Source organism: Homo sapiens, chromosome 11 (genome assembly GCF_000001405.40).
Source record: "Homo sapiens chromosome 11, GRCh38.p14 Primary Assembly".
NCBI classification, from domain to species: Eukaryota; Metazoa; Chordata; class Mammalia; order Primates; family Hominidae; genus Homo; species Homo sapiens.
Genome location: NC_000011.10, coordinates 35,122,662 through 35,655,954, shown reverse-complemented (window position 1 = coordinate 35,655,954; position 533,293 = coordinate 35,122,662). Strand labels below are relative to the sequence as shown.

Genomic DNA, 533,293 nt, shown 5'->3' with positions numbered 1-533,293 from the left:
AAAATGAGGAAACCTAGGTTCAGAGAGGTGAAAAACTTAAGGTTTACACAGCCAGAATCTAGCTGAGTTGGGATTCAAACCCAGATCTTTCAGATTGGATATTACCATATTCATCTGTGGTTTGAATAGTTAATATCACCCCTAATTGCCTGATTCTAAATAACTTTACCTGTCTTTTCCTTCCAGGTGTGAAATCTATTTCTGTCCCCTTCACCTGTGCCAAATAGAAGAGCTGAGTTTAGTAAGAGGCATAACATAGTACATTTAATTTTAGAAAAACCTTTAGACATTGAAAAGACAACAGGGTGGAATTTCAAAGTCCACTGCTTTAGGGAAGGTAATGCACCCCTTCAGCTGATCCCATTCTTATGTAATTAGACTGTCACTTCAGTGACTGATTTCATTTTCCCCAACAAGCCCCTGAGATCACCTGAATCTCATCTCATGCTGTTATCATATTAGCTAACATCTTATCCTATTAAAGTCAGTGCAGTGAAATATAGTATCTCTCAGCCCATCCCAGCCCTGCCACAATATAAAGAATGAAGCCTTTATGGCCGAGTGGCTGAGCCTGACTCTTTTCCTCAGAAGCCTATTGGAGAGGGATACACAAAATAATTCCATGGCCCAATTCCCTTCTGAATATTTTCATTTCATCCAGTGCTTACAAGCAAATGCTTCACTTCTTGGTAACATTACAATGCTCTAAACACCCCAATCCCTTAAAAAATAAGCATGTGTAAAGCTAACTTCAGACAAGCCCTGATCAAGACATTTTCATTATACTCATGGAGTATCATACTTGCTAAATAGTTCCTGTAACTATAACAATAATAACATACCCATTTTTATATTCATCATTTTATTCACTGTAAGAATTCAAAAGATTTCATTGACTGTTGTTTCAGTTTTCTTCAGACACTTTCCATAGTCTCTGCTAATGGAGTTTCCATTTTACCAGTGTGTAAACGAAAGGCCAAGAGAGTGATTTAAAAGAACATCCAGTCAACTGTGAGTTAATCTCTGACTTCCTGCCTGGTCCCCAAGCCAGCTCCCTAACCCCTGGGTGGTGCTCATTCTTTTTGGCAAAATGATGTTTTCAAACTCCTCTTCTTGAAAATGCTTTGTTAGGGGTGGTCTTCGCTTTTACCGGAGTGGGCTTCGGGGAATGGAGGCAGACACTTAATCATCTGCGAGATCAGCCCTCTTTGGGAGTGAGAAAAATCCCTAAATTTGCCTTCCGTTACTCCAGTTAGAAAAGCAGTCACCTCTGGACTGGAAGTAATTAAACTCTTTGTATTTCAGCGGTTAGTGCACTGCCCTTGTAAATCAGGGATTATGAGGGAAAATCTCCCCAAGGCTTGTTCTCTCCATTTATTTATTTATTTTGGAACTCAGGTGCAGATAGGCCAGTTAATCATACAACTCAGATCATCACCTGTCTTTAGTTTATGAAAGTTATTTTATGTAATTTTAATTTAATTTAATTTTTCTTTTATCTACAGACTCCCACTCTCATTCCCTCAACTTCTTCCCACAGAAACTCACTCTAATTAGTGAGTGTTTGATAAATATCCTTGAGTATATATCTATCTTTAAAAAGTGTAATTATTTTGTTTATGCACGTGTTAGTCCTTACATAAACATGGCACTAAGGAATGCTTTCTGTTTCTGTCTTTTTTTTTTTTAATACAATGCTGAGATTGTTAAAATGTTGGGTATCCACTCCTTGACAACATTTGGTATTATCTGACTTTCTAATTTTTGTCAATGGGTATAAAGTGATAACTTGTATTATTTTTGCATGTCTCAGATTACTTATAAAGATGAATGGCTCTATATTCTTGTTATATGAACAGCGTGTCCATTGCTTTTGCTTATTTTTGATTGAGTTCTCTGACATTTCATTATTGTTTTCATAGAATTTTCTTGTTTCTTCTGGGTAATTAATCCTGGTCAGTTTTAGATATTGTAAATATCTTCTCCCAGTCTGTCACCTGTCCATTATCATTGTCTATAGTGGTGTCCTTTTTGAATAGAGACCTTATGTTTTGACGTAGTCAAATCCATTCTGTTTTAAAAGTTTATCTCTACTCCATGATTATACATATACACTCCAATATCTTCTTCCTTTATCTTTATGATTTTCCCTTTCACATTAAGTTCCATCTAGAAGTTACCTTAGTATATGGTTTGAGATAGGAGTCTAACTTAACTTTTTTTTTCCATAGAGTGAGGCATTTTTCTCAATATCTTGACCAGTTTATAATCTTATCTATGAATAAAGAAATTTGTATTATGGGAGGTACCAGAATGATGTAGGTAAGAGTAGAGAGTGAGGAACAAGTAACAGGTGACTTATTTCCCCTAAGTATGCTCTCTAAAAGTGGTACATTTTCAAAAAAGTTTGAAGACAACATATAGCCATAGTAGTTATTTAGACAATGATGACAAGATATTAGAGGAGTCGAGTTGAGGATGGAAGAGGCCTCAGTTTAAGAAACACAGATAAACCAGAGGGCCCACAGACATAGTCAAAATGAGGAAGAGCCATCCTGAAAACGCTGAGGCAGCCTCTTCTGATGGGGAGGGATGAGGAGTGAGAACAGGTAGTTTCAGAGTGGGTCATTCCTTCAGTCATTAACTTATTCATTTTGTAAGTGTTGGTAGACCAGGCACAGTGGCTCACGCCTGTAATCCCAGCACTTTGGGAGGCCGAGGCAGGTGGATCACGAGGTCAGGAGATCAAGAACATCCTGGCCAACATGGTGAAACCCCATCTCTACAAAAATACAAAAAAATTAGCCAGGTGTGGTGGTGTGCACCTGTAGTCCCAGCTACTGGGGAGGCTGAGGCAGGGGAATCACTTGAACCCGGGAGGTGGAGGTTGTAGTGAGCTGAGATCGTGCCACTGCACTCCAGCCTGGTGACAGAGCAAGACTTCGTCTCAAAAATAAATAAATAAATAAATAAATAAATAAATAAATAAAATAAGTGTTGGTTACTTTCCATGGGCCAGTCCCTCTCCTACGCTCTGAAGATGCACCTGCAAAACAGGGCCATGAGTGCTGCGTTGCATTTATATTTTGAGCATATTTTAACATTCTTCTATTTCTGTTCACCATCCACACTACCATCAGAATCATTCTTTCAAAATGCAAATTTAATTAAGATACACTCATCTTCTGAATATCCATTAGATTTCCATTGCCTACTGCAAACTCAGCATGGTATGCAAGGTCCTCCTTGATTTGACCACCTGTTTACCTCTCCAACTTCATCTCCTGCTGCTCCCTCAACTCTACGCCTTGGTTCACCATAGACCAAGGGGGATGTTTCGTATGTGCGAAACATCTGGTGACCTCAAATTAGGCATTTCCCCCATTTTCTTATGAAATGATCATATAAGAAAACTTGTATTGCCAACTTGAATGTATAAATGTTTGGGGATATAACTGAGAATTTCCAGTGTCTCCTTGTAATATTTCATGTATTAATTTAGTTAAATATATTTTAAATTAAATATTATATAAAATATTAATTTAGAAACATTGATTCTTTTTGTGTCTCAAATTTTATGAATAAGTTTATTCCAACTCTTCACAGGCAATTCTGACAATGTCTTCATCGTCACTAGAGCTACATTTTGAGTCACAGAACACAGCTTTTCAAGACATACCATCTTCACAGCTTTCTACATTGTTTGTAACATAGGACTTTTTGAAACGAAATGATGCAGCCACTGGAATTTTTATCACAAATCGTACATATACCTTTATATAACAACAGGATATTTTTTAAAAGTCCCTTATAGGCTGGGCGAGGTGGCTTATGCCTGTAATCCTAGCACTTTGGGAGGCCAAAGTGGGCAGATCACCTGAGGTCAGGAGCTCAAGTCCAGCCTGGCCAACATGGTGAAACCCCGTCTCTACTAAAATACAAAAATTAGCTGGGCATGATGGCAGGTGCCTGTAATCCCAGCTACTCGGGAGGCTGAGACGGGAGAATCGCTTGAATCCAGGAGACGGTGGTTACAGTGAGTCGAGACTGCACCACTGCACTTCAGCCTGGGGAGGGCTGAGCAAGACTCCATCTCAAAATCAACCAACCAACCAAAAAAAAAAAACAAAAAAACAAAAAACAAACAAACAAAAAAACCCATTCCTTATAGTTGAGAATATATATATTCTCCACAATATAGCCATGTGCTATGTTGTTGCTTTTTAAAAGTGGTCTTTAAAAGGCTACTTTACAATGACGTGCACCACTAAGGATTTTGAGGACATACCCCAGGCAAGGAATAATATTGAGTCTTTATGCCAGTCTTTCTCTCTCTCTCTCTCTCTCTCTGTCCTTAGGGCTCTGGGCTCAGTGTGCCTGCTTTCCTCTCTTTGCCTCTCTCCCTCTTAGCAAACCCTGCTCTCAGGCTGTGCAGGGCAGAGGGGTAAAGAGAACTGGATGGAGAGAGACTCTGTTGTGAGTGAGCTCCCTCTTTTAGTCCCAGCTATTCTGGGAAGCATTATTGGGAGCCCAGGAATGCGTGCACATGCACACGCATGCACACACATACTCTCTCTCTCTCTCAACTAATTTCATCTACTTCCCTAAATGGTAATTTATTTTATTTAAAATAAAGTAACCCGGAGATCACCTTATAAAATGAGAGACTTTGGAAGAAATCAAGTGTAAGATAGCCCTTTTCTGAAAAATAATTTGGGGTCGGAATCTTTCATTGCATTTGACATTAGGAGTGATTCATTTCTATGGTTCCCTAAACCATGCCATGCTTTGCCATGCCTCCATGTCTTTGCACTTGCTGTTCCCTCTCTTGTAATGGCCACCTCATCTCCTCTCCCAACCACTGCCTACCCCTGTGCCCAGCAGTGCCTCTGTTCTTGTGTTTCATAAATCGTAAAGCGGCCATGTATCTCCCCTACTGTGCAGTGAGCTCCGCGGGGGAATGGGCCATATCTGTTGACTCTGATGTCCTCAGCACTCATGATAGCATCGAGTGCCTAGTTTTCTTTCTTGAAACTTGAAGTGGTGGGCCGAGAGTGAAACATGATTGAAAGGATCACTATATGACTTATTGTCCCAACCGGAATACCTCGAGAATGAAATGGAGCACTACTGACAATCATGCCAGAACAGTAGGTAGAGACCAGAACTGTCCTAGGTAAAGTGTGATGTACAGTCGTCTTACTAACCAAGGGAGGCAGCCTTAGCCTTAGATTTCTAGTCTCCCAATAATCCTCTTAGACCAATAGTTTCACTTTCTTGGGTCCAACTTCCTTCCGGCTAGTGCCTTCCTTCTTTCCTGTTCCTCCTCCCTTCTTTTTTTTTTCCTCTCTTCTTGCTCAGCAAGACTGTCCAATCTTGCCAAAGCACAACCTTACAATTGTCATCCTTACTTCACAGGTAGTTTCAGGATAATAGGAGTCCATAAATCTCAATGCAGAGTGTACAGTGGGTGGGGGTGGGGTGGGAAGTGTCTTGATTGTAGTTCTGAGGGATTAAAAACTCAAGACCTTTTAATTTCCTTCCTTAGGAACAGTCCTAGTGACTCAGAGAAAATGCTCAGTAAAGAAAAACTATTAGAATAATCCAAACATGTTTACTGTGTCTTCATCCTGAAATCCATATAGACCCTAAGGCACATTTGAGACCTGACAAGATTCAGAGTTGAACTGAAAGGAATCACTGCATCATGCAAGAAGAAAAAAAACTTGATCTGCGGTAAAAAATGCCCTTGTGAGTCAGTGGAAACTGCATATCATGACAGCTAAAGAGTAAGCATTTCAGAACCTGACAAATCTGAATTTGAATCCTGGCTCCACCACCTACTTAGCTGGGTGACTCTGAGCACATTATTTAGCCTCTTTAACTTCAATTATCATACATGTAAAATGGGGAAGGGGTGGTCATATCAGACCCACTTCATAGGCTCATTGTGAGGATTAAATGAGATAATGCATTTAGCCCTGTGCCAAGCAATAATAAACACTCATTCGGTGCAAGCTATTACTTTATATGCACATTAGCAGAAGTTACAAGTACACCTGTTTTGTCTGGATTCAAATAGTTATACCAGGTTTTTTTTTTCTTTTTCTTTTTCTTTTTTTTTTTTTTTTAGACAGAGTCTTGCTCTGTTACCCAGGCTGGACTTCAATGGTGCAAGCTCACTATAACCTCAAAATTCTGGACTCAAGTGATCTCCCTGCCTCAGCCTCCCTGAGTAGCTAGGACTATAGGCATGTGCCACCACACCTGGCTAACTTTAAAATTATTATTATTATTTTGTAGAGACAGGGTCTCACTATGTTGCTGGGGCTGGTCTTGAACTCCTGGCCTCAAGCCATCCTCCCACCCTGACCTCCCAAAGCACTGGGATTATAGGTGTGAGCCACTGTGCCCGGCCATTATGCCAGGTTTAATGATCAAGCAGTGGGTTGAGAATGCAGAAATCTAAGTTCTTGCCATGCCTCTGCCACTAATGAGCTATGTGGCTCTGAGCAAGTCCTTTAACTTCACTGGCTCTTCAGTCTCTGTGAAATGAGTGAGCTAAAGTAGATGATTCCTGTTTTGGTTGTCTATTGCTATGCCACACACCACTCCAAAATGTAGGTGCTGAAAACAATAATGATTCATTATTTCTCAGGATGGTATGGATTGTCTGGGCTCAGCTGGCTAGTTCTTCTGCTTTATATGGTATTGGCTGGGATCACTCACGCAGCTGCTTTCAGAGGGGTGCTCAGCTGGAGCTGCAACATCCAAGATGGTGTTGCCCACTTGTTTAGCAGCTATGTTTGTCAACCTCAATTCTACCCTAGGGAGAGGAACTCTTATCCTCTAGGGCTAGAATAATCCAAACATGTTTACGCTGTCTTCATCCTGAAATCCATATAGACCCTAAGGCACATTTGAGACCTGACAAGATTCAGAGTTGAACTGAAAGGAATCACTGCGTCATGCAAGAAAGCAAAACTTGATCTGCAGTTCTTTCTCTACACAGTCCCTCCTGCTGGATAACCTGAACTTCCTTACATGGTTCCAAGAGGATGAAAATGGAAGCTTGAAAGCTTCTTAAGGCCTAGTCCAGATGTCATTCAATATTACTTTCATTGTAGAATATTTATCAAAGCAAGTCAGTGGTCAACTAAGATTCAAGAAGAGGGAGAAAGGGCTCTACCTCCTGAAGACTTTCAGAGTTACATTATAAAAGGGCATGCAGGATGGGAAGGATGGTTCTGACCATTTTTCAAAGCAATTACCATAATCTGTGTGGTCCGTGTTGGTTCTGCCAGTCCATATTTAAACCTAAAGCTCTGAGACAATTCCCGTTCTTCTCAATTTGGTTTTTGAACTCTGTGAATTCCCCACTGAGTGCCTAGTATGTTCCAGGTCTTGAACTGTCTTTGCTCTCCGTTTAGTTCTAATAGACATTCATTGTTTTTTCTACCTGGTGTCCCCTCAGCCTCCTTCTGGTAACCAACTCCCCAGTTTGCCTCAGGGAGCTGAGGCACACATAGCTGGTTAAAACCCAGCTTCCCTACTAACAGAACTCTCATCTCTCCAGATATTTAGATATTAACATCCTCAGCCCTGGAGCATGAACCATCATAGAGCTAAGCCAATCATGAGAATCCCAACCTCTTTTGCCAGTAATAGGTTTTGAGGTGTATATGTGACCAAGCCTTGGCTAATGAGGCATTAAGGCAAGTCTCATCGGGGCACTTCTGGAAAAGATTTCCTTTTCTAAACAGAAGAAAGAGACTTGCAAGAGGAAAGCCCTGTCCCTTCCTTCCTGCTTTAGGATCTTGTGAGGAACAAGCTATGGAAGCCATCTTATAATCATGAGAGTAAGAGACCATAGAGAAACACCTAGACCCCCGACATTATTAAGCTTTGGATTTATCCAACTGCTATGTCACCCAGTGCTATGATTTGGATATGGTTTGTTTGGCCCTGCCACGTCTCATGTTGAAATTTGAAATTTGATCCCCAGTGTTGGAGGCGGGGCTTGGTGGAAGGTGTTTGGATTATGGGGGTGGATCCTTCATGGAGGGCTTGGTGCCATTCTCAAGGGAGTTAATTAATTCCCATTTTGTCTCCCCCTACCTCCTGCCCTGCCCCTCTGAGAACCGATTGTGGAAAGGAGGCTGTCACCTCCTCCTCCTTCTCCTTCTCCTTTTCCTTCTCCTCTTTCTCCTTCTCTTTCTCTTTCTCCTTCTCCTTCTTTCTCTCTCTCTCCCTCTCTCTCTCTCCCCCTCCCTCTTCCTGCTCTCGCTCTGTGACAGGCTCCCCTTCATCTTCCACCATAAGGGGAAGCAGCTTGAGGCTCTCACCAGATGCAGATGCTGGCACCATGCTTCTTGTACAGCCTGTGAACCATGAGCCAAATAAATATTTTCTCTTTATAAATGATCCAGTCTCAGTTATTTCTTTATAACAACACAGACGAATTAAGACACCAACCCAGATCGCTTACCTGTGGACTTCTTGTTATGTGAGATAATACAGCCGTATAAATAAGCAAGTCTGTTATCTGCTGTCAAAAGTATCCCTCTTCTACTCCTCTGAATCTGTATGGTTCTAGAGACACTGACTCCATGAGTAATTCTAGGAAGGAACTTACAACCCAGAACTAAGCAATTAGCATCTGTATTCACCTGACCACAGTGGTTATTTCAAAGATGGGCCAGGACTCTGGCAGAGCCAGAGAGGCAATGTGATTTTTCTTGGGACTTCTGAGAAAGAGGATATTTTTTCCTTTTTTTTTTTTTTCCTGCTGGACCTAGAAGGAAAGAGGAATAGTGGCTGGAGCTGCTGGATTTCCCTACATCTTGCTGACTTGAAGAATCCACTCCAAGGAAGGTAGACACAAGAGAAAAAAAGAAAACCAATTCCTTTTTTCTAAAACAAAGTTTTCAAAAAAATTATAGATTCAAAAAACTGACTCTTGATAAGATCACTGAGTCTTAAATCCAATTATGCCTGAAGCCCTAATTCTGCATTTTTCAGTTTACTTGACCCACCCTTTTTTTTTAATAGACTATCCTGATAAGACTTTCTGTCACTTATAAAGAAAGAAATTCCAGCTAAGGAAGTGTGGATATTCATTGTGAAACCATCCACCAAGCTGCCACTTTAATTTTACGGTACTCTCTTGGACTTTTATTTGGAACCTCTTTTCTTCGTTCAAGTTCATCCATTCCTGTGGATATACTTGCCACCTGCAATTATATGGTCTAGCTCTTAAGACTAAGGCCTTGCGACTAGGCCTGCTCCTGGGTTCAAATCCTGGCTTCACACTGATTAGATCTCTGTCCTTGCACAGGTCTTTTAAACCTCTGGGTTCTTTAGCTACGGCATGTTTAAAACTAGGGCTATAATTGTTTCTGCCTCATAGGGTTATTGTGAAGATAAAATGACAGAATGCATACAAAGTGCTTAGCCAGCATAGTACCTGGCACGTACTAGGCTCTCACAAATGTTTGCTATTATTAATAAAAACGTAACTTAGTATGGTAGGCAGAGTAATGGACCCACAAAAATATCTATGTCACAATCTTCAGAACCTGTGAATATATCATGTTACATGGCAATGGGGATTTATGGTTGCAGAGGAAATTAAGGTTACTAATCAGCTGACACTTTAATAGAAAGATTATCCTGGATTATCCAGTGGGTCCAATGTAATCGCAAGAGTTCTTAAAAATGGAAGAGGGAGACAAAGGAAGTAAGCAGAGTTATACAATTTAAGAAGAACTCAATCTGCTATTTCTGGCTTTGAAAATGGGGGAAAGGGGACACAGGCCAAGGAATGTAGGCAGCCTCTAGAAGATAGAAAAGTCAAGGAAGCAAATTCTCTCCTAGAGTCTCCAAAAAGGAATACAAGCTCTAAACCTTGACTTTAGCCTGGTGAGACCTGCTACTGAGCACCTTCCCATTTCACTCTGTGATTGCTACCGTTGACTCTTCAGTGAATGAGTCAGGTGTGACCCTACCCTCATGTAGCTTATGAGGTATGTGTTCTGTAGCAACTAGGACTTTATGAAAACCTATTTGGTAATGAGGATAGATTTTACCAAGAAGAATTTGGACATGTAAATCATGACAGCTACACAGAAGAGATGTAAGAAAGAAACGCATGAAGAGGGAAAGTATCAGTAGAATATGGGTTGCTAATTGGAACAAGAGCTGAGACAGTAGATGCTTCCAATTCCTCCTGCTGTGGACTGAATGTTTGTATCTCCCCAAAATTCATACGTTAAAATCTTAACTCTCAATGTGATGATATTAGGAGGTGGAAACTTTGGGAGATAATTAGGTCATGAAGGTGGAGTCTTCATGAAGAGGATTAGTGCCCTTATAAAAAGAGAGGCACAAGAGCTTGCTTCCTCTGTCTACTCTGTGCCATGTGAAGACACAGTGAGAAGACTGCCATCTGCAAACCACAACAGTACCCTCAGCAGACATCAGTCTGTTGGTGACTTGATTTTGGACTTCCCAGCCTCCAAAGCGGTGAGAAATTAATTTCTGTTGTTTAAGCCACCCAGTCTATGGTAACTGTGCATAGCAGCCTGAACAGACTAAACCACCATCTACAATGAGAACCCTGAAGTTGGACTAACTTGTCATAGCAGGCTGAATAGACTAAACATCATTCTTGATTGAATCTTAAAATAAGACTGGTCTGGCTCCTCCATATTGGGGGATACTCAGGGAGGATAGAGACATCTGTTTTGGTAGTATGAAAGCCAAGCCTCCTGTGTGCCAAGCTAAGGGCCAATAGGGCTTTTCCTTTTTACGTAGTGATGCCTTCAATCCTCACCACAACCTTTCAAGAGATGTTATTAGGCCCCTTTCATAGAGGAGGAAATGAACATATGTAGAAATTAAGTAACTTAAACATGTTTACACAATAAGTAAATGGTGAAATGGAATTTTTTTAATTAAAGAATTAAATTTCTTTTTTATTTTTTTTGCCCACAAAGAACCAAGTCATCCCTGTCTCCATGCAGTGTTGACTTAGTTGCTTCAATGTTCTTTTTACATTGTCTGCCTCACATTATAAATTCTTTAAGAGCCAAAATTGTTTGGGCTGATTTACTCAAAACAGTACGCCAGTAAGCTTAATGCTTCATGCCATATTTCATCAAAACTTAGATCCCATTCATTGGAATACGTACCATCAATCCATATAGCACTAAGAAGGAAAAAAAAAAAGTTAGGGATTGTAAGATTTCATGATTGGAAAATGTGGAAAAAAATGCATCTTACAGTCCATAAAATAAAGTTAAAAAAATTTTTTGATGATGGTGTTGATGAAGTGTCAAATCCCAGTTTGCTGGTCTCTTTCCAGGCTTACCCGTGATTTAGATTTTTTATACTTCAGCCCAGAATTTTTTTTTTTTTTTCTTTTTAAGACAGGGTCTCATGCTGTCACCCAGGCTGGAGTGCAGTGGCCCAATAATGTCTCACTGCAGCCTTCAACTTATGGGCTTGAGTAATCTTCTCGCCTTAGAGATGGGTCACTATGTTGCCCAGGCTCACTATGAACTCCTGGCTTCAAGCAATCCTCCTGCTTTGGCTTTCCAAAGTGCTGGAATTTGAGGCATAAACCACCATGCCAGGCTCAGCCCAGACCATTTAAAAATGTCTTAATGCTGGGCACGGTGGCTCACACCTGTAATCCCAGCACTTTGGGAGGCCAAGGCAGATGGATCACCTGAGGTCAGGAGTTCAAGAACAGCCTGGCCAACATGGCGAAACCCCGTCTGTACTAAAAATACAAAAATTTAGCTGGAGGTGGTGGCATGCGCCTGTAGTCCTAGCTACTTGGGAGGCTGAGGCAAGAGAATCGCTTGAACCCTGGGAGGTGGAGGTTGCAATGAGCTGAGATCGTACCACTGCACTCCAGCCTGGGCAATATGAGACTCTGTCTTGTGGAGGGAAAATGTTTTAATTAAGTTTTCTTTGAACAATTCCTTTGGGAGGTTTACATTGTTCGAAATGTGATACTATTCAGAAGTATCACCACAAAACATCAACAATGTCGATATTTTGAAATTGATTATGTGTTGGACACTGTGCTAACTGCATTAAATATTCCTCTTGATTTCTCCTGACCATCTCATGAATAATTAGGTTTTTCTTATTGCCATTTACAGACAATACAATTGAGGCTCAGAAGTTTAGTTACTTCCAAGGCTACCCAGCCAGCAAATGGTAGAGATAAATAAGACTTGAGTCTCTGCCTGGGACCTCGGAGCTTGTGGCCTTTGCTGTTTCAAGCAAAAGCAGGGGGATAAAAAGCTTCTGTTTTCCTTTAAAACAATTTTCCTGACTCAGAGCAACTCTACCCTTCGAATATTGTAGTTAACATCTGTTTTTCTCAGTCTTTCTGAGTTGCTTACCCATTTAACCTACAGTAAGTGTGTTTACCTCACAGTACTTATTTATTGTTATTCCCTTACAAATCAGTTTCCAGAATTTTAATCATTCTTGGCTCACCTCTCTGATAACCTAACCAGAGACATGTGCTGGAATTGCATTCAGAAAAGTGCCCTGAAAACTTAAAATTAAAAAAAAAAACTTTTATAGTCCATCTGATCTACACAGGAAATTAGAAAACACCACATACTTAACTGGAAAAACAGTTGAAATAAAACGAAAAGTGAGATTTACTGTTATTTAGATTTTGATTAAAAAATGTTTATCCCTTATCTAAGGCTTAGGGACACTGGAAATGAAGGAGCTGAATGCTTGCTTTATAGAACTTTAATGATCTTCTCTTATTATGTTATATTACCGTTTTCTAAGCCTGTGGTCAAATACAATAGCTTTATTAAAGCTGTGATTCGGTTAGAAGGGGAATGAATTTTTCTGCCACAGGAGAACTGGTGAGAGATGAGAGAAGAGGATAGTGCTGTTGAAGGGGGAAAACTCCTCAACAAAGAAAGGCTGGACACCAGTGGCTCACCTTACTAGGGTATATTCTTCATCTCCCTTGGAGCTAAGCTTTCTTGAATTCATTCCCAAACAGCCAAGGGATATTTAGCTTCAAGTCTATTTGGAGAAAGAAAACAAAACAAGGCAAAAACCAGGGCTGTGGTTGTAGTTTGGATGTAGGATAAAACTTGCTTACGTTCTGTCTCAAGAGCTTACACAGCATCAATAATGACAAACGTTCACATTTGTCAAGCATTTACAATGGGCCAGGTACTGCCGTAAGCATGGTCCATTTCTTATGTCATTGAATCCCCTGAACAATCTCATGCGAGAGATATTATTATCATTTGCATTTTACAGATGAGGAAACTGAGGCAGAGAGTGTAACGTACAATAAATGGTGAAGCCAGGATTTGAATGGATAATTTGACTCCAAAGCCCATGCACTTGGCCATGACACTATACTGCTAAACACCCACCTGCTTTTGCCAGCAGGCCATGCACCCTGGCTACCAGTTAGGGGTGGAGTTGGGGGTTGCGGAGCTTCTCAGAAAACCACTAACCTCAATCCATCCTGAGAAAAGAGGGATTTGGAAGGAAATTGTTGTGGAGCCCCTTAACTGAAACAGTGTTGGCTCCCTTTGAAGGGAGAGAAATGAAGCAATTTCAAAGAGTCGGGGGAGGTTAGAGGTCAGGACTAAGCCACCGTAGCTAAACGATGTAGAAATGCAAGCCTGTCATTGCTAAAGTGGCAAAATAGAATATCAGGACACATTCAAAACAACCTCACATAATTATGGAAATTAACTGTTGCTATTTCTGAGACATTTTTTGCCAGCCCTGTGAAGGCCATATGACATCATGAACAATTACTGATGAAACAGAGGATGAGGAATTGAGACTTGGGGCAACTATATGACCTTGGCCAAGTTTCTTGGCTTCTCTAAGCCTCAGTTCCTTCATTTGTAAAATGGAGATATTATTAATAGTGTTCTTGCAAGGATTAAATGATGATAATGTAGGCAAAGTGCTTGACACAATGTACAGTGTAAAGAAAGTGCCCAATATATGTTAATTCTTCCTTTTGCTCAATTCCACCTGCTATAAAACTGGGTACCATCTGTTCTGAGGGAAATACATTATTTACCCACGAAGAGGAGGCTTCGAATACAAATCATTCAACAAATATTCATTGTGCACTCTCCATGTCCCAGGAGGACGCTGGGTGCTAGAGATACAGTGGTGCGTTCTTTGGGCCTGGTTTCTGCCCACACAGTGTTTACAGACTAGTAGGAGTTGGGCATTGAAAACAATAAGTAAGAAAGGAGCCACAGAGAATGCAATGGGAGTATGTGCTCTGGGGTATTGAAAATGACTTCCCGAGGAAGTGACTGATTATTTAATGCCTTCAGGATGTGTGCTAGATGACTGAGGGGAGAAGGAGGGTGTCAAATAAAAGCAAATGCTGATGTGAAGCCTCCGAGTCAGTGTGGAATAAGGCAGGTCAAAGGACCCAAAACACAGATAGCCTGGTTTGGCTGGGGCTGAGAGAGAGAGAGAGAGAGAGAGGAATGATTGGTATTAGGTGAAGTCAGAGAAAAAGCCAGAGGTGGGATTATAGAGGTCTTACAGCTCTGGAAGCCAGCTCCTCAGATAAGGCCCAGGGCTTGGCAGCAGCCTCACAGCTCTGTTAAAAGTCTGGGCATTAGGCCCCAAAATGGTAGCTCCTCTGTGTGTGTGTGCCTTTCTATTATTCTGCTTTGTCAGGGATCAGTCAGGAATACAAAGGCCACTCAATGTGTTCCAAGATTGAAGGCTTATAACACAGGGAATTTGAGTTTAACAAAACTGGGTTTGCCGGGCATGGTGGCTCATGTCTGTAATCCCAGCACTTTAAGAGATCAAGACGGGAGGAGTTGAGCCCAGGAGTTCGAGACCAGCCTGGGCAACATAGTAAGACCCTGTCTCTACAAAAAAAATTTAAAAATTAGCTGGGTGTGGTGGCACACACCTATAGTCCTAGCTACATGGGAGGCTGAGGTGGAAGGATCACCTGAGCCCAGCAGATCCTGGCTGCAATAAGCTGTGTTCACACCACTGTACTCCAGTCTGGGAGACAGAGTGAAACCCTGTCTCAAGCAAACAAAACAAAACAAACAACAACTGGGGTTGAGGAAGGTAGCTAGAGGAGCAAAAGTCAAAGAAGCATCCCCTGACCATCTGGCCTGGCAGCCACAAAAAAGCAGATTCTTAACATCAAGTTTAGGGCTATTAAGAATGGAACTTTCGCAAACATGCAAAAGATATGGACACATTTATGAAGACACGGACACATTTCTATTGGGTATATACCTAGGAGTGGAATTGAATGTGCATCCATTGCTAGTAGCTATTGCCTCATCTTAAGTGTTGTGTACAAAAGAAGCTTTCTTGCTTCCTTCCCTCATAATATGATTTTTTTTTTTGAGATGGAGTCTTGCTCTGTTGCCCAGGCTGGAGTGCAGTGGCATGATCTTGGCTCACTGCAAGCTCTGCCTCCTGGGTTCAAGCAATTCTGCCTCAGCCTCCTGAGTAGCTGGGATTACAGGCATGCTCCACCACGCCCGGCTAATTTTTGTATTTTTAATAGAGACTGGGTTTCACCATGTTGGTCAAGCTGGTCTCAAACTCCTGACCTCGTGATCCAACCGCCTCGGCCTCCCAAAGTGCTGAGATTACAGGTGTGAGCCACTGTACCTGGCCAAGAAAATGACTTTTTTGACAGCAGATGAGGAAAGCCTGAAGCAGGCACATTTTCTGCAGACAGAAGAAAGAGTTCGTTGCTGGTAAATATTCTACTGCTTGTTTGCAACGGAGGAACTTTCCACTGGAAGTTCTTTCGGGAGGGTCAGTTCTCCCTTTGCCTTATTCAACACCTGGTTACCTGGGCAGATCCAAAGTTACCGGCTTCAGAAAGCTCTATATGCACCGTCAGATCTTGCATCCATGGCAACGCATGCCTTACATACCATTTTATTTCAAACAATGGGACATTAAACATTTGATGTGAAGCAATGTCAGATTTCAAGTTGGAGGATGGGGAAGGGGGTAAGATTGTGTCTCTAAGTGGCAACTTGTCAGAGGCAATGCTTAATGCAATGCACCTAAGGAAAGTTGTTTATAGAAAGTCTCCTCATTCTGTGATGTGCTTAAAAATGTTTCTCACTACACTTTCCCTTGGCCTTCCCTGCTCTTGCACGTGGATTGCATCTCAGCATGCAAACCATACACACATGTGCACACACTCTCTGTCACACACACAAACAGCAATTCTAGGGATGAAGCGGAGGGGCGGGGGGAAGCCACCTGTCTTCAGAATGTAAGACCTTCTTTTTGGCGCCTCACTGGCAGGGGTAGGGTGGTAGGCACTCACTAAATATTTAGTGAATAAATAAATGAATGAATGCAGCCGCTAACTCCTTGATGGAGGAAGGGTGACATTGGGGATCGGGTTTCATTTTGAGCACCAGTTTCCTTATTATGACTCTTAATGACTTAATTCTATGATTATCTTTATGTCCTAATAAAAAGCTTTTAACAATTAGGGGTTGTCTGTCTGAAGTTGTATTTTAAATTAATTAGGTAGTGTATTTAACAGCTTCCACTGTCTGTTAATGGTACAATGACAGGTGGAGAGGTATAGAGCCTGTTTACAGTGACAACTGCTGCCAGTCTCTTTGGTTTTGTTTGCTTTTTATTTTTTTATTTTTTAACTTTTTGTTTTCTTCCCCCCATCAACATCAATAAAGAAGGAATGACAGGTTGGTAGAACTGGCAGAATGAGAAATCAAGTTCAGTGCTGAAAGGCAAACAAATGGTTTTTTCCTTGTTTTTGTCTCCTTTCATGTTGAAGTCGCTGGTATTAGTTTCAGGTGTACAGCAGTTTTACTGGCTCAACAGACAGGAAGCCATGCTCTTCTCTCCATGGCGTTTTCTGAGGAGTAAATGGTCTCCTATCCATTGCAGGGAATTTTACCTTTTGGGATAAGTTTTTGTTTTTCTAATAAACACACAGGCACCCACAAATGTGTGGAATGCCTAATATTTAGAGTCAAGTCTGGCAGGTGGAAATGAGCCCTTCTGACACATCTCTATTTATTGCATTATTTCACCAACAAAGGCTCAAATGCTAACTAGCTTTGTGAATAATTTGTGGATTGAAATGTGATCATTTTTCTAAGTCAGCTAGTGGGCTCAGTTCATTGCACTCCCCACCTAAAAATAAATTCTCTGGCTGACTGTGAACATACTGATACTTGCTGCAAGTGAAGTAAACTTATGGGGACCATTAAAGTGCCAGGGCATTGGAAAATAACAGTGAAGCGAATGCTGATTTGCATTTATGTCATAAAATAACTTGTCACCTTCAATTTATCACAGTAATTGGTACCAGAGGAGAATGTGTGATGCTTATACTTGGTTCAAAGCCAGCTTTCCTCACCTCCCAGTTCCTGCCTCTCCCTCTCCTCAAATAGTAGTGGGTGCACTTCTGAAAATAAGTGATCTTAGATCTTTTCCATATCATTAGAATTTGGGAAGTAAGATGCATCGATGTGTTCAAAGAAATTAATAATGATGGCCAATATACTTTGTATGTTTATTTTAAACCAGGCACCCTGGTGGGTAGTTTTATTAGAGCAGGTACATTTCACAATAATCCAATGAAGTGTATGCTATTATTGTCCCCATATCACAGATGAAGAAACTGAGTAACTGAAAAATGAAGTAACTTGCCCAAGGTCATATAACTAGTAGGTGGTAGGGCCAGGATTTGTGTTCAGGTGGTAAGACCCTAGAGCTCATGATCTGAACCACTATGCTGAAGTAGTCCAGGCCTGGCTTAGACTATAATGTATATGCTAACATAAACATTAAGAGTGGAACAAATACCTGGGAAAAGTACACAGCCCCAAGATCTTCAAACCTATGAGAAAAACATAGCGAGAATAACACATCATTACCTTTTTCAAACTAAGAGAGAGATCTGGCCAGGGATAAGTAAGTTATTCCAAGTAGGTTTAGAAAAATAACCAGTGGTGTGTGGTTATTACCAATGGGGTGTGGTTATTACCAACGTCATGGAGGCATGGCTCTCTTGATTATAAATAGAATGCTTTGAATTTTCTGATTCTATTTCTTACAAAGCCAGCCAAAGCCACACATGAGAGATGTTGGATCTTCAGTAGGGAAGTTCTCCAGGTCTCTCTCTATTTAGCTATTATCAGAGCAGATATACACTTTAGTTCTATAAATTACAAGTTGACTTCTTCTACTTTGGCCAATTCTAAAGTATTCTGAGGGTAAGTCTCCCATGTTTCATAGAACAGATGAATTTGTCTTCCTCTGACTCTCTGGCATGTGAACACCCTGAAAAGGGGGTACACTTTAAGGCATTTTGCAGTATGTAAATTGCACTGTATTTGATGATAGGCAGATCAAAGTTTACATCTTCCCTCTATCACTGCCATGGAACCTGGGCAACTTACTTTACTTCTCTGAACTTCAATTTCCTCTTTTGTCAAAAGAAGCTGATGATACCTCCCTGAAGAATAAGTAAGGTAAAGCAAGTGTGCACATTTAGCTAACATTTGTAGGATACTTTATAGATTATGGCAATGAATACCCCAGCTCTCTTTCATTTGCCTTGTGATTTGTAAGTACTCTGACTACATGCACTGTGCTAGGTATCTTTTTTTTTTGAATTGTAGTAAAATATACATAACAAAATTTACCATGTTAACCATTTTTAAGTGTACTGTTCAGTGGCATTAAGTACATTCACGTTATTGTACAACCTTCACCAACATCCATCTATAGAAATGTTTTATTATTCCAACTGAAATTCTGTACCCATTAAAAAATAACTCCTCATTTTTCTCTTCCCCTAGCAACCACCATCTTCCTTTGTGTCTCTACGAATTTGACTACTCTATGTACCTCATATAAGTGGAATCTCACCATTTTGTCTTTTTGTGTCTGGCTTATTTCAGTTAGCATAAGGTCTTCAAGGTTGACCCACATTGTAACATATGTCAGAAACTCATTTGTTTTTAAGACTGAATGATTTTAAGGTTGTATGTATACAGCACATTTGGTTTACCCATTCATCCATTGGTGGACAATTGGGTTATTTCCACCTTTCGGGTATTGTGAATAATGCTGCTATGGGCACTGGTGTGCAAATATCTGTTTAATTCCCCTCTTTCAATTCTTTTGAGTGTATACCCAGAAATGGGATTGCTGGTCCTATGATAATTCTAGGTTTAATTTTTTGAGGCTGGATGTCCTTTGTGTATATTATTTGCAGTAGAAGGGGTGATGAGAGGTACCCTCAGAGATTCTCAGGTGTTTCTGCAGGACTGTCCCACCATCAGTGACCTAATGAGGTCAAGGACCTGCAAGGCAGCAGGTCTACAAGACTACACCGCTTAATCATTTAGGCTCTCTGATGCCTGCCTTTCCTCCCCAGTTATAGGTGACAGATTGCCAGAGCAGGGAAAAGTAATCCCAGAGACATCAGTATGCAAGCCAGAACAGGGAGCATTATGGTTTAAAACTGTTTCTCCACTGTTTTGCTATGGATATGTGTCTGAATGAGACACATCCCACCCCCAGCCCACCCCCTCCTCTCTCTGCTGGAAGAGCAAAGGCAGGCACATTGGGGTGTGTTAACCCTTCCAGAACCGGCACCAATGACTTCCTTAAAGTGTTCCATGTTTCAGCAGCCCTGCCTCAAGTTATCTGAGAAGATGCCGTTCATTGGATGACATGAATTGTTCCGTAACTGACAGACACTGAAAAGTCTCATTATCACCAATAACCGGAGCATCTCATTCATATCACACCTGTCAAGGCAGTCAGGTTGGGTCGTGTATGCATCCGGCAAAAGCCACTCAGATCACACACAAGAAGAATCATGCACTCTGGTGTGGTATCTCCCCCATCCAGCCCAGTCTCCATAGGGAAGTCACAGGAGAAGATCAGAAGTAACCACTATTGGATAAATAAACCCATTCTTTTGATATTGCTTTTAACCTGTTGGTGATCTTCACAGAGAGGTGAGCTTTTCAGAGAGAAAAGTGTTGGACTTTGTGGGTCATGAGCAAGTGGCAGGAGGTCCCGAGACAGCCCTCTGAGCTGTGGAATTGCAGTTGGCTTTTCAATGGTCACTTGGCAGAGTCATTTTCCTGAGTGTCCCAGACAGGGCTTTCTAGGAAAATCAATTCTGGCTGCATCATAAGGGGATGTACTCAAAGGGAGAAGTCACTGGATATGGTGTGAATATCATGGGCTTCAGTAGCAGATAGACTGGGGTTTGGATCAGCACTAATTAACTACGTCACATGGGGCAAGTTGCTTAACCACTCTGTGCCTGTTTCCCCATCAATGAAATAAAGAGGATTTTTAAAAATCTGTCTTCCTTTGGTCACTTATTAGCTATGTAGGCTGAGGTAGATCAACTTTTAGTGAGCTTTAGTTTCCTTATCTGCAAAATGGGCAGGAACAATTCCTCTCTCTAAAGGTTGTTGTGAAGATGAGATAAAATGTAAATAGTAGATGGTAGGTACTCAATAATTGTTAGATATTACTATTTTGAGGCTGGTGTGGTGGCTCATGCCTGTAATCCCAGCACTTTGGGAGGCCGAGGCTGGGGCAGATCACAAGGTCAGCAGTTTGAGAACAGCCTGGCCACTATAGTGAAACCCCGTCTATACTAAAAATACAAAAATTAGCTGGGCATAGTGGCATGTGCCTGTAGTCCCAGCTACTTGGGAGGGTGAGGCCGAAGAATTGCTTGAACCCAGGAGGCAGAGGTTGCAGTGACCTGAGATTGCGCCACTGCACTCCAGCCCGGGCGACAGAGCAAGACTCCATCTCAAAAAAAAAAAAAAAAAAAAGATATTACTATTTCAAGCTACCTTTTACCCTTTTGATGGTAGATGGGGTATAAATAATTAGAATGTATGTACAGAAAATAAAGTTTAGACTCAAATAGGAAACGTCTGTGTTGAGTGTATCTGTGGACCTTTTCACTGTCATTTCTGCCAGGTTGTTTGAGCCTGATACCACTTCTCACCTTGCCTTATAGAAGGCAGAAGTCTTTCATGATCTGATTTGTTCTCTCAGCACAATGTTGTCGTTAAGCAAGATGCCCCTGGAAACAATGACCAGGGATGAAAATCATGGCACCTCAACTTCCAAGTCTTATAATTTTGAACAATTTCTAATTTTCTTTGTACTTCAGTTTTCTTTTCTTTTCTTTTTTTTTTTTTTGAGACAGAGTCTCGCTTTGTCACCCAGGCTGGAGTGCAGTGGCGAGATCTCGGCTCACTGCAAGCTCCGCCTCCTGGGTTCACACCATTCTCCTGCCTCAGCCTCCCGAGTAGCTGGGACTACAGTTGCCCGCCAGCATGCCCATCTAATTTTTTGTGTTTTTAGTAGAGACAGGGTTTCACCATGTTAGCCAGGATGGTCTTGATCTCCTGACCTCGTGATCCACCCGCCCCGGCCTCCCAAAGTGCTGGGATTACAGGCGTGAGCCACCACGCCCGGCCTTCAGTTTTCTTATCCATAAAATGGAGACAAGAATTGCATCTATCAAAGAGATCATGATTAAATTCATGCGACAGATAATACATGTAGTAAGGTGCCCAGAATAGTATGTGGCACAAAGTAAAGTGTTAAATAAATCTTAGCCATTGTTATTAACCACAAGCTTTCCTGTGCAACTGCCACAGTCAGAGGCAGAGAGGCAGCGGCATGCTGCAGTGGCTCATACTGGCTCAGGAGAGTTGATGTGTGCATCTCTTCCCAACTCTGCATTCAGTGACATCACATTTATAGCTTGAAACTGGCCACAGTGGGAATGTTTACACCATGGAAATTGGCAAACATTACAGATCAACCCCTGTCCCCATCCCCTACCCAAAGCCAATTGTTAAACATTCACTAAGATACTGCTGAGTGCAAGAGAACACACTGCACCACTGAATCTGCTTTTCCACAGCTTCAAGGCTGGGTGAAAACAGGGGTCCCAGTCAGGTCAAAGGCTACTACCCAGTTAAACAGATGGGAAGAGGCAGATACTCCTCTTCTCCTGACCATGCAGTCTTCACCCCTGTACAATGCATTAGGTGAAATAACTGTTGTCATGGGACAATCATTCCAGACATCATTTCCAACCCTCCTACTACTTTTTGAACGCTTTCTTTAATCAGGGGTCTTCAACCGTAAGCAACAGAAACATACTCTGGCAAACGTAAGCAAAATGGGAATTTAATGGCAAGAATGAAGGCACTTAAGATTTGAAAGGAAGTTTGAAGTACGTAGCTTGGAATAGACAGGTCCCAGACAGCTGCAGAACTTCTGATTGCAGGCACTCCCCAACTGTCTCTCCAGCTGGACAAAATAGTTAAGAAGCAACTTTTTTTTTTTTTTTTTTAGACAGAGTCTGACTCTGTTGCCCAGGCTGGAGTGCAGTGACACGATCTTGGCTCACTGCAACCTCTGCCTCCCGGATTCAAGCGATTCTCTTGCCTTAGCCTCCCAAGTAGCTGGGACTATAGGCACGCACCACCACGCCTGGCTAATTTTTGTATTTTTTAGTAGATATGGGGTTTCACCATATTGGCCAGGCTGTCTCTAACTCCTAACCTTGTGATCCACCTGCCTTAGCCTCCCAAAGTGATGGGATTACAGGCATGAGCCACTGTGCCTGGCCAAGAAGCAACTTCTTTAAAGAGAGAATCCAGGCCAGGCACGGTGGTTCACGCCTGTAATCCTAGCACTTTGGGCAGATCACTTGAGCCCGGGAGTTCAAGACAAGTCTGAACAACATAGCAAAACCCTGTTTCTACCTAAAATAAAATACAAAAAATTAGCTGGACATGGTGGTGCCCATCTATATTCCTAGCTACTCAGGAGGCTGAGGTAGGAGGATCACCTAAGCTTGGAAAGCTGAGGCTGCAGCGAACCAAGATCATGTCACTGCACTCCAGCCTGGGTGATGGGAGTGAGACCCTGGCTTAAAAAAAAAAAAGCAGTTGCCATAGACCTGTAGGGATTTGCTACTGATTCTTTCCCGAATCAATTTCTTCACAAATTCCTCAAAAGCAAAGCCACAGAAACCTGCTGTTAAGGGAGGTCATCCAGATAGTACAGAAAAAACAAAGCCATCGTCTACAGAGTTGTTATAAACAACAATAAAAAGGAAGTACAAAAGAGGATAAAACCAGCATTCTGAAATTTGTCACAATGCAGGACAGAAGGAAAAGGAAATCCAAACAAGAAAAGGCACACCAAGGCCCCACAGTATTTCTGACAGGTTTACAAAAGACTTTCCTGAGTGCTCAGCTGGTACCCAAAGAAATGTACAGGGACCTGGGAGCAAACAAATCACCCTATGATGTCATCCCAAGAGTATAGATCCCTTGGGATTCTGTGGAGCTGTCTTCAAAGCCATCATCACATTAATCACCCTGGGCAGGAACGGGAGAAACTGGAGGTGAAAAGGGCAGATTAAGTTCTTAAGTCTTTCCCCAGAGAATGCCACATGTGAAGTGCATGCCCATGAACTCAGTAAACTCTGGGATTATTCAAGCTAAAGGCAGGCAGTTCTTCCTTTGAGGTCATTGTTTTCTGCAGTCTGATAGGCTTTGGGTTGTTGTTGTTTGTTTGTTTTCACAGATCTATGCTGCCCTCACATTCTGTGAAACACTATGGACATGAGGGTTAGTTTCCATGATCATCTCCTTTGCAGAAATGGACCACAAAACGTTTCCCACTATGGGGACTAAGAAGGTAGAGTGATCATTTGTTGTGGTTAGGGTCACTCAGCATCTATTTCTTCAAGAACATCTGGTTTTCTTTGGAAAAGTACCCAGTTGTGGTTAATGTCGTTGAGTCCTATATCTAGTTCTCCCATACATGGTTCTCTCATACATATTCATCATGCCAAAGAGTGGGCATGTGATCTAAACTCAGGACTTCCAAAGTGCCAGGATTACAGGTGTGAGCCACCATGCCCAGCCGGAAACTGCCTTTGATAGAATGGATCATGGGAGGAGAGTCATTACATAATCTTCTCATGAACTATATAGCACAGACAACGTTGGTGCCTTTAAGTAGGATTATTAAGCACAGAATGTTTTTACTACATGTATTAGTCCATTCTCACGCTGCTATAAAGAACTACCTGAGACTGGGCAATTTATAAAGAAAAGAGGTTTAACTGGCTCACAGTTCCACAGGCTGTACAGGAAGCATGGCTGAGAGGTCTTGGGAAACTAACAATCATGGCAGGAGGCGAAGGGGAAGCGGCACATCTTACCATGGCAAAACAGGAGAGAGCGAAGGGTGAAGTGCTGCACACTTTTAAACAACCAGATCCTGTGAGAACTCTGTCACTAGAGAGTACTGGGGGGACGGTGCTAAATCATTAGAAACCACCCCCATGACCCAATAATCTCCCCCCAGGCCACCTCCAACACTGGGGATCACAACTCAACATGAACTTTGGGTGGGGACAAAGAGCCAAACCATATCACCACATAACAACCTTTGAACTGGGTGGAAATGAGTAGAAAAGAAGCCACTTAATCTGTGTTTCCACTTCTTTCTTGTGTCGTAGTGGTCAATGCCTAATAATTACTGAGTCTTTACTATGTGTCGGGCATTGTTGTAAGTACTTTGCATGTGTTATTCATAAATAGGTAGGTCTTATTATTATTATTATTCCTATATTCAGATGAGGAAACTCAGGGTCAGAGAGCATAAGTAACCTGCCTAAGGTCTCAGAGCCAGAAAATGGAGGAGCCAGGGTTTGAACCTAGAGAGTCCCCCTCTGTAATTCAGCCCTTACCACTATGAGATAGGGCCTCCCTCAGGGGTGAGGATTATGATATATCCATCTCCTGCCCTCTGTGCCTGGCACTTAATAGGTGCCTGCTTACCTCTGCAGCCTCGAACTATGCAATCCCCTTCTAGGGCAGTACTCTTCAATCATACCAGCCTTTCATTTCTGTACAGCAAGCTCCTTCTCTCAAGCTCTCAAATGCAATTCCTTCCAATTGAAATGCTCTCCACTCCTTCTTTTCTCCTCTATGCTGGCTGACTTCTGCTCATTGCTCTGGTCTCTGCTTAAATGCCAGATCCTTCAACCTCCAATGTGAGGTTGTCCCCTATTAACACTCTCATAGGGCCATGTATTTTCCTGTCATCCCATTTATTACAGTAATAATTTGCTTAATGTCTGTCTCCTCTACCAGACTCTACACTACAGAAGATCAGAAACCATATCACTCCAGTTAACTGACCTGTTCCTACCACCTAACACAGTGTCTGACCCAAAGTTAGCAGCCAGGAAACATGAATGCAATGAGCAGATGCTCAGTGTCTGTTTGCCAAGTAAATTGAGGCTTTAAAACAGGAGAACTAAAGATAGGGCTTAGGATGATACCTCTGTTGTTCCATGGATTTGAACCTTTACATCTTATACCCAGGAAATACTATTCAAATTACATAAGGTGAAGTCAGAACTTACTGTTGGCCTTAGTGCCGGGTTACTGGTTCAAGAACTCTCTGCTACTCCAGGTGTTAACCTGTTAGTTGCAGGATCATGGGATGGTAGTGGGGATTGTTCAGAAACATGGAAGAGTCACTCTGGGGCCGCAGAGTAGACATTTATCAACTGAGCTGGAAGTATTTCGATAGTCTAATAACCAACGTAACTATACTCATACATGCAGCACATACCTGGGCCATGAGTAATCACTTGAAAACAGCCCACGAGGGATTTCGCATGGAGCACCAACTTCTGAATTGCTAAGTCCAGAGTCATTACAATAATTTTTATGGCATGAGTCATGCATCCAGCATCATAGTATCAGAAAAGACAGACACTTATGTGGAGTTGGGTCACGAATGTTATATTGCAGAGAGACTTTGGATGGGTCCCAATTATAAACAGGTGGAGGAGAAGGGAGCCACACAGCAATGTTTTCTGGGCATCTTTTATTAGCTCAATGCCTTGAGAAGTCAAAGATGCTTAACCTGTTTTTTCATTAGCATTTTTGATTTCGCTAATAGGTCACTAGAGATAGGCTCACTAAATAATGAAATTGAATGTGCTGCCTCTGGAAGGGCAAGGTTGAGATTCATGTGTGATGGCAAAGCCTTTCTTTTTTGAAAGGTTGGCAGAATGTGCTCTTCAGCGTCAAGGGGCCAAAGATCAAGTGGTGATGGCTGGACTTCGCATAGTTGGGAGCTGTAGCACAGGCAGGATGCTGACTGCAAATGAAAAGTAATTTTCCCTGGAGTAACTTGACCTTTCTTTAATCCTAAATGTAACCTGCAGAGGCACTAGCTCTTTCCCCTGCAATGTGGCATCATTTTGCTGGCTCTGATGCTGATTGAAGGTCAACGTGAGGGCTATCTGTACCAGAGGCAAAGGCTGCTTCTTTGCCACTCTACCACATGTGATTCTTTTTAACGTTCCTTCCCCTTTTCCCTTGTTCCCAATCTTTTCCTTTTGTCTTTCCTTTTAATCATTTTCCTGGCATATATCTCAAACTTGCTGGTGGCAAACAGAACAGAATTTGTTATTGACTCCCAGGTCAATAACAAACAACAACTTGTTTTATGGATTATTTCAGGTCAAATCCTATTAAAGTAAATGTCTCCATTGTGGGGAAATCTCTCTGAATAACCAAATAGGGCATCTAATCCTCAAGTAAGGGCCAGCTTATTGCAAGCAGGATTTGATAACAGGGTTTAGAAGGAGCTCAGGTGGACTTTGTTTCTAGCAATAAGGCAAACTACATGACCTAAAATCCTTCCCTCTGTAAAACACCTATAAATGTTTTATAAAATATAACAAACATCTTTTAAAATGCATAGCTGAGCTCATAAAAATGTAAGGAAAATCTCCAAGGGTCTAAAACAAAGAGAGAACCAAAAGCAGAGTGATAGGTGTGAACTGAAACTGGGGCTGCCCTGGTTTTGTGTATGTGTGTGTCTGGTCTTTGTAATCAGATTGGGTTTAATGCGCTCCAGTGGGAGGGAAAGTTGGATCTTTCAAAGACCCTTCATAAAGCCAGGACTGTCAAAGGAAAACTTCATCCTTCCAGCAAAGGAAGATGTGAGAGGAGATTGCTTGTCTTAGCTTGAACTCTGGTTGGGAAAAAAATGAAAGTCTCTGGGAGGATTCCTCTGGTTGTCATATGTTTGTTATTTAAATTTACACTTTAAAATGATTAATATAAAAGTGAGCCAGTCTGGCTTTAACCCTGGGGTGTCTGATACAAGGAAATGAAAACATCTTGGGAAAGATATATGTTCAACCCAAACAAAATGAGAGTCTCACAGATAAAATCCTGCTTGAACATGAGTTTACAATCTCAAATTACAAAATAGAAAGCTTCTGTGTGTCAAGTCACCGGATTTAGGAAAACAAAACAAAAAACAAGACATAACAGGACACCTAGTTAACTTTGAGTTTCAAATAAATAATAAATAATTTTTAATATAAGCATATTCCAGATATTACATGCATACTAAAATATGTACATACTAAAAAATTGTTCACTGGATATATGAAATTTAAAGTTGATTGGGTTTCGCATATTTGGCAGTCCTAAATGTGCAAAAGTCAGGAGATGCACAAAAGTCTGGGGTGTAGGATGAGAGCACCCCAGAACTTCAGATAGAGTACTCAGATTGTATACTTTTAAATGATCGAATACAATAAAGAAAGTCTTGACTATATGAGAAGAGAAAATCTTTTTCAAATGTTTGGCAATTCTTGAAAAAGAACCAAATGGGACTTTTGAAAATATGAAAATAAAGTCATTGAATTTAAAGAGACAGACAAAACAAATTCTTAGGGATGGATTAAGCAGCAATTTACACACTATCAGAGAGAAAACTAATAGGCGAAAAGACAGCTCTGAGTACCCAGAGAGCAACACAGAAAGGTGGAAAATATGTGAGAGGGGTTGGGCCTTGAAGGATAGAAAGATAACGTATGCCCAATACCAGTTCTCAAAGGAGAGAATAGAAAGAATAAGAAAGAGAAAATAATTTAAGAGATGATGACTGAGAATTTTTCTAGACTGCGAAATAAAAGGGAATTCTTAGATTTAAGAAAGAGCATGTTTCTATCAGAAAAAACAACCATAACAAAATCCCAGTGAAGTCCCAGCATGATGTCTCATGCCTATAATCCCAGCATTTTGGGAGGCTGAGGAGGGAGGATCGCTTGAGCCCAAGAGTTTGAGACCAGCTTGGGCAACGTAACAAGATGTTTTCTCCACAAAACAAACAACAAACAGATCCCCAACCATATATAAACACATGATAATGAAATTACAGGACATTAAAGACAAAAAAAAAACTTAAAAAAAATTATTAAAGACTAATATTGGCCAGGCACGGTGGCTCACGCCTGTAATCTCAGCACTTTGGGAGGCTGAGACGGGCGGATCACGAGGTCAGGAGATCGAGACCATCCTGGCCAACAGGGTGAAACCCCATCTCTACTAAAAATACAAAAAAAGTAGCCGGGGGTGGTGGCAGGTGCCTGTAATCCCAGCTACTCGGGAGGCTGAGGCGAGAGAACGGCGTGACCCTGGGAGGTGGAGCTTGCAGTGAGCTGAGATCGCGCCACTGCACTCCAGCCTGGATGACAGAGTGAGACTCTGTCCAAAAACAAAAAAAGACTAACATTAAAAAGAAGAGTAAAAAGGAAACAGATGAGGAAGAAGAGTACAGCTCACTCTTTGGCACTAGACAGACCTATCTTCAAGCCACAGCCCCATGTCTTCCAGACGTGTGGGCAGTGTACTTAATCCCTTTAAGCCTCAGTGTTCATATCTGTAAAAGAAATATTTGGTGTATAACTATCATTGCTTATCCTAACAATCCTGCAAAATGCCTAACACAAAGCCTAGTTTGTTTGTATGTATTCAGCAAAAAGTAGGTATTGATGTTATTGACAGAACTAATTTCCCTGTGATATTAATTCCTACTGTACTCTCCCTATGCAGCCAATCTCAGGGTGATTACTGTTTAAGTGGATGTCCTATTGCAGAAAGTACATAGTATTCCTGCTGGAAAAGTTTAAACCACTACCACAGGGCTCCCTGAACCCTCCAAGACAAGCTGTAGAGATCATGCCTCACCACAGTCAGCAGAACATCTTTAGGTTGTTCAGAAAACCACTAAGAAAATTCCTCTTTGTACCCTCCTTTTCTTCAAACCTTTCCTAAAACTCAGAGATAAACACAGGCCAACTCGTAAGCCTTTCTTGACCTCTCTCCAGATGAGCATCTGAAGTCCTGTCATGTGGTTCCATAGCACTTTTCTCTACCACAGATTGCATTTTTTCAAGTTTAGCTCCTGCTAGATAATTTTCCACCTTCTGCTGTTACACTCCAAGCTTCATGGAGGCAGCGTCTTACCTATCTTGCTTACCACTGAATCCACAGTGCCTAGTACATAGCCTGCGGCTTTTTAGGAGGAACCTAAAAAGTTTTTGAATCTGCAGGTATGGAAAAGAAACTGGAAGTCAGGAATGGAATTCATTTGCGTAGTTGCTGTACATAAAAACATGGCATTTTTCTGGAGTCGAAAGGGACTGCAGAGACTATGTAGTTTTTCCATTGCTTTTCCAGTGAAGGAAATAAGGAGTTCATCAGTTTGTCTTACGGTCCAGGGCTATTAAATAGTAAAAATCAGGCTCAAATGCAGTTCCGCCAGTTCCCAACCAGTATTGCTTCACTTTTGTCATGTTGCCTCCCTGACCATGGCCGTGTACGTCAAAGAAACCAGGTACAAAAGGACAAATAGTGTGTGATTCTACTTATATGACATATAGAATAGGCAATCTTATAATATAGAGACAGAAAGTAGATTAGAGGTTATCGGAGGCTAGAGGAAGGGAGGAATGGGAGTTATTGCTTAATGGTTACAGAGGTTTATTGGCAGGGGGTCTGGGGATTGATGAAAAAGTTTCAGAAATAGACAATGGTGTGGTTGCACAAAACTGTGAGTATATGTAATGACACTAAACAGTGCTCTTAAAAATGATCAAAATGGAGCTGGGAACTGTGGCTTACTCCTGTAATCCCAGCACTTTGGGAGGCTGAGGCCGGCAGATCACTTGAGGCCAAGAGTTCGAGACCAGCCTGGCCAACATGGTGAAACCCAGTCTGTACAAAAAAATACAAAAATTTGCCGGGCATGGTGGTGCACGCCTGTAATCCTAGCTACTCAGGAGGTTGAGGCAGGAGAATCATTTGAACCTGGGAGGCAGAGGTTGCAGTGAGCTGAGATCGCGCCACTGTACTCCAGCCTGGGTGACAGAGCGAGACTCCATCTCAAAAAAAAAAAAAAAAAAATTCATGTTATGTATATTTTCCACAATGAAGAAAAAAAGAGGTCATGACTAATCATTCCCCAGTCACTTTGCCTTTCCAGGCCAGTTGTGAGGTGAGGACAAAGTCTTTACTGAACATTAAAAGGAAAAAATCACTATGAGGAAGGTGTAAAGAGGCAAAGACAAATGCATGGTGTAGGGCTATCTAATTAAAAGTGATACCTCTCTATTTTTTAACCCACAATTTCTCAGCAAAGTAAAATCTGTGACTTGGTACTGGAAAAATGCCAGTTCTACATCATTTTTCTGCATATGGTGTAAAATAACTGATAAAACCATAAAAGACACCATATGGCACAGATGAAAGAGAAAAAAAGGAGTTCTTTTTTGTTGTTGTTACTCAATGAACAATTAGTTCTCTGTTATTTAAAAAAAAAAAAAAAAACTAAGGTGCCATTAGGAGAAAAATTTCCAAAGTGTCAAGAAGACATATTCAAAATGGAAAGAAAGTTGGAAAGATAAATACAATAAGCATTCCTTTAGCTATATTTAGTGGTGTCCTGCAGAGAAAAAAAATTCTAGTTAGGCAGCATTAAGACATAGTTTATTAATGCAGTTTCCCCCACAGCAGGACACAGAAAGAGAAACTGGTAAAACAGTAACATTAAAAAATTATGATTCCTACATCTGATCTTTATGAATACATAGAAGAGAAACTGTCCTCTTGAGTCATCCTTGGGCCATATTGAGACAGAGATGCAAAAGATTATTATTATTATTTTTGCTTCAAAGCACTATCTGCTCATGCATGGTTTGAACAGACTGAAAGTCACCTCCCATATTTAGGGAATTTTTCAAGTATTTATAGAAAGACCCTATGTAAGATTTTGAGCAGTTCTCCCAATGACATTTTGAAATAAAGCACTACAGTCTTTTGTTTTTAAAGAATGTACAAAATTGAAGTCTGTTTGTATTGCCTTTGGGGAAATATTGTAGTAGGTAGTAATCTGGTTATAAATGGAATTTCCCTAGAATCTTAGAGCTGAAAGGGAGCTTATTGATGATCTAATCCAGTGTTTTGCATAGTGCAGCCTGTGCCCCACCGATGAGTTACAAAATCAATTTAGAGGGCCACAGTTAGCGTTAGGAAATAAAGGAGGAGAAGGAATAGAATAACATTGAATGAAAGAGAAAAAGTATGTTATACATACTGTTTTGTGAAATTTTTGTTTCAGTGGTATGTGTGTCTCTCTGTCTAACTGAGGTCACAATATAAAATATATGTGTCTTACTGTGAGTTCTGGTCCAAATATTAGAAATTATCAGCCTAATCAAATATCTTCCCATTGCAGGCAAGATAACTGAAGCCAGAGGGGGAAATGATTTTCTCAAATCAGACAGTGTATCAGAAGTAGCCCAGGTCTCCTGTCTCTCAGTATCCTTTCCATTAGACTCTAATGCCTAAAATATGCTTGAAGGCGGATGTCAACCCTTGTCCTTTGATTTCCGTACTGCCTTGGCAGCTGACATTCTATTCTCTTTTGGAGCATTTCCTATGCTCTGAATTCCCTTTTCTCCATCTCTAGCACTCCCACGGCCCTTCTACCACTTGGGATCAGCGATCTTGTGTGATGCGGGCTGGTGTGCGCAGGGGCAAAATATCAGCGCTTAGGCTTGCATGGTCCATGACTCACGGATAGCTCATGGTAGCTCAGAAGATTTGGAGTTCCACAGCTCACTGCTCCCTGGAGCTGATGGGCCACATGAGGAATAGAATTACAGCCTCCTTGTGAAAAAGAGGGAAGTACATATGACCACTCACTTAGAGGGCATGCTCAGAAACAAGACAGCTAGCTGACAGCTGTGGGCTCTGGGTAATTCCTGCCAGACTCAAGCACTCTAGCTGATTTTCCTGGGTCAAAACAGAAGCATGTAGATTCTGTTCTATAACTGCAGAGATAGAACAGGATTATGAAAGAGGATCATGTCTGGAACTTAAGGTGCCTCTGTTTTTGAGTTAGAGGAGAAATGTTCTACCTCACCAATAAACTCTTATATTGCATTTGCTGTGTGCCAGGCACTATTCTGACGATATTATAAATATTTACTCATTTAATCCACATAATCAACCTCAAGGTCTTAGAGGACTCTCCTAGCTGCAGTTGTAGGCAGAAGGTTGAGAAACATTGAGATGTGTTAAAATAATTTGTTTTTCTTTCTGATTCGAAGACAGGAGGGTGAGTACACTTAATAGAGTTTAGAACTATGTCACTGACAAAGCGAATTAATCAAAAGTCAAATCCAGGGAGAAAGGGCAACTGCCTACTGTCACTTGGCAGAAAGAATAGGGAAGAGGGTTGTCCTTGCAGATTCATCACTTCTTGAAGCTTTCCAGAAGTGGTGATGGATTTGCAATAAGCCATCTGCTTTTTTTTTTTTTTTTTAATTTAAGCCACCCTCATATATTTGTAGTATAGCTGCCTTGGTGCTGAAGTTTGCTTGGGTCCTGAAATCACCCACTCAAACCCATGTGGACCTGTGCCCTTGGCCTTATGAACCAGTGCCTTGCATAGCGCTAGAAGAGGGTCCTTAGTAAACAATTTATTGAACCAATTTACTATCACATGTTTAAAACTGACACTGACCTTGGAAACAGCCAGATTTGACTTTGATGATGGAAATTACTGAACGTAAGAAGGGCAAAAGTTGTTTTTTTTTTTGTTTTTTTTTTTTAAAGAGGAATAAGAAGTGAGGTTTTTTGTTTTTATTTTTGGAAGCACCTGTATGTGCTTGTATGCTTTATATGTTAACATTTAAATCCCACAATATTCTGATCAAATCTCCATTTCACAGATGAGGGAACTAAGTTAAATGACTTGCTGAAGGTAGGTAAGGAACAGAATTCAGAATATTGTCTGCCTGTAGAACCCATTACTCTTTGCAAATCATGCTGTGGTCTGAAAGTTTTTTTTTTTTGTTGTTGTTGTTGTTCATTTGAGAAATGATTTGTCCATAGCAGCATTCACTGACCATGGCGAAACTTTAATTGATCTTTCCATGCCACAGCCTACCTACTATCTATGAGGAACAGCAACAGTTAAAACCCATTCTGTAATTAAGTCTTGGTTCCATTAACAACTCCACCATGTAATTAAACTTATTTCTCGAACAAGCAGACACGGTTCACTAAAGAATCTGAGAAGAGCCATTTAAATTATGCTCAGTGTTTTGCTCTGGGTTAACCACGATCAAGTCTGGGCTTGGAACTGAAGTTTAGAAAGAATGTAGAGAATGCTGCTGGCCCAGAACTCACCAGTGCTGAATCTTCATGGGATCCAGGATGTATTTCCTGTGCAATCTGTGAAACTTCTAACTTATTACTGCTCATTGTTTTCCTCCATGAATATGTTGGGTAAAAATGCAGGTTGCTGAATACTTGTCCTGTTCTTGGAACAGCCTCCATTAACTAAAGCAGCAAATCTAATAGTGAAATAATCACCAGAAATGGAAAATGTTTCTTTCTGAAAGGTGTAATTATGAGAGGTATCCCATTAACAATGTCTTGAAAAAAGATAAATTTCCGATTATCAGTACATTCTATGGCTGTACTGTGCAAACACTTGACTTACACCACAGAGAGTTTATGGACTATTTTTTTTTTAAGGCTGAGATAAGATTTGGCTTAGCAAAAGGCACTGAAAACATAAGGATGACATTAAATAGTTAAATTACACACTATGTTGTAATGCAGAGTGAGAAGGGGAACCCCCAGAGATTTAATAGCTTCCTGAGTCTATAAAACCCTAGGTTTACAAATGCAAGTCAAATAAAAAACTATTAAAGTTGCAACCAAAAGTTGATTTGAGTTAAAGGTCATTAAATAAAAAGAAGGTAACAGGCAAGATCACTTGGGCCCAGATACCAAAGAAAATGCCAAAATAAAACACCAAGGGCCGTAAAATACAAATCAAGCTCTTCCTCTTGAGATAAAAATCCAAAAATAATTTGTTTGAAGTCCTAGAAAGGGTCCAAATGTCATACACAAAGCACTGTACGCCTTCATGGTCTCACGCTGGCTGCTCTGAGGGGACCATGCACTTAGTACCCAGAAAACAGTACAACCTCTTCAGAGAACTGGATGACTCCAGATGTTGGAGATTATGATCTTCTGAATCCATTGGAATTTATGCCAGGAGATTTAAGAGAAGAATTAATTTATGACTTTCTCTACCTGCTCCCAATGTGGGCTCAGCTTATCATCTGTACACATTGTGATGCACTGTAATTACAACGCTGATAATAATTTGCAACATGTGATCACGGTAGTTAAGTTTAAAAAGGGGGTGTTTGTCATATTTTAGTCCCCACATCTGATTCTATCATATTTGCCAAATGATTAATATAGGAATATACTACAGTGAAATCCTTTCACATCGAAGTTTTATTTGCCAGGAAATAGAACACTTTCCTCCCATCTCTCTCCCCATCTTCCCCCACATTTTAGGCTAAACTCAAATTTCCAGCACCAAGGTTCATCTGAGTGAGGACAGGGAGTCTGCTCTTATCTTTGTTCAATTCTGTAAGTTCCGTAGTCACAACTGGAATGGATATGCATCCTTTGTTTTAAAAACACATCCACAAGAAAGAAAACCTAAATCTTATTCTGAAAGCAGATGGGGCATCAGAAACATCAAACAAGTTAAAACCACAGGAATTAAATTATAAATTTTAAACTCCCTTTTATTGAAATATAAGTTTGTTTAGTATATTTACACCACACTTTATGCACATATATACAGAGAAGGTAAATTCTGTAAAATAAAATTTTTTCTTAATAAAAAATGAAAATCAAAACAAAATAAAGTGCATAAAACTGATTTTTTTTTTTCCTTCTGGTGAACATCATCGTTGTCAAAATTTTGGTCGGTTGCGAGAGGGAGGAAGAAATTCATTATTTGACTTAGTGCATACAGCTGACCCTGAATTTGTAGCCTTCAGGCCAAAATGACAAGAGGTCAGGAATGAGTCAGGCAAATTGTCAAGGTCTGCAGGGCTCCCCAGAGTCTGGAGGTCCTGCTCTCTTTGTCCTATCGCGAGCCGTCCCCCTGCTTGGAACAGTGATCTCACCATCGCGGCGCTGGAACAAAGGGAGAACACAGGAAGGGGGCTCCACCAGCCAATGTCACAGCCCTGCTCCGGGGCCACCAGCGCTCTGTTTGGTAGAAAATTGCAGAATTAGCTCAACGGCTCAAACGCAAGTTTTCCTTTTTCGGAAAGGGAATGAGGGGGGGCCCAAGAATGGGGTGCATCTCCCACAGGGACGGCCACTCGGGGGCCAAACCCCAGTAGCCAGTTTCTTCGGATCCAATCCCCGTGCTGGCACAGTAAAGAATCCTTTTATAAGCTGGGTGGAGAGAATGTTACACTTCTCGCCTCGGTGAGTTCGTCCTCCCAGAACTTTGAAAGGAAACAGCGTGGGATTGAAAGAAAGGGGCAGGTGGGTGAAAAGCTGAAGTTTTTAGACACCTTTGCGGGTGGGCGTTGGCCGGCTGGTCCCTGACAGTGGCAGAGGCGACCGCCCTTCCCCCCATCATCCATACCCCAGCCCCAGATCTCTCTCTTTTCCTCCCGGTGACACTAAGTCCCAGACCGGCGGCCGTACTTGGCCTTACAGTGCAAAATGTGCTTGGCGAGGAAGTCGAGGCGGCGCTGTAGCAGCTGAGCGTGGGGGTCTGCAAGGGCGGCCAGCTCGGGGAAGCGAGGCTCGTGGCGCCGGTAGAGGCGCAGCAGCCGGGCCGCGGCGTCCTGTCCGCGGTGCAGCTCCAGGACGCGCCGCGCGGTCCGCTCGCGGAACACGCACACTGACTGCAACAGCGGCTCGTTATACTTGTCCCACATGCCTGCTACCCGGTAGCCGTGCACCAAGCCCGCCTCATTGTCCAGAAAGACCAGCGCCCCGCCCGGACCGCGGTGCAGGTTGCTGGTGGCACGCTGCATGACGCGCGGGTCCCACTGCAGGCTGAAGAGGTTGCTTACGAGCCGGTCGAAGTTGGCCGTCAGGTAGTCGAAAAGGATTAAGTCGGTCCATTGTACTAGGTCCACCAGCTCCGCCTGGCTGAGGTTGGCCAGCTCACCCCCGGCATCCCGGAGGGGGCGCAGACGGCCGTCCTCCGAGCGCCAGGGCGCGGGCACCACCACGTCCGTGAGGTTGGGCAGCCAGCGTGTCAGGCTCACCACGCTGCCCTCGGTCCAGTGCGCAGCGCGCAGCTCCTCCTGCACCTGCGCCCACTGCGCGCCCCGAGCCTCCACCCGAGCCAGTGCCAGCGGCGGCACGTGGCGCTGGAGGCCCAGCAGGCGCGCCAGATAGTAAGACAGGGCCTCGCCCTGAATCTGCTCCGGGTTGATGCCGTAGCGCACGCAGGCGCGGGTGCCGTCGGCAAAACGGGCCAGTCGGTTGGAGCTGCGCCCGCAACCCCCGCGCTCCAGGGCCACCATCCGGGCGCCGCGAGCCGCCTCCAGCCACGCCGCCGCCTGGGCCTCCGAAAAGCCCGGGGGCACCTGCTCCTCCAGGCCGCGGCTCCAGAAGACGCCCCCGTGCACCGCGGCGCTCTCCTCCGGCCGGGGCTGCCTGGCTGACACGTGCCACCTGGGCTCGCTCCGGGACTGCCGGGGCGGGCCGTCCGCGCCGGCCGCCAGGGTGAGCAGCGCCCGGAAAGTTTTCAGGGAGCCGCCGCGGGCGTCCCACGCCAGGGGCGGGGGCAGAGGGAAGCGAGGCGCGGGCGCGGGGCCGCCGCTCCGGGCCGGGCGCCGTGGGAGTCGGTCTTCGGGCGGCCGGGAGGCGGGCAGCTCGGTCCGCGGCGGCAGGAGCCCTCCCCACAGCGCCAGCAGCGAGCCCAGCGCCAGCAGCCAGAGCCCCGCGGTGGCGGCGGCGCCCCGCATCCTCCTGCCCATGCTCCCGCGGCTGTGCCGGTGCGCCGCCGCCGCTTCAAGCCGAGCCCAGGCACCCGGGTCCCGGCGGCGAGGCGGGCCCGGCAGTTTGTGGGCTCCGGGGCTTCGGGCGCTTCGGCCCCATCGCGGCCGCGGGGCGCTGCGGGGCTCTGTCCGGCGCTCCGCCCGGCGCTGGGAACTCGAGTCCCCGCCGCTTCCCAGCTGCTTTTGTATTTCGCTGTGAGACCCTCCGGTGGGCGCGATTCACAGGCGCCCGGACCACGTGGGAGCCAGGGGGATCCCCCTCCCCCTCCTCCGCCTCCGCTCCCCGCCCCCCGCTCCCCCGCCCCCTTCCTCTCCTCTTCCACTTAAAGCGGCGATGGCTCCTTCCGAGAGGGAGAGGCGGCCCCACACTCGGTCCGGGACTTGGGGGCCTGGAGGAAGCCGGACTGGCTGCGCCCGCGCCGGGGCGTAGGAGGGGGTGGCGCAGAGCCGGAGTCTGGGGCCTGGCGGGAGGGACGCGCCCTGGGCCCTCGCGGGGGTGTCTTGGTCGCCGGGTCCCTTTGCCTAGGCAGCGCGGGTCTCCTGCAAACTTCAGACAGATTTCCACCTCTTTCCGAGCTCCGCCAGGCTAGGATCAGGCAGGGTCCCTTTGCTTTCTCAGTTTCTGTCTGGGTGATTCACGCTGCTTTATGTAAATCTCTGGGAATGTCTCCGAGCCACAGAGGATGTGATTCCAGCGGAAAGAGGAACCCGCTGTAGCCAACAACTTTGAACCGACACTCCCTTTTCCGAGCTCGCACATCAGCACCAATCAGTATTGGCCGCTCTGCCTTTCCCAACGGACTCCCAGGGAATGAAGCCTCGCTGTGCACGTGCCCCTTGAACACCTAGGCCATCTCCCATTCATTCATGCATCCATTCAACACAGCGACTGCCCCTCAGTTCTGGTTCTGCTTACCAGAAGCAAAATCCACAGATCCGGGTCCCAGTGCTGCTGAAATTTACATTCCAGTGGGACTCTCAGGTTGCTAAGAGAGATTATAGCCATCCAACCTCGTGTTGGGGAGAGGGGAGTCAGGGACGACTTTTCGAAAGAAATGATACCGTTTTGTCCATGAGGAAACTGAGGCACAGAGAAGGGATGGGTGTTGCTCAGGATTGCACAATTAGCAAGGGGCGAAGCTAAAAGTCAAACTCAGGTCTCCTGGCCGCATGCACTTGATTTTCCCTCCATTAAGAAAGATCAGTATTTTTTTTTTAATCAAGTCAGCATTCTCAAGTTTGAAATTCACTGTCATTTGACCACTTTGTTCCCCAAATGTGATTTTTCAATTAAAAGGATTTTTCAAATGGAAAGGAAAAAAACCTCAATCCCATACTGCATTTGATTTACTGCTTTTACGATTTAAGGGAAAAAGAAATGGTGGTGGTGGTGGGGGAGGGAGGTGGTGAAGGAGCAAAGAAAACAAAATGAACAACCTCTTCACCCCAACACATCTTCCAGCCACCTCTGGGTTACATTTACCAGGAAAACTTGGATGCCAGTCGGCCCTCCCTTACCTCTCTGTATCAGAATGAGTCCCAGATCCACACTGAGATTCCCAGGGTAGACACAAGATCAGGGGCATGGTGGAATCCACCTCTCAAAGGCCAGAGTTTGAAATCTGTTTCCTTACATGGTGTGTATCTTTTCTCTCCTTTCATCTTCCCATCAGGTGCACATGGGGGTTTTCAACTGGACTACCTCATCAGTTGGCACTGATTATGTTTTATTCTCCAAAGAAAAAACGTTCTAGGGTGATAGAGCGTTCCAGGGTGATAAAGCAGACACTCTTATGTTTATGGCTGAGCAGAGGCATCAAAAAACCACATTTGGAGTATTGCAGCACTGACCCAGGATACAGTCAAGTGTTTTCACTGGTGTGGTTAAGTACATACTGGATGAACTGTTGAATCTGTTCCCAACCACATGGTGGCTATACCATGCCATTTTATAACTCTTATCTGATAATGAGATTACTATGGCTCCCATATGGTTGCATCGAAATATATTAATCCATTCAAAGGTCTTATTTTTTTGGCCTATGTAAGCCCCTCCTCATCTTTCCCTAGCAGGCAGGGACTATGTCTTATTTTTTTATTTCTTATACCACCTAACATAGTATATTACACTAAATAAGCACTCAATAAATTTAATTTTTTTGTCTTTTGGTTTAACTTCTACTGGGATATATATGTATTTATTTGAAAGGCAGCCTCTTTCAGCGTGGGCAAACTATAAGCAAGATCGCCACCTAGTGGGCATAAGTAGAGTATCATCTAATTGGAGAAAAGTAGACATTTTTAACTGGATGATTAATTGTTGAAGTTAAATTCGGAAGACTATTAAATGTCTACTGTGTACCAAGCTATGTCCTAGGGGATATGGAGAAATCCAAAGTAGTTGGGGTCTCTGTCTTTTTGGCTGCTAACAAAAGCTGTAAGTAACTACCATTGTAAACTTCCTGGGGAGTCTGTCTTGTCCATTGTTTTATGGCTGCCTGGGCACAATGCCTGGCACTTAGTGTGTGTTCAACAACAATTTGCTGAATACATCGTTAGAATGCTAATGAGATGCAAGTAGCATGTATCAAGTTTTTTTAAATTAAATACCTTACTACTAAATAATGCAAAACAATTTTGTCCAACGGTTGTGAGTTATTGTTCAGCTGATTAAAGAATACAAAATAAGAACTTCCACTCATTTGAAAAAGAAAAAATATTGGTGAGGGTTTTGCATGATAGATGTGAGGGGAAGCACATGATTTTAATTCTGGGAGGGCTGGCTTCAAATCCAGAGACTAGAAATCCTGGAATCTCCTAACCATATTGCTGGTACTGATGAAAAAAACCCAGACTTAAATAAATTGACTAAGATCGTACACCTCATAAGATGGACTAATTTTATCATTGAGCAGCCCTTTGCCTATAGCCATAGGACTGAATGCATCATGTACCAGAACAGGATGCATTAATTTGTTAAACTTTAACAAATTAATTGAAATGCAGAAATACAGAAAACCAAAGGAACAAACACTGCCCCTTCCTCAAAGTGGAATGCAGTTTTGGAATGGTATTTGATTATTTGAGACAGGGTTTAAAAACATGCCTCTGTTTAGCTGTTAGATGAAAATACTCCCATTCTCCTTTATTTTCTGGACTGAGGACACTCCCCTGCCACCTGTGGCCAAACCACTTTGGCTCTGTGGGGTAGCATAGTTAATCACCTCAGTCACTTCTGCCCTCTGGCAGTTGCTTGGGGATGAGAAATCCATTTGCACTTTTATGACTTTCTTAATACTCCTTAGAATTTATCCCTGAGCCTGAACTTCCAATATCTTCAAACTTTTCCACAGTCCTGTTTGAAGAATGATCTGGTTCATGTAATGGTGCCTCCTGGGGGAAAGAGAGGAGGTGGAGTTGAGGGTTGGAAGCAGGGGAGGAGGCTTGGAATTGGAATATTTTCCAAGTCTGGCATTAGCACTTTCTGGCTTGTTCCTTGTTCTAGTTATTTACTTTCTGTGAGTTTCAGTTTCAGAACCTGAGAAATAAGTTAATAAATCCTTCCTAACTCACAGGGTTGTCATGCAGCTCAAGTGAAATATTAATAATAACCACAGCATCAGTGGCAGCAAACACTTATTGAACTCTTATTATGGGCTCGGTGTGGAGCTAAACCCTGCATGTGCTTTATCTCATGAAACCCCCCCAAAAGTATTATTATACCCACTTTACAGATGGGGAAGTGGAAGCTTAGCCAATCAGTGGAATGAGGTCATGCAGCAAGGAAGTGGCAGGGCTGCGATTCCAAAATGATGGGGACCAAACCTTTTGTAAATTATAAACTGCTAGGGAAATGTCAGGTGCAGAAATTATTACATTAAATCAAAATAGATTCAACTGAGATGAAATTTTGGTTTCATGTGTTCTCTGGGGTTTGTTCCCAAGTGAAATGGTTAAGAGTGTGAACTGTCAAGCCAGATTGTCTCATTAAAACCCAGTCCTGCCACTTACCAGGCATGTGACTTCGGGTAAGTTACTTAACCCCTTTGTGCCTCAGTGTATATATCTGTAAAATGCAATAAGAACAGTATTACTAGTATTACTAACAAAAATTATAACAATATACAATATCTCATGATTACTAGTAATAGGAACAAATCTTATAGATTATTGTGATGATTAAATTAGTGCTTATATTTAAAGTGCTTAAAAGAGCATCTAAGTGTTCACTATAGTATAGCTGTTGTTGTTCTTTTTCCTTTCTATTTCCTTTCTATTTCACTGTTTCAGTGCTCAGATGGGGATGTCTTCCTTCTCTTGTTGCTGTCCTCCACCAAGTCTCACTTGGTCTTGAGAGACCTAATACAAGTGGTGTTCCAGCTCAATGCACCTGCTTTATGCCTGAAATGGTGTCTTTCCTGATAATTTTGCAATATTTCTTCCCCATGGAGCTGGACCACCTGGCTTCTACCAAGGTTCCCAGTGTAACTCTTGTTAAATGCCCAGAGCCTCCAGCCAGCCTCGGGCAGACAGCTTCTGGCTTCCTCTCACTAGTCTGCCTCCTTCAATCCTGACCTTTTCTGGATCTCCTGAGTTATAAGCCCCTGGAAAAGACAGAGGCGTCCAAATGTACCCTTCCACGTGCTTCTACAAAAAGGAAGAGAGGGGACAAAAGATGTCAGAGATGAGTATAATATTCCATGGAAGTGGTATGACTCCTACATTGGCCACTACTCTTTGACCCTGGGGAGTTTTCTAACCCCCTGGGCTATAATTTTATTATGTATGTATCTCTGTTACGGACTGAATGTTTGTGTTCCTCCTTGCACCATAAATTAATATGTTGAGATCATAACTCCCAATATGGTGGCATTAGGAGGTAGGGCCTTTGGGAGGTGATCAAATCATGAGGGTAGAGCCCTCATAAATGAGATTAGTGTCCTTATAAAAGAGACCCCAGTAAGCTCTCCAGCTCTGTTTTCATCATGTGAGGACCCAGAAAGAATACCGCTGCCTATGAGCAAGGAAGAGTAGCCCCACTAGACACCCAGTCTTCTGGCACCTTGATCCTGGACCTCCCAACCTCTCTCTCTCTGTCTCTCTCTCTCTATATGTAGATAGATAGATAGATATCTCTATCTATCTATCTATCTATCTATCTATCTATCTATCTATCATCTATCTATCTATGTATCTATCTATATATTTTTTTTTGAGGCAGAGTCTTGCTCTATCACCCAGGCTGGAGTACAGTGGCACAATCTCGGCTCACTGCAACCTACACTGATTTTCTTGCCTCAGCCAATTTTCTTGCCTCAGCCTCTCGAGTAGCTGGGATTACAGGTGTGTGCCACCACAATTACGTCCGGCTAATTTTTTTTATTTTTAGTTTTATTTTTGGTAGAGATGGGGTTTCTCCATGTTGGCCAGGCAGGTCTCAAACTCCTGGCCTCAAATGATCCCCCCGCCTTGGCCTCTCAGAGTGCTGGGATTACAGGTGTGATCCCCTGCGCCCGCTCAAATGTTTGTTGTTTAAACTACCCCAGCCAATGGCGCTCTGTTATAGTAAGCCTGAACTAAGCCATTCCCTCCTTCCCGTCTTTTCTACCCTAGGGTACATTATGTTTCTGCTTGAGGATCAGTTTCCTTTTCTTGGTATCTCTATTTGACTATGATCTGGGTCTTCCAAAAATTGCTTAACTGATCTCATTCTCACATTCTTGGCTGTCAAGGGTGGGTATATTGATGCCTGGTTCCAGATAAATCCTACTGGAGAGCTAGAAGGAGGTCAGGAAATAGAGTAGTCTTTGAATGCAATGAACCTATCTGCTTGAACAAGTCCCACTTTTAAGAACACATTGTGTTTCTGGAAAGAAAGTCATGGTTGACAAGAACCTTGTAAATTGTGATGAGACACATTTTTACGATTCTCTTTATTCCACCTAGCTCTCTTTTGGACCTGCTTTGCAAAGGTTCCTGCAGACACTAGTGTTAAAGACTCGAATCTAAAGGTTGGAGCACCGGTGAATCAATTTAGTAAATTTTAGAGCAGTCGCCAACACATATTTCAGTCCTGGTTACAGAGTATGATGGTAAGAATTCTGGACTGGGCATTTGGAGACATGAATTTCTCTACTATAATTTAGTTCCACAGACATTTGTTGCCCACATGGTAAAGGCCAAAGGACTGAGGAATAAGTGATTGGGCATCAGATCTTCCTTCACACCTGCATCAGGGAACGTTTGTTGTCTTCTTTTCATCCTCCGCCTTCCCTTCCTCCTTTTTGGCAGGTCTCTACCTTCATCCTCTGTGCCTTTAACCTTTAAGGGATGCTGAATCCTGTTTGGGCTGAACCAGTCATGGTGCTTTCAATTCCTTGCAGTGACTGGTTAAGGCTTAGGCATGTGAGACCATTCTGGCTAGTGAATGTTACGGGGGAAGCCCAGTGGAAGGTTTCTGGAAAAGTTGTCTGTACTCTTACAGAGACACAAGAAAGATATGGCACCTTTTCTGCATGGTTCAGGCTGGATGGGAGGCCTGGAACTGAGGAAGTCATGTTAATGCAAGGGGAACTACGTTCACACAATCAGGAAGGCAGAGTAGAGAGATGGAAGGAACCTGGATCCTTGCTGATGTCACCAAGCCCCCAAGTTAATCAACTCTGGAAATGCCCTTCCTCTAGATTTCCTGTGGTTTAAGCTACTCTGAGTTGGGGTTTCTGTTGTTTGCAGCCCAAATTCTCCTGAATGACATACCCTTTCACATCAGAGCTTACAAACTAAGGAAGGAGGCTGACTTATAAACAAACAGATCTCTTCCATCACAACTGGGCTACTGGGAAAGTAGTGTGGTTTAATGTTTTGGAACATGTGCTCTGCAGCCAGGCTGAGTCTTGCACCTATGAGCTGTACCATCTTGGGAAAATCACTTAGCCTCTCCGGACCACTTAACTCATCTGTAGAATGGAGATGGTAACTGTACCTGCCTCATTATTGTATGGATAAAATGTACCTTAAGCACTTAGAAAGGACTCAATAAATATCAATTGCTGTAGATATTATGGAAATAGAAAGCACACGCAGGAGCATAGAATAGGGAGTGACTGATTCTGCCAGGGAAGTCCAGGAAGGCTTCACCGAGGAGGCAGGTGTTAAGATGAGTCTTGAAGGGGAAGTGGAGATTTACAGGTGGGGTGGGAGATTCAGCCAAGTAGAGGGAACAGTGTGTGAGCTCAACAGCTGTGTGCCCACAGGCAGATTACCACATCTTTCAGGAGCTCAATTTCTTTGTCCTTGAAAGCCCTTGAGTGTGTTGAATTAGCTTAATCCTCTTTTGGCAAAAGAAGTAAATCTCAGGCCCCCGCCCTAGATTGAGAGCCACCTCATTAGAGACCCTCCATGGCCCCTTCATCAATAACCTATGATTGTTGGTCTCAACCCACCCTGAAAAAATTCACTCAACAAACACTCCCACTAAAAGAGGTGACTCTCGTTCTTCTTTGTTGATTTCTATTCTTCGTTGCCACCCAGAGATTTATCCAGTGCACAATTAGTGATTCTGTGCCTCCTCAGCTTTCCAAGGCCCCACATATCTCATCAGTCAGATAGATGCTGAAGCTTAATTAAGCTTGTAAAGCTTTCTGATTTCCTCAGATGAAAGGTAGTTCATAAGTACCAGGTTTTATTTTGGTAGCTCCTGCCAAGGGTTATTATAAATAGGACTTAGTGCGACGTGGCTAAGCTCTTAGGGTGATAATGTGTCAAGACCAATTGAGGCTGCCGAAAGCAGAGATATTATCATAATGGTTCTATCATAGGCGGTGGGTGTTAATGGAAGTAGCTGTGAAAAAAAGAAAGTACTGCAGCCAGCAAAGCCCGGATCGAGATGGTTGCAAGTGAAATATCGGCTGCTCATGGGATCTCCATCATAATCATTAACCATATTAGCCTTGGAGCCATTCTTCTGCCATCTCTCCTAGACCAGGCTCACACTCAAATAAAAAATGGATGCTTTAACTCCAAATGAAAATATATTCCTTTGCTGCTTTTTAAAATCCATTTACATTAAAATGATGGCCAGCAGGTAAGTAATTTGTAACTGGGGGCTTACTGCAGTGCAGAAAAGTGGCTTCGGAATAGTGAGTCACCTAAGTGGGAGACCAGGAGACTTCCAGACCCAGGAAAAGCCATTGCTGCTGGACTGAAAAATGGCTGGCAAGAGTAGGAAAAGGCAAGGGATAACTTACAGACACTCACTGATGGGGAATAGTGAGCGTAGAGGTAGTTTGATATTTCCACAATCAGGTGAGTGAAAAAACAGAAGTTCTTAGGTAATGCAGCCCTGGTTAAGAATGTGTTAGCTTCCAGGGCCCTAGCTTTGGTTGCCGAAAATCAGCTTTTTGCATTCCATAGGCAGACAACATCATTTGATGATGTTGGTGATGGCAGTGATGGTGATGATCATGATGATAATAATGATGTACCCTGTTGTCAGTTGAAGCCACCTGCTTTTTTGAGATCCAATTGGACTTAGCCTAAATTCCTATTTGTATTCCTATTGTATGGTCTCGGTGGCAGGGAGGTTCAAAGACTTTCCCCTGTTCCTGAGAGTCCCTGGAGCTTTGTGCCTCAAACTTCTGTCTGTGTCCACTTCCTGCTTTCACAGTTGTGACTTTGGCTCCAACACACATCAGCATGGGTGTGAAGTTCACTGCCTTAACCACCCCCCCGCCTGCATTTGGACCAAGATATCATGAGTTCATTGACTTTCCTGAAGATCTGGTGGGGCTCGCTGAGGAGAGGTCACTGCACTGCGCAAGGTCTTCATCCATGCAGCTGTCTTCTCTTTCCTTTCTCTCTCCCGCCCGTGTGGGGAAACAGGTGAAACTTTCCTCTTACATCATGTAAAACAGGGCTACTCCCATTCAGGATCCATTCAGGATCTCAGCTTCTAGTTCAGGTCAAGGTTTTTCTAGGGATCAAATTGGGGGGTCCCTGAAGGGATTTCTGGTAGACACAATTTAACATTTTCAGCATACTTTCTACACGTCAGGCAGTGTGCTGAGAGTTTTCCAAGCACTTAATCTTTAAGATCCTCCCACAACACCGCAAGATCTTATTTTCCCATTTCATTCATGGGAAAAAGGAGCATCATTAGAGTAAGCCTCAGACCAGAAGACTTCTGCTATTGGGTAAAAGAGGAACCCCAACTCTTGTCTGCCAAAAGACCAAGGTTATGTTAACTACAATGCCACTTGGCTTCCTGGGGCTGAGAAACACTGGTGAATTAGCAAAGGGGACTCTTACAGGGGAATTGCCTCTCTCCTTAGTACCTGCACGTCGTCTTTCTCAAGGCTGTTTGATATAGGTACTACCTGCATCCTCATCTCTGCTGAATGATTAAGCCCAAGCCCATTTACTGGGAGGTACGTTGCAGTACAGAAAGCTCCACAGGATTAATACCTTATTGAGTGGGATGTGATTGATCCAGAAAGAGGAGGGTTGGCCTGGCAATCCTGGAAATGGCACTGTCTCTGTCTGGGGAGCAGATCAGCCTGGACAAGAATGGCAATGCAAGAACACCTGCTGTCATTTCTCCTCTGGTTTTGCCCCTCCCATGAGCAAACTCTGAGATTGCCCCAGGGAAGATGCCTCTGTGGGGCTGGGTGTGTTTGTTTCACACCACACATTGAGACTTGATGCTGAATGTCTCCTTCCCTTTCATTTCACCTGAAGAATAAAAGAAGAAAGAAACTTTAAAGGCCACTTCTTGCTGCTTGAGTTTAAAAAATGGCTACATTTTACAATCTCGGCCTGAGGAATAGCAGGACAAAAGCTGAGGAATAACAATGGTTATTATCTAGCTCCTTGCAGTTTGGCCGAGCAGTTTCACAGGCTGATCTCATTGGGTTTTCAAAACAACCTGCTAGGGAGGGGTAGTAAGGCAGGGGTTAGTTACTGTTCCTACTGATGAAGAAGAAAGCTGAGCTTCAGAGAGTTGCGTGATGAGCCCTAGGTTCTCAGCTAGTTCCTGACACACCAAGAACATGAATGCACTTTACCTGAGTTTCACCTCAGAGGTTTTACAGGACACTCCGTCTTTGCCCAGTGTGACTCACATCTGCAGATTCTATCTCTATCTCATGTTTTCCACATAGTTACAGGTGCATGTTACCTGTATGTTACAATGGCTGCTAAAACTCCAATAATGAGGACAGAAAAAAGAAACCAAGGATTGCTAAAAAGCTAGAATATTTAGACACTCCTTTCCCATTCCATGGTGCTTTCTCTCTCTTTTTTGAGACAGAGTCTTGCTCCATCACCCAGGCTGGAGTGCAGTGGTGTGATCTCGGCTCACTGCAACCTCCATTTCCCTGGTTTAAGTGATTGTCATGCCTCAGCTTCCCAAGTAGCTGGGACTACAAGCATGTGCCACCACACCCTGCTAATGTTTGTATTTTTTTTTTTGGTAGAAACAGGGTTTCACCGTGTTGGTCAGGCTGGTCTTGAACTCCTGGCCTCAAGTGACCTGCCTGCGTTGGACTCTTCTATCTCTGTTACTAGCACTTATGAAAGAAAGGAAGTGGGGAAGGAAAATGAGCAAGAAAAGTTAGGGAAAAGAGAGAGAGATTATTTTTAAATACTTTTCTCTGCTTACCTGTTTCAATAAGCAGAAGAGCTAACCAAAGAAGTCAGAGAAAGAAAGTGCAGGTAATCACTGATTATTGACTTATTTGCTGAGTGAAATTTTTTTGGGGGAAAAAGATTATACAACAACTCTGAGATAGTTAACAGGAAATGGTAACAAGCAAAAAGCTTCCTCCTGTTTTTCTGCTCCTGTGCATGATACCCCCTCTCACTCAGGGCAAAATCAAGTCAGCAGATCAAAGCATGATGTTAAACTTTGTCTTCATCTCTCCCCATTGGGAGGGCCATTTAGTTAGGGGTGACAACAGGTCTGCATGGCTTTTTAGGATAAGTGAGAGTAGCTGGACTATAGAAGTCTTCCCACCTTGGTTTTCTCATTTGTAAAAATAGGATATTAATGCTTGCCTTGCGGAAGTATTACAAGAATTCAATGAGATTATGGGATTAGAGCAAGTGAAAAGTTATAATGCAGTTTCTGGCATATAGTAGGCACTCAATAAATATTAAAAATCACACATGAAGCTGCACAGAATGTCTTGGAGGACACACACTAACCTGTTAATGGCATTACTCCCAAGAAGATGTTTGTGTGTGGGGGGCACTTTCACTTTTATACTGCATACGTTTTTACTTTATAACTCATTGTGGGAATGATATGTAAGTATTAATGGATGTGTGGATGCTCACGTTAAGAGTTATGATCAGATAGAGAGTACTAATGTGACATTTTTGTACATCTGTCTGTGTGATTGTGAAATCTGTTTTTTGTGGCTTTCTTTTGAGACAGGGTCTCGCTCTGTCACCCAGGCTGGAGTGCAGTGGAGCAATCATAGCTCACTGCAGCCTCGAACTCCTGGGCTCAAGGGATCCTCCAGCCTCAGCCTCTCAAGTAGCTGGGAGTACAGGCACATGCCACCATGCCCAGCTAAGTTTTTAATTTTTTTGTAGAGACGTGGTCTCAATTTGTTGCCCAGGCTGGTCTTGAACTCCTGGGCTCAAGCGATCTTCCCACCTTGGCCTCTCACTCCTGGGATTACAGGCATGAGCCACTGTGCCCAGGTTGATTGCAAAATTTATACTCACTACTAGTAACAGCATCAATAGAAGCATCAATGGCACCAGCAAACACCAGAATTGGCGGCCCTGGGTATGTAAACAGGAGCGCCTTTGATCAAGGGTTGTGGGTATAAGATGTCTCAGCTACAGGCACCTTCCATTCAAGCTTTAATATTCCAGGAAGGAGGAATCTGATTAGTCTATTTTAGGACCAGGTTTCCAGCATCGGCTCATCCAGACTTTAGTATGTAAGGGAACAGTTCTGTGCTGGACTGTGATTCTGCACATGTCCATCCCAACAATTTTGTGTTGTTTGATTTTTTTAAAAAGTTATAATCTTGCATTTCTTTGAAAATAATAACGTGAAACCTCTAACAATGGATAAAGCAAGTAGAGCTATACTGTAAGATCTCGACAAAATGTGTTTTATGCATCCTTTTACAAGGAACCAGCAGGATTCATCATTCATGTGCTTGGTGATACATCGCAGTGACACGTCTGCCCTGGGTCTGAATAAATGTTGATTATGATGGCAAACACACCCACACAACAATAACAACACTTGTCTTCTTGACTCCAATGGTTACCAGATCCAGAATTTCCATAAATTTGTTTTAGTGCTGCCCCTCCGGTTAGAAAGGGAATTTGAGACCTTTATTAGGGTAAAGAAAAGTAATAGAGGATCTTTTGATTTTTCTATCACTAGCTGTCATTTTACAGCTGTCATTTGGGAGGCAGAGAATATGAAGCATACAGAAGGCACACAAAGTATAATCTGTACGTGTGCATATGTGTGTGCATGTGCGTGTGTGTGTGAAAGACAGAGAGAGAGACAAACATGTCATTGCCCTGGGGCAGACTGATTTAGGGCTTTTCTAAGGCGAGCTCAAATCCAGACTGCATTTTCTATGTGGACCATCCGTGTTTCCCAGCAAAGAGGCACCCAGCCAAGGCCCAAGAGGTTGAGGATAAAGTGAGAAGCAGAGAGCTTAGCCAGTTTAGGGGGGGAGGAGGAATGTTCTGTGTTCTCTGTAATGCTTCCTGGCAACATCTGCGCCACAGAGGACTTGCTCAGCTAGCTCCCCTCCGGTCAGCCTGTAAGAGTCCTTTCTAGTGGCAATAAATCCTGCCCTCTGCCGCCCACCCATTCCTTGTGATTTGTTTTTTTTTTCTTTGGAAGTGGAGTTGGGCAGTTGCTGGGGAAGAGATCAGAAATTACTTATTGGAAGGCAGAAGTCACATCTCTAACAACCAGGGATAGACTAATAACGGATACCAGTTACCGAGTCTTGCTACATGCCAGGCAGCTCACATAGCCTCACAAACCCTTTCAGGTGGGTTTTATAAGCCCCATTTACAGATGAGCAAACCAAGCTTCAGAGACTTGTAAATTGCTTAAGATGATAGGACTCTTAAATGCTAAGGCCAGATTCAAACCTGGGCCAGTGTGTCTTCAGGTCACCCGGTCCTGACCACCCATCTGTATTGGAAAGCTAGCTTGAAAGGACCCAAGACTGGCAGCTTTGGTACCCATCCCTGGCTGCTCTGGGACAGGTCACAGAACTGTTGAGTAGTCATAGTCTTGACTACAACAGATTGGAAATTATGATATAATATTTGCTCCCAGAACCAGCATGGTATTAACATCATTTTAAGCCAAGCCTTTGAGTCAGCTCTTTTGTGTATGGTTTGGGAGAACAAAGCACCAGGAACTCTCAGGAGTTCATGCCCAGCCATGGACCCTCTGAGGAGTACTCTTTCTGAGACACCATGGAAAGCTTTTTTTTCGCATTTGCAGCTTCAGATGCTGGTGTTCTACCCTCTAAAGTTGCTGAAACAGGACCATTAGGCGGGATAGTTTTATTGGAATTTAAAATATTGTGAATTTTGTGCTAACTGCCTCTGGCTATAACTGGAGTAAAAGTGACATTGTGTCAGACAATAGCATGCACTAATTAAGTCAGTGGAGAATGTAACAACAGAAATATCACAGCAACAAAATTAGAGTTGTATTCCAATTGTGTTCAGAGTGCTCCCCCAGAAGGGCAGTTGAGTTTAAACTTCCATTATTTTGAGTGAATGTGGCCCTAAGGAATCATGTAGGGATGGTTTTTTATGTGATCTCAGGGCAGTCCCTCTCTTGTACTATAGTAACTTTTATAAAGCTATAGTGTGCTTTGTTGAAAAAGAAAAGTAAAAAATATATTTATTCCTTGAAAAAAGTCTGAGAGGATACATATCTAACTGTTGACATACCTTACCTTGGGAAAAGGAAATTTGAAGAGAAAGGACTTTCTTCTTTTTCTTTTTCAAAAAATTTCTTATATTCCTGGACATCTATCTAAATTCATTATACTCAGCATATATTTTTGAGCAGACTGAAATGATCAAGGGAATGCTCTTAAATGAATAATTCATGCTTTATGGCATCAGATGGTCAAAAGGCAGATAGATAGGTGACTGTTAAGAAGTTGCCCCAATGGAGCTGGAATTAAGGTAGCAAGGGTGTGGGCTTGGGTGGCAGCAGTGGAGATGGAAAGGAAGGGAGGGGAGTTGAGTGCCATTAAAAACCAGGGGCCAGGGGTATCACCTGCATTTGTTTAAGGCTTGCAAAGTGGCACTGTTTGCATGAGGATGGAGCCTAGATACTGGTGCCGACCTATGGAGGGATCTAAAGGAGCTAGAATTCTAATTATCAGTGAATGGGTGGGTCGGTGGTGGATGGATGGACAAATGAATGAGTTCCTTCATTTAAGCGTCCTTTCTTTTTTTTTTTTAAGACGGAGTCTCACTCTGTCGCCGAGGCTGGAGTGCAGTGGCGCCATCTCGGCTCACTGCAGGCTCCGCCTCCCGAGTTCACGCGATTCTCCTACCTCAGCCTTCCCAGTAGCTGGGACTATAGGCGCCCGCGACCACGCCCGGCTATTTTTTTTTGTATTTTTTAAGTAGAGACGGGGTTTCGCCGTGTTAGCCAGGACGGTCTCGATCTCCTGACCTCGTGATCCGCCCGTCTTGGCCTCCCAAAGTGCTGGGATTACAGGCGTGAGCCACCGCGCCTGGCCTTAAGCATCCTTTCTTTTAGGTTCAGGCTGAACTCCTTTAGAAGTCTAATTAGGTCCTCGGTTAGGGCAGTATTTCTCATATTATTCCCTTGACCTGGGGTGTTCTTATCCCAGCCTTAGGGAATTAAGGCCTTTCTAAGGTCTGGGCCATTTCTGGATGCCTCATTGGGTCACTTAAGTCTTGTTTTTTTTTTTTTTTTTAAACTATAAGAATCTCACTTCCAGATTGGTTAAACAATATAGGAGATAGATTTAAGGTACAAGTACCTAGAAGGTCTTCTGGGTTGGGTTGATTTAAGGGCTCACCAATGTCATCCAGCGCTAGTTTCTTTCAAGCTTCCTGTTATGCTTTTCATACAGCAGCAGCCTGGCTTCCTCATGGTGGCAAAATGGATGCAGCAGTTCCAGCCTTTACTTACACATTATCTAGAAGGAGATAGAGAAATATTTTTTGCCCCTAGAAGTTCCTTGAAAAAGCTCAGGTCCGTTCTCACCCATTCAAATTGCGTCTCATGCTGATACTTGACTGAATCCCTTTGACTGGAGAATGTTGATTGGCTTAGGTTATCTGAGCAAAGCATACTTATGGGGGCAGTGGTGGTGGGATCACCATATCTCACCCATATGGCAGATACACAATGCGGGTGTGTGTGGAGGGGATATTAGGTAGCTGTCAGGCTCTAGTTTAGGATAATAAAGCAGGCATGACTGGTGTTTGTAGGTGTATGGGGGAGTGGATAAAGTTGAAGTAGGAAATTATCCAAGAGGGGTAGAAGATTTCCCAAACAGAAGCAAGACAGTGAGTGGGCTCTAGGCTGGGGGCTGTAGAGGAGAATAATCATGAGAGTGCCTGAGAAAACTGGGCATGTAAAACCAAAGTCCTGAAGTGCTAGACAAGGGGCCTCCAGGATTTTATGTGGTTTTGTGGGAGTGAATCAGTGAAGGAGACACTTTCAAAGCCTTTCAGTCTTTCAAAGGCTGTCTTGGCATGACAAGACAGGGAGCTGGGGAGTGGCACCCCATGGCAGCATGGAGCGGCAGCAGCAGACATGTGGAGGGCCACAGACCCAGAGGGGCTCTGGTGTCATTGAACAAGTTCGTTTATTTGTAGCACTTGGAGTGCATGACACAGAGGGCATTCTCAATCGTTGTTACAAGAAGTATTTTTAATTTTAGTTGCTAGGAAGTAGTGAGAAGCAGTAACAGCAAAAGAAACAGGAGGCCAAGTGATTCCGGAAGCATCCTGGTGGGAAAGTGGCAGTTTGACAAACCTCTTTTCTGGGCTCTATAAGCCCCAGAGAAGAGAAGTCTCTAGAGTGCAGTAACTGAACTTCCTTCCAATCTCGTGTATGGGAGTTTGAGCAGCTTCCATTTTATTAGAGAAATAAAGACCTATAGCATTACTTGTGTTGCAAGAGCATGGAACAGCTCATATCTATAGAACTGTAAAATTACACACACACACATATGTGACACACATCTCACTCTAGCCTTACAACACCCTACAAGTTAGTCATTAACAGAGAAGGCAGCTCAATACCTCCAGCTTGGAGGTATTAAGTCCGTGGCAAGGTCCAAAGCTAGAATATGGTGGAGTTGGTCTTTGCATCCAACATCCAGCTCCCACCTCCCTCTTCCTTTCTCACAGACCCTAAATTTGACCAGTTATCCCACTCTCCCCCATGAAGCTATGTGCTTTAAGGAATATGTGCTCACCCTCACCTCCAAAGGAAAGGCTGCCTTTTCCCCTGATCTAATTTTGACCATTAGAAATCTGCTGATGAGATTCTGAGAAAAGTGTTCTCACTTCTGAGGGAGTGCTATGGGAGGAGTTTCCTTCATCTTCCTCTGGTTTTATTGCATCTGGATGGGACATTTGCAACTGCTGCACAGCCATTTGCCACCAAATCTGAGGGTGAGGTCAATACCCAAGATTGAAGTGCAGGGATGGAGAGAATCTGGGTCCTTTAGGATTGGACTGAGTCACTAAATAACCCATCCTAGAAGCCTACAGCAGCAGAAACTGCGACTTGCTTTTCCAGTGGGCATTCTATTCTCCTTTAGTAACACCAAATCTATATTGATAAGTATAGTAATGTACCCAGATATAAAACCACATTTTCTAGATTTCCTTGTCAATGGAAGTTATGTGGCTTTTTGCCCTAACTTTCTTTACTTTCCTGCTTCTTGGAAGGTGGGCATGATGGCTAGAATAATGGCAGCCAATATGTGACCATGAAGCTAACTTGAGAATACAAGTCGTATACTGAAGATGGTAGTGCTGAGAGTGTGGGTCCTGCCATACCAGCTATTGAATGTTTTTCTCTGGGCTTCTTTTATGTGAGAGAAATACAGCACTTTCTCTATGTAAGCTAGCAATTTCTAACTTACATAAGCTACTGTTACTTAATGTTTTCTTTTATATGCAGCTTGGTTTAATCCCAACGGAGAAGCCTATATATTTCTGAATTTCCTGTGGGTGAGAACTAATTTTCTTAATGTATAAACTGTTTGGAATTGGAGTTGCTTTCATATGCAATCAATAACATCCTAATTGTTTCCTCATTGAAACCCATATTGTTCGCATCTGTACTGTGTAGTTAACTACAACAAGGGCTGTATTCTTTAGTTCTAAATTATTCTTGATTGAAAGATCCTAATATTGGGATCCCTACCATTTTCAACATTTTTTTTTCTGAGACAGGGTCTTGCTCTGTCATCCAGGCTGGAGTGCAGTGGCACCATCATGGCTCACTGCAGCCTCAACCTCCTGGGATAGAGCAATTATCCTGCCTCAGCCTCCCAGGTAGCTGGGACTGCAGGTGCATGCCATTACGCCTGGCTAATTTTTAATTTTTTTTGCAGAGACGGTGTTTTGCCATGTTGCCCAGGCTGGTCTCAAACCCTTGGGCTCAAGTGATCTACCTGCTTCGGCCTCCCAAAGTCCTGGGACTACAGGTGCGAGCCACTGCACCCGACCCCATCTTCAGGCATTAAGAACATTCAGAAAACCCAAACAAAAAACACATGTTATGGCTTTGGTACAGCGTTGGTGGAAAATCCAGGTGGTTCCTTTGGCACTTACCCCAGACGATCCTAGTAATATCCTCCCACCTGAGCAGAGTCTGAGTTTTGAATATCCTCCTGCATGCACCTTCAGTTTCCTACTGCCTGCTCCTAAGATCCACACGCCCCAACCATGTGGTCTGCCTCCCACACAAATCCTCAGGGAGGAGAGCTTTTAAATTTGGCAAAGCAACTATTGACTCAGGTTTTGTTTGTTTGCCATTAAGTTAGCATTTAATAAATGCAAGATTCTTGGCTTAATAGGCTGGTTATTATGTGTTATCGAAATGGCAAATTAATTATTCAAAAGCTGTGTTTAAGATATACCAGAGATGTAACTGAGGAGGCCTCTTTGTTCCTAATTTGCAGTAAGCATTGCATTTCTGGCCAGTCAGTATTTATTTCAAGTATAATAATTATCTTGTTAAACCCAAATCTATTAAATTGAAATGAAAGTCAGGAATTAGTGCTGGAGGGTGGGGAAGGGTTTACTCAGGCGATGTTGCGAGCATCCTAAACCACCAGCCTCATGACTCTCACCTCACCGTGAGGATGCCAAAGCCAGCCCCTAAAGCATAACTGCATTGATAATTGTTCATTATCCAGGGACAGAGCCACCTACTATCCTTGGCTCAAGTAACTCTCCCTTGGTTATAAACTTTTAACGTAATGATGAGAAAGACAGCCACTGTTTATCAGTGCCTCTTACGTGACAATTGCTTTACATCCATTATCTCCAGTTCTCACAACAATCTCAATTTACAGATGAAGAAACTGAGACTTGGAGGGGTTAAATAATCTGCTGAAGGTCACATATGTATAGTCAGTCCCTTGGTGTTCACAGGGGATTGATTCCAGGAATCCCTGTGGATACCAAAATCCACAGATGCTCAACTCTCTTACATAAAATGGTGTAGTATTTGTGTCTAACCTACACACATCCTCCTGTATTCTTTAAATAATCTCTAGGTTGCTTATGTCTAGTGCAATGCAAATGCTATGAAAATAGTTGTTATACTGTATTTTAAAATTTATATTTTTAATTGCTGTCTTATTATTTTTTATCTTTCCTCCAATATTTCAGATCTGCATTTAGTTTTGAATCCATGGATACAGAACCCACAGATAGAGAGGGGTGACTGATATGTTAATTGCAGAGCTGAGAGTTTGACTCAGGTCATTTGGGTTCCAAAGCCATCCTCTCTGCAGCTGCAGAAACTCTGAGGCCTTGAACATGTATTTTTGTGTACTGCAGAGGGGAGACTGTTCCTTGCCTTTCGGCTCAGAACCTGATTACCAGAGCAGTCTGTTTTGTTCTCTGCCCCTCCCCAGTTAAGTTCCAGACTTGTTCCACTGTAGCATGGGCATGTTCACTTGCCTTCTTCCACTCTCGTGGCTCCATGCTGCAGCTAAGAAGGGGCCATCAGGCCATCATAACTTACCTTTGTGCATCCACTCCGTTTTCCATCCCCATGTGCAGGACTGCAGGGTTTATCAACAAATTCTAACGAGAAGCAAAAAAATTTCCAAGGAGAAAAAAATATTCCAATGTATCTGAATCAGTTTTCTGGATTCTTTGTTTGTGTCCAAGCCCCTTCAATGCAGCTATAGCTGAGAACCAGCAGCCAGAGGGTGGAGTAAACAAAAGACATGAACTGGGGACTGCCTGAAGACTTTATTATAGCTCACAACTTAGGATATTGAGATGACTAGTTATACCCACAGAATGATGCTGCAGAGTACCCAGGCCACATGGTTCAAACAAGCTGACACAGGGAGATTCTGTTTGGCTTCTACTTACGGGAGCCAGGTCATTCACTCATTCGTTTCATCCATTCATTTATCCAACACATATTTGTCATTTGCCTGCTTTGTGTCAGGCACTGTTGTAAAGCATGAGGTCTCTGACTTTACATGAGATGTCCTAGAATCCCAGGGGTGGGGCAGAGGAAGAAACACTGGCCAGAGTTAGAAGAACTGGGTTTGAGTTAGCATGACCAACTTTTCTGGTTTGCCAGGGACTTTCCCAGTGTTAGCACTGAATGTCACATATCCTGGAAAACCCCTCAGCAACTGGGGAACAGTTGGTTGCCCAGGTTTGAGTGCCAGCTCTGCTATCTACTTGTCTGTTAGTCAATCTATATTTTGTGAGTACCTATTAAGAGCCAGGCAGTGTGCCAGGCTGGGAAACAGCAGTAAGCAAAGAAGAGTCCCTGTGCCCAAGGGGTCCCCTTTCAGTAGGAGTAGACATCCCAAGCAGACACAAATAACTTAAGGTGTGTCTAAGAGCCATCAAGAAGATAAAATAGGTACTGTGATGTAGAGTGACTGCATATGGGAGGGGCTGTTTTAGCTAGGCAGGTCAGAGAAGGCGGTAGCAGGGGGTGACAATAAACAGAGCCCTCAATGAGAGAAAAAGGACAGCTATGTATGAATTTTTGGGGGAAGTTTTCCAAGCAGAAAGATCATCAAGGGCAAAAGCCCTGAGATGGGAACAAATCTGCCAGGTTTGAGGGTCAGAAGGAAGGTTAGTGTGAATAGAAAGAGAGGAGGAAAGAGATGGGGAGGGGAGGAGGAAGGGGTTGGAGAAGCAGGCGGGGCAAGATGATGGAGGGCCTTGGGCTCTGCAGTAAGTGAGTAGGTGGGGCTGCTAGCTGGAGTATCTAGGTGGTAGCTTCTACACCAAGATATCTTAGGTTTCTTTCATGGTAGTGGCAGTATATTAAGAGGGCAAGCCCCAATATACAGGCACTTATCCACCTCTGTTGATGTCTCATTTGGTGATGTTCCACTGGCAAAGCAGAGCTCATGGCCAAGCCCAGCATCAGTGGAAGGGAGCTAGCAAGGGTATGGATACAGGAAGATGGGATTCACTGTGGACAATCAATGTAACAATCTGCTACAGGAGGCTATGAATAGGTATTTATTATTATCCTCAATTATAGGTTTTGAGGCTGAGTAGTATTCCTACACACACACACACACGCGCACACACAAACACACACACACATATATCTCACATTTTCTTTATCCAGTTGTTGATGGGCATTTGGGCTGGTTCCACATTTTTGCAATTGTGAATTGTGCTGCTATAAACATGCATGTGCAAGTATCTTTTTTGTATAATGACTTCTTTTCCTTTGGGTAGATACCCAGTCATGGGATTGCTGGATCAAAGAGTAGTTCTATTTTTAGTTCTTTAAGGAATCTCCACATTGTTTTCCACAGTGGTTGTACTAGTTTACATTCCCATCAGCAGTGTTGCTGAAACCCCATCTCTACTAAAAATACAAAAATTAACCCCGTGTGGTGGTGGGTGCCTGTAGTCCCAGCTACTTGGGAGGCTGAGACAGGAGAATTGCTTAAACCCAGGAGGCGGAGGTTGCAGTGAGCCAACACTGCACCATTGCCCTCCAGCCTGGGCAACAAGAGCAAAACTCTGTTTAAAAAAAAGAAATAAAAAAAAAAGAAGTGTTACCTTTTCGCAGCATCCACGCCAACATCTATTGTTGTTTAATTTTTTGATTATGGTCCTTCTTGCAGGAGTAAGGTGGTATTTCGTTGTGATTTTGATTTGCATTTCCCTGATCATTAGTGATGCTGAGCATTTTTTCATATGTTTGTTGGCCATTTGCATATCTTCTTTTGAGAATTGTCCATTCATGTCCTTAGCCCACTTTTTGATGGGATTGTTTGTTTGTTTTTTCTTGCTGATTTGTTTGAGTTCCTCGTAGATTCCTCGTAAAATTCCTGTAGAGTCTTTTGTCAGATGTATAGATTGTGAAGATTTTCTCCCACTCTGTGGGTTGTCTGTTTACTCTGCTGACTGTTTCTTTTACTGTGCAAAAGCTCTTTAATTAAGCCCCACCTATTTATTTTTGTTTTTGTTGCATTTGCTTTTGGGTTCCTGGTCATGAAATCTTTGCCTAAGCCAATGTCTAAAAGGGGTTTTCTGGAATTTTTACTGTTTCAGGTCTTAGATTTAAGTCCTTGATCCATCTTGAATTGATTTTTGTGTAAGGTGAGATATGAAGATCCAGTTTCATTTTCCTACATGTGGCTTGCCAATTATCCCAGCACCACACTGAACAGACAAATAACAAGCAGTGAGGTTGAAATGGTGATTTAAAAAATTGCCAAAAACAGAGTCCAGGACCAGATAGATTCACAGCTGAATTTTACCAAACATTCAGAGAAGACTTGGTACCAATCCTGTTGACACTATTCCACAAGATAAAGAGGTAATCCTCCCTAAATCACTCTATGAAGTCAGTATCACCCTAATACCCAAACCAGGAAAGGACATAACAAAAAAAAGAAACTATAGACCAATATTCCTGATGAACATAGATGCAAAAATACTTAGCAAAATACCTGCTAACCGAATCCAACAGCATACAAAAAAGATAATCTACGATGATCAAATGGGTTTCATACCAGGGTTGCAGGGATGGTTTAACATGCGCAAGTCAATGAATGTGATACACCACATAAACAGAATTAAAAACAAAAATCACATGATCATCTCAATAGATGCAGAGAAAGCACTTGACAAAATCCAGCATTCCTTTATGATTAAAACCCTCAGCAACATCGACATACAAGGGACATACCTCAACGTAATAAAAGCCATCTGTGACAACCCCACAGCCACCATAATACTGAATGGGGAAAAGTTGAAAGCATTCCCTCTGAAAAGTGAAACAAGACTGGGTGCCCGCTCTGACCACTTCTATCCAACATAGTACTGAAAGTCCTAGCCAGAGCAATCAGACAAGGGAAAGAAATAAAGGGCATCCAAATCAGTAAAGAGGAAGTCAAACTGTACACTGTTTGCTGATGATATGATTGTATACTTAGAAAACACTAAAGACTCCTCCAAAAAGCTCTTAGAACTGATAAATGAATTCAGCAAAGCTTCAGGATACATGCTTAATGTACACAAATCAGTTGCTCTGCTATACACCAACAGTGGCTAAGCTGAGAATCAAATCAAGAACTCAACCTCTTTTACAGTAGTTGCAAAAAAATAAATAAGTAAAATACTTAGGACTATACTTAACTGAGGAGGTAAAAGACCTCTACAAGGACAACTACAAAACGCTGCTGAAAGAAATCACAGATGACACAAACAAATGAAAACATATTCCATGCTCATAGATGGGTAGAATCAATACTGTGAAAATGACCTTACTGCTAAAAGCCATCTACAAATTCAATGCAATTTCCCTCAAAATACCACCATCATTCTTCACAGAACTGGAAAAAAAAAATCCTAAAATTCACATGGAAACAAAAAAGAGCCTGCATAGCCAAAGCAAGACTAAGTAAAAAGAAAAAGTCTGGAGGCATCACATTACCAGATTTCAAACTATATTATAAGGCTATATCACCAAAACAGCACGGTACTGGTATAAAAATAGGCACATAGACCAATGGAACAGAATAGAGAACTCAGAAATAAACCCAAATACTTATAGCCAACTAATCTTCAACAAAGCAAACAAAAACATAGAGTAGGGAAAGGACACTCTCACTTTTTAAAGGTATGGGGCCTAGAGTGAATGAATGCACATCACATTTGTAGGGATGACCCTTTGTGTCTTGTACCGTTTAACAGATATGCATGCACCTTTGTGGGACAAATTGTTCTTTTTTTAAGTCATCTTTTTAGCATTCAATTACAAGAAGAAAATGGCCAAGCAGGCAGAAGAGTTCTGTATTATTTAATCCATCCATCTCCTTCTCTGGCTTCTGGCAAGGGAGGCTGCTGTACTACTTCTTTCCCACCACTCAGTAGACCGATGGAAACAGGAAGTTGAGTGCTCTCCCTGCCGTTGCCTTCAGAAATCTTGTAGCATCTGACAGATTGAGACACATTGCTTCTCTCTCAATGAGGCCTGCATTGGTGACAGTCTCCAGGCAACATGATTGAGAGGGAAGCTGGACAGTCTGTCAACTTGGCCTTCACAGGGCTATTAGAGTGAAGCAAGAGATAAAATGTATTTTGTTTTCAACAAGGTTCCATGTCTGTCTTATATTATCAACTCCAAAACATACCATGAAATATGACTTCTTATTATCCCTACTTTTAGAGCACTTAGAAACTGTTAGGCGAGGTGGAAGTAAAGAACTGGGTGTAACTGGCTGCAGCAGCTTATGCTTGTAATCCCAGCACCTTGGGCGGCTGAGGCAAGAGGATTGCTTGCGTCCAGGAGTTCAAGACCAGCCTGGGCAACATAGTGAAATTCTGTCTCTACAAAAAATAAAAAACTAGCTAGGCATAGTGGCGCATGCCTGGAGTGCCAGCTACTTGGGAAGCTGAGGTGGGAGGATCCCATGAGTCCTGGAGGTTGAGGTTGCAGTGAGCTGTGATCGCACCACTGCACTCAGCCTGGGTGACAGAACGAGAGACCCTGTCTAAAAAAAAAAAAAAGAACTGAGCGTTAATTTTTCCTGAGTAGTATGATGCTACTCTTTCTGAGATCACTATTTGTGGTAGATAAGATAATGCCCTCACACCCCAAAGTTATGAATTCTGCTGCTATCGTGTATGCTAATGCCTTCCATAGGCACTAGAAAGGCACTTTAACCATTGACCATTATTTAAGGATCCATTGAAAAGTAGAGTATATGTTTCCTATTGCTGATGCCCTGACCTAATCCCTGGAACCTGTGAATATGTTATGTTATATGGCAAAGGGAAATGCAGGTTGGAGACGAAATTAAGGTTGTTAATCGGCTGACTTTAAAATAGAGAGAGCATCCTGGATTATCCAGATGGGATCAATGTAATCACAAGGGTCCTTAAATGTGGAAAAGGAAGGTAGAAAAGTCAGAGTGGCTGAGAAAGACTCAGCTGGCCATTGCTGGCTTTGAAGATGGAAGAGTGTCATAAGTCAAGGGATATATGGAGCCTCTGGCAGCTGGAAATCACAAGAGAAAGGATTTACCCCCAGAGCCTCCAGAAGGAAGCAAGGTGTCCTTGCTGACACCTTGATGTTAGCCCAGTGAACCCATTTCAGACTTCTGACCTCTAGAAATATAACATAATCAATTTGTTTCATTTTAAGCCGCCAAGTTTGTGGCAATCTGTTATGGCAGCAATAGGAAACATATACTCTACTTTTCAATGGATCCTTGAATAATGGTCAATGGTTAAAGTGCCTTTCTAGTGCCTATGGAAGGCATTGGCATACACGACAGCAGTAGAATTCGTAACTCTTGAGTGGGGATATTACCCCATGCCTCATATTCTGTAGAAAACAATATTAAAGCTACATTGCTTGTCTAGCCTTATACCAGAGGGACTTATCTGACTGGTGTGGCCTGGTGATTTGGGCAGGGTTCAGCTGAGATTGTTCATTTCCATTCTCTGTGGTGTTTGTTGGGTTCACTCACATATTTGTGGTCACTTGGCATGTTGATTGGTGTTGCCTGATCCTGGATGATGTAATTTACAGGCCTAGCAGTTGGCTGAAGTGTCAGCTGGGGCACTTTGGTTTTTATCCACATGGCCATTCCACTGGTTTAGCTAGCCTGGGCTTCTTCACTTGGTAGGTGAATTTTGAGAAAGAATGCAGAGGTTGCTTGACTTAGACCTTGGCTCAGAAATTGCTTAACATCATTCTGCTTCTTTCCATTGGCCAAGGCAAGTGATGGGAACAGTAGCAACCCCACATTGCCGGGGGCATATATACAGGGATGGGAGGCATTTGTAGCTATATATATATATATATATATATATATATATATATATATATATATAAAATATAAATATTTTTTATCTAAATATATAAATATAAATATTTATATATATATATTACATATATATATATATTTTTTTTTTTTTTTGCTGTTGGTGCTGTTGTTGTTTTGAGATGGAGTCTTGCTCTGTCACCCTGGCGGGAGTGCAGTGGTGCGATCTTGGCTCACTGCAACCTCTGTCCCCCCGGTTCAAGCGATTTTCCTGCCTCAGGCTCCTGAGTAGCTGGGATTACAGGCATGCATCACCATGCCCAGCTAATTTTTGTATTTTTAGTAGAAATGGGGTTTCACCATGTTGGTCAGGCTGGTCTCAAACTCCTGACCTCATGATCCACCTGCCTTGGCCTCCCAAAGTGCTGGGATTACAGGCGTGAGCCACCGTGCCTGGCCAGCAATGGTTTTTTAAGTGTTATACTCTCTGTGGCTCCCTTTCTTAGGTTAGATGGCCTGAAGCTGGTATAGGTTCTTCCTTCTGTTCCTGCCTCTTTCATGTGGTGAGTCTGCCAAGGCAAGCTCTGCCCTCAAGAGGAAAGGCTTCCAGTTGTTTAGCTGCTGTGGCCATGAAAAGGTGGCTAAGTATAACTCAGTATGGAATAGAAAACTCATTCAGATCACAGGGACAGTTTCCATTCACCAGACCAGGTAGCCAGTATTACCACTATTATTAGGACCTCTGATTCCTTTGTATACTTCTCAATTGCTTCAGAACGTGGAAGACAGAAAGGCACGATTAAGTAATACCTCAAGAACTTAGCAAAAACCACCTGAAGGATACAGAGAAATAACCAGTGACAAGAAGGGAAAAGTTCAGGAAGGACAAAACTGGGACGTTATTCTAAAAGTGAAGGTACACATTCTACCAATATAAATGATGAAATAGGATGCACAAGGAAAATGGTCTTTGCCATCCTTATGGACTAACTGTAATATGTCCAATAATTAGGATGTTTAAAATATGTTGACAAAATTCTGGAAAGCATTGGCTGGTTTTGCATTTACATTCTGGTGAAGTCATTTTCTCCCTGTAACTGATATTTGGACAGTTCTCCTGAGACAGCAATGGGGCATAATATAAACTGTCATATAATCATTTAGACATTTCAATTCTCTCTATGTCTTCTTTTTGTCGACAACCTAAAGGAATATATATTGCACATACACATAAACAGACGTGTTTTCACTATTGTTGTGGATGCAATTGATAATGGAAACAAGAAATGAAGGGTCTCTGAAGAAGAGTGAGATTTTTTCAGTTCAGTCCAGTTAGTGAAGTCCAGTTCAGTTCTGAACTTAATCCAGAAGTTGTTATTTTTCCGCAAAAATGACAGTGAAAAATCAGAGGGTTACATGGGAGCTCTCATTTTGCAGCTGCAGAAGCAACAGCAGCAGCATGGAGAGAAGGCATTGGTGTGTGGCCACACGCAGCTTTGGGGTAAGAGCAGGCAATAAGGAAGCAGTGCATTATAATGGAAGGAGCATGGGCTTTGGTTAAAGATAGACCCATGTTTTTGACTCCTGCCTTTGCAAATTACTCACTTTCTAACCTTTCCTGTTTTCATTTCTTCTGTAAAATGGGGCTGATTGCCCTCATCTCATGACTATTGTAAGGATTAAATAAGATATATTTCAAATGTCTACTACTGTGCCTTGCACATTGTAGGCACACAAGAGTGATGACCATACAGAAATGAAATTTGCAGAATTCGTGGGGGGAATTGTGATTCAAGTCCTTGCATGGGTCTGAGCAGTAGCTAGTAAGAACAGAAGTAGCTAGGGTGGTAGAGATAGATAGATAGATAGATAGATAGATAGATAGATAGATAGATAGATAGATTGTAGAAAGCTCCATGTTTTTAGGGATGCATTTTTAGCAAGTACATTATAAGAGATAGTATTAGAACTAACTTTTCACTTTCAGATAATTCTCAAGAAATAATAGGTCTGGTTGGAAAAGCCATGGACTAGTGTGACAGGTCTAAGGGGATAAAAGAGTAATATAAGATGACAACAGAATAGGCAGAACCGGACCACACTTGGACACAGAGAGCTCTCCAAGCTGATTTTGAGCTGTGTCATACCTATGGCAGAGGCAGTATTGGTTCCCATGGGCTACCCTCCAATCTTTCCTCTTGTCGACTTGGCAAGCCTGGGACCTCTTCTGAAAACCTCAGCTCTAACAACTCCTAAAGTGTCTCAGTGTAACAGGTAAGGAAACTGACAAAAGCAGGGACAAGGGCACACTCTCCCTGTTGAGCCCCTCAGTTGGTTTAGCAACCAGGGAGAGGCCACTCCCTGGCTTAGCTCTTTCATCCATAAGCTAGGATCCCTGGTGCCTCTCCCAGTTCTTTCTGCAACCTGCTATAGCATCAGGAGGAGGGAGGGACTCAAGCCATCTTTCTGCAACTCAATGCTCATATTTCTGGCTTGTTATCACAGTGATGTATCCTTAGGGACAGTGAGTCACATCCTAGAAGTAGCTGGCATCCTTGGAGCCATCCCTGACTTTCTCTCTCCCAGCAGGGTGGGAGAAGAGCACCTCTCCTTCCAAGGCATGGAGGCAAGAAAGTCTTCCCCTTCTCAATCCTCTGTTATGGCTAAGCTTTACACACTAGAGTTCAGGTGTGCAAAACCAGAAAGGAGCTTCTTTTGTTTTAGTAATGGATTGTCTTCTGCTCTGAAGCCCCCATAGAAGTAGGGGGAAAAACACAAATAAAAATAGACATGCCAATAAAAGAGAACCCAGTCTCTTCCAGTTCAAAATAGTTCCCTTTGGGCAAATATTCTGAAGTGGTTCCTACCAAGTCTGTTTCTCTCTTTTCAAGAAGTTGCTTTCTACTCTTTTTCAAGATGGCACCTGAAGTGGAGGGAAGCAGAGCCTTAAATATCCTCACAGCAGAGAGGAGGAGTTCTGCACCTGTGTGTGGTCCTCTGGGCTGCTGTTCTCTGGGCCCCAGCTTCTGGCCTTAATAGCCTTCCTTGCCTCAATGTGAAGCCTGGTGGACCTGGTGAATGTTCTCTCAGCCCATGGAATACAACTTCAGCCATCTTCTGCTGCTGACTCCAGCCACCTGAGATTTTGCTGGTGATACTGGTCCTTTGAGACATGGTCACAAGCTCCTTGAGACCCCCAGACCTGGCCAGACCTCCCTGTGGCTTCTGCTACAGGGTTTCCCCATCTTGTGTCTCAGTGAGCACTTGCAGGCAGGCTTCTCAATTCTTAATTCTTCTTTACTTTCGCCATCCCTTTTATTGGTCCCTGAGAACTTTCCAGATCTTCTTTGTGCTCTGCTGAAGCCAAGAGAGAGCTAGGGTGGGCTAGAATGAGGCTATCTCAGGCCCTGGCTATACAGGCACCCACTTCTGCCCATGCTGCCCATTAGTACCCAAACCTGATGTACACGGCACCCTTTGGAAATGCAGACTTTTCCCACAGGCTGTGGCTCTCCCAGGCTGTACCTGGGGAAGCAGAGCACCAGCCATGGTCTTGCTAGGTTTCTCCAAAGTTTCCTTAAGTTCCTAGCGCATGCGCACACCCAGCCCAGCCAGGGGTTTTGATTTGGTTGTGGGAGGGAATTCAGGACACTGTCACACTTGCCCATCCTCTCTTCAGCCCTCTTCTCAGCTCCTCCCTCCACGGAAAGCACCTTCTATCTTCCCCTTCTCTCCAGCAAGAACTGTCCTCATATCCTCCTTCTTCCTTGTTCTTTACCCTTTGCCTTCCCTTTCCCAGGTCCAAAATGACAAAAGGATTATAGGAGCAGAAACAAGATTTCCAACCAAGGAAAAATATGGAAAAGAAAGGGACAGGCACCTCAAGCTGTGTGTCCCAAGCCTTGGTGAAGGCCAACAGAACAGGGAGTGGCTCACCTCCCATTGAGATGTTATGAAACTAGGAGGACCCTCAGGAATACTATAGTCTAGGAGGAGGTTCAGAGAAGTTAAGTGGCTTGCTCAGGATTGGTGACTTGCCCAACTAATTACCCCTACTAATTAGTTGAATGGGGTCCAGTGTTCATTCCATTTCACCACACTCCCTCCATATTGTCAGTTAATATCAATGCTAAAACATCACAAATAAATATAAGGAGGGAATTGAGACAATAATAACCAGAGGCACGCTGTTGTGGACGAGGAGGAATGTATTAGTCAGAGTTCTCCAGCTCTTCAGAAAAACAAAACCAACAGGATGGATGTGTGCTATATATGTAAATATATGGAGACAGAGAGAGGGGGAGAGATTTTAAGGAATTGGCTCACATGATTGTGGAAACTTGGTGAGTCCAAAATTAGATGGGAGACGTGAGGAGGCCGGCAGGTTGCAGACTCAGAGAAGAGATGCAGTTTGAGTTGAAAGACAGTCTGCTAGCAGAATTCCTTTCTGCTTGGGGAGAAGAGGCCAGTCTTTGTTCTATTAAGGCCTTCCATTGTTTGGATAAGGCCCACCCACATTATGGAGGGTAATCTGCTTTACTCAAAATCTATCTCATCCAAAAAACATCTTTGCAGAAACATCCAGAATAATGTACCAAATATCTGGGCACTGTGGCCCAGATAAGTAGACACGTAAAATTAGCCATCACAAGGGAGTTGTGGGTCTCATTGTGAACTGGAAAGATGTTGCCGAAAAGGATCCACTATCTTATCTCAGTGGGTGGAGTTTCCAGAGAGTTAGAGATTACATCTGGATTTTTGTTGTTGCTGTTGTTGTTTTTGAGACAGGGTCTTGCTCTGTCACCCATGCTAAAGTGCAATGGTGCAATCATGGCTCACTGCAGCCTTGACCTCCTGTGCTCAGGTGATCCTCCCACCTCAGTCTCCTGAGTAGCTGGGACTACAGTCGTGCACCACCACGCCTGACTAATTTCTGTATTTTTCACAGAGACAGGGGTTTCACCATGATAACTAGGCTGGTCTCAAATTCCTGGGCTCAAGTGATCTGTCTGCTTTGGCCTCCCAAAGTGCTGGCATTACAGGTGTGAGCCAGCATGCCCAGCCTAGATTTTGGGTTTAAGTGGGTGACCTGGTCCCCGGACACCACATCAAGAAAGGAGGGAAGATAAACAATGTTGAGGAAGGGAACAGGGAAGAGATGTTTCCCCATCTGCTTTGCTTAGGTCATGTTTGTAAGTAACAAAAACCGGTTCAACATGGAGAAACCTTAAATACATATTACTAAGTGACAGAAGCCCACCTGTAAAGACTGCATACTGTGTGATTCATGTTCTGGGAAAGGGGAAACTATGAAGACAGTAAAAAGATTAGTGGCTGCCAGGGGTTGAGGGGGAGGGAGGAGTGAAAAGACAGAGTACAGAGGATTTTTAGGGCAGTGAAACGAGTAGAGCTGATACTATGCATTGTACCTATGTCCAAACCCATAGAACATATACCACCAAATGTAAATTGTAATGTAAACTATGAACTCTGGTGATAAGGATGAGTTCATGTAGGCTTATCAATGGTAACAAATGGAAAACTCCAGTGGGGGATGTTGATAGTGGGGGAGGCTGTGCATTTGTGGAGGCAGAAGGAATTTCTATATCTTCCTGTCAATTTTGCTTTGAACCTTAAACTGCTCTAAAAAATTTAAGCCTTAATGAAAGAACAAACAAATCAGTTAAAGCTCACTTTTTCTTGCAGGGGAGTTTATTATAAAGACACAGGAATGTTTTTTTGGAAGCCAACAACAGGAACAAAATGGGGCTTGGAGAAGCACCAAGATCAGGGATCAGGGCACACACAAGCCATACTCAATCTGGGTCTCTTGCCTCTGATCTCTTCTTCCATTCTTCTTTTTTCCTGGAGCCTTGATTTCTCTGCTTCTCAATTTGCATGGTGGCTGGAACATGTCCATTGTACAGGTCTGGTTATCCGAAGTCATATTCTCTTTTTCTTGATTCCATTTCCAGTTCCTGGGAGAACTTTGTTCAATCTAACTTGAGTGAATTGGCAACATCTGGGCCAATCAATCATGGCAGAAGATTGAGGCAATATTTTACAAAATAACTGCCAAAGGCTCACTGCTGTGATGAGGAGGGAGTTAAGAGTTTCTACTTGAACTGGGTGGGCATTGCCAAAAATGATCCACTCCTTTATCTCAGTGGGTGGGGATTCCATGGCATTAAAGTTCATATCCATGAGAACTGGCATGGGGCCGCCTACCTCTCTGACCCTCTACCCATCCTCCCTTTGGTGGATGCCAGCCTCTGTGACATTTCTCAGTAGCTGCAAGTAGCAAAGAGAACCTGTGGGAAATGCTAGCCTTGCCTCCTGCCTTCCGTTGAGGGCAGATTGGGACTTGTAGCTGCTATCAGCTGCAAGGAACTGAGGGTCATGCCATTGCATTGCCTGAAACTGGAGATCATTCACAATTCAGTTCATGGTCCAAGAAACAAAAATAATATTTAATGAGCAAAATCTTCTTTGTCTAATTATGGTAAATGTCAAGGTTGAATCCAAGTGCTTTGCTTAAGGTCAAATGCTCAGTGCTATCGAAAAGCATTTAAACCAAAGCTGATGGGCTATTAAAGCCCAGGCTAGTTAAAATAAGGCACAGTTCTTTAGTGATTTATTTCCTCCTATTGGAAGCAGTAATGTTGAAGTTGGAACAGTCCACAGCAGCTTGTGCTTTGCTCTTCTCCGCTGCTCTCTATAGACAGGCGAGGGATTCTCTGATGAAATCAATGCTCCAAGTCTCCTAAAGAGTTACTTTCAAGGACCAGGAATTTCATTTCCATTTGGTCAGTTATTTTAAGGTATTGGCCTCTTTCTGATTTAATTGGTCTGAGGTGAGACCTGGGCATTGGTATTTTTTTGGAGGCTCCCAAGTGAAGTGTTTCTAATATGTACTGGGATTGAGAACAACTGAGCTAAATGCTTGATTTAGTTAATTAAAATAAAATGCTGAAAGCTGATGCCTTTGGGTCCTGAACTCTTCTCCATATTGCTCTGCCCTTACTCATAGTTTTCATTCAAACCAAATATATATTCTTCTCTCCTGCCTCTTATTTTTGGAACCCAGAGCTGTCTCCCAGGAGGTGGCTTGCATTGTTAAGCTCCAGAAAGGGCAAAGTAACAGTTCCATACTCCCTTTGCATTTGGTAGTGAATAGGATGGAAACTATCCCCCAAATATCTGTTAGCCCCATGTCAAATGGATTGGTGAAGACCAGTTTTGAAGGTTCAAGAGAGAGATGAGAATTCACACTACGGGACAGGCCACTTCAGAAAGTCTGAAAAGAATGGGACAGCAAAGCTTTCCTGAGCAATGAAGAAATCTTTCTCCCATTATTTATGCACACTGCTTCACTGTTCCTTCTTTCTTTCTTGTCATACAATAGAAATAATGATCTTGGTACCAGACCCTGTGTTGTGCGAGGACAATTAATCACCCACCTAGTCATTTATTTCCTCATACTCTTCCCCACCAGGACCATTATCCTGTAGGTAAACAGAGGTGCCAGTAAATCACGGACAGAACACAGGTCAGTGGGAGAATGGTTGATTAAGCGTCTCTATAACTTAAAGTTATGTAGTACCTCTCATCCCAAAGGATCTCCAAGCACCAGATAGACTGATGTACGCACTGCTGCAGAACCCCTCTATTTGTCACTTTCTACACCTTTGCGTTAGGGGGCTGGAATGTTTATTGCCCTTTTCAGGCAGTTACCCTAGAAACTGCAGTCATGGGTAAGACAAGAGGAAAAGGAAGGAACTTTTCACTTTCCTGTCCTTTCAAGCAACAGAAATCAACTAGCAATCAGAGAGTAACCTACCCATCCTCTTGGGCAAAATTTCTTTGGTTCATGAAATGCTGCAAATATTACACAATTCCATGTTTCTTCTTTTTCTAAAGAGGGCAGCAACTGAGTAGGCATTGAGGTTGAGTGGTGAGTGTGGACAAGATCTAAAACAAGTATTTCCAGGGTAAAAATATTTAGGGTCTACTAGAATCATAGTCTAGGGGGAAATCACTGTTTGAAAATCTTCATGTTAACTCTGCCCCTTAATCTTTAGTAATAAATGGAGCCTTTTGAAAGAAAAAAGCAATTTCCACTTTTCCTCCCAGTGTTTACTTAAATTGTTTAATTATAATGCTACTTTCAAATTTATCCTTATGGCTCTGATATATATATAAAACCAAAAACAAGTTAAATTATATAATTCAATACAAGTTAAATTCAAACAAAACTACAAAGCCAATTTAACAACCTTAATTTAATGGGAAGGATGATGTTGTTTTGCTGAAACCAAATTACCTTTCAAATGAAAACATGATATTGACTGCTGCCTCATTAATTCTTTTAAATTTGGCATGTCTATGCTACTGGGTGCCATGTGATGACCCATTTTTCCACAATTTCTCTTTATTTGAACTACTATGGAAACTGCCTTTGTAAAGTATACGTATACTATCAACTTATTTGGCCTTAATTTGTGTTAACCCAACATGTCTTTGCAAAGCTTACATCTGTGCCACTGGAATAAACAAGGCCACTGGATTCCTGTGGTATGATTTGATCATGAGTCATTAGAATTATGCAGAAGATAGTAAAACTCAATTTTAAGACTATGATCAAAACGAAGACCTCCAATTAAAAAGATCCTCGTAAAAAATTTTAAGACTCCCCTTAGGGGGGCCTGTGGGAGCCATGGACCTCACATTAAAACATACATACCCAAAGACATTAGGTTTAGGTCAGTAGTAGGTTTGAAGTTGGAATCAAAGCAAAATTCTGGGCAAAAAAAAGAAGCCAAATAAAATTAAATGATTACATGACAATACAATTCATTACTCAATAGAATAATAGACTTGAGTATGGAATCTTGTTATAGGCATGTCCGAGACTGCTATATGTCCAACTGTGTCTGTTCTCTCCTTTTCTCTTTTAGTAAGAAAATTCTCCCCTACTCCATAGGTGCTTTCAGGCATCATGGCTAATCAGCTAGAGGCCACATTTCCCAGTCTCCCTTGAAGCTTGTTGTGGCCATGTGATCAGCTTCTTGTGAATGGGAGCTTGAGTGTAAGTCTTTCACATCTACTCTCTTTTCCTCTTCTCTCTGGCTGGTACTTGGATGTGGCACTGCTGAATCAGCATCAGCCATGCAGCACCACCCTAAAAAGATCTAGAGGAAGAAAATAAAAGAAACCTGGGTCCCAGGATATCCTGGCAGAGCAGAGCTGCCAACCTCTCCTCCTTACCACTATTCTGTTGCATTAGAGAGACATAAACCTCTTTGCTGTTTAAGCCACTATATTTTGAGGTCTCTTTGTTACAGCCTCTGAATCTCTACTTTAGCTGATAGGGGCAGTGGTAGTATAAGATCCTGTTCCACTCATTCAACAAAATAGATTATGTGCTTATTGTATGGCAGGTGCCAGAGAAGAAGACATTTATTTGAGATTGCCCATTTAGTTAATGGTGAGCTGGGGCAAAAATACAGGTCTTCTGACTTCCAGCCCAACACTCTTAGAACTTCATGCTTCCTTCTCATCTAGCTGTGTGGCTAATGCTTCAACTATTGCAATTAATTAGGGGAGGGCTGAGTGTTCCCAGAACTGAGTGTGACCTGGTAGGCTTTACTCTCACATGGCTTCTTAGACCCTTGTTTGTTTGGGGTTTTATTTCCTGAAAGGAAAAAATAATGATAGTCCAAGACAAATTAGAGGAGTTACTAATACAGAAGAAATGTTTATTCATCACTGCAGGACCAACCCTGTCCCCTGTGTATAGAGGGATGTACAGAGCAGCTTACAGTATTGGAGGGATTGGGCTTGCCAGCAATAACATTGGTAGGGAAAGGCAGAGGCTGGAGTATGTAGTCTAAGCCAATGTTCATGCCAGGGGAGAAAACAAACTGGAGTCAGGTTAGGTCGACCTGTCTTAATGTTCCAAAATAGAGTTTGTGGGACAAGAAAAGAAAGTAGCTGAAAACATGATTGGACATACAAGTAATAGATTTTCTTCCTCCACCCTCTAAAAGTAATTCTTTATTGGATCATCTTGTTTTATTTTCCTTAGGGTATTATAATGATCAGATATTTTCTTCTTTTTTTTTGTTCACACTTTTATTGTCTATTTTACCTAAAACAAGATATTTCCATGGCTGTGTAACTTACCACTGATTCTCTAGTGACTAGAAGAATTAGACTCTTAAAAGTATTGTTAGGCTGGGCGTGGTTGCTCATGCCTGTAATCCCAGCACTTTGGGAGGCCAAGGCGGGCAGATCATGAGGTCAGGAGTTCAAGACCAGCCTGGCCAATATGGTGAAACCCCATCTCTACTTAAAATACAAAAAATTAGCTGGGTGTGGCGCCTGAAGTCCCAGCTACTGAAGAGGCTGAGGCAGGAGAATCGTTTGAACCCAGGAGGTGGAGGTTGCAGAGAGCCAAGATCACGCCACTGTACTCTGGCCTGGGCGACAGAGTGAGACTCTGTCTAAAAAAATAAGTATTGTTGGGTGAATAAAAGAAGAAATGAACAAGCGAATGAATAGGAAATGTGACAACACAGAAAATGACCTACATAAATCAGGAAACATAGCACAGTTCTGCTTCTTTGGTGACAATGTAAAGATCATATATTGTCAATATAGACAAAGAAATACTATGCTGTTACCTCTTAGAGGGGGAGCTATCACTCTGCAATACTCTTTTGCCCCCTGACCCACTGCTGCCAGAATTTTCATTGTCTTATGCCTCTATGCTGGCCATAGTATGCTCCTTGCAAACCTCTACTACGGGGAGTGTACTTGACCAAGAGCCCCAGGCACTGCACTCTGAAGTCCATTACTGTGTCTGTGCTGAGGCTGTGCTCCCAGTCAATGACCAGTGCAGCAGGGCTACTGGGGCAGACCTTTTCTAGGCAACACAGGAATCCTCCCATGCCAGCTTTGGCTTGAAGTCTTCCTGAGGGTTTTACAGGACCCTCCTTGGACTGTGTGGCAATCTGGGATGCTTCCCTTCCTGCTCTTCCTACTCAGGGCCAGGATCCCATCTCAGTCTGATGACTCTCCCAGCCTTTTCTGACTCCCTCCCATTTTCTTTCCTAGGTGTTTCCCCTATCAAATCCTTGCATATTTGATCTCATGTTGGAGTCTGACTCTCAGAGAACCCCAGCTAACATGGGCTCTAAGAACTGTCCCTGTGGGGCCTGTGCTGGTTGGAAGGCTGGCTAATCCCAAGCACCATCCCGTTTTGAATCCAGTGCCTGCTCTCACTCACACAGCCACTGTTCAGTTTGCCTTCCATACCTAGATTCAGTCCAAATTTAAAAACCCTAACAGAAAAGCAGAGGTATAAAGCAAATGCTATCTATTAGCCTTTATTCTAGATAACTGGCACTGACAGGAGGAGAAAATAGCAGAAGGTTAGGAAGTTGAATAGGAAAAACAGACATAAAGATCTCTTTTGAGTTTAGAGCCTTCTCACCATGAGAGAAGATGTCAGCTCTGACACACAGCATGCAGCATGTTTATTGAATTTTTGATAGCAAAAGAAGTGAGATTAGGGCATTTAAGGGGATGGCAGCAGCCCCTGGAATGGAGGCACTGAAACATACAGCTCTGTTGGCTTTGTGTAATCACAGAAGTGGGAGGTAATCAGACAGAGCATGTCAAAAACTAGATCTCACAGTATGCCTTGGACAAAGACAATGCATGTGAACATTTGTTCCTGAGGAATGGGTTCCCACAGTCCAAACTGCCACATTCTCTCAAGCTGGCACAGATATTTTTCTCCTCTTTTATTAAAGTAAGACAATTTTATCCATTTACAACATAACAACAGAGAATGTGTTAGTTATGTATTACTTCATAACAAATGACCCCAAAATACAGTGCTTAAAACAGCAACATAGTTTTCAAATCTCCCAGTTTCTGTGGATCAGGAATCTGGGGCAGCTTTACTGGCCCTGTGGTTCAAGGTCACTGATAGACTGTAATCAGGGTGTCATCTGGGCTGCTGTCATTTCACGACTTACTTGGGGAAGGTCCACGTCCATGTGGTGGCTGGCAAGATCCATCTCCTTGAGGGCCGCTGCATTGAGGGCCTCAAGTTTCTCGATGGCTTTGGCTAGAAGCTGTCCTCAGTTGCTTGTAGGGTGAGTCTCTCCACAGGGCAGCTCTCTGTGGGTGGTGCTGGAGTTCATCAGAGTGGAAAACAGAGCGGGACAGGGGAGGATTTGAGCAAGGTAGAAGTCCATCTTTTTTGTAACCTGTCTTAGTCCATTCAGGCTGCTATAACAAATATCATAACTGCATGGCTTATAAACAACAGACATTTTCCCCTCATGGTTCAGGAGTCTGGGAAGTCCAAGATCAAGAAACTGGAAGAGTTGATGTCCGGAGAGGTCCCATTTTCTAGATCATAGATAGCACCTCCATGCCGTGTCTTCACATGGTAGAAAAGGGACAAGGAGTCTCTCTCTGACCTCTTTTATAAAGACAATATTCCCATTCATAAAGGTTCTTTCCTTATAACCTAATTGCCTTCCAAGGGTCACACTTCCTAATGCCATCACATATAAATTTTGGGGGTGGGGATACCAACATTCAGACCAGAGAAGTCTAATCTTGGGACTCTTACCCCATCTCCTTCTCCATATTCTATTGATTAGAAGCAAGTTACTAGGCACAGTCTGCACTCAAGGGGAGGAACTTACATGAGGGCATGAAAGACAAGAGAAAGGGATAATTGAGAGCCATTCCACAGGCTACATGTCACACAAAAATAAGCTGCACTCGAGGGCATAATGGAAGAATGACATGGAAGAATGAGAAGGTGAAAATGTATTTCCAAGAATATGATCCTTTAATAGGGCTGTCTTGGCTTTTGCAGAGAACACATGACTGGTTAACTCTTAAATCGTGCTAGACAAACCTCTCCACTGAAGTACTAATCAACTTAAAATATCAACGTACCCATGGAGCCAAAGCAGGTAGTTGCAAACAGAAAATTTCTTTAAGTTTTATGCTTTGTCTCAAACATTCACATGAATCGTGCATTCTAGGCCATAATATATGTGTTTGCTTAAATATAAAGGTATAAAAATTACTTCCCATGGAGAAAAATTAATTTTCCAAGGCGAGGCACCATGTGGATTTAGTTTGAACTGACTCAGATTTCATAGCACTAGTTTCCTTTTGTTGGGTCATCTCTGCTGAGTCATTCATGCCTATTTCCTCTGTGACATGGGGAAGCTAACTATTATCATCTGCTAACAGCGAAAAGAGGAAAGATCTTGCAACATCTATTTATTTTCCTTTTTAAAGGAATTTAGCCTCCCCACCTGCTAATCCTTGTGTGGTCCACACACTCGCCATGTTAAACAACCATTTGCTCTTCCCTGAGCAGAGCAGCTTTTTCTTGCCTTGGGTTATGTGAACTTGTAATTCTCTGAGCCTGGGCTGCTCTGTCCTGCCATGTCTCCCTGTGTGATTCCTCTTTATCCTTTTGCCTGCAGCTTGGGGAGTCAGAGGAGGTCTCAGGGAAATAGCGATGCTTCAAGAGAGTTAAAGGCTATACCAGCCTCTTCCCAGAGCCACCTTTGCACACCTTCATTTGTGCACAAATAAATCTATTATGATTATATAATGTTTCTTTTTTATTTATTTATTTATTTTTTATTATTATTATACTTTAAGTTTTAGGGTACATGTGCACAATGTGCAGGTTAGTTACATATGTATACATGTGCCATGCTGGTATGCTGCACCCATTAACTTGTCATTTAGCATTAGGTATATCTCCTAATGCTATCCCTCCCCCTCCCCCCACCCCACAACAGTCCCCAGAGTGTGATGTTCCCCTTCCTGTGTCCATGTGTTCTCATTGTTCAGTTCCCATCTGTGAGTGAGAACATGCGGTGTTTGGTTTTTTGTCCTTGTGATAGTTTACTGAGAATGATGATTTCCATTTTCATCCATGTCCCTACAAAGGACATGAACTCATCATTTTTTATGGCTGCATAGTATTCCATGGTGTATATGTGCCACATTTTCTTAATCCAGTCTATCATTGTTGGACATTTGGGTTGGTTCCAAGTCTTTGCTATTGTGAATAGTGCCGCAATAAACATACGTGTGCATGTGTCTTTATAGCAGCATGATTTATAGTCCTTTGGGTATATACCCAGTAATGGGATGGCTGGGTCAAATGGCATTTCTAGTTCTAGATCCCTGAGGAATCGCCACACTGACTTCCACAATGGTTGAACTAGTTTACAGTCCCACCAACAGTGTAAAAGTGTTCCTATTTCTCCACATCCTCTCCAGCACCTGTTGTTTCCTGACTTTTTAATGATTGCCATTCTAACTGGTGTGAGATGGTATCTCATTTTGGTTTTGATTTGCATTTCTCTGATGGCCAGTGATAATGAGCATTTTTTCATGTGTCTTTTGGCTGCATAAATGTCTTCTTTTGAGAAGTGTCTGTTCATATCCTTTGCCCACTTTTTGATGGGGTTGTTTGTTTTTTTCTTGTAAATTTGTTTGAGTTCATTGTAGATTCTGGATATTAGCCCTTTGTCAGATGAGTAGGTTGGGAAAATTTTCTCCCATTTTGTAGGTTGCCTGTTCACTCTGGTGGTAGTTACTTTTGTTGTGCAGAAGCTCTTTAGTTTAATTAGATCCCATTTGTCAATTTTGGCTTTTGTTGCCATTGCTTTTGGTGTTTTAGACATGAAGTCCTTGCCCATGCCTATGTCCTGAATGGTAATGCCTAGTTTCAACATCTCCTTTTCTAGATGTGAGCTCCTTAAGGAGAAAGACTGACTTTTCTTTTTTATACCACAGCTGTGGTTATAAAGTTCCCACTATTTGGCATATAGTAGATGTTCAAAATATGACTGTCGATTAAATCAGTGGTTCTCAAACTTTATGGTCTTAGAACCTCTTTTTTTGTTTGTTTGTTTTGTTTTGAGACAGGGTCTCACTGTGTCACTCAGGCTGGACTGCAGCGAGGTGATCTCGGCTCACTGCAACCTCTACACCCAGGCTCAAGCGATCCTCCCACCTCAGCCTCCCAAGTAGCTGGGACCACAGGTGCACACCACCATGCCCAGTTATTTTTTTTGTATTTTTATTTAATACAGGTCTCCTGTGTTGCCCAGGCTGATCTCAAACTCCTGACCTCAAGCAATCCACTCTCTTCAGCCTCCCAAAGTGCTAGGATTATAGGCATCAGACATTGCGCCTGGCCAGGACTTCCTTATACTCTTAAAATTTATGAAGACCTCCAAAAAGCTTTTGTTTATGTGGGTTATATCCACTGATATTTACCATATGATAAATTAAAACTGAATAAGAAAACATTTATTAAAATTTCAGTTGATTCATTTAAAAATAACAAATGCATTATGTTAACGAAATAACGTTTTTAATAAAAAACATTTTGAAAACAGAAAACCAGTTAGTCAGAAGAATCGCATTGCTTTATATTTTTGCAAATCTCTTAAATATCTGGCTTAAAAGGAGTCAGCTGGACTCTCATATCTGCTTCTGCAATTAATCTGTTGTGATATGTTGTTTTGGTTGAATTTTATGAAGAAGATATGGCCTTGCACAGACACACAGTTGGAGAAGGAAAAAGCTTTTTAATGGGCTTTTGAGATAATTGTGAATATTCTTATATTTTGTAATTCGAGGTAGGATCTTGCTCTGTTGCCCAGGCTGGAGTGCAGTGGTGTGATCATGGCTCAATACAGCCTTGACCTACCAGGCTCAAGCGATCCTCCCACCTCAGCTCCTCTAGTAGCTGGGACTAGAGGTGTATGCCACCATGCTAGCTAATTATTTTTTATTTGTAGAGATGGATGGAGTCTTACTATGTTTCCCAGGCTGGACTCAAACTCCTGGACTCAAGCAATCCTCCTGTCTCAGCCTTCCAAAGTGCTGAGATTACAGGCGTGAGCCACCATGCTTGCAGATATTATCCTTTGATACTACACAAAATTTGCTAAGTGGTAGTTTCTTAAAGGTTATTTTCAGTTCACTAATATGGTTCACTAAAACCATATTGGTGAACTCTTCATACCCTGTTATATAAAATCCATTGGTCTGTCTTGAAATTTGAAGGGATCTTTTACCCATGCATGATTTTGTAACATCGTGGAAAATATTGGCTCACTGAGGTTATGTATATATTCCAGATATTCAAACATTTCACTATAAAATATCACAAAATCATACTTGTCAATATTACCACTGATTTCATTAGAAAAGCTCTTAAATATTGAGAAACTATTAAGCTCATAGCAGTAAATAAAATTTTTCCAAATTCTAATTTTCAGTTGAAGGCTTAAATTTTATCATTGGCGACACATACTGTCAGTTGCTTTTCTTGAAATGATGAGTCTTATTTGTGTATTTATTTTGAGATGGTGTCTCGCTCTGTCACCCAGGCTGAAGTAGAATGGCATGATCTCGGCTCACTGTGACCTCCACCTTCCAGGTTCAAATGATTCTCCTGCCTCAGCCTCCCAAGTAGCTGGGATTACAGGTGCATGCCACCACACCCAGCTAATTTATTATATTTTTGGTAGAGATGGGGTTTTACCATGTTGAGCAGGCTGGTCTCGAACTCCTGACCTCAAGTGATCTGCCTGCCTTGGCCTCCCAAAATGCTGGGATTACAGGTGTGAGCCACCACACCCAGCCTCATTTTATTTATTTTTGATAAAAAGTCTGCCAAATTCTCAAATTTAAATAACTGAAATTTATTTGCTATCATTATGGGCTGAATTGTGTCCTCCCCTCAAATTCATATGTTGAAGCCCTAACCCCCAGCACATCAGAACGTGACTGTATTTGGAAACAGGGCCTTTAAAGAGGTGATTGAATTAAAATGAGGCTGTTAGGGTGGGCTCTAATCCAATCTGATTGGTAATTTTGTAAGAAAATGTGGACAAACAGAGAGACACCGGGGCACACATACAGAAAGGGGCTACCATGTGAAGACACAGCGAGAAGATGGCCATCTGCTTTCCAAGGAGAAACCAAATCTGCCAATGCCTTGATCTTGAACTTCAGGGAAATTGAGAGGCTGCTGGCTGCATTGGTGAGCGAGAGTGAGGAGGCAGGTAGTGCAGTGGTCTGAGGCTCCTGGTGGCAGCTGTCATTGTGAGAAGAGAAGGGAGCTGGATGGGTTTCTTCAGCAACCATGTCCAACACACCCAATAGGGCTGAGATTGAGAAATTTGACAGGTCAAAATTGAAGACAGAAAAGCAAGAGAAAAATCCACTACTGACAGCAGTGGCTACCAACCTGGACTGATTAAAAAGGATCAAAGGACTGATGTTTTTGTAGATATCACTGTGAACAGATGACATGGGGACCAGGTAAGCACTCATAAACTTGGCATGTTATAACCCCCTCAGAATGTGGTCACAACCACAGAGAGAAAGGGCAGAAGACTTGATTCCATATGAAGGTAAAGATCTGCCATTCAGCTACAAGTGGAGCTCAAGAGAGAAATTAAGCTGTTACGAAAAATACAATTGTATTTCTCACTCACATGAATTTCTGAGCTGAGATTTGCCCCTGCTACAGCCATTTTACAGATGAGAAGACTGAGCCTTAGGGACAGCAAAGCACGTGCCCAAGGTTCAACAGTTTAGTGGCTTGGCTGGAATTCAAACAGAGCCCAATTTCTAAACTCTCCAGAAGAGTCAACTTGAGGCCGGGGATATTTGGTGTCTAAGGTGACATGACCATTCAGGGTAAACTCAGAGATGGAACTACATCTGTTGACTTCTCAGCCTGTGCTCTTTTCTAAGCCAATGGGATTCTGTATTTCAAAGGAATATGGGGAATTTCTACAGTGAATTGTGTTGTAAGTGAGTTACCACTGGCTTCCCAAAAGACCATGAGAAAAACCTTTTTATCAAGCATGGGTTATTTAAATCTTGGCTTTGCAAATTAATAACCTAGAAATATAGAGACAGTTATTTAATCTGCCATTACCTCCCTTTTTTCTAAAAAATGGAGCTCCTAAAATTTGTCTTCCCATTCCTTAAGTGTGTGCTGTGCATGTTGACTTCCTTCCAAGGACTACAGTATGAAAAGGGGGAAACAAAGAGTAACTTCACAGTGGAGAAACCTGGCAAATACTACCTCAGCCAGATGACCAAGGTCAACATCATCCATGAAAAGCTGATAAAGCAATGCTTGCCATGTTGTGCTGAGAATGGCCCTTGACCTCTGTGATCTTTTTTCCCCAAAACACATAACCCCAATGTCTTTCCCCTGAAAACGCATAATCCCCAAGACATATAACCCCAATGTCGTTTGCCCCAAAACACAGAACCCCCAAAACATATAACCCCAATGTCTTTCCCCTGAAAAGACATAACCCCCAAAACATATAACCCCAATGTTGTTTGCCCCAAAACACAGAACCCCCAAAACACATAACCCCAATGTCTTTTCGCCCAAAACACATAACCCCAATATCCGTTTGGTTGCTATAACAAAATACCATAAATTGAGTGGCTTATAAACAACAGAAATTTGTTTCTCACAGTTCTGAGGCTGGGAAGTCCAATCAAGACAAAGCAGATTTGGTGATCTGGTGAGGGTCTGCTTTCTGCTTTACAGGCAGCCATCTTCTCATTGCAACCTTACAAAGTAAAATGGGCAAGTGGCCTCTCTTTGGCCTTTTTTATTTATAAGGGCACTATTTCCATTCACAAGGGCTGTGCCCCCATAACATAATAACCTGTTGGGGCTTAGAAAACAGTTCCCCAAAATGAAGTTCTCTGAAGTAGCCTCAGAAGCAAAAGTTTTTGTCTGACCTTCTCTTGCCCTCCTGTTCTCAGTCCCATTCTCCCCCAAGGCTATCTTTAGCCACAGAAAATAGAATCCCTCTTCCCCAGGACAGGTCATAGAAACCAGAACTCCTTTTCTTCAAAGTCAGCTGTAAAACCTAAAAATATTAGTCTAATTTATCCTCTACCTTTCTGGGTAAAAACTGGCCATAAAGCAATTATCTGATATACCTCGTTTAACTATAGGTCAAAAGAGGACCCTACCCATACCCAGAAGGACCAAATGAATGCTCAGAGGCCAAGAAGAATCTAGAGAGATAGGTCTTGCTGGGTTTCCCCCTCAGTCTATTCGCATTAGATAATACCTATTTTGTCCAATGGTATTTCTACACAGCTGTTTATAGTTTGTTGAACCTAAGCATGAAAATTGACAATTTCCTCTGTATCTTTGGGTCTTTATTCTGAAGGCTCCTGTGAACACATGTTAAATAAATGAATATGTTTTTTTTCTCCAGTTAATCTGCTTTTTGCAAGTTGAATTTTTTTTTTTGGTGAAACTTCAGAGAGCCAAGGGGATTCTATACTCCCAAAGACCCTACCTCCTAATATTATACCATCACCTTTGGGTGAGGATTGCAACATATGGGTTTTTGGGGAGACACAAAAATTCAGACCATAGCTCCCAGTCTAACAATCATGACAAAAGTACTGGGCGCATTCCATTTGATGACCATTCTACAAAATACCTGACCAGTTTTCCTCACAACTGCCAAGGTCATAGAAAACAAGAAAAGTCTGAGAAATTACTGCAGTAATTTCAAAAGAAACCTAAGAAAACATGATGACTAAAAGTAATGTGCTATCCTGGATTAGATCCTGGACCAAAAACAAAAGACACTAGAGAAAAACTAAGGAAACAGGAATAAGGTATTATGGACCTTAGTTGATAATAATGTATAAATATGATAACACTAACTGTGACCAATGTGCCATACTAATATAAGATGTTAATAATGAAAACTGGGTGCAGAGCCTATGAGAAGTCTCTGTACTATCTTTGGAATTTTACTGTAAATTTAACACAATTCTGAAACAAAATCATCTATTTTAACAAGGAAAAAAGAATGGATATTGGTATGTAAGCGAGAAAATAACTTTGGTAAGAAAGTATCCTTGACTATGCTATATTTTATTAAAAGGAAATTAATTCTCAAACTTAATTTTAATGATTTTTAGTAACAAAGCACTGGTGACATGCTTGTAGGTCACAAAACTTGGATTGAAAAGTACTGAGGAAGATGGTGTCTATAAAATGTTTTTCAGCAGTTCAGCCTTCTTAATTCAGATAGTCAGATAGTGCCTGAGGTTCTTTTCTGAATTCACTCTCTAGTCTTCAACTTCAGTTGTAGTCAGATTTTGCTAATCATTGGCATCACAGGAAGGTTTACAATTTTTATTAAAAGTATATATTTTGATTAATCCAACATGTCTAAAATATTCTAATTTCAAAATGGAATAATAAAAATATTGATGTGGCTTTTTAAAATATACTAAGCCTTTGAGATCTGCATGTGTTCTGCACTTACATTGCATTTCGATTTGGTGAGCCACATTTCAAGTGCTCAGCAGCTACGTGTGCAATTCTGTATTACCATATAGTATAAGAAAAGTACAATGACACACACATACATATGCAATCATAATCTCTGAATTTTTTAAAATAAACTTAGATGAACAAAAAATGAATTGCCTTGTTCTTACTGTTCTCCGTTCATTATGAATTCATTTGAGGACCATGCCAGTTCATGGACAGGTGCCTGGGAGTTAGGCACAGTTGGGGTGGGTCGAGTTGTCTAAGGGTACCTAGGACTGTCATACCCACACCTGAGTTGGCTCCTTCCTTCCTTCATTGAACAGACATTATTAAGAGCCTACACTGTGCCAGGCTTTGCTAGGTGCTGGGGATGCAATGGTGAAGGTGAAAAACAGATGGGTCCTTTGACTTCATGGAGCTTCCAGCCTATGCCAATGACAGGTTAATAAAAAAGGAGCTGAGTGCTCTGCAGTGGGTATTAAAGATGGGGTGAGCAATGAGTGAGTGTATTTTCTGTAGAGATTTTACAAACAATAATACAAAGGATTAAAAGTTGTTCTGTTTTTTATGATCACCACGCATCTGCAATTCTAAACCACGTCAGTGATAAAACACTTGAAGGGGTCCATAATACATCATTGTAGCATAAAAATTATTTTGAGCTAAAGGCATTTGGTTCCTGAAATCTTCTATCTGATTAAAAGCAGAGCCTCCCAACAGAATTCGATTGTTATAAATTCCCTCCCTGGGGGAAACTTGGGAAGATTGATTCTTATCACTGGAGATGAGAAGTCAGCACCACACACAGATATTGTCACAAAACTGTCATATCTCTCATCTCTTCCCCTGAGGGCCCATTTATCTTTCCAAATAGCCATTTGTTTTCCCTTAAGTGCCCTTTCTCTTTCCTTTCCCTATTAAGATAGTATGTAAACCCCAAATTCTAACCACCTCCTTGGGTCACATTTCTTTGTAAACTCCAGTGTGTAATTAAGTTTGTTTTTTCTCTTGCTAATCTATTGTCAGTTTATGTCTTTTTTCCAATGGGTTCAAATCCCAGTCTCATCATTTAAAAAATTAATTTTAATATTTATGGGGAACATGAAATAGTCTGATACAGGTGTACAATATGTAATAATCACATCAGGGTGAATGGTGTATCCATCACCTCAAGCACTTCTCATTTCTTTGTGTTATGAACATTTCAATTGTCGTACGTCAGTTATTTAAAATGTACAACAAATTATTGCTGACTGTAGTCACCCTGTTGTGCTGTTAACTGCTAGATCTTATTTATTGTATTGAACTGTATTTTTGTACCCATTACCCATCACCGTTCCTCCTCCTTCCCTAGTACCCTTCCCACACTCTCATAACCATCATTTTATTCTCTTTCTCCATGAGTTCAATTGTTTTAATTTTTAGCTCCCACAATTGAAAATGTGAAGTTTGTCTTTCTGTGCTTGGCTTATTTCACTTAACATAATTTTCTTCATGATATGGTTTGGCTCTGTGTCTCCACCCACATCTCATCTTGTAGCTCCCATAATTCCCACATGATGTGGGAGGGACCCAGTGGGAGACAATTTAATCATGGGGGTGGGTCTTTCCCATGCTGTTCTTGTGATAGTGAATGGGACTCATGAGATCTGATGGTTTTAAAAATGGGAGTTTCTCTGCACAAATTTTCTCTTTGCCTGCTGCCATCTAGGTAAGATGTGACTTGCTCCTCCTTGCCTTCTGCCATGATTTTGAGGTCTCTCCAGCCATGTGGAACTGTAAGTCCAAGAAACCTCTTTCTTTCGTAAATTGCCCAGTCTTCGGTATGTTTTTGTCAGCAGCATGAAAGCGGACTAATACTCTCTAGTTGCATCCATGTTGCAAATGACAGGATCTCACCTTTTTTATGATGGAATAGTACTCCACTGTGTATATGCACCCATTTTCTTTATCCATTCAACTGTTGATGGACACTGAGGTTGATTCACTCAATTCCAAATCTCGGTTATTTTAAATAGTGTTGCATGAACATGGCAGTGCAAATATCTCTTTGATATGCTGATTTCCTTTCTTTGGAGTATATATCCAGCAGTGGAATTGTTAGTGCATATGGTAGTTCTATTTTAGTTTTTTGAGGAACCTCCATATCGTTCTCCATGGAGGCTGTTCTAATTTATACTCCCACTCACAGTATACAGAGGTTACCCTTTCTCCACAACCTCACCAGCATTTGTTATTGCCTGTCTTTTGGATAAAGGTCATTTTAACTGGGGTGAGAGGAAATCTCACAGTAGTTTTGATTTGCAGTTCTCTGATGATCAAAATGTTGAGCATATTTTTATATACCTATTTACCATTTGTAGGTCTTCTTTTGAGAAATGTCTATTCAGATCTTTTGCCTATCTAAAAATGTGATTATTAGATTTTTTTCCTATTGATTTATTTAAGTGCCCTATATATTCTGGTTATTAACCCCTTGACTGATGGATAGTTTGCAAATATTTTCTCCCATTCTGTGGGTTGTCTTTTCACTTTGTTGATTGCTTCTTTTGCTAGGCAGACTGAAGAACTGCTTTTAGCATTTCTTATAGGATAGGTCTGGTGTTGATAAAAATCTTTTAGGTTTTGTTTGTCTGGGGAAGTCTTTACTTCATGTTTGAAGGGTATTTTTGTTGAATATTATATTCCAGGATAAAAGTTCTTTCCTTCAGTATTTTAAATATATCATGTCACTGTCTCTTGGCTTGTAAAGTTTCCACTGAGAAATCTGCTGCCAGACATATTGAAGCTCCTTTCTATATTATTTCTCACGAGATCTGATGGTTTTAAAAATGGGAGTTTCTCTGCACAAATTTTCTCTTTGCCTGCTGCCATCTATGTAAGATGTGACTTGCTCCTCCTTGCCTTCTGCCATGATTTTGAGGCCTCCCCAGCCATGTGGAACTGTAAGTCCAAGAAACCTCTTTCTTTTGTAAATTGCCTAATCTTGGGTATGTTTTTATCAGCAGCATGAAAACGGACTAATACTCTCTAGTTGCATCCATGCTGTTGCAAATGACAGGATCTTATCTTTTTTATGTTGGAATAGTACTCCACTGTGTTTATGCACCCATTTTCTTTATCCATTCATCTGTTGATGGACACCAAGGTTGATTCACTTGATTCCAAATCTTGGTTATTTTAAATAGTGTTGCATGAACACAGTGCAAATATCTTTTGATATGCTGATTTCCTTTCTTTGGAGTATACATCAAGCAGTGGAATTGTTAGTTATTTCTTTTCTCTTGCTGCTTTTAGGATCCTTTCTTTATCCTTGACCTTTGGGAATTTGATTACTAATGCCTTGAGGTACTCTTACTTAGATTATATCTGCTTGGTGTTCTATAACTTCCTTGTATTTGAATATGGACATCTTTCTTTAGGTTTGAGATGTTCTCTATTACTATATTTTTGAATGAACTTTCTACTTCAGTCTCTATCTCTGTCTGCCTCCTCTTTAAGGCAAGTAACTATTAGATTTGTCCCTTTGAGGTTATTTTCTAGATCCTGTAAGCATGCTTTATTCTTTTTTCTTTTGAATCCTCTATGTATTTTCAAATAGCCTGTCTTCAAGCTTACTAATCCTTTCTTCTGCTTGATCAATTCTGCTACTGAGAGATTCTGATGCATTTTTCGGTTTGCCAGTTGAATTTTTCAGATCCAGAATTTCTGCTCAATTCTTTCTAATTATTTCAATCTCTCTGTTAAAGTTGTCTGATAGGATTCTGAATTCTTTATCTGTGTTATCTTGGATTTCATTGAGTTTTCTCAAAAAACAGCTATTTTGAACTCTCTGTCTGAAAGATCACATATTTCTGTCACTCTGGGATTGATCACTGGTGCCTTATTTAGTTATGGTGAGGTTATGTTTTCCTGAATGATCTTGATGGCTGTGGATGTTAATCAATCCATAATCCACAATCTTCAATGTCTGGGCATCGAAGAGTCAGATATTTATTGTAGTCTTCACAGTCTGGGCTTGTTTGTACTCATCCTTCTTGGGGGGCTTTCCAAGTATTCAAAGAGAACTGAGTGTTGTGAACTAAGTCTTTGGTCACTGTAGCTTTATCTGTATTAGGAGGCACCCCAAGCCCAGTAATGCTGTGACTGTTGCAGACTTGTAGAGGTACCACCTTGGTGGTCTTGGGGAAGATCCGGGAGAATTCCTTGGATTAACAGGCAAGACTCCTGGTTTCTTCCCTTACTTTCCCCCAAACTCTCTCTCTCTCTATGCTGAGCTGCCTGGAGTTAGGGGAGGGGTGATGCAAGCACTCTCATGGCTACCACTGCTGGGACTGTGCTGGGTCACACCTGAAGCCAGCACAGTACTGGGTCTTGCTCAAGTCCTGTGGCAACAATTTCCTGACTTCTGCTGATGTTTATGCAAGGCCCAAGGGCTCTTTATTCACTAGGTAATAAATCCTGCCAGGACTGAGCAGTGCAGCAGATTCCCTTCTGGCTCAGGGTGGGTCTAGAAATTCCCTCCAGGAGGGAATGCCTGGAATCAGGGACCTTAGGGGTCTGCTTGTTGCTTTATTTTACTGTGGCTGAGCTGGTACCCAAGTTGCAAGACAAAGTCCTTTTTACTCTTCCCTCTCCTTTTCTCAGGCAGAAGGAATCTTTCCCCATGGCCACAACAGCTGGGAATGTGCTGTGTCACACCTGAAGCCAGCATCATGCTAGATCTTGTCCAAGACCTGTGGTGACTGCTTCCTGGCTCCAGCTGATGTTTATTCAAGGCCCAAGGGCTTTTCAGTCAGCAGGTGCTAAATTCTGCCACGACTGGAATCTTTCCTTCAGGACAATGGGTTCTCCTCTGGCCCAGAGTGGGTCTAGAAATGTCATCTGGGAACTAGGGCCTGGAATGGGGGCCTTAGGATTCTGCTTGGTGCTTTATTTACTGTAGCTGAGCTGGTATTCTAGTTGCAAGACCAAGTCCCCTTTACTCTTGCCTTTCTTCCCAGAGCTGGGAGCTGCACTGCCTGGAGTGGTGTCTCACGGGGTCAAATGCAGCCCAAATCCACGGTCCCAGCACAACACAGCACCAGGACTTTCCAAGGAACTGCAGTCCTTATGGCCTACACTGCCTTTCAAGTTTATTTAGGGCACCAGAGTACTTTAGCCCGTGCTGGTGGGGATAGCTAGAACTCAGTTTCCAGCTCCTGGGATGGATGATGTAAAAACCAAGTACTGTGATTGCTCACCTGATTTTTTATTCTAATGAAGGTGCTTTCTTGTGTGGATAGTTTTTCGATTTAGTATTCCTGTGGAGGGACAGGAGGGATGATTGCTGGAGGGTTCTATTTGGCCATCTTGTTCCACCTCCTATTGTCAGTTTAATTCACAGACTCCTAAGTACTGAACCTAAGAGGGCGGAGGAAAGGCTTTTCCTCCCCAGGATCCTCCTCACAGGAAGACTTTTAAGCACTCAGATTCCTGTGCCCCACTCCAACCCCTAAGAGGACCTCTGGAAAGCTGGATTAGGCATTTGAATGTTTAAGGAGCTCCCCAGGTGAGTCTGAAGTTCATTCAAGTTTGGGAACTCTTGATCTAGACCAAGTAACAAATATAATTCTTGACCACACTGACTGGGAAGGACTTCGAGTCCTTGATAGAAACAAATACAGTCATGTGTTGCTTAACGACAGCAAACATCATAGAAAGTACTCTGAGAAACCTAGATGGTATAACTTACTATGCACCTAGGCTATATGGTGTGTAGGCTCCTAGGCTACAAAACTGTACGGCATCTTGCTGTACTGAATAATGTAGGTAATTATAACAACTGTAAATATTTGAGTGTCTAAACATATATAAAACATAGAAAAGGCACAGCAAAATTAAGGTATTATATATAATCTTATGGGACCACTGTCATATATGCAGGCCATTGTTGACTGGAATGTCATGATGCCATGCACGATTGTATTTGGATTCATTGGTGATGTCTACCAAGGATGGCAGGTGAAGGGGTGAATGAGGAGGGTGGGGGAAATTATTTGTCACAATTACCACATATTTGCCATTCTTATAATTCTTTAAAGTTTTAATAGCTTCTAGTCTTACTTCCTTCGGTCCTCTTATTTTCCTTTTTGGAATCGTAGTTTTGATAATTTTAGCAAATCCTCAAAAAACTTTACACCCTTCCTTTTGAATGGCACAGGCTTCTTGGATTTCAAGTACAGTTGCCAAGAGTCGCTGTCTACATTTGTCCATTGGGCTTTTCCTTTTGGCTTATCTTGTTTTTCCATTCCTTCTCTTTTCAATTCTGGAAAAAGCTTGGGAGTGATTCATTAATCATACATTCTAACTTTAAAACAGACGAATCTCTGGCATTAGTAGTAAAAGAAGGCAGCTAAAGTGTGATATTATTACATTGCTTTTCTTTCTCATTCATTCAGCTATTATTTTTAAGCATCTTCTAGGGGTCAGTCCTCATGCTGTTCGGCATTAGGGAAACAAAGATAAGTAGAAGACAAAATCTCTGTCCTTGGGAAGTTCCAAGTCAAATATGAGAGACAGGTTCTGTGCCAAATGATGACAACGTGTTAAATGCTATAGGAGGAGGTGTTAGGGAGCATGAAGGAGGGAGAGCCCATTCTGTCTGGAGGAAATGACTGAGGTTTCTGAGGTGCTAATCATGTCCCTTCTCCCTGTTAGCTCATTAATTTGTTAAACAACTACTGAGCACCTCCTGTGTGCCAGGCTGTGATCCAGGCAGGTGGGGAGACATCAGTGAACAAAAAGAGAATTTGTTCTCCTTTTGGAGAACTTGTATTGTAACAGAGGAGCCCATGAGAAGTAGATTGAAGCATCAGATGGGGATCAACATGCCAGATTTATTAGCTGGTTATTATTTAAGACAACAGAGCACTTTAGCCCTTGCTAGTGGTGATAGCTAGAACTCAGTTTCCAGCTGCTGGGATGGATGATGTAAAAACCAAGTACTGTGATTGGGATGGGAGGATGTGGCTGGAATCTGCCTTGCTCTTCCTTTCCTCCCAAGTCTCCTTCCCTCCCATCATCTTCAGGGAAGGTAAAACCTGCCTCATTCTGCCCAGCTGGCATGTACATACTGTAGAAGGCAGGCCCCACCTTAGAGAAGGAAGAGTGGTCAGGTGAATCTGAAAAAGAGTGCTTTTTCTGAGATTGCAGTTCAGATAAGCTACTCCTTCTCACTAGGAGAAGAGTACAGAAGTTTGTGGTGGTGGCTGGGGGTGGTTTGGAATGGAGAGGACAGAATTTTTTCCTTTAGATCCTGGAGGAAGGTAGACAGAGGGGAAGAGAGCCTTCTTTGCTTCATATCAGAAAAAAGTTTCAGGAAGGCAAAGAGTTAGATGATGAGGTTTTTTTATTTTATTATTTTTTTCTGGAGACAGGGTCTGACTCTGTCACCCAGGCTGGAGAGCAGTGGTGCGATCTCAGCTCACTGCAGCCTCCACCTCCTGGACTCAAGCAATCCTCCCATCTCAGCCTCCTGAGTAGCTGGGACTACAGGCACGTGCCACCACACCTGGCTAATTTTTGTATTTTTTGTAGAGATGGGGGTTTTACCATGTTGCTCAGGCTGGTCTTGAACTCCTGAGCTCAAGCGATCTGCCCGCCTCGGCCTCCCAAAGTGCTGGGATTACAGGCATAAGCCATTCTGCGCGGCCTGAAGCATAGGTTCTGCAAATAATACTTTTACTCCCATTACTTAGATGAGGAAACTTCATGAGACATCTCTTGTGCCCTGCCTCACATCCTCTTGGGCCCATCATTTATTGCAGCCATTGCCGCAGCAACCAGCTTGCACAGGTGTAGCCTGATGACACCTCATATGGGCCACACTTCACTTCTCTCACTTTCCACCTCAGGGGCTTGTCTAACGTGGAAAATCTTCAGGAACCCATCTGGCCCTTATGCATGTATAATCTGGGAGGGTACGCCTATGGGGAGAATGGAGCCCATCAAGAACTGTCCCCACCTCTGTCCTTGGGGCATTCAACATGACCCCCAGAAGGTACCTGCACAGTTGGGCCCAATTGTCCACAATAGTGGCCAACTCCAGCCCTTGTAATGGCTTTTTCTCTTTTCCTGTGTTACTTTTTTCAGTTCTTAATCCTTTCCCCGGACCATTTCCCAAACTACCTGCGTGAAAGCTCTTGACCAGGCTTTGCTTTATGGGGGAATTTGGCCTAAGAAAGAAATTGCAATTCAAAAAAGGGTAGTGATACCAAGCTACCACAGATAGTGTATTGCAGAGAAGGAATTCAAACCTGAACTTCAGTCAAAAACAGGTCCTTTCCGGCCCTGTCTTTCTCCTCTGCACGCTATTGGTTGCTAAATATACTTGCATTCATGGGTGTTCTAGGAAAAAAGGCTAAAATAAACCAGGGATGAAAAAGAATAAGATATTTTGTAAAGTCTGAACACGTGAAACGTACAACTAGTAACTGGTTTTTTTGGAATCTTGAGAGTCATTGCCATCAATGATTAAATTTGGAAAGCTTCACAAAATAGTGGTTTTGGAATGGTTTTCTAAACATTATTTGTTTTGGAATCTATTTAATGTGGTTTTCATTACTTATAAGTGGTTTTTAAGGCAGTGCAAGCCTGTTTAGTGTCAAAATGTGTTTTGGAACCAGATCACTTAGACAAATATTTTGGTAACAATTTTATACTATTTAAAAATTAAATAATTTTTAATCAAAACAATTTAAAACTCTTTAAAAACCTATTTATCTGAGTACCAAGATTTCTGGATAAGTTTTACTTTATTTAACTTCCAAATACTTACTCAAACTAGCTTGGATTCAAGACAGATTTCAAAGCTGTATGTTTTCAAAATGGCTTATCTAGATAACACAAAAATATATGGACCACTTTATTGTCTCAAAACATGGATTTCTCATCGTATAAATATGGGCCTAGGCAAATAACTTTGCATTATTGCAAAATCAGCTACATATTTTTAAAATTAAAACATCCGTGCAATGTGCAAATGGATTGAGATGTTTTCTTTATCAATAATATGGAAACTATTTAGCAAAACTTTCAGCCCAACCTCTTCTTTCCCTCCCGTAGGATTATGACTGTGTGGATTGTGGATCATTGGATACAACCATCCCTTTACGGATTAGCCTTGTACTTTCTCTTTTACTTATGTTACTGCTTGTAATTCTCACAGCAGTGCTGTAAGGTATATGCTGTATTATCCCTTTAAAAAGAGAACACCCAGGGTCGCAAAAGGTTTTAAGTAACTTGCCTAAAGTCTTAAAAGTTTCTAAACACAGGACAGGTTTAAGGACTCTGTTTGGGTCCACATATCAAGCTCTTAACCATGATACTTCTTACCTAGTGCTCAGTGTTCATAACTTTAAACTTATGGACCCATTCTTTCTTGTCTATATATCCCTTCACTCTATTCTATTTCAGTAGTTCTCAACCAAAGAACTGCTATGTACCTGCAATCAGCTGCTAGATATATTACAAGTAATCTACTGTCAATCACAAAATACTGATAAGAGCTAATGATTTACATTGAGAAGCTACAGTGGATTCTGGATTATCTATAAAGTCATATCATTCCCACACATTTCAATTCATATATTCTTCTTGAGTGAAGGATAAAGGGGAAAAGTGCAATTAGAGAACAAAAAATTACATCATCCAGAGGAAAGGAAGCATCTTTAGCATCCTCTAGGATGAGAATGGCCCTTAGCCAAGACCTGAATGTTCTTACACATGATTACTCTAAATTCAGGCTGGAGCTAAGGGGGTTGTTATTTAGATATCTATCACTCATCAATGCCAATTACCTGAGGACACCATTTGAAAGGGTGAGGTTAGCAGTTGGAGGAAAGGAAGTCACACTTCTGCATAATCAAAGAAAGGACTCACTTCTTTATGTAAGAGATAGCCTCATACATTGAGAATTATGGGAAAAATAAAATATTTCTGCTTATCAGATGACTGTACTGACTCTGAAATTGATGTTTGTCTTTGGAATTGTGAGTAGATGTGTTTGATTTTGATCGTTAGGAGGAGCTGGACAATAGGGAGAATTATGAAGTTTATCTCTAACTTCCGTTTGTACACCAATTTCAAAAGCATTTCAGGAAATGTTCTGGGATATTTCATGTGCCTTACAGTGTCAGAGGACAGGGTTGAATCTTGCTGGAGCTCTCCCCAGCCCCTACTCAGTCTCCATGAATTCCACTTGGGGATACTGCCTGCTGTGGGGGGAATGATGGATCCTGGGACAAGACTGGTTTCTTTTGACTGGGGTAGGGTTGCTCCAAAGGTTGGTGGAGAACTTTCCAGAAGAGAGTAAGAGGAGATGCTTTCCCTGAGAATCACAAACCCGAAGACCAGAAAGGAAGACTGGGAACTGTGTGTGCTCACAGGGCACTCCATGAAAGCCTTATACACAGCACATTCAGAAAGTCATTTGTTTTCTCATGAATCTGTTGCATTTGCCCCGTGTAGATTAGCAAAAAAAAGTCCCTGCTCCCAAACTGAACCCTAATTAAAATAATTTGTCATGGACAGATACTGGTTAGGACTCATCTACTAGAATTAAACAATTTTGCCTCTGACTTGCTATGAACCTGTTAAATTAAGTAAAGAATTAAGACAATTATGCAAATAATTTTGCTTCAAATATAGTTTTCCTTGACAAGTATATCTAATTAAGGCAAAGGATTGCTTTATTTGAATTTTCTCTGAACTACTTTTGGGTTATGTTAATTAAGCCATTGCCTGTGGAAGGAAATGCTACTGAGAGGAGTGGGTGTTGGGATTTTCATGGGAAAAGCTGTAATTTAATAAATAAAATGACTGTCTGCGTTTCTACCTTTCAGGGGAAGGGCTAATTCAATATCTTACATTTTGCTATATTTATGTTTAATTTAGTTTTAGAATTAGGTGGCTCTTCTGTGAAGGAAATCACCTTCATTAGCCTTGATGGACTTTTTGGCTTGGAATTTAAGACCCCCTTGGCTGAATCGGGATGGGCAAGCATACATTGCTGTGGATAGAAAGTCTTAAGAATTAGAGCTGGGGGAGCTGATAGCCAAAGCAGAGAGAAAATCTCCCAAAAGAGAAGGACCAAAAGAGGAAGGAAACATTGAGGAATTCCCCACATCAGAGAATGACATATTTTAGGGATGAAATGCCAAATATTAATTTTTGGAAATGTATGATTGTGTGTGTGTGTGTGTGTGTGTGTGTGTGTGTGTGTATTATATATATTTATATTTTATATATATATAAAAGCAAATACATGTACATGTATGTATTTGCTTTTGTAAAGGAAATGTAAATGATAAAAACACTGTTAACAGAATCCAGATTCTGGATTCAGAAACCAGACTGCATTTATTTAGATTTTAGATCTAACACTTCCTGGCTGCATGACCTTGGGCGATCAAGTTCCTTAACTTCTTTGTCTTCAATTTCCCCAAACTACAAAATGAGGACAATGTTGGTGGTACCTAGTTACGGAGTTTTTGAGGAGGCTAACTGAGTTAACATCTGTAAAGGGTTAAGAGCAGTATTTGGCCTAGAATAAGCACTTTATAAGCACTATAGTTACATTTGCATTATTAGCTATTTTAGGGGAGTTTCTCTGAACCCTGCTTTGTCCTTGGCTATTTGATTTCTTTTGCGGCAAAACTCATGAGAGCATTGCTTACCTTCTACCTCCAGTGCCTTTTCTTGCATTCTCTCTTTAAACAGTATTTCTCAAGTTTTCTTTTTTTCATTAGTGTCTCCTTAAGGAAACTTTTTTGATATTGTTTAACCGCCTCTCCCCAACTATAAAATTTTAATACTGCAGATGTTCTGTATAGCCATTTATGTACGATCCATACTAACTACCCCATTGATCTCTTCTGATATCCTGGCTCCAAGTTCAGTTATGTATTGACGGCTCCCGACTTTACATCCGCACCAAATATCTCTCTTAGACTCCAGACTCATATATTTGCTACTTACTTGATGTCTCCACTTGGGTATCTAATAGATGCTCCCCCAACACTGATGTTTTTGAGATTTAACTTTTGAAATTCCTCCCCAGACCTACTCCATCCACAGTTATCTCCTCTCGTTTTCTCACACCACACCAACCATTAGGAAATTCTGATGACAAAGTAAATCTGAAATCTGCCACCAGCTTGGTAGGAGCCACATCCCCTGATTACTGCAATGGTCCTCTAACTGGGCTCCCTGGTATGTTCTTGGCTCATGGTAGTCTGTGTGCAATGCTGCAGCCTGAGTATTTCTGATAAAACACAAGTCAGATCACGTTACTCCTCTGCTCAAAACCCTCCAGTGGCTCCCCACCCTACTCTAAGAAAACCCCAAAGTCCTGATCATGACCCTGCCAGCCCTACCCTTCTGACCCTCTGTCCTCCTCCTTTCCCTTTCATTCATGCTCCTTCAACCACACCGGCCTCCCTGCTGTTCCTCTACCTGTCAGAGTCTAACACACCAGGCGCACTTCTGACTCATGGGCTTTGCAGTAGCTGTTGCCTGCCGCACGGAGAATGTTCTTCCCCTTTGTATCTTCATGGCTCCTTCTCTCACCTCCTTCAGGTCTTTGCTAAAATGCTACCTTCCCAATGAGGCTTTCTTGTCCACCTATTTAAAACTAACTCTCCTGCCCCCTGCACTCCTGGCTCCCTTACTGGTTCTATAGCACTTACATAGCACTTACCCTTAAACATTTTTAGTATGCTATTTTAACATATAGTTTACTTATCTATTTGTTGTTTATTTTGTCTCCCCTCGATGAAATAAAATCCATGTAGCTGGGATTACAGGTGCTTGCCACCACCCCCAGCTAATTTTTGTATTTTTAGTAGAGACAGGGTTTCACCATGTTCACCAGGCTGCTCTTGAACGCCTGACTTCAGGTGATCTGCCTGCCTTGGCCTCCCAACATGCTGGGATTATAGGCGTGAGCCACCGCATGGGGCCTTCTGTGTGTTGTGTTTGTTGATTTATTCCAAGTACCTAGAACGATGCCTGGCACACATTAGGCACTCAGTCAGTATTTGCCAGGTGAATTAGAGTCTCCCTGACCCCATGTTCTTCTGTGTAGCACATGCTTCCAGGAATGCTCTGTGCACATACAACCATATGAGATTAAAGTTTAAGCTGATTCTTATATTTGCTATGCTGTAATTCTGTTGCTTACAACCTTCAGTAAAAGTCCGCTACACATAACTTTAAGGCACTTGGAAGGGCTGAAGGAGCGGGGTGGTGTTTAGTGTGTCACAAGAGGGACAGAGAATAGACAAGAATCAAAGGAAGTGAGTGGAATGGAGAGAGATCATTTGACAGAAATGCAAAATCAGGGTAAGAGGTGACCAGGAGAAATGTAAGGCCCCAAAGAATCCTCAGAGTTATTTGGGTAATGGTGTTGATTCTGATTGCCAATTCATTTACTGTTCTATTTGAATGATAAATGAAAGGGCCACACCATGCCGCTAAGGCTGGGAGACTTGGTGATACCAGACAACAGATATTTGATGAGAATTGAAGAATTGCCCTGATTCTTTATTTCATTATACTAACATAGATATAACCAGGGTTGAGCTTTCAAATAACAGATCTCTAGGTTTCTATATTCTTCTTTTACTCTTCTTAAGGAGGCTAGCTCTGTTCTAATGGCTGGGACCAAAGGGGTCCCAAAGGTGGAGGAGAGTGGGCTGCCAGCCTTGGATCATGGGGTTGGATAAAATTCTTCAGGATCCCACCCTGCTGAGTCTAGAGACAGACTCCACTTTTTCTTCCTCACTGAGGCAGTGACTGAAAATGCTGGAACTTAGACGACAACTACAGGGCTGGCCTTCTCAGTTGATTTTTACAACAGCACAAGGATATTTCCTTCTGGCTGAAATGCCTGGAATTGCAGGTCTGGAACATGTATTAGTGGAGTAATGTCTGGAGAGAAAAGGATGGTGATATGGAAACACTGACTGCTATGGCAACAGTTGGAATAATAAACAACTTCTTTTTTCCTAGGAAAATCATAGAGTTTGGCCTTGTGGCAACATTTGGAGAGGAATTATGTAATACACAAGTTAGGTCTCGCGTTTGGCTTGATTTTTTTCCTCCTAGGTTGAAGAGAATTTCTCAGTGCCTTGTTGGGCAAGTTGAGGCAATTATACATTATTCAAAACCTTTCCAGATATTTCCTTTAAACAAAATTCATTCAGAATGTGTGAATTAAAAAGTCAAAATCACCTCTCCCCCTTCTTATAGCTTACTCTTCTTGGGTAACCACTAAATACAAGAACCATCATAAAATTTCTATATATGACATACAAATGTGTTACTAATTGGTTTGGGTTTTTTCTGTTTCATGGTTATTGAGTGGGAAGGGCTTAGTAGGGTGCAGTCAGTAATTAGTACAATTTACGCCAATGTTTACTTTACATATGCTCTAATAATTTCCCTTTTCAATCTCTTGAAGGCATCTTGAGTGGTCTCATAGATTTCCAATCACTGTCAGGTATTAAAAAGTCAGTCCAGTACACATTAAGTCTTCAATCTCTCATCTAGTTCAAAATTTCTTTCCCTGCCACCCCTGCCACCACCTCTGACCCACCTTAGTCCTGAGCTGATGGGGAAGGAGGAGTAGTGGTGATGTGATCTGTTCTTTCAAACTTTTCACACCCTGATGTCCTTTGTGGCTTTTGGCTCCCCCAGGATGGGGAAGAGGGAGTTAGAAGAAAAAAGCAAAGTCTTACTTGACTTGCAGTGCTGTGTGGCAGGTGCCTGAATGCTGGCTCTTCAGGATATACAATTTGATGCAAGTATTATCCCCAAGACTTGGGCCCTACTCCCAAGGGTACACCCTAGGGTCTACTTGCCTCCTATCCCCACTCAATGTTCACAGAGTTCATTTGGCCCAGTCCTCCCTCAGATTTGGGCAAGAAGGCTGCCAGCCTTTTATCCGACACTTTAGAGGACTCCACTTTTGTTTTCTTTTGCCGGCATCTCTTTGACCAGGTGAGAACTTGGCAATCCACAAGGATGTTCCCAGCTGAGCTCATGCAGCTCCTGTAGACCTCATTTTGGGTAATGGGACTCCTGAATCCTCTGCTTGGATGGCCTCAAAGCCTCTTCTAAAGCCCTCTTGGGTTTCTTCCCCAGGTTCACCTGGGACTCACTGCAGATGTGTACACCCCTAGACTCAAGGGGTTGCCAAGGGGTGTTGCTTGTTGGGTATATGGATGAACTTGTATGTGTGTGTGGGAACAGGAACCTGGGGTGGGACAAGAAGGGAAGCTTGGCAGGGCCAGCTCTCATTATGCCTCTGTGTATAGGCATATAACTCCAAGGATTTTTAGAAGTTTCTTTTTGGATCTGGCTTTCCAGGTCATTTTGAAAACATATTTGTTGTGGTGGAATGATAGAACATGTTTCATTGAGCTTTATTTATACTTTAAACTATTTAGACATAGAGTATGTGGGCCTCCATTTGTACTCCTGTTGTGGACCCTGGAAATATTAGGAGTGGCTATGACTCAACCCATAGGAAACCTTATGCCTCCTTGACATGCACAACCTTTCAAGTACAGGTGGGCTCTGCCTCTGTCCTCTCTCTTCTCCCCAGAATCACAAGTTACTTTAGCTAGTCTCCCACCTTTATACTTCTCTAGGCTACAGGAAGGCACTTTTTTTTTTTTTTTTTTTTTTTTTTTTAGGCAGAGTCTCACTCTGTTGCCCAGGCTGGAGTGCAGTGGGGTGATCCCGGCTCTCTGCAACTTCTGCCTCCAGGGTTCAAGCGATTCTCCTGCCTCAACCTCCTGAGTAGCTGGGATTACAGGCCCGTGTCACCACATCTGGCTAATTTTTGTATTTTTAGTAGACACGGGGTATCACCATGTTGGTCAGGCTGGTCTCAATCTCCTGACCTCGTGATCTGCCAGCCTCGGCCTCCCAAAGTGCTGGGATTACAGGTGTGAGCCACCGCGCCCAGCCGAAGAAGGCACTTCTATCTGCCCGTCCAGAACTCTCAAACTCTTGGGGCTACAATTCAGATTCTCCCAGAGCTCCCCACTCAGGTAGTAGCGCCAGGTGATGGGTTTGTGGATTGTTCCCAGGATGCATTAAGCTGAAGGGTGAGATGTAGCTGTCTCTCCTGGCAGACAAACTCAAAGTCCATGGGTAGTTCTCTGGAAGCATATCTCCCTCAGTTTGAAGGGAAAGGGAGGAAAAACACGATTATGCACGCTACCCCTATGAATTTCCTTCAAAAAAAAAATTCTCTATGGGATCTCAACCTTTTCTTATATGACCTGGAGATGGGCGAGGGGGCCTGGTAGTAGAGGTCCTCTGTGGGTGGATGAGACTAGAACTAGAATGTGTAGGTACTTGCCACTTACTGTTTTTAGCTTTGGGCATTAGCAGAATTTAAAGGTGATAGGAAAAGTCCCATCTAGTAATCTGTAACATATACGTATATACTCATTTATGTCTCTAAACTTGCCTTTTTCACTGGCATGACAGTTTCTACATTCTTCAACAGCTGTATAATGTCTCATGTGGTACAGGTGGATGTAGCAACATTTATTTAACTATTCTCATATTGATAATTATTTAGGTGGGTTCTTGATGTTACGAGTAATGCTTCAATGAATAATCCTTTAACATCTATCCTTGTGCCCTTATGTAAATATTCCTAGAATTGTGATTGTTGAGGCAAAGGGTACATGCATTTCACATTTTGATAAAAAGCACATTTTGTGTTTTGATAGATAGAGGCAAATGTTCAAAACATTACAGCAATTTACAATCCTATTAAAAGTATCTGGGAATGCTCTTTTCCCCAACCCCTTGCCTATACTGAATAATTATCAAGATAATCTAATCTATTCTAATCTGGTGAAAAATTACATCTCCTTGCTATTTTAATTTGCATTTCTCAGATCACTAATGAAGTTGAACATCTTTTTATACATTTATGAGTCATTTGTAATTCTGTGAATTATGTTTATATCCTTTGATATATTTAGAACTCTTTGTTCTTTAGTCATAGTAACTACTTGACTATGAAATACATTGCAAATATTTTCTCACCATCTGTTATTCTCAAGATGCTTTCATTATAAATAGATTCTTAAAGATTATTCTGTCTTGAATTGACTTTAGATTATTGACTTTAGGTTACTCTCTCTGAAAAATAGAGTAATGTATTAGTCAAAGTAGGCTAGCTGATACAACAAATTACCCCCACATGTCTAGAGTTTAACCCAGTAAAAATTTGTTTCTCACTGTTGCAACAGTCCACAATGGTGTTCGTGGTCAGCTCTTTTCCAAGTTATGACTTATAGACTCAGGATCCCTCCATCTGGTGGCTCTGCCCTCCTGAAGATTCTTGAAGTCTTCATTTAGCTGGCAGATGAGAAGAGAGAGACAGTAGAGTCTCTGCTGTTTCATGAACCAGACTTAGAAGTGGCATGCATCACTTCCCTCATATTCCTTTGGCTAGAACACGTGTGGCAAGGGAGGCTAGAGATGAGATCCTCTTAGGAGTCTGCAGGAAAAGGTAAACACACGGCAGGCCCTGCTATAGTAAGAAGAGCAGCAGAAAAACATCTGAGCAAATATGTTGTTTCTCCAAGCCTCATTGTGTTACTGAAGGAACCCTAGTGGCTGTTAGGAAGAGTGCATAGGGTGATTCCTGCTGAAGAATTTTCAAAACAGAGAGGCTTATTAAAATACCAAGGATCATGATTCTGTTGGTATAAAGTCCTGACTACATCTGTTCCTTGTGTAACAAGATTTAAAGTCTTCTTAAAAGAGACAAGGGCTTCTTCTGAACATTTTTACAGAAGTAAAAGATAATCCCTCAATTCCAGAAGAATTCTTGAGTTTTTTCTGCCCTTCTCTGACTCAGAAATTTTCAGAGTGGGGTAACTGAATGCTGAGGGAATTGATGACCAGGCAGCACTTGCGGGGTTTGGGGCTTAGGGTAATGGAAATGGGCAGGTGAATGGCTGAGAACCCACAAGCCAATCTGGAACTAGGGTGGAGTTGAAATCAGTAGGTGGCTGGGTCGGGAAATCATTGTGGGGAGGTTGAAAGATGAGACTTGGGAATGTAACTCTTGTAAGAGATTACTTTAGTAACAGATAGACTAGGGTAGAGGAAGGAAAAAGACAAGGACAGACTGGAGTTTGAATTTCCAATCCACATCAAAAATGAGAGAGAGAGAGAGAGAGAGAGAGAGGCAAAAGTCCAGGCTGGCGATAGAAAGAGCAACGAGAATTGCTCCCCAAAAGTGATGCGTGGATTTCCAGACAAATTAAACATTTTATCTGGTTATGTTCAGCAGCCCTGACCCTAGGACTGCCCTTTGGCCATTGAGACTTTCTCTAAACCCAAGTCTCTGTGTCATCAGGAAGCAGTGCTTCACCATCTGGGTAGTCAACCATCTGCAGGGGTCATACTGGGGCCTGCTGTGCTGTGTAGGGGCCCTGAAAGTATTTGGCTAGTTGGAGATGTGATCCACTGGCATTTGTAACTAGAATGATGGCAAGATAAGCAGTCTCTGTTTCCCCATTTGTGAAATTAGAGAACCCATCTGAATGACCTCAGAAGTTTTAGCCAATGTTTACATTCCACTATCCAGGATGTTGAGGCTAGCAGACATCATGACCTGTTCTTTTATTGAGGCAATTAGTCCCACGGCCAAGCAAAAGAAGACAGCAACTTCTCCCCAGGCTCCTCACTCTCTAGTGGAGTCCCTTGGGTAAGTTGCTTTCTCTCCCTGGGAATGTTTTTCCACATGATAAATGGTGTGGAGTCAGTGGAGTGATTTCTCTTTCTGTATTAGGCCATTTTTACATTGCTGTAAAGAAATACCAGAGGCCGGGCGCGGTGGCTCACGCCTGTAATCCCAGCACTTTGGGAGGCCAAGGCGGGTGGATCATGAGGTCAGGAGATCGAGACCATCCTGGCTAACAAGGTGAAACCCCGTCTCTACTAAAAATACAAAAAATTAGCCGGGCGCGGTGGCAGGCGCCTGTAGTCCCAGCTACTGGGGAGGCTGAGGCAGGAGAATGGCGTGAACCCGGGAAGCGGAGCTTGCAGTGAGCCGAGATTGCGCCACTGCAGTCCGCAGTCCGGCCTGGGCGACAGAGCGAGACTCCGTCTCAAAAAAAAAAAAAAAAAAAAAGAAATACCAGATACTGGGTAATTTATGAAGAAAAGAGGTTTAACCGGCTCATGGTTCTGCAGGCTGTACAGGAAGCATGGTAGTATCTACCAGGCTTCTGTGGAGGCCTCAGGAAACTTACAATTATGGTGGAAGGTGAAGGGGGAGCTGGTACTTCACATAGCCAGAGCAGGAAGAAGAGGAAGAGAAGTGGGAGGTGCTATGCACTTTTAAACAACCAGATCTTGTGAGAACTCACTATCGTGAGAACAGTACCAAGACAGGATGTTGCTAAACCATTCATGAGAAATCCACCCCCATGATCCAATCACCTCCCACCAGGCCCCATCTCCAACATTGGAGGTTACAATTCGACATGAGATTTGTGCAGGGACACAGGTCCAAGCCATATCTCCTTCTGTCTCTGACTTTCTAGGAATCTAAATACAATACGTGAAAACCTGAGTTTGTAGAAGCACATGAGTTCTGCCGCAAGGCAATCAGGGTGATCCTCCCATTACTGAGTGTGTGTAAATACTCAGTGGTCTTTATGCTGCCCACAGCTACTCAAAGACCTTCATGGCTTCCTCATCACTTACACAGAAGCCAAGAATGTCCAAGCAGAGTGCTTCCTGCTCTGTTCGGGTGGCTTCAATGCCTAGCACCCCTCCACACCCCAATTCTTGCCATATCTCCGCATTCTTCCTTGATGCCACTCCCTGTTTGCTTCTTTCTTTTGAACAAATCCATGTTGATGGTCCCCTGGCTTTAAATTTTGGCTCTTAAATTTCACACCACCAAAGCTCATGGTTAACTCCTAACCAGTCCTTCTCGGAGTCCCAAGTGTCCCTGTGGAGATGGATATTGGAGAGTAATTGTGCACCAAAGCATTTGTCCTTGTTTGTCTGTGTGACCAAATTTTGGAGGGTAGCAGATGATGGTCAAGTGATCTTTCACTCTGAGGCCCAAGAATTAATTCTGTGAGAAGGTAATGTAAACAGTGGCCTTTTAATTGGCTGGGGATTTGGTAGAGGCAGAACTCCCAGAATATAACAGTTTCTGGGGCTATCTTGGAGCATAAGTTTGCACAAGTATTGCTAAATGTGAGGAGTCTGACAATCAAATATACACTAGTAGCAGCCAACAGGGTCTTGGAGTTATATAGGGGCTGGAGGAGGTCCTGGTCCTAGAATATTTACAGGTCCAAGATATGCCTATCATCATCAAAAATCAGGCTGAACTGTTTGAGGCCTTATATAGGGCTGGGGGTGGTTATGATGCTTGAACAGAATGCCAAACCTATTTTTCCTTACCCCAGGAAGCTTCATCTATAATAATTCAACAAGCAGGACTGGAGAGTGGTCATTGATAGGAATGTTACATTGGTTAATTAGCTTCTTCAGAATGACCAGCACTGTTCCCAGCTGATATCACTCCCGACTTTGACCAGAGCTTTATTTCTACCACTTTATAAAAACACATCTGTCAGAGAAAAATGAATTTGCTGACCCAGAAGGACAACTGTGGGAGAGAAGCTCACGTGTAGCAGAGATAATTTTCTATCAGAGCTTACTTATTCAGGAATTCCACTCTAGGTCGTGGCAAATTGAGGAAGGGTCCATGTTTTGCTCACCTTTGTTTTTGGTGCCACTTTACGTGGCAGCATCAGGAATGAATGGGTGACTCTGGGGCTGTCCCTGTATATCCATAATGGAGGCTCCCAGGGCTGAGGAGCCCTCCTAGGTGAGGGAAGCCCTGTAGGATCACCCCACAATCTGGCGCATACTATCCTATCTTGTTACGCTCTAAATCTCAACTGCTTTCTTAACTAGTTTGTAAGTTCCCTGCAAGCAGATAATAATAGTACCTGCTTCCTAGGGCGGTTGTGGGTATAAATGAGACCACGTGTACAAAGTGCTTAGCACATTATCTGGTAAATAGAAAATTCTCAATAGATGGCATAAGCCCTCCAGAGCCTAGAACACATTAGAACTTTAATAAATACCAATTACAATAATGAATGTTTGATTACCTCTGTTGAGCTTAGGTCTATTTCCCTGTAAAGCTAGATCCCAGAGCACTTGAAACAGGAGGTATTCAGGAGATAGTAGTTATGATAGTCACCATTAATCCTCCCAAATTATTCCCCTTGTACAGATGATGAAATGGAAACTCAGAGAAGTTACCCATCTTGCTTCTGATCATTCAGCACAGTTGTGGCAGAACTGGGGCTCAAACCCTGGGCTAACTCCAAAGCTTCTGCTTTTAATTACTTTGCTGTGTTGCTTCCCCAGGGAAGTAGGTTGAGATTATGATGATTTCAGCCATAATGGTTTCTATTTTCTGTCTGTATGGATAATAAAGAATTTAATATTCAATTAACCTTTACTGAGCCCTAACATGTACCAGGACCTGCTAGGATTCTTTGTAGGGTACATTTGTGCAATCTACTGAAAGATACCCCCTTTGGGTGAATGTAGCCATGGGCACATGGCGTGGTCAGTAGAAGCTGGGCTGGATTCCAGCCTCCACTTGTCCCCTAGCCTGGGCGCCTGTATGCAGCATGCAAACTTGCCAGGTGTATTTGGTGCCCTGGGAACTGGCCATGTCATCGAATCTACTCTCTTCAACAGTCCCCTTGCCTCCTCACAGAACTAATTCTTGGGTTTCAGGGCCAAAGGTCACTTGACCATCATCTGCCACCCTCCAAAGTTTGGCTGCACAGAAAAAAAATGACAGATCCTTTGGTGCACAATTACTCTCCAATATCCATCTCCATGGAAACACCTGGACTCTGATAAGGGCTGGTTAGGAGTTAACCATGAGCTTTGGCTGGTGTGCAATTTAAGAGAGAATGGGTGACTCAGTGATATGGAGAGGAACCAAAATTTAAAGCCAGGGACCATCAACATGGATTTGTTCAAAAGGAAGAAGCAAACAGGGAGTGGCATCAAGTTAGATCTCAGAGATGTGGCAAGGATTGGGGTGTCCAAGTACAATGCCACTCCACAGATGAAGAGGCTGAGATTCAGAGTTGTGGCATTTCCAAGGCTACACAGGTGTCAGTGTGCATATGCAGTGTTCAAGTCAGAGTCCTTTAGCTTCAAATTCAGAGGCTGGTTAAAGATTGCTGCAAAAGTAATTGCGGTTTTTGCAATTATCTTTTTTTTTTTTTTTAAATAAAGGCAAAAACCACAGTTACTTTCACACCAACCTAATATAAAGCAGAGTGGTTTAGTGTGGTCATAGTAAAGACTGACTTGGAATTCAGGAATGGTTGGATAGAATCTGCCACATTTGACAACTACTGCTCTTAAGATACTCTTGCTTGGTTGTAGCCACATCCCTGGTGAGTGGTAACTGTGGTCTCTTGGCACTACAGAAGAGACAAAGTTACAGGCAGGCTGAAGCCCTCTGGTGAGAAAGCACCGGTGAGCTGGGGCTGTGGAATGTGAGCACTTGAAAGATATGATGAGGCTCTTGGAATAGTCAGGGTTTCAGGTTTCAGTGCATATGCCGTGATTTTCTCACTGGGGACTGGAAAGTATACCAGCACTTACAGAGTAGCACATGCTCAGCTGAGAGCCTGGAGATCCTGCCAGTGGCTGAGTGGGGCGGGACAGACAGTTGGGTGCTGTGGTTAAGATGCTGGGCTCTGGAGAAAGCATGGCACTTACAAGCAGACCTCTGAGATTAATATCACAGCAATATTTCCTACATGAGGAAATTTACATCTCAAGGGAAGCTGACTCTGTTTCCCCATCTCCTCTCTTATTCTTTCATGGCTTTTCTAGCCCTTTGGAGATTGAGTTTACAATCTCCTTGGTAAGTCACAAAGTCAAATCAGGACCTCTGATTTTAGAATGTGGTTCTAAAGCATTGGGATTTTTTTCCCCCAGTGAAAGAGATGTATATTTGGATGGGCTATTCTTGATCTACTCATTATAGATATTTCTTCCTTCCAATGCTGGAGACATTTTAACCTCAAACAACTGGGTGCTGGAAATATATTATAGCAATGTTTCCTACATGAGGGAGTTTATATCTCAAGGGAAGCTGACTAAGAAACAAGCATTTGTAATCCAGTATAATAAGAGCTAAAATAGGCACTCACACACTCAAGGGGAATCAGAGAAGACTTCCTGAAGGAAGTGATGTCTAACTTGATCCCTGAGGGATGAGTAAAAAGTGGAGTGGGAAGAGGGTTTCAGGAGGAAGGGACAGTCTGTGCAGAGGCCCAGAGCAGTCAAAAACGGCTTGTTTGAGGAACAGAAAGGCAAGAAGATAAAAGACCCTGCAGAGTTTTTAAGCCTCATTAATGCATTTGGGCTTTATACTGGGGACAATAGGAGGCCTGGAAGGCTTTTGAACAGAGGATTAAGCTGCCCTGCAGTCGAGAAGGAAAGATCATTGTAGCTCAGTGGAGAAGGGAATGGGGTGGGGGCAGAGACAGCAGGCAAGGAGGCCAGTTAGAAGGCTGTTGTCATGGTCCAGATGTGAGATTATTTAAGGAAACTTAAAAACCAGTCTAGCTCGAAAACGTCAAAAGCAATTGCAACAAAAGCAAAAACTGACAAATGGGACCTAATTAAAGTAAAGAGATTCTGCACAGCAAAAGCAACTATCATCAGTGCGCACAGACAACCTACAGAATGGGAGAATATTTTTGCAATCTATCCATCTGACAAAGGTCTAATATCCAGAATCTATAAGGAACTTAAATACATTTACAAGAAAAAAGAAAACCAAACAATCCCATTAAAAAGTGGGCAAAGGATATGAACAGACAAGTCTCAAAAAAAGACATCTATGCGGCCAACAAACATAAAAAAAAGCTCAACATCACTGATCATTAGAGATTAGAGAAATGCAAATAAAAACTGCAATAAGATACCATCTCATGCCAGTCAGAATGGCAATTATCAAAAAGCCAAGAAACAAGAGATGCTGGCGAGGCTGTGGAGATATAGGAACACTTTTACACTGTGGTGGGAATACAAATTAGTTCAACCATTGTGGAAGATACTGTGGCAATTCCTCAAAGACCTAGAACCAGAAATGCCATTTGACTCAGCAATCCCATTAATGGGTATATAACCAAAGGAATATAAATCATTCTATTGTAAAGACACATGCATGCGTATGTTCACTGCAGCACTATTCACAATAGCAGAGACATGGAATCAACCCAAATGCCCATGAGTGATAGACTGGATAAAGAAAATGTGGTACATATTCACCATGGAATACTATGCAGCCATAAAAAGGAACGAGGTCATGTTCTTTGCAGGAACATGGATGGAGCTGGAAGCCATCATCCTCAGCAAACTTATACAGAAACAGAAAACCAAACACCACATGTTCCCACTTATAAGTGGGAGCTGAAGCATGAGAACACATGCACACAGGGAGGGGAACAACACACACTGGGGCCTGTCGAGGGGAGCAGCGGGAGGGAGAGCATCAGGATAAGTAGCTAATGCTGTGGTGCTTAATACTTAGATGATGGGTTGATAGGTGCAGCAAACCACCATGGCACATGTTTATCTGTGTAACAAACCTGCACAGCCTGCATATGTGTCCTGGCACTTGAAATAAAATTAAATTAAAATTTAAAAAAACCTGAAAAATCCCATTACTGTACAACATGGCCTCGTTCCATTAGCATGGACAGTCAAGCCTGGACTGCAATTCCAAGGAAAAACAACAACAACAACAACAACAACAGCAACACCCCAAAAATCAATCTAGCTGTGCCCATTGGGAAAGACACCTCTCGCCTTTCACCCTGGAGTAGCTGGGTTGAGGTCATCTACGTCTGAAATCTCTCAGACCACTGTGGTAGGTGAGAACCCAGCTCTCTTGGCCCCCAGACCACTGCTCGGCTCCAGAGCTTCCCCCTCCCTTGCCCTTTCCAGAATCAGTCCTTTCCCCCAACAGGTTAATCTTTGCTTCCAGCACCCCAGTAGCCTCTGGACTGACCACTGCATATTTCATCTGGTGCCCTTTCATTTTCCTTCTGCCCCCTTTCTGATCTTCCCTTGACTTCCCACGACAGATGTGGAGATAAATTTGTTGGTTTCTTGGCTGGGAGCTGGGTCTTCTTTCTAGTTCTGGCCTGACATTTTCCTTAGCTCAGCAGGGCAGAGACAGCAGCTTCACTCAGGCCTCAGATGGGGCAGAGGAAGAGTGAAGAAGGTCTGGTTGTTGGATAGTCTTATTGTAGACATGAGGAAAGAAAGAGGAACTAATTCTGATCCCCTCCGTCAGTACAGTGCCCTGTCTCAGTGGTTCTCAATCCCTGCTGCACATAGAATCAACTTCGGGGTCTTTAAAAAAAAATGTCAGCTTCCCACTCCGCAAAATTCTGACTTAATTGTCATGGGAAGATTCCAGGCCTCTGTAGTTTAAAAAGCAGCCCAGGTGGTTCTAATGTGTAGCCAGGATGGAGAACCATAGCTCTATTAACATGATTCAGAGATACGCTGACACTAGGTGGGGGCATCCAGGCAGGAGTCTCAGCTCTGGCAGTTTTTTTTTTTTTTGCTGGGTTTGAGCTTCATAGCTTCTTTGAGCTTCAACTATTTCTCCCTCTGTAAAATGCAGAAGTTACTTACTACTTCTTAAGATGGTTAGTTACTGCCTCTTAAGATGGTTAATAGGCCAATCAAGTTATGCATTTGCATTGCTTGGTACATAATGCCCAACTATGAGCACTGATTGGTTATTTTTCTTATTATTTTGCCTTCACGTTAGGCATTGTTCTGTCCTTCTAGTTCTGTTTTTACCCCCAGCTACTTTAGTGTGAATTAAATGATCAGATTTCTATCATATGTCTGTGGGAGGACATGCACTAAATGATGGGAAAAGGCGCAGGATTAAAACTCTTACAAAATGATTAAATAGAATAAGTTTGTCTCCAGGGACTCCACTCTCATTTCCTCTTTCTGTGCCCTAAGGTTTACAGACAGGATCTGGGGCCAAGAGAAGCACTTCAGTACCGAGTGAGCAGCCCCAGGGAGGATGGAGAGAATTCCTCTGCTCTGGAAATTTTGTCTTTAATTTAAGTACTTTCAATGCCATTATGAAATAGGACTTTCCATAGCTCCCTTGCTGAAGCATGTTCCATTGATCCCTAGATAGTTACATTTCTCCTGGTGACCTGTGTGGTCTTTTCCTATGAGTACTCTCAGAGTCACCTCCCGTTTCTCCTGTAGCTTCCTTTGGGTGTGACCAGGAGGGCTAGGATGTCTAGCATGGTGGGCCGATGAATGAGTCCTTCCAGTCACGATTAGCTCTGCAAAGAACTCTGCCCCTTACTCCTGATAGCACAAGTGTGTCTTGCTGGACACAGCAGAAATGTCAATGGAGGATGGAAAGGTCAGTGCAAATGCATCACCATGCTAGGAAAAATATTAATATTAATATTAATAGCTCAACACATATCCTTCATAATGAAAAGAACAATGCATCTCTCTCAAAAGATTTGATACTAAAGAGACAGGCTGTGGTGCTCTGGGGCAGCGGAAATTGACTTCCAGAGAGAGGCTCAGAGGGCCAAGTGATGGCTGTTGAGAGAAGCCCAGACTTTCACAGCAATGGATTTCCAGCTCAGAGGATATTACATTGCCTTCCCATAAAGATCTGCTCTCCATTAAGACAGAAAACAAACAATGGTTTCAAATACAAGCCTTGAAAGGATTAAGCTAAAGAATCTAACAGCAATTCAATTTCTGAGAGTTGATGCTGTCTTAAAAAGAGGCCGTACAATAATCCTAAAGAATTTTTAAACGTTGTAACAGTATCTAGAAGTCCTTTGCATTGAATCACTTAATAATTCAGCAAACATTACATGCCTAATGAGCATCTGTTTCTCCTGTTTCACCACTAATATATCACAAGGACGGGTTTTCCAAATTGCAGGCATCGATTTTTGATTGAACTGCTCCTCACGCAGGCAACTGACTCTGCGTAGCGTGATCCAGGGCAAGTAGCTGCATGGATTTAATTGTGTGTCCTGGTGAATTGAATGACCGACTCACTATATAAAGAAGTTTTATTGCTAAATTAAAAATGATCATAGCTTGGTATTAATTATTAGCAATTATAAAAATTATTGTGACTTCAACATAAGCTTTTATTGTTTCCGTTACATTTTATTTAACAATGGTTAATTCTTTCTCCTGAGCCAACCTCACAATACAGTGAGTGAGATAAAATATATCAAGTGTTTAGCATGGCGTCAGACATTTAGGAAGCAGACAAGAAACGATGGTCTTCATTTTATCACAGGAAAACTATACTTTTCCCAAAAGATAAAAGCATTTTGGAAAACTGTGGGTTTTCCAAAAGAGAAATAAAAATGGTTCCAGCCTGGGCTGGGCGCGGTGTCTCACTCTTGCAATTGCAGCACTTTGGGAGGCGGAGGCTGGCAGATCACAAGGTCAGGAGTTCGAGAACAGCCTGGCCAACATGGTGAAACCGTGTCTCTACTAAAAACACAAAAAATTAGCTGGACGTGGTGGTGCATGCCTGTAGTCCCAGCTACTCAGGAGGTTGAGGCAGAAGAATCGCTTGAACCCAGGAGGCGGAGGTTGCAGTGAGCCGAGGTTGTGCCACTGTACTCCAGCCTGGGCGACAGAGTAAGACTCTGTCTCAAAAAAAAAAAAAAAAAAAAAAAAATGGTGCCAGCCTGTTGGCTAGTCTGATTATCTAGAAATGACAGTGTTCATGAAGTTCAGGGTTGGATATTCGTTGACATTGTTGTTTTTGCCCTTTCTTGAATTAATATGGTAGCTCCCCCTTATCCATGTGTATTAATCTGTTTTCACACTCACGCTGTGGATAAAGACATACCCGAGACTGGGTAATTTATAAAGAAAAAGAGGTTTAATGAACTCATGGTTCCACGTGGCTGGGGAGGCCTCACAATCATGGTAGAAGGCGAAAGGCACGTCTTACATGGAGGTGGCAAGAGAGAATGAAAACCACGCATAAGGGGAAACCCCTTATAAAATCATCAGATCTCATGAGACTTACTCGCTACCATGAGAACAGTATGGGGGAAACCACCTCCATGATTCAATTTTCTCCCACCAGGACCCTCCCAGAACACGTGGGAATTATGGGAGCTACAATTCAAGATGAGATTTGGGTGGGGACACAGTCAAACCATATCACCATGGCTTCTCTTTCTGCAGTTTCAGTTACCTGGTATAGTACAATAAGATATTTTGAGAGAGTGACAGAAAGAGAGAGAGATAGAGATACTACACCCACATAACTTTTATTACATTATATTATTATAATTATTCTACTTTATTATTATTGTTATTAATTTCTTACTGTGCCTAATTTATAAATTAAGCTTTATCATAGATTTGAATGTATAGGAAAAAACAGTATATATAGTGTGTGTGTACATATATATCTATGTATATATGTGTGTGTGTGTGTATATATATATATATATACACACGTATAGATATATAGGCTTCAATACTTGCAGTTTCAGGCATCCACTGGAGGTCTTGGAACATATTCCCCAAGGATAAGGGGGGAATACTGTGGTAATATTAGCAGCAACTACTGTGGTAAGCCAGGTCTCCCTAAAGGCTGAACAGGCAGGCCTCCATAACAACTATTTCAGCACTGAGTGGTTAAGTTAAATATTAAAAGCCAAAAGACCTAGTGCCCCTATACAAAGGCTGGAATGTAACAAAAGCCCACCAGGAGTTTTGCCTAGGCTTTTCCTGGGCTTTGAAGCATGACAAGATAACGAAGGAACTCTTAACAGGAGCCGTTTAGGATTAAACATGTCTTACTGGGGGTCTGAAGAAACTCCCCAGGCCTCCACAAAGAAGCTTATTAGGGGTCTAAAGGAACTCCCCAAACCTCCATGATTTCGCAGGGGACAAGATAAGGGTAATTACCCCAGCACCTGGACGTATTTGGATTAAGTAAATTTACTAAGGCTCCAGAGGAAGGTGTTCAGGATTCAGATCTTAGTTATAGATTAGAAGAATTTAATCACTTACGTCTTTCGATGAATGCACACTTACATGTAGACGTATAGCTTAGAAGGTATATAAGCTCTGGAAAACTTTGTAATTTTGAGTTGGTCTGGCGATATTTTCCAGGCCTTCTCCCTGTACCCAGTTATAGACATAAACTCCCTTCTCTCAGTTCATCTGCATTTTTGTTATTGGGCTGTGAAAATAAGCAGCCTGACCCTTGGTTTGGTCTAGGAGCACTACTGCAACTATTATATTATAATAAATATTAATATTAGTAGGAATAGTGGTAGGCGCGTTCATAATTATGGCTGGTATCAGTTGTTTCTGATTCCCCAGTATTTTGGCCTCTGCTTTCAGTAACAACTAGGCTTTCCTTTATATAATTATCCCTCCCCATTGGAACTGGTCTTGGTTGGGATGTCAGAGTGTACACCTTCCTTTGGCCAGTGGCTCAAAGATGGCAACCTGGTGGAGCTGATGGGTCCTGACAGTGGCACCCTAAAGAGTCCATCATTAGTTCCTGTGGCTGACATATCTGGGGCTCTTCTGCTTCCTGGTTCTTTCCAAACCTTGGCCATTCAATTTAGCTGTTGATTCTTTCAGTTGTCTCAGAGTCATCTAATGTATTTTCTTTTCTTTTAAGTTACACAGAGATGATTTGCTTTGCTTAGTAATCAAAGGGCCCAAAATAATACTTGAGAGGTCACATTGGTCATAGTAGCTGTGGTGGTTGTTGTCATCCTTTTTGAAGTCACAGTAGTAATAACTACCACATACTTACTATCTATTATGTTCTGGGCATAGTCTAAGCATTATCTCATATCATCCATCTAACAATCCTGTGAAGTAGCAGATACATACCATTACCACCCCCTTTTGCAGATGAGAAAACTGTGGCTTAGAGAGATCAAGTAATTTGCCTGTAGCTGGTAAGTGATGGAGCCAGGATACAAATGCAGAATGTCCAGCTGTGATCCTTATACCCTTGATCACACCATAGCTTCTCTGTTAAATGACTCGTTGGGACGTGCCTGGCGATGTGCTCATCACTTTATATCAATTACCTAGTTTAATTTTCACAAAAATAATTAAGTCTCAGTATGGGTTCTGATGGCAGCCATACAGATGAGGAAACATGGGCTCAGATAGGTTAAATACTTTGTGACTGTTGCTCAATCCTAACATTCCAACCAAAGCCACCAAGCTGAGAAAGGTCTGAGCCTGTTGGGAGAAGAATGAAGACAAGGGCCTGGTCTGCCCAGATTTAACCTCACTCTGTGAATGGAACAGAGAACCTTAAAAACATGTCAAGAATTAGGCTTCCTTTGGAGGATTCTCAGGAGGTTTCGGCAGAGAGGAAAAACTTCCTTGTACTGAGATAACTTTGAAATCCTCATAATGAGGCCAATTTTTTTCTCTTCCTTTCTTCTTTGAGAATTCCAGGCCTGATTAGATCATGCTCTGTACTGGAGTCGGCCAAGGGCCATGGTTTAAATCACGTGCTCCTGATGACCTTACAAGAACATCTAAGAAGGATAAATCTATTTGTTTTACACTGAGATAATGGAAAATAAAGCTACCCCTGCTCCTCTCCAGGAGATCTTGCTTGCCAAGTTGGTTTTCATAACACACTTTTACAGTTGATTTATCTTCTCTGAAAAGTGAGACAAAAACTAAAAAATAAAGCAGCACTTAGCAGTGCTTTTGCCAAAAACAATGAAAGCCAAGAGCATCATCGTAGACTCTGTTACCAGAATTGGCAGGTTGATGTGTTTCCAGACATGGGAACAAAGACCCCAAATTCCAATGAGTCTGGAGAAATTTTCAATGGCCATCTTTGTAGTGTTTTGTCAGGAAATGAATGATTGGAAGGCACTTGTGTGGCTGCTGCTTGGCTTTTACCATCAACACCACATCCCACTGCCATTTATGGCCCCCACCTCCAAACTCCCAGGCCGAGTGGGGTTGAAAATTTGGAATTTGTACCCAGGAGGTAGAATGGGGCCACTTTAATAATTATCTGGTCGGGATGATTTTCTAGAGGATGCTGATGAGGGTGGTGTTGGGGAGGAACCAAGGGGATGGCAAAAGAGCAAGTGATTTCTGCTTTGCATTTAGTAGCAGTTACTTCTAGACCCAAACAACTTATTTGCAACTTTCAGAAGCATGGAAGGATGGGATTGTCATTGACTTAGTGTTTCTGTGCCTCGCATTCCTTTCTGTAAAATTGGGGCAATCCAGTGCCTAACTCAGGCTAGATGGGAGAATTACATGAGATAATGCATGCACTGTGCCTAGCACAGGGTAAGTGACCAATAAATATTAGGCTTTTGTTATTATTACACTCCCGGCTGCCTTGCAGCTTGGGTCATTCTGGGTCCCCATCCATGCCCACTCTTCTGCCCTCAGGGACTTGTGGCCTTCTTAGATTATATCTAAAATCTTTCCTGGGCTAACATTCTATTACCCAAGCCTATTCCTCTCTGTTTATAGGTGAAGAGAGAAACTGATGCCCAGAGAGGTGAAGTGACTTGTTCAAAGTCACAGTTAGCAAGTTTAATTCTGTTGCTGCTCTTACGTATTAGTTACCTATTGCTGCATAACAAATTACCCTAAGATATGGCATCTTAAAACAACTAACATGTATTATCTCACGTGGTTTCTGAGGGTCAGGGATCTGGGGGCAGCTTGGGTTTATGGTTCTCTCATCAGGTTGCGGTCAAGATGCCAGCTGGGGCTGTGGTTTCTGAAGACTTGACTGGGGCTGGATTTCATCATTTCCAAGATGACTCTGAAGGATAGCAGAAAATGCCACCCCAAAATATGCCATTTTGGCTTAAGAATTATTTTGAGCTGAAGGCAAAGGAGGAAAAGCAGATAGATACAAGAAGAGTTATCTGCCCTCCCTCTACTTGCCAGAAACACGATGTAAGTTTGTAAAGGTGCCCTCTCTCTTCTCCCTACCAGGAAGGACAGAAGTTAGTCACTAGAGACAACAGTAGACCCTTATAAGCCCAGAGAGGGCACCAGAGAAATCTTCATTAAAAACCTTACCAATGAGTCCTTCTCTTCCATTAGCCCCCACATGTATTTGCCTTTCCATAATTTGCCACCCCTAGAAGCTCAAAGTCCTTTTCCTTTGTCTTATCACTTCTCTAAAACTGTATGGTTCTTTTGTTAAGATGCAATATAAGCCCAAGTTCTAGCCACCCCTTTGTGTTACTCACTGGGTGTTCCCATGTGTATGTGTCATGCACATGTTAATGCAATTCTGCTTGTTTTTCTCTTGTTTATCTGACTTTTATCAGTCTAATTTGCAGAGCCCAGCCAACCAATGAATCTAAGATGGGTAGAGGGAAAACAGCTTTTTCTCTCCAGCAGCTTACTCAGATGGTTGTTGTCAGGAAGCTTTCATTCCTTGCCTGGGAGCCTGTCCTCAGGGCTGCTCAGGACATGACTTCCCGCAAGGCACGTGATCCAGGAGGGAGTGCAGATGGAGGCAGCAGTGTCTTTCATAAACTAATCTCGGGAGGGATGTGCGGTCACTACTCCCATCTGTGATGGGTCACACATACCAACCCTGGTACACTGTGGGAGGGGATCATGCAAGGTTCGTGACAACCAGGAGGCCAAAATTATGAGACACCGTCTTGCAGGCTGGCGACCACCCCCCTTTAAGTTAAAGACAAAGTCCTTAACAGAGAACTGCTTAACTTATCAGCCTCCACTCATAAAATACTCCTTTTGATCTCTGGGCTTTGGTTTACACTGGCCTTTTTTCAGTTGCCACACACACCACGTTCCTGCCCAGCCTGCCTTTGCAAGTGTTGCTTCCCCCATGCCTGGAACACTAATGTATCACTCCATCTATTAATATCCCATCAATTCTTCTTCATCCTTTAACATTCAGCTCTGGCAACACTTCCTCCAGGAAGCCTTCCCTGCTCCCTTAGCCTAGGTCTGGGCTTCTGGTCATATGCATTGTCTTGGTTGAAATTGAGTCATCAATTATTGAATGGATGTCTCCCTTACAGGAGTATGTGGTCTGACTTGCGCTCTCTGGGTTACAGGCAGGGAGCACGGATCATAGAGTCATGCTTAGATTCCAGGTTTCTTCACTCAGAATCCTGGATCCAGACTCTTAATAACCACTTTTTAATCCTCATTCCTAGAGGGAGAAAAATAGCTGTTATTGTGCCTTGTCCTTATACAAGCCTCTTTTCTTTGGTTCTAAAAATAGAGTGGTAGATTTTCCAGACTAAGCATTGAGCCTATATTTTTGCCTCCAGGCCCCCTACATTGGCCACTAGAAAGCATTTTTTTAACTGTATATTATTTTATTCCCTCATCAATTTGATTATTCTTTGTCAGCCAGTACAGAATTTTAAAAATCACCAGCAATACTCTTTGTCACAGGCATTCTTTGGAGACCCAGGTCTGCTTCTAGAATACATTGGGAGGAAGAATTGGAGAAGATAATTCTTTCTTTTTACCTGGCCTTGGGGTTTGGCATACTGAGAATCGCTTGGGACAGTGGGGATGTCTCAACTTTAGCCTAAAATGGAATTCATGTCTGCAGAAGCAGTGACGGGGGGTTAGCGGAGATCAGGAGGTGATTTGCAGGACAGCTCTCCCACCCTTAACACGGAGGAACCAGGGGATGGGGAGGAGCCCTTGAAGTCAGCCATGCATTTGAGTCCAGTGGAAAGGAGGCTCCTAAAGGAAAGAATGAGAAACTGTTTACACAAGAGTCTCTGTGACTCTTGAGGGCACAAGGAGGCCCTTTTGAAGGTCTGGGTGACCCCATGTGATGCTGAGGGGAGAGGGACAATCTCCTCACTTCTGAATGGACCAGAGCGGCCTGCTGGCACTTAGAGCAGCTGTGGGAGCAGTGGTAGGTAGCACCCTTGCCGTGGACATTGGCATTCTTGTGAAGGACTGGCATCCACGGCCGCTGGGAGGCAAGCATTGCCAACTCCTGGGGGCCTTCAGATGCAGGCAACATAGGTGAGTGAGGTGGGAGAAGAGAAAAATCCAATGGTTGCAACTGGATGCATTGTGTCTAATGGTGACTTGTTGGTTTGTGAGCACCTGAGAGACACTTCCAAGGGATGCTGGGATACAGGAGACTGAGATCTCATGGGGGCGTTGATGTTCCCTAGGATCCTATGGGAGAAAGAGCAGTGAAGTGTGGGAATGGCTGTGATAGGTGACCAGTTGCTACCCACAGGTCAGAGACCTGAGAAACTCAGCTTTATGTAGAATAAACCCACTGAAGTTAGAAGCTTAGTGGACTTTAGAGATCACAGAGCTTAACACTTCACTTTACAGAGGAGGAAGCTGAGGCCCAGAGATGAAGGTTAATTTTCCCAGAGTTGATAGCTAAGATGGAGATCTGAGTTCTAGCCTTGCTTCTCTTGGTACCTCAGGGAGTTTGAGGGAACTTACATATATCACTGATATTTTCTTGAGGCCACTGAGACTTGGAAGTGTGCATTGATGCTGATGCCAGCAAGTTGTCACCAGACTGGGTGACTCTATGTGGTGTGACTGCAGGGACAGACAAAAGCCAGCCTGGGCTGGGTGTTGTGGCTCATGCCTGTAATCCCAGCACTTTGGGAAGCTGAGGCGGGTGGATCACTTGAGGTCAGGAATTCGAGACCAGCCTGGGCAACATGGTGAAACCCTGTCTCTACTAAAAATACAAAAATTAGCTGGGTGTGGTGGCATGCGCTTGTAGTCCCAGCTACTCAGGAGGCTGAGGCAGAAGAATCAATTCAGCCCAGGAGGTGGATGTTGCAGTGAGCTGAGATCAAGCCACTGCACTCCAGCATGGGCGACAGGGCCAGACTCCATCTCAAAACAAAAACAAAAACAAACAAACAAAAAACCAGCTTGCCCAAGATGTCTCTGTTGATGGCAGACCCTGGACTCAGCAATGTCCTTCATTGAGGTCATTCCTTTGGGCTAGAGCTAGGTACTTAGCACAGATGCTTTTATTAGAGGAACTGTCTCTAGTCAAGGGGGACAATTCCTGAGGAACTGGGCTCTGTCAATGAGCATGGGAGAGGGGCTGGAGAAGGGAGCTGGAGCCTGTAGCACTAGCAAAGACAGCAGCAACCATGTGTGATGGCAAGCCTGGGTGCAGCCTGGAGGGGAGGCCCGATGCCAAAAAGGGTGAGCAGATGCTAAAATGGGGAAGGAGTGGAAGTGGAGGACAATGACAAAATGGGCTACTTCTCAATTTTACTTTGAGGCTCCCAGCCCATTTCCCATGCCTCCTCAAGGCAGCAGTCCCTGCATCAGCCATGGGCTCAAAAATCCCCCTTCCCTGGGTAACGATGGTTAGGTGTGACTCATTTATGTTTTTGAGTCTTTCTTCCCTGCAATTCAGGAGGGGGAAAGAAGAGAGGAGAGGGGAAACCAAGGAAAAGAAAGGGGAAAGAGAGAATGAGAGAGGGAAAAGAAGGAGAATAGAGGGGGAGAGAGACAAATATGTGAAAGAAAATGAGAAACAAACATGTGTGCAGAAAGAGAGACGTACAGAGAGACACAATAAGAGAAAGGGCAGACATGAACAGTAAATTGCTTCCAGAGTGGAAGGAACGAAATACACCCTCTTTCAAGGACTTCTGGGGCCACTGTTTAATAGCATCCAGCCGCCTGGCCACAGGTGGGCCTCTCACCTAACTCCCATTAGAGCGCCTTGCCTCTGGAAACCTGCATGATTTATGGGTCCTCTGGGCTCATGGCTAGACAGCAACCCCCACCCCCGACCCGCCGCATACAGGTTAGCCTTCAGTTGCCCTCCTGCGTGCATGTGGTCCAGCAGGTGGATTTGAATTTCTGATGACTGCAGACACCTGTGTTTCCCTGAAGTGCTCACCATGGTGATGGAGAACAGACCCAGGTCATACCCAGGAGGAAGAGCCCAGTGGAGGAAATAGGAAAGGCAGACTTGTTGGAGACATGAAATATCACTGAAAGTGTGGGCCCTGTTCGATTTCATTAACTGTTTACATTTCCCTGGCTGCATTCCACTGATCATCTGACCAAAAACAGAACTGGAAGCACAAACCTGAAATGAGATCAGATTTTCCAATGAAATATGATAAGAAAAAAAGAGTCCAGAGCCAAATCACAGGTAAATTGGCCCAGGTCACCAGAGGGACATTCATGAGGAGCCCGGTGTCAACACAGCCCTGGTCCAGTCTGACTTATGGTTGTGCTGAGGCCCTGGGAGGCCCACTGTGAAGGAGAAAGGGTAAAGCAGGTTTGCAGAGCCCAAGGGAAGCATATGTGGGCTTGGATTTATGGGGGCCCCCTTTCGGAGAGTAGCATACTTCCTCAGATAACGATGCTGTTGCAGCTCATGGAAACTCAAGATGCAAAGTTTAAGGCCCATGTTCAATCCAGCAGCGCAGAGGGGAAAGAGAAGACTTTGTTACAAATCCTAAATCCCTTTAGATGCAACACAATTCATGCTGCTCACCTCTAAGCCGCTAAGCAAAGAGTAACCATTTAATTCCCACGGAGCATGCCTGGAAAATTCTCCCTAGTCCATAGATGCCAGGTTTCAAGGGCTGCTGCTTCTGCTTAAAGGAAAAAGTGTTCCCTGCTAAAAATCTTCATGACTCTCCTTTACAGCCTATTGAAAGAGCTTTTTCTCCTCTGTCAATTTTCCAGCATATGACATCAGAGGAGGTAACTTCTGCTTCTTTAAGTCCTCACTCCTCAAACTAGTACACAGACTAGCCTTTTTTGGGCATTGTTTGGGACCTTGTTAGGAATGCAAAATCTCCAGTCCCTGTCCCATTCCTGGTGGGTCAGAATAGTGCCTTCTCAGGGGAGCAGCACTGGGAGGTTGAATATGCAGGGGTTGCAGTAGTTAGATTGGCCTTGGTAAGCTACACCCTAGGCTGTTGTGGCCTGTGCAACACCTCCATCTGTGCTACTATGGCCATTCTGTTTATGTGCCCATCATGCCAGGCCTGGGTGGCTGATGACAAACAGTGGCTAATGTCAACTGGATGAGCCATTTTGTCTACTGGGTTGCTCAATGCCTCTTCCATGGTGGAGGCTTTCTTGTTGACCACTGTCACTGTACCCACTCCCATATGCCCATCCATGTGCCTGTACTATAGACTTTCTTGGCTCCAACTATTCAGTCCATTTCACTTCAGGCTCCTGATCAGCCAGCAAAGTCATTCACCCCAGCCCATGAGTCTACAAACATATTCTCACCTCAGACCACTTCTCCTTCCACACAAAGCAGATGACAAGGTACACTACTCAAAGCTCCACCCATTGGAAAGATCTTTTCTCAGCACTGTCTTTCAAAGCTACTCTTGAAAGTGGCTGCAATGTACTTACCACCCACCTTCAGCTTGCACTCAACAACCAAGATGTCCCACCTGTAAACCAAGCTTGGGGTTCCCTCCTTCAGATAGTTGTACTGGGAATTCCCCTAACCATATGGCCACAGTGCAAGCTGAGAGAGGGGCACTGGACAGCCATGGAGGATGGCATGTGGGTCTGGAGTTTCCACTCATGAAGCTTGATTGTTCCCTCTGGTCCTGCTTGGGTTTGATTCTGGATGGACCATTTCCATCTTAAGATGGATTGCCATGGGCTTGTATAACTTTAGGACTTGGAGGGTCTGATAGAACTCAGCTCATGATGGAGAGTTTCATACTTGGGGTCATTTGATACCCCAGGGTCAGGTGTTCTATGTCCACTGGGGTCTAGGAACATTCCAGTATTCACTCTTCAAAAAGCATAGAATTCTCTGCTGCAGATGGCATGACCTTGGTCCAGAACATCAGGGGCTTAAGTTGATTCTCCCACTGGGGCTTGCATAGATCCATAATGCACCTTTTGCCCCCATTGACATCTCCAACACAAAATCTTTTGCCAGGTCATATGTTCCATGTGGCCAAGCTACTTGCATTACAGCCGGGACTGACTATAGATCCCTTTGTTGCTCCAGGCCCTATGCAGTCAGCTACCTTTTAGGTCTCCTGGGTTGAAGTGGCATTGAGAGGTGTGAAATGTATTGTCTCCAGAGCCCAACCAAAGAAGGGTTCTGGAGGCAACCAATGCCAGACATTGTACTTCATTCTTTGTAATAGAGGATGCAAGATGCAGCATTTTATCCTTTACTTTGAACAGGATCTCTCAGCATTCTCCTAATCACTGGATCCCTAACAATTTTACCAATGCACCATGTTCATGCAGCTACATAGAGTTTATCTCCTACCATCTGAAGTGAGTTGTTTCACCAAGGCCTCCAGTGTGCTAGCCACCTTTTACTCTCCCTGCTCTGTTATTGATGTAATGGATCAATGTGTTATCCTGCAAGATGTCCAGATACTCCAGATTGTTTCTGACTACATTGTGATGACTGCAAGAGAGTTAACATACACTTGGGACAGTACCATACATGCATATTATTGTCCATTGCACATGAACAAAATTGTTTCTGATTCTCTTCTCTGATTGTAACAGAAAAGAACTCATTGGCTGCATATCACGCACCTGAGTTGACATAGATCTTCTCTAGCAATGAGACCATGCATGATAAGGCAGCCATAATTGGATCTACTACTTGGTTGAACATGTGGTAATCTACAATTATTCTACATTTGGCAGGGACTAGACTGGTGAATTAAGTTGAGATAGGGATATATGACAGAGTTTATCATCGCTGCGTCATTAAGATCTTTAGGGGTGACAACAATCTCCAACTATACCCTTTGAATGTGATATTGTCTTGATTCACTATCTTAGTGAGAGGATGGCAGTTTCAGAGCCTTTTCCCCTGTACCCTCATTGACTGGGGGCTGCCTGGGAAGAATGTGGCCTTGGCTCAAATGTGGGAGTTAGGTCATTTTGGATAGGCTTGAGAGGGTCCCCACATATCCTGAAACCGTAAGCAAATATCAGAATGCATGTATATTTTTCTAGAATCCATACCTTTTTATTGAATTCTCAAAGGATTCTTTAACACTCAAACGATAAAGTTACACTGATATGAAGCCTCCCTTGATCCTTCCATTTTCTCCAGGCCCTTTTCATATTCTTTCTTGTTTAAAGAGTTGATGATGTACTTCGATGCCAGCTGCTCTGGCCTTCTTTGTGCTCTGCAAGAACACTAAGCCCATTCCCAGCTCAGGCCTTTTGCATTAGCTGTTCCCTCTGCCTAGAGTGTCCTTTCCTCAGAGGCTCCCATGGATGGTTTTCTTTTTTTTTTGTTAACCTCAGTTTTCAGTTTAAATGTCACCTTCTCATAGAGGCCTGCCCTGATTCCACAAAATAGTCACTTTCTAGCATATTCTCCTGTTTCATTTCTAACACTATCATCATCTGGTTTTCTTTCTTTATTGCATATTTTTGTCTGGCAGTAAGTGAACTCCATAAAAATGGGAATCATTCATCTTGCTCACCATGTTATCCCCACTGCCTAGAATAGTGCCTGGCGTATAGCAGACACTCAAAATGGTTTCTGAAATAAATCGATAAATGCTTGTTTTCTTTATCCGTCTGAAAATGGTTTCCTATGTGTTCCCCCCTTATGTCATCTTTATAGCGCTATAAAATTTATATATAATTATAAACAATCCAAGCATATAAAAAAAGCTTAGGTAATAACAGATACCTATGTACTCATCTCAAAGATGAAACAGATGTTAACATTTTGCTTCAATTATTTCAAATTTTGCCTGTGCTTCTTTTAAATTTTTGCTAAAAATTTCATACCCCATATTTTGCTCTGCGCTTCCTTCTCAGCAGTAACTGCTATCTTAAAGAAAGAAATGTCATTTCTTTATATGTTTTAGTAGTTTAATGATATGTGCTTATATTTATAAATAATGCATGCTATTTTTTGTATGTTCTGAGATTTTATATAAATGCTTGCATGCTGTAGATATCTTTTGGTAATTTGGTCCTGGGTATTTTACATTGTTGTTGAGCCACAGGATTAAACAACTCTGGAGCCATTCTACCTGTGGGCTTATTGTTATATGAGAAAATAAAATTCCTTGTTATTTAAGCCACATGAATTTGGTTTGTTTTTATGTACAGGGAAGCCTCCTAACTGCGATAATCTAACTCTATTTAAACATTCCTCGTTGTTGAGTCCTTAGGCTCAATAATATCTATATTAAATGTGGCTGGGCTGGCAGTTTTCATTTGGCTGCATGTTTACTGATATATAGACAGTTTTAGTTTCTCCTTTAACCCATGTTGCCCAATCCAGAAACCTTTTGTATTTGTATTTTATTTCTGTGTGCTATGGTCTGATTGTTTATGATTTCCCCCAATTTATATATTTAACACTAATCCCCACTGTTACAATGTTTGGAGGTGGAGCCTTTGGGTGATGGTTAAGTCATGAGGGTGGAGCCCTCATGAATTGGATTGGTAGATGCATATGGGGCTGTCCTAGTACAATCAGGCTGCTATAAGAAAAATACAATTTATAGACAATAGAAATTTATTGCTCACAATTCTGGAGGCTGGGAAGTCCAAGCCCATAGTGTCAGCAGACTCAGTGTCTGGTGAGGGCTCACTCTCTGCTTCATAGATGGTGCCTTCTTGCTGTGTCCTAACATTGCAGAAAGAGCAAACAATCTCCCTCAGGCCTCTTTTATAAGAATACCAATCTCCTTCATGAAGGCTCTGCCCTCATGACCTAGTCACACCCTCAAGTTCCCACCTCTTAATACCACCACATTTGGGATTAGGTTTCAATACATTTTTAGGGTACACAAACATTCAGACCATAGTGGTGACTGAAGAGATCAGGGCTCTTCCCTTCCACCATGTGAGGACTCAGCTGTGAACCACATCATCTGTGAACCAGAAAGTGAGACCTCACCAGACAACAAATCTCCTGGGACTTTGACCTTGGAATTCGCAGCCTTGAGGACTGAGAGAAATACATTTCTGTTGTTTATAAGCCACCCAGTTTATGGCATTTTATTCAGCAGCCTGAATGAACTAACACATTTAGTTGCTTAAAACAATAAAATGCATTATCTTGCCCAGTTTCTGACTGTCAGGAATCTGGGAGCAGCTTAGCTGGGTGGTTCTGGCTAGGAGTCTCTCATGAGGTTGCAGCCAAGTTGCTGGCTGGGGCTGCAGTCATTTGAAGGACTGGGGGATATGTTCTCAAGCTCATTCAGGTGACTACTGTCAAGAGGCTTCACTTCCTCTCCATGTAAGACTCTCCACAGGGTTGTTCCCAGATTCTCCCAGACAGAGTAATCTGAGAGAGACAGAGAACAAAGGGGCTCCTCCAGCACACCACCATGCACCAGCCACCACCACATGGTCATTAAACTGGGAATCATCTTTGACTGCTCTCTCACTGTTATCCTCCATGTATCATCAATCACAGATCTCATCCTTCTAACCTCCTCAGTGCCTCTCAGTTCAAGCCACTTCTCTCCATCCTATTTTTAACAACTCCAAGATGAGGTGCTCATAGATAGATAGTTACAGTAGTTATAATATTAAAAAATGGTACACATTGATTGAGCTCCTATTATGTATAACAGCATCATTGTAGTCTTCTCACCAAAATTCAGAGGTAGCTATTACCCCTTTTGACAGAGGAGGACACTGAAACTCAGAGGGACTGATGGACTTGCCCAGGTTCATACATAGTAGAGCCTTGATCCATATGGGGATCTTTTCACCACAGTGACTTTTTTGTGTGCCACTGTACTCCATTACCTTCTCTTGGAGTTATTCTATTTTTTGTTTTCTTCCCTACCCAAATGACTCAACTGTTTTTGAGTTAGCCACTTGGACTGTGGTCAACGTTTTTGCCAGTGTTCTCTGTAAAGCTTTGCAGTTCAGTTGCATAGCAGACAACATTTTTAAAAATTGAAGTTTATAAATATACATATGGATGTCAAGAACAGGTTTCCCCAAGTGATTCAGGAGCATATTAACTATGAAGGAGAAAAGCTTGCCGACTTTCAGCAATTTGTGTGAACAATGACATAGAGCCAGAAGAATGTGGCCTGAGAAAGAACCACAGTTGTACCTACCCCCTTGCTGGCTCCCAGTGGAAGGGAATGGAGCTGAGCCAGACCTGAGGCAGAACATGATTGCTCATTGTGTAGGTGAACAGCCGGGATTCATTAGGGCTGGAGACTTCCATGAAGGGGCCAGTTACAGCAGGCTCCAGTGGAAGGGCCCTTTGTCTTTTCCACAATCCTGCCCTTCTCCATCTCTGGCCTTGGCTGACTTGAACTTGGTGTTTTGCACAGCTGATGGAAACCAAACTTAATTACCAGAAGTCTGGGATGCCTCTTATAGGTTTGCAGACCAGTTCTACCTCTGGCCTGTTTCCTCTGGCTTTCCCAGTGTGTGGTTGCTGCTTAGCTGCTGATCTGCAGAAGTGATAGCTGGGAGATAGAGGGAACTGTAAGAATTCACAAAGACAGTCTCCTCTGCTGTTTCTCCCTGTGGATTCACATGCAACCAGCCTCCCTGGTGGCACTGAAAAAGGTACCATGTGAAAATTAGTGGGTATTATGACTTGTAATTAAATGGGTGGCCTGACTCTGTCTATTACAGCCAATTTTTTATTCCTGATGCTGATTATTAGTAGATAATTCTTAATTCCAGGTATCATGCCCTATCTCCCAGCATGCCACTTTGTCTTTTTCATACACAGCCTTTCTTGTGATTTATTCTCCCCGAAGCAAGCAGTGGTAGGAGGTGAGGGCAGAGGGGGAGATAAGCATCACAGAAACAGTTAACATTTACTGATATCTTAGTATATTTTAGGCACTGTTTTGAGCTCTTTACTCTAGCCCTAATGGCAACAGGTACTATTCTTCAGACTTAACAGATGAGGAAACCAAGGCCATCATATGTGAAATAACATGCCCAAGTGTACACAGGTAGCGAGTGGTCCATCTGCATTCAACATTAGTCAGTATGGTCCAGAGCAAGTGCTCTTAAGTCAGAAATAGTTTTTTAAAGGTGAGGAGGAGGTGAGAGGGCCCTCCAAATGTCCACTGTGCAGTTTATAGCCTAGACTCAATGATTGTATATATTCACAAAATCACTTTCCCCAAATCTGAGAAATATTTGGTCCATTTTTCAATTTTAACTTACGAAGATTAGTGATTCTAAAAAAGTTGGGAGTTTGCAAATGAGAAGGCTATGGCTCCCTCTTATTCAAAAACCTGCATGCAAAAATTTGCATATGATTTTGGAAGATTCAAAGTCCCTCAAAAAACCCCATCTCAACCAGGAGCTTCCAGATTAAGAATCCTTGATTTAGAACAATACTAAACTCTATCAATATGAAAAATGCAGTTGACCATAATGGGGACAGAGAAAGGTAAACTTGTGTAGGAAAACAGAAATTTGTGTAGGGCTGAATGTCCTCAGTAAACTACTGACTTTTCTGTGTCATAATAACAGTTCTCCTCTTTCTCTTCCAGCCCTGGGATTATTGTGCAGTTCAACAAGGTAATATCTGATTACTGCTTTGACTTCTCCAGAAAAATACATCCTCCACCTTTGCAGAGCATCTTTTTGAGAGTTTCTTTCCAGGTCCTCAGCTCTAGGAAATTTACAAACCCAAATTAGTGACAACAAACTAACAAATCAACTCTTGAAGGGGATTCCAGAAACAGAAGAAGGGCCTCTGTTTCCAGACCCCTGAACCTAGAGAAGTAAAGACCTGGTACCAGGGACTTCCTTAGCAAATAGCCAAACAGGTTTGTTGGGAAGGAAAAATAATCTTTCTTCCCTACCCATCTTAGATTCCTTGGCTGTGGCCCTGTAAATTAGAATGACAAAAAAAAGAAAAAACAGATTAACAAGAGAAAAACAAACAAAAGTTTTTTATTAACTTGTGCATGGTGCTTACATGTTGAAATACCTAGTGAGGAGTAACTCAAAGAGATGGTTAGAATTTGGGTTCATATTGCATTTTTAAAAAGAACAATAAATTTGCAGAGAAGTGGCAAGACAAACAAAAAGGACTTTGAGCTTCTAGGGGTAGCAAATTATGGGAAGATAAATAAATGGGGGTCCTAATGGGAGATAAGACTAGTTAGTAAGTTTTGGTATGTAGATTCCTCTGGGCTGATAAGGGTCTAGGGTTGTCTCCAATGATTAACTTCTGTCCGTCCTGGTAGAGAGGGGAGGTGGAGACACTATACTTTTATAAATTCAAGTCTGCTTTTAGGAAAATGGGGGGAGAACAGAGACCTATTCTTGTATCTACTTCTTCTTAACTGCTTTCAGCTCAAAATAATCCTTATGCCAAAGGGGCATATTTGGGGGTGGTATAGACTGCTATCCTTCAGGTTCATCACTTAGAGCCCCATTCTGTCAGGGGGATGCAATTCATGTAGGGATGAGGCTGCTTGGTATTGACTCAGAGAGGTGTGTGTGGTGGGGGCTGGGAGGTGGGGAGAGGGAAGATGAAAAGAAACCCCACGTGTCATGGGAAGGACCAGGTGGAGATAGTTGAATCATGGGGACAGTTACCCCCATAAAAGTTTTCATTTTGTTCTCTAGATGTTGGTGGGCCCTGGTGGTTTAGGAGTAAGGTGTGCTGAGCTCGAAGCAAAGTCTTGGGAAGAGAAGTCACCCTGGACTATTGATGAAGGCCTGGAGTAAAGATTAAGAAATGGAAGTGGAAGGGAAAAGATAAGGGGAGAAACCTGAGGAAGGTAGAATCTGTAAAGCTCAGGTGCCGTCAGCTGGAGTTGAAACAGACTCCTGAGAGGCTCTTATGCCTACAGTTATTTGGGAACTAAGTCATCTTCTTCCCACTCCCATCACCAAAGGACCAGGACTGGTTGGCCAGCAACAAGGTGAACCTCCCTTCTTCGAACCTCTGCCCTCTACCTCTTAGGTATATGCTGCCCTCTGGTATTCTGCTCCTGTTTAAGGCTACTCTTGGTGCTTATTTTAACTGATTTCATCTCGATATGGAAGTTGAGTGTAGGAACAAGACTCATACCATGAGATGTTCTTGGGGGCAGTCTCAGGTCAGATAATAGAGATAATGATTAATATTTAGTGTGCACTTAATATGTGGTAGGCTCTGTGCTATGGGCCTTACATGCGTAATCTTATTAAATTCTTCCAGTGATCTACAAAGTAGGTTTGATTATTATTTCCATTTTATAGATGAGAAGACTGAGATTCAGAGAGTTAACTTGCTTAAGGTCACACAGCCAGAAAGTGGTGAATCAACAAAATTAGAACACAGGCCTGCTGAGTTCTTGCTTCCAGTCACTTCACTGCAATAGGCCCCCAGAAGCAGGGCTGGAGTTCAGAAATTCTTTCTAGTAGAGCACCTGTGTCAGGGCTCCTGACCTTCTGATCTGTCCTGAGCTTTACAGATTCTACCTTCCTCAGGTTTCTCCCCTTATCTTTTCCCTTCCACTTCCATTTCTTAATCCTTACTCCAGGCCTTCATCAATAGTCCAGGGTGACTTCTCTTCCCGAGACTTTGCTTTGAGCTCAGCACACCCTACTTGTAAACCACCAGGGCCCGCCAACATCTAGAGAACAAAATTAAAACTTTTATGGGGGTAACTGTCCCCATGATTCAATTATCTCCACCTGGTCCCTCCCATGACACGTGGGGTTTATGGGAACCACAATTCAAGATGAGGTTTGGGTGGGGACACAGCGAAGCCATATCAAATGGTGAAATACAATTCTGCATATGTAGCATCCTAAGAAGCTCTATAGCCTAGTGGCTAAGACTATAGCCTGTGGGCCTAAGCTGCCCGGGTTCAAACCCTGGCTCTGCCCCTCACTAACTGTGTGGCCTTGGATGAGTTATTGTAATCCTCAATGGTTCCGTTTCTCTAATTGTAAAATACAGAGGCTAGGTTTATTGTGAGGAATAATTGAGTTAATACATGTAAGGTACATGACACCTGGCACGGAGGAGTTTATTTTAAAAAGTCACCTATTATGAAACATCCTTCTTCCTCATTTCGAGATGTCACTTGCTATCTTGTACCTAAACTGAGCCCTTTTGGTGGAGGCAGTGAGGGTTCTTGTGTGTTCTTCGCCATCCCTGCCTGGCGTGTGCGCAGGAGCTATTTATGTTGCTGAATTCACCATCGTGGGGATCACAGGAAGAGGAAAACTTTTTCCAGTAGCTCAGGAGCTGCTTATGTCGCTGAATTCACCATGACGGGGATCATAGGAAGAGGAAAACTTTTTCCAGTAGCCTGTAGTTGCAAAAGATAATAAGCTTTCCAACCTGTGATCACCTGGAGCAAACGGAGAGGAAAGGAGATAAACGAGGAGTGTTGCGTGCGGAGTGGAGGGAGGCTCCCTTTCTCCTCCCATCACCAACTCCTCCTTCTCCTCAGGCCAGGCTTTTAATCAGGCTCCCCGCGTGCAGTCAGAGAGGGCAAAGCCAGCTCCCGTCTCAGCCTCCCGTAGGAAGATCTCCCGGCCTCACCTGAGCGCCCCGCAGCCCTGGGTACCTCTGCTCCCGCCCAGGGTCCTATGGCCCCTCCTCCCAGCACCCAACACTGGGACCCCACCTGTACCCAGGCTGGCCTCCCTCCCCCGCAGCTTCCTTTGCAGCCGCCGTCCGCGGGTCTCCAGGCGTGGCCACACCTCCCGGGGCCCCGCAAGGGTTAAGGCAGCAGAGAGGAGAGGTTTGGGCTGACGTCGCTCTGGCTGAAGGTGGTTCCCCTCAGATGAGGATGGGAGAGCCTGGCGAGCTGAAACCCGAGCTCCCGCTCAGCTGGGGCTCGGGGAGGTCCCTGTAAAACCCGCCTGCCCCCGGCCTCCCTGGGTCCCTCCTCTCCCTCCCCAGTAGACGCTCGGGCACCAGCCGCGGCAAGGATGGAGCTGGGTTGCTGGACGCAGTTGGGGCTCACTTTTCTTCAGCTCCTTCTCATCTCGTCCTTGCCAAGAGGTACTGTGAGTAGCGTCCGGGACACCCTAGGAGGACACCCTAGGAGGGAGCATTTTCCTCCTGGGGTCTGCCTGGGAGCAGGACTGGGAGTCTCAGGAGGTGGGCTGTGTGTGTTTGGGGTGAGGGGTTGAGGGGGGGTGGTGCTTTTCCAGTGATAATTTTAGGGACTTGGCTGGTGGTGCTGGAGCTCCTGTGGCCCTCCCTGAGACTGTGACGTGGTTTTGTCATCCCAAATCGTGGGGCTGTACTGTCTCAGGAAAGCGGACCAGCTCCTATTTTATTTGCTCTTTTTATCATTTTAAAAGTACCAAATTGCCTTAGGGAATCAATTCTGAGTTACCCGCTCTGACTTGCAAAAGCGAAGTTTCTCTTGGAAAGGGCTCCCTCAGAGGTGAGCAAGAAAGAAAGAAGAGAGGGAAAGAAAGAAAGGAATAAAGAGCAGGGCTTGCTTGGTGTTCTTCTGGTGAATCTTGCTTCACGAACTCCTACAGCCATACCCCTTCGGAGTAGATCCAAGCACAGGAGATTGACTCACTCAGCATATATAGACACACTTCCTTTCTGATGAGAGTGAGAAAGAAGAAAAAGCCAAGGTTAAAAGTGCAGATTGTTTCTGGGATGCATAGGGTTTGTTTTGAAAGAGCTCTGGCTTCTTTGGTTTTCATATATCATTTTCTAAGCCACAATCCCCAGGTCAAATGGGCTTCTGGGGACAAATGAGGCTGGGACATGATACGGAGATCCAGCTAAGGGCAGAAGCGAGGACATGGCAGATCCTGCTTGCTGGCAGGCGGGGAAGTGGGAACGTCATAGGAACATCTGTCCTTCTATGGCCCAGGGGGTAAAGTGAGACCTCATGAGATGAGGGCAGGCCGAGATGTACAGAAATGACCAAACGGGGCAGCTCTGAATAGGGGCAGGTTATGTACGAGCCTTCGCTGCTTCCCTTCTGTGCTGGTTACCTGTCACCTGAACTCTATCTGAGAGCTGGGTGCTCTGCCGCTGCAAGTAGCTGGCAAGTGCCTGAGAATGAAACAGGCCAGGTCGGGTGGGGAGGATACTAAATGCAATAACCTGTGTAGAAGGGAAACTTAGCCATAGGCACATCCCTTCATGATCAACGAAAAGCTGAGATACACAAACCCCCCTGCCCTTCATTTTGGTCAATACTTTCCATCTACCTAGAGCCTGCCTGCCCAGGTAGGATCTTCCTTAATGATTTACAATAAAGATGGTGAGTGTTTCATTTGAATTTTGCCTCCATGGTGTCTGGAGCAGCCCAAAGACAATAATAAAGGAAGAAGGAGCCCTTCATAAGGGCTGACAATCCATAAACCTAAACACTTGCCTAGGGGTAAGTGGGTGACTTTGCATTAAGGCACCTCCCTACTTCATCTTCGCCTTTGCATGGTGTCGGTGGACCAGCTCCAGAGGACCTGGTTCTTCTCAGAGTGCCAGGGCTCAGTGGATTTGATTCCTCAGGGTTACATCAGCGTTCCCCTGCTTCCTGTTTTATTACATGGCAGGTGAGGCGCTTCAAAGCCATAAAAGTTTAAAAGAAAATAAAAAAACCTGAGCTGGCTCTTTTTCCTAGCCCAGAATCTGAAAAATCCATTTATTTCTGACCCGAGAACCTCTTTTACCTTTGGCTGTGAAAAAGCTTCAGAGAGGATACGCAGTTTGTTGGTAGCTAAACTGCTGCCTGAACCAGAGCGCAGCTTCATGTGTTTAGCAAGGATATTTTAGTTGTTGAATGTTTTACTCACATTTCGAGGGAAGACGGAGGAATAGCGTGGAGAAGGAAAATATTTCCTCAAGGAGTGAAGGAAGTCCACTCCCTGCTGGGATGCTGAATCTGGCCCCAGGCAAGAAAAGCTTGGAAGCGTATTTCCTCTAATTAACTTTTCTAAAAAGAGTATTTGCTGAATTGTAAACATCCACTGGGATGGTACCAGAGAGTGTTGTTTCTCACTGGCATGTGACACATGTTGGGAGGATGAGAATCCAAACATGAGGCCAAGCGATAACCCAACATAAACAGAATGAGGGGAGAAACCCAACTCCACTGACTTCACCAAATTGCGGTAGCTCTGCCAGTGTGATTCTGCCGAAGAGGAAAACCTCATTTAAAATATGGGACTCTTGGGAATGAAAACTTAATCTGGAGAACTTCACAAGTGTTGCTTCCAACAGACATTAACTTGTGGGGAATGAACATAAATGCAACCAGGGAAGATAATTTGAAGTGCAGATATTCAGTGGGCAGGAAAAGCCAGCCGAGAAAGGAAACATGGAAAGAAAGCAAGGGAGAAGGAGTGGCAAGAAAAATGAGATGTGAGATTACACTGGGATATGTTGGCAAATTCCTAGGAGAAAGCTAGGAAAATTGGGCCTTCTTGGCACGGGTGGATTTTTGCGGGGATCATGAAGAGGGTGTTCCCCTAATATACAATCTGAGAGCTCCTGGCATCCCCAACAGGAAAATAATTTAATGATGGGATCATGGAGTTTAGGAGCTGAGAGTGACTTTAGAAATTATTTTAGTATGAGTCCCTCAATTCAGAGGATGAAGAGATTAAACATCAAGCAAACATTTAGTGAACATTTATTAATGTGTCCAGTCTTTGAGCCAAAGGCTTCATATGCATTAATTCTCAGACCACCCTGAAATGGCATTGCTGTTATTATCCGTGTTTTACAGATGAGGTTCAGAGAGGTTCTATGATACACAGAGGTTTAAGGATATACAAGTATGGTTCCCCCAAAAATTGAACATAGAATTACCATTTGATTTAGCAATTCAATTTCTGGGTGTATACACAAAAGAATTGAAAGCAGGGACTTGATTAGATATGTTTACATCAATGTTCATAGCAGCATTATTCCCAATAGCCAAAAGGTGGAAACAACCCGAATGTCCATTGATAAACAAGATACAGTATACACCTACGACGGAATATTATTCAGCCTTAAAAATAAAGGATATTCTGATACGTGCTATAACACAGATGAACCTTAAGACCTTATGCTAAGTGAAAGAAGCCAGACACAAAAAGACAAATGTTCTGTGATGCCACTTATATGAGGTACTTAGAATAGTCAAATTCATGTAGACAGAAAGTAGGGTGGTAATTGCCAGGGCCCAGGAGAAGATGGAATGGGAGTTATTATTTGATGGGTACAGAGTTTCAATGTGGAATAGCAAAAAGTTCTGGAGATAGATGGTGGTGATGGTTGCACAATAGTATGAATGTACTTATGCCACTGAACCATGCACTTAAAAACGATTTGAGGCAGGCGCAGTGGCTCATGCCTATAATCCCAGCACTTTGGGAGGCCAGGGCGGGCAGATCACGAGGTCAGGAGATCGAGGCCATCCTGGCTAACACAGTGAAACCCTGTCTCTACTAAAAATACAAAAAATTAGCTGGGCGTGGTGGCAGGCGCCTGTAGTCCCAGCTACTCGGGAGGCTGAGGCAGGAGAATGGTGTGAACCTGGGAGGTGGAGCTTGCAGGGAGCCAAGATCGCGCCACTGCACTCCAGCTTGGGCGACAGAGTGAGACTCTGTCTCCAAAACAAAACAAAACAAAAAAAAACCAAACAAAAAACGATTTGAAAGGTAATTTTTTGTTATGTATATATTTTCCACAATAAATAAATAAACAACTACACTGGCAGAGTAGTGGAGCCCAGGGTGAGCTCAGGCTGTCTAGTTTCTGAACCCAAGTTCCTCCGTTACCTGGAGGACATATATTCACACATCCAGCACATGGACTGATTATGCTGATGGACATCTAACTTTGTTAGGGTTTCAGGATGCACATGAAGCAGGGGAAAGAGAGCCCTTGCTAGCTCCTGTTTTACTGGCATTGTTGCTGCTTCTTGGCTGGTTGTGGCAAAGAGGGAGACTGTGCTGATAGACCAGAAACTGGCAGCCTTTGGAGCCAAAAGGCCTGCAGAATTTATTTAGTAGGACACAAGTGCTTCAGAGTGTTTTGAACCTGAATGTCTTGAGGTAGGCTGGATCCTCTCTAGGGTCTGACACTCCACCTCTCAACCCATATGTTTAATACCTGCTAATCCTTACTAGCATTTGAAGTTTTGACCTCCATTTCTGAGAGGGATGGGACAGGAAGGGGGAATGAGAGGGAGAAGGTGGAAGGCTGGATGGTGAATGGAGGGAAACAAGGGAGTTCAGCTGCTGAGGACTAATTGGCCAACAGGATTTTTCAGAGCATCTGGTACATCAGACTTTTATCAGTGTCTAACATATTTTAATCTGTATATTTCATGGAGCATAATCTTACCTCTCTCTGTGACCTCCAACTCTTTAGTAAAATGTTTTACTTTCATGAATGCCCTTGAGCATAAGCTTTCAGTGGAAACTGAAGACAGGGCTGGGTGTTATATCTGGGTCAATAACCTGTGAACAAAGCACCTTAGACATGGGAGCCCAGAAGCAGAGGTGACCTAGAGCGCGTAAGTCCCTCAGGAATATGCAGAAGTCTTGGGGAGGGCTTTAGAATGCCATTGGCATGGACAATGGATTTGACTTAATCTTATCCACATCTGGGTTATACTGGCTAGACAGAAATGGCCAACATAATGGTGCCTGGGACCTAATGACAGGTCTTAGATCTGAAAATTATTTCCATCTGCCCCACTGGGGTGGCCAATCCTGATGCAAAAGAAAACTTCTCTACCTGCCTCCCCTGAGACCAGCTCTAGAAGCTGCAGTTGATTTGGGGTGTAAGCAAATGGGGAAAAGTGCCATTTCCATGATAAATGAGGGAATATTGTGCCCCATTCCCCCCTCATTGGGGAGGAGCTGTCATCCTCACTTTGTGGATATTTGAAAGTCACAAGAGCCCAGCCTCCCTCCTCTTTTATTTTAAAGGGGAGGGAAATGCAATGTTTACATTTTCCAGTTCCTAAATTCCAGGGCAGAGAACCCAGAGGCCAGCTGGAAAACTGAAAGCACCAGATCAGTGGCAGAAACTCTATTAGATTCCAAGCCTGGTCTATGTTTAAGGAATTCTGTTTGTCAGTCATCTCAACACCTGGGCGAGAGCTTTAGATTAAAATGAAGAGAAAGAAGTAAAAAATTCAGGACACACCAGATCTCATACCTGTAAACAGAACTGCTCAAGGAAGGCAGAGAATTGGAGTTGGCTGGAGATATTAATCTCTGAATCAGTGTGACTGCTACCTCCTACTCAACTCTACCCCTTTTACTTGGTTGCAGTTGTCTATGAGACAGACTCAGGGCCCACGTGGGTTGAGAGTGGAGTAAGTAGGGGTTGCACATCAAGGCATCTTTACCCTTGATGATACAATCATCAATGGTGGAAACACCTTTGAAGAGGCTTCCATTCTAGCATACCTAAGGAAATGAATCCCAAGTTTGGCTATCCAAATAATTTATTGAGTTTGTGGTAAACACTAGGCACTCCCGTATATGCTTTATATATATTTACTTAATCCTCACCACAAACCTAGGAGGTAAGTACTATTGTTGTTTGCCCCCACTTCATACACAAAAGAGCTTAGGCAAAGGGTTTCAGTACCTGCCCAGGTCATATAGCTGGATATCCATGTTTTTGAATCCAGTCTGACTCCATAAGGCATGCCCTGAAATGTGACACACCACCACCACAGTAAGCAGTAGGTCCAACGGTGGCAGATCTGCTGGCTGTATTTTGGCGAAATGATAAAAAATCATGGTGTTAGTAAGGGTGTCTGATTATCCCTGGAACATCCCAAGTGCCCAGATTGGCCTGTGTCAAGTCATGTTCTCACCTCTGTGGAGGTGGAGTGGATGCAGGAAAAAGACAGAGGCATCAGCAGCCCCAGTAGCACCACATGGAACCCAAGAGGAGCCATTCCCTAGAGGAAACAGGGGTGCCAGGCAGACCAAAAGTCCAACCAGTTTCTGGGACAGCTGTCCATGGTGTCATGTACCTTGCTCCCAGTAGACATGAGAGGTGAGAATTTCTTTGTCCCATGGTAAATTTTTATCATCCAAATCACATGTCTGTTTGCAGAGGAACAGAATTGCTAATGAGACCATTTATTCCAGTGTGGCCCTGACATTGTGTATGTCTGCTCCTTTATGGATGTGTTCTGTGTAAACTCTTAAGCCATGGGATGGGAGGAGCAGACCTGGAGTGAATAAGCGGGAGCATTTTTCCCCCTTCTTTTTTGGCAAAACATAGTTGATGAATATTGCAGGGGATGGAGACTCAATCCCTTTCCTCTAATCCTAAGATGGGTTTTAACCAATTCATCTCAACCTTGAATGAGGATCTACTGTCTATCAGACACCAGTGTCCTGGATCTTATGTCAGCTATTTAAAGAAGTGGCCCCCTTGGCTGAGCAGCTATGAAGACTACTATTTCTCTCACTCTTCTCTCTCTGGTGTTGGATAAATGCCTTTATTTCTGCAGTCTGGGCATCTTTATCATTGCCCTCTCTGAGGTTCTGGCTGTCTCAGAGGGTTGAGTTAGTGGTTTGGCAGCAAGCATCTCTGTAAGTAGAAGTCTGGTCAGTTGACTTGATGTTTGGAAAACCAGGCTGTTGCTGCCAGAACAGAGTGAGGAACACATTTAGCTAACTTTAGCTCGGGTGAGACACAATTGTCCTCACACACTGACACAACAACTGTCCTCATGCACTGAATTGATGGTGGGTTAAAAAAATTCCAGCTAGCTTAATGAAAAACCACTGGATGGAGAGGGGATGTTGGGTTGTTTTGCTTGAAATCAAATGAATTGTTGGATGACTCCAAGAAACTAAAGCATCAATGTTTTTCAAATCCAGTTGCACTTCTATTTACTTTATAATTCCACTGGATGGTATAAGGGAAAAAAAGACAAAAAGAGGCTCTGTGGTCAAACAACTTGAAGTAATCAGTTAATTCTCTGATCACCTCAAGTTGTTTGACCACAGAGCCTCTTTTTGTCTTTTCCTTTATACCATCCAGTGGAATTAGTGCTCCGTGGAATACAGCTTGGAAAACTCTGATCTCTCACCCGTAAGGCATAAGACGTGGAAGAATATCTCACCATTAAAGAGGAAAGGGTAAGAAGGGAATTTGAAAGTCTAAGAAACATGAGCCTCCCTTTAGACTTTTGCATCCACCATGGGATCCCTCCTTAGAAGTTAACGAGAATGATGGAGAACACCTGAAATGTCCTAAGACAAGTTGCCTGGGCTTAGCTTCTACCTGGTATCATCTACTCCTATAATTTTCAACCTACCTTTGCTTACTTGGATACAAGCAGAAGTGAGGACATGGCTGGTGGTAAGGAATCCTCATTACAACACTTTTTGGTCTGGCTTTTTGCCTCCCAGGGGGTTAACTGCCTGCTTCTCAATGGTGTTCAGCCTCCCTTTTGGGCAAGCCTGGTCCTGTGGCCAATGCACTGGTAGAACAGAATGGGTAAGTATCTCAAGCCCTCGTGGAAATGAGATACAAATTGCAGTCAACAAAAATATTCACTAATGGACCCAATGGATTCCTCTTTCTGTACAATAGAGACTCTGAAAAGTCACAGCAAGAGAAGATTCTAACATCGGTCTTTGTCACAAATAGCCTTTACACTTGGAATCACACATGCTCCCATGTCCATATTCATGTATTTATTTAGTAATCCTTATCAAGCCCCTATCGGGTGCCAGGCATGGTTATAGGTGTTGGCAATATCAAGATGAACAGGACAAAGTCCTTTTTCTGAAGGCACTTGCAATCTACTGAGAGAACTGATGGTTCAGCTTGGCATTTCCCAAAATGGGTTTCAGGAAATGCTAATCCTGGGAGATATTCAGCAAAAGTAAACAGAATCCAGGATGTTATGATGAAATAAGTCTGGGGGATTTGGAGATTATAGACTCTGCAGAGTCCTGCAGTAAAGAAAGCTATAATTCATTTTTTATAATGAAATATTTCACAAAGTTGTTTGACCACAGAGCCTCTTTTTGTCTTTTTACCTTATACCATCCAGTGGAATTAGTGCTTCATGGAATACAGTTTGGAAAACTCTGACCTCTTGCCCATAAGGCATAAAACATGGAAGAATATCTCACCATTACAGAGGAAAGGGTAGGAAGGGACTTTGAAAGTCTAAGAATCATGGGCTTCTCTTCAGACTTTTGCTGAGGTATGAGTAGGAAGTCTGATGTCCTCATCACTTAACGTTTGCTGAGATGTTGAAAGGGCCATGAGATGATGGCACATCCATGTTCCTATGAGAAAGGTTCTTGCCAGCACTAATCAATTTGGGCTATGGAGAAAACTCATTTCCTGTATTCCAGGTGCTTGTAGTAATGTGAGTGGTCTTGGATCATTTGGCAAACTGAGCTGTGAATCTCATTTGTTAGCACGCCTGATGATGTGGCAGTCTGGGGGAGTGAGAAGAGCTGTGACTTGACTTCTCAGCTAGATGTATCATGTCAGATACAATTATCGTCAGTCTACAGAGAATATTTGAGCATCCTTCTAATCCCTGGGACATTAAGTCTAGGGTCTAATCACTCCCTTCTCCCACCTCTTTTTTCCCCTTCCCCCCTCTCACAGAGGCTTCTCTAATCCCTTGCGATTATTTGTTTGAGCTGCCCCCTGCATTGTCACTGTTTCTACCTGACTGATATTTCATTAGATCATCATCGACTACCAAACATTTGACTATAATGTAAAGTAAGAATTGTGGTCCAATTTGTGGTCAAAATTCTCTTGTGTTTGTCAGTTCTGGTAGAGCCCAGTCACTGTGACCTTGATTTGCACAACCTGAAAGTGGTCTGTCTGTTTACACTGGGGCTGTATCCCATAGAGACAGCACATGGGTTTGCGCTGTTCATTGACCCCTTGTTTGTTGTTTGTGGGACCTACTTTATTCCTGCCTTCGCTAAATATTGTTCTTGTTGTCATGCAACACGGTTTTTCCCTTGGCCCTAGCATTGTGTGCCTTCTCTCTCTGCCCGGACTTGTTTCAGACAGGATGACTGCAGTGACAATGGATGAGGAATGAAATCAGCTGCTCCTTTAAAGGACATCTTGCCTAAGTGGATTTTGGGAAACTATGATCTTTTCAGCCCCCACTGAATATATACCGAATTCATCTTTGATACAGATTTCTTAGAATGGATGTAAGTTTACATGTGCATGCACACAGCATAATAAAAGTAGGCATATGAGGTGCATATTTGTGTGTGTATATGTAAGTATGTGCACATGCATGGGGTATAAAGTATTGTGGTTTGAAACACTGATCAGGGTTTGAATCCTCGCTCTGTCGTTTATGGCTGGTTTTATTTAGCAAGTTACTTCCCCTCGCTGATGTGGCCCTATCACCTTCCAATCTGCAGACTGAGGATAATTGTGTCTATATCATAGGTTGACTGCAGGTATTAAATGAGATAATCCATTTAACATACTTAGCATAGTTCCCTGGCAAAATGGGAATACTTGAGAAATTAAAGTTGTCATATACTCCTCCCCTTCCTTCTTGTACTGTTCTCACTAACACAAGTTTCACAAGGAATTGAGAAGGAATGATACTGGGTGTTTTCGTCTATAGTTTGACGAAACTTACATGATCCTCTTGAGGCTCCCTTTTTCAGGCCAAAGTCCCATTCTATTCATCTGTGACTCTGTCAGAGAGAGAAAAAAAAAGAGAATCCCAAAAGACTTGGCATACATCTGTCTGTTGACACTTGCTCTCTCTCCTTGGTTTTAACATGCATCCACCTTCCAGCCTTAGGAGAAATGCCTTTCACATGCCATGGCTTCATTTCTCTGTGTTTGAAATAGGGCTGGTGGCAGGTTCTTGTAGGCATGTGAGGGATAATGTCTTATAGAACAGGTGGTTCTGGGCTAATGATGCTCCACCCCAAACACTGAGGCCCCCTTAAAAGTCTGCAGATGAGACGTTGCTCATGGCCATCCACCTGTTGTGATTCAAGCTTAGAGCCAGCCAGGAATCCTCAGGCAAAAAGAAGTTTCCCTTGATCGTGTTCTAGCTTGCAGAGCTGGGGGAGGTAACTATAATAAGGACTAGCCTGCCTGAAGTTGCTGTCAGCTCAGGGCTTCGGGACCCATTGGACATACCATTACAAATGCATCACCCTGGCTCAACATATTTCTACACTTGACATCTGTTGTTGGCCAGCTGCCTTTGGTGGACAGAAAATCTGGCTTCTGCTTCACATAGGGGAATCTGGATAGGAGGACAGTAACAGTAATTCTGGAAGCTTTTGGCAAAGAGGTAGACAGTGGCAGATCAAGACCCCTGATGTAGTCCTAATGCACTCTGACTCAGAAAGAAGATTTTAAAGTGTGCAAGCCTGGGAACAGGTGGGATAGTTTGTAGAATTCTTGGGTCTTGGGAAAACGAGATTGGATTTTTAGGGTATAGCTTATATTTCATTGTTTTTAATGTCGTCATTCTAGTGCTTTGATTGATATAATATTTGTTGAATTGTATAGCCAAGTTTTATTTATTTCTTTTTGAGACTGGATCTTGGTCTGTCACCCAGGTTGAAGTGCAGTGGCACAATCATGGTTTGCTGCAGTCTTGACCTGCTGGGCTCGAGTGATCCTCCCACCTCAGCTTCCTGAGTAGCTGGGACCACAGTTGTGTACCACCATGCCCAGCTAATTTTTAAATTTTTTGTAGAAACCAGGGGGTGTGGTGCGGGGGTGGGTTTGCTATGTTGCCCAGGCTGGTCTCAAACTCCTGACCTCAAGCCATTCCCCACCACGGCCTCCCAAAGCTCTAGGATTACAGGCATGAGCCATCACACCTGGCCGCCAAATATTTTTAGATGCATTATTCAATTATTTTATTCAGTAACCAATGCTAATAAAAATAAGACCTATTCAGCTCATATTCCAACATTTGAAATAACCCAGAAGCAGCTGTCCTTCAAGGATTTCCAGCACCACAGTTGTTGAGGATAATGGCAACTGGGGGCACCTTCAAGCTCCTAGAGTTTGGGTTTTGTTCCCTTTGGGTATGGATGTAGAATTTCTGTTTTTAAAGTAAAGCAGCAGGGGGCAAGATAAATGGAAGAGGGATTAGAGAAAAGGGACTAGGAAATGTAAAAGCAAGTGGGTGGAGCCCACAATGCCATGATATAAACCTGAACAGACTGCTTGAAAAGGCCATGTATGTGTGGGCCCCTGGAGGAGACATTACATCTCGCCTCCTTCGTTCCCTTGCCATCTGTGTCTTTTTCTGTTCTGCAGAGAATAATGGTAATGTCTGACAAATATGCATTTTTTTCTTCAAAAACCCTTTATGCTCATTGTGTTTTTTCAACTGCAGTGACATCAACAATCTCATCCCTGTGCCTCCATCCTCTCGAGGCTGTAGGGAAATGCCGTGGCAAGGTTTCTTGTCCGTGGTTGTCCAGCAGCATAAAGGAGGGGCAGATTCCATGGATGTGGGTTCAGAGTATAGCCCAGAAGATCAGAATCCCTTTCAAGGCCACTAAGAAGTCAGGATTATTATCTTTCATCTTTAGACAAGTGGGAAAGGAGAACCAGTGCAAAGTACAGCTTTACATGGACTGGAGGGAAGGTGCCTTTTTGGTAACGCATTCTCCTGGATATAGTAAAAGCAGCATCACCAAACTGTGATTTTCAAAGGAATATGCTTATTTGAGAGGCAGAGACTTTGCTCCCACCTCCAGAGATTCTGAGGGAAGATGTCTGGACTGTGGTCCAGGAATAAGACTTTTAAGCAAGCATCCCAGGTAGTTTCAATACAGGTGGTCTGGGGAGTGTGTTGTAAATGAGAACATGGGCTTCTGATGCACACAGACTGAGTCCCAGCTCTGCCACTTACTGTATAACCTTGATTAAGGTACTTAATCTTTCTGTGCCTTGGTTTCTTCATATATAAAATGCAAGATAGTAATGCAATTGTGAGGACTAAATGAAAGAACACAGAGAAACACACGGAAAGCACTCGGCATGGTTTCTGGCTCAGAGCAAGCTCTCCATGTAAGTTTATTGTTGTTGTTGCCATTCAGAATGATGAACGACATACCTGAGAGCCAGACCAGCATGATGGTTAATGCTCTCTGACTCTGGAAACAGCCTACTTGGATTTGAATCCTGTCTCTGCTACTTACTACTTGTGAGTATTTAACCCCTCTGGACCTCAGTTTTCTCATCTATAAATAGAAGTGTTAATTGTCCCTATGCTATAGGGTTGTTGTAAGGATTAAATGAGATGATATAGATGAACAACCTAGAACTGTGTCTGGTATATAGAAAGTGCTGTGAAGGTGTTTGCTATTAGTATCTGAAACAGGTTATTCATCAACCATTTTCAGTGATCTCAGAATATAACAATATCTCCCCTAAACTTTCCTTTGGTGTCACTATTGGAAGCAGAGCTCTGTTCTGAATAGACTACTGATAAGACTCAGAGCATGATTGTTGATCTTAAACATGATAACACTAAGTGCTTACTGAGCATCCTGCTCGCCACTTTCCTTTATTTATTTATTTTTTTAGACAGGGTCTCACTCTGTCACCCAGGCTGGAGTGCAGTGGTGTGATCACAACTCACTGCAGCCTCGACCTCCCAGGCTCATGCGATTCTTTCACCTCAGCCTCCTGAGTAGTTGGGACTACAGGCACATGGCACTATGCCCAACTAATTTTTATATTTTTAAAAGATGGGGTCTCGCTGTGCTGTCCAGGCTGGTGTCAAACTCCTGGGCTCAAGAGATCCTCCAGCTTCAGCCTCCCAAAATGCTAGAGTTACATGCATGAACCACCATGCCCACCCTAACCATTTTCCTTTTATTAGGTTTTGTATACTCATCACAACCATGAAGAAGTACTATTATTACCCACATTTCACAGACGAGAAAACTAAGAAGTTTAGTGACTCGCCCAAGGCCACCTGGGAACTGGTGGAGCTGGGATTCAAATTTGGGCAGCCTCATTTCTGGATGTTTCTACTCACCAATGCTGCTTTCTTCTTCAACTGTAAAGTCAGAGGCATGAACTCTCAGGAACCAATTATTGTGTTGGAAAGAGCAAGGCTTTGGCCCCAAAAAGCTGAGTTCTGATCTTTCTTTTCACCTGAAAGCCGTGTTACCTGGGGCAATTTATTTACCCTGTTTCCTTATCTGCTAAATGAAGAAAATAACCTACCTCAAAGGGAGGTTATGAGAATATAATGAGCTGGTATGTGTCAAGGGCTCATATATATCCTTAGTGGGTGCTGGGTGTAGAGGAGGATGAATGAAAAGCCACAGTGTGAGACAGTGTGCTTAATAAAGGATGAGAAAGGAAAGAAAGCAACACATTCATTTTCGATCCTCTACCTCTCCTCAGGGTACATGATAAAAAATCAGATTTCTAGCAAATCCATTGAAAGTTTTATCACTCCTGGTACCCAAAGGGAGGGTGATGATGGCCTTGATTCTCCAGCTGTCAGTATGCTGTTAACAGGAGCAGCTGTGAGAAGGAAGGAGAAGACTGAGGTCACCGAGGTTGAGATCCAGCCAGGCTAGACTGAGGGTCACTTGGTGACAGGTTGGCTCTCAAAAGCTCAGGGGGAGGGATAGAATCACCAAGAGCCCCAGCAAGCAATCTGTCGCCTCTGACTCACAGTCTCATCATTCCTGCTTGGCCTTGTCGGTGTCATCAGCCCCATGGAGCCGGTGGTCAGATCCTCCAGCGGTTAGGAATGTTGTGTGCTGCTTAGACATCAATACCAGAGATTCAGACAGCACAAGATGAGGGGGCAGTGAGTAGGGATGGGTGAGGAGCCCAAGCTGCCTAGTTGTATCTCTCTCTGTTTCCTATGTCCTTTTTTCTCCCTCTGGTCTCAGAAAGTTTATAGAATTCAGACGGTAAAAATAAAACCTCAGTAGAAATTTTAATTAAATGTGGTTAGAAGGGAGAGCTGTGGGGCTTTTGGTGGACTCAAAGGTAGGTTTTAACATCAAGGAAGAGGAACAGGCACATGACAAAAGTGTCTTTCTTTGCCACCTTCTGGGGTGGTCTTGGCCAGGGCCTTTAGTCTGACATCTGATGTTTCTATTTGGTCTGGAACAGCCTGACCCTTGTGTTTGTACAGAATCCTCAGAGTCTTTTCAGGTTGACCTTAACAGCCATCATGGCAACATATTTTCTTAAAATATAATGTTGAAGACATTGCACTTGCAGACGATGCCTGAGGGGCACATTTGCTGCTCCTGTCCTTCTGCATAGCTAAGCCCCTGCTGTTTGAGGGATTACATGCTTCTCCATCTATCAGCAGTAGAAACGGACCAGTATTGGATAGTTGTAAAGCACATTTTGTCAGCCTGGTGAGGGGCTGTGCAAGATGATGATGATTATGACAGCTTTCTTTCACTCACTCATTCATTCATTTGTTTACTAAATATATGAAAGCTGAACCTGTGCCAGTTGGTCAGCATTGTTTTCAATGACTTGCTATTCTCATTGATGAAACAGGACCAAGAGGTTAAATGTCTTACATTTGCCAAAGTGAATTCTGAAAGGAACAGGGCTGGACTAATATAACTGGACTTCCCACTTTAGATAGGAGATGCCAGGATGGCTGCCCATAACCATGGAAGTTGAGAGAAGTGTTTGGACTTATGATGCCAAAATACTTTGCAACTGTCTTAATATTTTTTTATTCTGATTTTAAAGAGGGGATCAGGGGAGCACTTGCACACATAGAATAATTATGCAGCAATTTAAAATTTCGTATAAAGACTATTCAATGCCAAGAGAAAACGTTCGTGATACAAGAAAAGAAACAGTTTCTAAAATAAAACATATTACCAATTTTGAGAGATAATAAGACTCTATGTTTATACATTTGTTAATACCTACATGTGGATATATATGCCCATTGAAAACATGACTTGAAGGATAGACATCAAAATGTTGACATCTTTTCTGAATACCTTTAATTTCCTTATTTAGACTTTCCTTCATTTTCCAAACATTTTCACAAGGAACTCTTTTTTTGGGGGGATAAAAAGTGTACTGTTTCCGGGGGTGGGGGCGGGGAGGGTTGTGCAGGGATGAATAGGCAGAGAACAGAGAATTCTTAGGGCAGTAAAACCACTCTGTAGGATACTCTAATGGTGGGTACATGTCATTAGACATTTTTCCAAACCCATAGAATGTATAAGACCAAGAGTGAACCCTAATGTAAACTGTGGGCTCCAGTGATAATGATGAGTCCATGTAGGTTCATCAGTTGTAACAAATGCACAGCTCTAGTGGGGATGTTGATAATGGGGAGGCTGTGCAATTGTGGGAGGGAGGGTATGTGGGGAATTTCTATACCTTCTTCTTAATTTTGCTGTGAACCTAAAATTGCTCTAAAAATGAAGTCTTAAGTGTTTTATAAAGAAAAAAATATTTTATCCAATGGAAGAGCTAGTGATGAATGAATGTGTGTAGCACCCAGAACTCCCTAAGCTTGATTTTGCTGTGTGATCATGGGCATATGCTTGTTTTCTCAGTGCCTTGGTTTATCCCAGTGTGGGGTCTATGAGTTCTTTGTGTTTTCTTTGTGCTTATTCATTGGGAAGCACCGACAAGGTAAAATTTATTTGCAGCTTTCATAAGGCTTTGCCTTTAAATGTGAAAAGCAAAGTTAAGTTTGCTCAATTCCAGTAGCTGGCAAAACTACAAGTTGGCCCAGCTCTTTCCTCCTAAGTAGGAGGCTTGTTCACTGCCCCTCTCCCTACCCCTGGAATTCTGTGAACCCCTCTTTTCTCCCAGAATTAATTCTTTAAAAAAGATTCTTTGGTATTTCTCTTTGTTTCAATAAATAAGACCAATCCTTCCCTACTTCACCCTTTTCTTCACTGGTAAAGTGAAGGAGTTGGGTTAAATAATTTTAATTTAAAATAAAATTTATTAGCAACTTAACTAGATCATTTTTAAGATTAAATTGCATTAAGAATTTAAAAACATTTTAGCTGAAATAATGTTAAATTGCTTTAGCATACATACAGGAAAACATTCAATAATTTCTACTGCTGTTGATATTGCTCTAAATCCTAGTTTCTGGAACTGGCCCTTAGCACCACATTGAAATTCCCTGAAATTTGTACAGCTGAAGCCAAATGGCCAATGTGGCCCTTCCACAAATGTAATTATGATCAAGGGGAAAAAAAATGCAAGCAACAAGATGTTGCTCTTGTCTATTTATTGAATTTTAAAATGTCTTTAGCTGGTTAACTTGAAATATTTCTCAAAATATATTTCATGTATCTATTTCTTACACATTCATTTTTCGGGGGTACTTTTCTGTCTCTACTCAAGCTGGGAGAGAAAGAGGGATAGTGGATTTATCAAACCAGAGGGGAAGGAACAAAGTTACAAAATCATCCAAACCATCACCTCCATATTGCTTGGAACTGGTTTTATTTTTGCAAATATAGTCATGTGCTATATAATGACATTTTGGTCAATGACAGACTGCATATATGATGGTGTTCTCATAATTTTTTAATAGAGGGCACTATTCATAATAGCAAAGACATGGAGTCAACCTAAATGCCCATCAATGGTAGACTCAATAAAGAAAATGTGGTACATATACACAATGGAATACTACACAGCCATAAAAAATGACATCAAGTCCTTCACAGCAACATGGATGGAGCTGGAGACCATTATCCTAAGTCAACTAACACAAGAACAGAAAACCAAACACTCCATGTTCTCACTTATAAGTGGGAGTTAAACAGTGAGTACACATGGATTTGTATCCACGTGTTCCACAAGGGAACAATGGACACTGGGGCCTACTTGCAGGTGGAGGGCGGGAGGAGAATGAGCATAAAAAGATATCTCTTAGGTACTATGCTTATTACCTGGGTGATGAAATAATCTGTACACCAAACCTGCATGATACATAGTTTACCTACATAAAAAAACCTGTGCATGTACCCCTGAACCTGAAGTAAAAGTAAAAAAAAAAAAAAAAAAAAAAAAATGGAGGTTCCTGCTTCCAAAATGGTGGCATAGAAGCAAGCTAGCTTTACTCTCCTGACACAAAACCAAAAGTAAATATATAGCACTGAGATTTTCAGTAGCAAAGTCCCAGAACTCAAATATGGGGATGACTGAGTTTCAAGGGCCACAGAGAAGTGAAAAAACTCTGAGCAGATGGTAAGAGAATTGAACTTCCATATCCATAATGTCCCTCTCCACAGTCTTCCCAACACAAAGCATGTTGAAAATTTTCTTCTGACTCATGGTTTCTACACTGGAAAAACTGATATTGAGGTGGATAACCAGCTTCCCCACCATCTTGGGTTCTTTGACAAGAGATCCTTTCCTGCCTCAAAGTGCACAGGAACCATTGTAAGTACCTGAAGGGAAAAATACCCCTGGCAACAGCAAGAGACAAGCCAGAGAAAGAAAGGACTACCATCCACAGCCCTGGAAATTCTGCTCTTTAACGCAGCAAAAAGAAACACCAAATCAGAGTGGTGATTCAGTGGCACTATGCTGCAGGAGGTACATCCACAAGTTCCCCAGGCATGAACTCCTAGCCAGCCTTTCAAAACTATTGGGATATTCCTTTTGGGAATTCCCCAATTTGGAACAGGCAGTTTTCTGTTTGTTTACTAGAGCCAAGGCAAATCTGGGCTTAAGACACCATCTACTGCCCAAAAAGAAGTAGCAACTCAGCAGGAAAAAAAAAAAAAAGATTTCAATAGGTAAATTACAAAGAATTTCTAAGCAAACATACCCAGTAAAAAATAAAACAAGCCATACAGAGACGACTAAAATAAATAATCCTTCAATGCAAAAACAAAGATGTGCACAAAAAACAACAGCAAACAGGGAACCATGACTTCCCCAAATGGACAAAACAAGGGAGAGTGACTGACCCTAATGAGATGGCAATATGTGAGCTCTGACCAAGAATTTAAAATAGCAGTTTTAGAGAATCTCAGTGATTGCTAAGATAACACAGACTATTAATTCAGAAATTTATCAGAAAAATTTCACAAAGAGATTAAATAATAATAAAGAAACCAAACAGAAATCTTGGAACTGAGAAATACATCTGCTGAACTGAAAAATTTGAGGCTTTCAACAGCAGAATGGATCACACAGAGGAAAGAATCAGTGAGTTCAAAGTCAGGCTATTTGAGGCTGGGCATGGTGGCTCATGCGTGTAATCCCAGTGCTTTGGGAGGCCAAGGTGGGCAGATCACCTGAGGTCGGGAGTTCAAGACCAGCCTGACCCACATGGAGAAACCCCATCTCTACTAAAAATGCAAAATTAGCCGGGCTTGGTGGTGCATGCCGATAATCCCAGCTACTTGGGAAGGCTGAGGCAGGAGAATCGCTTGAACCTGGGAGGCAGAGGTTGCAGTGAGCTGAGATTGCACCATTGCACTCCAGCCTGGGCAACAAGAGCAAAACTCTGTCAAAAAAAAAAAAAAAAAAAAAAAAAAGTCAGGCTATTTGAAAATAGAGGAGAAAAAAGAAAGAAAAGGAACAAAGATGATTTGTACAATATAGAAAATTACCTCAAAAGAATAAATCTAAGAATTATTGGTATCCGAGAGAGAGTTGAACAAGAGCAAAGCGTAGAAAGCTTATTCAAAAAAAAAAAAAAGAACTAAAAAACTTTCTAAACTTAAGAAAGATATAAATATCCACATGCAGGAAGGTCAGAGAACACCAAACAGGTTTGACCCAAATAAGACTACCCTAAGGCACATGCTAATCAAACTCTTAAAAGTCAAGGACAAAGAGAGGACCCTAAAAGCAGTAAGAGAAAAGAAGCAAATAACATACAAAAGAAGCTCCAATTTGTCTGACAACAGACTTCTGAGTGGAAACCACTCAGGTCATGGGGGAGGAGGACAACATGTTCAAAGTGCTGAAAAAAAAACAAACCCTGCCACCCAAGAATATGGCATCCAGCAAAGCTACCCTTTGAATAGGAAAAAGAGATAAAGTCTTTCTCAGATAAACAAAAGCTGAGAGAATTACCACCACCAGACCCATCTTACAAGAAATGCTAAGAGAAGTTAGTTAATCTGAAAAAAAAAAACACCAAAAAACAAAAAAAAAACACTAACATGCAAAAAAAATTTTTTTTGAAGGTATAAAACCCACTGGTAAAATTAAATACACAGATAACCCCAGAATACTCTAATACTAAAATTGTGGTGGGTCATTCACTCATAACTCTAGTATGAAGCCTAAAAGACAAATCTGTCAAAAGCAATAATAGTACAGCCATTTGTTAAGAAATAGGCAGTGTAAAAATATGTAAATTGAGACAACAAAAAGTTAAAATGTGGGAGGGATGGAATTAAATTGTAGAATTTTTTAAAAGCTGTTTTCTTTCTTCCTGTTTTTTTTTTTTAGTGATCTAAGGTAAGTTGTCATCTGTTTAAAATAATTTGTTATATCTATAAGATATTTTTGTAAACCTCATGGTAACTCAATGAAAAAAAATCTGTAATAGATACAGTAAAAATAAAAAGCAATGAATTCAAACATACTACCCGAGAATAACCCTTAACCACAAAGGAAGACAGTAAAAAAGGAACAAAGGAAGAGATGAGTTACATGACAGAGAACAAGCCACAAAATGGCAATAGAAGTACTTACTTATCAATAACAACTCTAAATTTACATGAGCTCAATTCTCCAAAACTAAAAGACATAGAATGACTGAATGGATAAGAAACAAGACTCAATTATATGCTGCCTACAAGAAACCCACCTCACTTATACAGATACAGACTGAATGTGAAGGGATGGCAAAAGAAATTCTATGCAAGTAGAAACCAAAAAAGAGCAAGAGTGGTTATACTTCTATCTGATAAAATAGCATACATGTTAAATACTGTGAAAAGAGACAAAGAAGGTCACTATATAATATGAAGAAGTCAATTCAGCAAGAGGATATAACAATTATAAATATCTATGCACCCAACAATGTATGCACCCAACAATAGAGCACCCAAGTATATAAAGAAAACATTAATAGATCTAAAGGGAGAGTTAGACTGCAATACAATAACAGTAGGGGACTTCAACACCCTACTCCCTGCAATGGACAGATCATTCAATCAAAAAATAAAGAAACATTGGAGTTAAACTACACAGTAGACTAAATGGATCCAACTGACATTTACCCAGTAGATTTCACCCAGTTGCTACAGAATACACATTATTTTCATCAGAACATGGAACAGTCTCCAGAATAGACCATAAAGCAACTCTCAACAAATTCAAAACAGTTGAAATTATATCAGTTATCTTTTCTGACCATAGTGGAATAAAACTAGAAATAAATAACAAGAGGAACCTTGGAAAATATGCAAATACATGGAAATTAAACAATGTGCCTATGAATGACAAATGGGTCAATAAAGAAATTAAGAAAGAAATTTAAAAATTTCTTCAAACAAATCAAAATGGAAATACAACATACCAAAATCTATGGGGTACAGCAAAAATAGTATTAAGAGGGAAGTTTGGAGCAATAAACACCTACATCAAAAAAGTGGTAGGACTTCAAATAACATAACAATGCACCTCAGGGAACTAGAACAACAAAAAAACCCAAAGTAAGTAGAAGGAAATAAATATAAAGATTAGAGCAGAAATAAATTAAATTGAGACTAAAAAAATTAAGAAGAGCAATGAAACAAAAAGTTGGTTTTTTGAAAAGATAAAATCAACAAACCTTTAGCTAAAATTAAAAAAAAGAGGAATCCCAATTAAATAAAATTAGAAATGAAAAAAGACATAACCAAGACCACAGAAACACAGAGAATTATTAGAGACTATTATGAACAACTATAATCCAACAAATTGGAAAACCTAGAAGAAATGGATAAATTCCTGGGCACTTGCAACCTACCAAGGTTGAACCAGGAAGAAATAGAGAACCCCAACAATCCAATAATGAGTAACAAGGTTGAAGCTGTAATAAAAAGTCTCCCATCAAAGAAAAGCCCAGGACCATCTGATGGCTTCACTGCTGAATTCTACCAAACATTTAAAGAAAAATTAATACCAATTTTCCTTAAACTCTACCAAAAAAATTGAAGAGGGAATATTTCCAAACTCATTCTATGAGGCTAGCATTGCCCTATTATCAAAACCAGACGAGGATAGAACAACAGCAAAAAAGATAACTAGAGGCGAATATCACTGATGAGCCCAGATGCAAATAACTTCAACAAAATGCTAGCGAACTGAATTCAACAACACATTAGAAGGATCATTCACCATGATCAAGTGGGATTCATCCCAAGGATGCAAGGTTGATTCAAATAATATGCAAATAAACAGACATGATACATGCATCAAAAAAATCAAGAACAAAAACCATGTGATCATTTCAATAGATGCTGAAAAAGCATTTGATAAAATTCAACATCCCCTCATGATAAAAACCCTGAAAAAACTAGGCATAGAAAGAACATAGTCCAAAATAATAAAGGCCATATGTGACAAACCAACAGCCAATATCATATTTAATGGGGAAAAAAATGGAAAGGTTTCCCTCTAAGATTGGGAACAAGGCAAGGATGCCCACTTTCACCACTTTTATTATTCATTATAATACTGGGAGTCTTGGCCAGAGCAATTAGACAAGAGAAAGAAATCAAGGACATCCAATGTGGAAAGGAAGAAGTCAAATTAGCCTTGCTTGCAGACCAAATAATCTTATATTTAAAAAAAATCTAAAGACTCTACCAAAAAACTGTTAGAACTGATAAATGAATTCAGTAAAGTCATAAAATACAAATCAACCTATAAGAATCAGTAGCATTTATATACACCAACATAATCTGAAAAACAAATCAAGAAAGTAACCCACTTACAATAGCTACAAAGAATATAAAATACCTAGGAGTCAATTTAACCAGAGCAATGAAAGAGCTATACAAGGAAAACTATGAAACACTGATGAAAGAAATTAAAGAGGTCACAAAAAATGGAAAGATATTGCATGCTTATGGATTGGGAGAATTAATACCATTAAAATGACAATACTACTCAAAGCAATTTATACTCAAAGCAATACTACTCAAAGCACTGAATCTTCAGTGCAACTCTTAATCAAAATACCAATTACATTCTTCACAGAAATAGAAAAAACAATCCTAGAGTTGATATGGAATCACAAATGATTCTGAATAGTCAAAACAATCCTGAGCAAGAAAAAAAAAAAAAAAGCTGGAGACATCACACTACATGACTTCAAAGTACACTACAAAGCTGTAGTAACCAAACCAGCCTGGTACTTACATAATAGTAGACACATAGACCAGTGAAACAGAATACAGAACCCAGATACAAGCCCACATTTCTTATAGCCACCTCATTTTTGACAAAGGTACCAAGAACATACAATGGGGAAAAGAACAGTCTCTTCAATAAATAGTGCCAGGAAAACAGGATATGTATATGCAGAAGTATGAAACTTGACCGTTATTTCTTATACATAAAATCAAATCAAAATGAATTAAAAACTAAATCCAACATGAAACTATGAAGCTACTAAAAGTAAACATTGGGGAAATGCTCCAGGACATTGATCTGGGCAAAGATTTTTTGGGGAAAACGTCAAAAGCACAGCAATGAAAGCAAAAATTGACAACTGGGATTATTAATACATGAAGCTTAAAGGCTTCTGCACAGCAAAGGAAACAATCAACAAATTGAAGAGACAACCACAGAATGAGAGAAAATATTTGCAAGCTATCCATCTGACAAGGGATTAATAAGCAGAAGATACAATGTGCTAAAACAACTCAATATCAAAAAAAATCTGATTTAAAAATGGGCAAAACCATCAATGAGAGACTGGACAAAGAAAATGTGGTACATATACACCATGGAATAGTATGCAGCCATAACAAGGAACGAGATCATGTCCTTTGCAGGGACATGGATGAAGCCAGAAGCCATTATCCTCAGCAAACTAACACAGGGACAGAAAACCAAACACTGCATGTTCTCACTTATGAGTGGGAGCTGAAAAATGACAACACATGGACACAGGGAGGGGAATAACCCACACTGGGGCCTGTTAGAGGAAGGTGGGTTGGGGGAGAGCATTAGGAAAAAGAGCTAATGCATGCCAGGCTTAATACCTGGGTGATGGATTGATAGGTGCAGCAAACCATCATGGCACATGTTTACCTATGTAACAAACCGGCACATGTTGCTCATGTACCCCAGAACTTAAAAATTAATTAATTAATTAATTAAATTTAAAAATGGGCAAAAGATCTGAATAGACATTTCTCAAAAGTAGACATACAAATGGCCAGCAGGTATATGAAAAAAATGCAGAGAAATGCAAATGAAAACCGCCATGAGATATCATCTCAACCCAGTTAAAACGGCTTTTATCAAAAAGACAGGCAATAACATGCTGGTGAAGACATAAAGAGGGACCCTGGTACAGTGTTGGTGGGAATGTATATTAGTGCAGCCATTATGGAAAACTGTATGGAGGTTTCTCAGCAAACTAAAAATAGAACTACCATGTGATCCAGCAATTCCGCTACTGGGAATATATCCAAAAGGAAATATATCAAAGAGACATCTCCACTCTTATGTTTATTGCAGCACTATTCATTATAGACAAGATATGGAATCAACCTAAGTACCCATCGGTGGATGATTGGTGAAAGAAAATGTGGTGCCTATATATAAGGGAATATTATTTATTTATACGAAAGAATGAAATCCTCTTATTTGCAGCTACATGGATAGAACTGAAGGTTATCATGTTAGGTGAAATAAGCAAGCACAGAACCATAAATATTGCGTGTTCTTACTCATATGTGGGAGCAGTGATCCTGATCCTGTGTAGGCCTAGGCTAATATGTATGTTTGTGTCTTAGTTTTCAAGAAATAAGTTTAAAAAGTAAAAAAAAAATAATAATAATTAAATTAAAAACAGGAAAAAACATATAGTATAAAAACATAAAGAAAATATTTTTGTACAACTGTACTTGTATTTGTGTTTTGAGCTGTTGTAAAAGACTCAAAAAGTGAACACTAAAAAGTTTATTGGCTGGGTGCAGTGGCTCACACCTGTAATCTCAACACTTTGGGAGGCCAAAGCAGGTGAATTACTTGAGCCCGGGAGTTCAAAACCAGCCTGGGCCACATGATGAAACCCTGTCTCTACAAAAATAATACAAAAATTAGCTGGGCCTGGTGGCACATGCCTGCAGTTCCAGCTACTTGGGAGGCTGAAGTGGGAGGATCACTTGAGTTTGGGAAACAGAGGTTGCATTGAGCCGAGATTGTGCCACTGCACTCCAGCCTGGGTGACAGAGTGAGACCCTGTCTCAAAAAAAAAAAAAAAGAAAAAAAAAGGTTATAAAATTAAAAAGTTACAGAAAACTAAGGTTAATTTATTACTGAAGCAAATATTTTTGATAAATTGAGTGTGGGCTAAGTGTATGGTGTTTATAAAGTCTACAGTAGTGTACAGTGATGTCCTAGGCCTTCACATTCACTCACCACTCACTGACTCACCCAGAGCAATTTCCAGTCCTGCAAGCTCTGTTCATGGTAAGTGCCTTATATAGCTGTTCCATTTTTTAAATCTTTTATACCATATTTTTTCTGTTTAGATATGTTTAGATACACCAGTACTTACTGTTGTATTACAATTGCCTATAGTATTCAGTACAGTAACATGCTGTACAGGTTTGTAGCCTGTGTGTAGGTGTGTAGTAGGCTATGCCACTTAGATTTGTGTAAATACACTCTGATGTTCACACAACGATGAAATTGCTTAATGACACATTTCACAGAACGTATGCCTGTCATTAAGTGATGCATAGCTGTAGATGGATTTCTTTCTGTAATTTTATTTAAACCTCCCTAACCCGACGAGGTCGGTAGATTTGGTGCTAATGCCCCTTCATGACCACTCATTCATTCTTATAGCATTCTAAGTTTTCCCTGTTGTGGTTTATGATTATGTATTTGTGGGGTCGTTTGACCAATGTCTTCTCTATTGAACTGTGAGCACCATCAGGCTAGTGATGATGTCTATTTTTTTTCTATTGTATTCCAGCGCCCCATCTCTTGCCTAGGATGTAGTCAACACTCAATAAATACTTGAAAAACAAAAGAATGAGTTCATCGATTCACCCTTGCTCTTGGCATTGTGCTCAGTGGAGAAAATGAGGAACAGAGTGATTCAAAGACTTGCTGTGGGCTAACCTTTCTTTCAAGAAGTCCCAGTATGTTAGTCCCCTACTGATACTGTAACAAATTACCACAACTTTAGGGCTTTAAAACAGCACACATGTATTACCTTCCAGCCGTGAAGGTCAGAAGTCTAAAATGAATCTTACAAGACTAAAATCAAAGGGTTGGCAGGGCTGCATTCCTTCTGGATGCTCCACAGGAGAAGCTGTTTATTTGCCTTTTCAGACTTCTAGAGGTTGCCTGCCTGCCTCCTTGGGTTGTGGTTCTACAGTCCATCTTCAAAGTACATCACTCCAACCTCCATTTCTGTCGGCACACCTCCTTTCTGACTCTGACCATCCTGCCTCCCTCTTACGGGGGGCCTTGTGATTACATTGGTTCCACCTGGATATTACAGCATATGCCTCTCATCTCAAAATTCTTAAACTAGTCACATCTGTAAAATCCCTTCTGCCAGGATTCCCTGGGGTCATTCCCTTAGACTGAGATGGATCTTACCTATAAAGTAAATAATAATGAAGTAAAGAGGGCAGAGGTGGGCTTGCTCATTGGAGTAAAGAGAAATGGATCTTATCTATAGAGTAAACAGTAATGGAGTAAAGAGGGCTGAGGTGGGCTTGCTCACTGGAGTAAAGAGAAATACCAATAAAGCTATTTTAGGGAATTAATTCCTGGGTAAAAGGGAGACCCCTGGCATGTGACAGGCCGGAGGTGAACGAATCTGCTGCTTAGGGGGAAACAGGGAGTGGAACAAACCTTAAATGGCCTTCCATGTTGATGTACAGAATCTTATAAAAGTTGCAAATTATTTATCCTGTTGGTGTCCTCCCTTGAGTTATTAGTATTTACAAAATTATTAGAAAACCTAGAAGGATGTAGTGCTTGCCGCAGGGTGAATAGAGGGAGGGGGTGAGGCATGAGCCACACCCCATGGGCATATTCGCTGTTCAGAGAGTGGAACGAACATACATCTGTACAGGGTGGGGGCTGGAGTCCAGAAATATGAACCCAAGGCAGGCCACCTGGACCCCCATGTCTAGATACCTCGCTGTGGGAGGAAAGGCACCCAGCTCTGGTATCAACAAGTTAGAGGCAAAGCTGGCTCTCCTGGCTCATGGCTCCAAGCTGAACCCACTGGATGGAAATATTTGACTAGTGAAGGAAGGGTAGCTCTTAAGTTCAGGCCGAATTCATTCAACAGATATTTATTCAGCACCTCTGTGTGCCAGCCAGCCCTGCCCTGGCAGTGGTGAACAGGTTTGATGTGGCTCCTGTTAGCTTATGGGCATGTAAGGGAGGCAGACAGTCAGCAGGTAAATGAGAACAGAAAACGATTCTCAACTGTGGTAAGGACCAGGAAAGGAAACACATAGGATAGTGAGACAGAAATAACCACGGATGGGATCGAAGGGGTGTGCATTTTGGAGGGGAAGGCCAGGGAGGACCTCTCTGAACAGGCGTCATTTACGTGAAGGCCTGAGACGGAGGCCTTGGGAGAAGCAAATGTGGAGTCCCAAGGTGGGCCAGAGCTTGGTGGTTTTGAGAAATGGAGAGAAGGTGGGAAACAGTGGCCAGGAAAAGGTGGACGGAGTCGGGTGAGCATAGGCCTCAAAGGCCTTGTGGGCTGGGGCAGAGAATTTGAGGGTTACTGCAAAAGCGATGGGAAGCAAGGTGACCATTTTAAGCAAGAAATTGATCTGACATACGTAAAAAACCATATCCTTGAGAAATATGAGCATTCTCTATTGTTTTTCTTTTTTTCTTTCTAAGCTATTAGTTTCTGAATGTTTAGTACATACTGGGTGCTGTGCTAAGCTGTTTATATGCATTATTTTGTCTAGTATTTTCAACAGGCCTAAATTGGAGAAAATGTACACTCATTTTACTGGATACTAAACTGAGACTGAGAGAGTAACGTAGCTTTGCCAAGGCAAGTAGCAGAGGGAGATTCCAAATGCAGGTCTGTTGACTCCCATGTTTGAGCCTCTAACCAATTTGTTCTCTCTCACTCTCCCTCCTCGACTTTTCACAATTAAAAAATTGTGGTAATATATATGTAGATAACATAAAATGTGCCCTTTTCTGGTATCACAAATACCAAAATTTGAATAATTTGAATAATGGGCTATACCACATGGATTTACAAAACTACAGCATATTATTAATAACACACATTCCACTAGGAAAACTTGGCACAGGTAGGAGCATGTGATGTAAACAAGAACTTGCACAGGATTCATAGTCTTTGCTACTTTCAAGTAAGCTTGGTTTTTGTCCTGTGCATATGGCCTGTGTTTATTTCCATCCTGTGGCCTTTGGGTATGCTATCCTTTCTAACTGGATGGCTTCCCTTCATTCTCTCAGCCTTTGAAAATATGATTTTTTTCTATGTTAAAAAGAAGCTATATATATAAAAAAAGAAAGCTGTATTGAGTTATAATTTTTAGATATTTTACTTGCAATGAGAAAGAAGAGAAGTTGAATGTTATAATGTAGTACAGTAATAAATATCAGTACAGTGACATGTTATAGTTGATCAATCACTATTTATTGAAAATTCAGAGTGGTCAACATGGTCTTAGGGTTTATGGACACACAAAAACATTTTACCTATAGGAAGATATAAATGTACAATGAAGGGAGAGCTAAGGGGTAATTAAAGCCCAGTGCAGATAATCAGAGGAGGAGTGGAAGGATAGAGAAGGCTAAGAAAATGTGCCATTTTAGCCATTTTAAGTGTATAATTCTGTGGCGTTAATTAGATTCCTGTGATTGTGCAACCATCACCTGTATCTAGTTCACCACCCCAAACAGAAACTCTGTAACCATCAAGCAACACCTCTCCATTCAGCTTTCCCCCAGCTCCTGGTAACCTTTAATCTACTTTCTGTCTCTATGAATTTGCCTATTGTAGATATTGCATTTAAGTAGAATCAGACAATATTTGTCCTTTTGTGTTTGGCTTCTTTTGCTTGGCATGATTTCAAGGTTCATTTACATTGTAGCACCTAGCAGCTCCTCATTTCTTTTCATGGCTGAATAATATTCCATTGTATGCACGTACCTCATTTTTTATTTTTTATATTATTTGTTATTATTACTATTATTTTCAGACAAGAGTCTTGGTCTGTTTCCCAGGCTGGTGTCCAATGACACAATCTTGGCTCACTGCAACCTCTGCCCCTGGGTTCAAGCGATTCTCGTGCCTCAGCCTCCTAAGTAGCTGGGATTACAGGTGTGCACCACTGCTCCCGCCTAATTTTTTGTATCTTTAGTTGAGATGAGGTTTCACCATGTTGGCTAGGCTGGTCTCAAACTCCTGGCCTCAAGTGATCTGCCTGCCTCAGCCTCCCAAAGTGTTGGGATTACAGGTGTGAGCCACTGCGTTCAGCCCATGTACCTCATTTTGTTTATCCATTTGTCTCTTGATGGAAAATTGAGTTGTTTCCACCTTTTGGCTATTGTGAATGAACATTGGCATACAAGTATCTCTGAGTCTCTGTTTTCAATTTTTTAGATCTATACCTAGAAGTGTAATTGCTGGGCAATTCTGTTTAGCTTTAAGAGGAACTGCCAAACTGTTTTCCATAGGGGCTGCACCATTTCACATTTCTATCAGCAATATACAAGGGTTCCAATTTCTCTACTTCTCTGCCAACACTTGTTTTCCATTTTTCCCTTGGTTTGGATCATAGCCACCCTAGTAAGTGGTAGCTCATTGTGATTTTGATTTGCATTTCCCAAATGACTTGTGATGTTAAACATCTTTTTGTGTGCTTGTTGGCCGTTTATATAGCTTCTTTGGAGAAATGTCTATTCAAGTCATTTGCTCATTTAAAAAACTATGTTGTCTTTTTTATGGTTGAGTTGTATGAGTTTTAGAAATATGTCCTGGATATCAAGCCTTTATCAGAAATATTTTCTGATATTTTCTCCCATTTTGTGGGTGGTCTTTTCACTTATTTGATAATGTCCTTTGCTGCACAAACATTTTTAATTTTGATAAAGTCTAATTCATTTTTATTTTGTTGCTCCTGCTTTTGGTGTCATGTCTAAGAATCCATAGCCAAATCCAAGATCATGGATGGAGATTTACTCCTATGTTTCCTTCTGCTGTTCCTCACTTTTAACCATTAAATTCTCATCCAGATTTTAGAAGTCATTCACTTTGTCAGTAAAACATCAGAGACATGGGAAGCGCAGCTAAGTAAGTCATGGTGGTCACCCTGAAGGGGCTCAGACAGTAGTGGTGGAAAGAAATCTCAGTGGCGATTATGCTATGATGATGTAGCCATTCATTCCCAAACACCAATGTAAGGATCTTTTCTGGCCCACTAATTTGTGGAAAAATGATTTAAAAAGTCAAATTTTCATGAAACTAAATTTATTCCATTTAAATAACTGTCCCTCATTGTGCGAGTGTCTGCCTTCTATGATATTAGCATGTTCTTATGACCTGAGGCTAAGATAGATGATGATAGTTTATTTAAATGGCTCTACTTGGAAAATTGAGAGTGATCAACCCTGTGTCACACTTCCTAATTTGGGGAGGAAACTATGAAATTCAAGGGTTTAGAAGCCACTGCAGGTGCTAGAATTCATTTATGCGGGCCTACGAAGCATGCTGGTGATCCCTGCCTGGAGTTTCTTGGGAAGGTTTTGTGGGGATCTTGTCCGGATTCACTTCCTCAAATATCCAATTCATTTCAGCTGTAATTGTCATCTTTGTGCAAAATTTTTAGAAATAGAGAGTGGGGAAAAAGAAGAGGAAATCAAAACTAGAAGGTCTGTTTCTTAGCCTGACTTCTTCTGGGCAGCCTCTGACTGATTCCTCTTATAGGTTTTGCCAGATGGTTTTTCTCTTTACTGAAGGTATATATAAAAAAAGAAAATGAGAAGGAAAGAATCCTGCCCAGAAAGGGATTTTTTTTTTTTTTCTTATGAGAAAGAACACTCAGTTGCACTTGGCGCCTGAATGAAGTTGGGCTAATGAGTTCACCATTGTAAAACAGTGAAATTCTCCCAAACATACTAATTAAGGTATTTTTTGTCTTTTCTATTGGTTTTCGCTTTGAAGGTACTATGAAAATGGCACGCTGAAAAACTGAGGGGCCAAGTTTGGAAGAAATGACATAGTCTCTACTTGGCAATTGGCCTTGCACTTGAATGACCTGGTGTGGAGACTGGTCTCCAAATTTTCTGATGGCCACATGCCTGGGCTGCAGTATGTAGTCATGCAGTTTAATGGCTCGCTATGGATCTGTGCAGTGCACAACCTATGTAGTCGTAAACAGTGGCCTGATGTATTCTAACAAAAATATAAATAAGCATAGACACCTAAGAGATGTGTGCTGGTTTATAAATTATATACAGGTTCTATTGTCAATCCACCTAGATTATATATTGATGAAACTTGATTTCTTTTTTTAAAGATAAAAATAAAAATGAATAGCAGTTATAACAAACTTCATCTATGCTCCCATGCGTGGTTTTAAATATTCCTTGGGGTAGGTCTCCCTACTTTGGAGACATTGGCCTGGGAAGAATTCACATGGGTCTTCTTTCTCATTCGGGCAGGGCAATGCATTTATAGGGCAAGGTTGCCTCTTAGCAGTAGAGTACTTAAGAGTCTTACCACTCCCTGGGCCGGGTGCGGTGGCTCACGCCTGGAATCCCAGCACTTTGGGAGGCGGAGGCGGGTGGATCACGAGGTGAGGAAATCGAGACCATCCTGGCTAACACGGTGAAACCCGGTCTCTACTAAAAATACAAAAAATTAGCCTGGCGTAGTGGTGGGCGCCTGTAGTCCCAGCTACTCTGGAGGCTGCGGCAGGAGAATGGCGTGAACCCGGGAGGCAGAGCTTACAGTGAGCCGAGATCGCGCCACTGCACTCCAGCCTGGGCGACAGAGCAAGACTCCGTCTCAAAACAAACAAACAAACAAACAAAGAGTCTTACCACTCCCTGCCAGGACCTAGCCTCACCTGCTGGTTTTCCATTTCAGAGTACACAGTCATTAATGAAGCCTGCCCTGGAGCAGAGTGGAATATCATGTGTCGGGAGTGCTGTGAATATGATCAGATTGAGTGCGTCTGCCCCGGAAAGAGGGAAGTCGTGGGTTATACCATCCCTTGCTGCAGGAATGAGGAGAATGAGTGTGACTCCTGCCTGATCCACCCAGGTGAGTGTGGAATGGGAGACTTCAGGTTGCCTTCATGTTGTTGGAGGTAATGAACAGGAACAGGCTGAACGCCTGAATTCTAGCAGGCAGCCATCAGGAGGCTGTGGTGCCATGATTATGAAAAGTGACACAATTCAGCCCATTCTAACTAAAGGCACAGGAATAAAAGGAGTCAGTACTCTTTTCAGTGTTAAACTTGTGAAACTTTGAATTCATTCACTCATTCATTTAACAAGCTGACTGAGCAGCTTTATGTACCATGTGGGGTACTGGGAATACAATGATAAAACAAAAGACACACTTCCGGCATTCCCAGAGCTTATAGCCTGGGGGGATATGGAGAACAGGCAGCTACCATACAGTGTAGTAAGTGCTATGATAGAGAAGCATGGGGTACTATGGCAACATGGATGGGAATGGGGGCAGGTGGGAGGAAAGTCAGTGAAGACTTACTAGAGAAGGTGGTGAGCATGCTGATGGGAGAAGCAGACTAAACAAGGTGAGGCGGATGGGGAGGAGAAGTCAAGCCACAGAGGATAACATGTGCGAAGGTCCTGTGGCAAGAGGAAGCATGGGTTTTGGGAGATGCAACTAGCACAGTCCGGCAGGAGAAATGTGTATGTGATGAGAGACCTGGATAGATGGAGAGAGGGAGGGAGAAGGAGAGGGAGAGTGAGAGGGAATTAATGAATGAGAAAAGATTAAGAGAGAGCAATCTGAAGGGAGGAACAAGAGCCAGATCCTGAAGTGCTTTGCAAACTGTGCTTCAAAGTTTAGGCTATATACTGAAGATATTTTGATAACATTGGAAATCTTTTAGTAAAGAAGGGAAAGCAGATTTTTCTCTTTAGCTGTAGTATGGGGAAAGGATTGGAGGACACGCATGACTAGAGGCAGGAGAGAAATAATGGGGACCTTAATAAAGGTAGAAGCTCTATGGATGGTGAGAGGTAGAGGGATTTGGGATCTGAGAATGGAATTGACCACACGTTGGGATCTATCGGGTGGGATAGGAGAGGGAAGGGAAGAACAGAGTCAAGTCGGATGCTCTGGCTTCTTTGGGTGGGGACACAGATCCAAATCATATCACCCAGTTTGACAAATGAGGACACTGAGTCACTGAAAGCTTAAACAATTTGCCCAAGGACACACAGCTGCACGATGGCAGAGCCAGAACTCAGTTCTCCATTTTGTTAAGTGGGATTGAATCATTTGTACTTTTTCTCACGACCCCCCTCTCCCTCAAGAGGCCATGTTTTTAAACTGGTCCTTGTTGGGGAATCACACAGACCCCTCTGGTGTGGCCTGCTGGTTGTGGGGAGCCCGACACATTCCACGGTGAGCCTATTGTTAGACAGGAGAGTTGTTTCCAATGGCATGCTTTCATTACGGAAGTATATGGCAGGAAGATATTTACTGTCTATTATGAAATTCAAAAGTAAGTTACAAAAACAATGTACCATAAGTAATATAAGTCTAATTTAAAACATGTATGTGTATATAGGCAGAGAAAGACTGTTAGCAATAGCCTGGGTGATGGGGTTTTAGATATTTTTTATTTAATTCTTTTTACTGGTCTAAATTTTCTAAAAATTCCACAATAAACACGTAACATTTATACAAAAGACTCTATATTGATAGATTCTTCTGTTTCCTGCAGGCAATTTCATGTTACTTTAAAACAGCAGCCACTACCTGGGATACTCGTTGAGACCACCCTTCTAAACTCCCCAGTCTGAATTCTGGTGCCTCTAGCAGTTTCCTTGAGATGAGAGGTTCTTCCTCTGGGCTCTGACACCTTTCTAGGCCCAGATGCTCTTAGTTGAGACAGGGCCCTGAGAAGGTGCAGTTGTGCTCCCATGCAGCTGATCAGAACTCGCAGGTGCTTTGGCCTAACACTCCTCTTCTTGGGAATGTTTCAGGTTGTACCATCTTTGAAAACTGCAAGAGCTGCCGAAATGGCTCATGGGGGGGTACCTTGGATGACTTCTATGTGAAGGGGTTCTACTGTGCAGAGTGCCGAGCAGGCTGGTACGGAGGAGACTGCATGCGTAAGTAGACCTTGACCTAGCTCCATCTCTAGTGCACACTGTCTTAAAGTCTCAGCTTACAATGGACCAAAATTTATCTCCTTGGAATCTGAGTTTTGGAAAGCCTGCAGCCAGAGGGCTTTCTAGGTAAAACTATAAAAACAAAGATGGATTTCCATCTGCAAGGTGTGGATTGTGAACATTTGTTTGAATTCTTGGCCACAGGAGGTTTATGTCTACTCTTCAATCTCCTCTTCCTAAGTGAGGCCAAGGCTTTCTGCTTTATGCATTCCAGAAGCAATTGCATGGTAGCCTTGGTCAGCAAACAGTGAATAAGTCTTCAGAAATGTTGTCTGTAGTGCACTGTACGTATGAATTTCTGTTGGTAAATTTCTTGAATCCTGAATTAAATTCCTGCAACCCACAGCAAATTGCTAGCATGCCTTTTGTCCGAGGAAAGAGATTCTTTCTGGGATCTGCTTGATCTGAAAGAATTACTTAGTTTTTATTAGAGTTCTGTGAGTTTCAACAGTTCTTTGAAAATGGAGAGGAAATCTAATCTCTCGTTCAGTCCAAGATTCCCCCCGACAGTGCCCTGAATGATGAATGTCCCTCTGAGAGTCTGTATCTCAAGCAATGTACAAATTGCTTTTATTTCACTAACTTATTCCATATGCTTCCAACTTGAATCAGAAGCAGTTAGAATGGTCTTGCAGTCTAATTTTACTCCTATGAATGATATTTCCAGTTTACAGAGAGGGAGGATGGAGTGTGGTTGGTATCTTTGACTGATAAAATCTGTACTGAAATACCATCAGTTTCAAGACTCTGTGGCTAAGGATGAGTATATGGTCTGCAGCTGAGAAACTCAACTATACCAGGAGGAGAAGGGGCTTGTTGGCACTTCCAGGTGAACTGGGGAGTTCAGTTATCCATAATACAGATACTTTTTAAGTGTTGGTCTTCGTTGCTGATTTAAAACTTCGATGCCATTTTAGGTGGTTTCTCGTAAATTTAATTCAGTACCTGGCAGATTATGTTCCAGGTAGGTTAGCTGCAAGATTTAACCCTGGTCTTCTTTGGCAGCTGATTTATGGAGACTGCATTGCATAATGAGCAGAATACAAGCTCTAGAATGAAACAGACCTAGGTTTAAATAATGATTTTGTCTGTCACTGCCAGTATGACCTTGGACAAGTCATCTAACCTTGCTAATATCAGTGTCCTTTTATAAAAAAGGAGAATAATGCTACCAACTTCATAAGGTTGATTTGAGGATTAAATGAGATAATGTGTGTGAAGCACTTAGTGCTCTGACAATAGTAAAAGCTCAATTAATGCAATAAATATGTCACTGTTATCCTATATGCCCCTTAATTACTGAATTGTTAGGTGATTCAGAAATAAAACTACTCTTCTTCCTTTCATTTATTTTCCTTTCTTCCGAGATGGGGTCCTACTATGTTGCCCAGGCTGGCCTCAAATTCCTGTGCTCAAGCAATCCTCCTGATTCAACCTCTCAAGTGACGGGGACTGCAGGCACATGCCACCATGCCTGACAAAACTACTTTCAATAATAGTTTGAGATAGTTGTAATTAGAGCTGTAGTGCACAGCTTTAGATTTCACATTGACCTTTGGATTATGTAAGATCACTTTGGGTTTTTCCCTGCTTTGGGTCATATGGAAGAGTGCTCTTTCTCTGTGCACATGAGAGGGAAAGGGGGATTTGATGGGGTTGGAGTGGTAGGCAGGAGTGTGATCACGCCTTTGATATGGTTTGGCTGTGTCCCCACCCAAATCTCAGCTTGAATTGTAATAATCTCCATGTGTCAAGGGTGGGGCAAGGTGGAGATAATTGAATCATAGGGGTAGTTTCCTCCATACTGTTCTCATGGTAGTGAATAAGTCTCAGGAGATCTGATGGTTTTATAAACAGGAGTTCCCCTGCATAAGCTCTCTTGCCTGCTGCCATGTAAGATGTGCCTTTGCTTCTCCCTTGCCTTCTGCCATGATTGCAAGGCCTTCCCAGCATGTGGAATTGTGAGTCCATTAAACCTCTTCCCTTTACAAATTACCCAGTCTCAGCTATGTCTTTCTTAGCAGTGTGGGAACAGATTAATACAGCCTTGTAGGTAGGTAAGCTAGGTAAGGAATTTAGATGCTATTGCAAGTGCAGTGGGGAACCAAGGAAGAGTGGTGAAGTAGAGGATGGACCAAGTGCTCTGAGAACTAGCTAACAGAACAGTTAATGACAGGGAGAGGGAGGTAAGGTTTCAGACAGGAAGTGAAGGTTGAGCTATGCCTTTGCTCTTCAGTTGGCAGAGCAGGAAGATATTTCAGGGAGAGGGATAGTATGGTCAGGGTGTGAAAATGCAAGGTGTGTTCAAGGAAGCATGTGACATGAGGTATGATTAGAGCAAGGTGATGGTCTTGGGGTGGCAAGCCCTGACTATGAAGGGCATAGTGTTCCAGGGCTCAGAGCTTAGACATGGTTCTGAGATGAAGGATGGTTTAATCTGGGGAGTACCATTTGACAGATAACTCTTGTAGCATAACTCCGCTGGAGTGGAGGAAGACCATATCCAAAGGTAGCCATTAGGAGTGCGATTGCAGCGCTTCAGGGGATGAAGAAGGGAGACTAGAGTGAGAAGAGCTTAAAGGAAGGAGTGACAGGACTCAAGACTCACTGAAGAATGGGGTAAGGAATCTCAAGAGTTTGCCTTTCAAATTCTTAGTTTGATTAACTGTCTAGAAGTTGATGCTGTTAAGTGAGTAATAAAAGGGAAGAGGTTTGGTGGGGGAAAGAAGGTGAGTTCCACATGAGATAAGCTGGAATTTGGACATCTATAAGAGACTCTGCAGACAGTAGGAAATAAGTGCCTGGAGCTCAAGAGAATTTTGGAGACTTGAGATATGCCTATGGCTGTTATAGATGGAAGCATGAGGTGAACAGAGCACCATGGGCAGAGGAAATAGCAACAGATGTAAAAGGAAAGGAAGAGAAAACCAGGAAGGAGATGGGAAAAGATAGAGAGATAGGAGGAGAACCAGGAAGGAGTAGGGTTCTGGAAGCTGGGGGCAGTGTTTCAAAGGCAGAAAGGTCACATAGGATGAAGGCAGTAAAGAGGTTTTTGTGTTTGATGGCTAGCATGCGATTGGTGACCTGAGCAATAGCAGTTTCATATAAAATTTGGCAGGGCGCAGTGGCTCATGCCTGAAAGCCCAGCACTTTGGGAGGCCAAGGCAGTGGATTACTTGAGCCCAGAAGTTCGAGACCAGCCTGAGCAACATGGTGAAACCCTGTCTCTACAAACAATACAAAATTAGCTATGCCACTGCCACTCTAGCCTGGGCAGAGTGAGACAGTTTCCAAAAAAAAAAAAAAAAAAAAAAAGGCAAGATTTGAAGTGTGAAAAATGGACAAAAAGAATACAGACAACTTTCTTTTAAATAAGCTTAATCAAGCAAGGAAGGGGAGAATTAAGGTGATAGTTTATATGAGTAAATAAACAGCTGTGGAAAAATACCAATTAAGATGGGAAAGGCCGGGTGCAGTGGCTCATACCTGTAACCCCAGCACTTTGGGAGGATGAGGCAGTCAGGTTACTTGAGGACAAGAGTTCAAGGCCAGACTGATCAACAAAACAAGATTCTGTTTCTACACAATATTAAAAAAATTCAGCCAGGCATGGTGGTGCATGCCTGTAGTTCTGGCTACTCAAGAGACTGAGGAGGGAGAATCGCTTCTGCAGCCAAGGATTTTGAAGCTGCAGTGAGCTATGATTACACCACTGCATTCCAGCCTAAACAACAGAGCAAGACCTCATCTCTGTCTCTCTCTCAAAAAAAAAAAAAAAAAAAAAAAAGATGGGAAAGGGTTAAACAGGTTTTAAGCTAATGTGAGTAAAGTGTCAGTAGGAGAGATTAAAAATATTACATATTAGAGTAAGACTAACTGAAGAAGTTAAGACCATGTTATCCTGAAGGAGAAGAACTTCCTATGAGATCAAGAACAAAAGTGAGAGTTAAAGGAGAGGGAGCTTCCTTTTCTGTCCTAGGCTGAGACAGGAGGAAAAGAATTATTTATAGGTAGCATATCTTGTTTGTTAGTAATTATATGGTAGGAACTGTGCTGAGCACTTTATGTGCCATGTCTTGTTTCATCTGTACAATCACCCTATGAAAATACATACTCCCATTTTATAGATAATGAAACTGAGGCTCAGAGCTGTGAAGTAACTTGCCTGAGGCCGTACACTTTGGGGTAAAGCCCAGGACGATTCCAGACCCCTTACTCTTGTTCTTAACCACAGTCCTAGTCTGCCTCCTGCTGGTGAGTTCTCCCGTTTTCTCTGGGAAGTAGGGAGTGAAATATCTGCTGAGAATGAGTAGAAGTGAGGTTGGGGCTTGAAAGTACCAAAGGTTTGGGGCAGCCACTTGAGGAACAAGAAAAGGCACCAGCTGGTGTTAAGCTTAAAGCATATCCAAGCGAGACGGAGGACCCAGTCGAAGCCAGAGTTCCTAGGGAGGTGATGCAGTCAGTTAGGACGTTGGCTGATGCTCTCTGGAAGTGCAGCAGCAGAAGGGAGTAAAACCAGTTGTTTTGTTGATCCAAGAATAAGCTGAGACATGACTGACCAAGGATCCCAGCTGGGAAGGACATGAAATCAGAAAGAGCCTGGTAGAGGGGCAATAGGGACAGGAGGTCTTAAGTGGAAAAGCAGGCTTGGTGGTAATGAAGTAATGGAACACATAGGTGGAATGGGTATTATGGTCAGAGAGTAGAGTTTCTAAGTTGAAGCTTTCAGGGATGGTGGTGATAAAGTGTTCAGTTTTTTTTTTTTTTTTCTGGGTAACTAACAATCTCAAAGGACAAATGTTTGTTCTTTCTCATGGGTCTGTGAGTTGGCAGGCATTCCACTGATTTCAACTGGGCTGACCTGGGCTGGTTGTGCTCCAGGCTGCAGGGCTTAGGCAGAAGGGACAGCAACCATCAGGGGATGCTCTTCTCAGGGTGGGTCGCAGAAGCACAAGAGGTCAAGCCAAACACACAGGTGCACATAAGGCCTCTGCGCACATCACACTCACCCATATTCCACTGGCCAAAAGAAGTCACATGGCTAAGTTCCCAATGAGTGAAGTAGGGAAGTATATGCCATCCCAAAGGAAGAGGGGTGGATAAATATTTCTAAACAATACTTCAGTCGCTCCATGTGAGTAAGGGGGTTTGTTCAGGGTGCAGGGGACAGGAAGGAAAGAATATTTGCATGCAAGAAGTCAATACAGCAAATGGTAACAAAACAAGGATAGCAGTCACCCAAATGTTATGAAACAGAAAATATTAATATTCAGAAATCCTGAGCATGTGTCTTTTTAAATAGCACCTACTGGTCAAATCTTGGGTTGCACCTTGGTGTAAGACGCTGTTTATGGAGCCTCATTGATTGGGCTGGTGATTGTGTCCATTTGAGGGTCCAGGCTTTCTCAAGGACAGCAGAACTGGCTCAGAGCAACCAGTCTATCACCTAGGCAGGCAGAACAGAGAGCTCACACCTTCGTGCATTAATCTACCCATCCAGTCAAAAGATATTTCTTGAATGGATGCTTCTAGGTGCTGGATGTACAATGATAAGCCAGACGGGCATGGTCTCTGACATCTTAGAGCTTGCGCTTTAGAGAGGAGATTTTTTTTAAAGTTAAAAAAATAGAATGTGGTCAATGCTATGAAATTGAAAAAACAAACTAATGGTCAGATTCTATCCGATCTGTGTTGGTTCAGTTTTGCTTGTTCAATTACGTTATGCTTGTTCTGAGAGCCTCATTCCACACAGTGTATGTTACCACTGCCATGAGCACTGATGGAGCATTTCTTATGGAGCACTGGGCTGGTCACCAGGGAACACAATGATTCCGCAATGAGTTTACAATCCATCTGTGAAAACAGTGCTTGACCATAAGAAGACATCAATATGATGTTATTAGGTTCTTATCACCCTCACCTCATACTGGCACTAAATAAATGTGTAGGGAATTCATAGGAAGAAGTAATTCATTTCACTCTTTGTTGAATGCCTGCCTGGTGCTGAGCACTATGCTGCCTGCCTACGTTAAGGGTCGCCTACATATGGCTGGGACACAGCGCCGGAGCCCCATGGCAGTGCAAGCATTTTCCCACTAGATGGCGCCCAAGCGATCCTTTCAGACAACGTTATCCTGAAGGCGCTTCCTTCTGAGTGTCTCTGAAGAGCCTGGGCATTTTTTTTTCCTGAGTACCATACAGAGCCTTAGAAGGAGGGAGGAGTGGCGGGCAAGTGCCAGAAGGATCAGAGCTGTTTTATATGTGGGTTAGAGAGCATCTGGCACTGAACAGATGCAGTAGCACCTTTATTTGCTCACTGTCCTTGACAATGTTTATATTACTAACCTAACTAATGACAACCTTAAAATTCATTATGGAATTGATTCATGCATAACCATTGGCAGGTTGTATTATCCAGGAGGATGGGCAAACGGCCTGAGGCTATTGAGCCCAGGAGAGAACTTATTCACATCTTTCTGCCCAGGAAAGATTGGTTTAGTAATCTCAGAATATCCAGACTAAGAGCTACTGGCACTTTATCGCCATTAAAAAAAGAGCTGTTCTTTCTACCTTTCTCCACTCTTTAATGTAAAACCTTCAATTCTACAGAGAGTTGAAAGAATAGTATACATCCATATGCTCCTTTCCAGGATTTGCCACTTTTTATCATTCTCCAACATCTGGCTCTCTCTCTCTTTTTCTGCACTTTAAGACTCATGAATTTTAATTTTTTTCTGTTTCATAGTGTTATCATAATTTTTCTTTTGATGCTTAGATTGTTTCAGATTTGGCCCGTTAAGCAGGCTGCACCTCATTTCTCCTTGAGCACTTACTTGCATTCTACCCCTGACCCTCAAATGTTTTAAGTTCACCTTGATTTTCTATGCCCAGGTCTTGAAACAAGCTATTTCTCCCTGCATCCTGGTTTCTTATAGTGGGAAATTGTATTTAGGAACTGCGATTTGGGTGCTGGCTATTAGAGGTGCTGATATCCAAAGTCGAAACCAAGGCTTCCTCTTAGGGTTTCTTAAACTCAAAAGTTGCGTTCTGAAGTGGAACCACTCTGCTGACTTCCACTGCTGACCACTGGACTGGTGTTGGTTTAGCTTGGCCCTAGGCTGAGTTCCTTGGCCATCAAAAAAGATGAGCAGCAGGAGGGCCCAAGAGCGACCCAGAATGCCACACTTCTAGCTGGCATGGCAGTGATCCCAGCCTTTCAGTCCCTGAAGGATACTGGGCATCTAAGGAGGTTAGGAAAGCAACCCAGATGAGAGGATTTATGGGGAGAGATTATAGGTCCTTAATACATTTATCTTCTTAGTCATATTTTGGACAGAGGCAGAGAAACAGAGGAACTGGCCATAAGCCATGCCCAAAAATGTTTGTAGGGTGAGTTATCGGAGAGGAAGAGGATTTGTGCAGGCCGATTCCTGAGCCATAAGTAGGAATGATTAAGAGCAAACTTAAGGGGAGTGGGGAGAAGGCTTACAAAGCTGTGTGTTACTGACTTTCGGGGCTGCCCTCCAGGGGAGCTGCGGAATCGCCTAGGGTGGAGTTACTGAAAGCTGCCTCATCTCGCTCCAGACTTTTGTGTCCTGATGCTCCCAGAAAAAGAACAATGCTCAGGTCGATTCAAACTGGGGATGGTATTAGGTGGCAGTTAGCAGCCTGGGCTTGGATTTGAATCTCTGTTTCTTTCCTGGCTTTGGGCAAGGTTACCCAATCTTTGTGAATCTCAGTTTCCTCATTTACAAAATTGGGATCCTCATAGTGGCCTTGAGAGTTTTTGTGAAGATTAAGTGAAGAACTGTCTATAAATCCCTTAATATGGAGTCTGGTATATAGTAAGTGCTCAATAAATGGTGGATAGAGTCTGGTATATAGTAAGTGCTCAATAAATGGTGGATGCTATTCTTATAATCCAGAGCCATGAAATGAGCTCTATTTGTTAGTTGTTGTTTTGGGTGGCAGGGGAAGAAATCAATATAGGGCCAGAGAAGAAAGATAATAAAAGAGAAGCCTTTAAGGTTAGAGAATACACACTGGGCACAAGGAGGTAGTCTTCACCAGACAAAGTATTGTATGGCAAATAGTATTTTATATTTTATGTGCTGAAGCTCTTTGACCACAGAGAATTCATGTTTAAATCTTTGCAGAGGATTTTATGTTGTTAAAGAACTCATCAATCATAGCTCAGCTTCTGGTGAAGGTATAGAAGGATGTGAAAGACCTTCCCTCCTGCTCAAACAGTAAGAAATCACTAGATTAAACCAAAGAAAATAACAGTTTTCATTAAAACCATAATATGAAATCTAAAAGAATTTAAACTCCAGAGGGGTGAATTCTTCCAGGATGAGCAAGAGATTCGGGATGCTTCATACTTGAAGGCAGCTGCTGCGGTTGGGGGCAGGGCAAGTGCAGGAAGGGGCCTACCAGAGAAGGAGGAGGAGAAGACAGGAAAACTTTTGAATCTATGGGCTGACCAGTTGAACTTAAATCTAGAAGAGACTCCAAGGCAAAGACAATCCTCTCCACCAAGTATTTTATTAAATGGAATTTGCCTGTGCAAGCAGAGGCTGGAATGAGGCTACGAAGCAGGAGATCTTGGGATGTTGTCACCTTGCAGCTTTATAAGCTTGTGGTCTCAAAGTCTCACAGTCTCATGGGCTCACAGCTTCCCAGTCTTGTAGTCACAGGAGTGCAGGAAGCTGGGGGAAGGAGGAGATGAAAATCAAAGAGAGATTTCCTTAGGTTTATGGGGTTTGAATTTCAAGGCTCTTCTGGTGAGATTATAGCTTCAGTCCTGCCCCAAATCAGCTTAACCCTTGATTGGGTCAAACTGATTCATCCCTGATCAGTTCTCCCACCAGCCTAATAGAGGAGAGGGCGTTTGCAATCAAAGGAAACAATAGATCTCTTGTTGTGAACAAGCAAGGAAATAAGATCTACATTCAAGAGAACAACCAGTCAAAAGAAATAGAGCATGGGTGATGAAATGGAAATTTTCAAACAAGAAACTTTTACATAACTTTAAAATAAATGCACTAAAAGATTGACAGGAAAAGATGACTATAATGGATGAAGACATGAAAAATTCACCAAATCAATGAGCAAAAATCACAAACATTCCTATACATCAACAATAGACAAGCAGAGAGCCAAGTCATGAATGAACTCCCATTCACAATTGCTACAAAGAGAACAAAACACCTAGGAATACAGATAACAAGGGACATTAACTACCTCTTAAAGAGAACTACAAACCACTGCTCAAGGAAATGAGCGAGGACACAAACACATGGAAAAACATTCCATCCTCATGGATAGGAAGAATCAATATTGTGAAAATGGCCATACTGCCCAAAGTACTTATAAATTCAGTGTTATTCCCATCAAACTATCATTGACATTCTTCACAGAATTAGAAAAAAATTACTTTAAATGCCATATAGAACCAAAAAAGAACTCATATAGCCAAAACAATCTTAAGCAAAAAGAACAAAGCTGGAGGCATCATACTACCTGACTTCAAACTATATTACAAGGCTACAGTAATCAAAATAGAATGGTACTGGTGCCAAAACAGACATACAGACCAACGGAACAGAACAGAGACCTCAGAAAAAACACCACACATCTACAACCATCTGATCATCAACAAACCTGACAAAAACAAGCAATGAGGAAAGGATTCCCTGTTTAATAAATGGTGCTGGGAAAACTGGCTAGCCATATGCAGAAAACTCAAACTGGACCCCTTCCTTACATCTTATACAAAAATTAACTCAAGGTGGATTAAATACTTAAATATAAAGCCCAAAACTATAAAAACCCTAGAAGAAAACATAGGCAACACCATTCAGGACATAGGCATGGGCAAAGACTTAATGACGAAAATGCCAAAAGCAATTGCATCAAAAGCTAAAATTGACAAATGGGACCTAATTAGACTAAAAAGCTTCTGCACAGCAAAAGAAACTATCATCAGAACAAATAAGCAACCTACAGAATTGGAGAAAATTTTTGTAATCTACCCATCTGACAAAAGTCTAATATCCAGAATCTACAAGGAAGTTAAACAAATTTACAAGAAAAAAACAAACAACCCCATCAAAAAGTGGGCAAAAGATATGAACAGACACTTCCCAAAAGAAGACATTTATGGCCAGGCAAGGTGGCTCATGCCTGTAATACCAGCACTTTGGGAGGCTGAGGCGATGGATCACTTGAGATCAGGAGTTTGTCACCAGCCTGGCCAACATGGTGAAACCCTGTCTCTACTAAAAACACAGAAATTAGCTGGGTGTGGTGGCATGCTTCTGTACTCCCAGCTACTTGGGAGGCTGAGGCAGGAAAATTGTTTGAACCTGGGAGGTGGAGGTTGCAGTGAGCCGAGGTCATGCCACTGCACTCCAGCCTGGGCAACGGAGCAAGAATCTGTCTCAAAACAAACAAACAAACAAACAAACAAACAAAACAAGAAGACATTTATGCAGCCAACAAACATATGAAAAAAAGCTTAGCATCACTGATTATTAGAGAAATGCAAATTAAAAACACAATGAGATACTATCTCATGCCAGTCAGAATGGTGATTATTAAAAAGTCAAGAAATGATAGATGCTGGTGAGGCTGTGGAGAAATAGGATAGCTTTTAAACTGTTGGTGGGAATGTAAATTAGTTCAACCATTGTGAAAGACAGTGTGGTGATTCCTCAAGGATCTAGAACCAGAAATACCATTTGACCCAGCAGTTCCATTACTGGGTGTATACCCAAAGGAATATGAATCTTTCTACTATAGAGACATATGCACATGTATGTTTGTTACAGCACTATTTACAATAGCAAAGACATGGAACCAACCCAAATGCCCATCAATGATAGACTGGATAAAGAAAATGTGGTATATAATATACCATGGAATATTATGTAGCCATAAAAAGGAATGAGATCATGTCCTTTGCAGGGACCTGGATGAAGCTGGAAGCCATCATCCTCAGCAAACTAACACAGGAACAGAAAACCAACCACCACATGTTCTCACTCATAAGTGGGAGCTGAACAATGAGAATACATGGACATAGGGAGGGAAACAACACACACCAGAGCGTGTCAGGGCCTGGGGAGTGAGGGGAGGGAGAATATCGGAACAAATATCTAATGCATGCAGGGCTTAAAACCTAGATGATGGGTAGATAGGTGCAGCAAACCACCATGGCACGTGTATTCCTATGTAACAAACCTGCATGTTCTGCAAATGCATCCTGGAATTTAAAGTAAAATAATAAAAAAAGAAAAAGAAATTCAGGAGAGATTTGAAAAGTATTTAAAAGAACACAATGGAAACCCTAGCACTGAAAAATACAATAAAAAAGAAACCAACTGGAAATCCTAGAACTGAAAAATGCATTATCTGAAATAAAACAAAAATTCATTGGAGGGGATTAATGGCCTATTGGTCAAAATAGAAGAAAAGATCAGGGAACTTAAAGACAGTTCAATAGAAATCAACCAAACTGAAGCACAGGGAAAAGAGACTGAAAGTATTTAGCAGTCTTAACTCTTTGTGCTACCCTAGCCAGACCCTGTCCATTGAGTTGTATTAGCAGGGCTATTTCCATGTGAGTGTTTTGTGATAACCCTGGCAACTTTGGGTGAAGAAAGACTTTCTGCAGCAAAGTGGTAGATGCTATTCTTTCTGAACAACCATTTTTTCAACTGAATGGACAGGCCATTTGACATGGGGTGGTGGGGAGGGGCTTTAAAAATGGTTTGTTTGGACAGAAATAAGTTTGAATTGGTTTTTTGGTCTAACTATTCATTCAGTTAGTAGTTATGGTAATTGAGCACTGACTTGGCGGAGGCAGAGGTATAAACAGGACAGATGATATTCCTGCTCTCGTGGAACTGCGTCATGGGGGAGGCAGACAATTCAATAAACAATCATAGAGTCAGGTGGATTGGGGTTATATGTCAACTCACAGGCTGAGCTGAGGACTTGTCATTGTTCCTGATGAACACCTGAGCCCCTGATAAAAGCCAACACGTAGTACTTACTATGAACCAGGCATCATTCGGAGTACCTTCCTGTACTGACTCATTTAATCCCCATTGCAACCCTTGTCACAGCCATGTGACAGATGAAGACACTCAGGCACAGAGGGATAAATAACTTTTCTGCTGTCATACAACTTGTAAGTGGCAGAGCCAAGATGAAAATTCAGAAGCCAGCCCCAGAGCCCCTTCTTTTATCCTCTCCACGAAACCATCTCTTGATGTGAGAGCCCTTAGGGTCTTCATCATCTAATCCTTGGCTCTGCTATCACTGTCTGGGATGCTAAACCTGTTGGGTTTAGGGTTCTAGCCAGTGAAGAGATGAGGCTCTCATGAGCCCTGGAGCAGTGGGTCAGAACCTGAGCTGTCCCCTGTGATTCCTGGACCAAAACAATCAGTGCCTCAGATCCAGACAAGACTCGAGAAAAATAACAATATTTGTTGCCACTTATTGAGCATTTTTATGTACCAGGTGCTGTGCTAAGTGCTTTACATACAATATCTCATTTAATCCCTAAGACAAGTGAGAAAAACACATTGTTGCAGGTACAAATATTCTCATTTCCAAATGAGAGACCTTGGCTCAGAAAATATAGTGGCCTTTTTTAGAGTCACACAACTAGTAAGTGGCCGAACTAAGATTCGGACCCCGGCTGGCATCACAGACTGTGTCATCTTTGAAGGAGGAAAGAAAATGCAAATGCCTCTCTCTGAATTTTTTTAAGTCCTCCTTTTCTTTCTAAGAGGAAACAGTAAAGAAAAACAAAACCCAACCACTTCTTAGAAGTGTGTGTGTCTCTCCCACAATCCCCTCCCCTGCACCAAATGCTGAAGATAAGAAGACTTTTGTCTGAGGCTAAGGGTGTTCATTTTTGTTGAGAGCCTTTTCCAGCTGTCTTACTGGTCTAGAAATTAATAAAGATTTCCTTTCAGTTCTGTAGAAGCAGGGACTATCCAGCCGCCCCTCCTGTTTGGGCACGTAGCCATGGGGAAAGATCGGCAATGAGGCCAGGATTTGAGAGCTCAGGGCACAGTCCAGCTTCACTGACAGATATCACTACACACACACAGACACACACACACACACACACACGCCCACACACCTATACCCCTCTTCTCCTGCAGTAAGACATTGTTAAGGAATCTGAGCACATCTTCCAGGCTCTTTGCCTGCTCTGGTCTTTCAGACTCAGGACCACCTGCTAGGTTGGCCAACGATACTTCCTTGGCAGGGACACTCAGCTGTGTTCACTGTTCTGCCCTAGACAGAGAGGTGTAGTCAGGCTGCCCCTGCACCCAGCCTCGCCAGCTCTCCAAGTAGAGGCAAGAGTGGAGAGGGAATTGAAGGCATTCCTTGATGTGGGGAGGGAGCGCTCCCTCCTCCTCTTGCTGTTTCCCTAATATACCTTCTTCCAAACACATTTCCAAGAAGTGGCCCCTTTGTCTCTGGTTGTTTGGAAGTTGTTCCCCATCTTGGGGCCAACTCTGCCCTCCCCTTCAGAGTGAAAGGAACCTCATTAAGAAGAATGGAGATGTTGCATGTGTTTAGAATCCTGGCTGCTTCTGAAGGACAGCCCCTGAGGCTACAGGAACAGGTGGTCCAGCATTTCACATGGCCAGGGATCGGGCATCTGGGTGAGGATGGGGACTGAGCCCTCCAGAGACTGCAAGAGACCCTGGAGCTGGCCAAAGCCCAAATGGATGTGCCAAGGAAGCCTAAATGGGGATGAGCACCGCCTTCCCTTGGATTTGGGGAGGGGCCTGAGGCACAGCTGGCTGCTTCCAGCTTCCATATGGAGAGAAGAAACTGGGAGCAGGCTGGCAGGATTTGCTGCTGGTTCTAAATTGGGATCCCCAGCAGGAGGTTTGCTGAGGGAGCTGGGATTTAACACCTTACAGGCTGGGAAGCTGCCAGTCCCTGAGGGACGGGGGCTGTGCAGGAAGGCTTCTTTTGTTGTCTCTCACACCCTGCATATCACTTCCGTAGCCCAGCAGCAGATGGGTAGATGGGGGCGATGAGGAGTGTGAGGTGTGCAGAGAAGGAACGTGCATTTCAAAAAGGGAGCGGGCAAAAATTCCATGTATCTCTCTTAGGGGTGGAAAAATTCTGCCGTTTCAAAATGGAGTGGGAGAGGACTGGGTCAGAATGCCCCTAAGACAGTTTAACATATCAGCAAAGACTCAGCGTTGATACTAGACAGATCCAAGGTCATATCTCTGCTCTGCCACTCGATACAAACAGCTAACATTTACTAATTTTCCTGCTAAGAGTTTGCCATGCACGATTTAAGCTTCACAAAACCGTATACAGTAGCTGCCACTTTTATTCACATTTGATTCAAGTTGACTGAGGTTCTGACAAAGGAAGTAACTTGCCCAAGGCTGCACGGCTAGGGAAAATAAAGCTGAGTTTCAAACCAAGGGCAGTCAGATTCTGCAGTCTCTATTCTTAACCACTGCTTTACCATTAGGATAACGATTTACAGTCTTCTAACTTCCTGGCATCTGAGTTTAGGGAAATCACTTAACTTCTCCATCTTTAGTGTTCCACATCTAGAAAATGGGGAGATGAATGTTGTTCTCTGTGTTTTTTTATGAAGACTAAATGAGAAAATACAAATGATAATATCAACATCCTTTTATTCAACAAATATGCAGTGAGCACCTGTTATATGCCAGGTACCATTCTAGGTGTACAAGCTAGAAAAGATCCCAGCTCTATCAAAGGGAGTAGGCAAGTAAGTGAGATAATTTCAAATAGGCGTGTGTATTATGAAGGAAACAAAGCAGAGTAATAATATTGACCATAGAATTGGGAGGGCCTGTTTTAGCTGGATAGCAAGGAAGGCCTCTTTGAAGAAGTGGCAGTCGAACTTATTATTTTTATTATTCTATGTTTTTAGATGAAGTCTTGCTCTGTCACCTAGGCTGGAGTGCAGTGGTGCAATCATATAAGCTTAATTCTTACAGGAAAGAGATGCAGAAGAAGATGAGCCTTCTAGGTTTAGAAAACAGCAAGTACAAGGGCCGGAGTTGGGCACAGAAAGTAGGCTGTGTCTAGGGCAGTGGGGACAAGCAGATGAGTGGTATGTGAGACTGGGAGGAGTGTGGGTTTAGGCAGCCAGCAAGGCAGAGCTGCAAATAACATAGGAAGGTGTCTGCACAGTGGAGAACCTTTGGAGGGCTTGAATCAAGAAGATAATGTGATCTGATTAATTTATTTAAAAGGTGGCTTTGGATGCTAGGTGGACAACAGTATGTTCGGGAACAAGGGTGAATGGCGGGTGTATTTGTTTTCACTCTGCTATGTAGAAATATCTGAGACTGGGTAATTTATAAAGGAAAGAGGTTTAATTGACTCACAGCTCCGTGTGGCTGGGGAGGTCTCAGGGATCTTACAATCATGGCAGAAGGGGAAGCAAACGCGTCCTTCTTCACATGGCAGCAGGAGAGAGAAGTGCCAAGCGAAGGTGGAAAACCCCTTATAAAACCATCAGATCTCATGAAAACTCACTCACTATCACAAGAACAGCATGAAAGTAACCTTTCCCATGATTAAATTACATCCCACCAGGTCCCTCCTATGACATGTGGGGATTATGGGAACTACAAAGATGAGATTTGGGTGGGGGCACAGCCAAACCGTATTACTAGGAGATGAAGGAGGAGATGAGATTACAGAGAGAGATGATGGAGGCTGGGGCTAGACAGGAGCCCCAAGTGGAAACTGGTGGATGATGCTTTCCATCATTGGCACAGGGCAGCAGCAATAAAGATCTTAGTGAAGAGATAGATTGTATGACCTAGCAGTAGTTTTCACAAAAGTAAGAAGCCTCAGACCTCATAGCTTTGTCAAAAGTGGAGTTTGGGCTCTTTTCCTAACACTAGAAATATTACTACTGTCATCTTGCCATGGTGCAGTATCCACTAGTAATATTTTTATTTTTAGTTATGAAATTTTGTACTTTTGGGGAGTTATTGAATATAACTATGCATCCAAGTTTAAGAAGGCAATCTGGATTTCTGTATAGAAATAGGGAAGGTAAACTTTTTATGTGAATAGCCGGATAGTAAGTATTTTCATTTTCATGGGGCCTACTGTCTCTTGCTATAATTACTTAACTCTGCCATGATAGTCCAAAAACAGCCATAGGCAATACATAAATGAATGGGTGTCACTGTGTTCCAATAAAACCTTATTTTCAAAAGGAGGCAGTGGGCTGTATTTGGCCCAAGGATCATAGTGTGCAACCCCCAGGTAGAGAATATCATTTATTTCATGATCCAAATAATTTTTCCATAGAGCCACTTCAAGACATTTTCCCCAAACTTTTGGGTACAAAAATACAGTGCATTTTCTATACCTGTGCTTATCTTAACACTAGAAAACATGATCTAATTTAAAGACTATTCAATACGGTGGTTTTCAAATCTTAGGGATTCCTTGGAGGTAACTCAGCAGACTAGGTAAGGATCGGGGTGGAGGGTTTTGGGCCCCTACTTCTGCTTTAACCAGGAGCCCCTTTTTTATACATTGAGTTTTATTGGTGATCTTGATAGGACTTTATTTGAACAAAAGGGGTTGGGAGCAAGAAAAGAATGAGAAAATCATCAATCCAGTCCAACTGGTTGGAAATCATCTCTCCTTTCCACTGTCATGCATTAAAGAGGCATTTATTACATAACTACTCATAGAATAAATTAATGCCTTGATTTCCTGCCTGGATGGTGGAGGAAAGTGAGTAGAGCTGTGGGGAGGGTCTACTTTCTGAGCCTTTTAAGGTAGGGGCAGCAGGCTGGCATTTGTCAGGCCTGGAGAGGAAGGATGATAGGGTGGCTCGAACTTTACATTCAAACACAGTTAGGTTTGAGTCTTTGCTCCGTCACTTAGCGGCTAGACAAGTTATTTATTTAACTCTCTGATCATCTATCTGTTTTCCCAGCTGGAAAATTGTGAGGACACCACTTCCCTTCCCAAGCTGTTGGGTGGATTAAATGAATTAATCTATGTAAATTGCCTGGCACATTGCCAGCTGCTTGAGAAACATTAATTTCCTTCTTCCTTTTCCCTATTCATCCTGTTCTCAGGGGTGTGGCATGTGCTCAAAGTCTCGTTGAGACCTTCTCTAGTCTCTTTCCTATTGACCTCCATTTTTATGTCCCAATCTTTTCTTCTTTTCTTAGGATGTGGCCAGGTTCTGCGAGCCCCAAAGGGTCAGATTTTGTTGGAAAGCTATCCCCTAAATGCTCACTGTGAATGGACCATTCATGCTAAACCTGGGTTTGTCATCCAACTAAGGTAAGGAGCTGGGGCCAGAAGTCAGGAGTCTGAGGTTATAAGGATACAGAAATGGGATGGAAGGCTCTTGGTCACTGGGATCCTCTGGAGCCTTTGTATATTGGAGCCTTTCTCTTTACCACTCTGATTCTCTGGGATAAGGCCTGGCTGAAACTGCAGCCAACTAAATGCTTGTCATCAACACTTTAGAACCGTGGGGCTCAGATGATTTTGACCCAAGGATAACGTCAACAAAGCAAAATACTGAGAGCAATCTACCCATCCGCAAATCTTAAACAGTGTTTCCTACTTACTCGGACTGGGCTGGTTCCTATGGGAGGGATGTAAAGAAATAAAAGGCACAGGCCTAATTTTCAAAGAATTATACTTTAGATTGGGGCTGATGCTTGTCACAGCTCCTTTAATTGGGGCTTTCAGAAAAAAGCAAACATCCCACAACAAATAAACTAATTCTCTCACCTGTGTGGAAGATGAGTCATTTCTTTTTATGGAGCTTTAGGGCCTTCGCAAATGTTGTTTATGCCACAGTCCAAAGTATAGATCCTGTTTTATTGTAACTATTGATAAATGCTACACGAGGGTCCTGTTTTGTGAGAACCGTTCATGACTGCATCATAGTGCTGGAACAGTTCATGGCACACTATAGTTGCATGATAAATGCTTGTTGCATGAATAAATGCTGAAAGAACTGCCTTCTGATTGCAGTGTATCTTCTCTCTAATGAAAAACACCTCCCGCTTTCCTCACTCACCCCTAGAATGGCTAGGGTCATTGTCCACTTAGCTCTTCTCATTTTAACCCTGTGGTGACAGTGAACGGATTTAAAATCCCTAATCCTCTAGGGCACAGGCTTTCACTAAGTATATTCTGGGTGGCTAAATGGACACAGAGGTTACCACATGCTACCTGGCTCCTTGAATGTCTCTCTGTCCTCCAGGAGGGGCAACATGGTACCCTGAATTAGAAAAATCCAGCAAAACAAGTCCCCTTCTCAATCTTCCTCTTCAAAACTAGTGCATGACAGCTTGTGTTTCCACTCCCTGAGGACGTGGGGTTGGGAATGAGTCTCATTAATTCCTAGAGGAAGCCTGGCTCAAGGAACAAGCGATGAACCACACTGTTCCGCCCATTGAGCTCAAGGCTGGGTCTGCAGGGATGATAAAGGTAGGTGTTAAATGCTGCATGTTAATATTTCAGCAGCTCAGGGACCAAGACAAATGGTCCCCTCTGGGCCTCTGAGGAGCTTCTCCAAAATCCAAGATGCAAAAGGATATTCTAAAATAGCAAAACGGTGGAGGATTGAGAAGCATATTAGCTGCCCAGGAAAGGGCCTTAGGGAGTCATGGAAATGTGTGGATTTCTTTTCCTTTAGTTAAGTCTGGAGCACCTGGCCAGGGACAGTAATAATGATGGAAATACTTGGAAGCATAGGCACAATGTTCAGCCCCAAAGCCCAGCAGGTGTCCCTGATGCCCCTTTTCCATCACCTACCACCAGACCACCACAAAGTCTATTTTCCTGCTTGAAAAATAGTCCATCCACAGCTCTCTGTCACCACTGTCACCATTCTGCTTCAAGCCACACCCATCTCCCACTGAGATTCTGTCATGCCCTCCTAACTGGCTTCCTGGCTTCCACTCCTGCCAGCTCTGCCATCTCCTCTCTGCAGAGTGGCTGCAGGGAGCCTTTAAAATCTGAATCCGGCATTATCCCCTTGTTGAAACCTTTCAGAGGCTTCCTATAGACTTGGAATAAAATCTAGATTCCTTACCACACAAGATCTATCGCAGGCTGCCCTCACTGGCCTCAGATCCTATCACTCTCCCATTCATTCACCACCTTGCAGCATCCCTGGCTTTCTTTCAGTTTCTCGAACATGTCAACCTCATCATTGCTCCAGGGCCTTTGCACTTACAGATTCCCCTGCCTGGACCACTCTGCCCCATGACCTTCACAAGGCTGGCTCTACTGCATCATTTAAACCTCTGCCCAGCTAGCACATCCTCAGAGGGGGCTTCTTTGACCACATTGTGTCAGAAACTTAACACCTTAGTCACTTTTTATGCTCTTACCTGGTTAATTTGATTCACGGCACTCAGCACTCTAAAATTACCTTGTTGTTTAGTCTCCTTGCTTATTATCTATCTTCTAACCCAGAATTAATCTCCATGAGGGCCGGCACGTGCCTAGCTGGTAGCTGGGGCACTGCTATGCTGACAGCACCTAGTACAGTGTCTGGGACAGAGCTGGCCTCCAGAAATATGTGTTCAGTAAGTGAACAAATGGACAAATGAATGCATGAACGCAAATATAGTTGCACTATCTCTTCAGCTTCGGAAAAAACTGTGGCTTCTGTCAGGTGGTAGCTTCTCCCTTACTCTGAAGACAAAGATATCAAGGCCAAGAGAAGGAGCTGATTCCTTAACACACACAGTGAGTGCATGGTGGCATCTGCATAAGAAATCAGCTGTCCTCTTAGATGTTAGAGCAGGCTGTACAAAATGCGATTCACAGGACCTACACCCCAAAAGCTCTGTGATCAACCCTTTGTGAAGTAAACACTGATGAAACTCGGTTATTGGATTTCTTTGTTAATAGTACCTTTTAGAACACTTACAATCAATATACTGATTGTCACTATATTCCAGTGTTCCCTAATGCTGGCATGTTGGGTTTTTACTGTAGGTGGCAGAAATATCCCTACTCCCAACATTTTAGGCAGCAGTTATGGGCCTTTCTATTTCTATTTTTTCTCCAGAGTGTGGAGGAGAAGGTACAGACATACATTTTGTGAACTTGATACTCATGTATTCCCTTGGGAATCCTGGAAAAATGCTTTTGCCTCTCTTGCCCTGGGATGTGGCTGCTGCTTTTCTTGTCTCTTGGAATCGGGGGCTTAATGTCATCTTCTGTGTTTCCAATCTGGTGTATCTCAGTGTTTTCAAACCCAAGACCCCTTTTGGATAAGCATGGATGTGTCAGGTTTCCTTAACCCCTGAAATTCTGACTTGGTGCTACTTTCTCTACTCTTTGGGTGAGAATTATCGTTGCCTAGAAGATAATTACCTTCTGATTCTTCCATCAAACGGAAGAGTGTGCAGAGGTTTTTTTTGTTGTTGTTGTTGTTTTCCCCTTTACTTAGTCTTGCAAAACAATATGAGCTTTTTTTCATTCTCCAACTATAAAATTACAATAAAGTATCCATTCAGTCGTATATTTGGCAATATCTGTAGCATCTCCATAGGCCAGGCACTGCGCTGGACACTGTGAAAACTGTGGAACGAGGCAGGTGTTCCTCTCTGCCTTCAAGTTACTTGCAGGCCAGTGGAGAAGACAGGCCACACATAGACACACAAAAAGTCAAGGAGGTAAATATAAGAGGTTGAAATTTATGTCTACAGTATGAGAAAAATAAGGGATCTTCTTTGGAAAGAGTGGTCAGGGAAGCCTCTTTGAGGAGAGAATATTTAAGCTTAGGCCTGAGGATAGGAAGGAACCAGCCACACAGACTGGGAGGAAAAAGTGCCCTGGAAAAGAGACCAACACATGCAAAGAGTCTCTGCATGGATTATGGCACCTTGCTCCACCTGGGCAGGCACTTGCATGTGCACATACATGCAAACAGTGCACAAATACATACTCCTCTGCTAAGAGAAATTCGCCAACCTCTGAGGACCATTTTCCTATCCGATCAGGCCAGTGACACCATCTGTTCCTCAGGCCTGTTCCTCATCTGGCCTTGAATGAGCCCAGCGGTCTCAGGACTGTCCAGGGCCCATCTGCTTCCCTCCGTCACCCTGTCCACCCACAGATTTGTCATGTTGAGCCTGGAGTTTGACTACATGTGCCAGTATGACTATGTTGAGGTTCGTGATGGAGACAACCGCGATGGCCAGATCATCAAGCGTGTCTGTGGCAACGAGCGGCCAGCTCCTATCCAGAGCATAGGATCCTCACTCCACGTCCTCTTCCACTCCGATGGCTCCAAGAATTTTGACGGTTTCCATGCCATTTATGAGGAGATCACAGGTAAAGGCCAAGGAGACAAATGTGGCATTTTATGGCTTGCTCCAGATAAATATCTCCTTTCCATGTCCCTTCCTTTCTTCCTCTCATCCTTATTAAAACCTAGTAGGCTGTGTTCTTAGAAACAGCCTACACACTGAGAAAAAAGAAATAGCAAGGTATATTTCAGAAAAACTCACTCAGAACCAGAACTAGGAATGATCTCCCTTATACAAATGGCAGTGGCTAAAGCACGGAGAGGCTGAATGACTTGTCCAAGGTCACACAGATATAGGGGCAGAACTAGGGATTTGTACCCAAGCTGTTCGGCTCTAGAGCTCACACAGGGTGACCTCTCATGGTTGGGAGCATTGGCTTTAAATCCCTGACAGATCAAGCTATGTGACCTTGGGTAAGTTCTTCTACCCCACTGGGCCTCTGTTTCCTAATGAGTGATAAGGGAGTAATAGTAGATCCTTCTCCATTAAGGAGGCTCTGAGAGACAGAACAAATGGAGAGCTTGGCATAGTCTGGTACATAGTAAGAATTCAACAGCTGCCCAACCCTAGGCATACATTTACCCTCCACTTGCCACCTATAAAATAGGTATTAAAAGACTATAATGGTAAATGTCATTGACTTGATGAGTAACTTTAAGCCTGACTGTAACTCTTGCTGTGATCATATTAGGAAGTAGGATTTGACCAAACTGAACAAAATGCTTAATCCTAAGCAATCACCCCACTCTCATCGTTCTGAGATCAGATTGCATCAGGTTTTACAAAATAAACACAGGCTTGAAGTTTGATTTAAAAAAAAAAACTGAATTAAAAAAGAACTCGTAATGGTATTCTGATCATTAAGACTTCCTTATTCATAGGGTATGACATGAAAGTCTCAGGAAAGAAGGTGGGTGGCTGAATAATCAGTGTTTCTTCAGTCCTGTCTGTTCAGCAAGGCCAGGAGACCCTGCTCCCCGGTCTACCCCTCTTTTAGGAGGCTGCCTACAGGAACTCTCAGCAGGTGCTCTCTACAGTCTCTGTGCCTGCCCCCTGTGGAGCTGTGCAGGGCCTGGGAGTTCTGATGCTTTGCTGCTGTGGTGTGATCAGCCTGTGGCTGAATCCTCTTCCCTTGGTGACACCCTGCAGGTATAGGCTGAGCAACGTCCCACATGAGATGTGTCTGTGGGGGCTTAGGACAGTCAGCAAGCCAGGTAGGGGCAGCAGTGGCTGGCCAGTCTGTGAATCTGGGACTGAGGGACGGTCAGGAGAATGTCTTGCTCCTCTGAAATGACCTCCTCAACCTCCCCTGGAGAACTTTGGCAATACTGGCCTGTGTTTTATCAATGCCGTCAAATAATACCACTTCCCATTTTTCAAACATCCCTGTTTGTTCACTTGCCTTCAAGATATTTCCTCTGGCTAAAGTCACCTGTCTGCAACCTGCACATCAAAATCCATCCTTCATAGCCCCTACTACATTCTTCCTCCTCTCCTAAATCTTTTCTCTTGCTCCAACAAGCTATGGCTTTGCCCTTTTTTGAATGTCTTGTAGCATTGCCTCTTCTTTCTTCGTAATACACTAACTATATTATGCTTCAAGTCATAGTCGTTTTATATTTTTCTTCAAGTAGTTTTAATCTGGTAAATAGGACATCCTGTTCTTCCTTGTATTTCTCCCTTGTCATGTTTTGAGCAAGTACTCAAGACAGGTTTGTTGAACTGAGCCAAGGAATATACTTCTACATTGGGATAAATGAATGTAGGATTGATGGATAACACACAGATGAATGTTTCTCAAAATCTTTTCTGTAGAAAAATAGTCCCCAGGATGCCTTGTAAAATGCAGGCTTTGAGGTCAAATAAGCTTGAAATTCACAATGTATATTAGGAAACTCACAATGTATATTGGGGCATTGAACTGAGAAGTTCTGCAGTAAAGAAATCTGGTTAATTAGCATTGAATGTCAGCAACATTTCCCTAACATATTTGAGCTCAGAACCCTTAGTAAAACACATCAACATCTCAAGGGACTAATGATTACAGAATGTAAGTTTGGAAATTATTGAATATACCTTCAACAGTGTCATAATGATTGTCTTCCAGTTGCATTGCCCCAGTACCCAGGATGGTGAGCTTTTATTTGAAAAAAGATGGTCTTCAGCTACCCAAGGATGTCTCTGTCCGCTGAAACCCCTATGGGAGAGATACAAGCATGGCTCTGCTTTCATCAATTTAATGTTCTTGTTTGCATTGCCTTGTGGTCTTCAGACTATAGGAGCGTTAAGCATACTTCTGGGGCCCTCAAAAACATCAAATAATATCACCAACATTTGATATTTAATGAGTATCTATTTTAGGCATTTTCAAATAATCATAACATGAATTCAGTAAAGGGAAGAAAAAACATTGCAAGAAGACTTTAATAAGGAATTAAAAGACTTTGGTCAAGACTCTGGGCCTGAAGACATCGACTCAATGTATAGTGGCACTGAAGGATGCCTTTTCTCTTACAGCATGCTCCTCATCCCCTTGTTTCCATGACGGCACGTGCGTCCTTGACAAGGCTGGATCTTACAAGTGTGCCTGCTTGGCAGGCTATACTGGGCAGCGCTGTGAAAATCGTGAGTATGCTTCCTAAGTGGGAGTTAAGGTGTCAGATGGGGCTGGTATGGAAGGATTTTAAGAGCTTGCAGGGCCAACTCTTTCTTCATGTCTAGGATGCTCTGTCCAAGATGGTGCACAGTGTGGATACTCCCAGTGAGTGATTCTCAGAGGGGCATAGCTGCTTCTGAGTCAGGTTCTCTTCAACTTCCTAGGTTTGTCTATTGACATTTCCAACCCTCACTTGCTGCAAATACCTCTTAGAAAGATACAATGGCCTCTAGTAATATTCAGAGCTCAAAAACACTGAAAAAGGTCAACAAACTTTCCTGTGGCTCAGTCTGTATCCCTGTCCATTCTAAGATCTGTATTTTAGATTTATACTCTGGCACCATTCACAGGCTCCAATGTGACTTATTGCATAACTTGAAGCCCTGCAATGAGGGTGGTAGATATACATTTTGCTGAGCAAAATTATTAATAGCATCCTCTTTCGTGAGCAAAGTGTCTTGAATTGGATGACAAACTATATGGTCATGTTTTAACACATGTCTTATATAAGGCCTTGGTTACCAGACCGAAAACAGGTGTCACAGATGGAAGCCATCAGCATGGAATGTGATGTGCATAAGGACAAGAATTTGGGGGAGAGCAAAGGAGGACAGAGAGTCTCCTAGGTAGGTTTTCCCAAAGCAGATCGTGAGTTGAGAATGTGTACACAAGTGAAGTGTTAAGGACAGGCTCCCTGGGGAAGCTTATAGGGGTGTGGGAAGCTGGCCTGGGAAGGGAAGGAGGCCAAGTAGGGGTGCGATTTCAGGCAAAATACCAACCTCAGTGTTAACCTGTCATGAGATCTGGAATGTACATTACTCCTTAGAGTAATGTTCTAGCTTTAAGGCAAGGGATCTGGGCTTTCATATGCCCACAGCAATCAGTCATTGGGTGCGGGCTGCCCTGGGGAACTGGAGGACATAAACCGTGGGCACATATGGCTTTCTATGCATGTGGGCAAAGTGGTTCCAGTAGCCCCTGAGCAGTTCCCTGAAAGAGAATCACAAGTACAGGCCATTGGAAGTAAAATACCATAGGATGGGGAGGGGAAAAGGGCCCACAGAAACACAGAAAATAGACCCGAGGGCAGAGCACCAACAATATCTACTACAGTCACTTCTAACTAGAGTGCACAGGTACTCTGTGGTCATCTAACAGCCTGGTCTGGCAGTATTCTCTAAAGTTTGTGTATGTTTTGAATTAATTTTCACTAATGTTTTCCTTTTTTTTTTTTTTTTTTTTTGAGATAGAGCCTCTCTCTGTCGCCCAGGCTAGAGTGCAGTGGCGCGATCTCGGCTCACTGCAAGCTCCGCCTCCTGGGTTCACGCCATTCTCCTGCCTCAGCCTCCCAAGTAGCTGGGACTACAGGCGCCCGCCACCACACCCGGCTAATTTTTTGTATTTTTAACAGAGACGGGTTTGCACCGTGTTAGCCAGGATGGTCTTGATCTCCTGACCTCGTGATCCACCCGCCTCGGCCTCCCAAAGTGCTGGGATTACAGGGGTGAGCCACTGCACTGGCCCAGTTTTCACTAATGTTTTCTTGCAAACAATGCAGATGGAAACCATGGTTTCAATAGTGGGTCCCTGTGTGTGCCATTGATTTCTACTAAGAGCATCCTTGCCCTGGTTTGGCACAGCTCACTTGAGTGTGACTGCTAGAGACATAGAAAATGATGTTCTGCTTCGTGGTTCTTGCCTCATTTGAGCCTGCCATGTTGTGTGCAAGGCAGACCAGAGAAATGTTGCATTCTCTTGGCTTCAAGAATTTGTATGTAGAGCGATTCTAGATTCTTGACAATAGCAAATACTGAGCTTCAGAGGAGGAAACAAAAAGAGGGAAGGCTTAATTTCTTGATGAACGAATTACACAATACTTTGATAAAAAAAAAAAAATAGAATTGGAAAGAAGTAAAACATCACCAGATAAAGCCAAAATGTCTTTAGGAAGCTGAGTCAAATTAGGAAAGAAAAATAAATTGGTCCAAAACTTATGATTAAAATATTCACAGGTAGCTTGTGAGTCAAAACAGATTCCTCAGCATTGTTATTCCATTAAGAAAATAAGAAACATAATGAAAAAAGAATGTAAAATATGTCACTATGAACTGATTCATAACTTAATTCACAAACTGTCTCAAATTACTTTAAAGCATCAGCATAGATGGGCAGGAAAATTCTACCTTGCTGGTTTTCAAAATATTGTTCAAAAGTCATAATTCCCTTAGTAACATGTAGTTATAGTGAAGTGAAGGTGTTACCAGTGGATATCCGATATGTCATTTACTGGCATCAGTATGGGGGAACTAAATGTTTTTTGTTTGTCTGTTTTCTGTAAGATCCAGGTTCATTTTTCCTTCTAGGAAATTTGGCATGAGTATCAACTAACTCACTGGGGGACACGTCACAAAAAATGGCTATGGCAGTTTATGTTATAATTTCTGAGTAAACCTTAGCAATTTTTCCAGAGCAGTCTATCAGTTAGAAAAGCAAAAAAGAGCAAAAAGATTTATTTTCTTGTTTTCCTCATGAGGATACCAACAAATTCAAAACATCCTGGCGGGAATTCTTTTGAAATTAGGAAGAAACCCAAGCATCTGGGGTTCCCCAAACTCTGAAGTGCCCAAATTAGACTAGGCTCTTTTTTTTTAATGGCTTTAAAATCAATATTAATGACCAAAATCAACATTAATGAGAAATCTTTCATTTATGCAGTGCCAAATCTGATGAGGGCAAATCATTTCACAGGTGCTGCTTTAATGTTCTCTTCAAGTCTTTGTGGAAAGGTAGATGCTCAGTTTTGCAAATGAGTGATTTGAAGCAGAGAATGCAAGACACTGGTCCCCATCAAATTCAAAACCAGAGGCCATAATTTCACATTTCCCACTTAGTTCACAATCTCTCAGACACGACACTTGCTGTATGTCTTGGTGAGACTCCAGATGCTTCACTGATGAACTCTGGTTACCATCATGTCCCATTAGCGAGTCCTCTTAAAGGACTTCCCATCCCAGTTAAAGCTCATCTGTTTCTCTTTTCCAAATAGAATTCCGATGTACAGACTCTTGATAGAAGCTATTCTCTTTATTTTCCTAATGTACGTGTATGTCTGTGAGTGGAGTGGAATAGAAGTAGATTTTCTACTTAATTGCAGAAATATATGTCAAAAAAATCAAACAGTACAGAGGTGTATAGAATAAAAAGAGAACATTGTTTTTTCCTGGCCAATCCTGGTTCCCAGTGGAAGCATTGTAAGAACTTGGAGGATATTCTTCTAGACCTTTTTTTCTGCGGTATGCAAACCTAAGTGGTCTATGTGTCATTATTTTAAATCAGTGGTTCTCAACCAGGGGTGATTTTGCTCTCCATCTCTACTCACAGGGGACATTTGGCAATGTCTGGAAACAGTGTTGGCTGTGATAATTGTAGGAGTGAGGTGGTGTGCTGCTGGCATCTAGTGGGTAGAGGCCAGTGATGCTGCTAAACATCCTACACTGCACAGGACAGGCCCCACAACAGTTATCTGGCTCAAAGATCAGTAGTGCCAAGGTTGAAAAACCTTGTTTTAAACACAAGTGAGTTAAGTATGCATACAATTTTTCAATTTATTTTCAGTCCCCATGTTATGGATATTTTTTCAAGATCAGTCCATGTTGGTATTCTGATTTGAAAAAATGATTGCTGAATAGTCATTGAAAGGCTGAATGTGTTAATATAATTATATATTCATCCAAGTCCTTAAGATGGACTTGATATTGCTTTTAACATTTTGCTATTATGAAGAGCACTGCAATGAATATCCTTACATATATTTCTTTGTTCATACATAGAAATATTTTTGTAAGATAAATTCTTAGATGCTGAACTGTTCATTCAAAGGGTACACGTATTTTGATTTTGAGAGCTACTGTGGTCACTAAAAGGTTTTGGCAATTTAGAAGACGAGCCATTCATTATCAACACCTGTCCTCAAAATAAGACTTGGGACCTGCATTTCAGAAACTAGGATCCATCCTTGTCAAGCTGGAAATGAATTTATTTGCAAAGGAATTCCATTGGTCTGGGGAGAAATTTCTCCTTCAGACTTTCATGGGACAGGAGATAAAGAATGCAAAATAATCAGCTAGATTTGGCCTAGTACCAGCTGTCAAGAAGGTGTGAGAGCCTCCGATGGGACAGTCTTCAAGGGCTGCTACCCCAGGCCTCACCTGCCCTAGATTGTTTCCGAAGGAGGAAAAACTTCCCCCGGTGCCTGGGTGACCTCCTTGGAAGCACAACAAGGGGAACGGCCCCCTCCTCCGCCTTGAGGCCAAGCTAGCCTCCTGCCAACACCGTCAGCAACCTCCAGCCTCCTTGGGCCACCGTGTAGGAAACTGGGGCCCCTTCTTCCCTCTGAAGTTTCCTGTTTCTTTGTATGGAACACAACAACAAAATGGGTCCTCGAGTAAATGGTCAGAATCTTGTTTTGAAAAAGTGGAGAGCAAGGGATTCATCGTCCTGCTCTAATTTCCATGTTGCCTTTGTTCCCCCGGCCCAGTTGACGGGGCTGGGACTTCCCCCTGCATCCTAATGAAGGACGATGAAACAGGCTAACTCTTGGGGCACAATGCTCACACTGCGGGCTCTGACACGCCTTGGAGCAAAACAAATCGACCTCCACCAATTAAAGAAAAATGGTGAATCTGGATTCATTTGGGTTTTGGAGTCTCTGAAGGTTCCCACTGGCCTGTCCCAAGGCCTGGGAAGAAAAGAGCTCAGGCTGAGAGGCACACTTTATGCTTTAGCTTCAAAGGGGAGACCCGCGCTTCTCATCAGAATAAACAATTAGGAACTTTGGGGTGTTCATGAAAACATGAAGCCGAACCAGTGAGAACGTACTGAGACCCCTAGTGGGTAAACTAACATCTCTCCCATCACGGACAGATGCATATACTGCAGGCTAGGTGGAATTACTGCAAATTATTTTGAGATCTCTGAGGGTGAGGCATTTAAAAATGGAATTTTTACTGCCTTTTTTCACAGTTCTAAGACCTCTCTTATCCTTAATACACAGAAGGCAGGTGCATCTTTGTCCATCATGAGATGGTACGCCCCAAGGTGAAGAATCACCTTAGAATCTGTGGCCAGAAAAACCTTGGTTTGACACTGAGTCTTCAATTAACTAGTCAGGTGGTCTTGAGCGAGTCATTTAGCTCCTATGAGCCTCACTTTCCCCATTTATAACCTCCAGAAAAATAATACCAAATTCCTCTTAGGGTGTTTGTAGGGAGGGGATGAGATGATCCACATAAGGCACTGAGTTGAGTAATAGGAGCCATCCCACTGTTTCTGATTCCACATTACGGCCATTTAAAAGTATGGCAGAAAGTAAGGGATTCCCTGGATAAGGGACTAGGGCAACAACACTAGTTTCTACAATCTGGACAATTATGACATAACTTTCTCAAAGTCCTAGGATTTCAGAAAACTCTCCCAAGACTTTCTGAGTTTCCTTTGCAAACCTCCTCAAGCCATTGCTAAACACTAAATATTGCCACCACTGCACCAACATACAGGCAAGAAAGATCTGTTTTTAAAAGGACAAGTAGGTGGTGCCAGTGTCACTGTTGTAAAGAAATACTGAATCCCAGGAAAAGACACCCACATTAGGCATGTTGAATGCTGAGGCTTGGTAACCTGGACAGCCTTGGGAGGGAGCTGTTAGAAATGACAAATAGAGTAATGATGGGGAGAAACTAGATTCGGACACTCCAGAGCAGGTTGCTCAAAGCATCATGTTATCTGGCCAGCCTCCCTTTTTCTCATGGGGTTTTATTGGTCACTTATTTAGTGTGGGCTGTGTCAGTCCCCTGCTGGTCATTTTGGAGACAAGACTTCAGAGTAACATTTTGGTATTTTGTTAAACGGACAGGGAGAAGAAAAAAAAAAAGGAGCAATCAAGACTTCAGAGTAACATTTTGGTATTTTGTTAAAGGGGCAGGGAGAAAAACAAAGGCTCAATCTGTCTTGAGAGGGTATGAAGGGCATAGGGCTAATTCCATGGAGAACAGTCCCAAGGAATCCGTGGCTATTACCCGCATGTACTTGATAGCCCAGAGCCTTTGCAGACTGGAGGAGCCCAGGAAGACCATTAGCTAGTGGGCCACTGTCTTCTTACACATTACCTGGGTCTCTCATCTACTTACCCTCCCTAATATGAAATGAATCTGTAATGTCCTCCTTGGTGTGTTCAGAGGGATGCCATCCCATTTGGATTTAGATCCAAAAAACAAAAGCTGCCACTGAACATAGTAGAAGCTGCCCTTTTATAGTTACCAAGGTGTGTGTGTGTGTGGGTGTGTATGTGTGTTTTTTTTTTTAATTTTGGGGAAAAGTTTTCTTTTCAATTAGATCAATCCTTGTGAGATGAGCTTGGGTCTACCTAGCCCAAGTGACATCTTAGTATGAACTATCCTGGGCTCCATGGGCCTTGACCAAAACATTGCTATGTCTCATGCAGGGCAAGAGGCTTAGGGGTTCTGACATAAGGGGTGTATTTTGCTACTCAGGAATTATTTCAGCATGGACAGCATTCTAGCCAAATACCTAGGCTAGAGCCAAATACCAAAGTGAAGCCATGTAAACAATGCAGCAAGACTACCTCCAAGAGCTGGGAACAGAGCACCCATCAGTGTTGAAAGGGCCAGACCCACCATTGCTTTGCTAACGCTTTGCTTACGCTTTGCTTGCACCTGTCTGCTTCTTGCCAAGGGCCTTTTGGCTTTTGCTTTGGCAGATGAGGTCACTGAGACAGGACTTAACATGGCAGGCAGATTGTATTTGGGTTCTGGGTTAAGAGGTAATTCATTAGAACTGGGATGGACTGTCTACCTACTAAGGGTTGAAAGAGAAGGGTGCTCATCATCACTGGCCATCAGAGAAATGCAAATCAAAACCACAATGAGATACCATCTCACACCAGTTAGAATGGCGATCATTAAAAAGTCAGGAAACAACAGGTGCTGGAGAGGATGTGGAGAAATAGGAACACTTTTACACTGTTGGTGGGACTGTAAACTAGTTCAACCATTGTGGAAGAGTGTGGCGATTCCTCAGGGATCTAGAACTAGAAATACCGTTTGACTCAGCCATCCCATTACTAGGTATATACCCAAAACATGCTGCTATAAAGATGCACACACACGTATGTTTATTGCAGCACTATTCACAATAGCAAAGACTTGGAACCAACCCAAATGTCCAACAATGATAGACTGGATTAAGAAAATGTGGCACATATGCACCATGGAATACTATGTAGCCATAAAAAAGGATGAGTTCATGTCCTTTGTAGGGACATGGATGAAGCTGGAAACCATCATTCTCAGCAAACTATCACAAGGACGAAAAACCAAACATGCATGTTCTCACTCATAGGTGGGAATTGAACAATGAGAACACTTGGACACAGGAAGGGGAACATCACACACCAGGGCCTGTTGTGGGGTGGGGGGAGTAGGGAGGGAAAGCATTAGGAGATATACCTAATGTAAATGATGAGTTAATGGGTGCAGCACACCAACATGGCACATGTATACATATGTAACAAACCTGCACGTTGTGCACATGTACCCTAGAACTTAAAGTATAGAAAAAAAGTATATAAAAAAAAAAAAAAGAAAGAGGAGGATACAAACAGTGAGAGCATAGCACAATTAACTTCTGTTGGAAACAAGTATCCCTGACATTATGGGACCCAAGACAGACACCAGCCTGTTGGCAATGGTTATAGAACCCCACATTTCCTTAAAGGTATCTGCCTTGTGGGACATTTACCACTTGTCCCTCCCCTTGCAGGGCATTAACTACATGTCCCTCCTCCTGTGTCAGAAAATGAAAGCTTCCTCTTTGCAAAATGCAAGGTATTCTTGTTGGTATCCATGTACTAAAGCAATAGTCATTATTCTCTCTATCGTTAATATAGGCCAGGCTCTGGGCTTTATGTGACGTGACCCATTTATTTGTCTCAATGTTCCCATGTAGTAGATACTTTGATTACCTGCACTTTACAGATTCATCCAGCTAGACATTTTTGAGTGTCTATGAGGTACCAGGCACTGGGGAAATAAGGCAGGGCTATCCAGTATATATTTTCCCCTCCTTTTGACAAAGCTATGGAACAATTCCAATCTTAGCCCTTTCCTAGTCTTTAGAAGAATGTTACATGCCATGCAGTTTCCAGCTACAGCTTCTTCTAGCAAGGCTTTTGGTAATAGTGATGGTGATGATGAAAGTTATTACATGCTTCCAGTATGCCAGGAACTGGGTGGGATCTCCTAGGACTCAAATGTGCCTAGCAGCCGAGGAATCTTCTGCAAGTTCATTCTCTTCATCCCCAAGGCTAAACAGAACAGAAATGCCCAGCTCAGGCCATTTCTTATAGTTTGAGAAGTTGGCTATGAATACCACTGGGGAACATTTCCCCCAGTAGTTTAGAGTTATCACCCACCCCCAAGGAGCTGAAGCAGAAATCTTCTGAGATTTGGGGAAGCCCCAAGAAAACTAATGTTACCAAGCAGATTCAGTAGAGGATGGTGAAGTTTCTAACACATACATAGGCTACCCATCTACACTGTCAAATGGGAATGTGTCAGGTTGATTTTGAAGAAGAAATACAATGACTAGGACTTTTCAAAAATTTTCCAAGTTGACCTGTCTCTTAGGCACAGGCAGTTTCAGCTGTCTAAATAAATAGGCCATCCAAATACCGGAAAAGTGGTATCCGAAAGACATAGTGTACCATGCCCAAGGACAATACTGATTAAGATCAAATAGCTAATTGTAAGCCTCAGCCTCTAAATTGCTGCCGGATGAAAAAATAACAGTGTGTGCAATCCAAGCATAATTTCACATAGAGAGAGAATGAGAATTTCTCATTCACACCCCCAGAGGGCTGGAAAACATCAGGGGGGAAGAATTCCATTGGCTGGAAAGGGATCAAAAGAGTTTTCAGTGGGGATTACATCACCAGTTGGTGTCATTATTCCTGGTTGGTGAAGACCTTCCTGGGAGTAAAAAATATTTGGTTTGGTCCAGAGACACAAAACTCAAATATAAGCTGAACAGGAAAAAATGAGGAAGAGAAGAGAGGCCATGTGATGCTGTCTGTAAGAGCTGGCCTCATGTTAAGTAGATTTCCAGGATGAACAATGCCCTGATGAGAAAGTTAATGCCTTTTCTAAACAGAACCAAAATTCTGTCACAAGTTGTTTCCTTGATTTTGGTGACAAGTGACAATGGGCGGATGCCAAGAGTATGCTAAGAATTGAGACAAACATCTCTCCATCCCTGGCCCTTACTACCAGTTAGATGACAGTCATCAATTTTGCTGACTCTGGATCTGTTTCCTTTGCTGGAACTCTCAGATAATCTTATAGCTCCAAAACCCAGCTCATATCAGAGAAACAGAATAGTACCTGCCTGACTTGGTTTTTAGCTCAGGTGGTATCTGGCAATCATAAATATTTCATTAACATAACATTTGCAAAAAAAGAAATACATGTTTTGTATGTATAGTTTTGTAAATCACTGCAAACTCTTTCTGAAAGCAAGCAGGGTACAAATAATTAAAGTAAAATAAAATAATTTGGAAGCTGAACAAGAACAATAAAAAAATAGAGCATTAGATGGGATAGAGATTAAAAGAAAGTGAATGAACACACATTCATCTGGGGGTGCAACCATTGCTGATTTTATTCTAACATCTACTCCTTTCTTCCCCTTATCTAAGGATGGGTGCTGAGAAAATGTTGTTCACTTCAGTTTTATAAATTATAGAAATGTTGATTTTTCAAATATTATATCTTTCTAAAAAGTAGATCATTCTCCCTTTCCTGAAAAGAAAAAGGTAGCTGGACTTGATTATGTTTACCATTTCTGTGCATGCTAACCCAGCTGTCTTGTACTTTTATGCTCCTTCTACCCTGTCTGAGGCTTTCTTTGGCTCTCAGGGTGCACAGGCTCCTATAGGTGGGCAAATGGGAGGTATGAAGAGTTAATGTTCATCTCATCATCCTTCAACAAATGATTAATGACAAGTGGTAGGTAATAACTCATATCCCTTCCTCTGTGAGTAGGATAATGATGAGACATGCTCCACACTGTCTCCCAGAGTTTCTGAACATCATTCAGCCTCAGTAATCCCCTGTGGTAACCTCCTTGATAATGCAGTCTTATCTCCTTTCTCATTTATAATAATCCCCATCTCATTTCCCTCACTCCACTGTTGGTTCTTCCTAAGATTGTCACCTAAATGAACTACTTGCACTCAAAGCCTTGTCGAACAGGCGGCTTCTAGGAGAACCCAACCTAAGACACCTCATGAAGGTGTTTCCTTGAGGAGCTAACTTAATAGAGGTCTACAGCTTTGTATTAGTCATGGTTCTCTAAAGAAACAGAACTAATAGAATTTATATAAATATGTGTATACACACACACATACACACAAAGTATTGGCTCACACAATTATGGAGGCTGAGAAGTGCCATGATATGCTGTCTACAAGCTGGAGACCAGGAAAGCCAGTGGTGTAATTTGAAGGCTGGAGATCCAATAGTGTAGACTTCAGTAAGCATCTGAAGGCCTAAGAACCAAGAGTGCTGAGGGCAGAGATGGATTCCCCCTCAAGCATTCAGGCAGAGAGATAACCCAAATTATCCCTTCCTGCACCTTTTTATTCTATTCTGGCCCTCAACAGATTGGATGATGCCTGCCCACACTGGGGGAGAGCAATCCTTTTTACTCGTTCTACCAATTCAAACACCAATCTCTTCCAGAAACACCCTCACAGACATGCCCAGATATAATGCTTAACAAGATATCTGGCATTTCATGATCCAGTCTAGTTGACACATAAAATTAAGTACCACAGTCAGGTAGATCACCATCTAGTTGTTTCTCTAAACTATTAGAGAAGCCTTTGATCAATGCTGACTAACATATATTTTAGGGTTGCATTATCTGAAGGATACTCAAAATATGAATCATCTGTATTGCTGATTTTAAAAAAAAGTTAGATCTAAGAATTGATATTCTGTACACACACGTGTGCACATGCACAAGCTCTTCTCTGTGTGTAAGAGCAAGTTTAGTCCATTGTAGGTTCATGGGAGTGAGTGGAGACTGCAGTGTTATTTGTGGAGAGAGCCAACAATACTTCCCAGAGGATTTGGTATCTTCTGAAGGGTTTGTTCAAACTGAAGGGTTTGAAACATGCTATGCAGCATGTTTGAAAATGGCTGCTCCTATCATAAAGAAGTGCCTCTGGGTCTCTTCTAATTGTCTCATCTCTTGTAATTGTGCCCTGATCAATTGTCCACACTGCATTAACTACACAAATGTGCCCTGGTTAAATGGTGATCTCTGCATCAACAGTTCTATCTAGTACCACAGGGAGAACACAAATAGGATAAAACTGGGAGCTCCAATTCCAACAAATCTCCAATGATTATTCTCAGCAGAAGCATTTAAATTAGAATTTGGTTCCGTTTAACTCAGCATTCTACCTGTAGATTAAGAAATTTCTTTTCAGACAGCACGGCAGGCTAAGTGGTATGAACCCACTGCAATTAATTGCACCTGATGAAATCTTTGCTACAATCCGACTACAGTCAACTTCTGGGGTTGGCTAGTATTTGCTGAGACCCTGCACCTCATTCAAATTCATCTAAGGACCCATGGTTACCTTTACTGTATTCATTGGTTCACAACTTATCCTCTGATGTAATTATAGAAGCAAAGTTAAGAAAGGTACTAGCCACTTAGTAAGAATTGGTGCAAGTGAAAAAAAAATTATATATGTATTTATTCTCCCTACTCTTGCTCTCTCTCTGTCTTTCTCCTTTTCTGGTCAGAATGAATTGAGTTGGCCCAAAGAAGTAAAATTGAATTTCCTGCAGTGACATCCCTTCAAGTACTAGTTGGAACTATTAACTCTCTTTTTTGATTGAAAAAGATTGTGTTGGGTAAAAATCTGACCTGGGGAATAAGTAAGTGGAAGGAAAGCCCCAAATCTTTTTTTTTTTTTTTCTGTTAAGTGTTTAAGTGAAGCTAGAGAGAGCCTTGAGAAGTATAAAGCACCTTAGTAGAATATCTTGAACTGGCATCTCTTCTATTTCAGGGTTTAAATAAAAAATTTCTATATTAAACATATAGAAAAACATCTTCTAATGGCTTATTCAGCTGGGCACAGAGGAGGCACTCATTAAATGTGTGAAGATCTAAGAAAATGAATCAAATCAATAGTTAATAACACTTCATCATTCTGTGTGACATGCTGGACTTCTGAAAGGCAAAGCAGTGCTTGAACTCTTTGGCTTCTAGGGGCTTTTTGTAGCTCTCATCTCCAACTTTGAACTTATGGCTTGGAGACTTAAGCAAAAGGAAAAGACATATATTCATGCAAGGCTGGTGTATCATATTAAAATTCTAGATTCATTCATTCATTATAGACAGGCATACACTGGTGGATAGCAATAAATGAAAGAAGAGGTCTGTTGTCTCATCACAGCTAGGATCTACTCCTAAGTTTTGTGTTTATCAGAGGATATGGAGGGGGCCTCCACTCCCAGGTTAGGAATGAAGAGTATGGACTTCCTTTTCACACATTTAATATTATTGATTTTACTGGAGGGCATAGAAAATGGTGTCATGAGTGTGTACTGAGGAACCACTTTTCCTGAAAATAACTCCACATTTTCCTGATATAGTTACTCCCTGATATCACTATCATCATGTCCACTTCCTATAGAATTTATGGACCTGGTCATCTCAGCTACTTTTATGTCGAGTATGACAGTCACATAGGTGAGAAAAGGATGTCACTTTACTTGCTTTGAATCCACTAAAATCCATCTCTCAGACCTGTAATTCAGGCTCATGAAAAAGGCAGTCGCTGTCATTCTTGGGACCTCCTCTGTGCCCCAGACTTGTAAAAAGGTTACTTGCTTTACACAGACAGCACCAAATCATCAGAGGGAATCATCTCATGGCAGATTTTAGGTACATGCTGTTTTGTTAGGGAAGCCCAATGTCTTAGACTACCTAATTCTTTCAGGTAAAACATCTTGGCTGGTGTGGGGCTGGCCTGGAGCCCAAGGCGAGCATATTTGTGGAGGTTGGAAGTCCTCTCACGAGGACCTGGCCTCTACTTGCTTGGCCAATCATACTCCCCAAGATCTTTTCACTGCCTAGGAGTGCTGCACACAGACCCTGATACCCAGGGTTAAGACAGCTACCTCTTTGTGATATCATCCCCTCCAGGAGTGAGACTGAGGGAAGGCATGAGGGACCTTGATGTCTAGGGCTAAGAAAACAGCAGAGTTGTCTCAGGTTAGTTTTTTCCCCAAGCAGTCCCTGAGTCACGTGCTTGGGTCCAACTGATTTATCAAAGGAAGCACTCCCAGGATCAACCAGTAACAGAGCTGGGGAAGCAAGATAAGAATGGGGATGGAATCAAGCAAGAGTGTTTTCAACTGAACTCCCAGACTCAACCTGATCTCATGGGCTCTGAGGGGTATAAATTACACCTCCAGGAACACTGTTTGGGCTTGTAAACTTCCATATCCATCAGTCATTGCCTACAGGCAACCCTGGGGTGGGCCTAGGGGGACAAAAATCTCCTAGATATTTTTCAGCTCATATGAGGTACACATATGAAGTACAGGGTGGTGGCCATGCCCAAGGGCAGTCCTCTGAAGGTTGTAAGTGCCGGTTCTCAGCTGCAAAGCACTCATGTAGAAGTTGAGGAATGGGTGCCTTGAGCTGGCAAAAGAATCTGGGAGACTTAAGTGTTCATTGTAGAGCCATTCCAAAGCCATCACATATGCTTCTGTAAACTGACATGACAGTTTACATGAGAACCACCTCATACAGTTGCCTGGAGGAAAAAAAACAAAAATAAGAAAGGTCTTTCTTTAAATATTTATCTGAAACAATATCCCAGAGAAATGCACCTTTGATTCCTATTTTTTGTTCATGCAATAGCATGTAAGGGCATGCTAAACCTAGTGTGTTTCTGTCTCCAGGATGAGTCCTGAAAGTAGCATGGCAATGTGCTATTTATTATTAATCACAGAATATTTCACTTAGTGAAGCAGGACCTTGATGCTCCTTCAGGCCAGAAATGCAAATATTTTAAATTCTCATTTGGCTTTGCACCAAAAAAAACCCATCCCACTGAAGATAAATGAAACACTCATTAAAAACTCAAATAGGAAAGAATCATGAATCAGTTCAATGGCGAGACACAAAGGTTTCTAAAAAGAGAATGAGTAGGAAAAAAAGATTGTTTTGAAATCTGACCCTGGGGAGGAGCTCTGATGAGGTGCAGATGGCCTATGTACCCACCAGGTAGATGTCTAAACTGGGAGGGCAAGTCTTAGAATTCACATAAAAAGCATCATAGGAGATAGTGTGGCTTTGGGAAGTACAGAAAATAAATGAGAGGTAAGGGAGTAGTTGTTTGATGTAGGATGCAATTGAAGGCTTTATTGTGCAGGATTAAAAGATACGAATGTACAGACACCGTGGTTGGCACCCAGAAGTGTGATCAACACCTTGGAATGAGGTATGGAAGGCCGTCGTGGGTAGACATTACCAGGAGCCCAGAAAATGGAGTGGAATATTGCATTATGTTTGAATAGGCCCAACAATGGGCTTTTGTACTTCCCTGTGGGGTTTTCTTTAAGATATATTTGGGAAATTGGCATTTAAAGGCAGTTGGGTGCTTTGTGAACAAAGGCAAGTAAGGGAAAAGGAAACTGTGCTATTTCAGTTACTTCTCAGAACAAGCCCAACCAGGTAAGTGTTATCCTGCTTTACAGATGAGAAGAGCAAGGCTTGGGGACATTATGTAATTTTTCCAAACCCTAGTTCATTAAGTGGAAGAATGAATATATTTAACCCTTTATCCCTTCCACCCACCAACAAATATTTATTGAACACCTACTATACGCTTGCTCTGGACACTGGGGAACCAAATGATTATCTGAACCCATATCTATCTGATCCTGAAGGCCATTCTTTTTCCATTAGAGTCTAGTGAATAAACTCATTTAAATAATTTCATAGAAAATTATATTACTCTATGATTAGACAAGATATTAAAGAGATTTTTATGGGGTGGTGAGACTATGGGAACACATAAAAATAGGCATGAAAGACTGAATAATGCTAGATTTAGACACTTGGCAGGGAAGACCCAAGCCATTTTGCTTGATAGGTACTTAACCCCAGAAACAACAAAAATAATAACAAAATTTTACAGTCACATTTTCTGATTATAGAACTTTGGAAAAAATTATAAAGAAGCAAAATTTATTTTTAATGTTATAAGCCAGAGATAATAACTGTAATTATTTTAAAGTATGTTCTAGTTTCTCCCCCAACCCTTGGCTGCTTCATATTTAGCTGGCTTTGAACTTTGTGAATCTGTAGGTTGATGTCTTTCACCAGTATGGGAAAAATTTTAGCTATTATTTCTTTGCATATTATTTGTACTCCATTTTCTGTCCCTTCTCTTTCTTGGATGCCAATTACATTTATTTTTTAGCCTTCTCACTCTATCCCCTATGTCCCTTATTTTTTCCCATGTATTTTAAATCTTTTTGTCTCTTTTTGCTTCATTCTGAGTTTTTTTAAGCCATCTTTTAGTTTACTAATACTCTTCAGTGGTATCTGATTTGCTATTAAACTTATCTACTGAGCTTTAAATTCCTGCCATTATACTTTTCAGTTCCATGTGTTTCCTTTGTTTATTTTTTTAAGGTTTCCAGTCTTCTGCTCAATCTTGTTTTATTTCCTCGAACATATTCAGCATAGTTATTTTTGAGTAGTGTTAGATAACAACATTATCTGTATTCTTTATAAATGTGTTTCTATTGTCTGTATTTCTCTTGATTTTCAGTCTTGCCTTCTGTCTTAGTCAGTTTGGGCTGCTACAAGAGAATACCATAGACTGGGTGACTTAAACAACAAACATTTATTTCTCACAGTTCTGGAGGCTGGGAAGTCCAAGATCAAGGCGTCAGAAGATTCATTGTCTGGTGAGGGCTTGCTTCAGATGCTGACTTCTTGCTGTATCCTCATGTGGCAGAAGGAGGGTGGGAGAGCTCTCTGGGTTCTTTTTTACAAAGTCACTAATCTCGTTCATGAGGGCTCCACCCTCATGAACTAATCTACTCCCAAATGCCCCACATCCTAATACCATGATATTGGGGATTTGGATTTCAATATATGAATATTGGAGGGACACACACATTCAGTACATTGTACCTTCTATTGGATCCTAACTCAGAAGCATCACTTGGCTCTATCCTGATGACATTCCGTAAGCAATAACTTAAAACCAAATAATGGTTCTCATAGTTCTCCATTCTAAGATCTCATCAAGTTAAAGTTGTACCATTGATTTAATTATAGCTTTTCTGGGTTTGTGAGGAAGGAAATACTACATGAAAAGTACACATCACATGTGATTTGATTTCAGAAATGCCAGATTATAAAAGAATACACATCTAAGCATTATGGAAATATAGCTATATTCCTTGGGCAGAGGTGTTTGTATGTCCTGATTCAGTTTCTCTTGAAGTCTTCTTTTAAAGTCTGTTTAGTGAAAGAAACAAAGGATCTAAATTGTTCTCAATCTCTGTTACTTTCAAGGGCTCAAAAACTCTCTAAAGTTTCTGCTAGTTAAATCCACATTAAATATAGTAGAGCTACAAGCCATTAGAACCCTGCATTTGGAAAGTAACAGAGTGGGAGCCTAGTGGACCATGAAAGCACTTCCTTCCAAGGGCAGAAAAACCCAACTGTCAGGCTTACCTGTCAAAGCCAACAATAGAAAGGATTTCTTATCCTCTGCTGAGGCAGATGTGGCTAGAGTACAGTTCATTTTCTCTCAGTATTCCAAGACTGGTCTTAAATATCACTCAATCTTTCTTGGCCATGAGCTCTAGCTAGCAATGGTCAAAATCGATGGGGAGCTCCACTTAATTTACACAAATTGTAGCCCTTTAATAGGCTAATTGGCTGCAGATTCACATGCCTGCTAGAAGTAGGCAGCCCTTGGGGGCTGTGAAGAATAGGGCTCTCTTCTAAGCAAAGACACTTTTCAACTCCAGTTGATTATTGCTATATGGGAATACAGGCCCAGGATTTCAGATCTGAATTATGTTAGAAACGAATAATATAGATTTTTAAATGAAATCTCCCAATTTTTATGTCTGCAACGAATTCCATTTTATAAAACTTTCAAGCATAACATATTATGTTTTTGAGACAATTTCAGTCTGTGGGCCCCAGTGGGTGCTTACTAAGCTCAATTTTCAGAATGAATGAATCTGTGCTATTAGAAGCTACCACCATCAGTGAAGCAACATGGACTGCTTTATCTGCCTTTTCCTCCCACATCATGGAGGCATTTCTGAAAATGTAAGCACTGGAGTTTTGTGAGTCCACTTGAAGCATTAAGAAACCCATTACCCTTTTTATACCATCACAGTATTTTTAAACAGCTTACTCAGTGGGGTCCCTTTTTTATACTTATTAATAAAATGGGGGCTTTGGATTCATTTGCCAGAAAAAAATGCTGATATTACATAGTCCAAAGGCATACAGAGTGTCATTGAGATTAACTTACGCATAGTCTATGGACGGTCTTAGAGTGGACAAACCGGTGATTTGGCTAATTGTTGCAGCCTTGCCAAGTTGCACATAGGAAAGTTATTTATTTTTAATTCTCAAATATTTTAGAGGTGTTATCTGAATAGAGATTTTTTTTTTTTTTTTTTTTTTTTTTTTTTGCCTGGAGGCAGCCAAGTAAGTTTCTTGGAAGGCAATTGGGACAGTTACAGGAAAGAAAGCTTATCAAATGCATAATTGTGGGGGCCAAGATGGCTGATTAGAAGCAGCTCTAGCCTGTGGCTCCCACTGAGAAAAATGAAAATGGCAAGTGAATCCTGCACTTTCAGCTGAGGTATCTAGGTTCTCTCATTGAGACTGACTAGGTGGTTGTCATGACCCATGGAAAGCAAGGAAAAGCAGAGTGGAGTGATGGCCCAGCCGGGAGCTGCATGGAGTAAGGCAAACTCCCACCCCAGCCAAAGGAGGCAGTTAGTGATGTGCTACCCTGCCAGGGAAACCACAATTTTGCCATGGATCTGTGCAACCCACAGATGAGGAGATCCCCTTGTGAGCCCATGCCACCAGGGCCTTTGGTCTCAAGCACAGAGCTGTGCAGTCTCTCGGAGGCTGCTTGGGTTGTGGCCAGTGGCAGCAGGCTGGAGACTGCCTAAGATGACCAAGTTCCCAGGGGGAGGGGAGGCAGCCATCACTGCGGTTTCAGTTGGCCATTTTCCCCTGCTGGTCCAGAAAGATCGGACGGTTTGGACAGAGAAGAATTCCTCACAGTGCAGCACAGTAGCTGTGGCAGATTGTGGCCAGACTGCTTCTTTAGGTGGGACCTGGATCCATCCCTCCTCACTGGGTGGCACCTCCCTTCAGGAATTCCGGCAACTCCAGCCAGGGGTTTACGGACAGAACCCCAGTCTTCCTGGGACAGAGCCTCTGTGGGGAGGCGGTCATGATCTCCTGTTCAACACACTTAGTTTTTCCTGCTTGCTGGCTCTGAGGTGGCCAGTGGGACAGATCCTCTGTGGGGAGGCAGTCATGATCTCCTGTTCAACACACTTAGTCTTTCCTGCTTGCTGGCTCTGAGGTGGCTGGTAGTCCAGACGAGTGGGATTTCCCCCAGTGCAGTGCACCTGCTCTGCCAAGGGGCAGCCAGATTGCTTCATTAAGCAGGTCCCTGATCGTGCCTCCTGACTGGGTGGAACCTCCCAACAAGGGTGGCCAGACACCTCATACAGGAGAGTTCCAGCTGGCATCAGTTTGGTGCCCCTGTGGGATGGAGCTCCTGGAGGAAGGAGCAGGCAGCCATCTTTGCTTTGCTGCAGCCTCCACTGGTGATATCTCCAGGTGTGGGAGGGACCCAGGTGAATAGAGTCTGGAGTGGACCTCCAGCAAACGGCAGCAGCCCTGCAGAAGAGGGGCCTGGCTGTTAAAAGAAAAACAGAAAGCAACAACAACATCAACAAAAAAGACCCCACAAAAATCTCATCCAAAGGTCAGCAGCCTCAAAGATTGAAGGTAGATAAACCCATGAAGATGAGAAAAAATCAACATAAAAGTGCTGAAAATTTAAAAAGCCAGAGCGTCTCTTCTCTTCCAAATGATTGCAACACCTCTCCAGCAATGGCACAGAACTGGGCTGAGGCTGAGATGGATTAATTGACAGAAGTAGGCTTCAAAAGGTAAGTAATAATGAACTTTGATGAGCTAAAGGAGTAAGTTCTAACCCAATGCAAAGAAGCTAAGAATCATGATAAAACACTACAGGAGCTGTTAACCAGAATAATCAGTCTAGAGAGGAACATAAATGACCTGATGGAGCTGAAAAACACAGCATAAGAACTTCACAATGCAACCACAAGTATCAATAGCTGAATAGACAAAATGGAGGAGAGAATCTCAGAACATTAAAACTATCCTGCTGAAATAAGACAGGCAGACAAGATTAGAGAAAAAAAAAATGAAAAGGAATGAACCAAACCTCTGAGAACTATGGGATTATGTAAAAAGACCAAACCTGATTGGGGTACCTGAAAGAGACAGGGAGAATGGAGCCATGCTAGAAAACATACTTCAGGATGTCATCTAGGAGAACTTCCCCAACCTAGAAAGACAAGCTAACATTCAAATTCAGGAAATCCAGAGAACCCCAGCAAGATATTCCATAAGAATGTCAACTCCAAGACACATAATCCTCAGATTTTCCAAGGTTGAAATGAAGGAAAAAATGTTAAGGGCAGCCAGAGAGAAAGGCAAGGTCACCTACAAAGGGAATGCCATCAAACTAACAGTCGATATCTCAGGAGAAACCTACAAGCCAGAAGAGATTAGGGGCCAATATTCAACATTCTTAAAGAAAAGAATTTCCAACCCAGAATTTCATATCCAGGCAAACTAAGCTTCATAAGTGAAGGAGAAATAAAATCCCTTTCAGACAAGCAAATGCTGAGGGAATTTGTCACCACAAGGCCTGCCTTGCAAGAGCTCCTGAAGGAAGCACTGAATAGTGAAAGGAAAAACTGTCACCAGCCACTACAAAAACACACTGAAGTAGACAGACCAAGGCACTATGAAACAACTACATTAACAAGTCTGCAAAATAACCAGCGAGCATCACGATGACAGGATCAAATTTACACATAACGATATTAACCTTAAATGTAAATAGGCTAAATGCCCCAATTAAAATACACAGAATGGCAAGCTGGATAAAGAGTGAAGACCCATTGGTGTGCTGTGTTCAAGAGACCCATCTCACATGCAAAGACCCAGAAAGGCTCAAAATAAAAGGATGGAGGAAGGCCAGGCGCAATGGCTCACGCCTGTAACCCCAGGACTTTGGGAGGCCGAGGCGGACAGATCATGAGGTCAGGAGATCGAGCCATCCTGGCTAACATGGCGAAACCCTGTCTCCACTAAAAAATAGAAAAAAATTAGCCGGGCGTGGTAGCAGGTGGCTGTAGTCCCAGCTACTCGGGAGGCTGAGACAGGAGAATGGCATGAACCTGGGAGGCAGAGCTTGCAGTGAGCCGAGATCGCACCACTGCACTGCAGCCTGGGTAACAGAGCGAGACTCCATCTCAAAAAAAAAAAAAAAAAAGGGATGGAGGAAAAATTACCAAGCAAATAGGAAAGCAGAAAAAAGCAGGGGCTGCAATGCTAGTTTCTGACAAAACAGACTTTAAACCAACAATATCAAAAAAGATAAAGAAGGGCATTATATAATCATAAAGGGTTCAATTAAGCAAGAAGAGCTTACTATCCTAAACATATATGCACCCAATACAGGAACACTCAGATTCATAAAACAGGTTCTTAGAGACCTAAAAAGAGACTTACACTCCCATACAAAAACAGTGGGAGACTTTAACACCCCATTGTCAATATTAGATCATCAAGACAGAAAATTAACAAAGATATTCAGGACTTGAACTCAGCTCTGGACCAAGTGGACCTGATAGATATCTGCAGAACTCTCCACCCAAAAACAAAAGAATAAACATTCTTCTTGGTGCCACATAGCACTTACTCTGAAATTGATCATATAATTGGAAGTAAAACACTTCTCAGCAAATGCAAAAGGACTGAAATAATAACAAACTGTCTCCCAGACCACAGCACAATTAAATTAGAATGCAAGATTAAGAAACTCACTCAACCACACAATTATATGGAAATTGAACAACCTGCTCCTGAACGACTCCTGGGTAAATAATGAAATTAAGGCAGAAATCAAGAAGTTCTTTGAAACCAATGAGAACAAACAGACAACATACCGGAATCACTGGGATGCAGCTAAAGCAATGTTATGAGGAAAATTTATAGCACTAAATGCCCACATCAAAAATCTACACAGATCTCAAATTGATATCCTAGCATCACAACTAAAATAACTAGAGAACTAAGAACAAACAAACTCCAAAGCTAGCAGAAGACAAGAAATAACCAAGATCACAGCAGAACTGAAGGAGATAGAGACACAAAAAATCTTTCCAAAAATCAACTAATCCAGGAGCTGGTTTTTTGAATAAAAATTAATAAAATACATAGCTAGCTAGATTAATAAAGAAGAAAAGAGAGACTAATTAAAGAATCAAATAGACACAATATAAAATAATAAAGGGGATATCACCACTAACCCCAAAAATGCAAACAATTATCAGAGAATGCTATAAACACCTCTATGCAAATAAACTAGAAAATCTAGGATAAATGGATAAATTCCTGGACACATACACCCTCCCAGGACTGAACCAGGAAGAATTTGAATCCCTGAATAGACCAATAACTAGTTCTGAAATCGAGGTAGTAATTAATAGCCTACCAATCAAAAGAAGCCCAGGACCAGATGGATTTATGGCTGAATTTTACCAGAAGTACAGAGAGGATCTGGTACCATTTCTTCTGAAACTATTCAAAACAATGGAAAAGGAGGGACTTCTCTCTAACTTATTTTATGAGGCCAGCATCATCCTGATAACAAAACCTGTCAGAGATGCAACAAAAAAACAAAACTTCAGGCCAATATCCCTGATAAACATCAATGCAAAAACCCTCAATAAAATACTGGCAAACCAAATCCAGCAGCACATCAAAAAGCTTATCCACCACGATCAAGTTGGCTTTATCCTCAGGATGCAAGGCTGGTTCAACATCTGCAAATCAATAAACATAATTCATCACATAAACAGAACTAAAGATGAAAAAACATGATTAAATAGACACAGAAAAGCCTTTGATAAAATTCAACATCCCTTCATGTTAAAAACTCTCAATAAACTAGGTAAAGCAGGAACATACCTCAAAATAAAAGCCATTTATGACAAACCCACAGCCAATATCATACTGAATGGACAAAAGCTGGAAGCATTCCCATCGAAAACTGGCACAAGAAAAGGATGCCCTCTCTCATCACTCCTATTCAACACAGTACTGGAAGTTCGGGCCAGGGCAATCAGGCAAGAGAAAGAAATAAAGTGTATTCAGACAGGAAGAGAGGAAGTCAAATTTTCTTTGTTTGTGAATGGCATGATCCTATATCTAGAAAACCCCATCGTCTCAGACCAAAAGCTTCTTAAGCTGATAAGCAACTTCAGCAAAGTCTCAGGACACAAAATCAATATACAAAAATCATAAGCATTCCTATACATCAACAACAGACAGGCAGAGAGTCAAATCATGAATGAACTCCCATTCACAATTGCCACAAAGAGAATAAAATGCCTAGGAATACAGCTAACAAGGGAAGTGAAAGATCTCTTCAAGGAGAACTACAAACCACTGCTCAAGGAAATCAGAGAGGACACAAACAAATGGAAAAACATTCCACGCTCATGGATAGGAAAAATCAATATTGTGAAAATGGCCATACTGCCCAAAGTAATTTATAGATTCAATGATATTCCCATCAAACTAGCATTGACATTCTTCACAGAATTAGAAAAAACTATTTTAAAATTCACAAGGAAACACAAAACAGCCCATATAGTCAAGACAATCCTAAGCAAAAAGAATGAAGCTGAAGGCATCACACTAACCAACTTCAAACTATACAAGGCTACAGTAACCAAAACAGCATGGTACTGGTATAAAAACAGACACATAGACCAATGGAACAGAACAGAGACCTCAGAAATAAGACCACACATCTACAACCATCTGATCTTCGACAAACCTGACAAAAACAAGCAATGAGGAAAGGATACCCTGTTTAATACATGGTACTGGGAGAACTGGCTAGGCATATGCAGAAAATTGAACCTGGACCCATTCCTTACACTTTATACAAAAATTAACTCAAGATGGAAAAATGATTGAAATGTAAAATCCAAAACTATAAAAAGCCTAGAAGAAAATCTAGGCAATACCATACAACATAGGCACAGGCAAAGATTTCATGACAAAAACGTCAAAAGCAATTGAAACAAAAACAAAAATTGACGAACTGGATCTAATTAAACTACAGAGCTTCTGCACAGCAAAATAAACTATCATCAGAGTGAACATACAACCTACAGAATGGGAGAAAAGTTTTGGAACCTATCCAACTGACAAAGGTCTAATATCCAGAGTCTACAAGGAAATTAAACAACTTTACAAGAAAAAAAAATCCCATTAAAAAGGGGGCCAAGGACATGAACAGACACTTCTCAAAGGTACTGGTTTTGTACCAGTACCATGCTGTTTTGGTTACTATAACCTCATAGTATAATTTGAAGTCAGTTAGCATGATGCCTCCAGCTTTGTTCTTTTTGCTTAGGATTGTCTTGGCTATATGGGGTCTTTTTGCTTCCTTATGAATTTTAAAGACATTTATGCAGCCAACAAACATTTGAAAAAAGCTCAACATCACTGATCATTAGAGAAATGTAAATAACCACAACGAGATACTATCTCATGCCAGTCGCAATGGCGAGTATTTAAAAGTCAAGAAACAACAGATGCTGCCAAGGCTGTGGAGAAATAGGAACACTTTTACACTGCTGGTGGAATGTAAATTATTTCAAGGTGATTGAACTAATTTGGTGATTCCTCAAAGATCTAGCACCAGAAATACCATTTGACCCAGCAATCCCATTACTGGGTATATACCCAAAGGAATATAAATCTATTATAAAGATACATGCACATGTATGTTCATTGCATCACTGGTCACAATAGCAAAGACATGGAATTAACCCAAATGACCATCAATGATAGACTGGATAAAGAAAATGTGGTACATGATACACCATGGAATACTATGCAGCCATAAAAAGGAACAAAATCATATCCATTGCAGGGACATGGATGAAGCTAGAAGCCATTATCCTCAGCAGATTAATGCAGGAACAGAAAACGAAACACTGGATGTTCTCACTCATAAGTGGGAGCTGAATGATGAGAACACATGGACACAGGGAGGGGAATAACACACACTGGGGCCTATCAGGGGGTTGTGAGGGGAGGGAGAGCATCAGGATAAACAGCTAATGCATGTGGGGCTTAATACCTAGGTGATGGATTGACAGGTGCAGCAAACCACCATGGCACACGTTTACCTATGTAAGAAACCTGAACATCCTGCACCTGTATCCGGAGCTTAATAAAATAAAAATAAAAAGAAGGAAGGAAAAAAAAAAAGCACAGTTGCATTGCACAGAGACTGTTTTATAGGGATGAGCCTGTCTGTGTCTTAGAATAAATGATTTTAAGGAAACCAGGGAGTCTACTAGAAGAGGAGACAGAAAAGGTGGCAAGGGTTGAGAACTACTGGATATTATAATCAATGCCTGTGTGACAGGATCAATTGTACCCCAAAGCTCAGCATAATGCAATATACTCAGGTAATAATTCTGCACATGTACACCCTGAATCTAAAATAAAAGTTGAAATTATTTATATTAAAAAAAAGAAACTAAGGTCAGTTATGGTGGCTTACACCTGTGATTCCAGCACTTTGGGAGGCCAAGGTGGGAGGACAGCTTGAGCTTAGGAGTTCAAGACCAACCTGGGCAACATGGTGAAACCCCATCTCTACTAAAAATACAAAAATTAGCTGGTGTGTGCCTGTGGTCCCAGCTACTCAGTAGCCTAAGGTGGGAGGATCACTTGAGCCCAGGGGATGGAGTTTGCAGTGAGCCAAGATTGCGCCACTGTACTCCAGCCTGGGTGACGGAGTGAGACCATGTCTCAAAATAAATAAATAAATAAAAAAAGAAAAAGAAAAAAAAAGAAAAAAGAAAGTAGGGAGGCTGATAGGTTGATAGAGTGATTGGTACCCAAATCAAGTAGTAGAAGTTTGAATTCTATGGGAGCTCGGCTTCCTTAGGCAAGTCATATTCAGTAGTGTCATAATCTATTTGAGAGAAATATGTTACCTATCTGATAGAATATTTCCAGAATATATCTAAAAATCCTGTTTAGTGCTCAGAATAGCTGCTGATGCCATTTCTACTTTAATAGCCATTCAACAGGACTCAAAGAATAGAAATACCTCTGTAATGAATATCAAATACTTAGATGGAAAGTTATATTTGGAGATCAAGGGAAATTTATTGTATCTCTACAATTATATTGTTCTGTAGTATTTTTAACTATAACTTTCAATACACTTATTTTCCTAGAGATTAAATATAAAATCTAAATTCACTTTATGTATGTACTCTTATTTCTAAGCAGCTCTACTTTCTGGGTACAATACAAATAGGAAATGGAATAGTTTTTAATTGCCCAAGCTTTAAAGAATGAAGGAGATAATACAACAACACTGAAAAACAATAATCCTTGTATACCGATAATAAAATTTAGGTGAGATATTTATTTTACTCAGGGCTGCCTAGTTCCAACAGTTTGAGAAAGAAATGGACAAGATGATATAAGAGCCAGATTTGGCATCAAATTTATTTATATATAGAATGAGATTTTTCAATTTAAGAATAAATTATGAAAACAGGGGAAATACATGTCTAGTACATGAATTTTCTATTATGAGATTTATTTTAGTAATTCTTTTGAGCACCAGATCCTATATCATTGTATTTTTAGTTCAATGAAACATGAAAGATTCTATTCTAAAATGGAATAACTCAGACTTTTAACAATTCTCCTTTTCTTTTACTTTCTTTTAGTCCTTGAAGAAAGAAACTGCTCAGACCCTGGGGGCCCAGTCAATGGGTACCAGAAAATAACAGGGGGCCCTGGGCTTATCAACGGACGCCATGCTAAAATTGGCACCGTGGTGTCTTTCTTTTGTAACAACTCCTATGTTCTTAGTGGCAATGAGAAAAGAACTTGCCAGCAGAATGGAGAGTGGTCAGGGAAACAGCCCATCTGCATAAAAGGTAACTTACAATTGTTTCTGAAGTCTACGGACATTGATGAAGTTGCTAGACTTTTTGGTAGCTCCTTTGCATGTTTTTAAGCCCCTGGAAAAATGCCTTTCTCTTTTAAGTCCTTTCTGAAACCATATATCTCTGAGGTTGGAAACCATCCTAAAAATATTTGCTTCTTTTTTTTTTTGACCTCAAGAGGACCTGCTTTCCCTAATCACAACACCTTGAGGTGATCAAGAAGAGGAATGTAGTTATCAGAGCAGTTTAGGAAAGATGACAGGGCTGAGTTTAATATATGCAAATCCAAGTATAGAATTGAGGCAATGTATAAGCATGTACATAGCTCCACTTATCTACTTTCTATGCAATATTAAGTTGATGTGAGAAATAAAAGAACAAAATAGACACATCATCCCTGCCAGCCTATGGAGGGGGAGGATTGAAGATGTTAAGATGTTTAAAAACAAAGACAGAGAGTAAACCCTTGTACATTCAAGGGATAGTTATAGGAAGAGATGAGTGGTGTAAGTTCAGCAAAAGGAGAGATCAGCATTCCTGAAATAGGGACAATTGCATGAATCCAGTAGGACTGGAGCCAGTCTGGAAAGCTGGAGAGGATTTGTAGATGTGAAGAGGAGTCGGGATGGTATTCCAAATGGAAGACAGCAGAAAAGAAAAGAGGTGTAGGCAGAAGTGAAGTCATCATGGTAAACTCAAAGTGAGGCAATCTGGGAATCAAGGGGTAAACTTAAATATGTAGGTTGGACAGAAAAGTGGAATATTGTATAGAGAAGTTTGAACCTTCCCCATTGGCAGTGGGGATGCATAGTTTCTCACTGAATTGATTCACTAGTTGCTTCAGGTTAACATCCTCTCTATTTGGGGGCAGGCCACAATGATCTGGCTGTTTACTGGGAAGAAAACATGTCCTTGTCCTAGATTATCCGGATAATTGTCTTAATCCTCCACTTTGCCTTCTGGGTGTTTGTCAACAACCTGAATCATGGGAAAAGGAATGAAAGGGAATGGTTTGTGAAAGGAATAAATCACTTTAGACTTTAGCCAGAAGCGACCTTCATCCCCACCAGCACAAATTCTGATTTTTATTTCATTAAGTATGGGAACGGTGTCACATATGTCCTTGGAGATTTTTGTCCAGTCTTCTCTTACAAATTAATACAACCAAAGTTCTCTAAGTTGCTAATTAGATGAATGTTGGCTGCCTGATTGGGAAAGTGAGATGGGAAGGATTCCTTTTCATTCTTGAAGAAAGAGAGACTTCAACAAAATTAAACTGGGCTTTGAATTGCCCTCAAGTGATTGTTAGGGGCCTTAACAGCAGAGAAAGAACATGGAGGAATCAGTTTTCCAAGACTTATCTATGGTTGACACTGCTGTCTGGTGTCAAAAGAGAACCTTCTAATTCCCCATGTGGGCTATGTTTTAGAACCTTCACTTTGACTTTTATTCCATTTTGATCAAGTTTGCTAATTACATTCACATGAACAGATGATCCTAATCTATGATGCCATTGTCCCAAATCACTCAGGTGGGGCAGCCTTTCAGAGGCATCTGCTCTTCTTGGATTCTTCAGAGGGTGCTGTCAATCAAGATGAAATGCACCAAGCTCTTTTGTAAAGTGAGATGTTCAAGCTTGGCTGACATGTCTTGCCTCTGAGAGCCTGGGGAATGGGCACCTGGTGTCCAGAAGTGGGGGTCAGGTATGAATCTGAACTGAATGATATGAACAGTGAATATGGAAAAGGATCATGCAGCATTGTCTTTTTTATTTCTAGCCTGCCGAGAACCAAAGATTTCAGACCTGGTGAGAAGGAGAGTTCTTCCGATGCAGGTTCAGTCAAGGTGAGGTCAAAACACCTGCACTCTGCCCTGAAGGCTAATGAGTATTTCCCCTTCCATTCCCCTTCCCCACTTGTGTTTGGCCAAAGATAGTCAGTTTGAGGTTTCTTAGGGACATTTAGTGCTAACTGGTCATGAAATAATAGGGCTTGTTAGATGGAGGCTTATTAGCCAGCTGCCTTTAGCCAAGAGGTAGCAACTGTTGGAAGATGTACAAATTTCACTGGATCGTGGGAAAGTAGATGACCGGTGGAAAGCAAGACTTTCAGATGATCTTTGAGAAAATGGACTTGAATCCTTGAGTCTTCCTGAAATTACTATGTACTTGTTATGGTAGCTTCTAGGAAGATGACATTTCTGTTAAACACAGTCAGCTATAATTTAGGAAGATATGCTTGGAGGTAACCAGTGAGATGAGGCAGGCTGGGGGAGCCCAAGAACTAGAGACAAATGACCAGCCATGCAGAAGGATGTGAGCCCCTCTGGTATGCTCAACCTTCCTCCTGGGAAGACAAAGGTGGGGTCCACCTGGTGGGGAGGGAGTAGCCCCTTTCTACTCATTTCTTCTACATTCTCTTCCTCACTCTCTCCACTCAGCTACACGGGCCTCCTTGATTTTCCTCTATCACTCCAAGCACAGTTCTGCTTTGGAAACTACACTGTGGCTCCTTCTGTCTGGAGCCTGCTTCCACAAGATCTCAGGCTTATTGCCTCACTTCCTTCAGTTCTCTGCTCAGTTTTTGCCTAACAGAGAGAGATCTTCCCTAAATATCCTTTTAAAGATAGCAATCCTATCTTCACCCTGACTGTCTAGTGGACCCCTTTACCCAGAATTCTCTAGCCTGTAGTCTGTTTCTGTTTTTATCTTAGCATCTCTCTCCACCTGTTGTCTTACATATTTTTAAGGGTTTATTTGTTCAATTTCTGTCAACCTCACCCTCCCCAAAATGTGAAAGTTACACGTGCAGGAACATTATCTGTTTTGTTCATGCTGAAAGTTCTAGTACCTAAAACAGTACCTGCCACATAGTAGGCACTCAGTAAGTATTTATCGAATGAATGAATTGGATTGACAAACAAAGGTTCAAGACCTGAGTCTGCCTCTGTCTTTAGTGCTGGGTATTCTTGGGCAAGTTCCTAAACCTGCTGAGCCTTAGTTTTTTCTTTTGAAAAGTAGTTATAATCATAGCAATCTGTCTCTGGGGATTGTTTCAAGGATTATATGCAACCCTAATAGCTAACATTTATTGCATGTTTGCTCTGTGTCGGTTGCTCTTCTGAGTATTTTCATGCATTAGTTCATTTAATCCTCACTATAACCTCTGAGGTAGGTATTTTTGTTATCACCATTTTATTACAGATTTTATTACCATTTATATTACAGAGGGGTAAACTGAAGCTCAGAGAAGTTAAGTAACTTGTCCAACATCACATTGCTAGAGTGGCAAAGCCAGGATGTAAATTCAGTATCTGGCTTCCTGGTCTGCTCCCGTATGCACTATACTTTGAGTCTTATGTAAAGGCTGTAGCAAAGTACCTTGCACGCATAATTCATCGGACAGTGATTTCTCACCTATTGTTAGAAATAGTAACAGTGAATTCCGGTGACTGAAATTGACTACAGCTAAGTTCCCTGGAATATTCATAAGTCAGAATATCCATCAGTCTTTCACCCCTCCTCAGGCTGTCTCCTTCCATTTTTGTCTTTTTCCTTTCAGGGGCAAGGCATTTCCTTGGAAACGGTGGCAGTGAAATTCAAATTCTGCCCTCTTTCCTGATCTGTGTGATTTCCCTGGGCTGGACTCTCCACTAAGTGGGATCAACCTGTTCTTCCCAAAGACACATGCTGTAGACGGGCCCCTGCACTATTCAGAAAGACTACTGGGCTTCCTATTTTTAAAGCAATATTAATGGGAGGTTAGGTGGCAAAGTGCCGGGTTTCTCAAGTAAATGAAAAAGCAAGGCTGAAACTTGGTTTTAAGTATCTGTTGGGAAGACAGGCAGCTGAAGTGGAGGGTATCCCTATCTCCAGCAGCCACCTCCTCATCCAGAAGCCCCCAACGACAGTGTAGACCTTCCATAGCCAAGGGAGGAGTTTGTTTGCAAGTTCAGGAGCTCCCTGAGCTACAGACCTCATTATAAACATGAGCTAAAGATTTGTTGAATGAAACCAAGAGGATTGGAATATTTGCTCTGAGCCAAGCACTGTATATGAAATAGATTTCTTGTGATGATATATTGGTATTGGGGGGACACCAGGGTGGAAATTGTGACTGGTAAGCACTGCCTTGGGTACCAAGTTTCTTTACTGCGTGCCTCTGCGTACTTCCACTTGCCTCTCTGCACTTCCTTTGTCCATTCATTAAACAGGGATGAAAACATAGATTCCTAAAGGACTTTCAACTTTTCAGGTGACAGTCATTAGGTGCCAACATAAAATGAACACAAACTGCAGAGTGTGTGCACATCTTCCCCAAGAATCCCTGAGTGGTCTCTGAGGGCTCCAACTTCAGGGCTCATTTAATATCCCCTTTTCCCATTTATATGCAATGCTTCATATTTCTCCCGATCAATGCGCCCTGAGAGAAAGTTCTATTCTCTGAGGTGTACTAATTACACCTGCTAATTGCTAAATCAAGCTACTGTATCAACACAGTTTAGTTTGAGTCAATTCCTAATATTGCCCCATTATGATAATGTTTGGAGGAAAAAAATGTCTACATTTCTCTCATTCAATTTAACTCCCTTTTTTGTTTAATGTTGCAATTAATTTCTTTGTGTGTGCATGTATAATGTACCTTTGGATAGCAGCTATTATGCCAGGTATTATTGTCTTTGGTTAAAATCTTAAGCAGTTGGAATCATGCCAGTAATAGACATGGAGACATAAAATGAAGATTGAAGTATACAAGAGAATTTGCTCAGTGGGAGAGGCAAAGTGTGTGTGTGTGTGTGTGTGTGTGTGTGTGTGTGACAGAGAGAGAGAGAGAAACAGAGAGACAGAAAGAGAGAAACAGAGAGACACAGAATGAGATAGCCATTTTTGGCTGGGTGGCGTAGCTCACACCTGTAATCCCAGCACTTTGGGAGGCCAAGGTGAGTGGATTGCTTGAGCCCAGGAGTTCAAGATCTGCCTGGACAACATGATGAAAACCCATCTCTACTACAAATACAAAAATTAGCTGGGCGTGGTGTTGCATGTCTGTAATCCCAGCTATTCAGGAGGCTGAGGCACAAGAATTGCTTGAACCCAGGAGGTGGAGGTTGCAGTGAGCCAAGATCGCATCACTACACTCCATCCTGGAGTGAGGGACAGAGGGAGACCCTGCCTCAAAAGGCAGACAGACAGAGAGAGAGATAGAGAGAGACAGAGACAGAGATTTTTTCTGTTTCTGTAAACAAATATCTACATGGGACATGGCATGAATGCTAAAGAGGCCACAGTGACTTTCTCTCACCCTGCTCTTTCTCTGGGCCCATGTTTCCTGACCCAGGGAGACACCATTACACCAGCTATACTCAGCGGCCTTCAGCAAGCAGAAACTGCAGAGTGCCCCTACCAAGAAGCCAGCCCTTCCCTTTGGAGATCTGCCCATGGGATACCAACATCTGCATACCCAGCTCCAGTATGAGTGCATCTCACCCTTCTACCGCCGCCTGGGCAGCAGCAGGAGGACATGTCTGAGGACTGGGAAGTGGAGTGGGCGGGCACCATCCTGCATCCCTAGTGAGTCAAGGCTCATTCTTGGGCTTGAGCATGCTCAATCTTTCATGACTGCCTGAGAAAAACCATTAACCCTACTTTTTGGGAGAGCATCTCCAGTGCTTTCTCTAGTTTGGTGATATCTGAAATTCCATAGTTAGAGCTTTTTTTTTCCTTTGGCTTAACCTTACTACCCAGGAGAAATTGACTCACTAAATCTTAGAGGCATGCGTTCTTGGGTGATTCTATCATATTTACTTGGAAAAAATGGTCATTAAGTCACCAAGTGGGGAAAGGGGTTAAAGGTGCCAGAGGGCCTCAAGTTATATAATCTTGGCTACCCTGTTTAAGCCCCAATTTTTACACTCATCACCCAGTGATACTAATTAGGTACTTGTTATTAAGCAATGAGGTATTAGATTGGGCACCGGTGGCTCATGCCTGTAATCTCAGCATTTTGGGAGCCCAAGGTGGGTGGGTCATTTGAGGTCAGGAGCTCGAGACCAGCCTGGCCAACATGGTGAAACCCCATCTCTACTGAAAATATAAAAAAATAAAAATAAAAAATGTAATGAGGTATTAATTACATCATAAGGTTATGATGATGAGTACTGAGATAATATGTCAAAGTGTCCGGATTAGGGGCCTGCATTTACTAAGCTGCCTTCCCCATCCTCTTTGCGAAAGGAGAACAATATGATTTAGTTCATTGTGGTCATGACTATGAGGATAGTCATGATATTTTGAGTTTGTTTGCATGTACCATCTCATTTAATCTCCTCAAGAGCTCTGTGAGACCATTATTATTGTTCTATCCATTTTACAGGCAAGAAGACAGAGGCTCTAAAAGATTAGACAACTTGCCCAAAGTTCTATTGATAGTAAGTGCCTGGGATCAGAACTCAGGTTTCATTTGACTGCAAATCCTAGACTTTATAGCCAGCCATGTCAGGGTGGGTTGATTAATATTTAAATGCAGAAGAAAACTGGGTTACTTATCTTAGTGGTCATCATGCCCATACAGTTCACCTTTCCAGATTTGTGCTCTCTGGTTAAGTGACACATTCTCCTTTGGATGGCAAAGTCTGAGTTTATCTTACTAAGCTGGTACTTTCTCCATAGTCTGCGGGAAAATTGAGAACATCACTGCTCCAAAGACCCAAGGGTTGCGCTGGCCGTGGCAGGCAGCCATCTACAGGAGGACCAGCGGGGTGCATGACGGCAGCCTACACAAGGGAGCGTGGTTCCTAGTCTGCAGCGGTGCCCTGGTGAATGAGCGCACTGTGGTGGTGGCTGCCCACTGTGTTACTGACCTGGGGAAGGTCACCATGATCAAGACAGCAGACCTGAAAGTTGTTTTGGGGAAATTCTACCGGGATGATGACCGGGATGAGAAGACCATCCAGAGCCTACAGGTAAGAGAGGGCTTGCACTTGGAAGCTGGGGCTCTGGCTCAAAAAAACTCCAAGCACGGGAGAGCAGTGATTATACCAAGCTCTGTCCCCTTAGCATGTCAGCAGCCAGCCCAGAGCCTCGCATATAGCAGCGTTCATTATTTCATATTGAGATACTAGATGGGGGTACCTAGAAAGGCTGTGGAGTCTTTTTTCCACCTTGATTATTTTTTAAATAAGATAGAGGCAAAGGCATCTATCACTGTGGTCATCAAAAGTTAATCACCTAAGAGTAAAATGTACTTCTCCTAGTAGCACATGTTACCTGGTAGGATATGTCATAAATTAACAAATTAAAAATTAGTGAAATTATTTGTTTAATGGCTGGCTCTGCCTGAAACCGTTAGCTCCATGAATGTTGTGATTTGTCATTGTACCCTCACAGTGTGGCACAGTGCCTGGCTCAAAGTAGATTATCAATAAATACTTTTTGAATAAAAAAAGGTTAATCACCTATTACATTTGGGCACTGTCCTAGGTAGACAGAGATGTTTTACCCTAGATATACTCTTAACAAATTTACAATATATGTCTGTCTTTCCCTGACTCCCTCCCTGTCTTTTATTCCCCCACCCATCTGTCTATCCATCTATCTTTTCATCCATCCCTCCATCTATCCATCCCCTCATCCATCCATCCATCCATCCATCCCTCCATCCCTCCATCTATCCATCCATCCAGCCATCGATCCATCCATCCGTCTATCCATCCATCCATCCATCCATCCATCCATCCATCCATCCATCTCTCCATCTATCCACCTACCTGTCCATCTATTGTTAAGCCCCCACAATGTGCCTTTCACTGTAAGTAGACACAGAAAAGAATAGAGCACGTTTTATTTTCTCTGAAAAGTCCACAGTTGAGTGGGAGAGATAGACCAATGTATCATAATCAATGTGACACAAGAGAAGCCCCAAGGCAATATACTCAAAGGAGATTGAGGTAATAGAACATATACATAAACATTTTACAAGATGTGTGCTCCTACAGGCTCCCATCAAAAGGCATGACCAGCAAGGACTGGGAAAATCAGGGAAGACTTTGTGGAAAAGTCTTGTGGAATATTCTGAGCATAGCTCTATTTACTGGCTTGAATGTAAATGAAATGTTTACAGTGGACCAGAGGTTGAAAACTTAGCCTGTGAGGGTTTGTGCCTTGATGGTGCTGAAACATATTTTTAATCATTTATTTATTTGCAAGCATTGTTTGTTTAACATCAAGATATTTCAGATAAAGATTTGGAATTCATTTTCTGGCAAAACTAGAATGCTGGTCCCATTTCAGCATGGAGTGGCTGACTGCAGTGATGTGGCCACTGCCCACCTTAGATGGGCATGCAGCCTCAACTGTCCACTTCACTTATTTAATCCCACCTTCCAGGCCCTAGAAAGCACTTTAGTTTGCAATTCTGGAAGTAGAGTAGTTGTTTTCCATGATTTCTTGAGTGAAGTATCTCCAAATAATTGTAGCTGCCTCTTAGACATTTTCTCCCAAAAATTTAGCTCCAAGCCTTGTCTGTTCTTATCCACTGTGGAGCTGGCTCCTCACCATTGCTGCCCATTCCTTGCATTTGTAGATTTCTGCTATCATTCTGCATCCCAACTATGACCCCATCCTGCTTGATGCTGACATCGCCATCCTGAAGCTCCTAGACAAGGCCCGTATCAGCACCCGAGTCCAGCCCATCTGCCTCGCTGCCAGTCGGGATCTCAGCACTTCCTTCCAGGAGTCCCACATCACTGTGGCTGGCTGGAATGTCCTGGCAGACGTGAGGAGCCCTGGCTTCAAGAACGACACACTGCGCTCTGGGGTGGTCAGTGTGGTGGACTCGCTGCTGTGTGAGGAGCAGCATGAGGACCATGGCATCCCAGTGAGTGTCACTGATAACATGTTCTGTGCCAGCTGGGAACCCACTGCCCCTTCTGATATCTGCACTGCAGAGACAGGAGGCATCGCGGCTGTGTCCTTCCCGGGACGAGCATCTCCTGAGCCACGCTGGCATCTGATGGGACTGGTCAGCTGGAGCTATGATAAAACATGCAGCCACAGGCTCTCCACTGCCTTCACCAAGGTGCTGCCTTTTAAAGACTGGATTGAAAGAAATATGAAATGAACCATGCTCATGCACTCCTTGAGAAGTGTTTCTGTATATCCGTCTGTACGTGTGTCATTGCGTGAAGCAGTGTGGGCCTGAAGTGTGATTTGGCCTGTGAACTTGGCTGTGCCAGGGCTTCTGACTTCAGGGACAAAACTCAGTGAAGGGTGAGTAGACCTCCATTGCTGGTAGGCTGATGCCGCGTCCACTACTAGGACAGCCAATTGGAAGATGCCAGGGCTTGCAAGAAGTAAGTTTCTTCAAAGAAGACCATATACAAAACCTCTCCACTCCACTGACCTGGTGGTCTTCCCCAACTTTCAGTTATACGAATGCCATCAGCTTGACCAGGGAAGATCTGGGCTTCATGAGGCCCCTTTTGAGGCTCTCAAGTTCTAGAGAGCTGCCTGTGGGACAGCCCAGGGCAGCAGAGCTGGGATGTGGTGCATGCCTTTGTGTACATGGCCACAGTACAGTCTGGTCCTTTTCCTTCCCCATCTCTTGTACACATTTTAATAAAATAAGGGTTGGCTTCTGAACTACAAAACAAATGTGCTATGCTCTTATTTCTGCACACTGTTTCTCAGAGCTACATGTATCAGGGCTGATGGCTTGGTGATAGCCCTTTAAAATAGTGCCAAGGGCTATCATTCCCAAATGGTGTGTTTGACAAACCCAATACCATCTTTTTAATACCAACTCTCAGAGCTCGGTGGGTCATGGGCCAGGGGAGGAGGGACATGGGTACCCTCCGATAAGGCACAAACAGAAACACCAGAGATTAGATGATTTTTGGGGTTGCCTCTGCTTCTTGTCTTCTAGATCCAACACAAAGTCCTGCTTTGAACCTCCATAAATCTTCATGGAATGCTTTTATAGCATCTGAATTGGAGTCACATATTTACTCACACTAAGTTTAGATATGCCAAGAAACTGTAGCTTCACTGTTGTCTATAACTTATGTGATTTTTCTCTCAAGCCTCACCCTCACCTCCCACCGGATAGTGAAGGAAAGAACATGAATTCAGTCTAGTCAGACACCTTAAGTAATCTTGGCAGTGACCCTCTTTTTGGGGTGACTTACTCTTTTATCCTTTCTCCCCTGCTCTCCTCGCCAGTTTTCTCTTCACTAGGCTGGTGCTTTGGAGGCTTACCTTTCCTCAAGCATTGGGATGAGATTGGGGACCCCCGAGTTCCTGCTGGTTCTTGGGTGTGTGTGGTGGGTCTTTTTGTTGCTGACATTTAGTGCTAGAGTCTGTAATTAGTTTAACTTGTGCTATGTTCTCTATTTCATGGAGCCCAGCACTCCTTCCTGCAGACTCGGCCCCTCATCTCTTGCTGGAACTGGTCCTCCTGGCATCTGGTGGTGACTCCTGTTTGACCCTTGTCTGGGTCACCCAGCCTCATGGCCACAGTGACAACCTTCTCTGGCAACTGCCCAGCCAGACTCTCTGCAACCTCCTTTTCCTCCTTTGGGGGATTGGGGGAACTTCTAGGTCTTTTCCATACCACATGACAGCTGAGAGCCCAGGCTTGTTACCGAGCATTCTGGGAGACATTTGCCTTATGTAGACCCAAACAGGAACTCCCCTGTTCCCTTAATCTATCTCAGAAAACTTAAGGACTTTAGCCCAAGACAGGAGGTGAGGATTTTATTTGTTTCCCAACCTGTCTCCCCCACCATGTCTGGGTCTTGAGCCAGAAGAGAATTTCTTCTACTTTCTCTTTTTGTCAGCCTTTCCTGGGGCTTTCCATAAGTCACATCCTCCTCCTTTCATTCAACCATCCATGCCCATCCTCCTGGCTTAATCAAAGAGCGATGCATTAGTTATCAATGGTTGAGTACAAATTACCCATCACTTAGTGGCTTAAATGGTAAGTGTTTATTCTCTCACAGTGTCAGTGGGTCAGGAATTGGTGAGCAGCTTAACCTGAGGTTGTCATCAACCGGAGCCTTGACGGAGGCTGGAGGATTTGATTCTATAAATATTTATCAGGTCACTCAAAGGTTTTTCTTTGTTAAGCCTAGAAAGCTTGGATCTTAAAAGGTGTAATGGAACTTGGATCAAAGAGATAGATCTGAATTCAAATTCCTGTCTTTTAACTTCTTTTTATTTATTTATTTATTTATTTATTTATTATTATACTTTAAGTTTTAGGGTACATGTGCACATTGTGCAGGTTAGTTACATACGTATACATGTGCCATGCTGGTGTGCTGCACCCACTAACTCGTCATCTAGCATTAGGTATATCTCCCAATGCTATCCCTCCCCCCTCCCCCCACCCCACAACAGTCCCCAGAGTGTGATGTTCCCCTTCCTGTGTCCATGTGATCTCATTGTTCAATTCCCACCTATGAGTGAGAATATGCGGTGTTTGGTTTTTTGTTCTTGCGATAGTTTACAGAGAATGATGGTTTAACTTCTTTTCTAAAGTGATTTTGGGCAAGTACTAAGCTTCTCTACCTCAGCTTCATTATCTGGTAAATTGGCATAATAAAATCTTGAGATTTTACTGTGGTAGCTGTGACAATTAAGTGAGATGTTGTGTAAGGCAACGAACATAATACATGGTATACCTGGCAGGGTCAGGGCTCTTCAGCTAGGCACAGCTCCACAACTGCCTCGGTAGGCACTCCACACATACGTGCCCACAGCCTCCATCTCCTGACTGTGTCCTGACCCTCTGCCTGGAATATCATGTTCTCTACTTCTTTTTAACGCTCTCTTTACTACTTGTGTTATTTTCTCTTCTTGCCTTCCTACTCAGATTTGGTTCACATGTACATCATCTTAGCTATGACTCTGGCCCCTTCAGAAGCTGAATCTGGCCTGAAATTTTGGTAATGACATCCCAGGCTGCTTGGTTAATAGCTCCGTGGCCATTTGCCACCACCCCTGGATCTTCCTACCTTAGCACTGCTCTTGTGGGCTATGAACACTCGATCACACTCACCTAAGACTTTGAGGCAGGCAAAGAGGATCACACACAAGCTTGTCCCTTGGCCATATCTGGCTGCTATCGGAATGTTGTCCATCTCTTTTTGTAACATAGCCCTTGCCTCCCAGCATAGAACTCCAAAGCTAGAAATCTTGAGCATATATAAGTCAGGGGCTTTTCAGAGAATCAGAACTTTTAACAGTCCTATGGAATAAGGGATTACGATAAACACACAAAATTGTGGCCACTGATGGAGAAGTCTGTGCAAGACTGTTGCCTTTGTTTCTGGTGTTGGACCTAAAATCAATCAGGCCAGTGGTCAGGAAGGAAAGCTGGATGTGAAGTCAGCAAAGCAAGGACAAATGGAAAACTGTGTTTGTCTCTTGCTGCCTCCAGCCTCCATGATGTGAGTGACTTGTAGTAGAATCAGGTGCCCTTTGCTCATAGCTGCACACTCACCCAGTCCGAACTCAGGGAAGCCAGAGGAGGATTTCCAGCAGGCATTGGAGGAGCTGTGGGCCTGGGTGCTTTCTCACCCCAACAAGATGAGCTGACAGATAGTGACATTACGTGTGAGCTGCCACAGTGTCTGACGTGCTCAAACAAATCTCAAAGCATGAAAGTAGGCATTGCTTCCCTCTCCTTTCCAAATCTCACGTCAATTTCTCTTGTGTTCACTCTAACCTGGAACCATACAGGGAAGGGAATTCTGCAACCTAGTTTCAGTTTCCCTAAGTTGACACAGAACAAAGCAGTCACAAATTATGGAATACTAATGCTGGAAAAGTGGCTGTCAACTGAGGACACCTTCAGGGAGTGCCAGAGAAGGCTCCTGTTTCATCCAGAGTACTTTGGTTCTGATTTCTTTCGTGATGATTGCTTGTTTTTTTAGGTATCCATGTAGCCCCTGACATCTGACATTATACCAGCTGGGCTTTGGTGCCCAGGAGTTGATCTGGCACTCCCAATGAGACTGCGATGCTCTCTTGTTGAAGATAAATACTTTCACAGAATGCCAATATCTGTCAGAATTATTCTGTGACTTTGATGGATCAAGACCCAAACAAGACCACTTCATATCTTCTGTAATAACAGACAAAAGCAAGGTGACTATGCAAACTACAAAGGTGCCAAATATCCCCTTCTCCTCGTTAATATGAGTGACTGCTGCTTCTTCATCAATTACAGCGGTAGGCTCTTTATAGTCTTTTTTCCTTTTAGATAAGATTTATTACATGGCCAATTATAGAATTACTCCCACTTCCTGACAGCATCCAATCCAGAACAAAGCCCCACTTTGAAACCTAAGATCACTTAACAGAAACTCAAATCCTGTAAGTCCTTTCTAACACACTCTTGATGAGGCACCCCTTGGTTCACCATGATGTGCATCCTACCTCATTGCAAGGAGCAAAAAAATCCCACTTGTTCAATTACAGGTATGTTTCTAGTGGTCTTTGGCTGGAAGGCATTGACTATATATATAATATATACGTATATATAATATATATGTATATTACAATTACAATGGCTTGACTTATGACTTTTTGACTTTATGATAGTATGAAATAATAAACACCGGGGACTCCAAAAGGGGCTGGGAGTGAGGGTTGAATAATTACCTATTTGGTCTCAAACTCCCGAACTCAGGCAATCTGCCTGCCTTGGCCTCCCAAAGTGCTAGGATTACAGGCGTGAGCCACCATGCCTGGCCTGAATTTGGGTTTTTATGTTGTCCTAACCTGGACATGAATGAAGACCTTGAGTCTCATTGCATTGACACAACTGCATGTTGTTCTAACAGAGAATTATCTTAAATGATATCAGATGAGTTAAAAGAAGAAAGCTGACAGCTAATGGATGAGCCAAAGGAGTAAGACACATATCTTTACTCCTGCCTTATTTTTTCTCCTTCTTTAGTATGCTATGAAAATTTTGAGTGAAATACTTTGGATCCCTAGGGCTTGGGGAAGTTTATCTTTTCAGGGCTGTTGGAAAGAACATTTTGGAGTAGCTTGGTAGCAATTTGTGGTCTCTCCTTGCTTTTCTTGGCAGCAGGACTTGCTTTCCCTGGCAGAGCTCTGCCCGGATGTGCTGTTGAGGCCCAGCATTTTAAGAAGACTGTCTCAATGGCTGAGTTTTTTAGGGCTCACTTCACGTTTGTATTCCAATTCACTGAGTGTTTATCCAGAGGCTTGGAAGAGGTTTGATGGAGAGCTTTGTCAACAAAGAAAAAAAAAGTCAGTAGATAAAATTAGAGAATAGCTTTCTCAGGTGAGGAATACATTCAAGACTGAATTCTTGGAGAAAAACGAACCACTGTTATGTTCCTGAACTTATGGTTTCTAGGAAAAAGTAATTCCACACAAGAGAGAAGGAAAGAATGATCTTTCTTAGTGCTTAAATATGTGCAATTCAGGAAAAGTTGTTTATTTTCCATTGAAAGGGGAACAGGGTGTTACAAATGAAGCTGTGTCCAGGTGCTAATAAAATGAAACCTCAGAGTGAACTGGGATAACTTCCAATTCACTGCAGTTATGCAAAGGCATAATTTAGTCGTTTAGTCTTTGATTAAAAAAAACCAACAACTCTGAATCTGTAATCTCAATTTAAAACTAAATTACCTGGTTGCTATCTCTCTCTTTCTCTTATTAAGGAAAATCACTTTATAAGAAAAATACTTTTGGGATGTGATACACAGCCTTTTTCAGAATGACCAAGGAATTTCATAAAGAAGCGAACAGAGAAAATAGAACAAGAATAACATTGCTGGATTTTCTGAGGTCATCAGATTCTGGCTTGGGTCCTTGATTCAGTCCTTTATCCAAATCACTTAGCATTTAATCACAGTGAGCTGCTGTTCAGCAAAGAAATCCCCCCAAAGATACAAAAAATCTCTCCATTCTTTTGCTCCTCATGAGGCTGTCACTACTGAATATTGTAATGTCCCAGCAGAACAAAGGGAAGGGGAAGATGGAGGCATTACTGGCAATCATTGCCAAGGTTAAGAGAAACTAGGGGTAGAAATTAAAATAGCAGTAATCACTCTCAAAGAGTATTTCCACTTCATACAGGATCAAGCAGCTAAAAAAAGAGACAGTTGCTCTAATTCAAAATGTTATGGTTTTTATGGTGGGCATAAAGAATTTGCACTACCCCTGACATTTAGCCTCAAGTCATCTTGTAGAAGAAATGCTGACGGAGGGAATGATATACTGAGAACTCACAATTCATCTTTTTCCATTGTCTCCTTTCTTCATCTATACTAAACAAACGGGATGAATTCACACTCTTTCCGTTAGAATTCATCAGGCAGTAAGCATGGCTATCCACTGTTTCAGCCTTCCCGAGCCCTCTACCTAATGAGACGATTTCTGCCTGCAGAATGGATTATATTTAGACCAAGCTCTCAGTCTGAATTGAGATTTCTGTGAAGTAATATCTTTTTTCTCATCAGCTAAGAGAGTGAGGTAAAAATAGAACTCCCTGACTTCTCTTTTGCTAATGTGTGTTAACAAGAAGAGTGAATGAACTCAGCTTGTATCTTACAGCTCCAAACACCCTTAAGATGGATGATTCCCTTGAGTCTCTATTCAGTGACCACCACCAGACTGACAGGGCTACAGGCTGGCTCATCTGTAGCTGTACTGTGTTGTTGAAACCAAAGCATTACCACTGATCTTTTGGGTGATGAGAGTGCCAGCAGCTAGGAAGCTGACATCATGAAGATGATAACAGCTCAGTGTGCCAGGAACTGTGCTAAGTGCTTTATGTGACATAGCCTCATTCAGTTCTCATATGAGCCCAGTGGATGGGTTCACTACTATACCCACTGATGCTCAGAGGGTTAAGTAACTTACTCAAGGTCACTCAAAATGGAAAGAAAGAATGATAAACTCAATTTGAATCTCACTGCTCCAAACATGGTCAAGATGGATGGTTCCCAGGTCGGTCTAATTCAGAAGACTGTTATAACTTCTGTGGCCACATTAGCATTCTTAGTTCAAAGTCCTGGTGGTGCCACTGTGAACATTCTCCTCCTGCTACTTATTGCTCTAAGCCCACTTATCTTTCTGAAATCTTTTCATTTCCAATTTAGTTTCAGGATTCTCCCGTTTCTCTCTTTCATGCTCTTGGCTTCAGAACCAACACTGTCAGAGAATAGTATCTTTCCTCTGAAATTGGAACACTATATAATAATTTTCATTCATGTTTTTCATTCATCCTAAAATAGCTCATATTTTTGAAAACTAGCAAACTCGTATTAGTTGTCATATGAAGGAGCCCTTACTGTGTCCTCTGTTTTACTTAATTAAAAAAAACATTAAGGTATCTAGTCTTATAGTTAATGATTGGGTCAAAGTGTTAAAGACAGATCCAGACACACAGCTTATAATTCCTTGGTTATTTAGGGAGGCAGAGGACATTGTATTCACACAGTGTATTCACGCTACATGCCAGGACCTGTGATATCTGCTTTATATATATAATTTTTGAAGCTACAAGAATTATTTCCATTTTGCAGAGGAGGGAGTTTAGGCTCAAAGAGATCAGGTGACCCACTCAATGTCACTTGCGGAGAAACTGGGATTTGAATACAGGCCTGCTCAACTCCAAAGCCTAGATTTACTTTACCAAGAACAGCTGTGTGGAAAGTCTGTAAGGACAAATCTGTTCCCAGAGTGGTTCTGACTTTGCAAAGAACCACAAATATGAATGCCCCACCTAACGAGCTGATGGTGGATAGTTTTCTCATTACTAAGTTTTGGAAAGCATCAATAATCTTAAAAAGCAAAGCAGATGAAACAGTAACTGCACTTGGGGGGAAAAGTCAAATTCATATTTCTGGGACGTTACTAAATGACAGCGACTTTTGAGTGGCTAACCCTTGGGTCACTTGGCTGTTATTTCTCTCTCTAGGTTACTTTCTTCTGATAAACTTTGAACATTGAAACATTTCTCCTTTATTGTCATCATGAGGGGGAATGGTTTATTCAGCAGCCTTTCATGGGAAAGCAATGTAGGACTTTTTTTTTTCTTTTCTATATTAGGAGTTCCCTCCCACCCAACCTCCCTTATGTGGAGCTGCAATGACCAATCTGAAGCATTCTGCAGGAGAGCCAAGACAGGGGATGAATCCCTTACAAGAGCCCAATATAAGGGAATCTTTTTCTCTTCTTTGGTCCAACTAAGCTCCTACAATAATTGCCAAAGAATGTTGAGAATTGTAGCATTTAGGACTGAAAAATTTGAGGCCATATTGTGACTTCTCCCATAGTATAAATATACCTTCTTCTGATTTCTAGTAAATAGTCTGACCAAGTCTATTTATCTGCTGGAAAACCCCACAGTAGAGAGGTCCCACATGTTATGGGGGCTACCTGTTCCAACAAGTATAACATCCTCACTCCAAGTTGCATAGCAGAGAGGTTAAAAAGCGAGATTCTGCAGGAAGACTGCTTAAACTCAAACCCTGGCTTCATCCATTAGCCCTGTACAGCCATTCTTCACCCTTCTCCATCCTCTGTTTCTCAGGGAGGTTGGACTGCAAGGACTGCATGTGAATTGTTTCAGTGGACTCTCCTGCCCTCCAGCTTCCATCTGGCTTTGGCCAGTATAGAGCCCTGGAAGGAAAAGAAGGACTGGAGGAAAGTGTGCATTGGGGTATTTATTCCCAGACCCCCTTCCAGCAGACTGCTATGGCCACAGTCTCAGCTTCTGTCAAGTGGCCTTCTGCATGCAGAACTCTCCTCTGGGTCCTGGTACTCTCCTTTTGGCTTAGGATGGGCAATTGTTCCCTACTGTTAGTAGCCCAGGGAGTCTGCCCTATCCCTTAGAGTTTTCCTACCCCCTCCCACACCCTTCTAAATGACTCCTTTATTAAACTTATCACAATTTACTTAATTTAAATATGCCATCTTTTTTTTTTTTTAAGCTGGGACTCCGACAAATACAACCACTGACTGTATAACCTTGGGCAAATTCCTTAATTCCTCTTGGTCTCAGTTTTCTCCTCTGTAAAATGGTGGTTTAATAATATTTTCTGCAGAAGGTCATCTTAAGAATCAAAGTACAATATATAAGGTGCAGTACATTATGCATATAGGAATTACTAAGGAAATGCTAAGCTCATATAACTACCACAAAGTTCTAGCTCACACACTACCTTAACTCAACTATAGTAACTCACTTCTGGGAACTTGGGTTAAGTTTTCAGTCAAGAATCAATAAGGCAAAAAAGAAAAAAACCCTTATAATCAAAATTCATTTTAAAAAATCCCTTACATCACCTATCAGAATATGGTACAGTTGATTTTCTTGTATCCAGTCCTGCAGAGTAGTTCTTATTGACATTGAAGTTTGAGAACCCATCAGCTAGACTTAAGAAAGGTAAATCTATATGTAAATGTCAGTCTTCTGCTTTTGCCATGACTATGGGGTCCCTAGAGGAGACTGAGAGATGCCAGCAAATTCCAAAGTGTTCATGCAGCTTGTGGGGTCGGCCTTGTTCTGTTCTTCTTCCAAGGTTCTGTCAACTTATTGCCGGCTAAGAGACTTGTAGTTTGCCGTGCAGATTAAAAGGAGACCCTGGGGTCACACGGTAGGTAGGGAGGCTAGGTTCTCAAGACAGCTCAGCTGTAAATTACACTGGGTGAATGCTGCTGTTCCCATGTGTCTAGGATGGTTCTCTATTGAGCATGAAAAAGATGTAAGCATTTCCCACATATTCTATTTAATCATCACAACAACCCTGATGATGATCATTATTATCTTCTCCAGTTTGGGGATGAGGAAGCTAAGATCCTGTGCCCAGAATAAGGTAACACAGAGTCTAATACTTGGCGGGGATAGTATTTAAGGCAGGATTGTCTGACCCAGAGCTGAGTTTTTATTCGGCATGGTCACGTGGTTGTACAGTAGCTAACCCCTAATGCTCTGTGAGTGCACAACATAAGAAGAAAACTCTATGTTTTTGTAGCTGCTCACATTGGTTACCTAGAATAACATACAAGTGTTTGTTTGCCTGGAAAGTTTTTTATTCCCTGTATTTAAAGGCAAGAGGATCAGCCCTGTATTCTAGCAATTTCTTTCTGAAGGCTAAATGTACCATGCTCCAACTACTTCTTGGGGCCCTGTTTCCAGACCCTTCTCTATGTTGTTGAACCACTTCTAGTCCAGCACTTCCCAACTCTGGCTGCGCAGTGGACTCAATCACCTGGGGAAGTCCTTTAAAAATGCCCAAGTCAGCCCCCGCCTAACCCCAAAGATGCATGGACCAGAAATCTCTGAAAGGTGGCCTGAGTATTACTATTTTCTAAAAGGCTCTCTCAGACCATTTTAATGGGCACCCAGTGTTGAAAATAACTGCTCCAGTTTGTTAAAAAATAATTGGTGTGAATATTGGCAAAAGCCCTCTGGCACAAAGAAAGAGAACCAGTTTCTTCTAGCTAATGTTTGTTAGCCAGAATTATCTGTGGCATAGTCCATGTGACTTAATAGACCTGGTCTTCCAGGGCAGCTGAATGCAAATGTTTCTCACGTGTAGAACGGGATGTCAGGGCTTACAGAGAAAGTGGGAAACTGGAATGATGACTCCATCTAATTCGGCCATGCTGGATGATTCACCTGGATTCTCTCATGTCCTGAGCATTGAAAACATAATGAAGAGTTTTTAAATTGAATGTTTAAAAGAGTGAAAACAACTCCATCCCTTTTTCTGTTTCCTTTTACCTTGTATTTATGTACCACCAGGTACCTTGCTCTTGGCAGTGAGCGTGAATGAATGGCACAGCTCAGCCCCTGAAGCCTGTGTGCAGAGATTGAGGGATTGTGATGGAGTAGTTCATTCATGCTCATGTTAAGGGGGGTGCTAATAGCAGACTAGTGCTCCTGCGATTATTAATATCTAGGTCTGGGACAGATTGTGATGGCTTCTTTTCCAGTTGCCACCTCAGCAGAAAGGGAAATAGAAAACCCTAACTTGTAAAGTTAGACAATTAGACTGTAAAGTTTGTATATGTGACAACTTCAGATACAAAGACACACACTTACCCTTGACGGGGCTTAAGAGGAGAGTGTCAAACATAATACCAAAGTGAAAGAAGATAGCTCTTCATCTACAAATTATTTTTAAACACATTTACCAGGTTAAACAATAACTAATTTTTCGGAAGAGAAGAGTACCCAAAGTCAAATGCCCTAAGACGAAGAGATGCTTATGGCATTTTTTTTTAAATAAAGAAAATGCAAAGTTAGAGTGGTTCTGAAGGAACCTAGGATGAATAAGGTACAGACATGATTATTCTAATGGTGCAGACAGGATTGAGAGAGAAGGGGGGAGGGGAGAGATGGAGAAAGGCATGGATGGAAGATGACGTTTGGATTCAGATTTTGGAAAGGAGAGTAAAGGAAGGAGGTAAGCAGAGATTTATTTTTTAAATTTTATTAATGTGTTTTCCCCTCTTTTTCTTGTTATTTTTCTCATCTGTCTGTTCATACTTGGATATTTTGTCCAATAAACTATCTTCTAAGGACTCTGAAAATGCACTGAATATTTTTGGAGGGTTTACTGGGTGCCAGACGCCACTTTAGGAGTTTTACATATCCTCTCCATTTCATTTAGTTCTCTTAGCACAGAGAAGTGGGAGAAGATAGTCCCATTTTACAGGTGGGATGAAGAGAGAGATGGAGGAATTTGCCCCAGGTTACTCAGCTAGAAGGTGGTGAAGAACTCAAGCCTTCGGATATCAGCGCCTGGCATTTAACTACCAATCGGTCCTGCTGGGACTCCGGCTCCTCTGGCACCATCCCCGGGACCTACTCAGAGAGTTTGCACGTGGCCGGTCGCGTTCCATCGTCTAACAAGGTCCAGCACAGCGCAAATCCGAAGATCGTCTACCCCGGGGAAAAAGAGAGTCTGTTTAATTCTCCTGTGGCCCTCCAAGTGAGTTCTTTTGGGTTCCATTGCCTAGACGAGGAAAGTGAGGCTTTGCCTGCTCTGCGCTCACAGGGTCGGCAAGTAGTGGGACCCTAGGTTCCTGCAGTATTCCAGAGATAATCAAAGCTGCACAGGTCTCGTCATTTTTATGCAAAGGCGTCCGGAAGGCTCGAACTCTCCCTTGCACAAGCCCATCTGTCTCTGTGCGCCGCCCCCGGGACACGGAAGCAGGCGGCGAGCAGCGCCGAGTGGGTGGAGAACCGTCCCCCGCCACTCACCCCTCGGCCAACTCTCCGCGCCTTCTCAGCCGGCACCCACGAGGCCGACCTCTCTCGGCCTAAAAAAAAAAAAAAAAAATCCCGGCCTCCCCTGCACCCCGCCCGCCGCCCCCAGGGAGCTGCATTAATATTAATCTCGCTGAATAATTGAAGGCCAGAGATTTATTCGAGCTTCGGCGGGGGAGGGAGCGCAGCTGGGCCGCGTTTAGGCTGCACCACCCGCGTGTTTCAGCCGCTCGACTCCGCTGGACCTGGGACCCCCAGACGTGGGAGGATGGGGTGGGTGTGCCTGCCTGTGAGTTTGGGGGTGAGTGTGAGCTGAAGCGGGTGCTCCGGGGAGTGAGGAGGGAGCGCCAGGGGCTGCTCCAGGGAGGCGGAGACGGAGGGGCATCCCGGGTCTCCGCGCGGTCGCCTGCGCTTCACCCCGCACGGGGTGACCTGGGGCCACGCGGGCTTCAGGGGAAACAATAGCTACTCCTTAGATCCTGGGCTCCTGCCACCGGCTGCCCAAGCCTTCCCGGACGAGCGGCGGGGCCTCTTTTCTTATTTGGCTAATTTATGGCGAGAGGCTGGGGGGAGGGATGGCAGAGGAGGGACCGCGACTGGAGATGGGGGCGGGGGGCGGCGGTTAAAGGAGTTGCCCGAGGCGGCGGCGCGGGTGATGTCAGCTCTCGACGAAAATAGAGAGGGATCGCCTGCAAATCCCCAGCTCCGGCGGGGCTAAACCTTGCAATCCCTCCCTGGCCGGCGCCGAGCCAGAGCGCAGCGGCCTCCACCGCCTCCCCAGGCGCGCACACACCCGCACACGCGCACGCACGCTCACCGTCCTCTGCCACCACTCTCTGCTCCCGCCACTCGCCGCGCCCGCGAGCCCCGCAGCAAAGCACAGGTGGCAGCGGCTGCAGGGGCGCATCGCCGGCGTGCGCCCTCCTGCAGCCCTGGGCGCATCGCTCTCTCGGGGAAGCCACCCTCGGAGCCCCCGGAGCTCCCCGCCAAGCGCCATCCCCGCGGGCGGAGGGGAGCGCGGGTCGCGCGCCGTGGAGAGCCGGGACGCGGATTAGCGCCCGCAGGAGCCTCCTGCGCCCGTTGAGGCGCTAAAGGGCTTACCCCGGAGGCGGGTGGAAGGGCGGGCAGAGGCTCCTCTTAAATACCGCTCCCGGCCGCACTTCGCGCTCACCCCGGCGTCCGCTTTCTCCCTCGCCCACAGCTGCCGGATAGTGCTGAAGAGGAGGGGGCGTTCCCCAGACCATGGCATCTACGGAAGGGTGAGGGGATTTTTATCTGTACCCGCGGGAAAGCGGGGTCACGCGCGGGGTGGTGGCGCCCCTATCCGGGATGCGGATAGAGAGGCGGCGGCGGCGGGCCTCGGAGGTGGTGGCGGAGCCGTAGCTTGGCTGGGGATGGGATGGTGGGGAGGGGATTGATTTTCTTTCCTGGAGATTGCTGCTTAATCCTTTGAAAATGCGAGAGGTGGAGGGTTGTTTTATTTTGATAAAAAGGGTAAGGTGCGCTGGGGGCCTGAGAGTGTGAGGAAGAAATCCTCTTGAGGTTACTTTTGGGATTTCAAAACAATAGGGGATTGGGCATAGTGTGAGCAGACACCGGGGTAGCAGCGCCTGGAGCGCGGCGCCCCAGGCCCGAGGCGGGCTTGCAGGTGGTGCCGGCTCGGAAGGAATGAGCCAAGACAGGGCCCTGGGGCGGGGCAAGGACCAGCGCGCGCGGCCTTGAACGCCAGGTTTGCAGAGTCGCCATGGAGATGCTGGGCCCGCTCCGATCGGTCCTTGTCCCTGGAAGGCGGAATCTCCCTGGCTAGCTCTAAGGAAGGGTGGAAGAGATTTGGGTGCTTCCCGGGAGGCGGGAAAACGTGTGGTTTGGGACAAGGGCAGGAGTCGCCAGACTCCAGCGGGCAGGGATAGCATTGGCTTCCCTATTCAGCCCGAGGATCTGGAGTCGTGTCCTGCCTCCCAAGATTCCAGCTGGCATGGGGAAAGCTCCCTCGCAGTGATAACTAAAGACAATTGTCTTTAGCAAGAGACAGAAGGGGCTGCAGGGGGCAAAAGGATTCTTTGAATACTCACACATCAAAGGAAAGGTCCACAGAGTCCTTGGACCAGTATCTCCCAGAAAACTTTTTGGGCTTCGTAGAACCTGAGTGGCAATGAAAAGACTGGGCAGCTCAGCCCTTTGGTTAATTCCCAAAATTGCAGTTACTCACTTGCAAGCGATCACAAAATCCATGTTATGTGAAAAGCAAATATCAGGGGCTTCTCTGGGCTCAAGTGGTGGTGTTGGCATTTTCCAGTTTCTCCTAAGAAATTTTACCAACTCCGCAGGCTTGTTTTAGGGGAATGGATCTCTAAACAGGCTGAAGAGCTGGTATCCAAAGCCAGATCTCTAGACTGCAATCTCCAATAGAAGGAAAATATTTCTAGAACTGTCTCTCTGTCCAGGAGAAGGAATTCATTCATTTTCTGTCCCCCAGAGTCCTTCCAAAGGCATCTGGCATCTTGTCATTGCATGAAATTTTGTCTCTCCCTTTGCCCTATTTTGCAGTTTAGACTTTTTTGATTATTATTTCTCCAAAAAGATGTTTCAGGAAGACACCTGTGTACAAGGAGGGTGGTACCTTGTGCTAAAACAGATCTCTAGAAATAGATACTAGGAGCCCATATGGATCAAGATCAGTGTCTTACCATGTTTAGTTAAAAAGGCTTTTATATTAGAAAAGATATGAAAGAATTTCTGGTTGCCTTCATGGACCTTCTAGACTTATCCTTGCTTGTAAAGGCTAGGGTGGAAAACATCTGTGAAAAAGATGGATGATATTAGTCTTCCAAATCCTGCATCCAGCTCACTCCCTATTTTGATGGCCAGATAGAGAAGGAGAGGTTACAACAACAACCCCAAACTAAGTAAGTTTATTTCACCTTTGTCCTAAATGAAAGCTGTCAAATGATGTGACATTCAATGTAGAGCCAAAGTGATTTTCGGCATTTTAGAAAGATTCCCATCCAATTAATCCCATCTTTCTGCACTGTTTATGGTTAAGAAAAGATTCATCAGAGGAACTTATATTTAAGAGAAGAAAGAATTGAAAAAAGTTGAACGGCTGGGAAACAAATATAGGATCTATGACCCATTATTATTTAACAGCAGTAACTGATGAGCAGGTGACATTCTCAGAAGCCCTGGTCTTTCCTTTCTTCTTCTCTTCTTTTCTTGCAGGAGCATTTACTGAGCACTTGTTGAGTGGAACTCACATGTGAGGAACTCCGAGTTGGGGGGATACAGAAATAGTCTGGGATTTGCCTTTTAGAAGTCTAGCTCCATCCAGTCAAGGATTTTTATTAGTAAATTGTTCACGTGGACTCATGAGATCTCTTGCAACTTCTAACATCTTTGGTTAATGTGCCTTGTAAAGAAAAATTTACTAAGACTCCTCAGGCTGTCTCCTTTGTTAGCTTTTGCCCTCTAACAATATTGAAATTGTTTCCTTGAAACATACATTACTGAGAAGGAAGCAAAAATAGCAATATAGTTATATGCTTTCAATTTATATATTTTCAGTTCAACTTTGTTTGATCCAGAATGTTTGGGGAATAGGATAATATGGGAAACTGACCATTCTGGTTCACATTTATTTGGTGATGTAATTATCAGCCGCAGAACATGTTAATTACCAATTTCTAAAGAATTATTAGAAGCAATAATGACATCTTATGTTTGTTTAACACTTCACTTTCAAAGCTCATTCGTGTACCTCATCACATTTGATTCTTCCAGTAACTCTGTGAAGTAGGCAGTCCAACAAAAATAGACTTTAAGGATAAAATTATATATAGGGAATACCATCTTTTCAGAAAGATTCCAAGACTTGGCAAAGCTTTGGGGTTATCATCTGAAAATGATGTGTGCTGGGCATGGCTGGTGCAGATTACTGGCTTTCTCTCAAACTTTTGGCATACCTATCCTGCAAATTGCCTTTTAGGATATTCTCTTTGTAACCTGTGCATTGATCTTTGCCTGTACAGAGCATATGCCACCACAGTCTGGTTTTTTGAGGGCTTTGATTATTTGGAATTGAGATTATTAGCATCCAGTTTCTATAAAAATCAATAGTGGACTCTTTGGTAGTTCCCAGGCTCTGAGAGGTATTTTCCTGCAAAGCAAGGTCTAATTTAATAGTTGAGCATTCTTTTTTCTGAGTCCCCTGTCATGGCTAGAATTACGGAGATGGCTTTTAGGTCCCTGACCCAAATTGGAAAGAGATTATAAGTAGTTGGTGGCAGCCAGGCTAGTGTCCATTACTGACTGGGTCACAGTGGAGTGTCCAGATGCTGAAGAGGCAGGCATTTTAGAAATATCTTCTTGGAGGTGGGGGGTGGCTAGGTCACTCTGTATGTCAGAGACCCACGGCAATCTGTCTTCTGATCAGCTCCCAGGAGCCAAGGGTCAGGGGAAAGCCAGCCATGAGGGCTTGGGCTTCAGTTTGACTTAAAGAGCAAGGGAAACAGAAAACTGCTGACAGTGGAAAAACCCTGGCAAGGGAGACCCCTTGAATTTATTATTTCAAGCAAATAAAAGCAAACCATAACCATTGTCCTCTTGCTTCTCCCCTTGGGAATGAATTTGAGGTCAGCAGGAGGAAGACCCTACAGCGTGGACTTATTGGAAAGTGAGTGAAGGATGTGGGGCTTATGGTCTAGAGGGGTTTGCAGGTTGCATGCCTCAGGCTTGGCTGGAATTTTCATTTCTCATTTTCAATAATATAGAAATCAGCCTCCTTGGGGAAAATAGATATTAGTAGAGCTATGAGAAAACCATTTCATGTTTACTAAGACAGTCGCTTGTGAGTAATTGAAAGCTTAATTCTCAGGAAATAATTTCTAAATCCAGATGAAACTTGTGAGGCAGAAACTCCATGTTATTAAAAACCAAAAGACAAATCTGTTCATCAGTATCAATGGCCACTTCTTTTCCTCTTCCATGCAACACAATTAGGTGTTTTGTGTCTCCTTTGGCTTTGGCTTTAAAGGATGTGTCAGACAAGGAAAAGTCCTTAAGTGATGATGCTTCAGCTGCAAAAAACGAGCAATATATTTAACAGCTAAGTGTGAGATTTCTGGGTCAGTGTGCCATAAATCCTACAGTTCCAGAATTGCAAAGCTTTTTCATGATTTGAAGCTCAACACAGAGTGATTTCAATGTAAATCCTCCCCTCCCTGCCCTCCTCCATGGCTGTGTCACACAATGCCCTGATGTCTGGTTTCCCCCCTTTTAAAGGCAAACTGAATTGTTTCTCATATTGAATTTTTCTCCCATTGGACTGGCTTGCCTCTTGGCATGAGCTGAAACTATTCTTCATTTCAGTCGCCTGCTACAATTATTTTAATCTACTAAAACACTGATAGTATTAAATCTTCTAGGAATAGTAGGCAGAAGCATTATTCTGAAGATAAAATTTTAGTTTTGCTTGCATTTAAAGAACTTGTCTTCGCAGTCTGAAGAAACATCTAACAAACACCAGACACTGCCTTGCTTGCAGCTTTTGATTTCATGCCCTTAACAGCTTGTTGGGGGCCAGGCAGGATGCTTCATAGAAAGGGTTTTAGAATCCAGATTATGGCAAATCTCTTTATTTACCACGATCATGAGCTTGCTCTCTCCTCCCTCTGCCCGCCCCTCACCCCGCAACTCTCCAAGTGCCAACTCCTTGGAACGAATTAATTAAAGGAATGTTTAAAAATATCTCTTTGCTCCATCTTCAAGTGCTCCATCATTGACTGGAGGCAGATGGGCCACATATTTGTCGGTAGAATAGAAAAGGACTAGCATCTCATTATAAATCTGTCTGGTTGGCTTTAAATGATGTCAGAAAAGACAATGGGCCCGCAGTATTAAAGGAGAATGAAAGGAAGATCTTTAAAATTTTAAAAAGAAGACCCATTTTCTTAGTGCTCTGGTTTTTCTTTTAAAAAGTATTGTTTCTCAATGGTGTTGATATTTATTTATTTTTCATTCATGTATTTAATGTCTCACTTAGATAAACAGATATGACCACTGTTGGCTGAACTGCTGTTTGGTGTTTTTGGCAATCTCGACAGTTGCTTTAGAATATGGACTCACTGAGCAAGAATTGTCCTTTGAAAATGGAATGAAGGGAATGAACTCGATTTGATGGCTAGACTTGATCTGTGTCAATCCTGGTCTCTAGGATAGATGATGGCAATGTTAAAGACCTTGAATGATGTTTGGGGTCAAGGAGGGAGATGCTGTCCCCATGCCCCCCTCTATTTTAGAGGCTTCACTTAAATCACTGAGAGTACTTTCTTCTCTTACGTTTGGTCAGGAGGGCCATCTGTCACTTGCTGTTTGTAATCTGGCACAGGACTTTCTGTCATGTGGTTCTGCCATCCCAAGTTCCCAGCCACTGTGCTGTCAGGATCACAGAGCTGGTGACGAAGTTGGAAGTGAATCTGAGACCTGTCTGCCTCCCGCTTTGCCTTTTTCCCAGCACTGGACATGAGGTACTGGGTGCCTGTGGACTGTATGTGGCCCATGGGTATATTCTTATAGGCTCACAGAGGATTTTGAACATGTTTTAATTGTTCACCTATACTTACTTTTACCTTAAAAAAAATCCTGATTCTGGCTTCTCTTAAAAATTGGGAGATCTGATGACAAAGAACCTTCCCTTTTATCTTGGTACCATTTATTGAGTGATTATATCCCAGTTGGCTTTAAACAGTTTAATGTGTATCAATTTATTTAATCCCCACAACAATATGATGCAGCAGGAGTGACTCTTAGCCTCATTTTACAGGTATAGAAACTGAGGCACAGAAAGAGTAGGTGAATTGCCCAAGATTTTACAGCCAGTGAGTGGCAAAGCTAGGCTTTCAAACCAAGCATCCTGGCTCTGGGATCCATGCCTGTAGTTACTAGGCCATACCTCTTAGTCCAGCAGGGCAGGGGTTAACTGGGGCTGAGGAATGGCCATCTCCTGAGATAGGGCATATGCCTTTCAGGTTGGGCACAGTCTGTTCTGAGACTACTTTTCTCATGTTACCTGCCTGACCCCTTACCTTTCCAAGGAAGTTATTGAGAGATTGAAAGCGTGCGTACCATTCTCTTGGTATACACCATTGCCTAGTGGTTTTGGATTTGAAGAATTATTCAAAATCTCATTTCTATGTAAAAAAAAAGATCTTTCAAGCTACCTTTCCCCCCACCCCCCAAAGCACTTCTTGTTATTTTCTTTAACTTTGGTCTGGGTTGTACATAATGGAGAGGTCTTTTGTAATTATTGGTTTGGTAGTCAGGAAGCCAATAGCGTTGTCTGGTCTAGAGGCAGTGCTTTGAAAGAGCCCAGGGCATGACCACATGGGTCCCAACCTTTGGGATATTGAATTGAGCCTTGGGTATGTGCTTTGTAGTGGCAAATGTAGCTGAGCTTATAGCAGGCCCTGGAATTTATGTTTTCTTTTGCAGCCTTCAGGTGTGGCTGTTTAGGGTTGCGACTTAACTTACGCTCTTTACTGAAACAGCGACTGGTCTTGTCCCTCTAGGAGTGGGGCTGATATTTATTTCATAGCAGATGCAAACAGTGATGAGCTAAGGATGCCTTTTGAATTGAGGAAGAAATCTTTCAGAGGCGTATTTCTGTGTTTTAAAGAGTGGGACAGTTTGCTCATCACCCAACAGATGGCAGTAAATGTCAGCACTTTGTCCACACTGGTGGTCTGACTCCCTTTGGAAGCCCTTCAATCCTTAGGGAATCCCAATTCCCATGGCATTTCATTCTCTTTTGATTATAAAAGCTTTCTCCACCAAGTATAGAATTTGGTAAGAGTGAGGCAATTGACATATATCTACAGTGTTCCATATCACCATAAACAAATATAAATAGGATCAGCCAAGCTTATGTGGCTATATATATATGACTTCATTTCATCCTTGAAAATCCCCTAGGGAATATTATCTCATTTTAGAGATGAAAAAACTGGAACTTAGAGAAGTTTTGATTTTATGCTGTTACTGAGTTTTTAGGTTTTTTTTGTCATCTAATTGTACTGTGTTTTGTATTATCCATATTTTGCAATTAATCCACATTTCCTTAAAATTTCATGGATCCTTCCTTTGCTTTTTATTTTTGTTTTGTTTTTTTTTTTTGCTCCAGTAAGTGTCTTCAATAATTTCATTCAAAGAAAGCAAGATAACCTAGTGTCTCTGAAGAAAAAATAATGTAAGAATCTTAAATTCTTAAAGAATCTTAAAGAATTTAAGAGGCAATGCCTTAAGAAGGACAGCAACTATTACAGAAAGAAGTTATTCTTTGAGTGGAGATGTGCCATTCAAAAGAAAATGTCACCATAAAAAAGTGAGAATAAGTTTAGTTAATTGAAAATGATTGTCAAACCTATTTGTAGATGTCAAACAAGATAATTTCAAATGGAAGAAGTAGTAGTACATGAAGGGAGATAGGTAAAAGAAAACAGAGAAAAGAAGAAAATCATTCTTCTCTCTTAGATATCATGGAAAGCTAACTGCTGCAGATTGTGTTTAATCTCAATCTTTACTTAAAAGGACAGTTGGGCTGGGCATAGTGGTGTGCACCTGTAGTCCTAGCTATTCGGGAGGCTGAGGCGAGAGGATCTCTTGAGCGTGGGAGTTGGGGGCTGCAGTGAGCTAGCTATAACAATGCCTGTGAATAACCACTGCACTCCAACCTGGGCAACATAGCAAGATCCTGTCTCTAAAAAAATTAATTAAGAAAGAACAGTTGGAATCTGATAGATTTCTTAGGAAAGTGGATGGACATCAACATGAACAAAACCCAATTAAACAAACTTGTTCAAGAGTGAAATGGATGGTTATCAACCAACAACACACATCTCAGACATTCTAAAGTGGCTGATGGTACCTGGGGAATTGGTTCAGCTATCATTTTTTCTATTTATATGCAACATATGGTCTAGAAAAGGTGTGAAGAATAAATATTGGGCTAATTTCTAAGAATAGATTAGAGAGTAATGGAATTATAGACTGAATCTATTTTCCCAGGATTTTTCTGGAACTCAATCCCATCAATCAGCAGATATTTATAAAATCATCATAGAATCTTAGCATTTGAAGGATTATTGATTTTTAGGTCATAATTAATTGCTAACATTTCAAATGTAGAACTCATTATCTATTAGTCTGAGAGCATTGAACTTTAGATTCTTTTCACAGGTATTGATACACTGGGGTTGAGGTGTCATTGGTTGGTCCCAGGAAGCAGATTCTGAGATGGAGACTTGTGTGCATGGAATTTATTGGGAGGAGCTTTCAGCGTAAATCCTTATGAAGGAATGAGGGAAGCCAGGGTAGGCAGAGGGAGAGGTTGAAACAGTCGCACCAAAGCCTGCCCACCCACAAGGAGCTCTGGAACAGGGATGGCCCTTCAGAATGATCCTGAATTGAGGAAAGAGATTTGGCCTTTCTACTCCTGCATTAACCAGCCATTGAATGGGGCTGTGCTGGAACGGGACATGGCCCTCGGTACAGGGCAAGGCTTGGGGTTGGGGGGAATATAGTTAAGAGCTGTCACTTATCAACATGCCCAGCAGCTGGGCAAATGAATCATTCAGTCCTGAATGTGGGGGGAAAGGGATCTGGGTAGCATGTCACAGCATCCACCACTGTTTCCAAATTCAAATGTTAGAAAGATAATAAAATAATGAGTCTGGTTGCTTGTGATCAGAATATCCAGGCGTCCACAAAGCTATCATCTGTAATAAAATGCTATACCTTGCTGGTCAAGTGATACAAAATTTCAGGTAGTCAGGAGGAATAACATTAAGTGATCTATTGTTCAGCATGGTGACTATAGTTGACAGCAATTGACTGTGTACTTGAAAATTGGGAGAACAGTAGATTTTAAGTATTCTCACCACCAAAAAATGATAAGTATGTAAAATAATGGATACATTAATTAGCTTGATTTATTTTATTCCACAGTGTATGTGTATATCAAAGCATCATGTTGTATACCACAAATACATACTATTTTTTTTGTTAGAAATAAATAAGGAACTAAATAAAGCTCTATCTTAAAAAATAAAAACCTCAAATATTACAAAATGGCATACAGTAAAAAAGTAAAAGACTATCTCCGGCCCCAATCCTGTTCTCCAGAAATAGTCATTTTTTTTTGTCTGCCCTTTAAGACAGGGAAAGTGGATTCTGATGGGCAGGCTGGGGAGAATTCAAGGTCATCATCTTCCTTAGGTTTATTTATTTGTTTATTTATTTATTTGTTTTTGAGACAGAGCCTTGCTCTGTCACTTAGGCTGGAGTGCAGTGGCATGATCTCGGCTCACTGCAGCTTCCACCTCCTGGGTTCCAGTGATTCTCCTGCCTCAGCCTCTTGAGTAGCTGGGTTTACAGGTACGCACCACGATGCCTGGCTAATTTTTGTATTTTTAGTAGAGATAGGATTTCACCATATTGGCCAGGCTGGTCTTGAACTCCTGACCTCAGGTAATCCATCCGCCTAGGCCTCCCAAAGTGCTGAGATTATAGGCGTGAACCACCATGCCTAGCCATCTTCCTCAGCTTTAGCTGTGTCTCACATAGTCACCAAGTACATAAGAGAGAAGCCCTTCTCTTCATTCCAGTCCTTCCAAGGGTGCCATGTCCAATGGAAAGATGGTTATCTGAAAGTCCTGCTATAGAGAGAGAAATTAGTTACATTAATCTAATTTCTATCTAGAGTGGTGAGTATAATGGAAGGGGTCAGAAGGAATAATAAATAAATATATTGGGAACAAGAGTATAGCTATTATTGACATTTTCAGTGTTGACAGCAGCCATTTTCACACTCCTGCAAGTGTTATTTCCCATGGAGTCCTTACCTGGGGAAAAGTGAACAATGAATTAGGTAAATCCTTTCTGGAATATCCACTGCATTGTTCTGTTGATTCAAGAAGTCAGGTAGTCTGTCAACTTCAAGCCAAAGGTACGTATATGTTGACATTTCTCTGTTCTATTCCACTGGCAAATATTAAGATATGTTCAGAGGTGAAAGAACACTTTTGTACACACAACCCAAGGTCTTGCAAATTATATCTTCGTGAGTGTTTTCCCTTATTTTCTTGCATCAGTTGACTCTGCTTTCTGAGACCAAGACATTGATTATCATTGTGTTTGTGTTTTTATCAGCACAACAAATTAATTCCAGTGACTCAATTGTAGAGCAACAGAAGGTAGAGCAAGCCAACCAAATCTCATTGGAAATTGCCTTGCTTTTCTTTCCTTACCTGTTTTTAATAGTTACAAATCTGTTATTTACCATGGCAGATCGATATTATGCATATTTCCAGTTTATGGGTAAAGATGTCACTGATTACATTCAATCTACATTTAGGAAATACATTTTTGCACATAGAATGTAACAGCCAAATAAAAGAGTGTGAATGATTCACTATTCACTGTCAGATAAATTATTTTTAACAAAAACTTTTACCCTTTTGTCCTCTGGACCAGTGGCTCCTTCCCCATCACACAAAAACATGGCTTTATTAACAATAAAAGCAAAACCCTTAAATATACCCGGCATACCTGAAACTGGGAATAAAAAGAGGTTTAATTGGACTTACAGTTCCACATGGCTGAGGAGGCCTCCGATTCATGGCGAGAGGTGAAAGGCATTTCTTACATGGCGGCAGCAAGAGAAAAATGATGAAGAAGCAAAAGTGGAAACCCCTGATAAACCCATCAGATCTTGTGAGACTTATTCACTACCACGAGAATACCATGGGAAAGACTGGCCCCATGATTCAATTACCTCCCTCTGGGTCCCTCCCACAGCACATGGGAATTCTGGGAGATACAATTCAAGTTGAGATTTGGGTGGGGACACAGCCAAACCATATCAAGGGGGATGAGGCACTGAGACTAGTTAGAAGATGGCAGCAATAGTTTAGGTGGGAGATTATGACCTGAATTAAGGTATAGAAATGAGCATAGGTTACCAGATTCCAAGGATATTTAGAAGGACTTGGTGACCAAGTGCAAGTAGGTGTGAGCAGGTGGAAGGGCTTAAAGCCATCTCTCAGCCTTCTAGATTAAGCAAATGGGGGCGAGGTAAGTGCAGAAAAAGGAATTCAGGAGAGAAATTAAATTTGAAGAAGACAGTGAATTTGGTTCAGCATACTGGCTTAGCATTTGTGGCGAGTGGAATATCAGTAGAGATGTTCACTGGGCAGTTAGAGTCATGACAGGCCGGGGCCTTTATGGAGTGCTATTTGTATTACAGATGTAAGGGAGCTCACCCGCACACAGCATGAAGCTAGAGAAAAGAACTGGGCTAAGAGAAGCATCCTGGGAAGCTCTAGTATCTGAAGATGGGCAGAGGGAGGTGATTCACGGGGTGCGGGGTGCAGGGTGCTGAGAAGTAAGGAAGGGAGTCAAGAGTGAGCAGGTGACTTGAAGTGGCCGACAGTGCTGCATGCTATGGAGAGGTCAAATCGTGGAAGGACTGAAAAGTACTCATTGGATTAGTCAATTTCAAGGCCATCATTGGCCTTTGCCAGAGCTGGGTCAGCAAAGTGATGGCAGCTGTTGCCATGTTGGTGTGGGTTGAGAATGGGTGGAGAGAAAATGAATGCAAATTATTTTTTTCCATAAATGGTAGTCAAGAGGTAGATGGTACTAGGAAAGCAGATAAGGCAAGAGCAGGATTATATGTTGGGTTGTTTTAGTTTTAGGCCAGGTGTGCTATAAGCCTGTTCATCTGCTAAGGGAAGGGCTTGATTAATGAAGAGGAGGTCTTGAATTATCCGTGGAAGATACTGATGAAGGAAAGAGTTAGAACCTGAGGCTAATTCATTGCTCACTTTGGGGGTTCCTGCAGGAAGAGCAGGGTGCCTCTGTGAGACTGATCCCACAGTATAGGGGAGCACTACTCAGAAGGGACAGGGAGGAAATGGCTGCCTGCCTAGATGGTCAAGTCCACATGATCAACCCTGGTCATCTGTAGAGTGACAGATGGGGCAGCCAGCTTGTCCTTACTTCTATAGCCTCATTAGTCAGCAAGCTAGAGTTGGATGTATTTTAGTAGTGCTTGCTGTTTTTTTTTTTTTTAAGATTTACCTTTTAAGTCCTTTCTAAGTCTCCCTAGTTGGAATTCTTCTCTTTCTTCCCTTAACCCTTCATCATTTATGCTCTTGCATAGTTTGTGAAAATTTTATTGGACCCAGTTTTAATCCCAATCTCCTCTTGGGCTCTGCATTCCCTTTAAATCACTTCCTGGATATTTGCATAGCACATGTATCCTGATAACTCCCAAATGTATGTTTCTATTTCAGGCCTTTTTTCTAGGTTCTAGATTCATATATCCTACAACCTAACTGATGTCTCCATTTGTGCAATGCATAGATGTCTGGAAATTATCATAGTACAATGGAACTCTTGATTTTTTTTTCCCTACAAACTCATCTGTACCCACTCCCAAGTTTCCCCATCTCAGTAAATTCTATCTGTTTAGAGATTCAAAGCCAGAAATGTTGGTATTAACCCTGCCTTTTTTTTCTTCCTTCAGCCTCAACCTACAAGCTTACTAATTTCTACCTCAGTTCCTCAGATATCCCATGGTCTTGCCCACATTTGCATTCTCTTTTCCAGAACCACTTTCTACCCTACCACCATTCCACAGATGACTGGCACCCTCTGATCCTGGAGCATGCTTTGGTCCTCAGCTTGAATAATATTTCCCAGAGAGGCCTTCTCTTCCCATTCCACCTAAAATAGGTCTCTCTTTCCTAGTCCTACCTCATTCCCCTTGTTTGCTTCCTTCACTGCATCAATTACAACTTTTACATATTTTATTTATCTGTCTGTTTGTATCTACAAAGTAAGCACTTTGAAGACTAGTTCATCATCATGTCCTCCTAGATCCTAATGCAGTGCACTCAGTAAGCATTTGTTGGCTGAATTCTCATCCTTGTCAGCCTGGAGAAGGAGGGAAGGCTTCTCAGAAGAGGTGATGTTTGAGTTGTGCCTCTTCCAGGGAGTCTGTCCTTATTACACTTTGTTCAGACCTCTCTCATAGCAACTCATCATAACAGAGTGTGCTAAGTGTTTTCTTGTCTGTCTGTTCACTATCCTGGTATCTCTCTGAGGATCAGGGTTACATTAATTTCTTTGTGCCTCATCTTATTATCATTATCACGATGAATGTTAGTATAATTGAATTGTCTACCTCGCAAAAGAGATATGCAAGGGCATAGAGACGACAGAAGGGAACAGGTGTGGGAGGCAACAGATCCAAGGTTGAGAAAACATTTCCTTTTGCTTGTTGGGTCATGGTCATCTTGGTAAGGTTCTGGTGGTCAATTGAACATCCCCATTCCTGCCTACCAGTCAATAATTACCCTTTGCTAGGGGTTAATAGGGTTCAAGGAGGTTACAAGAATAATCAGTTGGGAAGCAGCTCATCTTGTGAAGCCAAAAATGTATTTGTCACAGTCATTCATGTCCCCATGCAGCTGTCTGGGAAAATTACAAACTCCTGTATCTGCAGTTCTTTTAAAATGCAATGAAATTTCATCAGAAAAGAATCTTTGAGCCCATCCTCTGTCTTTCCCAGGATGCCTGCCTCCTCTCAGAATCATGTCTGTCTATTCCTTTCCATTGTTCTTTGTAAAGGAAAACAAGGAGAAGCTAGAATGAATTTGATATTCAGATACAAAGAAGGAATTTCTTAAGTCAAAGCAGATTTTTCAATTACATTAGTTAAAAAAAAAAAAAAAATCCAGGGCTTGAAAACTGATTTAGAAAAAGAAAAGTTACCAGAAGCAGACAACGTTGTTGTTAAATTGATCTTTTAACTATTAAAGAGACACTTAGTATGTTTAATCAGTCTCAATAGAGTTCCCTTACTCTGGTTTTGTATGGGTCTAGAAATAATACCTTGTAGTTGGTATGTGTGTTTTCCAGCAACCTAAATAAAAATGTTAGCTATTCTTATATTTCCTGAAATGGAGTTCTTTTCTGGAGTTTTCTGGTGACTGGACATGTTGGGAGATATTTATTGCATCCTGGTGGGATAAGAGAAGAAAAACCATGGCTGGCATCTTCTTTCTTGACTCTGCGAGTCCTCACAGTGCGAGTCCTGTGATTGGATGAAAGATCAGTTTATAAAATCCCCTTCCTGAGCCTTATGGGAAAGTCTTCAGCTGAAGCTATCCTCATCATCCTTATGGAAAATGCTAGAATCCTCCTAGATTCAGAGCCAGGGCACTCAAACTGCTGTTTTTGAAGTGAAAGTAGAGTCAAAGCCGAGATGCTGGGTTTTCTCGTCTGCTCTGACAGGGAAGCCATTGTTAGTTGCGAGAACCAAGCATATACAGATTTCATTTTTACTTTATTTGCTTTCTCTCTCCCTCTGAAGACTGTCAATGGGGTTCAAGGCAAGTAAACTCTAGATCTCAACACAAAATTCACACGTGATTGTCCAGTGGTCAGACAGACCGGGAACAATTTGCCCAGCAGGGAGCACTGTGGAGCCACACCTCTGAACCATGGTGATTTTCCTGCTGCTTTGAAGGAAGAGCGAGAGGGCAAATTACCTCTTTCCCAGGCCCCGCACCAGCTGTTGTCTTGGTTTCCAAGAAGGGAAGCCCAACCACTTTGTTTACATTCCAAGTGACCTGGAGTAACAACCGGGGACCAGCTCTCTGGAGGCCAAGGCTACACCTGGGACAACTGGCTGAGGTTGAAAGTGAGTTGACAGCAGTTGCCATTCACCAGCGGGTCCTGGGTCCTCGTCCTCATCCTTGTCTTTGTCCTCTTGGCTTCCCCTGGGAGTCATCAGCGGGGTTCGAACAAGATTTGCTGGTTCCGGAGCTTGGGTATGTTCAGCCTGGTTTTTTCTGGGTTATTGAAAAATGTTTTAAGGTGAATGGGGCAACCCTGGGTTAGAAGGGAGGCCTTAAAAGCAGGAAGCCTAGACACTCAAGGGATTGAAAAAACATTTGGAAAGGGTTGGAAAGGCCCCAAAATCAACAACACAAGAATGGAGGCATGAAAACAGGTATTTCTTTTCAAAATGACTTACCAGCCACCCCCAAAGTCTAGCTTTTAACCCAATGGGAAGCAAGCAACAAAATTAAAATAGGTGTGAAAACGTTGTGTTTTTGGTAAAGGGCACACTGCCTTAGGAGGCGCCCGTGGAGGAGCAGAGACTGATCCACGTGTCCATATGTTTGCTTAGAGAGGACTTTCCCTCTTTGCCTTTGAGCTAAGCTGCTGAGCCAAGCCAGCAAGATGAAGATGTTCCCTTGCTTTTAGGGAACAGGAAAATCAGGATTCTGTCCAGCTGTGGCTCTAGTTTCTGGTTAGGGGGCATTAAATTAATCCTTGAGTTTCTCATGTCATAAGATCACAGGATATTTGTTGAATAAATAAATGCATGCAGCCGAAGAGCTCACTGGATGAGTTCTTTACCTCAAGAATTTCTGGTTTCTCCTTCAAGACAATCTTAGATTATTTGGGCATAAACATAGGAACCCTGGGAAGCAGGACCTGCTTTATGGATATGCGACTTAGGCAGTCCACGGTTTAATGCTCTGCTCTTATCATCTTGAAATGTTTAATTTGAACAAGGGGTCTCAAGATTTCATTTTGCCCAAATTACGTGCAGACCCACACATTATGTAGCCAGTCCTACAGGGCAGCCACACATGTGCAGGCTTGCATGAAATCCTCTTACCAGTGACAGTGAACATGGTAAAGATGACAGATGACCTTGAGACAATCTGCCTTCTGGCAGTGCACTAGAATATTCTCATAAGGAGATACTTTCATAAAACAGCTTCTGAGCCAGTGTTGCACAGCAGTTAAGAAGACGTGTTTTATACTCAGAAAGACCTAGGCAAAAATTCCTGTTCCACCACTCAGTAGCTGTGTGACTTTGGGGAAGTTAATTAGCCTCTCTGAGACTCAGATTCTTTATCTTTTAAATAAGGACAATATCACCCACCTGATAGGGTTTTGGAATGGATGAAAGCAGGATGTGTGTGAAGCGTTCGGCATAGTGCCTGGGACCTGGAAGATACCTATAATGTTGATTGTCATTGTTCTTCTTGGAATAGCAGTACTGTGTTACTTTTAGTCTGTTGAGCTTAGATGGGGTTATCCATCAGTCTCTTGACTTTGCAAATTAGGCTGCTAACACTTGGTGCATACCCAAAGGTATGTTTGCTAATTCTTTTCCATAGAGCCACAGGTGATAAGATTAGAAAGTAGGCCCTGGGCTTCTTTGATCATTTGAGTGCTGTATTTGCTCTAGCGAAGGGTTGTTTGAAGATTTTTCTCTTATGTGCTTTTAATCCATAACTGTTTTTACTTCCAACACTTCTAACTCCAAATGCGTGGTGTCTTTCCCGACACCAGGCAGGTGTCCTGCAAGTCAGTTCAGTTCTGATGCTATCCACCTGGGCTATGGCTATCCTACAGATTGAGGGCTCAGTCCCATGAGGTTGCCTTCACTTCAGGTGTCAGTCACAAGTCCCAGGTTGTCTCTGGTACTTCTGACTGACAGGCTGTAATTTCTAATTTCAGGGGGTTTCCACAACACCCTCCTCAAGTTCAATAATTCCCTAGAGCAGCTTACAGAACACAAGGAAACATTTTACTGATATTTACCAGTTTATTATAAAGGATACAACTCAGAAACAGCCAAGTGAAAGAGATGCATAGGGCAAGGTATCAGGGAAGGGCTCGGAGCTTTCATGCCTCTCTGGGTGGGCCACCCTCCCAGCACCTGGATGTGTTCACCAACCTGAAGTTTTTCAGACCCCATTGTTCAGGGATTTTTATGGAGGGTACATTATTAGGTATGATTGATTAAATCATTGACCATTGGTGATTAACACAATCTCCAGCCCCTCTCCCCTCCCTGGAATTTGGTGGGTGGCACTGAAAGTTCTAATCCTTAGTCTTTCTGGTGAGCAGTCCCCATCCTGAAGCTATCTAGGGGCCCCCAGCCACTGGTCATCTCATTCGCACACCAAAGTCACCCAAAGGTTTTAGCTATGTGCCAGCAACTTGGGACAAAGACCAAATATTTATTTTTTATTGTATCACAACCCTCTAATATCAAAGTCTCCCCAAGCAACGAGTGCCTGACTTTCCACTCATTCATTCATTCATTCATTCACAAACTTTCTAAAAATATAACTGATTGTTTCAGGTGATGTTGGGTGGGGGCACAGGAAGTAAAAGATATTTCAAGCCTAGGACAGGCAGCCACTAGGCAGGAGCATCATAGAGGGCCCGAGCCTTGGAAGTAGGGGGTGGACTGGATGACTGTTGTTTCCTTTAACACTGAGGGTCTACCCCCACCAATATGGCGCTTTAAGGTTTCCAACACTTTAAAGCATCTGGAAGGCCAAGATGAGTTTGAGAAACATGTGACAGAATGTTACAATCAGCAGGTGAGTAGGTACGTGGATAAAGGGAATCCATGTGGTGTAGAAAAAAAATGCTCATCTCTGAAATAAAACATTAAAAAAATAGTATGCAGCTAGGACGTGTAAACCAAAAATAAAATTCTAAGCTCCCCAAGCAACGGAGTGGACCCCTCCTCTCACCCAAGGGCATTCTAAAGCAAACCTGAAACGCTGGTTTAGGCCATGATGAGGATGGGTGGTTGAACATTTCTCATTATACCCTCCTTCCTTTGGAATTCAGGTACAGCTGACTAGCATTAACATTAAAAGAGACCTTAAGACTGACAAAAAAGACTCTTTGTAGCAATAAGATATCAACATGACGGATAACAGGCCCTGAAAGAAATCAAAGTGTTTTACCCTCAAATATATTTTCAACATATTTTGAAATGCCCTGCAAAAGCTGTCTCTTGTGGGGAAAATCTCCCTTCTGTAGAAAATCCTGTTCCTTTTCCAGGTCTTTTTTTCTGATCCAGGAGAGAACTAAGAGTCTGACACATTTTTAAGTCTGATAAGAAACACTTACAGTCCATTCTCTCTGAAGCCTGCTACCTGGAGACTTAATCTGCATAATAAGGACCTTGGTCCCCACAACCCCTTATCTTAACCCAGACACTCCCTTCTATTGATTCCAGGTCTTTAAATAAACTTTTTCAACCAATTACCAATCAGAAAATCCTTGAACCTACCTATCACATAGAAGCCCCGCCCACCCACCTCCTTGCTTCCAGTTGTCCTGCCTTTTGGAACCAAACCGATGTGCATCTTACATGTATTGATTGATGTTTTATGTCTCCCCAAAATGTATAAAGTGTGTAAACAAACAAAGCCATAGCCCAACCCCCTTGGGCACATGTTCTCAGGATCTCCTGGGGTTATGTCACGGGCCATAGTCACTCGTATTTGGCTCAGAATAAATCTTTTCAAATATTTTACAGAGTTTGACACTTTTCACCAGTAAACACTAAAAGACTTCTATTTGATTATTTTTCAGGAGAATCAAGTAGTTAGACTTAAAAAAAAGTTATCCCTCTAGAAATTTTCATGGGATTGATTTTTCATGGATATACCTATAATATATGTGGCTGGAGTAAACCATATTAAGGCAGCATTCTGTAAGGATGGAGAGTTTATCCATAACGAATTTATTCATCATAGATGAAATCTATACTAATTAGACACAAGCATGATCTTCAAAAACTCCACAATACTTATCTCACTAACCAGGAATAAATGCCTTTAACATTGGTATATTTTATTTCAGATGCATGTACACATGTCAATACATTTTTTATAGTGGGAGCATAACCTACAGATTTTTGCAACCTACAATTTTTACTTAGCAATGTGTTGTGAATGTATGTTAATAAGTGAATCTATAAACTTGTTTAACGGCTGTATATAGTTTTCATTTTTTGGAGGTACCATGACTTTTACAAACTATCTCCTATTGTTGGATATTTAGCTTGTTTCTAATTTTTCACTATTATAAACGTTTTGCATGTACACCTATGCTGACCTGTCTCACTATTTCTTAGGGTAGGTTGCTAGAAGGGAAATCACTGGGTCAAATGGCACACATACTCATTATTTTGACACATGCTGCCAATTAGCCAGTGTCTGAAGGGGCAGGAGATTCTCCAATGCAGTTGTCTTTTTGAGTCCCCCTTACCGCTATGTCTCTTACTTGCAGTTGTGATATCAAATGGCTCTGGGGTTGACTTTGAATTCCTCATTACATGGCAAAATCTTCAGCCAGGTTTAGGCTAAACAAAAATCTTTCTTCTGTATTTGGTGAGCTTTTTGTTCCTAGGTTGGCTGTTTATAGCTCCCTAATCTTTGACATCCCACATCACCCTATGTTGAAATTGTCATTTTAAAAATGTAAACTGTAGCACATTCTCTAATTTCTTTCTGTAATTGTGCAGAGTTCACATTGTATTTCTAAGAACTTTGCTTTCTTCTACTGAGTACTTTCTCTAAAATGGTGGCTCCCGACTTTATTCAGGGCTGGTTTCTTCTTTTTGGCCCTGCAGATGGAAAGAGCTGAATATCCCCTCTATTTTGAGTAGGAATAGATGATTGAATACTCCGCATACAAATGGAAAACGCATCATCTATCTGCAGGCATCATGATTACCAGGTTTGATTCTCATGTTCGTAACTATCTTGTCTCAAGACCCACCATTGCCTCCTCCTTCTCCTAGCTCTACCTCCTGCTGTGGCTCTCCAGATTTTGTATTTACATTCTATGATGGTTCTTCATTTATATAACAAAGTGTGATGGAGAACAGGAAATCTTTTAGAGAAATCAATCAGGGAAAATCATACAAAATGGCTTCATTATCTGGGTAAGTCAAGCTCAAGCTGTTTATAATTAGAGTACTTAACTATGCTTGCTTTAGTGTCCCATGAGCCTTAGGAGGCAGTTGCAGGAGGCTAAGTGTTGGTGAAGACCAACTCTTGACTTCCTTAGGGATAAAGAGGGACTAAATTGGGAGGACAGCAGGGTAGGGGCAAGAGGAAGAGGAAAGAAGAGTAGGAAGTCCATGTGAAAGGCAACCGTGGGTAGGCTTGCTTTTTCCAGACTGGTAGGAACAGATTCCAAACCAAACATTTTTATTTTGTGAGTAACTGGCAGGCTGATGCAAATAAACTCTCTCAAATGAAGTGTCTCCTAGAATCCCTAATGACCCAGCCATAGGCAGCTTATGCAGGGTTTAGTGTATTATCCTTCCTTCCCATTCAGGAAGCTGCTGAAACACCCTCTGCTTATTCTCATGTATTTCACAGCACCAGAGCTGAGTAAATGGAGTGGAGGCTAAGCCTCCTCACATTGCCCCTCTGACGCAGTTGGGCAGCGGTACGACTTTCTATTCCTGGATAAACTGTGGACCCCAAATATGTATTTGAGTAGCCTTTACTTAACACAATATGCTGTTGCTGTAGGCTTTGTATCCTATGAATGGACCATTTCCTAGTAGTGCTTCAAGTTTGGGCTGTGTTTCCTTGATCAAACTCAGGCCATATATATTTTTTTCTTTCCAACTTTTATTTTAGGTCCAAGGGGTACATGTCCAGGTTTGTTACATGGATAAATTGCATGTCACAGGGGTTTGGTATACAGGTTATTTCATCATGCAGTTAATAAGCATAGTACCTGATACGTAGTTTTGTGATATTCACCCTCCTCCCACCCTCCACCCTCAAGTAGACCCCAGTGTCTGTTGTTCTCTTCTTTGTGTCCATATGTCCTCAATGTTTAGCTCTCTCTTATGAGTGAGAACATGTGGTGTTTGGTTTTCAGTTCCTGCCTAAAGTTGCTTAGGATAATGGCCTCCAGATGTATCCATGTTGCTGCAAGGGACATGATTTCATTCCTTTTTATGGCTGCATGGTATTCTGTGGTGTATATGTACCACATTTTCTTTATCCACTTCACCATTGATGGGCATCTAGGTCAATTCCATGTCAGATCATATTTTTTTTCTATCCCCTTCAAAAGTGAGAGGGGCCAGTGCATGTGAAGTTTGGAAATGAGAGCCAAGTAGGTTTACATGTCTCGTGAGGCACAATATGATTCTCTACTTGTCATCACTGTGGATGGACTCAGGATGTTCCAGTCCCCTTGTTATCCTGAGGACCACAGTCAAAGCATGTTGAGAAACCCAGGTTTTAGCCCTGCCTGTGCTGCTGGCTGCTGGACCAGCAATCCTTCTGTCATATCTCACAATATGCTTTGTGAGTTTTAAAGACTGGGAGAAAGAAGAAAATGGAGTTCACTCATGTCTTTGTTTGGGTTGGTGTCACACAATTCCATAAACTGGGTGGCTTAAAAATAACAGAAGTTTATTTCTCATAGTTGTGGAGCCTGGGAAGTCTAAGATCGGGGTGCTGGCAGATTTGGTGTCTAGTGAGTGCCCACTTCCTCATAGATGGTGCCCTCTCACTGTGTCCTGACCTGGTGGAAGGGGTGAGGGGTCTCTCTTGGGGCTCTTTTATAAGGGCTCTAATTCCATTCATGAGGGCTCCACCTGCCTGACCTAATCACCTCCCAAAAACTCACCTCCAAATACCATCACCATGGGGGTGAGGATTTCAACATAAGAAGTTTGGAGGGTAATGCCTAGGTTTTCTTCTAGGGTTTTTATGGTTTTAGGTCTAACGTTTAAATCTTTAATCCATCTTGAATTGATTTTTGTATAAGGTGTAAGGAAGGGATCCAGTTTCAGCTTTCTACATATGGCTAGCCAGTTTTCCCAGCACCATTTATTAAATAGGGAATCCTTTCCCCATTGCTTGTTTTTCTCAGGTTTGTCAAAGATCAGATAGTTGTAGGTATGCGGCGTTATTTCTGAGGGCTCTGTTCTGTTCCATTGATCTATATCTCTGTTTTGGTACCAGTACCATGCTGTTTTGGTTACTGTAGCCTTGTAGTATAGTTTGAAGTCAGGTAGCGTGATGCCTCCGGCTTTGTTCTTTTGGCTTAGGATTGACTTGGCGATGTGGGCTGTTTTTTGGTTCCATATGAACTTTAAAGTAGTTTTTTCCAATTCTGTGAAGAAAGTCATTGGTAGCTTGATGGGGATGGCATTGAATCTGTAAATTACCTTGGGCAGTATGGCCATTTTCACAATATTGATTCTTCCTACCCATGAGCATGGAATGTTCTTCCATTTGTTTGTATCCTCTTTTATTTCTTTGAGCAGTGGTTTGTAGTTCTCCTTGAAGAGGTCCTTCACATCCCTTGTAAGTTGGATTCCTAGGTATTTTATTCTCTTTGAAGCAATTGTGAATGGGAGTTCACTCATGATTTGGCTCTCTGTTTGTGTGTTGTTGGTGTATAAGAATGCTTGTGATTTTTGCACATTGATTTTGTATCCTGAGACTTTGCTGAAGTTGCTTATCAGCTTAAGGAGATTTTGGGCTGAGACAATGGGGTTTTACCATTCAGGACATAGGCATGGGCAAGGACTTCATGTCCAAAACACCAAAAGCAATGGCAACAAAAGAAAAAATTGACAAATGGGATCTAATTAAAATAAAGAGCTTCTGCACAGCAAAAGAAACTACCATCAGAGTGAACAGGCAACCTAAAAAATGGGAGAAAATTTTCCCAACCTACTCATCTGACAAAGGGCTAATATCCAGAATCTACAATGAACTCAAACAAATTTACAAGAAAAAAACAAACAACCCCATCAAAAAGTGGGCGAAGGACATGAACAGACACTTCTCAAAAGAAGACATTTATGCAGCCAAAAAACACATGAAAAAATGCTCATCATCACTGGCCATCAGAGAAATGCAAATCAAAACCACTATGAGATACCATCTCACACCAGTTAGAATGGCAATCATTAAAAAGTCAGGAAACAACAGGTGCTGGAGAGGATGTGGAGAAACAGGAACACTTTTACACTGTTGGTGGGACTGTAAACTAGTTCAACCATTGTGGAAGTCAGTGTGGCGATTCCTCAGGGATCTAGAACTAGAAATACCATTTGACCCAGCCATCCCATTACTGGGTATATACCCAAATGACTATAAATCATGCTGCTATAAAGACACATGCACACGTATGTTTATTGCAGCATTATTCACAATAGCAAAGACTTGGAACCAACCCAAATGTCCAACAATGATAGACTGGATTAAGAAAATGTGGCACATATACAACATGGAATACTATGCAGCCATAAAAAATGATGAGTTCACGTCCTTTGTAGGGACATGGATGAAATTGGAAATCATCATTCTCAGTAATCTATCGCAAGAACAAAAAACCAAACACCGCATATTCTCACTCATAGGTGGGAATTGAACAATGAGATCACATGGACACAGGAAGGGGAATATCACACTCTGGGGACTGTTGTGGGGTGGGGGGAGGGGGGAGGGATAGCATTGGGAGATATACCTAATGCTAGATGACGAGTTAGTGGGTGCAGCGCACCAGCACGGCACATGTATACATATGTAACTAACCTGCACAATGTGCACATGTACCCTAAAACTTAAAGTATAATTAAAAAAAAAAAAAAAAGAAGTTTGGAGGGACACAAACATTCAGTCCGTAGCAGCCCACCTAGCGTCTAAGACTGTGGCTCAGGTATATTCGGAGCTTTGCTTCTTCCCACCCAGTATGGAAGCTTTAGGAGACTTGCCTGCTGCCTGCTTTACCTGTGTTTGTCACCTCCCCATGGGCCTCTCCTTCCGGGTGCTGGCTATGCTGGGGTCTTGGGGTCTCTTACCTTCCCTTGACTTTGTGCTGCTCCCTTGGACAGTCTTTAGTGGAGGGGTGATGTGGGAAGAGCTACACTTCCCTTTGCTCTCCTGTCCCTTAATTCCCCAGAGCTTCACACATACAATGACTTTATCAAAGATTAAAAAGAGAGGGAGAGAGAGAACCTTAAAAATAGCTATTCTCAGAAGTTAAGAGAAAAAAAAAAAACACTCCTAAACTTTTGACAGGAAGTCACCTGAGAGATTAGCTCTGTGTTGGTGCATGGCTTGAGGTCTGTCCTCCTCAGAGTAAGTGCTCCTCTTTCAGTCCTCCACGGGGCAAACTCCCACTCCTGTCCACAGTGGATCCCCACTGCCCTCCCTACTCAGGGAGAGCCCATTGTTGTTCATTGGGGGGTGTTCCTGAAGTCTGAGTTAATCACTATGGATAGCATGGCCAGGAGCACCAGTGGGGAAGACGCTCTCCTCGGGGGTCTCTGGGATCCTTTGAGCATTGACCCACGCTTAGCACACAGGGCATACAGATCTCCGAGGACACTTGCCTTCCAGACCTACCAAGGAGAGAAATGCTTTTCTAGAAGGCAACATACCTGCAGCTGTATTCTCTGTCTGCCACAGAAGAACAGTTGTCTTTATTGTGCCTTGACCTTTCCTCATCTTTCAGCTGCCATGTCGTGCCCAACGGCTTAACAGTACAACAGAAATGGGACTCAGCACCCAGTACTGTGCCTCTCCAAGCCTCCAGGCCATTTGGCACTGGCCACTCCCACTGACTAGGTCAGACCTACAGGTTTGCTTACCTGGGGTTCCATCCCATCCTTAACTGGTGGGATGGTGGCCTTGCAGCTGACTAGGAGAAACTGAAGGTGGTACAATGGAGTGAATTCTCTAGGAAACAGAAGGGGTCAGCCTACTTGGCCTGTTTTGGCTGGGTCATTTGGTCGTTTTTCTAAAGGCCAAAGTTCATGCTCTTTTGACCAAAGTTAGGGATTTTTTTTTCATCAGGGGAGTTAAATGAGCTATTTGCACTTCCATATTTTTGAAAAGCGGCCTTTCACTCCAGCAGGCTCAGGCTGCCAAATTGGTGTGTCCCCCCATCTGTGGACACCAACATCACAGCCACCCAGAGCAATGGGGCAGATCCCGGTGGTGACTGAGCAGCAGGTTGAGGCTTTGGAGACCCGTTTTGATGTGTCTTTGATCCCTCCACACGTGGCTGAAGGCACGTGGGAGACAGAGTGTGGACCTCAGGCCTTTGCTGCAACATCATGAGAAAACCAGGACTCCCCTGCTGCCTGTAGCTGGTGGGTGGGTAGGAGGAGTTTACTTAAAAAAAAAGTTAGACCCTAGGGTTGGGGCTGGGGTTTGTTCAAGGGCTGGGGCAAAAGGAGGTGATAGAAAGGAGGGAGCTTGAAAATTGCCAAGGGAGGAAGGAAGGGCTCAGTTGAACAGATCAGTCTTTTTCCTTTAGGAGGGGACTGGAGAATGCTCCATCATGGTTACAGAAGAGCTTCAAGGGCCGTGGGACCTTCTTTAGCCATTCTCACCAGCAGAAAGCCACAGGGAAGAAGAGGAAAAGGGTGAAAGAAGCCCAGAGTGATAAAAGGGAGTCTCTATTCTCTCCCATTCTTTAAAACCAGAGCATTTTGAGCAAACCACCATTAAGACACTTGCTTTATTGATTTTTATAAATTTTTATTTGGCTATTTTGGGGATGGGGGGAGACAAAAATCACTGAAGGAAATGTTCAAAGCTGGGAGGAAAAGTGGTTGGTGACTTTTTTCCCACATTTGTAAAACATCCTTTCACATTTTGTCTGAATGCCTATTGCCCGTTGCCAAATCCTAATTCAATTAAAGGTTTAGCAATGAACACCAGTTTAGAATTGTTTTGCCATCTCTGCTCAGGACAATAGGCAGTGGAAAGAAGTGAAGAGGGGGGTGTCAGATGCCACACACTGGGGGATATGGGTGCTATGGGTCACCTGCAGCCATCTAGCTTTAAAATGACCGGGGAAGAGCCTCCTGCATTCACTGTGGGGAGAAGTCAGGAGCTGGGCTGGCCTGTGTCTTCAAAGTGGCAGCTTTAGAAATCAGGAGAGTCTCCTGGGACCAGCTCAAGCTGCAATAAAATGCGGTGCCATTCATGCATTAAACAGATCCTTACAGAGAGGCTGCTGCTCTGCTAGGCGTTAAGGACAGCCCTCTGGAAGACAGATACAGCCACATCTGGCAGCTGCATGGAGGCCAGCAGCCCGAGACCCTGGGTGATGATGCATCTTGGGCTTCTGCCACCTGCTAGCACCACACTCTGACCCAAACCTTCACATGGGACACCTGGCACCAAGAAGGAGGATAGAGATGTTTGAATCTAGGACCAGATACTTACTGGATTAATGACTTGGCCTCTCAGAGCTTCAGGTTCCTCATAGACTCCCACCATAAAGTAGGTATGATAGCACCTATCTTGGACGGTTGTAACGATAGTCATCTGTCATTTGACCAGTGCTGGAACATATAGGTATATAGGTGCTTGGAAAAAGGTGGCTATTTTGAAATATTCTATGATTTAAGCCCTGGTGTGCTTAATACCCCCCTGAAACACCTAAAGTTGAGACTTCAAGATGTATAAAACCTTCCAAATAGATTCATGCCACATTTATCCACCCTCCCTCTCCAAGCATACACATGCACTGCTGAATCTTCCAGAAGGGGAGGTCCTAAGGGTGCCAAGCCTGAACAGATACTGGGAGGAGGACTCGGGGCATTCCCTCCAGACAGTTTTCCCAAGACCCTCCACTGCCATTGGGAAAAAGAGTGTGGGAACCCCGGGAGTCTTAATTTAGGCAGCCAAAGGGTGGGCCTTGGGAGCTCCAGCTCTCTCAGATTTCTGGTCTGGCAAGATGGAGTATGAATAAGAAACTCAGTAAGCATTTAACTGCTGATTGACTCTGGGAATTCCCAATAGTATTCGCAATAGAGAAGGCAGGTCCCCTTCCCCCAAATGTCAGAAGCCGGCTTCCTCCGCCTACTCCTGGTGACTTCCACCGCCCTGGACACATGGGGGCGCTGCAGCCCTACTTTTGCTGGATGCCCTCCCCGTCCGAGTCCTGAAAGACCCTGATTTTCCTCTGTATCTGGGTGAGTTCACATTCTCTGTGTCTTCCTATGTAGAAATCAGCGAAAGCTCAGCAATGTACTTAGAAAATAAAACCAAAAATGTGCACCTTAAACCAGGAAACAAAAACTTACGCAAGCAATGCATTTTTTTAATTGTACAAACACTTAAAAGTATGTGTAAGCAAAAAGAATTCCAAATACCCTGTGAGAATAATATTCAAAACACACACACACACGTGCACAAACACATGGAATGGGACGATAAGGGTGATTTTTATTTATTTATCAAGATAAGGTATCATTCTGCAAACTATTTTGTTATTAGCTTTTTCACTTAAAAATAGCCCTGCTTGCAAGCAGGCTCTGTGGTGCAATGGATAGCGCATTGGACTTCTAGCCTAAATCAAGAGATTCAAAAATAGCCCTGCTAAATATTTGCAATCTTTCCTACGCTCCTTTTTCCCCCAAAGTGACTTTGGATATCCAGAGTTACCAAATCTAGTATTTGAAGTCCTTAGGTTTGAGGGTTGAAAGTGAAAGGCAAGCTGTTTTAATGAAAATTCCTAACTGAAGAGAGCGGAGACTTAAGATGCTTAAATTTTGGTCACACCTGAGCGGTATTTGTTTGCATGGCAGTTAGAAGGCAGGTAATTTGTCCTAAAACTAAAACAGCAGTTAACAACCTTTAAATTCCCTGAGGAGATCCCTTCTTCCCCAACCAAACCTGTTCCCATTTCCTTCTAGACTGGTTGACGGTCAGGTGGGCTGATTGGTTCTCCCTGCTACAGTGGTAGAATTCAGCGCTGTACCTAGGTAAGAAGGGTTTTGGAGGGTGTATGGGAAGGTACACACAGGGTAGAGATGATAGCACAGGCTTTGTGGTCAGACTGGCAATGGTTCAAATCCCAGCTCTGTGACTTCTTGCCCAGGTGGGTGGCCTCAGGCAAATTACTTAATCGCCCAGAGCCTCATTGGTAAAACAGGGTCATAAAACTCTCACAGAATTGTGACTGGCAGATTATAAGCACCCAATGCTCTTTTAGGGGTTCACAAAGTTTTTCTGCAAAGAGCCAGATAGTGCATATTGTAGGCTTTGTGAGCCATACAGTCTGTATCATAATGAGTCAACTCTGCCATTGCATCACAAAAGCAGCCACGGACAGTATGTAAATAAGCGAGCAAGGCTGTGTTCCAATAAAAGTTTATTTACAAAAATAGATGGCAAGCTGGATTTGACCTGTGGACCATGGTTGACTGACCCTGCTCGTGATCATCCCCATCCAACAGAAATATAGCAGAGGCCACAGATAGAATACTAGATTTTCTTGTAGCCACACTATAAAAGGAAAGAGAAACAGGTGAAATTAGTTTTAAGAATAGATTTTATGCCCGGGCGTGGTGGCTCACACCTGTAAGCTCAGCACCATCGGAGGCCGAGGCGGGCAGATCACTTGAGGTCAGGAGTTCCAGACCAGCCTGGCCAACATGGAGAAACCCTTTCTCTACTAAAAATACAAAAATTAGCTGGGTGTGGGGGCTGATGCCTGTACTCCCAGCTACTTTGGAGACTGAGGCAGGAGAATCGCTTGAACCAGGGAGGCGGAAGTTGCAGTGAGCCAAGATTGTGCCATTGCACTCCAGCCTGGGTGATAAGAGTGAAACTCCATCTCAAGAAAAAAAAAAAAAAAAAGAATAGATTTTACTTACCTCAATATATCCAAGTTATGATTGCTTCAACATGTAACTAATATGAAAAATTCCTTAATGAGATGGTACATTTTATTTTTTGGTAATATTTTCAAACTCTGCTGGTATTTTAAACTTATGACACATCTCATTTTGCACTGGTCACATTTCGAGTGGTCAGTAAAACGTAACCTCAATATTGCTTCTCAAACTGCAGGCCAAAACCAATTTAGTGGGTCAAGAAAGCAACTTACTTAAAAAAAATCAAATTTTAAAAATGAAATGGAGGAGAATAGAAACTATCAGGGTACACTACATGTAGGAAGGACATGGGTCGTTTCTTGTACTTTGGTGTGTGAATGCCTGTGTGTGCACGTGCCTGTGTGTGGGTGTGCGCTGAGACATCATGAGAAAAAGAAGACATCTATTTCTTACTGTAGATTGCACACAGACATGTTTGAAACTCATTACTGTACGTGCTAAAGTCAAGTGGGTTTTTTGTTTGTGTTTTTGTCTTTTAGAGCAGGCTAACTGGGGTGTTTAGCTAGTGCTTCACACAGGCTGTGCTGTTGACCGAATAAACATCCAAAACCAGCTAAACCAGTTGCTAAATGTCATAGTGACCATTTAAAAATACAAATCAAAGTTTCAAACTTTAAACTTTATTATCTCTATTCTTAGCTTTAAAGCATGCTCATTTTACAGATAGCAAACAGAAATCCGGAAAAGTGAAATACTTAAGACCCCAAAACCTTGGCTGGGCCCAGTGTCTCATGCTTGTAATCCAACACTCTGGGAGGCTGAGGTGGGAGGATCACTTGAACCCAGGAGTTTGAGACCAGCCTGGGCAATATAGCAAGACCTGGTGTCTACAAGAAAATTTAAGAACAAAAAAGAGGCTGGGCATGGTAGCTCATGCCTGTAATCTCAGCACTTTGGGAGGCTGAGATGGGTGGATCACCTGAGTTCAGGAGTTCAAGACCAGCCTGGACAACATGGTGAACTCTGTCTCTACTAAAAATACAAAAATTAGCCAGACATAGTGGCTCGTGCCTGTAATCCCAGCTACTCCGGAGGCTGAGGCAGGAGAATCGCTTGAACCCGGGAGGCAGAGGTTGCAGTGAGCCACGATCATGCCATTGCACTCCAGCCAGGGTGACAAGAGTGAAGCTCTGTCTCACCAAAAGAAAAATAATAATAAGAAGAAGAAGAAGGAGAAGGAGAAGAAGAAGAAAATACTAATAGTTAAAAACAAAACAAAAAAAAGACCAAAAACCTGAGAAGTAGTTTTGGAACGAGAATGAGGAACTCTGTGAACTCAGCCTTGAGCTCCTTCCTCACCTGCTGGGCTCTCTACCTGGGCATGTGAATGGGAAACTGGGCCAATTCACCCAGTGATTTAAGCATTGAGTCATTTTTTTGCTTGGAATATTTGAATATATGAAATAAAAGTTAAAGAGGTATTGCTTTAAAGCACTTCATTCTCTTATTGATTCTTTTATTGACTCTTCCACAAATATTTTTTTTCCCTCAGTTTTTGGTCATCTACATATTTAGGTTTTTAAAAAATTAAATTAGTTTTGTACTCAGGGGTACATGTGCATGTTTGTTACGTGGGTATATTGCATACTGGTGGGGACTGGACTTCTAGTGTACCCGTTACCCAAATAGTGAACATCGCATCAAATAGGTAATTATTCAACCCTCACTCCCAGCCCCTTTTGGAGTCCCCGGTGTTTATTATTTCATCTCTATGTCCACGTGTACCCAGTGATTAGCTACCACTTATAAGTGACAACATGTGATATTTGGTTTTGTGCTTCTGAATTAGTTCATTTAGGGTAATTCCACCTGCTCATGCTTTCTGAGCATCCGAAGGTGTATCCTGCTGGGAAACAAATGTGAAGGAGGCATAGGCTCTACATGCTCACAATCTGGGGTAGGGTGTTATCTTTCAATAAAAACATGTCTGAGTGGGGCATGGTGGCTCATGCCTGTAATCCCAGCACTTTGGGAGGCCGAGGCGGGAGGATCACTTGAGTCCAAGAGTTTAAGACCAGCCTGGGCAACATAGGGAGACTTTGTCTCTATAAAAAATACAAAAATTTAAACAGGCATGGAGGCACACACCTGTAGTCCCAGCTACTTGGAGATTGGGGCAGGAGGATGGCTTGAGCCTGGGAGGTCAAGGTTGCAGTGAGCTGTGATCACACCACTGTACTCCAGTCTGGGCAACAGAGTGAGACCCTGTGTCAAAACAAAACAAAACAAAAACAAACATGTCTGAGATTATTTCGAATGCTATAAAAAAGAGTTTGTTTCATCTGGTATGTAGTGCCGTAAAAGATGAAAATGTGAAACTGATGAAACTCACTTTTCCTCCCTGCTCTTTAGCAATGGGATGAAAGACATTTTAAATAAATCTATGACTCATCGGGTCTTTCTCTTTTCAGTAAAAATTATTTAAGGCCTATTTTCTGGAAATAAATTCTGGGTAAACCCTACTCCCCTAATGGGATCCCATTTCTTCCTTTCCCCGAGGGTTGATACGTAGAATGAACACAGTCTTTGGATTCAGGCAGACTTGGGTATAAATTCTGCCTCTACCACTTCAAGACTATGAGGCTTAGGCCATGTTCTCTAAGACTCAGCTTCCCCATCCATAAAATGAGTATGATAACGCTGACCTCATAAGGTTGTAGTAACGATTAGTTGCAAGAATATATGTTAATTAAGAAAAAAGTTCAAGTGTGAAAAATGCTTTTATATATGAATTTTTGGTATGAATAAGTTTTCATCACATAGCTAATTGAGTCTAGAAATGATTTTGTTTGTTTTTGTTTTTTTTTGTCACTTCCTCCTCCTTCCAGAAAGGTGCAGTGGGAAGCTGAGAAAGGCATTTTGGTTCCCTTATTTTAAGGTCCTGATGCTTAATGGCTTACCGACTGCATTTTTAAGATATTGTTTCCCTACCCATTCATATCTCTGTCTTATACATGTATGGTTTCTGTCAGTAATTCAACATTCACAAAAAAATGGCCCAGACATTATTTTAAAAAAGAACAAAAAACAAATAGGCCTTGCAGTTGTTACCATGGCAACCAAATACTTTCCTGTCATTTATTCAGAAGTGAATTATTAATGAGCTTTGTCTGGGACATAGTCAGAAAACACACCCGTTACTCTCCAGGGGAAGGTAATATGGCTTCTGTAGCAAGCAAGGTCACAGTGTGGAAAAGTAGGGGATGTTCTTGCCTCCTCATCCAGTGTGGGGAAGACCCAAATGAGCCAGCCATTTACATGGGAGCCTCCTCAGTGGCCAGAGACCCCACGTTTCTGGCATTTTGGGATTGCATAAAAAGCTGGGCCCCTCTCTGAGTCACTTTTCTAGAAGCAGCATCTTGAACTGGCATTTCTTCCCCCACCCACCCCAGAATGATTTGACCCATTTCTTCTTAGGTAATTCTCTCCCACACATTAAGGCAGCCATCTTCAGTGATTGATTGACCAGGATCAAGTACATATACCAATTCTACAGGAGAATGGGGGTGAGGGGAGGTGCCAGAAGATGGGAAAGTCAGAAGGTCTATTTTTGCAGATTACTGGGTGTGGTGGATACCTGTAATCCCAGCACTTTGGGAGGCTGAGGCAAGAGGATTGCTTGATTCTAGAAGTTCAAGACCAGCCTGGGCAACATAGCAAGACTCCATCTCTACAACAAATAAAAAAGGGGGAAAAAAGATGTAAATTTTTGCCCCTTGTTCTTTTTTAAAAATGAAAAAGCACTGCAGGTTAGTCACCAAGCTTCTCAGACAAGGTAATTTTAAGGAATGTATTTAAGCTTTCTAAGTCCCAGTTTCCATGTTTGTAAAATGGGTTTAATAGTAGGACCACATTATTTAGGGGTGGTTGTGAGGATAAATGCATAGGAACTATATGAAGAAGTTCCTGACACACATTAAGCCCCTTAGTATGTTAGCTATTGCTTTTAAAATGATTTATCCCTAAACCATATATCAATATTGCTTGAAGGTTGAATCACCTGAAATTTGTTATGATTTCAAAATACAACCTTTTAAACTGATGGGTTTTTTGAATTTTCAAAAATAAAAATTGATGTTCTTTTGATTTCTTTCAAAAGAAGATGCTTGAAATAGCCATCTGAGTAGTAACATATTGATGCCTTTTCATCGGCACCTTTCTTCAGTTGATTGTTGATGTACACTGACATCCCTGAATTTCATTACAGCAGTGACTGAGGGTGTCAACGTCTACAGGTATCTGGAAACCATATTTATTTTAAATGACATCTTTTTTTTTCTGGCACAATAAAAGAGTGAGGAATGAGAGAAGACAAGATAGGCCTAAGAATTTAGATATTCCATGGAAAAAACAAACCTGAGAGTGTGAAAGAAATATAGCAGGGAACATGGTTAAGGTTCAGAGAAAAGAAAACTGTCATTATTTTTATTTTATTTTATTTTATTTATTTTATTTTTTTGAGATGGAGTCTTGCTCTGTCGCCCAGGCTGGAGTGCAGTGGCGCCATCTCGGCTCACTGCAAGCTCCGCCTCCCGGGTTCACCCCATTCTCCTGCCTCAGCCTCCTGAGTAGCTGGGACTACAGGCATCCGCCACCATGCCCGGCTAATTTTTTGTATTTTAGTAGAGACGGGGTTTCACCATGTTAGCCAGGATGGTCTAGATCTCCTGACCTCGTGATCCACCCGCCTTGGCCTCCTAAAGTGCTGGGATTACAGGCTTGAGCCACCGCGCCGGGCCAACTGTCATTATTTTTAAAGCTTCACTGTGTTCCTTGCTCCTGTGTCCTTTGTCTAAATTCTTCTAACTTTGATGAGCCAAATTCTACACATAGTTTCACCCAGAGAACCTGCAGGCTCAAGAAAAAAATACTATTATAATAATATATGATGATATAAGATTGGTTAGAAGATGCTAAGGAGAATCCAAGCAATCAGAGAAAAATAAAACCAAGCTCCCTGTCTTTGATATAGCACATCTTGGGGAAAGATCAAGTCAGAAAAGCAGATGGCCGGCCTGGCTCATTGTGGAATTGGTATTCTGAGATAACTTACAGGTCCCAAACCATGTCGCTGTAAGGTGTTCTGAGAAAGAACATTTGACTGCTACCCAGACCCCTCTGCAGGTTCTTCTGTTTAGGGAGAATGGGAGGCAAAACACTACAAAACCTGTAGGCTTTAGAAATAGACAGACTAGCTGTGTGACCTTGGGGAAATTGCCTAACTTCTCTGAGCCTCAGTTTGCTCACCTGGTAAAAGGGAGATAATATTTCCCTTTCAGGGTTGTGATGAGGATGAAATGGAAAAACCATCTGATATGTGCTTGTCATAGATTATCAACAGCTGTTACCTCTCTTCTATGTACTGAAAAAGCCATCTGTTACCCTAATTCATAAAAAGGAGGGGAGGGCAGGGATGGTTTGAGCTTGGACATTTTCTGGCCTTTCTCAATGACAATTTAGAATGCAGTGAGGGGAAAGCTTTTATTTTTGAATATTTCTATTTCACTGTCTCACTGGGTCACTCTGGGGCCTCTAGAAATTGTATTCTCCAGATATAGTATGATGTTGTCAGCATATGCATACATTTTTATCACTTCTTTAGTTTATCTTTGTATAAACCACATATATCTGGGAAATTTAACCAACTGCCTTTCTACAAGTGGTGTCATATTTAGGCAGATGGTTACTTTTTGGGTACACAATTGTGTAGGGAAGCCATCTTGCACTGAGACTCTGAGACCATGGGCTTCCCAGCCTTAGCATCTTACTTACTGTCACCTCTCTAGGCTTTAGAGGGGTTGATTATTGGGTTTCTAAAATCCTTCTAAATTTCCCAAATTCTATGGTTCAAAGTCTTTGTGTAACTGTCCAATAGAACAAGCATATAAGTGGCCAAACTTCTGTGATGATACTCCTTTCCCCTAAAGCCAGTGAATCTTCTGAACATTCAGAAATTGGGATACTGGTGAATATGCCACAGTGGAAATGCATAGGTAACTTCAACAAGCAAATAATCTTCAATGATGAATCAATATCTTCTAATCCACTGAGCCTAAAGCTGCAACTGTTTGAGATTCATTAAGGATTCTTAAATCTAACATGTATTTGTCATTTTGAATTATGGCCATATGCTTTGCAGATGGCCTCTGAGTGGGTCTTCCTTATTCAAGAAGGAGTAGGGTCACATTCATTATTTGTACATTACTTTTTTAAAGATTCATGGGATTAAAGGATGAAATCAGAACTCAGACAATCCAGGAGCAACCTGCGTGGATGAGAATAGTCATCTTCCATATTCCACATGGGATCTGTACTTTCAGTTAAAATATTTATATAATTATGGTATCATTAAAAAAGTCATTTCCAGATCTCACTGACTTCGTTGATGAATCACCCACTCACCGGTTTAAGTTACATGTGACAAGACAGCTTCTATTACTATTTTGTTTCTTGTTCTTGGATTCCATGAGATATCTATACTTAGCAATATGATACTCTCCTCTTTTATTTGCACTAGGGTGAACGTATTTCTCTTTCAAGCAACCAAAAAAGTCCTGGCTGGAACAGAGGAGGCGATGGCAGGCCATTGCTAAACTTTGCTGTGTTGTGGCAGTACAGTTTCTGTCCCTTTTATCTTGTTAACTGTCAGTACTCCAAACAAGCGAGTAGAACAATTGCCATCCGTTCAGCATGAAGAACCCCATGGAAGGGATCTAGAGGGAGATGTCACACCATAGATGTACTGAGTGAGATGGTATCATGGTGGCCATTCCTCAAAATATCAGCACTGCCCTCCAGAATCCACCCAGATGACATTGATCAAGCATCTACTGTAAGCCAGACACTTGGAGAGGTGCTGGGAATACAGAGATGAGAAAGACAGGGTATTTGCTCTTGGGTGGTTCATTCCATAATGATAGCAACAACTTATATAGAACCTGTTCTATGCCAGGCATTGTTTTAAATGCTTCATGTATGTTAGCTTGTGTGATCTTCAGAACAACCCCATGAGGTGGGAACTATTCTTACCATCCCTGTTTTATAGACAGGGAAACTGAAACACAGAGAATCTGGGTAACTTGCCCTAGTTACATAGCTAGTGAGGAGCAGAACCAGAATCCAAACCTAAGCAGTCAGCTCCAGAGTTGGGCTCCCCACTGGCACATTCTGCTTGTACTCTCCTTTTCTCTGATAATCCCATGACATCTTTATCTCCTTAAGCCATATAGCATTTTCTTAGGCTTATTTCTTTCATAATAACCATTATAAAAATAACAACAACAAAAAATACTTTCAACCAAAAAAGGCAGAAAAAAGGCAACACAACATAACAAAATTAATTTACCCAGGTCCCATTACTGTTGTCATTTTAGTTTATGTCCTTTAAATTTGTGTCAAACTAACATAGTATTTTCAGGCATGCTTTTTTCTTTTAGGATTATGCCAGAGTTTCCCCACTATATTCTTTTTTGACATAACTTTTAATACACTACCAGTTTGAGTGTTTTCCAGTCATGGCTACACTATACAATTGACTTAACTGATCCCTTACTCTTGGACATGCCTAAAATTCCTCTGTCATAACACTGTTGTGAACATCTTTGCATATGTATTTTTTTCTATATGTCTGATAATTTTCTTAGATGGTGTAGGCTTTTAACTTTTGGAGCGTGCAGGTAGGAAAAGCAGGATCAGTTTTCAGATTCAGATTCAAAAGAAACATTTAAGCTTTTTTCACTCCTAGAGAGCTGGAAACAATAATACCTTAAAGGTCTAAAGCATGATCTAGATCATTCACCTACCCTTTAGGAGGACTTTTTTTTTTTTTTGAGACTGAGTCTCGCTCTGTTGCCCAAGCTGGAGTGCAGTGGCGTGATCGCAGCTCACTGCAACCTCTGCCTCCTGGGTTCAAGTGATTCTCCTGCCTCAGCCTCCCATGTAGCTGGGGCTACAGGCACCTGCCACCACGCCCAGCTAATTTTTGTATTTTTAGTAGAGACAGGGTTTCACCATGTTGGCCAGGCTGGGCTTGAACTCCTGAGCTCAAGTGATCCACCCACCTCGGCCTCCCAAAGTGCTGGGATTATAGGCGTGAGCCACCGCACCCAGCCTTAGGAGGAATGTTAAAACTTATGCTTTGTCCTTTTGGAAATATCATGTATCTTCTTCCTATGAAATGGATTCATGATGTTCCATTATAAGTTAGCTAAACAAAGATTTCACTGGTCTAGTTGCCCCTGTGGCCCATCTTGAAGAATCACTCTATGGAATGATGGGCAATCAAACACAAGAGGATCAGGAAGAAACAAAATAGGTTTAACAGAATCTCTGTAATAGTGAAAATATCGACAGGTTGACAAGGACCACAGGGAAAGCACAGTATGAAACAAATGGTAAGTAAAGGTCCAACAAGTGGTGGGTGATTCAGTGAAGAGACAGCAATGCAGAGTGGTTACCACGGGCCTTGTAGGAACATGGAGCTGAGTTTGATTTCATTTCTTAGTTTCTGTGTCATCTTGCACAAGTTGTTCCATTTTTCTAAGCCTCAGTATCTTCATCTGTAAAATGGGCATGTTATCATACCTGCTTCATAAGGTTGTTGTGGGAATCTAACCAATCATGTAAGTACAGATACAGTTACTGTTTGTTGGCTTTGTGCAGGGTACTGTATTTTTACAATTTCATCATCATTTTCTTCATTGTCACTTCACTCAGTGGAAGGGGACTATGTGATAAGAGATCAGTACTCATTGTTGCAGAACATGAAATCATCATAGTTGTGTGTTTCTGGGAAAGACAATAAATTAAAAGGTGCAATATGACACTTACAAGAAATACGTACTCCCCTTTGTTTTCCTGAAGTACAAAGTAGGATCAGGTTGGAATTTCCCGCCTGTCTTCTGAGGCAAACAAGAGCAGTTTGGGGGCCTCGCTGAGGGGGCTGGTGTCCTCTGAACCAGCAGGGTAGGCATGAGTGGACAGGCTGTGGCTTGTACTTCAGTGTCCCTCTGATGTTTTTAAAAATTGACAGCTATTGAAGATTTTTCGGGCTGTTCTTGGTGGGACTCAAACTCAAAGAGAAAGAAGGGGTGATCTTTATGGGTAAGGTAACTGGGATGTCTAGGGATTCAGCAGGCTTTGGATACAGCAGACAGAGGGCTGAAAGGCTATCTAGACTTTGCTACTCTCCCCATCTTTTGGTTGGGTTTTCTTCTGGGTTGTTGTCCTTTCAGGCAATGATGGGTTTGGCAGCTCAAGACTTACAGCATCCTCAGAGAAAATGATTTCAGCAATGGAAAGTGCCTCTTTTCTGATACTTCTAGGAAGAGGCCCAGAGAAGAGTCTCATTGGCTGGGCTTCAGCCACACCCATTCTTGGGCTGACCACTGTAGGAAAGGATTGCTCTGATTGCCCAGTCTGGATCACCGTGTGATGACAATCACACGATGGGATGACATGGAAAAGGTGGCTGCCCAAAAAGCTGCCCGAATGATGAAAATAAGAGAAAAGAAACAAAGGGATGAAAGGAGGAAAATATATGTGGCTACTGCAAACTCTTAAAAAAATCTCATAATTGAGTAACTTATACCTGAGCTCTGTAATACTTCACTCCAACTTAGTTTGTCAAGGAGTTTTCTTTTCTTTTCCTTCTCTTTTCTTCTACCTCCATCCCCACTACGTGTAATTTTGTCAGATGTTGTCTTCTATTGCCTGAAACTTTAGCAGTCACTGTGAATCCTGTTTCTTTAAGCCCAGGGTGTCATTGGGAGCATAACAGTCATCCAGTGCAGCTCAGCTTCTCCCTACAGATTCTAAAAATACCCAGAGGCACTCAAAACAAACAGCGAAGCACTGAGGCACTGCCCGTGCAGACACCCACACACTCCCCTCTTTAAACTGCCTTAGCGCTGTCACTATAGGGAGAATCAGCAACTCACGCAGCCCTTTTATTTATTTATTTTGTTTTTATTTATATACCTCTTTATGCAGAAGAGATGAGGGGTTCCTGATGGAACAGAATTGATTGGAAGAAAGGGAAAGAGGGAGACAAACAGCAAAAGTGTTTGCACTGTCTTTTTGCAGCTCGCTGTAGACCTGAACTAAGATGTATCGAGAGATCAGACCAATCCAGGGAGTCGCACAGATTAGCTGGGATTTAAAATAAAACTCTTTAACAAGAGATCACCTAGAATAACTCGCACATATGCATCCATGAAGAGGCCCAAGGACCACATTTGGAGAAGGTTAGTGCTCACAATGACCAGGGCTACAACCTGGCTTATTTTTCAGAAGCAAAGCAAAAGCCAAGGCCTTTTCCATGGAATCTTTAGGTGGAGTCGAACCACCCAGAGCATCAGGGTGTTCTTATGTCAAGGAGGTGTTTCATTTCACAGGACTGCAGAGCTGAGGGTATTGGCATTGCATGCTGTGCATCTACAGTTTGGGAACTTGCTTAATGTTGATTGTCTTATCAAACCAGTGAGCTCTTGGGTTTTTCAAAAGCAGGCTGAGGGATTAAATGATAAAATCAGATGGATTATGAAAATATGAGAATCATGGGAATTATAACAGGTATGACCTTTTATAGATTGCCTGGGACAATCAGGTGTCTGCTTAACATAATGAACCTGACCCGGTATCAGCGTGCAAGTAAAGTCTTTGCAGTCGGTGGTTAAATGGAGTTTATTAAATATTGTTAGTGATAATCATGGAAAGGAGAATTTAAAATGGCCATAGCTTCTAACCAACTCTGGGGATGTCTGGATGACATTTGTTTTGGCTGTTGGGATTCGCCACGTAAGTAATTGATTGCCCAGAAGTTGTTCTCAGATCAAGCTTTCAATTGGCCGGTTTATGGCAGGATCCTGGGATTTAAATTAAAAAGTGAAGCCTTAAGGATAAGCATAAGTAAGTTCTTGGGACAGAATGTGCTTAGCATTGTTTCCATCCATAAGTGAGTGGAGGAAGCCTGCGTGCCCCGGACATATGCTTTTCACTGGGAAAGGCGATCAAATGTCTCTCTTCCTCTCTCCCTAGACTGATTCTCATGGAGAGTCCTTGGCATGTTCTCAAGCCTGAAGCAAAGGCTTCTAAGCTCCCAAATTGCTAGGTGATCTCTCCCGAGGAATATGTCCGAGGCACAGGTGCCATGTTCTTTGTGGGTGGGAGTTTGCTTACCCAGGATTTTATGTCTGGCTTAAAAAAAAGTCTGTATTGCCTATTGAAATTGCATTGTCTAAATGTGGCAAAGGATTTGCAATAGTTTTGTGAATCAGGGCAGTCTAAAAATTTTATTAGTAATAACAGTAGCAGCAGCAATAACAAAGGCTGGCATTTACATAGACTTCCTATGTGCCGGGCACTGCCCTCTGTGTCACAATTTTTCTTTTTTTTTGAGACAGAGTTTTGCTCTTGTTGCCCAGGCTAGAGTGCAATGGCATGATCTCGTCTCACTGCAACCTCCACCTCCCAGCTTCAAGCGATACTCCTGCCTTAGCCTCCTGAGTAGCTGGGATTACAGTCATGTCACCACCACGCCTGGCTACTTTTGTATTTTTAGTAGACATGGGGTTTCTCCATGTTGGCCAGGCTGGTCTCGAACTCCTGACCTCAGGTGATCCATCCCCCTCGGCCTCCCAAAGTGCTGGGATTACAGGCATGAGTCACTGCGCCTGGCCATGTGTCACAAATTTTAATGCATTTAATTCACAGACAATGGAGCTTCAGACTTACCCCTCCATCTTCTCCTTCCCCTTCCATGAGCTACATTTAGCCGCATTGGCTATGCATCCTTGCCAATCTGGCCAGGTATTGCCAACTTTAACTGCATCCTTATAGACAACTATTCATAGAGCTTAACTGAAGAGAACCACGGGTTATATATTAGTCTGGAGACACTCTTGCCTGTCACACTCTTGTTGCTTTTGTGAGCAGTAAGTTCAAGGCACAAGACTTATCAATCCAATTGAGAGCTTCAGTTACAGGCAGACTTATTTTTTCACCCTGTCCTTCTTGTCTCCAATGCATTGGAAAGGTTCTTAATCTTATACTAGGTGGTTCTTAGTTTTCATGAAAATTTTCAGTTATTCCTAAAGACACAAATTGCTGATGTGAATAAGGGTGAGCGCTTTCAGAGATAAAGATGCTAACAAATCAGTGCAGGTTTGTGACAATTTTAAACTGCTTCAGACCAGCTAGCATCAATATTTTTTCTTGGTATTTCTTCTGTTTTTGATGAACGATGTCTACTATGCAGCCACAAGCTAATACTGCTGTCTTCCCAGGAGGCAGGGCCCTGGTGTCTTGGGTATCATCACCCAAACAACGTTTCAGAATAATCAGTCCCTAAAGTAATGCTTTGCAAAGGCATCAAGCCACTGTGATTTGAGCCTGGGCTTTAGGATCTGGGGGTTCTGCCTTTTTCTAAATTTGCATATTGCTTTTCCCGTTCAGAATTTGGAGTTAGTAACTGTGGAAGGGCTTTTGGGATGGGAGGCAGTGGTGGTGCTGATTATGTTTCCAAGTGTAAAACCAATCAGCTGGGTTTGGATTTCTGGGAGCTTGTGTGGTTCTGTATGGCTTTATTCTTCTGGCTGAAACTACTAAAGGAACCTCCAAGTTCCTGCACAATGTTGCTTCCATTTGCCATGTGCAAGTATTTTTATTTATCAATGGCCAGTTAGTGAAATAGGTTGTGAATCTGTGTTTCTTAAAGAAAAGCCAACACTGGGATAAAGAAAAAGAATGCTTGCAATTTTCTAGATAAGCTAGAACATGTCAGTATGTAAAATGAGAAAACAAAACAAAAACGTTTCTTTCTGTTCAGGGTCTGAATTATCTGGATTTGACAAATACGACAGGCAAAGTCAATGGAATAATCAGCATGAATATGCCTATTCAGGCCTATCTTTGCAGCTTACTTTTTAGGGGTTGTTGGGAGGTTCCTTTCTTGGTATCTACTTGATGATTTTTTTTCATCTTGCGAGTCTTCCTTGGAAATAGAATGAATGAAGAGAGCACAGACCTCGGCCATCAGGGATGTGTGGGCTTAAGTTCTGACATAGCCACTTAGCTCTCTGGTGCTGGACAAGTTCCTTAGCCTTTCTGAGCCTCAGTTATCTCACGAAAATAGAGTTGATCATCATCCCCCTTTGGTAACGAACAGATGGAATGACGGGTGTAGAGCATCTGTTACACAGTGCATGCTCTGTGGCATTCATCTGGCTGACCTGCAGCCCACTCTCTGAGTTGAGAACAAACCAGGGATGATTTGACAGAGATAGCCAGTCCAATATTGGTTGAAACAAGAAAGTTTGAAAAGGAAAAAGATGCCTACAGTCTCTTGAGACACGTGGTTTCCATTCTCTATCCCAACTTTACTGCTGACTTGCTGTACATCCTTGGGAAGTTGCTTAACCCCTCTGACCTTCAATTTCCTGATCTGTGAGATGGGAATAATATTAATGGCTCCTTCCTCCTAAGGATGTAGTGAGCGCTAAATGAGTTAATGGGGATAGAGTGTTTACGTCAGTGCCCCGCACATTGGAAGGGGGGACATACACCTATTTCTGCTTTACCATTCTGCCTGTCAGCCATTCTGATCTTCATGAAGACACTTGGCCTGCTCATTCCTCAGTGGTTATAGTACCAGCTGCATTTCTGGAAGCTCACTGCTGGCTACAAAATGACCTTCAACCTCCAAGTGATCCAGGCTTTTCCTAGCAGCTTCCATCAATGTGCAGGGGTTGAGGAAATTTGTCGAATAGCGACATTGAGGATATGAGTCAAAGAGAGGGGGAGATGATAGATTCATATCTTGAAGCATGTGGAAGTAATCTGGTTTTTGTTTTTGCTTTTTTTTCTGAAGCAGATCCAGGTGTCTAAATGTAACCATTGCCGGCTTAAAAAAAATTATTATTCACAATTGAAAACAGATATAATGTTAAATCAAGATGAGTAATTATTCACATACATAAGTGGAAACAGGATAATTTGGTTACAATTATAAAGATAAACATGTTGGTTTTTAACCCAAGAATGGCAGTGGCTTTGATCCTTTTTTCATTTACATTTTTTGTCTTTTGAAAATTTTTAAAAATTTCAGACAATTTTAGACTTATAGAAGAATTGGAAAAATAATACATAGAGTTCCCACATTCTCCTCCCTCAGCTTCCTTTAATGGTATCGTACGTATTACATAACCATAGAGCATTGATCGAAACTAAGAAATTAACTTTGCAACAATTGCTAGAATTTACTTGGATTTCATATTTTTCCAGTAATGTTCTCTCTCTGTTCTAGGATCCAATCCAGGTCCTGCACTGCATTTAGTTGTCATGTCTCTGTAGCTTCCTCCCATCTGAGATAGTTCCTCGGTCTTTCCATGTCTTTTCATGATCTTGACACTTTCAAAGAGGGTTTTTTTTTTTTTAATAGAATACCTCTCAATCTGGGATTGTCTAATATTTTCTCCATTTCTAGCTTTTAATTGACTGCACTAAACATACTTTACTGTTTAGGCCAAGGATCCAGTGACAAATAGGAGTTTTTAAGCCTAATAGATTGTCTAGATATTTCTGAGACTAGCCTGGCTGGTTATTACTGATACTGGAGGTTAGGAGTATGGACTGTGGAGCCAGACAGCCTGGATTCCGCTTCTGGCTCTGTGACTTACCTGCTGTGTGACTTTGCAAATGTTACTTGACTTCTCTGTGCCTTGATGTCCTAGTCTACCAATTGGGGATAATAATAGAATCAATTCTTAGGGTCACGGTGAAGATCAAGTAGAAGTATGAAGTGTGTAGAACAGTTTTTCACAGGTGGTGATCACTCAGTCTGTCTTAGCTTTTACCATTGCTCACCCTCCTCTGTAGCCCTCCTCATCCCAGTCCAGGCCCAGTGACCTGCTGATGCCACTGCCCGGGTCTGCAAGTACTTGTGTGGCTCTGACCAGAGTGACGACTTTGCAGCAAGGACCTGGGGTTTTTAGACATGGTTCTCGTGGCCCAACTGAAATAGCCACCTTGACTGGAGGGCCCAAAGCTTGGATGCTACTACCACACGGGGGTTCCATCTCCAGGGCCTCCTGCTGTGCTCAGCTCACCAGCCACCCACATCCTGCAACCTGCACCTGCAGTCGTGAGATCTACTCAGAAATGGCCCCAGGCCCGCTTCTTCTACTCTGCTTTACTGACCACTTTGTTCTGGGGGTTTTTGTCCTCTCACCTGTGTCTCCTCTCTTCCCCTTGTTCCTCTGAATTCACGTGAAGCGGGGAACCACAATGATAACACATTCAGCTTCTCTGGAAGGACTGACTGGGTTTGCTTCTCAGCCATAATTCAACTTCAATCTGGGCTTCAATGTCTTGGTATCTAAAAGAGGATGATCGTAGTAATAATAAGTATCATTAAATGTAATGAGGTTTTATTCTCTGCAGGGCACTACTTTATTATTTTTATTTTTTATTTTTTGTTATACAATTTTTATCTGAAAAATCCATGTTACACAAATAGTCATACAGTAAGTCCTCACTTAATGTGTAAAATAGGTTCTTGAAAACTGCGGTTTTTAAAAAGTGAAACAATGTTGCTATATGCCATTCAAATACCTTTTGTTTGTATCAATTAAACTATGGTAAAATTTGTTTTCTTAAGCAATATGTTGCTTCACTTACAGTTACAGCTTCCAAGAACCTGTCAACATTAAGAACTGACTATACACATGTACGATTTATATAGGTATGTGTATGTGTATCACCTTACACATTTATATATATAGATATATCTTAATGACACAGTGCCAGCAGGCTCCCTACTAAGTATAAGACAAAATTATAAGATAATAGTTATTAAAAAATAATAGATGGCTTAATATTTGCTTAGCAATGTTCTAAGCTCATTAATGACACAGGACATTTAAAAAATCTAGAAGGTGAGTAGATACTTTTAACCAGTGGTGTCCAACCAACCCTTTGAATGAGAGGACTTTTTTGCTTATCTGTGGTACAAATATCATGAAAACTATACACAAACCCTTTTTCTTTTTAGCTCATCAGCTATCATTAGTGTTAGTGTATTTTATGTGTGGCCCAAGACAATGTTTCTTCTTCCAATATGGCCGGGGAAGTCAAAAGGTTGGACACTCGTTCTTTAAATTTGGGGTTTGGCTACTGTCTCATCTATCTTCAAATTGTAGGTCTCTTTTCTTTGCTCCAGACAGGTGACCAGATCTAGGGAGGCCAGGTCTCTGTAATTCTCCAACAACACATCGCTATTTAAATTCTGCTGGGCAGGGTCCAGGCATTTCCACTCTTCTGGAGAGAATTCTGTGGCCACATCCCTGAATGTTAAGAGTTCCATTTCTCAGCTTCGGGAGTGTCTTGGAGTCTTAGCTATAAATCATTCAAAGCCAGCAAGTCACAGAGCGAGGGAGGCTGTGGTAGAATCACCTAGGCATCCCAGAGCAGAGGACACAGGGCAGTGAAGCCCTAACCTGCAGGGCACTACTTTAAATGTCACCTCTATTATTTTATTTAATCTTCATCACAAATGTATGACATATCTACTAACATAATCCCACTTCACAGATGAGGAAGCTGAGAAACACAGAGTTTAAGTAACTTGCTCAAGATCACACAGCTAAGACACGGAGGAGTCAGCATTCAAACTCAACCTGGCTTTGGAGCCGACGTTCTTAGGTACTACATGTGAGGGTTAAATAAGGTAATCTGCATGGAGTACTTAGCAAAGTGCCTGGCTCAGAGTTAATACTTTGAACTTGAGCTATATTAATCCCATGATCTGATTTCTGTTTCCTCTGCCTCCTGGTGTATATGACTCTGGGATGCTGTGTTAATCATTGACCCAGTGCTCTGTATCATGGCAATGGCTCCTTGCCCAGTTCTCAGACAAGTATGCCCCTTGCCCATGCTGCATTAGCCCTACCACTTCCTGCCCAGCAGATGGGGCACCCACAGCCCCTCACCTTGTTGCAGCACAGCCTGCAGCCCTCTCCCTGTTTCACATCTACTCATTTTCTGGGGTCTTTCCTGCGTTCCCACTTAGTTTCACCTTGTACCTCAACCTTTGTTTCTGCTTCTCTCACCCTTGTTTCTACCTTCTGCTCTCACCCACAGCCTGACCTCAGCCCCTCCCTAGACCAGCTGCTCCCCAGCCCTTTGCTTGGTTCCTGGGACCTGTTGTTTGGCACAGTCTAGGGGCAGAAGATCATGACTGGCATCCCTACCGGGTTTGTCCCATTCATGAGGGGGCCCAACCTGGCTATGGAAACAGCAGCACTTGGTCATGGGTCTTGAGGTCTGAAAGAAGGTGTTGAATGGAGAAAGGAGCTGAAAGGGCAGCTGCTCCTGCAGAAGGGACAGTGAGCAGGAGCAGGGGTGGCCACCATCTCACACGCCCTTGCCTCTTCCTGTGACTGGGCCCTGCTCCTCCAGGCTTTATCAAGTCACCATCTCTGAGAGAAGGTGCCCCAGTGCCCCACACATGGCTCATGCCCTGCTCTGGTGTGTCGTGCTTCTGAAATGTGGATCCCTGGGTTGTACATAGGCCTGAATCTCTGATCATGCTGTGAGCAGTGGGCAGAAGCCAGATGCCCCAGCCAGGCTGCCTGGGCTTGCATCCCAAACTACCATGTGCTAAACAAGTTCGAGCAAGTTACCCAAATCCTCTGTGCCTCAGTTTCCCCACCTGTAAAATGAAGATCCTTAAAAATACCAACCTCACAAACTTATTTTAAGGATTAAATGAATTAATCTAAATGAAGGGCTTAGAATGGTTCCTGGTGAAAAATAGTTATTGATTATAATTCTAAGAGTTATTGATTATAATTACAAGAATTATTGATTTTAATCATTGGTTGTAGATTCTTACTTTGAGTTATTGATTACAATTTATTATTGTCTATAAGTGCTATTGATTATAATTATAACCTACTGTAATTACCTTGATGATAATTATTGCTACAATAATAAGTTATTGATTATAATTCTTACTATGACTGGGAACTTCTTGAGGCCACCCAAAGCACCATACTCATATTTGTGGCTGGTCCTTTGCTAGGTCCTTCCTGGTTATTGAGAATAAGTTTGCAATAATCACCTGTGAAACTGAGGATAAATATCTCAAATAAATTGTATGGAGTGTGTACTTGAGAGATACTAAAATAACAGGAAAAGCTAATAATCTAGCTTTGGGAGTTGTCATGTGGCTAAATGCCCAGTCCCCAGAGCCACCAAAGCAGGGGAGAGGGGACCAATACACATGGTGACACCATAAGATAGCATAGCAGAATGAAGCCATCACCTGGGTGGCGTGATTTGTTGATGAAGGCTCTGTAAGTGAGGAGGGTCTGGTCCAGCTGAAAAATGAGTGAAAGATGCATCTGATCCTAAGAGACAAGAGAGGCCAAGGGGCAGCCTTGTAGTTTCTCTTTACCAGGCATACTTCCTTCCCTTGCCCTCTCCATCCCTTCTCTACTTTCTCTCCAAGTCACCTCTTTGTTTACTCCCTTCTGTCCTACATTGCACCCCTTTTGGTAGTTGCAGACAGTGGTGAAGGCACCATGACTGATGGGGGAGCCAGCTGCTGGGCCAGACCCCAAGGCTTCTTCATGCATTGTCCAGGAGTATTAGTGGCTCCAGAACTCTCAGGCTACTATCATTTTGTTTTGCATTTGCTTTTCCAACTGAAACAATTTTAGACCTGTAGCCTGGTTGAGTGAATTTCAAGATCAGGTAGAATAGTGCTTCTTACTGAAACTCTCATGTGTTTAAGAATCACCTAGGATTCTGATGGAAATGTGGTTTCTCATTCTGCAGGTCTGGTTGGGGCCTGGGGTTCTGCATTTGTATGGGGCTCCTAGGTGAAGTGGATGGTTGCTTGGGTGCACTCTGAGTAGCAAGAAGTCAGCCTGTTAATTCAGCTAATTGTACTTCTGACTGTTCAGCAAAGAAACAAAACTGTGAAAGTCTCTCAAGTATCGTTGCAGATGTTGCCTACTCCTAAAAACATTAAATGAGGTCACAGAGTCTCCCTTTGCAAAGATCTCAAGGCATCATGGGTGTGTTCCCACCCCTGGTGGTACTAAGGGAAACGAAGTCACAGGTTCAGGTTTCAATTCTCAGGGGACCCATCAGCTTCACTTTGCTCCACTGTTGTAGACTGCCCAGTGGCCATTGGTCACCAAAGTCATTGTAGTTGACAGATGGTGGCAGGGAGATGAAGAGTGAGAACAATCAGTAAAACCTGAGAGAGGAGGTTCTGAGGGTCCAGCTGGACCATGGTGGATACTTGCCTATGTCACTAGGAAGGGAGGGAATGTGGATTGGAGCCAAGTTGGTGCTGTATCAAAGTCATGAGGGAAGCTCATAAACAAGAGGCAAATGAAACAATGGGAAACAAGGAAATGGGGCTTGCATTCAGAGTTTCAACAGTGGGTGAGACAAAGTAGGTTGCTTTAGGATGAATGAGGCAAAGGGTTCTCACTGAGGGTAGCCACCTGGCCTACAGGTGCTGGACCAAAGTGAACACAGATGAGTCAACTCCACCCATTGTCTCTGCAAGAAAACAGCTCAAAACTCACCCCATGAATGAGAGAGGAAGATGCCACCCTTTGGGACTGTCTGTACCCTGGCAGAAATGGAATGATTTATCCAAATAAGCAAGGCAAGTTTTCATATATTTCATGTATTCTTGCATATATCTTAGCCATCTTTTCTTTTCCTGGGCCACTCAGCATGTGCAGCTCATGTTCTTCTTGGCCTGGGAGGTCATGGAAATTCTACCTGGCTGCTGCAATGCTGGGGAGGGATACTCAGCAATGGGGATTTCACTTTCTGCCATCCAGTTCTTCTTTCAGACACTGCCTCCAGTGAGACAGCCTCTCACATAAGATGGAAAGATGCACCTGCTCTCATTCCCCGCACTGAGCCCTCCTCTCTGCTCTTAGCTCTGGGTGGGAGCTGCTCTCTACCTCTCATGAAACCAGAGTACACCTTATAACACTCACTCTGTTCTTTGGGCTTCTCCTCCAACCCATATGTACCCTCTGTCAGGCTGCTGAGTATTTGCTAAGACCCCAGTCTTCTTTTCTCTTGGTGAGGCACAGTTGCCCAAAGTCACCACTGTCCTTGTTCACTTGAGAGCTGAAGTAACTTAGGTAGTTATTTCAGAAGAGATAATTTGACTCCTTCTTTGAGGAGGCTTAGCCCGGCACTGACAATGTGCCACCACTAAAGGTACCTAGGAAGAGGTGGAGGAATATTCTGTGGCCACTCCTGCCTCATCACTTTCCCTAAAGAGAGTGAGCTCTGGAATCACATAAACCTAGCCCCAGTTCTTAGAGGATCACATGCTTGACCTTCAGCAAGGCCAAGCCTGTTTCCTCAACTGAAGAATGGGGCAAGTAACACTGTATTTCCACATCAAGGTGTTGTGCAGGTTAAATTGGATGCTGTGTATAAAGCCCTTGCCTGGCTGATGGTTTAAGTGCATTATAAGTATTAACAATTATTGTTACTGACAACTGTGCTACAGCCTATTGGAGGGTCACGTATACTTTTCCCTTCATGCCTTTGCCCACACTGTTCTGCCTGAATCATCCTCCCTCTTCACCCCCACCCAATTTTGTGAGTCTGGTAAGTTTTACTTTACCTTATCCCAAATTCTTGATTTCTGACAACCAGATACTTTATTCCTATATGGACTGTTTCTTACTTGACTGGCTAGGGATCCTTATATTATGATTTTTGTTAGCATTAGTTATATATTTGAGTTACTGCCATGCTATCCTGCCCCAGCTCCTGCCTGAATACATACACCTTGTCATCTGGGCTGACGATGATGATCAGTTCTTAGAGGGCAAGGTCAGCTTTGTGTCACTTGCAAGGCAGAGCTTAAGAGGCAGTCAATAAAAATTCAGAATAAATGTATTGAATCTTGAAGTAGAAATTCTAAGTTCTTTTTAGGGATGTGTATGTGGCTGTGTCATTCTCTGGTAGGTGTGACGATCTCATGTGTGGGACAATGCTTTGGTAAGCATCAACAAAATGTCAGACCATTTAGCTTCTTTATCCCCAAGGCCCCATGGCTTTTTATTTCCAACCTCCAGCATGAGTTTCCATTCATTCTTTACATATTTTGTTTTGCTTCAGCTGGGGAGTGGGAGAGAGCCTCAAGGCATCTGGTAAGGAACCTGGAGCTTGGTAAGCTGATTCTAGTATGAGGATGGAAACCTACAACACAATCAGAGCTCATGAGTGATGCTGAAATATAACTTGTAATTTTTATACTGAAAGTGTTCAATCTCTCACCTTCCCTCACCTCGAGTTACATGACAAAAGGCCCTCTTTATTACTTTTGTCTCTAGAGCCCCCAGTCTCTGGGAAGGTGGTGGGGGAAAAAGTCTATTCTGGGATGTGTTATTTTTGCTGCCCACATATTATCCACTCCAGAGCAGGACTTGATGTTTTAAAACCAGGGAGAAGCCTCGGGAAGGGAAAGCAAGCAGCATATGTAGTATGAGCTCTCCCAGACTTGTGTTTTTCTATAATGTTAAAGTCTTCTCTCTAGGCAGTGATTTGAAGTGGAGCTTAATTAAAATCAGGCAAGAAGTGTAGAAATGGAACATTAAAAATAGAAAGGTACAGGAATGGCACTGTCCATCCCACCCCTGTCATAATGTCAGTGGCAGGGCTCTGCACTTCATTTTGCTTCTCCAAGTGGTGCTAGACAAGACCTCTGTCCTCATCTGCTTTCCTACACAAAATGGCATATCCCAGGGTAAGCTGGCATGCTTTGGGGGCCAAAGACGTGTCAGGGACATCATGGCTGGGCCTGAATCTACCCCAGCTGATAGCTTATGTGTATGCACCATTGTTCTCTGTATTTCAGTGTAAGGCAGCTAAGCAAGCCTGCAGAGCTAGGAAAAATAAAACAGGACAACAGTAAACATCTCTGACTTAAAATATTCATGACAACCCTTGCTGCTTTTTAGAACAGTTGTTTAGTAGAGTGGGAAAAGCAAGGCTACGTGAGCTTGATAGATTACTCAACTGGACCTTACTTTCTTTATGTGTAGAATGGATATCAAAATGCCTACCATATAGATTTGATGATAATCAATAATAATGTCAGCCATAATTGATTGAGCATGACTGCAGGCCAAGCATTTTTTGAAAGTCTTTAGGAGGTAGGGACTATGATTATCCCCATTTTGCAGACCAGGAAAGAGAAGCTCAGGGAGGTTTAGTGACTTTTCCAAAATCACACAGCTAGGAAGTGGTAAAGCAGGACTCAGACCTGCAGCTGACAAGCTGTAAATTCTGTGTTGTCAGTAGCTCAACCATACCTGAGTAAAGATCCAGGGAAATCATATAGCTTTACTCAAAGTGTGAAATGAATGTTCTGATGAATTGAAAGATGATTTTAGGGGGCACATGAGATGATTGGGGGTGCATTGATGAGGGATTAAGTTATGTCCTATCATGGGGTGAGAAAATTATTCCTTTTTAAATTCTTTTTCAATCTTTCTGAGTATGACAAGGATTAAACTTTGATTAGGTGGTGCTGTGCCTTCAACACCGTCTAATACTTTTTAACCTCCATTTTTAACAAACAGAGCAGATAGCAGAGGCTTAGCAGACAATAATATCTAGCTAGAATTCAGTAAAAAATGGTTTTATGTCATATTCATTTTCACTTCCACCCTCTATTTATGGCAGGTGATACTGGATTTTTATTGATGGTAGTGATCTAAAATTTTGTCTTAGAATACACTTACTGGAGTACAAAGAATCAGTCAGTGTTCAACACTATTACAGAAATAATACTAGAGGTGGCGTTCACATAGGGCAAAAATAGCAGAGGCTGAACATGAATGACTCAAGCATGAGAAATGCTGTGATAGCCTGTGAGCAGTTTTCAGCTGATGGTAGCACGTGGATCATAATAAACGTCAAGGACAGAGTGAAGGAAAAATGTAACTCTCTCTTCTGATCTCTTAATAGGAGAAAAGAAATGAGCTGCTTATGAACTAGATGAAACAGTCTTCTGACATTTTGGGTATGAATTTAGCCTGTTCTGAAGGCTGATGGGTAAAGCAGGGGTTCGGGAAAATGGAGTTTGCTTTGGTCTTCATTGAACCATAGAAGCTGAGTGCTGGGGACGGAACTTAAGCTCAGGATCAGATCCTGTGTTAGACACATGAGGGTCCAGATGCAGAAGGCATTTCCCCCAAGGTCACCCTGGCTGAGAGCAACTGCAGTGTGAATAATTATTTCATCCATTTCTGGGTCAAGTTCCTCATCTTGAGTCTCTTTTTCCCACAACAGCCACCAGGCATGAACTGGCCCATGGTAAAACCCAGATAGCTCAGGGTCAAATCTACCAGTTATTGTAGGTGCTCACCAATGCCCTGGCACTGCACAAAGCACCATGCATTACAAAGAAACTCCACAAAGAGAAGGAAGTAAACAACTGTCTCCAAACTCAAGGAGATGACAGGGTTATGCTATATGATTTTTACCCTTAGATGAGTATCATTTGGGAGGTAAGTAGCAAGTCTGCTATGATAGAGTCAGTTAGGAAGGTCCTCCCAGGAGTGAGAAGCCCTGTATTAGTCAGCTTTGACCAGGTTCTGCTTCAATAACAACCACTCCCATGTTTCAGTGATTTCCAACAACAAAATTTGATTTTGTGTCTGTTACACATTGGTTGCAGGGCAACTGCATGCATTTACTGTACCTTCTTCACCTAGGACCCGGGCTGAAGCAGCAGCCAGGGCCACACCTCTCTTAAACCAGAGGGGAAAAGAGCAATAGCAGAACCATGGGGAACTTCCTAATGCTTCTACTTGGAAGTGGCATGTGTTACTTCTGTTTTGTGTTGGTTTGGGTTCCTAGGAGCAGATTTTACAACACGGCTTCAAACTCATACAGATTATTAGGGAGATATAGGAAACATCAATCAGGGAATGGAGAAATGAGACAAGGAAGGCAGTCAGGAGAACATGTGTTATCAAGCTAGCTACCACTGTGGACAACTCCAGTTCAGTCCCATGGAGAAATTCTGGAAAACAGGGCAAATCATGTGCCTTAGAATTACCCTCCTGAGGAACAAGGGAGCTGGTATATTTACACAACCAAACCTTCCAGACATGGGTTGAAGGCTACTCCTGAGGAGTTTTAATTTCCTAGCACTTCCAGCCCGTGTGTACACACAGAGAGTAGCCTTCTAGCTTCCGAGAAAGCACTCAGACAAAGAGATAGATGCTAGCAGTTACAAGTTGGCTGGAGTGCATTAGAGGGACAGAGAGGAGGGACGTGAGTGGGGCACTGAGAGCATCTGAGACATGCTCACATTTCTTTATCCAAAGGAATTCACGTGGCAAAGGACGTCTTCAGGGATAGAGAAGTGTAATCCTCCCACAGAGGTGCAGCAATACTTGAGAACCAAAACAGGCCCTGAACCCTGATTCATAAGTATAATAAACTCTAGTTGACACAGTACATGTAATAGATGGTTAACTGAGAGCTACCATCCAGACCAGGGTGTTTTGACCTCAGCACTATTGACATTTGGGGCTGGCTAATTCTTTGCCGTGGAGGACTGTTTTATGCATTATAGCATGTTTAGCAGCATTCCTGTCCTCTACCCACTTGGTGCCCATAGCCTCCCTCCCCTCACCTCATAATTGTGACAACCAAACATGTCTCCAGGTGTTGCCACGTGTTCCTAGGGGAAAAGTCACCCCTGTAGAGAGCCACTGATGTAGACCATATATGCATTGCTAATTCCCAAGGAACTGAAATAAATTGTGGATGCCTCGATGGAGGTGTGCACAGCCTGATGGGAGAGACAGACAGACAGACATATAAACTGTAATGGCCAGTCCACCCTGGGTAACAACAATTTGAATTATGTAAAGAAAACAGAAATAGTTCAGGAGTGGTAAACATCACTTTTGTTGCAGGCTGGGGATGGTCAGGGAAGTCTGCAGAGACAGAGACAGCAGAGCGGGGTTTTAAAGGATGAAGAGGAGTTTTTCGGATGAGTGATCCCACATGTAGAAGTTAATGTTTCTGCTTGAAAATGGCATGTGTTACTTTGGTTCTGTGTTGGTTTGGGTTCCTAGGAGCAGATTTTACGACAAGGATTCAAACTCACACCGTTTATGATCTTTGGTGATTGTGGAGACTTGGGAATGCTACACTGAGACTGATGCTGGAAATGCTGACCTCAGAGCCAGGCTGATGGCAGGGCTGTAGTTACACCAGCTTTACCATATCATTGATCATGTGTAAGGAGCAATGTCAAGGGCTTTGGAGGCACTTAGAGGAGTTGCCCAAATGGCATGGATACAACCCAGCCCCAGAGGGACCAGAAGCACCTTTGCTGTATTATTTTAGTCAAGGGAGAAAGCCAGCTTATTCCTCGGCCTCCTCAGTATCATCTCCTGACCCATCCACTTTGATGTTTGTCCCATGTGTTGTGCAAACAAAACTGGATGTGGATTTGTCACTTAACATCTCTCTGCCTCAGTTTCTTGACCTGTTAAACAGAGATCATAAGGTTTTCTCTCTTGCTAGTTTCACAGTCTTACTCTAAAACGCATTGGCTGTGCGTTCAGATGAACCTGCCCTGCTCTGCCATCCACCAGGTATGGACTTCTTTTTCTCCATTTTCTCATCTGTAATATGGGCTTAATACCCACCTCACAGGGTTGTCTTGAGGACTGAATTGTGTGATGTCTATAAGCCCTCAGCCCTGCACCTGGCACACACAGTAAGAGAATAAATGACCATAAATATTAAGAAATAGGTTGAGTGTGCATAATGATAGCTAACTTGTATTGAGTGCAGGTGATGTTCCAGGCACCATCATGGGGGTGTGTATGTATTAACCTATGACTACAATAGGTATCCTGATTATCTCCATTTTACATATGAAGAAACTAAGGCTCAGGGAAATCTGATCACTTACCTAATGTGTGTAGTTAGTGAGTGGTATTCAAACTTCAGCAGACTGTTGAGCAAGTAATTGCTTTGCTGGATTGTTTAGTGCTTGGCATTTTACCATAGCTCTTTGAAAAGAAAATCAAGTCTTTAGGTAGATAGTTACATTCACCAAATGATTAGAGCCAGTGTAGCTACTACTGGGTAAATGAACTTTTCTTACTATTGACTGAGGCCCCTTTAGTACACTTACAGAATATTAATAAGAAAGTAGGTGAGAAGAAATGTATTTTTAATCACAGTATCTGAGCTGGCTTCTCAGTGTGAGTCTACATGGGTAGATGATGAATCACCCCAAACTGACCCTTTCCAGAAATGCCTTGTGAGGGCAGCACAAAGGAAAACTTTCCATTGCTTAACTCTCCCCACAGCCCCCACCCTCAGCTATTGAAATAAAATGCCAAGAGGCTGCTTGCCAGCTCCTGGACACCACCTCCAGAACAGCAGGGAGTGTCTTCTCTCCCTTTGTGGCAGGGACACATATGGTGTTCTTAGTGTCAGAGCAAGCAGACTCTGTTCCAAGAGCTGCTTTTCAATCCAGCCTCTGTGCATGGGATGGCAGCAATGGAAAACAGTGCAGGGTCCTGGGTCTGAGGGTCATCCTCTTTCTGCCGGTGCCCCTGCCACCTGCTAAGCTCTTGTCTTTGGTGGAACAGGAAATACCACTCAGTGCAGGTACAGACCTAGCCTGCCTTGTACACCTCCGTGTCCTGGTCCTTTGTAGATGCTTGAATGAGAACCAATCAGTGAGGAAAAGGTATGATGCCCCTCCTGTTCAAAACACCTATTGAGTACCAAGTACTACACCCAGATATCATTTTCTTCCTTCTTTCTTTGGCTCAGGTCCTAGCTCCAGACCTTGTCAGCCACGTGTCCTGGAGCAAGTTATTTTCTCTCTCTTTGCCTCATCAAGAAGATGGACATAATAATAATTCCGTGCAGAGAGTTGCTGGAAGAACTCAGTATAAAGCAACTGGCTGACAGAAAGTGCTCTAAGTGCTAGTTCCTCTGTCATTTTGAGACCAAGCCAGATGTGTTAGAGATGTCCCTGGGGGAACTTGTATCCTGGAATTTGACAGCCTGGAGAGATCTGAAGGCATTCTCTGGTCCTGTACCCCAAATGAGGTTTGAAACCCTCCAATGAGCTCCCTATTTTGTAAGTTACAAAACCTTTGGCAACCGAGAAGAGGCATCTGTAGCAACTTTAGCTGTGTCCCAAGCTCCAAGCCATCCGCCCTTCCTTCCCCACTACCAGGCAACAGCCTGCTGTCTGCCTCCTACTCAGACATCCACGGTCTGGAACAACCCCAAAATTGTCATCTGGGGCAGAATACACAACACCCAAAAGATGGTTTTGCTTTCTGAACCTCACCTGCAGCCACTCCTGGCTTCTCCACTTCCCATCCTTTATGACATTCATGCTGCACACCTCCCCTTCTCTAGAGAGACAGTAAGCCTCTCCAGTGAGAGGCAGGGTGTGCAATAGTAACATGCATTGGCTCAGGAGTCCGACTTTGAGGGTCTGCCGCTGACCTGCTTTGTGAACTTCAGCAAGTTGCTCAGTCTCTCTGTGCCTTCTTCTTGTCCCCAATAGGAATAATAGTAGTGCTACCTCATCAGGTTTTTGAAAGATTCAAACAAGCCAAATGTGAAGCATTTAGAATGTGGCTGGCACATAGTAAGTCTTCAGTGAAGATTAGCTAGTATCATTGTCCTAAAGTGATAAATGTCACCAAAAGGGGGAGTAGATGCTGCAACTAGAAGTTGGATGTAGTCAGGCTGCTAAGACATGAGACCTGAAAATCCAGTTTGCTGTGGATTTGCCATGGATTCCCATGGCGACTCTCAAAAGCAAAGTTGCTCAAAGGCCATTTAAGGCTCATAAAGTCAATGGTTGTTTTGCCTAAGAAATTTTTGTGGAATGAACAAATACAACATAGTAAGGATAATCATAATAGTTACCATATGTTGCATGCCACATTCCAGGCACTTTCACATGTATTGATGGAATTAATTTTCACTACAGTCCCGTGAATAGTTATTATTATTATCATCTGTTGTATGAATGAAGTATTTGAGGTTCACAGATGTTAGATAATCTGTCCAAGGCCACACAGCTCATGAGTGTTGAAAGTAGGATTGGAATCTCAGGTGGTGCTCCAAAAGATGTCCACTGCAGGCCACAGGATTCTTTATTTTAACATATTTATCTATGGCTGCTATTAGGAACCAACTGAAGAACAGTCCTCTCTCAGATGTTATATCTCCTGTGAAAATTTCAGATTGGGATTGAAATGGCCCAGGGAGGGGCCAGAGACAGCTATGAAAGAGCCACAGATATGGTGAGGAGTGTGTCTAGATGATCCAGACACCTGCGGGGATTGTGCAGAGCAGAGCTCTGCATCAGGCCACATGCAAAACATCTTGGGCATCTGCTGTCTGGGGTAGATGGTAGTTTGGAGAGTCCCCTGGCCCGATCTCCACCATTGCCTATACCAGGTGAGAACTGAAGCTCCATTCTCTGTGCTAACCTCTGGTCAGATTAATAATTCTATATAGCAGCCTGAATCCTACCAATATGATGACAAAAGTCTTTAATTATTTATTTATTTTTGAGACAGGGTCTCACTGTGTCTATCACCTAGGCTAGAGTGCAGTGGTGTGAACGTGGCTCACTGCAGCCTCAACCTCCCAGGCTCAAGTGATCCTCTACTTCAGCCCTTGGAGTAGCTGAGACTGCAGGCAGGCATCACCATGCCCAGTTAATTTTTGTATTTTTGTGGAAGACTTGGTTTTGCCATGTTGTCCAGGGTGGTCTTGAACTCCTAGGCTCAAGGAGTCCTCCTGCCTAGGCCTCCCAAAGTGCTGAGATTACAGGTGTGAGCCACCGTACCCAGCTGACAAAAGCCTTTATTCCTTTCTACCCTAAGACTAAATCCAACTCTGTGGCTTAGACTCAGAGTCCTCTGTGTTCTCACCCATTTGTCCCCTCTTCTTAACCTAAAGGATTGCCATGATATGGGAGATTTTGATGCCTGACAAGGGGTGGGGGAAGCAGAAAGGAGGAGCGAGTAACAAAGGCCTTCTCCAGAAGTGAGGGAGGCCAGCCTGGACACAGAGGGCCTGTGTGCTATGTTAGGGAGCTTGATCTTTATATAGAAGACTATTGCTTCAGAGTATGTTCCTTGGATCAATAAATCCATACATCTATATAGTTCTTACATAAGAAAAATAAAACAAACAAAAAGTTAACATGTTCTGGGTAACTTTGGGTATGGCTTGGTTAAGCAAAGTTGAATGTTTCTTCACTGCAGAATTTCTCAGAGCCTTTAATAAACTAATGTACATTCTTAGCCTCCAAAAGTGGGCAGCTCTGTCAAATCTGATTTGACCCCCATCATCTTAAAATGCAGGAGCAGGCCAGTCATGGTGGCTCATGCCTATAATCCCAGCATTTTGCGAGGCTGAGGCAGGTGAATCACTTGAGGTCAGGAGTTTGAGACCACCCTGGCCAACATGGTGAAACCCCATCTCTACTAAACATACAAAAATTAGTTGGGCATGCTGGTGGGCACCTGTAGTCCCAGCTACTCAGGAGGCTGAGACAGGAAAATCACTTGAGCCCGGGAGGTGGACGTTGCAGTGGGCCGAGATTGCACCACTGTACTCCAGCGTGGGCAACAGAATGAGACTCTTTCTCAAAAAAAAAATAATAATAAATAAATAAACAAAATAAATGCAGGAACATTTTAGGTGATTAGTGTTCTGAGAGGCACATCTGAGAAATGGTGTTATGGTTTATGGAAGCCATGGAAGGTGACATGGAGACTAGAGTCCAAACCTACCTCAAAACAACAGCTTGACCTTTCATTTTACATTTAATTAGAAAACAAAGAGAGGTCCTTCCACAAAATCCAGGAGTAAATTAAGCTATGGAACATTTAGAATTTAAGCATCAAGAAAAGATCAGAAGCTGGGGCATCTCTGGGCCTTAAAATGAGCTAGTTTCTTCTACACTGGGATTTAGAAGTTAAAGACTAATGACTTTACTGGGTCAGGGTTAAATGTCAAAGAGCAAGTCTTCCAAGGATGAAATGGTTAATGGTCACTGGGGTTGGAAGGGTGGTGTTAGAGAAGTGAAGGTAGGCACCCAGGGAAGGTCATCTGGTGTCAGAGCTACTGACAGGCTCAGGGGCTTACCCACAGGCTGCTGGGATAACCAAGTAGAAATTCACAAAACGTGGGAGGGAAACAGCCATGGTTCTTGCCTAAGGAGAGAAAAGGGACATCAAAGGCCAAAGATGACACTGATGATGACTTTAACTCCCATAATTACACAATGTCCAAACAAACAGTGACCTTGGGCTCTCGAACCAAATGACAAAAGTCAGTAGGACAGTTTGTGACGTCTTTGTCATCAAAACACTGGGTAGGTAAACTTTAAAGCCCCCGACAGCTTTTCCTCTATAGTATAGCAGGACTGTGATGGAAGGCACAGCTCACTCCAGCACTACGTGACCAGCACGTTCCTGGAGCCGAGAGAATGGTCAGGTCAGAAATCTTGGATGGGTTAAGGGTGGGTTGTGAGGGGTGATGAGAAGGGAGGAATCAGTTTGCATTCCTGGAGAGGGAGGAGAAATGAAAAGGCAGAAAAATAGGTTATTATAAGACACTCATGAGAGCCTATTTTGGTATTTGGCAAAGACACTTGCTTTTCCCAGGGGCTGAAATAATGTGATTTCGCTCCTGTGAATGAGATCTTCCTTAGGAACATTGAGGCTCAGAGAAAGGAGTAAGAGTTGGGAAATATAATCTGATTTTCAGGAAAAACAATTGGTTTCTGAAACATCTTAGGATGCTGAATAAAATGCACAGGTCTCTGCATGCCAGTGCCTGGCAGTGAGCCAAGTACTTGGTACGCTGAATGAATTAATGAATTAATGGAAGAACCAGAGTTATTTTTATCTTTCCACATCAAATTATTCCCCTTGAAATGACTGCTTAAATAATATATTAATTACATGATACTGATGATGACTTTACTCTCATGATTACACAACATCCAAACAAACAGTGACCTTGGGCTCCTGAGCCAAATGACAGCAGTCGATAGGACAGTTTTTGATGTCTTTGAGGTCAAAACACTGGCTAGGAAAACTTTAAAGCAGCTGACAGCTTTTTCTCTGCAGTATAGCAGGTAAGTGGTGACTTGGAAAAGCTGTATTTTTTTAAATCAAAATCATCATCCATGATTGGATCTTGAAGAATTGAAGAACCCAAAAGTGTGTGACGCAGTCCTTAATGAATATGTCCTCTACTTTCAGCCTCATGTTCTTTCTACAGGTTCTAATGTTAGTGTCTTCAGCCATCACTGTGAAGAAATTGACACAAATGAAAATTCATGAATTGCAGCTCTGCCATTTCCCTGTTGTGTGATAGCTGTATTTCCACTAGCAAGTGCAAGTGGCTTTAACTAAGATTTTATTGTCAAGCAGTTTACCCTGCTGTCAAAGTCTTGGGTCCAAAGATCTAAAGTAAAAGTGTCAGCGATGTTGCACTGCTGCCTGTATTTGGTGGGAAAATTAGCAGGTCTGGCTTTTGTGGTGAAAAAGGTATTTTTTAATAGTACTAAAGGCATAAGATATTTGGTCCCATGTTATTCTCTGGGTCCTTGTTAAGTATTTCTCTTTCCTCTTGCAACGTAGAGTGTGGGTGTGACAATGACCACCGCCTCCCGCTTGCTATTCATTTATTCCTTCAAATTACTCTTTCTTTTTTTCCATTATTGGAAAAAATGGCTAGTACTTATTTATTCTCTCAACACATTATTCAGTGTTCACTAGGTTCTGGGTGCAGCTTTAGGGTTTACCAGAAGTGGGACAATATTCAGTACTCTGTTCTTTCACATGTTAGTTTCTCTTTTCAGAAGTCCAAGATGATGATAAAAAAATAAAATAAAGAAGTCAAATGAAACAGAAATTGCAAATAGCAGTTACTCAGGAAACCAGAAAACATTGAGAAAGTCTGGAAAAATTGGATTTGAGCAAGGGCTTTCTGTATTTGCTTGGCAGTGTGGATGATACAAAGTTGTGAAGAACCTGGTAATTTTCCTTGCTACAATAATATAAATTACTTATTCTGTTCACATTTTGGCCTATTTCTCCTGTTTAAAATGAATTCCTTGAAGTTCATTTGTTTATAGTTTCAGCTTTTAAAAACATGATTAATATTATGATCATAAAAGTTCTACATGCTCATTGCAGAGCAGTATTAAAACATATAAATGTATGCATAAGGGAAAAAAATCACCTGCAATTTCTTCAACTAGAGATAATCACTGTTGAAATGTTGTATTCCCCTTCTAGTCATAACATACATCAATACTATTTGAGATCATGTTACATACTTTATATCTGTTTTCTAGGCTTCCCCCACCTCCCTTTTTTTTTTTAGACGGAGTCTTGCTCTGTTGCCAGGCTGGAGTACAGTGACACAATCTCGACTCACTGTAACCTTTGCCTCTTGGGTTTGAGCGATTCTACTGCCTTAGCCTCCCAAGTAGCTGGGGCTATAGCCACCTGCCACCACACCCAGCTAATTTTTGTATTTTTGGTAGAGACGGGGTTTTACCACGTTGGCCAGGATGGTCTCAATCTCTTGACCTGGTGATCTGCACACCTTGGCCTCCCAAACCGCTGGGATTACAGGCATGAGCCATGGCACACTGCCTTTCCCCCCTTTTTTTAAAGAAAAAGAACTTAAACCATTTTAATATACTATAAAATTCTTATTTTAAATTCTTTTCTAGCCTTGGTTGTTGTCCTAATGGTCACTCTTATATTGTGTGGACAATATGTAGGACCTGACTATGCTCAGCTTTATGTACATGCAGTAGGTTGCCATATGAGAATATGGGTAAGGAATTCTGTCTTTTAATGGCTCTGTTATACTTCACTATTGCTGTGGTGTCATTTGTTTAACTATTTTGCAGGAATTGGACTTGATTGTTTCCAGTTTTCTTATTTTATAAGTGGTGTTGCAAATGACCATCTTTGTATTGCATTTATTTTACTTAGAGATTGTTCCATGCACCATATTCCCAAAATGAAGTTACGAGGTTCATGAACATAAACAGATTTATAATGCTTTTTACCCATTTTGAGAAAGATTAAGCCTGATTAATACTGCTCTCATGTTGTCCGAATGTACTTGTTTGCACAAAGCCCCACTCCTGTCTAATTTAAGTCATTGATTTAGATTTTCTGCCTTTAATAGAGATCTAAAATTAATGGATTTGAATTTGCTTTTAAAAACTCTTACTTTTTTTTTTTTTTTTTGATATAGAGTCTCGCTCAGTTGCCCAGGCTGGAGTGCAGTGGCACGATCTCGACTCACTACAACCTCTGCCTGCTGGGTTCAAGCAATTCTCCTGCCTCAGCCTCCCTAGTAACTGGGTTTACAGACATGTGCCACCATGTCCAGCTAATTTTTTTTTTCTTTTTTCTTTTGTAGTTTTAACAGAGACGGGGTTTTACCATGTTAGATAGGATGGTCTCGATCTCCTGACCTCATGATCTGCCCGCCTCGACCTCCCAGCGTGCTGGGATTACAGGCGTGAGCCACCATGCCCAGCCTAAAAGATCTTACTTTTTTATAATAAGAGATACAATGCTTGCCATAAAAATGAGCAAATTAAATGAGTAAAAAGTTAATTATTGCCTGAAATAACAATACTTAAATAATGTGTTATCAGAAAATTAGTTTTACATTTTTATGTAATAAAATTTACATAAAGACTTTATATTTGAAAGAATAAGGATTACTTTTATTCTCATTTTCCCCATTTTTCTTAATATTCTCTCTAAATTGTCAGAGATTTTACATTTGTCAATGCCATTCACCTGCTTAGTCTGTTTCAAGACAAGCGTAAACGACAAGAGCAAAGGAATATTCTAGACCCTCAGAAGAAATTTCAAATGTCTGAGAAGGATCCTTGAATTTTGCTGCCCCAGAGAAAAGATACGTTATATTCTTGATCAAAAGTAGGTGTCTTGGAATGCACCGCATTTTTGCCCACATTGCAACCAAGGGCCTTCTGCCCAGGGTTCCAGGGGAGTGCTGGGAGTTGCCTTGAGTCTTAGCCACCTGACCAAGTGCACTGCCATAACGCATGGCCAGAGGTGCCCAGGAACATTAGCAGATTTTTGACTAAGCCTTTCTACTATCTCGGGACACCAATGAGGTCAAGGATCTTATTCCCAGAAATTTTATAGAACAAACACACACCTGCCCATAACATCACTGTTCAAAATCAATTAGGGATATTGTATGGGTCGATTATAAGTTTGTGAGGATGAATTTGGAAAAAAACATCATGGGGTCCCCCAGTCTAGGTGTATTTGATGGTATTCAATTCATTCAGGAACTCTCAAAGTGTAGCTAAGTACAAAGTTATAGAATCTTTAGAATCATTACTGCTAGACATCCTACAACCTGCTCAGAAGGCCACACCAACTTTCATGGGCAGTTGGCCATGCACCATGTATTTCACATAATTATTTTGTTTGTAACTAAAGAGAAACAGCTCTGTAATGGACAGTGTTGTTATCCATCTGCTGTGCCTTACATATGAGAAAACCAAGGCTCAGAGTTACCTAACTTGTTCAAGGAGACCATCAGCTAAGATTTTTTTTTTTTTTTTTTTGAGATGAGATGGAGTCTTGCTCTGTTGCCTAGGTTGGAGTGCAGTGGCATGATCTTGACTCACTGCAACCTCTGCTTCCCAGGTTCAAGTGATTCTCCTGCCTCAGCCTCCCGAGTAGCTGGGATTACAGGCACATGCCACTATGCCCAGCTAATTTTTGTATTTTTAGTAGAGGTGGGGTTTCACCATGTTGACTAGGCTGGTCTTGAACTCCTGACCTCAAGTGATCCGCCTACCTCAGTCTCCCAAAGTGCTGGGATTACAGGTGTGAGACACCACGCCCAACCAACTAAGATGTTAAGACTGGATCTATAACTGGCCTCACTCCCTCTACAGCTGGTGCATTGACCACTTCCTGCTGTTTTGTGCAGACACGCAGCAAAACAAGGCAGTCAGCAGGCACAACCCATGGATGCTTTTTTTCCCAGTGAACTCCAGTACACTTACAAGTGCTAATCATCTGAAATGGTGCGAATTATGGAAAAACACAGAAAAAAAGCCATCAAAGATTATTGGAGTGAAGATGCAGTAGGAGGGTGTGAAGGGTTGGGAGGAGGGAAGTCAGGTCTCTCTGATGCTGAGATTCTGAAAGTGAGCTCACCATGGTTGGTCTCATTCACAGACCGTCTTACCTTTGGCCTTTTTTCATCCTGAGAGTAAACTCTATAATGTTTTAAGTCTCTCTACCAACAAGGTAGAAGAGTTTGAACTCACATTGGCCAAAGGGGCCTGCCACAAGGGAAAAATTCTTTGAAACCAAGCAAATTTTTACATCATGCTCTATTGTTTGTTTGTATTTCTATGTAAATGTTATGGTTTAAACTACCATGTTTCTCTGATTATAAATGTAATCATTTATAGGAGTTTCCATTGATTTTATAACAGCATTGGGATAAGGGAAACTACATTCATTATGAGACACATTCCATTTTCAGAAAACTTAAAATATGGGAAAATGTATAATTAGAACGGAGGAAATTCAGGAAGATTTTGCTGTTCGTGGAAGATGTGTCATGTTTCTGTTGGGGCTAGGCCAGGCTTCTGGTATCTATTTGTGTCCACATGAGAGTAGGCACGTATTTCAGTATGTGGTGCAAAGTCTCAGATGTGTTCTTGGGTGACAGGGATGCGGGCGGTTGGGGGTAAAAAGTGTAAGGAATTGCCCATGGCTGGCTCCTTCTGCCTCCCTGACATCTGTTGGGATAGGGTTTCTCGACCTCGGCCCTATTGGCATTTGGGTCAAAATAATTCTTTGTTTTGGGGGGTGATTTGCAGCAAAACCAAAAATGTGTCCAGACATTACAAAATTGCCCCTGGCTGAGAACCACTGTGTTAGGGCAAAAGAGAAACGTTGGAAGAGGTGGGCCAACACAGATCCTTTGATTTCAGGATTTTTTATTTATTTTATTTATTTATTTAGTTAGTTTTAAGAAACATAGTCTTGCGTTGTCACATAGGCTGGGTACAGTAGTGTAATCGTAGCCCACTGCAGCCTGGAACTCCTAGGCTTCAAGGAATCCCTCCACCTCAGACTTCCTGGTAGTGGGGACTCCAGGTGTGCACCATCATGCCTGGCTAATTTAAAAAAAAATTTTTTTTTTGTAGACACGGGGTCTTGTTATATTGACCAGGCTGGTCTCAAACTCCTGGTCCCAACCAATCCTCTCTCCTCAGCCTCCAAAAGCCCTGGGATTACAGACAGGAGCCACTGCACCCAGCTAAGACTTTCTTTTTATATCAGAAGGCCTCTTGTCCCAGTATGCCACTAATAGGATACCTTTGCCATTTGGTAATAGATTTGTGTTTTGGTCTTCTATCTGTATAACGATCAGACCCAAGGGTTTCTAGGGACTCTTCTAGGCATGAAACTTTTCTCAGTAGTTGCCAGGATTATAGGATTTTTAACCAGTGGTACCATTCTAACAGTGCTGTCTGTTGAAATCCTCCCTCCTTAAAGTTTAAATGTATATTAATATTGCACTAAGTCCTATGATCATACTCTTTATTCACTTAACATCCTTTCAAGGGAGGCTTTGGCCTGTAATTGAAATAGGAGTAAGGAGTCACTGGGAGCCAGCGGGGCAAAAGCACAATAATAATAAATGCCTAAATACTATTTAACATGCAATTAATTAAATATCAACATGGTCTGTTGATGGTAGAAAGGTGACAAGACTTTCTTCTTTTCTGAAGGTCTAGCTCATGTCCACCCTTGCTATTAGGGATATTTGCCAAGGATCATTGAAAGAAATTTTGATCATCTGAGGTGGGAATTAATCATTTGTCTTCGAGCTCTCTATTAGAGACTCACATATTTTAATGTAGCTAAAATTTATTGGAAACCCTATTGTGCTCTTAATAGGTGATTTAGCAGTGAGGAAACAAGTTCCAATTCTGTTCTCAAGAAGGGTACAGTCTAGTGGGGGATGATGCACATCCATCAATCACACAGATCAACAGGGAGTTAGACTTTTTCAGTTAGGTCAGGGAAGCTTCCTGGAGGAAGCAACATTTGATTCAAGATTGGAAGGATGAGCAGGAGTCTGCTAGGTGAAGAAGAGAAGCTGAGGCATTGCTTCTGTGCATTTGTATGAACGGTTAGGGGAGTGGAAACCTTAAGAGCAAAGAGACAAGAAAAGGAGAATGTCATCCCAACCCCATCTGTCTCTATCAGAAGGTTTCTAAACAGCCACATTCACTCCATTCTAAGTCACCCTTAGTTGTAAATTGCACTCACAATGTAATAATAGTTTTTCAAGTAAAAAGAGACATACTATAGTAGATAAATGTTGATATTGACTATAATATGCATCCCAATTTCAGAAATGTTAAATCTTAAAAAAAAAGCCTATCTTAGAAGCAAGGACATAAGATATCAAAATTCAAAGTCGGTCTTGAAATGATTATTGCTATTATTGTCATTGCTTTTATATTGAGGTCTCTGGTTGTCACTGCTGGGACAGTTTTCATTGGCCATCTCTGCTGCCCAGGCACATGCTTCCCCACCACATTGATAGGATCTCTTGCTTCCTGCTCAAACCTCCCCTCTTTTCTCCCCAGCTCCTTAATTCCCAATCCCTTGAGTTCCCATTGATTTCTCGCATGGTGCAGTTTAGCCATGCATGAACTCACTGCCAACCATCTCAACCTAACCCTCTGAAATGTATCCAGTAAGGTGTATTACAAAACAAGGGCAGCTCTCTCAGTGCAGTGAGCATGCCCTGAGACAGCTTGCAATTCTAGACAGGGGTGAGAATATCAGGAGGAGAAATTGTGCCACTCCTTTGCAGAAGGGAACTGGGGCCTTACTGCTTTCTCAAGAGGCAGCATTGGAATGGCTTCTAGAAAGATGGGCTTGGCCTTGGGATGGTGAAAATGCTCTCTGTCTGTGACCTCTGGGGCTCAGCCAAGGCAGGGATGGATAAAGAACTAACCTGCCCTGCCTGCCAGCCAAAAATAGTGCTAACTGCGTCACAGAGCTTTTGGTAATTAAACCTTCCCTCTGCAGAAAGCTGTGGCTTGGACTGATAAGGGACCGTGGATGTGTTAAGGTAATTCACTCCCAACACTGACATTCTTCACTCAACATCAGAAGCAGGCTGGAAAACTAAGTGGAACTAGATGAAGTTTGAGATTCATAACCAGGGCATGGTATGTAAGTAGCAAAAAGACAGAACATGTGCCAACAAAGTTTCTTATAGATTAAGTAGTTCTTTGTTTTTACTCTGAGTCATATGGACTTTTTTCCTTTTTGGTCAGTCAGCTTAGTTAGCAACTTTGTTTCTGATCATAAAAATGCTTCATTTTTGCTGTAGAAAGTTGGAAACATAAAGGAAAGAAGCAATAAGGAAGTAAAAACCCATCCATCATCTTATCATTCACAGATAGCCACTAGGAACCTTTTGTGTCCACTTTTTTCTCGATGCAATGTACAATTTTTATAAAATTATGATCAGGGCCAGATGCGGTGACTCACGCCTGTAATCCCACCAATTTGGGAGAATGAGGTGGGTGGATCATGATGTCAGGAGTTTGAGACCAGCCTGGCCAATATGGTGAAACCCCGTCTCTACTAAAAATACAAAAATTAACAGGGCGTAGTGGCATGCACCTGTAGTCCCAGCTACTCAGGAGATTGAGGCAGGAGAATCGCTTGAGCCTGGGAGGAGAGGGTTGTAGTGAGCCGAGATTGTGCCACTGCACTCTGGCCTGGGCAACAGAGCAAGACTCTGTCTCAAAAAATAAATAAATAAATAAAAATAAAAAATAAAATAATAATCAGAGTATATCTGCAGTTTTCTGTCTTACCTTTTAAATGTACACACAATATACTCCCAATCATACTGTATCTGATGGGGTCATTCAATATTACTTGAAAACCAGACTGTTTTTAGCTTATAAACCTCCTTAGGGCCTGAGCTGAGTGGGGTGAAGTATCTGGGAGAACACACGTCCATGTCAGTAGGAAAGTGCTCTGGTCTGGAGTGTTCTTCAGACAGGATCCATGGTCCCAGGAGAAACTGACATGCTGTCTGGGAAAGCAGAGATGTTCTGGTCATTTTGGGAGGCAGAGAAGGAGTGGGAAGTTCACTGGGGAGAGCATTATGCAGAGAGAAGAGCATGGGCTCGTAAGTAAAGCATTCCTGGCTTGGATTCTGTCTCTGGCACTAATCAGTTGCCTGATCATGGTTAGCCTACCTAATCCTCTAAACCTCAATTTTCTCACTTATAAAGTGGGACTAATGGTATTATGTATTTCACTGGGTTATTGGAGGATAGTACCTGACTCAGAGTAAGTACTCAATGAATGTTAGCCATCATTAGTATATTATTTTTATTAATCTCTCCAACAAGGACTGGGTCAGCTGATTCTATTGGATGAGGATAGTGGGTAGATGGGTTCACTCTTTAAGATAATCTTTAAAAGGAAGTAAAAATATTGGTGGCTTTTAGTATTAATATGTTCTCTCAGAGAGAAGGTGTATTTAAAGTTTAGGGGAGTCAGAAGAATGAAATCTTAAGGCTCCTTCCATTTCATTTTCCAGACCATGAATTGAGGACACTTCAGTGCCTGGTAGGAGATTTGGGTTCAGACCAACAAGCAGCTCCAATCTCAGCCCAGGCATCTTCCTAATCAGGCTTGATGGGCAGCTGCAGCTATAAGTATTTAAATAAATCATCAAAGGGTTTGTTGCATCAGCCAAGCTTTTTAGAGTCCCAAATTTAAAAGCTGAGATAAAATCTTATCTTGCTGTGTCTTTACGGAAGGATCCCCAGATACCTGGGGTTAAGGTCTGGCTCAAGTCAGGACCTAGGAAGCAGCATATGTTGACTGGAGAGACCTGGGTTTGAATCCCAGCTGTGCATGTTATTAGTTATATGACCTTGGGCAAGATTCACAACCTTAGCCCTTCTTTACCTTCTCACCCTAATCTGGGGTAAACATTTGTACCTTTTGGGGTTGTTGCAAGGATTAAAAGAGGCAAACTCTGTGACAATGCCTAGCTCCATGCTGGACTTAATATAAATGCTCAATAAATTTTGACACCATCTTCTATCCCCCATATCCTACAAGATAAAACAAGACAGAATGAGAAAGTGCTTAGGTTTCTTCATCTGTAAAAAGGTAATTGGAAAAAGAAAATTAAAGGCAGAAGCTCACTCAGCCTCTAGGGTCTGGGAGATGTCTTCTTGTTGTTTAAGTTTTAGTCTGTACTTTCTAAAAACCAGTAGTGGGCCTCTGGCATTTCCTGGCACATCTTAGCAGATAGGTATTGAATATATACCATGTGCCACAGTACTGCGCCCTTTGTATGGGTGATCTCATACAGTGCTTTCATTTCATGGAGGAGAAAAACTGAGGCTCAGAGACATGAAGAAACTCACCCAAAGTTTCTTAGCTGTTAAGTGGTGGAGCTGGGATTGGTACCTAGGTCTCTCTGTCTCGGAGCCCGTGTTTGTAACTACCCCGAACATAGGTCTCTAACCATATAGGACTCCTACTCCTTGCTGGAAAACATAAGTACAAAACAGACAAGAATGGCCTTTTCAATTACTAAACTGTAAGCCCCCTGAGCCCAAAGACTGTGTGTTCCCCGCTCAATCCCCTCCCAGGCATGCAGCTAATAGGAAACCCTGGAGACATACTGGGAATCTAAGAATCTGGGTTAGGATTCCTTTGAAATGCAGATGTCCTGTGAGAAGTAAGCACCTGATTTCTTATATACCTGAGTTCATTAGATACTTATCTTTGATATGGGAGAGAGTAGAGCTTTCTCAGATACCTGGGTGGCTAGCTGCAGCGAAAGGACTGAAAATCTGGAGGGGAAGAGCTCTTCTCTCTCTTTATTTTCTCACTAACGGAAGGGAGTAAAAGGCAGAGGAAGTGGGTCTGAGATGAGGAAGACAGTACCACAGGGTTCATAAGATGTACACATCAGAATTCCTGGCTTGCAGGCCCTGGGCATTGGCTGGACAAGGTTTGTTGGTCTCTAGGGCACAGAAAGAATCTATGCCTCCGAGGATTCATAGAAAATTACCACTTCCTCTGTCATTATCTTTTATTTATTATTCTCTGTGATCTGTTGGTCTTTGATTCCCTTTGTATTTTTGATTCTTTTGTGATTCTCCCTTTCGATTTGGCGCTGGTTTTTACCCTGATCTCATCTGTATCGTCCACACCTCAATGCAGGCTTCCCGCGCCCCTGCCCGGGCTCCCGCAGTGCCCCCATCTACATCCCTGCCTCCAGTCTTGTTCATTGCTGCTGCCAGATTCACCTCCCTCTATGTCCACCTGTTTTGGAACCTTGCCACTCCCATCCTGCTCTGAGCTTTTGCTCTGTATTTCCTCTGCCTGATGTATCCTCTCCCCTTTCCTCTTCCAACCAAAAGAAAGTCTACCTATAGCCTTCCAAACTCAGCACACATCCTTCTCCTTTGGGAACCTGTTCCCAATGATTCCCTCAATTTCTCTGTCTTTTTTTTTTTTTTTTTTTTTGAGACCAGGTCTCGGTCTGTCGCCCAGGCTGGAGTGCAGTGGTGTGAGCTCGGCTCACTGCAGCCTCCACCTCCTGGGTTCAAGCAATTCTCCCACCTCAGCCTCCCGAGTAGCTGGGATTTACAGGGGTGAGCCACCACGCCTGGCTAGTTTTTGCATTTTTAGTAGAGACAGGGTTTCACCATGTTGGTCAGGCTGGTCTGTAACTCCTGACATCAGGTGATCTATCCGCCTCAGCCTCCCAAAGTGCTGGGATTACAGGATGAGCCACCATGCCTGGCCTCTGTCTTCTTAATTCTAGTAGTGCTGATGTGTGCCTACATCAGCTGGTCATGTGCTTCCTCCCCTCTGCTTAGGGCATTGTTTACCTCTTGGACATGACTTCTCACCTGTTTGCTTTCCTCCCATCTATGTCAGGAGTTCTTTAAATTTAATATTTCTTCTTCATTTATTGAGTATCTGCTACATGCGAGCACCCTATTGAGGGTTGAGAAACAAAGAGGAATTATTAGGTTTGCTCATCAATAAATAATTGAGGTGAGACCCTTAGAAATGTGTGTCCATTGGCCTGCTTCAATTTTAGACAGTTTTTTCACCAACTCCAGGGGAGGCCAAGCCAAGCATGCCTCTGGCTCTTGCATTCCACATGTCTCTTATTAAAAACAGATGGCCCAGGACTGCTTTGGCCATTGCACCAGTTGACAGGCCTGTTCCTGGGGAGGCTCTGCTTATGAATTCTAGAATCCTTTAGCTGCATTAGTAACAATTCCTCCTGCAGAGCAATGAGGGGATAGTGTCTGTGGGCTGGGCACTTTCCATGAATAAGAAAGGCCTGAATTCAACCCAGGTGCCGCCCAGACTTGTCACATGGAGCTTGGCCTCAGGCAAGGCCAAAATGGGAAGCTAGCTTCAGAGGAAGAGGTCCCTTCTGCCACTTCTGAATTCCTGAAGCTCACAACAACCAGCTTCTTTGTCCTCATTTTTCTTAGGAACAAATGTATTCATTTAACAAACATTTGTGGCTGAGTGTGGTGGCTCACACCTGTAAACTCAGCTCTTTTGGAGGCCAAGGCAGGAGGATTGCTTGAGGCCAGGAGTTTGAGACCAGCCTGGGCAACATGGCAAGACTTCATCTGTATTTTAAAAAATTGCTGAGCACAATGATCTCTGTTTTCCCAGTGCCTGCCTGGCTCAGGGCCTGGCACCGAGGTAAATACAACTGCTGCTCTAAATAAGCTCATCTCTAAGAAATGAAATGAATGCAAACTATTGAAAGCAAGGAAGGCAAATACGGGCATGCATATGTCCACTTCTTAATTTTGTGTCCACGGCAGATACTGCTAATTAATCATAGAACTCATTCACTTTGAATCTGGATTTAAGTGAAGATTCAGCCTTGGAATCCTTCTGAAAACATTGCTCCAGCAGCCACTATCAGTGATTTGGACTTTGCCCATGAGATGAAATCTGCTTGTGATCCTTTTTCTGGTCTTTAAAGTGGTCCAAATGCCACTGGAAGTGGGGAGCAGGGGTTCAAAACAGCAAGTATATTGAATTACCATGTCTGTCCAGAGCAGACTAGGAGACTCCATTCATGGGAGTGTCCAAAAGTAACACCGCTATTGCAGAAGCCCTGACCATTGCTCCTTCGCACTTCTTCTCGCTCTCATGGCTCCTTTCTGTCTGACTTTTGTGGACTCCTCTTCCTCCTCATACCCCTCAGAAGTGGCTGTTTTGCAGGGTTAAACTCTTATCCCTCCCAAACTCTTTTTTCTTGTCTGTTTTCTCAGTTGGAGAGCTAATTTCTTCCCTCAGCTTTTTCTAGCTTTTTAAAGTAGTTAACTGTCAAATCTGTATCTTCAGAGATGTCTTTTTCCAAAGTCTAAACTCCTCCCTTTGGCACTGAAGCACTTCCACCATCTGACCCTATTTATCTTTCCAGTCCCCTTTCCAGTCCCAGCTCCTTGCCTACAGAACTACTGCTGTGAGCACGAGGTCTTCTTCCATCCTGTGTCCAAGATGTGGGGTACCCATGGGGAGTCCTGCTCCCATGCCTTGGCACATGCCCCTGCCCTGCCCCTCTTCTCTGTTTGGTCTGTCATATCCATCCTATGAGTCTCCGCTTCACTGTCATTTCACTGAGAAAGCCCTTTCTGACTTCTTTATGATTTCAGAGGATAATAAGTGCCATGAGCAGAGGATCTTACTAGCTTACGCTTTGAGTCACTCAACAAACAGTTATTGACTGCCTCCTCTAAGTCCCTGGCGTATATGACGTGAACCTGCCCTCAAAGAGCCTACAGTCTGTTTACATTTCTGTCATTAGTTACTCTTGTTTATAGGTCATGTCTCTGCCATTAGATCGAATGCCTTGTGGTCCAGAGCTGAGTCCCAGTCACTGTATCCCCTCAATCCCCTGGGTATGCCAGATGCTCAGCACATCCCGAGTTGAGTGAAAGGCAGCTTCTTTCCCTGTCTGGTTTGCTGGTGGCTCTTTTGAGTGTGTGATTCTTGGGGAGGCTCATAAAGGGTTGCAGAGCTGGCAGGGGAAGGAGTAGCCCATGGAGACTAAGGGAGGAAGAAGTCCCTGCTCTATGCTTGACCCCAGAACAGCAGGAGGTGGGATGGAAATGGATGCCTCAAATGGAAAGCAGCCATGGCTAAGATGCATTAAGAACATGGGTCTAGGGGAGGGATAGCATTAGGAGAAATACCTAATGTAGATGATGGGTTGATGGGTGCAGCAAACCACCATGGCACATGCATACCTATGTAACAGACCTACACGTTCTGCACATGGATGCCAGAACTTAAAGTATAAAGAAAAAAAAAAAGAACATGGGTCTGCGTTTTAATTGTTGCAGCTCTTATGCTTAATGATTGTGAGACCTTGAGCAAGTTACTTAATTTCTCTGTGACTTGGTGTTCTCACCTGCAAAATGGGTCTTAAAACAATGTCAACTTTATAGAGAGGTTGTGAGGTTTAACTAAGAAAATGAGTTAAAATGAATATAAAACATTTAAAATAATTATTGGTACAAGCATTGGCTATTACTTAGATTTTCCTGGCAGTGGGATTTACTGGTGATTTTCATATTCATCATTGTATTTTTCTGTAGACAAAATGTATATTATTTAGCTCATCTGGAAAATATATTGTAAAACTATTTCTTTACCTTTTTTTAAGAGACAGGGAAAGAGTCTGGTTGGTGAAGGGGTTATAGTTAACTCTGGTAACCTCTGCCCCAGGTGCTGTGTGGGTATTTCATGGTGTGATTGGTGTGGGGAGGTAACCTTCAGCTCCCCGTCTTCTGCCTGTCCCCATCACTGGTCCCCCTCCAGTCCCAACAGTCAGATGCTCACAGTGGCGGTGCTGACCTTTCTGAATGGTGCAATTATTGGCGCCCAGTGAGCCTTGCACATGGAACAGGGAGTGAAATCACCCAGCACTTCCTCTGCAAAGAGGATGTGATCTTCAGACAGTGCAATCACAGGCAAGTGACCTCAGTTTCCTCAGAACTCAGCAGAAGGTTCTGAAAGCTGGAAGGCCATTTGCAGAACCCAGGAGAGAAAGGAGGGAAGACAAGGCTGGGTTTGCAAAAGCAGGAGCAAGGTCTGCACGTTTTATGAAGTGTTTTACAGTGGAGCTGTAATTGGAACCCTGGTATTTAGCAAGAGTTATGAGGTGTGATGGTCTTAGCACTGCGAGTCCTTTGGCGGCATATGTGATACTGGCATGAAACAGGCCAAGCATCATGGACTGGATTGCTTGGGTTCAGCATGCTGCTTAAATCGGCTTGTTTATTATTTTTAAAAGGACTATTTTTTTTTACTCTTGGGGCATTCAAAACTCCACTTAGAGACAAACCAAAAATATTTCTCAGTTACGTGCTCACTGTTTGAATCAGAGCTGCTAAGCCTAATTGGTTGGTCCAATTCTCTTACTACCTTCTGGAGATTAAAAGCTCCTCTAGCTCACTTCCAAATCAGAGTGGATGGAATTTGATCCAATCCAGGTGCTCAGGGCTCCAGAAGCCCTTCCTGTTACAGAGAGGGTGAGTGAGCAGGCCGAAGATTGTGCTTTTTATTGCTCGAAGATAGTTTCCTAGTCCTTGAAGCTGAGAAAGCAGGAAGGGTCTCCCATTCTTTTTGAAATTCAGAACAAGCACATTGTCTGAAGAGGGAGGTTGGCCTTCTTTTTGTCTTTCACCATGTGAGGGATGGCAGCCAGGACTCAGCCTTTTGGAATCACAGAGCCATGTCAGAAGCAACAACTGGTTGGAGTAGAACAAAGGATCTTAACTAGGGGCTGTGGGTAAAGGTCTTCCGGGGTCTGAAATTGTAAGGAAAGTTTGTCTGTATGTGCATTTTCAGGGGGAGAGTTCCATAATCCCATCAAGCATGCACTCACAGAATTTGACCTGTGCACTGTGTAGTGAGAGCTTGCTACTATTTGTAGCATATACCAAGCTTGCTTCTGCCTCAGGCCTTTGCACTTGCTGTTCCTTCTCAGAATACTTTTCCCCAAGATCCACATGGTCACTGTAACTTTCTTCAAGTCACTGGTTAAATGTCACCTCCTGACCACCTTATATTAAATATCCCGCTCAACAGTACATTGCTTCATTGTTCTTTACAGTGCTTATTCCATATGACATTGTTTGTTATTACCTCCCTCTTTCAGTATGTAAGCCTCTATGGTATTCACTGCTGTATCTGTAGCATATAGAACAATGCCAAGCCCAGAGAAGATGCTCAGCAAATGTCTGTTGAATGGGTAAATGCATGAACAAATTAATAACTTTGATTATACTTAGGTCTCACCTGTAAAAAAAAAAAGTTTTAATGATGGGTAAAAAAGGATCTGAGTTCTCAGTGGGGCCACTTCTCAGCCATGTGTCTTGGGTTCCAGACATTTCATCTGCTATGAAATGATCACCTGACATTGTAATAGATGTTTAGGCAGAAGTTTTCAAGGGATTTCACAATGCTTGTACATCATTATTAATTTCTGTTTTTCGAATACACCAGATCTGTGTGTGTGTGTGTGTGCCTGTGTGTGTCTGTGTAAAAATGTGTGTGTGTGCCTCTGTGTGTGTGTCTGTGCACATCCTGGTGCACAGATACTATTATTATTATTATTATTCTGGTGCACAGATAATAGGTTATCTCCATTTGAAAATGGGGATGCTAATACTACTGCTACTGATGTGCTAGGGTAGGTCCCCAAATTCCCAGGGGACCTCCATCCTGGTTGGTGTCCAGGCTCTTGACACCAGAGCCAGAAGGAATTCAAGGACTAGTCAGGAAAATAGTGAAAGTATGGAGAGTTATTGCAAGTGAAAAGTATACACTCAAGAAAGGGGAGTGTGTGTGTACTCAAGAAAGTCATGCCCAGTGGGGTTTGCGGCTTCTAACTTTACGAGTTTCTTTAACCAAGGAGTGGAATATTCATGAAGGTTCCTGGAAAAAGGTGAAGATTTCTCAGAACTGTGGTGCCACCCATTTTTACACCAAATATGGTTGTTTCGGAACTGTCATGGTGCTGGTGGGTGTGTGATTTGGTATGTTAATGAGTGTATAATGAGGTCCTAGGTGAAACCTAGGTCAAATCCAGTGCTATGTTGGGTCCAGTCGGTCCTAGCCAGCTTGTCCCACATCCTGTTTTTCAGGGTCTTTTATCAGCCCCTAGCCTATGCTGCTAATTCAACAGTTTCCTTTTTGCTAGTTTTGTGAAACTGCTTCTATTCTCCTGCAACCACCCTGTATTATTCCTGTCTCACTACTGACACACCAGTGTGGTTTTTGTGACTTGTCTGAAGCCTCACGATGTATCAGAGCAGGATAGTGATAGAAGTCCCTCTTGCAAACTCCAGTTCCACTCTAGAACCATTAGTGTTCCATTCTGGAAAAGATGTCCTAGTAGTTGAATATAGGTGGTCAAGACCAACTTGGGGCTAGTATTTTCTGACACATGAACTTGAGTGTGAATGGGATATAATTGCGTCTGCTACTGAATGTGTAGGGTTAAAGTTCAGAAAAGAGATGCTGCATTCTTCTCTAATCTTATAAAATTTCATTTTATTTTTTTAATTTTATTTTTTTGAGACAAGGTCTCACTCTGTCGCGCCCAGGCTGGAGTGCAGGGGAGTGATCACTGGTCACTGCAGCCTCAACCTCCAGGGCTCAAGCGATCCTTCCACCTCGGCTTCCCAAAGTGCTGGGATTACAGGCATGAGCCACCACACCTAGCCATTGTTCTCTAATCTTACATGAGGCAGCAAAAGTTACCCCACTAGAAATTATTATGCTGTGGCTCCTTTTGAACCAAGGCAAAAAAAACAAACAACAAACAACAACAACAACAACAAAAAAAACACTCATTTGAGAGGTACATTACATCTGAGAGAAATAAACTCTGGTCTCTTCTAGACAAACTGCTTTGATTTTCAAGCATAAACCTCAGACTCATTTTGGGCAGAAAGTTACTTTTTGTCGGTATCTGCATCGGGTGAGCTTGGAGGTAAATCTTCACACAGAGCTTAGTACATCCTGGATAACTTCCTTTATAAATGACAGCTTCTTAGACTCATCTTTTAAAAGTTAATATTTTTCTTGTTAAAACAAATGCTGTCTTCTTCCAAACATCTTAGATGGCTGATTCACCATTTCTTAAAAGTAGTTTTAATTGTACAGCATGATACATTTATATGCATTATTTTAAACGTAAAAGCCTAGCAAAAACCCTACAAAAATATATAAGAATCTCCATTTACACACCTGTCTGCAAAACCCTCATCCATTCCCAGAGGTAATCCTTGCCTATCATTTTTTAACTTTTCTTTCCAGAATTTCTTTCCAAACATTATAAATATACACATGCATATGCAATTTTCAACTTCTTAAATACATCTTAGATATTTTTCCATATCAGTTCATATAGCAATGCATCCTTCTTTTTAACAGGTCCATACACTTTCATTGCATCAAAATATATCAGAATTTATTAAGCACTCCTCTATTGATGACATTTAGGTTATTACTCAGTTTTTTACTTTTATAAACAATTCTGCAAAGAATCGACATCTTTGTGAACATACATCCACATTTCTCAAGACAGATGTTAAGAAAAACATTTTGGGATGTGAAAAGGTATTACATATCTTAAATTTTGATAGAAACTACCAAACTTACCCCCAACACCCAATACCGGTTTGGACTCCCATGTTAAATTTACCTGTCCTTGGCAATCACAGATGTTGTCAACTTTTTAAAGATGTTTTGTCAATTTGATGGCAAAAATTGGTGTTTTCACTTACTCTGCCCTGATTGCTAAGGTAGTTGAGAGTGTTTTTTGCATGCTGCTTGTGATGTTCTATACCTTATTAGGTTTTTTTAAAAAAATATTTTTAAATTATACTTTAGGAAGCGGAACATCACACACCTTATTAGGTTTTTAACAGGGTTTTAAACATTTTCGTGAATACGACTATTTCAGAAATGCTTCTTCTCCAGGGTTGCTATGCAGCTGGTAGTTAAAATATGCCTTCATTTATTAGTATTGGTAGGTAGTAAATACTTAAATACTTGTTGGTAAGGTGCGCCAACCCAAGTTCACTTTCCTCGATCTTAAGTCTCGTTACCCCCACTTCTCCCCTCTACCTCTCCGGCCTGGGACCTCCCTAGGAGGCAACAATTAAGAGGTTAATATGTAGCACTTCGGGGCGAACCTGAACCTTCCAGAGGCTGCTCTAATGCAGTTCCAGCCTCTATTCAGATAGTTTGGCATATTGATATACCATTTAAAAAATATTTTGACAAGTCCCTTCCCCGCTGTCAACCAAATGTACTCAATCTGTGTTTTATGTAAGTTCCTGGCGTCTGGGAGATTCACAGTAACATACTGCTGGTTTGCTCCTTGAACTGGTCACTGCTTTGTTTGTCAATTTCTCAGGATTATGCTTACATAATTTCCTTTTGACCTTAGCCTCCACACCATAATCCCAGGGGGCACACTGGGGGAATAAGATGACCCTTATGTAACTTGTTACATAAGAGTCCAGAGAAGCTGGGTCTCACTTCAGTGTCTGCACAGTTTTCTAAGAAAGTTCATTTAGTTTTCTGTTGTCTCTTTCAATCAATAAATTCTTTAAAAAAGCATTCCCTTTACTTCTGAGATGCCAAAGGGGAGGGGGGAACCAGGCCAATACTGATTGCTTCTTTGTAGTTGGCACTTAATGGAAGTGATCCCATCTAATTTACGCTACAATCTTTTTCCTTTGTATGGACAAGGAAACTGAAGCTCTCAGGGACTAAAGTGAGTGGCTGAGGATCATACAGCTAGAAAGGGGTAGAAGTAGGCTTTAAAGCCAGACACAGGTTCTTCCTACAGAATATGTGTGTGATTCAGAATTGTGCAGGACAGCTCTGTTTCATGTCCTATTCTTTTGAAGTGATAGACATTGTCCACTGACTATACTAAAGCAGATAGGGAGCTCAGATCATTCCATGGACTTCAAGTCCCTTAGAGGCCAGACTGTGGACAGCCCTTTTATCTCTGTGCCAGCGTTGCCCTGCCCTGGCTCCAGCAGTGCCCAGATGGACTAGAGGCCTTTGTGGCCTGTATTTTGGACTCCTTCCTATCACCCTTTGCCCTTTACCTCTGGCTTGGCACTGAGTTGGGGCAGACACCAAAGGAACAGGTCTCATGTAACATCTTTTCCTGACATGAGCTGGGTCCCGTTGCTTCTTCTCTCTGCTCAGAGAAGTGACACGTGAGCAGAGAGCTCATGTCAGTGTGTCTGCATGGCTGGTATTACAAAGCCTCAAGGAAAAAAGCTTAACAAGAAAGCCTGAGGAAATGGGGTTTTGGTCATTTAAATTTTAGGGTCATTGAGGGATGAAGCCAAGAGGGCTTTGTCGTTAAATATATTTTTGATAATTCCCTCTTATTTTTAATCCTAACATTGAAAAAGCAATAAATGCACATAGGAAAACATTTAAACAGAGCTAAGGAGAATACAGTGATCTGTGAGTCACCCTCTCATTTGAGATACCCATTTTCTCAGTTCTCCCTAGAAGCTGCTACTCTCAGCAATATTCTGTGATCTTTCCAGAAATATTACTTGTAATCTCTATATATACAATTATACATGTATATATTTGTGCTTATCAATCTTCTGTGTGTCCAATATCCATCCCTCCATCCATCCATCTGCCCATCCAACTTATGCTCAACTCTCATGGTTGAAAATCATTAAAAAATGCTTGAATCCATTCTCTCATTTGATGTGGTGTGTTGAGACCAGTGGACCCCTGACAGAGGGTCCTGTGAGTCACCAGGATCCCTATCTGAAACCCAGTCCTCATGATAAGGTCCTCCAGCTGGTAAAGGTGTAACATTGAGCCACACACTAACCAAACATCTCCCTGAGAGATTCTGTTTCCATACCCTGCACTGCATGTTTCCTTCTGGAGTCTGTCCCCTTCAAAGCAGAGTATAAGAAGATGCCCTGTGGAACGGATAGTTCCAGTTAGGTTTGATTTTATGAAATCTCTTCTTCAGCAAAATCTGTCCTGACTGACTCCTTGACACAGAAGGGCCCTGACCCACAATCTTGTTCACCGCATTGAGATTCCCTGATTCCATGTTTCTTGCTGAATGACTAAATATCCCAACAGAGGGAGGTCAAGTTTCTCCCCAGCAAAAATTTTTCCCAGTTAAATGGCAAGAATGAAGAGCTGACAAATGGCTATGACATCACTCTTTGTCATAACTTGCCCCAAATTACTGCATGAGAAGCCAGTACTCTACTGGGTCTTGCCATGGGACAGTCATAAGTAGAAAACAAGATGATCCCCCAAAGAATTGCCCTTTAGAGAGCAATTCAAAGACAGGAAAATCACCCGTTGGTTGTGTCCCTGCTTCTAGCCAGATCTTCTAGAGAGCTCTAGATGCTGACCCCTTCATCTTGAAAAGCTCAGTGGAGACCTGGGTCCTAGCCTCTGCCACTTACTGGTTATGTGATCTTGATCAGGTGTATCTTAGTGGGTAAAGTAATTGTGTCTATTTCAAAGGACTGTTTTGTTTTAGTTGCAAGTGAGGGAAGCCTACCTTAGTCTGACTTAAGTGAACTAGAGAATATATCAGCTTGTTAACCAAAGAGTCTAGAGATAACTTTAGGTGTATCTGGATCTAGGAGCTAAAATCTTATTATTAGGACTGATTCTCTTTCCATATCTCCTTGTCCTCAAACAAAGGCAGGTCATTCCCTTATAAGCTCCCGGCAGCTCTGGACACATCCTAGCAGCTAAGAAACCTCAGCAAAGAAGAGCTCCTCCTTCCCACTTTTTCTAGCCAAAGTCTTAGGACTATATCTCACTGGACCAACTTGGTCCACATGATCACCCACAAATCTATGTGGTTATGAGGATAGAGTATCCTGATTCACCAGTCCTGAGATGGGCATGGGTCAGTTCCATCCAAACCATAGGGACGGGAGTTAGAAGGGGAATTGCCCTGAGAAGTCGAGAGGATAGAACCAAAAGAGTAGCAAGCAGACACTAGGGAGGCAAAAAACAACAGATTTGTTATGTAGGGTCTAAAAGAAGGGGGTCAACAAGTGTTTTCTGTAAAGGGTCAGATAAATATTTTAGGGTTTCTGTTGCAATTACTCAACTCTGCTCTTGGAGTGCAAAAGTAACCGTAGACAATAGGTAAACAATAGGCTTCGCTGTGTTCTAATAAAACCTTGTTTATAAAAATGGGCTGTTGACTGGATTTGGCCCATGGCTGTAGTTTGCCAACTCCTGATCTATGCAGATACTACAATCTTCTTGTCCCACATATTCTAGAGACCTGAACAAATAAGATCTGGCACATGCAAAGCACTTAAGAAATGCTAGTTATTATTATATTGTTATTATTTATGCTATACTAAGGATAATAACAATGATAATGTTGATGGTAATTATAATACTAATTAGATAATGAGATATGATGAATTATGAGTCATAAGTCAGCAGTGTATTCCAGGACTGTTTCTAAACTGTTGGTGGAGCTTCCCCTCCACATACTCATAGAGCTGGAAGGCAGGGGAGAGGCATCCAACTCAAACATCTCATTTTATAGATGAGTCTTAGGCTCAGATAAGAGGCAGCACATGCACAAGTTCACACAGCAAGCTGGGGCAGTTTTGGAGTTTGCAGCTGTTTCTTCTGCAACCTTAAAGGACTCTACCCTATAGGTAGAGTCTGTTTACACCTACTGGTACACCCATGGTACACCTGTTATACCATGGTACATCTAGTACATTTGAACATGCAGGTGTAGTTAGATAGATATTCCTTGAGTTTTGGATCCATACTGAGTAGTGTGGTGATACTGTTGGTAATATTCCTGAACTGGTGGAAAGACCTGATTTGTGACTAGCATGTGTTATATGACTCATGAGAACTCCCTGCTGCTGAGATGACTCAGATGTCTGTTTTACACAAAGATTACCAAACACCTCTCGCCACGTTTGAAAACAATGAATAGTTACTCACTGCCTTTCTGACTACCCTCTTTGTCACTATTTCTATTCGCTTAGCATGCTGGCAGCCATTTAAACAGCTAGTCTTCTGTTTGGCTGGATGTTGGTAGGAGGAGTCTTCTTTAATCCCCCATCAACATGGATACAGAGAGGCCTGTGGGCACTTTTCTCTGTACTCAGTGTAGACCCATTCATAAAATTCTTCATGATTCTGGCAAAACCCTCCCTGGATTTTGGTTAACCAGCAGCTCTGCAGTAGTTTAGGAGGTGGATATTTTACAACCACAACTCTTTAGCTCTTTTTTTCCCCAAATTTATTTCCAACTTTCATCACTCAGGGTCATTTACATAAATCAATGCAAATAAATATTTTTCTTGAGTTAAAAAATGTTGTGGAATCTGCTGGTCCCAAGTACTACAGAGACCTCAGTACACTGAATGGAAAATTTGGGATTTGGTTTACTGTTCTAGGCCAAGGGTCAGAAAACATTTTTCTGTAAAGGGCTAAAGAGTAAATATTTTAGGCTTCATGGGCCATATGGAAAGCCATGAGTTGCTGACCCCGGCTGTGAGTGCTTGTAATTTATAAATATAAAATTGGAGGATGGAGTATTTGAATTGGCTGCCTAGTTACTTGAGCATAGTCCTACAAACTAAAGTCTTGGATTTGGGCCAATGTAGGTTTAGCTATGTGATTCTGATGCTTACTAGGTCATTTTAGGCACATTGGTGGCCTTAGTTCCTTGTCTATAAAATGAGGATAATAATAGCACTCTATCTGTTTGTTCCTTCCTCCTACTTGCTTATAGAATTGTTGTTGTGAGGATCAAACAAAGGAAACCACTTATCTCAGAGCTAGTATGTTCCATAAATGTTGAGAGTATAATCAATACTGTTATTAATATCAAAGCCCATTGGGTGAAAGCAAGTATTCAAGAGCAAACAATTAATGAGCTGATTGGGTCACCTTCAAAGGGTTCTAGATAGAGATCATCAAGAAACCTTTTTTCCTTCTCTTTTTAATTTTAATTTTAATTTTAGTTGTGGGGTACATGTGCAGGATGTGCAGGTTTGTTACATAGGTAAACCTGTGCCATAGCGGTTTGTTGCACTTATCAACCCATCACCTAAGTATTAAGCCCAGCATGCATTAGCTATTTTTCCTAATGCTCTACCCCCACCCACCCCACCCCCTGAGAGGCCCAGTGTGTGTTGTTCCCCTCCCTGTGTCCATGTGTTCTCATTGTTCAGCTCCTACTTATAAGTGAAAACATGTGGTGTTTGGTTTTCTGTTCCTGTATTAGTTTGATGAGGATAATGGCTTCCAGCTCAATTCATGTCCCTCTGAAGGAGATGATCTTATTCCTTTTTATGGCTGCATAGTATTCCATTGTGTATTTGTACCATATAAGAAACCTTTTTTCAGCATCTTCTGTGGGAGGATGTCTGAAGAGACTGGATCAGATTTTTAACAACATTTTTTAATTTAATTTTTTAAAAATTTTATTTACTTAATTTTTTTGAGACTGGCTTATGAGACTACCTAATTTTTGTTTTTGGTAGAGACAGGGTTTCACCATGTTGCTCAGGTTGGTCTTGAACTCCTGGCCTCAAGTGATCCACCTGCCTTGGCCGCCCAAAGTGCTGGGATTGTAGATATGAGCCACTGACTTGGGTGAGACTGGATCAGATTTTGCTTGGCATTGTTGTGAAGACCCTGGTAGTAACTCATGATAGACTGTCTTCCTTTCTCCAAAAAATGAAGCCTCACATTATTCAAAGGAAAATCTCAAATTAAAAATCCTTTCCTGAGCATTTCCTTCAGCTATAGAGTTCAGCTAAATGGCATGCCCAGGGTCTGGATCATCAACACAGTCTGAGGTGATGAGTGATTACAGGCCAGAGGAGTACTGGGACCTCTGCTAATTTGTTCCCCGTGACTTCATCACAGCTGCCCTTGGTTGTGCAATTGCGGTTGCTATGGCTGAAGTTTGAAAGAACTTGGCCTGAAGCTGCCTATATGGCCAATATCTTGGGGGAAATATAGCTTTCAATAGATAGGTTTTATGGGTATTTGTGAAGAATTAGCAGCTATGAGGTTGAGGTTGGGTATGTTGATGAGACTGGAGGAGAAGTTTGCTTGAGAGTGGCAAAATACAACAATACACAACAATACACACACTTCCCCCCCATCAATGCATACACTCTTAACTACTTTGGACAATTGAAGGCTATGTCTATGATGCTGTAAATAAAGAAATATTGAAGAATGTTATTCTCATCTTAAAGTATCAGGTTCTTTCAGCTGCCATATTGTAATGAAAAGGGGTTGGGTTTGGATGAAGACAGACCAAGGTGTGATTCCCAGCTGTCTACTCCTAGCTACCCGACAATGGAAAAGTTACTTAACTTTGCTTTCTCATCTGTAAAATGACTAACAGTCACTTCTCATATTGTACAAAATGTCTGTCTTAAGGGATGTTGCAAAACAAAACAAAACAAAACAAAACAAAACAAAACAAAACAAAACAAAACAAAACAAAATTGCTCTCCAGCCAGACTCTACAAGCTGTGAGTCCAACTCACCAAATCTTCACATCCTGCCCCCCAAAGTAGACTGGTAAAGAAAAGGCTGAAGTCATGTCTCAGCATTTGAGCATTGCTCTCTAGTCATTGCTCTAGAGAGTTCTAATCTTGGGGCTACTGATAATAAGGGGCCATGCAGAGAAGATAGTGAAGCCCTCCTCCACCCGCTGTAACCTGCTAGTCAGTCATCAATGATTCTTAAAGCACTGCCTCTGCCTGCTCTCAGGAAGGTGAGATGACGCATCACTTGCTTTTGTTTTCACACCTGTCCCCTGGGAACCTTTGCTCAAAGTTGTAAATTATGTGACATCTTTAGTAACAACAACGTGATTCGCTCTGTTAAATCACTCCCTACCTGCTTGTAGCCTGGTGAATAAATTTTCATTCCTTTTTTGAAGATTTTACTTAAGCATATGAAGAAAGCTCCCATCTGTACAATGATGGAACCAAAAGGGACAGGGGCTGCTAACTTAATGAGAGCCAGGCAGGTATGCACATGAAATCAGGAAACAGTTTGCTTTCCTCTTAACACTCTCTTCAGAAAGACAGCAATGGAAGCCTGATGATAAATAGTAATTGACACTTCGCATTGGTGTCAAGGAGACAATAAGGGATGGTGGGGACTGTGGCAGACTGGAAAATCCATGCCTATCTAAGGGACAATCACTTCTTAGTTCTATCTGATTGTTGCCACTCAGGGATCTAGGTTTCATAATTATAAGTGGACAAAACCCTTTAGTAACTTTCAATAATAATACTGAAACAAAGTGCATTGAAGTTTACTTAAGAAAAACTTAAATGAGCAGTGGCTTGCACCTGTAATCCCAGCACTTTTGGAGGCCAAGGCAGGTAGATTACTTGAGGCCAGGAGTTCAAGATCAGCCTGGCCAACATGGCAAAACCCCGTCTCTACTAAAAATACAAAAAAAAAAAAAAAAAAAAAAATTAGCTGGCATGGTGGTGCATGCCTGTCATCCCAGCTACTCGGGAGGCTGAGGCATGAGAATTGCTTGAACCTGGGAGGCAGAGGTTATAGTGAGCTGAGATCGTGCCTCTGCACTCCAGCTTGGGCAACAGAGCAAGACACTGTCTCAAGGGGAAAAAAAAAGAGAAAGAAAAACTTACATGATTAACAATATCTTACTATAAATTAAAGGGTTTTAGAATAAATTTCCAACTCTTCGTCATTAACATTGTTAAAGTTACTGCTTATTTAGCTTAGCAATAAAGAAAAGGAATCCTTATCTTAAGGTGAATAAATTCTGTGACATCTGTTAATTTTGGTATAACAATATAGGTAAAAGTTATGTTTTCTTTTTGTTTCTGTTTATGGTTTTTGCTTTTTTTTTTTTTCCTGAGGCAGAGTCTCATTCTGTCACCCAGGCTGGACAGCAGTGGTGCCATCTTAGCTCACTGCTGCCTCCGCCTCCCAGGTTCAAGTGATTCTCCTGCGTCAGCCTCCCCAGTAGCTGGGATTACAGGCATGCACCACCACACCTGGCTAATTTTAGTATTTTTTTTTAGTAGAGATGGGGTTTCACCATTTTGGCAAGGCTGGTCTCAAACTCCTGACCTCAGATGATCCACCCACCTTGGCCTCCCAAATTGCTGGGATTACAGGTGTGAGCCACTGTGCCCCCTCACTGCACCCTGCCAAAGGTTATGTTTTTTGAGTAGCTGCGAAAGAGACCTGTTCGGAGAGTGAATACTTGATCAGCTGTGTGCGGATGGGGAATGAGACCACTCCAGGGAGCCAACCTGAGGAACAGTTGGCAGTTGTTTGAAGATCCACCAGGTTTAGCTCAGTGGGCTAAGGAAGTTAAGAGCGAGAACTGAAGTAAAAGAGAAAGAGGAGAGAGACTCTGAAGAGTATGGGGAGGAAGAACAAATTTGCTTATAATGAAATTGTATTGCATGTTCTCTAGGTAGCGTGTGCTGCAGACTTCTTCCCTTTCTCCCCATAAAATACAAAAACAATTTCTGCCCTAAGGAACTGTGGAGTCGAATCTGCTCTCAGATAAAGGACAATGGGCTGAGTGTGTGTTCAGGGCAGATGGGGAGAGGGAGGATGGAGGAAGAAAGCATGATTGTCCATGGCAAAAAAACCCTGCCATTTCTGTGTTAACTCAAAGCCCTAGAATATATTTGAGTCCAGAGATCTCATCTGGACTTATCTGTAAGTCTTATTTGACCCCTCTGTCTTAATTTTGTCATATACATAATTCAATCTACCAGCTTTTGCTGAACACCTATTAGGTGCCTGGCATTGTACATGTCATTATATAGAGGATTCAAATAAAAACAGGACATGTTCCTTGCTTTGATGTCATAATTTAAGAGTCAACCTGATAAGTCACTCGGCGAGAAACTATCCTCAGCATAAATTTGAGACTTTACGAGTTGAGCAGGAACAAGCCTTTCTTCCAAGGCACTTGGGATGAAGGCTTTTCACCTCAGTTGCTAAGGAATTAAGTGGTGTTGATGACCCGGTAGCCAACATACCACATCATCACCACTTCCAGGCTGTTGAGGAGACGTGGTGCTGCTGGAATGACTTCAGGAAGTGCATAAAAATTCAAGTCATGATCACTTGTGGTAATTAGAAGCCCTAGTTGCTTTTGGCAAGGTCACTAAACATTAGTTGGAGCTTCTGGTGGACTTCAGGTTTCCTGATCCTTTCCTTGTGCTTTGTTTAGGCTTCTGTCCAAAGCCATCTCCATGGGAGATGCTTAAGCTGATAAGGTCCTGCCACTCGCTGTCAGAGGCACCTCCCAGTCCCTGCAGACTTGGGTCCCCTTAGTACCTCCAAATCACTAGTCTCTCAAAAATTCTTATTAAACACCTAACATGGACAGGGCCCAGGGATAGATGTATGGCCCTTCCTTCACAGAGTCTAAGGCCTAGTGGGAGAGGCAAACCATATGAATGTGATGAATTGTGCAACGTTAAGATCTCAGAGGCATGAAAAGTAGATTGGGGGCTCAGGAAAAGATTATTCGAAGAGACAACATCAAAGAGTCACTTAAGATTTCAGGTTCGAATGTGCGAAGTAAAATATTCCCCAAACACCACGAACTGCATCTGTGTATGGAAAAGGTGGGAAGAGAATGGATCGTGCAAGAGGATGTATTGCACTTGTGGACTGTGCCATATCAGCACAAAGCCCTGTGAACCAGCCTGTCTCCACAAGCTACCAGAGTGATAAATATACATTCTTCTCTTAAGAAGAAATTCTCCTGGTGAGAACATTACCCTTCAGGGGTGACTGGATGGCTCAGTTTATCACTTGTAAATTTAGCAGATCAAACTAGTTGAGAAGCAGTTGGGCAGTCAGTAAACTGACTGGACTGCTGGGATCAACAGGGACTGGATGTTTAGTTCACTTTCAATAGCCACAAATTTAGCAGCTCATTAGAAGGAACCAAAGTAAAGAACTGCACAAGTCCTCTGGGAGGCCTTGAAAGGCTTCCATGGGCGATGGAAGCCATTTAGAGGCATGGTGTTGCTGAGCCTTTTAAACACGTGATTAGCTAAAGAGAGAAAGATGTTACTTTGGTCTGCATTTCTCTAGGGCAGGAGGAAGTGAGGAAGGGAGGAGCAGAACACTTCAGCCTACATCTCAGGAAGGGAGGCTGAGAAGCAGTGTCTGGCTGAGCATGCTGCTTCTCTGAGCAGATTTCTAGAAGCAGCAGAGGTGTGGGTGTGGACAGGAAACTCTCTATGTCTATCACCTTCTGCTGAGGCTTTTTGTAAACAACAAATGAGATAGTGTAGCATAAGGTCTGGTACTACCTTAGTTTCCCATTGTTGCAGTAACAAATGATCACAAATCAAGAGGCTTAAGACAAGACAACTTATTATCATATAGTTCTGGAGGCCAGAAATCTGAGTTGGGTCTCACTGGGCTAAAATCAAGGTGTCAGCAGGGCTGCATTCTTTTCTGGAGGCTCGGAGGAGGAGTCTGTTTCCTTGCCTTTGCCAGTTTCTAGAAGCTTCTCACATGCCTTGGCTCCTGGCCCTTTCCTTTATCTTTAGAGCCAGCAACATTGGGCTGTGTCTTTGTCATGCTGCCATCCTTCAGTTCTTTCTTTTCTGTTTCCCTTTTTCATGCATAAGAACCCCTGTGATTCCACTGGTCCCACCTGGAGAATTCAGGCGCATCTCCCTATCTTGAGGTCAGCTGATTAGCAACCTTCTTTGCAACTGCAGCCTTAGAGCCCCTTTGCCATGTAATCTGACACATCCACAGGTTCTGGGGATTAGGACATGGACATTTGTTGGGGCATTACTCTACCTATCACTGGTACAGAATAAAAAGTCAATAAATGGTTCTATTCATTACCAGTACTCCCTACCACCTTCTTTCTCTACTGTGAAATTACCTATGCCCTTCAGTTTTTCAAAGGCAGGGCAGAAGCCTCAGCTCTGGTAGAATCTGACGTGCTGGAGGTTGAAAGTGAGAAAGGCAGTCTTTGATGGGCTTAGGGGAGTGGGGAAGTGACCAGCCCTTACCTGGAAGGTTGTGTGCAGGTCTGGGAGGCACAGGCAAGTAAGTAGCTTGAGGTGCTTTAACCAGGATAGTGACAAACTTGGGAGAAGAGAAAACCCTGAGCAGAAACTTCATATGCCTCAAAGGTTGGTAGATGGAGAAGGGATTCAGCTTCATTTTCTGTAAGTGTCGTGATTAAGTGTGTGCACCTTGTTCAGGCCAAGCTGGGTTGCCATCCCAGCTCATCTACTCACCAACTGCCTGACTTGGAGCAAATGTGCTCCTCTCTCTGACCTCCAGTTTTTCATCTATAAAGAAGGACTAATAATAGTAGCTATCTTGTGAGAGTGTTGTGGGAAGTCAATGAAATAATGCATGTAAAGCATCCAGTACATTGTCTGATGGCAACTGTTATTATTAGGTAGCTCCACAGGATAGAAAAATAACCTGTGGGTAAAAGCTGCAGGGAAACAGATATAGGCTCACCATAAAGGAAGGGCTTCTTAATAGTCAAAGCTATCCAACGGCGGGATGGTTAGAGTAGAAGTGATAAGCTGCCCTGCACTGCAACTGTTCAGGCATTGACCAGACATTGGTATGTGGATTAGCTGCAACAGTGTCATCTGGGTGCTTTTGCAAAAGCCCAGAGGTCTAGGCCCCATCCAGATGTGATGAATTGGAATATTCAGGGATGGGGCTTGGAGATCTGTTTTGTGCTTTGTTTTGTTTGTTTTTATTTAATATGCTGTTTTTTAAAGAGTAGTTTTAGTTTTACAGGAAAATTGAGTGGAAAGTACAGAGAGTTCCCATATACCCCTGCTCACATTCAGGTGCAGCCTCCCCAACTGTCAACATCACCCACCAGAGTGGTACATTTATCACAAGCGATGAACTTACATTGATACCTCATTATCATGCAGAGTGCTTAGTTTACATTAGGGTTGGCTCTTGGTGTTGTACATTCATGGGTTTGGACAAATGTATGATGATGTGTATTTACCATTATAGTAACATACAAAGTATTTTCATTGCCTTAAAAAATCCTCCGTGCTTCACCTATTCAGCACCATGCCCCTCCATAGTTTTGCCTTTTCCAGAATGTCATATAGTTGGAATCATACAGTATGTAGCCTTTTCAAATTGGCTTCTCCCACTTAGTAATATGCATTTATTTTTCCTCCATGTCTTTTTTTGGATAGATAGTTCATTTCTTTTCAGTGCTGAATAATATTGCATTGTCTGCATGTACCATGGTTTATCCATTTGCCCACTGAAGGATGTCTAGGTTGCTTCCAAGTTTTGGGAATTATAAATAAAGCTGCTATAAATATCCCTGTGCAGTGTTTTGTGTGGACATAAGTTTTGGAGATCTGTATTTTTAACAAGTGATCCAGAGACAGAGTTGGGGCCACTAGACCAGATAATCATTTGTCCAGAGGCTGAGAGGGGACAGGAAGACTCTCTAGTCCAGAAATTCTAGGGTTCCATGACTGTTGTATGTAGCTCTTGGATCAGGCTCTGGTTTGGACTAGGTGTTAACTTTCTTCTCTCTGGGATCCTTCCCATCCCCCAACAGCAAAATCACTCTTTTGGCCAAATGTTCAGTGTCGATGTCTATTGCTAGCATGAAATTGCCTAATATAAAGAGCAAGTTTTCTCGGGCTGGAGGGAGAGTGGGCTGACCAGTTTTTCCAAGTCCAGGACTGACAGGGATCAAATCCTAGCTCTACCATCCATTACTTTTGTGACATTGAGCAAGTAACTTAACCATTCAATGACTTCATTTTTCCTTCAGTAAAAGTTGCTGATAGTAGTACCTATCTCCTGAGGTTATTGTGAGAAATCAATAAGTTCATATATAAGAAGACTTAGAAAAATACCTGGTGTGAAGTTAGTTTTGAGTAAATGTTAGCTGCTGTCATCATTATTGTCACCATCATTATTCTTATTATTACCAGTTACCAGACATTAGGGTCCCTCTGATGGGGGAGTCCTTCCCGGTGAAGAACCAGAGTTGGAGTGAACCCTTGAGGTTATTTCACAGCAGCAAGTGCTGGCTGAGTCAGTGGGAATAGGATGGTTCCTGTGTGCCCTCGTTGCCTGAAGGGAGGAGTCAGTTGAGTGGATGCCATTTTCTTATGATGGTACATCTGGGGCCATGGCACCAGCAGCATATATTGTCCAAGACAGACAACAAGGCCATAGCTCCCCAGAGCTCACTTTGCCTTTTCTCTCATTTAGCAGCACTTCCTCTCTCTATCTTCCCTCTCCATGTGCTAGAATGCAAGTCTCATAAGTAGCTACCTAGTGCCTTGGTGTAGATGGTAGTTCTAACATGTCCATTGCTCTGTAAATACCCCAAGAAAGAGTATACCCATAAAACACTGGACTCAAAGGCAAAGGACAGCACAGGTTTAACTTTGCTGCAGAACCACAGCACAGGTTTAACTCTGCTACTTCCAAGCTTCATGAGCTTGGGCAAGTTTCAGAATCTTCTGGAGCTTCTGTCTTTTCATTTCTAAGATAGAATAATCCTTCCCTCTCCGGGATGTCATTAACTCTTGATGAATGCAAAAACGCTTTTTAAATGACACAAATGTTATTATTAGCTTATTTGTTAGAAAGTTAAACTGATGAAATGTTGGTTATTATTTACGATTGAAAGATGAACACAAGGAGAAGAGTCTGCTTGGGTTCCTGTTATGGAAGACAAGAAAGGAAATGTATGAGAGTTCTTTGCTGTTATGGGCATGGAAGAGTAGAAGGAAGATGAAGGCCACAAACTTCTTCTTTGGCCAGTGAGGTCACTCTGTTATAACCTGGACTACCTTAAGGCCCCGCTGTTTTGCCTCATCTGAAGGAGATGTTTACATGTTCCCAAAGTATAAGGTGTTCTTTGGGCAAAATTAGTACCTGTTCTTTTGCTGGGAAATCCACCAGTATGGGAATCAGCCATTTAAGGCCAAAGATAGATATACTATATGTATTTACTTCTAACACCATAATTTAATTTGCCTATTTTTCAACTTTAGCTCAAGTTTAGCACTCAGACAAAAAAGCACACAAATCTTACATGAATAGTGTGATTAATTTCCACAAACTGCACACTCATGTGAAATGAGCATCTGGATTAAAAAGGAAAAAAAGGAGAATAAAATTGCTAGCATTCAAGAAACGCTGTGGAGGCCTCAGAATTTCAAACACGGTTGACTTCAAGACTGATCCTGGCAATGGTATGCAGTTAGCAAAGTTTACGTCATTTATGTTTTGACATCTCCTTTTGTCTGGCTTCCAGATATGGTTCTGTCCAGGACCTATATTAAGGGGTTCCTCCAGACAATTCTATTTTGGGGGATGGATTGAGAATCTCCTTTATACTAAGGTGTCAGTGAATGGGTTGCTTTTTCCGTGAGTTTCTGGCTTAAATCTGGGTCCTTGGGTGGAATCCAAAGGGATAGTTCTCTCAAGGAGGAAATTTGGGTCTCTGGGAGCCAGAAGTGGGTGACTTTGAAGGTCTCCAGGGAACTTTTGAGGAAGCTCTTAAACATCATCTCACAAAAGAATTGTGTGGCGTTTTGAATGCCTGCCATGGTAAATCTTGCAATTTGCAAGGTCATGGTAGTGACTTGCCTTCTTGCTTGGGATTGATGCTACATTGCCTGGTTGGCTGCTCAGTCTAGAAGGAAGAAAAAAGAGACAGACTGCACTGAAGAAAAGCAGTTGTAAAGTGTGATAAAAAGACCCAGTCCTGGCTAAGGTATACAGCACCTCACCCAGTTTCTGCCTAGTGCCTGAAGGCGCTGCAGCTAATTAAACCACCTCTTAGTCAACATCCCAGTCACTCCCATCTGGGAGACTGATTGGAAAGGCTCAGTTTGAGAAACTTCAGAGGCTAGAAGAAACTCCCAGGCCTGAGGGCCAAATCCTGAGCTCTTTTAACCTCAAGCTCAGGGTTCCAGTGGCTCTTGGAAGGGGAATGAGTACTCATGCTTTCTAGCAGAAGGACCACATTTTGGAGGGTCCAATTTAGAGATGTTGATGCTTGGTAGTTGGGTCCTAAGATATCCTTCACGGACAAGTGCATCTTCCCGGGTCCTCATCAGTTTCCCCAAAGGCCTTGTTGGGTGAACCTAGAGTGGTTCCTCGTTCCATCTTCCCTCAAGAGTGCTGGGAGCATTGAGGCCACCATCCTTGGTCAGGGCAGCTGGATCACAACCACCAGCAGAAAAGAACCAGACCTGCTGTGATGCTGCCCGTTTCTGCTACACACTGGTTTTCCCAATGCAGGTGTTCCCTCCTTTTTTTTTTTTTTTTTTTTTGAGATAGAATTTCACCCTTGTTGCCCAGGCTGGAGTGCAATGGTGTGATCCCGGCTCACTGCAACCTCCACCTCCTGGGTTCAAGTGATTCTTCTGCCTCAGCCTCCCGAGTAGCTGGGATTACAGGTGCCTGCCACCATACCCAGCTAATTTTTTGTATTTTTAGTAGAGACAGGGTTTCACTATGTTGGCCAGGCTGGTCTGAAACTCCTGACCTCAGGCAATCTACCCGCCTCAGCCTCCCAAAGTGCTGGGATTACAGGCATGAACCACTTCACCTGGCCCGCCTGCTTTTTACAGGACGTGACTTCCCCACTTGAAACCATTTCTGATATTCCTTCTCTCATTTCTCTCTTCTTCTCAGATTTGTTAGCCTTCTGGACCACTACCTCTTACAATGGAGTGTCACAAAGAACCTGTGACAAGAACATATTTTAACCTAATCATCCATTCATTCATTCCTTCAGGCAACATAAACTAATTGAGCATCTACTATGTGCCAGGAAGATGCTAGGCATGGTGGAGACAGAGACAAATAAGACACAGTTTGTCCTCAAAGTGTTTATGTTCTAGTGGGGAAAACATACAAGTAAACTGTGAAAAATGCCTTGAGAGCACAGGCGACATGGTAAACTGCATCTACAAAGCAAACCTGGGAGTCATCAAAGGCTTCCTGAGGGAAGTCATTCCTGAGTTATTTGGAAGGAATAAAAGTTGGTCTAAGAAGGCTGGGTTGGAGGGTGGGTAGAGGATGTTTTAGCTAGCAGAGATGGTTTGCTTCAAGGCAAGCTGGCTTATTCATCTGGAAAGGGGCCAAGTTGCCCCGGCTCAAAACCCAGAGTGCATGCCACATGAATCTTCCTCAGCTTGTTGATGTTGTGTGAAGTTATCAAATGTATTTTCGTCTTGTTCCATGAACCAGAGGTGGGTAGCCATTACTTCAGAATTGACAGGCCTTTGGGGACTAGGCTGGCCAATATGTTCCTGGGCCATGGCATAATCTTTATTTTTAGAAGAGGTTCCCAATTTGAGATGATCAAACACCCCACCCCAGTCTCTCATTGGGCCCTGGAGGCTCATTGTTACTTGGTGTCTTATTTCTGTTTGGGGTGATGAGTCTATCTGGAAATAAGCAAATTTGTTGGGTCAAAGCTGGCTAAGTCTCTGCCTGGGGAAGGATTTCACAGAAGTCCAGAGGCCATATCCTTAAGGTTGTACTCCTGATGTCTTTTGAGGGGTTATCCAGTCATTCCATCATAGGGAGGCTGATGGCAGTGGGACCTTCCCAGGCCCCCACCCACTCTGGACCCTCTGGGACTTTCTGTTTGTAAAAAGCACCAGCACCAATGTATTGGCAAGGAGATTTACTAAAACTCAACAGTGAGTAAACTCTCTTACTGGTCATTTTGCATCATATGAGGGATTTCAGGCAAAGAAAGGATATTAAAATTGAGTATCTACTATATATCAGATACTATATCAGTGCTTTCATAGATATCATCTCACTGGAGCTCTGTAATGACCCAGTGAGTTGCATGGTTTGTCCAAATGACTAAATGTCTTGTCTCAGCCACTGCCAGAAAAGAGACATTTTAACCAAGAATCAATGGCCATGTAATTATGTGATTGCATTCCACCAACTTGTCTTCTGACAGTTACTCATCAGAGCTGGTGTTTTAACATCTGTTTCTGAGCCAAACAAATACAACTTTTATTGATCCCTTGAAAACTTTGTCTCCTGCTACTTTGTCTTTGCAGCTTCTGTGTAGACACCTGAAGGCTCCACTGGCTGTATACCTGCCATTCATTGTATTAGCTGGCTTGGGCCACTGTGCTTAGGAAGCAATATGGAAAAAAAGGCTCTTCTCCTTCGATTTCTCATCTTATCTTTTCTGAGTGCCACCTCACCAGTTCCACAGTAATTGACTGTGCCTGATGTAGGTGGTCTCTCAATGACTTAGTGGTAAGTTTAGCACTTTGCTGGTCCCAATGCCAGTTTACCTGTTTGACTGTGTTCCCAAGGCATTGACCTGCCCATGTTAGAAATCTAGACCTGAGAATGGGTGAAGGATGGATGAGGAATTAGAAGATGCTCACGTCTGAATTGTGTACTGAATTTCATCCCAACCCAGCTTTATTGGCCCTAGAAAAACATGCTTCCGTAACAGATAGGACAGGTTAAAAGGAACACAAAAACATCAAGAAATGGTTGTTGTTATTGTTGCTGTTGGTTTGTCGCTCATCTCTACCTTTCCCTGTGAGGGTTGTGGTATAGCTACTGAGCTGTCTCATGGCGAATGAAATGACTTGTCTTCATGGTCAGCTCTAAGCTTATTCCATCGTGGGTACCTAGAATGGAATCCACATCTCTAGAACTGAATGCTACTACTATCCTTTTCCCTACCTGGAGAATTAGAGAATCACAGGATTTTAAATGTTAAAGAATTTCCAATTCAACCCTCTTATTTTATAGATTAAGAGAATGGGACCTAAAAAATAAAAATGGGCCAAAATTGATACTTAAACCTTATTGATATCTTACATTAGAACGTGTTTTTACCATTTCATAGCAGTTTACCCTACTGTCTGTTGATCACAGAAGGTAACATTATATCCATTTTATCCTCATACTTTTCCCCTGACACACCCATTTAGCAGCCGTCCTGGAATTAGAACACAGACTTCCTGACTTCCAGTCCTATCCTGGCCCAATACCATCATGATTCAGGATAGCTATACACTGTATTCTTTAACCAGCCCCTCGAATGGACTGGAAGAAGCTATAGAAAAGAGGTTTGTGAAGTCTGGAGTGCCTCACCAGCAGGACCAGAAAGTAATTCTGTGATTTAGCAAATGAACGCTGTGAAGACACAATGAATAGAAGAAGGGACTGAAGGAGACTTTGGAGGCTGTCACCCTTTAAGTTTCATTTGCAGGATCTGTGACAACACGGTATCTGTCAGAGAGAGACTGACATCTTGGTTGGTAAACATCTTTGACACAGTTAAGGCAGGTCTTACAGGATCTAGGAAGGGTGGAGGGATTTGCAGGCTGTTGGAAATGCCAGAAAGTCTTAGAGTTTCAGGCCCTTTTAAAGCAGGGGTGGCATTCTTCAAGGAGCTGGGGGAAACCCTGGATGTGGGACAATCAAAGCTGAAATCTCTGCTTCCTGGTTCTTGGTGCTCGAGCTGATGCAACAGGTATTTCCAGCATTCTTATCCAAATACAACAACTGTCTTACGGGAGAGGACCTGCAGTGAGCACTGTTTTTGTTCTTGATTCTAGGGTGACCTAGTGTCTTCCAGTAGGGCAATCTCTGGACATCTTTATCTCCCCAGTACCTCTCCAGATCCTGAAGCCTGGGGCCAGGGAGGAGAGGTTAGATGTCAGCAGTGGAAGGACAGGTGGGTGAAGCCCATTGCAAACCTCACATCCTCCAGGAGAAACACACCAGTTGCTTTTAGGCTCCCTGGGGAGTGTTCTGTTGCCACCTCATCAAATCAGTGAAGGTGGAAAAAAGAGTTTGGTGCCAGCTAAGGTGACACTGAAGTGTGCAGCAGGAAATCTGAATCCAACACCACATCTAATGAGCCTATTATTACAGGCTATTGGCAAAGCAAGGGAAATCGAATGCTAATGAAAAGCAGGTTCTGAGAATAGTTTAAAACTTAGCGTTAGCCCCATTACACGTTCCCTTCTGAGTCACAGAGGATGATTTGCACGATAAGCTGAGCTTGCCTTGAACCAGGACTCACGTGGATTTGCATGAGAAAGAACTGGGCAGAGATTGCAATATTAACAGCTGTTTAAATAATTCAATGGAGAGGCTAAGGCTGAAGGAAATTATGGGCTCATTGTTAAAAGTTTTTAATTATCCCAACAGCTGTCCCATCACATGGCCTTACTTTGTTAGGCAGTGGAGGCCATTTGAGAGATCGGCCTGAGTTGGCGCACTGGAACTTCCAACATTAAGGCATTGCATTGCTAATATTCCTCAATTTAGGAGGCAGTCAAGCAGAAACACAGATGGTGGGCAGTGTCAGAGAGCATTAGCCTCGAGGGATTTGGTGGACCCAAATCCAACCTGGGTTTTATTGCTTTGTTCTGTGTGCACAGCCACAGGACATAGGAAGGGAATATTAGTAAAGGGGTAAGCGTGCCCACTGGACGTGACTTACTGTGTATCCGGTGGACTTCCCAGACCAGATTTGGCACTTTCTGCTCATTGCCATGGGAGCAAACCTGCTGGCTGTTGTGACCTTAGGCTTTCCATCTGTATCCAACTCACCTCTTCCTGGTAACCATATCTCTTAGGGGGCGCTGAAATAGTCATTTAAACCCTCATAATATTCATGATGGTGACAGGGCCCAGCATGACTTATTACATATTCATTTGAATCCATGTAAAAATCAACATGTGGACCCCAGAGTGTGCATCTGGGTGGGAGCTTTAGGATCTTGGTAGTAAGACAGATTTCCAAATTGTGTATGTTCCATTTATTTGCTAAGCTCTAGACAAATTGCATAAAATACTTGAAGAAACCCCTCATTTCTTCTAGGTTTCTATTCAAATGTCCCTTCATCACAGACGCCTTCCCTGGACACTTGATACAAACTCATGCTGCCTCCCCACACACTGCTATCCTTCTCCTCCACCCTTGATGTGGTTTGGCTGTGTTCCCACCCAAATCTCATCTTGAATTGGAGCTCCCATAATCCCCATGTGTTGTGGAAGGGACCCCGTGGGAGATAACTGAATCATGGGGGCAGTTACCCTCATGCTGTTTTTGTGATAGTGAGTGAGTTATCACAATATCTGGTGGTTTTATAAGGGGCTTTTCCCCCTTTTGCTTGGCGCTTCTCCTTGCTGCCACCATGTGAAGAAGGACACGTTCTCTTCCCCTTCCACCATGATTTGATTGTAAGTTTCCTGAGGCTTCCCAAGCCATGCTGAACTGTGAGTCAAACCTCTTTCCTTTGTAAATTTCACAGTCTCGGGTATGTCTTTATTAGCAGAGTGAGAATGGACTAATACAACCCCCCTCTGAGCACTTCTCACTACTTAAAATGTATTTATCCATGCATTTGTTCTCTCACTAAAGTGCACACTCCATGATATCAAGGGCTCTGTCTTTTTGTTTACTGCAACATCTTTAACATCAACAACAGTATGGTGCCTGTAATATGGGCCCACTAGAAATTTGTGGAATAAATGCACGAATGGTCAAAATCTGACTGAAGTGGCATGCTGCCAGTCTGTCTGCAGAAGGGCCTTATTCCCAGGGGCAAGCAAGGGGCCCTTTTAGAGCTGCTTTTCAATTCTCAATTTCTCTTGGCAAACATTGATTAAGCACTCAGGACTAGGTGTTAAAGATCACAATCTTGCCCTCCTGGGGCTCATAGACTGGTGGAGAATGTAGGCATTTAAATTAAATCCATCCTTCAAGAGCTGACTCAGGTCTCGGCCCCTTCTGGGACCCCTTCTTGAACATTCCTTCTTCTTCCCTGAACCTGGGTTAGGCATTGTTCTTATGATTTCCCATAGACTCCTTTGCAAGCTTGCTCATGGCCTGTACATAAAGCAGACAATTACAGTACAATGTGCTTTATGTTTCCTCTCTGAGTAAAGGCTCTTTAAGAGTAAAGATTGTACCATACCCATTACTGAGTATAGTGTCTGATACATAGAGAACACTCAATAAATATAAGTTATGCCTGTTATTGTCACTGTTACCAGGTGTGTTTGCAATCAGCATTTATATAGCTGTTTGTGTGAACACATTTTTTAAAACTTATATCTTATTCTAAAGGTATATAGGCTTAGAAGCAGCTGTATATTATATAATATTCTATCATGCTATACTATATGATAGTTCCCATGTCAGTCTCTGTTTGTGTTCTGGGAGACGTAGTGATTAGTTAGACTAATTAGAATAGTTGGAATTTTTAGATTAGTCAGAATTTTTACAAAGAGTTCTTGGGGGACTCTGTGTTTCCAGCTGCGAGCTGAGTCCCTGAATTACCTTAAAAATTATTTTCTATGTGCAAACATCAAGAACTCTTACAAGTCTTCCATATCTGTTTAATTCCAAGAGGGTAACTCACGAGAATTCTCTCAATAAATATTTGTGGGTTTATAGTATTTTGATGTAGCCACTTTGATGTGGCTGTTTTGATTCAGGGCTTCAGGGACATTTTGTTATGGCCTAAAAAACAAACCATTAAAGAGGCAGCAATTTTGTACAACAAAGAAATGTGTGGCACAGGCATCCAACCACATTGCCAGGTTGGGTGTGTATGCTAACCTAATGTTTGTGTGTTTTCACTTTGACATGGCTGTTTTGATGCCTGACGCTTCCATTACATCATATGGATCTTGCCAGAATGGTTGCTTTAAATACTTCCTAGTTTTACTTGAATACCAACCATGTGCCTGATTCTCATTTCAATGGCAGGAGGGATTCAAATGAAGCAGAAGGCAAGGAGATTAATGATCTCAAGGGGACTGGAGAGTTTTGCCAAGAGCTGGCTAAGGAAATACATTCACCATTTCAGAACGCATACTACCTCCATTCTTTGTTTGACATTTCCTGGTTTAGAGCTTCAGATTACTTGCTGGAGACATGTTTAAAAATGGAAAAAGATCCCACTGCAAACACAGAAATATGGTCTATCCACGTTAAAAAGGTCATTTTGATCATTTCCCCCTGCTGTGTTGTAAAATGAATTTTCTGTCTGTTTCACTTGGCGAGGGGAGGAAGTGATATTTGTTGCTCACTGATCAGAAAGGCCCTCACCCAACTGCTGTGAGCAGTCATACCCTATTTTCTTTTTCAGATGGTCTGAGGGATTGTTATTGCACACATATGTCAGGAAACCAGAAGTTGCCTCAGAAATTAACTAGATGAATAGAAAATTAGGCCATTAAGGGGAGACTAAGAAGCCTATATTTTGACTAACATTCTCATCTGGTCATGCAATGTTATTCCTAATTTTAAAACATTTGGGTAGCAAGTATATTAAGCAGCCTGTTATGAAAAAGCAAGTAGTTGTATTTGGGTTCCAGGTCTTAACTCTGAGTCTGGAAGCTAAGTTCTTGGTGTCTTGCTAGAATGGCAGGGCAAGTGGGTAAGCCCCCTGAACAAAATGTCATCCTTGTCATGAAGTTGATGGGTGTTATATGTCTCTTCTTTGTGTGCACTGGAGAAAGGTACTATGCTAGCATATTTTTGTTTAATTTTTATGAAGTAGGCATCAGGCATTTCTTTCTACACCCCACACAGCTAGCAAGAGTTGGAGTCAGGATTTGAAGTCAAGGCCCTCTGACTCCAAAACCCACACTATTCCCATTATAACCAGTTATTCCAAAACACTGGTCTGCAGCTCGGTGTTGGTTCCAAAGGAAGTTTTCTCCAGTCTATGACAAGACTATCTGGATAATGCAACACCTCCCTGTCTTGAAAGCACTGTCATCTGTTCAGAGACACCTCTCTTTCTAGGTGTGAAAGGCTTATTTTTTTTCTTTTATCAAATGATGGTGATTGTAAATAGCAGCTAAAAAAATGTTCTAAGATATCAAAGTGAAAAATTGGCCTCCCTATGGCAATCCCCAAGCTTACATCTGGAATCTTATTGGCCTGGGAAGTGACAAAGCTGAGGAAGGAGAAGTACTCCCATTACCCCAGCAAGGGCTCCTTTGGGCAGACTCCCAGGATGGCTTAGGCTTACCTGAGGTTAACCCAGAAAAGGGCTTGGCTGCAGCCATAGCTGGAGGTGATCAAAATACTTCTTAAAGCCATACTTCTTGGACTCTAAGTGGTATTAGCTCTTGCCAGTTTAGCTGTCCTGATAATGTAGGTGGCCTTTTAAAAGCCACAATAGGTTGAATTATTATTATTATTTTTTTACTAGATAAACTATCTTTTCCAAAAAAGAAATAAAGCTTGGATGATCAGTGTTTGTGACGTTTACATGTCAGGATGGGGAAGGCTTGAGCTTGGAGATATTTTAATGTTGATGTAACTCAAGTATGACTCTCCTGAAAAAGTCACCTTTTTACTGTTGTTACAAGAAGAAAATAGCTCAGGCTTTGGAGCCAGACCTATCTGGATTTGGATCTCTATTTTAGCCTTTGCAACTTTGGTCAAGACTCAAGTAAAGGCTCTGTAACATGATAACTTCCTTCCCCAAGTTACCACGGGGGGCAACTCTTTGGAAGATCCTACCATTGCATGCGGTGTTCCTTTCCTTTACTGGGAGGATCCACATCAGTTCTCAGTGTGTCCTCCTGTCCTGCTTATAGGTGACCCTGAGTCACACTTACTTTTATTTTCCTGCAGATGGTTCCAGATTCCAACTGTGCCTGGAGAGGTTCCTACTAGTCGAGCCCCTGAAACTGTATAGGGGAGGTGCCAGTCTCTCTAATCTCTGCCTTCACTTCTGTTCCAGTGCCAACAATATGCCCAAGCAGGTGGAAGTGCGAATGCACGACAGTCATCTTGGCTCAGAGGAACCCAAGCACCGGCACCTGGGCCTGCGCCTGTGTGACAAGCTGGGGAAGAATCTGCTGCTCACCCTGACGGTGTTTGGTAGGTACCTGCACTACCCCACCCCCAGCCCCCTCTTCTCTGGGACTCTCCTGGCTCTGTGGGGCAGCTGGTCTCAGCAGCCAGCCCTTCCACCAGAAAGGAAGCCACGTGGTTTGCCTAGGGCCCTGTCTGCCCAGGCTTCAGTGATATAATTTTCCTCCTTACCTCCTCTAGCCATTCATTCTCCTTTGGATTCTAGTAGTTCTTAAATTTTTTGCAAATAAATATCTTGTGAGAGTGTTGGCATGTGGATTCCTATACTTATGGAGACTTTGCTTTGGGCCACCTGAAATGAGGTCCTGCAATCTACATATTAGCAAACCTAGGTGGTTCCAAAGCATTGGTCCATGGACCACATTTAGAGAACCGCCTGCATCAAGATAAGCACAAGTATTGCACAAAACCCCACTAAAATGGCTCCCAAGGTCTGAGCTTCTTCAGACACATCATTAATTTAGGTAATTTGGGCACATTAGCTAATGAGGTCAGTGTGGAAGATGTTTGCCCCAATGCCTTGATCTGCTCCAGCTCCATCTTGCAAGTCCTCTTCCTCCTCTGCTTCAGGCCTCACCCAGGCGATGGTTGTTCTCAGGCTATTGATACAATCTTGGTCTTAAGATTCCCGTGAGGGTTTATTGAAAATGGGGCAATATACAGTTTCTTGTAATGACAACCACACCATTTCCTTTCTCAATCCCTCCCTTGTTCTGCAGCTCTCACTTAGGTTTCACAGAGAAGCAGTGAACAACTTGTCCTTCCCACCCACCCACCTGCACACACCTACCTGAACCCCTCCATTCCATGGCCTTTCCTTTGAGACAGATGCCTTGGTTGCCAGTGGCCCAGGATCAGGACTGGGAGCTCGCCACAGCTAAGTTCACTTAATAAGAAACCACAGGCATGGTTAGGTTTTCCAAAGGTTACCCGCCATGTAACCACATCTAATTCATCACAGGACTTGAAGAAGTTGGAGAGTGGGATTTTTACCTGCAGAAGAAAAAAAATCAGGCTTTCAGCCACATTACTCCTTCCTCATCTGTGGAATTAACACTGTAGCCTGCATTCCTGGAACTCCATCCCTCCCTTATGGCCAGTGGTACTATGACCCAACTTGTGGTTTCTGAAAGGGTCATTCATGTTGGCCACCCATTTGCAGAGATATAAAATTTTTCTTCTGGGAACTTTGAGTCTGTAAAGTGAAAGATCCCTGCCAGCATCTCTGCCTAAATTGTTTCCTCCAAAATTATATATCTTAGAGTCCATTCTTGAGCTCCCATAAGATCAGCAATCTAAAAGCTATGTAAAAGGACATAGAAGTCAAGGACAAGCCTTGAGAGTGAGCCATGAGGAAATTATTGGAAGCCAAAGAAAATAGATGGGAAGAAAAAAATAGAATTCACACTAGCTTGGTCAATTAAATGTTCATTTTATCTTGCCTCCAGTTACAATGAGAAGACACACATTAAATGCCATGCCATGTGGCCAAGCTTGAGCTGGGCAAGGAGGCAATATCTGTCCTTGTGGGTTCTTTCTTTCTTTTTTCTTTTTCTTTCTTTCTTTCTTTCTTTTTTTTTTTTTTTTGAGATGGAGTCTCACTCCTGTTGCTCACACTGGAGTGCAATGGCACCATCTCAGCTCACTGCAACCTCTGCCTCCTGGGTTCAAGCAATTCTCCTGCCTCAGTCTCCCAAGTAGCTGGGATTACAGGTTTCCGCCACCACACCCAGCTAAATTTTTGTATTTTTAGTAGAGATGGTGTTTCACTATTTTGGCCAGGCTGGTCTCGAACTCCTGACCTCAGGTGACCCACTCGCCTCGGCCTCCCAAAGTGCTGGGATTATAGGCACAAGCCACTGTGCCCAGCCCCTTATAGTTTATTTCTATAAACAATTTCTGGCTCCAAGTAGACAAATAGCCTCAAATAAGTTGGAGTCAAGTTGCCAGTGTGCACTTTCATAAAGCCTTGAGTTCTCCTTGACTCTTTGGGTGCTGACTTTTTAAGAATAGTTGGAGGTATAGAAAGTTCTCTTGCTAGTCATCAAAATCAGCTTCACTTATCTAATGTTGTTTTTGTTACACATTGTTCATCATTTAATACTGCAGAAGCATGAGAAAGGTCAATGTTGCTGAAATAAGTGTCTAGAGTAAGTCATTTGACGAAGGCAAAAAATAAATTCATATTGTTTTCCCCTTCCTTTTAGGTGTCATCCTGGGAGCAGTGTGTGGAGGGCTTCTTCGCTTGGCATCTCCCATCCACCCTGATGTGGTTATGTTAATAGCCTTCCCAGGGGATATACTCATGAGGATGCTAAAAATGCTCATTCTCCCTCTAATCATCTCCAGCTTAATCACAGGTAAGACTACCTCACTAGTGCCTGGCTAACATGGGTCATACTCCTGCCCTGGCTTTTAATTAACTGTAGAATCTCAATTTGGTTGAGTGAATGTGATCGTCTATGTCATTTCATTTCAGAGCTTTGGTTTTCCCGTCTCTGAAATGAGGATAATCAACCCTAAAGAAATAAAAGCTTGCCATCGATTAGTCAGTCTATTTGTCTTTCTCTCCAGCAAAAAAAAGAAAAAAAAAAAAAGAAAAGAAAAGGAAACACAGCCACATGTTACAAGTGATGATACCTCTAGTGGTTTTAAATTTTTTTTTTTTTTGAGATGGAGTCTCCCTCTGTTGCCCATGCTGGAGTGCGGTGGTGCAATCTCAGCTCACTGCAACCTGTGCCTCGTGGGTTCAAGCGATTCTCCTGCCTCAGCCTCCTGAGTAGCTGGGACTACAGGCATGTGCCATCATGCCTGGCTAATTTTTGTATTTTTAGTAGAGACAGGGTTTCACCATATTGGCCAAGCTGGTCTCGAACTCCTGACCTCATGATCCACCCGCCTCAGCCTCCCAAAGTGCTGGGTTTACAGGCATGAGCCACTGCACCTGGCCTTAATTTTTAATGTCTACTTTTCTCCCCTTTCTAAATTATATTTTGTTCAGATACTGATAAAGGTAATAGATGGAAAAGGAAATTATCTACTATTTTAATTGGGAATTGAGGGAGATTGGCATTAAAAATAAATGAAATGCTAGGTATGAAAGCCCTCTGAGTTTTTCAGAACAAAGTTACTCCTAATATGTGGCATCATGTTCACTTATTTTTCACTACCACCAAGTTGGCCAATGTATGATTTGTTAACAGGTGTATATCCTGAGTCCCAGCATCAATTATCTTTGACTAAAATAATTAATTACTTTATTTGAAAGAATTTGTTCTTCCTCTGTGGGCTTATACTGGTATTTTCCTCCTTACCAAATAATATTGCTCAAACAGGGTATAAATTGATGCCCTTTGGAGACTAAACTCTGAGTTAAGGGCAGGAAGCTGAGCTTTGGTCCATATTTGGGTACCAGCCAGCTAAGTGATCTGGAGAAGTTGTTCCCCTGGACTGGCCACCTCATGAAAGAAGTGAGTGAGGCTCTGGTAACTCCAGGAGATTCAGGGGCTGAGCTGGGTTGAGGCTTCAGCTGGTTGACCAGTGACCCCAGTACCTGAAATGCTGGAACTCAGGATCAGGCACTTAGGGGCTAAGTGGGACCTTATCATTCAGCGCTAGATTGAGTGAAAGGGTGCATTTACCATCAGTGCTCCTCTATAAACCAGAGAAAATGTTCTCTGCACCTGTTAACAGGTCATACGTTGGCCAACTTGGTGGGGAAACCTAGCTCCCGTCGGCTAGAATTAGACTAGGTTGTAAAGAGAAGTAGGTCACACGTAGGTCAGCTTAATTTAGAGCAGCTCACATCACTAACTTCTTCCCCCATAGCAAAAAGGACTAACACCCAAAAAGGGGTTCAATCTCTCTTTCTGGTAAAAGCAGGAACTGAAACCAGGAAGTGAACACATTCAAGAAACAACTGGAAAAAAACCCAGTGGGGCTGGAGTTTTTGTGAATTTGCTTGGAATTTCCTCTAACCTCCCTAGGTATAGATGAAGTGCCCACCATTGGCAGGGTGCTTCACGGGGTGTTCCCTAATCCCTGCATGAGGCTGGGAATGTGGATCTTCATGCTTCACCTCAGAGAAATGAGAGGACTGGGCAAAATCGTTATTCTCAGACTCTCCATGTCAGTTACCAGTAATATATTCAAAAGACATTTTGAGTGTGGCACAGAACTACTAGCTTTTTAGTCTTCCAAGTGAGGACATTAAAACATAAATAAATAAACAAGTTAAAAACTAGCATGTACCAGCAGCATCGCTTCATAAAACAAAGGAGATGTTAAGACCAAAAAAAATAAAAAGTGGAAAGGAATAATCTCAGAATTAAAAATGGGATGTCTTCAACTTTATTTTAACTCATTATTGCAGACTGACAAAAAATTTGTTACAGACCATTTGTAAACTCTAAACAGGAGGATCTCCAACTCTCCCAGTTCTGTAAAATCTTGAAAATCTCCCTGGATAATAGAATGATAAACTATGGGATTGATCAAATATTCAATACAGTCGGCCCTGCATATCTGTGAGTCCCACATGTGCAGATTGAAAATATTTGAGAAAAAAAACTAATAAAAAATACAAAATAATGCAAGTTAAAAATATAGTATAACAGTTATGTACATAGCATTTACATTGTATTAGGTATTGTAAATAATTTAGAGGTGGTTTAAAGTAGACAGGAGGATGTGCATAGGTTATATACAAATACTACACCATTTTACAGAAGAAACTTGGGCACTCTCAGATTTTGGTATCTGTTGGGAGTCCCAGAACCAACCCTCTCATGGATATTGAGGGAAGACTACAGTAGGAGATTTAATCAACCATTAACACATTTGAGTAATATGAAGCTAACGTCATAGAAATGTAGACACAGGTCATTAGCACAAACGTAATAGAATTAATCCTTCTGCATTTCTTTTCAATCCAGGGTTGTCAGGCCTGGATGCTAAGGCTAGTGGCCGCTTGGGCACGAGAGCCATGGTGTATTACATGTCCACGACCATCATTGCTGCAGTACTGGGGGTCATTCTGGTCTTGGCTATCCATCCAGGCAATCCCAAGCTCAAGAAGCAGCTGGGGCCTGGGAAGAAGAATGATGAAGTGTCCAGCCTGGATGCCTTCCTGGACCTTATTCGAAATCTCTTCCCTGAAAACCTTGTCCAAGCCTGCTTTCAACAGGTAACCCAGAGTTCAGATGTTCTCTCTTCTCCAGTCCTCTAAGTTATCAAGGCGATAACTTAAGAGTATTTTAACAGACCAACTCTGGGTAGAAATTTTCTAAATATATAATTATCTCTGTCTAGGCCCAGGGATTCTATGAGGTGGTTTAGGGCAGGATCTTGGGATTGGAGTCTCCTGGTTTTAATTTTTTTAAACATCCCTTTTTTTCCAGCTCACTTAATATATTTTTGCTGTGGGATTGTCCTCCTTTCTCCCCCACCCCCCCCCCCCGCCTCTCTCTCTCTCTCTCTCTCTCTCCCTCCCTCTCTCTCTCTCTCTCTCTCCTTATATCTATCTCTTCCTTTCCTTTTTGTGCATGAGGCTGGGAAATGTGTCTTTGAGTTGTCCATGGGCATATTTTTATTAGCCTTGCCCACAACCTTCTAGAATACACAGTGGTTCTCAAACGTGGCAGTAAAGCTAAACCACCAATGGCACTTTTAAAAAAATACAAATACCCTACACAATCAGAATCTCCAAGAGATGAATCTGGAGCTTGGGTAGTTTTTTAAATTGTGGAAGTAATACATGCAGATTATGAAAATTTTAGAAAGTATAGAAGTACACAAAGTAAAAGTTAGAAGCTTCTGCTTCCCCTTCTCTAGAGCTACTTATGTTGAGAATGCTGTTTCCTCCCCTGTATTTTTCTTTTGCCACTTATGCAAGTGTGCATAATCTTTAAAAGAATTCAACCCTGGCTGGGCGTGGTGGCTCATGCCTATAATCCCAGCACTTCGAGAGGCCGAGGCAGGGGGATCATTTGAGGTTAGGAATTCAAAACCAGCCTGGCCAACATGGTGAAACCCCATCTCTACTAAAAATGCAAAAATTAGCCGGGTGTGGTGGCGCATGCCTGTAATCCCAGCTACTCGGGAGGCCGAGGCAAGAGAATTGCTTGAGCCCGGGAGGCAGAGATTGCAGTGAGCAGAGCCACTGCACTCCAGCCTGGGAGACGGAGTGACATACTGTCTCAAAAACAAAAAACAAAAAAACAAAAAAAAAGAATTTAACCCAATGGTACTCCATTGTTCATAAAACGTTACATCTGACTTTTTCACAGAACAATGTTTGAACAATGAAAAACATTGAACAATGTTTTAAAGTCATCTCTTCTTTTTTTCATGATTGCATAATATTTTTAAAGGATAAATTCCTAGAAGTAAAAATGTCCTTGTCAGGACAAGGAGTTTTGTATTTTGAGTTTGCTGGCTGTTGCAAAATGGCACTACAAAAGTATGTAGCAGTGGGTACAGATTCCTTAGCAATGTATACTCTTGCTTGCTGCATACATGCCTATACATTTTTTTAAACTTGAGATTTTTTTAAAACAGGTGATTCTGTTGAGTGGAACCACTGAGTTAGCTGAGTAGGCCCCATTCACTACCCTGTTTTCTAGCCCCAAGGCCAGCATAGGCTAGAACACATCCCGCACACCCCGGTTTCCATTAACCCAGGTAGAAACTAAGCTAAAACCAAGCAGTCTAAGCTAAAACTTCAGCCATTTCCAAGCACAGAAGAATGAGCTTAGGAAACAGTTTGCTTAGAAGAAAAGTATGTATTCCTAGCTGTCTCCAAAATGTAGTCCTTAACCATTGCTGAGCCCAGATTACTCTGGGTTGGGATATGTTCCCTGGTTTCAGATACTATTTTAGTGGAACATGTAGCATGGACCTATATTAAAGGAAACCATTCCACGCCAGGGAAGTTGGATGCAGAAATAAACAGAAATAAGCTGGAGAAGAAGGTGCTTAGTGGGCTCCATCTGTATAGCGTGTTTGCCCCTCAGCCAGCCTGCTCAGAAAGATGAACTGACTTGCTTTAGTGTGAGAGACACGATTGGGTGCTATCCATTCTTAACATTTTGGAAAGAGCATTCTGGGATCGCAGCTGCAGGAGGCTGAGCTGGTAGTAGATTGGGGGAGAGTGGAGCATAGGAGGGCCTGGGAAGGACAGATTTGGACACAGTTCTGTGCCTGGTCATGCCATGCTCTGTGAAAAAAGGAAGGCAGGACCAAGAAGCAGGCAGGCTCCTGGAGCTATTGCTCTGGTCTTGGAGTGAACTTTTGTGGAGCTGGCCACACTCACACTCGGTGAGCGCTGTGGTGGATGGGCAGTCTTTGCATGCAGCTGCCCATGGCAAAGGCTGCTCTCTGCCATTCTGGAATAGAGACCTGAGCCATTCCCTGCCCCACGCCAGCCCTGACCCCAACTTTCTATTGCCAAAATTCATATGAGGACTGAGCCTTGGTCCCTCAGTAGGCTCAGTATCAAGGTCCCTTTGGATTAGGACAACCTGAGGAAGAATGGTGTAGAATCCACCTCAGGGAGAGGATGGTTACAGATTCCTTAAGCCTGGAAGGAAGGCACTGAAGAGGACTTGAGGACAGGAAACTCTTTTAAAGGGACGTGGCATTTCCAGAGAGAAAGGGTGCGTGAGAGACATCTTCTGTGTCCATGAGTACAGCTAGAAGTCATTTAAAATAACCTGTCTTGAGTGGAGGAGGCTCCTTGACCAGAGTTAGAAACAGAAATGTAAAGAGGAAGATGAGCTCCCCGCAGAGTGGAGACTGCCTCCTCCCAGGCGACAGGGCCTGGTTTGCCCAAGTTAAGTCCCTGTGTCTTTGTGAGCAGAGAGGTCTCCAGCTTGCTTTCTGGGGCTTACTTTGAACCAAAGTGAGATTTCCAAGACAGTAACTGGCTGTAAGATATGACCTTACAACGTTAAATCCAGCCCAGTAATAGAGACCGCATGGGTTCTTTTCCTCCAGAAAATTCCGTGATCTGTGTATGTTCACTCGGCCAATACTTGTGAGCAGGACGGGCTGCCAGGCTCTCTGCTTTGTACAAGGATGCCACGGGGGGAGGAGACAGATGAGGACCCTGCCCCAAGGAGCTCACTTACATTAAAGGGGAGGGAGGTAGACCAAAACAAACATCAGGGAAACACAGAAGAGACTTAAACATTAAGACAGGTGTTCTCTGAGGGCTAGAGGCAGGATGATAGGCTGGTGGTAACTAGGGGAGATATTTCAGCTGAGAGGATAGGGGATCAGAATGAGTTAGGCCTACAAAGAGCTGGGGAAAGGAGCTTCTCAGTAGAGGCACAGATATGCAGAAGCTGAAAAGTACTTATAATGTTCAGAAAAGAAAAAGGAGGCTGTGTGAGGCCAGTGTGGAGGTATAGTGAGTGGAGGAAGGTAAACTCAGCTCAGGCATGACTTGGTGGGCCAGGGGAAGCTAAGGATATAGATAGGGTTATAGGTAGCCACACTTACCTATAGACTGTATGCAGACAAGAAGAAAGTTGAGTAGGTCAGTTTATGGTTTTGCAGGTTTTATGATGAGACATGATGGTGGCTTAGGGACAGGGAGACTGGAATTAGCACCTGCTATGCTTTGGATGTCTGTCCCTTCCAAAATTCATGCTGAAATTTAGTTGCCATTATAACAATATTGATAAGTGGACCCTTTGGGAGGTGATTAGGCCATGAGGTCTCTGCTTTCATGGATGGGATTAATGCTGCTATAAAAGAATGAGTTTGGCTCCTTTGTGCCTCTCTTTGCCTTTCTACCTTCCTCCATATAATGATGCAGCAAGAAGGCTCTTGCCCGATGCTGATATCTTCATTGTGTACTTCCCAGTCTCCAGAATGGTGAAAAAATAAATTTCTGTTTATCATAAATTATCCAGTCTTAGGTATTCTGTCGTAGCAGCACAAAACAGACTAAAACAGCACTTACATGGAGTTGTGCAACCGAACAGCTTCTGTGAATCAGGAACTCAGGCAGAGAACTCGGCCTGCGTTCGTGTTCCTATCTCCTCAGCTTCAACTTACATCACTGGCCTTTGCTATTTGAAATCTGGATTTCTGGAGTCAAACATAACTCATCTCGAATCCTGCTTCAGCAACTAACTAGCAAGCTGCCCTTGAGTCGAAGGGCTACTGTTGACCTAAGACGTAATGGATGTAAAATAGGTAGCAGCTGGCCTCCTGCCTGATCCTGACAGCCACCATTCATTTAGATCCATGAGTATTTCTCTTTTAAACCAAACGTAGGCTTCTTTAGCATCCTTAGGATAGGTTGACAGTTGGCTTTGGTTCCCTTTTCTTTCCTGGGAGCATGACTCTGCTGTTCACATAAGCTTCTCTTGTGATCCTCCCTGCATTCTCTTCACACCAATGTTGCCCAGATGAAGGGGCCACATTGAGGGGAGAAGTGGGCTGCCTGTTCTCCCCTCACACAGCAGGCCCTAGGCTTCCTCTCTCCCTGCACGAGTACATGTGGCCAGGCTAGAACAGAGAGCACCCTGCCTCACCTCAGAGAACACTGACCTCCCTTCCCATCCATTTTAAATAACTGGCAGTTCAGCATTGCTTCCTATGGGAACCAGCACAGTAGGATTGGGTCCCTATAGCTTAACATACAGCACAGACTGTGGAAATAACTCAATGGAGGTGAGGTCATCTGAGTTGACATCCCAGTTCTGCCCATAACTCCATGACGTCCAACAAGTCACTTGACTTTCCCGTACATCTTCTTCCGTATCTATTCGGGGTTCAGCCATCTGTTACCTACTACATGCCAGCACTGACAATCTAGGATTCTGCATTGAGTTCTATTTTAATGCCCCTGGAGGTGGTGTTTTTTAAGCTCAGATGTGGATTTTTATAGCACTCTGCATGTAGGGTGCCTGGCACCTTTAAAAATAGGACCACTGCCATGGATGTCGAGGAATAGCGGGAGAGGTTCCTTGTGAGTCATCTGACAGAGACACTTGGGGAACATTGAGAAAGGCTTGGCATCACTGCTCAGAAGGAGTGGCTGTCTTCCCACCTTGAATTTGGATCTGAAATATAAGCAAATGCTCCTGCCATGGTGGCTGCTGGCAGCTGGCACTCTTGGTGCCCAGATGGAGATTTCCAGCTGAGCCTGGCTCTAGAAGGAGCCCAAACTGAGGCAGCCTGTGATACCCCTGTCCAGTGGGGACCAGGTAGAGGGGAAAACAGGTGGATCATGAGTTGCTGATCTGACCCCTGCCAAGGCTTCCTATTCTTAACCAGATCCAGGGCCCATCACAACTGGAAGGACCATCACAACTGGAAGGACCATCTAACTGGGTCTCACAATTGGGAAGAGCATCCAAGTTAGACATTTCATACTGTTTCTGAGCTACAATCATAGGAGTGAAAGAAGACATTTATCCCCCAAGTTTAAGCCTGTGTCCTATTATTGACTACAGTACTTATAGTACATTTGCAAATTATTTTCATACATTCTATATTTATGAAATTGTGTCATTTGAAGCAACATGGATAAGACTGGCGGTCGTTATCTTAGGTGAAATAAGCCAGGCACAAAAAGACAGATATTGCATTTCTCATTTATATGTGGGAGCTAAAATATTTGAACACATGGAAAAATAGTGGAAAAATAGATAACAGAGGCTAGGAAGGGTGAGTGGGGGGAAAGGGGAAGGACGAAGGGAAGTAGCTTAAAGGGTACAAACATACAGAAAGATAGAAGGAATTCATTCAATGTTTGATAGCAGAGTTGGATGACTGTACTTAAAAAATGCATTGTACTCAGATGTTAGACACCTTAAATGCCCTGATTTGATCATCACACATTGTATACATTAAAAAATTTATCATGTACCCCATAAATTTGCACAAATAAAAAATTGTGTAATTATCTGTGATTAGGACAATTGTATCTCACTGTGTATAATAAAACACCACTTTGTAAATATAGACATATAAAATATTCTCCAGTTTTCATAACCTTGTTTTGGCATTTCTTAATTATTGTTAACCTGTTGGGAACCTTAAAATATATGAGTAGCCAATCTTTTTTTTTTTCACCTTATAGGCCAAATCTCAGCTCTATGCCTTTTTTCCCTCACTCTGTTAGATTCAAACAGTGACGAAGAAAGTCCTGGTTGCACCACCGCCGGACGAGGAGGCCAACGCAACCAGCGCTGTTGTCTCTCTGTTGAACGAGACTGTGACTGAGGTGCCGGAGGAGACTAAGATGGTTATCAAGAAGGGCCTGGAGTTCAAGGATGGGATGAACGTCTTAGGTAGGCCAGCTGGTGGTCCGGGATTCTGCTTCCCTGGCAATGGCTGGGCTATCCTGCACTCCCTTTTCAGAAAACTGATGACTCAGCTGTCCTCTAGGTGGAGCAGGAGGCTCTCTCTGGGGAGCAATTTGAGGGTCACTGGGACTGAGAGCTGAGCGATTTAAGGAAGAGAGAGAAGGGCAGAGGAGACCATAAGGGGACAGGGCAGCAAGAAGCTGGGTATGGGAAAAAAGGAGGGAGCTCACCGTCATTGGGCACATTCCCTGACTCTCTGTGTGGTGTTAGAAAGTCACTTTCTCTGACTCTCTGTGTTATTAAGTGACACATCCATTGCTTTCGTTTCTTAAGCATTTTTTAAAAGCTGCCCCCATGTACTGGTGCTGTGCTAGGTGCGGGGGCTGGACCACCACAGCCCTTAGTCTGCAAACAAATGCAATGCTACCAGGATTGTAAAGTGTTGGAGTAGGTACCAAGGGAGCTTTACAGATTATCTTGTTATCTTGTTTTACTTTCTGGGATCCCAGTGAGCCCTTTCTCCTAGCCCAGTACCTTCTTAGCATGCCATCCTAGAGGTTTTTGGGCTCTGCAGTTGGGCAGACCTGGGTTTGGATCCAGTATGGGCCACTTACTGGTTATCTGACCCTGGGCAAGTTACTCCATTTCTCTGAGCCTCATTTGTAAAATGGAAATAGGATTGGCATCTATTTTGTAGATTACTGTGAGGATGAAATGTGATTGTGCATATAGGGCACAGTAGCACATGCCATGTGCTCTCTCCGTATGAGCTGTGATCATTATTCAAAGTGGGTGGAGAGCTGAGGAGTTCAGTAAGAAAATACCTCCATGAGGGACAGAGGTTTATTACCATGTGAGCGGCTCTAGTCTGCCCAGTTTGCTCCCCTCCCACTCAGTGGGTCCACTCCCTTCCGTAACCTCCATCCATCACTAGAATGGTGTCCCCGAGACAGGAAATAGGGGCATTTGGCCAAAACCTGGGAGAAATGGTGAATCTGGATGGATGAAGTATGTTTATTTATCCAAGCACAATTTCTAAAGGTTTGGATGACAGCTACTTAGAGATGAATGAGCTCAGTAGTCCTTTCACGTTGTCATCTGAAAGATCACATGGCCTTGTCTCCTTAGTTGGGTTGTCAGATAAAATACAGAATGCCTGGATAAATTTGAATTTTAGATAAAAAGCAAATAGTTTTTTAGTGTAAGTCACAAATATTGCATGGGACATAATAATACTAAAAAAAAAGTATTCATTTTTTACCTGAAATTCAAAAAGTAATTGAGTGTCATGTTTGTTTGTTTGTTCCAAATTTGGTAAGCCTACTCCTTAGCCATCTAGAATGGTAGAGAGAAAGAGGAGAGAGAGGGAGCAGAATTGCACAGTCACTGAGAAGCAGAAGCAGATCTTTTTTGTTTGGCTTGGCAGGAAGCAGGTTGGATGAGTGAGAGTGAGGGAAGAGATGAGCTGACTAGGTTGCTGGGCAATGGAAGATCAATAAACATTGTTTAACAACCAGTGGGAGGTGAGAGGTGGAAGGAGCGAGGAGTAGGAAGGAGAGTTCCTCTGGGGAGATTTTGCAAATATCCCCAGCACCCACCACCGAGCAGCTCTTCTCCCTCACTGTCCAGCTATCTATGTTCCTTTCAGGTCCTTCCTAACTCCCCCATGGTCTTTTCTGGTGGGTCATAACTTAAAACACCCAACCCCCTTTTGTCAAAGTGTTCCTCAGTCTTCTCCATACTCAGGAGGAGCTTGAGGCCATGAACAATGGGGCCAGGGCTTTGGAGTGAATCATTCAAAGACTTTCCTGGTTGTTTCCAGAGTCTTGGTGGATTCTGGGAAGTCACAGGACCTTTGGCTCTACTGGGGAGTTTCAACACAACTCACTACTCTGTAACCCCAGCGGCCAAGTCCAAGAGGGTTTTGTTCAGATGCAACACCCCCGTTCCAGTGAGCAATTTCAATTAGGCAATGTTTACAAAGAAAAATTACAAGCTGAATACGGTTTCCATCCAAGTGCAGATCAAGGCTCTGGAAAGCCAAGGGAAGTTAGACTGTTGAGAAACTTCCCATTTACAAATCATGGCTGAAATAAGGTTCTTTCCACGGTCTTCTGAGGGTGGAGATAGTGGCTTTTTTATTTGTTTGTTTTGCTGTCTTTCTGTTTTTTGGCTTTGGAAAGTCCCGAGGATTAAGCACTTGCAATAAGTGAAGATACAACCCCAGCTCTTGCCTCCCACTTCTTTAAGGAACCATTTCTCTCCTAAAAAACCTCCAGAAACAATTCTGGTCTCCACCCTCTCCCAACTGCTTAAATCAACTCCAACTGTTCCTTTAAAAACCTATCTCTCATAGATATGGCCAGTTTCTGCTGACACTGAATGGAGCTTTTTTTATTCCAGTTCTTTGGGACCTTGATACCTCGGGCATTTTCTCTTAATTTCAAATGAAATTAACCAAGTAATATGAGCTATTCTCAGCCAGAATATTCAGATTGATTCTCTTTGACCTCCCACGTAGCAGACTCCTCTCCATGGGCTTGAGAGAAGGACTTGGGAATGGCCTGAAATTGATTTTGTACATTACTGCGGAACTAGTTCCCTCTGTCCTGGATCTAATCTTCCCTAAGCCTTTGTCTTTCCAGACCAATAACTTACTTGTGAAGTCATTTGTCAAGCTTTCTAGCTGAGAGCAAAAAGAGGAGATACTAAATGTGAAGTATTAGTAACCCCAAGTGCAAGTGATGGATTCTTTTTGCTGAAGATAGAAAGGATCCAGCAAAGGGTAGTTAGACAATCTGGGTTGATATGTGCTTGGTGTAAAGAGGTTAGTGGGTTAGATGACTAGGGAAAGAGTAAAGTCAAAGGTTCAGAGAGAAGGAATTTTGTTATAAGAGAATCAAATTATAATGCTAAAATTTACTGAGTATGGGTTAAGACTTTAGGCATAACTGGACACCATAGGAAACTGGATATAATAGGGAGGGACTGGAAATTAGGACTGCCAAATTGAGCAGGTTAGGTGTGGAGAAGAGGAGGAAAGAGAAGATGGCTCATACTTCAGAGTCAGAGAACAAGTCAGGTGGGGAAGCAAAGTCCTGTAGCCAAGGACATAGCAACACTGATTTATAGAACATGTAAGTAGTAAGAACTGAGACCTCAAGAATGGCAATACTAGATCAGGGGTCAGAGGTCAGGGAGCACATGGGGATTGGAAATTAGAAATCCAGATAGCCCCCAGGCAGTACTGGAAACACCTGTAAGCCGCACAATGTGCCCCAGTCCCTGGATGCGTTGGAGTGAGACTGCAGGCCTGAGCGTGAGGTACCGAGGGAGAGAATGGAAGGGACCAACAGGAGTGGTAGGAAGAGCAAAGCCAGGCCTAGCCTTGGAGGAACTAAAGTGTAGGGCAGATTCCCAGGATCTCAGGCACAGGGGATGAGGTAAAGCCAACACAGAAGTAAGACTCATGGTTGGGTATTGGAGTTGGTCCAAGACCTAGTGCAATGTGATGCTGACATGAAGAGGGCAGAGATGAAGCTCCTTAAATCTTTCCTGGGGTTAGGATTGACCCCAAAGGCTGATGTGAGGCTGGACTTAGATACAAGTCAAGAATGTCAAGTAAAGGAAGAAAAGAGTGGAGGGACTAGGAACTAGCAAAATCTGACAGTGAATCTATATTCTGTCTTTATGATCCTGAAAAAATAAATAAAATTAAAAAAGCATTCTAACCATTTCAATCATGAAAATAATTATGACAAATTCATAAATAACAGATTACATTTAAAAAAACTGGATAAAATGGAATTTCGGATTCCTTATTGTTTTCCCTTTGATTTTTCAGTATTTTTTTCTCCCTGTCATTTTATGTGTGTAGTAATAAAAAATAATTTTACATATAGGATTTTGTAAGAGTGAAACATACCAGCCATGCATTGATTTGGGATAATACCAAAACAAGCTAGATGTAACTCTAGCAAAGAATTTATTGGCTAATTGGCCTCTGCTATTCCAATATTGGCTCCAAAGTTTGTATGATAATCCCCAAGTCCCAACAGGCTTTTCCTCGTTAATCTGTGTAATAAAGGAATCTGCTTACACATGATTTCATAAGTGAGGGGAGGGAAAAGAGAGCACCTTTTAGTTTGGAATGAAAATGAATACATTTTCTTCAAGGACCTAATGCTGCTTACAGTTTAACTTGCTCATGTGGAAAGTGTTCAAGAAATCCAAAATTATCCAGGGGAAAGTTACATTCAGTATCAAATATAATGCTTTGTTCTTTTAATGTCTAATTCATAGGGTAACCAGCAGTGAGAACATGGCTCCATACATTGGGAATGGTAAAGAATGAGGGAGAAAAAGTACATTTTTTGTAATTTGTCCTTCTATGTAATGTGATTCATCCAACAGGTCTGATAGGGTTTTTCATTGCTTTTGGCATCGCTATGGGGAAGATGGGAGATCAGGCCAAGCTGATGGTGGATTTCTTCAACATTTTGAATGAGATTGTAATGAAGTTAGTGATCATGATCATGTGGTAAGTGGCCTTGTTCTTACTTCTTAGCAGTGGGTTGAGAAAGCCTTGGGGTCCCCAGAGGATACTGGAGCTCTCCCTGCAGGAAAAAGTTGGCATGGGCTGATCAAATGTCTTTCCAGAAAGACTTTGAGAAAGGGATGAAAATATCTTTTTTGGAGCTTCCCCTAGAACAAGTGTAGACAAATTATGCCCCTTGGGCCAAATCTAACCTACTCTCTCTTTTATATGGCCAGCGAGTTGAGAATGGGTTGTATATTTTTATGTAACTGTCTTAGTTGGGTTGCCATAACAAAATACCAAAGACTGAGTGGCTTAGAAACAACAGAAATTTCTTTCTTATGGTTCTGGAGGCTGGAAGTTCAAGATCAGGGTGCCAGTATGGTTGGGTCTGATAAGGGGCCTTTTCCAGGTTGCAGACCAACTTCTCATTGTATCCACAGTTAGAAAGATATTTATTTATTTTTATTTGAATTTTATTCTATTGTAATTTTTTTGAGACAGGGTCTGACTCTATCACCCAGACTGGAGTGCAGTGGTGTGATCATGGCTCATCGCAGGCTCGGCCTCCCTCACTGTAGCTCAAGTGATCCTCCCACCTCAGCCCCTCAAGTAGCTGGAACTACAGGTGCACACTACCATGCCCAGCTAATTTTTGAAAATTTTTTATAGAGACGAGGATTTCACTATATTACCCAGGCTGATCTCAAACTTCTGGGCTCAAGTGATCTTCCCACCTAGGCCTCCCAAAGTGCTGGGATTATAGGCATGAGCCACCTCGCTCAGCATGAAAAGAGATTCAGAAAGCTCTCTGGGGTCTCTTTTACACAGTCATTGTCTTTCCATCTATTATAACAAAATACCTTAGACTGGGTAATTTATAAACAATAGGAATTTATTGCTCACCCTTCTGGAGGCTGGCAAGTCCAAGATCAAGGTACTAGCAGATTTGGTATCTGTGGAGGGCCTATTCCTCGTAGTTGGCACCTTTGTGTGTGCTCTCACATGGTAGAAAGGGAAAACAGGCTCCCTCGAGCATCTTTTATTAAGAGCACTAATTCCATTGAAGAGGGCACAGCCCTCATCACCTAATCATCTCCCAGATGGTTCACCTCTTAACACCACTGCCCTGGGAATTAAGTTTCAACATAAGAATTTGGGGGACATATGAATTCAACTTATGAATTGCAGTTTTTGCCATTACTTTCAATGGGAAAAACCACAGTTACTTTTGCACCAACCTAATAATTAACTTGCCTAAGATGATTATAGCTAGGGAGAGGAAGAGCTGTAGTTCATATTGGTATCAAAACCCTTGATGCATAAGCAGGTAGGTTTTTTGGTTTGGATCGTCTAAGCAATATTGTTTCCCCTTTATTTCACATGTGTTTATAGTCAGTGACTCTGAAATCTAGGGGAGCCTAGGAGAGCATGAGTATCTATTCTCTCATTGTGGAAGCTCTGTCATCTTCAATCATTGGAAACTTTTGGTGTCCCATATCCATCAGACAGAAAGCTTTTTACTTGCATTTGTTTCAGATCTCTAGGATGGTCCTGTATGTCTGCCTAGAAAAAAATAAAACCACTCTTAGACCAAGTCATACCTGTGTTCTCTTTTCCACAGGAATTCTGGGTTACCTATTCCCCATCTCTGCATGTTCCAGGCCTACCCACCTTCTTTGCCAAACTTCTTCTGATCCTTTTCCACTTTTCTGTAGGTGTCTTTCGTGGAAATTCCAGCTGCTTTTTCTCTTCCTCCTTTTCTTGTCTCCCACCCCACCTCACAAGGGCAAAAATCTGTTCTTTTTTATCTCCACAGAACCAAACATGGTGATGTGCCTGTAGTCAATTGTTACTAAAACTTTAGGAACGAGTGGGATAGCTGATAACTCCAAGATTTCAGATCAAGAAGATGCTCCTCACTATTTCATGAACCATATTTAACAGACCTGGCTTGTTCAGATCATTGTTTTACGGTGCTTTTAAAACACAGAAAGGATGCTAGTGAAATAACATCATGTTCTCTTTTATGATTGTACTGAACCCTCAGCTTCTCAGGCAATGCTAGATTTCTGGATATTTCTGTTGTATGAAGATTTGGGAATATGGTGGTGTTGTAAAATATATATATATATATGTATATATATATACACACACACACACACACAGAGAGAGAGAGAGAGAGAGACAAAGACTCGCCCTGTTGCCAGGCTGGAGTGCAATGGCACGATCTCAGCTCACTGCAACCTCCGCCTCCCGGGTTCAAGTGATTTTTCTGCCTCAGCCTTCCAAGTAGCTGGGATTACAGGTGTGCACCACCATGCCCGGCTAATTTTTTGTATCTTTAGTAGAGATAGGGTTTCACCATGTTGGCCAGGCTGGTCTTGAATTCCTGACCTTATGATCCGCCTGCCTTGGCCTCCCAAAGTACTGGGATTACAGGCATGAGCCACCGCATCCAAATGTAAAACATATTTTTTAAGTCCTTCAGATTCATCTGAGTCTGTTGAGACTTTAGTACACAATGCAGAATAAGTCTCTTGCTTAAACATTAGGATTTTCCATTGTTTCCTAGAATTTCTAGCAGATTACGCATCTTTACGCCAAACATGCAGCCCGTATTTCTGTAATATGATGCCAATAACATGGGCAATGTATGTGTCCTTCCTATGTCCATACCAATGTGATTTCCACTAAACCCTTGCAGGAAAGGGAATCTTCTAGGACATCAGATGAGTCTGTGGGATGAAGTGTAGCCTCCCTTCTCCCCAGAGATGGAGGGTGGTGGTATGAATTAAGAAGTTTCCCATTCACTGAAACCAGAACTCCTAAATACTTATTATCATCTTGGGAGGTAAAAAGTGGTTGTGAGGCAGGAATAAGACCTTAGAATGATTTCTGACAGCTGTTTGGTTACCTCATCTAGGCTCATAGTCAGGACAATGTCACATGACATGAGATGCCAATTCTACACATTTCTTTAATTCTTTCACTGCCTCGTCAGCATCAGTATTTGCTAATGATGTGTGTAAAAAGGTTCTGGATAAAACAGTCAACTACTCTTTAACTGACCCCTCAAAGCTTAAAAAAATCAGAATTCTTTTGTATTCTTTTCTATGTAGCAGTTATAATAGTAATAATAGCAGAATGTAACATTGAAAAGATTATAATAATTCTTTTTATTATTAAATTATAAATTAGAATTACTAACTTCTTGCTGTATGCTCAGTACTATTTCGGTTACAGTACAGGTACTAACCCATTTATTACTGAGGAAACAATTATTATTAAATAACTTAAATTTACCAAATTCCTGCTAAATACTTAATATTATTCCAATTGTTTTACATGCATTAGCTCATTTATTCTTCACAATAGTACTGAACAAAAATAGGTGCTTTTGTTAACCCATTTACCAAATGAGAAAACTAAGCACAGAGGTTGACTTGCCCAGTGTTATGGAGCTGTACGGAAGTGATACCTACATCAATTTCTTTTTGACTTCAGACTGGATTGAATCCAGGATCCTCCTATTGCAAGTTGTGTGACTTTAGGCAATTTAGACACTCTAAGCCCCGATATTCTGGTGTGTAAAATGGGATAATTCTAGAATCCAGGCCATAGGTTGCTGTGAGAATTAAGGCTGTGACCAACAGTCATGAAGCACCTTCTTTGTGCTGGGAACTGTCTAAGCACTTTACATGGATTAGTATTATAGTAATAGCTGTTTGCTGTTACCAATATTATCATCAATTCAATCCATATCCTTTGTATCTCTGTGTTCATGAATTCTTTAAGAAACCTGAAAACCCCTTAATTTTTGTATGATTTTCGTATCCTCATTTTCTTAGGTAGTTATTTAAAACATTTTTTTCAAAATTTGAAAAACTTAAACAGAAAGTAAAATGTTTCATAATCTCACCCCTATAAAAACATAAAGTGAGAAGTAAAATCTCTGCCTACTCTTCCAATTCCTTTTTCCAATAAACCACCATCCATCCACACTGTTAAATAAAAAACTATTCAATGACACGTGTTAAAACACAGTAAGGCAGATTTTATTCAGGATCATTGCAATGAGCACAGGGACCACAGCAACGGGATTTTGGAGTGGGGGAGAGAGATTGGGCTCACTTGCAAGTACAACATGGGTAAGTGGGAATTTATAGCCATGGAGCAAGGTGGGGGCAGTGGATGCTCGGGGGTAAGGAGTATTTTGGCTAAACCAACCCCACAGGATTCTAGCTGAAGGCCACAGGGTGACCAAACATCGTCCAGGAGAGGATGAAGAACCTGATCAGATTTGAGGGTGATCAGATTTTGAGGATGGAGGTTCTTGCTAACCTGACTTAGATGAGTTTTTTGCTAAACCGGATTTTATAAGGAAGGTTTAGCAAAGAGCCCAGAAGAGGCCAGAAGAAGGTTCAGACGCCTAACTGAAGTTTGGTCAAACAAAGAATCTTTGTCAATCCATCCATTTTTTTTTTCATTCAATAAATATTCTATTCTGTGCAGGCAATGATTTTAGGTACTGGTGAGATAATGGTGAATAAGACAGAGAAAGGTTCTGGCCCTTGTGGAGCTTACATTCTAGGAAAGGGAGAGAGGGAAAGCCAAAAGGGAGCAAATGGTAGCAAATTGTCTTTGTAGCACTTATTATTAATTCGAATAGTAATAAGTGCCGTGCAATAGCGAGAGATAGTGATGGGGGTAGAAGTGATGGCCCACGTGGTGCTGTCTGGAAAGGTGACCTTTAATGAAGACCTGCAGAGTGAGCCAAGCAACCTGGTGAAGAACTGAGGGGAGAATATTCCAAGAGGAAGAAGTGGCAGGGAAAGCCTTTTGAGGGTCAGAACAAAGGTCTAGAGAGGCTGCAGTGTGGTTGGTGAAAGGGGGCAAAAGGAAGTCAAGTTGGAGAGGTGGGCAGGAGGCAGATCCTCCAGGGTCCTGCAGGCCACCTTGATGGGTTGGAATTTCATTTCCTTGCAAAAGGAAGTCTCTGGAGGAATAATAAACCTGGAGGCTATACTAACTGCTTTTCACTCTGTCTTGATGAAAAGTTCTAATCCACAAATGGTAACTTTTAACAAAAATCACTCTTTGGGTAGCTGGAACTCCTATCCCTAAATGGATTGGGAAAGATGAAGATTTGTGATACTTTCTGAGCACAGACAGCACCTTTCAGCAACTCTTGGAATGTGTGTTTAGGTCTATTGACAAGCTATTGGAAACGTGTGGGACAGAACCAGAGGTGCTCCACAGCAGGGCTGAGAAAGTCCCTCAGCTTACCTCCACTCCAAGTGTCTGTCTCATCATCTGTCCCAGGCCTGAAAGTCCCAAATGAATTATTCCAGTGAGTTAAGACCTCAAAGATCCTGAAGTAGTTGGAGCTAAGGTAAATGGTTTCCAGAAGGTCACCAAGTAATATCTGCGTTTCATCAGTTGCAGTTAAGATTTTTGTTTCTTGAAATACTGGTTTTCAAACAGATCAGAATTACCTGGGGAGCTTGTTTAAAATATAAATGCCCCAAGGCCAGCTCCAGGACATTCTGACTCCATAGGTATGTGGTAAGCCCAGGGAATCCAGGTAAGCTCAGGTAAGCCCAGGGTAAGCCAGGGAATTGTTAACAGGAAGCTGGTGGTTTCTGGCACCTGGACACCGACTGAATTCTAGGTAGCTTGCCTGCTGTAGATGAGTGTGTTTGTGGAGCCCTGTGAGGGGCATCTTAGGCTGGCAAGGGCTGAAAGACAAAGTAGGTGGAGGCTAGAATGGATACAGTAGTAAGAAAAAGACTCCACAGGCCAGTCCTGGATGAATCTGTGGCCCTGAAAACAGAGAACAGGAACAGCCTAAGAACAGCATGGGAGCCATTCCCTCTCCCCAGGCTCTCCAGCCATGTCCTTCTCATGTGGAAAATGGACCAACAATCACTGGGCATTATTTGGCTTCAGAACTCTCCGTGGAGCCCTCAGCCTCTTTATGCACTTTGATTTGTGGTTTTGATTGCTGGCTTCATCTCAGAAGCTTTGAGTGGTGGCCTTGGGTGCTGGGCATTTGCCCATCCTTTTCCATGGAATGTTATTTTCAATTAGGTAATTCATTGATATGGAAACCCAGGAACCCAGAAGTCCCAGTTTCGGAGTGAAGGCCTAAGTTGTTTGTTTTAAAAATGGGTGCAGTTGGTCGGCCACACCTATAATCCTAGTGCTCTGGGAGGCTGATGTGGGAGGTTTGCTTGAGGCTAGGAATTTGAGACCAGCTGAGCAAAATAGTGAGACCTCCTACAAAAATAAAAATAAACAAAAATTAGCTGAGAATGGTGGCAAACACCTGTAGTCTTAGCTACTCAGGAGGCTGAGGTGAAAGGATTGCTTGAGCCCAGGAGGTCAAGGTTACAGCAAGCAATGATGGTGCCACTGAGCTCCAGCCTGGCTAACAGAGCAAGACTCTGTCTCAAAATATAAAAATAAAATAAAAAATAAATAAAATAAAAATAGGCACAAGAAAGTAATGGCCCTGAAAGACTTCATAGAACAAACGTTCTTACCTTCTTCTACTTAATGCTCATCCTATTCCCAGAGATCAAGGTGTTTGGATTAGCAAGGGCTTCTTCTTGCCATATTTATAAACCCTAACACTTCACTTTCTGGCCTTTGATTAACACTCTCCATTTACAATGGGAGCTCATGCTTTTCTCAGCTGGCTAAGTGCCCCAGAGGTAAACTGTTACCTCTCTCTAGTCCATCTGTCTGTGGCCCAAATGCATTCTCCAGGAGACTCTATAGCTAGTCTTTTTTTGGCAAAGAGCCTTGAAAGCATTTTCTCTCCATTCTACAAATTGCTCGTCCCAGGAGAGAAGGAAAATTGAATGGCACCCCAAACAGCTTATATTTGTATTTTTCTGGACATCTTTAAAGGGTGCTTGGTGCTTGGGAAAGAATTGATCTCTTGTTTTATGAAGATAAATGCTTTTTGGCTTTATAGGAAGGTTCATTCTGCTTATTTACAGTCTCAATGAATGAAGTGCTGGTCCCTGAGACTACCTTGATAATTTATAAGATGTGACTATGGACACACCAGCAGAATATAAAATGGCGGGAGAGCTAAGGGTTTAATGACATGAGCACAGGTTTGTCTCAGACTCCCTAATGTCTAGGGAAGCAGTCCTCAGACTTGACCAGCCTGCACCCCACGGAAAGGAAAAGTAGGACCTTCAGGCTAGATTCTCATATGGGAAGAGAGCAGCTATGCTAATGTTAGTTTAACTAATTTGTGTCAGTTACAGATCAGTTCCTTCAGGATTAGGTTCCTCTTGAGAGAATATGTTGCTATAAAATCATCTTGCAATTGGGTATCCCATGAGATGTTCTAGAAAGCATCACTAACTCAGGCTTACTAAGCATGAGTGATGAGAGGACATGGGGTACATGTGTGAAAACAGAACCTACAAGGAATGCCTTTGTCGGGACTCAGAGAATTAATGGTACTGACAGAGATGCGAGAGGGGTTTTTAGCAGCACACATATATGCATGCTCAAAAATTTAATCCCCACAGCATCTCCATGAGGTTGGAGTTAGCCGCTCTGAGCCTTGACATACATATCTGTAAAATGGGAATAAGCCACTAACCATGGTCACATATTAATAACTAATAAGTGGTGAGACGAGCTCCATGTCTTATGTAGTATTCATATATATGTGTCTCATCTACTCTTCACATTTTTTCTTTAATCCAGGAAAGTGTTTGCTCCAGGCACAATTGCAAGTCTGTATAGATCTTACAATTACAGCATCCTTTCCTGACTCCCTGACCCCTGCTGGAAGCCTTATCTAGGGACTTCATTCTCCCCATAGTCTTTCTCTCAAGTATGTTCATAATTTTTAATAAGGTAGCAGCCTTCCCATAAATATTTTCATATCAGCCAGAAACTGTCACAGGCTGAACAAATTCATGCCCTAACAACACCATTCTGGATAATAAAGGATTTTACCAAATATGGGAAGAATATATTCAGGTTGAGAGAGAAAATAGCTTTCCCAAGAGTGAGGACCAAAGTAGTTTCCAAACTCTCTATAAATTAATAATAAGATAGAACTATAACATCAGTTTATATAAGATAAATTGGTATACGACAAACTGCTTATCTACAAAGAGCTGTGATTATTCACTAAAAAGAAGTGGCTTGTCTTGGTTGGGAAAATCCCCCAGTTGGGAGTTTCACAGACCTGAGATTGTTTTCATTTCCTGGTTTCCTGGTCTTGGGCTGATTATTTAGCTTTTCTTAACCTCAGTTTCTTTATTTGCCACGTTGCAATAATGACACCTAGATTTTCGGGTTGTGGTAAGCATTAAGTGAGGGAATGGGTGTGCAGCTCTCACCATAGTGCTTAAAACAAAATGAAAGTAGCCAGCATTATTGTTAGAATAAGTATGGAAAAAAGACTTTCAGACTTAGAAGTCATAAAACCACTTTTCTCTAAATGTACATTTTGGCTCAGATGATTTCCTTGTTCTCTCTCTCTCTCTCTCTGTCTCTCTCTCATTTCAATATATTCCCTATCTTCCTAGGTAAGAACAATGCAAATTTACAAATTCCAGTTTATAGTTTTCTAAAAAGCTCAAATTCCCAAATTTCTAGGAAGGAACTGAGGAACACAAATCAAACAAGATTCCCAGAGACACACCTGGGTCTCTCAACTTTGAACTTGATGGTAAAGATAAAGATGGCAATGCATGTCTCTCCTTTATTCCTAGAACTCACCTTAGCCACAAAATTTGCCTTTGGACTTTTCATCAGAGCAGGCGCCACCAGATCCACAAAACAGATTTTGGTTAAGGGAAGTGGTCCAAAGTAAAAAATAACATGAACTTTTCTCAGCAAAAGTCTTTTTTTGTACAGAAGAGCCAAGCGTTTTCCTCAGTGTGCGGTACAGAGGAGGCCCAGGTTCTGAATCCCTAATGATCTCTTCAATGCTGTTTTTCCCTTTTGTGTTTTTCAGGTACTCTCCCCTGGGTATCGCCTGCCTGATCTGTGGAAAGATCATTGCAATCAAGGACTTAGAAGTGGTTGCTAGGCAACTGGGGATGTACATGGTAACAGTGATCATAGGCCTCATCATCCACGGGGGCATCTTTCTCCCCTTGATTTACTTTGTAGTGACCAGGAAAAACCCCTTCTCCTTTTTTGCTGGCATTTTCCAAGCTTGGATCACTGCCCTGGGCACCGCTTCCAGGTAGAGAACAAAAGAAATCACCTTTCTCTTTGCTCACTCTTTTGCCCTCTTTGCCATTTCTCATTTCTCAAAACCCTCCCATCACAAAGTTCAATAAGAACACTTGGCACACATTACTAAGATCTTTTGGAAAAGGCGAATGATTTGAATTTTTGTCTCCTTCTAGGAACTTCTGAGCCTTCTGGTGAACATTTTTGCTGGTTTGCAACTATATTGGAAATACGATCTCACATTAAATTTTTCAGATAAATGCATGCTATTTGTTTGCATGCCTAATTTGCCACTTAAATCATTAGTTTAGTTTTAGATGTTTTCTAAAGGGAGTGTAACAGGATATTTTTCAATAAACATTTCACCTGTGATTTGGAAAATGCTATCACAAAATATTACTCTTTGAAGATTTTGGTAAATACATTTTCAAAAGTAGGAGAAGCAGCTTTTACAAAGTAAATGGTATGTTAGGTGAGACTTTTTCTAACAAAATTCGGCCAAGTCTTTGACCTCGACACGAACCTCTAATGGATTATTTTTCCCCAGAGTTAACTTGGCATTGATGAAGAATCAGTTCCCCCTTTGTTACTTAGTTCCAGTACCTAGAAAGCCAAAGAGGACCCCAGAGATATGTAGAGAAAAATCATTTTTTGGACTATCATCTTGGACTGAATCTAACAAAAACAAACCAAAAAATGAACAAGAAGAAATACATAAGAAACGTCTTACAATTAGGCTGGGCGCAGTAGCTCATGCTTGTAATCCCAGCACTTTGGGAGGCCTCGGCAGGCGGATCACTTGAAGTCAGGAGTTCGAGGCCAGCCTGGCTAACATGGTGAAACCCTGTCTCTACTAAAAATACAAAAATTAGCCAGGTGCGGTGGGGGGCGCCTATAATCCCAGCTATTCGGTAGTCTGTGGCAGGAGAATTGCTTGAACCTAGGAGGCAGAGGTTGCAGTGAGCTGAGATTGCATCACTGCACTCTAGTCTGGGTGACAAAGTGAGGCTCCATCTGAAAAAAAAAAAGAAAGAAAGAAAGAAATGCCTTACAATTGAGAATTTTTAAGACTAGTGTTTTACTTTCAGCTTGCAATCATTGTTTTATTTCTGCACATATGTCCTTGGGTCACAAAACTAAGACTGAATCATAAAACAGGTGGCAGGGAGGCAAGCAAATTCTGAAACCCATAGCTCATCATTCAGGTCCTTGTTGCAGAACCTGTGCCCATGCAATGCTAGGGAGGTGCCACTGCATGACGCAGCAGGGCCTGTTGCTCCACGGCTACTGAGCAGTCAGTCAGGTTTCCCTTAAGCGACCTAACAGACCAATAATGCCAACCACCTGGGAAGCCAAATAAAACTTCCATCTTGCAAATCAATGAGGATTCAGTGCTAGTAGAAAATGGAGTTTCAGACAAAGCTGGAATATATACAATCTTAAGGGTCTAGATTCTTTACCCAGTTTCCGAAGATGAAGGAAAACACTTCAAAATTTCCTTCTTGATTTATAAATTTTCCATGACTAAGTATCTCTATCCATACAGATCTTCACTTGAAGAAAAAGAGAAAAAAAAAAAAACCCAACCTGGTTTAATTTTATTTTTGTTTTCTGGTTATAAGCCTGGTATCTCATACTTTATCTCATACCAGGCTCATAACCAGAAAACAAAAATAAAATAAAATTTCTGCAGGCTCAATGTGAAAAAGTTCAGGCAGTGAATACAATTTTGAAGAAGAAAATGAGCTTTGCCAATTATTCTATCACCCAGTGATAACTGGTCATAACCTTTTAATTAGTCTTTAGTTATATATCTTTCAAGTTCTTACTATGTATGTATATATTGTTTTATAAATAGTTATTTTTTTACTGGTCAACGTATCATAAAAGTTGTATCTATTGCAATAGACTTTACTACCATTTTTTAAACTGCATAATAATGCACTGTATGTACTACAATGCAAACCCCACCCTGTCCTAGCCACAGTGATGTATATTTAAGGCATGTCTATTAAACAGGGCTGTGACAAACATCCTTACAAATACATCTCTGCAAGGTTGTATGATGATCCCCTCAGGATAAGTGGAATTTCAGAGTCAAATGGTATGCACATTGACAGTTTTGAAGCACATTACCAGATTGCTATTCAGAAAAATGTATTATTTTATGTTCCCATTAACTGGGGTTTGAGGGTGTGCCCATCCCTGCTTGCTTACCAGCTCTGGATATTGCCAGTCACTTTAATGCTTTCCAGTCCTATTGGGTGAAAAGTAATCTCATGGGATATGCATATCTTTACTTCTCCTTCCCCTCCCCTTTCGCCTGCCTTGTGAATTGTTCATGAACTTGGTCATTTTCCTGTTGAGGTATTCGTCCCTTCCTGATTGATTTTCAAGCTCTCTTTTTGTATAAGAATATTAGCTCATGTGTCACAAGTTGCAAATAATCCTCCTCTTCACTTGACATTTGTCTTAAAAATTTACTGTGCTTTTTGCCTCTAGAAGTTTTAAATTTGTACTTAGTCAAAGCTATCAATACTTTTCTTTAGAATTTAGAATTTAGATTTTGCTTAGGAATAGCTTCTCCAAGTTAATACAATATGACTTTTTATTTTCTTCCAATACCTTTATGGTTTAGATCTTTCAACTATTTCAAAAATATTAGTATTATTTTCTTTTGAATGACTAGAACATTATTTCAGTAACTTTATAAGACAAGGTGAATCTTAAGGGGATTTGCATGGCCCAAATTTGTATTTAAATCAGAGACAAATGCTCAGATTATCCAACCAAGGCTGCTAATATTAGACCAATTTCTTCCCCTAACTCTGTATTTCATTTGAAAAAAAAAAAGTGGTTTTAATCTTTAGTTAAAATGTGGTTTTTGCCTGGATGTGGAATTTCTTTTTTTAAAAGGCCATGTGGCGTGAGTCATGTACCGAGAATTAACTGAAGGTTTCTTTGCCATCATGGTCACAGAGAAGAAAAAAAAAAATGTAAAACCCAGGGACAGCCCACAAAATATCCTTCCTGCCTCCTCGGCCCTTGTACAGAATAAAGACGTTGAGGGTAGTTGAACATCTTTTCTCAATGGTTCCAGAGGCTGGTGTCAGGGAGGACAGAGGGAGTGGGGTGGCCTGAGACTGACCTGTCTTCAGCCCTCCAACTTCAGTGCAGTCTGTTAAAACTAATACTTAAAAAACAAAAGAAGCATTTCAAATATCTGACAGTTATTATTAGCAACATTTGAAGGCTGTCATATGGCCATTGAGGCAGGAACCAAAAAAGCAATGTCAGCATGTCAGCCCATCCACACAGGAAAGCTTGAAATTAAAATTCTCAAGTCCTAGTTTGATTGGGTGGGTGGGTTTTTTAAGACAAAAAGCCTGTCCAGTAGAGAAATAGAGGATATTTTTATACTTACCAATCATTTTTCCCAGTCGACTTAATTGTCCAAAGACCATTTGATGACATTTTGGAAAAATAAATGCAATAATAAACATAAATGTATGCCAGCAATTCCTAGTTTGATTGGGTGGGTGGGTTTTTTAAGACAAAAAGCCTGTCCAGTAGAGAAATAGAGGATATTTTTATACTTACCAATCATTTTTCCCAGTCGACTTAATTGTCCAAAGACCATTTGATGACATTTTGGAAAAATGAATGCAATAATAAACATAAATGTATGCCAGCAATTCCAGAAGTATCCTTAGATTTGAGAATGCTTGCAATCGAGAATCCTGGCCACCAACCACAACTGAGCAGTCATCTCATACCAGTCCTGGTGTCCTGGCAACCCTTCGAAAGGGCCCAGGAAAGGGTGGGGTAAGAGGAAGAAAGGGACACTGACTTCTCATTAAGATAGCAAGCTAGGTCTGATGCCATCCCCTGCATGCAAATGAGGCCAGGCTCCAACTTTGCCCTGGGTTTGCAAGATTTTAGTTATGAGATGTCCCCCAACAAACAATTCTTCTTCCTACCCCAGACCAAGAAGGAGGCATGAGACAGACCCCTGACTTGAAATCACAAAGAATGTTCTGGTAAGAGAAATCTGGCTCTCCTAAGGTTGTTTTAGGAGCTCGTGGGCCAGTGGTTTGATAAGATGCACATCTCGCATCCCTAGTTTTAGGGCTTCTGATTCGTTGGTTCTGGATAGGCCCTGGAATCTTCATTTCATTTAGCTTCCCTGGAGCAGATGGTCTTCTCCCACTCTTTGAGAAACTAAGACCTCTACAGGGATCTATGTCCAGTTTGGTCACTAATTCTGACCAGTAGAAGGAGGAAACTTTGACAAAAGCTGTAAGTGCAAGAGAGAAAACACCTCCAAATGTTATCTGCATTGCAGGTTTTCTAATTCACTTTGCTAAAGTTTGAATAGAAAAAAATCAAGAGGATGGACCATGAAGCACTTCCATGGCAGTTTGAGTGTTCTGCATTGCTTTCTACATTACTTAAACTTTGCAGCAAATCCACTCACCCTCCCAGGCACTTCTATCCACATGGAAATAATATTCTGGCCTTTAGCAACCCTTACTGTTTATTGGTCTCCAATTTTGAAGACATATGAACGTGTCAGGAATTCTGGCCTTCGAGGCTTGGTCATGTGGTCACGAATCCACATCCCAGGCCTGGGAGGAGTGGGGGTGAAGTCCCTTCATATTTAGTCTTTGATTTGCTAATGAGCACATGCTTTCCTGCTCCATGTCATTGAAGTGACTGTAGAATTGGCCGATGAGCATATATCAGGGTGTTGGACTATCTGTGAGGTTCCCCAGTGAATTGCTTGAAGCTCAGGTTCATGCTGAAGTGTGCTGGACATGTTTGTTGTTATGGAAATTAGCAAGTCCAGCTCAGGACAATTTCCCAGGGCTAAATGCAATCCATTCAGTCATTTTATCGGAAACAGCATTTCTAGCATGAAATTATGGGTTATTCAAAAATTCCTCATCCCATTTTGCTGTTGATAGCTGATTCTTTTCTGACATAGCTGGCTTTTGTTTTTTTTTTTTTGCAACCCAATTAATATGGGCAATCAGATGCACTTCAATATCGAATCCAAGGTGGAAACAGTGGCCAAAAGAAAAAATCTTCAAGCTCTGAGTATATCTCCAAAACCAGAACCAATGAAAATATTTTGCTGCCTATTAGTGTCTTAATAAGATTGAATTTGAGCCTCCAACTCACGAGTTTTTAATCTGGCTCCAGATACTGCTTTTTTGCATGTCACATTGCTTGATTGACACAAAACAAGAAAAACTAAGGATGCAGTGGCATTCCAGTTTATGCATTGTCCTGCTTCTCTAAAGTGGACATAACCCTGTCTCTCTCTTTCTCTTTGTTCTCAGTGCTGGAACTTTGCCTGTCACCTTTCGTTGCCTGGAAGAAAATCTGGGGATTGATAAGCGTGTGACTAGATTCGTCCTTCCTGTTGGAGCAACCATTAACATGGATGGTACAGCCCTTTATGAAGCGGTAGCCGCCATCTTTATAGCCCAAATGAATGGTGTTGTCCTGGATGGAGGACAGATTGTGACTGTAAGGTGAGAAGGGTGGGGTAAAACACAAAACAACCTCTACCCTGTTTCCCCTCCACACTAACTCCATGTGACAGAGGCCACTTGAATTTCATTTCTGCTGGTGGAAGACAATGAAGGTAATAAAAAAAGAGAAACTATTGGCAGCCTTCAAAAGGAAAAGATTGTGACAAGAAAGAAGACTCTTATTAATACCTCCTGTTTGTATTGCACATGTCAACTTGCTTTAGAAATTGGATATTATTTGATTTTTAGCAATCCTGTGATGGAAGCAGGGTAATTTCTTTGCCCATTTAATAGACAAAGAAACTCAGGCACCAAGAGGCATGGTAGTTTGTCCATGGCTACAGCATGGCTGTAAGTGAGGCCAACATCAGTAATGATTTGGCAGGACTGTAACTGAGGCCAACATCAGCTGACTCTGGATCCAATTTTTGTTTCACTGAAATATGCTCCCTTCAATATTCCATCACCAGAGGGTAATGGCAGAAATTACAAAATACTGGAAGAGATTCCTCAATATGACATATAAGATTTTATTACAAATAAATAGCACATAGTTTTGTTTTTACTAAAGCTATTTTTATTTAAATGTATTCATCATTTTAAAAATTCAGAAAGAACATTTTCCTAAGAGATTGTTAAAAATGCATTGCCTCACCATAAACTTAAAGATCACACCTACTAGCCAAGCCAACACTCTGTTTCTTGCTTATAGGTTAAGTCATTGAAAATATCAGTCTTCAGCCCATTCAATGTTATATTGACATTACAGCATGAAATAAAGCTTTTTGCAATCATCTTTTTAATATTATCACTCCCAACCCATCTAAATGCTTCAATTAAGCCAGAAGCCAATTTCTGCCTTATGTCATATCCCTACTCTCAGTCTCAATTTCCTCATCTATAAATAAGGAAGGTATTCATAATTTGGGGCTAAAAGTTGGTAGTTCATGGATGGACTCCCAGCCCAGAGTGTTGCTTTGTTTGCCTTGAAATATATTGTAAAAGATTAGAATTTCATCCTCTTATGAGACAGCTGCCCTTCAGTTTCCCACAGTCTCCCCTGCTCCCTATTACTTATGCCTGGCCTGCTGCACCTGTCACCACAGCTTAGCCCTTTAAGACAACGGAGTTTGTCAATCTTGGACTCAACAATTTATAAGTTTTATTTCCCCTCTCAGATTCTATGTGATCAGAAAACATAGGGAGTAAGTGGGTAACATTCTGTGTGACAGATGTACTTGTAGTAGAAAGAGAATTCCAGATATTAGAACAGCCAAGGCCTGGGTGATTCACTTTAGGAAATGAATGAGGTAGACACTGGAATACACTTTCATCCTCCATGATGATAATCACTCCACTCTTTGGTTCCTCTGAGATGGCGGACTCTTTCCATACATTGCTTTGAACATGACCAGCAGTCCTGAAGAGAAGGAATAGTCATTATTCCCATTTTACAGAGGAGGCATGTGAGGCTCAAAGAAATTATCTGACAAACCTAGGTCTCATGGCTATGGGTGCCAGAGGCACAAGTCAAATTTCTATTCCACAGTTTACCTCTTCCAACCACAGGTCATTTCTTCTTTCTGACTGTGACTCAAAAAAAGACATTAGAATAGTGTTTTTATTGACTTTTTCCATTGGGCATTAGAAGGGGCAATAGTTTTTGGGTTCAGGCTAAGGCACTAGCCTCTTTCTCCCACTTCAAACCCCGGGCAGCACTGTCAATCTCTATATTAGAAACTTTGGTAATAATCTGGTGTCTGCTTGGTTCATGTTATTCAACAGCCCATTCTCTGGTAGGCCTTTAGTGGGCTAAGGCCATTTTAGGAGATCTCTCCTAAGAGGCAGTGTTCATTTGGGTCTGATGTCTCTACATGCTCAGGCTTTTTAAAAGTCCAAGCTCAGGGACCACCCAGTGTCTGTAGCAGTGCTGGAAATTTGCTCTAATCATGTCCTCTATGTGTTCTAGGGGCTGATATTGCCATGGAATGGCCACTTCAGAGCCTTTGCTTGATCTATCTAGCTCTGAGGTATTCAACCAGCTCAAGGACATTTTTGTTAAAACACAGCTTTCTCCTCTCTCCTTCTAACCATTCCAGAAGATTTAGTGAATATCCCATATGCATCTGAGTTCACTTTAGCAACTCAGTCAGCAAATAGAGAAAAGAAAAAATTCACCATGTTTAATACACACACACACACACACACACACAATATGAAAACATGAAATAACAATCACATTTATTTAATCAGCTAGAATGTATCATCTGAAATGTCTCCCAGTGGTTCTCTTGCTAAATTATCTCACCTTATACATAGATAAGGAAACAGAGGCTCAGAGAATAGATCACACACAGCCGTCTAGAGGAACAACTATAATTTAAGTTTCCAAATGCTGGCATATGCTTCCATTTATTTAACTTGTGATCCTAGAAACAGCCCTACAAAGTAGATATTGGGTTCTATATTTTACAGATGGAGAAAATGAGGCACAGTAAGTTGAGGTAACTGGGCCAGAATCATGCTGTTTGTAACAGGCAGAAATGGGATTTGAACCCAGGCCACCTTACTCTGGGGTTTGTGTTTTTAACCATTACACACACTGCCTCCACTATACTATACTGTTGGGTTGCAAAATAATAATTTATATATATATATATATATATATAATAAAATCTTCACAACCACCCTATGAATTATATACTATAAGGGAGCCTCAGTTTCCTCATCTGCGTAATGGGAACAATAACAAATTCTAGGGTGGCTGAGAACATGGTGCCTGGCTTATAGTCTCTTATGAGTATGAGCCAGGCACCAGTCAATAAATGTTAGCTTCTATTATTATTATTGATGTCTAATAAAATACACAATACTCCTAGAATATTAAAGAAAAATGTGGCTGTGACATCATGAGTACCATGATGTTACTGACAATGGAAAATATACTTCAGGTCAGAAGATCAAGCCTTTCAAAATTATGTCCTAACAGATATCACGAGACTACTAACCTCCCTTGCTTTAAAACTCAAAGATGAAAAGGGCTTCTTAAGCAAGTCTTTTGCCAAGCAAAGGTAATTTCTGGTATCTCGACTCTTGGTCTTGATGGTAACCATATTTTCCATTAAGTTCCCACTATTAGATGGGAACTTACAGATGGGAGAATGGACCAGTGAGTGATTGAATTTGTGCTTAAATTCTATAAATTTATCTACACAGGGTTTGTTTTATATTAACTGATACTACTGAGCATTTTCACTTGACAAAAGATGAGTTTGACCATATGCATTTAAATCTCTGGCCCCTGGGTGGGTTCAGTCAAATCCTCCTAAATTGTAGACACCACAAGGGCTACCTCTGGGGCACCCACCACGGGTGTATATACTTCATGCCTGCAGTTTGTTTGGAGGAAAATAGCCAAATCTATCTTCAGGCTGCGCTTCCAAGTAAAATTTTCATTTCTCTCCTTTCACTGCATGTAGGAAAATAGTGATTAGAAATTCTTAGCATTTTTATTAATTCATAGAATTTTCAGTGTAGGGAGGGATCAAGGCCATCAAGGACAAGTGTGGCATTGAAATCAAGCAGACCAGTGTTCAAATCCCAGCAGACCATGTTCAAGCTGTGTGACCTAAGTTTCTCCACCCATCCTATCTGTGTTTTCCTCACGGTGAAAGCAGGTGTTACCATATATGTCCCTTGCAGGGTTACTGTGAGGTTCTGCTCTGATATTGTGTGTCTAGTATCTTAACAGCTTCCAGGAACCCTAGAGAAGTGAGCCAGGGGAGTGGAAGGCCAGGCAAAGCAGAAGGCAATGAGGGATGCAGGGAAAATCACTGCCCAAGAAGCTCTTGCAGGGCTTAGAATTCCACACACAGAGACAGTGCCTACCGGAGGGTGAGGGTATTATTAGGGACAAGAGGGGAAAGCAACTTCCAGGAAGAATTATCTTTCTAAGACTTTGTCTCACACAACCAAAGGATAACCAGATAATGTTAATGTTAACCACAGTGCAAAGGGATGTGCAAGAGTGACTCAGAGCAACTGATGCTGTGTATAAAACAGTCAAGGTCAAGACTGTTGGAACTTGGGGAGTTCCCCTTCCCTGGTGTTCTGTCTGTTTGGGAAACAGTTGAGAATTCCCATCTTCCAGCTTTCAGGGCTTTAGGGAAGTTTTCATTGCAAAGCAGCCTGGTCCTGTCCAGATTTCTTGATAAGAAAAACAATTCACATTCACTGGGCATGGTGGGGGTGGGGGAGTTGCAATGTGCCCAGCCTCTTGTAAGTGCATTTTAATTTATTAGCTCCTGAAAGCTTCTGACCACCCCATGAGAGAGATACCATTACTATCTCCTTTTTACAGATGAGGAAGTCAAGGCACAGGGAGGTTAAGTTGCCTGTAGTCATGTGGTTAAGTGGCAGAGCTGGAATTTGAACTCAGGTTGTTCAACTGCAGAACTTTCACGGCTGAGCACTCCACACTGTACCTCCTGTGACCCAGATGGATTCAAGGAAATTGGAGTGCTCTGAGCCTTGACACCATGGACGGGGAGGGGAAGGGTGTGGTTGGGGGGTCTGTAGATCACACCCAGGGCAAGTGTCTATGCAAGGATGGGCCTAAACCTGGGAATGATGGCAATAGGGGAAAAAACAGCTCAAACCACAGGCTCTCCAGGGGCCTTAATCTTCCAAACGTAAGATTAGGTATATTCAGCAATAAGACCCCAGGATTCTGTGCTTGGTCAACTGATGGCCTGGATTTAGTTGAAACAATTTGAGAGGCTGCCTCTCAGCTCATAAAATTTCTAGTATTTTATAACTACAAAGAAAGCAGTCCCCCTTACCTTTTGGCACCCACAAAAACAACTTGGGAATCCATATTTCCAAAGTACTCTTGGATATTTTGATATGACATTTTGATATGACAGCTTTGTACAAATGGCATCTAGAAAAGAGGAAAAAGAGTCACTGCCCTTTGCCAGACCACAGAGACTCCCTGGTGTCAGGACAGGGCACTTGAACTCCAGATTAACCCTCTCCCAGAGACAAACTTCAAAATGGTGCTGGGTGTGGCCCTGGCATTGCTTGGAAAGAACTGATGAGATGCTTCAGAAAGAAAGCCTTCCTTTCTTTCATTATCATTTCTTGGCATCCCCTTTCTGAATAATGTATTTTCCAGCCCATGGTGAGGCATCCAGGCGCCTGACGCTTAGTGTCATTTGGAATCTGTTGATTTGTTTCCCTGATGTCCAACTCAGTTGGGTCTGGATATTTGCTATTCTGAGTTCTCATGTTAACCTTGGCAATGGCCTTCTTAGACCCTTGCCACATAGTCCAAAAGCCTCTGGTGCTCACAGAGACATAAAAGCGTAAGCAGAAATGAATGCAGTTGTGTTCCCATGGGAGGATTAAGGGTGATTTGTTTTTATCTTTAATATTTCCTTGCCTGCTTTTAGAGCCACGCTTGCCTTATTTGAGCCCTGTGATATATTAGACTAACCGGATAGCATCATGGGAATAAGGCTCCAGTCCATGAATTTATAAGCTTACATCATAGTTGAGCAGTACCCAAATAGGCCTTAATCCTTAATTCCTTGGTCTTAGTACTTTAGATTTCTCTATTCCTTGGTGGAGAGTATGGGGTGGGGGTTGGGGGATGAATTTTATGGCTGCAGGAAAATTAGAGCTTAAAATTGCCAGGGTTGGTTTTGCTAAGATTCTTTCCATTTCCATGACCTGAACTTCTCTGTTCTCATAGCCTCACAGCCACCCTGGCAAGCGTCGGCGCGGCCAGTATCCCCAGTGCCGGGCTGGTCACCATGCTCCTCATTCTGACAGCCGTGGGCCTGCCAACAGAGGACATCAGCCTGCTGGTGGCTGTGGACTGGCTGCTGTAAGTGTCTGTGGATGGGGTTCTGCTGGGACTGTGAGTACTGCCTCCTAGGGATGCACAGGTGGCAAGGTTGCAACCAAGATCTTAGCTAATCCCCATGGCAACTCCCTCACTCTTCCTTCCTCCTTCCCGCTCACATTTACTGAGGACCTATTTGAGAACCAAAGAAGAAAAAGATGAAATATTTGAAGGCGTCACAGTCTAGTGGAGGAATCAGAGAGATTATGACACAAGGTTAAAAGTACAGTAATAAGGAACCAGCTACTGATGCATTCAAAGAATCTCAGAACATTATATTGAATGAATAGAGCCAGAAACAAAGGAGTATGTACTGTATGATTCCATTTATATGAAGCTCTAAGAAAAGACGATGTACCACATATCAATAGAAAGAGATCAGTTGGGGCTGGGTGCGGTGGCTCATGCCTGTAATCCCAGCACTTGTGGAGGCCGAGGCAGGTGGATCATCTGAGGTTAGGAGTTCAAGACCAGCCTGGCCAACATGGTGAGACCCCATCTCTACTAAAAATACAAAAAATTAGCTGGGCGTGGTGGCATGTGCCTATAATCCCAACTACTCAAGAGGCGGAGGCAGGAGAATTGCTTAAACTCGGGAGGCGGAGGTCGCAGTGAGCTGAGACTGTGCCACTGCCCTCTAGCCTAGGGGACAGAGTGCGACTCTGCCTAAGAAAAAAAAAGAAAAAAGAAAGAGATTAGTGGTTTCTTGGGCCAGGTATAGGGGGATAGAGATTAACTGGGAAGGAACACAAGGAAACCTTTGGGAGTGACAGAAATGTTCCATATGCACAGGTATGCACAGGTGTCTACATTTGTCAAAACTCTTCAAAACACACACTTAAAATGGGTACGTTTTGTTGTATGTAAATTATGCTTCAGTAAAGTGATTAAAACACAGCACACACATAAAAGCATAGTGATAGAGAGAGGCCTTCATCCCAGTCAAGAATGGAAGGACAGAGCGGAGAATATCAAGAAACATGAAAGTGGTTACTGAATTTGAGTGTTCACTAGGTTCCAGCTACTAGACTGAGCACTTTACATCTTCCTCTTTAACAACCTTGAAAGTTAAATGTTATTATTCCCACTTTATAGATGAGGACACTGAGGTTTATAGAGGTAAAGAGACTTAGAAATGGACAGATATTCGACCCTAGGTCAGGCTGCCTCTGGAGCCTGACAAATTCTTGTTTATGGTCACATTCAAGCTTCTAAAGGCAGTGGTAGCTGAGCTGAATCATAACCAATAGGTAAAAGTTTCTCAGGTGTATGTAGGGAGACGGGGAGACAGGACATTCCAGTCAAGGCCAGCCTGCACAAAGGCACTGAGGCTACCAGCAGTGTGAGGATGTACAAGTGGTCTGGTACTCTTGGAGGCAGGGCGTGGTGAAAGGTGAGCAAGACGGACATCCTCAAAGGCCATGCAGAGAAACTTGAACTTGACCATGTATGGTAGTTCAGCTACCTTTCCCAGTGAAGGACATTTTCCTCATGTAGAATACTCACTGCCCATTCACAAAGGTGGGAAAGTCTAACCAGATGGTCTTCGACAAGGGGGTTGGAATGGATCCCCTCTAAGTGCCCACTTGGGCTTGGATGTTCTGTGAGATGTAATCTGATGCCTCCTGTCCAGCACTGGAGTTAAATGATAGGGCCTCCGGCAATGCCAGTCTTCAATGTCAGAGGCACAGAGTGACAAGTGCTGGCCCAGAGTCCCAAGGCCAAAGTGCCCACACTTATTTTTCAAACTGCCTGACTTGCCAGTAGCAAATTTTCTGACATTTATTGGCATTGATTTTAAGAGCCAGAAACCACATTTTTCTTTTTTTTCAGATGGAGTCTTGCTCTGTTGCCCAGGATGGAGTGCAGTGGTGCGATCTTGGCTCACTGCAACCTCTGCCTCCTGGGTTCAAGCATTTCTCCGGCCTCAGCCTCCTAAGTAGCTGGGACTACAGGCATGTGCCACCACACCCGGCTAATTTTTGTATTTTTAGTAGAGACAGGGTTTCACTATGTTGGTCAGGCTGGTCTCAAACTCCTGACCTCAAGTGATCGGCCCACCTCAGCCTCCCACAGTGCTGAGATTACACGGGTGAGCCACTGTGCCCAGCCTCAGAAGCCACATTTTGTGGACTTGAGTCTGTTTCTGCTTCCCACTCCCACCCTTCCAAAGAGAGGAAAATGCAAGTGGCCGAAGGGAGGAAGGACAGCTGGGAAGGCTAGAAAGAAGCCTGACTTCTCCATAAGATGTGCCTGCTGTTGGTGCAGACAACAGGGCTTAGGTTAGAAATAAGAAGTGCCCAGCACTTTGGGAGGCTGAAGCGGGCAGATCACCTGAGGTCGGGAGTTCAAGACCAGCCTGAACAACATGGAGAAACCCCGTCTCTACCAAAAATGCAAAAATAATTAGCCAGGTGTGGTGGCATATGCCCGTAATCCCAGCTACTTGGGAGGCTAAGGCAGGAGAATCACTTGAACCTGGGAGGCGGAGGTTGCAGTGAGCTGAGATCGTGCCATTGCACTCCAGCCTGGGCAACAAGAGTGAAACTCCATCTAAAAAAAAAAAAAAAAAAAACAAAAAAAAACAGAAGTAAGAAGTGGCTCCCTGAACAGAATCAGTTCAACTTGGGAGGGCTGCAAGGAAGGCCATAGATTTTCCTGATTGGCTCCTTCATCATCAGAAAATGCTCAGGAAATACCTTTAGCGGAAGGTGACAAGCAAACAAAATAGCCTCATCTCTGTCTCTGCCAGTCTCTCAGGTGGTGGTAGTGGCGTCCCTACCTGCTAGCTTGGTTATTCTCTGTGTCCTATATTGGCCCCAAGGGACAGCCTTTCTCATGACATCTGTTCAGACAAGGCAGCTGAGAGTCAATGGTGGTGTATGGGTGAGAAGGATTGTGAGAGAAGGGGATGAAGGATACAAAGGAATGGGGTAGGCCATGGATGGAAGGGGGACAAAAGGGAAATAAAGACATTGGCAGTGGTCTAGAGACAGAGCAAATAGTAGCAGCTCAATAAATGTGAGCTACTCTTAACCACATAGTTGCTGTGTGATAATTGGGTCCATCCACATGAAAAGAAAGACGAAGGAAGCCATTTAAGTTCTGCTGGCTTTCCCCATGACTTGTTGCTTACTTAAACCCTTGACTCTTTGCCTCTCAAGTCTTTTCAATGCTTGTGGTCATTGAGGGTCCCTCGCCTGCTGTGACAATATTGCCTCATTTTTTTCTTGGGCTTATTTCCAAGGCTTTAAACCACCATTAGAAATTCATCTTTTTAAAAAATATTATTATAGAGGCTGCCCCCCATTATAATACAAATGCCTTTGAGTGGAAAAAAATGCACTAATATGATCAGGAGTGAGGAAAAGGGGTGATATTTGGTGGGTACTGCAATGTCTTTACATCTGTCTCCATTTAATCCTTAAGGTGCCCTATGCTGTATTTCCAGATGAGAAAACTGGGAATCAGAAGGGTTGAGTCTTTTGCCTGATGCACAGCAGAGCTTGTATGGCCAGGTCAGGACACTTCACCCAACTCCACACAGCCTCCTAATTTGTACTAAGTGTTCTAACAGTGGGGAGGAGGAGCAGAGAGGCCCAGAGTTGGAACGGTTGGAGAAGACACACTTATTAGGGCCACCCACTGGGCTATGGTTTGAATATTTGTCCAGTCCAAAACTCATGTTGACGTTTAATTGCCATTGTAACAATATTAAGAGGTGTGGCCTTTAAAAGGTGATTATATCGTGAAGGCTCCACCCTCATGAGTGGGGTTGGTGCATTATAAAAGGGTGAATTCAGCCCCTTCTTGCCCTCTCTTTGTCTTTCTGCCTTCTGCTATGTCATGATGCAGAAAGAAGGCCCTTACCAGATACCAGTTTCTTGATCTTGGATTTCCCAACCTCCAGAATTCTGAGGAAATAAATTTCTGTTCTATATAAATTACCCAATCTCAAGTATTTTGCTATAGCAGCACAGACTAAGACACACCTGATTCTGCATGCTAACCAGAGAAATATTTTTGACCTATTTTTTTCTTCTCTCAGCATGAAAATAAAACAAATAGGCTCAATGAGGACAAATGGGGTACAATCAAGGTCTTGGCCACCCTTAGAATTCAAGTCTTCCAGCCCCAGTGGGTCTGCCATTGTAGGTCCTGGTCCTTGGCAGTCACTTGTTTTCAAGCCTGTTGGATGTGAGTCACTTCATGAAACATTCAAAACCCTGCCTACTTCTGACCTAAATGTTAGCAAATGAAACAGGAGGGCTGGGCCCTCCCAGATCACCCCATGCAGGTGCTCACATGCTTACACTTGCAAAGGAAAGCAGAGCGTCCTAACTCCAGGGCTGAAGTGTGTCAGCAGAAGGGAGTTGGCTGAATTTTTTTTTTTTTTTAAAAAGGATGATACATTTGGATTAACTATGTTGATGAAATCATATAATAGAAAACCCCATCCTAGGCTGGAGCTGGGAAGAAAGGAGCAAATGAAGAGCTGTTGTCCAGTTCTGGGGCTCTGATCTCAAATGGAGGGAGGAGTGTGATCAAGGGAAAGAGAGTCTAAGAGGCAGGAGCCCTCAGTCTGAGCTCTGCACTTACTATCTAAAGGACCTTGGGCAAGTGACTTTCTGAGCCTCAGCTACATCATGTGTAAAATGGGGCAATAACATATCAGGTTGGAAGCAAGAGTCTAGGTTCAATGCCTTTGAGTGCCCTTCTAGTTTTAAGACCTAGAGTAGAATTCTGCTGGGGATGAATGTTTGTATACAAATAAGCACGAGCATTCCTTTTAAGAGGAAAAGAAAAAGGAAGGGTAGAGGATCCTGGGAAAATGTGTGTAGCTGTTTGTAGCTAGGTCAGATCTGCTTTGAATTAGTAATGGTGGCACATTCTTTCTCACCAGCAAGAGGAGTTCTGGAAACTAGCTCTTGGTTGTGAGCTCTGTGACTATTGGGTGCTCATTAGTGTGTAAGTGGTGGTGGGGGCTAAGATGAGATGGGGTGCAACTGGCCATTCCCTAGATAAGTAGTCTGTGGAGGAAAAGCAGAGAAAAAGAAAAGGGGGAAACTTCACCTCTTTAGCCAAGGTTTGTAAGCTTTCATAACTCTAGCAATTTTTCAATTTAAAACCAAACAAAGCCTACAGTGACATTTAATGTGTCACAGTGTTTGCCAACTGCTGGAGACCAGCCAGCCTCATTACTGCCCTCTAAGCCCTGGATGGTTTTCAACAGGCAGGCTTAGCTGCTCTGTAAATGTCATGGTGAAAACCAAGATTCTGGAGCCCTGAAAAATGCCGAGTCCCAGAGCACTGGATGGGTGGGACTGTTTAAAACCAGAACCTTCCCCTGGGTCCAGGAAGCCCTTTGCGTCAGGAGCCCTTGGCAGATATTTATAAGAGACCTTGCTGACACCCCAGTGTCTCTGAAGGAGGCAGGATGGAGTGGTAAATGGGAGCCAATACCAGGAAGAGGTAATAAATAACTGTGTCTGGCTACAGGTAGGAAAAGGAAAATCAAAATAAAGTGAAATCCGAGTGGACCTATGGCCTAATTCTCACATAAGACTCTGCTAGTGAGATCTTTTCTGGGCTCACATGTGCTAATTGGGGAATATAGTTGAGACGGCACTTAGAAGGAAGACCTCAAAGAGCCTCCACCCTCCAGGAGGGCTCTGAAGCTCCTCCCAACAGCATTCCTCTCTGGAGAGAATAGAGCATTCATTCTCAAACTCGAGCATGCACCAAAATCTCCCAGAGATATATCTGAGGTGGGGCTGGAGAATTGACATTTCTAGCAAGTTCCCAGGTGATTCTGATGATGCAATCTCCAGGGACTCTCCCTTCCAGAAGCAATGAACTAGAGACGGAGAAGGAAAACAGGAGTTTCTGATTGTGGGTATATGAGCACCTCTACTTTTTTTTGAGTTAACTCTTGACAGTTGATGCATCCTTTCAAAAAAATAGATTGAAAAGATACAGGATGCAAATAGCTAATACTTAGTGAGTGCTCCTTAAGTGTTAGATATTGTTCTAAGCACTTTACATGGGCTCGTTTGAAAGTCACAGCAGATTATGAAGCAACTAATAGTATTATCATTGTTTTACAGTTGAGAAAACAGGTTCAGAGAGAAGTAACTTATCCCAATTTAGTGGATATTAACTGGCTGAATTGGGGTTCAAACCCAGATGATCTAGATATCCTTGGGTGTTCCAAGCATGCTCATCTGAGTTCTGCTGTTTTAAAAATTTGAGACACACACATGCACATGCACACACACACACACACAAACTTAACTAACTGACCCTCCACTCATGGCTGGTGGAAAACAAAACTAATTCCTACGTTAACCTTTTCTTTGAAGATTTTAGGGGCTTATGTCTATCTTAGTCTTTTGCTTTGATTTCCCACTTCCACTGAATTCTCTTTTTTACATCTTATCTCCGGTCTACATCAACCTCCCCATGGAATGTGGCCCCTTTTCCACTAAGTCCTTTCCTCTCTCACCAAAGTTTCTCTGACTTGAGGCAGCATAATTGCAGATCAAGGCGGGATGGGGCAGGGCTATAGTTCTGCGCAGCAAAATCATTTTTTGATATATCACAAAATAAATGCATGTTCATAGCAAAGGGAAGGACAAAGTTCAAAAGAGTAATAAAATGAAAAAGAAGTCGTCTCCCCTTCATCGACTGTTGAATCTCAAGTGTTATTTCACTGTTAATAATTTCAGGTAGCACAGACATAAAATAAAAATGTAATGTTAGGCATCTCCTTTTCTAAAAAATCTTTTAGTATTCCCCACCCCTGGGAATTTCCCCTTGGGACTCCTTGTTCTCCATCTTTGAATATTTCCCCAGCTCTCTGGACACCCCTCTCCTTTTCATCTGTAAAGTAATCTGAGCTCTCTGTGCCTCTCTCCTCATCCTGCTAGATCATGGCCTGCATCCTGACTTTTTACCACGAAAATATCTAACCAGATGTTTTACTAAACAAAAACCAATTGTGTCTCTAGAGCTAATCTGCTTTCAAGTCTTAAATTCACAATCCATCCTGGTCCTGCCCCTTCCACATACCAGCCTCCCCATTCTCCCCTGCCCAGCCTGTGCCATAAGTAAATGAAACATAGTCTCAGTCCTCAAGGAGCTTATAGTCTAGTAATGGGGTCAAGAAATCCCAATGGAGCCTCCTAGGTGCAAAAAGAAATGGATAAGGTGTAGGGAGGAATAAAAGAGAAAATGCTCTGATCCCCTTTTCACCTGGACTAAAAATGGTAATATAATGAGAAGCTTCTTCTGGGTCATATAAGCCTTTTATATAAAACAGCCTTGGTGGAGGACCTCTTGGTTGACAAGCACTCAATACATGTTAGCAGTTATTATCTTCTCAACATGCTTGCAGGTGAGTATCCCTCTCCATATGTTACGAATGAGAAAGCTGAGCAGGACAGGCTAAGAAATCTTTAATGCTTGAGCTGGGAGTGTCATCCAGGCTGGTATCCGGACTTCACGCTCTTAGCCAATGCTTACGTGGATCTCCTTTTCTTCCCTAACCCCATGTGACTTTAGCCCTTGAATGCCCAGAGCTGTGCCAGCCTTCCTCGGGTTTGGGGCCTCAAGTGACCCCTCTTCCACACCCTGCCCCTAAAGACAGTCCCTTCGCACCATGCATCCTGAGAGGCAGGTGCTATGTTTTGTTTCTATCAATATTAAGTTGAACCATATGAAATTGCCAATATTTGACCTTTTTATATGGAAATAAATGGCAATTTCATATGGTTCAATCCAATGCAAGACACCAGATGAATTGTGGGTGACAGCTCCCTCAGCCCTGTTCTTCTCTGTGAACCAGGAGTTCCAGACGATTTCACATTTCCCTGTTGGAGGATTTAGACTGAGAGATGAAGATGAGAGAGAGTACCTTGGTACTTGTTTTTCTTTCAGTGAACCAGACCCAGTGACTCAGTGTGAAGTAACTCGGTCAAGCCCCTCTCTCATTTTTGGTTCCTGGTGACCTCTAAAGCATAGCCGTGTCATCTGTAGAAAACCCATGAAATGCAAGATCTGCTTTCATCTTCATCCCCTTCTTGCAGTCCTGACACACAGCGTCCAGACCCAAAGATGGTGTCACACACTCTAAAAGTTGTCTTTTACCAAGCCTTAAAGCTCTTGAGGGCAACGCGAAAGACAGGGTTTCCTGAGTGGTGAGGGATGATTGTGAGAGAAAATGAAACTCTGCCTGTGAAGAAACTTTCCACACATGAACCACAAACTCCCATGTCCTGCCTTGGGCCCCAGTTAAACTTCCCCAGAGTTGGTCAGACATTCCCCTGGCAGCCTCAAGGGTGTTCTGCCTTGCAGCATTTTCAGAAAGGAAGACCCATGCAGAGCAGCCATGACCTACCTCCTGGCTGGGCATCCTGGGAATCTTCCCAGAATGCCTTGTGGCAGAGAAACCTGGCATGAGAGGGCTCTGTATTCTAGTTTAATCCAAATTGACAGCTTTCTGTTTAACAGATCCCCTTTAACGTCCTGCCTTCTCACTTAGAAACCTATTTTCATAATCTTACCTTTTACTCCTTCCCTTCTGTATTGATGGAATACAGTCCCTCCACCAAAGGAAATGGCCTTTATCTCCACTCTGGACTTCCATCCTCTCTGATCTCTCTAGGAACCTAACTTCATCAATTATTCCCTCTTCTCTGTATCTTCAGTTACTTCTTCCCCACCAACCTCTTCTCATTTTGATTTAAACATGTTCAAATATTCTACCTCTTAAAACAAAACACAAATTTGATCTCCTTTCCATTTCCATCTGCCATTTCCTCTCCTTCCTTTCTCAATCAATCATCTTGAATAAGCTGATTATACATAATGTCTCCATTTCTTCACTTCACTTTCCATTTTTTACCTATAGTGAGCTGGCTTCTATCACTACCTCTGTATTGAAACTGCTCTTGCCAGGCCAATAGTGACCTCTTTGTTGTTAAAACCAAAAGAATCTTCTTTTTTAAGATGGAGTCTCGCTCTGTTGCCCAGGCTGGAGTGCAGTGGCGCTATCATGGCTCACTGCAACCTTCGTCTCTCAGGCCCAAGCGATTCTCCCACCTCAGCCTCCAGAGCAGCTGGGATTACAGGTGCACGACACCACACCCGGCTAATTTTTTGCATTTTTAGTAGAGATGGGGTTTCACCGTGCTGGCCAGGCTGATCTCAAACACCTGACCTCATGATCCACCCACCTCAGCCTCCCAGAGAAACGTCTTACCCTCATCTCACCTGATCCCTAGATAATAATTAGGGTTGTTTGCCATACCCTTATTTTGAAGCATACTTCCATTTACTTACAAAATGACAAACTCTTCTAGTTTCCTTTAACTTTTGCAGGCTCTTATCTTGCCCATTCATTAAAAGTTGGTTGACCTTAGTGTTCCAGCCTAGACTGTCTGCTTTTTACACTCTGCATTCTCTCCAAGGGTTAATTAAGCACCTCGGTGGCATCCTCAGCCTTCTCTATGGGATGAGTCCTATTATCACCTGCATCACAGATGTGTCTCCTGACCATCAGTCTATATTACCAGCCATCTGTGGGGCATCTGCTCATAACTGAGTCACATGCTTCACCCTCAACGTGTCCAAACCAAAGCCAGAATCTTTCCCGCTCCAACTGACCATGCTCCCTACATATGGTTACATTGTCTACTGGTTGCCCAAACCAGAAACCTGAGAGGAATCTTTGACTCTTTTTTATTCCCTATAACCAATCAGTCTTCAAGTCCTATAATTCTGTCTCCTGAGTCTTGCTCAAATCCATCTTTCTCCAAACCCATCATATCCTCACTAACTGGATTTCACTCTTTCAGGCTTATGATTTTTTAGTTCGTTCTTCACAATGGAACAAACATGATCTTTTCTTTCAATGGCTCTTCATTACACTTGAGATAAAGACTAACTCCTGAACTTGGCTGATAAGGCCATACATGATTTGGTTAATTCTTACTTTCTGCGTCTCTCACTATACTTGTTAGCCATCCTGAATTCATCTAAGTGTTCCTACCTCTTAGATTTCATGCATATTATTTCTTTCCTCTCTCTATCTCATTTTCTTGGACTTATCCTTAGGGCCCAACTCAAGACACTTCTACTTAAAGCTTTTCTTATGACCCAAGTGTGATAGTGTTCTACCTACATGACCCTGTAGCACTCTGTACTCATTTCTTTTTGAACATTTATCTCACTCTAGTGGAGGAGGTAGACAAATAAACAGTACGTGGGTTCTTGGGGAAAAGGGAGTTTAAGAAGGATTTTTGCTGCCTAAGCAATTGGCATAGTGCCCTTACACACTCTAAGATGCTTATTAAACATCTGTTGAATAAATAAATTCACTAACAAAGAACTCAAACTATTAGAGTTGATGTTTTCTTCTTTCTACTTAGCTATTAACAGGTGTAAGAAAAGGAACATTTTCTTGCTCATGTATGCCTGTAACCTACAATGAGTACTTAAAGGATGTCTAGTATTTCTCTTATTCCGCTTAGTACAACCTCCTGTGAGGTTGGGATTAGCCTCATTCCCTTGCTCAGGTGAAAAGTTATTTGCTCAAATGGGAATCAGAAGCCCTGGGTTAGTGTTCTCACCCAAGGTCCAGGGCCCTTTGCATCTTGATTTTGCATCAAAAGAATAAAAGCATCAATCTGCTTTTATTGTTTTTTAAAAATTCATTTTAAAATATTCTTTCATTCATTTTTGAGACAGAGTCTTGCTCTATGGCCCAGGCTGGAGTGCAATGGCACAATCTTGACTCACTGCAGCCTCTGCCTACCGGGCTCAAACGATTCTCCTATCTCAGCCTCCCGAGTAGCTGGGATTACAGGCGTGCACCACCACGCCTGGCTAATTTTTGTATTTTTAGTAGAGACTGGGTTTAGTAGAGACCAGGGTGGTCTTGCACTCCTGACCTCAAGTAATCCACCCACCTCAGCCTCCCAAAGTGCTGGGATTGCAGGCGTGAGCCACTGCATCCGGCCAGTCTGCTTTTATTCTATACAACTCTGTCTTCCATCCATTCCTGTCTTAATGGCTATTTCATTGGCCAGAGTTCTTTTTCAAATTCAAGGAGATTTGATGGCATGGAAGAGATGTGGTGGTAAAAAGAAAAAATGTGGGGAAAACTTACTCAGAAATCCTATTCCAAAAACTTGGCTGCTTCAGTGGCTGCTTCTGGAGAGCAAGGATTTGGTGTCAAGGGTTGAAGAAGCAGTCGTTTGTAAACTTATGTCAACCACTTGAGTGGAAATGGATGTGTTAAACTGGAAAAGTCATTAACCCTTTAGCATAATATTTTGTGCTTTTGTTCATAACATGGTGTGTGAGTGGAGTTATCCCCAAAAACGGTAGGACCCAGCACATAATGAGTGTCAACCATAGGCTAGGAACTGAATTTGTCTTCCCCAAATTCTACAAAATATTAATAGTTATTTTGGCTACATGAGAAAAATTATGGTTGAGAAAGTGTCTTAGTCCATTCAGACTGCTATAACAAAATACTATAGACCAGGTAGGTGGCGTATAAACAGCAAAAATTTATTTCTTACAGTTCTGTGGAGGCTTGAAAGTCCAAGATCAAGGCACTGGGAGATTCTGTGTCTGGTGAGGGCCTGCTTCCTCATAGACAGCTATCTTTTCACTCTGCCTCACATGGTAGAAGGGCCAAGGAGTCTCTATTGGGCCTCTTTTCTGAGGTCACTGATCCCATTCATGAAGGCTCCACCCTTGTGACCTAATCACCTCCCAATGGTCCCATCTCCAAATACCATCACCTTGGAGATGATTAGGTTTCGTCATATGAATTTTGGGGGGATGCAAACGTTCAGATCACAGCAGTAAGTCATCCAGATCACACAGTTAGTAGGTGGCTGAGCTAGATTCAAAATCAGGGCTGTGTGGTTCCAGGGTGCTTCTCAACATGTGGCAGATGGTGGATTCTGGAATGGTACCGCCTGTGTTCACATTTGCTGTATGACTTTACTAGGATGTCAGACTTTGGGAAGCCACTAATCTCTCCAGGCCTTAGTTCTGTCATCTAGTAAATACGAATAATATTACCTCTTCAGAGTTACAGTGAGGGTTAATAAGGTAGTATCTATAAAGTATATTCTTTGTTTTCTTTTCTTTCTTTCTTTTTTTTTTTTTGAGGCAGAGTCTTGCTCTTGCCCAGACTGGAGTGTAGTGGCACCATCTCGGCTCACTGCAACCTCTGCCTCCCCAGTTCAAGTGATTCTCCCATCCCAGCCTCCTGAGTATCTGGGATTATAGGTGCACACCACCATGCCCGGCTAATTTTGTATTTTTAGTACTGTATTGTTAACCAGGCTGGTCTCAAATGCCTGACCTCAGGTGATCCGCCCACCTCAGCCTCCCAAAGTGCTGCGATTACAGGCATGAGCCGCCATGCCCAGCCTATAAACTATATTCTTATACATAGTAAGTGTGATATAAATTTAACTGTCATCATCATTATCACTACCACCACCACCATTACCTTTGGTGTCTTTCTTTGCCAATAATGCAAATTATTCTGGGTTATGAGATCAATGGGTACTCAGAGTATTGCTCTGAAAGACCTCAGCATTCTTTGGAATTTTGCAATTGGTCAAAGGTATTGTATATGTAAACTAAAAAGTATCTGAGTCAGGTCTCAATCAATTTAGAAGTTTATTTTTCCAAGGTTAAAGACATGCCCAGAAGAAAAAAACATGGAATCACAGAAACAGTCTGTAGCCTGTACTTTTCTCCAAAGATGATTTTGAGGGCTTCCATATTTAAAGGGGAAATGCAGACTGGAGGGAAAAGAGGGAGAGTCTGGTCACTTTACTGAATCCACATGTTGCCAGGGAAAAGAAGCTGGTAGGGCAATAGACAATTATGTATTTATCTTGTGCTCAGTAAATCAGCACTTTACATAAGATAAGGTGAATATAGAGTAGCTACCTGTGGAGATATTTAACTATTAGCTATCTGCTTAGGAACAGAAGGAGAGGCAGTTTCTTGCATGATTCAACTTTCAGCTTTTTTTTTTTTCCCCATTTGACATAGTAAATTGGGGGCTGGAGATTTTACTTTCCTTTCACAGATATATGACTCAGGATACATTCCAGGAGGGATTGAAAGTATAGTGGAGTAGCTCCAAAGTAGACCACAACTGTATAACGGACAAATAGGTCAGCTAGTTAGTTGGGAGCGTTGCCATAGGAATTGTTGTGCTATTAAATAGGGTTAATGTTTTCAGGGGGAGATAGTAGCTTAACTAGCCATATTTGGATGATCTACCTAGAAGTTGCCACAAATATATTTGAATTGACTTGATACAATTTATAATAATATTAAAATTATACATCATAGAATAAATAATTTTTTTGAGTTCTTATTAAATGTCCGGAAGCATGTAAGCACTTTGTTATCTTATTTAATCTTCACAACAACCTTATGTATTGGAGATTTTTATTATTTTCATTTTATAAACGAGGCAACTAAGGCTCTCAAATGTCAAGTATGATCAGGGTTGTCAAACAGCCAAGGGACAAATTGGCATTTGAATCCAAATCAGGCTGCCTCTAAAGTTCGTGCTTTTTCTTAACTACTATCATGTATTCCTTCCTAAACCCACGTACTGGGGCTTCTTAGCAATTATTCCAAGTGCCCGATTTTGTGGATGACCTCAAGACGCAGTCTTCACTCAGATGTAGACCCGATCACACTGAGGCAGATTCTCCAAAGCAGAAGAGGCGCAAGAGCATTCTCAGATGGAGAGATGCCCCTGAGAGTTAAACTCCAGCTCTGATCATATTTTTTTCCACATTTTCTTCTTAGTTGAAATTAGAAAGACCACCAGCTTATACCTTGCAAACAACTGGCCTTGCAAAGGAGCCAGGCCCGACTTTTCCTAGTGCAGCTTCCTTATTATTCTCTAATAAGAAATAGATTTGATAATAGCAACTAGAATTCATTTAGAGTCTTTGTTCCAAGAACAAATTAAAGTTTCCGCTTTGCCTGGAACTCATATTATTTGAATTGAAAGCTAAAATGTCCTGGACTAAGACTGTCTCAGCAGCATCTTTATGTAAACTCCTTCATTTTAATTTTTTTAACTTTTTTTTGTGGTTTTCCAGCATCCTTCCTTTTAAGACTTTGAATATCTAGTAAACATGGCCAAAAGTATTCTTCACACTGATTTGGCTTGAACTTATGGATGAGAGGAGAAAACTTACTCTTAAGAATTTAATTAGCTTTCCTGGCACTGAATTTCTAAGAGAGTTATCAACCATTCTTTTTTCAAGTCAAAACTTGCAACTCAAGACGGGGAGAAGGATTTTCTTAACATTTCCTGATTCCAGAAACATTCTGGAAGATTTATTTTTTTAGGTTAATAGAGCAAGATAAAGTATTTTGTTTTTTTCAGGACAAGTAGTCATAACACATATTGGTCAATGAGAAAATTATGGCTGGATTTCTTATCTAACAGCTGCGTCTGTGTGTGAGGGAAGCAGGTGCAGGGAGAAAGGAAGGGTTAGTTCCTATTCTTACAAAAAGAATGACTTTTCTACTATGAGAAAGTTCACAGATGGTAAGTTTTTCAGTAAAACAAATAAGTAAGATAAGCAGAGATAGTGTAGAGTCTTCAAAAACACAACAGTTTAAATCAGGAGGGGTTGCTGTACTCAGCTAGGTGTGTCTGGAGCCTGTGTACTAGTTCTGATTTGGACACATTATTTTTCTTTAATCTTTTCTTTCCTCCTCCTCCTTTTCCTTTGCTACTGGTTATTGGTGTTTACCATTTGCCAGACATTTTACTAAGCACTTTACATACGTTATCTCACTGAATTTTCACACGGCCTATGAGAGAAGTATAAGCATCACCTCCAACTGACAAACAAGGAAGTCAAGGCTCATGAAAGTTAAGTAACTTGCCCCAAATCAGGCAGAGGGAAAAGGTAGAGCCAGTACTCAACCCTATGTCTCTCTGACTCCAGACCTTGACCTCTCAACTACCACATAATACTGCTTCCTCACTGAACCTTTTCTGTTCTTTGTCCCCAGGGACAGGATGAGAACTTCAGTCAATGTTGTGGGTGACTCTTTTGGGGCTGGGATAGTCTATCACCTCTCCAAGTCTGAGCTGGATACCATTGACTCCCAGCATCGAGTGCATGAAGATATTGAAATGACCAAGACTCAATCCATTTATGATGACATGAAGAACCACAGGGAAAGCAACTCTAATCAATGTGTCTATGCTGCACACAACTCTGTCATAGTAGATGAATGCAAGGTACATTTCCCATTCATGGATATCGAGACTTGTATATAGTAGTGCATGCTTGATTTCTTTAAAAAAAAAAAAACCGTAAAGCCCTGCATGTATTATTGTCACATTTATTTTCCTAAAGAATCATGTAACCCAAGCTTCTGTGAGTCCCAGATCATCTAATTCTGTGTCTAACATGGCAGGAAATCAACAAGTCTGATGGAGAAAGAGTCAATCAGTTGCTTATTTCGTCCATGTGATGTGAAACAACCATTCGGGTTCCCCTATCTACCCCATTTAACTAATTTGACCAGTTGTCTTGAATATTTCGCCCAAGAATTTGTGGTTACTAGGCCGAGGCGGGCAGATCACGAGGTCAGGAGATCAAGACCATCCTGGCTAACAAGGTGAAACCCTGTCTCTACTAAAAATACAAAAAATTAGCCAGGTGTGGTGGCGGGCGCCCTCCTGCTAGTCAGGAGGCTGAGGTGGGAGAATGGCGTGAACCCGGGAGGCAGAGCTTGCATTGAGCCGAGATTGCGCCACCGCACTCCAGCCTGGGCGACAGAACAAGACTCCATCTCAAAAAAAAAAAAAAAAAAGAATTTGTGGCTACTGATTTTCAAATATTTTATTCCTCAAATTAAACATCAAGAGAAATCCCCAGCATCATCTGATGTACCTAGCACAAGTAGTCCTCCTTGCTATATATCATATATTGGTCAAAAATGTGCCAACTTAACTTTACACAACTATCTTTTTCTTATTTGTGTGGGAAAGGTGAATTTTGACCTGAGAGTACCTTGCTCCAAAAGTGGGTAAACAATTTCAAGTAAAGAACAGCTATCCTTCAGGACAATTATCCAGAAATGTCTTTTTAAAAACACTACATCTCAGACAATGCCTGGCTGTGCCATCTTTCTGCAGCATGGATGTTCTGGGCTCTCCTCCAAGCTGTTGGGTGCTAATTCTTCAAGCTTGATGGGCTCTGTCTAGCCTTCATTGTAACTAATTTGACATTGTCAAAGTCAGAGTGTCATGACCAGAGTAAAGCAAACTTGGAGAAACCCTGGCAGGTGAGCAGAATCAACTCTGGGGGTTGGTTTCTAAAATGATTCCACACAGCAGCTGAGGACAAGCTGAACCCAGCCAGAGATCTCTGGTAGCTTTTTGACTTCTGTTGACAAGGTCACATTTAATCACTAATTTCTTCCTATATTACTTCTGGGTCATTACAAATACATACTGTGGCTCTTGCTGGGCAACTAAGGGTGTCATAGAAACAATTCTCTTTACTGGATTGTAACATAGGTCCAGAATTCTAGTGGACTAGCACAGGCTTTTTCTTGTCCTCTCTTTGTAAGATACATACATGGGTGAACAAGGACTCTGAAACAAATTAGGGAGGGAAACCACCCATCAAGAGGCAATTGCACAAGTTTATTAATTGACTCAGTGAAAATGATTCAAATTATTAGAAATTCAGATGTACCTAGAGGACATGATGCATTCTCATGGAAAGCTGGTGTTTCCCACATCTGAGTGAATGTGCTGGATTATTCCCCATCAAAATGTTAGTTTGAATCAACAAGGGTCAATAATCTTGTGAATGGCTTTATGTTCTAGTATATTTAAGTACTTATTGTGTGCCTTGTAAGATTCAGTTGAGTGCGCCTGTCTCATTCCTGTGAGATCCTATATTTTGATTATTCATCCAGTATTTATTGAATGCCTATTATCTATAAAGCCATAAATTAGGCACTGGAGGACAGCAAAAAGAATGTATAATGTTGTAATGATGATAAGACTTGAACTCAAATTATTGCCATATGAGGAAAAATTATGTAAAACAAAAAAATCACAATTTTTTAAACATTTCATAATTATATTTGAGAAGAATCCTAGTGGTTAACTGCGTATGGCCCTTTTGGAATTTCTCAAGAGGCCTCTTAATATTTTGTAGGACACTTTTTGAAAAAGAAGGTGTGGGCGTGGAGATGTCTTTAGATTTCAGACTTCCTGGATTTGTTTTTGAAGGACATCAAGCACCTGAGGATAAATTTGCTTCTTTTTCTTTTTTTTAAGACGGAGTTTCACTCTTGTTGCCCAGGCTGGAGTGCAATGGCGTGCTCTCGGCTCACCACAACCTCCGCCTCCCAGGTTCAAGCAATTCTCCTGCCTCAGCCTCTCGAGTAGCTGGGATTACAGTCATGTGCCACCATGCCCAGCTAATTTTTTTGTATTTTTAGTAGAGATGGGGTTTCTCCATGTTGGTCAGGCTTGTCAGTAACTCCTTACCTCAGGTGATCCACCTGCCTCGGCCTCCCAAGGTGCTGGGATTACAGGCGTGAGCCACTGCACCTGGCCAATTTGCTTCGTTTTTTAAAGCAAACTATTTCAAGCCCTATAAGGAAATGTGAATTATCCATATTAGTAGAAAGTAAGCTCATTAGGAGTAAGGCTTTGTCCCCAGTTATACTACTGTGACCCAGCCCTAAAATAGTGTCTGGCATGTTGTAGGGGACTCAATAAATATTTGTTGAATGGATCCTTTTAGCATCTTTAGTCCTTGCTGTGTTTTAGGTAACCTTTTTGCTGGACAGTTCCATAGAGATAGTGGCTCAGTCTCTATGTAAATGGTTAGCCAGCCAACCACCTGCAAACTCATTGGTTAATTAGCCTTTAGGTGACCAGTGGTCAAGCTGAGCAGGTCTTGAAGATGATGAAAATAGCTCTATTGGTTTATCAACTATTTCAGTTGTTTACATTTTTAATGAAATTGTTGGGTTCAGCTTAGTGAAGGCTATTTGATCCTCAGCCTTTGCTAGGTAAAGCAAGTTGATTCTTCTCACTCTAAATCAGTTAACTGTGTTGATGCTGGTGTGGGAAGGAGGCAGCCAGAGCCATGGAGATAAATTTACACCCTTTCTGAGGATATCTGGGTCACATTTACTTATTCCTTTGAACTTCCTTATGGTTAATTCTGTCTCACTATTTCCCACTTTTTAAAAACTGAGATGGGAGATGTCAGCGCTTGCTGCCAATGCCATCCTCTTTTTCTTTTGTATTACCCAAGTGGTTGGAGCAGAGAGAAGTGGGACAGGTTGGGGAATGGAGTCCTGGCTTTCTTTAGCCCAGCCAAGAAAGGAAACGCCAAAAAAATCTGCTGTCCCAGATTCTTTTGAAACATAGGCCCCAGTATTTACAAACAAAAAAACAAAACAAAAACACTTCCCCCCAAGTGCTGTCTGGTCTTTCAAAGGCACCACACTGTGATTGATAATTTTGTACCACTATTGATGCGGTTCATCGCTGAGAGCCAAATAGGCACATTCAAGGTTATAGTGAACAGACAACTTTCTCTGGGCAGACAGTCTGTCCCTGGCAATCTTTCTTGACAGTTCACTGAAAGGGAAACAAATTTGCTGCAGCTCTGGTCAAAACTTTAACCATTTCAAGCATTGTTATGTCTTGTTGGTCTGTGTATTCAAACTCTTGCCTGGTAATAGTAGTTTGAAGTTACACAATAGTTTTCAAGTTTAATCAGAATAACTGCATGTGGAGCAGTCATTGCTAATTGCATGGTCTGTTTTTCTGAAAAAAATTGGGGGGCTAATGGGGATTGGATAAATGGTTTTTATTTTCCTTTGCTTGATTCGTTGAAGGGCACTTGGTTTTCTGTTCCTAGCATGTTGTATGTGGTCATGATGCATGCATTTCACTTCCACTTGGGTAAGAAGAAAGTCAGATTTCTTTCAAACATTACTGCGTTTGTCACGTCTCCATATTCTAATGCTTTCATAAATCCAGTCTCTCCATTATGTGGAATATCAGTCGTGGGTTTAAGTTTGCACATGACGTTGAGGACAGACAGACAGAAGGTAAGCTAGGAAAACTACTTAGAAGTGGAGGGGAAAACCTCCTATTCTGCAAAAAGGTTCAGTTCACTTTGAGCCAGGGAAGCATAATATAGATGGTCTGGTAATTTTATCTGATTATTAAATGTCTGCATTGAAGTAATTTAGATAAACATTGTCACCAATCTCAGACTTTTAATTCTCCCTACTTTTCTTTTTAATCTTTAAAGCTGGGATAGCTTATTTGGCACAGCTGAAATGTCATGATTTCTGATTTAAAAATTAGACACGTATGCCATCTACCTGGTGTCATTGCAACTGAACCTTTCACATGCATGAGTAGAACTAGATACCTAGTTCTGGATTTCTTCCTCTGTGGTTGTATGGAGTAGCACATGGGCACTGTATTTTAAGGACTGTGTTATTGTGTGATGGATCTCTGGGTAGTTAGACACCCCACAACACTAAAAACATAGTAGAAGTTATTCCCCAAATTACAAAGCAGCTTTAATACCTTGATACTCCCAAGGCAAATATGGATTTTTAAAATTCTCAGATCACTGTTGAAACCCAAGACAGGTTCAAATTCAATTTGGAAAGAACTCCATTTAAAACTAATATTTCAGTCATGTAGTATAATCTTGGATTTGGTGCTTCTCCACATAACCCACAGGGCTTTTTTCTGGTTCGTGGTCTGTAAGCTGGATGTTGATGATAATTATTTTCAGGTAACTCTGGCAGCCAATGGAAAGTCAGCCGACTGCAGTGTTGAGGAAGAACCTTGGAAACGTGAGAAATAAGGATATGAGTCTCAGCAAATTCTTGAATAAACTCCCCAGCGTATCCTATGGTAACTGATGATATAAACAAGCTTTCTTTAAAAAGGAAAAAAATGCGTATATTTCTATGTTTACTTAATCTGTTAGCCGAGGCTTAGAGGAGCTCTTGTGAGTCAGTGATGACAGGCACGGTGCTGTGTCTTTGCCAAATAATGCTTTATAACCGTCTAATTTTCTCACTTGTATTATTATTTGAATGGATGCTGCTGGAGGAATCAGTTGGAATTGAAGACACGTTCTTGCCAGCTTCCCTTTTCTCCCAAGATGCAGAAATGTGGATGCTCTTTTCCCAGGGGACATGAGTAAAGCAGTGTGGTACACTCCAGGGACTTGGGAAAATGAGCAAACACACAGCGTGTTATTCCTTAAAGTGTTCTCCATGTCTCGCCTTGTTATGCACAAGAGATTCTATTAAAAGCCTCTAGAAGTAACTCCCCTTAAAATGTCTAGTAAAGCTTGCACATGGATTGATTAAAAGCAAATACCTGTCTTAGGGAATTCTGACAATTTATCTTCCATATGCTCTTTAAGTAAAATGTTTCAAAGACAGTTTTAAAGGGAGCCATGCTCTTAAAGGCAGTTGATTAAAGAACCTGTTACATCTCTGCCTTACCCTGTGTAATCTGTGAGAACAATGGTTGAAATTTCAAAGTATGTTTCATTATTCTTTCTAAATTTGATAATTGATTAGGAAGTATTTTATATATAACCACTGTAGATATTGACAAAAGTAAGAGAGCACAGTCAACATAAAGTTTAACCAGAGTTAAATATTCAAATTTATTTATGTTCGGTTTGCCTTCACCTGGTGTAGTAAAATCAAATGAGATTATTTGGTATGTGTTTTGCTTTGTTTAACCCAAAAGATTATTTTTTGGTTCCTAAAGAAAAAGATATTTTTAATCTGTCAATTATTTCAGTCATCATCTCATCGTCCTAGAAAGCCTGGTCATTTTACTGTCCTCACACATGGAAGACACTTGTGTTGGCTGTGCCTCTTTTAATGTCATCTCTTGATGAAACAAAAATACTGGTATTTATCCAATATGTTGAAAGCGTTTTGTTATCTTCTATCAAAGCACATAAAACCAGTTATAGGACACAGTTGGAAGCAGAGCCAGTCTTCCTCCTCAGTCTTCTCAGTAGAAAGGAACAGAAAACAAACATCTGTGCAAAACCCTATAAAAGTGATATTCCTATGGCAGAGTCCAGGCAGCCTTGAACAATGACATGGCAACAAAGGATGGCTCTGTACAACTTCACAGATGGAATCTTGTTTAAGGCTGTGAAGTTTTAAGGAATAAATAATATAATTGGTGTAGCACAGTGCCTTGCATGCAGTAGGCAGCCAACAAATCCTTAATGATTGGTAATGCAAGCTAAAATTTTTAATGTCTCTACTATCCTTTTTTATTGAATAACGCACAGTATTTTCCTAAGGTTGCTGGGTTTGGGAGTAAGCTTGGGACTTGAATCATTGAGAAATAAAGCACATTTGACTCTAAGAAGTATGTAGAACCTTGTTTATAGGTGAGAATAGGCTGTATTATATGAAACCAGCGGAGGGATGCTGAGACAGTCATGGTTTATAGAATCCAAATTCTCTGAGATGAGGGTGCTTATGGACCTCAAATAGCCTTTCTTATCTGCTCCTTGTGACTTCTCTCTTTTAAATCAGATACCTTTGAAACATACAAGAGACATGAGATTCCAGTTGTTTTTGTCTCCTAAACCCTAGTGATTTTTGGATAAGGATCACTACTGAACAGTATTAGGCAACTTTTCATTTTTGCTTTTCAAATGACATTGGTCTTTATTTCCAGTAGATGGGCAGTAAACAGGGTCAGGGTGGTCAAGGGATATGATTAAGTGTAGTAGTAGAAAATGCATTCTTTTTTTTTTTTTTTTTTTAGACAGAGTCTTGCTCTGTTGCTCAGGCTGGAGTACAGTGGCACGATCTCAGCTCACTGCACTGCAATGTCCACCTCTCTAGTTCAAGCGATTCTCCTGTCTCAGCCTCCCGAGTAGCTGGGACTACAGGCACATGCCACCATGCCTGGCTAATTTTTTGTATTTTTAGTACAGATGGGTTTCATTATGTTAGCCAGGATGGTCTCGATCTCCTGACCTCATGATCCACCCGCCATGGCCTCCCAAAGTGCTGGGATTACAGGCGTGAGCCACCGTGCCCGGCCAGAAAATACATTCTTTACAGCAAATGTTATAGGTTAAGGAGACAGTTCCTGGGTTTAGCTGTGAAACTGTTTAGGATTTTCTTTAAGTGGTGTTCCCAAGAGCTTTTTTCTGGTAAGTTGGAGGCTATAGGCAAAGCGTCTAGGAGCTTGTTGTTTTTTGCTATGGAAGGCCAGCTTTGGGATCTATATACATGGGCATGTTTCTCAATGGAGTGGTCACAGGATTCTCTTCTCAGAACTCTGCCTGAAACCTTTCCGGTGTGTTTTGTCTTCAACTTTTTCCTAGCTATCCTATTAGCCTGTAAATATGTCAGCAGACAATGTGTTTGGAAGAAACAAGGTGTACAACTTCACAAAGCAAGTTTTTTCTGGTCTGAGACTTACTGTGTGCAGGAAGTCTCGTGAGAATATACTTAGAAAATCACACTTATCTGGAAATTCAATAAGTCATATTAAAAATATACAATTTCTTGAACTCAGGACTAGCCTGAAAATCCAAAATGCATGTAGAGTTGACATGTTGACATATGTCTATGTCCTCTGTTTTTATTTAAGCCTCATTTATTTCTCCCTTGCCATGCCCATTTGGGATTTTCTTTGCCCAGCATATGTGCCATAAACAGAACAAATGGATCCAGGGTATACCTCTAATAACCTTTATCTAAATAGAATACATTTAACCTGTCAATTATATGTATAGATTTATCCTAATTGGTTCAACATATATATGAATGCTTGTAATAGTCTGTTACTATTTGATAATGCATAAATGTTATATTTATATACAGTTACAGCAGGCCAGAAACATACATACACTGCATCCTGTAAGGTCTGTAAATCAGGGCTTCGGCAATGCCATTTTGCTATAGACTCATTCATGTTTTTTAGGAATCAGAATCATTTCAGGAGAAAACCAACTAAGTAGACTTTAATTCTTCTCTTTCTCATTCTTGCCCTTTGAGAAACCCAAGTGGAATCATCACTTAATTACTTACTCAAATTCAATGAATCAAATCCAATCCAATCAGTGAGAAGAATAGCTTATCTTTCAAGGTAATACTTTACCTTAGATCTTTGAGGGCATGCTTCCCATACAAAGAGCATCAGAAAATCAGGGCAATCATCTAGATCTCACAGATCTTCAACATAGGACTCTAGGTTATGAGAGCTGAACCACATAGCTATCAGTTTCAGTTTTTACTTCCTATTGAGTGTGTAGAAACACAGCCTATGGTTTTGCTGTCTGCGGAAGTTACCATACCCTGTAAAAGACAAATATTTCTTTCTCCTCTCGAACCACTAGTCAGCCTGGATATTCATGAAAGCTGAAAGAAGGGGTGCCAAAATGCCTAGCTCCTGGATTTAGACTCATGGAATATGAGAAAGGCTTAGGGAAAATTCAAGTCATGGGGAGATTCCTGCTAGGTGATGCCAGGAATCTCAATGACCTGTTGATTAGAGGGTCTCTGGTCATTTCCACTTGTGTGTGGAGAAATACATCATTTGCATATGTATCTAGTCAAGAAGCCCTTTTGGAGCAAAGTGGTTGGGAAACTCATTTACTGGGTCCACCAAAGGAAACCCAATTCTGCCATGTTTTTGCAAATACTACACGTCCCTTTGCTCTCAATAGCAAAAGTGATGTTATAGTTTTTTTTACTTTTGTCAGAATCAAGGCTTCGGCCACCTGTGCAATATTTTCCCATGGAATGCAGCAGTAAATCCAAGTAGGTATATCCGTGCTCAGAGAGAATTCTCCATAGTTCTGACTCCTGAAAAACAAGTCTCATTAGCTCTCATCTAGTTTGATGACTAAAAGTGCACAGCAGTTATACCCCAGTGGAAGTGATTTTTCTCACCTAGCTGCTCTCTAACTCTTACGGCTATCTAGTTGTCTGAGCTGCTGGTTTGTTTTACTTATTCTCCAACTGAACTCATTCCAAACCAAGAAAAAGGACCAAATGAAATTTTCAGTTATTATCATACTTGCTCCTTGAATAAGAATGCTAGAGTCTGGAGGCAGAAGAAGACTAAGTTAAAAAAAAAACAGCCTGAAGGAATTCTGGAGTGAGTTTTGTAAGTCTAATTGTCAAAGAAGATAAATGGTCTCAGTATCTGTAGTAATTTCTGGTTAAGCCTAGAGGGATCACTGAGTGCCAATCCAAGCAGGTGGCACTAGAGGCAGATTGTTCTCCTAGCATAGAGTGAGTTTCCAGCTGCTCATGACACATTTTCTTATGATTTTCCCTAAAAGAAAACCAAATTTTCTACTCCACCTCTTCCTTTCCTATCATTCCACTTATTGTTGCTGCTTTGCTAACAGCCAGCTTAGTAAGCCATCACACAAGTTAGTGTGAGGCTTGGTTTTAAAATAGATAACAGAGAATCTTGATTAAATAGTATCCAACTTTGTAGCATAACACAGCTAATTCAGGCAATGACATAGAGATGATAAGAAACAACATGGTTTGGTAGAGGGAACATTTGATTTAGACTCTGCCCATTTTTAGCTGTATGACTTACATAAGTCATTTTGTGTCCAAGCCTCATTTTCTCCCATATGAAAAGTGAAGGGGTTGGATTAAATGACTAAAATCCCCTTCCAGCCCTATGAGCCCAATGTATTATGATCTCTGCTTTGTTTCCTTCTTAAGAGGCTTCCTACTATAAAATGTGACCTATTTACATTTTAAGTTGAAGTAGCCCACAATAATGAATAATCAATTTAGATTTTTCTCATCTCCTTTGGGAGAAATTAAATTCAAGCCTCTATTCATTTGATGTTTTACAACAAGCTTCAAAGTTGGCCATGTTCATTCACAGTTTGATATTTTGAGACACCAATAAAAGTTTTTTAATAAAAGTTCCCTTGACTTAAACTCACCTTCCTAATAGAAGTAGTGATTTGGCTCACGGAAAAATGTTTCCAGAGTCAACATGAGAGGACTGGATGAACCTACAGCCTCACTCAAGCTGTTGCATCATTGCTGCTGTAGCAACAGAGCCCTCTCTGAATACCCAAAACACACAATTTTCTCCAACAATTCTAATTGCCCACCCAGTATGGGAATTTGAGAGCCTTTGGTGAATAACCTTGATCACTCTTTTGAAATTTGGTACAACACTTGCACAATCACGGCAACTGTTTGTAAATATCTTTTCTTCTCCGCCAGTATGTAGACATGCACACCCATTCACAAGTAAGCCCGCAAATTCATTTTCACATTTTCCTCTTGGTTTGTTTTTATCATGGGTATCACATTGCAGGAAGAGATGCTCTAACTTACAAGAATGGAATTTTCTGACTATCATTGCCCTCTTCAAGGCCTGATTAGTTTGTAGGGTGGATGGGATACAATGCATGGTCTACAAGGTCCATGTCACCAGCCATGATCTTTAAACAACCTCTTGCACTTTCTGGCACTGCTGCAATGGCCCATGGTGGACACCTCTGCTGTTTGTCCAAACTTCTGCTAAATAGAGTAGTGTTGGTATTTGTTGTGTTGTGAACTCCTTTGTTGTCAGAGAAGACTTCAGCTCTTCAGGTTTGCAAGGGCAAGATGTAAAGCTAGGACTGAAAGGATTGGGTTTTGTTTTTCGGCCGGCTTTTTTCCATTAGTGCAAAAAACCTGATGCAAGGGCAGCAAGATAAACACAATTTCTTCATTGACCCAGATAAGAACCTGTAGAAAAGTGAGAGATGCCCCTAAGTTCCTATTTCATTTATCCTAAATAATATCCTGAATAACTACTGATCAGTTTTTTTCTATGTCCAGCCTTGCTTCACTTTCCAACCTCCAGGCCAAATATTCATTTTGATATTTTACAAAATCCTTCTGGTTTTTACACAGGGCCCTTTTGTGCTGAGAATAAAACCAGCTATTGGAACAGACCTCACTGCTTTGTAGAGTCAGAAGTTGACCTAGAGAATGGGTAGCAACAGGTCCTCAGTTTCTCTGGAGACACCCCCAATCCTTGGGTGAGTGTTGAAACCTGACAACTGACTGTTAGCCTTGTCATCATCCTCACTGGAGATGGAGATGTTGCAGTCGGAGCCTCACTCCTTCTGGGGCACTGTTTCTTCTCATGGCAACCATTTTGCCTGCCTGGAAACAGCCTGTTGCCTTTGCTAGGGGGCAAATACACACACTAGCCAAGGAAGTTGGTCCAGCACATCTCTGAGGTTTCTCCCCCATGGACCCATGGAGCGAATTCCCTGAGATAAATGATCAGAAAGTTGGCTGTCTGGTGGTTTAATACTCCATAAGAGTTACTTCCCTTATAGAAAGTCATCCTTTGGCATCTAGATTTTTCTACAAATCACCTTAACTCCCTCCCTTTCTCTTTCTCCTGGAAAACCTCAGCATTGCATCTCCATGTTGCACAACACAGATCAGATTATCTGGTCACTATAGAGATTTGTATATAAAAAAACTACTTTTTTGAGGATTTTGTATATTGTTTTTCTATTTGTTTTCTACAGCTTGAGGAAAGAGCTGGCAAACTGTGAATCTAACTTGATCTTGTTGCCAGCAGATATATTTTGGCTTCCTGGTAAGAGTCTGTGTTACCAGGGACAATATATTGCCCTCTGATCAGTATTGCACCCTAAATCCACAAATTCCTCCAGCCCAGTCTTACATTTTTTTAAACAAATCCCCTAGCTTGTTTGCTATTATTTATAAAGAGCATTAGAAAATGTATTTATAGACCTGGATGTTATATGTTTAATATTAATTTAGCCTTTAATAATGTTATAGGTTTGTAACTATTCTTCAGAAATTATAAAGAACTCAGTGTAGACTGAATTAATCTATTTAGTATCTGTAATTTTGCAGACATATTTTCTTACAGTATTTTCTATGTAACCACACATGTAGAATTATAACTAATTAGAGCACAAGAAGTTTCTTCAGCAATTTAGAGCTACCAATTGTTTCTTGACTATATAGTCACATTTGACAAATTTAAGAACCCAGTCTTTAGTGATGCAATAAACAAAATGAACCATTAAGAACAAGGAATTGCTTAAATCCCTTAGCTGGTGAGGATATACATCTAAATAATTCATCTTTCTAACTCAAGGAATGGTGCTGATTTTTTAAATGTTTGACACCAGGCCTTGTTTTTCCAGCTGAGCATTCTCATTTTGCTTTTCTCTAAGACTATCAAAGACAAGGTATTAATAGTAGGATTATTCCTAGATCAGAATGTTTCATACATTCCTAAAGGTTTATGTGGAAATTGGCTTAGGAAAACTTTGAGTAGCAGAGACTGAGGATGAGTGCTAGAGATGAAATCAGGACAGATTTGTTGCAGTTAATTCTTGCCAAGCAAATTAGTGGTAAATGTCACATTGTTATGTGAATTGAGCACATATTTTTAAAGAAAGTTTACAAAAAATTTTTAGAACCAACTATGAGGCAATACTGTATCACTGGGGGCTGGGAGTGGGGGCTTAGAATCATACTGAAATTGTTTAAAAGCAGCCCAGGTAGTTTCTGTCCTCAGGTGAATAACAGACTATATAACTTCCCCGAAAGGTAAAACGATAGCCACTGCAGAGACGAGGTGTCTTCCTTCCACCAAATACTTTCTGAGATGGTGGTAGGAGTAGTATTTTTACCGTGGTTTAAAAAGTAGTCAGTTACATAGAAAGTGTATTGGTATGTATTTGAACCTGCTCTTCATTAAACAAACAGATTAGATGTACCCTCGACTGGCAATAATTGTATCTATTTTCAAGTACAGCTAGCTGTCAAAGCATGAAGCTCTTGTGTATACACACTGACACTTGGTTCACGCATGAAGAACAGTGCCTATGCACTTTGTGTAGCTATAATGTAGGTATCTAGGTGTAATTTCAGTGAAATGGTGTATAGATGTATTGTAATTTAAATGTATATGTTATTTTTGGCTATTCATCTAAATGCAGTAGACATGTTGATCGGTGTTTTGCAAACATTTCTTTTTCCTTCTTAGATAACTAGTCGTGAATCATTTCTCCTCTTTCTCAGTGTGGCTTGGGAATATATATGAGTGAAGAATTTATCTGTGAATCCTTTGTACTGATGATTGTTTGAAAGTCTGTGTGTGTCCAGCACCTTTGTAAATACACAATTCAGAGCAGGGATGGGCTGGGTGTGTGTCCTGGTTCTTAGTGAAAGGTCATCTCATGTCTGTTTAATACATGGTGAATGCAACTGTGGAACTTTTGATTACCTAGACTTAGGTAGGTTTAGAATGAGAACATCCATCTACAGTCCTCCTTTGCTTGGTGGATTGGGCTCAGAGGAACAAAAAGTTAGTCTGACTCTGTGCATATTAGCATCATGTCTTTAGAGAAAGGTCAGCCTCTCTGGTTGCCAAATACTCATCATGATGCTCATGACTTAAAGGTTCTGAGGAGCCTTGTCTCCCTTGGATTTTTGAGTCAGGGTACAGGAAAAAACATTGCTGACTAACTAACTGCAAATGCATCTGCAGGTGAAACCCTACGAAAGCACAGTTCTGGCTATAAACTTCAGAGTTCTCTGTAAAAAACTTAGAGCACTAGAAGCACAGGAATAGTGAGTGTACAGCTTATGCGGTTGTAGAGGGGCAACTGATGAACACAGGTCCCACATATATGAGGGAGTATGACGTTCTCTACCTAATATGTTCTGTGTGCATGTTTTGAATGATTGAAGATGGGATTAACTAATGCAAGTTTACAGTTGCCTCCTAAAACACACATTCTGTATAATTATCGCTAAATACAATGCTGTGAGGTCTATAGTTCCTGTAACCCCTTTCTCCTCCCCAAGGACAGAGAAGAACTAGCCATGTGCTATAGGGAACCCTGAGTGCCCTACTCTTTTCCCAAGAAGGGTAAAGCCTACAATATCATCAGGGGGCATGAAGCACATTAATTTGCAGTGGCTGCTTCATATGAGGAGATATGGTGGACAGGCTAATTTTTCCTTGAAAATGTGGCTTCTTCAACTCCTTTCAAATTTAGGATGGAATACTTCCTGAAATAAAACTGGGCTTTATGCAGGATTCTCTTTGAAAATTCTTGTATGTCCAGAACAAAAGATAAAACTAATTGTATTCCTCACATTCACAATCCCCATTGGTCTGAAGTCACGTAGCACAGAGCATCTATAGCACATAGTGTTTAAAGACTAATGAATGCAAAAAGATAAAATCTTCAACTAATTTTTGAATTGTTTCTCATATATGCTACTAGAAAATGCCTTGTTGATGAAGCACATTTTGGGTAGTTGAGGTCTTTTGTTTTCGCCTTTAGCTTTCTAAGCTTTCTTACAATGTGGACTGATTACTGTAACATTTCACGTGTAAAATAACTGGATATTCTTTATATACTGGAAATAACCTGTGAATCCAATATTTCACTAAGTGTTTTAACTTTTGTGTATATATCTCTCATCAATAAATGTGGATTTCAATTTATTTTGGTTGTTGCCTCTTCTTTAATTCCCATTTTAGACTAATTGTTGGTTACATAGTAGTGTTCTTTTTGTAGAAACATGAATTGATGGCTACAATGTTAAAATGAGTATTTTCTAGGAAGCCTAAATATCTATTGGAATTACATCGTGCAATCTAAAGTTAGTAAGTTGAATGAAATGGTATATAGTCAATGAATCAGCTGGTATGGGGTAGCCCTCAAATCTCAGGGCCTTAAAACCAAAGTGTATTTCTTATTCATGTGACATGTCCATTACCAGTTGGCTGGGAGACTCTGCTCTGTGCTGTCCTCACTCAGGATGTATGAGGGAGGCTCCATCTCCATGCTTTTGCAGCTGCCAGTGCAGGAAGAGGAACTTGGCAAATCTTACATGGACTCTTACAGCTTCCCCTGAATGTGTGTACCTCACTTCTGCTCATATTTCAAGGGCCAAATCAATTCACATAGCTCCATCTAACTATGAAAGGAAGTGCAACCTCACCAGATTCACAGGAAGAAAACTGGAACTAGCTGGTGAATAGCTCTAATGACTATCAGGCCATGGAAATCCCTTAAATCATTCATAAAGGATAGTATACAAACATATCATTTCTCGACAAGTTCAACATAGCAAGTTTTTCCTCCAGTATTGGAAAAATAATGACTGTGGAAGTAAGGGGCAAGCCTTAACTGGTGATGCTGTAGAAATAAAATGCATGCTCTTCGACAGTAGGATCACACCCAGCATGGTGAGATTCTGATGCACTGAAAGGTATATGTCCAGGAACAGAGACCCACAGAAAGAGTGGCAGACTCTTGCGTCACACTGTAGGACACCCACTGTTAGATGGCCTGGATTAGTTGAATTGTTTTCTCTTATTCTATTTTAGGGGGAAATGAGGCAAATATTTGATTTTAAGTAAGTAAAATACATAGATGTGATACACCACGATTTTTTTCACCACTGTCGGTAATTTATTAAAATATTGAAAATGGACACTTCATTTGAAAAGACATGTTTTGTTCTTCCCTTGGAGCCAGGTCTACATCCCATCCACATTCAAAATGTTATTAAAATCTTAATTACAGAAAATATGCTCATTAGTAAATCTCTGAGCTGCCATTTTATTTTAAGATAGCAGATAGCCACAAATCAGAGTTAAGGTAAACTTCTTAATGCTTTAGTATGTATACTCTTAGGTCCAAATCAGCCACTCCTGCCAAAGGCAACACACCCAGAGAGAGACTTGACTTTGCTTGCTCAGGGAATGTGATTTCCCTGCTCTTCTGGATCAGAGGTGTTTAATCCATCCTTTGTGAGGGCCCACTAAGTGCTGCTTTTAATTACCACTGCATGAAAAGGAAAAATAAAAAAGAATTTACAGGGGTAAGTAGGGAAAGAGTAATTGTGGACTGAGAGTTTTGACCCAGGAATTCTGGTCTCCACTCAGTCACTGAAGGGTCATACGAATGTGGCCAAATGTCTATGCAATTTGGAAGTCATCTTGGCATACATAAAATGAGGGGTTTCAAGTAGATCACTTCTACGCTTTTGGACTGTGAAATTTGAATTATCTTACCCAGGTAAGTCATCATGACTACAGATTTACTTTTATTTTCTAATCTTACTATCTTAATATAACATCTCATACCTACAAAAGAATCTCTGTAACCCATGTCTTGGTCTTATGCCACATGAGATACTAGCCCACAAGCCCACTACCCAATGCAAGAGCTATAGAGCGTCGCCAACAGCCTTCCTTCACCCGGTGCTCCTCGCTTGTTCTCGTGCTCCTCCCTTACCTTGTTCTCATGCTTTACTCCCCAGAGGAAGCTGCTACTTGCAATTTTGTGTCTATTGTTCCCCTGTTGATTTTTTTTTAAATAGTTCTACCCCCCCCAACATACGTGTACCCAAACCAGCTTTGCTTATTTTTGAGCTTTTTTAAAAAGAGTGCATGTAGTCTTTTTGAACTGTTATTTTTCTATTTAGCATTGTGTTTCTCAGTCCATCCATGTTGTTTCAAGTAACTGTGGTTTGTTCATTACACGGTTGTGTAATAATATGATAGCATGTGAAATATGTCATGCTTTGTTTATTCATTTTTTTGGACAGTGGACTTGTGCTCTTTTCCAGGTGTTTTTCTATGTCGAGCAGGGCTGCTATGGACATTGTCATCTATGTCTCCTGTGTGTATGACCCAGGAGGCTTTAGTGCATGTGGTCCTAATTTTTAAGAAGTATGTGTATGTGACTGAAAAGTTCCTGTTCAAATCTTTTACCCATTTGTCCATAGCCCCATCAGTGAGTCCACTTGTTAACCATTTGGCACCCCTAATAATCCATGCACTGCTAGTATTCCCCAAGTGATTCACACACTGCTAATAATCCCCTAGTGATCCATGCACTGCTAGTAATCCCCTGGTGATCCATGCACCGCTAGTAATCCCCTGGTGATCCATGCACTGCTAGTAATCCCCTGGTGATCCATGCACCACTAGTAATCCCCAGGTGATCCATGCACTGCTAGTAATCCTCTAGTGATCCATGCACTGCTGGACCCCTAGTGATCCATGCACCACTAGTAATCCCCAGGTGATCCATGCACTGCTAGTAATCCTCTAGTGATCCATGCACTGCTGGACCCCTAGTGATCCATGCACCACTAGTAATCCCCTAGTGATCCATGCACTAGTAGTAATTCCCTAGTGATCCATGCATTGCTAGTAATCTCCTAGTGATCCATACATCGCTGGCTGTGTTATGGGTCCATCTTGCCAACATGGATACTGAGACAAGCAAAATGAGACCATTTTTAGGAAGGGAGTGTAAGATGAAGGGCCGAGGCCTTCTTTCCTCAGGCTCAAATGATGAGGCCTTTGAGCACAGATCTAATGGGAGCAAAACAGGGCCCACTTCATCTTTGATCTCTTCTTTGACCGATAATGTGTGAGGCCCAGCAGGCTCTACCTGACATCAGCGGGCTGTTTGCTTTGATGTGAATTGCCAATTAACAGAGGAAGTTACAGAAAGTCACAAAAAAGTCTTTCCACCTACCACAAGAACTGCCAGGAGCCCCTTGAGCCACATCCCCAACGAAGTTCTGGCTGTGAGAACCCTATAGGCTGAGTGCTTTATCAACTACAGAAATCAATGCCTTGCAGTTGAGGAAGGCTTGCAGTGTGAGATCAGTGTGGCAGCATGGTGTTTTCTGGGGAGGGCCCCCCTTCTGGGTTTCTCCTTATATCCTCACATGGCAGAAAGAGGGCAGGGGAACTATCTGAGGTCATTTTTATAAGGGCTCTCATCCCATTCGTGAGGAATCTATCCTCATGATCTAATCACTTCCCAAAGGCCCCACCTCTTAATACTATCACCTTGAGGGTTTGGATTTCAACTTATAAATTTTGGGGTAAAAACAAACATTCAGTCCATTGCAGTGCCCTGCCCTGTGATGGAGGATTGTAGAACCACAAAGGGCAATACCTGCAAAGAGCGTGAACTGTGTGGCCTGCCACCTAAGGCACTGGCCCTAGTGTGGGCACCTCCTTCCAGGCACAATGTCATAAACAGGATGCCAGTGTTCTGTACGTCAAAGAACCACAGGTGACAGCGGGTTCAGGCACCTCCAGGAGAGCTTTCATGAGAAGCTTTCCTCACTTGTCACCTTTCAGCCCAGACAGGAAGGTGTGAGTAGAGATGCCCACACATCTGACTTGGGTTGAGCAAGGAGAGAAGACTGTGGAGTCCCTGGCAACAACACAAATGTTTTTAGCTCAATAATTCTTTGTCCTGGTAGTTTTTAAAGTTCAATTAATTCATTCTTCCACTGAGGCAGTGAAAGGCCATATTTAATTCCCATATTGTCCTAAGAAAAACTGAGCCACAGAGTCAGGCTCAAATTCCAGAGTGTAGACTGGGTCCACACAGCTTGTCCAAAAAAATATAAAAAGAATAAAGCCATCCAATGCAAATACTGTTTTTACTCTCAAACGTTTAAAAGCAGAGACGTTAAACTCTGAAGAATTCCATAAAGCAGATAAATAAAATATTATTTCATGGTTCTCCCTTTCCTTTTTACAAGCTGAATGAATATGTAAAACCTCCACATCTTTTTATGTCTGTTATTTGGGGTAATCAGATTTTAGCCTTCCAAATATTGTCTGGAAAAATCTAGTGGCTTCCAGTTAAGGAAAAAAAGACAAATTTAGAATTGCAGTCATCTGTTCCTCACTCCTTTTGTTGAGTGACCTGACTCCCCTGGAATTCTCCAACAGCTTCTGTCACTTCTCAGATGTTTTCCAGGCCTGAATAACACACTGCTCACAAACGGAGGAGCCACAGAATTTCCCAACTGCCTTCCTTTGAGTGAACAGTTCCGTTGGAACACCATCTTCCTTCTCCACCTGATCCCAAACTTCCCTTTCATCTTGGTGATGAGGACAGAGATCATTCCAGATTGTAAAGCCAGATTGTTAGCCCGTGCTTTTTTGCAGATAAGGAAGAAGATACCCTAGTTTAAATGAACTAGAGGTAACTCAGTTACAAACCAAGCTTAAGTCCTGGCTCCATCCCTTTCCTAGCTATGGATGATTGGATTGTTAACTTAGCCTCAATTGCTTCATCAGTAGAATGGGGCTAATCATGCCTATGAGATAGAGATTTTCATATGAGAACATTCATAAAGTAGTTAGTCCAGTGCTTGGCACATAATGAGGGCTCAGTCAGTGATAGTTACCACCATCATCCTCATCATCATCCTCATTATCACTATTTTCATCCTTAGCGTTACCAATCACCACTTCTTTGTGACCAAGCTGGAAGAAGTCATGCCTCCTCTCTCCCAGTTTGGCCTTTACCCCAACCATATCACATGGACACCAGCATGTAATCCATAGTTCAGCTGCCCTCCCCCAAATCTGAGCTTTGTTAGTAGACCATGAGCTTTCCTGACCTAGCCTGGGATAACCCCACCTTTAGTCTAGAGGAGCTTCATGGTCATTACGAGTTTGCATTATCTGATGTTCCAAATGTCTTCAGTTACTTGCCAAGTCTCTGAGGCTTAGCAGTGAGAGAAGGCACTGCATTTCTTCAGGGAAACGAAGTGAGTTTCAGCCTGGCCCAAGTGACCTCTCACTGAGATGGGAGCCTGAGCTGGCCCTTCCAATGGGAAACAGGACATCCAGAAATGAAGCAATTCTTTTCCTCACTGGAGGAGTCCCTCAGGGAGTCCCCAGCTCACAGCCTTGGATGGGCTAGTTGAGACAAATGTCATGAGAAAGGCCATTTCTGTGGAATGTACCCACCCAGCATGACTCTCCAGAATGCCCTTAGCTGATCAATTCCCAGCAGCTCTCCTTCCCATCATCCCTTTATTCTTTGCCTTGTGTTCTTTCACAAATGTTCTTGCTCTTCCAAGAGCAGATCTCAGGAGGAACTTCTGTGAGCTTTTAGGTTGACGGAGCTTCCCTGTGGCTATGCTAGAATCACCTCAAAATGGTGCCCTCTATAGTTTTCAGCAGCTCAGGGCATCACCACAACCTTAAGAGTCTGCTATTTACTATTAATAGTAAATCATTAATTAATAATAATATTAGTAATAATACAATTATTAATTGTCTTAAGTGGGGATCCCAGTGACAAAATTCAAATTCACAAGATTTTCTTGAGGGAGTATTTCTCAGGAGGGCCTGTAAGGGCACGAGGGGAGCAGGACAGGGAAGGGAAAGAGCTGAGCAGGAAGATAGTCTCAGGAAAAGTCTAACTTTGAGTTGTCTCCTTGAGGAAACGAGGTTTATCTTTGCGCACTCATATCAGTCAGTCATTGGCTATGGGCTACTTACGGGAAGGAGGCATAACCTCCAGGGTGAGGCAGCTCCCATCTGCAGAAAGCCGTTTGCTGGAGCCAGCTGCAAGTTTTTAGCTGTCAACACAGCAGTTAGGCTATGAGTGCACCAATCCAGGAAGGGGGTCTGGGCAGAGCACCAACAGCATCTCCTAAATATCCCATTCCCCACATGCCTGCTATGTGGCAGACTCTTATGTAGGTTCTTTAGTCTTCAAAACAACTCTGTGAAGTAGTTGCTATCACTCTCCCCATTTTGAAGATAAGGAAATTGAGATTCAGAGAAGGAAATATGCACACCTAAGAAGAAGCTGACCTGAAAGTCTTTCTAGTTTCAATGCTTCCTACTATATTCCCTCTGTTTTCTCAAATAACCCAGAGACTATACTGTCACATTATCTGTTTCTTATGGTGGTTGAACCTCTGTGCTGGGGGCAACTTCCCTTGATATCTAATTTTGAAGTCCTAATTATGCTTGGGGCTTTAGGGCATTCAAAGAAGATTGATCATGCTTATTATCCCATAGGGTCCTGCATTATCTACTTGCCTACCTCCTGGAATCATGAAACCCATGTACGGTAAAGAGGAGATCTCAAAAAATAACTGGAGCCGATAGATGTACCCATACTGGTTGGCCCCAGTCAGTTAGAACATATTCTCTTCCCTAAAGAATTTGCTAAGTCAATAGGCCAAGGAGTGTCATATTGAGACTGAGCTTTGATCAACTAGGAGTGAGGAAGATTCTTAGACACTATCTGGGCAGATTAGGAAAGAATCCAGATTGATTATAAATGATTGCAAAGGAAGAAGGAAGGGGGAGTGACTAATATTTGTCTTATATCTGCCATCCTTGCAGGTATCAGTCAGGATGGGCTGAGTTGTCCTGCAGTAACAAACAATATCAAAATCTCAATGGTCTCAACAAGATAAGTTTATTATTGACTTTCATCACAGTCTCACTGTAGGTCAATAGAAGGTCCTGCTCTCTGTAGTTACTCAGGGACCCTAGATGACAATCAACTACTGTTTTTAAACAGGCTTTTGTTGACGTGCCAATGGAGAAAAAGAGCTCTAGGAAAGTCCTTACCTGAGCAGTTAAATGTCACCTCAGCTTACAACCCACTAGCCTGGTCAAATCTAGCCACATAATCCCACCCAGCTTCAAGGGATAATGAAATGCAATTCCACCACATTCTCAAAATGGGGATTGGGAATGTTGGGGGGCTGGAGAGTAGAGAGAGAGATCCAGAAACATTTGGTGAACAGCACAAATATGATACCACAGTCTACTTCTCTGGTCACCTAGTATTCGGTAACTCTGTTTCCCACACGCAAAATTCTTCAAAGAGACCACATAAAGGTTTCATCCAGTCATGACATCAAGGTCAAAGTCCAAGAACTTGGCAAGATGCATGGAAGTTTTCACACATGGTTCAGATGTGGCTTCCATTGACTCAAAAATTTGTGAACAGAAAATACATGTTTTCTGTAGCTCCATTCCCTCCTTTTCCCTGGCACACAAACTCCAATGGTGGAATAGGAACAGTTCAGTTACCATAAATACTCCTGTCTGGAAAGGTGACCCCTGGAAGACTTACGAGTCACTGAGCCATAGCATTTCAGAAATCCTGATGGGCAGACATTACAGAGCCCTTACACTATAATAAGGAATTCTTTTGTTTGTTTGTTTGTTTGAGACCAAGTCTCACTGTCAACCAGGCTGGAGTGCAATCTCGGATCACTACAACTTCCACCTCCTGGGTTCAAGTGAGTCTCATGCCTCAGCCTTGAGAGTAGTTGAGACTACAGGTGTGCACCACCACACCCAGCTAATTTTTTGTATTTTTAGTAGAGACAGGGTTTTGTCTGTCTGGTTTGTCTCAAATTCCTGGCCTCAAGTGATCCCTTCACCTGCTTTGGCCTCCCAAAGTGCTGGGATTACAAGAGTGAGCCACTGAACCTAGCCAATAAGGAAAATGCTTTTATTAGATTCTGGTCTGGCCCCCTGGGGCAGCTTCCCCAGTCCATCTCCCTGTCTTCCCCCATGGCCCTTAATATTACCTTCTAGGAAGTCCTTCTTTTTACATTATACTTTGTTGACGCATCTAAAGAGAACACTAGGAAATAATCTCCTCTTCAGCAACATCCTCTGCTTTATGCTCTCAGAAAGTTAAGGTTCATTTTCGGTCTTGAACAGTTACAGAGTTTTCTAATTAAACTCCATAGTTTTTTTGGCATCACAACTCTTAACATCTCTGCTGGCCTTTATCTTTTTGACTCTAATTAGCCATATATGCCAACCACCATAACCACAGCCCTTTTAAAAACATGTTCCTTTTTCTTAATTGTGGGTACCTTGAGTCAATCAGGCTTAAGGCAGAGAGGCGCATTCTTAGATTTATTTTTCCCTTAGCCATTTTTTTAAATGAAAGAATATCCTGGATGCCACATTAGTTAATGCAGAGGCTTTAACAATGGATGTAATGACCAAGCACTTGAGTTGATTTTGCCTCTGAGGTTGAGTTGGGTTTTATTGCATAAAGCATCTCTCTCATTTCATCTTGTATTGTTGCGAATTAAGAAGCAATTGTCTCTTCTAGCTCCACAACTGTTTATATTTCTTAAGTTGCTCTTTCCTTCTGGCAGGTAATAGAGACATTTTTAGATCACAGTTGTGCCATTAGTCAGGGTCTCTGAGTGACTATGATGAAAGAAATTGTCTGTGGCCTGTGAGGAGCATATAGCAAGAATGAGCAATAAACTTTTATTATTTTAGGCCACTGAGAGTTTGCAGTTGTTTGTACTGCAAACAACTGCCTGGTAACATTAAGCAAATCTATCTCTTGCTCTGGTATTTCAGCTTAGATGTGTCTTCTCTGGTGTAACCTCAGTTGGGAACAAAATAAAACACTCCTTATATGCTAGTAACAAATTGTGCCTATGAAAATGATGTTTAACTGTCCTGAAGAGAGAAGACTTTGATCATTAAAGAAGACTTTCCAAACACAGGATGAAGGAGATGACAGAATAGGTAAAGTCAATCTCTGAAGATATAATGTTATGATAGTTTCCCTAAGAGTGAGGCTAGAGAGTTTCAGAATGACAAAACATTATTTCTTTTTTGCACCTATTTCAAATTAAAAGTGAGGTTTTTAAATAGCTATGTTATTGGAAATTAAACAATGGACTGGTAGATTAGAAATGACCAAAAACTAATGTTACATGTTTATTTCCACCCCCATGGGATGGATCTCCAGTTATCCCCTGAAGAGATGAATCTCTAGCTATCCCCTGAAGAGATGGAAATCTCCATTGTCCAGCTGGGTTCTTGCAATGGGGAAATGCCTAGTGGAGGATGCTCTTGTTCAACAGTTATTGAACATGTATTAGGTGCCAGGCATTGGTCTATGTGTATTTTTATATATATTTACATAACTTTATATATATTTCTACAAGTGAAGAAACTGAGGTCTAAATATATCAAGTACAATGCCCTCAGGCATGATGTCCAGTAAGTAAGCAAGGATCAGGGCAGAAAGGCTGGCCTGCCTCTATTTTTCTTAGATATGTAGAGGTTAGGAGGCAGATTAGTTTTGCCAGGATGCAGCCACCACAGCTGCCATTCAGCAGCTATGCCACTCAGCAGCTATGCCACTGGACCACAGCCATTGTGTCACTACCTCTGTGAATCTCTCTTCATCTCTCACTTGTCTGTGTGTGATTTGCTCAAGATTCAAAGTCCTGGACAGGAGAATCCTTTGTGATCCTCATCCCCGTCTCTGACCACTTGGTGCCTCCAAGGCATAAGCATCTCCAAGTTTCTGCTGGAGCAACTGGCTCTCTACTCAGAGGCTCTCACTCTGCTCACACTTAGGTGACATCTTCCTACACCTGCTAGATCATGAATTCCTCTGCCATTTACTGTTTTCCAAAATCTCTTGATATCTTTTTCTGCTAAGGTCCCTTCTTCCAATCTCTTTGTGAGTCTACATTATTTTGATGCATTTGTGATCATTTGAGTAAGTGTTAGGAAGGAGAATACATAATGAGTATATTCAATCTGTTGACTTTAACTGGAATTCTGTGATGGAATATTCATTCTCAAATGGAAGCAACACTTCACGCTGCTTCCCAGCAAGCAGCTCCAGGTCAATGTTTAACTGCCTCCAGTACCCCCCTCTCATTAGAAGAAACTCATATACACCCTGGCTAGGTCCACATTGGCACCTTGGTGCCATTCTACTAGCTATTTAGCAGCTGGCTTGAGGAATATATTCTCAGCTCTAGTTCTAGGCTATGACTTAGATAGGAAGTAAGCAGACATTTTATCTCCATTCAAATACCCTGGAAGAGCCCCTGGAATACAACAAGTGAGTTAATTCCTCTTTTTTTTTTTTTTTTGATCACGTACGAGGTCTGTTACTATTATTATTTGTGCATTTGTTCAACATACATGACTGACCATCCATGTGCCAGGTGATCTTCTAGATGCAAAGGACATTACAAGGAATGTGAAAATTACAGCCTCAGCTACTGATTTTTTAAAGCCTTGCATAATGATAGTAATGGTGAAATAGGAGGAAAGGGACCAGGTTTTCTTACCCCTGAATCACACAAGCTGGTGTGTGTATGTGCATGCCTTCGCAAGAGATATTCCTCTCCTTTTTTTTTTTTTTTTTGAGACAGTCTTGCTCTGTTGCCCAGGCTGGAGTTAAGTGGCGCTATCTCGCTCACTGCAAGCTCCGCATTCCAGCTTCAAGCAATTCTCGTGCCTCAGCCTCCCAAGTCGCTGGAAATACAGATGTGCACCACCATGCCTAGCTAGTTTTTGTATATTTAGTGGAGATGGTGTTTTGCCATGTTTGCCAGGCTGGTCTCGAACTCCTCGCCTCAAGTAATCCACCTGCCTCGGCCTCCCAGAGTGTTGGGATTATAGGTGTGAGCCGCCGTGTCCATCCCTTCTTTTAATTCTTGTCCCTCATCTTTCTTCCTTTAACCCCATCTATCTCTGGCGTCCCCACAACCTTCCCTTTCTCCTTATAATCACAACCCCTTCCCACAGAAATACAGATAGCCTCCAACTTAATGATGGTTTGACTTAAATTTTTTTGACTTTATGATGGGCTTATGCCAGTATTAAATGCATTCTTGACTTCTTATGATGTGTTATAGGAATATGGCCCCATTGTAAGTCCAAGAGCCTCTGTAACCAGCTCATGCCTGTCTCAGCTTTTTCGGTCCCCTCAGCTTTCCTAGCCTTCCACGTTGGATGCCAACTGCTTTTGTCCTCCTTCAAGTGATAGTTGCTCCACTGGGAGAAGGGATAACTTGAGTCCACAAGGGTGAGAGCTTGTCTCTGGGAGCTTGGCGGTGGGGAGGCGGGGGTGGAGAGGGGAGTGGTGGGCAGCATCAAAAAGATACTACCACACTGGGTTTCCCCTGGGTTACCTAAAATCAAGCACATCTCACCACCTCCAGGATTAATTTCTTTCAGAAACTCTCTGTTCTAACCTGTATGACATAAACCATTTTCTCCTACTCATTTTGACACTCTTACTAGCAGAATTAAATACCCTGGACTTATTATGCTAAAAGAGCATTCTCCCACCTTGCCTCTGAGATAGTTTATCAGACACCTCATTGTTATTTGACAATAAAGAATATCTTGTCCAAGTCGTACTTCCCTAAACCCTGGAGGCAGAGGGGAAGTCTCAGTTCATTCAGTCACAATGATAAGACTTAAAATGTAATCCCTTTGTGTGGTTCATCAACGAGATTAGATGATATTTTTTGGAACAGAAAACATTTCTAGCATAAAATTTCTGGGAATAAAGAATTTTCTAGAAAATGGATGTCTTATTGTCTACCTTTCTACAGAAATGAAGTAGACAATTACTTTTGTATTTTTAATGTTGAATTCTTTTTAAGGAACAATAAAAGGCAGAAAATAAGCCAGTCTCTTGTTTGAGTAGTCCTAGATTCTTTTAGGAAATTTCTTTAGCCAAGAGCTTCTTTGTAAATGAAAACTGAGAACCAAAGTTTGGCATATTATTAAACTTTTCCTCAAACATCAAATGAACAAGTAATCTGTGCCACACTTAGAATCAACTAATAGACATAAAGTGATTTACAGTCCCCAATAATTTTGACACTTGTTTAATAGCTCACTAATTTTGATGCCAGCCTTCTTTAAGAACTGAAATGAAAACTATTCCTGTTAAAAGAGTCAGTATGTTCAGGCAGAAGCAGTGTGGCATAGGAGTTAAGAGAGCATGTTCTAGGTCTGGGCTGTTTACATTGGCAGACTGCTCTGCCAGTTACTAGCAGAGTGACTATGCTTCCTCTGCCTTAGTTTCCCCATCTGTAGATGCAACATAATATGGTACTTCATCTCACAAGGTTGTGCAGAGTATCATTTCCGTTTTCTTATTTTAGCATGTCTGTACCAGGCACTGTTTTAAGATCTTTCAGGTATTATCTTGTTTAGTTCTGATAACTCTGTAAGCTATGTTCTACGATTACCTGTTAAACCACAGAGAGGTTAAATAACTTAATTTAGTTAACACATGCAACATGCTTAAGACAGTGCCCAAGTAGATAGCAAATGCTCAATTTCAGCCATTATAGATCAATATTCTATCTATCCCTCTGTCATAGCAGGTTCTTGGCTACAATTATCTGTGTCCTTCAGACAAGGATCTGTAGCGCAGCAATGGCGCAATGCCTGGCATATAGTAGATATTCAGTAAATGACGTTTAAATTGCAACTAATGAATGTTTCCTTCTTTTCATGATCTATAAATCCTTTTCAAAACACAAAATGTAGTTTAAAAAGAAAACGTGGACCATCAGTTATTCCCCAACCGTTTGTCCCAACTCAGGCAACCCAGTTCCATTCCCATTCCCACTCCCCACTAAGCCTTGAGTGCAAGGATGCCCACCTTCACCCTCTTCTTTCTGGTTTTACCTTGAGGATTCGAGAACGGAAGTCAGGCGGAAGGACTCAGTTTCTACGAAGACAAAGGGCATGTTGTAAAGCATCCACTAGGGGGCGCATTATCAACAGGGCAGAGAAGGCCAACAAGATGGTTGAAAACGAAGTTTCTGCAAAGGACGTGAACCTTGATGGGAAAATTTTCATTACTCTCATCCTTGGCTTGACAGATGAACACATTGCACTTTTCTCAGTCAGCTTTTACACAAAGGTCTAAATTTTGTCCAAGGGGGAAGTGATCTAAAACAGGGAGTCGGAGGTCCCTTGCCTATTGAGAGAGGTCCCAGCTTGCCACTGCCCTGAGGGAGAGTACAGCGCAGCCAATGACTCTGCTGCCCAGACCAGACTTTGTAGTTCTGAGTTGCTGTGCCTCCAAGCCCAGTGAAAGGGATTGAGAGAGTGGAAGAGAAGTAAAGTGTGGCCAAGACAACTTGCCCTGGAAGTGCAGCCAGCAAAACCCATTGAGGTTTGGAAGAGAGATGCTGTCCTTATTGAGACGCTTTTGAGTTTACTTTATACTTATTATGATTTAAATATCTGCTATATGCATAGACAGTCCTTATTAAATAGCTACTAACTTTCTTTCAGAACAATTGTTTGAAATCTTACTCTTCTTTGCATCCCTCTGACAGTTTACCCCTCTGACAGCTTTTCTTCACATTTCTCTCTTCATTTCTTAATGAGATTTAAAGAATCCTAGAAGAGGCGAAAATAAAAAGTAAATCTCTCACTGAACTCTAGTAACCCAAGCTGAAATTTGAAGCCCTTAGCCTTTATTATTGAAAACCTGTCTCTCCACTTCTGCATGGGTGAGTTCCCAAGGTCAAGGATCTTCAGAATCTCCAGAGCTAGGCCCTTGAAATTTCAATCTCATTTCTTCTCTCTCCCTATCTAGGGGTCACCTTGAAGGTTGGCTCTGGCAGAGCCTTTGTGTTATAGATGTTGGCAATAATAAACCTGCATATTCCACCCTTCCCCAGAAAACAGGAGTGGGAATCTCTTCTTCTTTTTGATACTATTTGGAAATCTTAGGGTGGGAGAGGGTAGGCTTTTCAGACCCCAGTGCTTAAAAGGGTTTGGGAGAGGTTCAGAAATTTTTGGAACACCTCTGACTTCTCCCAAATCATGGTTCATATTCTTTCTAGACCCCTACTGTGTATTCACACAAAAGTGATTAAGATAGCAGAAATGAGGGAAGGAAACCTATATGCGTCTACTATATTCCATCATTTTACAGATATTATCTCATTTAACCCCCCAGCATTCTTTCCGGTAGAGATTATTATTCCTGCTTTACCGATGAGGAAACCGAGGCACAGAACTGTTCAATAATTCGTGTAAGGTTATACATAAGTAAATGGCAGAGGTTGAATTTGAACTGAGAGTCTTGTTTTAAATATCACCTTTTAAAAGCTAAACCTTAGCCTCCTCTTCTGAGGTTTATTATTCCTCTTTCGGGAGAGAGGAAGGAGGAAGTGGTTTAGACAAGACTTCTGGAAAACAGTAGTCACCACGTAATGAGATCAGCAGTCTGGAAGCCTAATGGGGCAGGATTGAGGAGCCGGGTTATGGGCGGCCCTGACAGGCAAACTACTGGTGTTCAAGACCAGGTGTCAACACAGGCAAGAAATGGGGCTTGAGGCCAGGATGCCCAGCCAGACTTTCTTCTCCACTGAGCCTTTGCCCCGGGCATCACAGCAAAAATCACATTTACACATGACTGATTCTTCCCTTTCCAATAAGCACAGCATCTATGAAGTTGTTTATGGTTTCCTAAATTAATTCCATTGCCAATGTGGTCTAAATGGTGAGTGTACTCATCCCCAAATCTTTTCAGTGGTTTCTGAAAGCCTCCTTTGGCTCCACCAGGCACAGGGAGCTCTGGAATACTGACCTGGTTTGCAACATTTGGAGATGATGTCTTAACTTCAGCAAATTCAGTTTACCAAACTTCTGACAATAGACAATTCAGGCATGTTAAGCCAGAGACTTTGGAGAGAGCTGAGCTCTATCCCTGGTTCTACCACTTTCTACTTACCTGGTTTGGGGGACCATAATGAATTTCTCCGTACCCTCACACCTCATCATATAGTAGAACAGACAGGTTCATGGGCGGATTAATGAAATTGCAAAGTAAGAACTACAATGACATATGGACAAGGTAAGAGTTATACCCACAGAGGGGAAAATGAGCTCATCCTGGATAGGGGTGGGGCAAGACAACTTCCTGGAGGTGACGATCAAAGCCTTGGGTGGATGCCCAACTTTGGTTAACCTACAGCCACAACCTAGATGGCCAAGATTTAATCAACGAATGCCAGTTATTAGCTTCCTGGACTCCCTGCTTGTTAGCCTTGCTTTGAAAGCAAAAACCTTTCAACTAAAATTGAAGGGCTTTCTTCATGGGGAGCTTCAGATTCTGAAATAATCTGTCTCCAGCCACTGTAAGTTAATAGCAATTCACACTTAAAAGTTGGTTAGAGTTCAGAACATTGGAGGAAATGGTGAAGGAAGAAGTTAAGTACCTACTGTGCATATGTGGGTGATGGCAGGTAGGAATTAATATTTTTGAGGACCTAATATACCCCAGCACTGACACGTACTTGTTAAATTTAATCCTCATAGCCACCCTATGAAGGTTTTACTGTCTCTTTACTGACTCAAAATATTTAAGATGTGTGAACAGAGTTTCACAGTTAAGTAAGTGGTAGAATCAGTATTAAAACCCAAAATTTGTCTGATCCCAAAGCTCATGCTGTTTCTACCATACCAAGCAATCTCCCAAACACATTTACACATGACTTTGCTCCTTCCTTTTCCAATAAGCATGGGGTTTATAAAGTTGTTCATGGTTTTCTAAGTTAATGCCATTGCCAATATGGCTCAAATGGTGAGTGTATTTTAAGCATAAACATGAGAGGTGCCCTTGAGCACAAGAATCTTTCAACATGTCTATCGTAGATCTTGATCACACTAATGGCCCTGATAATTGGCTTTTTTGTAACCATATTTTTTGCAGTGTGACTTTGCAGCTTCTCCCATTAGGAGATAGAATCTATTTCCCTTCTTTTAAAATCTGGGCTGCTCTCGTAACTTGATTGGTCAATAGAATATGGTGGAATGACAGAGCACCAGTTCTGAGCCTAGGCCTCAAGAGGACCTGTGAGCATGTGCTCTTACTTGGAACCCTGTCAGGCCTGGACCAGCCAGCTGGAGGCATGTAAGAGTCAGATGGAAAAAGACCCCAATCATCCCAGATGAAGCTGTCCGAAATCAGACAGCTTCTAGCTGACCTGTTTGTTAATCACACACACAAATGCATGAGTCCCGTCATGCTCAAGTGAGCCCTGCCAAGATCAGCAGAAGTACTCAGTTAACTGGTGGATGCATAAGAAATAAATACATGCTTGTTATTTTAAGCGACTAATTTTGGAACAGTTTTTAATGCATCAGTAGTTAATGAATACAACAAAAAATAATTTTCTTTTTAATTAGAGGTCAATAAAAGCAAAACATTGATTGTTTTAATTATTAGTCAGTACTCCAACTTTAAGTGTTCTCTAGACCTGCTGTACAGCTGTCATCTTGGGATCTCCCTTTATCATCATTTTAAGAACTCCCTCTACTTTGTTTTCTGAAACTCATGTCCTCTCCTCTCTTGGTAACTCCCTTGTTTTGATGGAGTACATCCTTTGGGAGTTGCCTGTGAATGGGTGAGCAGGTTTGGAGACTATGATTACCTAAAATCTCTTTATTCCATCCTTATACTTAATTTGCAGCTTAACTAAGTTAGAATTCTAGCTTGGAAATAATTCTTTCAGTATTTTGAGGCCCTGTTTCATGGTCTTCTATCTTCCAATGTGGCCATTGAGAAATCTGATTCTATTCTGATTGTTGATCCTCCATGTATGTATTTTTCCTTTCTAGATGTTCATAGGATCATTTCTTTGCCCCAGGTGTCATGAATTTTTAAGATAATATGCATTAGTGTGGGTCTGTTTTTATTCATTTTACTAAGTACTCACCTTGTCCTTAGTCAAGATATTCATGTTTTAAAGTTCTGGGAAGTTTTCTTGATTTTTTTCTTGGATGAGTTCTTCCTATTTGTTTTCTCTTCCTGTGACTTTGATTACAGCATTTGCATGTTAAATTTCCTGGACTGGGTGCCAGTCTTCCCAATGTATTCCCCCCTGTTTCCATTTATTTGCTTTTGCTGTATTTCTGAGGGTATTTCTTTAACTTTATCTTGCAAACCTTCTGTGAGGTTTATTTTTAAATTTGTGCTCTCAAGTTTACATTTTTAAAGCTTCTTTTTTAGGTGTTCTCTATATGTTCCTTTTTATCCTGGCATTGTGTTTTTGTTTTATAGATATACCATCTCCTCTTATCTTACTGAGAGTATTGGTGACCTTTATTAGAAAAAGTTTCCTTCTCTAAGCAGTTTCTTTTCTGTCAAGGTACTTTTTCCTGTTTTTTGTAGTCCCTGACTTTAATATTAGATGCTTTCTCCAAATGTCTGGTGCTCCTTGGTAACAGCTCATGTGTGAGAGTAAGCTACAGAAAGCTGACTGAGCTTTCTGGGTGCCTGGTGGGGCTTGAGATGCCATCTTCATTGCAGATCGCTTTTTTTGGGCCATTTCCTTGGGGAACTACCATGTTAATATTTTTAGAATTTTCTCTCAGGCTCATAAGATTCCCCAGCAACACTGAGCTTCTGCCTGGAGAACATATGCCTAGCTCCCAGCATTCTGAGAGCCAAGCTGGGAGAGGAGGATAGGGAATCTCAACACTCTTTAAGCATGGTTTCACTTTTTCAGTATGGCCTTTCTTTTCTTTTTTTGTTTCTTTTCTTTTCTTGTTTCTTTTCTTTTCTTATCTTTCTTTTCTTTTTCAGGGTCTCACTCTTCACCCAGGCTGCTGCGCAGTGGAGCAATCTCAACTCACTGCAGCTTTGACCTCCCAGGCTCAAACATGATCCTCCCAACTCAGCCTCCCGAGTAGCTGGGACCACAGGTACACACCACCATACCTGGCTAATTTTTATATTTTTTATAGAGACAAGGGTTTGCCATGTTGCCCAGGCTATTCTCTAAGCTCCTGAGCTCAAGCAATCCGCCCTCCTCAACCTCCCAAAGTGCTAGGATTACAGGCATGCATCACCATGCCCGGCTCTCAGTGTGGTATTTCTAATGTCAACTGTGTACGTGCTGTTGGACTTCAACCAGAGACTCTCTATTTCCCTGTCTCCAGAAAATAAACTTCTGGTCTTTTGCTGAGATTGGGAAAGGACGGTGTTCAGTTACACAGAGTAAGGAAGGGGACCTGGAGTTCTAACTGCTTCTTACATAGACTTTAAGCTTGTCCCCCTAATCTTAGCCTCATCTTCCCATTCATTTCCAGAATAGCTATTGAGCCTTTTGATGGTTCTGTCACATAAGTCTGGTTGTTTCTCAATTTTCCACACTGCAGGCTTAGGAGTCAGCTTTTCCAGACTTGTTCATTCAGTTACCAATCAGCTATCACTTTTCAGCTTCAAGTTTTTGTTGCTCTTGTCTCTTCTTCCAATCTCTTTAACTCCACTGGTTGATTCCGTCTGGAAATATCTCTTTATTTTCTTTTTAGAGGCTTACATGAGGGAATGAAGGTATGTACACTCTCCTCTCTTTAACTGGAAGTCCAGGAGTAGTTCTTGGCTTTAAAAGAACTAACACTTCACTGTATCTCACTTAGTTTGAAACATGTGAACCACACATCACTCATAGAAAACCAGATTTTCTCCAAAAGAAGACTTTCAAGTTGATGGAAACCCATTTTGTTTTTGCTTTTTTAAAAAATAAAATGAGTGTGAGGCTTCAGCCACCTCAGATACCTTTGACTTTGTTCCTCTAAATTACCCAGACGGTGCCAGATAAGCATAGTTCTGTCCCTCTCAGCCTCCCATTCTTTTAAATTAGAGACTTCTGAGTCTGTTTCCTTTAGTCTTTTAATGTTAGCCTTTTAATATTTTCCAATAAGTGCTTTCAACTCAGCAATATACATATCATGCTTTCCTCATTATTATTGATCCATCAATAAATATACAAAAACCAGAGGAAGGGTGTGCTCTGAAAAGTCAAAGTAACAATAACAGTGGTCATTGTACAGCACAAGAATGAACAATGGGCTATTCTTTGAAAACTCAAAACAAATGATTTACACAAAGACATATCTATAACATAAAGGTGAATGGACCATGTTATTCTTATTCTTAAGTACATTTTGCTTTTCCAGATAAGTCAAATGTTTCCTCTCTCCTACTCCTCTGATATAACAGTATTGAATGAATGTTGGCTACAAAATCAATTCTTGGTGTTGTTATGAATCTCAATATAAAACTTTTGGAAAGGTTCTGCTAGAAAAGCCAATTCTACCAGGCTTGAAATATGGATTCGAAGATGTCTTTTGTCTCTTTTGATTTTTCACTCAGAGCTAATTTTAAGGGAAGTCTTCAGGAGACACAAAAGATTTACAATTGCAAGAAAAATTACATCTTTAGCTCTTAGGTTGCTTTGCAAAATAATTAAATGTTGGCCTTTTACTTTTATAAAGACCCAGTTTAAATGACTTAGCCCAGGTCACCTGAAAATCATTGGTAAAAATGACGTGTAGTCAAGCTGTGCTTCCAGAGTTACGCCCTTGAGATCAAGGGAGTGAGAATACATCTTATTCCATAAACTTCAGGCAATGTTGCAAGGGTTTGTGAAGACTTGGCCAGCTCTCCGTTGACAATGGCCAAGGAATAGAAGCTCTAGACCTCCCTTATTTCTATCGTGAAAACAGAGGTATATCCAAGTGAGGGACTACAACAGTAATAAAGGGAAAAAAGTATTTAATTCCAAAATAAAATTGAAAATAACCTCCTGTCTCAGCCTCTTTTTGGGAATATCTAGAAGGAGTGGAAAACCATCTCTGGCTATGAGACTTGTATCACTACCCCTTTCTCCCTGGGGCGACAGGTAGAGGCTGTTGTAACCATTTTGAACCTTGTCCTGGAGTGGCTTGTTGCTTTTCAGTTAAAGAGCTTGAGTGAGCCTGTCTGGGCCTCTGGCAGACCCAGGAAATCTCTGGGAAAACAAGAGGCACTTGAACACTAGTGGCAGTAACAACACATAGTGGCCTAATGTCCAGTTTCTTTCAAGTTGAAAAGAAAATAAAAAGAAATCCAGACCACTGAAAATGGATCTGGCCAATGATGTTCACAGAAGAGAAAGGAAGTTTTTCAAGATTGTGGGGTGAAGTGGAGGGAGAGAGGGAGGGGAGAGGGTAGACAGGGAGGAGCAGAGGCTGGGAATAGTGCAGAAAGTTGACATCTCTCCTTTAAAGATATTCTACAGATCAACTCTGTCTAAGCCCAGCCCTGATTTAGTCAGGAGCTTTTCTTCTTCTTTCTGCTTTGTGGTCTGAGAAGCATTGCCTGTTAAGCACATAAGTTTAGGTAACAAATGACTTTTAGTAGGAGCCTCAGAAAGGAGATACCATTTAACAGGAGCCGTTGCTTTATAGATGCAATGGCTTCTATGACAAGCAGCCTTTGGAAGTTCTAGGACCAATCGGACACCCTGACTGATGAATAAATGCCACAAAGGACTTGCCAAGTGGGAGAAAATATGAGGTTAGAGGATAAAGCCAGTACTCTCTTGTTTGGTCATAAACTTGCCTATCTGGTGATAAGATTCCAATGATGGGAATCCCTTTAACCTTTTGAGGGACTCCCCAGGCACTTAACTCATCCTAAATAGCAACTGCATCAAGAACAGACACTGGTGTGTTTAAGTTTACAAATACAGCCATAAAAATGTCAAACAGGATCTACATGGCATCATCCTTCCCCTTTGCCAATCTCTTTCATTTCCATTGGCTTCTTCTCTTATTGTAAGACATCAAAAGGCACTTCCATATTGTTTTTGGAAATCACTAATAGGGCCAGCCTCTATGAAATAGGGCCCCAGGGATAACAGGTCATGCAAACTTAATGTGACTTTGCAAAGCCTTTCACAGGAGAGAACAGGTGGCCATTAAACCATAAAAGAGGCTGAAGCTCCTCAGCTTCCAACTCTGATTCCAGGACAGGATGGAAAACCTTTGGACAGTGTCAAAAAAAAAAAACAAAAAACAAAAAACAAAAACAGTGCTGCCCTCCTTGGTCTTCCATGAGATTTGGCTGAGTGGGTCTGAGTGGGAACTCAGGGTCTCTGAGATGAAGACTTAGAAGAGTCTCCTTACCATTCTCAGCTCTTCCTGATACATTGTAGGGACCCAGACAGTGCTGGTTTAGAAACTGAAGAATCACAGCACAAAAGGTGAAGATCGAAGAAGTACAGATATTTATTATGAATCAGTTTAAACCCTTTTGTGCCTCTGACAAAGTAACTTTAAAAAATTATACTGATCAAAGGACTGATCCAGGGTTTAATATTTCAAAAACACAGATAAATAGTTTACTACAGATAAATAGCTTCACCCTTTGGGTGTCTCCCAGAAGCATCTGAAAAATTTCTAGAGGGGGTCTGTTGAAGATGTGTAACTAGTACACCCCAACCCCCAACCTCAGTGGAAAGCAATGCCCAGGGATTAGGCTATGGAAGGGCAAAATGGACCCATTCAAATTTCCTCCCAGGGACCAGGCCCTATTAACCCTGGGAAATGTCCTTAGCTGGTGGGGGAAAGGTTGGCGATCAGGAATACATATGTGTAGTTTTTGTTAGAAGCCATCCATAGCACACCCGAGGGATGAAAGGCCTCCAAGTGGGAACTGGAACGATCAAATTCTTGCTGATTATTAATTGGGCCCTAATTTCAGAAAGCAATGCTGTTTTTACAAATTGGACCTGACTTTAAAGAACAAAACACAAAAAACAAAAAGAGTAGAAAATTTTATGCTAAAAAAGATTCGCAATGAAACAATCAGTAGCACATTGCATCTGTTAAGTGTCCCAGCTCCCTGTAATGGTTATGTTTCCAACGGTTGTTTCTTTCCAAGATAATGGTGTAGGTGTTACACCCCAATCTTCATGTCCACATTCTGCAGGTTCCTTGTCTCATCAGCTGTCATAAACTGGTCTGGAGTTTCTGACGACTCCTTGTTCACCAAATGCACCATTTCCTGAGACTTGCTGGCCTCTCCGTTGAGTCCACTTGGCTTTCTGTCCTCCACAGCTCCATTGCCACTGTTGATCACTAGCTTTTTCTTCTGCCCACACCTAATAATTTAAAAAATGTACCATATCAGAAAGATTGCAGTGACTCAGGCATCAGATCATCATCCTTACTGAGCACCATCATTGATGATCACTATGGTTTATGATGGCTTTAGTGTGTGCCAAGCACTGTGCTAGGGGTTTTCTCTACTTTAACAACTAACAACCAGCACTTAACAACCAGACTCATAACAACCAGCACTCCTCAAAGTGAGGTCCCTGGACCAGCAGCAAAAGCATCATCTTGGAACCTGTTAGAAATACAAATTCTCAGCCCCACCCCAAACCTGCTGAATCAGAAAACTCTAGAGTTGGAGCCCAGGATCTGTGGCTTCTCTGCACAGTCAAATTTGCAACCCCTCAGGGGCTTCTCTGCACAGTCAAGTTTGCAAACCAGCAACTAAGACTCCAGGAAGCCGGTGTTATTATTATATTCTCTATATTCCAAGTGAAGAAACCTTGGGGATCAGAAAATTCAGTAACTTCCCCCAAGTAACTCAGCAAGTAAGAAAGAGGATTCAAACCCTGGTCTGTCTGACTCTCAAGTTCTGATTCTCTTTCTATCTTACTTCACAATGGAAATGTTTGCCTCTTTTAAGCATTTTAGCAGTTTCTGCAGATTTAGATAAACCATCAACATGATGATTGTAAATCATTCTGATTTGTATATTCCAGAAAGTCCCATAACTTCCTCTCCCAGTCAACACTTTGTCGGCCTTGTCAGCATTATTACTGAATGTATCGAGAAGAATAAAACAACATTTTTCTAGAGGTATAAGGCCATAGTGATGTTTTCCTAACATTGGCTAACTCATACAACCCTGATATAGGAAGTTTAATAACATAAGACAAATTATTCTCGTTAATTTAAGGTTTCTCAAACATTACTTAAGACCCAAACGCAAAAGAAAGTTGCTATGGAAGAGTACGACCTTGATCTTTTCCCTGGTTACTGTCCATTGCTTCACCCCACCCAGCCTAATGCAATGCTTCCTCTTTCCTGTAACATATCACTACTACACATATACGAGTCAGACTATGCTTAGAGGAAGGAAAGTTGCATAGCTTCACAACTACAAGCAAGATGGGGATTCAGGGAAGCAGATTACCTCCTGAATACCAGACATTTTACATGTAATTTTCTGTAATTCTTACAACACTCTTTCAAAGCAGCTATTGTTCCCATAATACAGCAATGGAAACTGAGGCCAAAAGAGGTTTAATAACTTGCTCGAGGTCACACAGAAAGTAAGAATGACAGAGCCAATATTCAAATCCAGGCCTTTATGACCAAAGCCTGGGCTCTGCCTGGCTCTGTCAATGCTGCCAGCCCTCTGGAGATTTGGAAACAGTATGAAGTCAGAATTGTTCACTTTGCCTCTGGATATTTGGAGTAATAGTGACAAAGCCTCTATTATTCATGATCATGGACCATTCCCTGTAGGACTGCCAAGGCCATAAACTTTAAGCTCTTGTTTGGGGAAATAAAAATTATACCTCCTCAACAGGAGGTAGATCCTGTCTCCTCTAGCATAAGGCTTGATGAGGGGTTGGGGGAAGGATGCTTGAACTGTGAAACAGATTCATGGGGACCAGGAATACAGATGGAGTCCAGCAGGATGCATGGTCAAGAAAAGGGCCTTGGAGGCCAGGTGCAGTGGTTCACTCCTGTAATCCCAGCACTTTGGGAGGCCAAGGCGGGTGGATCACTTGAGCCCAGGAGATTGTGACCAGCCTGGGCAACATGGTAAAACCCAGTCTGTATTCAAAATACAAAGATAAGCCGGCTGTGGTGGCATGTGCCTGTAGTCTTAGTTACTTTGGGGGCTGAGGTGGGAGAATTACTTGAGCCCAGGAAGTCGAGGCTGCAGTGAGCTGTGTTTGTGCCACTGCATTCCAGCCTGGGTGACAGAGTGAGACCCTGTTTCAAAAAAGAAAAAGAGACCAGGCACAATGGCTCATGCCTGTAATCCCAACACTTGGGAGGCTGAGGCAGAAGGATCACTTGAGGTCAGGAGTTCGAGACCAGCTGGCCAACATGGTGAAACCCCATCTCTACCAAAAATACAAAAATTAGCCGGTCATGGGGGCATGGTGGTGCGTGGCTGAATCCCAACTACTCAGGAGACTGAAGCAGGAGAATTGCTTGAACCTGGGAGGTGGAGGTTGCAGTAAGCTGAGATTGCATCACCGCACTCCAGCCTGGGTGACACAGTAAGACTCCGTCTCAAAAAAAAAAAAAAAAAAAAAAGGAAAAAAGAAAGAAGAAAAGGGGCTCGGAAGGCCTGGTTTTGAGAACTTACTGCTATGTGACCTGGGGCAACTCACTTAACCTCTCTGAGCCTCAGTTTTGCATCAATAATACCAGGTTACTAAGAGTAGCAATATCATAGGATTGTGAAAAGCCCTTGAAACAGAGACTGTCACTAAATAAATGAGTCTATTGTTATTATTCTTGCTCTTATGAGGGGTAAGGAAATAATTGTTATTCTTGCTCTTATGCGGGGTAAGGAAACTAAGGTTTGGGTTAACACTTAGAACAGTATCTGGAGCACAGTAAGCTTTCAAGTGCTATCTATAATTGTTAATATAACAAAAGCCATATGAAATGAATTTTGCTTGTTTCTCCTGGCTGCCTCCACCTACCTCGTTATTATTTACTATGAAGAGGATTTAAAAGGCTCAAGGTAGAATACTGCTTGTGTTACTTCCAATTCCCTGGCCCCTGTGTTCTTTGGAGGAAAGTTGTCTAGTTAAAGTAATTCCCATTTCCCTAACCAATGGGTGGTTGAGGGATGGAATGAAATATTGTGGGAAAGTGATTTATGAGCATAAAAAATATGTCTGTGCATGGGAGTGGGTGGGGATTAATGTTGTTAATCTAAACGAAGCTGATCTTGACAGTGGATAACATTTGACCTATAGGACACAGGAATATTGTGCTTGGTTTTTGGTTGGCCTGCATTTCCCTTTGGATTTATGTGTTTCTATCTGTCTGAGTAGTTTCAGGAGGGTAGGATGATTCTCATAAATAACTCATTCCAATATTCAGTGCTCTAGGCGTCTAATAAGTGCTTTTAAGAGACAAATTCTAATTTTTAAGTTATTCCTAGTTATAAGAATTTAAGAAGGAGCACTAGACCTTAAGGGGCTTCAGAGATCATCTAGCCCAGCTTCTTCATTATGTAAACTGGACACCAAGTCCAAGAAGTATTGTCCAAAGTTTCACAGCTTGTTATGGCACTGCACTGCAAGAATCACAGCTTGGATTTTCTGTTTTTGTTTGTTTGTTTGTTTGTTTGTTTTGTTTTGTTTTTTACAAAGTCTCACTTCATCAACCAGGCTGGGGTGCAATGGCACTATCTCGGCTCACTGCAACCTCTGCCTCCTGGGTTCAAGAAATTCTCCTGCCTCAGCCACCCAAGTAGCTGGGATTACAGGCACCCGCCACCACACCTGGCTAATTTTTGTGTTTTTAGTAGAGGTAGGGTTTCTCCATGTTGGCCACGCTGGTCTCAAACTCCTGACCTCAAATGATCTGCCTGCCTCAGCCTCCCAAAGTGCTGGGATTACAGGTGTGAGCCCCCGCGCCCAGCCACAGCTTGGATCTTCTGACTCTGAAGATCAGAGATCCTCATGGATCTGTGTCTTACCTTTATCTCCTCTTCCCTTAAATCTCAGGCATTAGCTGAGCACACAGCAATCACACAGTGTGGAAGGAGGCAGACTGAGACCTCACCAGGAAAGAGAGGGCAGGCTGGCTGGGGTTTAGAAGCCAGGTAACATACTTTTATGGCATGGCAGAATTTATCTTAAAAGATTTAGGTGGGTAACTTGGCAACTGATCTCATGACTCTTCTACCTGACAATCCTTAACGATATTTAGGGATTTATTTTGCACTGTTTTAGAGCTGTGCCATCCAATATGGTAGCCACCAGCCACATTTGGCTATTTGAATTTAAACTAATTACAATGAAATGAAATTAAAAATTCACTTCCTCAGTTGAACTAGCCATAGTTCAAGTGCTCAGTTGTGGCTAGTAGTTATATATTGGACAGTGGAGGTATAGAATATTTCCATCATCACAGAAAGTTCTATTGCATAGCACTGTTCTAGACAGCAGGACGAGGTTGGGTGAGCTCAGATTGCAGGAGCTAGACTGTAGCATAAGAGAAGGAAAATATTTCTAAATTATGGCGATGCGTAGAGAAGACCTACTGATTGGAGTGTGGGTGACTGCCTGCTGGGGTTTATAGAAAAGACGATTATTCCCATTAAAGTGAAGGCTGATGAACAGCTTTTATGTACAAGCAACATAGTAAAGTTCTCATGTTTTTTTCTCCTCTTTAGACAAATAAGATAGGTTTTTGTTTGTTTGTTTGTTTGCTTGTTTGTTTGAGACAGGGTCTCACTCTGTTGCCCAGGCTGTAGTGGCACTATCATGGCTCACTGCTGCCTCCACCTCCCGGGGCTCAAGCGATTCTTCTACCTCAACCTCCCGAGCAGCTGAGACCACAGGCATGCGCCACTATGCCCGGCTAATTTTTGTGTTTTTTGTAGAGATGGGGTTTCGCCATGTTGCCCAGGCTGGTCTTGAACTCCTAGGCTCAACTAATCCACTGCCTCGGCCTCCCAAAGTGAGCCACTGCACATGGAGTGAGCCACTGCACCTGGCCCAGATAGATTCTTTAAAGGAAAATCTTCTCTGGAGCCTCACGCAGTATCTATCAACCCAACTGACTCCTAAAATAATTATGTGCTCTCATGAAAAGGGAATAAAATATGATTTCTCTTGGAGAGCTGTAACTCAAGGAGTCAGGTGACATGAGGAACAGCAAAGAAAGCTGTTTTGGATGATGGCAGGGGTGGAAAAACCTAAAGAAGTAATAGAACCCCCAACCCAGCATCTTTAAGACAACGTGACTCACAGATCACTTCATCATGCAAGCCCATGACCCATCCTTGTATGTCAACTTCAGAGACTAATGATTTTCCACTTTTGTCTTTTAACCATAATTTATATAACAGTGTCTGGCACAGGGAATGTTCTCAATAAATATTAGCCAATTCAAATTCAAGAGGCCAATACTGCCACTAAACCTCAAGATTCTTTTAGAAAAGGGGTGGTACTCTTTTTGTTTTTTACCTTCTCTTTCTCCTTGCCAGGGCTGGTAGTCACAGGAGCCACTCAAAAGATGTTTGCTGAATAAATGAACACCTATTGGAGGCCCCATTTTCAACCAAACTTTCTCTGATGAAAATAGGATTCTGTATCTCTTTCTCTTAAATGTGACACTCAAAGCAGAAAAGCCTCAGCCTTTGAAGGGGATTAGAAATGGGTTGACAGCTTTAGAATCACAGAGCCCATTAAGGGGCCCGTACAGCTGTTCACCACCTTTTAGCTGCGTGGCAAATCTGTTTTCAATTATCAAATCAGGACATAGTAATTTATGGCATCCAAGCAGCTACTTTCCTGGTGAGATACTCGCTGTGCCGGACCCTGTGTGTCCCTGTTTGCCGGTTGCCAGGGTGACTGCTGGTCTTGGGAGGAGGGAGAGGGCAGCAATGAGGCCCCTTCTCTGCTGTCTGCTGCTGACAAGACACAGACGATGGGGGAGATACCCAGCCCCAATGTATGGACTCCAGCTGCTCTTAGGGACAGCTGAGATGCTTCTCCGAGGTCTCCCTAAATGTCGACAGCATCCATGCCAGCGTTTCTATGGTGACATGTGCAAAGCTTATGGACTGTGTATGTGAGCAAAAGTGGTGCATTCTAGGGCTTGGCAATAAAGGGCTGATTGCACACAATAGGAAATTCATATTTAATTGAGCAAAAGTAATCCAAGGGAAAATGAGGAAGCTGAAGGGAGGTATAAAGACTCTTTGTAAAGGCTCCCCCAAGTCACATTATTTAAATTCAACTAAAAAAAATCTTTCCATTCAATCATAGGCGGCCTTTTAGATTTTTTCTCTCAGTTTTGTTCCTTATACAATCAGGTAGCATAACTACTTTTTAAAACTATGCCCTCAATGGTATAGATAGCAACATAGCTGTTTGACTGTAACATGGCACTTTTATTAACTTGTACCAGCGTAATTATTGTAACAGCATCATTTGATTTTCTCAGATAATTAGAGACTGTATGGGCTGCCCATGGTGTTGGAATTAGCTGTTGGTTGCTTTCCAAAAACCAGTAAGGAGTCCATAATTCTCTCTAGGTCTTCTCCCAGACTGAGGGGCATTTTTCTGCCCTGTGAGGTGATCTGGGGACACAATAAAGGTGGTCCTGCTTGGAAATAAGTTTCTTTTACCTTATGAGAAACCATCTAAAGGGACATTTACAAAAGGCTTAATATTCCTATGAATTACGTCCTGGAGAAAAATAATGTATCTTTAAAGTGTCTTGGGTAAGAAATTTAGATTTATACTTTTATAAATTTAGATTTATACCCCTGTTAAAGGTCATTTCCTCTGTTGCTAGAATTACTATTGTGTATATATAATGTATGTGTATATATATATATATATATTATATATAAAATGTAAATAACATGTAAACCTATAGGTCTTGGTTCAGGTAGGGAGAGAGTGGCCTTCAAGAATATAAAAACAGCCCATGTGTCAGTTCTAGCGAGGTGACTGTCTTCATTTAGTTGTTTTCCAAAGGAAAGTTCTTCTCTGCTTCATAGACCTCCTAACAGCAAGAAGACGATGAAACAGTGCTCTTCTTATGCTATAACCTGAATCTCTTCAACTACAGTTCCCAGAAAATAGAAAATGATATCATTACAAAAACCAAACAACAAACAAAAGCACAAGGCCAATAAAAAAACAAACGACAAACAAAAGCACAAGGCCAATACTTCCTTCTGGTAAAAGTTCTTAAAGGTTCCCTGGGCCTCAGAGAGGCTACAGGGGATGATGAATCACTGAATCTTTATACGATATTTGTGCATTGTGAATGTATTTAATAAATATTTAACAAATCAATGAATGAGTATATACTTTTGTGTGCCTTCCTGGTGAGATACTTCATAACTTTCATCAGACAGAGTCTGCATGAGGTTTAACCCTAAAAAACATGTAAAATCACAAAGGATTCAACCACTACCTAAAAGTGATGAGCCAAACAATCACAGGTGTCTCCTGTCTCTAAAAACCGGGGCAGAGAAAGATGTCTTAAGCTGCACCATGCACATGAATCCCTGGAAACTTGTTAAGATGCAGACTCTGCCATAGGAGGTCTGGGGTTGGGTCTGAGATTGTGCATTTCCAACAAACTCCCAGGGTACCCAGGCTGCTGGTTCCAGGGACTACGCTCTGAGCAGCAAGGATATAAAGCCCAGGTTTAAATGATGCCCTTTCCAAGTTGAAAGCCCCCAGGACAGCCCCTTACCTTCTTCGACTGTTGACTGCAATGCAAACTGCAAGAATCAAAGCCAAGGCCAAGAGGGATGCCAAGATGATCAGCCATTCTGGTATGAGTAAATTAAATGACATGCGTGAGCTTCAGAGACACACTTTGTAAAAACAAAAATGCACTTTATAATTGACCTAGTTGAAACAAGCACCACAGTCAGCGCTGCAGGGGGGTCTGGCCAATAGGTCCAGCCAATAGGCAGGTAATTCTGGAAGAGCAATTTGCTGAAGGTATTTGTCCAACAGCCTTCTTGCTTTAATCTTTTATCATCAGTCAGGATTTTCAAGTCCCTTCAGGAGAACTATGTTTCTAAAAAAGGACAGGATGACTTGTTGAATCTTGTAGATGCCTTTGGTATAATATTATTAAACATATAAAAGGAAATGTAGGCTTCTTTTGAAAGGAACATTTTTTTCCTGTATAAGAGCATCCACCTATCCACCTTACATTGTATTAAAAAACAAAAATGGAGGCAATAAAGGATTGGTTAAATAAATTAGGGTACATCTATTGCATTACGCACTACAATATGAGGAGGAAATATTCAATGACATGGAAGCCATGGTTAACCAGTAGGCAATGTTTGCTAAACACCGTGTAAGGTGTAATCACATTTTGGTATATATTTTACATTTTAAAATGACAGGAAAGGCCGGGTGCGGTGGCTCACGCCTGTAATCCCAGCACTTTAGGAGGCTGAAGTGGGTGAATCACGAGGTCAGGAGTTTGAGACCAGCCTGACCAACATGGTGAAACCCCATCTCTAAAACTACAAAAATTAGCTGGGCATGGTGGCATGCTGTAATCTCAGCTACTCAGGAGGCTGAGGCAGGAGAATCGCTTGAACTCAGGAAGCAGAGGTTGCAGTGGGCCGAGGTCGCGCCACTGCACTCCAGCCTGGGCAACAAAGCAAAACTCCATCTCAAAAAAAAAAAAAAAAAAAAAGACGTATATTAAAATGGTAACCATGGTATTTCTGGATGGTGAGATTGATAATAATTGATTTATATTTCCATTATTTTATTTAGTTGTATTTTTTCAAATGTTTTCAATAATTATATATCACTTGTGGATTAATATTCTACACATTTTGAAATCAGGCTCTTTTAGGACTAAAATATGACTTGACAACTCCACTAAATTCAGTTGCAAAGTGGGTTGTATATGTGTGCAATGAACCAGGGCTTGAGAAAGAAGAGGCATGGAAAGTCTCATTATCTGTTTTCTTCTTGGAAATTTTGGTTTATCTCTGATTTCCTGCTCAGCACTACCTTTGCCTCACCTTTTCCTGGTTTAGATGAGTTTGGAGAGGGAGGTAGAGTCAGAAGTGGGGGAGACTGACAGGAGGGCCCGATTTCTGTTCTTCCTTTCTACTCCTGCCCACTGTGGCCCTGGTTTCCAGCCCTGAGATATCCCACCTGCACTGTCACTGGAGCTGGGAAGAATCTTGCTGCCTGATGACAGCTAAGGCTTCCCCTGTGCTCTCCCTTGGGACAGCCCACCCCTGTCTCTGTCTGGTCTGTCTTCAGGTGTGCTTAGGCAAGCTGGGGCAAAGGAGAACGGTGCATGCCACATTCTTCTCTTTCCCCAAGAGAGGCTCAGTCTGGAGACCTCTGAAGAGGAGAGAATTAAAAGGGTAATTTACAACCTTAGGAGAACCCTTCCCTTTAGTAATTCTCTATGACAAATCAATTTTAATTCCAAGTCAAATAAAGAATTTGCAACAAATGCCTTGTCTTGATGCTCAGGAGAACCAGGTGTCCCAGCCTCCTCACTGCACATGCATACTTTCTGAAAAGTTTATTCTGTCCACATCAGCAGGCGGTCCCTCGACCAAAAAAAAATTAGTTGGGGAACCAAAAGAAAGTTTTCACTCCATCTAACATAAATGCCTCTTGTAGCTCCTCCCTGTCTGTAATCGTAAAAGGAAAATTACATGCTTCACCTTGGACCCCAGAAATAAGTGGAAATTGGATTGGGATAGAAAGGACCTAGGTATGACATGGGGTCCTCTTGGTGATCATTCATTTAGGAAGGAAGCTTTAGTAACTAACATGGCACTTCTCTGGGACAGGCCAGGGACAGATCTGAGTATGAGCTCAGCTAGTTTGCAGAACCCAGGAAGAAAAGACTATTCCATCTTTTCCTACCAAGAGGGTGTAGTATTCTCATTCATCCTTTAACTTGTAAAGAGGAGCAATTGGATTCATATGTTGGGCATTGTGGAGAATGTGCTTTCAAATGAGTCTCTTCGTCCTTGCTGGGACATTCTGAGAAAGCTGCTTTCAGTGTGTTTTTCTGCCTCAAAGTTTGAAACTCACCTGGAATTTGGGGTGTCCTTATAGGACCAGAGGTTGTGTTTGCTCCACCTTCTTGACTCCCATGTGAGTGTCCTAAGGGGAAAAACAACATCTCTCAACCAAAGTTTGAAATGTGTAACCATGAGTTCCTTGTGGAGCTGCATAAAGGGCAGCTCTCCACATTCTGAATCACTGAGAAGCCATTTATGGATTCAAGCTGCAGATGTTTATAAAGCATTACACAAAAGATTTCCCCCCCACCTCATTTGATTAAGGCTAAGGCTTAGTAATGTTATTTTGTGTCAAGGAACATGAGAATTCTCAGCAGCAGTGTTGCACAGTGTTCAGGACTTTGGTGTCTAGAGCTGGACAACCCTGGATTTAAGTCTCACCGCTGTCCCTTGCTAACTAGCCATGTGTGCTGGGTCAATCTACCTTCTCCAAGTCTCCCTTTTCACACTCGTAAGATGGGGATAACAGAATGCTGTTCATCATAATTTTGCAGAGATTTGAAGAAATACACGGTATTGGTAGTTGTGTGTGGTTGTTATTTTCTATTTTTAATTTAGGACCTTGCTACTCAAAGTGTGGCTCTCAGACCATCAGGACAGGCATACCTGGGGAGATCGCTAGAAATGCAGAATCTTATGCCTCATCTCAAAGCTACCAAATCAGAATCTTCATTTTAACAAGACCCCCAGGGGACTCACACGCTCCAGAAAGCCCAAAGGGAACCTGAAAATCTCATCCAATAGCATCATAGGAGCCAACATAAACACTATAAAATAAGGAGTTTGCTCACGCCTGTAATCCCAGTACTTTGGGAGGCTGAAGCAGGCGGATCACAAGGTCAAGAGATTGAGATCAACCTAGTCAACATGGTGAAACCCCGTCTCTACTAAAAATACAAAAATTAGCCAGGCATAGTGGCATGTGCCTGTAGTCCCAGCTACTCGGGAGGCTGAGGCAGGAGAATTGCTTGAACCCAGGAAGCAGAGGTTGCAGTGAGCTGAGATTGTGCCTCTGCATTACAGCTTGGCAACAGAGCGAGACTCCACCTCACAATAAATAAATAAGGAGTTTAGCGGCAGTGGCCCTTTCTGACTATGAAAAATCACCCTATTAGAGTCCCTGCTAATATATTACTGAAACACACCTTGTTAGAAGAATCAACATTTTCTACTGCTAAAAAGCAAAATAAGGAGATGAACAAAATGCCTTAAACTGGGAGGAAGTATCGCAAGACAGACAATCCTCAAGTCAGAACTGGAGGCCTATCGAAATGAGGGAGACACAATGGTTCTAAAAGAAACTTCTAAGAAGCCGGGCATGGTGGCTCACACCTGTAATCCCAGCACTTTGGGAGGCTGAGACAGGAGGATCTCTTGAGTCCAGGACTTTGAGACCAGCCTGGGAAACATAGGGAGATCCTGTCCCTGTTAAAAATAAAAATAATAAATAAATAAACAATTTTTTTAAAAAAGAAACTTCTAAGACATCTTGTGAAGAGCCTCATCAAAATGAAAGCTTCATGAATTTTTAAAAATTCTTCCTCCATTGCTTCAAAACAAAATTTGAAAGTGTTCCACCAAAATGAACTTTTTTTTTCCTACCAAATGGAAGCCCACTGTAGAATCCTGAAGGCTGATCAATGGATGAAAATGGTGGGGTCTTAAATGAGAGCTTTCCTCATGGAGCCAAACTTTAGGCTGTGCACACTGAAATCTTGATTACAATGGTTATATGGGGACAGGATGGCTCTTGTTTATGCAATTTGATGCTTTTGTTAAAACTTAAAAGGGAGCAAAACCAGTTCCTACCAGACATCTGGGTGTTTCAACATCCCCTATCCTATGTTGACAGTGGCCTTTGACTTTACAAATCTCCAAAACAGTCCAAGGCCCTTTCCCTACATGCCTTCCAGTGTCCTTGGTGGTTGGCAGGTTTTCACCTGCCCAACTCATGGGACACTGGCCACCTAAACTGAAGATCTTTGGCCGTGAAAACTCCCCAGGAGGTACAGTCACTCTCACTGTTCTTTTTTTTTTTTTTCTTTTCTGACTCATAGAAGCCTTTGATATTTAAAAAGAGGCCATTAACGGATCATAATCACTTTATTTTGATTTAAAAAAAAAAAAAAAGAAGAAGTGCTCCCAGCAAGAAAAGATCTGGGTGTGCGTGCAGCAAGATGAAACCTCCTGTTTGAACAATAGACACCTGCTCAGAAGCCAAACAAAAGAGACTGGCTCCTGTCTGCTTGATTCTCACTTCAAGCAAAAGCCACAGAAGATGGATGTGAGATAGCAGGTCTTGCCTTGTGCCCTAGATGTCTACAAATCCAGCCAGGGTAGGACTGGCCACAGTAGCAAGTTCCACAAAGAGGAGCACTTGATATTCCTGTTGGGAGATGACATGTAATCTGAGACATATGCACAGAGATTGTTCAATTGGCTTCAATGGTGAGAAAAGCAGTCTAGCACAGTCTAAGCTTCCAAATTTTAATGTGCATATAAACCACCTGGGTGGGAGAGTGTAGTTAAAATGCAGATCCTGATTCAGTAGGTCTGGGTTGGCCAAGGATTCTGCATTTCCAACAAGTTCCTAGGTGATGTCCACTCTGATGGTTAAAGAATCATACTTAGAGAGTGGCTGGGGTCTCTTGGTTTTAGAGATCATGCCCCTTAATAATAACTCCCTACTTTTTCAGAGTACTTTCACACTTCTGGTACCCTGTCTTCCTCACAATAACTCTAGGAAGCAACTGAGGCAGATGATTTGATCTCCTTTTTACTAACAAGGAAACTGAGTCTGGGAAAGGTTAAGTGCCCTGCCTAAAGTCCCCAGTGAACCTGTGACTTCTGTCTCTATTTCAGAAGCATTTCTAATGAATCCCTACCTCCTAGTGCTCCTCCATAGAGAGTTATTGTGGAAGCCACCATGTAAATATCCATCTTCATATTTGTTTTCAATGTGTAAACATTTAAATCTGATGGTGAGCCTCACTCAAACTTGGGCATAAAAAGGGGAGACAATAATTGATATGGCTTAAATCATTTACATGGGGTCACCTGGATTTATGATGTTCAGGGAGACCACAGTAAGGCAGCACTGGCAGAACCTCCCAGTAGCCCAGCAGTAGAAGTAATTAGTAAACCTACCTCATGTCAGACTTTTGCAGTCTGGGGTAAGGTTTGTAGGGGTGTGATCTGAATCACAACAAACAGGAGTCTATTTAAGAATTCATGCCTGGGAGTAATTATGGTCATTATGGAATGCCTTCTCCAGACTGTGCTATGAGAAGTAATACAAGGCCCTCCAGGCTTGAAAGGTGGCTCCATCACTCTCTGGTCCTGTCAACTCTGCCAAGTTACTTACCTTCTCTGAGCCTTAGTTTCCTCATCTGTAACATGGGGATAATAATAGTACTTACCTATGTCACAGAGTTTATAGGATGACTGAATGAGTTCATACTAGATAAACTCTATGAATTTGCTGATATTAACCTGTTTTTTTGTTTTTTGTTTTTTGGTTTTTTTTGAGACAGAGTCTTGCTCTGTCACCCAGGCTGGAGTGCAGTGGTGCAATCTTGGCTCACTGCAAACTCTGCCTGCCAGGTCCGAGCAATTCTCCTGCCTCAGCCTCCTGAGTAGCTGGGATTACAGGTGCGCAGGACCACGCCCGGCTAATTTTTGTATTTTTAGTAGAGACAGGGTTGGCCAGGCTGGTCTCGAACTCCTGACCTCGTGATCCACCTGCCTCGGCCTCCTAAAGTGCTGGGATTACAGGTGTGAGCCACCGTGCCTGGCCGATATTGACCTGTTCTTGACCTACAATAATGGCAGTTCCATTTGGCCCAACCTAATACATGTAAAGTGTTTAGAAAGATGCTGCTGGCACACAGTAAATTCCCAACAAATACCAGTGATGATATCATGTGCCAGGATTATGCTAAATGCTTTACATGTATTCTATCATTTAGTCTTTGAAACAATGTCCTGTGACAATTGTTATTATTCCAAGTTTATTAGTTGAGAAATGTTGTCTCAGACCCTTTAAAGCATCTTGCTCAGTTAATATGCGGAGGGCTGGAATCGAACTCAGGCCATTTTTGCTACAAAGCTCAAGCTCTTAATCACTCTGGTGTAGTGCAAGGTTAAATTGGGACACTGCTTGAATTCTTCCTGAGGCTTTCAGATGCAAGGCTTTCCTCCAGAGCAGTAGCTCTCAAAGTGCAATCCCTGTCCCAGCAGTGTCAGTATTACCAGGGAACTGATTAGAAATGCAAATGCTTGGGCTCCACCCCAGACCTACTGAATCAGGAACCTTAAGGGTGGGGTCCAGCATTGTGGTTTAATAAGCCCTCCCTGCAATTGTGATGTATGCTAAGAAGGTTTGAGAACCACTTCTCTGGAGACACTGACTCATACTTCGTTGGTAGTCATCATTAGGCTCAATGATTATAACAGTAAATGACTAAAGCAGTTTTGAACTCACCATCTGATTCAGATCCATGAGTGGTATGGGACCCCCCACTGGGGTGGAATGTGTCTTGGTCTCCTGTAATGAGCAATCAGGAAGGTCAGTACTGCATGTTTTCACTTACACTCCCATCTGCATTTCTTTACCTTTGCATTCTTATACAGCCTATCACAAAGTTTAGTCTTTTTAAGGTATTCCAAAAAATGATGGCAAAACAGCCTTGAATGGGTCCACAATGTTAATTACCGTTCATTGCTTAATCCACTGATAAATGAGCTAGAACTTTAATAAGAATTAAGGAAACTGGGGCAGCAAAGGCTAAGAAGGATGACCACAGGAAGTTTTGTAGAAACTTTGTTTTGGTAGAAATCCAAGAACTGTGGTAAGGAACATGCTAACAAAAATATTGTGATATCTTTGCAGGTATGAGGTTGAGACTAGACATTGTACATTTTAAATAAGGACAATATGAATTGGATTATGAGAAACATAATCACTGCAAATGGGCATACTCTGGCTTAGGGCATGAAACAGAGATTTCTTGGCGGCAGGAAATTAGTATGCAATAAGGAATCTTGGGATTGAATGATGTAAAGATTCAAAGAGAAAGGTCAACTACTTATTTTCAAAAAAAATTGAAAATAAGTAAAAAAGGAAATGGTGAGATGATAGCTAACATTAATAATGTGTATTGGAATATGGGTATTATAGTAAGTTTAAAATAATTTTTTAAAGTTAAATCTGTAGTTTCAACATGACTAGTTAATATAATCCTAGCTTCTCAAACATCTATCACCAGAAAGCTTTAGATTAAGACAACCTCATGAATTGCTAGAATCTAAATCCATAGGTCAAATCTTGAATGCAGCATATTAAAACTCTCTCCCCCACCCACATTTTTCAAAAGCATACTGGAATCTTTTTTTTTTTTTAATCACAGGACAATGCTTACATAAAATGGCTACAGTTATCCATTATGAAGGCACCTTATAAGGAATCTATAGTAACCTGATCGTCACCATTTCCTTGATTAGAGAAGGTGGAAGCGGGTGACACTTAGTCACCTGTGTAACTATATTGAAGAGACAGATTGCTTTGTTCCTTGGCTGATGGTTAAAACAAATGAAAACAACATTTGCTGAAATGCCACACCAATACTCCCACTACCAAAATCACCATGACCGTCACCATCCCATCACCATCATTATCACCATCACCATCACCATCACCACCACCACCACTGCCACTATGATTCTAAATGCTTCAGTTCTTTTTTGGGGGACGGAGCCTCGTTCTGTCGCCCAGGCTGGAGTGCAGTGGCACGATCTCGGCTCACTGCAACCTCCAATTCCTGGGTTCAAGTGATTTTCATGCCTTAGTCTCCTGAGTAGGTGAGACTACAGGCACCTGCCACCATGCCTGGCTAATATTTTGTATTTTTAGTAGAGACGAGGTTTCGCCATGTTGGCCAGGCTGGTCTCAGACTCCTGACCTCAAGTGATCCGCTTGCTTCAACAAATGCTTTAGTTCTTAACATTAAGCGTAAAGACTGAGAAAAATGTATAGACATAAATGAGATTTATGTGGGTGAGTGTTTTTGAAGAAAACCAAGGATGAGAATTGGGTGACTTAATTGTCTAATCCATGGAGAATTATGGAAAATCTGTCCGTACCACTGTGGAAATCAGAAAGAATCAGTGTCTGTGAATATCAGTCTTGTAAAAAGCATTTGATTTACTAACATTAGGCTATAAGCATTCTAGGGTACTGTGACTATTAAAATTGCCATTTAAACTTTAAATTCATGGCTGGGCGTGGTGGCTCACGTCTGTAATCCTAGCACTTTGGGAGGCTGAGGCTGGTGGATCACTTGAGGTCAGGAGTTCGAGACCAGCCTGGCCAACATGGTGAAACCCCATTTCTACTAAAAATAAAAAAATTAGCCGGGCGTGGTGGCACACATCTGTAATCCCAGCTACTCAGGAGGCTGAGGCAAGAGAATCGCTTGAACCCGGGAGGCAGAGGTTGCAGTGAGCCGAGATCGCGCCACTGTACTACAGTGTGGGTGACAGGGCAAGACTCTTTAAAAAAAAAAAATTAAATTCATTGGGTTGCACAACAGGCTTTCTTTTGCCAAGAGAAATGAGACAGCACTATAAGATTTTCTGAAGAATACTGACAATGGTACTTGGAATTTTTAATAAATGAGAGCAGAACAATGCTGAATAAAGAACTAAGGAGTGTAAGGGGCTTTGTCTTGCCAATATTGCTGAAGTTAGCATTTTCTTAAACTGTTTTTCTTGAAGCTCTTGGGTAGGCCACCCAGAGAAATGAGGCCAAGCATGTGGCATTCTGAATTTTCTGTCCCTGCATCACAACCGTCATCTGTTTTACATATTGGATTCTCATGGAGGCTGAGGCAGGAGAATTGCTTGAACTCAGGAGGCGGAGGTTGAGGTGAGCCAAGATCGCACCATTGGACTCCAGCCTGGGCAACAAGAGTGAAACTCCGTCTCAAAAAAAAAAATTATATATATATGCACACATATGAATTCTTCTTTTTCTTTTTTGGGGGGAGGAGAGAAGATCTCTGCTCCAAAATTATGTATCTAAAGTCTCTAATCTTGAATATGCCTAGTGATTGTGTTACAAAGCAATTGAAAAACTAGTACTAGGAAGACAGAATCTGTTTTTTATTTCTTCACTACAGTGGGCGTTTTCCATTTCCCCTTTCTTCACTGTTAATTTCTTAATACAAATGGAGAAGCAAAGAAAAGCAGAAGCAGAGATGACTACTTATTTGAGAAAAAAAAAGACTTATTCTAGGTCCGTGTCAAACTTCATTGAATAAATTATCTTCGTTCCTCTCTTCACTATTACAATAAGAGAAGTGGTCCCTATTCATTAATACTAGATTAAATCATGAACATTTTAAGTGTGCATCAGAACTAGAAGAGGTTTATCCATCACCAAAAGTAAAACTGATCAATCTATTACCAAAACAAGATAATAATTTCAGAGCAAAGATACTAGTATATAGAAATTATTCACCTGTAGGATAAAACCTTACAAAATAAGTAGAGTATATTAGTCGAATTAAACGGAATTGCTAAAATTCGACTACTTTCACCTGCAAAAATATCAGTTTCATGTGGTTCAACTTCATATATCACAAGATAAGACAAAGAAAGCAATTCCATCATAACAGCCAACTTGTACACACAACACACACACACACACACACACACACACACATGCAAACACAGACAAATGGAAAAAACACTGGCAAAAGGAAGCATTCTTTTATCTAAAATATACCCAAGTTTATTTGCACTAGAATTGATAACCAATAATGAAAGATATTTCCATATCACAAACTAGTCCAATCCCAGACTACACAGAAAATGTCCTCTGTAATATGAAACTATATATTGTTTCTCTATATAGAGAAAGCAAACTAGATAATAAATGCCAAATTACCTGATAAGGAACGATTGACATTAGAGTTGGAATCTCCAACAGTAACTGCAGTAACTCCAAAGGACCCAGTCTTAGCTGAGGTCACTGGGATGAAGGTCCTGCTTTCCTTCGTGTGTGGGTAATGAGAGGTATAACCTTCCAGTAAAGTAGTTGAGCCTTCAGAATGATTTGGGTCTCTTCTTCCACCTGTGACATCATTCCTATCTGTGTGGAGGTGGAATCAGTGATGAACCCGTATTTGTAAGATCACCACCCACCATGTGCTTGTCTCCAGAACACACAATTGCTGCAAAAGCTTTCCACTTGTTATCCATAAATAGGGAGAAATAGAGTGAAGTTTGTCATACTATTGAACAGAATAAATATTTTGCAATAGACACTACTTGGACATCACTCAACAGAAGAGATTTTGGTGATCTTAATACCCAGAATTGGCATTTGTTGCAACATCTGCTTGGGTTATTAGGTAAGGCTATGTCACTACAACTGTGATCTTGAAGTCAGCTGAGGTACTAGATAATCTTGAGTTCTTTCTCAATTGGATTCATCTTTGATGTAGTGGAGGAAACATATCATTGGATTGAAAGATAAAATTTTGCTGCCTGCAATTAAAATAGCAAATGCATGGTTTCAAAGGCCTGAGGCTACTAATTTAATTATTCTTTTCTTTTCCAGAAGGGACTGCTTTTTAGTCATCAGCACCATGGAGGTCCAGAGGACAAAAGGCAAAACAATATTATTGTGAGGAATGTAAAGTGATATAATCAGACATTTACGCCAATTATAAATCACACTGCAAAAGAACTGAAATCATAGCAAACAGTCTATTGGACCACAGCGCAATCAAATTTGAAATCAAGACTAAGAAACTCACTCAAAACCATACAATTACATGGAAATTAAATAACCTGCTCCTGAATGACTTCTGGGTAAATAATGAAATTAATGCAGAAATCAAGAAGTTCTTTGAAACTAATAAGAACAAAGATACAACATATCAGAATCTCTGGGACACAGCTAAGGCAGTAGTAAGAGGGAAATTTATAGCACTAAATTTAAACGCCCACATAAAAAAGTTAGAAAGATCTCAAGTTAACAAAAATAAATAAATAAAATAAATCATATATAAGCAATCCATTATTGTTAAAACAAATCACTAACTCTAGAGTGAAAGAAACCCAACTTTTAAGATGAAGAAATGTAGTTTGCACTTAATGTACGAAGAGGTATATAAAACAGAAAAATCAGAGAACCACCACCAGACGCACCTTTTGATTAAAAGTAACAGTGTAACGGCAGCTAATGGATGCACCTCCACCAAAGACACTGCAAAAGTACCCATAATTGATTGATTCTTATCAATAGCTGAAGCCAACTAGGTTTTATAATCCTTACTGCTTGATGTCAGAGTAGAAGTTGTTGGATGGTCTTTATCTTCTTCCAAGCCTTCATGTGATGTAGAGAAGCTCTGAGAATTACTCTGCTCTGTTTCAATGAGGAATGAATCCAGTGTTAATTTGAAGCTACGGTACAAATCCTGTTATCTGCTAGCAAGGAAAATCTAGCTAGAGTAGAGTCAGATGGATAGGTGCATAGGAAGACCAAGGTTTGTGCACACAATTCTCCTCTGATTGATAGAAATATACAGAAGAATTCTATTTTGCCCCTATTTGGTTCTGAAGACCCTTTATTTCTCAGTATAATCATCAAAGGTAAAGTGGCAAGGTGAAGACTGAGCCAAAACTTTGCCTATCCTGGATTGTCCAGGCTCAATTGCAGCATTGCTCCCAGTCACTCCAGAAAACCAGAGAACACAGAGACATGGAAAAAAGAATATTTGAATCCCAATGCTCCTATCAGTAACCAAAAGCACCTAACTGTGTGTCAAGAAATGTGACGGCAGGGAAAATGAACACTATGATAGCCTGTAGTCTAGTTGTAACCACAAAAGAAAAAGAAGCCTATCTAGAATAGCCTACTCAAGTAACACAGATCAAATTTATACAAGGAAATACTTAGCTACCTTGTAAAGGTCATTAAATTAAAGTTACCATTTTACTCCATTATTAAGTTATTTCTTAATTTCACCTGTGCATTGGGATTTTCATCACTGCACCAAGGAAACGCTTGCCTGGGCAAACACAGGGCCCTCAGTGACATATATCAACTGGAGGTTGACCCATTGCCCATATCTAAAATCACTTGGACTGTTTCAAGTTTATTTCTTTTGTGTTCTTTTAAGAAAGGTACTGACCTGAGTTGCAGGTGCAAAAACTTCATAAAGCACACCCATAAGCCATGCCCACCACCGAATAAATATTACAACCAGGAGAAAGACAGTCACTAAATCCCAAACCCAATGTCAGAACAAAAGCCAACAGTGACATAAAACGGAAATATAAGTCCTTCTTTGGCAAGGACCATTCATAGGCTTATTTGCATCTCCTTTGATGCTTAACGCTGTGCTATTTACATTGCTGACCATCAATACATGCTTGCTGATTTTTTTCCTTTGCCTAAAGGGCTCATATGAAGGACTCTGCCCATTATGTGTGGCAAGCAGTAAAATGGGACCTTCTTAATTCTAGATTTCTTTTGTATTCCTCAAAGAAATTATGAACGACTTTAGGCTGATCTCTAGGACATCCCTGCACATAGAGTAGAAATTAAGGCTACTAGAATTTGAACATTTCTTAGTGATAGAAAGAGATACTAGCAATGTTTTGTTGTTGTTGTTGTTCCAGGGATCCCGCCACCTTTGTTGATTGTCAATAACATGCCTTGCCTCTCCTCTGAGAACTGATGTGATCTCTAGGATTATCTGGCCCCAAAAATGTCTTTTTACAACCATGCAAGCAATCCTACCCCTCTTCTGCACTGGCTGGAGGAAAGATGGACATTGAAAGGAAATGGTCAGTTAAAACATAGAGAAATCACTATCCTGGAAGTGGGCATGTGTTTCACTGACATAACTACTTAGAGAATGAAAATGGAGTTGAATAGAGTCCTACTTTTTCTTAAAACACAAAGTCATTAAATCTGGAAGGCACAAAGAAATGAAGGGAAAATCAGGTTGAGAGACCTCCACAAGAAATACAGACAATGAAGACAGTTTCACACTCTGGGCTGAAGTAAGCCACATAGCACCATTCCACCACCAAAGCTCTGCATCTTGGCCAATAGCGAGTAAGAGATGAAGCAGGAATACAAGTCAATAAAGTGGCTGAGCATCGTTATTCTTACGCGTTGTCATTGAAAGAGGTCCTGTCCTGTCCAAATCTTCCACCAAACCTGTGTTTGGATTTGCAGTAGGCTGAAGCGTTATACTATGACTGGAGTCCATATCTGAAGGAATCAATATTAGTGTTATTGCTTGATTTCCCAAACCACTACCTGAAGGTGGCTTATGGTCTACAGCTGATTTTTTTAAATATTCACATCTGGCCAAGAGGAAAGAAAGCACATACTGACTATATCTCCCGAACTGAGATAGATTATTGTTTCATCAAAGAGCACCACAACAAGTAACTGGCTTTCCTTGAAGGGCCGAGTTATATGAAAGCTATGCTGTGTGTTTGTTTTTGCTGAGTCTGGAAGGACTCCACATGAGTGCATGATGGAACACCCAAATCTTGCAGAGAGACAGAAACATTGCCTTTTTTATAGAAACATGCAATCTGACACATGGAGAAAAGACAAAGTGTGCTGGCTCAGGCACCATTTTATCCCCTCCCCCTTACCAACCAAAGGGACTTTTAAAAATAGCCCTCTTCCCCCCTTTAGTCTTTTTTTCTTCACAAAGTGAATATGCAAATAAACAGAATCGTCATCCAAGACCACCTAGGTGGAGTTACAGAAAGTATACAGGGGCAAGAAATAAGAAGCAGTGGACGTCATTGAATTATTCTTCCCAAAAACCCAAGTATAAGCGGTCTTTAAAATTTAACATGTACAATGTTGAGTAGTGCAGAAATTTCACTGAAATACTTGTAAATGTTGTTTTTAACAGTTATCACAGATCTACTCTGCTGAAATAAGAAGTCTTGAGTGAAACAGAGGCCAAACAATTCATAAACCCCATCGATATTTCTGGCTGTCAATTCAGTCAAAGTCTATCCACATCACTGCCTCTGGGGGAGATTTAATCAGTCCCAGTGAAGCACCAGAATACTGGGTACCCAGGTCTGCACTGCAGCCTTTCAACACTAAATATTCAAGATTCAACACTAAATATTCAACACTAAAATATTAAAGATCTTTGTAGGACAAAAATGTGGTGACCCTGTTATCCCAGATTTCAAACAAGAGCAAGTGCTAACCTGAATCAAAACCACAAATGGACATTCTCCCAGAAAAAGTCCCACTTGATGATGGGCTCTAGACTCTTGTTCATCTTCCCTCTTATAAGTAGAGTCCTTCAAGAGTCATCATACCATTGTGTAGTTGAAGCCAATTGTATTGTCCTTGACATGTTCATTAATTTAATGGAATCTCTTTCTCTTCATCAGTACATAGAATTAATATTGATTCTGAAGATCTTTGCCTGGCTTGGTTTTCCCCCATGGGTGTCCTCAGAGCTCCAGCTGCCATGTGCAAACTCATGTGTGCTGGGTCTGCCTGTGGTACTTCAGTCACTCAACATAATGGCCCCTGCCTAGCCATTCAAACACATCTTCCCTTGTGAAAAATGGATCCACTCACTGACATATTCATTCCTTGGCTTTTCTTCCTTCACGTTTCTCCTTACAGGAGTCTCCTTCTTAGGAAAACTGCCCCCCCCACCAACCCCCACCACCCACTTCCTTTCTCTGACTATCCAGGGTTTTTTTATTTTTCATAAACCAAGTCCAATTCACCTTTCTGTGATGCTGTGGTGGGCAGGGAGGGGTTCTCAGAATTTCTTTAGCGTTTATTGTTGGCAACATTCATTTCATATCTATTACTTACTGCCTCACACAGATATATTTTGACAATAAGTTTTTTCTTTTGCCAACCCTCCTGCTAAATTCCTTACTTTCAGCTCAGAACTTCATATTCAGGTGAATATGAGTATCACTCCTACCAAGAAAACTAATTTTTGAAGAACCTCAGGTCCTTCAGGAAAGTAGTTTGGTCTAAAACCAAGGGCATATTTCTAGAAAAATAGTCAGCAGTCACTCAGTGGATTTCAAAAAACATAATATATAAAAATCTCAGAGGCTATTACCCATCCTTCTTCCTGCTTGATGACCTCGTCCCATGGGGTGTGAGATTGGGTTGAAGAAATCAGTCCAGGAACTGTCCTCTGGGCTTGGTGTTGTCCTTCCTTGCATTGGATGGCTGGTATGAGCTGAGGCTGCTGTGACCATGCAGTTTGAGCAATTGTCAAAGTGTTAATGGACGCTTGGTCAGGGATACACCGATTTTATTTTTAAAAAAGACTTTATTCTCTAGACAAGACAATGAAACCATCTTCCTTGTATAGAGGGCAAGGAAGTTGCATAAACGCAGAATGTTTCAGCAGCTTTGGGTTCACTCATGCTCATTTTCTTCTTAGCAATCAGCATGTGAACTGGAGGACACAAAAGCATTAACAACTCCCGCAGTGCAGAAAGGATGAGTTACCGACATCAAAGGAAGATGAAGGAGAAGTACTTCTTGACCCATGCCATGCTGCCACAGTCCCCTAAAGGCAGAAGTATAAAAGCCCGAGTGCATGATGTTATTCTGAGACAACCATATTCCAGCCAAATGCACATTAGGCTGGAAGTGATCTCAGGAAAGGAATCAGGTAACAGCTTTCCATGTGATCAATATGAAAGTCAATGCCATTTATCTCAAAAGCATGAATGGAATCCGTTAGAAGCATTACCTTCTAACAATGGGATTTATGGCATAAATGACATATAAGAAAGCAGCACATGCCTTGCTTCATTCTGAGCCAATGAAGAAGTATAGGTAGAAAAGATTACAATAGCATCCTCTTAGCAACAACTACACCACATAGACAATCACAGAATCCATTGCTCTGCCAGGAATTCATTTAGAACTTGCCATGCCCCAGAAGGACATGATGCATTATCTTCTATGTTGCAAATAGAAATATGGGAATATTTCTCACTGATACCAAGTGAGAATATGGAATTCACATTCTTTATAAGGCAGGACACATTTTAATACTTATGTCACACAGACAAAAGAATCCTGCATGGGAGCTTGCAAAGCCAAGTTATCTGGTATCACTTAGAGATGATGATAAGACTGGATTCCAATTTCCACAATCTCACAATTCAAGAATAGAGAAGATACCTTTTTTATACTCAAAAACAAATTACTGAACAGGCATGGCCAAAAGGCCAAATGACATCAGACAGGTGTCACTTTTCACATAATGTCTGGCTCTATTTCTTCAAACACTGGAGTTCTGACAAAATGCTTTCTCACAGCCAGACTTTGCAGAATCATATTGTAAAGTCTGGACCCACATTATAGAGTAGATTCCTTTATACAACAGACAGCGATATTTTATCAGGGCCTCTGCTACAATCTCACTAGATGATGCCCAAAACTCGATGTGAAAGAGACATGTTCAAGGGCATTTTCTCTGTGTTTCCTGTTCTTATTCATAACTGGCTTGTATCCATTCCTGTTCAGGTGACTTGTTATGAGCCTTTAAGGTTTGGCTCTGTGTGAACTGCAGCATAATTTATTAAGTAACCTAACATCTCGTGACAATTCCTCCAGTGTCCTTTTGTTCAATGTCCTCAATGTCTACCGTTTAACCCAAAAGGAAGTTTCCATCCAAATTTACTTGTTAAACCATCCATTACCAGCTGTCCCTGTTGTCGAATGGGAGTCTTCTTTGGGTGTTTGGCGATATCCCTCATGCCATCTGTTGCCAAACCACTGTTCCTTCTGGGTAGCTGTTTCTTCCGTTGTACTACTAGGAGTTGCCTGGACTGTGAGAAGAATATCAGTTGGGAGACATAATTGTCTATTTTCCTCACCAATAGCTGTCAACATATCTTTCTACTTTAAGGGCAGATACACATGGGGAGGGAAGGTAGAAAAGAAAGGCACCAAGGAAACAGGCCACTGATATTCTAAAAGGGATATGAGAAATCAAATGATCCAAATGTTTAATTTTTCAGCTAGGAAAATTGTGGTCCAAAGAAGTTTTGATTTGTTCAAAATCATAGGACTAAGCAGACCATAGCTGATGAATTCTCATAGTTCTATGAGTTATTATTATTTTTATTTTACTGTAGTGAATGGCTTCACATACCCTGTCTGAGAAAACCATTCAAAGAATAACCTCTTTGCTCCAGTCATTTTGACGAAAGGAAAACACTGTATAACAGCTAATAACAAGATCAGCACATTAGGAGACCTTCTCAAATGGTGGTCATGTAACCCATAATCGCACACACTGGAAATGCACCAGCAGTGGATTTGCCCAGCAGGAAAGATGGTGGGATGGCTTGGATGCTATTCCACTAACACAGTATTTGGTGATGTCCACATGGCACCTAAAATTGCTAAAATCACTTTTTAACAAAATTAATTCAGTTGACGAAAACTATCCAAGCCAGTTTGAGGCATTATATAAATAATAGTGTGTGACAGGCTTAAAATTTCAACCATCATTTTAAAAAGGACAAAATCAAGAGAATATAATTCCATCAAGGTGTCTTCAGGAAAAGTCAGAAAGACACCAACATTTTTGTCTATAGCAGCTTGTAGCAATTTCTTTTTTTTTTTTAGTTTATCAAGAAAATGAGAGTCTATAAACTTGCCAAGCCAGAGTACTTTTTTGCAACTTGTAAAAATGGTTGTATTTCCTTATCTTAGAAAATGATATGTGTGATTTGGTGACAGTAATGACATTTAAAAAATATAACTGTCCTCATTTTACCCTTCCATCGGCCAAGCCATTATTGGGTTAACTGGTTATCCAGGAGGAGGGGGAAAAAAGCCAAAATCTTAAGTTTTACAAAACTCCCACTGACTAAATCACTAATTCCCAATAAATAATGAAGTTACAAAAACCACTGAATGTAATTACAAAAAAGGGAAAACTGACCCAAACATAGACTGCTATGTTACTCAAAGTTTAAATAAAAGAAATAAGGAAGTGTATGTGTGTGACTGTATAGAACACTATGCTCCTTCTATCACTAATTTTATAAACATAATGATTTTTTTAAGTACCCATAACTCTTAATTGTTTTCAGCCTAAATAGGAATGGGTTAGCAAAACATATGATTTCTATTGTAAAAGATGAAGGTTGACTTTCTTCTAGAAGTTGTGATGTTAATTTGATAAAGCCCAGAGGTCACCAATCAGATCCCTTTGAGTTTCGCAAATATTCATAAGATAATTGTTACAGTTGTTGCTGTCTTCTCTTTGTCAAGTTACATTCTGTCTGAATTTTCACCAACCCTCTAGTCCTAATGCCCCGCAAGCACCACCTTTTGACAATAGGCTCATTATTTCCAAGTCTCTAAAGTAGCTTTCTGGTCTTTAAGTACAAACTGTCTAAAATAATTTCTAAGGTATACTGTTAGGGCTCTAAGGGAGTGGAACAAAATCCTATTCCAAAGAGATTTATGCTTCCTCTGTATTTCCTTTTCTTATCAGACTTCTTTGTTAACTTAACCCCTAAGCCGTATGTATACAACACACCTACTGGGGTTTGTAATGGGATGTAAGATCTGCTGGATATATTCAGTACAATGTCTAACCTCTATCCTAACTGATACCTGAAACTTTTCTTTTGTTATCTGAAGGCACCCCTCAAGCCATAGATTCCCAAAGCCCTTTGGTTTTTAAGTGGCTTTTAAGTGGCTCACATTTCCCCATTAGGTGTATCTAGGGCTGTGAGAATGACAGTTGGGTCATCATTTTAAAAATGCTAAAAAGCTGTTTTCCAAAATAAATACTTTTATTCCAAATAAGATAGACATATCTCAGCGGGATAGATAAAAGAAGAAAAGCACATACTTCTTATGTTTGGGGAGTGAGGGGGCCCCCTATTCTCACAGTCCACTGCCGCAACTTGAGATTGTTTTGGAAAACCTGAGTTTTCATAATAGTAGAAATAACAGTAAGAGCATCAAAGCCTTCCCCAAGTTACCATGGGCTTAAAAACAGAAAAAGAAGCAGTGGTAGAATTCAAATGAAGACCATAAGAGCTACCAACTTTGCTCTAAAGAGTACAAGGGATGTCTTTCTATAGAACAGTCAGGGACAGAATGCAAAAAAGACACTGTATTCATCAAAGATCTTCATAGAAAATAAGGATTCCAAAGATCAATTCACTTGACAAACTTTCTTTCCAGATTCCACTACTAAGCACCAAAAGAACACACTCTTTGCCACACATTTCAATGAACACACACAAGTTACCCAAATGGAACCTCTAGGAACCTTTAACACAAAAATTGTATCTAGATCTACTTCTTAAAACATTTTGGCCTTTGGGCAACCTGATGAGTTATCATTTTCCTTCCAATTTTTAAAATTTGTGTGCGGGTTTAGCAGCTTTTCAGGCTCTAAGAATAAAAGAAATTACCGAGTGGAAATAGAAGATGCGGCCAATTTCTAAACAAAATCTTCCCTATTGCTGGAATGTCTTTACTAATTCATCTAACCCAGAACTGCCGACCGCCATCTTGCTTACTTGTGCTTGTAGAATGTGGGGTCTCTTCTTCCTCATGATGCTCATGGTGAATGAGGGGAGGGTGTGCTTCTGGGTTCCAGTTTCCTTCATAAGCAGTGGTGCCATTTCTGTCTACATCTGCTGTGATGATGGTTAAATACACTGTGACTTGTTATCAACCAATCTTTAATGATTCTATTCTTCCATTAAAGTGCATGCTATTTAACAATTCTATGCCAAAGTGTTACCTCTGAGCATCCACTCTCAAAAATTTTGAGTGACTTTACCTAATTGGTCTCAAGAGAAAATCAATGGGCTTGGAATTTCTTCATGTTCCCTTATTATTCCACTATGATCAGTTTGTCAAAGGCAGAACCACAAACCATTCAAACATATTCATTTTTATCATGAAGCAACATAAAAAATCCTGTGCCCACATGGTATAATTGATAAATGACTCCTAAATGGAATTAAGTATCCTCATAAAAGTCCACTAAGAATTTCTTGATCAGATATTAACTAAATTTCCCACTGTGCCTCGATGATTGACCTTTGCAGCATCATGGGCTTTGAGGGGAAAAAAATCTTTCATTAAATATGCAGAACCCATTACCAGTCATCCTTGTGGTTGTCTGAAGTAGCACTTCCGGATTTGAATGGCTTGGGTTCCACTGGGTCCAGTCCTGGTTCTGTTTTGTGTGGTCAAAAGCCCGTGGTGTGGTTGAAACTGTGATAACGATGATTGAAGCAATTAGAAAAATGTTATTTCTTGAGCCTTCGCCACTTGTCCCGCACATAGTCTTGCTTCTGTAGGCTATGCAATGAATCATCTATACCAGGTTGTATAGATGGCTGCATGGAAATGGAGGGAAAGCGGAGGGTGACTTCAGCTTAATTCAGCCATATTGGTAAGCATCTCAGTGTCCTTTGCATTCTGTCATAGAATACCTTGGGGTTCAGAACATGAGATCTTCCAGATAAAACAGTCAAAGAAGCTGCAGCAGTAGGAAGGACAGCTTTGAAAACACCAGCCCTCCACCGAGGATAACCAAAGGCGCCATTTTGCCCATCCATGCAGTCTGTAGTATCCCTCTGCACTTGAAAGCCCAGGGACTTAGTCACTGTGTGCTGTTTGTAGATCCTCCGGGTGAAGAGGCAGATAACTGAAAGTTATACCATGATAATCACTTTATGTTGTTAGTAATTTCAGTGGGGAAAGGAATGCCTGAGCAGCTAGAGCTTTCCTATAGATGATTCTGAAAAAGAATACCTAGAATAGCCATATGTTTTAGCGATACATTTCTGAATATTTATCAAACACTATGGTATTCTCATCAAATACAAAATATGTCATGAGCAAGCCATTCATAGCCAGTGAAAGAAAATAAGACACCACAGGTAACCAGCCACCATCATAGCAGCACACTGGAAAGAAAGAGGCGTACATCCACCAGCACCCTGATATTGTCACCCAATCTGTTAGGGCTGGAATAAGAGATGCACCTAACAGAAGGATCATGACAAAATCTGAGTCAACATGTTTTGTGAAAGGTTATTTGCAAATCCATCCTAATTGTTTCAAACTTTATTTTGATACCCAAATAACGCAAAACTGTTTTCAGAACTATAATACTGTCAGCTCTATTTTACAAGTTATGAAAAATCAAGTTTAGAATCATTAACCACATTCTCAATAGGCCTGAAAAAGTGCTTATTATCAAGCAGTTATCACACCCCTCCAGAAGAAAGAGGGCATCATGTTGAATTATGTCCATAGGTGCTAAGCAGAAAAGAAAAAAAAAGAAAAGCAGAAATTGGAAAAATATGCCATAGAGATTTAAAAAATTAAAAAAAAAAAAAAAAAAAAAAAAAAACAACACCATGGGAAATTTTTCCCTGAAGCCTGACCATACAATTCATTTACAGGTAGATCTGTTTGGGTTACCACCCAAGGGAATTTAATTTCTTCAGTATCAAGACCACGTATTTACTGATGGGCCCATCTGCAAAGCTGGGCCACATGCTGAACACAGGAGACAGTATAATGTAAAACTCCAGTGTTTTTGATTATTTGGTTTTTGTTCTGAAGTTACCAAAAGGAATTTTCTTATTCCATAGATTAAGCTCTGGAGGGGTGTCGGGTCTAAAAAAAAAATCACTTAAAAGTTTAGATAGAAAATTCTAGTTCCTTTTGAGTATTTGTCATATCAATGTTATATACTCAGATGCCTTCAAGGCCTAAGCTATTTTTTTTTCTGGACCCTTTCTTCTCTGTCCATTTGAGGATGAAATTCTCAGATTTTAATGGAATGGATAGAACTTCAGTGAATTGGGAGAGCTCACACAGCACCCCAAAAGCCTTTTTTCTAAGGAAAAGCAGAACTGTGATGGAGTCAGGTTCAGGATTCTCAGCTCTGTTCAGCAAAATCTTAAGTCATTACAGGTATGTGTGGAAAACTCAGTAATCTGGCAGAATATTAGACCAACCTTTGCATGTTTTTAACTTTTTAAGGATATCTTTAAAGCTCAATTTCCATCTCTTTGTTCTCAAAAAGTTTTATAATTGTCAAAAATTTGGATACTATTATGTACCAATAGTGGTTTCATTATTTGCTTTTAATAAGTGGCAATGTCTTGCTAAAGCTAACCTGACATTTGCCCTTCCCTTCAAGGTCTTTCTGCTATATTGGTGTCCAGCTCATTTGTTAAAACTCTGGATTTGTTCCTTTGACCTCAGCTGGGCTTTGATTAACTAAGATAATTCTTGAGTTCTAGCTCCCATCATTTAAGCCTTTAGGGCCTTCAATTTAGGAACTTCCACAACTTTTTTTTTTTTTTTTTGAGATGGAGTCTGGCTCTGTCACCCAGGTTAGAGTGCTGGAGTGCAGTGGCGCGATCTCCTCCTGGGTTCACACCATTCTCCTGCCTCAGCCTCCCGAATAGCTAGGACTACAGGCACCCGCCACTACGCCTGGTTAATTTTTTGTATTTTTTAGTAGAGATGGGGTTTCACTGTGTTAGCCAGGATGGTCTCGATCTCCTGACCTCGTCATCTGCCCGCCTCGGCCTCCCAGGGTGCTGGGATTACAGGTGTGAGCCACCACGCCTGGCCTACAACTTTTAATTAATACCCTCCTCATCACATTCTTCAAGTCTATTGCTCCAACAGACCATGAGCTTCTGAAAAGCAAAGGCTCTGGCTCTTTTCATCTTCGTGTTTCCAGCACCTAGCACAGTAAGTACACAATGTACATTTTTTGTACTGTTTTAATGTCATTCTCTGATAAAGCCTGATCATTCAAAGACAATCTGTAGCAGTAGATCCCATAGATAAATAAAACAGGAAGAACATGAGACAAGAGAAATTTTGTGAGATATTTTCCCCACTTCTCAAAACATTCTATTTCTTCTTCCATAATCTCATCAAGATATAACTAAGGTATGATCATAGGTTCACCCATTTTTCACATTAACTACTTCTCAAGAGAGATACAATTTGGTATCACTCAGATTAATCAATAAGCCTTGCATAAATGGCTGTACTGTAATTGATTATTCTTACTGGTGCTGGAGATAAAATCTTCATCATCATCAATGCCTGATCCAGAAAAACTGAGGTGTCTGTCTCTTTCATCTTCATTTTCTTCATTTGGCTCCCAGCCTGCTGAGATGGTATTTGAAGACGTACCTGTTGTGGTGACTTGCATTAGTGGCTGAGCTGGACGCCAAGCAACCCACTTGCAAAGGAAGAAAATCAGGCACAGAAGGTATAATGGATTTCCCAGGATTTTTAAAAGAAAGTGAGGGAGTTGACTTGCATACCCCAAATTCTTATGTTCTGATCTCCGAAGCTAATACATAAATCTCAAAACAAGTGGCTATGATCTTTAAAACTGAATATTCTCTTTAAGAAAGCTGAAAGAATAAGTGTGGACATAATCTCACCATATAAGTTTTTAAAGGCTAATGAAAACTCCCCCACACTTTCAGATATGTTTATTATTAACTCATTAACCATATGCCATTAAAGCCAAGCCATCAAGAACAGAATGGAAAGGTTTCACACGTGCCTTTTTTTTTTTTTTTTTTGGTCAAGACACCTTCAGAAAAATGTTGGAATCTACACCTACGTCAGTCATTTCATTGTGTTCACAATTTGCTAATTCATTTTTTATCTTCTCTAGTATCAGATCAGATCAGTGTACCTCCAAACAGAGATGGAAGCTACACTGCAGTTCCCAATACTACTTCAGCATAGAGCAAAAATGTGAAGCCAATTAACAGAGAAATCATTTTTGGCATTATTAGGCAATCAAAGGGGTTAACTAAAGTGAACTGTGGTTCAGAAATTGAGAAATTCTTTTTCTTTTTGAATAAAAAAAGGAGATGAAAAACTTCCACTTCTTCTCAGTGGTTACTGTAGAAGATGTCTCTTTACTAAAAAGGGGTTTTCTACATTTTAAATGAGATTCAGGCTATCTTAGGGAATGAGCATTTGTCTTTTCATATGATTAGTGTCTACCCCAAGAATAGTTCCATTGATGAAGATTTTCTATATTTTTTCATATCTAGCTATGCTATTTCCTCATGAAAGTCCAAGACTTTTTATGACTGTGGTAATTTTAGAATATACATGAATGATCTTTCAGAGTCACAATTTTGCCATATCGTTAAAAAAACTTATTCCCGTTTCATAGTCTCTGTATTAGCCTTCTCCTGGTCTATACTAATCCATAGATTAGAAAGAAGAAATCTGCTTATTGGTGCCATACAAGCAAACAAACAGATACCAGAGTTAATGATCCTTCTGAAGTCATAACGAAAATTTGTGAGAATAGAAGGAACGTTAGGCTTTAATAACATCCCAGAGGTCAATCAAAATTATTCAAGGCTGTCAAGAAAACATACGCTATGAGATAATAATAACTCATTACCAGCCATTTGTGTTGTTGTGTGAAGATGATTCTTTGACTCTGATGGTAGAAACAACCATGAAAACCAATCCCAGGTTTCTTGCCTCTTGGTTGCTGTCTCAGTTGCTGTAGCACTAGTGCTCATCAAAGCTGTTGTAATCATGATTGAATTGATTGTTGAAAGATTAATTAACGGTTCCTAAGAAATAGCATTGAATATGCTTGTACTCTTTTACTACTCAAGAGAATCATCTATATTTGATATAGATGGTGAAAAGAAAGGGAAAAAGCAAAAAAGTTCCATTTTTTTCAGAGACTCAAACTGAAGTTTATAGAATGTCAGAGAGGGAAGGATCTTAAATGTCATCTGGTTCATGCTCCTTATATTAAAGATTTAAAAATTTTGCTGGACAGAGCTTCTGACCTGTCTGAAGTCAGAAGCCTAATTAGCAAGAGTGAGGGCTCCAGGAACGCATGACAGCCGTCTTTGAATTTTGAAAGTCTATATAATGTAAAAGAGGGATTAAACTTTTTTGCCTCTGGATCCATGAGGCCAAATTAGGATCTGTGGTGAAAATTTCAGGAAGAGGAATGTTCTTCCAAATGTTGGATTTAAAAAACCAATAATCTGAACTATCCAACAATGAACTTCTTCATAAAGTATTATGTTTCCCATAGTCAGGAAGATCACTTGGCAAGAAAGTTGTGTAAGAGATTAAATTATTAGAAGTGTTGATTGAACCAGACCATTTAACATCCTTTCCAAACCTGAGAGTTTATGATTCTAAAACCCAGCTCTTCAGAGTCCTAGCTCCTTAATCTTCTATACAATCTTGGGCAACCAATATCATTCTCCAAGAATTTAGGATATGATATTTCTGCCAGCAATAGATACATAATCTTAGCAATCCAACACACAGGGAAAATGACATAGAAGTAGAAGATTGAAAAATATGCCTCTACACTTTTCTCCATTTAGATTCCAAATCCTCTCACAACCTTGCCCAAGGTAATTTCTTATGTGAAACTATATTTTGCAAAGCAGAACAGGACATTTTGAGTCTCATTCTTTGAAAATAGGATAATCAATCAGGAAAGACAGACAGAGATGAAGTGACCCCAATGATCTTGCTAATAAGACCAGAAGCAAGAGTCTTGATTTAAAAATCTCCAAAGACTGCCATTTCTATAACCAATAATGCCCAAAAATGTGCATTGGAAGAATATGAGCTAACAGTAGACAAAAAACTGAGAACAAGTTCAAGCAGAGAGGCTGAAACCATCATCCCCAAACAAAATAGTAAGGTGAGTTAGATTTTTTTTTCAGCTATCAAGAAAGCCCAAAAATGAACCAAGAAGATGAAACACTGCCAAAAAGACCTTTTCCTTCACATTCTTTGTCCTATGAAGATAAACATTGTCAACATTTAAAAATAGCATTGTCTTTATTCTGCAATCTCTGTATCCCCCCTCCCCACCCCTGCATGATCTTAGACATTGTGATATGGCAACCATAACATAACATGAGCACTATTTTCCTCACGATTATTTATAGAAGTAAAGAATATAATTTATCCAATGTCATATAAGGCAAACAAATGTAAAGAATAATTTTTCCATGTTTATTATCCCCCTCTGCAGAAAGAATGCCTAGTTATTTTGAAATATGGCCATTAACTCCATCAATGAAAGTTAATAAATGAGGGTGTCCTTGTAATCTCCCATATTTACAGGCCTTGAATCGTTTTTCCCCAAAGCTCCTGTAACAATACACTTTGCAGGGATATAGAGCTAAGAGCCACACACCCAGGGAGCTGGTTAGAGGCCTAGATTCTGATATGGAGCAACAGGTCATTTCCTACACTTTACAGTTGAGATTTTAAGTGTCCAAAGAAGGGTTCAGGGCCTACACTTTGATGAGAGAAATCTGCATTTCCTTCTCTTATTACTGGCTGTGAGAATCAGATCAGCAGAAAGGAGAAGCCTGCACTTTCCGGCAGACTTCTTTCTAAAGGACATTTTCTCATTGAATCACACAGTCAATTCATTCATTTGTAGTTTTTCATAATTTCATTCATTCATTCAAAACTATTGATTCATAGTTTTTCCTTCCTCTGATGGAAAAATCATTCTGATTCTATATACACATTGCCAAAAGGAAAACATACAGGACATTTAAGAATATCAATCATATCCCCAGATCCACAGGCCTTTCTGATATATGAAGTGGTACAAGACCCTATTCTCACTAAGAATGATGAAGGAGATTTGACGTGATAATGGACGTCCTCTCCCCTAACACTAAAAGGTCTGACATCCAGGAGAGCTGATAAGCAAAAGACAAAGCAGTTTACCTGTCGTTGCTGTTGTTGTGAGATCCTGAGTCTTAGGCTGTGAATTACCAAACCAGGACCATATCTAGTTATTTTGCTCCTGAGCTGTTGCGTGGCTGTTTGAGTGCACAGTTGAAGTAACTGGATCAATTATGAAAGTATCACTTAGTGATATTCCCTCTACAAATCTTTACTTTCAGTTCTGCCTATATATGATGTCTGTATCTATTATTGAATGATAATTAGAAAAGAAAATCTAGGCCTGGTTTTATCTTTCCAGACTCCTAATGTCTCCCACAATCTTAGGACAACATCAGAAATGCAAATTCCTCATGGGTATAAATTTCATGCTACTCATTCTTCAAACTGAATCCCCTGAATTCATGATCAAAGCAAAATCAAGCAGCAATTTAATAACCTGTGAAGGAAAGAGATTTTCTATTTACTTGATTGGGCGACTGAGCCATGAGCTGGAGGTTTTCGAAGCAGCATTTCAAACGACTGCTTTCATGCATTTATCTTTGGATTATCTTTGGGTTGCTAGTGTGTATTTTTCACATCTGTCTAGCATTGTACCCAGGTAGTTTGTGATGACAACTGGCATTTCAAAGCTCCGCCCACACGCATCAGCCTCAGGTCAAACTTCATACTTGAGCAGGAACTTTGCAAAGAAAATGTGTTCAAAGTGTCGAAATCAGATAAAACTTCCTCAGGTATCCATCTATCATTTCTGTCACTTTTTATTCTAATTCAATATGTGTTTCTACCAAAAACTAGAGTTGCCAAAGTTAGAGAAATTCCAGACTTTTCTCAAATTAGAGAAAATATCATCAGTAACATTTTGCAATTTAAAATCTCTCATTCGACTCTCAAGTTTGACTTGAGTCCAGCATGTTTTCTTATTGAAATGGAATGGCAAAAACCATCAGGATAAATATCTAATTTAAGCCAGCTGAGATTTTAAAAAGCCACTTTAAATTATATATCCCTTTGAAAATCTACGTTATGTCCTCCTTCCTCAAAAAAGTGATGCTACATATACACACTCAAAATTTTGCATATTATTTCAGATAGTTCTAGAATGCCTTATGGTCTACCATTGAACCTACTGAAGGTCCATGAACCCTAGGTTAAAAACTTTGACTCTATCTATATAAAATGCCAACAGCTGGCACAGTATGTTCTGTCCTCTAAATCAAGCTTGTCCAACCCGTAGCCTGTGGGCCACCTGTGATGCAGGATGGCTTTGAATGTGGCCCAACAAAAATTCATAAACTTTCTTAAAACATTATAAGCTTTTTTTGTTGTTGTTATCCCATCAGCTATGGCTAGTGTTAGTGTATTTTATGTGTGGCCCAGGACAATTCTTCTTCCAATGTGGCCCAGGGAAGCCAAAAGACTGGACACCCCTGCTGCAAAGGACACATTAGTTCAGAACAGAGAGTAGAGAAATAGGAGCCAATTTTACCCATGAAGCCTCCAGACAAACCTGAGCATCCCCGGGAAAATCCACAGACACCACATTCTCACCTCAGAAACTTTATTAAAGATGCATAATTCCCACCACCCTCACCCAATAGTACAACAGGAAAAAATAGTACCAGAGGAAACAAACCTACAAGAACAAGATAGAAATAGGCGTTATTTTTGTCTTCCTGAAAGGAGTGGTATGAGGGGGAAAAATGGAAAAAGCTACTGCCTAGCCAGCAGAATTTCTAATTTTCCCCACCCAAATAGGCCATACCAGATCTGAAAAAAAAAAAAAAAAAAAAGAAAGAATTCCTTTGACACCCAGAAGACAAGGAAATACAGTGTTCCAAGGCAGGAGTCTGCTTCCTGAATTAGTTTAGGTTTCTTGATCCCAGAGAGTTCCAGGTCACCAATAGGAAGAGGCTGATGACACTCAAGATAAACAGCCTGCTGGAAGCCTAAAGCTACCCAGATGGTTATTCTTACTAGCTGTCCCTATTGCCACCCACTACAGGCCCTTCAGGAAGGAATGAGCCAGCCGAGCCAAAGACCGCTTCTTCTGTGCTCTCAGCCAGCACTCCTCTTGACCCCTGCCCTCCTGCAATGCATGAGGGAGGCTTTGCAATCACTCCCTGTCACTCTGTCCCAGCTCTCAGTCCAACAGTGATAAGGTTTTGCAAATCTCCTCACTGGACTTTAGAAATACGATTCTACTCAGGAACCTAACAGTGCTGACTTTTCCTGGCATGCCATTATGCTACGTTCAAGTTTCCACCAGGTTGTTTGCCTTGGTATGTTTCTTTGCATGAAGTGATCCACTTGGAGCTGCTACTGGTCCCATTGGGTCCTATAGTACTTCAGTGACTCTCAGGTTAGCCCTGGACTCATTTGGTAGACTCATTAGTCTCTTTCTTTTTTAGCTGCTGAAGGAAACTTAACTAATTTATCTGGGAGGAGAAAGGCACAATTCATTTCTCAGCTCAAATCCTGAACTATGTTTTAGTTAAATCTCATAAACACTCCTTTTCCCTGATTTCTAAACCAATAATATGTAGTCTCCATGAAGGTAAGTCCAACTCTGAATTCCTAGCATCCTAGAGCAGTGTCTGGCATACAGAAGACCTCAGATATTGATTGAATGAATAAATATCTCAGTAATCCTTGCCTCTCTTCAATATTACTTCCTAACTATGTTTATCCTTCGATCCCAAGCATTCTAATAGGCCTGGTACGTAGTAGGTTCTCAAAATACGTTTGCTGACTAACTTAGGAAGGGAAGATACAGTTCTTAAGAGATATTCTATAGGGGTTAATGAAATGTGTGTTTTTAAAACACACATGAAATACTATTTTATATAGGCTATTAGTGGTTTGAATGTTAACTACATATAGTCCCAAGTTATGTTTTATCAGGATTTTCTTCTTTGGTGGGAAGTGGTACTTTAGGGTAGACCTATTCTCCTTCCTGCTGAGACCACTAATTATTGTGTTCGCTAACATCCGACAAAATTGCCTACCATAATGATAAGCACCTTCGACATGGTTACTTTAAAAAGACAGGGAACCCAAGAAGCAGTGAGTAGCTAGCAGCACGGCCCGCTTGGTTTGCAGAAGCCTCTCTCAAGAAGGGTTGCCCACGGGACTACCAACAATAAGCCGATGCAAACTCAAGAGGGCCAATAACCCAAGAAAGTATGGGCAGCTTGAAAACTCTGCTTTTTAAAAAGCTTCAAAGAATGTGCAGGGAGTGATGGGAACCCCAAGCCTATTTGTATCATGCCCTCAGCCAGAGACTGACAGAAATTTAAAACACTATTGCGCAAGTGACCTTAAATGAAATCACAGTACTGTGGGGGTTTCCCTGGCTTCTGGGTGACAAGGAATAGAGAAGGGCCCTGTCTTGAGTATTCACAAGCCAGCGCATTTCTGCCACACTCTTTGGAGGCCCAAGTTTCACCCCTCAGGAGCTATAGCCAGGAAAAGAGAACATCCACACCATACTAGGAAAACCGCTCCAGAGGCAGATGCCCTATTTGAGTTTGATTAATCCTCCACAGGAGGAACATGGCCCATCTGGGAGCCCATTTCAAAACAAACCATAGAAGAAAAGCAAAGAGGGAAACAGGAGACAAGAGAGATGTAAACACTTTCCAGTGGAGCTGAAGCGCGAGGGGCAAACTCCAAAGGAATGGAACGCAATGTTTACATACTTCCACTCTTGCAACCCTAAGTAATGAATTACCCCCACACACCAAGTAAGTATTGAGAACATTCCCCAACAGGCTGGATTATAGAGCTCTTAAGCTGATTTAATTTCACCAGAAAACTCTTCCAGATATGCTTCCTTGGACTAAAAACAAAGGAATTGTTGAGTAAATTATCGTTGGTGAAAATCACTGAATATTACACTATCAATAGTATGAATGTAAATCAAGTTAAAACATAAAAAGCCACAGTTGACCCACGTATGCCTACTGTTCCATTATTGGAAAGCTAAGCATGTGGGAGTTATTTATATCCTACTGCTCATTGTCATCACCAAGGTCTGATTGCAAAAATTCAAAAAATTGCAACCTCAGGCATAAGTGGGTTTTTTAAAAGGTGCTAGTGGAGTGGTATGCAAACTCTATGATCCCAACTTTATGAAAACAATCTTATCCATAGGTGGATAAGAACAAGAAGGAAACATGAAAAAATGAAAACAGTTTTCATATCAGGCTTGAATTGTTACTGTATACCTGGGGATAAGAGAATAAGGAGGGCTCTCCCCAAAATAAAACTTCCAATATGGCACTTCTTATGCTAAGGTAAGAAAAACAGTTATAGATGAGGAAAAAAGGTAGGCAGTAGTAGTCAATGCAGGCAGTTTACTGACAACCACAAGAGCCCACCTCCCTGAATGGCATCACCAGCTTCCAGCTGTCTAGAGACGAGAAAATCAGCACGTGAGTGTGCAATGCTCAGGAAGGTCAGAGACATTTTGCCAGGGAATTGCTATTGGGAAGCACAGTGATTTATTCTCCTTACTGGTAGCAGGGATTCTGTCTGTGCTGTCGGTGATCCAGGGACTGTCTTCGTCTGGGATGGGGTGTACAGTAGAAAAGGTGTAAAAGATGTAACCTCCTGAAGTGCTGCTCCTTTCACTGGAGGAGCCGCTGCTCACGTCATCATCAGTAGGGTTGCTGGGGTAGATGTCTTCAGGATTCGTTCTGTATTCTCCTTTCTGGACATAGCGGGTGCCATCACGGTTAACAATAGCTGGGAGAGAGAAAAGGTACTTACAGAACTTCACAGCTCATATTTTGAGTATGTGGATTAGCGTTTAACATAGTGACTTCAAAGCTATTTTCCTTTGTAATGAGAAACACCTATCTATCCAGTGGTGGGAGAGAGTGGCAGATGCACTAAGAAAGTGCACCCTCCCATCCCCCACACACCCTGGGGATGAGGCAGGAAACAAGGAAGTACTGGAGAGTCCCATCCCTGTGTTTGAATCCTAGCTTCATAGAGCTCTGGACAAGGCAACTCTGAGCTTCAGTTTCCTCATTTGTAAAATGGGGATTATGTGATACATTGTAAGTAAAGTGCTCAGCACAGTATTCAAAATACAGTGGATGCTCAATAAATAATCATTCTCCCACTTGTTTCCCTACTCTCCCTTCTGAAGTACATATAAAATGTGTTGCTATTAATTCCATATATTCCTCCGAAAAGGATTTGAAGTAGCAGACTAATAGCCTCAGCAGGGAAGATACATCTGCAAAATGATGAAGATTTTGATTTTCTTTTTTAAGGGGCAAGTTTTGTCCACTTGTGCAAACACCCACTTCTGGCTAGGAAACCAGCAGGTCTAAATACAGAAGAGCATTTGCCGTTCTCTGTGAAATTCAACCTGGAAATTAACAAGCACAGATATACATGAAGATCAACATCTGTGGTTTCAACAAATGACTAGAATGAATTGGAGAAGAAAAAGCCTGAATGCATTCATTCATTATTCCTCCCTAGAAGTATTTGCTGCTCTCAAGTCTGGGCCACTCACTATGCAGGTGTGCATTTAGATGAAATTATTTTCTGCTGTATTGCATTGATGGGACTAAAGGTTCTTTTTGGCCACATATTTAGCTTGCTCAAATGAAACTTTTTTTTTTTTTCGAGATGGAGTCTCACTCTGTTGCCCAGGCTGGGGTGCAGTGGTGCAATCTCAGTGTGCAGCAGCCTCCGCCTCCTGGGTTCAAGCAACTCTCCTGCCTCAGCCTCCCAAGCAGCTGGGACTACAGGTGCATGCCACCACACCCAGCTAATTTTTGTATTTTTAGTTGACACGGGGTTTTACCGTGTTGGCCAGGCTGGTCTTGAACTCCTGACCTCAGGTGATCTGCCTGCCTCAGCCTCCCAAAGTGCTGAGATTACAGGAGTGAGCCACTGTGGCAAGCCTCAAGTGGAACTATTAATAATACATAAATGAAAAAAAAAATCAAGGTCTCAGTCACCCTGGTAATCTCTGCAGGTGAGGATTTGACAAGGAAATATTGTTGACCACACTCTTACATGTCTGGACTTCAAAAGAGAACTGTGGGCATCAAAGAAACAGGGCATTTATTAAACCTCTACTATGGGCTGGACATACATTAGACATAGTGTCTTTTACAAATTTCCTGAATATTCTCATAGGTTGTTCCATTATATGAATGAGAAAACTGAGGATCAGTCACTCCTCTAAAATCTCACACATGGTGAGGGAACTAGGATTTCATACCAGGCCTGCTGAGACAGCACATCTCATGTCGTAGCCATCATGGTGTGAAGCCTCCCCTTCCTATTGCAAGGCACAGGTCAGGGACAATTCCTTACATAACAATGTGGGGCTGGGTTTGTATGGTCTACGAAGATTCTCATCCCTCTGCCACTGCCAACATCATGCCTGTGCACACTGTCAGTATCCAGCTGTGAGGAAGCAGAAATCAGACCTCTCAACACTGTACTGTTTCCCATTAAATGAAGCTCAGAGGCCGTAAGATCAGGGTTAGCAGTTAGCCTATTTGAAAGTTCTGGTTGAGATTTTCTGATTTCTAAAGTGCTGGAATAGGCCAGGCATGGTGGCTCATGCCTGTAATCCTGGCACTTTGGGAGGCTGAGGAAGGAGGATTGCTTGAGCCCAGGAGTTCAAGACCAGCCTGGACAACATAGTGAGACCCCCATGTCTATTTTTAAAAAGTGCCCGAATATATACATCTGTGGATAATCATATATCAGGATGATTTAAGATGGATGTGGTATAAACAATGTCAAAACACGTATCAGGAAGTTTATATCCTTCATGATTATCTTTCAATACTTCAGTTATATCAAACAGAAAATTGCTAATTAGGGCCAAAATGCCCCTACACCTGACACTTATTAATCCCTCTTTATAAGAGAGAACATGACTCAGACCCAGAGCTTTCAGCAGCTGCAAATTAAGAACATTATTTAATTTTTCTTACATTTAAGTTTATTATTAAGGTTGCCTTCTATTTACGATGTGATGTTGGTTTTCCATGTGCAATTTCTTTTTAAAAATAAGTGTATTTTAATTAGAAAACAGTGGATCATTTAAATAAAAATATCAAGTAAATGAGAGCATTGTACATATAGAGATGCCAAAAAAAATGTGAAAGTGGTTTTCAAATGACTGAAGTTTGAGGAACGATGCATGAGTGTAAACCAGAGAGCAGTTTCAAGTCATTGCAGAAAAAAAGGAAGGGACACTGAATTAAAGCCAACTGTCCTTACTTAGTCTTAGGGAAATGACTAATATTTTTTTTTCTTTTTTTTTGGAAATGGAGTCTCACTCTGTTGCCCAGGCTGGAGTGCAGTGGCACGATCTCAGCTCATTACAACCTCTGCCTCCTGGGTTCAAGCAATTCTCCTGCCTCAGCCTCCTGAGCAGCTGGGATTACAGGCACCTGCCACTATGCCCAGCTAATTTTTTGTATTTTTAGTAGAGATAAGGTTTCGCCATATTGTTCAGGCTGGTCTCAAACTTCTGACCTCAAGTGATCCACCCACCTCAGCCTCCCAAAGTGCTGGGATTACAGGAGTGAGCCACCACACCTGGCCTAATATTCTATTCAAATATACCACAGAGAACACACCTGAGCCCTTTCCCCAAAATAGGAAAATTTAATTAAGATTAGAAGAGAGACATACTTATGGTAATTGGTCCATCAAAGGCATTGGGCAGGTCTGTGACTGATGTACAATCTTCTTCAGGTGGAGCTATGAGGTAGGAAAAAAAGGATGAGAACCCTTTAAAAACATGAGGAAAATCTACCCTCATTTTTATTAGTCAGTTAGAATGGAGTTTTACTATAACTTATTCCAAATAACTTTCTTTTTCCGAAACTCCTAAGTTGGCTAGGAATTTCTCTGCCTTTCCTGATGGATTTTCCGTTTTTACCTGATTTCATAAATTTCTGGAACTTATGAAGTTTCCGGAAATTTTCCCACCACAGTGAATTCATTCATTAATAAATATACATTCTATATCAGGCACTGTGGAAGCCTGGGGGTACAATTTTAAATAAGATAGACACGGCTCCTTCTCTAATGCAAACACATTAGGGAGGATTTTTAAAATTTGTGATTACAAAAGTAATGCAGGAACATTGTAAAAAAATTTAAAAGTAAAGTATGAACTATCATGAGAAAATCATTTATAATCTGGGAAGTCCACAGAAATGATGAGAAAACATGGCAGACACACAATCAAATGTTTATCAACATGAACAGCATGACAATCTGAAGGTTAAAATAACATAATCACAACAAAGAATTTACTCAGTTGAAATATTAAAAACCAAATGAATCTCTAGTCTTTCATTAATGTAATAATGTATTTATTAATTTAGCTGATCTTTTAGGTGCTTACTCTGTATAGACTGCTTCTCAGCATGTTGCTTCTGAGGTTGACCACCTTTGGCCTAGGTGCCCAGAATATTTTTCAAGGTTACTGTTTTGGCATATCTCATCATGGGCATTTCTGGTTTTTTTTTTCTCTTGTTCTCGTTTTATCCTCTACTCTTTCATCCCTTGCTTTAGGAATAAAGATTTCTGCCTGAATCTTGGGCCTGACTGATCATCCACAGATGTTACTGGTAGCCCTCTGAGCAGCACTGTCTCAAGCGGTCTGATAACAGGCCCTGAAACTTCCACCCTGCATTCCATTCCTTGTGTCTTAAAAGCAGACTGCAGTGTAGCTGAAGCAACCTTCTATTCATGCCAAAGTGCTTTATTCTGTGACTATACCTTGTATTGAGCTCTAAAACCTCAGAGAGCTTTAAACTGGTTTTGCCTTTATAGAAAGGTTAAGTCCATTTGTGCATTACAGCTTTTATTCTGTGTGTGTGTGCATACTTAAATTAAAATGGAAATTTATTTGTTAGGTTAGTTTCTCCCAGAATTGCTCCTGGCAAAGAGGAAGAAGGAGATGGATGGATGGAGATGGATGGATAGATGGATGGAGAGAGGGAGGGAGGAAGACAGGCAGGCAGACAGACAGACTGCTATCACAAGAAAGGCTGTTATCACAAGTATTTTAAGTGTCCTGCTATAATTTTTGTGTACTTATAAAAGTGGATAGAAACACAAGTTGAACAAAACAGGTTTTGTTTGCTTCCTAGTACCTGGGAGCATCTTTTCCCACAGATAAAAAGGATAACCTTAACCTGCCCATTTCTTTGGGCAGTTAGTGGAACTAACTGGCAGTTTTATACATTCAATTGGAAAAAAACAGAAAGTTTTAGGAAACACCATTCTTGCAAAGCCTGTCCTAAAAGATTTCTCAGATTTCTTTAAAGAGAAGTATCACCTCCTTGGCGAGGCCATTCCTTACCATCCAATCTAAACTGCTTCATCACTCCCCCACACCTGTCACCATCACATAGCATCTTGCTCTCATTTCTTCTTCATGTTTACCACCATATAAACTTATCTTGTTCATCTTACTTGATGGCTGTTCATGGCACTTCTCTCAATCTCTGCCTTCTGCTACCTGCCTCCCTCCCTAGAAATGTATAAGCTCCACAGATGAGTAATAACTTTATCTGTCTTGGCCAGAACATTTATGTGTGATGGGGACAGAGAAACATGCAATAAAAATGTGTTGAATGGATGAAAAAAGAAAAAAGTACCGATATAATTTCCCAAGGGTCTATTCTTCCAGTAAACACACCTAAGATGTTAGCCCCCTAAATGCATCTCCAAATATGTACAGGTCACGCATTTAGATTATCCTTAAATGGTAATGCCATAAGAAATAATTAAAGGAAGTTACAGATATAACTCTTCATTTATTATTTTTAAGCATCTACTCAACACTTATATGCCAGACCATATAAAAGGAGAAAAGAAGATGAGCATGTTTCTGTCCCTGCTTCTGATAAACTCACAAGGTCATGGGGGACTGTAATAATTAATATTAATTTAGCTTTTTACAGTTTTCAAAAATATTTTCCAAAATTATTACACTTGAAAATAAGGGCATATAGCCAACCTGGGAGATTTAGGGGAGTATCTATCTTGTTTCTCTTGGAAATATCAGCAGAAACTGACGCAACCTATGAGATGCTTCTGATATTTGTATGTTGTGCATACCTGGAACCAGGCTTTGGATTATGGCTTCTTGATGCCAGGGATGAAACAATCTCCCCTAACTTCAAATATAACTGCAAGTAACAGTACACTGGGAATTTCCAGGCAGCAAGTTGTAATAGAATGGAGCATGATGTCACAAACCCTAAGACAGTTTTGTAAATTATTAGAGCATTTGTTCACATGGACCCCCTTCATGCTCCAATTCACCTTAACTTTTATAAAGAACATCAAATCTGGCAAATATGCTTAGTGGATTGACCCAAATGTGCAATTAACAGACTCATGCTCTCATGTCGGATTCCAGGGCCTTATTAGATAGCCTTTCTTTCCATTTAATGAGCTCTGTACTGCTTGGAAAGCTAGACCTGGTGAGGTGTTCCTGAATCTGAGGACTTGTTAGAAATTCTCTGAGGTGGGCTTTCTCATAAACCTTGGCTTCAACACACCAAAATAACCAAGAGAAACATTAATTATTCAGTCTAACCACTAATCTCTGGTTGCCAGATAGAAAGGCACCCTCTTCAATGCTTGATACATTTTAGGTATCTCATAAATATTCTCAAATAGTTGTTGAATAAAGGAGGAAATGGATAAACAAGTACATGTAGAATCTTCCCTTTAATTCTACCCTCAAAAGAAAATGAGGCACTTGACTGAAAGCAAGCTTAATAAATGAATCAATTCAAGTCAGTTCTGTGTTCACACAGAAGTCACCAGGCTCACGTTGGGCCTCAACCACTGAAAATGAGGGAAAAAAAATCACAAAGGCCTTTTCAAGTTCTGCCTTATTTTCATTTGTTAGCCACAGGCCATGTTTTCTAAAAATACTGCTAAAACTTAAGCTTATGGAAGCTATCTACTAAGATCAAGCTGACTTTTATCCCTGTAGCCGTTTTATGGGGGGGATCACAGCACTGGGACATGACCACCTGCTAGCAGCTTTCAGGCTAAATTAGATTCAGGGATCCTTGCAATGAAATCTTTGCATAGGGCAGTTTATCAAAATCTTTAGCTCACTTAATACCCCTATCATCTGACTCTAATCCAAGACATTCAGAATTTATTTATCCTTAAACACATTTATCCTCTTCTCCAGTTTCTTTCTTTTTTTTTTTTTGTCTCATTGCTTCAACAAGATTGTTAACTCCTTTAAGACAAGAAATGTAGCCTCCAGTTCTTTCTTACTCCATCTCTGCCTAGTGCAGTACTGAGCACATAGAGGTGATCAATAAATATTCCCTTTAAACTTAAATAAAAACTTACAAAAGTAGCCATCAATATCGAGTCAATTTGGAAAATAGACAAAAGGAAAAATATTACTTCTAGCTTTATTATTTAATTCATCCATTTTAGTAAGGAACATACCCCCTGTACTTCTCAAGCTTTTCAACTGAACTAACCCTCCAAAGAGAAGAAAATTAATCAATGCTCTTGCTCCCAACTCCAGGTATGGGCCCAACCTCATGAACAAAATTAAGGATAGAAACAAGTCTCAGTCGCAGCCTGCCTAGATGGCTTCGATGCCAGGCAATAAAACAGTGTGAGCTTCTATCTGAGTTGAGGTTCCTTTTAGCAAGTGAAACCAACTTGCAAAACAGGTAAGACAATGTGGGTATGCAACTACATAATTTATTGCATACATTCACTCAGCAAGACTCAATGGGAGATGCAATAAGCAGTGCCCAGAGACTCAGGAGTGTATAGCCTCATGCCAGCCCTTTCCCAATGAGTCAACCTCTTCATCTAAAGCACAAGCTTTTCCCAATGTCTCCCTCTGACCTGTTGCACTGAGATGGAGCTAGCTAGACCACATGTTGCTCTATGTCTATTTCTTACTTTTTTATATGTGGTTTTCTCATTATAATATCATTAGAACGACATGCTAGACATGGGTATGGGAACTGAGTATGTATGAGTCGTGTACTACTTAGTGTTAATTGGACTCCCTTCCCTTTAGTCAAACTCCATTTGTGTTCTTCACTCATATAACAGGGAGGAGTAAACATTCTACAGTTTTCTGTTCCTGTTTCGTATGTCTCTCGATAGATTCAGTGACCTGTAAATTTTTGTCAAAATCTACTGGCTTCACGCACTCCATTTCAACTAGCCAGCCCTGATACTTTGTCCTAAACTCTAGATTTCTTCTCTGAATTTCCACTCTGATCCCTACTGTTCACACAACAAAGGGTAGGTGGTGTAGACTAAAGCCACTGATGTAATCTCACAATTAATTTTAATTTTTGGGTTTTTTTTAGTAGTGAGTAGAAGAAAGATCTCATAATTAAGTTGATGTCCTTTTTATAGTTTAAAAATCCATGCAGCTTTTTATATTTTACTACCATATATATGGTATATGTATATTTATATTTGATGTATATGGTATATATATCTGTGATATCTTGATTTTATATATATAAATGTGTATATATTTATATATACATATATACATATATATAAATATAAATTTATATATAATATATAATATTTATATATATAAAATTTATATATATTATATATAATTTATATATAATATAATATATAATATATATTATATATTATATTATATATAGAATTATATATAATATATATATATAAATTTATATATAAATATAATTTTTATATATTTATAATATATATTTAAATATATAAATATAATTTATATATAAATTTATATAAATAAATATAAATATATAAATATAAATTTATATAAATGAATATAAATATATAAATATAAATAAATATTTATAAATATATATAAATAAATATATATATAAATATATATATATGTATATGTATATATCTGTGTTTGTCTCAGGCTGATAATGTCTTAAGTCCCTTTCCAGCTAATTTAACATCCCCTTCACATCTTTAGGGAAAACTGACACTCCAGCAAGATGTACCAAGTTTACCTCAAGGCTTCATCTTTCCCTTCACCCAACTTCAAACCTTCCATGGGAACAGAAGGCCCAGTTTAAGAGGTAAGACTTTTGATAGTTGGCATCGAGATATTTGACATTTATATTTTGATCCTTCTCAAAAAATTCTGAAAATTCATGATGCATAGAATTCTTTAATTTTGCTAGGACTTGAATAAGGCTCATAAGCCTGATTTTCTAGGTTAATGGTTGGGAGAAAGTCACAAAGACATAGAGAAAGGCTGGCCTGTGTCCTAGCATCTACATCTTAACTTAGGTTTCTTCTTCTCTGGTTCTTTCAACTGTTGGGTAAGGGATATTTAAGAAGGTCAAAGGCATACCATATACTCTCCAAGGCTTTTTTCCAGCCCTCTCATATAATAAATACCTCTCAGCTAAGACATTTGACTTACACCCCAAAGCTATCATTAGATTCATGTCACTCCCTTATTCAAAACCTGTAATGACTTCCCATCACACTGAGAATGAATCACCCCGTTAGCTGGCCCTTGCTTAGCTCTCTGACTTTATTCCTTGGCATTCTCCCTTCTGAGCACTGATATTCTCAGAACAGTCCAGGAGGCACTTTCCCTGACCACCTTCTCAGAAAATAAAAGCATCCCTAGCACTCATTAGCCTCGTATTTTGCTTTCTTTTTTATAGCACTTTTATCACTTTCAGACTTCATATAGGGCAAGCTTGTCCAACCTGCGGCTCACAGGCCTTGTGTGGTCCAGGATGACTTTGAATGTGGTCCAACACAAACCCGTAAACTTTCTTAAAACATTATGAGATTTTTTTTGTGTGATTTTTGTTTGTGTTTTAGCTTATCAGCTACTCTTAGTTTTAGTGTAATTTATGTGGGGCCCAAGACAATTCTTCTCCCAATGTGACCTAGGGAAGCCAAAAGATTGGACAGTCCTGAATGGTATTTAATATTTATTTGTTTATTGTTTGCCTCCCCAATTTAGCATGTAAGCTCCATGGAGACAGGAATGTTGGCTCTGCTGTACAGATATTCAGTGAGCATTTGTTATGTAAATGGAGGCTACATGAATCCCCACTTAAGCTGAGCTCCAAAGACCAGGCTCCCACAGCCTTTCACGCCAACAGACACCCCCCTGAGAACCAACCTGAAGCATTGAAGCAATATGTGTCATACTGGGAGGTGTTGGATGTGAGGATGTACACCCCTGTGTTGTTTGCTGCACAGATGGAGTTGGGGTGGATCCGGGGAATCACCACGTGCCCTTCTATGAACCCATACCTGTAAGAGAAAAACAACAGGATATTGACCTAAATGGCTAAGATGGGAATTTCATAATATCCCATTCAATGACATTTAATGCCGTGCAACACTTCATTCAGTTCACCCCTAGGGATATCGGAGGTTTCAACAACCGAGTTATTTGAAATCCAAAAATAACAGCATAGAGAGGGAAAGAGATCAACAAGACTGATAGAAACAAAGTGATTTTATTTAGAGACCTATAAAGAGCTTTAAAAAAAAATCATGAAAGGAATAATTAGTTTCAGTTAAAATTTGTGTTCAGCAGTGTTGAGTCTATTTGAACAAACAGAAGGAAGCCTGAGTCACAGAAGAGAGAAGTTTTGATGTAAGATTCATGCTGGCTCTGGAATACCTTCATGTTTTCCAGAAAATACACAAAATGGCCAGCTTCCATAGATAGGAAGGGGTGCTTCTTTATTTCAGTGCACACATTCCAGACCTGCCTCATGTCCCATTCCCCCACTTCTTTCTCAGCCACAACTTTTCCTGTGAGTCCCCTTACTCCATACTCCATTGCCCTAAACATGAAGCCTTGTTTATATGCCAAGTACACAGCACAGCACACTGCCTCCTGAGCATTGCAGGCATAATTCTATTGCCAGTGGGAATAAATTAACCATCATTACAATGGGAGTCATAGCAATTAAGTAAGCAGATAGCAACGGCTCATGTAGCTCAGGAACTTTCCAGAAGTAGCACAGCCAGAGAAATGCATAGCCCCTCTCTCCCCACCAAGGTATCTCTGGGAGTGTGTTACAGCTGGATACGACATACAGATACAACATACACAGCCCAGCCTCTTCTAGCAGCATCCTGGTGGCTAAAAACTTGCTTATTTTTTAATTGTGCTAAAAACACAATTTTTTTTGAATATAAAATGCCTCAAAAAATGAGATGTGGGCTGAGAAAATGCCATGTGCAAGGGAAGCTGTGGTGCAGCAGGAGGGCAGAGAGGAGGAAGCTAAATCCAGCAGGTTTTTCAAAATGCAATTCTGGCTAAAATGCACATTGATGCTTTTCATCTTTCCTGCCAGGGGCAACAGCATGGAGTGCATCACCCTGCACGACCCATGGAAATGTCTGTGAGTCTGAAGTTTCCAAGCACACAGAACTCCTACCTATGTGGCAATTGTAGCTCGCATGACTAATTTCTCATCTGAACAGACAAACTGGTTTCCCCAAAGCCTCCTTAGCTTGGCAGGGGGTGTGGGCACAATTAAATGGTAATAAGTTTTCATATATCTAAGAGTTGCTACCAATCAGGGTGGGGCAGACAAAAGAGAGTAGCTGCTAAGGTTTTATCCTAACCCATGAGACTCTGCCATCTGTCCTGTGGCAGAAAGCTGATTCATAGCTACCTGAGAGAAATTATGGAAATGAGTTTTGCAATACTTAATACCAGTTATGGGTGAAATGATAGATTTCTTTGGCACAGTTTTTCTAAATAATACTTCTTGGTGAACCTACCCACCAACTCACCCCCATCACATCATGTCATCAAGTATGGATAACACCAACATTCTAGAATCTATTGCATTCTCTTTGTAAGCTATTACTGAGTTTTTGCCACCTCATGTTGCCTACCGGTTTTATGGGTCATGCTAACTGTAAATTGGGGATATTAAAGTTTATATGTGTGTATGTGGCATGAGTAAGTTACTGTTCACAAGGAGGAAAGAATATTCAGCAAATCCAGGAAGCATACTTTCCTCCCCTTTTAAGCCCCTGAGGAGGACTTGGTCATTAAAATCCTGTCCTGGGCTGAGGCTAAGCAGAACCAGAATCCTAACTCCTCCATAGGCAGGCTGTGTGTGCAAATTCGCTAAGCCTCGGCTGCTTCATCCATAAAATGAGGTGATAATATTGACCAATACTGCAGTTTGAGGATTAAGTGAGGGGTTTGGCCAGGTGGGCAGTAGGGCTCCCAGCATCTAAGTGCTTGATGATTGGCCAGTGGCAGTTGTAAGAACTCCCCTGGTCCTCAGCACATGGCAGCATATCTATATTTTGCAAGTATGCCTTGTTTGTATTTCACAATCAAAGTTCAGCTTACTAAATTCACTTTCTTAGGCCAGTGGCCTAGTCAGGGCCATAATTAAACAATTAGCCTTGGGAATAGAATAATGGATTTGCTAAATGGCCTTTTTTCATTGCATCCTACAGTGCAAGTTCAGTAGCCACCAGAGCTTTCTCCCTCTCTCTGCTCCTTTCATATTCCCCCAGACCTAGCTCTGAACACATACAGATGTCTATGTACATCTGCTCTTTATTTTAGAGCAGTGCTCCTCAATAGAACTTTCTGCAATGATGGAAATGTTCTCTAACCTGGGTCATCCAGTACAGTAGCCACTGGCCATCGGTGACTAACCGAGCACTTAAAATGTAGTTAGTGCTAGTGAAGAACTAAAGTTTTAATTTTAGTATTTTAATTAGTTTAAGTGTAAGTCACCACATGTGGTTAGTGGCTACCATATCAGACAGGGCAATTTTAGGCAAAAGACTTTCCTTTTCCCTTTCAGCAAGAGTCTCAGCCATCACTCATAATGTGGGTGCATGACTGTACCCAGTGTTGGAGGATAGAAGCACTTAACTTACACTTCATGGTTTCCGTAGAGTTCTGCAGCTTGACTTTTCAAAAGCAGTCTGTGTGCATGTGAGTGTGTGTTGCAGAGAAAGGGGAATCATATTACCTAAAGACACTGCAAAAGCACAGCTACAGGCTGGGGTAGAAACTTCAGAGCAGTTGCAGAGGTTACTCAGTCCTCTTCTAGTGAAAACAAATCGAACCACAACAATTCACTGTGATTGCCACCGTGGCTTGCTCTTCTTGTGCACCGCTTACCGCAAGGCCATTGGAAATTCAAAAAATAAAGTCCTTGCTTGTTGTGATTATCTTGCTTGGAGCCATAGTTTGAGGAAGGCTCTATGCAGCTCTAGAATAACTGGTAGGAGCCCTCTCAGGGCTCCCAAAAATAATATATCTTAATATAATATAGCTTAATAACTTTCATGCCTTTTTATTTACTTTTTCAAACCAGAGAAACATAGAAGAGAAACCAAAAAAAATTTTTTTTAAGAGAGAGTAAGAGAGAGTAGTTTGAAAAGTCTGCTTTGATCCAAGTCTGCAGGGCCAAGACTCTAACAGCCACATATTTATTTCAAACACTGTTATTTGGTTTATGTTTTCTTGTGGTTCTGACAATGATACTGCAGCTTCTTCAAAGCCAGGAGAGCTCTGTGGAAGCAGGTTAGACAAGAGGATTCCAGCCGAGAGGACCCCTAATGGCTTCCTCTGGGTTCCCGCTCTATGATTCACAAAGGTGTCTTTAGCTGACTTTAAACTCCAGTTGTCATACAGGTTGCAGATTGACTTGGCCAAATTAATACGTGGGGTTGACTCCTTAGGCAATAATCCATTCAGCTGTGGGAAAGGAGCCTTCCAGTTCTAAGCCCAGCTGCCTGGTCCCAGGCCGCCAGCTTTCCCCAGTGGTCGGGTGCTGGTCTCTTACCTGCAGGTCTCAAATCCGATGCTCAGAGCTTTCTCCATCTGGGCCATTGTGGGCAAGGTGCTATTGAAAGCCTTGCAGAGGTCAGCGGCCTCCGTCCGAGAGATGCTGTAGCGACCATTTTTCTCCACGTGGAATACACCTGCAAAGCGGCAGGTTATATTCAAATCTATGGGAAGAAATAGAAATGTTAGATTCTTTTGCATAAATAATTTGGAGACAGTAATAAGTTCAGTTTAGGACAGACTCCTTAAAAAGTCAAATAAGGCCGGGCGCGGTGGCTCATGCCTACAATCCCAGCACTTTGGGAGGCCGAGGTGGGTGGATCACCTGAGGTCAGGAGCTCAAGACCAGCCTGGTTAACATGGCGAAACCCCGTCTCTACTAAAAATACAAAAATTAGGCCGGGCGCGGTGGCTCAAGCCTGTAATCCCAGCACTTTGGGAGGCCGAGGCGGGCGGATCACAAGGTCAGGAGATCGAGACCATCCTGGCTAACACGGTGAAACCCCGTCTCTACTAAAAATATAAAAAATTAGCTGGGCGTGGTGGCGGGCGCCTGTAGTCCCAGCTGCTCCGGAGGCTGAGGCAGGAGAATGGCATGAACCTGGGAGGCGGAGCTTACAGTGAGCTGAGATCGCGCCACTGCACTCCAGCCTGGGCGACAGAGCAAGACTCCGTTTCAAAAAAAAAAAAAAAAAAAAATACAAAAATTAGTCAGGTGTGGTGGCACATGCCTGTAGTCCCAGCTACTTGGGAGGCTGAGGCAGAAGAATCACTTGAACCAGGAGGCAGAGGTTACAGTGAGCCGAGATCATGCCACTACACTCCAGCCTGGGTGACAGAGCGAGACTCTATCTCAAAAAAAAAAAAAAAAAAAGAACAAACAAACAAAAAGCCAAATAAACTTCTCTGCTAGCCAGAGCCTTCAAAATTCACTCCAGCATTCCAAAGCACCATGATATTAAGCTCAAATCTGAGAAAAGACATGGTAAAATAATATCACTCTTACATTCTCTCCATTGATTGCTCTGCAACAAAGTTTTTAAAAAGCAAATGATTTAATTTTGATTATTGATGTCATACAAACTTACAGAAAACTTACAAAACACAGGAAAGCAATGAAGGAAAATAAGTCCACCACTACAAAAACTACAGCAAACACTTTTCTATATCTTCTTCCAGTTTGTTTACTGAATACACACATTCACACGTGCACACATGCACACACGTACTTTATGCATATATACATAAAGTATGTATCTATATACACATACACACATACACACAAATATACATACTCACACATATGCTTGCATAATTGAAATGGTACTGAATATACAGTTCTAGATTTAAGAGTCATTTTTCCACTTAATCTTATGTTATGAGCATTTTTTCACAATCAAGTGATCTCTCCCTGGCTTACAACCTCCAAGAGTTTATGTTCATACCCAGTATAAATGTTCTTATTATGGCTAAAACCAACATAATCTGGCTCCTGGCTCCCTCTCTAACCTCAAAGTAGCTTGCTCTGCTCTAAGCACAAAGCTTGTCTTCAATTCTCTCAGACATTCTGAGCTCCTTCCCATCCTAGAATATTTGTATCTGCCTTCCTCTCTGTCTGGAATGTTCCATCCTCAAATGGTCACATAGGTGGTTCATTTTTTTTATCATTCAGAATTTTAACTCCACGTCACCTCACTTTAGAGTGCTTCCCTAAACACCCTTGTCTAACCCCCAGTCTCTCCCTCAACTCATTTGGCTTTTGTGTCTTCACAACAGCCTGGTCATCTATTGATGTGTGTGGTTACTCTCTTTCTCTCCTTCCTGGAATGAAAGCTCTGAGAAAGCAAGGGCCTTTTACTTGCTTGCAGCTGTTATCTCTAATCCCTATAACAGTACCCAATAGAAAGTAGATGCTCAACAAGTATTTGTTATATAAACGAATGACTCATTGAAATTTCCTCAGAAACACACTTTTAATATATTGGCAGACCAAAAGCCTGTCGTTTGCTCTCAGAGTTAATGGCATTGAAAATGAAGCCTAACTGCTATCAGTTGGGTAAAGAATTATTCAATACAAGGACTTTAGTGAGTTTTGTAGACATTAATCTGAAATTCCAATAGAGAGCTAGAAATCATCCTCTTCTACTTGATCCTGTGTAACAATCTCAAAAGACTTCAAAGGCTGTAATTGAAAACTCCTGGGACTATATGACCCCCGGTTTACACTTGAGGAAACTGCATGCAAAGGGTTAAGTCATTGAAACTATCCTGGTGAAGCTTATTCCTCCTGAACACTTCCTCAGGCCTCAATGACTGTCCTTCTCTAAGAAGACATGTTGACATCCTCTTGGGACAATGCCCCAAGTGCCTGGCCAGGCACCACTCCTTGTTGTTAGTTAAGAACCAGGTCTGGAATCAGACAGAACTGGCATTAACCAGCTCCATCTCTTCCTTGCACAGTTCTAGTGGTGGGTAGGAAGATTCCACTTATTTACCAACAAGAAAGTTGAGGCTCAGGGAAGTGAGTTGCCCAAGGAAGTGAGTGAGTACCTCTATCTAGAGCCTATAGTCTCCTTTCTGAATCCCAGTTGCTCTGTTCTGTATTTCTGAGCTGACAGCAATAGGAGAGGGGACCTATTACTGCAGTGTCCCTGGGTACCCAGTACCTTTGAGATTCTGTGTTGCATCATCTTCAGAAACCTGAAAGGTGAGTTTTATGTATGTATGTATTATTTATGGGTGAAGCTCAGAAAAATTAAATGACTCCCCAACGTCACCCAGCTCTTAAGTGGCAGAGCAGGAAATCTATCTCAGACCTGTTTACCACCCAAACCCATGATTTGAACCACTTTACTATGTGCCCAAGGATCCTTTTCTATCATTAGTGCAACTGAAGAAAGGAGAGAGGCACACCTAAACAACTGTTAAATAATGACAAAGAGTCATTATTATTGAATTGTATGGGCAACCACTGCTTTCTCTTTCCTGAGCAGGAAGCAGGTCTCAACCACGAGGAAACAATGTCTAACAAATGCAAAATGAGGTAAGAAAACTGTTAAAATTCTGTATTATCTTCCTTGATTCTGAAAATAGTAAAAGAAGAAACAAGAAATGGAACTTGAAAAGACATAAGCCAATGTCTATTATTTTTATTTTCTTTTGTTTGCATCATTAGCACATGGGGGGAAAATAACAACTAGGTGAAATGGAGAAAATGTGTTTTTGCAGTTCACTCTTTTTCAAGCCTAATGGTGTTCTCTTAAGCCACTCATGCAGCACTCGGCTGATGGGGCAATGAGAGGATAGAGAAGGAAATGCATAAGGCCCTTTTGCAATACTATTTGTTTTTACTGACATTTTCAACTTTGGCCTCAGTTGGCCAGTCTTACAAAAGGAAACTGTCAATCTACATGACAGACCTTCCGGGGCCTCTCCTTGTCCAGCACACAAAAGAAAAACAAAGCATTCCTATCAGCTTCTTGAAGATAAGGCTGATAGGGGAGCCTCTGATTCCAGGTGAGGCAAACTACCTGTCTGCCCCTGGCCCAGGTGGCTGCTGTCACTCTCAGGTTAAAAATCAACTCTGAGGCATGGACAATAATTGGAGCTCAATGGTAGTTTCTTTCTTATTACAGTCAATTCTACCTTGCCACCTGGCAGACAGAATATGCAAATGTAAGAGGAACCAATTGAGGCTGAGACTTTTCAGTAAAATCCCTTGAGTTTCATGAGTTTCAGCAAAATCCCTTGAGTTTCAGAAGCCAACATAACTTCACTGACAATACATGCATCCATTGTGTGAGTGTGTCTATATGACGGGTCTTCCAAAAGTTCCATGAAAAATACGTGCTATGAAAAAACTATACATAGATTTCAAATTTTTTTTTTTGCACCAAAATAAACTCTCACTAACTTGATATATCTGAACAGGATCTAGTTTGAGGCACTAACAAGGATAAGACATGTTTGAAAAGATCCTCTCTCAGAGCAACATGAATTCTGCTAAAATTGAAGCAAGAACACACACCAAAATTTTTGGTGAAGCTTAGGTGGAAGAATGAAAAAATCATTGATGCTTTATGAAAAGTTCATCAGGACAATGTCCCAAAGAAATCAGCAGCTTACAAACAGATAACTTGTTTGAAGAAGGGACAAGATGATGTTGAAGATGAAGCCTGCAGCGATATGCCATCCACATCAATTTGGGAGAAAAAAATTAATCTTATTTGTGACTTAAATGAAGAGGACCAATGATTAACAGCAGAAACAATGGCCAGCATCATAGACATCTCAACTGGTTCAGCTTACACAAATCTGACTGAAAAATTAAAGTTGAGCAAACTTTCCACTCAGTGGTTGCCAAAACCATTGTGCCCAGATCAGCTGCAACCAAGAGCTGAGCTTTCAATGGAAATTTTAAACAAGTGGGATCAAGATCCTGAAGCATTTCTTTGAGAATTATAACAGGAGATGAAACATGGCCTTATGTGTGTGATCCTGAAGACAAAGCACAATCAAAGGAATAGCTACCAAGAGGTGGAAGTGGTCCAGTCAAAGCAAAAGTGGACAAGTCAAAGCAGGTGGACCAGTGTAGAGCCAAGGTCATGGCAGCCGTTGTCTGAGATGCTCAAGGCATTTTGTTTGTTAACTTTCTGGAAGGTCAAAGAACGATAACATCTGCTAATTATGAGAGTGTTTTCAGAAAGGTAGCCCAAGCTTTTGAAGAAAAAATGTATCGAAAAGCTTCACCAGAGAGTCTTCCTCCATCATGACATGACAATGCTCCTGCTCATTATTCTCATCAAACAAAGGCAATTTTTTTGAGAATTTCTATGGAGAAGCCATTAGGCATCCACCTTATAGTCCAAATTTGACTCCTTCTGACTTTTTTTTTTTTGTTACTTAATCTTTAAAAATCTTCAAAGGGCACCCATTTTTCTTTAGTTAACAATGTAAGAAAGATTGCATTGATGTGATTAAATTCCCAGGACCCTCAGTTCTTTAGGGATGGACTAAATGGCCGCTATCATAGCTTATAACAGTATCTTGAATGTGATGGTGCTTATGTTGAGAAGTAAAGTTTACATCTTTAAACTTTTATCTTTTAATCTCATTTTTCCATGAACATTTTGAATTCTCCTCATACTTATATGTTTGTATGCAAGTGAGTGTGTGGTTGTATGTGCATGTGATCAGCCAAGACAGGATGAAACAGACAAACTCAACCTTTAGCCTTCCTAGATGTGAAGGCTTAAGCAGGTTCTGACACATTGTAGGTATCTGCAAAGGGCTGCTGATTGGATGAAGAAATCCTATGCAAAGTAAAAATTCCACAGCTTACATTTATCTTGATCTCATGAGAAAGTCCAACTCCTAACCCTGACGCTATTTAGCTACTTAGGAGTTGCAAGAATGGTGTCAAATACTTCATTTCTGGTCAACTATCCTGTGAATGTTCACAATCCTTCTACTCTAGGTCCCTCTTGACTTAAAAGGAGCCAACATTTTCAAGGCTGTGTGTCATTCAAACCCTGATAATTTATGAAGACATTTCATCAGGTTTCCTTGATACTAACGCAAACCCAAATTATTACCCGGGAGGATATTAATAATGCCAACAGCAAGAGCAGTGGCTAATATTTATTGTGCATTCATTGTGTATATGCCAGGCTCTATTTTAGGCACTTTAGAATTATTTACTCATTTTATCCTTAAAACATTCCTATGAGGTGGGTAATATTAGTATCCTCATTTTCCAGATGGAGAAACTAACACACAGAGAGGGGAAGAAATAAAGAAACATGCCCAAACTCACAATGAAGTAGAATTAAGGCAAGGTTAAGATGTGAATAGCCATGGACCACAGAACATTGCTTGACAGAGTGCCAGTGTCTCTGGCAATGGTGCTAGCCATGCTGCAAACCACTATAGAGAGGCAAGACTCCTCAGATGTCTGTGTGTCTCTCCTGAGAAACAGAGAACTCTGTGATTCAGGATCCACTTTGATTCAAGAAGCTAATACTAAATGGCTGATTGCATCTCTCAAACAAGCCTTTCTGGCTGGAAATAAACCAAGAATGTTTTCCGTTGAGCCCTCTGGTCTCCAATAAATCTCCTGCATCATGTAATGAATAAAATGTCCCAAGTGCCTCCCTCTGAGCGATAAATGAGCTCAACTGAAAACACTGACTGTTTGAGGCCACTTTTGGATTTGGAGAGGAGACTTCCCGTGGTAGAAATGCCACCAGGCCTTTAGCACGCTCATTACTATAGGGCTGTGGGCAGCACAGAGGGGTCATGGAGACCAGTGTCCCAGTGTCTAGGAACCTTATCTCCCTACCCACATGGGAAGAGGTCTGCTAGGGAGCTGTCAGGAAGGCGAGAAAAAGGAGCTCTGAAAGAAGGTTTTTTTGTCCTATAAAGCTGGTCTGTAGTGCCAAACTTTTATGAAGGTCAGTAGTTCAACCTAGTTAGGACCTCCTCAAACCTGGTTCAATTCCTGACCCTGCCACTCACTTTAGGTGACACAGGTTGTTAATTACTTAACCTCTCTGACTCTCCACCTCTTCCTTGATGGGATGACAATGCGAACCTGTCAGGGTTTATGGGACTATTACATGAAATAAGGTATGTCAAACACTTGATATGGTGTTTGACACTTAATAATCAGAGCCAATGAGCATTGCACACTTATTAGGTGCCTTATGTACTTCAGCTAATTTAATTCTCATAAAAATGCTATGAGGTAGGCACTATTGCTAAACCCATTTTAGAGATGAGGAAACTGAGGCACAAAGTGGTGAAGTCCTTTGCCCAATGTCATCCAAGTGGGAAAGTCAGGATTCTAACCTCTATGCTATGTTGCCTCCTATTCAGGCTCCTGGTTACAGGTACTATGCATTCTCTCCTGGATAAACCATCACTGATCCCAAATGCCATTAATCTCATCTATACTGCCCCCTAAGCCTCAGATCAAGGAAAATAGATCTCTGATAAAATTGTCCGAGCACATTTCAAAGCTTTGCCTAGATTGTAGGGCCTGCGAGGAATAATAGCTTCTTGGTCCACCCCAGTTATTTCTGAAGTTGTAGAAAATCACAACATGTGCTGGGAAGAGAGCACTGTGTAATTTTCACCCAAGTTGCCATTATCTACGTCTTCCCAAACTTTCCTGAGAGGTGAGTGGCCTGGTACTAGTATTGGAGCTGGGCTGCAAGGGATTTTCAATATGGAATCCAGGAGCTGGTCAATACATCCATGGACCTGTGAGATTATATGCAAGATTGTGTGTATGGATGTGTGTGTGTGTGTGTGTGTGTGTGTGTTTAGGTAGGGCAACATCTCTGGTTTTCATTGGTTTTCAAAGTCTGTGACACAACCAGGTAAAGAATTACAAGAAATTATTATCTTCAAGGTCTCTAGTAACCAGAAATTCCAGCATTCTGAAATTTTGGAACTTCTCTGTGGGCTTCGTTGACAACAGAAATGGTGTCTCCCTTCTTCACAATTATATTCCCAGTACCTAGTACAGCCTCCCATGGTAGGCAAATGTTGAATGAAATAATGAATTAATAAATGCTCTCTTTCTGCCCCCAACCCCCGACAGGCTGCAGTCTTATAGGGTGCAAAAAGATCACCTATCAGGTTCCTTTCCCACATCATATCTGAGGAATCACCAGCTGGTGTTTGCTGAGAATTCCTTATTGGATACTTAAAATGTCTTTAACCCAGAACTTTGCTTCTGTGAACATTTGCTGTTTTCCCCGAAAGCAAATGTTTCAGAGACCAACTTTTAGTTTTGTAACTGGCTTTGTCTGTCTGAATGTGCAAGCTATCATCTCAGTTACAGGACAGTATGTTCACATACCATCACAGGGCCATTTCTGAGGCCAGATCTCCTAGGGAACATGGCAAACACAGTACATTCCATATGAAGACCACCCAAAGACAACCTACAGTCATACTATGCCCAAAGAGAGGGCACTGTCAGTTCTCCAGACCAGACGTCTCCAGATTCTGCAAAATGAGTTAATTTGTTTTCTAACTTGAGCCACCCAGGTGTGCCTGATCCCTATTTGTCATCTCCTCAGGAGGGATGAGGCAGAATTAGATTTTTGGTTCCAGATTAAGCTATATGTAAGGAGAAGTTGCTTTATCATGAAGATGAGAATAAAGCCAGTTCCTGCTACTCAATGGTGTTCTAATTCCTGCAGCTCCTGGTCCATAACCACAGTGAGCACTCACTGAGTGCCTAGTCTGGGTTCAAGGTATTCAGCACTTTACACCTAATATTTCACTTAATTTTCCTAACAATCCTGTGTGGCAGGCATTTTTATTATCCCCATTTTACACAAGAGGTAACTGATTCATTGAGAAGATGTAAGTAACTTGTGCTAGTCACTGGGGGACCTGGGTTTCAGACTGGGCAATCTGGCTGATCATTTTCCAGTGTTAAATTCCAACTTATGCACAGGTCAGACACTGAAATGACAGGAAGCCCACTTACCCTTCATGTGATTTTTTAATAAAGTGTGGAGAGGTGATCATGAAAAGAGAGCCCTAGAGAGAAGAATTTGAGCTTATTGAATATTATTTTAAGATCAGAAGTCCCTTGATTCTGGACCACAAGATAGGGGCCTTTACCAAGGCCTGGTAAGGCTTCAGTGGAACAAACTTCACTAATGGAATTTTCACTCTCTCTCCAGAGAGGAGATTCTGAAGTCTTGACCTTGACTGGCTTTCCCCAGCAGTGGGCTGACTGCTTCTCTCTGATTCTGCCTGTTGGTCTTCCCATCATACTCTTGGGAATTTAGAAAGCCCAAACCTAGTCGTAGCCCCCAGGCCTCCTGCCCTTTACAGCCTGAATGCTCTCTCTACAATTAGGCAGGGCTCTTAGGAGAGGACTCCAGGACTTGGGGTTGGCCCAGGGTTGGGTCACCAAGGACACAGGCTGTCCTTGTGACATTACGAGATGTCTGCAGCCAAACCCAAAAATCTAGACTGACCAAGCTAAGGCTCCAGGTTGATGTAGCTGGAACATAGCTCTCTGGGTGGACTGCACCCAAAGTGATTGAGCTCCTGGGAGTCAACCACACACAAACCACTTGGGCAGCCAGAAGCACTGGTAAGCTCTCCAAATTTTTTATTTTTACAGTGTTTATCATTAAAAAGCCAGGATTCTATTTCTGTCCTCTGATTTGCTGAGCTCATGTCCAAAACAGATTGCACAACTAATAAATCTTACTGAGCTGGTTCTGATCAGAAGTAGGAAGGGAAAAGGACAAGGTTTTGTTGTTTTAAAGCATTATTGTTAATTGGATTATCTATTTTTAAAGCCAGGAGGCACAATGGGAAGCTTCTAACCAATTTCTCTTGTGACACAGGAGAAAATAAAATCAAGGATAGCCGAGTATGGTCCTCCAGCAAGTTAAAAAACAAAACAAAACAAACAAAAAACAAAAACAAAAACACACACACACACACACAAAACTCAGTGGTTCATAATTGCAGATTTCTGACTCCTACACCAGTGCTGTTGCTACTGATCTATCTTTCATAAGAGGTCTGAGCAAGCTGCTCTCAAAAAAGCCACAACTCACTGTCTTAATAGGACACGAAGAAGTCATTTTCTTCTTCATTTGTTCGAAGGCTTCAAAGCCCAGAAGTTTTCATCTGGGAGTCTTTCTAGCTATTGTGCCCTCTGCTGCCCCCCAGGCCTGCCAGTCTAGAAGGCTGGCACATCACTCGCCCCCATCTCCTGATGCCCATGTGATGGGCTCCTGGTGAAAGGGTGTATTGTTTAGCATCCACTTCTGAATGAGGCCAGAATCACACTTGGTGGCCGAATCGCCTTTGGCTGCCCAGTGCAGACCATGAGTCTTGAGTGACTCAGTCTCTCCCGGAATTGCCCTGGAGGCAGATGAGGGTTTAATGAGCAGAGAAAACAGTCATGCACAATCATACCCAGAGAATTTCCTCCAGAATGTGCCCTGGGTTGCTTTCAACTGAGCTATTCATCACTTGGCACTTAGAAATGCAAGGCACCCCAACGTCTTGGCGCCTGGCTGGACCCCCTGATTTCTCTGCCTTTTTTCCGTGGAGCCTGGAGCCTGTCATGGCAGTCAACGCTGAACCAACATGGAGGGGCCTGTCACATTGGAGAAGAATCCCAAGGGTTCTCCTAGCTGTTACCCTGGCCCTTCAGCCAAGGCCACCAAATGATCAACCCAATGCACAGCCTAGAAAGCTCTTGGGTTGTTTTGAGAGTTTGGAGAACAGTACTGTCCCTGTCTCCTAATGGGATGATGGGGACTTGGAGGTGAGGGTATGGAGAACTGTTTAACCCCCCACTCCTGGTCCTGGATCCAACAGAGTCTTTCTGGCAAAAGAAAGTATATGTCCCAGAACTGTTGCTTCACTGCACCAGAATTCTGTAACACCAAGTAGTCTTTGACGAGTGCGTCTTCAGGCAGAGAAACCACAGTACCCACCCCTGTGTGTTGCCATGGTGATCAGGAAATCCTCTGGCCTCACGATCTTTGTTTTCTGCTTTTTCGGATCTTATTGATTTAGCAGATTGACTAGCACAAACCCAGGATGTGGTAAATGAAATGAAAAAAGCATCTTGGGGCCCAAATAGGGTTTTTCCTCTTGCAAGTAGAAAATAAGGTTGGGCCACTTGGTTTTGTCATTGTATTTTTTTTTCTGGGTAGTTACAATGACTGATACATCACCTAATCAATATACAGTTTCTGCTAATGTCTATAGCTGGCATTTTGTGGAACTGCTTAGCTTTAGTTTGAGGGAAGACTTTCGTAACAGTTGAGGTAGGATGAGAAACTGTTACTCATAGGTAATATCTATATTTCAGGGCTGATTCATGGGTTGCTGACATGCTGAGATAAGCCGGGGGCCCCCATCTGGGAGTGGGATGCACTGGTTCTAGCCTAAACTCTGTTAATTATAAGCTAATTATGTGACCTTGAATAACTCCCTGTAGCTCCCCCAGGCACACCTTGCCTTCCTGCCACCCAAGATGAAATAAAAAGTTATGAAATTTTGGAGCTTGGGGGATAAAAGTGAGAAGGTTGATGTGCATACCTGGGACAGTATTAAAATCTCAAAAAGCTTCTCAGAAACCTCATATGAATTAAGACACATTGGGGCTCCACCCTCAGCAGAACCGAATGGATTAAAGTACATCAGGCTTTGCTATTCTTGCCACGTAGCAGTTTCCTTCACCAATTATAAAGCACTTTCACACCCAAAAGCAGCCTGTGAGGCCCAGAGGGTAGGTACTACAGACCCATTTAAAAGGTGAAGAAACTAATGGACATAAGTTTCACAGACTCAAAGTCTTACGGAGAGTTTGGTAAACCCAGATCTCAACTCAGATTTTCCAGTTCTGCTAATTTTCCCCATTCCCCTCTGGTGCTGCCTTTTCAACTTGGGTTGTCAACAGGCAAATGGGACCAGTGGAAGCATTCAGAGAGAAGATTGATGGTTTTCAGATGTTTCTTTCTCTCCCTGACATGATGTCTTAGGCACAACCACAGTATTTCAAGTGGTTGAAAATCAAGCTGAGCTAATGGGGGCTGGAGTGAGGGTGGAAGGGCAGACCCAGAGACTCAATCTACCAGATGCTCATTCTCTTCCAGCACCCACCCTACCCCATCAATTGTTCTGGCACCCACCACAAAGCCCTAAGAGCCTTGGTGGAAAAGTCTGGAAAATACTGTGGTAGGGGCCAATCAAAGTGACGATGGCCACCACTTAGTAAGTCCTGCAATAAACCAGGGGCTCCAAAGCATTTGGAAACCTAGGAGGGTAAATCATCCCATGCAACGGACATACAAACAGATGCTCAGAGCAATTAGTACAGCTCAAAGGCTGCAGCCCAAATGAAATATATTGTGCAAAAATGCTATCCATGAGCCAGGCTTAGTATTATCATTTTTGTATTCTTCCCTTCATTATTAAGAACACAAATATCTTGCAACTTAAAGTTTTTCATAAAGATTGTCCCTTGCTCACTCTGCAGAGGAGATAGCAAAGTTTGAGTTTCCAATCCTACTCTAAGGAGACTGGGCTGGGTAAATAGTGGACTTGGCCAGATTTATACAATCAAAAACTGCAGTTAAGACTTGTTGTCTTTGAAGATACAGCCATCCAGATGGAGAGAAGCAAAAGGTCACCACCAATTCCACCAGAGCCCAACTTCAACACACAGCCCACGGCATCTCCAAATTTGATTTTCTTTCCTCTTGCCTCTTTTAGCATCTCCTTAAGTGAAAAAGAAAAGATTCTGCAATGTATGGAGCTGCTAATTTGTGTCAGATTGTAGTCTATGTGCCTTAATAGATGCTATACCTTGAGAAGTCAAAAAATCACCCCCATTTCACAGATGCAACAAGTGAGGCTGAGTACAATCCACTCAGCATCCTGCTATGAATGTGGCAAGAGCCAGGAGTCAAACCCCAGGATAACACTTGGTTTCTGACATGAGTTAGCTAAGACTCAGTTTACCAAAGCTGTGCCTCTCTGCTTGGGATATGTGGATTCTCACCCTGGGGCATGAAATGTATGTGAATGGTGGGGTAATGGATGTGGCTGTAACACTAAGGCTCTGGCAGCTTCTACTGCTGAGCCCCCAGCTGGGTTTTCCAGTGATATTAACACTAATAGAGTACCTACTGTGTGCCAGGCTCTGTGCTCGGTACTTCACATGAACTATCTCGTTTCAATCCCACAGTAGTCACATGAGATAAGTACTATTGCGATCATTGAAACTTGATACATATAAGAAAACTGAGGCTGAGAGAGGTGCAAGTTTGCACCAGCAGGGGGTGAGGCAGACAAATCTCTTCTTTCTCAGGGGCCACATGCAAATGTCTCTCTCCTTGCTGCACCTTGACTTTAGGAGGGTACAGACAAGAAGCAGAATCATGCCTCTTCTCAGATAGTTTTAACATCTTGGGTTAGAATTTGCTAATACCATGCACATTTAGCTGGGGGGAGGGAGCTGATTACTACTTTTTCCTCCCAGGAAGTAGCCATGAGACCAAAGAAGACAGGGAGAATTTCATAGAGAAATTGGTCTTGCACTGGGATTTAAGAGGCTTGAGCCTAAACAGGGCTGACCCTGTAGGGACCACAGCAAGAGGAAAAGCTTGATGAATGGACTGGATTTCTGCCTGACTAGTATAGTCCTCTAATTCTCCTATGAAGGATATTTGTTCTTCCCAGGACAGATGCCATCTGGTTCGCATACTCCATAGATTGATGCTTTTTTACCCCTTTCCCCATACCACCACTATGATTCACAGGGTGCACAATGCCAGTCACACTCCAATGGGCACTAACTGCCTTGTAATCCTAGTGGCCTCTTCCCTGTTACTCAAAGAAGCTTATCCGAATGCAAGCAAGTGAGTGTGCATGTTTTTCTAGGAACAACCATGAGTTTCCTTCAGTTTAGAAAAAAAAAAAAAGGTAAATCATTCATAACCCTTGGCACTTGGTGGCCAATAGCTCTTACTTACAATTTACCTTACAACCACCACTGACTTACAGGTGGATTAAAACAGAACAAGATTCATGCCTTTAGGTTATCTTGCCTTCTTCAAATATATTAGCAATGAAGTGATGCAGCTGCAAAAATATTTATTTGCAACAACAAAGCATTACAAGTGACAAAGTAGAGCTCTAAATTTCCACTGATTTCAAAGTCAGAGGACTCAGAAATCACCAGGTCACATGTTGGTGACTCAATCTCTGTCTTTCCTCATGTTCCTCTTTTTCTATCAGATGCTAAAGCGAACATGGGTGTACATGTCTGTGTGTGTGTGCATGTATGTGTGTGTTTCTGTCTGTGTGCACAAGAGCATGCACATAAGAAGCAGGGTCTCCTTCGCAGTCCAAGAACACTACTGCTATTCACTCTTCAGATGTTTTGGGGAGTTACACAAACTTTCCCAAGCAGAAGCCCTACAGAGGGAGAAGCTGGATTGTGGGGATATTTTTAAAATGTGGGCCAAAAGGTTTCCAGGATTACTACAGTTCCAACTGCCCTGTGAACTAATTGCTTGTAATTCACACCTCTTCCTGAGCTTTCAATCCGTGAAATCTCATCTGGAACAACGGATGCCAGTCTCAAATGCCAAGCTCCAGAGAACTCATTTCTGACAAGCTTTTAAATCCAACTCAAGTCACAGGGTTTGGACCAAAATCTTTACCATTCCATGCTTAGCTGAAGCAGGCCAAACATAACTTCCTTCTTTTAAGGAGCATGATCCATGCAAAGATCCAGAGGCTTGGAAATGAAGGACATTACAAATGACCCTTGTGTGCAGTTGTCAAAGAAAATAAGGTCTTGGTTTTCCCTTAAATAAATGACCCTCATACATGACAGGAGACCATACCTCGCAAAAGCCCATTCTTTCACCATAGACATTGGTGACCTAGACCTAGACCTAGAACCATCAGGGTGGGAACAACTGGGTCTCTTTCTATGAAATCTGTGCCTCTTAAAGCACCATTAGTTTCCATAAAGCATGGTGCAAGGTGTCAATTCACAGCACCTTCCCTATGATATGGTTGATACAAGCCAGATACAATCTTGGGGGCTGGGGAGTCAGACACGATCTGTGCCCTCAAAGAGCTTACCTCTAGAGTGAGGATATAGTATACAGGTAAATGATTAATACATGAATACGGTAATTTCAGATACTCATAGTGTTACACAGAAAATAAAAGAGGATAATATAATAGAGAATGACAGGGCTCTTTTGACAGGTGGTCTGTATGTCTAAGGCTCACTCTTTTATGAACTCATGGACACATTTTACTTATTTATGGGGCTTTTTGTAGGCTCAGATACCTGGCAAAAGGAAATACACTCCTCTTCCCCCCCAGCACACAGATTAAATAAGATTTGGAATTCATCTTTGCCTCCCACAGTCCATAAGAAGATGTCCTTAGAATTCAGACTCAGTAGGGTAGACAAGGGAAACTTGGAAGGCAAAGGCTACAACAACTGAATGACCTGGCTTAAGGGATAAGAGTTCCATTTGGGTCACAAGCTGGGTAGAATTGGTGTAAGTGAAGCTACATCCATCCTTTCTGAGTCTTGACCAGAAAAAATTCAAGGCAAAATCCAATCAGAGACTTACAGCGCTGCCCAGCAGAGTGCAACTGTGATGTGTCCACTCCCAAGCCCTCTGAACGCTTGCAAGGCTCTCCTGACCCCCTGACATCTATGCCATCCATTGCTTCACAATTGCTGGTAACTGGTGATTGCAAGGATTTACCCTCATTGTATTGTGAGATTGCAGTAACCATATGGCTTGGATCGGAAAGATCCAAGAAAGACTTGGGTCCAAGTCCTGGCTTGAGCTCTTGTGGGATGTTATGCATGCTATGTTTTCTTAACCTTTAAGCCTCAGTCTCTTCATCAGTAAAATAAAAGTAATGCCTTCCTTATGGGGTGCTTTTTGAGTATTAGATGAAGAAATATACCTAAATCATTTAGCAAAGGACCTGACTCTCTGCAAAGAGCCTGGTACTTAACAGATATTAGCCAATCATCTCAAAGATTAAAGTGTATTAAAGGCAGCTTAAAAGTAAAGTGCCTCTTACTCTAACTTAATTCTTTATTAACTGGTCAACCACTTTCAGTATCCTTGGTTACAACCACTCAAGACCTCCAGGCTTCCTGATAATTAGGAGCCAGAAGCCTAATTATCCAATACATGGGCTCTCACTCTACATTACATGTGTTCTCTCTTGATAGAGAGGATAGATTGGAGAGAGATGAGAGAGAGAGAAAGAGAAAGAGAGACTTTATAAAACACCATTCTAAGGAGGATCCTGCCTCAAGTGTCCTAACCCATATAACCAAAGTGGGTTCCACTGGGACCATGCCTTATTCATCTTTGTGTCCCCAGTGTCTGCCATTTAGTATGGTGTACAATAAATGTTAACTTGGTTTAGTGGGAAGAACATTAGGTTGAAGGTCTAGTGACCTGGAGTTTTAATATCAGGCTTCTTACTGATAAGCTGTGAGTACTTACAGAAGTCACTTTACCTTCAGAGGCCTCGTTTACTTTATCAGACAAGAACAGAGTTGGATTTGAATATCTCTAAGTCCCAGCCAACCCATCCCTCTGCCTCTAGAAGAAGGCTACATATCTTTCTCACTTACGCTACAAACACTCAAGGAATCCGTGTGACTCTCTCCTACCTGCAGAGAAATGGCATTTCACTCTGGTGTCAAGGTGGTTATGGTATAATGAATGCGTCAGACAGGGTGGACTAGCCAGTAAAAAGAAACAATTGGCAAAACACAAAAGAAAGTGTTACCAGCATCCTGCTCTCAGAATACACCAAATAAACGCCTTTCAGCACGCAGATATGAGAACCTGCCCCATCGAAGCTGGAGGGAAAGAGTGGTTTCAATTAAGAGAAATGCAGCAGCTACTGATTCCCTTAGAGAGAAGCCTCCTAAATTGCTACACACTGTCCCAGTGATCCCTGCAATAAATTTCAGCATCTTGGGCCAATTTGAACCATTCTTCAGTTCTGAGACAATCCTCACCTGAGGAGCTGCTGAGTGGCCCCCAACTGAAAAATGAATGGGAAGCTGGGAGGCATCCCCCACCTGGCACCTTGATCTTTGATGGCCTTGGAGGCCCCATTGCCCCTGGGGAGAGTGAGGAGAGGAAAGTTTCCACCACCTCCTTTCCTGAAGATGCCTCCCAAGAGTTCTCAATTGTTTTGAGCTCCTCAATTCTCAAGGAGCCAGAAAAATCCAGTTTCTTAGGAAAAGGAGACACCTTGAACTTTCAAGGCTCCATTCTAGGGACAGAAGAACAGGATTAATCCCATGAAGCTGAATGGGAACTTGCAGTGTAGTGTTAAAAGGGAGAAGGAGCTCTGAATTGAATTCCAGCCCCACCATATAAAAGCTGAGACATCTCAGGCAGGTTACGTCCGCTTTATGAGCCTCAGTTTCTCTGCCTGTAAACTGGCTCTGATGAAATTCAGCCATTCATTTATTCAGTTGTCATTTGCTGCCTCTCTCAAAGAGAAGTTGATGGGAGTTAGAGAATAAATATACAAAAAGCACCAGTAGAGAGTCTGGATCATAACAGATAGTTAATAAATGTCCGTTTTTTTTCCCTTCTCCTACAGGAAGATGAAACCTTGGATGACTGGCCCCAGTCTTCCCCGCTGCAAAGGGGTCTCATAGTTTCTAATTTATGATGTGTTTGCACCATGAAAAAATCATCTGCACTTTGATAATCTGCTCTTTCATCTCAAACAACAGTCCAAAATCACACTCTAATGAAATTAAAAGCAGATGAGAAACCGACACACATGTAAATACTCCTATTAAAAGGTGCAAAAGCCTTACTCACTTCTGAGGTGTGGCTGGGAGTGGCCAGATCTTGTTTTCTTTAGAGGACAGCAGAACTAAGCAGCTAAAGGCAATTAAAGGTATTTTTGGAGATGAGAGAATTGATTAAAAACGATGGACACACTTTATGCACTCAGAAGCTGGCACCTCATTGGCAACCAAGAAATTCCAAGCTTGCGCTTCTAGGGAGGAAGTGGACTCTGGGAAACTCCAAACTTCTCAGAATGAAAAGGAAGCTACTCTGTTAAACTGCCTCTGGAAAGAGCCCTTCTGTTCTCTGGCCTCAGAGAACAGCACTGTAAGGAAACAATTGCAATGGGAGAGGGAGGAAAACACCATTTCTTCCTCCAGCCCCACCACCCACTGCCAGGACAGAAGGCAGGAAGAGGCTGATCCTGCTGAGACAAGCAGCCTTGGGGATTGACTGTAATTGTGCAAGTAAAGACAGGACCTGGAGTGCGTTTCCCAGTTCACTTTCACCAGCTACAGCAATAATCCTGCTTCCCGGAACATTCCATGCTGCTTCATTTGCTCAGCAACAGTTGTTCCAGGAAGCCTGTATGCACATAGTGTCAGCTTGCTGGTGTGCCCGCCCTGCCAAATTCAATGAGAGTTTATTGGCTAATGTTTTTCCCAGAAATGGGATGAAAATCTTCCAGAGGCAGCTGGAATCATTTTCAAGTGCAGCAGGAACACAGTTGGGGCAAATGGTGAATGGAGAGGCCCCAAGTGTAATCATCACAATGACCTTAATTATGACTGTTGAATGCTTACTCCATGCCAGTCGTTCTATCAAGGGTTTCAAGTCTGTGATCGCGTCAGTCCTTACACAACTCTAAGCCATAGGTATATTACAACTCTATTTTAGAGAAGAGAAAATTGAGGCTCAGAAAAGTTAAGTAAACTGCTTAAGGCCACATAATTGGTGACTGGCAGAACTGGAACCCAACTCTATCTCTGCAATTCATACGGCTTTCTAAGCACCCAGCACACCAGAAGCAAACTCCCCAATGCGTCCTTGACAGCCCAGAGACTCAATTATGTGGGCTGGAGTAAACCTTCTCAATTCCGGCCTTTGGAAGAAGATAGGAAAGCTGGTTCTGAGAGACCCTGGTCCCTGCTGGCCTATTTGAAAAGGATCTTATTTCTGAGTGTCTCCCAGGGCTCTGGGAAGCTACTTTTGGAGAAGAAACCAGATGAGTTTTCCAGAGTTTTTAACAACGCAAACAATGCAGAATACAAAAGTGGCTGTTGACTTTAGCCTTCCAAACAATACAAAGAACAGGAAGCTCAAACAGATAATCGGGCTCCTTTCCTATATCATCAGAAACTATGCGGAAGGAAGCCTGGGGATGATCTGATGAGGCTTGTTTCAGAGGCGAGAGAGCTGCCCTAAACACGTCCCAGAGGGGAGCCACACCGAGCACTCCCCTCAGCCCCAGCAAGAAGTAGCCTGGAGTATCCATGTCTTGCTTCCCCAGCCCTTGCCCCAACAGTCCTGTCTCTAGAGGAAAAATGTTTCCTCCTTATCCCTCACACTTATCCTGAGTGGGCAGATGTTGCATGTGTTCAGCTTCCCTTGGGGTGATGCCCTTGCAGGAAACTGTGGAAGAGATGATTTCTTAGATGATGCCAGCCAAGGAAGCAGGTACAGGGACTGGGGTGGCTCACAGCTATGAGGAGGAAGGAGGGAGTGAGAGAAGATGTGGCCTGTGTATTGACTCTCCTCTGCTTTTCAAGCACTTGTCTCTTATTCCAATAGAAACAGATAGGTTAAAAGATGATAGATATAGATAGATGATAGATATAAATAGATAAAGATAGAGACAATTAAGAGATAGAGATAGATATATGGCAGATAGATGATAGATATAAATAGATAAAGATAGAGATAATTAATAGATAGAGATAGATATATGACAGATAGATGATAGATGGAACATAGAATACAGACAGATGATAGATAGATAGATAGATAGATAGATAGATAGATAGATAGATAGACAGACAGACAGATAGATGGATAGATGATAGACAAGGTTTTTTAAGAAGTTGAGTTTGGAACTCACAGGATGCATCCACCATGGTAAGTCACAATCCCATCAAAATCACCCCAATACTGAAGTGGATATGGGGACTTCAAAAAGGAGAATCCAAATTCAGTGTCTCCATGTGCTGGGCACTGTGCTAGGAAAAGATCCAGGCATTGAATAAAGCAGACAAGGTCACTGTCTCGATAGAGGTTATGGACCAATAGAGTAGACAGGCTATTTCTTTTCCTAATTTTTAATAGAGACAGGGTCTGGCTCCATCACCCAGGCTGGAGTGCAGTAGCACAATCTTAGCTCAGTGTAACCTCAAACTCCTGGGCCCAAGCACTCCTCCCACCTCAGCCTCCTGAGCAGCTGGGACTACAGGTGCATGCCACCATGCACAGCCAATTAAAAATATATTTTTGTAGAGACAGGGTCTCACTATGTTGCCCAGCAACCTCTGCAAACCTCTGCTGTCAAAGTAAGTCTTTTGCCTCAGGCTCCCAAAGTGCTGAATTACAGGCATGAGCCACTGACAGACATTAAACAAGTTGACAACACAGCATGATAAATGTAACAGACACATGAGGTGTAGTTGGAGCCAAGCTCAGTGGAAAGGGAAGCCTTTTTTCTCAAGTCCTGTGCTGTCCCCAAAGGAGATCTGTCTCTCTAAGGAAATGTCACTGCAGCTGAGAACTGAAGGATGGATTAGGAACCAGCCGGCCAGTCTAATGCTCAACAAGGCTCATGATCAGGAAATTCACCCTCAAAAGAAACATACACCATTTTGGTTTAGAATCAAATGGTTTAGAATCCATTTCCTTTAGATCGTTCATCATTAGATACTGAAAAGAACCGGCACCCTTCCTGCCTAAGACACAATCACATCCTTCAGGTCCATTTTTAAACATCTCTGGATGCAGTCATCACAAATCCTTTAACTATATTTAGGTGATAAAAAAGGAATGGGAAACAAAATCCTGAAGACTTCCTCCCATGATGTTGGATTCATGAGCTAACTGTGTGGAGGCAGGGGACTGGCTCAGAAAACCCTCCTGTTCATTTTTGGGTTCATTAAAAAGTTGAGATGCTAGACCCTTAAGCTTTGGACTCAAACTATTAGGAAGGACTTTTTCCTGCCTATGAAAGAGCAATTTTTAATATAAAATCCAATAGTCAATTCCAGACCCCTTGAAAGTAAATCAGGTATATTGGGAGCAAATGATGTCCATGGTGACATGGACATCAGCTCTGGGGTAGAAACTAGAATTCAAATCCTGAATTTGCACTAATTAGCTGTGATCTTGACCTTTCATAACCTTGCAGAAGTCATTAAACTTTCATCCCATACAGGAGGCCAGTAATGCCAACCACGATGTTAATATGAGGGCTGCTTTAGATAATGGAACCGAAAACACTTCACACACATTAATGCACTCTAAGAGTGCAGTAGAAAAGGGAAGACGGCCATTTCCCTTGAGGGTCATCATCTCATAATTTAGAGAAAGAAATGCTCATTCAGGTTCGTAGGAATTCTTTTTTAATGGATGACTCTAGAGCAGCGGTCCTCATGCATGGTGTAGCTCCAACAGTGCTGAGATGGGTTGCAAGTAATGAGTTTCTAATAATAAAGTACTCAAGTGTGCAGAAGACTGGCTATTTCTTGTAAATTATAACAGATTTAAGATTATTCCCTGATATAATTCTCTTTTGTAGAAGACAGGAAAGGATAAAGTTTTAGGTATTATCATTGAGTATAAGCCACAGACCATCTAAACCTCAAACTGCAGTGTGTCCCCCATGTGAGCTCTACCCATGAGGCATGTCTTTTCAGAAAAAGGTTGAGGGTGTGGCACAGAGGCACAAAAACTTAGCTTTGCCTTCTTTCCTTAGCCCAAATAGTCTCAAACCACAACTCTAGCAGGTAAATGGACTCCCTTACTCATTGTAGCCCACATTGTTACCAATGCAAAAAAAGTTATTCTATTCTACCTGAAGTGCAATTTTATTCAGAAACCCTGAATTTGTGCTTCAGGACAGGTGAGACCTCAAATCCCAGCTCCAGTGGGTGGATCATGATTGGTCTAAGTCAAGCACTGTGGTCCAAGCTCTTCTTGCCAGTGATTGGTTAGGTGTGGGCATGTGACCCCATTCATCCAATGAGAAATAAGGAGAGGTCAATTAAGGACTTCCCAAAAAGCCGCTCCTCCAATTTTAGAAGAGATGTTTGTGAATATACACTCTTTCTTCTGCTGCTAAATATTGATTTTTTTTTTCCTAGGATGCCTGGAACTGTGGGATTTAGTTTAGGAACATGAGGGGTGCTAAATTGCAGGAAGACACTGGGAGTGGCAGAATTGAAAGTTGGAAAAATAAACCTGAGTCTTGATAATATCATTGACTTCCTGGAATCATCCCAGACTTCTTGCCCTGGGAGGTAATATTTTATGAGAGCTGATTGTTCTGTTACTTACAGAAATATTCAGCTGGTATGTACAGATAGGGATATACCAAAATATACACAACAGATAACAATCACACGAGACACATGATGGTTTGATGCATAGATGGGTTGTAGCTTAAGTTCAATCATGATACCTATAACTCCATCTCTGTCTCTCCTGCCCAATAAAGCCAATTTGAGTAAAAGTGAGTGAGAAAGATGTTATCATCGTCATTGAGAGAATAAACTTTATTCTCATTTACAAGACATAGTTGTTTACAACCAAGCATTTGAATTAGCTAGTGCCTATACTCTACTAATTTTTAAATATTTCTATTATGACATGTACTTGCATCTGAAGGCATCTTAAATGATGTTTTTGTTTTTGTTTTGTCAGCACAACTATCTCGCTGTTCTGAAAAAGTCTACTCTTGTCTCCAAGAAGTCACCAGAAGCAAGGAGCTAAAGGACTGAGGCCCTAGGAGCCAAATGGTTGTACATTCGTATCCCAGAGTTTGTCCTATTCCTCCTGCCTGACCCCAAAAGAGGCACCTGTATGACCTTGAAAGACACCCTGTAAACCATCCCCTAAATGTACACTAATAAAACCCTAGGCCCAAGCTTCAGCCACAAGATCAAGGAACTTTCAACGAAATGGATAAGATTTGTCTCTAAACCAATGCTTGACACTCAAGATCCCTAAGTAAATTATGAATTTTCCCCAGTAGCTTAAAATAACTTCTATACCATATGACACTTTTTGCTTCTCCAGAATTTTTGTTTCCCTTCTCCCCAAATGTGTGCTTCTAAAATCCTGAGTCAGCTTAGAGGTTCTCATGATTTTCTTCCCACCACTATTACAGGGCAGACATGATAAACCACTTGCTTTCAGAATTTTGAGGAGTAAAATTTTTTTTCTTGCTTTCTTACTCAGAAGACCCAATGGTGAGACAGTGAGAGGGCTGGTACAGCTCTGAGAAGTCTGACAACAAGGGTCCTCAAGGAATTGTGGGGATCCTGGAGACATGGTTACTGCTATTCATCCAACAGGTCCTGGGAGGCTTTCCCTGGTGCTTTAAATCAGATGAGATCTCCCTATTATGCTCTCACAAGATCCAGTGCTTCTCCTTCATAGCACTTACCACAAGTGTAATTAAACAAAGGCATCATTAGTTGTTTACTGTCTGTCTTCCAGATAGACTGTAAGTTCCAGGAGAGAGGAGACTATGCCTCTCTTGTCTACAGTGGTATCCCCAGTGCCTAGCAGAGCACAGATATTGGTGTTCAACTAGTATGCGTTGAGTGAACAATTGAATAATTTGAAAACCATTGATTGTTGACTCAACTCACAAAATTGCTCAGAGAGTCTGGGCAAGTCAAAGGTCAGGTTGCTGTGGGCCTTATGGTTTCCAAATGCTCATTAAGTCAAAAAGGATAAAAAAATACCAAATATGGGTGTGCAAGACTGTGCACAGGGAACCAGTTCCAAGCACAGTGAGGGCTCCAGTGCAGTGTAAACACCTACGCCATTTCCCACTGTGCCACTAAAAAATCCATTACCCTATTATCTTCTTCTCATTTTGTACTCCAAGTCTTCTTGTCCTGATCAGATCATTGTCTTCTTGTTTAGTTAGTGTCCTCTCCTTTATCGTCTCAAAGGATAAAATGAAAGGAAACCGGACAAGTCAGAAGACCACGGTTTTGCCACCAATTAGTTTTGTGACCTTGGGAAAGTCACTTGCAGCCCTTGAGGCTTCCTTATCTTTCCAATCAAACAAGTTGGCTACATAATTCCTAACACCCTTTCCCATTCTGACATGCCCTGTTATCAGACCACGATAACTTCCTTTCTCTTTTTCTCCTCTTCTCCCTCTTTGAACACATATTTTGGTGTTGCTGCATGGGCCCAGCTCAGTTTATACCTTCTAAGCTGTCCCGTCAGCACTAGCAAAGCATCTGATGATTATCCCATTCCCACCTCTAGCCCTTTATTGAGTTATCCCAGCAAGGGCACTGAGAGCTGGCACTGAGAGCAAGGGCAGGCTGAATGCATTTGCAAGCCTTAGGAAGTGGCACAACCAAGAAGCCTGAGCCAATACTGGGCCCACCTAGATAAGGAGGGAATGGCAGCTTGGAGGAGACTGCTGAGCATTCCAAAGAATACAGTTTCAATGATTGGGGTCAACCAGCAACAGGAGACATAGATAGAGGCGAAAGTTATCCTAGGTAATAATAGGACCTTGTAGTTTTATATCACGTGTTTCTGCCTACTAGCACAAAACACTTTCACACCAGCAGGCAAAGGTGGAGAGGTCTAGGGGAGGCAGAGGGATTATTATCCCCAAATGGTTCACACAGTATATTGAACCATTAGACAGATAAAGCCAATAGCCCAAGGTCAAACAATTAGGCTTTCACAGGGTGGGAATTAGAGCAGAGTGTCCTAATCTTACCCAGGGGCTATTTCTGGTAGACTTTTGATGGAGCCTTTTGTTTATACCTTGGTTCTATCTTATCTTACCTGCCCAGGTAGCTAGCCTACTTTTTCCCTTGGGGATGAGTAGTGGGAAACTTGAGTGGCCCAGAGTGAGCCAGCTGGCCAGCCTGAGCTCAAAATCCAACCTTCTTGACTTGGATGCTCTAAGCAGGACTTAGTGAGGCCAGCTCATGGAATGTGGCTGCTGTTTGCATTTGGGAGGCACAGAAGAGCTTCCAGTGGCAGCTGAGAATGCAGAGGCTCCAGGGCTGATAAAAGTTGTAATTAACATGCACATACCACCCTTTCATCTTCAAAAGCTTTCCTCGCATTAGCTAGTTATTCCTCCTGTCGCCACCACGGGTGAGGCATCACTTTTGTCTTCTCAGTTTGCAGTTGAAGAAACTGATGGGAAGAAGGGACCCTTTGCCAGGAAGTCTGGCCCTTGTTCAAACACAGGAAATATCTGGCTCCCAGCATCTAACTTCATGTGGGTAAATGGGAAGACAGAATGGGAGTGAATCCTAACAAAAGGCTCAAGTGACTAACCTCTGCCCTCTGGGCAAGAGACTGCTTTTTTACTGTTCTAGAAGGAGATAGAGTCTATAGTATGGCTAGCTGGACAGATTCTAGAATGGCTAAACTCCCAGAGGACTATACACACAACTCTCAGAAACATTAACAAAGAAAGCCTGCTGCTCCACTACGGTGATGTCCATGTGATGCATGGGGGTCAAATCCTTCATATTGTGCCCATAGCAGACATCACTAATGGATCACAGCACTCTCCATACCTGAGCCAAGGTTTGACTTCTTAGTACAGCATTTTGGGAAGCCTCTAGGAGTCAATGGGAAATGTTCCTTGAGCTAAAATCTATTTGCTATTGCCACAGTAGGTCTTGTTTGGGATTCACTTAAATTGCCACTCTCTAACCCAGGCAAAGTTGCCAAAGTTCTTTCTCACTGTTGGAGCTGGCCTGCTTCTGAACTCTGTCTAGCACTGTCTGAGAGGGTGATTCATGAGAACTTCTGAGTTTCTGGGGCAGAAAAATTGGATCTTCTGCCAGTGGACAGTGCCACTGTTACTTGATTGCCTGGAATCTGTCCGACCTCATCTCTCACTGTTCTTTTCATGAATTCTCTTATCCAAGCAGACAGACCCCTCCCCTGGCCCCAATCAAGCCATTCTTATTCCCCCACTTTAAACACCTGGCTCATGTTTTGCCTTTCCCTGGGTTTCTCTCCTCTCCCCTCTCTCTGTCTATCTTCTTTTCCACATTCAACTCATCCTCAAATTCCTTGAAGCCTTCACATGCAATCGAGATGTCTGTTTTTCCTGTCTTCTGACACTTGGTTATGCTCTCTTGCATAATTCTTTCACCTGTTTAACTTTATTTCCACCAAATGGTAAGCTCCCTGAGGACAGAAACTAGGTCTTCCACTTTCCTCATTTCTGTCCACAGTGCCAATACATTTTAAGGAAATTTTAAGTTGGTCAGTTTGTCACCATCTTATAACTGGGGAGACAGAGGCAACCAACAGGGGAAGGACCTTGCCCACAGTCACCCTGTGACTGAGAGGGAGAAGCTCTCCTGGCTATGAGTGGGTTCTCACTTCTCCTAGAATACTGTGTCTGTATGATTAGCTGGAGAGACAGATGACTGAACCGTATCAGCAATAACTGAGGGCATTGCACAGGATGTGAGATCTGAGCACATCTGGGATTTTATTTCAGCTAATGGTCAGTGGATTCCAGATGGGTATAAAGTCAGCACAACCAAAAGGAGCTGTGATCTGACGAAGGACATTCAGTGACTGACAGAATGCCAAAAACTAGCCTTATATTATAGCCTCTGACACATTTTGACAAAATCCTAAGTCGTGCAATCTTTATGATTTCCATTTTTCTTTCTTTTTCCTGAGCAAGAGTTTCTCTGGTTTTATGATGAAAAGAAATTTTTACTGGGGGTCTGGAGGACTCTCAGTAGAAGCAGAAATTCACCATCTCTCAGGCCTGCCTTGCTCAGTGCCTTGATTTGGGGAAAGATTATATATAATCTTTTGTTTGGTCTAGCTTTTTTTCCCCTAGATTCTCAGGCTACCCTAGTTGCATAGGATACTAGCACTCACCCTGTAAGTACTGCTTTGTCTGAATATTGTGGTTAATTTTGTGCCAACAAGTTACAGGGGTTGCTTGAGGAAAGCTGGCAAGTCCAAGGTGCTCATGAAGCTCTGAGAGTGAAGGGAACAATTTTTCTCTTCTTCAGAGGTTGGCTTTTCTGGCCATGTGAAGCAATGTTTTTAAAGTACAATATAAAGAGTACAGTGTTCAGATCCTGCAGTTAATCCCAGGACTGACTTCCTGCAGTTTCAGTTGTGTGACTGGGACATGTTCCTAACTTCTCTGGCCAGAGCTGCTTCATCTGCTCACCTTCCACATGGTCTAGAGGATTCTATGAAGTACTACGGGCAAAGCACTTTGTCCCTACAACACTCTTGCCCATTGGAGTTAGAGTGTAATTGGGTCCATATGTTTATTTCTGGCATGGATTAATAATTCACTTTTGACATTTAATACAAATCAGGCATCAATTTTTTTTGACACTGCCTTATGGTGGTTTTGTGTTATTCTTTCCATTAGGTTTTATGAGGCTCAGGTGTTAGTAAGCCCACAGAGTGGTGAATTTATAGAACATGAGGCCTGGAAAGGACTTGACAGATCAACTAGAATCCAACCCTCGCATTTTACACATGGAAAAATAGAAGTAAATGGGGGTGAAATACTTTGCCTAGCAGCACATAGTGAATCAGTAATAGAGAGAAGCTAAAATATAATAATCATTTCTATTCTTGGGATACCTTCTGTGAACTAAACATTAAGCTTTAGAAATTACGTGCTAAGTATTGTTCCAGACATTTAACAAGTGCAACTGCCCAAGCTCACGCTGCTGTTAAGTGGCAAGAGGGGAATCAACTGGTGTATGGGTCCTCCCGTCTTGTTCCACTGCCTTTATACCTTCTAAATGACTCTTATCAAAGCCAGACCTCCTCATCTTCATTACACCACACCAAGCATCTGATTATATGGAGGTGATTTTTAGTCTGGGAGGTTTTCAAACCATTGACCGAAAGAAACAACTGCCCTTTTATTCCTCTAGCATGGTGACCAAAAAGCCAACAATTTTTCTCTGAGTATTGTTGAGAACATGATTTTAAGGTTTGGGGTCTTTTTATACATGAGGCCAGATTTGGAAGTAAAGGTGTAGACAAAGAGGCAGCCAGACCTATAGGAAATCCAGATCCCCGTTCTACTGGACAAAATACAATTAGCTCTAAACTTCCCCTGCCTTGTGTAACATTTCAAACCTCAAGAAAGATCTCTTTAGACTGAAGAGAGTGCAGAGAACAGAAATTTCAAGGGAGGAGGCGGGTTGAGGATCGCTACAAGTAGCAATAGAGAAAAATGAAAGAAGATTTGTATAGACCAGAAAGAAAAAAAATGAAGAAAAAGAATTAGACAGAACCTATAAAAATCACAAAAGATAAGTAACGGAGATGGCTTTGCTAGCCAAGTCTAGAAACATTATTAATTCAGTAAGCCATCCAAGTGTTTATTGAGCACCCACTATAATTGGGGAACTGTGCTGACCGCTCAGGGCTATCATGAATATGAAAATGTATAGAGGGTTTGGGCTTTTCCCTAAGGAGCTTTTATGCTCACTGGCAAAAGAAAAGAGATAACCATTACATGGCATCCTTTAAACTTTCTCTTTTTAAATGGAGATGTGTTTGTGAGGTTTTTATGAATTTTCAGGGGGAACAATAGGAGAAAGCAAGTCACTTAAGGGAGTCTACAGGAATGTACCTGACCTCTAATGATATTGTAAAGACAACTAGTCTCACTGCAGAGGATCCACTGCAAAAACAAACTCCTTGACAGGAGATTTCTTCCCCGAACTTTTATCCCCTCTTGTGGGTTACCTGAATTCCCCTCCCCCTCTTGCAGGCAGATGTGGGCCCAGTAACTCACTGGTGGCTGCGGAGCTGACGTCAGCTGGTTTCCTGCAAGATGGTGCTTAGTTAGCTCTGTTAGATTCTGGTTTTTTGACTGGATACTCAGCAGAGGCAACATCTGTGATTGGCATGTAGTAGCTACTCATTTAAAGTGTGCAAAGACTAGAGCTGGGGGCTTGGGCAGAAATGCCCTTCTAAGCCAAACGCAGGAGACCAGGTGTTGGCTGCATGGAATTGTTCATTTCTCCCTGGCACCTTTTTTTTTTTTGAGACCGAGTTTCGCTCTTGTTGCCCAGGCTGGAGTGCAATGGCGTGATCTTGGCTCACTGCAACCTCTGCCTCCCGGGTTCAAGTGATTCTCCTGCCTCAGCCTCCCAAGTAGCTGAGATTACAGGCATGCACCACCATGCCCGGCTAATTTTTTTGTATTTTTAGTAGAGACGGGGTTTCTCCATGTTGGTCAGGCTGGTCTCGAACTCCCGACCTCAGGTCATCCGCCTGCCTCGGCCTCCCAAAGTGCTGGGATTACAGGTGTGAGCCACCTTTCCCAGCCCTCTCCCTGGCATCTTAATGTGCATAATAGTGAACACTTGCAAAGGGGCTTTACTGTTATCGTGCTACTATCTTGGAAAGGAAGTGGAAAAAGATGCTGCCTAGTTCCACGATTGGTGTGTGGATCCTCCTAGAAGTCACTGCAGACCTGTTAAGTGTAAAGAGATGCACTAAAATTGAAAAAAAAAAAAGTTGGGGGAAGGGGGCTGGAATATGGGATGAGTCCTCATTCCCAGGAAAAGGCCTGCATCCCTTCCTGTGGACTGAGCCAGATGTTCCCAGGGGGCCTTGCCTCCTCCCTTCCTGGGTGGCTTTTTTCTCAGTGAGGGGTACCCAGAGGAAACTCTCTTGCTCCCTGATGGGATGGTCACATGCTGGGCCAAATAGAAGCCTGGTCATCTGGTTTAGGCTAGGGCTGGAGAGAAGGGCTATAGTATACTTCCAGCTTTTGCCAAATTCCTTGTGCCCTGGATATGTACAGCCCTACTCCTGACAGCCTCTTTTCTCAGAGTTTCTCTCCCTCCCTCATCCATTCTAGCCGGTGGAGAGAAGACCCTGGAACCAAGGGCCTGTAAGGTGAGGGCAAATATTTTGCTGCTATTTGATTGGCTCATTTCCCAGTCAAAGTTCTAGCTGATGGAGAAACACTAATCAGCCACCTTTACCTTTCATCCAGGTGACAAATAATGAAGTGATAATGAACAAACAACTCAATTCACATCCCTTTCAGCCCTATCCTATCCTAATGAACAAACAACTCAATTCACATCCCTCTCAGCCCTACCCTATCCTCAACTTTCCATCACATGGAAGAGAGTAGAGCTTCTATTCAGAGATCAGAATGAATGAGTCAACTCAGAATATGCATTGGCAGAAGTTTCCATTACAACTTCCTCCTCCTTCATTTTTGCAATTCTAACCCCTTCCTCTGACATCATGTTTAAAAGCTCAGTGGATGTTATGACCTCACCCACAACTAGATTCCCAAATGAAGTTTTTGAAAACAACTACAGTACTTCCAGGTACAATCGTCTGGATTTCTAGGGTGCCTCGATATCTTAATATACCAAGAGAAGCACTCTAACATAGTGACAAAGAGCATGAACTCTGTAGCCAGATGTGAGTTTGAATCCCAGCGCCATCACTTATCAGCTGCATGGCCTTGGGCAAGCTACTTAAATTCTCTGTGCCTCAGTTTCCTCATATGTAAAAGACAGATAATAACAGCACCACCTTCATGAAGTCAGTGTTTGGATTAAACAAGGCAGTATATAGGAAACAATTAGAATGGCGCTGGTACATGGTCAACACTCTGTAAGTGTTTGCTATTATTACTAATAGTGGTGAGGGTTCTCAGAAACATAGAACTTGTGCAAAGATGCAAACAGAAAAAGCGTAAGAGCTCTCAAAAACAAATGAACTTTCAGGCACTGCGAAGGAGACTTGCAATGCCACAACAGCAGATGCTCAAAATGACTGGTCTATGTGAATAATCTCTTCCCTCAACCCCGGAGTTTTGCAATTAACCTTTACTTTTAAAAGCTGAAGACCTGAAAGTTTCTGGGACCTGAGTTTTGCAAATCACCTCCTTGGTGACTCAGTCCCTCCCCACCCACCTGAGATCTGTCTGCCCACACTTGCACTTCGCAGGGACACTTACCTCAGGAGGACACACCCAGGCAGCCAGTGCAACTCAAACTCGGGGAGATCTGGCTCTGTGAGTTTCCATCGTTCCCCACCCCCACAAGACCCACCCCCTCATTCTGTGTTTGTCTCCCTGTCTCTCAGGTCTAGCTGGGCAGACAATCTTTGGGAAGACAAAACCTGCCCCAGTTATGGGTAATTTCTGACATCACAAGCTCTGTGGAGAGGAGACACCGTTTGCCATTGCCAAAGTGGCTCCCCGTCGGATGTCAGGATTCCCTACGGATTTGCCCCCGAAGAAGCTATGGTAGTATCTGGTCAGATGACAGCTTGATAATTGCCCAAAGAGACCGACAGAGAAGGCAAGAATCTCCCGCATCTCCCATATAGTACTTCTACTTCTCTCCTCTGCCACCACCTTCCAGAAGCAGACATGGGGGTTGGAGGAGTGTGGGCCTCTCACCCAAGGATCTCAACCTCGTATCAGTATCTCCAAAATAACTAGAACCCCAAGGTGGCTGCTGCTGGGGAGTGTTTTTGTTTTGAGGCTTAAATTTGGGGTTGGTGTCCTCATCTCACTGGCTCCCACTCCCTTCTCAGCCCAACTATCTAGTAACCCTGTCTTTAGCCAGATGTCCCCAGCGGTCACAGCAGGCAGCCACCAAAGCCGCAAACAAACAGATGGGTGAGCTCACTGTTTGGGGTAGACCAAACATGAGGCCTGTGGTGGGCAGTCAGCCAGCCAAGTCAGCCCTGTCCTGAGCAACACAGCCATCACCATGGTTCTCACTTACACATAAATGTATTTGCACCTTAGCCCATACTGACAGCATGCTTCCATATATATAGATATCATGACTTTTATATTCTAGACATTCATTGCAGTTCAACAGTTATGGGTCAATATTACTGGGATCTGGGCCCACAAAAATGAATGTGACATGATCCCTGTTATCAGGGGACTCCCCCAGTGCTGCAGAAGACAGGAGAAGATACATTGGAATTTGTTTTGTTGTGGTTATTTTCCCCTTTAAGGGGCATGAAAGTCTTTAGCATTCTTTGGCATCACCAATTCCCACCACACACATAGATCCTTCAGGCATGTACTTATAGGCATACCTGCAATGTGCATATGTCCACATCCAGCAAACAAGAATCAAACATGTGGCTTATCTTGGTACGTCACCCAGTGGGGCAATTGAGCAATGGAGAGGGGAGGAATATGAAATACTTACCTCCAAAGTACACATGTCCTGAATCAAACATTAATTTAATTGACACCATCCTAGTTAAGGAGTTGTAAAGATGTGAATTTCTTTATGCAAAAAGCATTTTTAAAAAGTGTTTGACTTTCAATTACATTAAGTCATGTATTTATTTGTGGAAAAATATATAAACATTTAGTCAAAATATGCACTAGACATCAATTGGTAGAGTGTTTGCATATTTGAGATCCTGACTCTCCCAGAAAATCTGGAACGCACAATGACTGTATCCATGCCTGGCCAGACTCCAGAACCACAAACTTTAGAAAGCACCCCTTCCGGTTTACTCTGGCAAGTTGGGCTTGCCTCGCAAACCCAGTTGGGCAGCTGTGGGGGGTACACTTAAAAAAAATTCAACCTGCTAAGTGAGTGAAAAGTGGGATTCAAATTTAAGGTAGAAGGTATCAACCTACCCTGCCATTCTAAAGAACGCCTACAACCTTCCCATTAAAGCAGGGACACAAAGGAAATTGAGTCATCGGTTTCTTGCTGTGCAAACCCCAGAATTTCTCTCTGAGGCAGAAAAAGATCCCCTTTGAAAACTACACGGTGCCTGGTAGCATCTGCCACCTGCTTCAGCTCATTCTTTCGCAAGAACCACTTCCCTTTCAGGCTCTTCGGTGGAGTGACCTAAAGCGAAGGTGCCGGGGAAGCACAATTGCAGTTACTCTCTTATCCCCAGCCCCAGCCCCAGCCAGGAGGCAGTGCTGAGGAGGCCCAGGTGATCTCCAACCACCTCCTCTCCATCAGGGGACCCCAGCCTTGAAGCATCTGACACTGCAGGTGGATCCGAAACCTCACTTGGGTGGCCACATGTCACCTAGAGCCACACACTGGGTTTCAGTTCAAGACCCATGTCAGCCTCCTACCCAGGGTCGCACAACCTACTAATGAGCATGTGAGGAGTGGGTCTCTGGGTCTGTGCATGTGAAATGCTTGCCTGGTCAGAGTGAGAGCTCCTGTAATGCTGCTTTCCTAATATTCAGGCAGAGGGCATTGCCCTAACTTGTCCTGTAGACAAGCAACCACCTCTCTCTTTATTCCAAGCCTGTAAATCAGAGCATATCTGGGAGGGCAGCTGGACTCTGATAAGGGATGTGATTTATTTTAGTTACAAATAACTTGGTTGGCATCTCTGATATCTGTGGCCAAACCTGGGGAGAGACAGGCCAGGGCAGGGCAGCCAAGAGTCCACAGCCTGCCGGGGATGGAGAGAGAAGCCACCCATGCAAGAGTTCACTTATGCTGGCCACAGGGGACAGGTAGTGTGGGAGAGCCACGTATAGCTTCCAAAGTCCTCCAGACACGTAATGAATTGAAGGAGCATAAGCATTGGAGTCTAACATGGGAGGATGTTAGATAATGCGGAAATCCCAACTCCACCACTGGATCCTGGGGCAAGTCATGCCATCTCCACAAGTCTCGATCTCTTTATCTAGAAAATGGAGTTAAAGAGAGTGCTAGGTGTATTGGGCTGTTGGGAGGCTTAGATAAGATATCCTGTGCTACCCCCGGCTTCACATCTAGTATAGAGTCAGTGCTCACTGAGCAGTATTTCCTAGAGACTCAGGACTTAGGACCCTGCTTTACACAGGACCATATGGTACCACAGCAGAGCATCAGGTTTTTAAAACTTTGGTGCTCCTGACCATCTAGCGATGTTCCAGGAGGTGCTAGAAGCCCCAGGACAATACAGAGAATCATTGTCGAACACCAACATTGCTATATGGTCAAAAATATATATCATTATTATTGTATTAAACTCAAATTGGGTATATTGTAGAGTAATATATAAAACTGTAATGAGTCTGTAAGGTAGTATTTAAGGTGTGAAACAAATGTTGTTACCCCAGTAGACCACACCCTCCCCACCCACTGCAGGGGGTGGGGTTGAGGCTCCCACAGTCCTCATGATAGAGATACATGAGAGAAATGCCCTGCCCTAATATCTTAACAAGTCGCAGAGAGGGGAAGTCACTAGTCCCTCTCTTTCAGATTTTCTAAATGATCCTTAGAGTTCCCATCTCTGAGTCTATGACAATGAGTCAGGAAATAGTTCCTGAATGAATGGAAGGGAATCTGTCATGAACTAAGAATTTCATGCTGTCCAGCATCCCCTCCTTTGTGGGGAAATTTGGGAAAAAACAAATGGAACATTTTCCTACTGGCTGCCAGCCTCCCACACAAGGACTTGTCACCATGCCTTTGCAGCAAGTAGATGTCCAATGTGTAAATGGGGAATACCTGAATTAGTTGATGCTAGCCCCAACAGAGATGAAGCTTTGCCTCTTTGCTCCTTCACATGGGAAAACACAGCTAAAGTTCTAACTCCCAGCAGGGGGCGGAGTCTCTAATGCTCAATTAGAGAGAAGGGAGCAGAAAGGTGTGTGCCAGCCCTAAGACCCAGGGCTCTCAGACGCTCTCCTCTTTCTCAACACCAGGCATGCAATTCCCAAGCAAAGATCCCCTCACCCAGTCTATCATTGTTGGACATTTGGGTTGGTTCCAAGTCTTTGCTATTGTGAATAATGCCACAATAAACATACATGTGCATGTGTCTTTATAGCAGCATGATTTGTAGTCCTTTGGGTATATACCCAGTAATGGGATGGCTGGGTCAAATGGTATTTCTAGTTCTAGATCCCTGAGGAATCGCCACACTGACTTCCACAATGGTTGAACCCTAAAACTTAAAGTATAATAATAATTAAAAAAAAAGATCCCCTCACCCACAGAGACAAGGAGATGCATGTGCATGAAGGACTCATCCCCCCTGGCCTCCACCAAGGGCCACTTTCTTCCTCCTGCACAAGACCCCGAATTCAAGATATCTGTTCCCCAACTCAGAGTTTCTGGGTCCAATGTCACTTAACTACATTTGGCCATTTCTCCACTTTTTGCTTTCCCATACAAAGACTGGACTCCTCCTCAAAGCCTTGCTCCTTTCCAAAGTTTCCTCGTGGTTGTCCAGAGTCCACCACTCCCCAGAATGGGGCAACAAGAGCTCCTTTCCTTCCCCTTTCCTCCTTCTCCCCTTCGCCACCCACACCATGCCCAGCCCCAAGCCCTCTGACAAAGTCATGTCTCCTTTCCAAGTCCCAGTTCCTGCCAAACAACTTTACAAGCACATGAAAGCGAGGGCCGGGGCAGTTATTGCTACTGGCACTTCATTGTACTTCCTCTAAATGATGCTGCGCAAAGGGGCCGTGGAAACACGGGGCAGGAGGGAGACTGCGGGTCTCTGGGAGAACCTCAAGGGTTAGGACAGTGCCAAATATTTGGAAGTGGGGCCTTTTAGAAGGAACGGGGAGACAGGTTGGAAGGAGTCAGGAGTCAGAATGCCCAAAGACAAAGCAGAAGATGGCACTGGTAGGTAACATACAAATAAACTTCCCTAGAGACTATAGGGAAACCACCAGGGCCCTCTTCTTTCAGGCCAGGCCCAGGGCTCTCCCTGATCTCCAGCTTGACTCTTCTCTCCCATCCTGAATGTTTCCACTTTTCAAGGGCTTATTTGAGCTCCAGTCCCTTTTGGAACTTTCCCTAAGGCCTAGAGTCCACCAAAATCCTTCCCTCCCTGAAATCCTTCCAAGTTCGTCCATCTTATACAGTCTAACATATTCTAAGCCTAGGCTTTGGAGCTCAGTGGAGCTGGGTTTCCATCCAGCACTGCTCCTGGCTATGTGAATGCCAGCAAGTCACTTAACGTCTCTAAGCATCAGTTTTCCTCCTGTCAAACAGGCCTGATAACAGGAAGCTTCTTACTAGGCCATTGTGAGGGTAGAATGAGATAACACATGGAAAATATTTAACATAATGCCTGGCACAGTGAAAATATACAGTAAATGGTAGCTAGCACTGTATTCATTTTTTTTTTTTTAACAGAGTCACGCTTTGTCACCCAGGCTGGAGTGCAATGGCATAATCTTGGTTCACTGCAACCTTCACCTCCTAGGTTCAAGCAATTCTCCTGCCTCAGCGTCCCAAGCAGCTGGGACTACAGGTGTGCACCACCACACCCTGCTAATTTTTGTATTTTTTGTAAAGATGGGGTTTCACCATGTTGGCCAAGGCTGGTCTCAAACTCCTGACCTTGGGTAATTTGCTGCCTCAGCCTCCCAAAGTCCTAGGATTACAGGCATGGGCCACCATGACAGGCTGTGTTGTTGCTATCATTATTATTATTATTTCAGCTTCAGTAGTATAAATCCTAGATCCCCAAATCCCCACCTAGCAAAGACCTCTCACTCACACAGAAAGGGAGATGCATATGCACAGAGAACTCATCCTGCCTAGCCTCCACCTAGGGTCACTTTCTTCCTACTGCAGAAAGTAGGAAGATAGAGAAAGCAGAAAGTAATTCAAGATACTTTATACTGGGTACTCAATCTAAACTACCTGGGTGAGACTGTGTGTTTCAATTTCTCAGTACTCCCGTGGAACTGGGTTAATAAATATTTGCTGAGTAGAATTTACTGCATGCAGGCTGAGCTGTCTTAATGACCCAGCTGGCACTTCTTAAAAGAAAGATTAATTTTGGCCAGCGATAAGCAAATCGGCCATGTAATTATCTGTACATACATAGACAAAGAAAGAGAATGCTTGGAGTTGAGCCGTGCTAGAATATACCTTACACGCAGCCCCTCCCCTCCATAGCCACCACAAAGCACTGACCCTGTTTGGATGAGATATTGGAGCCCTAGCTCCAGGGTCCCTGATGTTGCCCTGGTATCAAGGCTCTTCTCTCTGCTCTGAGGCTGCCAGGCAGGGAATATAAGCCACCTTACTGTTGAGATTTCCCCACACTGATTGGCAGAAGCAGGAGGTGGTGAGGACCAAGCAGCTGGTCCAGTGGTTGCCTCTCATATTCATGCTCCCTATCCCAGGCTGGAATCTCATGGAGACCCAAGACCTCACCGCAGAGCTGGTTCAAGCTTCCACAGCGCTAAGGTGGCAGTGACACTGCGGACTGTAAGCTTTGGAACAAGGCTCAGTGGGGAGCTGGGAGAACCCAGGACCCCTTTCTGGAAAACCCATTGCCAGCTAGTCTCACACTTGGAATTGTGATCCCTTCTGTGACCACCTTGATAACAGCCACTCGCCCTGTTCCAGCCCCAGTCTCTGCCCCGCCCAGCTCTGCCCTGCCTAGACACAGCCCGGTGGGGCTTGGCGAGCCCTTGGGCACAGGAGCCTGTTAGTCCAGACAACGACTGTGCGCATCCGGGAGAACGGTTACTTTCTGCCATGTGCTGCAGCTCTAGCGACCTCGCCCAAAACTGCGCGCCGGCAGCCTGCCCAACAAACTTTCTTCTCTTTCTCTTTTTCTTTCAACCAAATGGTGCTTCCACAGACACATTCTCCAACGGTTTAGCGCAAATCCCAGCCCTGCTTTCCGGAGCCCAATGCACTTCGCAGACAGCTCACTTGACTCCAGTCCCCCAGGGCCGACTCAGCCGGAGGGGCTGCCGCCGGGTCCGCGCTGAGCACCCCGCACCCATCTTGCTGCCCAGGCTGCGGCGGGCACTCACCGATCTGCGCCAGGCTCAGCGGCACGAGGCAGAGTCCCCAGGCTGCGTGCCACCAAAACTTGTCCATGGTGTCCGGAGCGAACGGAGGGCGCGGGCGAAAGGAGCTGGAGGATCCCTGGGCGCGGGGCAGGGGCCGGCGGAGGACGGGACGAGGATGGCGGACCGAACCTGGCAGAGGCTGGGGTCCGCTGGGCAATGAGGCTGCCTCGGAAGTTGGCTGCAGTTTTTATTCGAGGTTGAAAACAGTGACCTAAGACGGAGGGAGGGAGCGAGCGAAGGACACACCCAAGCAAGGGGGGCTGTGACTAAGCAGCCCGCAGAGGTTTTAAGAAGTAGCAGCCCTCCCGGGCGGGCCCCTCTGCCCCCGCCCCGTGCTCTGCTGAGGCTGTAAATAATCGGGGCTGCCAGGGACGTGGGTCGGGGAACCTGGAGTGTCGCGGGGTGCCTGTGCCTCCGAGCCCCACTGGCCCCTGCGCCCAGAGACGCACTGGCTTTCTTCTCCCGCTGGCCCCGCGGCGTCAGGACAGAGGATGACCGAACCGTAAAACCTTGCACCATTGGGTTCAGCCTTTGGCCTCTCCTTTCCCGCTAAATTTCTCTGAATCCGGCTGGAGCAAGATCTCTGGGTTTCACAGGATGTTGGATATCCTGGGAGAGGAGCTGGAGAGAGGGCGAGGTCTTGCCCTGGGTGGCGCAGTGCCTCCGTGCCCACAGTGGGGAGTGAGGGGTGGGGAGTTGGTGAATCTTCCAAGTGGAAAGAGGGAGAGCTCATTCTTTTTCCCCTCAATAACAAGTCCACATGGCTTGAATGAATTTTAGCTTCTTGGCAGAACAGCTCAGGGAAAGCTACTGATGGCCTGTCATAGGGCTGGCATTTGGCTCAGCTAACCCATGTGTTCAAGCCAGTGTGAATGGGCACCTCTCTCCACACACATGCTCATTCATCCTCCTAAATATCCTTCCATCCGCCCATCCATCTATCCACCCATCTTTCCTTATGTCCTTCTGGGGCTCTCACATCCATCCATCCTCCTGTCCATCCACTAACCACTTAGGTCCATCTATCATCCCACTCATTCATTCATCCAACCACACACCTTTTAATTTATTCAACCACCTATTCTTCTATTCATCTTCCCATACAACTTCTCATCCATCATTCCACACTTCCTTTTTCACATCTCTTCATAAAACCACAACCATCCACCATCCTCTTCTCCACCCATCCACCCACATATCTGTTTATTGATATATCCACTCATTTCCCATCTGTCCAAGATCAACATATCCACCTATCATTTTATCCATTCTCTCATCCACCCATACGTTCATCTATTATTTTTGCCCCCATTATCCTCCTTTCTGTGTAAACATTAATTCATTTTCTCCCATCTTTCCTACCCAGCAGATCTTAAAGAGAGGAAGAGTTTGTAATATTCTTCAGGGGAAGCCTTTTGAGATTGAAATATCATACTTTGAATGATAACTCTATATCTATCTATAATATACTATGGTTTAATGTTTGGAAATCAAACGCAGTATTTATTTGTCATGTGAACTACTAAAAGTAAATCTGCATGGACTTCTTGCCTGGTGAGTTACACAGAAAATGAAAGTGATTATCAGTGGCTGTGGCAAGATGAAAGGAACCATGCCAGGACTTCTGAGGGAAGGTAAGATTTTGTTATTTATTTCAAGAAATTGAAAAGTTGAGAGAAATGCACCCAGCCATCCCCCTATGCATTCATTCATCAGACATGTAATGAGTGTTGTGGGGTATCGAGGTAAATAAGACCTGGCGCTATCTTCAGAGCCCTCACCCTCTGGTACGGAATAAAACTCACAAGCAGGCCATTACCATGCAAGGTGAAATATGCTGCAAAATGTGTGTGTTTGGGGTGCTACCATTCCTAGAGAAGGGAGTCACACTCTCTCCTGGAGAACACCAGGCAGTCTTCACAGGGGAAGTGATATTTGAGGCAGGCCTCAAAGGAAAAGGAGGAGGAATTCTTCAGATGAAACTACAGGGACAAGTAAGTCATCCACAGGCAGTACAGTGTAGTGACGAACAGCATGGATTCAGGAGCTAGAACACCTAGATCCAAACCCTATTATGGCTGCTTCTTAGTTGTGTGACCTTGCCTAAGGCAATTAGCTCAATTTGCTCAAGTATAAAATGGGCTTAATAATAGTATCTATTATTACTATTACAATTCTATTACTTCATAGAATTGGTGAGGATTAAATGACTCAAAAGCCCTGCATGTATTAAGCCGTAGATTTATGTCTACATATGCATGCAGTAAGCACTTTAAATAAGTGTTTGCTATCATTACTAAAAGCAAAATTGTGTTTGAGCATAGAAAAGTGAAAGAACATGGCTTGTCCAGAGAATAGAGAGCAATGTGAGCTGATCTGAACATAGATCAGATGAAGGGGCTGGGGGAAGATAGCAGACATGAGGTTACAGGTATGGGGACTACAAGGTGTAAGCTATGCCAGGGAGTTTGAACTTGACCCTGTAGGAAATAAGGAGGCAACGTACTTAGTTAAAATTATTATCATTGTTATGTTAAAATATGCATAACATAAAATTTACCATTTCACCCATTTAAAAGTGTTTATAGCAGTGACGTGTAGTACTTTAACAATATTGTGCAACCACTACCACTGTCTAGTCCGGTATAAATTTTTCAGTTGTGGAGATTCTGTTTGACTAAAGACTACTCCTCTTGCATTTTCAGGAAGAGTGTTTGGGACTGAAAAATCCTTGTCTGGATCTAGTCCTCAGCCACTCAGAAGCTGGCATGCCATGACTCAAAGAGCCGCCCGTCTGGAATGAAGACAGTGACCCGTAACTCCCACCTGAAGAGCAGGTGCTTGGAAAATGCTGCCAGTCCGCAGGAAAAAGTTGTTACTGCTGCTGTCTGTGACCAAGAGGACACTTTATTTCTTGAAACAACTGGGGGCAAACTGGCTCCCAGATAAGGCTTCAGTCCCTACTCATGTGAGGAAACCAGCCCTGGTAGGTTCCATGCACAAGAATACAGGACAAGGAGCAGCTTTTTTCACCTCATGCAACCTCCAGGGATTTCAGCTTCCTTTTCTTGGAGCAAGAAAGTGAAGTGACGTGGGGAGTCACTAGGAACAATGTCTGTCTTACTGTGTTTCATGGAACCTGGAGGTTCCTTAGAGACCCCTCAGAAGCAGACCTAGTGGTCAGAGTAAAAGCTGAGGAGTAAGCTGTGCCTCTCCCTCCCCAGGCCCCATCCCAACCACAGAAGTTCCACTTGCATCAGTTTTATATACCAGACTATTGCATGAAATTACATTTTGACAGATGATTATTCTTAAAAAATATATAAAAACCAACAAACTAGGCCATATCAAGTCCTGGTCCCTTCTCCATTAGTGCAGTAAACAATTCCACCAAGGAAAATATAGGTGTGAAAGTGCTTTGCAAACTGTAGAAGGGCATGCAAATTCTAGGGGCTGTAATTAGGATTATTCTCCCCAGAAGCGGGGATTATTTTGTTTGCTTGCTTCCCGATAGTTTGGTGAGGGACTGAGGTCATTTGCCCCCATACCACAAATGACTCATTTCAAATAACAGACCTGGTGACTTACTGAGTCAAGGTCCACCTTTGGGAATTCCTGGATCACCTCTTTGAGCTCCCCTCTCATCCACTTTCCATTCTAAAGACACCCTGCCCACACCACTGGTCACACAAACCCTTCCCAAACTCTTAGATGCTTGATATCTGTTGTGTGTTGCACCATCTTTCTTTCTAAGCCAAACCATGGGATGTGGGAAACTGGAAAGGAAACTTGAATTGATTTGAGTTGACACGAGATTACACTATTTGGGAAGAATCCAGAATTCAATCAGCAGCCTTGGACCGAGAAAGTCCAGGTCTGAGCATTGGCTTTCCCCCTTATCAGAGGATGACTTAACCTCTGGGAGTTTCGGTAATCCCAGCCACAAAACAAGGGTAATCAGACCTTTCCCATAGTTTATTATGAGTAGTCAGTGAAAGAAGACATCAAGACCATTTCCTGGTGTGCCTGCCTCATGGTGGGACTCAATGACCTCTAAGCTACCTGAGAACAGGGACATGTCCTTCTGGGGTGCCAGCACATACTCAGCTCTCAGTCCCTAACATATACACTGTGCTCCATAAATAAGCATTACATAAATGTATGAGGGACTGTTATTTTTTTTCCCTCCCATCAAAGCGCATAGGGGTGTTTCAGGAATCACATGAACTGGTGGGAGGAAACACATAGACAACTTGACAGTTTCTAAATAAATGCAAGCAGTGACATCCTATTTGGGGTGACTGGTTCAGGGAGACTTGAGTGCAAACAGAGCATTACTCACTCTGGCAGACTAGGGTTCTTTGCTGAAATATTGGGGACTGATGGCTTCTGACTGGTAGTAATAAATCCTGTTCCTCTCGAGCAAAGAAAAGCCAAATCTAAACCAAATGTGAGCAGGAGTGTGAAATGGAAAGCTGGGAGATCTTGGGCTGAATCATGGAATTCAAGGATTACAAATGCAGCAGGTCACAGACTCTTTTAAAGGGACAATATTTAATTATTTCACGGGACAGCTTCCCAGAAAAGGAATGATCTGGCACAGTAAAGAAAAAATGACATTCCAGTTAAACCTTAACTCTTAAAAAAATTCATCCTTAGTTCATATTCACAGTGTGAATTCTACACATATAAATGAGCAGTGGTGAAAAAAGCTCTTGCGAAATAATTATTAGTAAAGTCTAAATAAACCAGTAGCTGGGAAGCAATCTTCATGAAAAATAAATAACCTCTAAGGATTAGTCTCAAGCTAACCAAATGTGATTATAGAGCTGAGCCTTTAGGATTAATAAGGCTTTCAAATTATGGTAAATAAAGAAATTGGTGTGGCTGCTGCACCCTGGAAGTCCCAAGGGGAGAGATGCAACTGGATTTTTTAGATAGATCCATGTTAGCCACAAAATGGGTTTTACGCAGACCTTTGGAGGTTAAAATAGTATGCAGATAGGACAATTCCTAGACTTGGATGATAACAAACTTAGAAATGTGAATTTTTGACGATGAAATTTGAATTAATGGTATGTGGCTTTATGTAGCAAGCTAACTGGAAGGAACACAAGCAAAACAGTCTATATTTTATGCACTATTACTTAAGGGAATGTAATTATATTTATTTTTAATTATATTTATTTTATGTTCATGTAGTAACTAAAATTCATATTTATTCCTCTTCTCTCCACTTCATACAAAGTGGTTAAACATCTATTGGAAGGCTTTAGGAATCTGTTTTGATGAACATTTAAGCATGATTTGTTTTGGACATATCCATGGTTGGTATGTAAATGGTAACTAAGAGCCTTGTAATTATCTAAAAATTGCTTGTTCTCTGCACTCATTTACTATGTGACTACTATGTGCTGAGAACAATTTATACATTCTTGGTTCTGTCATAATTAATCATCACCACTCCTTCACTGCCACTATTGCCATCATCACCACTACCACCTCCACCATCACCACTGCCACTATCATCACCACGATCATCACCACCACCACTACCATTATCCACCATCACCACTAGAGTTATTACTACCATCACTACAACCAACATTATCTTCAACATCATAGCTAATAGCCAGTACTTTCTACATGTCAAGCCTAATGTCATTTAATTGTCACAACAATCCTATGAAAAGTTAATTTCTATTTTACAGATAAGGAAACAAAGTCTTAGAGAGGTTACAAAACTTGTCCAAAGTCACATTTTTATTTCACTTAGCAAATCTTTCCTGGCTTTAAGAGATATGGGGATAGAAAAGTTTAATCCCTTTTTGATTCTTGATGTAGCAAAAATGCTAAATTAATGGAGTCCTAATTCATCAGTCTTTACTAAATTTTATTCTGAATCATGGAAATCAGTTTCTTTTAAGAAGGAAGATTTCCTTTGGAAGCTTTTGTTGGAGTGGAGGAGGTGAAAAGAGTATTGCTAAGGTAGAGAATGGAGAATGTTGACTCTCACAGCCCTCTGACAAATTAGAATCCTAGAATAAGACAACTTTAAATGTGTAGACTCGGACCGTGGCTATTCAATGGACAATTTTAGATTTGCATAGGACTATGCCTTGATTCCTTAGAGTATCATTGTGAGATGGTTGTATATTCTGACTAGAAATAACACCATTTTCTCTTTGCAGCACCTGAGAGTTTATTCAGTGACGATAATACTCACAAGACCCTTTTTGGATTTGTGGCCCAACCCACAAGTTATAGTTCCTTCTCTGAATATTTCATCCAGATTGTGAAGAGCAGCTTCTGGCAGCCACAGTTGTACTATGTGACCCCTACTTCCCATGCCCAGGACTGATTCGACCCCGTAGTAGACACCTAAAGCAATCCTGATCAGTCAGAGTCTTTGTTCCTGACATTTGGGATTAGAGCATGGCTGAAGGTTTAAGACACAAACTTGGAAGCTGTGGGGCAGCAATACACCTCCATGAGGACAGAGAAGCAGGGGAAATAAGAATAAACCAGAAGCTCACAGAAACGCAGGAAATACTTCTAGAGTTCTAACACTTTTCGGGTTTCTTGTTCTAGTCCATTCTTGACACACTTGTGCCTCACAGAAGCCAATGGCAAGAATGCAGTCAGATCCTTCCAATAAATTCCTTTTATTCTGTTTACATTAGCATAAGCTGGTTTCCGTTGCAACCAAAAAGACTTGATGAATATAGGAGAGCATCACACCATTTTACAAAAGAGTAAACAGTGGCTCAAGTGGATGGCGGATGCCCCTACCACTGGGTCTTGAATTCAGGACTTTGACTCTAAATCTTAGGTCTTCTGATTCTGAGGTCTGTGCTCTTTTCACCAGTTGGCCTCACCTATAATCCCTCCCCACATCATCCCATTCTACCCAAAGAATACAGTTCTCTCTCCTTCGTTGTGATAGAAACTAGACATCTCTGATACTTTGCCTACAGTTGTATGTCAATCCAAATGAGTGGCAGGTCTTCCGAGTCCCATCCTCCCAGATCTTCTCCAGAGAGCCCCTGTCTGCCTGAACATGCCTCACAGTCTATTTTCAAAGGGCAAAACCTTTCATCTGGCAGATGGTAACAGCTGCTTCTCTTTAAAACACCCAAAGGGTAGAAATTCTGGGCTCTAACGTACAGGCATAAGGCTCCTGCCAAGTCCTGACTGGGCTTAGCATCAAATCCTGTAGAAAAGGAATAGGTACAGAACATGGATGTGAGGCCAGGCCAAAACGCATTTTATTGCTGGCTACTGTTTCCCAGCCACAGAAGAATGCTGCTGTAGAAGGCATGGCGTGGGTGAGAAAGAGACTTGTTGAACTGAACTTTAATGGGAGAGGATGTGGGGAGGGTGGGCTAGGGAGAGAGAAAGGAAGAGACGTCTTGAGAGAGCTTATGAAGGTGAAAGAAGGCAAAAGACACAGATGTGACTCCATGATGAAGCAATGGAAAATAAAAGTCTTTTAATCATCCAATGGGAATTTAATGGACACCTTCTGTATGCACTACATGGATTCGCCACAGAGGACAAGCCACAGATGAGGAGGACCTGCCCTCTCTCTTCAGAGACTATGATCTAGATCAGAGTTGGCAGATCAGTTGCCTTCATTAGTTTAAGAACTATTTTGTATGCACCTCTATATTCCAGGCACTACTCTAAATTCCAAAAATACAACAGCACAAAAAGACAGACTGGCATTTTATTATCATCGAGGAAGTGGGTGGAGGGTGCAGGCAATTTTAATAAGGTAGACTAGGAAGGTCTGGGTGAAGAGGTAACATTTCAGGCAAATTTACATGAAAAAAAAAGTGCAAAGCAAATGTAAAGGCTTTGAGATTGGAGTATTTTTAGTGTGTTTGAGGAACCAAAAAGGTTAATGTGGATGGAGCAGAGTGAATGAGAAAGCAAGTAGTAGGAAATGAGATTGAAGAGGAAGGTAAAGCCAGCTCTTGTGCACCCTTGCAGGCCCCAGTAAGAAGTTTGGATTTTATGCCGAGTGGAATGGAATGACTTTAGTGGGTTTCCCCTAATTTTCACCTCTAATCAATTAATAATGACTGCTTAGTTCACTGTGATGAGAAAGATTCTGAGGCTTTACAGTTCAATGGATAAAAGTCCATTGATGGATTAATAATATACATCATGTCTGTAGCATGAGGCAGTGGTAACACTGATGATTAATATTTGACATCTCTGATCATGATGGAAGATTAAATTGTATTTGTCAAAGTACTCTGAGTTGTGCTGCAGTAACAACATAAGCAAAGTCTCATTGGTTTCACACAATCACCCAGGTGACTTCTTGCCATGCTAAGTTGGCTGTGGGTTCAGGAAACTCTCTAAAACAACTGTCTTCCATGCAGTTGCTCACTGATCTTGTGCTACCTCTGTCTCGTAACACAATTGCTGCAGCAGGGAAAAAGAATAGTAGAAGGCCTCATGCCAGTGATTAAATGCTTTGTCTCAGAAATAATAGATGTCACTTCTTTTCCCAGCCCATTAGCTAGAGTTAGTCACATGATCCCACCTAAGTGCAAGATGACTGGGGAAGGGTAATCCTTCCATTTGCCTAAAGGTAGATAAGAACCCAATGTGAGTAAGCAGTAAAAATCTAGCATATAAATCGACCTTAGAACAAGTCCAGTAATACTCTAAGGAAGCTTGTAATGCACTGGGTAAGGAGTAGTAAATAATAAAGAAATTCAGAGGCCAGGTGTGGTGGCTTATGCCTGTAATCTCAGCACTTTGGCAGGTTGAGGCAGGCAGATCATGAGGTCAGGAGATGGAGACCATCCTGGCTAACACGGTGAAACCCCGTCTCTACTAAAAATACAAAAAAAATTAGCTGGGCATGGTGGTGGGTGCCTGTAGTCCCAGCTACTCAGGAGGCTGAGGTAGGAGAATGGTGTAAACCCAGGAGGCGGAGCTTGCAGTGAGCAGAGATAGCACCACTGCACTCCAGCCTGGGCAACAGTGCAAGACTCTGACTCAAAAAAAAAAAGAGAAAAAAAGAAATTCAGAGTGGTGATACCAACATGTGTAGCTCAAAAAGTCTCTATAGAGAGGAAGGGTACTCGGGCCAGATCTTGATGGATGAGCAGCGTCCTGTTACTCAATCCTCACCATCTGATGCCCAATAAACGCCCCACTTTCCCTGGCTCAATCCCATCCACTATTCTGCAAGTCACTTTAACTGACTCTTTAGTCTTATTATTTTGGATGTAAGATGATATGCTGTTGAAGAGCATTGTTTATTTGCTGTGGAATTTTGGGCACTGTACTCAACCTCTTTGAGCTTAAGATCCCCATTTAATGCTTGATATAATTATCATGAAAATTAAAGTATATAATGTAATCATGCATCTATTCAACTTATCGAAGAGTTTAGAATATGGCAGGGTCTAAAAAACAGTCATTGTTATTATTGACTCACCCTTCCTTAAAATTATATTTTCCCTTGTCTTTATAGATACAGCTATAGCCTATCTTTCATTCTGCCTTTCAGATTAATTTATCTTTCTGTGTTTTGGGTCCAATTTCAGCTACGAGGTAAAACGGCTTAAACACATACACATTTATCCTGTGGTTACCTAATACTTGTAAGGGTTTCTGGTTAGATAGGATGGTGAAGAGGGATAAACAATTCAGGCTGATAGAGACTCTCCAATTTTCTTTTTTTTTTCTTTTTTTTCTTTTTTTTTTTGAGACGGAGTCTGAGTCTGGCTCTGTCGCCCAGGCTGGAGTGCAGTGGTACAATCTCGGCTCACTGCAAGCTCCGCCTCCCAGGTTCATGCCATTCTCCTGCCTCAGCCTCCTGAGTAGCTGGGACTACAGGCACCTGACACTACGCCGGGCTAATTTTTTGTATTTTTAGTACAGACGGGGTTTCACCGTGTTAGCCAGGATGGTCTCGATCTCCTGACCTCGTGATCCGCCCGCCTCGGCCTCCCAAAGTGCTGCAATACAGGCGTGAGCCACCGTGCCCGGCCAAACTCTGCAATTTTCAATACATGACTTCCGAGTTCACTGAGGTCACTTCCATTCAGTTGGTGGAAGGAAAAAGAGTATGGAGGAGAATTGTTTGTGAGGTTTTTATGGGCTAGACCTGATAGTGGGACCCTCACTTCCATCCACATTCCATTGGCCAGAACCCAGTCGCGTTGCCTCACCTAACTGCAAGGAAAGCTGGAAAGGTTATGTGGTCCAGTTGTGAGTCCAGAGGAAAGAGAAGAACGTGGAGTTCAGGAAGCTGTTGTCTTTGCTACACTTCTCTCTCCATCCCTTGCTCCTCCTCTGAGTCTTTTCCCCTGTTTCTTCTTCTAATGGGGGGTTGTGCATGTTGATGTCTTGGTCTGTACTCATTTCTTCACTTATTTCCTAGGTCCACTGCACCTGTCACACCACAAACAATGATAAAAACGGAGACACCTGGGTGAGCCTCACTCACTGCGCATGCCTCCATCTTCGAAGAGCTCCTGTTCACTGTACTCTGAAATAGACTGTGCAAAACATTAAAACTGACCAAATCAATAAGGTCTTGTTTTCAACATCTCTATGTTTATCTATGAATAGGAAAGGGACTGACGTGAGGTGGGACCATTGGTGATTTTGTTCTGAAATAAGTGAAAGTTTAATGGAAAGATACATATGGCACAAAAGGAAGATAAAATTTTTTTTCTTTTAGAAAAAAAAAGAAAAAAAAACACCTCTTTTTCTTTTCTTTTTGAGTTGGAGTTTCGCTCTTGTTGCCCAGGCTGGAGTGCAATGGCGTGATCTTGGCTCACCGCAACCTCCACCTCCTGGGTTCAAGCGATTTTCCTGCCTCAGCCTCCTGAGTAGCTGAGATTACAGACATGCACCACCACGCCTGGCTAATTTTTTGTATTTTTAGTAGAGACAGGGTTTCTCCATTTTGGTCAGGCTGGTCTCAAACTCCCAACCTCAGGAGATCTGCCAGCCTCGGCTTCCCGAAGTGCTGGGATTACAGGCATGAGCAACCGCGTCCGGCCAAAAACAACCTTTAATTATGGAAAATTTCAATCATAAATACATACAGGTAAAGAGAAAATTATAATGAATTTCCACACAGCCATTACCCAGCTTCTACAATTATCCACTCATAGCCCTTGTTATCTGTCTGTACCTCCTACCTCCTCCCCAACTGCTGGATTATTTTGAAACAAATTCCAAACATCATATACACTTATCTGTAAATATTCAGTATGTATCTCTAAAAGATAAGGGCTTTTAAACCCTTATTTAACCACAATACTATTATTACATTATTGGTAATTTTAAACTCTTTCTACTAGTGGCTTTGTACATGTATTATAAAAATATGTATATTACTTTTGAATTGAGCAATATTATTTTAAAAACATTAAGATTCAGTAAACATCACACACACACACACACACACACACACACACATGTTGAGTGGCTCTGAGATCACCTCTATGGAAACACCCTTGTCCTGAGGACAGTTTTCAACACATGCTAGGTGGACTCGATACATCTGCATTAGAAGTGAAAAGGAAGCCTCTCATGCTCACACTAGTCCTGTGGGAAATGGGGGCTGGGGATCTGGCCCAATCTTACACCCAGCCCACAGCACAAGCATAGTGAGTGGTCCCAACAGGGGACTCTGAATGACACTGACAAAGACGAGAAAGCAGGAGGCAAGGCACCCTATGGTGTCCTTCAGAGAAGGTCCTTCTGGCCCCTCGTCTGCCAGCCAGCTGATGCCCCAAAGTCTACCATCTGAGCATTTAAAGTCTGATCAGTCCCTTTGCCTTTGGGTCAATGAGTTTAGATGATCTTTCCTCCCCAGGATGTTTGACCCAGGGTCGTAGATGTGGGTGAGGGCATGAGAACTCTGAGCACTCAGAAAAAAAAACAAGGGAAAACCCAGAAACACCCAGCTGGCTTTAGCCCCAGTTATGCCTAAGTCTGACTTTCTCAGAAGTAACCAATGTCCTCTGTCCCAGTCCAGATGGAGCTATACCAATGGTGGTTGCTGGTACTCTCCAAGTCATTGCTTGCCCTTGTTCATGGATGGAAAACTTCCTCCATTCTCACCTAGTGTTGTGGGTCAGGGGACATCCAGCATGGGGGAGTCATGTCTCCACAGACAAACCAACCAACAACAACATTTCCGTTGCTTCGCCCAATGGAGAAGCCGCCCCTCATCCAGTGAACAGTGCCTGCTCCCCAAATCATTGCATTCAACAGGTGCCTCCTGCTTTCTCCAGGATGCAGAAGAATGATGACGATTCTACCAATTTCCCAGATATTTTTAACCTTTCTCAACCTCCCCATCCTTTTTGTCTTCTTTTAATTTCTGTTTTTCTCCCACTTTTTCTCCCCTTCTCTTTTTCTCTGTCCTCCTCACTTTCTCATTTTGCATCCTCTCCTTATTTTCCCTTCATTCCTATCTCTTGCCCTAGTTCCCCTCCCACCAGTCAAATATATGACTGTTTTGGGGAGTTTTTTGGTTTAATTTCACTCTTTCTTCCCCACCTTGGTCTTGCTGCTGCCTGCCACCTCCTCAGACTGGGTTTGTCCCTTTTTCTTCCCCCACCCACAGAGTGTCAGCTCCTAGTGGCCTGATTCAGACCTTTTATATTAGGTTGGTGCAAAAGTAATTGCAGTTTTTGTTTCTGTTCTCATCACACGCAATCTGGAAACTCACTTGCAGAGCAGAGCAGATGCTCAGGGGGCAGCCCTCAGGTCACCTCTCCCTTCCCTCTGGTAAGCAGTGGCAGGCTTCTCTGGTCCCCAGTTGGAGAGGAAGGGAGAATGGCAGGGAGCTGTCCCATGGGATGGACTTGGAGGGCACAGGAAATGCTTTGCTGTCTGGGGCAGAGCCTAGGTCTATGCCTATACCGTGGATGGTTTCAGGAAGCCCCATCTCCAAGGGGAGAGAAGTAGAGAATAATTGAAATGCCACTTATGTCATCAGAGAGGCACTGGGAGAAGGGCTTTCTAAGAACATCTCACTTACTGCTGCGCTGGAGGAATGGCTATTGCCACTTAAAGAATCTGAGGATCAGAGAGGTTAAGCCATTTGCCCACACTCACACAGCCAGGAAGCAGATGGAACCTGGTCTCACACCAAAGCCCTGTTCATTGAATTGCAATGAGGGCCTCTGTAGATGGAGGAAACGGACTAATCAATCATACTACCTTTTTCCGTCTTAACCCTCTGAGAAAGTCACTTACCATCCAGCGCCTTAGCATTTGTTTCTCTCTTCCTGCTCTTTACTCATTTACATCTTATTTCCTCTAGAAAAGTTTTTGCTGTATTGTCTTTCCCTCTGCCCTGTCCTGCCCCATGTGCTTCTCTCTCACGTCTCAGTGGTGTCACCAGCATCTTGGGCAGGCTCCTGAATACCTCAGGACACAAGCTGTCTGGAGACAGAGACAGAGTTTTCCTTTTCTGTGGGATGGTTATAGGAAACGGCACTTATGACTTCAGTGTCTGCTGAAAATTTAAAGAGACTCAGGAGAGAAGAATCTAACCTGGCTGCAGCCTTCTTGAAGGTCAGGCTAATATCTGCGGTTTCGATGAGGCTGAGCCACATTTCAGCAGGGACAAAGCTCTCTGCAAGTGTGCCCATTGACCCTGCTCCCTACCAATGAACTAGCCAGTGTACACACATACACGTGATTCTGCCTGCAGTACCCCCTATGGATATGTTCTTCTTTTCTTGACAAAATAGGGCCTCTGCAATGTTGGAAACAGCTTTAGCAAAAAGAAAAATATTCACCTAGACCCCACTTATTATTAAATGTTGTTATTTTTATTTGTGCATATTTCCTTTCAGTGTTGGATCACAAGTGGGCCTGCTTTTTTTATACTGTTGCCATCTGGGTATACATGCCATTTTCTCCTCAGCTTTGTTTCCTTAGCCTTACATTCTATAGTGCTCATTTTTTTTTCAGCTTTATACTTATTTATTATTTACTGGACAAATTCAAAACTTTATTTTTAAATTTTACTTTAAGTTCTGGGATACATGTAGAGAAAGTGCAAGTTAGTTATGTAGGTACACATGTGCCATGGTGGTTTGCTGCACCTATCAACCTGTCATATAATTTTAAGCCCCACATGCCTTAGATATTTGTCCTGATGCTCCTCCTCCCCTCACCCCCCAGCCCCCAATAGGCCTCGATGCGTGTTGTTCCCCTCCCTGTGTCTAGGTGTTCTCATTTTTCAGCTCCCACTTATGAGTGAGAACATGTTGTGTTTGGTTTTCTCTTCTTGCATTAGTTTGCTGAGGATGATGGCTTTCAGCTTCATCCATGTCCCTGCGAAGGACATGATCTCATTCCTTTTTATGGCTTCATAGTATTCCATGGTGAATATGTACCCCATTTTCTTTATCCAGTCTATCATTAATGGGCATTTGGGTTGGTTCCATGTCTTTGCTATTGTAAATAGTGCTGCAATAAATATACATGTGCATGTGTCTTTATAGTAGAATATAATGCTCATTTTTTAATGTAAATTCTGGAATTATTATTTTAAAATTACGTCTAGCATTCTATTGATTTGATGTAGCATAATTTATTAATATAGTTCCATGCTGGTGTGCATTCAAGTCACTTCCTTGGATTACAGAGATATAAAACATAATGGAAAATTTTACACATATAGCTTTTTGCTTCTGTGGCATTATTCCTTCAGAAAACTGATCAGAAATGGGAATGGTTATAAACAGTTTGATTGCAATATGGAGTTAGTATCTAGAGTGGAGTCGCAGTGGCCAGGTTAAAACCCAGGTTTGGCACTTCTAGCTGTGTGACCTTAGACCAACTATTTAATCTTTCTAAGCCTCAATTTTCTCAAATGTAAAACAAGGCTAATATAATACTTAATTCACAGGGTCATAGTGAGGACTTCATAAAATAATAAAATAAAATAACACATATCCAGCATACTTTAGTTGGTACTAATACTACTGCTGCTGTGACTACTACTAACACTATATTTCTATTATTTTACCTTCAGCTGGCTCAACACCAGTGGCTGAAACCCAGAATGTTTCCTAGAGCCAAATGCAGTCTGATTTGCAATAATCCAACAGGTCAAATTATTTTAGAGTCACTTACGCCACTCACTCATCCCGTCCATCCTAGCTCAGAAACTCTATTCTGAGCTCAGTTCTTATATCATCCCTTTTAAGGATCTTATATCATCCCTTTTTAAAGGCCTCTGTAGAATCCCAGTTTTTTTAAATTTTGGAAACCACATCCCAGCTCTCACCAGGAATATGAAAATATCCCTCACATCCTGCAGAAAATATAGTTACATCGGAGCAACAGACTACTAATAGATGGGATGTGAGGCTTTATCCTCACACCATTATGCATACCTCTATTTTTAGTTTTATTAAAACTTACCAATTTTGATTTCATGGTTTGAGTTAGAGTCTAGGGGTCCAAAGAATAATGCCTTCCACATCCCTTCCTGAGTTCAGAACCAAATAAGAAAAATATTTGGTTCTGAACTCAGGAAGAGTTATGGAAGGAATTATATAGGAATCAGATAGACAGAGATTGGAATCTGAGCTTCATGACCAGAAAAAGCTGAAGAAAAGAATACAGCTTAAATATGTAGCCACAAGGGATTCTCTAATCCTGTCCCCTGAAATGAAGTTGCAGCACACCTCATAAAATTTCTAGCTTTCCTCACTTGCCACAGAGTGGATAGCAGCCCGGAATGGACCCTCACTGCAGATGACATATCTGAGAGGGAAAGGGAGGTGCCAGGTGGAAAATGTCCACTTTATCTCCAAACTCACCATCAACAAAGAGAATTTCCTCCTCCTTTTGTGGGGAGAAGGGAGCAAAGGATGGTTAGAGAGGTTTGCAGCTGAAGTTCCTCAACATGAGAATATCAGGCCAGTGTACAACAGGTTTCTTTTGGGACCCAATATTTGATCTCATGCTGACCTGCTAGATATGATGACAACAGGTTCATTCTCACCATTTGGACCTTTGACGGTTTCTAACAGCCATGGTTAGACACACTCTCTCTCTCTCTCCTGGCTTTCCTCATAACACCTCTGGAACAGTGTTGACCTACTACCCAACATGGGGATGCAGGGATGTGACATTTACGTGCTTGAATCATGTTTTCACACCACTTTCTTGTCACTTTATAATTTCATCCACCATTTAATAGGATTATTTCAGCTGCCAAAAACCCCTAAAAAAATCTCAATTCAAATTGGCTCAATCAGGAAAGAAATGTATTATTTCACACCACAAGAAGTAAGAAAAAAAATAGTGTGTTATTATTGACAACTCTGTGATATTGGACCCAGGTGCTTTCTATTACTCTGTTCTGTCATATATGCCCCTGGCTTCATCCTAAGACTGGTTCCCCTTGTGGTCCTAAGATAGATGCTGCAATTCCTAGCATCCCATCCGGGAACCACATCTTCCAGAAGAAGGGAGACCATTCCACCTCTTTTTAAAGTTTTTTTAAATGAAGAAATCTTTCCTAAAATCCCTTTCACACTGTACTGACCACTGGTAAACCAATCTCTAAGCAAGTAGATAGAACTACCATTATGGGAGTTATGAATACATTGGGTGGATACCCTAACAAAACTGGGGCCCTGACGAAAGGA

At 42.1% G+C, this 533,293-nt stretch overlaps 4 protein-coding genes, 4 long non-coding RNA genes and 1 other non-coding gene across 69 annotated transcripts, besides 36 other annotated features; 4 read left to right on the top strand and 5 right to left on the bottom strand.

The window, feature by feature from the left end:
- Positions 756 to 1,317: an enhancer, noted in NCBI's record as "NANOG hESC enhancer chr11:35676186-35676747 (GRCh37/hg19 assembly coordinates)". NCBI's record gives its function as "activates a minimal SCP1, AML or CMV promoter by ChIP-STARR-seq in primed H9 embryonic stem cells {active_cell/tissue: H9 hESC(primed)}" and the evidence as "EXISTENCE:reporter gene assay evidence [ECO:0000049][PMID:30033119]".
- Positions 25,352 to 26,551: an enhancer, noted in NCBI's record as "BRD4-independent group 4 enhancer chr11:35650952-35652151 (GRCh37/hg19 assembly coordinates)". NCBI's record gives its function as "activates an origin of replication core promoter dependent on BRD2, P300/CBP, MED14 and CDK7 cofactors, and independent of BRD4, by STARR-seq in HCT116 cells {active_cell/tissue: HCT116}" and the evidence as "EXISTENCE:reporter gene assay evidence [ECO:0000049][PMID:35650434]".
- FJX1 (four-jointed box kinase 1) lies at positions 35,090 to 37,495 on the bottom strand. The gene has a single exon (NM_014344.4). It carries the CDS (start codon positions 37,316 to 37,318, stop codon positions 36,005 to 36,007), a length of 1,314 nt encoding a protein of 437 aa, NP_055159.2. The 5' UTR covers positions 37,319 to 37,495; the 3' UTR covers positions 35,090 to 36,004.
- Positions 35,906 to 36,540: an enhancer, noted in NCBI's record as "H3K27ac-H3K4me1 hESC enhancer chr11:35640963-35641597 (GRCh37/hg19 assembly coordinates)". NCBI's record gives its function as "activates a minimal SCP1, AML or CMV promoter by ChIP-STARR-seq in naive H9 embryonic stem cells {active_cell/tissue: H9 hESC(naive)}" and the evidence as "EXISTENCE:reporter gene assay evidence [ECO:0000049][PMID:30033119]".
- Positions 36,541 to 37,175: an enhancer, noted in NCBI's record as "H3K27ac-H3K4me1 hESC enhancer chr11:35640328-35640962 (GRCh37/hg19 assembly coordinates)". NCBI's record gives its function as "activates a minimal SCP1, AML or CMV promoter by ChIP-STARR-seq in naive H9 embryonic stem cells {active_cell/tissue: H9 hESC(naive)}" and the evidence as "EXISTENCE:reporter gene assay evidence [ECO:0000049][PMID:30033119]".
- Positions 36,541 to 37,287: a biological region, named in NCBI's record as "H3K27ac-H3K4me1 hESC enhancer GRCh37_chr11:35640328-35640962".
- Positions 36,748 to 37,017: a silencer, noted in NCBI's record as "silent region_3263". NCBI's record gives its function as "represses an Ori minimal core promoter by ATAC-STARR-seq in GM12878 lymphoblastoid cells {active_cell/tissue: GM12878}" and the evidence as "EXISTENCE:reporter gene assay evidence [ECO:0000049][PMID:35858748]".
- Positions 37,028 to 37,287: a silencer, noted in NCBI's record as "silent region_3262". NCBI's record gives its function as "represses an Ori minimal core promoter by ATAC-STARR-seq in GM12878 lymphoblastoid cells {active_cell/tissue: GM12878}" and the evidence as "EXISTENCE:reporter gene assay evidence [ECO:0000049][PMID:35858748]".
- Positions 37,308 to 37,377: a silencer, noted in NCBI's record as "silent region_3261". NCBI's record gives its function as "represses an Ori minimal core promoter by ATAC-STARR-seq in GM12878 lymphoblastoid cells {active_cell/tissue: GM12878}" and the evidence as "EXISTENCE:reporter gene assay evidence [ECO:0000049][PMID:35858748]".
- Positions 37,458 to 37,787: a silencer, noted in NCBI's record as "silent region_3260". NCBI's record gives its function as "represses an Ori minimal core promoter by ATAC-STARR-seq in GM12878 lymphoblastoid cells {active_cell/tissue: GM12878}" and the evidence as "EXISTENCE:reporter gene assay evidence [ECO:0000049][PMID:35858748]".
- Positions 37,475 to 37,636: a silencer, noted in NCBI's record as "fragment chr11:35639867-35640028 (GRCh37/hg19 assembly coordinates)". NCBI's record gives its function as "represses an EF-1alpha promoter that drives an FKBP-Casp9 reporter gene in an ReSE screen in K562 erythroleukemia cells {active_cell/tissue: K562}" and the evidence as "EXISTENCE:reporter gene assay evidence [ECO:0000049][PMID:32094911]".
- Positions 37,818 to 37,907: a silencer, noted in NCBI's record as "silent region_3259". NCBI's record gives its function as "represses an Ori minimal core promoter by ATAC-STARR-seq in GM12878 lymphoblastoid cells {active_cell/tissue: GM12878}" and the evidence as "EXISTENCE:reporter gene assay evidence [ECO:0000049][PMID:35858748]".
- Positions 57,070 to 57,299: an enhancer, noted in NCBI's record as "active region_4624". NCBI's record gives its function as "activates an Ori minimal core promoter by ATAC-STARR-seq in GM12878 lymphoblastoid cells {active_cell/tissue: GM12878}" and the evidence as "EXISTENCE:reporter gene assay evidence [ECO:0000049][PMID:35858748]".
- PAMR1 (peptidase domain containing associated with muscle regeneration 1) lies at positions 125,655 to 224,128 on the top strand. Of its 4 annotated transcripts, NM_001282675.2 has the most exons (13): positions 125,655 to 126,028; positions 126,976 to 127,003; positions 142,478 to 142,584; positions 161,683 to 161,859; positions 163,782 to 163,910; positions 181,211 to 181,325; positions 185,137 to 185,354; positions 187,847 to 187,954; positions 214,262 to 214,474; positions 216,262 to 216,328; positions 219,820 to 220,052; positions 221,151 to 221,443; positions 223,063 to 224,128. In NM_001282675.2, the coding sequence occupies exons 4-13, from the start codon at positions 161,730 to 161,732 to the stop codon at positions 223,597 to 223,599; spliced, it is 2,043 nt and encodes a 680-aa protein (NP_001269604.1). In that variant the 5' UTR covers positions 125,655 to 126,028; positions 126,976 to 127,003; positions 142,478 to 142,584; positions 161,683 to 161,729; the 3' UTR covers positions 223,600 to 224,128. The 4 variants fall into 4 exon arrangements, with proteins under 4 accessions (NP_001269604.1, NP_056245.2, NP_001001991.1 ...); NM_015430.4 differs by lacking the exons at positions 125,655 to 126,028; positions 126,976 to 127,003; positions 142,478 to 142,584 and adding exons at positions 130,339 to 130,442; positions 204,017 to 204,067; NM_001001991.3 differs by lacking the exons at positions 125,655 to 126,028; positions 126,976 to 127,003; positions 142,478 to 142,584 and adding an exon at positions 130,339 to 130,442.
- Positions 169,967 to 170,016: a silencer, noted in NCBI's record as "silent region_3258". NCBI's record gives its function as "represses an Ori minimal core promoter by ATAC-STARR-seq in GM12878 lymphoblastoid cells {active_cell/tissue: GM12878}" and the evidence as "EXISTENCE:reporter gene assay evidence [ECO:0000049][PMID:35858748]".
- SLC1A2-AS2 (SLC1A2 antisense RNA 2) lies at positions 234,953 to 236,898 on the bottom strand. Its single transcript, NR_186310.1, has 2 exons — positions 236,848 to 236,898; positions 234,953 to 235,419 (listed from the first exon to the last, which is right to left on the bottom strand). It is a non-coding gene; the product is annotated as an SLC1A2 antisense RNA 2 (long non-coding RNA).
- Positions 235,448 to 404,750, top strand: SLC1A2 (solute carrier family 1 member 2). 15 transcript variants are annotated; one of them, NM_001195728.3, is made up of 12 exons: positions 235,897 to 236,019; positions 333,276 to 333,394; positions 338,439 to 338,578; positions 340,780 to 340,932; positions 343,507 to 343,757; positions 349,713 to 349,881; positions 354,310 to 354,436; positions 363,435 to 363,668; positions 369,004 to 369,198; positions 374,954 to 375,088; positions 390,197 to 390,428; positions 394,990 to 404,750. In NM_001195728.3, exons 3-12 carry the CDS (start codon positions 338,449 to 338,451, stop codon positions 395,059 to 395,061), a joined length of 1,698 nt encoding a protein of 565 aa, NP_001182657.1. In that variant the 5' UTR covers positions 235,897 to 236,019; positions 333,276 to 333,394; positions 338,439 to 338,448; the 3' UTR covers positions 395,062 to 404,750. The 15 variants fall into 15 exon arrangements, with proteins under 15 accessions (XP_047283399.1, NP_001182657.1, NP_001239581.1 ...); NM_001252652.2 differs by lacking the exon at positions 333,276 to 333,394 and adding an exon at positions 284,859 to 285,014 and having other exon boundaries at positions 235,897 to 236,047; XM_047427443.1 differs by lacking the exons at positions 235,897 to 236,019; positions 333,276 to 333,394 and adding an exon at positions 235,448 to 235,468.
- Positions 236,251 to 236,751: an enhancer, noted in NCBI's record as "H3K27ac hESC enhancer chr11:35440751-35441251 (GRCh37/hg19 assembly coordinates)". NCBI's record gives its function as "activates a minimal SCP1, AML or CMV promoter by ChIP-STARR-seq in primed H9 embryonic stem cells {active_cell/tissue: H9 hESC(primed)}" and the evidence as "EXISTENCE:reporter gene assay evidence [ECO:0000049][PMID:30033119]".
- Positions 307,653 to 308,154: an enhancer, noted in NCBI's record as "NANOG hESC enhancer chr11:35369348-35369849 (GRCh37/hg19 assembly coordinates)". NCBI's record gives its function as "activates a minimal SCP1, AML or CMV promoter by ChIP-STARR-seq in naive H9 embryonic stem cells {active_cell/tissue: H9 hESC(naive)}" and the evidence as "EXISTENCE:reporter gene assay evidence [ECO:0000049][PMID:30033119]".
- Positions 310,741 to 311,268: an enhancer, noted in NCBI's record as "H3K27ac hESC enhancer chr11:35366234-35366761 (GRCh37/hg19 assembly coordinates)". NCBI's record gives its function as "activates a minimal SCP1, AML or CMV promoter by ChIP-STARR-seq in naive H9 embryonic stem cells {active_cell/tissue: H9 hESC(naive)}" and the evidence as "EXISTENCE:reporter gene assay evidence [ECO:0000049][PMID:30033119]".
- Positions 325,010 to 325,569: an enhancer, noted in NCBI's record as "OCT4-NANOG hESC enhancer chr11:35351933-35352492 (GRCh37/hg19 assembly coordinates)". NCBI's record gives its function as "activates a minimal SCP1, AML or CMV promoter by ChIP-STARR-seq in naive H9 embryonic stem cells {active_cell/tissue: H9 hESC(naive)}" and the evidence as "EXISTENCE:reporter gene assay evidence [ECO:0000049][PMID:30033119]".
- Positions 350,153 to 350,242: an enhancer, noted in NCBI's record as "active region_4623". NCBI's record gives its function as "activates an Ori minimal core promoter by ATAC-STARR-seq in GM12878 lymphoblastoid cells {active_cell/tissue: GM12878}" and the evidence as "EXISTENCE:reporter gene assay evidence [ECO:0000049][PMID:35858748]".
- Positions 360,048 to 360,549: an enhancer, noted in NCBI's record as "NANOG hESC enhancer chr11:35316953-35317454 (GRCh37/hg19 assembly coordinates)". NCBI's record gives its function as "activates a minimal SCP1, AML or CMV promoter by ChIP-STARR-seq in naive H9 embryonic stem cells {active_cell/tissue: H9 hESC(naive)}" and the evidence as "EXISTENCE:reporter gene assay evidence [ECO:0000049][PMID:30033119]".
- SLC1A2-AS1 (SLC1A2 antisense RNA 1) lies at positions 369,753 to 374,143 on the bottom strand. The gene is made up of 2 exons (XR_001748185.2): positions 374,040 to 374,143; positions 369,753 to 370,618 (listed from the first exon to the last, which is right to left on the bottom strand). It is a non-coding gene; the product is annotated as an SLC1A2 antisense RNA 1 (long non-coding RNA).
- Positions 383,160 to 383,209: an enhancer, noted in NCBI's record as "active region_4622". NCBI's record gives its function as "activates an Ori minimal core promoter by ATAC-STARR-seq in GM12878 lymphoblastoid cells {active_cell/tissue: GM12878}" and the evidence as "EXISTENCE:reporter gene assay evidence [ECO:0000049][PMID:35858748]".
- Positions 417,774 to 417,843: an enhancer, noted in NCBI's record as "active region_4621". NCBI's record gives its function as "activates an Ori minimal core promoter by ATAC-STARR-seq in GM12878 lymphoblastoid cells {active_cell/tissue: GM12878}" and the evidence as "EXISTENCE:reporter gene assay evidence [ECO:0000049][PMID:35858748]".
- Positions 417,854 to 417,923: an enhancer, noted in NCBI's record as "active region_4620". NCBI's record gives its function as "activates an Ori minimal core promoter by ATAC-STARR-seq in GM12878 lymphoblastoid cells {active_cell/tissue: GM12878}" and the evidence as "EXISTENCE:reporter gene assay evidence [ECO:0000049][PMID:35858748]".
- CD44 (CD44 molecule (IN blood group)) lies at positions 423,553 to 516,784 on the bottom strand. Of its 44 annotated transcripts, none has more exons than NM_001440324.1 (18): positions 516,585 to 516,784; positions 479,215 to 479,380; positions 475,548 to 475,681; positions 469,055 to 469,123; positions 465,890 to 466,120; positions 459,081 to 459,209; positions 457,709 to 457,834; positions 454,760 to 454,873; positions 454,168 to 454,287; positions 451,315 to 451,443; positions 449,712 to 449,843; positions 447,749 to 447,850; positions 445,901 to 445,990; positions 444,506 to 444,709; positions 441,041 to 441,103; positions 436,568 to 436,639; positions 434,223 to 434,301; positions 423,553 to 426,826 (listed from the first exon to the last, which is right to left on the bottom strand). In NM_001440324.1, exons 1-18 carry the CDS (start codon positions 516,649 to 516,651, stop codon positions 426,622 to 426,624), a joined length of 2,232 nt encoding a protein of 743 aa, NP_001427253.1. In that variant the 5' UTR covers positions 516,652 to 516,784; the 3' UTR covers positions 423,553 to 426,621. The 44 variants fall into 44 exon arrangements, with proteins under 44 accessions (NP_001427253.1, XP_005253289.1, NP_000601.3 ...); XM_005253232.4 differs by having other exon boundaries at positions 449,712 to 449,840; NM_000610.4 differs by having other exon boundaries at positions 454,168 to 454,284.
- Positions 438,179 to 439,008: an enhancer, noted in NCBI's record as "NANOG hESC enhancer chr11:35238494-35239323 (GRCh37/hg19 assembly coordinates)". NCBI's record gives its function as "activates a minimal SCP1, AML or CMV promoter by ChIP-STARR-seq in naive H9 embryonic stem cells {active_cell/tissue: H9 hESC(naive)}" and the evidence as "EXISTENCE:reporter gene assay evidence [ECO:0000049][PMID:30033119]".
- Positions 440,516 to 441,715: an enhancer, noted in NCBI's record as "CDK7 strongly-dependent group 2 enhancer chr11:35235787-35236986 (GRCh37/hg19 assembly coordinates)". NCBI's record gives its function as "activates an origin of replication core promoter dependent on BRD2, BRD4, P300/CBP, MED14 and CDK7 cofactors, with strong dependence on CDK7, by STARR-seq in HCT116 cells {active_cell/tissue: HCT116}" and the evidence as "EXISTENCE:reporter gene assay evidence [ECO:0000049][PMID:35650434]".
- CD44-AS1 (CD44 antisense RNA 1) lies at positions 440,945 to 446,337 on the top strand. The gene is made up of 2 exons (NR_174965.1): positions 440,945 to 441,124; positions 445,181 to 446,337. It is a non-coding gene; the product is annotated as a CD44 antisense RNA 1 (long non-coding RNA).
- Positions 449,689 to 450,453: an enhancer, noted in NCBI's record as "NANOG hESC enhancer chr11:35227049-35227813 (GRCh37/hg19 assembly coordinates)". NCBI's record gives its function as "activates a minimal SCP1, AML or CMV promoter by ChIP-STARR-seq in naive and primed H9 embryonic stem cells {active_cell/tissue: H9 hESC(naive and primed)}" and the evidence as "EXISTENCE:reporter gene assay evidence [ECO:0000049][PMID:30033119]".
- Positions 482,395 to 482,896: an enhancer, noted in NCBI's record as "NANOG hESC enhancer chr11:35194606-35195107 (GRCh37/hg19 assembly coordinates)". NCBI's record gives its function as "activates a minimal SCP1, AML or CMV promoter by ChIP-STARR-seq in naive H9 embryonic stem cells {active_cell/tissue: H9 hESC(naive)}" and the evidence as "EXISTENCE:reporter gene assay evidence [ECO:0000049][PMID:30033119]".
- Positions 489,867 to 489,926: an enhancer, noted in NCBI's record as "active region_4619". NCBI's record gives its function as "activates an Ori minimal core promoter by ATAC-STARR-seq in GM12878 lymphoblastoid cells {active_cell/tissue: GM12878}" and the evidence as "EXISTENCE:reporter gene assay evidence [ECO:0000049][PMID:35858748]".
- Positions 490,347 to 490,396: a silencer, noted in NCBI's record as "silent region_3257". NCBI's record gives its function as "represses an Ori minimal core promoter by ATAC-STARR-seq in GM12878 lymphoblastoid cells {active_cell/tissue: GM12878}" and the evidence as "EXISTENCE:reporter gene assay evidence [ECO:0000049][PMID:35858748]".
- Positions 492,945 to 493,005, bottom strand: SNORD164 (small nucleolar RNA, C/D box 164). The gene has a single exon (NR_145794.1). It is a non-coding gene; the product is annotated as a small nucleolar RNA, C/D box 164 (small nucleolar RNA).
- Positions 503,401 to 504,193: an enhancer, noted in NCBI's record as "OCT4-NANOG-H3K27ac hESC enhancer chr11:35173309-35174101 (GRCh37/hg19 assembly coordinates)". NCBI's record gives its function as "activates a minimal SCP1, AML or CMV promoter by ChIP-STARR-seq in primed H9 embryonic stem cells {active_cell/tissue: H9 hESC(primed)}" and the evidence as "EXISTENCE:reporter gene assay evidence [ECO:0000049][PMID:30033119]".
- Positions 504,214 to 504,444: a silencer, noted in NCBI's record as "fragment chr11:35173058-35173288 (GRCh37/hg19 assembly coordinates)". NCBI's record gives its function as "represses an EF-1alpha promoter that drives an FKBP-Casp9 reporter gene in an ReSE screen in phorbol 12-myristate 13-acetate-treated (for megakaryocytic differentiation) K562 erythroleukemia cells {active_cell/tissue: K562(+PMA)}" and the evidence as "EXISTENCE:reporter gene assay evidence [ECO:0000049][PMID:32094911]".
- Positions 511,385 to 511,444: an enhancer, noted in NCBI's record as "active region_4618". NCBI's record gives its function as "activates an Ori minimal core promoter by ATAC-STARR-seq in GM12878 lymphoblastoid cells {active_cell/tissue: GM12878}" and the evidence as "EXISTENCE:reporter gene assay evidence [ECO:0000049][PMID:35858748]".
- Positions 511,615 to 511,664: a silencer, noted in NCBI's record as "silent region_3256". NCBI's record gives its function as "represses an Ori minimal core promoter by ATAC-STARR-seq in GM12878 lymphoblastoid cells {active_cell/tissue: GM12878}" and the evidence as "EXISTENCE:reporter gene assay evidence [ECO:0000049][PMID:35858748]".
- Positions 515,387 to 515,887: an enhancer, noted in NCBI's record as "H3K27ac hESC enhancer chr11:35161615-35162115 (GRCh37/hg19 assembly coordinates)". NCBI's record gives its function as "activates a minimal SCP1, AML or CMV promoter by ChIP-STARR-seq in naive H9 embryonic stem cells {active_cell/tissue: H9 hESC(naive)}" and the evidence as "EXISTENCE:reporter gene assay evidence [ECO:0000049][PMID:30033119]".
- Positions 517,055 to 517,619: an enhancer, noted in NCBI's record as "H3K27ac-H3K4me1 hESC enhancer chr11:35159883-35160447 (GRCh37/hg19 assembly coordinates)". NCBI's record gives its function as "activates a minimal SCP1, AML or CMV promoter by ChIP-STARR-seq in naive H9 embryonic stem cells {active_cell/tissue: H9 hESC(naive)}" and the evidence as "EXISTENCE:reporter gene assay evidence [ECO:0000049][PMID:30033119]".
- Positions 517,075 to 517,144: a silencer, noted in NCBI's record as "silent region_3255". NCBI's record gives its function as "represses an Ori minimal core promoter by ATAC-STARR-seq in GM12878 lymphoblastoid cells {active_cell/tissue: GM12878}" and the evidence as "EXISTENCE:reporter gene assay evidence [ECO:0000049][PMID:35858748]".
- Positions 517,923 to 523,305, top strand: CD44-DT (CD44 divergent transcript). Its single transcript, NR_120528.1, has 3 exons — positions 517,923 to 518,257; positions 519,329 to 519,609; positions 522,815 to 523,305. It is a non-coding gene; the product is annotated as a CD44 divergent transcript (long non-coding RNA).
- Positions 529,152 to 529,441: an enhancer, noted in NCBI's record as "active region_4617". NCBI's record gives its function as "activates an Ori minimal core promoter by ATAC-STARR-seq in GM12878 lymphoblastoid cells {active_cell/tissue: GM12878}" and the evidence as "EXISTENCE:reporter gene assay evidence [ECO:0000049][PMID:35858748]".

Bases quoted from the DNA above. Each gene is read 5' to 3' on its own strand.
- FJX1 (NM_014344.4), bottom strand. From the start codon at position 37,318: ATGGGCAGGAGGATGCGGGGCGCCGCCGCCACCGCGGGGCTCTGGCTG.
- PAMR1 (NM_015430.4), top strand. From the start codon at position 130,370: ATGGAGCTGGGTTGCTGGACGCAGTTGGGGCTCACTTTTCTTCAGCTC. The intron at 161,860-163,781 runs GTGAGTGTGGAA...GGAATGTTTCAG, and splicing joins CTCCTGCCTGATCCACCCAG to GTTGTACCATCTTTGAAAAC. The intron at 220,053-221,150 runs GTGAGTCAAGGC...CTTTCTCCATAG, and splicing joins GGCACCATCCTGCATCCCTA to TCTGCGGGAAAATTGAGAAC.
- SLC1A2 (XM_047427436.1), top strand. From the start codon at position 296,458: ATGACAGCAGTCGATAGGACAGTTTTTGATGTCTTTGAGGTCAAAACA. The intron at 338,579-340,779 runs GTAGGTACCTGC...CCTTCCTTTTAG, and splicing joins GCTCACCCTGACGGTGTTTG to GTGTCATCCTGGGAGCAGTG. The intron at 340,933-343,506 runs GTAAGACTACCT...TTTTCAATCCAG, and splicing joins CATCTCCAGCTTAATCACAG to GGTTGTCAGGCCTGGATGCT.
- CD44 (NM_001440324.1), bottom strand. From the start codon at position 516,651: ATGGACAAGTTTTGGTGGCACGCAGCCTGGGGACTCTGCCTCGTGCCG. The intron at 466,121-469,054 runs GTATGTCTCTCT...TCTCTCTCCCAG, and splicing joins TGATGGACCAATTACCATAA to CTATTGTTAACCGTGATGGC. The intron at 436,640-441,040 runs GTGAGTTCAAAA...TTTTCCCCTTAG, and splicing joins TCATGGATCTGAATCAGATG to GACACTCACATGGGAGTCAA.